The sequence below is a fragment of the Bos grunniens genome, chromosome X (genome assembly GCF_055505025.1).
Source record: "Bos grunniens cultivar Pamir isolate PY7600 chromosome X, Bosgru_T2T1.0, whole genome shotgun sequence".
Lineage (NCBI taxonomy): Eukaryota > Metazoa > Chordata > Mammalia > Artiodactyla > Bovidae > Bos > Bos grunniens.
Window position 1 is genome coordinate 66012223 of NC_141194.1, and position 554871 is coordinate 66567093.

Below are 554871 nucleotides of genomic sequence, written 5' to 3' on the forward strand. Positions count from 1 at the left end.
CCCAAGGGCCAACAAGTTCCAGAGCAAGACATACCACACAAATTCTCCAGCAACACAGGAACATAGCCCTGAGCTTCAATATACAGGCTGCCCAAAGTCAAACCAAACCCACTGACATCTCAAAATTCATTACTGGACACTTCATTGCACGCCAGAGAGAAGAAATCAATCTCCATCCACCAGAACACCGACATAATCTTCCCTAACCAGGAAACCTTGACAAGCCACCCATCCAACCCCACCCACAGCAAGGAACCTCCACAATAAAGAGGAACCACAAACTGCCAGAATACAGAAAGGCCACCTCAAACACAGCAATATAAACAAAATAAAAAGGCAGAGAAAAACCCAGCAGGTAAAGAAACAAGATAAATGCCCACCAAACCAACAAAAAAGGAAGAGATAGGGAATCTACCTGATAAAGAATTCCGAATAATGATAGTGAAAATGATCCAAAATCTTCAAAACAAAATGGAGTTACAGATAAATAGCCTGGAGACAAGAATCGAGAAGATACAAGAAAGGTTTAACAAGGACCTAGAAGAAATAAAAAAGAGTCAATATATAATGAATAATGCAATAAATGAGATCAAAAACACTCTGGAGGGATCCAACAGTAGAATAACAGAGGCAGAAGATAGGATAAGTGAGGCAGAAGATAGAATGTTAGAAATAAATGAAACAGAGAGGAAAAAAGAAAAAAGAATTTAAAAAAATGAGGACAACCTCAGAGATCTCTGGGACAATGTTAAACACCCCAACATTCGAATCATAAGAGTCCCAGAAGAAGACAGAAAGACCATGAGAAAATATTTGAGGAGATAATAGCTGAAAACTTCCCTAAAATGGGGAAGGAAATAATCACCCAAGTCCAAGAAACCCAGAGAGTCCCAAACAGGATAAACCCAAGGTGAAACACCCCAATACACATATTAATCAAATTAACAAAGATCAAACACAAAGAACAAATATTAAAAGCAGCAAGGGAAAAACAACAAATAATGCACAAGGGGATTCCCATAAGGATAATAGCTGATCTTTCAATGGAAACTCTTCAAGCCAGGAGGGAATGGCAGGACATACTTAAAGTGATGAAAGAAAATAACCAACAGCCCAGATTACTGTACCCAGCAGGATCTCATTCAAATATGAAGGAAAAATCAAAAGCTTTACAGACAAGAAAAAGCTGAGAGAATTCAGCACCACCAAACCAGCTCTCCAACAAATACTAAAAGATCTTCTCTAGACAGGAAACACAGAAAGGGTGTATAAACCCAAACCCAAAACAATAAAGTAAATGGCAATGGGATCATACTTATCAATAATTACCTTAAATGTAAATGGGTTGAATGCCCCAACCAAAAGACAAAGACTGGCTGAATGGATACAAAAACAAGACCCCTGTATAAGTTGTCTACAAGAGACCCACCTCGAAACAAGGGACACATACAGACTGAAAGTGAAGGGTGGGAAAAAGATAATCCACGTAAATAGAGACCAAAAGAAAGCAGGAGTATCAATACTCATTTCAGATAAAATAGACTTTAAAACAAAGGCTGTGAAAAGAGACAAGAAGGATATTACATAATGATCAAAGGATCAATCCAAGAAGAAGAAATAACAATTATAAATGTATATGCACCCAACATAGGAGCACTGCAATATGTGAGACAAAGGCTAACAAGTATGAAAGGGGAAGGAGAAGGCAACAGCACCCCACTCCAGTACTCTTGCCTAGAAAATCCCATGGACGGAGGAGCCCGGTTGTAGTCCATGGGATGCAAGTCAGACTCGACTGAGCTGCTTTACTTTCACTTTTCACTTTCATGCATTGGAGAAGGAAATGGCTACCCACTCCAGTGTTCTTGCTTGGAGAATCCCAGGGACAGGGGAACCTGGTGGGCTGCCGTCTATGGGGTCGAACAGAGTCGGACACGACTGAAGCGACTTAGCAGCAACAGCAGCATGAAAGGGGAAATTAACAATAACACAATAATAGTGGGAGACTTTAATACCCCACTCACACCTATGGATAGATCAACTAAACAGAAAATTAACAAGGAAACACCAACTTTAAGTGATACAATAGACCAGTTAGACCTAATTGATATTTATAGGAAATTTCACCCCAAAACAATGAATTTCAACTTTTACTCAAGTGCACATGGAACCTCCTCCAGGATAGATCACATCCTGGGCCGTAAATCTAGCCTTGGCAAATTCAAAAAATTTGAAATCATTTCAAGCGTCTTTTCTGACCACAATACAGTAAGATTAGATGTCAATTACAGGAGAAAAACTATTAAAAATTCCAGCATATGGAGGCTGAACAACACGCTGCTGAATAACCAACAAATCACAGAAGAAATCAAAAAATAAATCAAAATATGCATAGAAACGAATGAAAGTGAAAACACAAAAACCAAAAACCTGTGGGACACTAAAAGCAGTGCTAAGGGGAAGATTCATAGCAAATACAGGCTTATCTCAAGAAACAAGGGGAAAAAAATCAAATAAATAACCTAACTCTACACCTAAAGCAACTAGAAAAGAAAGAAATGAAGAACCCCAGGATTAGTAGAAGGAAATAAATCTTAAAAATTAGGACATAAATAAATGTGAAAAAAATAAAATAAAATAAGACCATAGCAAAAATCAAAAAAGTCAAAAGCTGGTTCTTTGAGAAGATAAATAAAATTGACAAACCATTAGCCAGACTCATCGAGAAACAGAGGGAGAAAAATCAAATTAACAAAATTAGAAATGAAAATGGAGAGATCACAACAGACAACACAGAAATACAAAGGATCATAAGAGACTACCATCAGCAATTATATGCCAATAAAATGGACAACTTGGAAGAAATGGACAAATTCTTAGAAAAGTACAACTTTCCAAAACTGAACCAGGAAGAAATAGAAAATCTTAACAGACCCATCACAAGCACGGAAATTGAAACTGTAATCAAAAATCTTCCAGCAAACAAAAGCCCAGGACCAGACTGCTTCACAGCTGAATTCTCCCAAAAATTTAGAGAAGAGCTAACACCTATCCTACTTAAACTCTTCCAGAAAATGGCAGAGGAAGGTAAACTTCCAAACTCATTCTATGAGGCCATAATTACCCTAATACCAAAACCTGACAAAGATGCCACCAAAAAAGAAACCTACAGGCCAATATCACTGATGAACATAGATGCAAAAATCCTTAACAAAATTCTAGCAAACAGAATCCAACAACATATTGAAAAGATCATACATCATGACCAAGTGGGCTTTATCCCAGGGATGCAAGGCTTCCTCAATATCTGCAAATCAATCAATGTAATACACCACATTAACAAACTGAAAAGTAAAAACCATATGATTATCTGAATAGATGCAGAGAAAACCTTTGACAAATTCAACATCCATTTTTTATGATAAAAACCCTCCAGAAAGCAGGAATAGAAGAAACATACCTCAACATAATAAAAGCTATATATGACAAACCCACACATTATCCTCAATGATGAAAAACTGAAAGCATTTCCCCTAAAGTCAGGAACAAGACAAGGGTGCCCACTCTCACCACTACTATTCAACATAGTTTTGGAAGTTTTGTCCACAGCAGTCAGAGCAGAAAAAGAAATAAAAGAAATCCAGATTGGAAAAGAAGTAAAACTCTCACTGTTTGCAGATGACATTATCTTCTACATAGAAAACCCTAAAGACTCCACCAGAAAAATACTAGAGCTAATCAATATATATAGTAAAGTTGCAGTATATAAAATCAACACACAGAAATCCTTTGCATTCCTATACACTAACAATGAGAAAACAGAAAAAGATTAAGAAAACAATTCCATTCACCATTGCAACAAAAAGAATAAAATACTTAGGAATATATCTACTTAAAGAAACAAAAGACCTATATATAAAAAACTATAAAACACTGGTGAAAGAAATCAAAGATGACACAATAGATGGAGAAATATACCATGTTTATGGATCGGAAGAATCAATATAGTGAAAATGAGTATACTACTGAAAGCAATCTATAGATTCAATGCAATCCCTATCAAGCTACCAATGGTATTTTTTCACAGAACTAGAACAAATAACTTCACAATTTGTATGGAAATACAAAAGACCCCGAATAGCCAAAGCAATCTTGAGAAAGAAGAATGGAACTGGAGGAATCAACCTGCCTTACTTCAGGCTCTACTACAAAGCCACAGTCATCAAGACAGTATGGTACTGGCACAAAGACAGAAATATAGATCAGTAGAACAAAATACTAAGCCCAGAGATAAATTCACTCACCTATGGACCTTATCTTTGACAAAGGAGGCAAGAATATACAATGGAGAAAAGACAATCTCTTTAACAAGTGGTGCTGGGAAAACTGGTCAACCACTTGTAAAAGAATGAAACTAGAACACTTTCTAACACCATACACAAAAATAAACTCAAAATGGATTAAAGATCTAAATGTAAGACCAGAAACCATAGAACACCTAGAGGAAAACAGGCAAAACACCATCCGACATAAATTACAGCAGGATCCTCTATGACCCACCGCCCAGAATATTGGAAATAAAAGCAAAAATAAACAAATGGGACCTAATTAAAATTAAAAGCTTCTGCACAACAAAAGAAACTATAAGCAAGGTGAAAAGACAGCCTTCAGAATGGGAGAAAATAATAGCAAAGAAAGCAACTGACAAAGAATTAATCTCAAAAATATACAAGCACCTCCTGCAGCTCAATTCCAGAAAAATAAACAACCCAATCAAGAAAAGGGCCAAAGAACTAAACAGACATTTCTCCAAAGAAGACATACAGATGGCTAACAAACACATGAAAATATGGTCAACATCACTCACTATCAGAGAAATGCAAATCAAAACCACAATGAGGTACCATTTCACGCCAGTCAGAATGGCTGCTATCCAAAAATCTACAAGCAATAAATGCTGGAGAGAGTGTGAAGAAAAGGGAACCCTCTTACACTGTTGGTGGAAATGCAAACTAGTACAGCCACTATGGAGAACAGTGTGGACATTGCTTCAAAAACTGGAAATAGAACTAACATATGACCCAGCAATCCCACTTCTGGGCATACACACTGAGGAAACCAGAACTGAAAGAGACACATGTACCCCAATGTTCATCGCAGCACTGTTTGTAATAGCCAGGACATGGAAGCAACCTAGATGTCCATCAGCAGACGAATGGATAAGAAAGCTGTGGTACCTATACACAGTGGAATATTACTCAACCATTAAAAAGAATACATTTGAATCAGTTCTAATGAGGTGGATGAAACTGGAGCCTATTATACAGAGTGAAGTAAGCCAGAAAGAAAAACACCAATACAATATACTAATGCATATATATGGAATTTAGCAAGATGGTAATGATAACTCTGTATGCAAGACAGCAAAGGAGACACAGTTGTATAGAACAGACTTTTGGACTCTGTGGGAGAGGGCGAGGGTGGGATGATTTGGGAGAATGGCATTGAAACATGGATGTTATCATATGTGAAACGAATCACCAGTCTAGGTTCGATGCATGATTGAGAGTGCTCGGGGCTGGTGCACAGGGATGACCCAGAGGGATGGGATGTGGAGGCAGCTGGGAGTGGGGTTCAGGATGGGGAATACATGTACAGCTGTGGCAGATTCATGTCAATGTATGGCAAAACCAATACAATATTGTAATTAGCCTCCAATTAAAATAGATAAATTTATATATATATAAAAAAAGGAGAGTCCATGGGAGACAAGGGAAAATTAAGGCCCTGGTTCAGAGTGGAGAAGACTAGGAAGACAGAGAAACTGAATGCAACATGGGATCTTGAGTCATATCCTGGGCCACAAAAGGAACATTAGGGGGGAAATGATGATACTCAAATACAGTCTGTGGTTTAATTGGGAAAAAAAATTACCTATAAGTGTTTACCACAGATCATAGTTTTATAAAGGAAATGAAATGATTTTATAGTTGGAAAAACTGAGACCACAAAATTATCAATAGCATAACTAAATGTGAATAGCTAAATAGTACAGAAGCAAAATTAGTGTACTAACATTTGTAAACTTGAAATATTATTAATATATTTATAAAATTGTATTAAATAAATAAATATTCCATTGTGTGTTATCCAATAGGAAGAGCAAAGTCCCTCCACATCTCCTTTCCATTAGCTCTACTGAGGTTGTAATAAATATATTGTTGTTACTTTAGTGAAGTATAATAAGATGTTCAGTTCTAAACACTTACCCATTTTCTTTTTTCATGTTGAACAAATGAAGACAGGCCATTTTAATGTCAATAGTAATGGCACAAAATCTTTTGAATTGCACAGTATCAGACAGTTACAAGTTTATAGTGAACCATATTTGTCAAAGTTAGTTGTAAGACTATAGCTGAGATTTATATTATGAAAAATTCTCTTGTGAATGAGTGTTGTCATGTTTCATTGCTTTGAAAATAAAGGTATTTATATCAGCTAAGAAAAAAAAAAAGAAACAAGAAAAATATTCAAATAAACGACCTAACATTATACCTAAAACAGCTAGAAAAATAAGAACAAGAAAAACACAAAGTTAGAAGAAGGAAAAAAATCATAAAGATCAGAGCAGAAATAAATTAAAACAAATAAAACAATAGCAAAAATCAATGAAACTAAAAGTTGGTTCTTTGAGAAGATTAAAAAAGTTGATAAACCTTTAGTCAGCCTTCAAGAAAAAAAGGGAGAGAATTCAGATCAATAAAATTATAAATGAAAAAGGGATAAATTGCAATTGACACTGCAAAAATACAAAGTTATCTCTTGTAGAGATTACCACAAGCAACCATATGCCATTAAAATTAACAACCTGGAAGAAATGGACTAATTTTTAGAAAGGTACAACCTTCCAAGACTGAAGCAGAAAGAAATAGAAAACATGAACAGACCAATCACAAGCACTCTGATTGAAACTGTGATTTTAAAACTTCCAACCAAAGAAACTGCAGGACCTGATGGTTTCAGAGGTGTATTCTGTTAAATATTTTGCTGTTGTTATTATTGTTCACTCACTGTCCTGTCCGACTCTTTGTGACCCCATGGACTGCAGCACGCCAGGCTTCCCTGTCCTTCACTATCTCCCAGAGTTTGCTCAAACTCATGTTCAAAAAAATTGCAGAGGGAGGAAAACTGCCACACATCATTCTATGAGGCCACCATCATCCTGATACCAAAACCAGACAAAGATATTACAAAAAAAGAAAATTATATGTTAATATCACTGATTAACATAGGCACAAAAATCCTCAAAAAAATATTAGCAAACAGAATTCAACAACACATTAAAAGGATCATACACCATGATCAAGTGGGATTTATCCCAGTGATGCAAGGATTCTTCAATATAAGCAAATTAATCAATGAGATATACCATATTAACAAATTAAATAATAAAAACCTCTTATCATCTCAATAGATGCAGAAAAAGCTTTTGACGAAATTCAGTACCTATTTATGATTAAAAAAAAAAAAAAAGCTCGGGGTACTCTTTCTACCCTCTTCTGATGTCTATGTCAGAAGCTTTCTCTATCTCCTTTATACTTTAATAAAACTTTATTACACAAAAACTCTGAGCGATCAAGCCTCATCTCTGGCCCCGGATTGAATTCTTCTCCTCCAGAGGCCAAGAATTCCAGCATCTTTGCGTGGTTCAGCAACAACCTTTCATCTTGGGGGCTCGTCTGGGAATCTTCAGGACAAGATGGGAGCTAATAATTCCAGCCTCACTCCTTTGAACTGTATCCTGAAAAACTGGGATAGATTTGATCCCCAGGGCTTAAAGAAGACACACCTGAGCATGTGATACTGCATGGCCACGGTACCCACTGGAGGACAGAGAACTGTGGCCAGTTGGAGGGTCTCTTAAGTAGAATACTGTTTTACAATTAGACCGGTTCTGTAGAAAACAAGGGAAACGGGTAGAAGTAGCATATGTGTTGCCCTTTTTCTCTCTGCGAAATATGCCAGACTTATGTCCTGAGGGTATAGGTTTGGGTGTGACTCCTTCAGCTCCCTCCTGTCCTCCTACTTTGCTAGATGAGATGGAGGACAGGAGACAAAGAGATAAAGAAAAGAAGGTTTCTCCAAACTATCCCTGGGATCATATGCACAGAGCAGCCAGAGAGGCTGAGGAACAGCCACACAAGCTGTTGCCTCTTCATGAAGCACCCACCAGGAGAAGTAATCAGTCTATGAGAGTTAATAAGCGTTTTTCTTATCAAGAAGTACAAAGAATCAAGGAGGAACTGGGAGACTATTTAGAGGACCCAGAAAAATATATTAGAGCTTTTAAAGGTGTTACTCTGTTTTACGACCTTACTTGAAAGGATGTGATGTATATCTTGGGACAAATGCTGACTCCCGATTCAAAAACTCGAGTTTTGGGAAAAGCGGTTGCTTATGGAGATGAATGGTTTGGTAATGAGTCAGTAGGGAGGAGGGAGAACGAGATAAACCACCCTCCCCACTGGAAATCAGGTGGTCCCAACTACAGAAACAGACTGGGACTAAAACAGAGCTAAAGGAAGATGGAATCAGAGTCATTTTGTCAGATGTATTCTTGAAGGACTCAGGCAAGTGCGTGCTAAGCCTTTAAACTATGGCAAATTGGCAAACATAGAACAGGAGGAGAAGGAAGCTCCTGGTAAATTCCTAGACTGAGAGAAGCCCTTTGCAGATTCACGGAGATTGATCCCGAAAGTGAAGAGGGAAAAGTGATATTAAAAGATAGATTTCTCACTCAGTCGGCTCCAGATATCCACCGTAAGCTATTAAAACAGGCCTATGGACCAAATCAGTCTTTAGATAATCTGTTACAACTGGCTCAGACAGTCTATTATGGTAGGGAATATGAGGAAAAGAAAGGCAGAACCTTCACAATGGCTATGAAAACTGTTCTTAAACAGCCTGAGAAAAATGCCCAGAGGGACCCAGGTGAAAAGGGATGGGCTTGCTATTACTGTGGAAAGGAGGGGCACCTCAAGCAGAATTGCCTTCAGGCATCTAAGCCGCTCTGGGCTCCAAGTCCGGTCTGCAAAGGACCACACTGGAAGAGAGACTGCCCCCAGAGGCATAGGTTTCAGGGGTCAGACTCTCAAGACAATCAGGACTGAAGGTTCCCAGGGGTCCCCACACAAGCTACCATCCTAATCACACCTGAGGAACCCCGGGTATTAATAACTGTGGGAGGCAGTCCGTCGATTTCCTTTTAGATACAGGGGCAATTTACTCCGTGCTTACTGAAGCCCCTGGCCCTCTTTCTTCCCCATCTCTTCCGTAATGAGACTGTCTGGACGAGCCAAAAAATGGGCCTGATAACCTATGTGAGCCTACTTCTGCTGACTCCAAAAATCCTGAGTCTGCCGTTTGATCCTCAAAACAATGCCTTTCTGTCCTGGGCTCACTCGTACACAACATTTCATAATTGGTCTAACTTCTGGGTCTAAGGAGCACTCCCCTCTTCATCAGCGGAAGGCTTCCTGTGGTGGACATCTCCACGTCAAGGAAAAGACTTTCTCCAAGTCTGCGAATACCTTCGACAACAATCATATGTGATGCCTCTTCTTAACTGATGACATCTAACAATCCTAAGATTGACTGATGTAACTATGGACATAACGTAACTTTTAAACTATCTTAATTACAATAATTCTTTTTGTTCTATTTTTACTGTTTGCTCCCTGCATCTGTAACTGTGTAACTGGACCTGTTTCTAGTCGCATGAAAGTTTTTAAGTTACAAATGGTTGTCCAAGCTCCTACAAGTGCCACAGCCTCCTCCAACTATTACTTGGGGCCCCTGGATCACAGACCCTCAATATGAGGGTTAGGAGAATATGTTGCCTCAACAATTTAGGGACCATACCCCTAAACAGCAGGAAGTAGTTATGGAACAAAAACAACGCCCCTTTCCCTTGGCAACATAATTCTCCTAAAAGAAAAGGGGGGATGAGATAGTCATTTCCTAGGCAGGTTGATAAGAAGTCTAGGGGTCCCCAAGGAGAGAGGGGTCTGGAATTCTCAAGGAGGAAGAAAGGACAAACTTTGTTTTTCCTCTACATTGCTTAGGATTATGTATCCTGCCTGAGGACAGTCTCTGGATTAAACCTGGCTAATCATGTTATCCTTATTGCCAAATTCAGACTTAAATTGAAGAAAGTGGGGAAAACCACTAGACCATTCAGGTATGACCCAAATCAAATCCCTTATGACTATACAGTGGAAGTGAGAAATAGATTTAAGGGACTAGATCTGATAAATAGAGTGCCTGATGAACTATGGACAGACTTCATGACATTGTACAGGAGACAGGGATCAAGACCATCCCCATGGAAAAGAAATGCAAAGAAGCAAAATGGCTGTCTGGGGAGGCCTTACAAATAGCTGTGAAAAGAAGAGAAGCAAAAAGCAAAGGAGAAAAGGAAAGATATAAGCATCTGAACGCAGAGTTCCAAAGAATAGCAAGAAGAGATAAGAAAGCCTTCCTCAGCGAACAATGCAAAGAAATATAGGAAAACAATAGAATGGGAAAGACTAGAGATCTCTTCAAGAAAATTAGAGATACCAAGGGAACATTTCATGCAAAGATGGGCTCGATAAAGGACAGAAATGGTATGGACCTTACAGAAGCATAAGATATTAAAAAGAGGTGGCAAGAATACACAGAAGAACTGTACAAAAAAGATCTTCATGACCAAGATAATCACGATGGTGTGATCACTCACCTAGAGCCAGACATCTTGGAATGTGAAGTCAAGTGGGCCTTAGAAAGCATCACTACGAACAAAGCTAGTAGAGGTGATGGAATTCCAGTTGAGCTATTTCAAATCCTGAAAGATGACGCTGTGAAAGTGCTGCACTCAATATGTCAGCAAATTTGGAAAACTCAGCAGTGGCCACAGGACTGGAACAGGTCAGTTTTCATTCCAAGCCCAAAGAAAGGCAGTGCCAAAGAATGCTCAAACTACTGCATAATAGCACTCATCTCACACTCTAGTAAAGTAATACTCAAAATTCTCCAAGCCAGGCTTCAATAGTACATGAACAGTGAACTTTCAGATGTTCAAGCTGGTTTTAGAAAAGGCAGAGGAACCAGAGATCAAATTGCCAACATCTGCCAGATCATCAAAAAAGCAAGAGAGTTCCACAAAAACATCTATTTCTGCTTTATTGACTATGCCAAAGCCTTTGACTGTGTGGATCACAATAAACTGTGGGAAATTCCGAAAGAGATGGGAATACCAGACCACCTGACCTGCTTCTTGAGAAACCTATATGCAGGTCAGGAAGCAACAGTTAGAACTGGACATGGAACAACAGACTGGTTCCAAATAGGAAAAGGAGTACGTCAAGGCTGTATATTGTCACCCTGCTTATTTAATTTATATGCAGAGTTCATCATGAGAAACACTGGGCTGGAGGAAGCACAAGCTGGAATCAAGATTGCCAGGAGAAATATCAGTAACCTCAGATGTGCAGGTGACACCACCCTTATGGCAGAAAGTGAAGAGGAACTAAAAAGCCTCTTGATGAAAGTGAAAGAGGAGAGTGAAAAAAGTTGGCTTAAAGTTCAACATTCAGAAAACGAAGATCATGGCATCTGGTCCCACCACTTCATGGCAAATAGATGGGGAAACAGTGGAAACAGTGTCAGACTTTATTTTGGGGGGCTCCAAAATCACTGTAGATGGTGATTGCAGCCATGAAATTAAAAGACACTTACTCCTTGGAAGAAAAGTTATGACCAACCTAGATAGCATAATGAAAAGCAGAGACATTACTTTGCTAACAAAAGTCCATCTAGTCAAGGCTATAGTTCTTCCAGTGGTCATGTATGGATGTGAGAGTTGGACTGTGAAGAAAGCTGGACTGTGAAGAAAGCTGAGCACCGAAGAATTGATGCTTTTGAACTGTGGTGTTGGAGAAGACTCTTGAGAGTCCCTTGGACTGCAAGGAGATCCAACCAGTCCATTCTGAAGGAGATCAGCCCTGGGATTTCTTTGGAAGGAATGATGCTAAAGCTGAAACTCCAGTACTTTGGCCACCTCATGCGAAGAGTTGACTCATTGGAAAAGATTCTGATGCTGGGAGGGATTGGGGGCAGGAGGATAAGGGGACGACAGAGGATGAGATGGCTGGATGGCATCACTGACTCGATGGATGTGAGTCTGAGTGAACTCCGGGAGTTGGTGACGGACAGGGAAGCCTGGCGTGCTTCAATTCATGGGGTCAGAAAGAGTCGGACACGACTGAGTGACTGAACTGAACTGAACTGAATCATGTTACCTTAAAATGTAAATTATGGTCAGGAGAGAGCCTGACCCCAGCTGGACTCGCCTGGACTCTTAAATGAACCCTGATCCTAGGGCTGTGGGCCTGGCCCTGTGTACAGAATAAACCCTGTTTTCTTTGAAAAAAAAAAAATGTAAATTATGGGAGTAGGTCTGGTCTTTACAAGGATTATATAACAATAATGTATCCTGAAGGCAGTCTGTGGACTAAACCTTCTAGCTAATTCTGTTATCTTAAAATTTAAATTATGGGAGTAGGTCTAGTGAGATCTTTACAACCTCCAGACATTCTTTGGATTCATTGGAGAGTATATAACTCCATTGCTAACACTAGCAAGGGGCTACTCTTTCTACCCCCTTCTGATGTCTATGTCAGAAGCTTTCTCTATCTCCTTTATACTGCAATAAAGCTTTATTACACAAGAAAAAAACTCTCAGGGAAGTTGGCATGGAGGGAATCTACCTCAACATAAATGCCATATATGATAAACCCACAGCAAGCATCATTCTCAATGGTGATAAACTGAAAGCATTTTCTCTAAGATCGGGAACCTTACAAGGATGTCCATTCTCACTACTATTATTCAACATAGTTTTGGAAGTCCTAGTCATAGCAATCAGAGCAGAAAATGAAATAAGAGGAATTCAAATTGGAAAATAAGAAGTAAAATAAAATAAGAAGTAAAAATGTCACTGTTTGCAAATGACATGATATTATACACAGAAAATCCTAAAGATGCCACTAGAAACCACTAGAACTAATCAATGAATTTAGTAAAGTTGTAGGATACAAAATTAATACACACAAATCTCTTGCATTCCTGTATACCACCAGTGAAAGATCAGAAAATAAAATCAAGGGAACGATCCCATTTACCATTGCAACAATGGTTCCTTTAAAAAAAAAAGAAAACTAAAAATAGACCTTTCATATGACCCAGAAATCCCACTACTTGGCATATACTATGAGAAAACCATATTTTAAAGATACATGCACCCCAATATTCGTTGCAGCACTATTTAGAATAGGCAGAACATGGAAGCCACCTAAATGTCCATCAACAGAGGAATGGATAAAGATGTGGTAGATATATAAAATGGAATATTACTCAGTAAAAAACAAGAATGAAATTGAGTCATTTGTAGAGAGGTGGATGGACCTAGAGTCTATCATACAGAGTAAAGTCAGAAAGAGGAGAACAAATATGGTATATTTACATTTATATTTACATAAATATATAAATATATACATTTATATATTTACATGTATATGGAATCTAGAAAACGGTACAGATGAAGCTATTTATAGAGCAAGAATCGAGAAACAGACATAGGGAATGGACACGTGGACATCGGGGGAGCATGGGATGAATTGGGAGATTGAGGTTGACATATTTGCACTGCCATGTGTAAAACAGATAGCTATTGGGAACTTGCTTTATAGTGTAGGGAGCTCAGCTCAGTGCTCTGTCGTAACCTAGATGGATGTTGTTTTGCTGATTCTGTTCATGACACCAAACGTCTCACTGTTCACATTATCCACACTGTTCCCTGAACCCAGGGTAGGCAAGGCACAGCCAAGAGGCTGGAAAGAGACTCGAGGAGCCGTAGGAACTGCACACACGTTTATTCTCTCCTGGCTGATGCAGCAGCCACAGCAGCAACCATAGCAAAATCTAACACAACACAACCTCTCTCCTGGCTGACGCAGCAGCCACAGCAGTAGACACACTATTCTCTCCTCTCATGGCTGACCCAATAGACACAACTGTGATGCAGAAGTAATGCCACCACACTTCAGGTGGAACTCACACATGCGTACTGCACATAACCCATGACCAACAAGTACCTCGTGATGCATATGTGCAGTGCTACAAATGCTCTCAGCTGTTACATAGTCATTATTTACAAAACATAGGGTGAGAGAGCCTGAACACGCCATCTTGGTTAATTTGGTCTTTCCCCACAGATGTGATGGGTGGGTGGAAAGGATGTCCAAGAGGGAGGGGATATGTATATATACACACACACCCCCACACACACACATACATATGTATCAGTTCCGTTCAGTCGCTCAGTTGTGTCCGACTCCTTGCAATCCCATGGACTGCAGCACGCCAGGCTTCCCTGTCCATCACCAACTCCTGAAGCTTGCTCAAACTCAGGTCCATCGAGTCAGTGATACCATCCAATCATCTCATCCTCTGTCATCCCCTTCTCCTCTTACCTTCTATCTTTCCCAGCGTCAGGGTCTTTTCCAATGAGTCAGTTCTTCACAACAGGTGGCCAAAGTATGGGAGTTTCAGCTTCAGCATCAGTCCTTCCAATGAATACTCAAGACGGATTTCTTTAGGATTGACTGGTTGAATCTCCTAGCAGTCCAAAGGACTCTCAAGAGTCTTCTCCAACACCACAGTTCAAAAGCATTGATTCTTTGGCACTCAGCTGTCTTTATGGTCCAACTCTCACAGTCATACATGACTACAGGAAAAACCATAGCTTTGACTAGATGGACCTTTGACAGCAAAGTAATGTCTCTGGTTTCTAATATGCTGTCTAGGTTGGTCATAGTTTTTCTTTCAAAGAGCAAGCGATTTTTAATTTCATGGTTGCAGTCACCATCTGCATATATATATGTACATATATTTGGTGTACATATATATATACATATATATATATGCATATAGCTGAATCATAAAACGGAGAAGGCAATGGCACCCCACTCCAGTACTCTTGCCTGGAAAATCCCATGGATGGAGGAGCCTGGTAGGCTGTAGTCCATGGGGTCGCTAAGAGTCGGACACGACTGAGTGACTTCCCTTTCACTTTTCATTTCATGCATTGGAGAAGGAAATGGCAACCCACTCCAGTGTTCTTGCCTGGAGAATCCCAGGGACGGGGGAGCCTGGTGGGCTTCTGTCAATGGGGTCGCACAGAGTCACACACGACTGAAGCGACTTAGCAGTAGCAGCATAGCTGAATCACTTATTTGTACAGCAGAAAGTAACACAATATTGTAAAGCAACTATACACCAATTTTTAAAATCTCAATTGACCAGAAATATATGGGGTTTTTTTCTGAGTTTTCAATTCTATTCCATTTATCTATGTCTACTCTTATGCCTGTATTACAGTGATTTGATTACTGAACTTTTCAGTAAGTTTAAAATCAAGAATTATGAGTACTCTAACTACATTCTATTTCAAAATTGTGTTGGCCATCTGGGGTCCCTGACAGTTCCATATGAATTTTAAGATCAACCTGCCCATTTTTGTAAAAATGGCAGTAGATATTTTTATACAAATTGCACTGAGTCTCTAGATCACTTTGGGAAGTAGCACCATCTACAATATTAACTCTTATCATCCATAATCATTGGATATCCTTGCATTTATTTAGATATTATTTAATTTCTTTCAATGTTAGGTAGTATCCAATGTACAAGTCTTGCATCTCCTTGGTTAAATTTATTTCTAAATATTTTACTCTTTCAGTGCTATTATTAATGGACTCGTTTCCCCAATTCATTTTCGTATTACTTATTTCTAGTGTATAGAAATGCAACTGATTTTTGTATGTAGATCTTGTATCCTGCAACACTGTTGAATGTATTCATAATCTGAAATAGTGTTATGGATTTTTATGTTTCCTCTGTATAAGAATACGTCATCTGTTGAACCCCAGTGTTCATTGCATCGCTATTTACAATAGCCAGGACATGGAAGCAACCTAAATGTCCATCAACAGAGGAATGGATAAGGAAGATGTGGTACATATATTGCAGAATATTATTCAGCCATAAAAAAGAACAAAATATTGTCATTTGCAGCAACATGGATGGACTTAAAGATTGTCATACTGAGTGAAGTAAGACAGACAGACAAATATCATATGATATCACTTATATGTGGAATCTAAGAAAATAGTACAAGTGAACTTATTTACAAAACAAATAGTCATAGATGTAGAAAACAAATTTATGGTTATCAGGAGGCAAGGGGGAGAGGGATAAATTGAGAGACTGGGGTTGACATATACATACTACTATATATAAATAGGTAACTAATCAGGATGTACTGTATAACACAGAGAACCCTTCTCAATACCCTGTAATGACCTACATGGAAGAAGAATCTGAAAGAGAGTGGATATATGCATATGCATAACTGATTCACCTTGCTGTATATTAGAAACTAACACAACTCTTTGCAACCCCATGGACTATACAATCCATGGAATTCTTCAGGCCAGAATACTGGAATGGGTAGCCGTTCCCTTCTCCAGGAGATCTTCCCAATCCAGGAATCGAACGGGGGTCTCCTGCATTGCAGGTGGATTCTTTACCAACTGAGCTATCAGGGAAGCCCAACACAACCCTAAATCAACTATGAAAGTGAAAAGAAAGGAATTCTCCAGGCCAGAAATCAACAATACTCCAATAAAAATTTTAAAAATAAAAAATTCATCTGTGAATAAAGATAGTTCTACATTCTCATTTTCAAATTTGGATGCTTTTTTCCCCCTTTTTTGGTTAATTTTTCTGGCTTTATCTTATAGAACAATATTGAATAGAAATGGTGAAAATTAACATTCTCATCTAATTCCTGACCTAGAGGAATTAGGCTATTAGTCCTTCACCACTGAGTGTGTTAGCTGTGTGTTTTTCATAGATGTACTTTATCAGGTTGTGCAAGTTCTCAACTGTTATGGGCTAAATTATGTAGTCCCTAAATTCATAACTCAAATCCCTAAACCCCAGTACATCAAAATGTGACTATATTCGGTGACAAGGCCTTTTAGAGAGGTAGCTAAGTTAAACTGAGGCCATTAGGGTGGGTCCTAATCCAATTTGACTAGTGTCCTTATAAGAGGAAATTTGTACACACAAAGACACACCAGGGATGTGCATGCACGTGACCATCCACTGTGACCAAAGACACGGTGAGAAGTTCAACCATCTACAAGCTAAGAAAAGACAGATAAAAACAAAAACAAAAACAAAATACCTGCCAACATTTTAAATTTGGACTTCTGGCCTCCAGAACTGTAAGAATATTTTAAACCAGTCTGTGACATCTTGTTGTGACAGCCCTGGCAAACTAACATACCTTCTATTCATTTTTTAAGTGACTGTTATAATGAAAGTGTATTAAATAGAGTGAAATGCTGTTTCTGCATCAATAGAGATGACCATATTAGGGTTTTTTCTTCATTCTGTTAATGTGGTATATTACACATTGATTTTTGTATATTGAGTTGTTGCAGGAAGGGGGACCTCTTCCAGGGCCCAAAACTGGGCTCTTGTCTAACACTCGGAAATGAATTGTCTGAGGAGACACATGTGCTGACAAAGCAAGAGATTTTATTGGGAAAGGGCACCCGGGTGGAGAGCAGTAGGGTAAGGGAACCCAGGAGAACAGCTCTGCCACATGGCTTGATGTCTCAGGTTTATGATGATGGGATTCGTTTTTGGGTTGTCTTTAGCCACTCATTCTGACTCAGAGTCCTTCCTGGTGGTGCACACCTTGTTCTGCCAAGACGGATGCCAGAGAGAAGGATTCTGGGAGGTGGCCGGACATGTAGTGTCTCCTTTTGACCTTTCCTGAACTCTTCCAGTTGGTGGTAGCTTATTAGTTCTGTGTTCCTTACCAGGACCTCCTGTCGTAAAACAACTCATGCAGATGGTTACTATGGTTCCTGGCCAGGGTGGGCAGTTTCAGTCAATGTGCTTCCCCGAACAGAGTCACCCTTGCACTCCTAAGATAAATCCTACTTGGTCATGGTAAATAATTCTTTTAACACACTGTTATATTCCATTTACTGGAATTTCATTCCAGATTTTTGCTTCCATATTCATAAAGGGTACTGGTCTATAGTTTTCTTTTCTTGTGATGCCATTTTTTAGCTTTTGTATCAGATAAATACTGGTTTCATGAATAAGTTAGAGAAAGTTTCAATCACATCTGTTATTTGAAATTAAGAATTGAGGTTAATTCTTTATAAGCCAATATTGACTTAAGTGTTTTTAGCTTCTTACATTTAGTGTTTTATAGTTTTTCTCATAAGATTTTTCATGCATTTTATTAGATTTATACCTAAGTATTTTACATTATTGTTGCTAATGAAAATGACATTGTATACTTATTTTAAATTTTCAGTTGTTCATAGCTGGTCTATCAGAAAGGAACTGGCATTTACATATTTTACTTGTATCTGAAACATTCTTGTGATTGCTTATCAGTTTGGGGAGATATTTTGATGATTCTTTGACATTTTTCTACATAAAGAGTCATATAATATTGGGGGAATTGTTTTATTTCTTTCTTCCCAACTGTATACTTTTCTTTCTTTTTCTTGTCTTACTAGCTAGGGATTCCAGTATGATACTGGATAGGAGTGGTGATGATAGAAATCCTCATAGCTCTCAGATTGATTATTTATTTTACTCTGCTTATATTGAATTTAATTTGCCCTTATTTTTCTGGTTTACTGAAGTGGAAGATTAGATTATTGATTTTAGTTACTTCTTCTTTTCTAATGAAGAAATAGCTAAAATTTTCTTTTCTAATTCAGTGCTATAATTTTCCCTCTAAACATTGCTTTTTCTGCATCCCACAAATTTTAATGAGTTGTATTTTCATTTTTATGTAGTTTAAAATATATATTATTATGGTAAAAACATTTAACATGAGATTTAACCTGTTAAATGGTTATGTATGCATTATTATTAACAAGTGCAATCTAGAGATAACAAGTCTCTAGAAATTATTTATCTTGCATAAATGGAGTTTTATGCCCTTTGAACAGCAATTCCTTGGTTTTACTTTGCCCCTGCATCTATCATTTTACTCTCTCTGAGTCTGAATATGTTATAGACCTCCTTTAAGTGGAATGATGCAGTATTTGTACTTTTGTGACTGGTGCATTTCACTTAGAATGTCCCCCAGGATCATCCATGTTGTTGAATATAGCAGGATTTTCTTCCATTTTAAGAAAGAATAACATACTGTGTATGTATATACTCCCTTTGTCCATTCATCTGTCAATAAACATTTCGGTTGCTTCCATATCTTGGGTATTACAAATAATGCTGCAAAAGCATGAGTATATCTTTCTAGATCCTGATTTAAATTCTTTTGGATATATACTTAGAAGTGAGATTGCTGAGTCACATGGTAATTCAATGGCAACCCACTCCAGTACTCTTGCCTGGAAAATCCCATGGACGGAGGAGCCTGGTAGGCTGCAGTCCATGGGGTCGCTAGAGTTGGACACGACTGAGCGACTTCACTTTCACTTTTCACTTTCAAGCATTGGAGAAGGAAATGGCAACCCACTCCATTGTTCTTGCCTGGTGGGCTGCTGTCTATGGGGTTGCACAGAGTCGGACACGACTGAAGCGACTTAGCAGCAGTAGCAGCAGCAGCATGGTGATTCTACTGTTAATTTTTTGAGAAAACCCCACACTATTTTCTACAGAAGTTGCACCATTCTGCATTCCCAACACAATTTCTCCACAACATGACAAACACTTACCTTTTCCCTTTAAAAAAAAAATAATAGCCATCCTAAGGAATATAAAGTGGTATCTCACTGTGATTTTGATTTTTCTTTAAAAAAATTCATAGTCATTCTAAACAGATGTGAGATGATATTTCATTGTGGTTTTGAACTTCCCTGAAAATTAGCAATGCCAAGCACTTTTTCATATACCTGTTGGCCATTTGTATGTCTTCTCCAGACAAGATTCAAGTCTTTGCCCATGTTTTAATCAGATGCTTTGTATTTATGCTATTGAGTTGTAGGAGTCCTTTATATATTTTGGCTATTAATCCATCATCAGATAAATGGTTTACAACTATTTATTCCTATTCTGTTGATGTTTTCCTTATACTTTTTTACTATTGTGAATAATGTTGTTATAACATGGTTTTACAAACATCTTTTTAAGTCCCTGGTTTCAATTCTGAGTATATACCCAGAAGTGGAATTGCTGGATCATATCATAAAATAATTTTTGGGGGGAACTGATATATTATTTTCCACAGCAGCTGCATAATTTTACATTCCCTTCATTAATGCACAAAAGTTTCTATTCCTCCACATCCTTGTCAACAATTCTCATTTGCTTTTTGTTTAAAAGTCATCATAATGGATGTGCTGCACACAATATGCCAGTAAATTTGGAAAACTCAGCAGTGGCCATGGGACTGGAAAAACCAGTTTTCATTCCAATCCCAAAGAATGTTCAAATTACCACACAATTGCATGCATTCCACAAGCTAGAAGTAATGATCACATTTCTCCAAGCTAGCCTTCAACAGGACGTGAACCAAGAACTTGCAGATGTTCAAGCTGGATTTAGAGGAACCAGAGATCAAATTGCCAACATTCATTGAATCATAGAAAAAGGAAGAGAATTCCAGAAAAGCATCTACTTCTGCTTCACTGACTACACTAAAAGTGTTTGTGTGGATCACAACAAACTGTGGGAAATTGGTAAAAAGATAGGAATACCAGACCACCTTACCTGCCTCCTGAGAAACCTGTATGCAGGTCAAGAAGCAACAGTTAGAACCAGACATGGAACAATGGACTGTTTCAAAATTTGGAAAGGAGTATGTCAAGGCTGTATATTGTCACCTTGCTTATTTAACTTACATGCAGAGTACATTATGCAAACTGCCAGGCTGGATGAAGCACAAACTGGAATCAAGATTGCCAGGAGAAATATCAATAACCTCAGATATGCAGATGACACCACTCTGTGGCAGAAAGAAAAGAACTAAACAGCATCTTGTTGAAAGTGAAAGAGGAGAGAGAAAAAGCTGGCTTAAAACTCAACATTCAAAAAACGAAGATCATAGCATCCAGTCCCATCACTTCATGGCATATAGATGGAGAAACAATGAAAACAGTGATAGACTTTATTTCCTTGGGCTCCAAAATCACTGCAGATGGTGACTGCAGCCATGAAATTAAAAGACGCTTGCTCCTTGGAAGAAAAGCTATGACCAATCTAGACAGCATATTAAAAAACAGAGACATTACTTTGCCAACAAAGGTCCATCTAATCAAAGCTCTGGTTTTTCAACTAGTCATGTGTGGATGTGAAAGTTGGACCATAAAGAAAGCTGAGCACTGAAGAAATGATGCTATTGAACTGTGGTGTTGGAGAAGACTCTTGAGAGTCCCTTGGCCTGCTAGGAGATCAAACCGGTCCATCCTAAAGGAAATCAGTCCTGAATATTCATTGGAAGGACTGATGCTGAAGATGAAGCTCCAATACTCTGGCCACCTGATGTGAAAAGCTGACTCTTAAGAAAAGACCCAGATGCTGGGAAAGATTGAAGGCATGAGGAGAAGGGCACAGCAGAGGATGAGATGGTTGGATGGCATCATCAACTTAATGGACATGAGTTTGAGCAATCTCTGGGAGATGGTGAAGAACAGGGAAGCCTGGCATGCTGCAGTCCATGTGGTCCAAAGTGTCGGACACAACTGAACAACTGGAAAACAATGGATATGAAGCAGTATTTCACTGTGATCTTGATTTGCATTCCCTCATAATTAGTGATGAGCATCTTTTCAGTGGCTTAATGGATATTTGTGTATCTTCCTAGGAGAATTGTTTAATCTCTTTCCTAATTTTTTAATTGGGTTGTTTTTGTATTTGTTGTTGAGTTGTAGGAGTTCTTTATATAGTCTCACTATTAACCACTTCTAAGCTATGTGATCAGCATACATTTTCTCCCCCTTCACTAATCATCTCTTTAATCTATTGTGAGCATCCTTTGATGCACAAACATGTTTTAAAAAAATTTTAATGTAGTATAATTTGTCCATTTTTCTTTTCTTGCCTATGCTTTTGGTGTCATGTTCAAGAAATCATTTTCAAATCCAATATCATACAGATTTTCCCTGTATTTTCTTCTGAAAATGTTATAATTTTACTTCTTACATTTATGTCTTTGATCAAACTTAATTTTCATATATTGTCTAGGGATCCAACTTTATTATTTTCCATGTGGATATCCAGTTTTCCTGAGCTTCACAGGTAGCACAGTGGGCAAAGAATCTGCCTGCAATGCAGGAGATTCAGGGGATGCCAGTTTGATCCCTGGGTCAGGAAGATCCCTTGGAGGAGGGCATGGCAACCCATTCTGGTATTCTTACCTGGATAACCCTATGGACAGAGGAGCCTGGTGGGCTTCAATCCATGGAGTCGCAGAGTCGGACAAGACTGAAATGACTGAGCACGCATGCATGCATCCAGTTTTCCCAACATTATTTGCTGGAAAAAAATGTCCTTCCTCCATTTTGGGGGAAATGGTCTTTGCACAATTTTGGAAAATCATTTGGTCATATATGCAGTGCTTTAGGAAAAGGAAATGGCAACCCACTCCAGTATTCTTGCCTGGAGAATCCCAGGGACAGAGGAGCCTGGTGGTCTGTCATCTGTGGGGTCGCACAGAGTTGGACACGACTGACGCGACTTAGCAGCAGCAGCAGCAGAAGCGTTTTATTTCTGACCTCCCAATTCTATTTTATTGGTTTGTATATCTGTCTTTATGTCATCAGCACACTCTTTTGATTAGTGTAGTAAGTTTTGAAATTGGGAAGTGTATCAGTCATTTCACTTCAGTCGCTCAGTCGTATCTGACTCTTCGCAACCTTATGGACTGCAGTACACCCGGATTCCCTGTCCATCATCAACTCCCGGAGCTTGCTCAAACTCATATCCATCGAGTCAGTGATGCCATACAACCATCTCATCCTCTGTCATTCCCTTCTCCTCCTGCCTTCAATCTTTCCCAGCATCAGGGTCTTTTCCAATGAGCTAGTTCTTCACATCAGGTGGCTAAAGTATTGGAGTTTCAGCTTCAACATCAATCCTTCCAATGAATATTCAGGACTGATTTCCTTTAGGATTGACTGGTTTGGTCTCCTTGCAGTCCAAGGGACTTTCAAGAGTCTTCTGGGAAGTGTATACATAGTTGCTTTTAAATGTCTTCCTTTTCCTAAGAGGCTCACCCCTGTTTCTACTGTGCCTTAGCTGTTCTACTATATTGCTAAATCAATAATCTCTTGCAGATCCAGATTCAAGATGGTGGAAAAATCAGATGGAAAGATGACCTTCCCACCCTGTCCACACACAGAGAATATTTTCTGAATACCAGCAGAGGAACCCAGACTTCCAGAAAGGCAAACACATCTCCTCAGAATGAGATAGGGTAAAAGATGAAGACAAAGAGGGAGACAAAGAATTTTGGGACAGGGACCTATGCACTGGAGAGGGAGTCGTGAAAGAGGAAAAGTTTCTGCACACTGGAAAACCCCCTAACAGGTGGAGTCGGGGGGAGCTTCAGAACCTCAGAGGGCAGTGAAACAGTGAATATTCAGAAGGCAAAACAAAGAGAATTCACCAGAGATTGTGCTGAATGGCACTTCCCAGCCCAAAAGTGGCTAACACTCTCACAACTGCCACAAAGAGTAGGGGCTGGGTGCGGAGGCTCAGGCTTCGGGATTCAGACCTCAAGGAGAGGATCAGCATTGATGGCCATGAAGATAAGCTGATGGGGCTAATGAAACACAGCCGAGGCAGACCATGAAAAGCCTGGGACTGCTAGAGAAGCAAAAGATCATTCCTGCAGGAAGGCTCTAACATCATACTCTAACTCCATGCACTCACAGAACAAAGGACCTCGCACTAGCAAATGCTGAAGCAGAGAGAATAAGCTGGAGTCTGTTGCTCCAGAGGCAGAGAAGCATGCACAAGCTTTGGAGGCAGAAGGTGGAGGGCCTCTAGAGTCTCAGGCCTAGAGATCACTGCTACCACCAAGCTGTGAGTGGCTGCGGGTCGCTACCACATCTTTCTGAGAGTCTGAGTATCTTGATTCTGAAAAGGGTACCAAAACCCAGGACCAACTACCCTATGGAAGTGCACCTCCCACCTCAGACTGTGGCAACTTCCTGCAGATTCCAGCTGTGGCAGGCACTCCCCATTCACCCCAGCTGTTACTTCTATACCCCTCCCTCAACCCAGCAAAATTGAGCAAGTGAGCCCTAATAAGCAGCTACATTCACCTCTTCATGTCCAGGCAGAGAACAGACACTGGAGAGAGACATAAATAGTTGTTGTTCAGTTGCTAAGTTGTATCCAACTCTTTCTGACACCATGGACTGAAGCATTCCAGGCTTCCACGTCCTTCAGCATATCATAGAGTTTTATTGAGTTGATGATGTCATCAGACAGTCTCATCCTCTGTTACTCCCTTCTCCTCTCACCCTCAATCTTTCATAGCATCAGAATCTTTCCCAATGAGCTGGCCCTCCCTATAGAGTGGCCAAAGTACTGGAGCTTCAGCTTCAACATCAGTCCTTCCAATGGATATTCAGGGATGATTTCCTTTATGATTGACTGGTTTGATCTCCTTGTTGTCCAAGGGATGGACTCTCAAGAGTCTTCTCCAGCTCAATTAAAAAACATCAATTCTTTAGTGCTCAGCCTTCTTTATGGTCCAACTCCCACATCCATACATGACTACTGGAAAAACCATAGGTTTGACTATATGGACTTTTGTTGGCAAAGTGATGTCTCTGATTTTTAATTCTCTGTCTAGGTTTGTCATTGCTTTTTTTCCAAGGAGCAAACATCTTTTAATTTTGTGGCTGCAGTCACTGTCCATAGTGATTGTGGAGCCAAAGAAAATAAAATCTGCCACAGTTTCCACTTTTTCCTTATCTATTTACCATGAAGTGATGGGACTGGATGCCATGATCTTCATTTTTTGAATGTTGAGCTTTAAGCCAGTTTTTTCACTCTCTTCTTTAGATCAAGAGACTCTTTGGTTTCTCTTCACTTTCTGCCATAGGGTTGTATCATCTGCATATCTAAAGTTGTTGATGTTTCTCCTGACAATCTTGATTCCAGCTTCTGAGTCTTCCAGCCTGGCATTTCATATGATGTACTCTGCATATCAGTTAAATAAGCAGGGTGACAGTATACAGCCTTGACGTACTCCTTTCTCAATTTTAAACCAGTCTGTTGTTCCATGTCCAATTCTAAGTGTTGCTTCTTTACCTGCATACAGGTTTCTCAGGAGACAGGTAGGGTGGTCTGGTATTCCCATCTCTTTACGAATTTCCCAGTTTGTTGTGATCCACACAGTCAAACGCTTTAGTGTAGTCAATGAAGGAGTAGATCTTTTTCTTGAATTCCCTTGCTTTTTCTATGATCCAACAGATGTTGGCAATTTGATCTCTGGTTCCTCTGCTTTTTCTAAATCCAGCTTGTACATCTGGAAGTTCTCAGTTCACATACTGCTGAAGCCTAACTTGAAGGACTTTGAGAATTACCTTGCTAGCATGTGAAATGAGCAAAATTTTATGGTAGTTTGAACTTTCTTTAGCATTGCCTTTCTTTGGGATTGAAATGAAAACTGACTTTTTCCAGTCCTGTGCCCTCTACTGAGTTTTCCAAATTTACTGACATATTGAGTGCACCACTTTAACAGCATCATGATCTGTTTAACAGCATCATCTTTTAGGATTTGAAATACCTCAGCTGGAATTCCATCACATCCACTAGCTTTGTTTGCAGTAATTCTTTCTAAGACCCACTTGATTCCACACTCCAGGATGTCTGGCTCGAGGTGAGTGTCCACACAGTCATGGTTATCTGGGTCATTAAGACCTTTTTTGTATAGTTTGTCTGTAGATTCTTGCCATCTCTTCTTAATCTCTTCTGCTTCTGTTAGGTCCTTGCTGTTTACCATCCCTTATTGTGCTCATCTTTGCATGAAACTTTCCGTTGGTATCTCCAATTTTCTTGGAGAGGTCTCTAGTCTTTCCCATTCTATCGCTTTCCTCTATTTCTTTACATTGTTCACTTAAGAAGGTTTTCTTATCTCTCCTTGATATTCTCTGGAACTCTGCATTCAGCTCAGTATATCTTTCCCTTTCTCCTTTGTCTTTTGCTTCTCTTCTTTTCCAAGTATTTGTTGGCCCAAAACCAAAGGAAAACACCAGGGGCTGGGATAGAAAATGGAAAAGGGGGAAACTGTCATGGAAGTTGCAAACACAGTGGTCTAAATTCCCACAGTTGGCCTGAGACTTAACTTCAGAGGCAACTGTAGACTTTGAGAGCAAGTAGAAACTGGAATGGGGCTTCCCTAGTAGCTCAGCTGGTAAAGAATCTGCCTGCAATGCAGGAGACCCCAGTTTGATTCCTGGGTCGGGAAGATCCCCTGGAGAAGGGATAGGTACCCACTCAGTATTCTTGCCTGGAGAATCCCCATGGACGGAGGACCCTGGCATGCTACAGTCCGTGGGATCACAAAGAGTCAGACATGACTGAATGACAAAGCATGCATGAACAAGCTGGAACAAGGAAAGATCTGAGTCTGAGCTGACCTTCACACTGCCCACAACAGGTCCAGAGACCTTCCTACATATGTTGGAGGACTTTCTGAGTAGGAGAATTGAATAGAGCAGGAAAGCAGAAGGATCACTTGAACATTCCTCACACTACCAATCTCTAGATATCTCCCCGCCTTTATTGTCCCTTTTTTCACTACATAGTCTTAATGTAGTTCTTTATTCCTCTTTAATTTTTATTTTTTATAACCTACTTTTTCCTTTTTAAAAAAGTCTTATTTTTAAATAAACTCTGTGTTTTTAATTTTGTTGTTGATGTTTTGTTTTTGATTTTGCATTTTTAAGAATCTTAATTTTTAGTATCCATTTTCACTGAGGGATTTGATTGTTGGCTTGATTGCTCTCCTCTCTTTTGACTCTTATTTTTATCCTTTTATTAATTTTTCTTTTTCCTCTTTTCTTTTCTCTGTATAAGTGTGTCCATCTCATTGGGTGTTCTTGGCTGTTGAGGGTTGCTTCAAAACTACTCTAAGGTTTTTCCTCAGTGATCAATGCAAAGAAATAGAGGAAAGCAATATAATGGGAAAGACTAGAGATCTCTTCAAGAAAATTAGAGATACCAAGGAAACATTTCATGCAAAGATGGGCACAGTAAAGGACAGAAATGGTATGGACCTGACAGAAGCAGAAGATATTAGGAAGAGGTGGCAAGAATACACAGAAGAACTATACAAAACAGATCTTCAAGACCCAGATAATCATGATGCTGTGATCATGTACACTCACCTAGAGCCAGACATCCTGAAATGTGAAGTCAAGTGGGCCTTAGGAAGTATCACTACAAACAAAGCTAGTGGAGGTGATGGAATTCCAGTTGAGCTATTTCAAATCCTGAAAGATGATGCTGTGAAAGTGCTGCACTCAATATGCCAGCAAATTTGGAAAACTCAGCAGTGGCCACAGGAAAAGGTCATTTTTCATTCCAATCCCAAAGAAAGGCAATGCCAAAGAATGCTCAAACTACCACACAATTGCACTCATCTCACATGCTAGTAAAGTAATACTCAAAATTCTCCAAGCCAGGCTTCAACAGTACATGAACCATGAACTTCCAAATGTTCAAGCTGGATTTAGAAAAGGCAGAGGAACCAGAGATCAAATTGCCAACATCCGCTGGATCATCAAAAAAGCAAGACAGTTCCACAAAAATATCTACTTCTGCTTTATTGACTATGTCAAAGCCTTTGACTGTGTGGATCACAACAAACTGTGGAAAATTCTGAAAGAGATGGGAATACCAGACCACCTGACCTGTCTCTTAAGAAATCTGTATGCAGGTCAGGAAGCAATAGTTAGAACTGGACATGGAAGAACAGACTGTTTCCAAATAGGGAAAGGAGTATGTCAAGGCTATATATTGTCATCCTGCTTACTTAACTTATATGCAGAATACATCATGAGAAACTTTGGGCTGGATGAAGCACAAGCTGGAATCAAGATTGCCAGGAGAAATACCAATACCCTCATATATATGCAGATGACACCACCCTTATGGCAGAAAGCAAAGAAGAACTAAAGAGCCTCTTGTTGAAAGAGGAGAGTGAAAAAGTTGGCTTAAAACTCAACGTTCCGAAAACTAATATGGCATCTGGTCCCATTACTTCATGGCAAAAAGATGGGGAAACAGTTGAAACAATGACAGACTTCATTTCTTTGGGCTCCAAAATCACTGCAGATGGTGACTGCAGCCATGAAATTAAAATATGCTTGCTCCTTGGAAGAAAAGCTATGCCCAACCTAGACAGCATAGTAAAAAATAGACATTATTTTGCCAACAAATGTGCCTCTAGTCAAGGCTATGATTTTTCCAGTAGTCAGGTATGGATGTGAGAGTTGGACTATAAAGAAAGCTGAGCAAGGAAGAATTGATGCTTTTGAACTGTGGTGCTGGAGAAGACTCTCAAGAGTCCCTTAGACTGCAAGGAGATCAAACCAGTCCATTCTAAAGGAAATCAGTCCTGGGTGTTCATTGGAAGGGCTGATCCTGAAGCTGCAACTTCAATACTTTGGCCACCTGATGTGAAGAACCGACTCATTTGAAAAGACCCTGATGCTGGGAAAGATTGAAGGCAGGAGAGGGGGACAACAGAGGGTGAGATGGTTGGATGGCATCACCAACTCAATGGACATGAGTTTTAGTAAACCCCAGGAGCTGGTGATGAACAGGGAGGCCTGGCGTGCTGTAGTCCATGGGGTCACAAAGAGTTGGACACGGCTGACCAACTGAAGTGAACTGAACTTCCAATGAATATTCAGAATTGATTTCCTTTAAAATTGACTGGTTTGATCTCCTTACAGGCCAAAGGACTCTCAAGAGTCTTCTCCAACACCACAGTTCAAAAGCATCAATTCTTCGGCACTCAGCTTTCTTTATAGTCCAACTCTCACATCCATACACGACTACTGGAAAAACCATAGCTTTGACTAGATGGACCATTGTTGGTAAAGTAATTGCCCTGCTTTTTAATATGCTGTCTAGGTTGGTCATAGCTTTTCTTCCAAGGAGCAAGTGTCTTTTAATTTCATGTTTGTAGTCACCATCTGCAGTGATTTTGGAGCCCCCAAAAATAAAGTCTGTCACTGTTTCCATTGTTTCCCCATCTATTTGTCATGAAGTGATGGAACTAAATGCCATGATCTTCGTTTTTTGAAGGTTGAGTTTTAAGCCAACTTTTTCACTCTCCTCTTTCACTTTCATCAAGAGGCTCTTTAGTTCTTCTTCACTTTCTGCATTAAGGGTGGTGTCATCTGCATATCTGAAGTTATTGATATTCCTCCTAGCAATCTTGATTCCAGCTTGTGCCTCATCCAGCCTGGCATTTCACATGATGTACTCTGCATATAAGTTAAATAAGCAGGGTGACAGTATACAGCCTTAACATACTCCTTTCCCAATTTTGAAGCAGTCCATTGCTCCATGTCCAGTTCTAACTGTTGCTTCTTGACTTGACACAGGTTTCTCAGGAGACAGGTAAGGTGGTCTGATACTCCCATATTTTTAAGAATTTTCCAGTTTGTTGTGGTTCACACAGTCAAAGGCTTTAGTGTAGTCAATGAAGCAGAAGTACATGCTCTTCTGGAATTGTCTTGTTTTTTCTACGATCTAACAGATGTTGGCAATTTGATCTCTGGTTCCTCTGCCTTGTGTTTTAATTTAATATTATTATGTACAATTCAGTCTTTTTAGTTCTTTTTTGCAGTCATTGTTTAAACAAGGAAAAACAAAATGATACTGTTCAGCAAGTTTTGAACAAATGAATATACTGATGCAACATGAACCCTTATAAAGATAGAGAGCATAACTGTCACCCTTGCAAGTTTGCTAATGACCCTTAAAATTTCCACAACTACCCTGATAGAGTAATCACTGGTCTGATTTTTTTTCTGACTATGGATTAATTTTTGTGTGCATATATGTCCATGTTCCCCAAGCTTAAACTTTTAAATGGATACAATTGGGTGTATGTAACTATATGTCAGTAAAATTCACAGAATTTTTGTTGAACCAAAGAAGATTTACACAAGAGTGAATAATACATGATTCCATTGAATTTTGAAAAATGTGACATCATTCAACAGTATTGACTTTTCCAATTCCTAATGATTGTATTCCTCTCCATTTATTTTGCTTCCTTTAATCAATACTTTTCTGGTTTTCAAGATACAGATCGCCCACATATTTTCTTAGACTTATATCAAAATAGCTATATTTTAAGCTACTCTTCCATTTCAGTTTGTTTATTACATAAACTTGATTTTTTTATGTGAATCTTGTATCCTATTATCTTGACACATTTTCTTATTAGAGCTAATAGATCTGTGTAATCTCTATGGGAATTTCCACATTAAGATCCATGTCATATGAACATAGAAATCATTTTCATTTTTTCCCTTTACTATGTATTCTTTTTGTTCTTCTCACCTCACTGCCCTTGTTAGGATGGCTAGTAAAATGTTCATGAAGACTGTTCTGAAATGATATCATTGCTGTCAATTTTCTGGAATTGCGATAAAATGAGTAAAAATACTTTTAAAATTTGCCTACACTCTATCCATTTGTGGAGATCTTGTTTTCTCTCTATATTAAAAAGATTCAGGGCTCTGTTTGGCATCTTAGCCCTTTTTCATGAAAAAAAAATTCATTTAATGTTTCTTGTGTGTAGTTTTTGTAGTAGTGGATTTTCTCAAACTATTTTTTAGATTTCTTTATCACTTTTGAAAGATAGTTTCATTGTGTGGAAAAATTTGGTCTGACACTTTTTTTTCTTTTGGTGCTTTAAAAATTCTTCTCCACTGTTTTCTGACCTGAAAGATGTCTGATATGTCTGCTATAATTCTCTTGTTCTTCTGTATACAATTGCACTGTCTTCCTGAATGCCTTCAAATATTCTTAACCTTTGACTTTCAACAATTTGAATATAATATGTCCAGATTTTTTTTTAATCCTGCTTCGGGTATTAGGGGGGTTATTTTGTTTGGTTTTTGTTTTTATTTTTTGGTTTAGTGGGTTAGTGTATTTCATTCTTTAGAGAAAAGAATTTGACCATATGTTAAATGGTTTTACTTTGTTCCACAATTCTTAAGTGCATGTTTCTGGGGGTTTTATTGTTACTGTTGCATTTTCTTTTTCTGTTTCAGCTTTTGTAATTTTCTGCTTACCTATGTTAAAGTTCACTGATTTTTTTTTTCTTTTTGCCTTTGTCTAGTATATTTATGAGCTCATTAAAAAGCATTCTTCAGGGCTTCCCTGGTGGCTCAGTGGTAAAGAACACATCTGCCAATGCAGGAGACACAGGTTAGATCCGTGTTCCAGGAGGATCCCACATGCTGCAGAGCAACTAAGCTCCTGAACCATAACTATTGAGCCTGTGGTCTACAGCCCAGGAGTCACAACTATTGAGCCTACATTCCAAAATTACTGAAGCGCATGTGCCCTAGAGCCTGTGCTCTGCAATAAGAGAAGTCACCACAAATGAGACGCCTGTGCACTGCAACTAGAGAGTAGCCCACACTCACCACAACTAGAGAAAAGCCCACGCAGCTACGAAGACCCAACACAGTCAAAGATAAATAAATAAAATTATATTTTAAAAAGGCATTTTTCATCTCTGTTTCCATCTTTGTTTCTAGCATTATTAGAAACTTTCTGATGATTTTCAACTGTCTCCTAAAATTCTCCTTTTGTTCATGCTGACTTCCTTTTCCATCAGACCCTTTAACATATTAATTTTAGTACTTTTTAGATTCTGGGCAGTATCTGACTCAGATTCTGTTGAGAGACTTCTCTCTTGAGTCCTTTCTCTTGCTTTTCCCCCCTACATGTTGCAATTTAAATTGACTGCTGTATATAGTATATAGAACAATAGAGATAGAAGTAAAGGTTATCTAGAAACTGGCATGACTCTTCTGTTAGGACTTTAGTACATGTTGACTCAATTTAATTGGGAGTTGAATTGGTTTTGTTATTGTTTTAATCACCTTCAGTTCACCATCAGTTGCGAATTTTGCTAGCATCACATTGTTCCTAGGGTGGTGGTTTACCAGATTTTTCTCAGTGCTCCTACTCCTTTAAAGCTTGAATGCTTTAAGAGAAGGCTTTAAGGCCTTCCCTAAGTGTTCCTTTCCATATGTGAGATTTCTTGCCCTTCTACAATTGTAGATTGCAGTTTCTTGCTGTTCAGTGTTTCTTATCTGGTTGAGGGTGGGGAGTGAGAAAGTTTCCATTTTTCTCATTCAACCATAGCTTTACCATTAACAGATACTATTTCCTTTTTTTTTTAAAGGTAGTACCTTCATAGAGACGGAGAAGCTCTATACAGTCAACAAAAACAAGACCAGGATCTGACTGTGGCTCAGTTCATGAACTCCTTATTGCCAAATTCAGACTTAAATTGAAGAAAGTAGGGAAAACCAATAGACCAGTCACGTATAACCTAATCCCTTATCATTATACAGTGGAAGTGAGAAATAGATTTAAGGGACTAGATCGGATAGATAGAGTGCCTGATGAACTGTGGACGGAGGTTCGTGACATTGTACAGGAGACAGGGATCAAGACCATCCCCATGGAAAAGAAATGCAAAAAAGCAAAATGGCTGTCTGGGGAGGCCTTACAAATAGCTGTGAAAAGAAGAGTAGTCAAAAGCAAAGGAGAAAAGGAAAGATATAAATATCTGAATGCAGAGTTCCAAAGAATAGCAAGAAGAGATAAGAAAGCCTTCCTCAACGATCAATGCAAAGAAATAGAGGAAAACAACAGAATGGGAAAGACCAGAGATCTCTTCAAGAAAATAGAGATATCAAGGGGACATTTCATGCAAAGATGGGCTCGATAAAGGACAGAAATGGTATGGACCTAACAAGCAGAAGATATTAAGAAGAGATGGCAAGAATACACAGAAGAACTGTACAAAAAAGATCTTCACGACCAAGATAATCACGATGGTGTGATCACTCACCTAGAGCCAGACATCTTGGAATGTGAAGTCAAGTGGGCCTTAGAAAGCATCACTACAAACAAAGCTAGTGGAGGTGATGGAATTCCAGTTGAGCTATTTCAAATCCTGAAAGATGATGCTGTGAAAGTGTTGCATTCAATATGCCAGCAAATTTGGAAAACTCAGCAGTGGCCACAGGACTGGAAAAGGTCAGTTTTCATTCCAAGCCCAGAGAAAGGCAATGCCAAAGAATGCTCAAACTACTGCACAATAGCACTCATCTCACACTCTAGTAAAGTAATGCTCAAAATTCTCCAAGCCAGGCTTCAGCAATATGTGAACTGTGAACTTCCAGATGTTCAAGCTGGTTTTAGAAAAGGCAGAGGAACCAGAGATCAAATTGCCAACATCCACTGGATCATGGAAAAAGCAAGAGAGTTCCAGAAAAACATCTATTTCTGCTTTATTGACTATGCTAAAGCCTTTGACTGTGTGGACCACAAGAAACTGTAGAAAATTCTGAAAGAGATGGGAATACCAGACCACCTGACCTGCCTCTTGAGAAACCTATATGCAGGTCAGGAAGCAACAGTTAGAACTGGACATGGAACAACAGACTGCTTCCAAATAGGAAAAGGAGTACATCAAGGCTATATACTGTCACCCTGCTTATTCAACTTATATGCAGAATACATCATGAGAAACACTGGGCTGGAGGAAGCACAAGCTGGAATCAAGATTGCCAGGAGAAATATCAATAACCTCAGACATGCAGATGACACCACCCTTATGGCAGAAAGTGAAGAGGAACTAAAAAGCCTCTTGATGAAAGTGAAAGAGGAGAGTGAAAATGTTGGCTTAAAGCTCAACATTCAGAAAACGAAGATCATGGCATCTGGTCCCATCACTTCATGGCAAATAGATGGGGAAACAGTGTCAGACTTTATTTTGGGGGGCTCCAAAATCACGGCAGATGGTGATTGCACCCATGAAATTAAAAGACACTTACTCCTTGGAAGAAAAGTTATGACCAACCTAGATAGCATATTGAAAAGCAGAGACATTACTTTGCCAACAAAGGTTCGTCTAGTCAAGGCTATGGTTTTTCCTGTGGTCATGTATGGATGTGAGAGTTGGACTGTGAAGAAAGCTGGGCACCAAAGAATTGATGCTTTTGAACTGTGGTGTTGGAGAAGACTCTTGAGAGTCCCTTGGACTGCAAGGAGATCCAACCAGTCCATTCTGAAGGAGATCAGCCCTGGGATTTCTTTGGAAGGACTGATGCTAAAGCTGAAACTCCAGTACTTTGGCCACCTCATGCGAAGAGTTGACTCATTGGAAAAGACTCTGATGCTGGGAGGGATTGGGGGCAGGAGGATAAGGGGACGACAGAGGATGAGATGGCTGGATGGCATCACTGACTCGGTGGACGTGAGTCTGAGTGAACTCTGGGAGTTGGTGATGGACAGGGAGGCCTGGCATGCTGCGATTCATGGGGTCGCAAAGAGCCGGACACAGCTGAACGAATGAACTGAAGTGAACCTTCATGGTAATCTCCAGTGGTAGGGAAAATCTCTAGTGCTTTGGTCCTAGGAGCATTTCTTGGCCCTCTTCAGGAGTAGAAGATTTTTCTTTCTGCAGTTGTTTTGGGTCACCTAAGAGCAATAGTTTACTCTCCTTTCTTAGAGTCACAAAGACTTTTCTTTCTTATTGGGAATGGTTTTGGTGGGGCTTCATACCTTTCATAAACATGTCTGCTACTCTCTTCCAGTCTTTTCCCAAGGGTGGTTATTTTCACTCCCTTTTCCATTCCCTAATTATTCTCATTAGCTCTCAAAGAAGTCTACAGGAAAGAACCTACAAGGTTATGAATTTACCGTCTGTGGCTCCCAGGGGGTCTATAGTTTCATACTTACCCACATTTGACCTTTAGAAATTCGTTGAAACTTTTAGTCAAATTCCTATAACCTGCTTATAGGGATGTCTCATTTTCTTTCCATTGGCAGAGGTCAGCCAGAGCTCATGTTCTCTCCTGAATGCACACATCTTTCCTAAAAATTCAGGCTAATTGTTTGCCCTGTGATCTCAGCTGTCTAATGAATTCAAGTTATGATTTTATAGTTTATCTGGCTTTTTTATTATTGTGGGAGTAATTTCTTTTCCAGCCTGCTATGTCTTTATGTGGAATCTAGAAATTCCCGATGTCTGTGTTTTATTTGCTTAGGTTTTCTATAGTTGTTACAATGGGCCTGATGGCTTTTTACTATCTTCTACATTATGATTGAAAATCAAATGTCATAATAATCTTCCTAAAATGTAGATACTCCTTTGCTTCCTGACTTTCAGTGGTTTCACATAGTACAGCAAGTCTTAATTAATACATTTCAAACTAATTTACTCATCTCCTCTGTCTCTTTCATATAAGGTCTTGCATGATCTTGTTCTTTCTTACCTTTCCAACTGTATCTCATGCCATTATCCTTCTTACTTTCTATAGTCTAGCCCAGGGGTTGGCAAGCATTCTTTGTAAAAAGCCAAATAGCAATTATTTTAAACTTATGTCATATGGTTTCAGTTACAAGTATTCAACTATGCTACTCTAACATCAAGAAACTATAGACAACACTAATTACTTTGGCTGTATCCAAAAATAATTTTATATACGGACACCGATATTTGAACTTCATATGTATCGAAATATTCATTTTTTTTCTTCTAACTACCTAAAGATGTACAAACCACTCTTAGGATTCAGGCCACTGTGTGTGTGTGTGTGTGTGTGTGTGTGTGTATAACAGATCAGATTTGACCCATGACCTGTAGTTTGCTGGCTGGATTGACTTCCTTATCCTGAGGTTTGTCTTTAAGTATGACCTTTTCATATATTCCTTCTCTTAACCACCCTTTCTAAAGTAAATATGCCCCTCTCACTTATCACTGCATCCTATTTCTTATTAATGTTCTTATCACAATGTATAAGTATGTTTAGATTTCCTTGGCTCTTGTCTGGTCCCCTCTAATAGATTTTAAGTTACCTTTGGTCAGGGACAATGTCTATTAAAGTTTTATTCACCAGTGCCTAACACTAACATTTAGTAAGGATTAAATAAACATTTCTTAAAGGTACTACTCAGCCTCCTTTTCCCTTTTGGCTTTGTTTATTTGAAGGTGAGGATCCATCTGACTGTTTTAATTATGGACTTACTGAAGACATTTGGAAGGCTTAATTATGGCTTGATGAACTTAAAACCATTTGCTTCCCCTTTGCATATCATGGACAACAACTTGGTGGTAGATCTATATAACCTGTAAAAGTTACCATAGCTGAGTTCTGACATTACTAATTTTTTGGGAAACAAAGTGGAAAACTTAGTAGTAGGCTTCAACAGCACAACTAAAATCTTGCATATCTTAAAGACAGTAGGGTGAGGAACAAAAAAGAAACTTTTTTGAGGTCATAACTGAAAGTTTATTACTAGTAGCAATTATATGAAATGCTGTATAAAGGATTGTGGTGCTGCATCCAGGTGTTTTGAGTTATGGAGAAAAGAATAGACTACTGTAAGAATGGAAATCAACAATTCAATGTTTAAATAAATATTATTTCCTGTCATTGAGACATGACCGTCTCAATTTAAAAAGTTCAGAGCAGAAGGGCAACTTCCTTTTTTCTCAAGTCATTGTACTTCCATCTCATAAGGAATGATTTGTCATCTAAAAGGTTGAAGGTGGATAGCCATTGTCTAGTTTGTAGGTGGTGAAAAGGTAGAGGGGAACATACCCTAAACCAGGCCCATAAATGGCACCTATCATTCTCATTCACTTTTCATTGGTTATAATCATCTGGCAACACACAACTACAAAGGAAGGGGGGAAATGTAGTCTAGCTTAGCAGCCACATGTTAAACAAGGGGAGAATATATTTTGATGGGCAACCATCAGTCTCCTGGGACTAGGCATAGAAGGAATATTAGGATTCTTTTAATACCATCTGCTATGGATTAGGAGAGATGTTATTAGTTGTACTTGCGTTAGGTGTAGAATGTCATGTTTACTCTTCTAGAGGGTCCTAAAGTTTAAGTATAATTCAACAGGTATTTGTTGAGCATCTCATATGGGCAAGGCACTGTTGTTTCTGTGCAGATAAAAAAATAAAAACTGTCCCTGCTTTATCATATATTAAAGAATCAGAAACTCAACTCCAGATAATGGAACATCAGACATCAGCTACCAATAAAGGGAGGTACAGGCTTGAGAAGGCAATGGTACCCCACTCCAGTAATCTTGCTTGGAAAATCCTATGGGCAGAGGAGCCTGGTAGGCTGCAGTCCGTGGGGTCACCAAGAGTCGGACACGACTGAGCGACTTCACTTTCACTTTCACGCATTGGAGAAGGAAATGGCAACCCATTCCAGTGTTCTTGCCTGCAGAATCCCAGGGACGGGGGAGCCTGGTGGGCTGCCATCTATGGGGTCGCACAGAGTCAGACATGACTGAAGCGACTTAGCAGTAGCAGTACCTTGAAAATCACATCCCAGACTAATTTAATAAAAGTGAGAATGTGATGTTTCAGAGACATTAGGAAATAGAGAGCACTTGACAGAATAGATACAAACACTAAGATGACAAAGGACTGGAATATAGGCAAGGATCATAGAAGCAACTAAAGGGCATTGGTATCAGATCAATCAGCCCATCAGGTAATGTGCAGACTGTCCTCCCCACCAGATTAACATTTGTAACTCTAGGATATGAGAGCCCCTGCCTGATAAGATTCCTTCTGTGCCATGCTACCTTAAATCCTGCGGCCTCTTCTGTGACTTCCATTACAGGTTTATTTCCCCTACACTGGCCATTACTCTAGCAAGTCTTATTCCAAAGATGGACATGTTTAAAAAAAAAAAAAAAAACTGGGAAAAAAAAAAAAACCTTTGATGGGGGAAAAATTGTGGTAATTGACATTTGTAAGAGGGAGCTGAGCACTGTCTCTAGCCAAATTAAGAATGGCATAAGATACCAACAAAGAAGTAGAAACTCTTGCCTATAAACACTGCATGGGGTCATGTGCTTATGAAGTCACCAATCTAACATTTGGGTATTTAATTTTAAGAACATCAAAGATCTCTTCAGCTACTCAAAGATTGGACCTGTTACTTTCATTACAGTGATTACCTTCCTGGATATATCCTACTTTCCACAGCCTTAAATTTTCTATGCCCTATTCCTATCCCACCTTTGTTCTTCAATAATTTTTTTGCTTCACACTTCTTTAAAATTGGGTATGTGCTGCTCAGCATTTCTAACCAAAGCAACTGAAGCTGGGGGGGAAAAATGAGACCTCAAATCACTTACCCAAGCTGGGTGGTTAAGATAACCTTTTTTAAAAACTGAGGTAACTAGTGTGGTTAGGAAAGGACAGTGAGGTAGAACTTGTTTTAGCATCAAAAACAAAGCTTTAAAAACAGTACATTTTTATTTGACATTAAACAACAAACTCCCCAATTTGTCTCAGTTGTGACATATAGACAGCTTTAGGTTGCTTTTTTGGTGGTTATCCGAACTGAACAAGACTTTTCAATCTTCACAACAACCAAGGCTCAGATATTATGTGTTTCACATCAGTTCACAAGTCCATGTGTGTCTTCCATTCATCAGAGCATTTTGGCATAGATCCTTTTAAGGTAAAAGGGTAGATGTAAAGCTGTTTCTTTTTCTTAAGAAAAAAAAAATTGTTCACAACTTCATTTATGCCACAAAAATCAGATGACAGAATGTTCTATTATTCTTGTTTATCAGTAGTGGTGGCCTTGGGATGCCAGAAACTGTGAAATGAAGACTGTTACTTTCTCCTTTCCAATAATGTATCTCTCATCCCTACCTGGAGAAAGGGGAGTTACTGAGTCCAGCTAATAGTACATATTAAACACCAAACATTATTAATATCAGATACACCTTACACTTAAATAAAAATATACAAAGTAAAAACTACAAACATTACCCCAAATCCCATTCAAATTCGCTCCCTCCAGCAACTATCTCCTGCCATTCTTCTATTTCCTTCTATTTTTACAGATGGTATTGTTGTCTTGCCATGTAAACTTTAAAGTGTAGATGCTTTGAAAGTGTGTATGAATTATAGTGAACGATAAAGTCCTCTTTCTACGTAGTGGACCGACTTTAGCTTTAAGACTACCTTATGATGGAGAGGTCACATAGATTTAATAAATTCCATAATTATATAACCCCAGGCTTAACTGATGGACAAAGGACTTTGTCCTCATCTTAACAGTGACCAGTTTTTAAAATTGAATTACACTAAGAACAGCAATCCCCAAGTTAGATCTGGAGGTAGCAATACTTTTAAGACCAACTCTTTTTAGAATCAGGCTTGACCTTTTCTTTCACTCTTCCTCCTATCCCACCCTCTGTGAGTGATTTAAAAAGAGAAAAGGCCAAAGCCCATTTGGGCCTATATGTAGATTTTTTTCCCTCCAACATTTGCCAAATACTTTCAATTTCTATTATTCTTAAGACTTAAGCATAGTAAAATTGTTAGGCTATTTTCAAGTCTTATCTTAAGCAGGTTTTGATGGTGAAAAGGAAAAGATTTCTAAGTTGTAAGTTGAGAAGCTGTTGTTGCAAAACACAAATCATGTCTCCATCTCCAAACTTGCTAAGTAATATCAGAGGATTGTTTTTAAAAAAGACTTAGGCAGTGTATATTTGTCATAGACAAAACTGTAAGTGTGTTTCAAAACCAATTGTGATTTGAGTATGAGTGGTTCTTCAAGGTTGGTACCAATGAGACTGAAGTTTGGGAATCAGTTGCTTCTCATCCCTCTTTCGGCTCACTATGGTCACAACCATTTTTCATGAGGGATGGGTTAGGAAAACTGAAGTGTTTTATTATAAGGAAGGATCCTGCAATTTAAGGAGCAGTTCAGTAAAAACCCCTGCTTATTGTAGTGGCCAGAGTGGTTTAAGATGGAGTAGGAATTAAACCACACAATATTATTGAGGAAGTAAGCCGTTTAGCCCTGATCAGAAAATAGGCCAAAAGGCAAATTTTAAGTTCTCTGGGAAGGCATTCATTTTCTCATGTCTCTTTCTGGGGGTTAGCTAGAGAACCTAGCTAGAACCCAGCTAAGGAGCTTATATACAATAGGCACTCAAACATACTTGTAGAATGAATGAATAAATTTAAAAAATTAACAATAACCTCTTCTCTTATATACCAGTTTCCAAGTCAAGTAAGTGTCTTTCAGTCAAGATCTTTTTTGTTTTCTGTCTAGGAATTAGCACAATGCCTTGAAATAGACACTCATTCAATGAAGTTTCACTCCATTTCTTGTTTTTTTTTTTTTTTAACTGCATCTCCAAGACAATTTCTTTTTTACCAGATCTATTTCATTTAGCATCACCTTCTTCAATGCTTGTATGAATAACTGAAAAGCTTTTTTATTCCTTCTCTACAAAACATGCCAAAGAGAAAGTGATCTGTTTAATCATTCCATCTCAGTATCTTAATATCACAGCTACTTTAGTTTTTCCAACTAATGAAAGAATTGCAATCTCCTATTAAATTTGTTCTTGTGTGTCCTCCATGTACTAGTGAAATTAAAGTATATTTTGGTCTAGGTCTTGTAAATCTCTTCATTCTCCTCAGCACTTAAGAACAGTACTTCATTCAAGTGAATAATTTACAAAATATGGAAAATCTAGGAAGAATCTTTTTTATTGTCTTCCTGATTCCATGCCATAATAATCTTGATTGTCATCTTACCCATTTAACTATAATAAAAACAGAATATTAATGAATTAAAGGACAAACTCTGAGGCCTTTTATTAATCTTCTGGCTTCAATCTAGGTCAATGAGCACATGACATTGATACTTTCTAGAGCCAAGAAATATATCTTCATTTTACATTGAAAGAACCATATTGTTTTTCTATTTTTTAAATTTCCAAGGCAAGTCAATAGGTTTTCTGGACCAGACTTCACCAAGAAAATAGGAACAAGAATTCAAGGAACAGGAATAGGATCTAGGGAACGGGAACTCAAATATTTACTTAAAACTCAAAGATGTTTTTGGATCTTCAGTTATAATCTTTGATCTATCTAAAGCCCTTTAGACTAGGTCCATTTCATATCTCTTATGCTCAGGACCTAGAATGATATATTTTACATAAAAGATGCTGTTCATCAAATTAATCTAAAAGCCAACCTGAACCATTTTTTACTCTTTCAATTTCTCTATGCCAGGCCAGAGTGGATTGAATTCACCTCCATCTTCAGCATTCAGCATTTAAAAGACCAATGGAGAATGACAACATCTTGCTCTTTAAACAAAGAAACAAAAAAATTCCATTCCTTTAGTCAAGCCAGGGAGCAAGTGGCCTTCTGGTCTGGATTTTATCTTTCCACCTAGCTCAGCATTCAGCATACTGCCTTGCACAATTCCATTCTGCCCATGTTTTTATCATCAAATAAGCTGAGCAATGGTTAAGTAATTTTTATTCTGGATTCCCACTCATGTTATTTACAGCATCTGATAAGGAGAGTCATTTTTATATCCTAGAGCATACACAGTTTTGAGCTTTATAGATAGAAAGTAATCAGTAACCATTCATTAAGCCAACAGTTAATTCTTTAGATCTGTATAGAACAGTAAGCTTTGTAAAATTTATACAGATCTCTGTTACAGGTTCAACAATAATGGCAATGAATTTTTGCATCCCTAGTTGCTATCTCTTGGAATAAGAGAGAGTAAGTAATCAATGTTCATTCAGCAGATATGGCTTATATATGTATGCCAGTTTAAGACCTACAAATTGATTTTATATATTACCTTCTGCTGCCCAGAACACAGTAAAGATGGATTATCTTCTTATCTCTTATGCTTATCAAGGAGACTGGCACATAATTATCATCCAGGCTTGCATTCATCAGACATTTAGTCCTTTATGTATCATATTTGAAGTGTTCAGTAATTAACAATCCTTGCTCAAATTTTTTCTGACTTTTTTCATGGTATAATAGCTATGATACAATTTTGCAAGCCTAGTATTAGGCATACCAACTGAGGAAATCAATAGTTACACTTATATGGTACTCTTAGAGTTCACAAAATACTAACGTATGTATTGCCTATTCTCAACTGTAGGCACAATAAAATGATAAATTTGTGTGTCTCTTTAGTGCCTATAACAGTGAGTTCACATAGTAGGCAACTAATATTAATGACCCATTCATTTACCAAGTATTTAAACTCTCAGTTTGTATACTGAGAATTTTATATTGCCTTTCTCATAGTGGGTCAAACACACAATGAGAACCTGTGGCTCAGATGGTAAAGAATCTGCCTGCAGTGCAGGAGACCTGAGTTCAGTTTCTGGGTCAAGAATATCCCCTGGAGAAGGGAATGACAACCCACTTCAGTTTTCTTGTGTGGAGAAATCCACAGAGAGAGGAGTCTGGTGGGTTACAGTCCATGGGGTCGCAAGAGTCAGACATGATTGAACGACTAACACACACAAACAAATGTCTGTCTCAACCTAAGTTTTGTTCACAGAGAAAACACCTAATGTTTTATATTTATGTAGCATTTTATAGTTAGAAAGCTCAATTTCATTCATTACATTTTCCTATTACCTTGGGAAATATACTGGTAATAATTTAGTTCAACATCACCAGTAAAGTCTTTATTGATTAAAATAAGTAATATCTAATTCTTTATATATAAGTAGTATAGGACATAAACATCCCTCTTATCACTTGGGAGCATTGTCTTGGATTTCACAGTACCTGAAACAATAGCTGGCATATATAAGGAAATTAATACTTATTCATTCATTCATAAACATATAGCCCATTGGTATTTATACAGTGCTTTAGTACAAAGCACTTTAAAATGTACGGCCTATCTAAAATTTTAATTATTCTATAATAAGAATATTCTTTTCCTTTGACATCTGTAGTGCCCAGGATGTTATCTGGCACATTATAAGTAATCACAATAGCTTAAATCCCTTGTGTTTGCAGTATGCTTTATAGTTTAAGGGTTTGGAAGCCTGGCATGCTGCAGTTCATGGGGTCACAAAGCGTCAGACACGACTTAGCGACTGAATAATGTTTTCTTTTCTGTGACTTGGAATACTACATCTGTACTCAGAATCACCAGAGCCACAGAAACACAATGGCCACAAATACATGAATTACTCATTTATCATAGACTTAATTCCTAATATCTGTACAGTATTACATACTTTTGAGAAAGCCCTTTATTCACGCTTTTGTTCTTTGTATATACAGTGCCTAGAAATGTATATACCATGTAATCAATGTTCATTCATCAACTCTGAAAATTGTGACAAGCTTTTAAAGTGCATAATAGTTTATAAGTCACATTCATATATTTTTCTTCATATCACTTGGATATGACCATAAGTAATCATTGCATCCTTAATGCATACAGGGACAGGCACAAAGAAAGAAATTAATATTATTCAGCACACAGTCCCTGGCAATTACACCAGGGGTGATAAACTGTGGCCCACAGACCATATTCACTTTAAAAATAAAAAAAAGCAGAGAGAGACCATATGGCTTGCAAAGTATAAAATAATTGCCATCTGATCCTTTACAAAAAGGGTGTGATAACCCTTGATTTACATAATGCTTCACAACTGACAATGCATTTTCAAATGTTAGCTGTGCATGAGTGCCAATACATTATTAATGAGAAAGTCTTGCTTTTTTTCTGTGTTTTACAGTGCTTTCATATATATTATCACTAAAATTATCTTCCCTTATGGTAAGAGGAAAAAAATCAATGAAAGGATTAAACCTGCTAAATATTCCCAGATTTTCTCACCTTTAAGCCTAGAGGTAGGTATTAAACCGAGGGATAAAACTTATGCAGCTTACCACATTATTAGGCCACTACTATGAGCAGGGAGTTCATGCTCCTTCCTTGGGGTCTCACTATGTGTTAGGCCCAATCCTCCTTCATAACCAACAGTAAGAATCCCAAACCTCAGGTATCCTGCTCACCCAAGCTCAAATAAGTAAGATGTTGCTGGCTGGCACTTCTCAGCAAACTGGCACATCTGTGTATTTCTTGTCTAATTCTTCTCATTGGCCTGTGGAGCATCTCTTCACATTTTCTCTAGATAGCTTGGCACTTTCTTTCCCCTCAATAACTGAACCTGATACTTCCCTTCTCTCATCAGCCTAGAGCTTCTGAGGAAAGAGGGGACTGAAATATAATGTCAGCTATGTGTCCCTCTCAAGTGGAGAGGAGGTGAAGAGGAATGGAAGTTTAAAACTTCAAAAACTTAATAAATGGTTCAAAACTGTAATAAAAACAAGCCAAAGCATAATATTACTGATCTAAAGATACGTTTTTTTTTTTTTAAAGGTAACATCAAAAAGGACATCTCAAAAGAAGTAGATATAAATGGAGACATGAGAAGGAAGGGAGAACTGAAAATGTCCAAGAGTAGGGAAAAGAGCAATAGAAACAGCTGGGGTTTAAGAGTCTCATCTTGGAATTTCCTTTGGTCCTGGGGCTTCTTTCTTTCCTGGTATCTCTGTCACGAACCTCCAGTTTCCCATCTAATTTAGTCTTGAAATATCTGTCTCTCTTGGGCCTTCTGTCTTATATAGATAGGTTTGAGTCCTGGGTCTGTGTGTGTGCTAGGGCACTTCCATCTTTCGGGTCACAGGTCTTCAAGACAAGGTTTTTTAATCCCATCATAGGTCTTTGGCCTTCTGTCTCACGGAGACTTGAGTCTTCTATCCAACTCCAGTCTAGACCCTTGGCCTTCTGTTGGTTTTGGATCATCTCACAGGGCGGCCTGGCATAACGAACAGCTCTGCAATGCTCATTTTGATAGCTGACACTCTGCACCTACTGGAAGGGGTTAGGAGGCGCCTTTACAAACACACAAAAGAGCACACACACAAACACGCATGAAAAAATATGCCAGGAGAGAGAATTGCATGAAATCAAAGAGGGGGAGACACAGACTCAAGAAATACTCAAAAGTGAATAGAAAGGCAAAAGGAGAGAAGAACCAAGAGAACAGAGATGAATGCTGAAATTGAAAATCACAAAGAACAAAGAGACACTGGGGCACACAAAGCATGAGGAAAAAAAGAGAAAATAGCCCAAGAAAGGCACAAAGAATATGTAGAAAAGAGAAATATGCAAGATAAAGAGTAGAAACAGCAGAAGGGTAGCCAGTATCAGAAAAGGTGAAATGTCAAGCCAACAAGGGGAACGGGTGACAGAGTTCACAAAGAGAAAAAGAAGAGAGGCAGGCATAGCAAGAAATGAGCAAAAGGCACACATAACTCAAGAGGCTCACAGAGAACGGTGAAAGAAGAGCTAGATCTAGCAGAGCAAGGAGAATCAGTAACAAAATGAAGAAAACTAGAGAGAGACATTTAAGACAAGACACAAACCACTCCTGGGTACAAAAAAGTAAATGAGACAAAGATATACAGAGAAGAAACTAGCAAGAGAATCATGGAAATGGGTAAGACATACTTTAGACAAGAAAGACCAAAGACATTCAAAGAAGAAACAGACAAACAAACAAATACACACTTATGAGTTTAAAAGATAAGCAAAGGCAGACATGGAAGAGGGTAAGAAATAGAAGAGACAAACTACAGTGATGAGCATGACAGGCACAAGAAGCATCACAAAGAGAAGAAAACAAAAAAGTGCATTAATAATTGCAATAATCTGTTATTAGTGTCAATATTATTTATATTACTACTAACAATAATAATTATAATAACAACAATTACCACCAACACAGATACTCTTCTACTTACAAACTTTTACTTTGGGAATTTTTTACATAGAATCAAACCACACCAACTCTGTGCTACTAGATGGTATCAGTGGTCACTTGTATTGTGTCAGTTGAACTTATGAAACTTCTTAGGTTACCTTTTACCTATCATGTACTAGGCAGTGTACTAAGCACTTTACATACATGATTTCATTTTAGCTTCACAAATAGACAAGTCTAATCAGACTCTAAATTGCCAAAAGGTTGTTCACGTGATGAGTGGCAGTTTACATTAATCTCACATCTCATCTCACCTCCTATCTCATATTATCTCATGTGCCTCAACATTCTGCTACAACTTTCCCAAGAGTTCCCGGAGAGCCAAATAAGTTGCCACACATAAGTGAACATTATACATAGTAAAGGGCCTTTAGAGAGCGCCTAGTTAGTTCTCCCATTTTATATCTTCACTTTTCCCCATTCCTTTATAAAATCGTCATACTTTTGATGATTATAATGGCTGCTTCAGGGACTAGGTTTTATTTAATATTATATCCGAACTGCAGATTCGCTCACAAGAGTGAGAGGCCAGCCTTTCAGCAAAAAACAAAAACGTTTTTGGCTTAAGTTTCTATGTGTTTAGGCCTCTAAGTGTGGCAAATGATCTATGTAGAAAAGATAAACAGACAAGGTGAAACTAAATTACCCTATGACACAACTGGTACACAGACTATATTATCTTTTGAGTTGCTTTAGTGAAACCAACTGTTAATATAGGTTACTGATCATCCTCCCATCTCACATTCAGCACCTCTTCCACCATGGATCACTATACATCATCCCATACAAACCTCCATCAAACAGACATTAGCTCTAAATTAATGCTCATAGGATTACACCAACAACAACTTACTTCATTCTGCTATTCTAAAATGCTAGCATTGCAGGCATGTTGATCTTCCTTGGTGTGTTCACATTTCTTGCTCTTTGCACTACTTCAGGGAAAGATAATGATTTGGCAAATATGAAGGGAACAACCAGGAGCTACAAAAGAAAACAAGAAAGAAACCATGTAAATGCCATGAAGAAGTATTAACTGAGTACTGTGCTAGAGTTACGGGAAGACCCAAATTAATGAGCTATAGAAACTGTCTCTACAGAACTTAGAAAAGTATAAAGTTGACACTTTTAGGTCCTTAGAGATAAAACTAATATAACTGCCTCATTCAACAGAATAGGAAACTATGGCATAAACAGGAAAATGTCTTGCCTAATAACACTTGGGGAAAACCACTAGACCATTCAGGTATGACCTAAATCAAATCCCTTATGATTATACAGTGGAAGTTAGAAATAGATTTAAGGGACTAGTTCTGATAGAAAGAGTGCCTGATGAACTATGGATGGAGATTCATGACACTGTACAGGAGACAGGGATCAAGACCATCCCCAAGAAAAAGAAATGCAAAAAAGCAAAATGGCTGAGGAGGCCTTACAAATAGCTGTGAAAAAAAGCAAAGTGAAAAGCAAAGGAGAAAAGGAAAGATATACCCATTTGAATGCAGAGTTCCAAAGAATAGCAAGGAGAGATAAGAAAGCCTTCCTCAGCGATCAATGCAAAGAAATAGAGGAAAACAATAGAATAGGAAAGACTAGAGATCTCTTCAAGAAAATTAGAGATACCAAGGGAACATTTCATGCAAAGATGGGCTCAACAAAGGACAGAAATGGTATGGAGCTAACAGAAGCAGAAGATATTGAGAAGAGGTGGCAAGAATACACAGAAGAACTGTACAAAAAAGAGCTTCATGACCCAGATAATCACGATGGTGTGATCACTCACCTAGAGCCAGACATCCTGGAATGTGAAGTCAAGTGGGCCTTAGGAAGTATCACTACAAACAAAGCTAGTGGAGGTGATGGAATTCCAGCTGAGCTATTTCAAATCCTAAAAGATGATGCTGCTGAAGTGCTGCACTCAATATGCCAGCAAATTTGGAAAACTCAGCAGTGGCCACAGGACTGGAAAAGGTCAGTTTTCATTCCAAGCCCAAAGAAAGGCAATGCCAAAGAATACTCAAACTACCGCACAATAGCACTCATCTCACACGCTAGTAAAGTAATGCTCAAAATTCTCCAAGCCAGGCTTCGGCAATATGTGAACTGTGAACTTCCAGATGTTCAAGCTGGTTTTAGAAAAGGCAGAGGAACCAGAGATCAAATTGCCAACATCCGCTGGATCATCGAAAAAGCAAGAGAGTTCCAGAAAAACATCTATTTCTGTTTTATTGACTATGCCAAAGCCTTCGACTGTGTAGATCACAATAAACTGTGGAAAATTCTGAAAGAGATGGGAATACCAGACCACCTGATCTGCCTCTTAAGAAACCTGTATGCAGGTCAGGAAGCAACAGTTAGAACTGGACATGAAACAGCAGACTGGTTCCAAATAGGAAAAGGAGTACGTCAAGGCTGTATATTGTCACCCTGTTTATTTAACTTATATGCAGAGAGACACTGGGTTAGATGAAGCACAAGCTGGAATCAAGATTGCCAGGAGAAATATCAATAACCTCAGATATGCAGATGCTCACCACCCTTATGGCAGAAAGTGAAGAAGAACTAAAGAGCCTCTTGATGAAAGTGAAAGAGGAAAGTGAAAAAGTTGGCTTAAAGCTCAACATTCAGAAAACTAAGATCATGGTTCCATCACTTCATGGCAGATAGATGGGGAAACAATGGAAACAGTGGCTGACTTTATTTTTCTGGGCTCCAAAATCACTGCAGCTGGTGACTGCAGCCATGAAGTTAAAAGACACTTACTCCTTGGAAGGAAAGTTATATTTCCTACTTAGACAGCATATTAAAAAGTAGAGACATTACTTTGTCAACAAAGGTGCCTCTAGTCAAGGCTATGGTTTTTCCAGTAGTCAGGTATGGATGTGAGAGTTAGACTACAAAGAAAGCTGAGCACCAAAGAATTGATCCTTTTGAACTGTGGTGTTGGATAAGACTCTTGAGAGTCCCTTGGACTGCAAGGAGATCCAACCAGTCCATCCTAAAGGAAATCAGTCCTGGGTGTTCATTGGAAAGACTGATGTTGAAGCTGAAACTCCAATACTTAGGCCACCTGATGCAAAGAGCTGACTCATTTGAAAAGACCCTGATGTTGGGAAAGATTGAAGGCAGGAGGAGAAGGGGATGACAGAGGATGAGATGCTTAAATGGCATCACCGACTCAATGGACATGAGTTTCGGTAAACTCTGGGAGTTGGTGATGGACAGGGAGGCCTGGCGTGCTGCAGTTTATGGGGTCGCAAAGAGTCAGACATGACTGAGCGACTGAAGTGAACTGAATAACACTTGGTGAGGCACTGGAAACATCATCCATCACAGCCTTATTCCTTTAATTGGATAGTAATCTTTACAAAGCCTATACAATCAGGACTTTCTGCACTGAACAGTTACCTCTACCTCTCAACCTGTATCCCCCTAATCATCCTCTCTCATCACTGACCTAAAGTACACAGTGTGCTAGTTCTTTAGATGCAGTCTGATGATAGACAACTTTGTGCCTCCCATTCATAGTTGTGAAGCTTCTGTCAATTAGCAGGCAGAGCATAAAAAGATAAATCTCTATTTTATCTTCTCAAACAGCTTGTTTTTTGTTTTGTCCCACAGCTTTCCCAAGGCATCTTGAAGTATGTAAATGATTGGCAAAATTCTCCAACAAGGCCTCAAGGGAGACTTTGGGAATCAGAGGGTCCAGAATGATGATTGGCCCATGATCAGTGTCACAGATGTGTCAGTCATCATCCATGTTCTCCTAAAACTTAGCTGTAAGCCTCTACCACATACTTCAGTCCCATCCTAAACACCCTAACTAATGCAGCCTGCTATTTTCTTCACATCATCGTTTTAACCCATGTCACACTCAGTTACTTCCCAGGGTAATTAGGAGGCAGTTTTTTTTTTTTTTACCAAAGCAGATATAGATGATAATGACTAAAACAATCTAAATGGAAAGCTAAGTGCAATGTATACTGAAAAACAAGAAATTAAAGACTAATTATTATGCTTTTAGGGACAGTTTACCCACCTCTGGATGTGTGGTGGTTGTCTTGAGGCTTCACCTTCTTAACTGGGCCCAGGAAAGAATCTTGGTATAACCTCCTGGCCTAGAGTTGTTGCTCAGTGGTAGTGAATCTTTCCCCTGGAGGATCCTCATGCCCCATCTCCACCTAGGAATCGTCAAAGGGAATGGGTCACTAACACTGTAAAGCAACAGGCCTATTCTTTTGAGGTAGATCTGGAAAAGAGATAAAAGAAAAATAAATTATTGAAATTCAGTACACTGGGAAAGTCTGTCCCAATGAGTAACTAGGGGTTAAATTAAACCATGTCTACCCTTTTCTTCAGATTAAGGACTGGAGATTTAGAACTGTGTAGAGCTTTATATTCTATTAATAGCTACCAGCTTGCTACTGCTGCTAAGTCGCTTCAGTAGTGTCCAACTCTGTGAGACCCCATAGACGGCAGCCCACCAGGCTCCCCCGTCCCTGGGATTCTCCAGGCAAGAACACTGGAGTGGGTGCCATTTCTTTCTCTAATGCATGAAAGTGAAAAGTGAAAGTGAAGTCGCTCAGTCGTATCCAACTCCTAGCGACCCCATGGACTGCAGCCCACCAGGCTCCTCCATCCATGGGATTTTCCAGGCAAGAATACTGGAGTGGGGTGCCATCACATTCTCCAAGCTACCAGCCTAGCAACATGCAAATTCCTCTATTCATTCAAGCTGCATTCCCTGTACTTCCCCTCATTTTCTAGAGCAACTTAGAGCTGAATAATTACCCAAATTCCCATATTTTGTTTTAGTCACCAGTCTCTACTGATGAATAATCCTCTAGAGCAGTGGTCCCTAACTTTTTTGGCACCAGGACCAGTTTCATGGAAGACAATTTTCCCATGGACCAGGGTTGGGGAAATGATTTTGGGATGATTCAAGTGCATTACATTTGTTGTGCACTTTATTTCCATTATTATTACATCAGCTCTACCTCAGATCACCAGGCATTAGATCCTGGAGGTTGGGGACCCTGCTTGAGAGCGTGGGTTTTTAATGTCCTTGTGTCCTCAAAAAATACAGGTCAAGAAATTAAGGGATTGAAAATAACAAAAGGAAGAGCTAGCTTTCTCTATCAGGAGAGCCATCAAGCCACTTGAGAAGAATTCCAATGTGGTCTGACCATATGAATTCTGTAAGACGTTGCCTCAGGCTTCTTTTATAAAGTACTATTGTAAGAATTGAGTGATCCATCTCAACAAAAGTACGTCTCTCTCACCTAGTTTTGTAGCACTCCCTTCTTTTATTAATAATTTGTATATTAAGCAGTAAGATGTTGGAGCATTGCCAAGGTAAACAGAATTGTTTTCTCCTCAATCTACATGGTACAGTTCTTGAATAGCTTATATAAATGAGGTACCACCAAAGTACCAGGATATTCAAAAAATCAAGAATGGCTACAGGCACATAAAACCTCAGTTATTATAACAACTAAGCAAATCTATGCAAAAGGAAAAACAAGGATCCAATAATGTAGCTTACACAGGCCCTTGGATCTCTATTATTCTACTCTTATACTCAAAAAGAAAAAATGTATAGAAATTGATGAAAATTGGCTCATGTTCTGTTTTTAAAAGAGAGCTATAGGAAGTTAAAGCCTTTAAAGCCAAAGACAGAATTCACCCAATAAGCTCCTTACATTACCTTTTTCTCCAGGGAAACTGCAAGCCATCCTATTAGATTGGTTGGAGCTTATCCAGATTCTCAAAAGGAAAGACCTGCTGAATATGAAGCTTCTTAAAGTTGCTTGCAGTCCTCAGGTCTGATATGCTTGGAATGTCCTTGAGAAGAAAGAAAGGGCAAGGCTCAATATAATATTCATGGTGAGATTTGACAGAAAACAACAGAATTCTTTACAGCAATTATCCTTCAATTAAAAAAACAATTTTTTTTAAATGCTGAGAAAACCTCAACAATAAAAAAAAAAAAAGAAAAAACCACTAAGAAGCATTAACCTGAAACATTAGATATAGGTATCTCCTGTCTCTCATCTCTAGCTTGTTGTCTCCCTAAGGTCCTGTAATGGTCAGCACTGGCAGTATCACAGAAGAACCAAGCAAGTATAGAAAAAAGAGCTAAATTAAAGTATGAGTCAAACCAACAGCCACTTTAAGGGCTGTCTAAGTTTGTGGCCTAAAGGTGCTAAAAATACTTCAAGATGCAAAGCAGCAGAGGAATTGCTACTGCTGCCTGGAAGTACAATTGCCTTGATCATTTTTAATAATTGGTTACCTGCCCTTACTCTAGGATAGGAGGTCACTGAAGAAGGTCTAAGTCAGGTTTGCAATCTTGAAAGTATTTTTTATGTTATGGTATAGTGTGGAAAGAACCAGGTATGGCTTCCAGATCCCTGATCAAGAATTACCACATTATAAGGATCTTTATGTCAACATCAAACAAATCCTAGACACTTACTCCTTGGAAGGAAAGTTACGACCAACCTAGACAGCATATTAAAAAGCAGAGACATTACTTTGCTGACAAAGGTCCGTCTAGTCAAGGCTATGGTTTTTCCAGTAGTCAGGTATGGATGTGAGAGTTGGACTATAAAGAAAGCTGAGCACTGAAGAATTGATGCTTTTGAACTGTGGTGTTGGAGAAGACTCTTGAGAGTCCCTTGGACTGCAAGGAGATTCAACCAGTCCATCCTAAAGGAGATCAGTCCGGGGAGTTCATTGGAAGGACTGATGTTGAAGCTGAAACTCCAATACTTTGGCCATCTGATGTGAAGAGCTGACTCATTGGAAAAGACCCTGATGCTGGGAAAGATTGAGGGCATGAGAAGAAGGGGTTGACAGAGGATGAGATGGTTGGATGGCATCACCAACTCAATGGACATGAGTTTGGGTAGGCTCCGGGAGTTGGTGATGGACAGGGAGGCCTGGCGTGCTGCGGTTCATGGGGTCGCAAAAAGTCGGACACGACTGAGCGACTGAACTGAACTGAACTGATCACTTTGCTTAGTAACAGTGTTTTCCCCCACTCTTCTTCCTCTATGAACCACAGAATTTCCCCCAAATTTTATGATACTCATCAAATTGCCCAACACCATAATAATTTGTTCACTTCTGTATCCACCATGAGATAGCAGATTCCTGGACAGGAATTCTGTCTCTGATTTTACTATTTATTCCAGTGTCTGGTCTACTGAAGGATTACCTTGAGTTTGAAGATGCCGACATTCCCAGAGCATCCCTTTCTACAAGTGCTAGAGATTTTATTTCAAGCAATGAACTGAAATACAACTCCAAGATTCACCTTTGGATGCTGTCCAGTGCAGGCTTCACTCCACCTAAACTTGATCCATCCTTCCTCTTGAGTGGGGGGGAACCAGCTCAGAATTCATCCCTTTAAGACAAATTCCAATAAATAGTTATAGCTGTATATTAACATCGAATGATAACTCGATTAACTACAATAAATGATCTCATAAGCACAGACCAGTGTTTCTCAAATTGGGGTGATAAGAACCCTGGGGGTTTGTGGATATATTTTCACGATCTCCAAGTTCTATATAAATTATTTAAAATGTTATATAAAATATTATATTTTTGACAAAGCTATTTTGAAATTGGAAACCATGTTTACATTTCAAATAACTTAAGTCAGTGTTACTCAAAACATTTACTCTTTAGGATCTCAAAAAACTTGTTTCTTTAAAAGGTGCTGCATCCTGACAAATTACTTCAGTTTGAGAAACAAGAAGGCTCAGGACTATTCATATATTACCTCCAGTCAGTCAGACAAATATCTTTAGGCACTGGCTGGGGGAAACAAGCTGTGAGGAAATACGGATATTAATTAAAATGGGCAGTGAGAGAAGCCCAGCTCATTAATATAATTCTTCTTGCTCTTGCTGGGATACATGAACACGAACAAAAAAAAGTTTTTAAATTTGATGTTAATATTTTTTCAGTTGGATCTTTGTTCTTTTTATACCAGAGAGGCTAATCTTTTTAGCTCACAAAAGTATTTGTTGAAAAAAGTGAAAGGGAAGAGGGGAAGGTCATGGTCTTATAAAACATATTTCTCTATTGCCCTCTTGCCAAACAGGATCCACAAATATCTCAGACTAAAAAGACACTGCTACTCTCATCTGTTCTTGGGCAGGAGAGAATAAAAACCGTACAAAGTTCTAACATATCAGATTTATACTCCCAATCCCTAGAGCCTGAAAAACTCAAGCTTAAAACAATCAACAATTTGCCAGCCTGGATATAGCCAAACACAATGGCCAGGGGTTATTTCTAATCACTTTCCGTGCATTCAAAAAAGGTAAAAACCAAATGACATTAAAATAAACATTATACTACCCAGGTGGCTGTAATAGTAATCATGTCCTGGACCAAAGACGAAAGTTAGCCCACCTCCTTAAGTTCACCCTATCAACTTCACACCCTTGTGTGATCATTTTTTAAAACTCTATAACATAATTCACACAAGACAGTACTTGATTATTATGTTCTACAGTTATTTCAAGTGTGATTATATTAGTTTTTTTAACAATATAACCATATTGAGGATGAGATTATATAGGACTACAGCATTTCTATCCCTCACTTCAATATAGCCTAGCATACGGCCAGATACACAATATTAATTTTGTAATTTTATTAACTCATATGGTGATATATAAATTACAGATGAGGTAGAAACATGGAAGGACCCTCCAATTTTTGTGTGGGTAGCATCTAAGAGAAAGAAAATGGAACAGGGAAAAGATTACTTAATAGCTACAAAGTAGTACTTACAGTATTCTAAAGAGCCAGAGACTCTTCTTACAGCTGTCCAAGGAGCTAGTAGTGCAAACTGCACCCTGAGCTGGGCCGATCTTTTGACATCCTTCTCAGACAACAGTATCCTTTTTCAGTGATTACAAAGAACTGCTGTGGTGATAATTAGTTACTTGCTTCAGCAGTTCCATATTAAATACTTCTCTGCCAAACACCTTGTACACTAGAGACTGAGATATTATTCATTTGTATTCATTTTCACTGTTGAAATTTATATCCAAAAGACTGATTAGACCTTGGCTTATTTTTCTTTTCATATAAAATGGGGAAACTGGTTCCATCGTTTCTAAGTCCTCACTTGAGTGTGGTGCTTTAGGTAACTTTAAAATAGCAGAATTAAACAGGGTACGTAAAATGTAATAGATTAATCAAACAAAGTGATCTATGGTTTTCAAAAGCACCTCAGCATGTTCTCTCATTTTATCCTTTTACAGCAATCTTCTTGAAATAAGTACGGACTAGTTGGAGCTCCAGATGAAGAAATTTAACGATTAGGAAGTTTAGATAGTTTTTCCTAGAAGTGAATACTGGTAAAGCTCAAACAAGGAGTGGTTTGAAAATGGTGGTAGAGCCCAAAGATACTGGTCTTAAGAGTTCCACTCTAGAACCCCTTTGGTAATATACTAAAATATCAAAGTCACAGTGGTCTATCCACAGACTCACCACCCTTAGTAAAATGAGAGACACTGGTCATCAGGTACATGATATAAATGGGTTTACCAATTTCAAAATTTCAATGACCAGGTTATCAATTCCACCCTGCAATCCAGATGTCTTTCTTAAAAAATAAAAAAAAATAAAAAATAAATAAACTTTTTGGTTGTATCCTGGTAATTGGCACTATACAATGGCAATATACAAGAGGAAAGGAGAGACATAGCCAGGCAATCTGCTTTGAAAGGAAGAATGCACAGATAGTGCTAACCTTCCTTCTTGGGAAGTCAATTTTCAAATGATTATTTATAATGAAAACCCCAAATAAAGGGTAGCAATCCAGTTCCTTTGGGTCTGACTTGCCTTGAGCATTTTGCCTAGTAAAGCACTAACAGAGGGGATCAGGGACGGTTCTGTTCCCAGAATATGACAATAATCAGAACTGGGATCATTAACAAATGCAGGAAAAGGAGTAAGGTCCAGTCACCTAGTTCTGGCCTGCTTTTGGTAGTCCATACTGCACAAATATAACATCAAAATGGTAGGGAGATCTTGGGCTGATGGGCTTAAAAATGGGACAATCAGTACTGTGTTAACAACACAGAAGGGGCTGTGGGTGGTCAGCACTATTCAGAAGTAATGCAAAGAAGGAAGTGGAAGAGTCCGTGATGGGTGGGACCAAGGAAAGTGCAACAGGGAATTATAGAAATTCAAAGTGGGCAGAACAATGACATCTGGGACTGTTAACATTGTAAATTCAAGAGAAAAGAGTTGCTCAGTCAACATTTCCCGGCAACAATGCAAAAGGGGCAGGGCAGGGGTGGGAGGGGTGAGGGAGCATAATCCTATCTGGATAGATGGACACCTGGAATTGTGAACATTAAAAATCCATAAGAAGGGTCCAAGGGCAGGCAAGGGGTTTGTAGAGGGAAGATAAGGGCAAGGCCATGATTACTTGGAATTTGATACACTGGAGCCAACGCAAAAGGAGTGGGAATGTGGGTCGCCCTTTGATGGACAAGTTCACAGCACAGTGCAGTGTTTATAGTTTAATATACCATGAGAATTTGGAGCTGGGAGTGCTTGCCTAACAAGACCAGGGAGGAAAAACCCATTGCCAACTGCCATTGTGCTCATCAGCAGTCCCAGTGAAAGTTTTGTGTCATCAGCAGCCCATGCAGTAATGCAAAGGGGGTATGAGGGAATGATGTCCTACTCTAATAGAAGGGTGTATAGGTAACTGCAAATATTCACACCCAGAGTCAAAAAAAGAAGCCTTAAGTCAGCAGTCATGATCCATAGTGAGGGTACAGGGATCCTACCTAAAGATCATACGTTTGATATATTATTGGTGCATATTAATTGTCCAAGAGCTGAGGTCATGATAGCTGGCTGAGGGAGTATTACCAAAGTACACTGATAAAGACAAGAATTTCTATTACGTATATTAACAGTAAGGGATCTTGGTGGGGAAACAGTATCCCCTGCACTATTACAAAGGAGATACAATAGTCCTAGAAGTAATAGGGTTATGGGAAAGTGCAACTCTGCACATTAATTGTCCAAATGGAAAGGTCCTAGCAATGGGCAAACTTACGGACGGCATAGGAAGTGAGGGGGAGGGTCCTTGTCTAGTGCACAAGAATGCACATCCACAAGCTAAGGAAAGGGAGGGCAACAGGATAAGACGAACTAAGTTGCAATTATGTAAATTAATGTTGAAGGGACATGGTGTGGTCAATTAAAATCATATACCTTGTATAAATATAAGAATCTTAAAGGGAGTATGAAGCCCCTATAATGTAATTGTCATTACACATATTTGAGAAAGGGGCCTTAAGTGGGCAGTACCCCATGCAGTAAAGCAAAGAGGATGAAAAGAGTCAGGGAGACAAGTTAACTCAGAAGACCATAGACAATTGTAATTCACATAGTCACAGTCCCATAACAAGGGCTTTAAGGTGGTAAGTTAACCTGTGCTTCAATAAGTGAAAGGGCCCTGATTTAAAAAGCACAGCTGTGGACAACTGAGAATGTGTACAAGACAACTAAGATGGTGCACATTAACGGCAATAGTGTGTAAGATCTTGAATAGTAGGCAGCTCCTGCTAAAATGTAAATAGAATGGGGAGGGTCCTTACCTGAGGTACAGGTACGGGAGCAAATGTAAGTACATACATGAACAGTCCAAGACAGTGAATCTTAGCTAGTCAGAAGCCCCTGCCGTAATGTAAATGGGGCAAGGATAGGGGATCCTAGTCTAACATAAGGGAGCATGGACTATTGAAATTATGCACATTTAAACTGTACAGAAGCAGCAGCCAGTTGATTAGGACCCCTGATGCAAAGAAGGTGGAATGGGATGGGTTCCTAGTGTAATTCTGCACATTAACTGCCCAAAATAAAAACTAGTCAGTAGTCCCTGTTTTAATACTAAAAATTCAATATATTAGTTTGTCATGAGGGCACATGCACATTGAGTCCCAAGAGAAAGAGTTTGGGTCACTAACATCCCCTGATATAATGCAAAAAGGGAGGGATATTAATTTAAAGAGAAGGGCCTTAAACACTGGAATTTTGCATGTAAATACTCCCAGAGAAAAAGTAATGGAGGTAATTAATATATATTTTTATAAAACAGAATACAAGGGACTGAAGTGAAAGAATATATTCCTGGTGAATTGTCACGGTTCACTTTATTCTAGTACAAAGGTCTTGAGTAAAGGACATCCATCACTGAATACAAGGGAAATGAGTGGAGTCTTTATACACTGCAGAGGAAGAGGAACAAATGCAACTGCACATTAAAAAGCACAAAAAGAGGGGCCTTAGTGTTCAGGACCCTAAGGTGTAATGTGAGAGGATAAGATGCACCACAATAGTCAGTACCTTCTGTGGTAAGCAAAGGAAGTAGAGAGGGAATGCAAACTAGGCTAACAGAAGGGACCATAGCTACAGTTAAGCACCCTTCCATGTAACGCAAAGGAAGTGGAAGTAGGAGGGAACAGGATCCTAGATATCAGAAGGGAACACAGCAGCAATTATCACTTTGACAGTCCCAAATGCCTTCACAGATAATGTAAAGGAAGTCCTGGGATCCTAAACTAACAAAGGGACCACATCTGCATTTAGACACATTCATAGGTTCCAAGTACCTTCTGTGGTAATATAAACAAAATTGTGGAGAGCATGGACTCCAGACTAAGAGAAGGGACCACAGTTGCAATTAAGCAGTTCTACAGTCCCAGTATACTCCCAGGTAATGTTAAGAGTTAGAGCGCATGGGATCCTAGGTTAACAAAATGGACCACAGTCGCATTTAAGCACCTTTCTGTCCCAAATACCAACAAGTAACACAAGTGAGTAGAGAGGGGTGAGATCCTAGGACTGTAGCTGCATTTAAGCACATTAACAGTCCCTTGTACCCTCTTTTATAATGCAAATTAAGTAGAAGAGCATGGGAATCTAGACCAATGAACGAAATTGGATAAGCAAGTACAGTCCCATTAACAGTCCCAAGTACCCCCTGCAGTGATAAAAAGGCAGTTAGGTGGGAAAGGACTTTGAATTTAACATAAGGGACTTCACCTGCATTTAAACACATTGAGATTCCCTGGTGGCTCAGATGGTCAAGAGTCTGCCTGTAATGCAGGAGACCGGGTTTGATCCCTGAGTCAGGAAGATCCCCTGGAGAAGGAAATGGCAACCAAGTCCAGTACTCTTGCCTGGAAAACCCCATGGATGGAGGAGCCTGGCCAACTACAGTCCATGGGTCGCAAAGAGTCGGACACAACGGAGCGACTTCACTTTCAAACACAATGAAAGTCCCTTATCGCCTCTAGGATGATGCAAATGGAGTCAGGTGGGAATGGGATCCCAGGTTAATGTAAGGGCCTGTAGCTGCATTTAAGCAAGTTAACAGTCCCTTGTACCCTCTTTTATAATGCAAATTGAGTAGGAGGGCATGGGAATCTAGATCAACAGATGAGACTGTATAGGCAAGTAAAGGCATTAACAGTCCTTAAGTACCCTCTGCAGTCATGAAAAGGAAGTTAGGTGGGAATAGGATCCTAGGTTAACATAAGGGACTACAGCTGCATTTAAGCACATTAAAAGTCCCTTGTACAGTCATGGTAATGTAAATCTAGTAGGAGAGAATGAGATCCTAGACTAAGAGAGACTGTAAATGCAATAAAGCTCACTATCAGTCTCAATTACCATCTGCAGTCCTGAAAAAGGGAGTTATGCAGGAATGAATTTCGATGTTAAGGCACTACACCTGCATTTAAACACATTAACAGTCCCTTGTAGCCTCTCTGACAAGTGAGTTAGGTGGGGATGGGATCCTAGGTAACATAAAGGACTGCAAGCAGCACTTAAGCACATTAGCAGTCCCTTGTATCCCCTTCGGTAATGTAGAGGGAATTAAAGGGGGAGAGGGAATCTTAGACTAAAGCACGGGACTGTAACTGCCTTTATGTACAATAACAGTCCCTTGTACACTTTGGGGTAATGCAAATGGAGTAGGAAGGATGGGGATCTAGACTAAAAGAAGGGACAGTAGTGCAATTAAGCCCATAAAAAGTCCCATGTATACTCTGAAGTAATACAAAGGAAGTTAGGTAGAAATAGGATCCTGATTATCATAAGGGACTATAGTTCCATTTAAGTACATTAACCATCCCTTCTATCCTCTCTGATAATGCAAATCAAGAAGGAAGAGAATGGATCCTAGATGAGATAAAGGAATGTAGCTGCAGTGAATCACATTAACAGTTCCAAGTATCCTCTGCAATCATGCAAAGGGACTTAGTTGGGGGTGGGATCCTAGGTTAACATAAGGGACTGTAATTGCATTTAAAAGCATTAGCAGGCACTTGTACAGTCACTGGTAATGCAAAGGGAGTTAGGTGGGAATAGGATCCTGGGTTTTAAAAAGGAGGGGGAGGGAAAAGAACTGTACGGGCACATTAACAGTCCATAGTATCCTCCGTGGTAATGTAAATCTTTAGGAGATGGGAATCTAAACAAAGGAAAGGAACAATGGTAGTTCATTAACAAGTTCTATGTAGGCTCTGCAGTACTTAAAAGGAAGATATTAATAGTTGGTAATGGGATCCTAGGTTACCATAAGGGATGTAGTGGTATTTAAGGCCATGAACAGCCCCAAGCATCCTCTGCAAGCCTGCAAAGAGCCTTAGCTGAGGATAAGATCCTAGGTTAATATAAGGGACTGTAGCAGCATTTTAGCACATTAACAGTCCATTATACCCTCTTTGGTAATGCAAATCAAGGATGGCCTGGGAATCTAGACTAACAGAAGGAAGGGCAGTGCAAATAAGCCCATTAACAAGTCCATGTAGGCTCTACATTAATGAAAACAGAGTTAGATGGGAATAGGATCTTAGATTAACATAAGAAACTGCTGTTGCATTTAATCATGTTTAACAGTCCCTTGTCGGAGAAGGCAATGGCACCCCACTCCAGTACTCTTGCCTAGAGAATCTCATGGATGGAGGAGCCTGGTGGGCTGCAGTCCATGGGGTCGCTAGGAGTCGGACATGACTGAGCGGCTTAGCAGCAGCAGCAGCAGCAATAGTCCCTTGTACAATTTGTGAAGAAAGCTGAGTGCCTTAGAATTGATGCTCTTGAACTGTGGTGTTGGAGAAGACTCTTGAGAGTCCCTTGGACTGCAAGGAGATCCAACCAGTCCATCCTAAAGGAGATCAGTCCTGGGTGTTCGTTGGAAGGACTGATGCTGAAGCTGAAACTCCAATACTTTGGCCACCTCATGTGAAGAGCTGACTCATTGGAAAAGACCCTGATGCTGGGAGGGATTAGGGGCGGGAGGAGAAGGGGATGACAGAGGATGAGATGGCTGGATGGCATCACCAACTCGATGGACATGAGTTTGTGTGAACTCCAGGAGTTGGTGATGGACAGGGAGGCCTGGCATGCTGTGATTCATGGGGTCGCAAAGAATCAGACACGACTGAGCGACTCAACTGAACTAAAATGAACTGTACAATTTGTGGTACTGCAAATCGTGTGAGAGGGCATAAGAATGTACAGTAACAGAAGGGAATGCAGCTGCAATATACCTCATTAACAGTCCCAAATACCCTCTGTAGGCAGGAAAGGGAGTTAGGTAGAAATGAGATCTTAGGTTACGTGAGGGACAGTAGGTCCTTTTAAGCATATTAACAGTCCATTGTACTCACTGTGGTAAGGCAAATCAAGTATGAGGGCATGGGAATCGGGACTAACAGAAGGGACTATAGCTCTAATGGAGCCCATGAACTATCCCAAGTACCCTCTACAATCATATCAGGGGGTGAGGTGGGAACAGGATTTTAGATAAATGTAAGATTCTGTAGCTCCATTTAAGCACATTAACAGTTTCTTGTAGCATCTTCAGTAATGCAAATTAAGTAAAAGTAACAAATTTCAAAATAACAGAGGGGACTGTGGCCCATTAACAGTTTCTTGTACAGTCAGTAGTAATACAAATCATGTAGGAGTGGATGGGAATCTAGACTAACAGAAGGAACTGTAACTGTAATAAAGCCCATTAACAGTCCCAAGAACTTTCTGCAGTCATTAAAAGGGAGTTGGGTGGGAATAGGGTCCGAGGTAAACATAAGGGACTATAGTTGCTTTTAAGCACAGTACCAGTCCCTTCTACTTTCTGTGGTAGTGCAAGGGAGTCACTTACTGTTGGGGAATGGGGTCATAGGTAAACATAACAGACTGGATGGATTTAAGCACAGTAACAGTCTCTTGTGCACTCTGGGGTAATGCAAATTGAGTAGGAGAGATGGGATTCTAGACTTAACAAAAAGGACAGCAGTGCATTTAAGCCCATTAACAAGTCCCTGTAGGCTCTGCAATAATGAAAATGGAGTTAGGTGGGAATGGGATCCTAGATTAATATAGAGGACTGTAGCTGGATTTAAGCACATTAACAGTCCCAGTTACTTTATGTGGTAATACAAATCCAGTAAGAACGAAAACGATTCTAGATTAACAAAAGGGACTGTGGCTGCAGTAAAGCTCATTAACAGTTCCAAGTACCCTCTGCAGTCATTAAAAGGGAGTTAGGTGGGCATAGGGTCCTAGGTAACATAAGGGACTGTGGCTGCAGTAAAGCACATTAACAGTCCCTTATACCTTCTTTTATAATGCAAATTAGTCAGAGAGCATGGGAAAGTAGACCAATAGATGAGACTGTATAGACAGGTAAGTGCATTACCAGTCCCAAATATCCTCTGCACAGTCATGAAAAGGTAGTTAGCTGGGGACAGAATCCTAGATTAACATAAGACTGTGGCTGCTTTTAAGCACATTAACAGTCTATGAACACTCTGTGTTAATGCAAATCATGTAGGAGTGGATGGAAATCTAGACTAACAGAAGGAACTGTTAGGGACTTTTAAGCACAGTATCAGTCCCAAGTAATCTACGGTCATGAAAAGGGAGTTAGGTGGGGGATGGGATCCTAGGTCATTGCTTTTAGGCACTTTAACAGTCCCCTTATATCTCCCTTGGTAGTGCAAATTGAGTAGGAGGGCATGGGAATCTCAACTAACAGAAGGGACAGTAGCTCTAATTGAGACCATTAACTATTCCAAGCAACCTCCGAAGTCATGCAACAAGATTTAAATGGGAATGGGATCATAGGTAAACCTAAGAGACTGTAGATACATTTAAGCATGTTAACAGTCTTTACACTCCAGGATAATACAAATCAAGTAGGAGGGATAGGCTTCTAGACTAAGAAGCGACAGCAGTGCAATTAAGCATTTTGACAAGTCCAATATAGGCTCTGGAGAAGGCAATGGCACCCCACTCCAGTACTCTTGCCTGGAAAATCCCATGGGCGGAGGAGCCTTGTAGGCTGCAGTCCATGGGGTCGAGAAGAGTCAGACACGACTGAGCGACTTCATTTCACTTTTCACTTTCATGCATTGGAGAAGGAAATGGCAACCCACTCCAGTGTTCTTGCCTGGAAAATCCCAGGGACGGGGGAGCCTGGTGGGCTGCCGTCTATGGGGTTGCACAGAGTCAGACACAACTGAAGTGACAGCAGCAGCAGCAGCATATAGGCTCTGCATTAATGAAAAAGAAGTCAGGTGGGAATGGAATCCTAGGTTAACATAAGGGACTGTAGCTGCATTTAAGCACCATATCAGTCCCTTGTATCCTCTTTCACAATGCAAATTGAGTAGCAGGGCATGGGAATCTAGATCAACAGATGAGACTATATAGGCAGGTAAATGCATTAACAGCCCCAAGTAACCTCTGCAGTCATGAAAAGGGAGTTAGATAGGAATGGGATCCTAGATTAATAGAAAAGACTACAGCTGGATTTAAGCACATTAACAGTTGTAGTTACTTAATGTGGTAAAACAAATCCAGTAAGAATGAAAATGATTCTAGATTAACAAAAGGGACTGTGGCTGCAATAAAGCACATTAACAGTTCCAAGTACCCTCTGCAGTAAAAAAGGGAGTTAGGTGGGAATAGGGTCCTGGGTAAACAAAAAATTGTAGCTGCTTTTAAACCCAGTACCAGTCCTTTTACCTTCTGTGGTAGTGCAAGGGAGTCAGGTGGGAATGGGGGTATAGGTAAACATAGACTGTGGATGCATTTAAGCACAGTAACAACCTCTTCAAACACTCTGTGATAATGTCAATCCACTAGGAGGGATGGGCTCCTAGAATAATAGAAGGAATGGCAGTGCAATTAAGTACACTGACAAGTCCCGTATAGGCTCTGCAGTAATGAAAAGAGAGTCAGGTGGGAATGAGATCTAGGTTAACTTAAGGGACTATAGCTACATTTAAGCACATAAACAGTCCCTTGTATGCTTTTAAAATGCAGATTTACTAGGAGGGCATGGAAATCTAAACTAACAGGAGACTGTATAGGCAAGAAGTGCATTAACAGTCCCAAACACCTTCTGCAGTGGTAAAAAGGGAATTAAGTAGGAATGGGATCCAAGGTTAATATAAGGGACTGGATCTGCACTTAAGTACACTGAAAGTCCCTGGGAGCCTCTGGGATACTGCAAAGGGAATTAGATGGGAATGGGATCCCACCTTACTAAAAGGGACTGTAGCTGCATTTAAGCACTATAACAGTCCTTTATACCCTCTTTTATGATGTAAATTGAGTAGCACAGCATGGGAATCTAGACCAACAGATGAGACTGTATAAGCAGATAAGTGCAATAACAGTCCCAAGTACCCTCTGAAGTCATGAAAACTAGTTAGATGGAGACAGAATCTTAGGTTAACATAAAGGACTGTAGCTCCATTTAAGCCATTAGCAATCCCAGTTCCTCTATGTAGTAATACAAATCCAGCAAGAAGGAAACTGTTTCTAGATTAACAGAAGGAACTGTGCTGCCATTAAGCCCATTACTAGTCTCAAGTAACTTCTGCAGCCATTAAAAGGGAGTTGTGTGGGATAGGGTCCTAGGTAAACATAAGGGACTGTAGTTGCTTTTAAGCACAGTACCAGTACCTTTTACTTTCTGTGGTAGTGCAAGGGAGTCACTGACTGTTGGGAATGGGGTCATAGGCAAATAACAGACTGTGGATGCATTTATGCACAGTAACAGGCTCTTGTACAGTCTGGGGTAATGCAAACTGAGTAGGAGAGATGGGATTCTAGACTAACAGAATGGACAGCAGTGTAAGTAAACCTATTAATAAGTCCCTGTAGGCTCTGCAGTAATAAAAAGGGAGTCAGGTGGGAATGGGATCCTAGGTTAACATAAGGGACTGTAGAGGCATTTAAGCACATTAGCAATCCCAGTTACTCTATGTGGCACTACAAATCCAGTAAGAAAGAAATTGACTCTAGGTTAATAGAAGGGACAGTAGCTCCAGTTAAGCCCATCAATAGTCCCAAGTACATTCTGCACTCATTAAAAGGGAGCTGGGTGGGATAGGCTCCTAGGCAAACATAAGGGACTGCAGTTGTTTTTAAGCACAGTACCAGTCTCTTCCACTTTCTGTGGTAGTGCAAAGGAGTCACTATTGGGAATGGGGTCATAGGTAAACATAACGGACAGGATGGATTTAAGCACAGTAACAATCTCTTGTACACTCTGGGGAAATTGAGTAGGAGAGATGGGATTCTAGACTTAACAAAAGGACAAGAGTGCATTTAAGCCCATTAACAAGTCCTTGTAGGCTCTTCAGTAATACAAAGGGAGTTAGGTGGGGATGGGATCCTAGATTAATAGAAAGGACTGTAGCTGGATTTAAGCACATTAACAGTCCCAGTTACCTTATGTGGTAATACAAATCCAGTAAGAACGAAAATGATTCTAGATTAACAAAAGGGACTGTGGCTGCAGTAAAGCACATTAACAGTCCCTTATACCCTCTTTCATAATGCAAATTAGTAGAAGATCATGGGAAAGTAGGCCAACAGATGAGACTGTATAGGCAGGTAAGTGCATTACCAGTCCCAAATACCCTCTGCAGTCGTGAAACAGTTAGCTGGGGATAGAATCCTGTGTTAATATAAGAGATTGTAGCTGCTTTTAAGCACATTAACAGTCTATGTATCCAGTGTTAAAGCAAACCATTTAGGAGTGGATGGAAACCTAGACTAACAGAAGGAACTAGCTACTTTTACGGAGAAGGCAATGGCACCCCCACTCCAGTACTCTTCTGGAAAATCCCATGGATGGAGGAGCCTGGTAGGCTGCAGTCCATGGGGTCGCTAAGAGTCAGACATGACTGAGCAACTTTACTTTCACTTTTCACTTTCATGCATTGGAGAAGGAAATGGCAACCCACTCCAGTGTCCTTGCCTGGAGAATCCCAGGGATGGGGGAGCCTGGTGGGCTGCCATCTATAGGGTCGCACAGAGTTGGATACGACTGAAGTGACTTAGCAGCAGCAGCAGCTACTTTTAAGCACAGGAACAGTCCCAAGTAATCTGCAGTCATGAAAAGGGAGGTAGGTGGGGGATGGGATCCTAGGACACTGCATTTAGGCACATTAACAGTCCCTTGTATCCCCCTTAGTAATGCAAATGGAGTAGGAGGGCATGGAAATCTCAACAGAAGAGACTGTAGCTCTAATTGAGTCCATTAACTATTTCAAGTAACCTCTGCAGTCATGCAATGAACACAGGTAAATGTAAAAGACTGTAAATGCATTTAAGCACGTTAACAGTCTTGGTTACTCTATGTGGTACTACAAATCTAGTAAGAAAGAAACTGACGCTAGGTTAACAGGAGGGACTGAAGCTCCAGTTAAGCCCAAGTACCCTCTCATTAAAACAGAGTTAGGTGGGAATAGAGTCGGTCCCAGGTAAACATAACAGACTGTGGATGCATTTAAGCACAGCAAGTCTCTTGTACACTCTGGGGTAATGTAAATTGACTAAGAGAAATGGGGTTCTAGACTCAATAGAAAGGACAGCAGTGCATTTAAGCCCATTAACAAGTCCTTGTAGGCTCTTCAGTAATACAAAGGGAGTTAGGTGGGGATGGGATCCTAGATTAATAGAAAGGACTGTAGCTAGATTTAAACACATTAACAGTCCCAGTTACTTTATGTGGTAATACAAATCCAGTAAGAACGAAAATGATTCTAGATTAACAAAAGGGACTGTGGCTGCAGTAAAGCACATTAACAGTCCCTTATACCCTCTTTTATAATGCAAATTAGTAGGACATCATGGGAAAGTAGGCCAACAGATGGGACTGTATAGGCAGGTAAGTGCATTACCAGTCCCAAATACCCTCTGCAGTCGTGAAACAGTTAGCTGGGGATAGAATCCTGTATTAACATAAGAGATTGTAGCTGCTTTTAAGCACATTAACAGTCTATGTATCCAGTGTTAATGCAAACCATGTAGGAGTGGATGGAAACCTAGACTAATAGAAGGAACTAGCTACTTTTACGGAGAAGGCAATGGCACCCCCACTCCAGTACTCTTCTGGAAAATCCCATGGATGGAGGAGCCTGGTAGGCTGCAGTCCCTGGGGTCGCTAAGAGTCAGACATGACTGAGCGACTTTACTTTCACTTTTCACTTTCATGCATTGGAGAAGGAAATGGCAACCCACTCCAGTGTTCTTGCCTGGAGAATCCCAGGGATGGGGGAGCCTGGTGGGCTGCCATCTATAGGGTCGCACAGAGTTGGATACGACTGAAGTGACTTAGCAGCAGCAGCAGCTACTTTTAAGCACAGGAACAGTCCCAAGTAATCTGCAGTCATGAAAAGGGAGGTAGGTGGGGGATGGGATCCTAGGACACTGCATTTAGGCACATTAACAGTCCCTTGTATCCCCCTTAGTAATGCAAATGGAGTAGGAGGGCATGGGAATCTCAACAGAAGAGACTGTAGCTCTAATTGAGTCCATTAACTATTTCAAGTAACCTCTGCAGTCATGCAATGAACACAGGTAAATGTAAAAGACTGTAAATGCATTTAAGTACGTTAACAGTCTTGGTTACTCTATGTGGTACTACAAATCTAGTAAGAAAGAAACTGACGCTAGGTTAACAGGAGGGACTGAAGCTCCAGTTAAGCCCAAGTACCCTCTCATTAAAACAGAGTTAGGTGGGAATAGAGTCGGTCCCAGGTAAACATAACAGACTGTGGATGCATTTAAGCACAGCAAGTCTCTTGTACACTCTGGGGTAATGTAAATTGACTAGGAGAAATGGGGTTCTAGACTCAATAGAAAGGACAGCAGTGCATTTAAGCCCATTAACAAGTCCTTGTAGGCTCTTCAGTAATACAAAGGGAGTTAGGTGGGGATGGGATCCTAGATTAATAGAAAGGAGTGTAGCTAGATTTAAGCACATTAACAGTCCCAGTTACTTTATGTGGTAATACAAATCCAGTAAGAAAGAAAATGATTCTAAATTAACAAAAGGTACTGTGGCTGCAGTAAAGCACATTAACAGCCCATGGCACCCCAGTCCATTACTCTTGCCTGGAAGATACCATGGATGGCAGAGCCTGCTAGGCTGCAGTCCATGAGGTCGCTGAGGGTCGGACACAACTGAGTGACTTCACTTTCACTTTTCACTTTCATGCATTGGAGAAGGAAATGGCAACCCACTCCAGTGTTCTTGCTTGGAGAATCCCAGGGATGGGGGAGCCTGGTGGGCTGCCATCTATGGGGTCGCAGAGTCGGACAGGACTGAAGCGACTTAGCAGCAGCAGCATACCCTCTTTCATCATGCAAATCAGTAGGAGATCATGGGAAAGTAGGCCAACAGATGAGACTGTATAGGCAGGTAAGTGCATTACCAGTCCCAAATACCCTCTGCAGTCGTGAAACAGTTAGCTGGGGACAGAATCCTGTGTTAATATAAGAGATTGTAGCTGCTTTTAAGCACATTAACAGTCTATGTATCCAGTGTTAATGCAAACCATGTAGGAGTGGATGGAAATCTAGACTAATAGAAGGAATTAGCTACTTTTAAGCACAGGAGCAGTCCCAAGTAATCTGCAATCATGAAAAGGGAGGTAGGTGGGGGATGGGATCCTAGGACACTGCATTTAGGCACATTAACAGTCCCTTGCATCCCCCTTGGTAATGCAAATAGAGTAGGAGGGCATGGGAATCTCAACAGAAGAGACTGTAGCTCTAATTGAGTCCATTAACTATTTCAAGTAACCTCTGCAGTCATGCAATGAACACAGGTAAATGTAAAAGACTGTAAATGCATTTAAGCACGTTAACAGTCTTGGTTACTCTATGTGGTACTACAAATCCAGTAAGAAAGAAACTGACGCTAGGTTAACAGGAGGGACTGAAGCTCCAGTTAAGCCCAAGTACCCTCTCATTAAAACAGAGTTAGGTGGGAATAGAGTCGGTCCCAGGTAAACATAACAGACTGTGGATGCATTTAAGCACAGCAAGTCTCTTGTACACTCTGGGGTAATGCAAATTGACTAGGAGAAATGGGGTTCTAGACTCAATAGAAAGGACAGCAGTGCATTTAAGCCCATTAACAAGTCCTTGTAGGCTCTTCAGTAATACAAAGGGAGTTAGGTGGGGATGGGATCCTAGATTAATAGAAAGGACTGTAGCTAGATTTAAACACATTAACAGTCCCAGTTACTTTATGTGGTAATACAAATCCAGTAAGAACGAAAATGATTCTAGATTAACAAAAGGGACTGTGGCTGCAGTAAAGCACATTAACAGTCCCTTATACCCTCTTTTATAATGCAAATTAGTAGGACATCATGGGAAAGTAGGCCAACAGATGAGACTGTATAGGCAGGTAAGTGCATTACCAGTCCCAAATACCCTCTGCAGTCGTGAAACAGTTAGCTGGGGATAGAATCCTGTATTAACATAAGAGATTGTAGCTGCTTTTAAGCACATTAACAGTCTATGTATCCAGTGTTAATGCAAACCATGTAGGAGTGGATGGAAATCTAGACTAATAGAAGGAACTAGCTACTTTTAAGCACAGGAATAGTCCCAAGTAATCTGCAGTCATGAAAAGGGAGGTAGGTGGGGGATGGGATCCTAGGACATTGCATTTAGGCACATTAACAGTCCCTTGCATCCCCCTTGGTAATGCAAATAGAGTAGGAGGGCATGGGAATCTCAACAGAAGAGACTGTAGCTCTAATTGAGTCCATTAACTATTCCAAGTAACCTCTGCAGTCATGCAATGAACACAGGTAAATATAAAAGACTGTAAATGCATTTAAGCACGTTAACAGTCTTGGTTACTCTATGTGGTACTACAAATCCAGTAAGAAAGAAAATGATTCTAAATTAACAAAAGGTACTGTGGCTGCAGTAAAGCACATTAACAGTCCCTTATACCCTCTTTTGGAGAAGGCAATGGCAACCCACTCCAGTACTCTTGCCTGGAAAATCCCATGGACGGAGGAGCCTGGTAGGCTGCAGTCCATGGGGTCGCTACGAGTCGGACACGACTGAGCGACTTCGCTTTGACTTTCATGCATTGGAGAAGGAAATGGCAACCCACTCCAGTGTTTTTGCCTGGAGAATCCCAGGGATGGGGGAGCCTGGTGGGCTGCTGTCTCTGGGATTGCACAGAGTGGGACACGACTGAAGCGACTTAGCAGCATGCCCTGTTTTATAATGCAAATTAGATCATGGGGAAGTAGGCCAACAGATGAGACTGTATAGGCAGGTAAGTGCATTACCAGTCCCAAATACCCTCTGCAGTCGTGAAACAGTTAGCTGGGGACAGAATCCTGTGTTAATATAAGAGATTGTAGCTGCTTTTAAGCACATTAGCAGTCCACTGTGTTAATGCAATCATGTAGGAATGGATAGAAATCTAGACTAACAGAAGGAACTGTAGTTACTTTTAAGCACAGTAACAGTCCCAAGTAATCGGCAGTCAGGAAAAGGGAGTTGGGTGGGGGGTGGGATCCTAGGTTAAAAAAGGGGGGAGGAGGACTATACTGGCATCTAAGCACATTAACAGTCCTTTGTGTCCTCTTTGGTAATGTAAAGTGAATTAGGAGGGGATGGGGTCCAAGGCTAGTGGTAAAGAACCCACTTGGCAATGCAGATCTAAGAGACGCAGGTTTGATCCCTGGATGGGAAAGATCCCCTGGAGGAGAGCATGGCAACCCACTTCAGTATTCTTGCCTGGAGAATCCTATGGACAGAGGAGACTGGCAGGCTACAGTCCGTGGGGTCACCAGAGTTGGACACAACTGCATGCATGGACTACCCACCAAAGATAAGGGACAGTAGTACAGTTAAATCCATTAACAAGTCCTATGTAGGCTCTGCAGTAATGAAAGGGAGATAGTTGGTGATGGAATCCTAGGTTAACATAAAGGACTGCAGCAGCCTTTAAGCACATTAACAGTCCCTGAACCCTCTGTGGTAATGCAAATTCAGTAAGAAGGGAACTGATTCCGGTTTAACTGAAGTAATGGTAGCTGTAATAAAGCCCATTACAAGTCCATTGTCCCCCTTTTGGTAATGCAAATAAAGCAGGAGGACATGGAAGTCTTTACTGAGGGGACTGTAACTCTAACAGAGCCTTTTGACAGTCCCAAGTATCCACTGCAGTCTTACAAAGAGATTTAGTTGGGAATGGGATCATAGGTAAACATAGAGACTGCAGATGCATTTAAAAGCGTGTCAACAGTCTCTGGTACACTCTAGAGTAATGCAAACTGAGTAGAGTGATGGAATTCTAGACTAACAAAAGGGACAGTAGTGCAATTAAGCCCACGAATAAGTCTCACATATGCTGTGCATTAATAAAAAGGGAGTTAGGTACTAATGGGATCCTAGGTTAACTTAAAGGACTGTAACTCCACTTAAGCACATTAACAGTCCCTTGTACCCTTTGTGGTAATGCAAATCAAGCAGGAAGGGAACAGATTCTAGACTAACAAAAGGAATTGTAGCTGCAATACAGTTCATTAACAGTCCCAAGTACCCTATGCGGTCATACAGAGTTAGGTGGGGATGGGTTTCTAGGTTAACATTAGGGACTGTAGCTGTATAAGCCCATTATCATTCCTTCGTACTGCCTGTGGTAATGCAAATCATTCAGTAGGGGAATGGATATTAAACCAGCCATAGGGTCTCTACGTACAATCAAGCCCATTAACTGCCCCAAGTATCCTCTGCTGTAATGCAAAGGCAGTTAGTTGGGGATGGGCTTCTAGTTAAAATGAAAGAGTCCCTAGGGATTCCAGTTTTGCAAGTGAACAATTTTAGGAAATGGCCTTAGGTAATTAGCACCCTTTCAGAAGTAAAGATGATGCAGAGTTCCTGATACAAAAGGCTGAGGTGTAATCAATTAGGTTTGTGCACATAAACTGTTCTAGTTCAGACTTCTTAAGTAGTAAGGGTGCCCTGATGGAAGACAAAGTGAGCCAGTGTGACTAGTTTACAGGACATGGACAAAAGCAATTATGGACGTTATAAATTCAAGAGGAGGGCCCTTGAGAGTTCAACCCACGTAGCCTGCAAATAGGATACCAATGGCCCATTAAAACGGACAGGACTCTGGACAACTGCAACTATGCAAACTAACTGTCCAAGAGCTGAGTTCTTGAATAATCTGCACGACCCAGCAATATTCCACCAAGTGTGGGGTTTCATTTTTTATTGCATGGGACCATGGATATATGCAATTATGCACATCAATTTTTTAATAAGAGAAGGGACTTTGGGTAATCAGAACTCCTCAGAAGAAATGGGATTGAGATAAGAGATATCCTAGACTAATCGGTAGGATCATGGGAAATGAGAATTTTACATATTAATCCAAGGTGGCAGGTAGTCCGCACTACCTAGGGGCATTGAAAAGAGTATGGGCGGATCTTACCTGTTAAGCTGGACCGTGATCAACAACAACTGAATCTATTAATATTCCAGAGTAAGTGACTTTTAAGATGAGCACTTCTGCTACAGTGCAAAGAAAGGACTTGTGTAATAAACAATTGGGATTCTACACATTAATAATTCAAGGAACATGGTCTCAGGTAGTCAGCAATGCCTAAGAGCAATGTAAATAGGATGGAGGATCATTGGTTAATGGGGAAAACAAAAATTACAATTTGGTACTTTAATTGTCCAAGAACAGGACTCCCCAGAAGCAGGGCAAAATTTGTAGGATGCCTTTGTTTAATGGACAAAGCTATGACAACTGGGACTGAGCACATTAACCAAAAAAATTGGGTTTTCTGTGCCCTTTGCTGAATGCAAGAGGGTTTTGGACTGGAATCTAATCCAATAGGCAGGGTTATGGACAATTACAACTTCACTCAATACAAAGAGTTTAGGTGGTCAGCTCAGTAAATACGCACTGTCCAGAAAACTAGGATTGTGAGTACTGCAGCAATGAGAGAGGAATGGTTTCTCCCTTATTGACAGGGGATTGAGAAGATTATGAGTAACTAGACTTATGGGCAATAATTGTCTGATATGAAGCTCTCAGTTAATTAACGTTTCTTAACATTAATGCAAAGGGTGAATGGATTCTTTTTTCTAACATGGACCAAGGGACAAATGGGATTCTGTACATTAACTGAAAATGGTGACTTGGATAGCCAGCACTCAAGATCAGGAATGCTAGAGGTAGACAGCGTATCCCAGTCTAATGGATGAGCAATGGACAACTTATTTTTTTCACTGAATTAACAAAAATTGCACTGGCTTTAAGCAGAAACAGGACTGAGTCTGGGCTGGGGCTGGGCTGGGGCTGGGGCTGGGGCTGGGGCTGGGGCTGGGGCAGGGGCAGGGGCTGGGGCTGGGGCAGGGGCTGGGCTGGGGCTGGGGCTGGGCTGGGGCTGGGGCTGGGGCTGGGGCTGGGGCAGGGGCTGAGGCCAGAAAGGGGATTGCTGGGAACAGGGTTGCAGAGGAGCTAGGGGCTGTAGAGGCAGGGGACCACAGAAAATTGAAATTATGAACAATAATTCTCCAATATAATACATTCTAATAGAAGAAGCAAATTCACAGCAACTGGTTTCCTGCAGGTTGTTGGATCATTAGTCAATGAGTGCAGCATTAAGAGTAGGGACAAAGCAAGGCCTGAACCTGAGAGGACCTTCAAATATTCCTTTTCACATTCGGTCATAAAGTTAAATTTTTAATTAACTACTTCTATGCTACAAGACTCTTCAAATATCCAAAGGGAAGTAGTCTATGAAGTCAATTTCAAAGTAAAAAAAAAAAAAAATTCTTAGTGGTTTATTATTTGACTTTAATATCTAAATACAAAAAAAGCTTGAGGGGTTCATTAAAAAAAAAAAAAAAACTGAAAACTTTAAGGAATTTTAAAGGAACCCAAATATGAAAACTCATTAAATGTAATTAAAATGAATTCTACAAATAAGTCCCTAAACACATTTCCATACTAGTCACTTAAGGCTGAAATCGAACACTAGCAAACCACATAATCAAACTATGTATGACTGACATCCAATAAATAAATAGAAATCAAAATCCGACCCCAGTATTAGCCACGGGGTAGGTGTTCCTCTTGAGGAAGGCAGGGATTCCTCTTCTGCCAACAGTTGGCCAACGATCATCTGCGATCCATTCTGGTCCTTGCCACGACTCACCGCCAAGTTCACACTTAGCAGGCATGGCGCACTGCCCCTGGCCACAACGCAGAAGAGCAGGGGGCGGGGAAGGGGGAAGTGGGGGAAGGGCTTCGGCCACGGCACCAATGCAGAGGAATGGCGTGAGGTTCTGCCTGCACAACCTAATATCCAGCACTGCAAGTGGCAATGAGGGAGGGGAGGGAGCCAGTGAGAGGGGAGGGAGGAGGTGGAAAGGCCAAATGTCCTTGGAAAGACTTTGGTACCACCCACTGAGATTAGTACAAATGTGGCCAATCCTGACTGGCTGAATAGAGACGGTAGCGAGGTGCTATGCTAACTCATCTAATTCCATCCTCCACTAACTGGCTGTGACCGATTCTACCACCCTTTCTGATTGGGTGGGACACGCGGCAATCTAACACTGCCAATCCCTCCTTTCACTTTGTCCGCGGCAAAGCACGCCATCTTTAACAATGCGGCAGGCCCTCCTGATGCAAAGCCCGCCAAGAATGTAACGGTCAAACACCCCTGCCACGATATCCACGTGACAAACTGCCATGATATCCACATGACAAGGTCAGCCATATTGTCCCTGCAGCAAAACCTATCAGGAAATGCACACGGCAGAGACAAAAGCCCGCCATGTTTTAGACTGCGGCAAGTACTTAAGCGGCCATCTTTTACTATGTAACAGAATATTTCTACCGCCATGCTGCACACTAGAACAAAGACACCCATGATGTGGCTTCCCGCCATTGGAACACTGCGGCAAAATGGATCCGCCATTTTGAACACTCTAACAAAGCAGAGAGCCATGCTAAGCAATGCTGCAAGGTCAAAATCGCCATTTTGAACACTGCGCCTAATTCTTCTCCCGCTCATTTTCCATTAGACCCTTGTAATATGACATAGGATGATCCTATGTTTTCCCACCTCATGATACCACAATTCATGCCAAGCTCCTAACATGATCCAAGTCAGCTTATTCAAAACATTTAACTCATGCAATGCATACCATTTCCTTTGCCTGTCGCATTGTTCATCTTACCTTCCTAGTGATACTTAGCACAGTTACCCCTCAGCCAAGCTGGGCGGCAAATCTGAAGTGGCCGCCATCTTTCCTCCCCAGCCTAACCAACCCTCTAGCCTAACTGCAAAGTCATCTCCCAGCCAAAGCCGTAGGTCCACTCACACAACACAAACGATTAGCAGCAAAATTTTGTAGACATTCCAGATAGTACAACGAACCACAAAACCCAACACTTTTCCAACCATATAAAGCCCCGATGGGTGGTGTAAAACAAAAATCTAAGCAGGTATCCGTGGCCCCGATGGGCAAGGAAAAAAAATTAAAGCAGGTATCCGAGGCCCCGATGGGCAAGAAAAAAAAAATTAAAGCAGGTATCCGAGGCCCCGATGGGCAAGGAAAAAAAAAAAACCAACACATTTAAAAAAGAGGCAGGTATCCATTGCCCCGATGGGCCAGGTTAGGGAGAGAGGGGGTACACAGCAGGTATCCGAGGCCCCGATGGGCTAAGGGGGAAAAAAAAAATTAAAAGCAGGTATCCGTGGCCCCGATGGGCAAATTAAAAAAAAATAAAATGAAAGGCAGGTATCCATGACCCCGTTGGGTAAAAAAATAATAACAATAATAATATATCTATCTACCTATCTATATACACACTAAAACCAGGTATCCACAGCCGCGATGGGCAAATAATATAGAAAAGGAGGAGAAAAAGAAAAAGAAACCACAAAAAACCCAGAGGAGGCAACCAAAAATCATTCCAAAGAAAACGTCCTTTAAAATGGAAAATTGCCTAAAAATATCCCCAAGTATCTGTAAAATACTGAGAAGGTGTCAAGAAAATACTAGAAGAAAGTTCAGGTTTTTAAAAATATTTTATGAATTTTTGGTGTAATTTTTTCCAAGAAATATGCCATAAGGCATGGTTGGGGTCTGGAAAATGTTCCAGAAAGAACCACACAGGCAAAGAAATCCAGTATTAATAAGCTTCCATCTCGGGAAAAGAAGAAATATGGCGGTCGCAGCAAAGTGCAGCGCTTTAAGAAGTGAGAGGGAGGGGACTGAGGGCGGAGGGAATAGAAGAGGAGTGGCCTAGAAGATTGAAAGCCAGACATATTTGTAGTTTAGCCGGTTCAAAAATTTACCCAGTAACAAGAAAAAGAGAGTTCAAGAAAATAGCAACATACTAAAAAGAACATTATACTGGAAGTAGGCTTCATTTCTAGTCCAGGAGCCATGACTTCAAAGGGTTTTCAATGGGTTCGTGTCTGTAAAATAGGGACGTTAAGTAAATCAAATTAGATAACTGATGCTAAAATTCTCCCAAACAGTGTAACAAATGAAAAGGTTTTAGTTTAATTTGGTTTTGAAATAGGAGGAAGGAGGGGGGTAGAGCTTTGATATGTTAATAAACTATCCAAATACCTCATTTAGTCAGAATGAATAACTTGTCCACCAGACATAGGAACCAAAGAAGCTAGGAAGGGGCAATACATTAAGGTTAGAACCCTCTTCAGGGGACTTTCCCTTCCGTTATCTAATGTGATAGTGAAGGTTTAGTCGGAAAAGAGACCCATAAAGGTTACATGATGTGCTCAAAGTCACATACTGTAATTCTGAGTCAGTGTATTTTCTACTCCAGCACTGCATTTCTGTGGCCCCTGAAAATAGAAGAATGTAAGTGTTTCTAAGTGAGCAAGAGAGAGGAAAGAAAAATCATTTCACAGAATGCTGATTTAGCCCCTAACCAATCTATATTACTTGTAACTTTTAAACTGTGAACCCTTAATCTTCAGTATTTTTTCTACTTACTCCGTGAATCTGACGACCCCAACATTGAAGCAGTCATAGGAATACAGTAGTGAAGTTCACCCGCTGCCAGTAACTGGTAGGAAAATGTTCATATAAAAGCCAAAGCCGCCCCCAGAAACATAGCTATTTTGGTGAGAAGCAATTAATCTCACAAACTGTCCTATATAGTTTATCAGAGAAATAACAGAGAACCTGAGGGAAACAACTAACTATTCCACACAACTCCTAGAAAATCAAAGGATACATTGCCCTCGCAGTGGCTGAACTGGAAAGTGTAACTTAACCCAAATACTAACAGGTAACTATGCCCTCCCCAGTACTCTTGCCTGGAAAATCCCATGGGTGGAGGAGCCTGGTAGGCTGCAGTCCATGGGGTCGCTAAGAGTCGGACAGGACTGAGCGACTTCACTTTCACTTTTCACTTTCATGCATTGGAGAAGGAAATGGCAACCCACTCCAGTATTTTTTCCTGGAGAATCCCAGGGACGGGGGAGCCTGGTGGGCTGCCGTCTATGGGGTCGCAAAGAGTCGGACACGACTGAAGTGACTTAGCAGCAGCAGCAACTATGCCCTCCAGTCTCCAGGTAAGTTATAAAGTATGGAAAATTTTCTTCCTTAAAGGAAACACTCCATCTTCGAAGTGCTCTTGGTTCACACAAAATGGTACTCTGACTTGTCATTCCAAATAAGGAATATTACATTGTAAAAGTGGCATAATTTTCCACTGAACCCTTCCTGAACACTTAGAAGCAAATGCCTTCAAACAAATCTGCTATGCTTACCAGATTTGGGGGCAGGAAATGGGATTCATATATATGATATATGTACTTCTGTAAGTCTTTAAGATTTCACCTTAATTTAATCTTTCACAAGTTTCTAATGAGACAAATAGAGAAAAAGAGGCTTTCATTGCATAGAGTGGTAAATTGAGGTTGAAGAATGTTGTTTTCTTTGCTAGTGGCGGTTTAGTCGCTAAGTCGTGTCCAACTCTTTGAGACCCCATGGACTATAGCCTGCCATGCTTCTCTGTCCATGGGATTTTCCAGGCAAGAATACTGAAGTGGGTTGCCATTTCCTTCTCCAGGGGATTTTTCCCCACCCAGGGATTGAACCTGGGTCTCCTGCTTTGCAAGCGGATTCTTCACCAACTGAGCTACCAGGAAAACCATACCTGTAAAAGGCAATAAATAGCAACAACCACTTTGATAACGTTCAGTCAGCAGAAAGAAATGATTTGATTATATAAGTAGTTATTATATAACACCTGTGATTTCAATCTAGACTAATCAGCAGGAGGTAAATAGCAAGTCAACTGTAACCAGAAGCAACACTATGAAGAGCAGTCCTAAGCTCCTTCTGTATAGGACACTAACTAATAGTATCATCCTGAATCTGACCTCACTATAGAATTTAACCTGTTTCAACTTACTGTGTCTTTTACACAGGCTACCAATAATTAGGGTAACTAGGCCTGTCCAATTGCATTTTCTACAATTGTGGAAATGTTCTATACTTTTTAGACCTTGGATTAGGGAAAATTTTCTAAAACAAACCTCAAAAAGCATCAAATACAAAAAAATTGATAAATTTGAATTTTTGAAATCAAAACTTTTTGTTTCACCAAAACACCTTAAAAGGTGAAAAGACAAGTTATAAATTGGTTGTCCTGGAGTTCTGCAGCTAGGCCCTGGTTCCAAGAGGGTCTCCAGCTGCTGCAGCTGCTGCTAAGTCGCTTCAGTCATGTCCGACTCTGTGCGACCCCATAGACGGCAGCCCACCAGGCTCCCCATCCCTGGAATTCTCCAAGCAAGAACACTGGAGTGGGTTGCCATTTCCTTCTCCAATGTGTGAAAGTGAAAAGTGAAAGTGAAGTCGCTCAGTCGTGTCCGACCCTCAGCGACCCCATGGACTACAGCCTACCAGGCTCCTCCACCCATGGGATTTTCCAGGCAAGAGTACTGGGGTGGGGTGCCATTGCCTTCTCCGAGGGTCTCCAGACTGATAGATTATTCCCATTGGCTGTCACAGTAATCTTTCATGCGATCGGGTGAGATTAGGCCCCCAATTGGTGTTGACATGCTAATTTGGAGTATTCTCATTCACATCAGCGGAGAAGGCAATGGCAACCCACTCCAGTACTTTTGCCTGGACTATCCCATGGATGGAGGAGCCTAGTAGCCTGTAGTCCATGGGGTCGCTAAGAGTCGGACATGACTGAGCAACTTCACTTTCACTTTTCACTTTCACGCATTGGAGAAGGAAATGGCAACCCACTCCAGTGTTCTTGCCTGGAGAATCCCAGGGACGGGGAGCCTGGTGGGCTGCCGTCTATGGGGTTGCACAGAGTCGGACACGACTGAAGCGACTTAGCAGCAGCAGCAGCAGCATTCACATCAGACACAGGACATTTTACGGCTCTAGATTACCAAGGTCCGATGCCAAGACTTGGGCTAAAAGAAATGCAGAAGACACAAACAGTTTCTAAAGAGCCTTTGTTCTGGAAGTAGTAAGTGTTGCTACCTTTTTCTAATAAGGGAAGACGTGAAATTAGACAAGTATGGTTCATTTGACAATAAAAAACATGAAGAAATGGTTTGGAGACCTAAAAATGAAGAGATGGTACTCAGCCCTTATGGAGAATTTCCATATGAACTGTTGAATAAACAAGTATGTAAGTACCTCTTCTCTACCCATCATTCTAAAGCTTCATTGCTAAATCACTACATCTCTCTTGGGCCAATGAGTTTTATAGAAATAACTACTTATATAGAAAGGTAAGCCCCCGAAATGCTTAGGGCCCATCATACCCTGCAGCAACCCAGCACTCTCTTGCTGTTTATCAAGTTCAGGGTTTATTTATCCCTTCCTGTTGCCTCCCTCCCCCACTTTCAGCCCACTTCACTTTCTTCCTTTCACAGCCTGGCTTTGCCTTCAGTTCTGCTTGACTTCATTTGATAAAACTGTTGGGATCACAGGTGTGGAAACTGAGATACTAGAAGGAAAAGTGACTTGCTGAAAGTCAGAGTTAGACAGAAATGGGATATTCTCAGAATATTTTCTGGGGCTGTACCCTAGCTGTGCCCACTCCCTCTACTTTGGTTCTCCCAAATGTAGGACACACAGCAGGAATTAAATGGGGCAGGGGAGGATTCAAGTGCTCTTTTAAAAAGACTTCTATTATTTTACTTCTACTGCTGCTGCTGCTAAGTCGCTTCAGTCGTATCCGACTCTGTGCAACCCCATAGACAGCAGCCCACCAGGCTCCCCGTCCCTGGGATTCTCCAGGCAAGAACACTGGAGTGGGTTGCCATTTCCTTCTCCAATGCGTGAAAGTGAAAAGTGAAAGTGAAGCTGCTCAGTCGTGTCCGACTCTTAGCGACCCCATGGACTGCAGCCTACCAGGCCCCTCCGTCCATGGGATAGTCCAGGCAAAAGTACTGGAGTGGGTTGCCATTGCCTTCTCCCATTTTACTTCTAGGCTTTTTATTTTGTTAACCTATACCTCCTCTCCCCTGCTCTCATAGTTCGAAGGTGAGGGGGAGGGGCAGGCAGGAACTACCTGATTGAGCCACCAGATGGCAGCATGGAATAATCAAAGAAACACTGAGTCGCTTGGCGGAAAAGAGCCAACGTCTTACACCAAGCTCCGCTAAGGTCTGAGTCAAAAAGGAAAACCTCTTGTACAGGTTCAGTTAAGAGTGAAAGAAAAGTACTCAACTACCTCTAATCTGAACAGCCCACCTTAATGGGAGTTTGTCCATGGCTTCGACTCGTGCCATTTAAAAAGGACTTTGGTAAAGCATTCAGAGTCGAATTAGCAGGTAGATGGGGAAGTGAGTAGTTAAAGGAACCAGGACATATTATGGAAAAGGGAATACTTGAGGAAGAACTCTTTACAACTCAGAAGAACTGTCTGCAGTGGGAGAGAAATAATTAATCTTCTGTGCAGTTCCGTGCTGTGCTGTGCTTAGTCGCTCAGTCGTGTTCGACTCTTTGTGACCCCATGGACTGTGGCCTGCCAGGCTTCTCTGACCATGGGATTTTCCAGGCAAGAATACTGGAGTGGGTTGCCATACCCTCCTCCAGGGGATCTTCCCAACCCAGGGATGGAATCCAGGTCTCCCACATTGCAGGTGGAGTCTTTACCATCTGAGTCACCAGGGAGAGCCCCAAAATACTGGAGTGGGTAGCCTCTCCCTTCTCCAGGGGAACTTTCCGACCCAGGAGTCGAAACCGGGTCTCTTGCATTGCAGGAGGATTCTTTACCGGCTGAGCTACCAGGGAACCCCCATGTGTGTAGCTTTAGGATGTCTGAATATTTTGAGTTGTCCAAAAATGGAACAGTCTACTTCAAGAATTGGTGAGATGCCAATCCCTGAAGGTATATAAGCCAACGGTGGATTCTGTGGGAGTGCTATGGAGAGATTGATCAGATAAAAAGTTGGGCAACATGCCCTGAGGGTCTTTTAACTAGCTCAAGATTCTACTAACCTCATCAGAGTATGTGGGACATTCCTATAGTCCTGTCCCACCACACACACACACACACCACTTATGGTGTCCTTCAAGGGTAGATCAGGATGTTGGGAGAGGTTTTTATGTTTATCAAAAAAGAACAAGAGGGTTTACGGAAGTCTGCAATTTATGTTGAAATGCATCAAAGCATAAGAAAAGTTAATAGACTCATAGATTCATAGATAAATGGTTATGTGATTTAAAACAAGTATAGCAACATGTCTATGGTACAATTTTTGTGGTAGGTCTTCACTGTACTATTCTTTTATATTTTCTGTATGATTGAAAGTTTTCATAATCAAAATTAAATGTTGGGGGGAGGGATGACATCACTAAGAATGAAGGAGAGGAAACTCCAAGGATTTATCCATCCACTAAAGCAACCACCATTAGGTTGAGGAAAACTGTTAGAATCAACTTTTTCAGAACTCTGGAATCTAAGGGGGAAAAAAAGAAACAACTAAGAGCAACCAGAGGAGTGTTTAATGAAGAAAGATTGCTTTAAAAAAAAAAAAGATAAGAGAGTATTATGTCATATTTTTGTACCCACTTACCACTCCCCATTTCTCAGCTGGACATCTGCTGTGGGGGTGGCAGCATGCACAACTATTGTGGCCTACTTGTGTTGGGGGAAGAAAATGGACCTTGTTTTATAATTTAAAAAAAACCTTATAGACATTGCTACAGTCTAACAGAAAAAGACTTCACCTTCTTTATTTTTGTAAGGTTATAATAAGTGATTACTATTATAATAATGTGACTACTATAATTACATAGTAATAAGTGATTATTAGGATCAATTGAAGGCCAAAAATTTAGATAACCCAGATGAAATGGGAAAATTCCAAGAAACACACAAGCTACCAAATCTGGTTCAAGAGGAAATAGAAAACCTGAACAAACCTATTCCAAGTAAGGCAGTTAAATCAGTTATGTCAAACCTTCCAACAAAGAAAAGTCCAGGACCAAATGGCTTCACTAGTGAAATCTACCAAAAGTTTCAAGAATTAACACCAGTTAAAAGAGTTATTATTTTAACTGGTAAAATCATATCTCATCCCATGACACCAAAGCTAGACGGACGACAGACGTCTTAAAAAAGAAGGCTATGGACCAAGATCCCTTATGTACAAAAATGCAAAAATTTTCCACAAAATACTAACAAACTGATTCCAGCAACATATTAAAAAAAATTATAACCATGAGTAGTCAGAATTTATCACAGGAATGCAACAGTGCTTCAACATATGAATATCAATCAATGTAATACTATACCACATTGATGAAATGTAGGAAACAACATGGTTATCTTAATTGATGCAGAAAAAGCATTTGATAAAATCCAATGCTTTATCATCATAAAAGTCAGCAAAATAAGAATAGAAAGGAACTTCCTCAACATTATAAAGGGCATTTATTTTTTTAAAAAACTCAGCAAACATGAGACTCATTGGTGAAGATCTGAAAGTTTTCCCCCAAAGATCAAGAACAAGACAAGGGTGCTTACTTCCCCCATTGCTATTCAACACTGTCCTGTAAGTTCTAACTAAGCAATTAAGGAAGAAAAAGACATAAAGGATATCCAAACTGGAAAAATAGAAGTAAGCTTACTTCATTCATAGGTGACACGATCTTTTACACATGTATATAAAATCATAAACATCCAGAAAAATACTGCTAGTGCTAGTAAATCAATTCAGCAGTAGTGAAAGATATAAAATCAGTTGTATTTCTATACAGTGGCAATGAACAATTTCAGAAGAAAATTTAAAATATTATTCATGATACCCAAAATGGAGAAATCTCTATACTGTTTTCCACAGTGGCTGCACCAATTTACATTCCCACCAACAGTATACTAGGACTCCCTATTCTCCACACCCTCTCCAGCAAATGTTATTTGTTGTCTTTCTGATAATAGCCATTATGACAGATGTGAGGTGCTATCTCATTGTAGTTTTGATTTGTATTTCTGTGGTGATTAGCCATGCTGAACGATTTTCCTGTGCCTGTTGACCATCTATATGTTTTCTTTGGAAAAATGTTTATTTCAGGTCTTCTGCCCATTTTTTATATGGTTTTTCATTTTGAATATGAGCTATTTACTTATTTTAGATATGAGCCCCTTACTGGACATATCATTTGCAAATATTTTTCTCCCATTTAGTAGTTGTTTTTTTGTTTTTTTGTTTTTTTTTGCTGATGGCTTCCTTTGCTGTGCAAAAGCTTTTAAGTTTAGTTTGTTCTAATTTGTTTATTTTTGTTTTTGTTTCCTTTGCCTAAGGAGATATATTCAAAAAATATATTAAGACTTCCTGTTTCCTTCTAGGAGTTTTATGGTTTCCAGCCTTATATTCAAGTCTCTAATCCATTTTGAGTTTATTTTCATATATGTTTTGAGGGAAATGTTCTAATTTCATTCTTTTACACGTAGCTGTTAAGTCTCTGGGATCATCTTGGGGAAAAGAAGAGAAACCCAAACAAAATATTAGGAGCAAGGTCATTTATTAGACTTTAAAAATAAATGAATAAGGGGCTTCTCTGGTGGGCCAGTGGCTAAGACTCCATGCTCCCAGTGTAGGGGGCCCAGATTCTATCCCTGGTCAGGGGACTAGATCCCACGTGCAGCAACTAAAAATCCTGCATGCTACAATGAAGACTGAAGATCCCATGTGCCACAACTAAGACCCAGCACAGCCAAATAAGTAGTTTTTAAATAAAAAATAAATGAATAAGATGAAGAGGAGGAAAAAATACCTAAAGACCAGCCATAAGTGGTGTATCCCCTAAAGTACTAAGCAGTAGTGACAATTTCAGGGGACCCAGTTCTACCTTGTCTGAGCTAAAGGCAGACAGAATCTGATGAAGAGGCATCCAGGAGTATGAAGGGATGGATCTTCTCAGAGAGTTTCTACTTCCATAGAAATAATCAATGAGAGCAGAAAACCACAAACTTAGAAACCAAGAAGTTAAATAATACAGGAAGAGAAAGAAAAAAATGCTCTAATTCTCAGCTCACTATTTATGACTTTTCAAGTACGGGTAGTAGATGCCCTGCTCTTAGAGATCAGTGCCTGTTTGTATGCTGGGAGATTTAGGAAGACTTAGAGGAGACTTCGGTGAAAAATGAACCACCTTCTGTTTTTCTGCATTGCTCCCACTGCTGCTGTTCACACTATTGTTACTGTCCCCCGCCATCCCCACTGACTTGAGTACTGTAGTTGACCCTGTCACCAAGCTGAGTTTTCTGGGTTCACTTCCTGACACAACTTCTGGAAGGTATCAAACATACTCCCTGGCAGAGAGCTTGCTATCTGAGTCACTGGGAACCTGTACAATGTCTTCTGATGACAGAAGATGGTTCCACAGCACAGGGGTCCCCAATCTCTGGGATCTAATGCCTAATGATCTGAGATGGAACTGATGTAATAATGATAGAAATAAAGTGCACAATAAATTTAATGCACTTGAATCATACTGAAACCATCCCCCCAACCTTGGTCCTTGGAAAAACTGTCTTCCCTGAAACTGATTCCTGGTGCCAAAAAGTTTGGGGACCGCTGCTGTAAGGTACGGAGAAGGCAATGGCACCCCACTCCAGTACTCTTGCCTGGAGAATCCCATGGATGGAGAAGTCTGGTGGGCTGCAGTTCATGGGGTCGCTAAGAGTCAGACACGACTGAGCGACTTCCCTTTCACTTTTCATTTTTATGCGCTGGAGAAGGAAATGGCAACCCACTCCAGTGTTCTTGCCTGGAGAATCCCAGGGACGGTGAAGCCTGGTGGGCTTCCATCTATGGGGTCACACAGAGTCGGACACGACTGAAGCAACTTAGCAGCAGCAGCTGTAAGGTAAACGGTATTTTTATTATCTGAGTTTTCCTAGAAAACAAAGACTTGGGCAAGGATTAAGAGTTAATGCTTTCTATGGGAAAGGCCTTCTCAGGACCGTAAGAATGAGGGAAGAGGAAAAAGCGAAAGAGGCAAGAAAGGCTCATTGGCTACCAGCAGCATGGGGATGCTGAGGCTCACGTCGATCAAGGAACAGGAGGTGCATGAGATGGTAGCTTTTATAGTCTGTGACAAAGTAGACACAAACCAAATCATCAGCTCATGGGAAGGAACAATTGATTTGCTCAGGGAAGATGACAACATTACTATTCTTTGCATAAATGGAAAAAGGTGAGGCTGAGAAGTAGAATGAAATATGGATGGATTCCAGAGAGTTTGGTTGTAGGGGCAAACACGGGAACAGCATGATTATGGCCTGGAGCTCTTATAGGCAAAGCTGTCCAAATACCTGAGATGGAAAAATACAGATGAAGAGAGGGTCATCCTGGGTGGAAATAGTGGGGAAATAAAAATCAATTGATAGGACAAAGCTGAGTTTATCCTTACCACTTTAAAGAAAAATGTCGGAAAGATCCATATTCATATTTTTGCTTGCCCTCCACCTCCAGATTCCTTGAGTGAGGAAGATTAGAGGTTGCTACTCTGAATAAACACCAAACAACTTCTCTGCAAAGTCCTTAAGGCTACATTTACTAATGGGGTATTTTCCACCATCAACACTCTGATCAGCTGTGCATGGTTTTGGAAGTTCTGGGGGCCAATCTCAGGTGAAAATCTCTGTTAAAAAACTGCAAAGATCCACCTAACTTATTTTCTCTTGTTTTGCTTCTTGGGAAAACATGTGAATAGAGATTCATTTTTTAGTGTGAGCACAGAATTCTGGGATGCCAGCTATCTATCACATATATGTGCACAAATGAACAAACATACTTCTGAACTGCAGTAGCTCAAATGTGCAGAACTTGGGACTAAAACCTTAGGGCTTCTCCTTCAACACTTATCTCTCCTTGCTCCCCACCTTCCCTCCCACTCCTTGACACTCACCTCAGCACTTGCTTCTATCATTCTACCTTAATATTTGGACCCTACTCACTTCCCACACTTGTATCCACATTCACCTACTACTTATATTCATTTACTCTTCTTTTCTTTCTTATCTTTTCTCTCCCATCCCTTACTTTCCCCTCACAGCACAATCCCAAATCTCTAGTCTTCTTTAGGAGCTGAACTAAGTAGCAATTTTCCTCTTCATCAGAAAGACCAATCCAAGAAGAAAGATAAACACATTCCAGACTAAGTCTCCTTTTCTTTTATCTTCTCTCCTCTGCATTCCTTCTCCAAGTCTCATTTACAAGTGGCATTGTTTGTTAAAATCAAGGTTGAGGCATTAAAAACTACTGCTACTGCTAAGTCACTTGAGTCGTGTCCGACTCTGTGCGACCCCATAGACGGCAGCCCACCAGGCTCCCCTGTCCCTGGGATTCTCCAGGCAAGAACACTGGAGTGGTTTGGCATTTCCTTCTCCAATGCATGACAGTGAAAAGTGAAAGTGAAGTCACTCAGTCATGTCCGACTCTTAGCAACCCCATGGACTGCAGCCTACCAGGCTCCTCTGCCCATGAGATTCTCCAGGCAAGAGTACTGAAGTGGAGGTGCCATTGTCTTCTCCGATTAAAGACTAAGGAACAGGGAATTCTCTGGCAGTCCAGTGGTTAGGACTCTGCTCTTTCACGGCCTAGGGCTCAGGTTCAACCTCCAGTTGGGGACCTAAGATCCCACAAGCCCCAAGCCATGGCCATAAAAAGAAGTAAAGAAAACGTGAAGAAGTAGCTGGAGACATCAAAGATAAGTACAGGGTTTCCCTGGTGGTCCAGTGGTTAAGAATCCCTCTGCCAATGCAGAGGTCATGGCTTTGATCCCTGGTCTGGGCAAATCCCACATGCAGCAGAGCAACCAAACCCATGCACCACAACTACTGAGCCCGTGCTCTAGAGCCCATGAGCTGCAACTACTGAAGCCTAATCACCTAAATCCTGTGCTCCTCAATAAGAAAAGTCACCAGAATGAGAAGTCCACGCCTGTCAATGAAGAGTATCCCCTGCCCTCTGCAACTAGAGAAAGCCTGTGGGCAGCAATGAAGATGCAGTGCAGCCATGAATAAATAAATAAATATATTTTTTAAAAGGATAAGTAGAACAAACACTCAGGCATGCATCTCAGCCCCCTCTCCCTTTTTCTTTTGGTTAATGAGTAATGAACCAAAATTTTGAATGAGTAAATTAGGAGGTAAACCTGAAGGGAAGTGTGATGTGGATCGGGATTCAGAAGAAACTGGAATCTTATTGTGTGTCTGTAGACAATATACTGAAACTCTCTGGAAGTTTAGTTTGTCTTTTATAAAATTAGGTGTACCGTTTTTATTTTATTTTTACTTTACAATATTGTATTGGTTTTGCCATATATCAACATGCATCCACCACGGGTGTACACGTGTTCCCCATCCTGAACCTCCCTCCCACCTCCCTCCCCATACCATCTCTCTGGGTCAGTGCAGCTCAATTCCAGGTGTACCATTTTTTAAAAGTAGATTTCAGATTTGTAATGACTAAAGGCTTTCATAGCAGTCTCAGAACTAATTATGAAATGAACAGGCTATTATTATCTTTCTAGATATTCCTGAAATATCTTTGAATATTTAGCATTGTTTTGAACAAGATGCTGTGTATTCGTTTTATACATTTGATGGGAAATTAAATTTATTAATCAAATATATTCACATTCATTTTTTCCACTAAATCTCACCTACAATGACTCAACTCTAGAAGAATTATCTAAAGCAATTCTCAAAATGATCAGGATATTATAAGACTCTGAAATATGATGTCTTGAAAGTCTTAGTGTTAAATATAATACCATTCTAATCACAAATGCCTAAGAAATAAATGCTTTATTATATGACATTCTTACCAATGGCCATGGTTAAGAGTTTAATTGGATGCTGTAAACAGAATTTGTTTACAAAGGGAGTGAGTTGATCAATGTGAAGATAAACACTAAAATCCTCGAATGAAAAGAACCCATCTGATTTTTTTGGCTTTGCATGGATTCTTTGTGGTTTTGGAGGTCACTCCAAGTTTTCTGATTTCATTTTATCTTTCCAAGTAATGGAGAAGCTGACTTCTTGGTGTGGAAATATCCACACAAATCTGAAGACCTTGTTCAGAAATGTGAGAGGTGTGTCATTTTCACACTTTGTGAGATAGGCATAAGGAATAACAATGCCAAGGAGGTTTCAAACAGGAAATACCTCCTGTTTTCTTTCTGGAATCTCTGGCCTTCCTGCTTGCTACTCAGCTTTAATATTGAGGTATCTGGGCCTATATATGTGGCTTTCAACTCACTATCACACTTCTTGTAATTTCAAAAACAATTGTTCTTCCAGAGGCCAGTCTATTAAATACATAGGGACTCAAACCATGGGGAGAGTTATATAGGTCAGTATCCTCCTACCAGGTTGCCACTGGGAGGCCCTTCTTCCTCATCATATTGGGCAGTTGGACGTTGACAGGGTAATGAGTTTTGCTGGAGCCAGTATGACATACATACAGATAAACCAATGAGGAGATTGGTAGAAAGAGTTCTTACATGTAAAAACATGTACCCTGAACCTGGAGCTAGATCTGCTCCCCAGTTTATAGAAACACAGTGGGACTATAAGGCACCTAACTAACAGAACAGAAATTAAGACTCACTGGGTTGTAGTAGAAAACATGGATCAAGGAGTTAGGAGTAATTTTCAGTTCTACAATTTGTTGTGTGAGTGTGGGCAAGTCACTTCCATATTATTGAACCCAGTTTCCTAAATGAAAATCGAGACTGGTGGACACATAATCTCTAAGGGTCTTCAGAACTGAAATAGCTGTTTGAGTGGGAAAACGGTCTACAATCCATTCATTAATGGGAAATGGATCAGGTTTTAGATGTCAGGTGAGAAAGTTGGGATAGGGGTAGACAGAACGCCTGAGAGGGATACATCTTTCAGAAAAGGAGCGGTGCAAGGATTCAGCTTCACCTGCTTTCTAATTTTTCTGAAGGCTTACTTCTCCCTCTTGCCCACTGCCACCAATACCCTTGCCTTTGGTCTAGTCTTAGGGGTGGATACATGGCTATCACTTGGGCATGTAATGCCTAGGCTGATACTTTGTAAAATGACATCTAGATAATTGGGCTCCCCCTTGATCTGTCACAGAAAATTCAGTGAATAGTAGTGCTTTAATAAGCCAGAGCCAAGTTCCAAGGGAGGAAAGTTTCATAAAGGAGAGGGCTGGCTGAGCTTGGTTACAGTGAACGTACCACGCACTTACTGCCCTTGGGGCTTCTAGCACAGCATTTCTCTTGTCTCTAGGAAATGCTAGTACATCTTCTACCAGCTTGCCATGGTATCAACCTAGAAAATCTTAGAAAAATAATTCTTGAAGTCTTTTAATCACTTCCTGGGAAAATGATTGGCATAACTCCTAGAGTGCCAGGAAAGTAATGCTATATGCAGCTTAGTTTAAATTCTTAACTAATGGGAACATACTGTATAGCACAGAGAGCTCTACTTAAGCACTGTGGTGTCCTAAATAGGAGAGAAATCCAAAAAGAAGGGGATATATGTAGATGTGTGGCTGATTCATTTTGCTGTGCAGTAGAAGCTAATACAACATTGTAAAAAGCAACTATACTGCAATAAAAATCAATTAAGATATTATTCAATAAAAATGCCAACCAAAAAAAATAAATTTTTCTCTCATAATCACATACATTATACTTTAAATACACACATACACACATTACATACATATTCACACACAGAAGATAGAGACAAACACAGAGAGGGAAAATGTGTACGTAATATCTATTTTTTTCTGTTTCCTAGACAGCACTTTCTGATTGAAAAAGTGTACTTTTACCTTATGCCATCCTTACTTTCTCAGATTTTCTCCTTTAATTTCACATCTTTGGATAGATTTTCTGAAAGAGGAAGGCCCATGGAAATCTAGGGGGAGATTGCCCCTCCCTTAGAAGGTTCAGGCTTGAATGCTTCATCTCTTGATGCTTTGGCCTCATCTGAAGGACAAAGACAAAGGTTAGAGAAAAAGAAGAGGACTAAATTGGTGGAATTTTGATATGGGGTGTGGGGAGAAGGTGTAAAGGAACTAATGGGAGTTTTTATTTCTCCACAAGGCATCTGTTTCCTTTTTTCAAGGAGAGTAGTGATGAGAAGAGCCTCAGGAACCACTTACCAGTATTGGCCTCATATTCTTCAGTGAAATGATGAGTGTGGAAGCCGACCACCAGAGCTGTACAACAAGGTAAAGACAACATCTTCTGCTACCCTACCCTCCTCTTGACTTCTTGCTTTAAGAGCCTTTGGAGGTGGGACAGTTTCCTGGGTTGAAGTATTGACTTATTTGATCCTGAGTAAACTTTTGTTCCTTTCTAAGACAGGCAAGAACTGGAGAAGGGTAACTTTCCCACCGGAGAAGGCAATGGCACCCCACTCCAAGTACTCTTGCCTGGAAAATCCCATGGATGGAGGAGCCTGGTAGGCTGCAGTCCATGGGGTTGCTAAGAATCGGACATGACTGAGCGACTTCACTTTCACTTTTCACTTTCATGCATTGGAGAAGGAAATGCCAACCCACTCCAGTGTTCTTGCCTGGAGAATCCCAGGGATGGGGGAGCCTGATGGGCTGCCGTCTATGGGGTCGCACAGAGTCGGACATGACTGAAGCGACTTAGCAGCAACAGGAGCAGCAACTTTCCCACCCCACTTAGCTCAAAAACTTCTTAGCCAAGCGCTAGGAGAGAGCAGAAAGAGAGGGAAACAAGTGACAGTAGCAGTAGGGAAAGCCACACATTTCCCCTCCATGGGTAGAGGGTGTCTGCGTAGTGGGGTAGTGAAGAGCATCACTGAGTTTAGCCCTTTTGCCTATGCAGCTGAGCCACCTGTTGAATGAGTTTGGAGGGGAGGGGCTGCAAGTCCATCTCCCCAAGTTACTGTTCCCTGGACCAGGGGGCAATTACCTAATTCCTCTTTTTCAGCCCCAAACTCCCTCCTCTCTGTTTTCCCTATGTCAATAGCCTACCCATAAGCTCTGGGACCACACGACCCCCTTCAAACTGAGTGGCAGCATCCTTCTTGGTGAAATTCCTTTGTCTTTCTCCTCTCAGTCTCCCTCATCAGCCAGACCTCTCAGTTGTTCACTGTATTGTGAGGAGAAGTGACCACAGAATTTCATTGCCCTCTGTCCTCCTACCCCAAACACACATACTCACAGTGATCCCTACATGGCTTCCCCTCAACACCACTATCTTGATGTTCCTGTTGAGTGGGCTATCCAGGATGGGATACTCTGGGATAGGCACCAGGTGAAAGTTGATGGAAAACTAGGACATGGCTGAGGTAGATATGGGCCACATATCTCTTCATTGCAAAGCAAAGAGGGCCAAAGGCTAAAGATCTCTCAGATATTTTTGTTGCTGGCATTTGTCACTTTCCTTAGATGTCACTTCTTGGCCTTCACCTCTTGCATCCAATCCCTCTTCCTTGCTTGCATCAGCGGCAGGGGATCAAAGAGGTATTAACTGGTTTCCTCCTGCAAAGGTAGCCCTCTTCTCTGACTAAAAGCAAAGTTGTCAGGAAGAGACTTTTTATCCAAAGAAAGCTGACTCCTCTGAGTCTGAGTCAATCCAAAGTTAATGTGGCTGTTCCAGGACCAGGGACAGGTGGAATTCTGGCATGAGTAACAGAAAAAGAGATACCAATACAACATCTCCCTCAGCCCAAGTTTAAATACAGGACATCTCAGTTGAAGGGCATTTTAGGGGTCAGAATCCAAGTCTTTTACATCTATAGTTAATGAAACCGAGGCTCAAAGACCTCCTGTCACCTTGTGCAGTATATTCAGGATGGGTACTTGGGAATAGGCAAGTGGGAAAAGAGAGTCAGAACTGAGACTAAAACTCAGATTTCCAGGTTCCCTATCCAGAGTGGTCCTCACTGCCACTGCCAGGTCCACTTTCTTTAAATGAAAACTGTGCAGAGAGCTGGAAAGAGATTAGGCGTGGTGGGTACCAGTTGGCCAAGAAAAAGACAAAAGAGCAACTAAGTGCTTTTTTAGGGTAACCTTTTGAGTTAGTAGACAGGTCTTTTGAGATTTTGTGTTCAAGTTCATTTTCTCGATTTTTAAGTAGAAATGTCATCATATGGAACATGCATTGTCTAGTTGCCCATAGTCTCTATAACTCCTTATTGTCTTCTATTCGATAATTTAACTCATTTATGTTACTTCTCTGTTCCCTGGGAGATATTCAATTGGCCATCTAGGGTTATTTGAGGGCAAGGACTAGGCCAAATTTAGTATCTTTTTATCTCCAAATGGGAAATGGTAGGGAGATGACTTTGGGAATTTGCATCAATGTTCCTCAAGTTATCATTTTGTGACTGACATTCACAACTTTTAAAGACTACATTTAACCTTTAATAAAAATTGATTTCATCTGAAAATAAATGTGTATGTATAGAGGGAGACTGCCAGGAAAGAAAATGGAGGAAACAGGGAATGATTTGCTTATTAATAACTGTCCTCTTTCATGAACCTGGATAATATTATGCTAGGTGAAAGAAGCCAGACACAGAAGGATAAATACTACATGACACCATTTATATGAGGACAGTAAAATAGTCAAACTCACAGAAGCAGAGGGTAGAATGGTGGCTCTCAGGGGTTAGCAGGAAGGGGAAATGGGGAAGTATTAGTCAAAGGGTACAAAGTTCTAGTTGTGCAAGATGGGTAAGTCCTAGAGATCTACTGTGCAGCATAGTGCTCATAGTTAACAATACTGTACTGTATTTGCTAAGAGAGTAGATGTTAGATGTTCTTATCACACAAAAAATAAGAAGGTAGGAGGAAAGTTTTAGAGTTGATGTATATGTTCATGACACAGATCATGGTGATGGCTGCATGTATATATTTACCTCCAAATTCACCAAGTGGTGGTGGTAGTTCAGTCGCTAAGTCGTGTCTGACTCTTGCGACCCCATGGACTATAGACTGCCAGGCTCCTCTGTCCATGGGACTCTCCAGGCAAGAACACTGGAGTGGGTTGCCATTTCTTTCTCCAAATTCATCAAGTCCTGTTCATTAAATATGTACAGACTTTGTGTATTGATCATACCTCAGTAAAGTTATTTTAAAAACTGGTAAATAAGGGGTGAGCGAGGAAACATTCCTCTTTGCCTTAGGAATTCTTGTCTAGGTTTCTTGTTGTGTTGATGCTGGCATCAAAGGGCACACCTATAATCTGAACCAACCTGTTTAATACAATAACAATATGATGTTTTAACTATATGTTACTTTAGCTTGGCATTTTATATTATTTTACATATGTAGATCCTCTCACTCATCTGAACTACTGCATAGTGCTGTGAGTTAGGTGGAACAAGGAGGAGGAAATACATTCAGAGAGATTATTTGTCCAAGGTCACAAATGAATAAATCATCAATAATGACCCAGTCCTATTCCTGAGTTATAGTCTGATTCTTGCTTCTACACTAAGTTGATATTTTTCTGGAATTGTTTCATTTGTGAGTATGTCTTCTATTTGCAATGAGTCTGTGAATTTTTGGAAGGCAAAGATCATGTATTATTCATCTCTGTATCCCTTGAAGTAGCAGCTTCAGAGTCTTGTATGAGATACTTATTAATTGTTGGTGGTTGACTGATTAGTCAAAACACCCACTCTGTCCTGTTCTCAATACTAGATATCATTTATCTGTAACTTCTAAGAGTCCATGTTTAGCTTTCCATTTCAAGAAACCTTTCTTTGCTGAGTGTGAATATATTTGTATATATATAATATATAATACACACACACACAAAATGCAGGGCATTGTGCTAAGCCCTGCTCTGCAAATTAAAACTGTATGTAAGATAACGCTTTTGTACTTTGACAGTTTAAGTTTTTGTTGGAAGTACCTGGAGGCAGGAAAAAGAGTAAGGGGGAAGCCCTGGGACCCTATCCTGTCTCTTTCATTTAAAACATCAGGTTGGACCCATTTCTGAGAGTTACTGTACAAGTTTTAAATTTCTATTATTTTCTTTCTAGAAATAAGCTTTTTTAGATCTAGGCATTGTCTTTTCTGAGGGATGGAAGTGGTGAGTCAAGAAATGACATGACCTCAAGTCTGTATAGCCTCCTCAGGACAGCCTGGCCAGATTTACTATAGAGACAAGCTTATTCTTCTGAGAGAAAAAATTGATCCTTTTGTGGTTTTTATACCTAATATAGCTACCTAGAGTGAGTATTTCATGAGCAATGGTTACACTTCTCTAAGAGGCCTCAATATCCCTTAGAAAGTCATTTCCCACCACTCTTATTCCCTCTCCTGACTCTGATCAGTAGATTAACCAAGTTTTAACTGAGCACTGAGTCAGGCTATGTTATGAGAAACATAGAAATTTAAAAATTTAGACTCTTAAAAAAAATTTTAGACTCTTAATCCCCTTAGAATCTAATGGAGGAGAAAAGACTAAAGAGAATATATATATATATATATATATATATATATATATATATATATATATAATTTTTTTTTTTAAGTTTCTCCCAAAACAGTTGTATTCCAAGGGTAAAATGAGTGGTACCAATAGCCAGTGCTGCAGTTCAGAGAAGGGAAAGACTGCTGTGGTCACAAAAAATTTCAAGACTCAAGTCTCAAAGGATGTGTAAAATTTGAAGTGGTGAAAAGTAAGGAGTGGGAGGCAAGGACAGCTCAGGTAAAAGTAAGATACACAGCATGGGTGTGATAGGATACTGTGTAAACTGGTTTTGGTGAAGTAGATAGAGAGTAGAAAAAGATGAGCCTGGAGTAGACATAAGCACACAGAGGTGGTTTTGTCATGCGAGTGTATGTTCCTCGGTTCTTTGTCTCGTCACAACAAAGATTTGGAGTGACGGACATTAGCTCTTGGGTCTTGGACAAACCGTGTTATAGTTCTTAGGCAAATCAGTGTTACAGCTTTGTTTTATTTAGAAGATAGCAGGAGAGTGAGAGAGAGAGAGAGAGAGAGAGAAAAGCGCACGCACACGGGAGAGAGTCTGAGAGAAAGCGCTTTGGCTCCTCCTTTTATAGGTTTTTTCCTCCACCTGGGCCTGCCCTATGCAAATTGGGCTTAGCCAGGAGTGCTGTTTGTTCTGTTTATTCTGCCTGAAGTCTTCACTCTGGTCCTCGGACCTTCCTTGTCTTTTAGCCACCGCCATTTTGGACTCCTTTTCCCTATTCTACCTACCTAACATTCCCCCCTCAAGAGATGGGAGGCCCAATTCTTTGGGAATAGGGACATCGAGGTCTTTCTGGCTACTTCCTGCTGAACTGGGACAGCGAGGGGTATTGGGCCTCCCCCTCTTGCTAGTCTCAATCCTCAGAGTCCTTAAAGCGGTGTCCAAGGGTGTGTGATATTTTCCGTGGTCAGCTGTAGTTTTATATCTTTGTTGAACTGGCACTGCATGTTGTAGCTGGTTGACCTGGGCAGAGACAAAACAGGTTAGACAATTGACAGTACATGGAATAATCATAGGCATCATCAATATAGCATAACAAGGACTAGTAGGGACATTGGTCAATTTCAAATTCACATAGCCAGGATGGCTCAAGTCCCTCCTTGTTCAGGGATCAGAAGATCTATCTCCTGTCTATTTTGGAGTACAGTCTCTGTCAAGCTGTGTTGGCTCCTTAGAGTTATCCTGAGAAATCTTATCCCCAGAAACCAGATTTTTGGGGTGTTCATTAGAATGGCACTCATTGGTAGTTCTGAATAGGTATCTGAGATCTCCCAGGGGCTCACAGGTGTATTGAGTGTCCTCTTCTGTTTTCTTCCATGGCTTGACTCATGAGTAGTGAATCAAGGAGTCATGTCCTGGTACCTTGCCTGCTGTGGGGGTAGAAAGTATTACAGGGTAGGGGCCCTTCCACGTGGGCTGGAGTTGAGCCTTTGGGGACCCATCTTTCCAGACTTTAATTAGGACTTGAGTTCCTGGAGCATATAGTGGTGACTCTTTAGAATCTTTTGGGTCCTGGTTCATACCCCACAAGCGTATATCCTGTTGGAATTGCCCAATGGCCATGGTATAAGATTGGAGGGTCTGAACCTCTGGATCTAGGAAGAGGTCATTGACATAAGCAAAAGGTCTCCCATATAGCATCTCATAAGGACTAAGACCAACCTGTTCCTTAGGGGCAATGCGAGTGCAGAGGAGAGCTATTGGTAAAGCCTCCTTCCATCCCAGGGAGGTCTCCTGGGTTATCTTTTTTATCACTGATTTTAAGAATTGATTGGCTCTTTCTACTTTTCCTGAAGATTGAGGCCTCCAGGCACAATGGAGATAATAAGTAATGCCCAATGCTTTCGAGACTCCTTGGGTGACCTTAGAAGTAAATGATGTCCCATTGTCACTTTGTAATGACCTGGGCAGACCAAATCTTGGCATGATTTCATGGAGCAGTTTTTTTTACCACCTCCTCAGCCTTCTCAGTCCGGGTGGGAAAGCCTTCAATCCATCCTGTGAATGTATCTATCATGACTAATAGGTATTTATACCCTTGAGAAACTGGCATCTGGGTGAAGTCCATCTGCCAGTCCTCTCCTGGGTAGGCCCCACGTCGTTGGGCGGCCTGGGCCAGCTGGGGTCTTCGAGCTCCTTGAGGGTTGTTTAATTGACAAGTGGGACAAGAGGAGACCACCTGTCTTATAGTTGTTTGGAGGCCTGTTCCTCTGAAGGACCTTTCTAGTAATCTTTGGAGGGCCTTTTCTCCTAAATGAGTAGTGGCATGTAAGGAGTTAACCAATTTCCAGTTTGACCTCTAGGCTAAAGAGCTTGGACTTTATTCAGGAAGCAATGATAGCTGTTTGGTATTTATAACCTTGATTGCATGGTTGCTTCTACATGTTCTGGCTCCTCTATGGGACTCTTCTACCAGGGCTTCCCTGGTGGCTCAGATGGTAAAGAATCTGCCTCCAATGCAGGAGACCTGGGTTCAATCTCTGGGTCAAGAAGATCCCCTGGAGGAGGGAATGACAACCCACTCCTGTACTCTTGCCTGGAAAATCCTATGGACAGAGAATCCTGGTGGGCTACAGTCCATGGGGGTCACAGAGTCCGAGATTGAGCGACTAACACACAACAATGGACTCTAAGCTACTTTAAGGTGAGTATGGTATCCTATATTTTTATAACTCCAGAGTGCTTAACAGGTGAATAAAAGGATCAGAAATATGGAGGAATTGGTAGTTGGTTTATGAGTTAAAATCCTCATTTTGCTTGTGGTCATATATTAAATTAGGTATATGAAACAGAAATAGGTCCTACTATCCTCTTGAAAGTACAGGATAAGTGAAAAACAATTGAAAATTTGAGTTGAACTTTGAGTGAGAGTGAGAGCAAGTGAAACAAGACAGAGAGAGAGATCATTTGCCTTCATATGAAATCAAGGCCTCTTCAGGAATGACAAGAATCCTTAAGGAATTCAAGCTTTACTTTCAAGGCCCTAATTAAATGTGATAAGACAGGTCTTATGACTTGTCATTCTTGGGCATTTGTGAACTGTTATGTGAAACTATGTAGGACAAAGAGCTTTCCTGCGACATCTGAAATTATATTTTGTACAGTTTCTAACTTATAAATGCTTGATTCACAAATGACACTTTCACGCAATCATCTACTATCATCTCCGTTCTCTCATTCTTTTATCTCTCTACCTCTCCTCCAGGGCCCCTGATGCAACTGGCAGTTGAACCATAAAGAAGAAAATGAAGTGAATTTACAGAAAATATCTGTGTGTGGGGGGGGGGGGCGGGGAGGGGGGAACTGTGATAAATAGGAACAGCTTACGGGACAGGAAGAGGGTAGGAATAAGTTCCCAAATAGGTCTTACCTGACTTCATGATGGCCCTCTGCCCCAAAATACCGTTCACCAAATGGCCTGAGTTTTTCTCATAAATTTGTTATGCTGCCTGAAAATACACTATATGGAAATGTGTTTAGATTAATAAGTATTTTCTTTCTATGTATCTCTAGAAGGGTGGGAGTTTGGGTTCTGGTGGAGAGGGTAGGTCACTATGTGAGGCCTAACAGATTTCAGTGGTATGATAGAATTCTAAGTTAGCCTCCCAGGATTCTTAGGTTCCTGGTGTACACACACCGTCTGCCAGTTATTCAGTCAAATACTAATCTAGGTACTGCTGTAAATGAATTTTTCAGATGAAATTAAAGTCCTATATCACTTGACCATAAAATAGAGAGATTATTTATAGTTGGGCCTGATTTAATCAATGAGTTCTTTAAAAGTAGACTGTTTCTCCAACTAGTGGCAAACACATCAGAGAATTGAACTGCTAGTGGGATTGGATGCACCGAGAAGTGTTTTGTTGTTGGCTTGAAAATAGAAGAGGATAAGTGGGAAGGCATGCAAGCAGCCTCTTAGAGCTGAGAGTGGACCCTGGTTGACAGCTTGCAAGAAATCAGGAACCTCAGTCCTATACATGCAAGGCACTGAATTTTGTCAACAACCTGAGTGAGCTTGGAAGAAGATCCTGAAGCCCAGATGAGAACTGCAGCCCTGATCAATAGCTTCATTTTAACCATGTGAACCCTGAGCTGAAGATCCAGCTAAACCATACCAGACTTCTGACCCAGAGGAACTGTGAGCTAACAAATAGCTGTTATTTAAAGCTACTATGTGTAGCAAAAGTACATATTTTGTTTTGTAGTAAAAGTACACATGTGATCTCCTAGGATGAGCCTGAAGGTTTTGGTACTCAAGACGCTCTTCAGATTTTAGCATTAAATCCTAAAAAGTACAAAGACCGTTCTTATGAAGACAAAAAGCAGTTTCTTAGGGATTATTTCCACAAGAGACCATATCCCAGTAAAAAGGAAATAGAATTATTATCCTCACTCTTATGGGTGTGGAAAATAGACGTGGCTTCATTTTTTGGAAAAAGAAGGTATATTTGCATGAAAGCAATAAAAAATCACAAGCCTTCTGTACTTTTAGACTTTGGCATGTCTGAACTTAAAAATGTTAAAACACAGATTGAACTTTGAGTATGAACCACAAAACTTGTAAAAAAAAAAAAAAGTTAGGAAATCTAAAGTATTAGATAATTAGTAGTTTTTTCAATTGAGATTTTTTAAAATGTTATTTTCTTCACAGTATGTTGAACTAATCAATTTCAGTAGTCTTTATGCTGCTCTTTAGATTTATTTTAGGTGCTCAGAAAGACTTCAGTATAAAGAAGTGAATAGTTCTTTCAAATTTGTTTCCTGCAGTTTGATTTTGTAACAATTATTTTTTATTTTTTCCTCTGTCATGTAAATTAAATCTTTTGACATTTCATGCACCCCTTGTTTTCCCAGTAGTGTCAATATTGTATGATAAAAACTGAAATCTATATATATTTATTTTTCATTTAAGGAAATTTCAGCTTGTTTTGGAACACTTGATTAACTGCAAATTAAAACTGCTCTCCCTCAGCTTCCCAAGTAGCAGCAGACAATACAGTAAATGTTTAGAGAAGTGAGTAGCAGCCCCCGTGACATTTCTGGCTCCTTAAGGATGCACTGCATTAACTTATGCTGATTTCTTCTTGTAAGGTATTTGCTTATTAGATTATAATTTTGATTCATGTTTTTTCAGTTGTTTACATCCTAACAGTTGTTTTTGATTGTAACTCAGAAAACCAAATGTTTTCATTTGTTAAAAATATACCGAACCTGAAGTCTGGTATTTAAATCAAGAGTTATTTTACAAATAAAGTAATTCTGTAGGTACAAAAAAAAAAAAAGAGTAATTCTGTAGGTACAAAAAAAAAAAAGTCTGGGGGGAGGAGCTCTATAAAGCAAGGGGCTACAAAAAGCAACCCTACTTATTTGAATTTTGTGCTGATGGACTGGCTTTATGCTCAAGAAAGAAAAAATAACTCTCTTCCTTTCTTCCGTCTATACTCCATGCCATGAACAGCAGAGCTTTCTTCTTCTGATGCCTGAGGCTCATGTCAGTTATATTATTTTTATGGTTCAGTTTTCCAAAAGTCAGATTTCTACAGTCTGGTGTAAGAACTTAACTATTATGTATGATGTTGTTTCTACAGGAAAATGCACTCTAAATTCCCAAGAACTTAAAAGCAAGCCTTTGAAACAAACCTCATTCATTCTGGAAAGAGACTGTACTCATTTTAATAGAACATAAAGCCTTAAGTTAAAAGGAGATCTCGATATCTATCTGTAGAGTTCCAGGCACCTGAGAGCTGGTATTTGGGAGGGTGAAGGGCGGGACGAGTTTCTTAGGAAAGTCATATATAGACTAGCATTTCATGGATCTAGATCCTGGTTGTTGTTGTCATTCAGTCCTTAAGTCATGTCCAACTCTTGACGAACCCATGTACTGGGTTCAGCCCACCAAGCTGCTCTGTCCACGGTGTTTTTCCAGGCAAGAATACTGGAATGGGTTGCCATTTCCTTCTCAAGGGGATCTTCCCAACCCAGGGATCCAACCAGCATCTCCTGCATTGGCAGCTGGATTCTTTACCACTGAGCCACCTGGGAAGCCCCAGATCCTAGTTGCCTATTTTTGAATCCTAGTCTCTGTCACTTGTTAATTGTTTGACTTTGGGGGCAATTGCTGAACCTCTGCTTTCCATCTATAAAATGGGATAATTGTACCAATTTCATAGGATTGCTGCACAAATAAATAAGCAGATATACATAAATCTCTTTAATATTTGGCATACTATGTAAGCATTAGTTATTGCTGTTATAAATCCTTAGAAACCTTTTACAATTATTTATTTATTTATGGCTGCACTGGATCTTTGTTGCTCTGTGCTGGCTTTCTCCAGTTGCAGTTGTGTGGGCTTCTCATTGTGGTGGCTTCTCTTGTTGCAGAGTATGGGCTCTAGGATGCACGGGCTTCAGTAGTTACAGCAGGTAGGCTCAGTAGTTATGACCCTCAGGTTCTAGAGCTCAGGCTCAGCAGATGTGGTGCATGGGCTTAGTTACTTCCTGGCCTGTGGGATCTTCCTGGACCAGGGATCAAACCCCTGTCCCCTGCATTGGCAGGTGGATTCTTAACCACTGGACCACGAGGGAAGTTCTCAAACTTTTTTATAGTCCCTTTTGCTTCTCAATTTTCTTAGCCCTACCAGCTAGTCTAAATCAGATAATCTCTAAAACCTCAGTTATTTTAGCATTCAGGCATTTACAGTTTTGGAATATTAGGGCCATCCATAAACCATTTCAGCCAAAGTTTCTCTAATCTAAGGCCTAATCCTATCTGCCTCACTAGAAGCCCAATATCTTTTTGTGTGATCACCGAGGAAGAGCAATTCTTGTACGTTTAAGTAGAAGAGTATAAAGGTGAGGAGAGTGAACCTGGAGATGTTTTAAAATCTGAGTCTCCAGGGTATGCTTAGAATCTAATTTCAAAGTGCGATGGTGGTCTGATTGGGAAGCCCAAGATCTGAATGAGGTTATTATGATAAAATTTAGGATTTTGCTTTTCAATCTTTGGTTGAAGCTTTTGGATATTATTCAAATTGCAAAGCCTATTTGAGTCATAGTGCAGCACTTTGGCATATCAAAAACAAACAGCTATCCTTGGCACAGAAGGGTCTACTTTTAAGAATAGCAAAAGATAACTTAAAAGGCTTTTTAAGAAGCCAAAAGAGGCATTGAGGCAGCATATAACTCTTTCTAAACATTTTTATGATGTAAATGCAAATACACCAGAAACATATATTTTGGATTTCCTTGAAATTGCTGCTGCTAAGCACTTCAGTCATGTCTGACTCTGTGAGACCCCATAGACAGCAGCCCACCAGGCTCCCCCGTCCCTGGGATTCTCCAGGCAAGAACACTGGAGTGGGTTGCCATTTCCTTCTCCAATGCATGAAAGTGAAAAACGAAAGTGAAGTTTCTCAGTCGTATCCGACTCTTCACGACCCCATGGACTGCAGCCTACCAGGCTCCTCCATCCATGGGGTTTTCCAGGCAAGTTACATAGAGTGTAACAGGCAGAGAGCTTCAGTTCATATTTGAATAGACCGAGGTTTTTGTTTAGAGACGATCAATAATGTCATTTATTAGTTTACTTGACAAAAAGCAAGAATCTGGCACAGAGCTCATTATGGGGAACTCTAGTATATCCAGTATAATGTGTATATATCCTTTGGCTAAAGACCTATTCACTCTTGCCTCCCTTATCCTTTTCTAGTGTTGGCTGAGGCTTTGGGAATATCTAGGAGAGCAAATTTTGAGGATATGAAGGAAGATAGAAAATTAAACTCATTCAGCCACATTTCTTATAGCTCCAGCACTGTGACCTGATGAGAATAAACAGGGATCTGTGTGCAAGAATTGCAGGATGCAGTGAAAAGACAATGAGACCTGGATTCTGGTCTTGACTATCATTCAGCTTAACTTCTTTTTTTTTATCATATGTAAAATGAGAATATATTTTTACAGCTTTATTTTAAATTTAAAGTGCATAATAAAATAGTTTTTTAGCATATTTATAGAGTTGTACAACATCACCATAATATATATTAAGAACATGTTCATCACTCCAGAAAGAAACCTTGTATCCATTAGGAGTCAGTCCCCACTCTCCTCAACCTCAACTCCTCTCCTCTAAGTTTTAGGCAACCACAAGTGTATTTTCTGTCTTTATGGATTTGCCTATTCTAGACATCTTATGTAAGTTAAATTATACTTTTGGGATTGGTTTCTTTAATTTTTTTAAAATATAAATTTATTTATTTTAATTGGAGGTTAATTAATGTTTTCAAGGTTCATCCATTCAATGGATATACTGCATTCTGTTTACCCATTCATGAGTTGATGGACATTTGGGTTTTTTTTGACTGTTATGAATAATGCAGTTATGAACAAGATTTTTGTCTGGACATATATTTTGTCTTGGGCACATACTTTCGACTCTTTGCGACCCCATGGACTGTAGCCTGCCAGCCTCCTCTGTCCATGAAATTCTCCAGGCAAGAATACTGAAGTGGACTGCCATTCCCTTTTGGGTCTCCCGCATTGCAGGCAGATTCTTTACTATCTGAGCCACCAGGGAAGCCCAAAGATATCATATTTTGTCTTGAGCATATACTTAGAGTAGAACTGTTGGGTCATGTAGTAACTCTAGGTTTACCTTTTTGAGGAAGGGCCAAACTATCCTTCGTTGTACATTCCCACCAACAATATATAAGAGTTCTATTTTCCTACATTCTTACCAATGCTTGTCTTTTTCTATTACAGTCATCCTAGTGGACATGAAGTTGCAAATGCGATATTAAAAAAATAAAATTAGTCCAATAGATCCATGGTGAGCAAAATATTGAAATTTTAAGTAAAGCCAGAAACTGACAATGCTGTGCTGAGCCATATATGAGTCTGAAGCAAAAGAATATATGTGTGTTCACATATACATTTCCTATATATTTTTTAATGCTAATAAAAAAACCAACTTGGAAAGTATGCTTTATAAATGTAAACCTTTACCAACAATAAATGAAAAATAGTAAATAATTTGTAAATGCTCAAGTCACCAGATGAGAGCATCAATTATTGTGGAGAAAATGCATATCAAATAGAAATTGAGGAAATTATATAGATGCCCTAATTTCACATTTGAAGTGGAGCTATGAAAAAATAAAGTATCCTCACAATATTCTTTTTTTTTTTTTTGGCTGCAGTGGGTCTTCATTGTTTTGCATGGGTTTTCTTTAGTTGCAGTGAGCAGTGGCTACTCTTGGTTGTGGTGCATGGGTTTCTCACTGTGATGGCTTCTTTTTTTGCAGAGCACAGGCTCTAGGTGTGTGGGCTTCAGTAGTTGCAACACACAGGCTCAGTAGTTGGGGCTCATGGGATTTAGAGTGGGGCTCAGTAGTTGTGGCACACGGGCTTTGTTACTCCTCAGTATGTGGAATATTCCTGGACCAGGGATTGAACCAGTGTCCCTTGCATTGGCAGGTGGACTCCTGTCCACCGTGCCATGCCTGCCTACCTGCTAAGTCACTTCAGTTGTGTCCGACTCTGTGCAACCCCATGGACTGTAGTCTGCCAGTCTCCTCTGTCCATGGGATTCTCCAGGCAAGAATATTGGAGTGGGTTGCTGTTTCCTTCTCCAGTGCCATGAGGGAAGTCCAATCTTCGTTTTTAAGCAGAGAAAAGTTATCTTCTATGAATACTTCTGACTTAAAAAAAAGCAACCAATGATTTGGCTCATAAACATTCTGAGAACTTAAGTCCTGTAGAAATTTCATCTGAAATAGATAGGTAGCATGAAAAAAGAGAAAAGTTATCAACAACTGATTTAAGAAGAAATAGAAAATCTGAATAGACCTTTAAAAGTGAAGAGAGAGAAATAGTAATCAAAGAAAAGCCTATAAAGATAAGTCCCAGCCCAGGTGGCTTCACTGGTCATTCTACTAAACGTATGAAGAATTAACAGTCCTTCACAAACTCTTCCAAAAAAACAGGAGAGGAAGAAACAATTTTCAACTCATTCTCTGAGACCAGAATTACCCTAACACCAAAACCAGATAAAAACATGTGAAATGGAAACTACAGACCAATATCTCTTAAGAATATAGACACAAAAATCTTCAATAAAATACTACCAAATTGGACCTGGAAATATAAAAACGATTATATGTCACAACCAAGTAGGATATATTGCAGGAATGCTAAGTTGGTTCAACACAAGAAAATCAATCACCCTACTGATAGAAAAAGCACTAAAACCACAGGATCATCTCAATAAATGTAGAAAAACCTTTAACAAAATTCAAAGTCTTTCATGAAAAAAGCAAACAAACACCTAACTAGGAATAGAAGGGAACTTACCCAAAAAGGGTGTCTTTGGTAGGCTGAATAATGGTCCTTGTCCTAGTTCCCAGAACCTATAAACATGTTATCTCACATGGTAAAAGATACTTTGCAGATGTGATTAAAATCTTGAGATGGGGAGATTATGCTGGATTATTCAGATGTGCCCAGTGTAATCACAAGGTTCCTTCTAAAAGGGAGGCAGGGGATCAGAGTCAAAGAGAAAAGATGAGAGACAGGAAGCAGAGGTGAGAGATTAGAGATGATGCTACACTGCTAGATTTGAAGATGGAAAAAGAGCCCGTGAGCCAAGGGATGTATGCAGTCTCTAAAGGAAGAAAATGCAAGGAAGCGGATTGTCCCCTGCAGCCTCCAGAGGGAACACGGGCCTGCTAGCACCTTGATTTTAACTAAGTGAAACTGATTTCAGATTTCTGGCCTCAAAACGTGTTAAGAGAATAAATTTGTATTATTTTCAGTCACTAATTGCAGTAATTTGTTATAGTGGCAATAGGAAGCTAATATGCTGCTGCTAAGTCGCTTCAGTCGTGTCCAACTCTGTGCGACCCCATAGACGGCAGCCCACCAGGCTCTCCATCCCTGGGATTCTCCAGGCAAGAACACTGGAGTGGGTTGCCATTTCCATATAGCACCTATGAAATCCCTTTCTTCCATAGATCAGGAACAAGCTAAGGATATTTGCTCTCACCACTTCTATTCAGCTTTGAAGTAGAGGTTCAGGGCAATTCAGCAAGAAAAAGAAATAAAAGGCATCCAAATTAAGAAAGAAATAAAACTATATCTATTTTTTATTTTTAATAATTTTATTTATTTATTTGGCTATGCTGGGCCTTAGTTGTGGCACGTGGGGTCTTCAGTCTTTGCTGCAGGATGTTTAGTCGCAGCATTCAAACTCTTGGTTGAGGTATGTGGAATCTAGTTCACTGACCAGGGATCAAACCTGGGCCCTCTCCACTGGGAGCATAGAGTCTAAGTCAGTGGTCCACCATGGACGTCCACTACATCTATTTTTAAATTGTGTAATCTTGTATATAGAAAGTCCTAAAAAATCGACACCAGACTACTACAACTAGAACTAATAAACAATTTTAACAAGGTTGTACAATACAAAACCAATATATAACAATCAGTTGTAGCTGTATACACTTGCAATGGAAAATCTGAAAATGAATTAGGAAAATTCCATTTAAAATAGCATAACAAAACTTAGGAATAAATTCAACAAAAGATTATAAAACTTGTTCATAGAAAGGTTCAAAATGTCACTGAAAAAAAATTAAGAAAACCTGTGTATATGGGAAAACATTCATTTCCCGTTCATGGGATGGAAGACTTAATGTCGTTATTTCCCCTAATTTTCTACATATCCAACACAATCCCTATCAAAACCCCACCTTGATTACTTCAAAAATTATCAGGCTAGTCCTAAAATTCATAAGGAACTGCAAGAGATCAGAATAGCTAAAAGAATTCGAGGAAAAAGAAATAAAATTGTAGCACTCATTATTTTTGATTCTAAAACTTATTTCAAAGCTACAGAAATTAAGACTCATGATACTGACATAAAGTAGACATATACATCAATGCAAAAGAATTGCAAGTTAAGAAATAAGCCTTCACATTTCAGTTCAGCTCAGTTCCGTACCTCAGTCATGTCTCTTTGTGACCCCATGGACTGCAGCACTCCAGGCCTCGCTGTCCATCACCAACTCCTGGAGTTTACTCAAACTCATGTCCATTGAGTCAGTGATGCCATCCAACCATCTCATCCTCTGTTGTCCCCTTCTCCTATTGTCTTCAATCTTTCCCAGCATCAGGGTCTTTTCCAATGAGTCAGTTCTTCACATCAGGTGGCCAAAGTATTGGAGTTTCAGCTTCAGCATCAGTCTTTACAATGAGCAGTCAGACTGATCTCCTTTAGGATGGATTGGTTGGATCTCCTTGCAGTCCAAGGGACTCTCAAGAGTCTTCTCCAACACCACAGTTCAAAAGCATCAATTCTTTGGCACTCAGTTTTCTTTATAGTCCAACTCTTACATCCATACACGACTACTGGAAAATCCATAGCTTTGACTAGATGGACCTTTGTTGGCAAAGTAATATCTCTGCTTTTTAATATGCTGTTTAGGTTGGTCACAACTTTTCTTCCAATGAGGAAGCATCTTTTAATTTCATGGATGCAGTCACCATCTGCAGTGATTTCGGAGCCCCCCAAAATAAAGTCTCTCACTGTTTCCACTGCCCCCCCCCCCATCTATTTGCCATGAAGTGATGGGACCAGATGCCATGATCTTAGTTTTTTTAATGTTGAGTTTTAAGCCAACTTTTTTACTTTCCTCTTTCACTTTCATCAAGAGGCTCTTTAGTTCTTTGCTTTCTGCCATAAGGGTGGTGTCATCTGCATATCTGAGGTTATTGATGTTTCTTTTGGCAATCTTGATTCCAGCTTGTGCTTCCTCCAGCCTGGCATTTCTCATGATGTACTCTAATATAAGTTAAACAAACAGGGTGACAATATACAGTCTTGATGTACTTCTTTCCCCATTTGGAACCAGTCTGTTGTTCCATGTCCAGTTCTAACTGTTGCTTCTTGATCTGCATACAGATTTCTCAGGAGGCAGTTCAGGTGGTCTGGTATTCACATATCTTTAAGAATTTTCCACAGTTTGTTGTGATCCACACAGTCAAAAGCTTTGGCATAGTCAAGAAAGCAGAAGTAGATGTTTTTCTGGAACTCTCTTGCTTTTTCAATGATCCAGCAGATGTTGGCAATTTAATCTTTGGTTCCTCCGCCTTTTCTAAATCCATCTTGGACATCTGGAAGTTCACGGTTCATATACAGTTGAAGCCTTGCTTGGAGAATTTTGAGCATTACCTTGCTAGCATTTGAGATGAGTGCAATTGTGTGGTAGTTTGAGCATTCTTTGGCATTGTCTTTCTTTGGGATTGGAATGAAAGCTGACCTTTTCCAGTCCTGTGGCCACTGCTGAGTTTTCCAAATTTGCTGGCATATTGAGTGCAGCACTTTCACAGCATCATCTTTTAGGATTTGAAATAGCTCCACTGGAATTCCATCACCTCCACTAGCTTTGTTCGTAGTGATGCTTCCTAAGGCCCATTTGACTTGCATTCCAGGATGTTTGGCTCTAGGTGAGTGATCACACCATTGTGATTATCTGGGTCATGAAGTTGTATTTTGTATAGGTCTCCTGTGTATTCTTGCCACTTCTTCTTAATATCTTCTATTTCTATGGATGCAATGTATAGCACACGGAATATAACCCATATTTTGTAATAACTTTATATGGGGTATAATCCATAAAAACATTTAATTACTCTGCTGCACACCTGAAACTAATATAATTATTGTAAGTAGTCTATATTTCAATTTAAAAAATTAAAAAAAACTTATAAAAGGACTTTAGGATAAGTTAACTTTACACATAATGTAAATAGTGGATTTTTAGATGTCTCAAGACTGTATGACAACCCACTCGAGTATTCTTGCTTGGAGAATCCTGTGGATAGAGAAGTCTGGCAGTTCATAGGGTAGCACAGAGTCGGACACCGCTAAAGTGACTTAGCATGCATGCACAAGGCTGTATGTTGTCATGCTTCTTATATAACATATATGCAGAGTATATCATGCAAAATGCCAGGCTGGATGAAGCTCAAGCTGCAATCAAGATTGCTGGGAGAAATATCAATAACCTCAGATATGCAGATGACACCACTCCTGTGGCAGAAAACAAAGAACTAAAGAGCCTCTTGATGAAAGTGAAAGAGGAGAGTGAAAAAACTGGCTTAAAACTCAACATTCAGAAAACTAAGTTCAAGGCATCTGGGCCCGTCACTTCATGGCAAGTAGGTGGGGAAACAACGCAAACAGTGAGAGACTTTATTTTGGGGGGCTCTGAAATCACTGCAGATGGTGACTGCACCCATGAAATTAAAAGACGCTTGCTCCTTGGAAGAAAAACTATGACAAACTTAGCATATTAAAAAGCAAAGACAGTACTTTGCTGACAAAAGTCCATCTAGTCAAAGCTATGATTTTTCCATGTATGGTCATGTATGGATGTGAGAGTTGGACCATAAAGAAGTCTGAGTGCCAAAGTATTGATGCTTTTGAATTGTGATGTTGGAGAAGACTCTTGAGAGTCCTTTGGACAACAAAGAGATCAAACCAGTCAATTCTAAAGGGAATCAACCCTGAATATTCATTGGAAGGACTGCTGATGAAGCTGATGCTCCAATATTTTGGCCACCTGATGCAAAGAGCCTATTCACCAAGAGAGACCCTGATGCTGGGAAAGATTGAGGGCAGGAGGACAAGGGGGCAACAGAGGATGAGATGGTGGGGAGGGGGGGCACTGAGTCAATACACTCCATGGATATGAGTTTAAGCAAGCTCCAGGAAATAGTGAAGGACAGGGAAGCCTGGCATGCTGCAGTCCTTGGGGTCATAAAGAGTCAGACATAACGGAGCAGCTGAACAAAAACATGATATATTTTCCTTCTAATATATTGCCCTCATTGGTTTGCAGTACATTCATAGATTTTTGTTGTTGTTCTTTCCATTTACTACATCATTATTTCAGCCTTGAAAAATGTATGACTTTATACATTATTCTAAGTGTTGAGATGTATGTATTAAATATTTTTCATCTCTTTAATTCCCCTAATAAAAATGTTACCAAACTTCAGGTTTTATATTTCCCCAGTAGCCTATAAATTCCCTGAGGCTAACACATCCCAGCCTCACTTTTATTCCCACCTTGTATCTAGTCCAATGCCTGATACAAAGATACTGCTTATAATTCCTTAGAACTCCTCTTATTTTCCCCTCTCCAACCGGAATCTAATCTCTTTGAGCACCAATACTTGCGTGAATTTATATTTGTTCTATTAATACTCTTTCCTGTCATCTTGTGTAGCCCTATTTTTTACATGTAAGTTCTTATTAATGAATGAATAAACTTATATCTGCTTTCCCACTTGCCACATCAAATTCATGTTTCAAAATGAATGTATTCAAATCAAATGCAGAGTCTAACTTTGCATGCACCAATTATTTTGATTGTCACTTATAGAGCCATTACTCACTTATTTGTCTTAGACTATGAAAGCAACTGTGGAAAATTCTGAAAGAGATGGGAATACCAGGCCACCTGATCTGCCTCTCAAGAAATTTGTATGCAGGTCAGAAGCAACAATTAGAACTGGACATGGAACAACAGACTGGTTCCAAATAGGAAAAGGAGTTCGTCAAGGCTGTATATTGTCACCCTGTTTATTTAATTTATATGCAGAGTACATCATGAGAAACTCTGGACTGGAAGAAACACAAGCTGGAATCAAGATTGCCGGGAGAAATATCAATAACCTCAGATATGCAGATGACACCACCCTTATGGCAGAAAGTGAAGAGGAACTCAAAAGCCTCTTGATGAAGGTGAAAGTGGAAAGTGAAAAAGTTGGCTTAAAGCTCAACATTCAGAAAACGAAGATCATGGCATCTGGTCCCACCACTTCATGGCAAATAGATGGGGAAACAGTGGAAACAGTGTCAGACTTTATTTTTCTGGGCTTCAAAATCACTGCAGATAGTGATTGCAGCCATGAAATTAAAAGACGCTTACTCCTTGGAAGGAAAGTTATGACCAACCTAGATAGCATATTCAAAAGCAGAGACATTACTTTGCCAACAAAAGTCTGTCTAGTCAAGGCTATGGTTTTTCCTGTGGTCATGTATGGATGTGAGAGTTGGACTGTGAAGAAGGCTGAGCGCCAAAGAATTGATGCTTTTGAACTGTGGTGTTGGAGAAGACTCTTGAGAGTCCCTTGGACTGCAAGGAGATCCAACCAGTCCATTCCGAAGGGGATCAGCCCTGGGATTTCTTTGGAAGGAATGATGCTAAAGCTGAAACTCCAGTACTTTGGCCACCTCATGCGAAGAGTTGACTCACTGGAAAAGACTCTGATGCTGGGAGGGATTGGGGGCAGGAAGAGAAGGGGATAACAGAGGATGAGATGGCTGGATGGCATCACGGACTCGATGGACGTGAGTCTGAGTGAAGTCTTGGAGTTGGTGATGGACAGGGAGGCCTGGCATGCTGTAATTCATGGGGTCGCAAAGAGTCGGACACGACTGAGCGACTGATCTGATCTGATCTGATGAATGCGAAGATAACAGAAACTTGTCCCAGAGATCTGTGCAATTTTCTTTGTAAATTCTCCAACTGAGAGCTCTTTGTAAGTAAGTGCCTGCTAAACATGGCTGGATAATGGTGAAACTCCAACACCTCTTTTGCCTATTTGAATTTTATATCTTTGCAGGAGACAGTTTATTACTTTTGGAACAATTACTTATGAAAGAGGAAAATTGGACTGTCATAGAGAATGGAACAAGTATTGACTGGACCAGTAGAATCCAGAAAGCTAAGAGGATCAGCCTTGAAGAGTAAACCAAACCCTGTCTCTGATATTTTTCTGGAGGCATTTTTTTCTCCGGTTGAAATGAAGGCAGGCCAACTAGGGATAATGTGAGTGAGTGGGGGCAGGGGTATGAAGCTTTCACCTTGGCTTCCACCTTGGAATTAATAGGGCTTTTCTGCCCCTAGATCTCTGGGTCCAGCACCTTTCAGTTTGAAACACCACTAAATAAAACCAGTGCATCCAGCGATCTTTTCCCCATCTAAAATTGATTAGCAGCTTCACAAGCCTATTGTTCTATAATGAGTCCTGCTGATTACTTATATGTATTTCTTTAAAATCTAAATGGTCATTTGTTCCAGACAGAAAACATCCCTAGAGCATCAGAGCAAACCTGTCATAGGCTTCACTACCTTTCTACTTACAATTAAATCACTACAGAGAGATGTTGTGTACCTAGCTTAAAATAAATACATTTTGTTGTACAACCAAGAGATATGCCACTTGATGGAAAAAAGTTAATTGAAGCCACAGGTTCTCTGCAATACCCAGAATGTTGCCTGCCTGACTCCATCCTCTCTTAAAGTGACTTGTTTCTCAAGAGTTCAGCAGTTCCTCTTGCAATTGATTTCTGCTGTCTACCGACCAGTTTCCAAATCGTGCTCAAATATGTCTAAACTGAAGGAAAGGATGTACTTTAAGCTTAAATTAAGAACCTTTCACCTCACTACACACATTACTGACAACACAAATTGGCTCTATGCTGTATTTTACATAAGAATGGCCACACATCAAGGCCCAGGTGCTTATACAATTCTCTACCATTACCTCCTATTTGAGGGTGACAATATCAATATAAAGAAAGAGAAAGTAATGATGCATATGAATAGAATGAGGTGTTCTATGCTGAGTTCTTGTAGAAAGTTAGAGATAACTTTAGAATGTAGAAACTATTCCTTTGGAAAGGAATTAAGACCTCTAAATTGTCTCTTCCTTAACTGTGCGGCACAAACCTTCCCCACTAACCTTTCACACCATTCATATGTAATGCATTACAAACAAGTTTCAGCCTGGGTTTTAAAAAATGTTTTGGTGGCTTACATCCAGCTAGTACATTTTCCCTCATGGAGAGGAACCAAAAAAGTTAAACGTCTTGATAAATATAGACGCTTCTTAGAGGAATCAAGACTTGAGCTAAAGTCTAAAAGGAGTTTGGGGTTGGAGAATAGCATCCCAACCCCTTTACAAAGATGTTTTCTGTTACGGAATTATTCATAAACAAGGAAGCATCCTGTTTTAAATTCAATTTTGTCATTGATCTACTGTATGAGTTTAGACCTAAAGTCTTCGCACTCGGTCTTCAGTTTTCTCGTATTTTCAATTTGTTGGTTGAAATAGACCGTGATCTGTAAGGGCACAGAACTCAGTGGAGTGAAAAGAATTGGGTTTTGTACACTGTAACACTCACTAGCTGTTGCAGCTTTTGGAAAATTGGTTCACCTCTGAGACTTTGGCTTTTCAGGTGACTCAGATGGTAAGGAACCGCCTGCAATGTGGGAGACCTGGGTTCAGTCCCTAGGTCAGGAAGATCCCCTGGAGAAGGAAATGGCAACCCACTCCAGTATTGTTGCCTGGAGAATTCCATGGACAGAGGAGCCTGGTGGGCTACAGTCCATGGGGTCACAAAAGTTGGACAGGACTGAATGACTAACACTTTCACTTTCTGAGCCTTATTTTCCTCATCTATAAAATACGAAAAAATCAGATCTCAGTGTACCTTATCATTTTGTGATACTTTGGTAAAATAACAGAAAGATAAATTTGTGTATTAAAAAATGTCACACATGCGTGAGGTGAAAGTTGACTAGAACGAGAGATATGTAGAAATGTGGAAAGGGGTCGGGACAAAGGTAAAATAAATTTGGGATAGAAAAAGAAAAAAGAAGTGAAGGAAAAGAAAACGAGGAATAAGGAGGTAATTTCAGCGGCGATAAACGCTGTAACAGGAAGCGCAACCTCTCAGGAACACTGGGGGAGGGGCCGCAGGGCGGCTGGGTCACGTTGCCGGGGGAGCCATTTTGGGAGTGCACGGCGGTTCTGCGCGGGGCCTATTTGGCTGTGACGCCTAGCCCAGGTTTCTACCGCCCTATGCCTTAGGGCTCATCTAAAACCTAAGATGGCGGCATTTGCATAGGGTGTAAGCGCTGCAGGCATACTTTATGTGAAAAGACGGCCAAAGGACGAGTCTCCTAAGGAACGTCCAGAAACGCGGATATTTGTGTTGTGGTGAGTGCTGAAACTCGCATCGAGTTGAAAAGTGACCATTAGTAAGGTTACACATTTCGGCATCGCATGGCCTGACTGAGTGGGGGAGGAGCCGGCGTACATTTCATTTTTCTGTCTCTTCAAAACATTGGAGAGTAATTTCTCTCTCCTTAATCACTTTACTATCACGGATGAGGATAGGTGGTTGCAGAAACTAGCTCCTAGTGGGTATTCTGGGTCGTTTTCCTTTTTTTTTTTTTAATTTGTTTAAATGGGTTTTTATTGACACGATGCCGCCGCAAAATTCTCTCTCCCTAAGGCGCTTTCAGGAACTGCTTAACTGTTGGGCCTGCAGGTCCTTAATTCCTAAGGGCTGCCTTTCCATTTGCAAACTTAGTTTTGATAGACCAATCAGTTTGTAATATATTCATGGTGGGCTAGATTAAAATAATTTTTTTCTATGCCCTTTATATATATTTCAAATGAGGACTTTTGGTCTTATAATACTTAACATTTGTCCGGGAAACATCTTAGAGATCGAAGGGGTGTGTGTGTGTGTGTGTGTGTGTGTGTGTGTGTGTATAGATAATATTTCAGGGAGTTGCTACATTAGATTGTGAATTGTTAGCTTGTTTACTCATTGCGTAAGAAAAGACCTAAATTCCCCGTGTTCAGATCTCTTGGTGAAAATGAATTTATGTTAAGCATAATATCATTACATGTTTACTGTTTGGGAAGACAGTAAAACTGAATTTAATCTATTAAATGCTTATGTGGTTAAAAGAAATTTCCCTCAAGAAATGCCCACATCTCACTCATACATTGCTGGAAAGACTATGAATTGCTGCAACCTTTTGAAAAAAATGATCTGACAATATGTAAGGAAATAAAAAAAAATACAAATATTGCTTGACTAAATACTGGAACTTAATATTCTGACTTTTAAGAATCCATTCTACAGAAATAAATGTACCAGTGTGTAAGGATATATGAACAAGGATGCCTTTGTAGCTTTGTTTTTGTGACAACTGGAAACAACCTGTATATTCGTTAGTAGGAGTGTTTGAATGCATCTTGGGAATTTATATTATGAAATATTTTGCAACTGTGGAAACAGATTTACCACTATTGATCTAGAGAATGCTATAATGGATTGTTATGTGAAGAAAAATAAGGTGTAGAATACTGTCTAGTATAATTTAATGTTTTTGGTGGTGGTGGTGAGTGATGAGGGCTTTCCTGGTAGCTCAGCTGGTAAAGAATTGCATGCGATGTAGGAGACTTGGATTCGATTCCTGGGTCGGGAAGATGCCCTGGAGAAGGGATAGGCTACCCACTCCTATACTCTTGCCTGGAGAATTCCATGGAGGGAGGAGTCTGGCGGGCTATTCATTCCATAAGGTTGCACAAAGGCAGACACGACTGAAGTGATTAAGCAGCAACAGCAGTGAGTGATGAAGGAATGTTGGATAAACTTTCTTTTCTTTGTCTTTTTGGGGGGCCTTCTATAATATGTTATGAAATACTTAAGACATATAGAAACATATAGAGAAAAACACAGTGAACCTCTTTTCTCACCAGCCAAACATAAAAGACTAAACATCACCATTATAGTTGCAGTGCTCCGTGTACCCATCCCTGATTGCATCCCTTCTTTCTTCCTCAGAAATAACCATTATTTTAAATTGATTCTTGTGACTTCCCTGGTAGTCCAGTGACTAAGACTCAGTGCATCCAATGTAGGGGACCTGGTTCAATCCCTGGTAGGGGAACTAGATCCTGCCTGTGGCAACTAAGACCAGGTAAAGCCAAATAAATATTTAAGAAAAAAAGTAAAGTGATTCTTTTTCCCATGCATTTCTTAAACTTTTGTGATGTAATGAACTTTTTCTAGCATGGGTTATTTTTTATACATTTTGAAGGGAAATTTTTAAAAGTTGAATTTTAAGTGTTGGGCTGCAGTAACAGGGACCAATTGGAATTTCTTCTAAATTTGAGGGCAGAATCTAATTTTTTAAAAAGAAATTAAGCCAGGAAACAAATGTCGGCAAGAAGTAGAGAAATTGGAGCTCTCATACATTGCTGCTGGGATGTAAAATGGTGCAGCCACTGTGGAAAATAGTTTGACAGTTTCTCTATAAGTTAAACATAGAATTACCACACTTCCTTGCTGACACTTGTTATCTCCTGTTTTTTTTTTTTTTAATTTAAAAATTACAACCATTCTAGTGTGTTTGGAGTGTAATATCATTGTGGTTTAGATTCTAATTTCCCTAATCACCAATGATTTTGGCCACCTTGATGCACTTATTGGCCATTTGTGTATTTTTAATTTGAGTGTCTTTTTGTTGTTGAGCTATAAATTCTTTGCGTATTCTGGATAGTAGTCTGATTATATATATATATATATATATATATATATATATATATATATATTATGTAGAATTTTGCAAATTTACCCCCATTCTGTATATGTTTCTTATGCATTCTTGGTAATGTCCTTTGGTATACAGATTTTTAAAGTCTGCTTTATTTTTTCTTTTGTTGCTTGTACTTTTGGTGTCAAATCTAAGAATTCTTTGCAAATTCTTTGCCAAATAAATCTAAGAAGATTTATCTTTATGTATTTTTCTAAGTGTTCTATGGTTTTAGCTCTTATATTTATGTCATATATCCATTTTGAGATATTTTTATATATGATATGAGATCCAATTTTATTCTTTTACATGTGCATAGCCAGTTGTCCCAGCACCATGCATTGGAGAGACTGTCCCCCATTGAATGGTCCTGGTACCCTTGTTGAAATCATTTGGCTTAGGTGTATGGGTTTATTCTGGTCTTTCAAATTTGTTTCATTTGTCTCTGTGCCTATCCGTATTCCAGTGCCATACTTTTGATTACTGTTGATTGTGTTAATTTTTAAAATTGAGAAGTGTCAATCCTCCAACTTTGTTCTTTCTCAAGATTGTTTTGGCTATTCAGGGCTTCTTGTAATTCCATATGAATTTTAGGATTAGCTTGTCCATTTCTTTTTAAATCATATAGAAAAAAATAAGAGGGGTTACAAACCAAAAATACATTAATACTAGCTTATATATTTACATGTGTAGTTACCTTTGCTGCTGCTGCATGCATTCTCAGTCACTCGGTTGTATCCACTTCTTTGTGACCCTATGGACTGTAGCCCGCCAGGTTCCTCTGTCCATGGGATTTCCCAGGCAAGGATACTGGAGTGGGTTGCTATTTCCTCCTCCAGGGGATCTACCTGACCCAGGAGATCAAACCTGAGTCTCTTGGGTCTCCTGCATTGGCAGGCAGATTCTTTACCACTGAACCACCTGGGAATCCCTTGTAGTTACCTTTGCCTGTGTTCTTTATTTCTTCATATAGTTTCAAGTTCGTCTATTATCCTTCCATTTTATTCTGAAGAACTCCCTTTGGCAGTTCTTGTAGGGCATGTCTGTCAGCAGTGAACTTCCTCAGCTTTTGTTTATCTGGGAATGTCTTAATGTCTCCTTCAGTTCTCTTTTGATAGATTTATTGAAATATAATTCACATACCATACAATCCACCCATTTAAAGTGTACAGTTCAATAGTTTTTAGTATATGTGCAACGTCACTAAATCTTACATTTTCATGCTTTAGCCATAAGCCAGGTGGCATCACAGACTCAATGGACATGGGTTTTGGTGGACTCCGGAAGTTGATGATGGACAGGGAGGCCTGGCATGCTGCGGTTCATGGGGTCGCAAAGAGTCAGACACGACTGAGTAACTGAACTGAACTGAACACCTCCTTGAACCTCACCTGCCCAGCCCTAGGTAACCACTAATCTACTTTTATCTCTACAAATTTTCCAATTTAGAATATTTCATATGAATAGAATTATAATATATGGCCTTTTGTGATTGCCTTCTTTCATTTAGCATACTGCTTCAAAGCTCATGTATGTTGTAGCATGTATCAGTACTTTATATCCCATTTATGATTTCCATTCGTAGAATGGATATACTACATTTCCTTTGTTCATTCATCTGGACATTTGGGTGGTTTCTACCTTTAGGCTATCAAGAATTATTCTGCTAAAACATTCATGTACAAGTTTCTGTATAGAAATATGTTTTCATTTCTATAGGTGTATACTTAAGAGTTATTGCTGGATCATATAGCAACTCTGTGTTTAATAGTTTGAGACACTGTTAGACTTTTTTCCAAAGTGGCTGCACCATTTTACACTCAGCAGTATGAGGGCTCTAACTTGTTTACATTCTTACCAGCAATTGTCATTATGGACTTTATCCAATTCTGGCCATCCTGCTGCTGCTGCTAAGTCGCTTCAGTCGTGTCCAACTCTGTGCGACCCCATAGACGGCAGCCCACCAGGCTCCCCGTCCCTGGGATTCTCCAGGCAAGAACACTGGAGTGGGTTGCCATTTCCTTCTCCAATGCATGAAAGTGAAAAGTGAAAGTGAAGTCGCTCAGCCGTGTCCGACTCTTAGCGACCCCATGGACTGCAGCCCACCATCCTAGAGGGTGTGAAATGGTATCTCATTGTAGTTTCCTTTCCTACAAGGTTAGGTCCCTGATGTTGTTCTTTAGGGAGGTGCAATTTGAATATACCCACCATCACCCTGGGATGACTGAGTTTTGTTAGAGCTGTCTTTCTCTGACCACACCCAGCAGCCAGAAGCCAAGCTCCATTTACTGATCCTTTGTTTTACATAATGCCCAAGGGCATAAACTACTCTGAAAACTAATTCAATCAAATTGTGGGTCCTTTGAAGAAATAGTTAGCAGAGGTTAGTGTTTGATATTTGTGCTGGCTCCAAGAGGGTTCTTTCCGGTTGCCTTATTGCCCATTAATCACCTGCAAACTCGTTGACCTACAGTTTGGCGTATATTTTGAATCTTCTCCCAATTGTTTTTCTTTACAGTTCTGTCAGGCAGTTCCGTCGCTCAGTTGTGTCCAACTCTTTGCGACCCCATGGACTGTAGCACGCCAGGCCTCCCTGTCTATCACCAACTCCTGGAGTTTACTCAAACTCATGTCCGTTGAGTTGGTGATGCCATCCAACCATCTCATCCTCTGTCATCCCCTTCTCCTCCTGCCCTCAATCTTTTCCAGCATCAGGGTCTTTTCCAATGAGTCAGCTCTTTGCATGAGGTGACCAAAGTACTGGAGTTTCAGCTTCAACATCAGTCCTTCCAAAGAAATCCCAGGGCTGATCTCCTTCAGAATGGACTGGTTGGATCTCCTTGCAGTCCAAGGGACTCTCAAGAGTCTTCTCCAACACCACAGTTCAAAACCATCAATTCTTCGGCACTCAGCTTTCTTTATAGTCCAACTCTCACATCCATACATGACTACTGGAAAAACCATAGCTTTGACTAGACGGACCTTTGTTGGCGAAGTAATGTCTCTGTTTTTTAATATGCTGTCTAGGTTGGTCATAACTTTTCTTCCAAGGAGCAAACATCTTTTAATTTCATGGCTGCAGTCACCATCTGTAGTGATTTTGGAGCCCCAAAAAATAAAGTCTGTCACTGTTTCCCCTGTTTCCCCATCTATTTGCCATGAAGTGATGGGACCAGATGCCATGATCTTAGTTTTCTGAATATTGAGTTTTAAGCCACTTTTTCACTTTCATCAAGAGGCTCTTTAATTCTTCTTCACTTTCTGCCATAAGGGTGGTGTCATCTGCATATCTGAGGTTATTGATATTTCTCCCGGCAATCTTGATTCCAGCTTGTGCTTCCTCCAGTCCAGCATTTCTCATGATGTACTCTGCATATAAGTTAAATAAGCAGAGTGACAGTATACAGCCTTGACATAATCCTTTCCGTATTTGGAACCAGTCTGTTGTTCCGTGTCCAGTTCTCACCGTTGCCTCCTGACCTGCTTACAGATTTTCTTTACAACCTCGCTGTTTTTTCAGTGCTCCTCTAGGCTTGACTTTCTCCATGGTCTTGCAAATGAAGTCAGTTCAGTTGATTTGAGAAGAGAATAGGAGCTATCTGTTTTAAAATCTACTTTTTCTCTCAAGCAAAAGCAAAAGCTCTGGAAGTGGGGGTAGGGACAATGGCAAGTTTCTGAGTGACAGTTCTGTTGTGCTAGGTGAGTGCTTAGTGGAGGGGAGAGTGCAACCAGAGGTCCTCTCAGTTTACTGTTTACTCCTCACAACCCAGGGCAAGGATGTTCAGGGCCCCAGTATTTTCCACATGCCACGTCCAGTTAAAGTCTTCATTCCACCACTGGGGGTTAGATGGCAGAAAGGAACCTCTACCTCTAAACCACAGTTGTTCAGGACTCAGCCCTAGCAACAGGCTAGGTAGCTGGATGGGAAACTCCAATGCCCTATTCTTCCAGAGAAGAAAGGCCTCTAAATGAGACTTGGGGGTGGTGGTGGTGGAGAGGGAGTTTTTTGCCTTGAATTCAGGAGTCTTGAGTAGAGTCTTCCTCTCCTTGAGCTGGGATGGGAGAGGGAGGGAGGGAGAAAGTGGTCTTGGTTCAGATACCATAGGCTCACTTTTCTTAGTGAATTTTAAAAGATGTTCTTGAATAGATATTTCTTCATTTGTTGTTTGTTCTTAAAACCACTTCCAGAGGGTTTAAACAGTTGCTTTTTTTTTTTTAATAGTTTTTATCAGTTTCAGTGGGGAACAGGACACTCGAGCTCCTCATGCTGTCTTGCCATAAGTTAATCTCTTTCCTTTCTTTTTGAAGGATTGTTTTATCAGAAATAGATTCATTGATTCAGAGCTCTTTTCAGTTCAGTTCAGTTCAGTCGCTCAGTCGTGTCCGACTCTTTGCGACCCCATGAATCACAGCACGCCAGGCTTCCCTGTCCATCACCAACTCCCGGAGTTCACTGAGACTCACGTCCATCGAGTCAGTGATGCCATCCAGCCATCTAATCCTCTGTCGTCCCCTTCTCCTCCTGCCCCCAATCCCTCCCAGCATCAGAGTCTTTTCCAGTGAGTCAACTCTTCTCATGAGGTGGCCAAAGTACTGGAATTTCAGCTTTAGCATCATTCCTTCCAAAGAAATCCCCCAGCAATTAAAATATGTCATTCCATTGCCTCTGGCTTCCATGGTTTCTGTTGGTGAGTTATCTTTATTAATTTTAAGATTCTCTCTTTTTCTTGGGTTTCAACATTTTAATTATAATATAGCTCAGTGTGGATCCCTTTGAGTTTATTCTATTCCGGATTCATTAGATTTCTTAAGATATGTAGATTGGACATTGTTTCTTCAAACACTCCTTTTTCATAATTACCCTTTATTTGAATTTGAAAGCTGAATGAAGAACAGAGAATATTGTTTCCTTAGTTTTGGTCTGCATTTTGGATAAGAAAATAGCATACAGAAATATAATTTGGGGACCTGTGAAGAATATTGAAGGATTAGAACAGCTTTAATTAGACTAAATCAGATTAAATCTAATACCTTTTCACAGGTTGATAAGATGAAGATACAAAGCAGACAATGATAACCGATACTTGGAGATCACTTAGAAAATTGAGAGGAGTCAGACTGGGCCTATCTTACAATACAGAAGTCTCGTGGCTTGTGCTTCTGAATTGCATGTCTTAAAACTTAGAATGAACACCTGAGTTGTATAGAGATGAGAGAGGTTACAACTTCAGATCCCAAGTTATATATGAAGCCTGTTTAGTCCTGCAGGATTCTGAATATTTCTTCAAGGTTCTCTGTCATTTTAATAAAAATGGATCTATCACTTCTGTTTATTTTATATTTGCTACACTCGATATACTTTACTCACCAAGTCATTGGAACTCTTAAAAATTCTAAATAATTGGTAAACCATTTCACAGATGAGAAACTTGAGGTTTATTTGGGGACTGATCCAGCTATAGTCATGGTTAAATATTGGCAGCTCAGGGATTTTGTTTGCTTTATGATATATCTGTAGATGTACCTAAAATGGATGGGGAAAACAGTTTTGTTTTGTGTTCTCAAATTTTATAATAACCTGTCTGGAAGTGAGAATTATGACCTGATTTGAACATTTCCAGGTTATTTTACACTATATCTCATGTGATATTTCTTTTCAGTAAATAGTTGTTGTTTAGAATGTATATATCTATATCCCTGATTATGTCTAAAGGGCACATGGAAAGTCAGCAGAAAAATGCATATGCCTGAAACACCAAATGCTATGCATATAGTCCCCTTCTACAATGCTATCAAGTCAACTACCCTCCCTTAGAACTTTTACAGATGCCGTCTTAGAAGCAAAGTATCCATGATGTTTTAGAAAGCAAGGAAATAACTGTGGATTTCAATGAAGAATTGCAGGCCTTGCTGGACACATCCCAGGGAAAATTTTTCAGAGATGTGATGCTGGAGAACGTGTCTGGTCTGTTAGTGAGTATGTCGACATTGACTTTTTTTTTTCCTTCAAATATTCTTGATATCCCTTTCTCTCCCTCTTTTTCTTTTGGATCTCTCATTTTGTTGGTATGCTTGATGCTATATACGGGTCTCTTAGTTTCTTTTCCCATTTCTCCCACCCTCCATCCCTGCCTCTGGCAACCACCAGTCTGTTCCCTGTATCTACGATTTAAAAAAAAAAAAAAAAAGATTTCACATACAAGAGATCATATAGCGTTTGTCTTTGTCTAAATTCTTTCACTTAACATAATGCCCTTGAGGTCCATCCATATTGTCAAAAATGGCAAGATTTTATAATTTTTTATGGCTAACATTCCATTGTATTTATATATTACATATACACATTGTTGTTGTTGTTTAGTTGACTCATTTGCAACTCCATGGACTATAGCCTCCCAGGCTCCTCTGTCCATGGGATTTCCCAGGCAAGAATACTTGAGTGGGTTGCCATTTCCTTCACCAGTGGATTGTCCCAATTCAGGGATCAAACCCTTGTCTCCTGCATTGGCAGGCATGGGCTTCCCCAGTGGATCAGTGATAATGAATCTATCTGCCAATGCAGAAGATGTGGGAGATGCGAGTTTGATCCCTGGGTTGGGAAGATGTTGGGAAGATCTCTTTGGGGGGGAAATGGCAAGCCATTTCAGTATTCTTGCAGGGAAAATCCCATGGACAGAGGAGATTGGCGGGCTGTAATCCATAAGGTCACAAAGTGTTGGACACGACTGAGCAAGCAAGCACACACACACACACACACACACACACACACACACACATGCACACACCCATCCCACAATTTCTTTATCCATTAATCTATTGGTGGACATTTAAGTTGTTTCCATGCCTTGACTATGTAGATGATGCAGCAGTGATCATGAGAGAGCAAATGTCTTTTCAAGTTAGTGTTTTTATTTTCTTCAAATTGTTGTTCAGTTGGCAAGTTGTGTCTGACTCCTCGTGACTCCATGGACTGTAGCATGCCAGGCTTCCCTGTTCTCACCATCTCCTGGAGTTTGCCCAAGTTCATGTCCATTGCATCAGTGATGCCATCCAACCATCTCATCCTCTGTCTTCGTCTTCTCCTTCTGCCTTCAATCTTTCCCAGCATCAGGGTCCTTTTCAATGAGTTGGATCTTCGCATCAGATGGCTGGAGTACTGGAGCTTCAGCTTCAGCATCCATCCTTCCAATGAATATTCAGGGTTGATTTCCTTTAAGATTGACTGGTTTGATCTCCCTGCTGTCCAAGGGACTCTCAAGAGTCTTCTCCAGCACCACAGTTCAAAAGCATCAATTCTTCAGTGCTCTGCCTTCTTTATGGTCCAGCTCTCACAACTGTATGTGACTACTGGAAAGGCCTTGACTATACGGACCTTTGTTGGCGAACTGATGTCTCTACTTTTTAACATACTGTCTAGCTTTGTCACAGCTTTCCTGCCAAGAAGCAATGATCATCTTATTTCATGGCTGTAGTCACAATCCACAGTGATTTTACAGCCCAAGAAGAGGAAATCTGTCCCTGCTTCCACCTTTTCACCTTCTATTTGTCATGAAGTAATGGGGCTGGATGCCATGACCTTAGTTTTTTTAATATTTAGTTTTAAGCCAGCTTTTTCACTCTCCTCCTTCACCCTCATCAAGAGACTCTTTAGTTCCTCTTCACTTTCTGCCATTAGAGTGATACCATCCACATATCTGAGGTTGTTGATATTTCTCCCAGCAATCTTTTTTTTTTTTCTCTCCTGGCAGTCTTGATTTCCAACTTGTGACTCCTCCAGCCCACGTGATGTGCTCTGCATATAAGTTAAATAAACAGGGTGACAATAAACAGCCTTATACTCCTTTCTCAATCCTGAACCAGTCAGTTGTTCCATACAAGGTTCCAACTGTTGCTACTTGATTGGCATACAGGTTTTTCAGGAGACAGGTAAAATGGTCTGGTATTCCCATTTCTTTAAGAGTTTCCCATAGTTTATTATGATCCACACAGTCAAAGCTTTTAGCAGAGTCAATGAAACATAAATAAATGTTTTCTGGAATTCCCTTGCTTTCTCTATGATCCAGTGAATGTTGGCAATTTGACCTCTGGTTTCTCTGCCTTTTCTAAATCAAGCTTGTACATCTGGAAGTTCTTGGTTCACGTATCCTATCATGCAAGATTTTGAGTATAACCTTACTAGCATGGGAGATGAGTGCAATTGTCCGATAGTTTGAATATTCATTTGTACTGCCCTTCTTGGGAATTGGGATGAGGATTTCTTTGGATAAATACCCAGAAGTGAACTTAGTGGATCATAAGGTAGTTCTGTTTTTAATTTCTGAGTAACATCCATACTGTTTTCCATAGTGGCTGTACCAGTTTACATTCCTACCAACAGTACATAAGAGTTCCCTTTTCTCCACATCCTCACTGCTTATTTTTTGTCTTTCTAATAATAGTCATTCTAACACATTCTATCTCATTGTGGTTTGATTGGCATTTCCCTGGTGATTAATGATATTGAGCATCTTTTCATGTACATGTTGGCTGTTTGTATGTCTTCTTTGGAAAAATGTTATTTGGCTCTTCTGCCCATTTTTTTAATTGGATTATATAACTATCTTATGGCAGTAGTTTTTAACTACCAATATGTTGGGAAAGAATGGTAAGATAACAAAAAGTTTCACTTTGAAAAGTGAATGCTGTAGCTGCTGCTGCTGCTAAGTTGCTTCAGTCGTGTCCGACTCTGTGCGACCCCATAGACGACAGCCCACCAGGCTTCCCCATCCCTGGGATTCTCTAGGCAAGAACACTGGAGTGGGTTGCCATTTCCTTCTCCATGAAAAGTGAATAAAGTAGATTTAAAAAATAATGTCAGGCTGGCATAGATCTGGAAAATACCTATATGAGGATAATATCAGTTGAAGCTGACTCTGAAATGACATAGATGACAGAAGTAATGGCTTTCTGTTACTGTTGTTCAGTCACTCAGTCTTGTCCGACTCTTTGTGACATGATGGACTGCAGCACACCTGCCCTACCTGTCCTTCACTATCTCCCAGAGCTTTCTCAAACTCATGTCCATTGAGTCAGTGATGCCATCCAACCATCTCATCCTCTGTCATCCCCTTCTCCTCCTGCCCTCAATCTTTTCCAGCATCAGGGTCTTTTCTAATGAATTGCCTCTGCACATCAGGTGGCCAAAGTAATGGAGCTTCAGCATCTGTCCTTCCGATGAATATTCAGGGTTGATTTCCTTTAGGATTGACTTGCTTGATCTCCTTGCAATCCAAGGGACTCTCAAGAATTTTCTCCAACACCATAGTTCAAAAGCATCAATTCTTTGGCACTCAACTTTCTTTATGGTCCAACTCTTACATCCATACATGACTATTGGAAAAACCATAGCTTTGACTAGACAGACCTTTGTTGGCAAAGTAATGTATCTGCTTTTTAATATGCTTTCTAGGTTTGTCATAGCTTTTCTTCCAAGGATCAAGCGTCTTTTAATTTCATGGCTGCGGTCACCATCTGCAGTGATTTTGGAGCCCAAGAAAATATTCTCTCACTGTTTGCATTGTTTTCCCATCTATTTTCCATGAAGTGATGGAACTTGATGCCATGATCTTCTTTTTTTGAATGTTGAGTTGAATGTTGAATGTTGAGCCAGCTTTTTCACTCTCCTCTTTCACCTTCGTCAAGAGGCTCTTTAGTTCCTCTTCACTTTCTGCCATAAGTGTGGTGTCATCTGCATATCTGAGGTTATTGATATTTCTCCTGGCAATCTTGATTCCAGTTTGTGCTTCATCCAGCCTGGCATTTCTCATGATGTACTCTGCATATAAGTTAAATAAGCAAGGTGATAATATACAGCCTTGACCTACTCCTTTTACAGATTGGAACCAGTCTGTTGTTCCACGTCTGGTTCTAACTGTTGCTTCTTGACCTGCATACAGATTTCTCAGGAGGCAGTTCAACTGGTCTGGTATTCCCATCTCTTTATGAATTTTCCACAGTTTGTTGTGATCCACACAATCAAAGGCTTTGGCCTAGTCGACAAAGCAGAAGGAGATGTTTTTCTGCAACTCTCTTGCTTTTTCCATGAACCAATGGATGTTGGCAATTTGATCTCTGGTTCCTCTGCCTTTTCTGAATCCAGCTTGAACATCTGGAAGTTCTCAGTTCATGTACTGTTGAAGCGTAGTTTGGAGAATTTTGAACATAAAACAATTGTTATGAATGTAGAAGAATGATTAAAAATGTTAAGTTGAATTATTAAAAATATAAGAAAGATTTAACTTCTGAGGATGAAAAATGTAATTGTCTTTAAACTTTAACTTCTTTAAGGAGTTTCCTGTCATCTTTCTGTTATTAATTTCTAGTTGAATTATATTATGGTTTGAGAAAATACTTTGTATATTTTCAGTTTTGTTGTTGCTACTGAAGGAGGTGCACAGTGAGGCCAAAGAAACCAAAATGTCCAGTTTGGAGCAAAGAAAAGTTTATTTCAGGGCCAAGCCGGGAGATATGGGTGGCTCCTGCTCAAAAAACACCTAACTCTCCAAGGGTTTCAGCAAAGCATTTTTAAAGGCGGGGTGAGGGAGGGGCGTTCCAGGGTTTGCGATCAGCTCCTGCACAATTCTTTGGTTTATGTCTACATTACCAGTCCTTAGGCTCCATATCTACATAATCAAGTAGTTAATTTCTTCCATTTGGTGGTGGTATTTAGCATCTGAAAAACTCAGGAAATATGCATGCTGCTCCTGCTGCTGCTGCTAAGTCGCTTCAGTAGTGTCCGACTCTGCGATCCCATAGATGGAAGCCAACCAGGCTCCCCCATCCCTGGCATTCTCTAGGCAAGAGTACTGGAGTGGGCTGCCATTTGCTTCTCCAATGCATGAAAGTGAAAAGTGAAAGTGAAGTCGCTCAGTCGTGTCCGACTCTTAGCGACCCCATGGACTGCAGCCTACCAGGCTCCTCTGTCCATGGGATTTTCCAGGCAAGAGTACTGGAGTAGGGTATCGTTGCCTTCTCTGGAAATATGCATGAGGTACTGTTTTTTGGGTACTTCAAAGAGGAGCTAAAGCAGGAGTATATGGGGTAGGGTCTGTCCTAGGAAGGCCACATGAGATCCTGCTTGGAGTTGGTTATTTAGTGTCCCACTCTTTTGTGACCATATGGACTGTAGCCTCCAGTCTCCTTTGTCCATAGGATTCTCCAGGCAAGAATACTGGAGTGGGTGGCCATGCCCTCCTCCAGGGGATCTTTCCAAGCCAGGGATCAAACCCACATCTCCTGCATTGGTAGGCTGGTTCTTTACCTGCTAGTTATATTGCCATATACTTCATTGATTGCATGAAGTATAGTTTATTTAGCTAATCTCTTACGTATAGGTATTCAGATTCTTTCTAGTGTTCCAACTGCTAACAAGGCTACAATGAATACATTTGTGTATATAAAGTTTTATATTGTTGAAGATGTATCTATAGGGTAGATACTCGTATAAGAGTTATTAATTGATTTTGCTGTTTTAAGTATTTCCAAATATCCTTCCAAAATGATTGTACAGTTTGCATTTGTACCAGCCATGTGCGAGAGAGCCTATGTCCTCACAGCTTCACCAACTGAACGCGTTTTCCTTATACATAATATATACATGAATGTGCATGTATGTTTGTATTTGTTTTAAGCAAATGTAGGATCTTATCAAACATGCTGTTTATATTTTTTGCGTTTAAAAATAAACCATGGTTATAAGTACATATATATTCATACATTAGATATGTATACATGCTTCTATTTGCAGTGGCTTCTTACTTTTCCTTTATATGTGTTTACCATATTCAACCAAGGATCTCTTAAACTTTTTTCAGTCTTTTCACTATCATATACAATGGTGTGGTTATTTTGGAATAGTTGTAAATTCACATATAGTTGTAAGAAATAATAAAGAGAGAGCCCATGTATTGTTTACCCAGTTTTTACCAATTGTAACTTTTTGCAAAACTTGAGGAAACAAAACAAGGATTGACATTGGTACAGCCCATTGTTCTTATTCAGATTTCCCAATTTTCAAATGTTAAAAATACTGCCAATCTGGTGAGGAATGACATCCCAGTGTTTTTTAAATTTGCATTAAAAAATTTTTGGGATTTGAACTTTTTCTCATTTAAGTGTCATTTTTATAGGTTTTTTGTTTTGCAAGTAGTTGTTTCTTTTCTTCTCATTTATTTATTGGGCTTTTGGTTATTTTTGGCTGCAATTTCAAGTAATTATTTATATGTTTAAAGGGATAAATTACAAATATTTTCTCCAAGTTTGTCTTTTTTTCAATTTAGATATCATTTACAAATAATTAAAAATTGACAGTGCCATAGTTTTATTGCAGTATGTTTTATTTATTCATTCACTTACCAAAGGACTTTTTGATGTCTTCAGTTTGTGCCTCAATGAATATTTGGATACTAGTTTTGGTATAGAGATATATTTTGATTTTTACCTTTGGGAAATACCTAGAAGTAAGATTACTGGGTCATGTAGTAAGAGTATATTTATCCTTATAAGAGACTGACAGTTTTCTAAAAAAAAAAAACTTTACCATTTTAGGTTTCTACCTGAAATATATGAGAGTTTCCATCCTCACTGGCACTTCATGTTTTTTTCTTAAAGCCATTCTAATAGGTGTGTAGTAGTATCTTGTCATTTTAATTCGCATTTCCCTAGTGACTAAGATGTTAAGTATCTTTTCATGTGTTACTTGAAATCTATTTCTTTGGTGAAATGTCCTAATTTTTTGTCCATTTTTTATTGGATTGTCTGTCTTAATAGTGAGGTAGAAAGTTTCTTTATATTTTCCAGATAGAAGTCCTTTGTCAGATATATGTATTGTGAATATTTTCTTTCATTTCTGGTGTGCCTTTTGGTTTTCTTAAAGGATGTCATTCAAAAATCAGTTTTTTTATGAAATTCATTTTGTAATTGTTTTAATGGTTTATTTTTTGTGTGTTTTACCTAAAAAATGCTTATATAATGTCAAGGTGGGGAAAATATTCAATGTTTTCTTCTAGAAGTTTTATAGTTTTACTTATGTTTAGGTCTTTGATCTATTTCAACTTAATTTTTGCATTTGGCATTAGATTAAGGTCAATGTTTATTATTTTTGCATATGGATATTCAGCTATTCTAGAATTATTGCTTGGAAAGATTTCCCTTTTCTTATTAAATTGATTTGATACCTTTGTCAGAAACAGTTTGTTGCGTATTTGTTGCTCTGGTTCTGTTCATTTTATTCCATTGATCTTTGTTTTTTCCCTCTTACTAATACCAAAAGATACCAAGAAATGGCTCTGTGTGTAAAGAATCTGCTTGCAACGCAGGAGACACAAGAGACCACAGCTTTGATCCCTGGATCAGGACGATCCCCTGGAGAAGGGAATGGCTACCCACTCCAGTATTTGTGCCTGGAGAATCCCATGGACAGGAGCTTGGCGGGGTACAGTCCAAAGGATTGCAAAGAGTTGGACATAGCTGATCAATTAAGCAAGCAAGCAAGCAAGCAATGTGATGCTCTTGATTACTGTAGCTTTTTTTTAATTAACTCCTGACGTCAAGTACTTTATGTCCTTCCAACTTTTTTCCCTTTTAAGAAAATTGCTTAGGGACTTCCCTGGTGGTAATACAGTGGATAAAAATCTACCTGCCAGTCAGGGGACATGGGTTTGAGCCCTGGTCTGGTAAGATCCCACATGCTGTTTAGCAGCTAAGCCCATGCGCCTAGAGCCTGTGCTCCACAAGAGAAGTCACCACAATGAGAAGCCTGTGCACCTCAACTAGAGAGTAGCCCCTGCTCTCTGCAACTGGTGAAAACCCATGTACAGCAAAGAAGACCCAGTGCAACTGAAGAAGGAATTCATAAGGCCTGGACCCCGTCTTAGGCCTGTTCATGCTGATCATGCTTGGCTACCTCTCCAATGGACTCTGGACTCTGTGCTTAGTGCCTGTGGAAACTACAATAGAAAGATAAGACCCCCTCTGGACAGGGGAATCTTGAAGATCACATCCAGGTTACTCATCGCCTAAGAGAAAACATACTCTAATCACCCCTGCCTCCGGACAGGTCATAAATTCTTTCTGTATCTATAGGAGTGTAACCACAGGCTTATTGATTATTAACTCTTTGAACACCTAACACTTGATAACACTGGAATAATGGGGTTATTGTGATTGTATTTAGCCTTCCTTTGTTTTATGTAAGTCTCAAGGAAATTGGGGTGGTGGGTTTGGACACGTACACATGGGGTATAAAAGATTTTCACAAACATTGGTCGGGGTCCTTGGCTAAGAGGAGACTCTGCCTTGGGACTGCTGGTGTAATAAACTGCACTCCACTATCTGCATTGCCCTTCTGAATGAGTTTGTTTCCTGGAACGCGTGACTATAACACAACCAAAAAAAAAGTAACAGAACATTTAAAAATGTTATTAAAAAATTACTTTAACTATTCTAGACTTCTCATTTCCATATAAATTTTAGTAGCTGTCAATTTCATCTAAAAATAGTTTTGTGTTTTTCTTCCATAAAATTCTCATAGATGTTTTTGTTTCTGAGTATTTTTAAAGTTGGACAGTGACTTCCTTTGTGTTTATACTTAAATAGCAATGAGCATAATAAGTTTAGTTCATGCTTTCTTTTTCTCAAAACTTTATACTTGCTCTGTTTTTCTCAGGCCTTTCAATATTGCTGTGGATGATTCTGGAGAAAACCTGTCCCCCTTCTCCCTACTAGATACTTAATTGTCTTTTTTCTTAAACTAAAAACATTTATGATTAATAGATTTTACTTTATAAACAGTTTTAGATTTATAGAAAAATCAAGCAGGTAGTCGGAGAAGGCAATGCACCCCACTCCAGTACTCTTGCCTGGAAAATCCCATGGACGGAGGAGCCTGGTGGGCTGCAGTCCATGGGGTCGCTAAGAGTTGGACACGACTGAGCGACTTCATTTTCACTTTTCACTTCCATGCATTGGAGAAGGAAATAGCAACCCACTCCAGTGTTCTTGCTTGGAGAATTCCAGGGATGGGGGGGCCTGGTGGGCTGTCGTCTATGGGGTCGCACAGAGTCAGACCGACTGAAGCAGCTTAGCAGCAGCAGCAGCAGCAGCAGCAAGCAGATAGTATAGAGTGTTCCTATAGAAACTATGGATAGTGTTATGATACTACCCCTCACCCCGATCACACAGATTGCGTGTTTGCTCAGCTTGTATTAGTGTGGTTTATTTGTTCCAACTAATGAATCATTATTCATATATTTTACAAACTATAGTCCAGTTTATTTTTTTTAATTTATTTATTTTAATTAGAGGCTAATTATTTTACAATGTTGTTTTGGTTTTGCCATACATCAACATGAATCCGCCATGGCAGAAATCAACATAGTTTACTTTAAAGTTGACTCTTTGTGTTGTACAGCTCTATGGGTTTGGATAAATGCGTTATGTCATGTATCCAGCATTACAGTATCATAGAGAATAGTTTCCCCTGTGCTCCTTCTATTCATCCCTCCTTCTCCTGTGCACCCCTCCCTTCCAACCCCTCACAAGCACTGATCCTTTTACTGTCTCTCTAGATTTGCCTTCCTTTTCCATGTCATGTAGTCAGAATTATACAGTATATGGCCTTTTCAGACTGTCTTCTTTCACTTAACAGTATGCATTTAAGGTTCATGCCTTTTTATAGCTTGATAGCTCACTTTTTTTTTTTTTAACATTGAAGAATATTGCATTGTCTGGACATACCATCGTTTACTTACCATGGTTTACTTACCATCATCTGAAGACCATCTTAGTTGCTTTCAAATTTTGGTGATTTATATATTAATTATTATTAACTAAAGTCCATAGCTTTTTGAATAGAGCTACTATAAACAGTCATATACAGATTGTTGTGTAGACAAAACTTTTCAGCTCCTTTGGGTAAATACCAAGGAACATGATTGCTGGATTGTGTGTTAAGAGTATGTTTAATTTTGTTATAAATTGCCAAACTATCTTTCAAAGTGAGTGTTGTGTTTTGCATTCTCACTAGTAATGAATGAGAGTTTTTGTTGCCGTTTTGGCTATCATGTGTCTTTTTTTTTTTAATCATTCATTCTAATGTAGTGGTATTTCATTGTTTTAACTTGTAATTCTCTTGTGTCCTACCCTCATAGCTTAGTTGGTAAAGAATCTGCCTGCAATGCAGGAGACCCCGGTTCAATTCCTGAGTCAGGAAGATCCCCTGGAGAAGGGACAAGCTACTCACTCCAGTATTCTTGGGCTTCCCTGTGGCTCAGCTGGTAAAGAATCCACCTGCATTGTGGGAGACCTGGGTTTGATCCCTGGGTTGGGAAGGTACCCTGGAGAAGGGAAAGGCTACTCTAGTATTCTGGCCTGGAGAATTCCATGGACTATATAGTCCATGGGGTCCCAAAGAGGCGGACACGACTGAGTGACTTTCACTTTCTCTTGTGAACCTATGATGTTGAGCATCTTTTCGTATCCTTATTTGTCATCTGTGTATCTTATTTGGTGAGGTAATTATTCAAATGTTTTGTATATTTTCTTGACTGAGTTTCTTACTTTCTCATTGAGTTTTTAGAGGTCTTTGTTTATTTGAGTACAAGTCCCTTAACTCATATATGTTTTGCAATATTTTCTCCAAATCTGCCTTGTCTTTCCATCCTCTTTGTACTCTTTTATAAAGTGCATGTGTGCATGCTCAGTCACATCAGTCGTCTCCAACTCTTTGCGACTCCATGGACTGTATGTAGCCCACCAAGCTCCTGTGTCCGTGGGATTTTCCTGCAAGAATACTAGAATGGGTTGTCATTTCCTTCTCCAGGGTATCTTCCTGACTTAGGGATCAAACCTGTGCCTTCTGTGTCTCCTGCATTGCAGGTGGATGCTTTACTGCTGAGCCACTTTCACAAAGTAGTGCTGTTTAATTTAAGTCCAACTTAGCAATTTTTGCTTTAATGGATCATGCTTTATTGTTGTATCTAAAATGTATTTAAAGGAAATATTTGAGATAATTATAAGTGGGGGAGGATGAAGGAACATAAAGGAAAGTTGGTTTCTACACTTGAACTAGTAAAGTGTTGACAGTATTGACTGTGATAAGTAATGTATGTATAATATGGCGTAACCACTCAAAAGTTATATAAAGAAACATACTAAAAAACACAAGAGATAAATCAGAGTTCTAAAAAAAAATGTTCAAGTTACCCATAGAGAGGTAGGTAAAAGAAGATGGAGAAATAGAAAGCTAAGAGAACAGAAGAAAAACAAGAAAGGTGACTTAAACCTTCATATATTATTAATTCCGTTCGATTTAAATGGCTTAAATGTACCATTTAAAAGACAAGAGGTTGTCAGAATGAAATAGCAACCATAACTGAAATTATATATGTTAATTACAAACTCACTTCAAATATGATTAGGTAGATTAAAGGTAGAAGGGAGGAGAAGAAGCGGACGACAGAGGATGAGGTGGTTGGATGGTATCACCAACTCAATGGGCATGAGTTTGAGCAAGCTCTGGGAGATGGTAAAGGACAGGGAAGCCTGGTGTGCTGTAGTTCATGGGTTTGCAAAGACTCTGACACGACTGAACAACAACAACAACAAAGGTAGAAGAATAGGCAGAGATATACCATGTACACCTTAATCAAGAGGAAGCAGTTGTGGCTGTGTTAATATCAGGTAAATATGCTTCAGACAAAACAATTTACTAAAGAGAAGGACCTTTTTCATGATAAAGTTCACTTAGAAGATATGGCAATCTCAGTCTGTATTCCAAACAATAGAACTGTAAAATATGTGAAGCAAAACTGATAAAGCTGGAATGAGATATAGATAGATCCATAAGTACAGTTGGAGATTTCAGCAATATTCTCACAGAAACTGGGAGAACATTGGAAAATCAGTAGTCATGCAGAAGAACTCAATAGCATTGTAAATCAACAGGTTCTAATTGGGGTTCATAGAACACTCTACCCAACAATGGAAGAATCTGCACTATTATATATAATTATTATATATAATTAATAGAGTTTATTTTTAGAGCAGTGTTAAGTTTACAGTCAAATTGAGGAGAAAGTACAGAAAATGCCTAGGTGTCCCCTTAGCACCCCACACCCCATAAAACTAATTTCTTCTATCGCTGTCTTGTATTACCACAGTACATTTATCTCAATTGAGCCAATATTGATATATTATTAACTGAAGCTTACATTGGGGCTTCCCTGGTTGCTCAGTGGTAAAGCTGTTGCTGCTATTGCTGCTAAGCCACTTCAGTCATGTCCTACTCTGTGTGACCCCATAGACAGCAGCCCACCAGGCTCCTCTGTCCCTGGGATTCCCCAGGCAAGAATGCTGGAGTGGGTTGCCATTTCCTTCTCCAATGCATGCATGCATGCATGCTAAGGCGCTTCAGTCACATCCGACTGTGAGACCCCATGAACAGCAGCCCACCAGGCTAAAAGCATCCACCTGCAATGCAGGAGCCACAGGTTCGATCCCTGGAGTCAAGAAGATCCCCTGGAGGAGGGCATGGCAACCCACTCCAGTATTCTTACCTGGGAAATTCCATGGACAGAGGAACCTGGCAGACTAGAGTCCATGGTGTCACAAAAGAGATGGACAGGACTTAGTGACTAAAAACAACAAAAGCAAAAGCTTACATTAGGGTTCACTCTTTGTATTATACGCTTTATTTGTTTTTGACAAATATATATAGATACATGCATCCATCATTACAGTTTCATACTGTAGTTACACTGCCCTAAAAATCCCTTGTGCTCTGCCTTCTCATCCTACCCCACCCCCCAAATTCCTGACGAACACTGACAGTTTTACTACCTCCATTGCTGTGCTTTTTCTAGAATGTCACACAGTTGGAATTGTATTGATACATTGTGTGTAGCCTTTTCACTTTACTTCTTTCACTTAGCAGTGTGCATTTTAAGGTTCCTTCATGTTTTTTCTTGGCTTGATGGCTCATTTCTTTTTGTTCCTGAATAATACATGCTGTTTTATAGTATATAATATTTTCCATAGTAATGGAAAGATTTACTAAGATAGGCCAAACCTTAACCATAAAACAAACCTTAACAAATTTAAAATAATTGTAATCATAATCATAAACAGTATATGCTGATTTCAGTGGACTCAAACTAAAAGTTAATAATAGAGAAATAACAGAAAGCTCTCTAACCACTTAGACATTAAACAATACTTTTTAACATAATCTGTGGGCCAAAGATGAAGTCTCAACGGGGTAATTTTTATGTATGTGTGTGCATACATGTTTATGTGCATATATAGGTATCTGAAAGAAATGTAAGCTCAGCTATCAAAAATATGTGACACAGTATTAAAACATTGTATGGAGGGGGATTTATACCACTAAATACCTTCATTAGAAAAGAGGAAAGGTCTCAATTTTGTAATCTATTTCCTATCTCAAGAAACTAGTAAAAAACCTAATTTAACCAAAACCAGCAAAAGGAAGGAAAAAATAAGGTAAGAAATGGATGAATCTGAGCATAGGAAAACAATAGAGAAACTAAGCAGAATAAAAGTTTAATGTAGTTTATAAACTTCTTGCAAGAATAACAAAGATAGAGAAGACAAGCCATGGTATTAGGAATGATCCTGCAGCCATTGAAAGAATAATAAGGGTATAATACAAACAACTTTATACTCATACATTCATCAGCTTAGACATAGAAGGCCAATTATTCAAAATCAACAAACTATGAAATCTAAATCAAGATGAAATGAAAAACTTGAATAGTCCCACAGCAATTAAAGGAATTGAAGGTGTAATTTGAAAGATTCTAAAACAGATATCTCAAGACCCAGATGACTTCACTGTTACATGCTGTACATTATTTAAGGAATAATTAAAACCAAGTTTACAAAATCTCATTAAAATATAGAACTCATTTTGATACTAGTGTTACTGTGATATGAAATTAGGGTACAAAAACATTCAAAATTTGTATAAAACCCCCACAAAACTACAGACTAGTATCTTTCATTATCTTAAATCCAAAATACTTTACACAAAACATTAGCAGATTGAATCTGATAGGATAGGAAAAAAATATATACATGATAACCAAGTGGAATTTTCCCAAGTATATGCAAGGGTAATTTAGCATTTGAAAATCAATCAATATAACACACTTTATAAATAGGCTAAAGAAGAACAATCATATGATTATATTGATGACAGAAAGTCATAGGGCAAAATCAAATTCCCATTCATGATAATTCTTGGAAAATGAGGACTGTAGGCTGACTCCCTTGACTTTATAAATAGCAGCTATAGAAATCCCATAGTTACTATCATACAAAATGATGAAAGACTGAACACTTACCTTTAAAGTCATGAAAATGGAAAAAGATGTCTATTCTCCCCTCTTTTATTCAACAGAGTACCATAAATTCAAGCTACTGCAGTAAAGCAAGAAAATATATCCTAGTAAGAAAGAAATTTGTTCCTATTTGCAGATAACATATGTCTGTGTAGAAAATCTCAAGGAATCTACAGAAAACCAAGAAATTCCTAGATGTAATTTGAGCAATTTCACACACTACAAGATCAATACAGAAAATTAATCTCATTTCTGTATGCTATCAGTGAATATGTGGAAAGTGAAATTTAGAAGTAGAACATAATTTGCAGCTACTCTAAGGAAATAAAATACTTAGATATTTGTTGTTGTTTAGTTGCTAACTTCTGTCCAGCTTTTTGTGACCCCATGAACTGCAGCATGCCAGGCTTCCCTGTCCTTCACTATCTCCCAGAGTTTGCTCAAACTCATGTCCATTGAGTTGATGATCCACCCAGCCATCTCATCCTCTGTTGTTCCCTTCTCCTCCTGCCCTCAATCTTTCCCAGCATCAAGGTCTTTCCCAATAATTGGCTCTTTGCATCAGGTGATCAAAGTATTGGAGCTTCAGCATCAGTCCTTCCAATGAATTGATTTCTTTTAGGAATGCCTAGTTTTATCTCTTTGCAGTCCAGAGACTCTCAAGAGTCCTCTCAAGCACTGCAGTTAGAAAGCATCAATTCTTCGGTGCTCAGCCTTCTTGATGGTCCATCTCACAGGGTGACAATATACAGCCTTGATATACTTGATGTACTCCTTTCTCAATTTTGAACCAGTCCATTGTTCCATGTCTGGTTCTAATTGTTGCTTCTTGAGTTGCATACAGATTTCTCAGGTGGCAGGTAAGGTGCTCTTTAAGAATTTTCTACAGTTTGTTGTGATCCACACAGTCAAAGGCTTTAGCATAGTCAGTGAAGCAGAAATAGATGTTTTTTTTTTGGAATTCTCTTATATTATGCAGATTTTGGCAATTTGATCTCTGGTTCCTCTGCCATTTCTAAATCCAGCTTGTACCACTGGAACTTCTTGGTTTATACACTGTTGAAGCCTAGCTTGAAGGATTTTGAGCATTACCTTACTAGCATGTGAAATGAGTGCAATTGTATGGTAGTTTGACCATTCTTTGGTATTGCCCTTTTTGGGACTGGAATGAAAACTGAGCTTTTCCAGTCCTGTGGCCTTTGCTGAGTTTTCCAAATTTGCTGGCATATTGAGTGCAGCTCTTTAACAGAATCATCTTTTAGGATTTTAAATAGCTCAGTTGGAATCCCATCACCTCCACTAGCTTTGTTCATCTTAACTAAACACATACAGGATCTGTATTCTGGAAATCACTAAATGGTGATGCAATAAACTAAGGAAAACCTAAAAAAAACAAATATACCTACCATGTTCATGTTCATGTTTAGTAAAGAAGTCAGCTGTCTCCAGAGTAATATAGGTTTAATGGGATCCCTGTTTAAAACCTAGTATGTTTTTCTATTATAGGTATAGTCAAGTTTATTCTAAAATGTATAATGAAAGGCTTAGGCCCTAGAATAGCTAGTACAATTTTGAACAAGAATAAATTGATGGAATCATTCTGTTATTAATTGTTTTTGTTCAGTCACCCAGTCATATCCGACTATTTGTGATGCTGTGGAGTGCAGCACATAGGCCTCCTGTCCCTCACCATCTCTTTGAGTTTGCCCAAGTTCATGTCCATCAAACTATTATTAATACCTAGCAATAATCAAGAGAGTTTTATATTGGTAGAGGGATAGACACAGAGATCAATGCAGAAGAGAACTGAGACAAACACAATTAATTATGCCCAACTAATTTTTGACTGAAGTGGAAAAATAGTTCACTATGAAAAGAGAGCCTTTTTAGCAATAGTGCTTGAGCAACTGGATGTGAGTATGTTAGTTGCTCAGTCGTGTCCAACTCTTTGTGACCCCATGGATTGGGGCCTGCCAGGCTCCTCCGTCCATGGGATTTTCCAGGCAAGAATACTGGAGTGGATTGCCATTCCCCTCTCCAGGGAACTTTCCTGACCCAGGGATCGAACCTCGGTCTCCCGCATTGCAGGCAGACTCTTTACCGTCTGAGCCACTAGGGAAGACTGGATATCCATGGGCAAAAAAATAAACTTTGACCCAAGTTTCACATGTCATATAAAAATGAACTAAAAAAAATTACAGACTTAGGGTAAAACACAAAACTTAAAACTATAAACCTTCTAGAAGAAAACATAGGAAAAAGTCTAGAATATTTTACTAGGCAAGGAGTTCATACACTTGATATCAAAAACATGACCTGTAAAGGGAAAAATTGATGAAGTAAACTTAATAAAATTAAGAACTCTTATTCTGCCAAAGACACTCTTAAGAGGATGTAAAAAAGCTAAAAAGTGGCAGAAGTTATTTGTAAACTGCATATCTCATAAGTTGCTAGTATTTAGAATACATAAACTGGAAGTCAAATAGTAAAAAGCCAAGCAACCAATCCAATTAGAACGTGGACAAAAGACATGAAGGGGCATTTCACAAAAGAAGATATGTAGATAAATCAGAAAAAAGAAAAGATGTTCACTCATTAGCCATGTTTGAAATAAAACCACAAAAAATATAACTACCTATTGGAATGATTAAAATGAAAAATAGTTCTAACACCAAGTACTGATTAGGATACAGAGAATCTGGATTACTCGTACATTGCTGATGGGAATGTAAAATGGCATAGCCATTCTGGAAAAGTTTTACGGTTTCTTATTAAAGCAAGCATGAAGGTACCATATGATTCAGCATTTATACTCGAGTGTAAAGAAAAAGTTAAATCCCAGAGAAATGAAGATCTACGTTCACATAAAAGCGTGTACATGAATATTCATAGCATCTTTATTCTCAATAGTAGCAATATAGAAATTCCCAGATGTCTTTAACTGGTTGTATAGCCAAATATATTGTGGTACATTCATTACACATGCTTGTGACTTTGTTAAATTAACATTTATTAAGTGGAGCCCCTTACAGTGTTGTTGGATGATGAGCCAAGGTTCAACAAGAGACCACAAGGAAAATGAAATAGAGAAGTTTATCACTCAAATCCTGGAGGGAAGTACATAGCATGTCTTGAGGGGCCACATGGGGAGAGGTCAAGGTCAAGGCAGGGTGCAGGCAGAGAGAGCGGAGCAGGACCTAAGGTCCTGCCTTTATTAGGGTCTATAGATAGAGTGCTTTTGCGGTTTCTGGGTTAAGGCTGGACTGATCAATATAAACCAAAAAGAGCAAGAGTCTAATATAAGGGGTATACAAGGGAAAAACCCTGGGAAGCAGGGGGGACTGTTAATTATAGTGACCATTGGAGCAGTTGTATCAGGACTTAAATTTGCTTGTGACTCCACAGACTTATTTAGGGCGTGTGCTTGCATGAGAGGCTAGTGTCAGTTCAAGGCACTTTCAGGCCTCTTGACCAAACAAAATGGATGCCAGGGCATTAAACCTCTGAAATAGCTTAGCCAAACTCTCAACACACATAATTCCACTCAGGAATAAGAAAGAATGAAGTTGGTAACACACAGGTCTCTGGATGAATCCCCAGAGAATTATGCTGAGTGGGGGGAAAAAAACAATCCAATTTCAAATTTATGCTACCATTTGTATAATATTCTGAAATGACAGAATTATAGAAATGGGGAGTAGAGTAGTGATTTTTAAGTTTTAGGGGTGAGGTTGGATAAAGGAGAGTGGTGGATGTGGTTATAAAAGATCACATGAAGTATCTTTGTGTTAATGGAAATGTTCAGCATCTTGACTATTGATATCCTGGTGGATACTGATGGATTGGAAGAATGTGGATAAATAATAAAAGGTTTATCTTTTACTGTTTCTTTATGTGAATCTACAGTTATCTTAAAAGTTTATTTAAAACACTGGTCTTCAATTGTTGATTTGTCAAACCTCTTTTTGTGTGGATTCCGAGTTATCTAGATAAACCTTCATTTTAAACACAAATATGGTATCTTAATGTCTGGAATTCATCTGTTTAGCTAGTAAATTTGTCTTGCACACAACAGAGATGTAGAATAAAAAGGATTTTGGACAGCTGAAAGAAAATCAGCTATGTCCAATGTACTGAATACATTTCAATGTATCCCTCACTTGGAGCCTTTAATACATAATTCTAATAAATCTGATTTCTAAGTTCATGGCAGATTTAGAAGAGGGTTGATAGCATGATACAGCAATCATCATCACAAATGGCAGCTCATAAGTCTGACTGCAAGTTAGACAAACATGAAACAGAGTTGTCTGAGGTAGTTTAATGTAGCAGGCATCCAGAAAAGGTTGTTATAGTTACATTTTCTGTTTTGTTAGGTAGAAATATATGTTATATATTTAGGATTCCCTTCCAAAGTTAAAAAAAAAAAAAAGGAAGTTTGGTAATGGTCTAAAACCTTCAGCTAATTGAGAACACAATTCACAAGATACAGCTTAAGTTTCTGGGAGAGGTGGCAGACCGTTATTGATTTGGGAATGAGTGGATTGTCTGTTTTGATCCCTTGCTTCCTATAAGATACTAGGTTAAATTATAGTGAAGTTGTCATTGTTCGGAAAAGGCAGTGGCACCCCACTCCAGTACTCTTGCCTGGAAAATCCCATGGATGAAGGAGCCTGGTAGGCTGCAGTCCAAGGTGTTGCTAAGAGTTGGGCACGACTGACCGACTTCACTTTCACTTTTCTCTTTCATGCATTGGAGAAGGAAATGCCAACCCACTCCAGTGTTCTTGCCTGGAGAATCCCAGGGACAGGGGAGCCTGGTGGGCTGCCCTCTATGGGGTCGCACAGAGTTGGACATGACTGAAGCGACTTAGCAACAGCAGCAGCAGCAGCAGCAGACATCAGTAATACTGTTGGGAATGGGCAATAAGTCATAATAGAGTGAGAGTAAATCTAGGGGAAGTATCACCCGAGGTGGTGGCCAACAGTATAAAACATTTTTCAGCTTTTTGAAGGATCTGCAAAGTGGGAAAAAAAAGTTATAGTAGTACTAAGTTGTTAAATTTATTTTTGCTGTGTTGACATCTGCAGTGATGGTGTCAGAGCAGCAGAAAATAAATGTTTCTGCCTGAGTATGAGGCAAACTACCAGTAGACATGGTGTTCTTTACCATGTACCTGTAGTTTTTTAAAAAAGCCAGTTTCTCTTTAAAAAATACCTTTGAACAGTAAATGTTATAAATTTTATTGAGTGTATGTCTTAATATTGTGTGATGAAAAGGGAAGTACACTTGAAGCACATCTGCAGACTGAATTGTGATGATCACCTTAAAGAAAATCACCTGAAGCATTGCGAACTGGTTATTAAGTTTTTTCACTTTCAGCATTTTACTTACAAGAATTACTGATAGATGAACCATGAGTTTTCTTTCATATTTGGGTATTCAGATCAGATCAGATCAGTCACTCAGTCGTGTCCAACTCTTTGCGACCCCATGAATCGCAGCACGCCAGGCCTCCCTGTCCATCACCAACTCCCGGAGTTCACTCAGACTCACGTCCATCGAGTCCGTGATGCCATCCAGCCATCTCATCCTCTGTCGTCCCCTTCTCTTCCTGCCCCCAATCCCTCCCAGCATCAGAGTCTTTTCCAAGGAGTCAATTCTTCGCATGAGGTGGCCAAAGTACTGGAGTTTCAGCTTGAGCATCATTCCTTCCAAAGAAATCCCAGGGCTGATCTCCTTCAGAATGGACTGGTTGGATCTCCTTGCAGTCCAAGGCACTCTCAAGAGTCTTCTCCAACACCACAGTTCAAAAGCATCAATTTTTCAGCGTTCAGCCTTCTTCACAGTCCAACTCTCACATCCATACATGACCACTGGAAAAACCATAGCCTTGACTAGATGGACCTTTGTTGGCAAAGTAATGTCTCTGCTTTTGAATATGCTATCTAGGTTGGTCGTAACTTCTCTTCCAAGGAGTAAGCGTCTTTTAATTTCATGGCTGCAGTCACCATCTGCAGTGATTTTGGAGTCCCAAAAAATAAAGTCTGACACTGTTTCCCCATCTATTTCCCATGAAGTGATGGGACCAGATGCCATGATCTTCGTTTTCTGAATGTTGAGCTTTAAGCCAACTTTTTCACTCTCCTCTTTCACTTTCATCAAGAGGCTTTTGTGTTCCTCTTCACTTTCTGCCATAAGGGTGGTGTCATCTGCATATCTAAGGTTATTGATATTTCTCCCAGCAATCTTAATTCCAGCTTGTGCTTCTTCCAGCCCAGCGTTTCTCATGATGTACTCTGCATATAAATTAAATACTACTTGTTACCCATCTTAAATTTGAGCTTTCAAACAAAATTTAGAATTTTTGTAAACTTGTATCCACCTGTTTGAACTTTATACCTTCCCAATATTAGAAGACTTTTTGATGACATGAGATTTTAATGAATGTGATTTTTAAAATATTATTTAATGAAATATGCCAACATTTTGAAGATCTGTGTTACTCTTTGAACCAGTATTTTCCAGATGACCTCTGTGGTGGTTGTTCAGTCGCCCAGTCGTGTCTGACTCTTTACAACCCAGTGGACTGCAGCATGCCAGGCCTCCCTGTCCCTCATCATCTCCTGAAGTTTGCCCAAGTTCATGTCCATTGCATCAGTGATGCCATCCAGCCATCTCATCTTCCGATGCCTTCTTCTCCTTCTGCCCTCAATCTTTCCCAGCATCAGTGACTTTCCCAGTGAGTTAGCTGTTCATATCAGATGACCAAAATACTGAAGCTTCAGCTTCAGCATTAGTCCTTACAATGAATATTCAGGGTTAATTTAATTGACTGGTTTGATCTCCTTGCTGTCCAAAGGACTCTCAGGAGTCTTCTCCAGCACCACTGTTTGAAGGCATCAGTTCTTCAGCACTCTGCCTTCTTTATGGTCCAGCTCTCATAACCATACGTGACCACTGGGAAGAGTGTAGCCTTGACTATATGGACCTTGTCAGCAGAGTAATGTCTGCTTTTCAACACACTGTTTAGGTTTGTCATAGCTTTCCTGCCAAGAAGCAAATGTCTTCTGATTTCATGACTGCAGTTCCATCTGCAGTTATTTTAGAGCCTGCGAAGAGGAAATCTGTCACTACTTTCACCTTTCACCCTTTTTTTTGCCCTGAAGTAATGGGGCTTCATGCCATGATCTTAGTTTTTAAAATATTCTTAATTTATTTTTAAACTTTTAATATTTATTTATTTTTTTTGATCGAGCTATGGAAGATAGGTGTATACTAAGTCGCTTCAGTCATGTCTGACTCTTTGTGACCCCATGGACTGTAGCTTGCCAGGCTCCTCTGTCCGTAGGATTCTCCAGGCAAGAATACTGGAGTGGGTTGCCATGCCCTTCTTCATAATATTTAGTTTTAAGCTGGCTCTTTCACTCTCTGCCTTTACCCTCATCAAGAGGCTCTTTAGTTCCTTTTTGCTTTCTGCCATTAGAGTGATATTATCTGCATATCTGATGTTGTTGATGTTTCTCCCACCTATCTTGATTCTAGCTTGTAGCTCATCCAGCCTGGCATTTCTCATGATGTGCTCAGTGTATAGGTTAAACAAACAGGGTGACAGCAGACAGTCCTGTCGTATTCCTTTCTCAATCTTGAACCAACCAGTTGTTCCATACAGGGTTCTAACTGTTGTTTTTTGACCCATATACAGGTTTCTCAGGAGACAGGTACTATGGTCTGGTATTCCCATCTCTTTAACAGCTTTCCACAGTTTATTATGATCCACACAGTCAAAGGCTTAGGCATAGTTGATGAAACAGAGGTAGATGTTTTTCTGGAGTTCCTTAGCGTTCTCTATGATACAGCAAATGTTGGCAATTTGATTTCTGGTTCATCTTCCTTTTCTAAACCCAGTTTGGACATCTGGAAGTTCTTGATTCATATAATGCTGAAGCCTAGCATGCAAGATTTTAAGCATCACCTTACTAGCATGGGAGATGCAATTGTCCAATTGTTAACACATTCTTTAGTTCTACTCTTCTTGAGAATTGGGATGAGGATTGACTTTTTCCAGTCCTGTGGCCACTGTTGCATCTTCCAGATTTGTTGACATATTAATGCAACACCTTGATGGCATCATCATCTAAGGTTTTGAATAGTTCTATTGGAATTTCATTGCATCCAGTAGCTTTTTTAACAGGAGTGCTTCCTAAGGTCCAGAATGTCTGGCTCTGGGTTACTGACCACACCATCATAATAATCTGGTTCATTAAGATCTTCTCTGTACAGTTATGTGTATTCTTTCTATCTCTTCTTGATCTCCTCAGCATCAATTAGGTCTTTATGTTTCTGTCCTTTATTGTGCCCATCTTTGGGCAAAATGTTCTCTTGATACCTCTAGTTTTCCTGAAGAGATATCTAGTCTTTCTCCTTCTGTTGTTTTCTTGTAATTTTATACACTGTTCATTGAAGAAGGCCTTCTTGTCTCTCTCCATGCTGTTCTTTGGAAAACTGTGTTTAGTTGAATATACATTTTCCTTTCTCCCTTGCTTTTCGCTTCTCTTCTTTCTTTAGCTATTTGAAGGCCTCCTCAGATAACCACTTACTTTGTCTTCTTGCTTTTCTTTTTCTTTGGGATAATTTTGTTCACTGCCTCCTGTACAATATTATGGACCTCTGTCCATAGTTCTTCAGGTGTACTGTTTACAAGTTCTAATCCCTTGCATCTATTTGTTACCTCTACTGCATATTCATAGGGCTTTTAAGTCATACCTGGCTGGCCTAGTGGTTTTCCCCACTTTATTTAGTTTAATCCTGAATTTTGCTATGAGAAGCTGATGATCTGAACCACAGTCAGCTCCAGGTCTTGTGTTTGCTGACTGTATAACAGCTTCTCCATCTTTGGCTACAAAGAATGTAATCAGTTTGATTTCAGTATTGGCCATTTGGTGATGTCCGTGTGTAAAGTTGTCTCCTGTGTTGTTGAAAAGGATATTTGCTATGACCAGTGCGTTCTCTTGGCAGAATTCAATCAGTCTTTGCCCTGCTTCATTTTGTTCTCCAAGGCCAGGCTTGCCGGTTACTCCAGGTATCTCTTGACTTCCTGCTTTTGCATTCCAATCCCCAATGATGAATAGAACATCTTTTTTTGATGATTGTTCTAGGAGGTCTTCTAGGTCTTCATAGAACTGAACAACTTCTTCAGCATTGGTGGTAGGGGCATAGACTTAAATTACTGTGATGTTGAATGACTTGCCTTGGAAATGAACTGAGATCATTCTGTCATTTTTGAGGTTGCATTCTGGACTCTTGTTGATTATGAGGGCTACTCCATTTCTTCTAAGGGATTCTTGCCCACAGTAGTAGATATTATGGTCATCTGAATTAAATTCACCCATTCCAATCCATTTTAGTTCACTGATTCTTAAGTTGTCAATGTTTATTCTTACCATCTCCTGCTTGACCACGTCCAATTTACCTTGATTCATGGACCTAACATTCCAGATTCCTATGCAATATTCTTTATAGCATTGGATTTTACTTTCATCACTAGACATATCCACAGCTGATTATCATTTCTGCTTTGACCCAGCCGCTTCATTCTTTCTGGGGCTATTAGTAGTTCTTCTCCACTCTTCCCCATTAGCGTATTGGACACCTTCAGACCTGGGGGACTCATCTTTCGGTGTCATATCTTTTTGTCCTTTTATATAATTCATGGGGTTCTCATGGCAAGTATACTGGGGTTGTTTACCATTCCCTCCTCCAGTGCATCACCTTCTATTAGAACTCTCCACTATGACCCATCCATCTTGGGTGGCCCTACATGTCATGGTTCATAGCTTCATCGAGTTACGAAAACCCCCTTTGCCACGACAAGGCAGTGGAAGGGGCCTCTGTAGAATGTTCCAAAATCATGCATGGGTCAAATATCCATTGAAAAGGTAAGACAGATTGATGTATTTTAATATTTGTTGTTGTTCAGTCGCTAAGTTGTGTCCATGCAGTTTGCGTCCCCATGGACTGCAGCACGCCAGGCTTCCCTGTCCTTCACTATCTCCTGAGTTTGCTCAAACTCATGTGCATTGAGTCAGTGATGCTACCTAACCATCATACAACTGAATATGAACAGTTTATTGATATGGTTTCAGATTCTTACATTTCAACTAATCTTTGAGAAACTACATGTTGAATTTTGGTATAGTATCGATGAAAACTATCCATGATTATCTGAAAGGATTTTAATGTATTTGTTTTCAACCATGTATTTATTAAGAGTTTTTTCATATATTTCAACCCAAGTGAAACATTTCATAGTAGTTTGAATGCAGAAATAGGCGTGAGGTTCCAGCTGTCTTTTAACTAGACATTAGTATATGTGTGCTGTGTGCGAAAGTATATGTGTGCTGTGCTTAGTCACAGAGTCGTGTCTGACTCTTTGTGACCCCATGGACTATAGCCCACCAGGTTCCTCTGTCCATGGGGATTCCCCAGGGAAGAATACTGGAGTGGGTTGCCATGCCCACCTCCAGGGGATCTTCCCAGCTCAGGGATCAAATCCAGGTCTGCTGCATTGCATGCTGCTTCTTTACCATCTGAGCCATCAGGGAAGCCCAAGAATACTGGAGTGAGTAGCCTATCCTTTCTTTAGGGGATCTTCTTGACCAGGGATCGAACCAGCGTCTCCTGCATTGCAGGCAGATTCTTTACCAGCTGAACTAAAAAACAACATCATTCATACATAAGGTTGTTTGGTTTTGAAAATACAGCCATTTCTCAGAAAAATTTGTTATTTATGTTATTTATGTTAACATGTAACATAAATGTTAAAAATACATGTAATGTTTTAAAATGAAACATTAAATATTTTAGTTAATTTAATTAGCCAAATTATTGAATCAGCAAATTAACTATTTTCTTTTTTTTAACTATTTTCTAATTAATTAATTTATTTTTGACTGCCCTAGGTCTTTGTTGCTGTGCATGGGCTTTCTCAACCTGCAGCGAGCATGGGCTATTCTGTAGTTGCCATTTGTGGATTTCTTATTTTGGTGGCTCCTCCTGTTGGGAAGCCAGGCTTTAGAGCACAAGGGCTTCAGTAGTTGTGGCTTGGGAACTCTAGAGTGTGGGCTCAGTAGTCGTGGTGCATGGGCTTAGTCGTCCTATGGCATGTAGAATCTTCCCAGACCAGGAATTGAAACTATACCTGTACTGGCGGATGAATTCCTAAGCATTAGACTGCAAGGGAAGTCCTAACAAATAAACTATTAATAAGTATTTCAAATATTTTTAGAGCCTTTTCGTTTACTTTCTAATGTAAATAAATCAACTAAAGCTTTTTGAGTGCTCAATAGGTTTAAGAGTGTAAACTCTTCTAATGGCTTGAAAACCACTGGTTTGAAGTTCATGTTTGAAGGGTAGCAGACGGAGCAAATGTGTGCCTGATCTGGCCTGGCTTTCTGATGGATGGAATCCAAAATGGTAAGTACAACATTTCAGGAGGAAACTTCTAGGTAGTTATGTTATTCAGGCAGACAGATACTAGCATCGTGGTCCTCTGGTGGTTGGTGCAGACTGGAGTAGTCAGTCACTTCAGTCACTCAGTCGTGTCTGACTCTTTGCGACCCAATGGACTGCAGCACTCCAGGCTTCCCTGTCCATCATCAATTCCTCGAGCCTACTCAAACTCATGTCCATCGAGTTGGTAATGCCATCCAACCATCTCATCCTCTGTTGTCCCCTTCTCCTCCTGCCTTCAATCTTTCCCAACATCAGGGTCTTTTCCAGTGAGTCAGTTCTTCACATCAGGTAGCCAGAGTATTGGAGTTTCAGCTTTAATGTCAGTCCTTGCAATGAAAATTCAGGACTGATTTCCTTTAGGATGGACTGGTTGGATCTCCTTGCAGTCCAAGGGACCCTCAAGAGTGTTCTCCAACACTGCAGTTCAAAAACATCAGTTCTTTGGCACTCAGCTTTTATAGTCCAGCTCTCACATCCATACATGACTACTGGAAAAATCATTGCTTTGACTAGATGGACATTTGTTGGCAAAGTAATGTCTCTTCTTTTTAATATGCTGTCTAGGTTGGGCATAGCTTTTCTTCCAAGGAGCAAGCATCTTTTAATTTCATGGCTGCAGTCACCATCTGCAGTGATTCTGGAGACCCCCCCCCCCAAAAAAAATAAAGCCTTTCACTGTTTCCATTGTTCCCCCATCTATTTGCGATGAAGTGATGAGACCAGATGCCATGATCTTAGTTTTCTTAATGTTGAGCTTTAAGCGAACTTTTTCACTCTCCTCTTTCACTTTCATCAAGAGACTCTTTAGTTCTTCTTTGCTTTCTGCCATAAGTGTGGTGTCATCTGCATATCTGAGGGTATTGATATTTCTCCCAGCAATCTTGATTCCAGCTTGTGCTTCATCCAGCCTGGCATTTCTCATGATGTATTCTGCATATAAGTTAAATAATCAGGGTGACAGTGTACAGCCTTGACATACTCCTTTCCCAATTTGGAACCAGTCTATTGTTCCACGTCCAGTTCTAACTGTTGTTTCTTGACCTGCATATAGATTTCTCAGGAGGCAGATAAGGTGGTCTGGTATTCCCATCTCTTTAAGAATTTTCTAGTTTGTTGTGATCCACGCAGTCAAAGGCTTTGGCGTAGTCAGTTAAGCAGAAATAAATGTTCTTCTGGAACTCTCTTGCTTTTTTGATGATCCAACGGATGTTGGCAATTTGATCTCTGGTTCCTCTGCCTTTTCTAAATCCAGCTTGAACATCTGGAAGTTCACGGTTCACATTCTGTTGAAGCCTGACTTGGAGAATTTTGAGTATTACTTTGCTAGTGTGTGAGATGAATGCAATTGTGTGGTAGATTGAACATTCTTTGATATTGTCTTTCTTTGGGGTTAGAATGAAAACTGACCTTTTCCAGTCCTGTGGCCACTGCTAAGTTTTCCAAATTTGCTGGTATATTGAGTGCAGCACTTTCACAGCACATCTTTTAGGGTGAAATAGCTCAACGGGAATTCCGTCACCTCCACTAGCTGTGCTCGAAGTGATGCTTCCTAAGGCCCACTTGACTTCGAATTCCAGGATGTCTGGTTCTAGTGAGTGATCATAGCATCATGGTTATCTGGGTCATGAAGACCTTTTTTATATAGTTCTGTGTACTCTTGCCACCTCTCCTTAATATCTTCTGCTTCTGTTAGGTCCATACCATTTCTGTTCTTTATTGGTCAAGACTTGAACTAAAGAGCTAATGATACAGGACAAGACTCCTATCCTAATAGGAGTGAGGACTATTCATAAAGACTGACAGTGTAGGTTAGAGGAAAGCTCTAGTTTGGTGGCAGTATAGGTAGTTAGGGCCCACCTTTGTGATACTACATATCAAGTTTTTATAGTGAAATATTTTCAGTCTTACCCATTGGTTGGGGTGAAACTCAAGATTTACTTTTGTAGACAGTGCTCAGTCTCAGAGGTTCCAGCTGATGAAGTTGCAGTTTTATTCTCTATGGCTGCCTGCTGTTTATGGTAGTGTTTGGTTTTGGGGATGATGCTTTTTATTCATGTTTAGAAGTATCCCCATCCCCATCTGGGGATACTTTAAAGAATTCTTGGTGGTGGTGGTTTAGTGGCTAAGTCGTGTCCGACTCTTGCAACCCCATGAACTCTAGCCCGCCTGGCACCTCTGTCTGTGGGATTCTCCAGGGGAAAATACTGGAGTGGGTAGGCATTCCTTTCTCAAGGGGATCTTCATGACCCTGGAATTGAACCTGAGTATCTCCTGTGTCTTCCTGCATTGCCGGCAGATTGTTTTACCATTGAGCTACTGGGGAAACTACCTTTATGTAAAATGCAGTTTATAGGTTAACTAGATAGTAGTTTAATGTACCAGTGAACTAGTGGCACGTATTCACCAAGTGGATATATTAAATTTAGAAATAAAAGTTCTATATGCATATAGTAGAGTTATATAGATTTTTAAGTTTGTTTAAAAAAAAAAACCCACGTCTTATTTCCCTTACCCCTTAATTTTCCATTCTCAAAGGTAACTAAATCACTTTGAACTTTGATCTTTTGATTACTTAGATAAATATATCTAAATAATATGCTAGTATAGCTTTAAAGTTTTAGCCCTTATCTATTAATTGCCCATTCTAGATGATGACTTAACTCTCCTTCATGTACATATCCTTCTTACCCCCATCTTGAATTCAGGTATGTTATATACATGCTCACTGCTGTTCCTTTCTGTTATCTTTATATATTTATATCATGATTTTGATTTTCTTACTATGCAGTGTCTGGTAAATTTTTTATTTAGATTTTTTGAAGTATAATTTATCTAATATAAAATTCACTTTCTTTAGTTTACAGTTGTATGAGTTTTCACATTCCATAGTATAGACATCACTACAATCAAAATATGGAATTGTATCATAACCTAAAAAGTTTCTTTCATGCTCTTTTGAAGTCAACTTATTCCCTTATCCTTTAATAATTCAAGTACTCTTTGTTGAATATATGTATGGATTTATTTCTAGATACCCTATTCTGTTCCCCTGATCCAGTATTTGGCTGATACTGCATAGTAAATGTTGAAGTAAACATTGAAAATAGGTAGTGTCAGTGCTCCAGCTTTAATCTTTTTTTTTTTTTCCCCTCAAAATTATTTTGGCTATCCTGGTTTCTTGGTTTTTCTATAACTGCCATAAAAACCCTCTGTGCTCTGCCAGTTCATACTTCTCTCCCTTTTAGACCCTGGTAACCATCGATCTTTTTACTATCTCAGTGGTTTTGTCTTTTCCAGAGTGTCAGATACTGGAATCATACAATATGTAGCCTCTTCATATTGGCTTCTTTCACTTAGTAATATGCATTTAAGGTTCTACTTACTTTTTCATGGTTTGATAGCTCATTTCTTTTTAGCACTGAATAAGATTTCATTTTCTCAATATACCAGTTTAGTTATTCATTCAATTACAGAAAGGCATCTCAGTTGCTTCCAAGTTTTGGCAATTAATGAATTAAAGCTGCTTCAAACATCAGTATGCAGGTTTTTGTGGGAACATAAATTTTCAACTCCTGGGGTAAATATCAAGAAACTTCATTGCTGATCATATTGGAAGAATATCTTTAGTTTTGTAAAAATCTACCTGAATGTTTTGTAAGGTGGCTCTACCATTTTGCATTCCTACTCTCAGTGAATGAAAAAATTCCTGTTGCTGTGCAACCTTGCTAGCATTTGGTGTTATCAGTATTCTGGATTTTGATCATTCTTATAGGTGAATCACTGTTACTTTAATTTGCATTTCTCTAATGACAAATGATGTGGAGCATCTTTTTATATGTTGTTTGCCTTCTGTATATCTTAAATGAGGTATTTCTGTTCAAGCATTTTGCCCAGTTTTTAATTGGGTTATTTGTTTCCTTATTGTTTTCAACATATTTATACATTTTGGATGACAATATTTTATCAGGTATATCTTTTATAAATATTTCCTCCAGTCTATGCCTTCTCGTCTCTCTTTTCTTGACAGTGTATTTTGCAGAGCAGAAGTTTTTAATTTTAATGACCTCCAACTATGTTGTTGTTCATTCACTCAGTTGTGTCCAACTCTTTGCCACCCCATGGACTGCAGCACAATAGGTTTCCCTGTCCTTTACTGTTGCCCGGAGTTTGCTAAAATTTATATCCATTGAGTCAGTGATGCCATCCGACCATCTCATCCTCTGTTCCCCCCTTCTCCTCCTCCCTTCAGTCTTTCCCAGCATCAAGGTCTTTTCCAATGAGTTGGCTATTCACATCATGTGGCCAAAGTATTGGAGCTTCAGCATCCTTCCAGTGAATATTCAGGTTTGTTTTCCTTTAGGGTTGACTGGTTTGATCTCCTTGCTGTCCAAGGGATTCTCAAGAGTCTTCTCCAGCATCATAGGTTGAAAGCATCAATTCTTTGGTGCTCAACCTTCTTTATGGTCCAACTCTCACATCTACACATGACTACTGGAAAAACCATAGCTTTGACTATACGGACCTTTGTTGGCAAAGTAATGTCTCTGATTTTTAATATGCCGTCTAAGTTTATCACAGCTTTTTTCCAGGGAGCAAGCATCTTTTACTTTCATGGCTGCAGTCACCATCCACAGTGATTTTGAAGACCAAGAAAAAAAGTCTGCCACTGTTTCCATTGTTTCCCCCTTGTATATGCCATGAAGTGATGGGATAGGAGTCCATGATCTTAGTATTTTGAATGTTGAGTTTTAAGCCAGCTTTTTCACTCTCCTCTTTCATCTTCTTCAAGAGGCTCTTTAGTTCCTCTTCACTTTCTGCCATTAGGGTGGTGTCATTTGCATATCTGAGGTTATTGATATTTCTCCCAGCAATCTTAATTCCAGCTTGTGCTTCATCCAGTCTGGCATTTCACATGATGTATTCTGCATGTAAGTTAAATAAGCAGGGTGACAATGTACAGCCTTGATGTACTCCTTTCCCACTTTGGAACCAGTCCGTTGTTCCATGTCCAGTTCTAACTGTTGCTTCTTGACCTGCATACAGATTTCCCAGGAGGTGGATAAGGTTGTCTGGTATTCCCATCTCTTTAAGAACTTTCCATGGTTTGTTGTGATCCACACAGTCAAAGACTTTAGTATAGTCAATGAAGCAGAAGTATATGTTTTTCTGGAATTCTCTTGCTTTTTCTATGATCCAGTAGATGTTAGTAATTTGATCTTTGGTATCTCTGCCTTTTCTAAATCCAGCTTGAACATCTGTGAGTTCTCAGTTCATGTGTTGTTGAAGCCTAGCTTGATGGATTTTGAGCATTACCTTGCTAGTATGTGAAATGAGCACAATCATGCTGTAGTTTGAACATTCTTTAAAAATGTTGTGCAGTAGTTTGAAAGTCATTAAGACCTTTTTTGTACAGTTCTTCTCAGGACTTCCCTGGTGGCTCAGATGGTAAAGCATCTGTCTACAATGCAGGAGACCTGGGTTTGATCCCTGGGTCTGGAAGATCCCCTGGAGAAGGAAATGGCAATCCACTCCAGTACTATTGCCTGGAAAATCCCATGGACAGAGGAGCTTGGTCAGTCCATGGGGTTGCAAAGAGTCAGACATGACTGAGCGACTACTTTCACTTTCTGTGTATTCTTGCCACTTCTTCTTAATAACTTCTGCTTCTTTTGGGTCCATACTGTTGCATGAAATGTTCTCTTGGTATCTGTAATTTTCTTGAAGAGATCTCTAGTCTTTCCCCTTCTATTGTTTTCCTGTATTTATTTGCATTGTTCCCTTAAGAAGGCTTTCTTATCTCTCCTTGTTGTAAGGGATTAGCTCTGATAGAGTGCCTGAAGAACTATGGATGGAGGTTCATACAGGAGATACCTGAAACCATTCCTGAGTCCAACTTATCTACTATTTTTTCATGAATCTTGCCTGTGATATTGTATCTAGAAAGTCATCACCATATCCAGGATCATCTAGACTCTCTCCTGTTTCCTTAGAAGAATTTCATAGCCTTACCTGTATTTTATATTTATGTCTATGATCTATTTGAGTGAATTTTTGTAAAGAGTGGTGGCTTTCCTGGTGGCTCAGATAGTAAAGCGTCTGCCTACAATGCAGGAGATCCGGGTTCAATCCCTGGGTTGGAAAGATCTCCTGAAGAAGGAAATGGCAACCCACTCCAGTATTCTTGCCTGGAAAATCTCATGGATGGAGGAGCCTGGTAGGCTGCAGTCCATGGGGTTGCAAAGAGTTGGACAAGATTGAACGACTTCACTTTCACTTTTCACTTGTTAAGAGTGTAAAGTCTGTGTCTAGATTCATTTTATTGCATGTGGATTTCTAATTGTTCCATCTCATTTATTGATAAGACTTTTTTTCTCTTCTGTTGTCTTTACTTCTTTGTCAGAGATCAGTTGACTGCATTCATGTGGGTCTAATTTTGGGCTTACACTCTTGTATTCTATTCTACTGACCTGATTGTCTTTTCTTTCATCAGTAGCACAGCGTCTCTATTACTATAGCTTTACAGTAAGTCTTTAGTTAGAGTGTCTGTCCCATTACCTTGTTCTTCAATATTGTGCTGCCTATTTTGGATCTTTTGCCTCTCTATATAAAATTTAAAATCAGTATTTGATATCCACAAAATAATTTGCTGACATTTTGATTTGGATTGGATTGAGTCTGTTTGTTGCTGGTAAATTTGAGGTTCTTTCTTCCTCTAGTAAGAATTCAGAGAAGCAGCAGAGATTTTGAGAAAGTATAGTAGAAGTTGATTTAACCATGAATAAGCTCTCAGAGTGGGCTGGCAGGTGAGGAGCTGCCGCCCTTGGCCTTTTTGGCAAGTGGGTTATGAGGGGCAAAGAAATGAAGGGGTGGAATTTTCATTCCAGCTCCATTTTCCCGAGGACAGGAGGGATTTTTGTCCTCATTTAGCTTATTTCCAAAGTATTATGGTGTTGGTGCATGATGTGTGTACTTATCTGTAAGGCTAATGGTTTCGTTATCAAAATAGGATTACAATGAGAAAAAGGTTGCATTTGGACTCAGGAGATTCCTGCCTTTCCCCACTTTTTTGGCTTCTGCTGGGACCCTAATCATCCAATTTCCGGTCATTCTGAAGGTTCCTGTTTTTCTTTGTCTGTCTGTGGACCCCTGCGGTTTACAAGATGCCTGATTTCCTGCCACCTGGCCCCTACCCCCATTTCTCTGCTCATACCTGGCTACCTGCTTGCTGTAACATTCACTGAGTTTGGAAGAACTGACATGTTGACGATATTTACTCTTCCTCTCCATACACATGAAATGTAACTCTGCTTATTTAATTATTTGATTTCTATTATCAGAATTTTGTAGTTTTCCTCATATAGATCTTATACATATTTAGATTTATATCCTTATTTTGAGGGGTGCAAATGTAAACACTATTGTGTTTTTAACTTCAAATTCCACTTTTTTATTGCTGGTATATAAGAATGCAATTGACTTTTGTATCCTGCAACCTTGGTGTAATTACTTACTAGTTCCAAGTTTTTAAAATTTATTTATTTTTTGGGGTTAATTCTTTAGGATTTTCTACATGGCTGGGCATGTCATCTCCAAACAAAGTTATATTTCTTCCTTCCCAATCTGTATTCCTTTTACTTCCTTTTTTTAAATCTTTTTTTTTGTTGTTTTACATTAACTGAACTACCAGTGCTGTGCTGAAAAGGAATGGTGAGAGGGGCCTTCTTTGACTTCTTGTTGATGTGGAAATTCTTCTAGTTTCACACCATTAACTGTATTAGTTGTATGTTTTTTTTTTTTTTTGTAGATGCTCTTTATCAAGTTGAGGAAGTTCCCCTATATTCCTAGTTTGCTCAGAGTTTTTATCATAAATGAATATTGGGTTTTGTTGGATGCTTTTTCTGTATCTATTGATATGATCATGTGATTTTTCTTTAGTTGTTGATGCAGTGGCTTACATTCATTGATTTTTCTAACATTGAATTAGTCTTGCACACTTGGAATAAACCCCACTTTGTCATGGTGCATGTGAAAAAAGTGAGTGTTAGTCACTCAGTAATGGCCGATTCTTTGCGACCTCATGGACTGTAGTCTGCCAGGCTCCTCTGTCCATCAAATTCTATAGGCAAGAACACTGGAGTGAGTAGCCATTCCCTTCTCCAGGGGATTGTCCCAACCAGGGAATCGAATTTGGGTGTCCTGCATTATAAGCGGATTCTTTACCATCTGAGCCACCAGGGAAGCCCCTTATGGTGTATAATTCTTGTCTTATTTTGTTGGATTCAGAATGCTAATTTGTTGAGGATTTGTGTATCTACATTAATGAGAGATATTGATGTATGGTTTTCTTGTAATGTCTTTGTTTTTGGTATTAGGATAATGTTGGCCTCCATAGAATGAGGAAATACTCCCTCTGCTTCTATCTTCTGGAAGAAATTCTAGAGAATTGGTATAGTATCTTAAATGTTTGAGTAAGTTCACCAGTGAACTCATCTGAACTTGGTGCTTTCTGTTTTGGAAGGCTATTAATTATTGATTCTGTTTCTTTAATAGATATAGGCCTAATGGAATCGTCTATTTTTTCTTGTATCAGTTTTGGCAGATTGTTTCTTTTAAGAAATTGGTCTGTTTCATCTAGATTATCAAGTTTGTAGTTATAATTACTCGTACTGTTGCAGGAAGGGGGACCCCTTCCAGGGCCCGAAACTGGGCTCTTGTCTAACACTCGGAAATGAATTGTCGGAGGAGACACATGTGCTGACAAAGCAAGAGAGTTTATTGGGAAAGGGCGCCTGGGTGGAGAGCAGGAGGGTAAGGGAACCCAGGAGAACTGCTTTGTCACATGGCTTGCAGTCTCGGGTTTTATGGTGGTGGGATTAGTTTCTGGGTTGTCTTTAGCCAATTATTCTGACTCAGAGTCCTTCCTGGTGGTGCATGCCTTGTTCAGCTAAGATGGATGCCAGAGAGGAGGATTCTGGGAGGTGGTTGGACATGTGGTGTCTCCTTTTGACCTTTCCCAAACTCTTCCAGTTGGTGGAGGCTTATTAGTTCCGTATTCCTTACCAGAACCTCCTGTCATAAAACAAGTCATGCAAATGGTTACTATGGTGCCTGGCCAGGGCGGGCGGTTTCAATCAGTGTGCTTCCCCTAACAATACTTTTCTCTTATCCTCTTAATGTCCATGGAATCTATAGTGATGCCCACCCCCCCATTCATTTCTGATACTAGTAATTAGTGTCTTCTCTTTTTTAAATTCATAGTTATCTTTGCTGGAGGCTTATTGATTTTTTTGCTATTTTGAAAATATCAGCTTTAGGTTTTACTGATTTTGTCTATTTGCTATTTTTAATTTGATTTCTGCTGTGTTTTTTTTTTTAAGGTTTAATTTGTTCTTCTTTTCTAGTTTCCTAGAGTGGAAGCTTAAATTTTTCATTTTAGACTTTTATTTGTTTCTAATATAGGCATTCAATATATAAATTTCCCTTTAAGCACTGCTTACATTGTATCCTGCAACTTTTAACAAATTGTATTTTTATTTTCATTTAGCTCAAAATTTATTTTAAATTCTCTTGAGATTTCTTCCTTGATCCATGTGCTACTTAGAAGTGTGTTATTTAAAATGCATGTATTTGGGAATTTCTCAGTTTTCTTTTAGTTATCAATCTAGTTTAATTTTACTATAGTCTGAGAGCATATGTACAGACCTCAGAAGGGCTATTCTTACCTATCTCTTTTCCTGGTTCTCTCTGGTAAACTTATAACTGATGTTCTTTCAGAGTGTTGCTCTCATGCAGATACCAGTCTCCTTTTAATTGCTTGCTGCTGCTGCTAAGTCGCTTCAGTCCTGTCCGACCCTGTGCGACCCCATAGACGGCAGCCCACCAGGCTCCCCCTTCCCTGGGATTCTCCAGGCAAGAACACTGGAGTGGGTTGCCATTTCCTTCTCCAGTGCATGAAAGTGAAAAGTCAAAGTGAAGTCGCTCAGTCATCTCCGACTCTTAGGGACCCCATGGACTGTAGCCTACCAGGCTCCTCTGTCCATGGGATTTTCCAGGCAAGAGTACTGGAGTGGGTTGCCATTGCCTTCTCCACTTAATTGCTTACCACCTTAATTTCTGTTCTTTTTAAGAGTACTTTTTGGATTCAGCTTTCCTCCAGTGTGTTCCAAATTCACTTGGTTCCCTTGGTGATACGTCTGTGCTCTTTTATTATAGCCTATTCCTACCCCTTGGCAAAACCTCTGCACTGTTGGTCTGGAGCTGAGGATGGAAGAAGTGGCTTGCTTTTCTGAGTGACACACTTACTTAGTGAGCAGGGGTGCTTACCTAGGGTAGTAGCCTCTGGTTTTCCTAAATGATTGTCACCCTTTAGGTAAATTTTCCCTTTGTGCTATGTCTTTGAGGTCTCTTTCCATTTTATTGTCCTACTGTTATCTGCAAAAATACCATTTAAAAAAATCTACAAAAAGATTGCTGAGATTTTGAATGGGATGACATTAAATCTAGATGAGATTGGGTAGATTTGATACCTTACTAAATCTTCTGATTCATAGACATGGTATTTCTCCCTATTTATCTAAATCTTCTTTGATTACTTCATTAATATTTTGTTGTTTTTAGCTACAGATGCTGTACACATTTTTATTAAGAACTTCAGTTTTTGGATGGTATTATAAATTGTGTTATTTTTATTTTTCTTTTTCTTTATTTTAAACTTCTAATATTTGTAGCTATATATAGGAATATAATTGACTTTTATTGACCTTATATTCTTCAACCTTGCTAAATTCACTTTTTAATTCTAAGGCATGGTTTTTTTTTTTTTTTTTTGGTAGATTACTTGAGATTTTCTGGATGGACACATTTTTTTCTGCAGATAAAGAAATAAAGGCCTTTAAAATTTCTTCTTTTTCAACATGTGTGTCTTATAATTGTTTTTCTTGCTTTATTGATCTGATAGACCTTCCAATACAATGTTGAGTAGGGTAGAGAGGAAGGGGATACTTTCCTTCTTTCCTGTATCTGTAGTTGTAGGTCTTACATAGATGCCCTTTATTTGTTTAAGCACTTCCCATTCTGTTTATAGTTTTGTGAGTGTTTCACCATGAAAGTATGAATTTTTCAAGTTTCTTTTTCTAAATTTATAGAGATGGCTGCATGGTCTTTCTTATTTATTTATTTATTTAAAAATATTTGTTTCTTTACGCTAGGTCTTACTTGCGGCATGCAGGATCTTTAGTTGCAGTGTATGTGGTCTTTAGTTGCAGCATGTGGGATCTAGTTCCCTGACCAGGGATGGAACCTGGGCCCTCTGCATTGAAAGCATGGAGTCCTAGCCATTGGAGCACTACAGAAGTCCCCATGTTCTTTATTTAAATTGTTGATATGGAATTTCATTGATTTTTGAATGTTGAACCAACTTTACATTCCTTAGATGAAACCCACTTGATTGTGATATTTTTTAATACTACTAGATTTGATCTGCTAACATTTTGTGACAGTTTATATATCTGTTATGTTCATTAGAGATATTGATTTGTAATTTTCTGATAATGTTTCTCTCCGGATTTGTGAGTAGGGTTGTAGTATTGGTTTCATATTTGGATCCTGTTCACTCCTTTTCTTTTTAATGGAATTGATTGTGTGGAATTGGTGTTATTTCTTCCTTGATAGGTAGAATTCACCAATGAAACCATCTAGGCTTGGATTTTTCACCTTTAGTAGGTTATTAACTTCCCAGTCCAATTTATTTACAAGATATAGGGGTATTCAGATTTTCCTGAGCAAGTTTTGGTAGTCTACATCTTTCAAATAATTATTCCATTTCATGTAATTTATGAAATTCATAAGAATAAATTGTTTGTAGTATTACTTTATTTTCCTTATAAAGTCTTTGGCATTATTTGTAATACTGATAATTTATAGTTTCTTTCTCTTCTGTGGTTTCTTTCTTGTTGTTTATTTTGATCAGCCAACCCTGGGCACAGTTGAAAATCTATGTATAGCTTATAGACAAGTTGTCTATATCTGCGAATCTGCGAATTCAACCAATTGTGGATCATGTAGTATTGTATTTACTATTGAAAAACAACTTTGTTGCTTTCTAAAGATTTATTTGTTGTTTATTTTTGGCTGCATTGGGTCTTTGTTGCTTTGTGTGGACTTTGTCTAGTTGCGATGAGCAGAGTCTACTCTAGTTGTGATGTGTGGGCTTCTCATTGCTATGGCTTTTTTTGTTGTGGAGCTCGGGCTCTAGGATGCATAGACTTTAGTAAAATTGTGGCACATGAGCTCAGTAGTTGTGGTGAGGCATGGGATTAGTTGCCTCAGCATGTGGAATCTTCCTGGACCAGGGATCTAACCTGTGTCCCCTGAATTGACTGGTTTCCCAATAGCTCAGTTGGTAAAGAATCTGCCTGCAGTGCAAGGAGACCCCAGTTCAATCCTGGGTGGGGAAGATCACTGGAAAAGGGATAGGCTACCTACTCCAGTATTCTTGGGTTTCCCTTGTGGCTCAGCTGGTAAAGAATCTGCCCGCAATGCAGGAGACCTGGATTTGATCCCTGGATTGGGAAGATGCCCTGGAGAAGGGAAAGGCTACCCACTCCAGTGTTCTGGCCTGGAGAATTCCATGGGGTCGCAAAGAGTTAGACATAACTCTTTGAGCGACTTTCACTTTCACTTCTTAACTACTGGACCACTAGGGAAGTCTGAAAAAAACTTTGTGTAAGTAGAGCCATGCAGTTGAAACCTGTGTTAGTCAAGGTTTTTAATGAACCAGCTTTTGGTTTTATTGATTTTTTTTTTTGATGTTTTTGTTTTTATATCTGTTTTAGATTTTACTATTTTCTTCCTTTTGCTTGCCTTTATTTGCTCTTCTTTCTCTAGTTTCTGTAATACAAACTTTGGTTATTGATTTTAGGTCTTTATTATTTGCCGGTATAGGTATTTAGTGCTGTGAAGTGAAATGAAGTGAAGTGAAAGTTGTTCAGTCGTGTCCAACTCTTTGTGACCCCATGGACTATACAGTTCATGGAATTCTCCAGGCCAGAATACTGGAGTGGGTAGCCTTTCCCTTCTCCAGGGGATCTTCCCAACCCAGGAATTGAACCGGGGTCTCCTGCATTGCAGATGGATTCTTTACCAACTGAACTATCACGGAAGCCCCTTTCTATTAGCACTGCTTTAGCTGCATCCCACAGATTTTTATGTATTATATTTTCATTGTCTTTTAGTTCAGTGTCTTCAGTTTTAATTTTCCTAGAGATTTTCTCTTTGATCTCTGTTATTTAGACATTTGTTGTTTAATTTCCATTTATTTGGGAATTTTCCAGATGTGTCTCTGTTGTTGATTTCTAGATTAATTTTATGTTCTAGAATGCCCTTTATATTACTATTTTTTTAATTCGGTGAGATTTGTTTTATAGATCAGAATATGATCTGGCTTCATCAGTATAAACATATGTATTTTAGAAGAATATGTATTTGTTGTGTTGTTTGGTGTGTTCTATAATTATATCAAGTTGGTTGATAGTTTTGTTCAGGCCTTCCATATTTTTTCTGGTTTTCTGACTGTATTAACTTTTGAGAGAACAGTGTTGGCTGCATTAGGTCTTAGTTGAGGCACAGGGGTTCTTCGAGAGAGAGCAATGTTGAAATGTCAAAATATTTTGATTTTCTTTTTTTTTCCTTTCACATCTATCATGTCTTCCGTATTTTTAAAATCTTGTTAGGTACATATGCATATGGAGTTATTGTATCTTTTGAGAGATGTCATTCCTTTATCTTTCCATATCTGCCAGTAAGTTGGTGGTTGGGTTTTTGTGTGTATGCTCAATTGCTCAGTCATGTCCGACTCTTTGCAACCCTATGAACTATAGCCTGTGAGGCTTCTCTGTCCATGGGGATTCTCCAAGCAAGAATACTGGAGTGGGTTGCCATGCCCTCCTCCAGGGGATCTTCCTAATCCAGGGATCGAACCCAGGTCTCCCAGACTGCAGGCAGATTCTTTACCATGTGAGCCACCTTTTAAGTCAAATAATTAGAGTAAATAGATACGTGACTTGGCTATCCATATGACAATGTCCATCTTTCTTTTGGTGCTATACCATTCCAATTTTAAAAATTGACTTTTTTTTTTTTGAGATAAAACTTACATACCATTTAATTTGATCATTTAAAGTATACAATTAAGTATTTTTTATTAAATATAATGAGTTCTGCAAGCATTACCCTAATTCCTTTTTATAACATTTTCACCATCCCAGTAGCATTCCTCATATTAGTTTACATTTAATTTCGGTTCCTACCTCTAACTACTGGCAAACACTAATCTACTTTTGCTTCTGTAGATTTGCCTTTTGTGGACCTTTTATACAACTGGAATAATATAATATGTAGTCTTTGTATTTGATTTCTTTTACGTAGATTATTTATTTAAAAATTCATCTGTATTTTTATATGTATCAACATTTCACTTGTTTGTAAATACGATTCAGTTGTATGAGTATACCAGTTTTTGCTTCTGCATTAAACACTTGTGAGTTTAGATTGTTTCTATTTTATTGGCTATTATAGATTATGCTTCTGTGAGCATTCATATGGAAATCTTTGTGTGGATATTTTCACTTCTCTTATGTATGAATTTTAGGATCATATTGGATGATTTATCTTTAACTTTTTAAGGAATTTCCAAATTCTTTTTCAAATTAACTTTTAATATTACATTCCCACCAGCAGTGTAGTATGGTTAATGATTTTTACATTTTTCTCTAAATATGTTACTGCATTCTGTTGTAGTAAAATTGCATCTCATTGTACTTTCAATTTGCATTTTCTTAATGACTAATGAATTATGGAATATTTCCTTTTTTTTTTGGCTCCGCCCTGCTGCTTGCCAGATCTTAGTTCCCTGACCAGGGATTGAATTCGTGCCCTTGGCAGTGAAAGTGAGGAGTCCTAACCACTGGACTACCAGGGAATTCCCTCCATGTTTTTATTAGCCTTTTATATATCTTTTTTTGCTGGAATGTCTGTTTAAATATTTTGTCAAATTTTTAAGTACATTGTTTCCCTTCTCATTATTGAGTTATTATAACTTTTGGTATAATTTGGATATTAGACTCTTAGCAGATAAGTGATTTGCAAGTAAAGTTGACCCTTGAACAGTGCAAGGGTTAGGGGCACCAATCCTCCAGGCAGTTGAAAATCCATATATTAACTTTTGATTTCTCAAGAGCTTAACCAAAAGCCTTACCTAGAGTCGGACACGACTGAGCGACTTCACTTTCACTTTTCACTTTCATGCATTGGAGAAGGAAATGGCAACCCACTCCAGTGTTCTTGCCTGGAGAATCCCAGGGATGGGGGAGCCTGCTGGGCTGCCGTCTGTGGGGTCACACAGAGTTAGACACGACTGAAGTGACTTAGCATAGCGTAGCGTAACAAATATTTTATATGATATATGTGTTATATACTTATTCTTACAATAAAGTAAGCTAAAAGAAAGAAAATGTTATTAAGAAAATCATAAGGAAAATACATTTATGGTACTCTACTGTATTTATCGAGACCATAAGCATATGTCATCTGTTTACAAGATTTCTATCAGTATCTCCATCAGTATTGTACTGATGTGCCAAGTCGCTTCAGTCATATCCAACTTTGCAACCCTATGGACTGTAGCCTGCCAGGCTTTTCTGTCCATGGGAATTCTCCAGGTAAGAATCCTGGAGTGGGTTGCTATGCCCTCTTCCATATTACTGACAATAGATACCAAAAATGAAAACATAATGTAAACACAAAAGTTAATATATATTTATAGGTATAATGATTCATGCATTGACAGTGAAGAAGCAGCAGTATGATTGCTTTATGGTAGCCTAGTGTAATCAATATGATAACCTATATTATACTGAATGAAGTGTTATTAAAACTTCATGGTATAAAGTATTACAGTCATATTCATTTTACAGTCAAATTCATAATACAGTATTGGAAACATTGTTGCATTTAAATACACCTCTGATGACAAAAAGAGATGCACATTTTCTCTAATTATTAACATAAGAGAGACAGGTATACTGATTAGTGATGTAGTTCTTTAAAGCAAAGTTATGAAACAGTAATCAAACTAACCCCCAAATGTAGAACTAATAAGCAAGAATAAGAAGGATGCAGGATACATTTTGAATATACAAAAGTCAATAATTGGCTTACATACCAGGAATGAACAATTGGAATTTTTAATAAAAAAAATTCCTATTTCCAGAGACATCCTTGGTAGTCCAGTGGCTAAGACTCCGCACTCCCAATGCAGGGGGCCTTGGGTTGATCCCTGGTTGGGGAACTAGATTCCACATGCCACAACTAAGAGTTTGCATGCTGCAACAAGGATCGAAGATCCTGGATGCCACAACTAAGACCCAGTGCAGTCAAATAAATTAAAAAAAATACCATTTCCAGTTGCACCAAACAAAAATGTAGTACTTAGGTATAAATCTAACAAAATATGTACAGGATCTGTTGATGAAAAACCAGAAAATACTAAGGAAAGAGATCAAATAAGATCTAATTAAATGGAGAGATACTTTCTGTTCATGGTTTGGAAAGCTCAATATTGTCAAAATGTCAAATTTTTCTACCTTGAGCTATAGAGTCAATGTAATTTGCATCAAAATTCCACCAAAATATTTTGTTGATAAGCTGACTAAGCCTTTTATGGAAAGGCTAATTATCTATAACAGGTAACAGTGCAGAAGAAGCATAAAGTTGGTTTCGATACCACTTGCTTTAAAAACTTACTGTATATATAAAGCTGTAGTTACGACAGCAGCATGCAGCTAATAAGAGGATAGGCACATGCATCAATAGAATAGAATAGACAACTCAGAAATAATCCATACAATATAGCAAAGTAATCTTTGAGAAAGGCAGAAAAGCTGTAAAATGGTAAAAGGATAGTCTTATCAACAAGTACTGGAATAATTGTATATCCACAGGTTAAAAAGTGAACCTACTTTGAGACCCTCACCCTTTTACAGAAATGAATTGAAAATGGAACATACACCTAAGTAGAAAATGGAAAATTGTAAGACTTCTGAAAGAAAATACAGGAGAACATGTGATTTGGGGTTTGGTGCAGAGTTCCAACCCGTCCATTCTAAAGGAGATCAGCCCCGGGATTTCTTTGGAAGGAATGATGCTCAAGCTGAAACTCCAGTGCTTTGGCCACCTCATGCGAAGAGTTGACTCCTTGGAAAAGACTCTGATGCTGGGAGGGATTGGGGGCAGGAGGAGAAGGGGACGACAGAGGATGAGATGGCTGGATGGCATCACTGACTCGATGGACGTGAGTCTGAGTGAACTCCGGGAGTTGGTGATGAACAGGGAGGCCTGGCGTGCTGTGATTCATGGGGTCGCAAAGAGTTGGACACGACTGAGCGACTGATCTGATCTGATCTGATGAGTTTACCAGTCCATTCTAAAGGAAATCAGCCCTGGGTGTTCTTTGGAAGAAATAATGCTAAAGCTGAAACTCCAGTACTTTGGCCACCTCATGGCAAAGAGTTGACTCATTGGAAAAGACTCTGATGCTGGGAGGGATTGGGGGCATGAGGAGAAGGGGATGACAGAGGATGAGATGGCTGGATGGCATCACTGACTCGATAGACGTGAGTCTGAGTGAACTCCGGGAGTTGGTGATGGACAGCGAGGCCTGGCATGCTGTGATTCATGGGGTCGCAGAGTCGGACATGACTTTGCAGCTAAACAACAACAACTTAAAACTCAACAATAAGAAAACAAGAAGACAAAATTGGGCAGAAGATCTGAACATTCACTTCACCAAAAAAAATACAGAGATGGCAAATGGGCCAATGAAAAGGTGCTGATTTGCAATTAGTGGAATTCAATTAAAAAAAGATATCCCTATTCCCATATTAGAATGATTAAAAAATTTTAAAACCTATACATGCCAATTGGTGACGATAGGAAACCTTATTTTTAGTGTACTTTTAAATTTTGCTCAATACTTTATAATATGCAGATTAACTTGAAACCATCTACTTCAGGTTAATACTAATTCATGTTCAATACTGTGTGAAATCTTCCAATAATATTATTATTATTTTTTGCATCCTCTCTTCTTTGTGCTATTGCTGTGCAAATGAGGTCTTTACATGTTATAACCCAAAGTACTGTTTTATAGTTGTTTTATCCTTGTATCTTTTATGCAGTTCTCTCTCTCTGTTTTATATTTTTATTTTTGGCCACACTGTGCAGCATTCAGGATCTCAGTTCCCTGACCAGGGATCGAGCCTTTGCCCTCTGCATTGGGAACATGGAGTCTTAGCCACTGGACTGCCAGAAAAGTGTCTATCCAGTTCTCTTTTAAATCATTTTAGAATTAAAGAGTAAAGCATTATATTCTATCATTTATTTTTACCTATATAGTTAAACTTTTCTGGCCCTGTTTATTTCTTTGTATAGATTTGAGTTAAAGTCATTTTTTTAAAAAACAGAATTTGCTCTTTTAGTGCCATTTTATGTTCATAGTAAAGTTGAAAGGATGGTACAGAGATTTCCCATATATTCCCTTTCCTCACATATGTAATGCCATTCTCATTATCAACATTCCCCACCACAGTGGTACTTCCGCTACAAGTAATGAACCTACATTAACCCATCATCCTCCAAGCCCAGTTTATATTAGGGTTCAGTCTTGCTGTTGTACATTCTGTGGGTTTGCACCAATTGATAATGACAGTATACTCAAGATTAAATTACTAATCAGAATCTCTGCCCTAAAAAATCCTGTGTGCTTTGCTTGTTTATCCCTCCCTCCATCCCCTAACATCTGACAATCCACTGATCTTTTTACTGTCTCTGTAGTTTTGTCCTGAACTTTTTTTTTTTTTTCTCTTAGTTTTGTATTTTACTTTGGATAGTTTCTGTCAACCTATGTTCTAGTTTCCTGATTATTCATTTGTGTTGAATATAATTATGAGCCCATTAAAGGCATTCTTCATTTCTCTTAATGCATTTTTAATTTCTACCATTTTAATTTGATTGCTTCTTATAGTTTCTGCCTCTCTTCTGATATTACTGATGTGATCTTGTCTGTTGTCTACGTTTCAAACATGTTATACTAGTTATCTAAAATTTTCTGTTAGTTCCCACACCTTGTATCTGAATCTGGTTTTAAAGATTATACTTTTTCAGACATTTATTTTTATCACTCTTTTGATTTACATTATAATTTGTTGAAAGTCAGATATGTTATATAAGATAGTGGATATTGAAGTAAACATATTTTATTCTTTGAGAAAAACATACCTTTCCTTTGTCTAGGCTTTTAATGTGGAATTTTGTAGCACACTAGTGAAAAATTAAAATTGGGAGCTTGATGTTTAAAATTTGCAGAATTTAATGAATTTAGAAGAAATTCAAGTTAACTCTCTGGTGATGTTTTATAAGTTTGTAGCATTTATACTACAAAGTATTAGAGCTTCAAATTGCACAAAGACTTCAGGAGGATATCTTGTATCTTTATAGACCTGGCTGCCTCTTTTTAAAATAGTCCTTTGCCTGGGTGGGCTGTTTATCTGCTTGAGCACCGGAGTTTCTTTTTTCTAGATTTGGTAAAGGAATTATGAACAACAGCATTAATTCTCCTGTAATAAATTGAAAGGAATTGGACCCTAATAGTACTATTGCCTGGAAAATCCCATGGACGGAGGAGCCTGGTAGGCTGCAGTCCATGGCGTCGCTACGAGTCGGACACGACTGAGCAGCTTCACTTTCACTTTTCACTTTAATGCATTGGAGAAGGAAATGGCAACCCACTCCAGTGTTCTTGCCTGGAGAATCCCAGGGACGGGGGAGCCTGGTGGGCTGCCATCTATGGGGTCGCACAGAGTCGGACACAACTGAAGTGACTTAGCAGCAGTAGCAGCAGTGAGAATTGGGCTTTTTTTTTTTTTTTTTTTAAAGTATTGGGCTTTTTTTTTTTTTTTTTTTTTTAGTATTGGGCTTTTTTTGAAGCTTGTTACTATGTTATCTCAGTGCACTAGAGACTTTGGACCATATAATGATAACTTGTTTCTCTGTCCCTGCTTGGCTTTGGATTTCCCCCATTGCAATTCTTCCCAGAGAGGGTCTTTCCTCTTCATTTTTCCCCTGTATATTATTTTAATTTTAAACTGGCTCTTTTATTCTGGGTCTTGTATGGCCTGTACAAGTTTTCTTGCACCTTCATATTTAATGCTGCTCGCAGCTTGTATTCATGTTCCTCCCCTAGGGCTAAAGGTTTTTTTTTTTTTTTTCTTCCTTACCCAGATGTAGTTGGTTTCCACCACTGGGTTTCCCCACATTGTGCATTAGGCTTTTGTTCCTTAGGGGAGATGGGCCGGGTATTAATTTTGGTCTGCCCTCTATTACTCTATCCAGTGCGTCAGGCCACAGGTTTTGTTGAGCTTACTTTGAGATTAAGAATTTTTTTTTTTTGTAAGAGAGATAGAAGAGATACCTCCTGCAGGATTTCACCCATAGTTGCTGCTCCCCCTTCCCCATACAGCACAAATGGAATCTGTCTCTGTGATCTTCCCTGGGGCCACCTGTTGATAAAGACTGCAGGCCAGTACAGCCTGACACCTGTTTTTGAAACCTTGAGGGGCTTCTCGTTCTCATGGAGCCCTGCATTGGTCCATTAACGATTGATTATAATTTTTAGTGTAATATTCCTACCTGCTTTTATATGACTTTCTGTGGCATTATTCCAGTAATCAGTTGCTCAGATTCTATCATTCCCTGTAGGCACCTTCTCTTCTCTAAATTTCTTCATAACTCTTTGCCACAGTGGCTTAACTTTAAGGTCAAGAAAATCATTAATTTGCAGTTGTCAAGCTTTTTTTCTTCTCTTAAGGAACATAGTGATGCTGTTTCTAATGTATCTGAGCTTTGTCATCTTTGTTACTTTTGTTTGTTGATATTGTTTCATTTGCATTATTTCAACTTTTTTTTAGTATTCCATGGACAGGACTGAGCAACTTAACTTCAAAACTTAATGTTCTTTTTAAAACTTTTGGTTGCATCTCTTCAATTTATTTTGTTGTTATTGCTGTAGAGATTATAATATACAGACCTAGTAATCACCTAACAGTATAGATGTAATGTTTTACCACTTCAGGTAAAACACACACTTAGATCTCTTTAAACTCCCTCATTTTTTAAAAAGTAGTTGCCATGTGTCTTCAGTTCAGTTCAGTTCAGTTCAGTCGCTCAGTCGTGACCGACTCTTTGCGACCCCATGGACTGCAGCATGCCAGGCCTCCCTGTCCATCACCAACTCCCAGAGTTTACTCAAACTCATTTCCATTCAGTCAGTGATGCCGTCCAGCCATCTCATCCTCTGTTGTCCCCTTCTCCTCCTGCCCCCAATCCCTCCCAGCATCAGGGTCTTTTCAAATGAGTCAGGTCTTCGCATCAGGTAGTAAAAGTATTGGAGTTTCAGCTTCAGCATTGGTCCTTCCAATGAATATTCAGGACTGATTTACTTTTATGTGTTTTGAAAGCCCACCAGACTGTATTATGATTCCTTTCATATTTTAGAGTCTTATATATTGTAAAGAACTTATTTAGGAGAAGAAAAATGGTCATTTAGTCACTTACCAGTTCTGTTGTTCTTCCTTCATTCTTAAAGGTCCTAGCTCCCTCTGGTCATTATTTATCTTCAAGACTAAAGAACTCTATCATTTCATCTCAATGCTGCTTGAAATGAATTTTCTTCATTTTCCTGCATCTTAAGAATGTGTTCATTTCACCTTCATTCCTGGAGGACGTTTTTATTGAATACAGAGATATTAGATAAGGAGACCATTATCTATTCTTTCAGCACTTCAAATAAAGATACTTTTCTACCATCTATCTCCTCCATTGTTTCACATGAGAAATTTTTAGTTGTTTAGAATCAGTGTTTCCCCATAGGAAAAGTGTTGATTTTTGTAGCTGCTTGCAAGTTTTTTCTTTATTTTTCTTTTTTTAGCAGTTTAATATTTTTGAATGATTTTTCTTTCAGCTTATCTTGTTTGGGCTTGCTGAGGTGATTGAATATATATATATATATTTATTTATTTATTTATTTATATTTATCTTTCAATCAAATTTGGGAAATTTTTGGCTCCTACAAATATTTTTTCCTGCAGTATACTGTTTTTCTCATTCTGGTATCTGAAGACTTGTATACCAGACTTTTTTATATTGCCCAACGGGCCTGAGTCTGTTTTGTTTCAGCCTTTTTTTGTTGTTCTGTTATTCAGATTGGGTAATTTCTGTCTTCGAATTCAGTGACTGTTTTTCCCTGTTTCCATTCTGCTATTGAGATGTTAAGTGAATTTTTTGTTGTTGTAGGTGATTTTTTTTTAGTTAAACATTTTTCAATTTAGTTCTTTCTAAGTGTTATTGAGATATAATATCATACCAAAAAATTATTCACTGTATGTGCACAGTTCACTTATTTTCATTAAATTTGTGTACAGTGTGCAGCCGTTACCACAATCCACTTTTAGGACATTTCACTATTGCCAAAAATTCTTCAGGCCTGTCTATATTCAGTCCCATTCTGTCCTCAGCCCCAGGCTACCACTGATCTATCTAAAATGAGCCTTTTCTGGATATTTCATATTAATGAAATTATATAATGTTTATATAGTTTGACCCCCCCCCTTCACTTATTAAAGTCTTTTTTCTTTTCTTTGTTTTTTTGGCCATGCTACAAGGCTTGCTGCTGATGCGTCGCTTCAGTCGTGTCTGACTTTGCGACCCCGTAGACGGCAGCCAACCAGGCTTCCCGTCCCTGGGATTCTCCAGGCAAGAACACTGGAGTGGGTTGCCATTTCCTTATCCAGTGCATGAAAGTGAAAAGTGAAAATGAAGTCACTCAGTCGTGTCCGACTCTAGCGACCCCATGAACTGCAGCCCACTAGGCTCCTCCGTCCACGGGATTTTCCAGGCAAAAGTACTGGAGTGGGGTGCCATTGTCTTCTCCGGCTACAAGGCTTACAGGACCTTAATTCCTCCAGGGATTAAACCTGGGACCAAGGCCATGAAAGCACTGAGTCCTAACCACTGGACTTCCTGGGAATTCTCAAAATCTTTTTGAGGTTGATCCTTGTGGTAGCATATCACAATATTTTATTCCTTTTTTAGAGCTGAATATTATTCAGTTTATAAATATACTACATTTTTTTTTTTCCATTTGGCACTTGACAAAGTTTATTTGTTTCCCTTTTTTGTTTTTCTTTTATCTGTTAATAAATGTTGCTTCGAACATTGATGTACATCTTCTTGTATATTTTCATTTCTCTTGTGTAATTTTTTTTTGGAGTAGATTATCTGGGTCATATTTATTTAGCTTTTAAAGAAACTGCAAACTGTTTTCCAAACTGCCTATACTGTTTTACATTCCCACCTACAATATATGAAAGTTCACATTTCTCCACATCCTCATCATCACTTGTTACTGCCTGTGTTTTTTATTATACCCATTTTAGTTTGTGTGAAGTGGTATTTTGTTGTGGTTTTATTTTGCATTTCGTTAAGCTTAATGAGGTTGAGCATCATTTCATTTGCTTATTGCTAACTCATATGTATTTGAAGGAATAACATTTAAACCTTTTCTCCATTTCTAATTTTTTTTCTAATTGTATCTATAGAATTTGAACACAAAGTTAGCAAAAATAAGATTTTCAAGTATTTTCTCCCACTATGTAGCTTGTCTTTTCATTTTCTATAGTGTTTATCCATAGCACTAAGATTTTTAATTTTGATCAAGACCAATATATCAGTTATTTTCTGTATCTAATCTTTTATCAATGTTGCACTGTCTTGTTTACTGTAAATTTAAGGTAAAGTTTTAAAATCTGGTAATGAGGGACTTCCCTGATGGTCCAATGGTGGTTAAGACTTCATGCTTCCAATGCAGGGGTAAGAGTTCCATCCCTGGTCGGGGAACTAAGACCTACGTGCCTTGGGGTGTAGCCAAAAAAAAAAAAAAAAAAAATCTGTGATGAAAGACCTAATAGTTTTGTTGTTTTTCAAAATTGTTTCAGGTATTCTGTATTATTTGCATTTAGGATCATTTGCTATTTTCTACCAAAAAAAAAAAAAAAGAAAGAAAGAAAGAAAACCTGTTGGGATTTTGACATAGATTGTATTGACTTTGTAGATCAGTTTGATGAGAGTGTTCTAATCCAAACACAGATTTTCATAACTTTCTTTCCATTTATATATATCTTTCAGTTTTTCCAAGCAGTGTTTTGTAGTTTTTAAGTATAAATCTTTTTATTTGTTTTTTGATGCTATTCAGAATGGAGCTCTCAATTTCATTTTTGGATGACTTACTGTAGTATAGAAATACAATTGATTTGGGGGTTTAAATACTGTAATCTATTGCTTCCTAATCTTTTTTGTTAGTTTTTTTTGTTTTATTATGGATTCCTTAGGACTTTCTACTTATAAGATTATTTCACTTGAAGATAAGTACAATTTTACTTTTTTTCTAATCTAATTTTCTTTAGTTTTTTCCCTTTATTTACTGCCAAGAACTTCCAATACAGTATTGAATAGAAGTGATAGGAATGGGGATTTTTGTCTTATTCCCTTTAGGAGAAAGCATTTAGTCTTTCACCTTAAGGATATTAGTAGCTATAGGTTTTTGTTTTGTAGATACCCTTTATTAGGTTAAATCAGTTTCTTTTCATTCTTAGATTTTTGAGTTGTAAAGCACTGAATGAGCTTGGAATTTAGTCAAGTGCTATTTTTATGTTCATTGAGATGATTATGTGGTTTTTCTTTTGGAATTCAATGTATTTAACTACATTTATTTTTTGAATTATGAAACATGTCTGAGTTTCTGGGATAAACCTTACTTTGTCAAGATGTTGTTAGATTAGATTTGCTCAAATTTTGTTAATTGTTGCATTTACTTTCATGAGGGAGATTCCTTTGTATTTTTCTTATGTCTTTGTGAGATTTTAGTATCAATATGATTGTGGCCTAATTTATTAAAACGAGTTGGGATGAAATACCTCTTTAATTTTCTGAAATAATGTTTGTAGAATTCATATTATTTCATCCTTACATATTTGGTAGAATTCACCAGTGAATTCATCTTAGGCTGATGTTTTCTTTTGGGGAAGATTTTTAATGTTTAATGTATACCTTTAGGTTATATACTTGTATTTGAGTGAGCTTTGATAGTGTGCATCTTTTAAAGAATATAACCATTCATCTCAGTCGTTGAGTTTATTGACAAGAACTTGTTCTTAAAATTCACTTACCATTTTTTTATATGTATATAATAGGGTAATGTCACCTTTCTCATTTGTGGTAATGCTGTCCTGCTTTCTCTCATTTTCTCTGCTTTCTAATCAGCCTAGCCAGAGGTTTATTAAATTTCATAGATCTTCCCAAAGATCTACATTTTGGTTTCATTGATTTTCTTTATTATTTTACGTTATCAATTTCATTGATTTTTTGTTTTTATGCTGATTTTTGCCTCCTACTTACCTTTAGTTTAATTTGCCCTTTTGATAGTTTCTTAAGGTCAGGTCACTGAGTTAAGACTTCATATAGAGGTTTTATGCTATTTTCTCCTACGTACATCTTTGGTTGCACCCCATAAATTTTGATTTACTTTAATTTTTATTATGTTTAAAGTATTTCTAATTTCTGCATTGATTTCTTCTTTGATCCCTGAGTGTGCTGTTTAGCTTGCATATATTTGGGAGATATTCCAGAGATCTTTCTGTATTATTACCTATTTTAACTCTCATATAGTCAAAGAATATACTTTATGTTATTTGCATTCTTTCAAGTTTACTTAAGATTGTTTTATAGTCCTGATTATGATCTATCTTAAAAATGCTCAGTATGTACTTAAAAAAGGATGTGTGTTCTGCTGTTGGCTGAAGTGTTGCAGAAATATGAGCCAGGTCAAGTTAGTTGATTGAGTTGTTCAGTCTATATGTTTACTGATTTTCTATCCACTTTTTGTATCAATTATAGAGAGAAATATATTGAAATCTCTACATATAATTGCAATCAGTCCATTTCTTCTTGAAGTTCTGTTAATTTTTGCTTAATTTGTTTTGAGGCTTTTGTCATTGTTAAGTCTTTCTTAACCCTTTTATCATTATGAGATGACCTTCATCTATGGTAGGTAATGTTCTTTAGTCAGAAGTCTGCTTCGTCTGCCCCAAAGTCCTTGGTTTCTAGCAAATTGAGCCATGAAGAAAAAACGAACTTGGAGAAAATTGAGGAGAGGATCCAATCCAGATGATTGTTGATATTAAACTTGTTAAGGTTAGGCTATGAGTGCATGAAGTAGAAGAGTTGATGAAGATATAAAGACTTTGAATTTTTTAATATATCTGAAAATTCAGCTTTTTTCACTTGTGAAAATTACAGACCCCAGCTAAAGCAGAACTTGAATCCTTTTAAAAGATAAATTTAAGTTCCAAAATAACTTTTATGGTAAAATGCACCTTAAACAGAATTTGAAAGAAAACTAATTTGTGTTGCACACAAAAGGTAAAGGGTTTCTATTTCTACTATTTCAAAGAGTTTGCAAGAAAAATAGTCGATTAATGGGTAAAAGATATGAGTAAATAATTCCATGGACGTGCCTGTCCAAATCAATAATAAGTATGAAAAATATACTGAAGGAAATGCAGATTACATTTTAAGTGCAATACTTTCTTACCTGCTAGATTGGAATAAAACTAAATAGACAACTAGTATTGGCAGTGGTAAGAGAAGGGTACTTTTATATGTTGGCTGTGGAACTGTGAATTGTCACTGTCTGACCTGTAAGACCTTCCACTCAGGAAGCCTTGCCCCAAGCTCTTCTACTTTCTGGAGACTACACTTCTTACCTAGACTTCACATCAGTGGCTTTGAGTTCTGTCTTTGTTTCTGGTATCTGAGGAATTTATTTTTTTCTCTTTGATCTTTTATCAGTATGTTCTGTTTTATCCAGCATTTCTACTTTGAGTAGAAATCTGCCTACAATGCAGGAGACATGGATCCTTGGGTTGGGAAGATCCTCTGGAGAAGGAAAAGGCTACCCACTCTAGTATTCTGCCCTGGAGAATTCCATGGACTGGGGTCGCAAAGAATCGGACACGACTGAGTGACTTTCACTTTCACTTTCTACTTTGAGTTGTGTGAAGGGCAGTTTCCCATAGAACTCTAAGTTCACCATAGTGACTGGAATTCATCTTTAAAAATGTCACCAAATTTGTTACCATATCACTCAAAAGAGAAAAGCTGTCTTTCAAGTATTAAGGAGATAGAAATAATCAAATATAAAATTATTCATGAAATTAGCATCCATGAACCTTTCTTGAAAAAGGTATATAACAGTGAAATATAGTCAATCAAGAAGTAAATAAAAATATAAAAATTCGTATTTAAGGTAAGTCAAGGAATGTTTAAAACTAAAACTTTTTCTCTGTTGTCTGGCTTCCTCTCTCCCATCTACTGTGCATTGTGTATCTGCATAACACATCAACCAAAGCTCTCCATTAGCAGAAATACCTGTTCAATCATGAGGAGCAACATTCTCCTAGCACCAACCAGACAACTCTTTAAAAGATAACATTCCTTCTTAATCTTGTATGGAGTCACAATGTCCACCACTTAGAGATCTGAATTGTGTAAACTATGTATGTCATTTAATGTACACCTTTCTGTCCCAAAAGTTTTGACCTCTCATGTGTGGAACAGTTTTCTGAGCTTTCTGAGAGGCTGTTACTGGGTTATACTCCTCAATTTGACTTGAATAAAATTTTCCTTTTCCTTCATAGATTGACTGTTGATTTTTTTGGTCAACAATAGGAATAGAATTAACTGTTATAAAAGGGCTGGTGGTAAACATTGAATCCATGGTAAGTAGAGGAAAAACTGAGGGAGTTAAGATTACGCTACAAAATGTGTTATAAAAAAAAATAGAAATGAATGAGCCATAGAAATTTGTCCTTTTGTGAGGAGTTGTGGAAGTAATTATCCTCATTCTTCACTTTATGGCATCAGTACTTTGTAGACTTAAAAAAATGCAGAATGTAAGAGTTGTGAGTTAAGTTTTATTTGGAGTAGAATGAGGACTGCGGCCCAGGAGATATCACCTCAAGGAACTCTGAGAGACTGCTCCGGGAGAGGGAAGAGGTCAGGGGACAGACAGTATATACGTGATTTTGGTGAAGGGCGAGTACATGCTATCTAGTACATGTTTTTCTAGATTTCTGCTAGTCTCGTGAAGCTTTCATTAGTCACAAGGAACAGTTGTGTCACCATGAAGGATTTTAGTGCTTTTCTAGATATTAGAAAATACAAGAATTGGGCTCATAAAAAAAAAAAAAAAAAGAATTGGGCTCATAAAATTGGCTCCTGAAAATACCTATCTGAAGACCTGTCCTACCAGTCTCCACACCCTTACCCCACCCCGCTACCAGCACAGTTCACTTCAGTCGCTCAGTCCTGTCCTCATTTCTGCTCTCCACACTGAACTCCTTTCAGGGGGTGTTGAAAGTCAGCAGCTGCAGCAGCACGTGATTTAATCCTTGTAGATAGCAAGTGCCAATTTGTAGTTGAAAACTTTAATATGTGATAAAAATATGTTTTATACACTAATGCTTTTTCATCCAAAAAGACTTTAAGATGTCATTTTGAAAGTTACATTTCTTGCAAAACAGCATCTGAAATTCAGCAAGTCCTTCAGTGTCATTTTATTTCTCTTCTTTTTTAAAACAAGTAAAGTAAGATTGAAAAAAACATAAAAGCTCATATAATCTCACTTTAAAACTTTGAAGTATAGTTTACATATATTAAAATGTATTGTGGAGAAGAAATTTTTCTCTAACCTTATAGATTTTTCTGGCCTAATATTTAAATTGAAATGATTGATTTATAGGAGAGTAACAGGAGAAAATCAAACAAAAGTTCAAGAATATGTGTACTTGCGACAGAGCCAGGAATACTGAGTAACTGGTCAAAATATGGCTGAAGCCTTCACTTTGAATACCATCTTTAGCTAAAGACAAAAGAGGTTGTTGGGGGTAGTGGTTTGGGACCTCACAGGGAAGGAAGGCAATTCACATGGAAATGGAAAAGCAAATATTTGGTATGTAAATGCAGACAACCTGACTGGGAGTAGACTCTTGATCTCTAGGTGTTGCTGAATTTCCTCCCATCACAGCTAGTCCATATTATTTGCAGATATTTCTGGTGATAGTTCTATTCCAGGAACAGGCCCTTAATCTATATTCTTTAGGTAGTTTCAGGATAGGTATGAAGAAAGTCTTCCAGAGTCTTCTGTTGTTTATAAATAATCAGCCAAAATTAATCCTCATGCCAAAGAGAAACATTTTGGGGTGGCAAATTTTGTACCCCTAAAGATTCATAAGTGTTTCATTTCCATTGCTTATGAAAGTTTCCTTGTGCTCCTTTACAATCAATTCACCTCTCCCTACCTAGCAGCAGTTAATGAAATTATTTGTAACTTTTTAATTTACCAATATTTTTCATTATCATTTTATTTTTTTCTATATTTTCTTTGTTTTATTGAGATATAATGGACATATAGCACTGTATAAGTTTAAGGCATACAGCATAATGATTAGACTTACATGCATCATGAAATGATTACCATAGTGAATTTGGTGACTATCCATACCTCATATAGATGCAAAATTAAAGAAATAAAATTTTTTCTTATGATGAGGACTCAGGATTGGTTTACTCTTAAGAGTTTCCATGTATAACATATATCAATGTTAATTTATTTTGTTGTACCATACATCCCTAGAACTTATTTATTTTATATAAGTACTTATTTATCGTACCTTTTGACTGCCTTCATCCAGTCCCCCCAGCACCATCCTGCCAATCTCTGGTAGCCACACATCTGGTGTCTTTTTGTATGAGTTAGTTTATTTTGAAGTATAATTCACCCACAATACTGTTAGTTCCTGTTGTACAACAAACATACTGATTTCATATTTCTGTATATTTCAAAATGATCATCGTGATAAGTTTACTTAGCATCTGTCACCATTCAAAGCTATTATATAATTATTGGCTATATTTCCCACACTGTACATTTCATAGCTATGACTCATTTGTCTTGCAGGTGGAAGTTTGCCCCTTTTAAACTTACCCTCATCTATCTCTCTCTTCGGCCCACTTATTCCCCTCTGGCAACCATCTGTTCTCTGTATTTATATTTCTGTATTGTTATATTTGTTCATTTGTTTTGTTTTTTAAATTTCACTTAGCATAATAATAATTGATGCTTTTGAACTGTGATGTTGGAGAAGACTCTTGAGAGTCCCTTGGACAGTAAGGAGATCCAATCAGTCCATCCTAAAGGAAATCAGCCCTGAATATTCATTGGAAGGACTGATGCTGAAGCTGAAACTCCAGTACTTTGGCCACTTGATGGGAAGATCTGACTCATTTGAAAAGACCCTTATGTTGCAAAAGATTGAAGGCAGGAGGAGGAGGGGATGACAGGATGAGATGGTTGGATGGCATCACCAATTCAAGGGACATGAGTTTGAGTAAGCTTCTGGAGTTGGTGATGGACAGGGAAGCCTGGCGTGCTGCAGTCCATGGGGTTGAAAAGAGTTGGACACGACTGAGTGACTGAACTGAACTATAGCATAATACCCTCTAGGTCAGATTTCATTTTTTTTTGGCTAAGTAATATTCTGTTTTGTGTGTGTGTGTGTGTGTTTGTACACATACCACATCTTTTTTATCCATTCATCCATTGAAGGGTCTGGCGTGTCCCAAACCTGATGTTGGTCAGCTGATGAGTGGGCTGGATCCTGGGGTAGCTGACTAAAGCACCCACAGTGTCTCAGTGCAGCTATTGGCCTGCTGGTAGGCGAGGTTGTGTCTCAGTCTTCCTGGGGCTAGTGCCAGTCTGTTTGTGTGCAGAGCCAGGTCCCACGGTTTTTGACTGCAGGGCCCTGGGAAATCCTGAAGCTGATGTCAACTTCTCTGGTGCATGAGGCTGGGGCCCAGCAGGTCCCAGAGTTGGTGCGGCCTCTGGTGCATGTGGTGGGTCTTGACAGTGGTAGGCTGTGGGGCTGTGGTGGTCCTAAGACTGGTGTCTTCTCACTGGTGGGCACAACCAGGGTGTAGGGGATCCTAGGGTTAGTGCCCACCCACTGGTGGGTGCAGCCTTGATGTCCTGGGGCTAATGCCCGTCTGCTGATAGCCAGAGCTGGGTCCTGGTGTCTCTGGCTGCAGGAACCTTGGGTCTCAGAGTTGGTGTCTGCCCACTCACTGGTAGGTGAGCTGGGTCTCTATGGCTGACTGTAAGCCCTCAGAGTCCCTGGACTAGTGCTGGTGCACTGGTGGGTGGCCTGTGTCTGAGGGTGGCTAGGTGCTGAAGGGGTCCTAAGGCCTGCTGGTGGGTGGGTCTGTGTTGCCATCTGGTTAGCTGCTTGACCTTAATCATCCCAGTATTGATGGTGACAGGCTGGTGGGTGGGCCCAGTTCCATCCCTAATAAGCTAGAGGGAAGATTCTAAAATGGTACTCTCCAGCACCAGTATCCTCCTGACAGAATGAGCTCCCCAAAATAGTTACTGCCAGCATGTGTGACCCCAGAATGAGCTATAGTTGCCTCCTGTCTCTCCCAGAGCCTCTGCAGGATCAGCAGGAGCGTCTGATCCAGGCTCCTTTCACATTATTGCTTCTTCCCAGGATCTCAGAGTATGTGAGATTTTGGGTGTGCCCCTTAAGAGCTGAATCTCTTCTACCCTCTGGTTCTCCTGGAAAGTAAGCCATCTAAATTTTTTAAATTAATTTATTTTTTATTGAAGGATAATTGCTTTACAGAATTTTGCTGTTCTCTGTCAAACCTCAACATGAATCAGTCATAGGTATACACGCTTTTGAAGCTCCCACCCATCTCCCTCCCCTTCGCACCCCTCTAGGTTGACACAGAGTCCCTGTTTGAGTTTCCTGAAATTTTTAAATGAAATATTCAAACAGAATATATTGAGAATGACAGAGTGAGTGCTTGTTATCACCACCCTGCTTTAACAAATCTTAAACCTTATCATATACTGTTTCAGATTTTTAAAAACTTTAAACGGTGCAGTCAAAGCCCCTCTTCATCACATGCCACAATTAAGTCCTATTCTGAAGTTGTATGTCCTTACCGTGGGCTTTTTAAAATACTTTCACTGCTTAGTTATATAGTAATAGTTTTTCCATGCTACTAAGCTTTATTAAAATCCTATCATATTTTATGTATCCATACTTGGTTTTTTCACTCACCATTATTTTTGAGGTACAGGATATTCAGTAACTATGGAGCGGTGTAGCCATAGTAGCTATTTACAATGTCTTTTCTGGGATTCATCTATATTGATAAGTATATTAGTCTAGCCAATTCATTTCAATTACTGTATCATAGTGCACTTGGTGAAAATACAGTGGGTCTGTTATCCCACTGATAGATGTTTAGGTTGTTTCCAGTTATTTACTATGAAATACCAGGCTATAGTAAAATCTTTAGAGGACTTCTTATGCCCAGATGAGAATTTCTGTAGTGTTTTTGTTAAAGTGAAATTATGTAGTATGTAAAGTGAAATATGTGTTACTCTTCAGAGTGATTGTCCCAATTTACATTCTCACCAAAGAATATGAAAATATTGGTTTCTCAGTAACATTTTCTTTCCTTTCCATATCCCTTTTCCCCTCTGCTTTTTCTTTGCAAACTTTGTTATTATTTTTAGAATTTGCCAATATGATTGATATGAAATTATATCTTGTGCTTTAATTTGCCTTTCACTAATTATTAGTGATGTTGAAGATCTTTTCATATGCTTATTAATAATTCTGTTTACCTTTTCTGAATGTTTCTGTTTTTATCATTTACTGCTGTCTGTTGGGTTGTTTTGTCTTTTAATTTTGTTAATTGATTTGTGACCATATTATTTTTAATATTCTGGATTCCAGTCTATAGTAGTTTTTAAAAAATGTTCTGGATATCATTCCTTTAAAAATTTTTTTTCACTTGAAAATAATTTTAAACTTACAAAAACATACCAAAAATAATAAAGGAACACATGTATTCTCTTATCAGGATTTGTCTGTTGTTTACATTTTCCACTACTAGTTTTATCTTTTGTGCTCCTCTCTTTCCACTCTGTATAAATTTTTTTTTTCTAGAATATTTGGTCCTTTACCCCTAAATACTTCAGTGGATACTTTCTAAGCAAAGTTCTTGTTTTTTTTTTAATAACCACAGTACATTTGTCAACCTCATATTTTTCAACTATTCTTCACATTTCATAACAATGTTCTTTATAGCCTTTTTACCCTGTCTAGTCCTGAATCTAGCCTGCTGCTGCTCAGTCATTGCTAAGTGTCTGACTCTTTGTTACCCCATGGACTGTAGTCTGCCAGGCTCCTCTGTTCATGGGATTCTCCAGGAAAGAATACTGGAGTGGGTTGCCTTTTCCTTCTCCAAAATCCAGCCTACGGGTAAATATTACATTTATTTGTCATTATCTTTTTAGTCTTCTTTAATCTGCAGCATTTCTACCATCTGCAGCATTTCTACAGCCTTGCAAAACTGTAGTACAGTATGGCAACCAGAATATTCACATTGTTAGTGCTTCCATCAAAATGTAGTGAGACATCTTGAGATCATGAAAATATCTTGCATAAAAATATCCCCCTGTACTTTGCCTTTTCCCTTGCCCATTCTTTACTGTGATTGTTTTGTAACTCTAGTTCTGCCTTCACATTTACCGGTGAGGCCTCAGGATAATACTATAAGAACAAGACCTACCCTCTCCTCGATTTATTATTATGAAGGATTGAAATTCTTAGCCTTTTTACAATGGTTTATAATTCATTATATTTCTTAATTATTTTGTGTTCAAAATCTTCTAGATATGGCCAGTGGGAGCCCTTGAAAACTGTTTATTATGTGCTTGTAATATGTCCCCAACATTTATTTGAACATTTCCTTACTTTTGTCGTCATAAGATTCATCTTATACCTATCCTGCCTCATCCTGCAGTTGTCTGTTTTTTCTAGGAGCCTTGGTTCCTTTTAATGGAGGGATAGTATTTACAAACCAAGACTTCAGTGCTTGGTTGCTCATTGCTCCTGAGGTCTTTTCTTCTTAGCCCTTTCAGTGTATAGAGTTAGAAAGTACATGCATATATACACACACAGATACATAAATATATATACACACAAACATTTTCGTGTGTTCATACTGTACCTTTAGTTCTAATCCATCCTTATAGTGTTCTTTCTTGCTTTACCTCACTCCATGTTTGTCTTTTCTGTCTGTGCACAGTGAGAAAACTGGCTCCCACAACATCCAAAATATTTACTCAATTGTGCAATCTTACAGTGTATCTGAAATATTTTCAAAACTGCTTCATACAAAAGTCAATAAACAAACCAGTTAAAAATAGTTAAGGGTTAATTTTCACATCTCCGGCTGCTCACCCCCTGACACCCCACTGCATTCCCCAAGACTGAGGGTATATTGTCAGATACTATGTTTATAAGATGCTTGAATCCATCCTTTCTTCCTCCCTCCCTCCCTTCCATTCTTCCCCTTTCCTTGTCCATTGCCACGATCCTTCCTTTTTCTCTTCCTTTTTCCCATCTCATTTGCCTCCTTTCCTTCTTTCCCTGTGGTTATGGTCTAAACTGAAAATGTAACTGTGTTCATTTGTTTAGTTTTCCTTCCATTATGTTCTTATTGATATAATTTTATTTTTTGAATATTTAGGATAGTAATGTGCTTTAATAAGTAAAAAATATACAAAGGGTTACACTCAGAGAAATGTAAATCACTCTCTCCTGTATCCATTCTACCTCATTTGTCTCTTCATCCCTTATGGGTAACCGTGTTCATTGTTTTCTGCTCTATTCTGCCGACACAGATATATGTTTTCTTATTTTCCCTTCTCACACAATAGGTAGCATGATATATTTGTTCTTTAACATATTGCACTTTGAATTTTCCTTTTAATAGTACTTCTTGGAAACTACATATCAGTTCATAATATCCCTGTATTATTTTTTGAATGTATGAAACATGTGTAGTGATATTCCTTATTTAATTCCTGATATTAGAAATTTGTTTTTTTATCTAGTTTATCAGTTCTGAGTTTTTTAATGTTCTCTAATGTTTTTCAATTTTTATTTCAGTCATTTCTGTTCTTTTCTTTATAATTTCCTTTTGCTTGCTTTGAATTTGACTTGTATTCCTTTCCTACTTTCATAAGGTGGAAGCTTAAGCAAAATTTTTATTAGAGGACAGCATAATATTTTAGCTTTATGGACTATATACTGCTAAGTCGCTTCAGTCGTGTCCGACTCTGTGCGATCCCATAGACGGCAGCCCACCAGGCTCCCCCGTCCCTGGGATTCTCCAGGCAAGAACACTGGAGTGGGTTGCCATTTCCTTCTCCAATGCGTGAAAGTGAAAAGTGAAAGTGAAGTTGCTCAGTCGTGTCCAACTCTTAGCGACCCCATGGACTGCGGCCCACCAGGCTCCTCCGTCCATGGGATTTTCCAGGCATGGAAACACTGGAGTGGGGTGCCATTGCCTTCTCCGTTATGGACTATATGGCCTTTCACAATTGCTTAGTGCTGGCATTGTGGCAAAAGTCAGCTGTAGATAATTCTTAAATGAGTGAATGTGGCTGTGTTCTGATAAAACATTATTTACGAAGACAACACAGGCCTGAGGGTTGTAGATCAGCACCCTTCCCCCACCCTAGCCCTAGGCTTAGAGCATTGATCCCAGACCTTCCTTCTTTTCTAACAGATATTTAAAGTCATAAATTTCTCTATTTAGCTGATCTCATAGATTTAAAGGGCTTCCCAGATGGTGCTAGGGGTAAAGAACCTGTCTGCCAATGCAGGACATGTAACAGATTCGGGTTTGATCCCTGGGTAGGGAAGATGCCCTGGAGAAGGGGTGGCAACCCATTCTACTATTCTTGCCTGGAGAATCCCACGGACATCGGAGCCTGGTAGGCTACAGTCAACAGGGTAGCACAGAATCGGACATGACTAAAGAGACTTAACACACACACACGGATTTAAAATATCTTTTCATTATTGTTCAATGCCAAATGTCATCTAGTTTTTCTTATAATTTTTTCCACTGACTCAGTGTTCATTTAAAGGAATGGTTAACTTCCATATATTTGGGGGTTTCCTGTTTACTTTATATTTTGTATGATCTTAATGTTTTTATTTATATGTGGACTGTATTATGGTCCAGAATATTGTCCATCTTGGTAAACCTACCTAGTACATTTGGAAATAATGTGCATTATGTCATTTTTGGTGTATTATCTAAGAATATAAATTGAATCTAGGTGATTGATAACATTGTCCATATCTGTTATGCATGTATAAATTCCTAAATTTTTTTGTGGGTCTCTCAGTTGCTTCAGTTCAGTTCAGTTTGTCAGTCATGTCTGACTCTTTGTGACCCCATGGACTGCAGCACACCAGGCCTCCCTGTCCATCACGAACTCCTGGAGTTTACTCAAACTCATGTCCCTTGAGTCAGTGATGCCATTCAACCATCTCATCCTCAGTCATCCCCCTCCTCTTCCCGCCTTCAATCTTTCCCAACATAAGGGTCTTTTCAAATGAGTCAGATCTTCCCATCAGGTGGTCAAAGTATTGGAGTTTCAGCTTCAGCATCAGTCCTTCCAATGAATATTCAGGACTGATTTCCTTTAGGATGGACTGGTGGAACTCCTTGCTGTCCAAAGGACTCTCGAGAGTCTTCTCCAACACCACAGTTCAAAAGCATCAATTCTTTAGTGCTCAGCTTTCTCTATGGTTCAATTCTCACATCCATACATGACTACTGGAAAAACCATAGCTTTGACTAGACAGACCTTTGTTGGCAAAGTAACGTCTCTGCTTTTTAATAAGCTGTCTAGGTTGGTCATAACTTTGCTTCCAAGGAGTAAGCATCTTTTAATTTCATGGCTGCAGTCACTGTCTGCAGTGATTTTGGAGCCCCCCAAAATAAAGTCAGCCACTGTTTCCACTGTTTCCCCATCTATTTGCGATGAAGTGATGGGACCAGATGCCATAATCTTAATTTTCTGAATGTTGAGCTTTAAGCCAGCTTTTTCACTTTCCTCTTTCACTTTCCTCAAGAGGCTCTTTAGTTCTTCGCTTTCTACCATAAAGGTGGTATCATCTGCATATCTGAGGTTATTGATATTTCTCCCGGCAATCTTGATTCCAGATTGTGCTTCATCCAGTCCAGCATTTCTCATGATATACTCTGCATATAAGTTAAATAAGCGGGGTGACAATATACAGCCTTGACATACTCCTTTCCCTATTTAGAACCAGTCTGTTGTTCCATGTCCCATTCTAACTGTTGCTTCTTGACATGCGTACAGATTTCTCAAGGGGCAGGTCAGGTGGTCTGGTATTCCCATCTCTTGAAGAATTTTCCACAGTTTATTGTGATCCACACAGTCAAAAGCTTTGGCATAGTCAATAAAACAGAAATAGATGTTTTTCTGGAACTCTCTTGCTTTTTCGATGATCCAACAGATGTTGGCAGTTTGATCTCTAGTTCCTCTGCCTTTTCTAAATCCAGCTTGAACATCTGGAAGTTCACAGTTAATGTACTGTTGAAGCCTGGCTTGGAGAATTTTGAGCATTACTTTGCTAGCATTTGAAATGAGTGCAATTGTGTGGTAGTTTGAGCATTCTTTGGCTTTGCCTTTCTTTGGAATTGGAATGAAAACTGACCTTTTCCAGTCCCTTGGCCACTGCTGAGGTTTCCAAGTTTGCTGGCATATTGAGTGGAGCACTTTCACAGCATCATTTTTTAGGATTTGAAATAGCTCTACTGGAATTCCATTACAGAGGGGTTTAAAATTAGCAGCCATGAGTGTGGAATTGTCTTTTATCAGTCTTTATTTCCTGTACTTTGATACTCTGTTACTGAGTACACATACATTTATGATGTTCTGTCTTGTTGAATCAGTCCTTTTTTAGACTTTAGTCCTTTTTTGTTGTTGTTGTTAATTTATTTGGCTGTGCTGGGTCTTAGTTGTGGCATTTGGGGTTTTTGTTGCCTCCTCTGGGATCTTTTAGTTGTGGCATATAGGAACAAGTTTCTGGACCAGGGATCACACCCAGGCACCCTGCATTGGAAGTGCAGAGTCTTACCCACTGAATTGCCAGGGAAGTCCCAGTCTGAATCCTTGATTTCTAGTAATAAGTTTTGTTTTAAAATCTGTTTTATCTACTATTAATACAACTAGTCTACTTATCCTTATCATTTCCTTGGGATACCATTTTTCCATCCATTTCATTCTGTTTGTGTTTTATATTTAAAGTTAATCTCTGTACTTCATATTTAGTTTATCTTAATTTTTAAATCTGTTCTTAACAGTTTCTGCCTTTTAAAGTGGAGCATTTATTCCGTTAACATTTAATGTAATTATTGATGTGCCTCAGCTGTGGTCTAGCATTTTATTTTTGGCTTTTTATTTGTTTACTCTATTATTAATTTTCTTGTTCCTCCTTTCTTGCTTTTCTGGGAACAGTTGAATATTTTTAAAATTCTATTTTAGTTTTTCTATTTAATATTTAGCTTATATTTTGTGCATTATTTTTATAGTAGCATTTCTATGGATTACAGTGTTCATTCTTATGAAGAACCAAAAAAAAAAAAAGTGTTACACATTCTTTACAGAAAAGAAAGTTTGTACTCTAAGGTAAACCAAAATTGTAAACTAGTATTTGAGAATTTTAAAGTGGGCATTTTAAACTATTCTCAAAGAAGTGAAACAACATATTTTCAATGCATGAAAATCTCAGCAGAAAATTGGGAACTGTCAACAAGAAACTCATGAAGAGGAAATAATTGGAAATTTTAAAAAGGAATAATATAATTTCTGAAATATAAAGTTCATTGAAGGGATTTAACTTTTGTTTATATATATATAGACATGACAGAAGAAAAGGTGAACTTGAAGCCAGATCAATAGAAATTATCCTATGTGAAGAAAAGAGTTAAAAAAGTGAGAAAAACTGAACAGAGCCACAGAAACCTGTGTAATTGGGATATCAGAAGAGATAGAGAGATGGGGAAAAACTATTTGTTAGTGACTGAAAAATTCTCAAACTTGAGTAAATGTAAAAATTTACAGATAGAATATGTTAAATATCAAGTATGATAAAAGTAAATAAGTCCACCTGAGGCACATCATAATTAAAGTGTCTGAAGCCAAACATAAAGTGTAAATCTTAGCAAGAGAAAAGTTACGTATAATCAGGCACAATGATCCTATTTCTTTCTGACTTCTTATTAGAAACCATTTCAATGAGACTGCATGCAACAGCAACTTTAAGTTGTTAGGGAGGGAAAAAAGAAACAAACCTGTCAACCCTTGATGAATATCCAGTGAAAATATTCAAAAATGAAGATGGGATAAAGGTATTTTCAACAAAGGAAAGCTATAAGAGTATTTGTTACAAATGGATCTATATTATAACATGATAAAGGAGGTTCTTAAGATGGAAGTAAATGAAATTTCATGGAAACTTGGATCTTCAGAAAAAAATGAAGAGGATTAGAACTGGTAAATATCTGGGTAAATACAAAATCGTTTTTTTCCCCCCGTTTTCTCTCTTAATAGCTTTATAAGATGAATACCTTATTAAAAATTAGAACTATAACATTGTCTTATGTTAGATATAAGTTATATTAAAAGTTATATTAAAATAAGTTATATTAGAACTATAACATTTACACATGTACTATATATAAAAAAGTAACATGAAGAACAGAGAGCTATGAGCTTATAACACTGCAAGATGTAAAGTGATACATTATTAACTGCATATGGACTGTGATACAGTAAGCTTTTACATATAGTTGGATCTATTTCTGGACTTTCTTGTTCTTTTCCATTGAAATTAATGTGAATTTATTTTTCCAGTTGAACTTCAGGAACAATTCATATACCTCTGTAAAATTCATTGGGATTTTTGGGGAGGATTTAATTACCTTTTTATTTATATTTATGTTTTTAAAATTTATAAACTTATAAATTTATATTTATGTTTTTAAAAGTTATAAACTTATAAATAATGTCTTGAAGATCATGGGACCGCTTAATCCAAAAACAAAGGATGTCTTTTTATTTATCTAAGGCTCTTTTTGAATTTTTAATGTGTATTTTATGGTTATCTTAGTATATATTTTAAAGTTTTGTTCTGCTTATTCTTAATATTTTATCCTTTTTGTTGCTGTTGTATTTGGGATTTCGTCATTATGCCCTCTAACACAGGGATCAGAAAGCTTTTCTTGTAAAGACCAAATCAAAAGTATTTTAAGCTTTTTACAATCTGATCTCTGACACTACTTACCTCTGTTTCTGTAGCACAAGTCACCTTTTACAGTGAATGAATGAGTGTGATTATTTTCCATTAAGACTTTATTTATAAAACAGGTACAAGGACTTCTGTTTTAGAAAGGGTGACATAGAAACATTTCCCCCTGTTTCTTCACTCTTAAGTACACTATAATCCCTGGAAGTAGGAGGCAACCCAAGGAGACCTCTGAAAAGTGTAAAGAGGAGCTTTGTTAATATATTGTAAGGTATGTAGGGGAGAAGAGTAGCATTTATAATCCTATGATTATAAATGATTATAAAGTCTCAGTCTTTTAGTCTTTTAGTTGACCTATATCTCTTGTCTGTGACCTTCCCAAATGATTCTTGCTTTTTCCCCACTTCAGATTGGACAGGAAGGCTAGAAAGGGCTGGATTTGGGTGCTTCCCTTCCTCCTGTCAGAGGCTGGAGGACCCTGATGCTGGGAAAGATTTGAAAAACCCTGATGCTGCAAAAGATTGAAGGCAGGAGAAGAAAGGGATGCAGAAGATGAGATGGTTGGATGACATCACTGACTCGATGGACATGAGTTTAAGTAAGCTCTGGGACTTGATGATGGACAGGGAAGCCTGGCATGCTGTAGTCCATGGGGTCACAAAGAGTCAGACACGACTGAGCGACTGAACTGAACTGAACTTCCTCCTGTCAAAGGCTCAAGGATTCTGGAGTTAGGTATTTTCTTTTCTCTGTATCAAAGGCTGTAGGTAACAAAAGTTGGGTATTTCCCTTTCGTGAGGTTTGTTTGATTGTGATAAAATAGTTTCCCTTGAGAGCATGCCTATTTAAAGGAGACTAGAGGTGCTCGGCGAGGCCAGGAGGCCTGCACTTTGGCCAGCCATGTTCCTCTCCACGGCGCTACGGGCCGCGTAGCCGGCCTCGCCGCCCACTGGGGAAAACATATAAGAAATCTGCATAAGACAGCTGTTTAGAATGGAGCTGGAGGAGCCTTATTTGTGCACAGAGATACTCCTGAGAATAACTCAGAAACTCCATTTGATTTCACACCAGAAAACTGTAAGAGGATTGAGGCCATTGTGAAAAACTACCCAGAAGGGCATAAGGCAGCAGCTGTGCTTCCAGTTCTGGATTTAGCCCAGAGACAGAATGGATAGCTGCCCATCTCTGCTATGAACAATGTTGCAGAAATTTTACAAGTACCTCCAATGAGAGTGTATGAAGTAGCAACTTTTTATACAATGTATAATCGAAAGCCTGTTGGAAAGTATCACATTCAAGTCTGCACTACCACACCTTGCATGCTCCGAAACTCTGACAGCATACTGGAAGCCATTCAGAAAAAACTTGGAATAAAGGTTGGAGAGACTACACCTGACAAACTTTTCACTCTTATAGAAGTCGAATGTTTAGGGGCCTGTGTAAATGCACCAATGGTTCAAATAAATGACAACTACTATGAGGATCTGACACCTAAAGATATTGAAGAAATTATTGATGAACTGAAGGCTGGCAAAATCCCAAAACCTGGGCCGAGGAGTGGACGCTTCTCCTGTGAGCCAGCTGGAGGTCTTACCTCTTTGACTGAACCACTAAAAGGACCTGGGTTTGGTGTGCAAGCAGGCCTTTAATTTATATTAGCTGTGAATATGTCAGTGGAGAAATAAAACATGAATTTCCTACCTAAAAAAAATAAGGAGAATAGAATGATTTGGTTCAGAACTGAAAGAGTAATTCAGTATTTGGAAGGCAATCATATAACTGGAAAAGAAAGCATATCTCAGTAGGTGCAAAAAGAAAAAGCATTTGACATCATTTAAAACCTATTCATAATAAAAATGCTTAGCAGATTTAGAAGAGAAGGCAACCTCATTAATGTCATAAGTGGAATCTCAGAAACACTGGTAGTATCAATCATTAAAGACAGAATGGTTTCCCCTTCTATGAACAGAAAGTGGGCGAGTATCTTAGATTTCACCACTACTGTTCAAATTTGCCCTGGAAGTTTTAGCTAATACCATGAGGCAAGAAAAACCAATAAAGGGCATGCATTTCAGTATACTAGCCATGAATACTTGAAAAACAAAATTTAGTTAATACCATTTACAGTACTACATAAGGGATGCACGTTTGATCCCTGGGTTGGGAATATCCCCTGGAAGAGGACACAGCAACCCACTCCAGTATTCTTGCCTAGAGAATCCCCATAGATGGAGAAGCCTGGTCAGCTACAGTCCATGGGGTCGCAGAGTCAGACATGACTGAAGTGACTTAGCATACACACATGCACACCAAAAGGATTACCCATAAGTGAAAAAATAAGTTTGACTTGACAAAAATTTTTCTCTCAAAGGAAAGTGCTAGGAAAATGATAAAAAGCAGTCATAAAGTGAAAGAGTATATTTCTAACATATTTATGAAATGCTCTTAAAATATGACATTAAAAGAAGTAACCCTGTTTTTTTTTTCTTTATACACATAAATTCAGTAGATGCATATAAAGCATTTGGAAATATCCAGTTCCTATTCATATTGAAAACATTTCACAAACCAGGAAGAGAAGTTAGGTAATACACATTATTAACCAGATAATATATATCTAGGAGTAATCTACAGCTAATGTACTCAGTGACTGTGTATTTTTCCCCTGAGTTCAGGAATAAGATATGAATTTCTACTCTTATTCCTTCTGTTTGACATTATAATAGAAATTTTATCCAGGTCAGCTAGGCAAGAAAAATAAATTGCATCTAGTTTGGTACTGAAGCACAAAAACTATATTCACAGAGGAAATGATTTTGTGTATGGAAAATCCTAGGTAACCCACATTATGTAATTAGACCTAATACATGAATTCAGAAAGATTGCATAATATAAGAAACTATAGAAAAATGAGTTATTTTTCTGTATAGTAGCAATGAATAATCTGAATAAATAAATACAAAACCAATTTAATCTGCAATAGTATCCAAAAGAATAAAATGCTTAGGCATGAACTGAACAAAATAAGTGTAAGACTTACATTGAGATCTAGGAAAACCATATTGCAAAAAATTTAAGAAGAATTGAGCAGTTCAAAACATACCTCATGTTCATGCATTGGAAGAGTTAGTAATGTTAAGATGGTATCATCAATTGAATTATGTTTCCCTAAAAGATATGTTAATGTTCTAATCTCTGCTTCTTATGAATTTACCTTATTTGAAAATAGGGGCTTTGCAGATGTCATTAAGTTAATCTGATGTCATACTGGGGAGATTGGGATTTTAATCCAGTATGTCTGGTATTCTTAGAAGAGGAAAGGGCACACAGAGACAGAGATATACAGGAAAAATGTTGTGTAACTACAAAGGCGGAGATTGACGTGATGTGTCTACAAGAACAGAGGCACAAAGGATTGATGGGCACAATAGAAGCTTAGAAAGACATGGCATATGTTCTCTCCTAGATCCTTCACTGGAAACATGACTCTATGAGTGCTTTTATTTCAGACTTCTATCTTCTAGAACTGTGAGATAATTAATTTTACTTATGTTAACATAAAAGTTTAATTTCAGACTTCCAGTCTCCAGAACCGTGGAAGAACTAATTTTTCTTTTGCTAAGCTTTCCAGTTGTTGACTGTTAGCCAGCTTTCAGAAACAAATACAATTGACATTCGTCCTCAAATTGACCTAGAGAGTTAGTGACACCTCTCTCAGTGTCGCAACTGGCATTTTTGTAGAAATTGGCAAGCTGAGTATAAAATTCATATGGAAATATGGATACATAATAGACAAAGCAGTCTAGGGAAAAAAGTACATTAGAGAACTCAGATTTCCTGATTTTAGATCTCAGTACAGGACTTCCCTGGTGGTCCAGTGGTTAAGAATTTATCTTCCAGTGCAGGGCACATGGGTTTGATCCCTGGTTGGGGAACTAAGATTCTGTGTGCCATGGGGCAACTAAGTCCACATGCCACAACTACTGAGCCCACACACTCTGGAGCCTTTGCCACAAGAAAAGAACCTGCATGCTGCATCAGAGATCCTGTGTGCCACAACTAAGACCCGATGCAGCCAAAAATAAATAAAATTTAAGAAAAGAAAACAGCAAACTGTTAAGAAAGCTTAGTACAGAGATCCAATAATTAAGACCTCATGGTAAAATTGTAAGGGTAAACATACAGGTTATATAAGTATATGGAAGGACAGAAATGGAAAAGCCACAAATGTACCCACTTATATATGATTAATTGATTTCCTGACAAGAGTGTCAAGACACTACAGTGGGGAACATCAATTTTTTCAACAAATAATGTTGGGACAAGTGAATATCCCCATGGAAATGAATAAATTTGGTCCAGCAACTTCACACTTTGCAAAGGTGAGTAAAATATGAATCAAAGACGTAAATTTTAAGGCTAACGTCACAACTTTTAAGAGAAAACATAGTTGTACATCTACAGGACCTTAGACTTGATATTAAGTCTAAACCACAAGCAGCAAAATCAAAATAGGGTAGCTTTTGTTCTTGAAGAGATAGTATCAGGAAAGTGAAATAAAGTATAATAAAAAGAATGAAATACTGATACATTGTTCAACATGGATGAATTTGAAAATACTATTCAAGTGGAAACCAGATTCAGATGCCTCTTTCTGCATGATTTATTTATGCGATATGTTTAAAATGCAAAAAGTTATAAATACAGACTAGTTTTTAGAGGCTAGAAGGATCTTAAAAATTGAACTTTGTTGTACATGAATTACAATAAATGTGCAAAAGATGGAAATATTCTTCATTAAAGATAAAGTGATATGTAAGCAAATGGAAAAATACTTAACATCACTTGTCAGTAAGGAAATGCCAATTAGAAATCACTGGATATCAATAAATCTTTACTAGAGTGGCTGAGTAAAAAAACCCAGTATTTCCAAGTGCTGCTAAAGATATAGAATAAATGGAAGTTTTAGGCATTGTTTGTCAAATGGAACAGGTACCTTGTAAAAGCAATTTGTCAGTTTTTTTAATAAAATTAATTCTATAGCTATGATATAACCAGGCAATTGCTCTCATATATATTTATCTTAAGTTGAAATAACATTTCTTCTCATATAGAACTGTTTATTAATGTATACCCTTAAAATTAGTAGCTTTATTTTGTCAGCCCAAACTTGAAAGAAGTCAAATGGCCCACAACAGGTTAGTGATCTATAAAATATTCTACATCCATTTAATGTAGCATTACTCTCCAAAAAAAGCATAATGAATTAACTGATACCAAAGCCCATGACTATGGGGATCACAAGAAACTGGAAAATTCTGAAAGAGATGGGAATACCAGACCACCTGACCTGCCTCTTGAGAAATATGTTTGCAGGTCAAGAAGCAACAGTTAGAACTAGACATGGAACAACAGACTGGTTCCAAATAGGGAAAGGAGTATGTCCAAGGCTGTATATTGTCACCCTGCTTATTTAACTTATATGCAGAGTACATCATGAGAAACGCTGGGCTGGATGAGTCACAAACTAAAATCAAGATTGCAGGGAGCCTGACGAGCTACAGTCCATGGGGTCGCAAAGAGTTGGACACGACTGAGCAACTGAACTGAAATGATAACAATATAGATGAATCTCAAATGGATTTTGTTATGTAAAAGTGTCCATAGTGAAAGTACAGATACAGAGATGATGTTTTGGCACATACAAGTATGACAGGAGCAAATAAAGTGATGTTTCCTGAGGTTAAGTGTGAAATGAAGCAGAAAAAAGAAGTGATTTTTTTGGTTATCAAAATGTTTCCTGATGCTTGGTACTATTTAAATAAATCAATGTAATTCTTATTTGATAAAATCTTACTAGAGAGACCAACAACTTATTCCATTAATGTGCCAGATGGTAAATGTCTTAAACCTTGTGCCTTAAACCATATGGTATCTGTCACACTACTGAACTCTATAGTTGTGGAAAGCATGCAAATTAATGAATGCATACGTGTTCCAATCAAAATTTATTTATAAAACAGGCTGTAAGTTGATGTCAGTGGGGATGGGCAAGTAGAGAACATAAAAAATATGTCTCATTACTGAAATAGCAAGCTACTAAATACTGTCAGAACCAATTATTTTGAACTACTGTATGATCCAGCAACTCTACTCCTGGGTGTGTGTATATATATATATATCCAAAGAAAATGAAAACTATTAGAGAATATATGTGCAACTTAGTGTTCATAGCAGCATTGTTTACAATAGCTATGATAAGAAAGTAAACTTGGTGTCTGTCAACAGATGAATGGATAAAGAGGATGTGGTATATACACAATAGAAAACTACTCAGCTATAGAAGAGAATGAAATGTTGACATTTGCAGTAACCCAAATGGGCATAGAGAATATTGTATTTCATAAAGTAAGTCAGAGAAAGACAAATGCTATATGATACCACTCATATGTGCAATCTAAAAATAATACAAATGAATCTGTATAACAAACAGAACAGGTCCACAGACATAGAAAACAAACTTATGGTTACTAAAGGGCAAGGGGAGGTTGGTGATGGATAAATTAGAAATGTGGAAGCAGCACATGCAGTTCAGTCTCAAAAAAACAACCCAATCAAAAAATCAATGGCAGACCTAAATAGACATTTCTCCATAGAAGACATACAGATGGCCAACAAACACATGAAAACATGCCCAATGTCACTAAGTAGAGAAATGCAAGTAAGAACTACAATGAGGTGTCACCTTACACTTGTCAGAATGGTCGTCATCAAAAAATCTTTAAATAATAAATGCTGGAGAAGGTATAGAGAAAACAGAACCTTTTTCCACTTTCGGTGGAAAAGTAAATTGATACAGTCGCTATCCAGAGCAGTATGGAGATTCCTTAAAAAGCTAAAAATAGAGCTACCATATGACCCAGGAATTGCACTACTGGGCATAAATCCAGAGAAAACCATAATTCAAAATGATACATGCACCCTAGTGTTTATTGCAGCACTATTCACAATAGTAAGGACATGGAAGCAACCTACATGTCCATCAACAGAGGGGTGGATAAAGAAAATATAGTACATATATACAATAGAATATTACTCGGCCATAAAAATGAATGGACTTGTGCTATTTTCAGGATGTGCATGGACCTACAGACTGTAGTACAGAGTAAAGTCAGAAAGAGAAAAATATTGTATAATATTGCTAATATATTCAATCTAGAAAAATGAAGCAGTTGAACTTATTTTCAAGGCAGGAATAGAGACACAGAAATAGAGAACAAATGTATGGATACCAAGGGAGGAAGTGGGGGTGGGAAAAATTGGGAGATTGGGATTGACATATATACAATACTGTGTATAAAATGGGCTTCCCAGGTGGCACTAGTGGTAAAGAACCCTCCTGCCAATGCAGGAGATGTAAGAGATGTGGGTTTGATCCCTGGGTTGGGAAGATCCCCTGTAGAAGGGCATGGCAACCCTCTCCAGTATTGTTGCCTAGAGAATCCCATGGACATAGGATCCTGGCAGGCTGTAGTCGATAGGGTAGCACAGTTGGACACGACTGAAGCAACTGAAAACACATGTATAAAATAGGTTTTCCTGGTGACTCAGTGGTAAAAAAAAATCCACCTGCCAATGCAGAAGATGCAGGTTCGATCCCTGGGTCGGGAAGATACCCTGGAGATGGAAAGGACAACTCATTCCAGTATTCTTGCCTGAGAAATCCCATGGATAAAGAAGCCTGGCGGGCTACATTCGATGGGATCACAAAAGAGTTGGTAATGACTTAAAGACTAAACAACAGTTTTTAAAATAGATAACTAATGCAAACCGGCTGTATAGAACAGGGAAGTCTGTGCTCTGTGGTGACCTAAATAAGAAAGAAATCCAAAAAAGGGAATATATGTATATGTATAGCTGATTCACTTTGCTGTATATCAGAAACTAACACAACATTGTAAATCAACTATTTCATTAAGAATTAAGAAATTAGAAAAAATAGTATGTGATTAACAGATACAAACTACTACACATAAAATAGATAAGCAACATTGATTTACTGTATAGCACAAGAAACTTCAATATCTTCTAATAACATATCATGGAAAATAATTTTTATGTATGTGTGTATATTTGCGTGCTAAGTCACTTAAGTCGTGTCTGACTCTTTGCGATGCTATGGACCATAGCCTGCCAGGCTCCTCAGTCCATGGGATTTTCCAGGCAAGAATACTGGAGTAGGTTGCCATGCCCTCCGCCAAGGGATCTTCCTGACCCAGGGATTGAACTCATGTCTCTTACATCTTATGCACTGGCAAGTGAGTTTTTTTCCACTAGCACTGCCTGGAAAGTATCAGTTTATTTCAGACACATAGTCGTGTCCAACTCTTTGTGACCCCATAGACTGCAGCACGTCAGGCTTCCCTGTCCATCACCAACTCCCAGAGCTTACTCGAACTCATGTCCATTGAGTCAGTGATGCCATCCAACCATCTCATTCTTTGTCGTCCCCTTCTCCTCCTGCCTTCAATCTTTCCCAACATCAGGGTCTTTTCAAATGAGTCAGTTCTCCGCATCAGGTGGCCAAAGTATTAGAGTTTCAGCTTCAGTATTCCAATGAATACTCAGGACTGATTTCCTTTAGGATGGACTGGTTGGATCTTCTTGCTGTCCAAGGGACTCTCTAGAGTCTTCTTCAACACCACATTTCAAAAGCATCAGTTCTTAGGCGCTCAGCTTTCTCTATAGTCCAACTCTCACATCCATACATGACTACTGGAAAAACCATAGCTTTGACTAGATGGACCTTTGTTGGCAAAGTAATGTCTCTGCTTTTTAATAAGCTGTCTAGGTTGATCATAACTTTCTTCCAAGGAGCAAGCTCTTTTAATTTTATGGCTGTCGTCACTGCAGTGTTTTTGGAGCCCCAAAAAATAAAGTCTGTCACTATTTCCATTGTTTCCCCATCTATTTGCCGTGAAGTGATGGGACCAGATGCCATGATCTTAGTTTTCTGAACGTTGAGTTTTAAGCCAACTTTTTTACTCTCGTCTTTCACTTTCATCAAGCAGCTCTTTAGTTCTTTTTTGAGTCAGTGATGCCATCCAGCCATCTTGTCCTCTGTTGTCCCCTTTTCCTCCTGCTCTCAATCTTTCCCAGTTCAGGATCTTTTCCAATAAGTTGGCTCTTCGCATCAGATGACCACAATATTGAAGCTTAAGGTTCAGCATCTGTCCTTCCAGTGAATATTCAGGGTTGATTTCCTTTAGGATTGACTTGTTTGATCTCCTTGCAGTCCAAGGGAATCTCAGGAGTCTTCTCCAGCACCATAGTTCGAGGGCATCAGTTCTTTGCCATGCAGCTTTTTTATGGTCCAGCTCTAATATCTGTATATGACTACTGGAAAAACCATAGCCTTGACTGGATGGACTTTTGTTGGCAAAGTAATGTAGATGGCTAGTAAACACAAAAGTTCTTCAACATCACTCATTATTAGAGAAATGCAAATTAAAACCACAATGAGGTATCATTTCACTTTGGTCAGAATGGCATTCATCAGAAAAAATTGAAAATAGTAAGTGCTGGAGAGGATGTGCAGGAAATGGAATATTCTGACAGTGTTGATGAGAATGCAAACTGATACAATCGCTATGAAGTACAGTATGGAGATTGCTTACAAAATTATGAAGAAAAGTACCATGTGACCCAGCAATCCCATTCATGGGCATGTACCCTGATGAAACCAGAATTGAAAAATACACACATACCCTAATGTTCATTGCAGCACTGTTCATAATAGCTAGGACTTGGAAGCAACTTAGATGTCCCTTGATAGATGAATGGACAAGGAAGTTGTGGTACATTTACACTGTGGAATATTACTCAGTTATAGAAAGAAATTCATTTGAGTCAGTTCTAATGAGGTGGATGAACCTAGAGCCTATGATACAGAGTGAAAGAAAAGCAAAGTAAGAAAGAGAAAGACAAATACTATATATTAACACATATATATGGAATCTAAAAAGATGGTACTGATGGTCTTTCATGTAGGTCAGCAAAGGAGACAGACATAAAGAACAGACTTTTGACTCAGTGGAAGAAACACAGAGCAGGATGATTTGAGAGAATACTTTTGTAACTTATACATTACCATATATAAAATAGGTAACCAGTGTGAATTTAATGTATGGCACAGGGCACCCAAAGCCAGTGTTCTGTGACAGCCTGGAGGGATAGGGTAGAGAGGGCACTGGGAACGGGGTTCAGGATGGAGGGGACATATGTATACCTATGGTTGATTCATACTGATGTATGGCAAAAACCATTACAATATTGTAAAGTAATTATCCTCCAATGTAAATAATTTTTCTAAAAAGAAAAAAGAAGGAACTTATTAAAAAAATCCTACACAGGCAATGTTTTTATAATTGTATTTTTCTAAGTGTTATTGAAATACAGTTCATTTACAATGTGTTAGCTTCAGGTATACATCAAAGTTACTTATATATTTTTTTCAAGTTTGTTTTCCATGATAAGTTATTACAAGATATTGACTGTAGTTCCCTGTCCTATATAGTAGTTCCTTGTTGCTTATCTACTCATACATTATATATAGTAGTGTGTATATTCAGTTCAGTTCAGTCGCTCAGTCATGTCTGACTCTGCGACCTCATGAATTGCAGCACGCCAGGCCTCCCTGTCCATCACCAACTCCCGGAGTCCATCCAAACCCATGTCCATTGAGTCGATAATGCCATCCAACCATCTCATCCTCTCATCCCCTTCTCCTCCTGCCCTCAATCTTTCCTAGCATCAGGGTCTTTTCCAATGAGTCAGCTCTTTGCATCAGGTGGCCAAAGTATTGGAGTTTCAGCTTCAACATCAGTTCTTCCAATGAACACCCAGGACTGATCTCCTTTAGGATGGACTGGTTGTATCTCCTTGCAGCCCAAGGGACTTAGAGTCTTCTCCAACACCACAGTTCAAAAGCATCAATTCTTTGGTGCACAGCTTTCTTTATAGTCCAACTCTCACACCCATACATGACTACTGGAAAAACCAGAGCCTTGACTAGACGGACCTTTGTTGACAAAGTAATGTCTCTGCTTTTTAATATGCTGTCTAGGTTGGTCATAACTTTCCTTCCATGGAGTAAGCGTCTTTTAATTTCATGGTTGCAGTCACCATCTACAGTGATTTTGGAGCCCAGAAAAATAAAGTCAGCCACTGTTTCCACTGTTTCCCCATCTATTTGCCATGAAGTGATGGAACTGCATGCCATGATCTTAGTTTTCTGAATGTTGAGCTTTTAAGCCAACTTTTTCACTCTCCTCTTTCACTTTCATCAAGAGGCTTTTAAGTTCTTCACTTTCTGCCATAAGGGTGGTGTCATCTGCATATCTGAGGTTATTGATATTTCTCCCGGCAATCTTGATTCCAGCTTGTGCTTCCTCCAGTCCAGCATTTCTCATGATATACTCTGCATATAAGTTAAATAAGCAGGGTGACAATATACAGCTTTGATGAACTCCTTTTCCTATTTGGAACCAGTCTGTTGTTCCATGTCCAGTTCTAACTGTTTGTTCCTGACCTGCATACACGTTTCTCAAGAGGCAGGTCAGGTGGTCTGGTATTCCCATGTCTTTCAGAATTTTACACAGTTGATTATGATCCACACAGTCAAAGGCTTTGGCATAGTCAATAAAGCAGAAATAGATGTTTTTTCTGGAGCTCTCTTGCTTTTTCCATGATCCAGCGGATGTTGGCAATTTGATCTCTGGTTCCTTTGCCTTTTCTGAAACCAGCTTAACACAGTTCACGAATTGCTGAAGCCTGGCTTGGAGAATTTTGAACATTACTAGCGTGTGAGATGAGTGCAATTGTGCGGTAGTTTGAGCATTCTTTGGCATTACTTTTCTTTGGGATTGGAATGAAAACAGATCTTTTCCAGTCCTGTGGCCAGTGCTGAGTTTTCCAAATTTGCTGGCATATTGAGTGCAGCACTTTCACAGCATCATCTTCCAGGATTTGAAGTAGCTCAACTGGAATTCCATCACCTCCACTAGCTTTGTTATGATGCTTCCTAAGGCCCACTTGACTTCAGATTCCACAATGTCTGGCTCTCGGTGAGTGATCACACCATTGTGATTATCTGGGTCTTGAAGATTTTTTTTGTACAGTTCTTCTGTGTATTCTTGTCACCTTTTCTTAATATCATCTGCTTCTGTTAGGTGCCTACCATTTCTGCATCCCTAATGACTATACAGTGGAAGTGAGAAATAGATTTAAGGGACTAGATCTGACTGAGTACCTGATGAACTATGGACAGAGGTTTGTGACATTGTACAGGAGACAGGAATCAAGACCATCCCCATGAAAAAGAAATGCAAAAAAGCAAAATGGCTGTCTGCGGAGGCCTTACAAATAGCTCTGAAAAGAAGGGAAGTGAAAAACAAAGGAAACAAGGAAACTCTGAATGCAGAGTTTCAAAGAATAGCAAGGAGAGATAAGAAAGCCTTCCTCAGTGATCAATGCAAAGAAATAGAGGAAAACAATAGAATGGGAAAGACTAGAGATATCTTCAAGATAATTAGAGATATCAAGGGAACATTTTATGCAAAGATGGGCTCAATAAAGTGTGTGTATTAGTGTATATTTTAATCCCAAATTCCTAATTGATCCTTCTTTCTCCCTTTCCCCTTTGGTATCCTTAATAAGTTTTCTTTTCTGTGTGAATCTATTACTGTTTTGGAATAAGTTATTTTGTATAATTTTTTACATTCCACATATAAGCATTATATTTGTCTTTGCCTGGGTTTACTTAGTATGATCATCTCTAGGTCCATGCATGTTGTTGCAAATTTCATTATTTCATTTGTTTTTCTTTCTGTGTAGTATTCTATTCTATATATGTACCACATTGTCTGTACATCTGTCCATGGAAACAAGCTGCGGTCATGTCTCGCTATTAAAAATACTGCTGCCAGGAACATTGGGTGAATATGTATCTTTTCAAATTAGAGTTATCTCTGGATATATGCCTAGGAGTGGGATCACTGAATAATATGGTGACTCTAATTTTTTAGTATTTTAAGAAAACACCATGCTGTTCTCCATAGTGGCTGACCTAGTTTACATTTGCATCAGCAGTGTGCTAGGGTTCTCTTTTCTCCACATCCTTACCAATGTTTGTTATTTATAGATGTTTGATGATAGCCATTCTGAAAGGTGTGAGGTGATATCTCATTGTGGTTGTGATGTGTTGTAGTTTCAGCACATTGTGAAGCATTTTGTTGCACTTCCCTGATGATTTGCAATGTTGAGTATCCTTTCATGTCTGTTGCTCGTCTGCATTTCTTCCTTGGAAAATGGTTGTTCAGTTCTTCCGCCCATTTTAAAATCAGGTTTTTCTGTGTTGAATTGTATGAACTGTTTATACTTGCTAAGTATTAACTTCTTATGCATCATATAATTTGCAAATATTTTCTCCCAGTCTCTAGGTTGTCTTTTCATTTTATTAATAGTTTCCTTTGCTGTGCAAAAGCATTTTAATTTAATTAGATTCCGTTTGTTTATTTTTCCTTTTATTTCCTTCGATTTTGGATAGAAGATCCAGTAAACTATTCCTACTATTGATTTATTTCAGACCATTCTGCCTGTGTTTTCCATTAGGAGTTTTGTGGTTTCCACTCTTATATTTAGGTCTTTGATCCATTTTGAGTTCATTTTTGTTATGTGCTGTTCAAGAATGTTCTAAGTTCATTCCTTCTTTATTTGGCTGCATTCAGTCTTAGTTGTGGCATGTGGGCTTTCTAGTTGTGGCTTGCGGGCTTCAGAGTACAGGAGCTCAGTAGTTGGAGTATGCAAGCTTAGTTACCCCTTGGCATGTGGGATCTTAGTTTTCCAACCATGGATTGAACCTGCATTGAAAGGCATATTCTTGACCATTGAACCACCATGAAAGTCCCTTATTTCATTCTTTTATTTGTAGCTCTCCAGTTTTTCCAGCATCACTTATTGAAGAGACTGTCTTCATTTTATGTTCTTGCCCCTTTTTGTTGTAGATTAATTGACCATAAGTGCATGGGTTTATTTCTGTTTTGTTTTTTCTACTTGAAAAGTAGTTGATTTGCAATGTTGTGTTAGTTTTAGGTGTATAGCACAGTGATATGATTATACATAAGTATATGCATACATATGTATAACTGAATATATATATATATTTTTAAGATTCCTTTTCCTTGTTGGATTTTACAATATATTGAATAGAGTTCCCTATGCTAAACAGTACGTGTTAGTCACTCAGTCGTGTCATCTAGCAGAAAACCTAAATGATCTTTGATTTGACAGCGTATTTTTGGTACAACACCAAAGGCCCAATTCATGAAATATATACTTGAAAAGCTGAATTTCATTAAACTTAAAAAGTTGTTGCTATATTCAAAATGGATAACCAACATGAACCTACTGTATATAGCATATGGAACTCTGCTCAATGTTATGTGGCAGCCTGGATGGGAGGGGAGTTTGAGAGAGAATGTATGCTAGTCGTTCAATCATGTCTAACACTTTGACCTTGTGGATTGTGGCCCACCAGGCTCCTCTGTCCATGGGATTTTCCAGGCAAGAATACTGGAGTGGGGTGCCATTCCCTTCTTCAGGGGATCTTCCCAACCTGGGAATCGAACCTGGGTCTCCTGCATTGCAGGCACACTCTTTACCATCTGAGACGCTAGGGAAGACTGAGGGAGAATGGATACATGTGTACCTATGGCTGAACCCTTTAGCTGTTCGCCTGAAACTATCACAGTATTGTTAATTGGGTATTTCCCAATAGAAAATAAAAAGTTAAAAAAAAAATAAAAAAGTTGTGCTTTGCAAAAGATAATGTTAAGAGAATAGGAAGATCAGCCAGAGACTGGTAGAAAATATTTGCAAAAGAAACATCTGGTAAAAGACTATCATCCAGGTTGCACAAAAACTCTAATAAAAGCTCAATAGTAAGAATGCAATCTGATTAAATAGTAAACAGAAGAACTAACATTCATCTCACCAAAGAAAGTGTACAGGTGGGAAATATATTATCAGGAAAATGCAAATAAACATAAAAAGCCATTGTACATGTATTAGAATGATGAAAATCAGAACACTTAAAAACTACATTCTGGTGAGGGCCTGGAGTAACAGGAATTGTACAATGCTGGTGGGAATGCACAGTAGTAAAGCCACTTTTGAAGGTGGTTCAGTCATTTCTTACAAAAGTAAGCATACCGTTACCACACAATTCTCCATTTGTGGTTACTGGTATTTACCCATACTGCTACTGCTGCTAAGTCACTTCAGTCGTGTCTGACTCTGTGCGACCCCATAGACGGCAGCCCACCAGGCTCCCCCGTCCCTGGGATTCTCCAGGCAAGAACAGTGGAGTGGGTTGCCATTTTCTTCTCCAGTGCATGAAAGTGAAACGTGAAAGTGAAGTCGCTCAGTCGTGTCCAACCCTTAGTGACCCCATGGACTGCAGCCCTCCAGGCTCCTCCGTCCATGGGATTTTGCAGGCAAGAGTACTGGAGTGGGGTGCCATTGCCTTCTCCAGTATTTACCCATAGGAGTTGTAAAATTATGTCCCCACAAACACTTTCTCATGTCTACTTTTAGCAGCTTAATTCATTAATGACCAAATTTGGAAGTATTTAAGACGTCCGTCAATAGGAGAAACAATGCAAGTAGAATAAACAATTTATTGAAAGAATTATGCAGTGAGCATTATCTCTCTACCTGATTTTTAAAGTTTATTTTATTGAAGTATAGTTGTTTACAGTGATTGAGGTTTACAGCAAGTGATTCAATTATGTGTGTATATGTGTGTATTTATGGTTTTTTAAAAATTGTTTTCCTTTATTGGTTATTACAAGATATTGAATATAGTTCCCTGTGCTATACAGTAGTAGACTGTTGATAATTTTATATATAGTAGTTTGTTTTTGTTAATCCCAGATTTACAATTAATCCTTTCCTCCTTTCCCTTTTGGTAACCATAACTTAGTTTTCTCTTTTTTTTAATTGGAGGAAAACTGCTTTACAATTTTGTGTTTATTTCCATAATGTAGTTTTCTGAGTCTATTACTGTTTTGCAAATAAGGTAATTTGTATCATCTTTAAAAAAGATTCCACATGTAAGTGATATCATATGATATTTATCTTTCTTTGTCTGACCTCACTTAGTAAATGTTGTTGCAAATGGCATTATTTCATTTTTTGTGGTTCACTAATATTCCATATATGTATGTGTGTGTATATATATATGTGTATATATATGTGTGTGTATATACATATACACATATATATATATATATATGCCACATCTTCTTTATCCATTCATGTATTGGTGGACATTTAGTTTGGTTCCATGTCTTATCTATTTTAAATAGTGCCGTTATGAACATTGGTGTGCATGTATCTTTTTGAATTATAGTTTATGTTTTTTTTGACTGTGTGCCCAGGTGTGGATTGCTGGATCATAAGAAACCTCCATATAGTTTTCCATGGGGGCAATACCAATTTCATTCCCAGCAACAGTTCTCTACCTGATTTTACATCATTAAACTGTTATCATTTATCAAGTCTGCATGGTTTTGCTGGAGGAAAAAAGACGTATATCAATGAAAGAAAAAAAAAGAACCCAGAAATTGATTTTCAGAAATATACTCAGCCTGTTTTTGACTAATGTCTAAAATCAATTTACTGGATGAAAGATAGTTTTTTAAAAAATTTTATTTATTTTTTAATTGAAGGATAATTGCATGAATCAGTCTTTTTTATATTAGTTTCTGGATCAATTAAACAGGCATAAATTTTAAAAGCGAACTTTGACCTAAACCTCACATTTGCCCAGATTAACTCAAAATGGATCATGGATTTAAATGTAAAATGCCCAAATGTATAAAACATTTAGGCTTAACTATAGGACAAAATTTGTTTGACTTAGCACTTGGCAAATTGTTCTTATGATGACAGACAAAAAAATATTCATTTAACAAAATGAATTGATAAATGGATGACTCTAAAATTGTATAGTTTTGCTCTGCCTAAGTCCATATGAAGAAAATGGAAAGATAATTTGTATTCTCAGAGCAAATATCCACGAACCACTAATGTGTCACTGGGCATGTTCCTATTTATATATTCAATACTCAACCATGGAAATGCAAACCATATAATTAGAAATTGGGCAAAATGCACATAGGAACATTTTACTGATGTATCACCAAGGACATGGAAAGGTATTGAAAATTGCTAACAGTTAGAGAAATGCAAATTAATAGCAGGATGGGATACCATCATTTACTTGATAGAAGAGATAAAATACATAACATTGACCATATGAAATCCTGAGGTAGACGTGAAAAAACTGAAACTCTCATACATTCTTAATGGGTGAATCAAATAAAATTTATATCCATTTTTCAAAGCATTTTTTAAGCTTGGCTAGTTTTCTTTTTTTCTAGTGTTTTATTTTTAAAAAATTTTATATTGAAGTATAGTTGATTTACAATGCTGTACAGCAAAATGATTCAGTTATATATACATGCCTTTTTAAAAATATTTTTTTCCATTATGGTTGAATATAGTTCTCCTTGCTATACAGTAGGACCTTTTTGTTTTTTTATTCTGTATATAATAGTCTTCATCTGTTAACCCTAACCTTCCACTCTATGCCTCCCCTAAACCCTCACCCTTGGCAACCATTCTATTTTCTGTGTCCATGAATTTGTTTTTGTTTCATAGATAGATTAATCTGTGTCCTATTTTAGATTCCACATATAGATATCATATGGTGTTTGTCTTTGTTGGACTTATTCACTTAGTCTGTAGTTGCATCCATGTTGCTGTGAATGGCAGTATTTCATTGTTTTTCATGGCTGAGTTTTATTCCATTGTGTATGTGTACCATACCATCTTTATCCTTTTATCTGTCAGTGTACCTTTAGGTTGTTTACGTGTCTTTGCTATTGTGACTAGTGCTGCCATGAACATTTATGCATGTATCTTTTTAATTATAATTTTCTCTGGATATATGCCCAAGAGTGGTACTGCTGGGTCATATGGTATTTCTACTTTTACTTTTTTGAAGAATCTCCATACTATATTGCACAGTGAGTGCACCTTACATTCCCACCAACAGTATAGGAGGTTTCCATTTTCTCCATACACTCTGCAGCAGTTGTAATTTGTAGACTTTTTTTTTTTTTCCCTTTTAGGTGTTTTTTGTTTTGTTTTGGCTGCTCTACACAGCCTGTGGAGTTTTGTTCTCCAACCAGAGATCGAACCCCATGATCCCTGCAATCAAAATGTGAAATCTTAACCACTGGACTACCAGGTAAGTTCCTATGTCCTTGTTATTTGTTTTTTTGTTGTTGTTGTTGTTAATCTTTTTGTTTTATATTGGGATTTAGCTGATAAACAGTGTTGTGATAGTTTCAGGTGAACAGCCAAAGGGACTCAGCCATAGATATGTATGTATCCACCCTTCCCCAAACTCCTCTTCCATCAAGGCTGTCACATAACAGGGGGAATGGATAGTTTGGGAATTTGGAATGGATATGTACACACTGCTGTACTTAAAATGGGTAACCAACAAAGACCTAGTGTATAGCACAGGCAAGTAGACTTTTTAATGGTGGCCATTCTTACCAGTGTGAGGTGGTACCTCATTGTAGTTTTGATTTGCATTTCTCTAATACATAGTGATGATAAGCACTTTTTCATGTGCCTATTTGCCATCTCTATGTCTTCTTTGGAGGCTTATTTATTTAGGTCTTCTCCCTGTTTTTGGATTGGGTTGTCTGTTTTCGTTGTTGTTGAGTTGTGTTTGCTGTTTCTATATTTCGAAAATGAAGCCCTAGTCATTTGCGTCTCTTGCAAGTATTTTCCCCATTCTGTAGATTGTCTTTTTTGTTTTATGTTTTGTTTGAGTGTGCAAAAGCTTGTAAGTTTGATTAGGAACCATTTTCATTTTCTCTGTGACTGCAACCATGCAGCTTGTGTGATCTTAGTTTCCTGACCTGGGATTGACCTCATACCCTGAGCAGTGAAAGTACAGAGGCCTAACCATTGGACCACTAGGGAATTCCTCCATTTATTTTTCTTCCCTGTGGTTTTTCTTCTTCTTCTTCTTCTTCTTCTTTTTTTTTTTAATGGATTCCTTTGCTGTGCAATAGCTTGTAAGTTTGATTCAGTTCAGTTCAGTCACTCAGTCGTGTCCAACTCTTTGTGACTCCATGGACTGCAGCACGCCAGGCCTCCCTGTCTATCACCAACTCCTGGAGCTCACTCAAATTCATGTCCATTGAGTCAGTGATGCCATCCAGCCATCTCATCCTCTGTCGTCCCCTTCTCCTCCCGCCTTCAATCTTTCCCAGCATCAGGGGCTTTTCCATTGAGTCAGTTCTTCGCATCAGGTGCCCAAAGTATTGGAGTTTCAGCTTCATCATCAGTCCTTCCAATAAATATTCAGGACTGATTTCCTTTAGGATGGACTGGTTGGATCTCCTTGCAGTTCAAGGGACTCTCAAGAGTCTTCTCCAACACCACAGTTCAAAACCATCAATTCTTCGGCACTCAGCTTTCTTTATAGTCCAACTCTCACATCCATACATGACTACTGGAAAAACCATAGCTTTGACTAGACGGACCTTTGTTGGCAAAGTAATGTCTCTGTTTTTTAATATGCTGTCTAGGTTGGTCATAACTTTTCTTCCAAGGAGAAAGCGTCTTTTAATTTCATGGCTGCAGTCACCATCTACAGTGATTTTGGAACCCCAAAAAATAAAGTCAGCCACTGTTTCCACTGTTTCCCCATCTATTTGCCAAGAAGTGAAGGGACTGGATGTATGATCTTAGTTTTCTGAATCGAGTTTTAAGCCAACTTTTTCACTCTCCTCTTTCACTTTCATCAAGAGGCTCTTTATTTTCTTCAGTTTCTGCCATAAGGGTGGTATCATCTGCATATCTGAGGTTATTGATATTTCTCCTGGCAATCTTGATTCCAGCTTGTGCTTCATTGAGCCCAGCATTTTTCATGATGTACTCTGCATATAAGTTAAATAATCAGGGTGACAATACACAGCCTTGACATACTCCTTTCCTGATTTGGAACCAGTCTTTTGTTCCATGTCTGGTTCTTACTGTTGCTTCTTGACCTGCATACATATTTCTCAGGAGGCAGGTTAGGTGGTCTGGTATTCCCATCTCTTGAAGAATTTTCCACTGTTTCTTGTGATCCACACAGTCAAAGGCTTTGGCATAGTCAATAAAGCAGAAATAGATGTTTTTGTGGAACACTCTTGCTTTTTTATGATCCAACGAATGTTGGCAATTTGATATCTGGTTCCTCTGCTTTTTCTAAGTCCAACTTGAACATCTGGAAGTTCACGGTTCACATAATGTTGAAGCCTGGCTTGGAGAATTTTGAGCATTACTTTGCTAGCATGTGAGATGAATGCAATTGTGTGGTAGTTTGAGCATTCTTTGGCATTGTCTTTCTTTGGGATTGGAATGAAAACTGAGCTTTTCCAGTCCTGTGGCCACTGGAGTTTTCCAAATTTGCTGACATATTGAGTGTAGCACTTTCACAGCATCATCTTTCAGGATTTGAAATAGTTCAACTGGAATTCCATCACCTCCACTAGCTATGTTGATAGTGATGCTTCCTAAGGCCCACTTAACATCACATTCCACGATGTCTGGTTCTAGGTGAGTGATCGCACCATCGTGATTATCTGGGTCATGAAGATCTTTTTGTATAGTTCTTCTGGGCATTCTTGCCACCTCTTCTTAATATCTTCTGCTTCTGTTAGGTCCATGCCATTTCTGTTCTTTATTGTGCCCATCTTTGCATGAAATGTTCCCTTGGTATCTCTAATTTTCTTGAAGAAATCTCTAGTCTTTCCTAGTAAGTTTGATTAAGTTCCCTTTTTTTTTTCCTAGTAAGTTTGATTAGGTTCCTTTTTTTGTTTGTTTGTTTTTCTTGGGAGATTCTCCTAAGCAAACATTGGTATGATTTATGTCTGACAATGTTTTGCCTATGGTGTCTTTGAGGACTTTTATAATGTCCTGCCTTATGTTTAAGTCTTTAAGCCCTTTTGACTTTATTTTTGGGTGTGGAGAGGGTGTGTTCCGACTTCATTGATTTACATGAGGCTGTTCAACTTTCCCAGCACCACTTAATGAAGAGAGTTTTTCCCATTTTATATTCTTGCCTCCTTTGTCAAAGATTAATTGGCAATAGGTATGTGGATTTATTTCAAGGCTCTCTATTCTGTTCCCTTGGTCTGTATGTCTGTTCGTATGTATGGCGAATCCATATGTCAGGCAAATTTCGTATGTCAGGCAATTCTTTACCACTAACACCACTTAATTTCTTACTGATTTTCTGTGTGGATCATCTGTCTGTTAGTGTAAGTTGGGTATTAAAGTCCCCTACTATTATTGTGTTACAGTTAATTTCCCCTTTTGTGAGTTTTAGTATTATGTTTTGAGATGCTCTTCTTTGCATCAGTATTCAGAATTTTTATGTCTTCTTTTTGAATTGATCTGTTCATCATTATGTGGTGTCATTTTTGGTCCCTTGTAATATTCTTCATTGTGCAGTCTGTTTTCTCTTATTTTAGAATTGCTCCTTTGGCTTTTTTCTGATTTCCATTAGCATTGAATGTTTTTTCTATCCCCTCACTTTGTGTCTCTTGAAGACAGCATATATACAGGTCTTGTTTTTGTATCCATTCAGCCAGTCTGTGACTTTTGGATGGAGCATTTAATCTATTTACATTTTAAGTAAAAAACTTTAAACATTTATTAATAAATAATATTTATTAATAAATATTAAATTTTTGTTAATTGTTAATTAACAAAATTGTTAATTTTTCTCAATTGTTTTGGATTTGGTTGTTTCTGTAGGTCTTTTTTTCTCTTGTGTTTTCTGCCTAGAGAGGTACCTTTAGCATTTGTTGTAAAGCTGTTTTGTTGGTGCTGAGTTCTCTTAAATTTTGCTTATCTGTAAGGCTTTTCATTTCTTCATTGATTTTGAATTAGATCCTTGCTGGATAGAGTAAACTTGATTGTAGGTTTTCCTTTTCAGTACTTTAAATATATCCTGTCACTCCCTTCTGGCCTGCAGAGTTTCTCCTGAAAGATTTGCTCTCAATATTATGAGGATTCCCTTGTATGTTACTTATGTTACTTGTTGCTTTTCCCTTGCAGTTTTGAATATGTTTTCTTTGTGTTCAATTTTTGTTGGTGTGATTAATATGTATTTCAGTGTGTTTCTACTTGGGTTTATTCTGTAAGGGTCTCTCAGCGCTTCTTAGACTTGATTGACTATTTCTTTTCCCATCTTAGGGAAGTTTTTGACTATAATCTTTTCAAATGTTTTCTCAGACCCTTTCTCTCTTGATTCTTCTTCTGAGACCCCAATAGTTAGAATGTTGTTGCATTAAATATTGTTCCAGAGGTATCTGAGACTATCCTCAATTCTTTTCATTCTGTTTTCTTTATTCTGCTCTTAAGCAGTTTTTTCCACCATTCTGTCTTCCAGCTTACTTATCCATTCTTCTGCCTCAGTTATTCTGGTATTGATTTCTTCTAGAATGTTTTTAATTCTAGTAATTGAGTTGTTCATTACTGTTTGCTTATTTCTCATTTCTTCTGGGTCCTTGTTAAATGATTCTTTCATTTTCTCCATTCTGTTTTTGTGATTTTGAATCATCTTTACTATCATTACTCTGAATTCTTTTTCAGGTAGTTTGTTTATTTCGTCTTTCTTTATTTGGTCTTGTGGGGTTTTACCTTATTCCTTTATCTGCATGATATTTCTGTGTATTTTCATTTTGTCTGAGTTACTGTGTTTGAATTCTCCTTTCTTCAGACTGTAGGTTCATATTTTTTCTTACTTTTGATCTCTGCTTCTGGTGGGTTAGGTTCATCGAGTTGCTTTTGTAGGCTTTGTGTTGGGAGGTACTTGTTCCTAAGTTCTGGTGGGTGGAGGTGAGTTTTTTCCCCCCTCTGATGGGCAGGACTTTGTGAGGTGGTGAATATTGGTTTTATATTGCTGTCTTGTTTGTTGTTTGTGTGAGGTGTCCAGCCCTGGGTGCTGCAGGCAGTTTTGTGGTTCCAGGTCTTTTATTCAGATGGGAGCCTTTGTGGAAATTCTCATGATGAATAATCTCTGAGGTCAGGATTACTCTGGCACTAGCATCCTGAACTGCGCGCTCCAACTCCAGACGGTCAGGCCTGACTTCTGGTCAGGGTACCAAGACTGCATGAGCCATTTGTTATATCAATAAAGGGGATTAAAACAAATGAACAATAAACCCAGTACAAGAAACAGAAAATGAATCCTAGACAAATGGTAAAAGCAAAATCAGACAAACAAAAATAAAAAGAAAGGAACATAATGCACACAGATATATACATAGAAACAAAGAAAAAAGACCAAAGAAGACAAAAGTACAAGAGAGTGACCCAGAGAACAAAAGAAACTAAACATGATATCAACCAATTAAAACAAAACTGAAACACAAAACAGAACATGAAACGAAAGCCAAGTGCCAAGTGAGGAATAAAGCAAGTAAAACAAAACACATAAACAAAAATGGTGAAAAAATGAAAAAGCAAAGTTAAGTAGAAGTATATAAAAAAGATCCATATATATTAAAGAAAAGCTACAACAAATAGAGAACACCCCCAAATACATAGAACAGCAGAAGGCCAAAGTAGACAGAAAAATATATTAAGGAAATTAAAGTGTGATTAGAAAAAAAATTCCCAAGAGCCTAAGTAGAAATAATCATAATAAAAACAATCACAACAACAAAGAATAATGAAGGGAGTAAAAATGAAAGAAAAAGAAATCTAGAATCAATAACAATGAATCCAAACAAAAAATAATAATAAATGTTTTCCTAGGGTCTCAACTGTTAGTGTCCTTGTCCCCTTTGTGAGCCACAGCCCATCTCTGCCTCCTTAGGAAGACCTTCAGTGGTGAGGAGGGCTGGTCTCTGGACCTGCTGTGGTTCCTGTGGTTACAGCTCGGACTCTAATCTGACCCTACTCCCATGTGTGCTTGCCTCCAATGTCCATAGGTGACAGAGCTAGAATGTTTTCTTTTGTGGAAACACTCATTGTCTTTTTATATATTCTTCAGACACAGAGTCTACACAGTTGATTGTGTGGATTTAGTCTGCAGCTTGTGCAGCTGATGGAAAAGTTTTCGATTTTCTACCTTAGACTCTCTGCTTCTGGAGCTCAATTATAGTTTTATTCCCACCTCTACACATGGTCTGTTCATAGGAGTTTCCTCTGGATGCTGCTGTGGAAAACTTGAGTTGACCCAGTGAGTTCTGGGTGTAAAGGTTGCAGAGCTGCTTGGATTGTAGGGACCCCAGTGGCATCGGAAGCACAGGGAAGTTGGTGGTCACAGGTGCAGGAGGTATGGCTCTGTTAGGATTCTTTTCTAGCCTCTGGCAGCTGGTGCTTAAAGAGCTTCCCTGGCTGGTCCTTGTCTATTGCTCAGTGCATCGGGCACTCAAAGGCCACCTTTTTTAGCATCTTTCTCTTGGGCTTCCCTTGTGGCTCAGCTGGTAAAGAATCTTCCTGCAATGCAGGGAACCTGGGTTCGATCCCTGGGTTGGGAAGATCCCCTGGAGAAGGGAAAGACTACCAACTCCAGTATTCTGGCCTAGAAAAATTCCATGGACTATACAGTCCATGGGGTCAAAAAGTCAGCTGCGATTGACTTTCACTTTCACTATTGGTCAGCTGCTGGTTGTGGCGTGTAGAGGGAGAGAGGCTACAGTGGTAGCTCCACCCATTGTGTGACTCAGAATGGCTGCCCAGCTTTCCTTCAAAGGCATTCCTGCTTTTCTGTGAATTTGACCTTTCTATGAATTTGTCCATTTCTTCTAGGTTGTCTGTTTTATTGGCATATAGTTTCTTGTCGTATTCTCTTATGATCCTTTGTATTTCTGTGGTGTCAGTTGTAGCTTCTCCTTTTCCTTTTTTATTTTATTGATTTGAGTCGTCTCCTTTTTTCTTGATGAGTCTGGCTAAAGATTTATCAATTTTATCTTCTCAAAAAACTAGCTTTCGTTTTTCATTGATTTTGCTATTGTTTTCTTCATTTCCATTTCATTTATTTCTGCTATAAATTGTCTGCTTTTGCTAAATTTCAATTTTGTTTGTTCTTTTTTGTTGTTGTTGCTTTAGGTATAAGGTTAAGCTATTTATTTGAGATTTTTCTTGTTTGCCGAGGTACAATTATATTGCTATAAACTTCCCTCTTAGAACTTTTGCTGCATCCCATAGGTTTTGTGTCATTATGTTTTTGTTGTCATTCATCTCTGGTATTTTTGATTTCCTCTTTTATTTCTTCAGTGAGCCATTGGTCATTTAGAAACATACTGTTTACCCTCCATGTGGTTGTGTTTTTTACGTCCCCCTCCCCATAATTGATTTCTAATTTCATAGCATTGTGGTTCGAAAAGCTACTTAATATGATTTCCTTTTCTTAAGTTACTGATGCTTGATTTGTGGCCCAGGTTGTAATCCCTGGAGAATGTCCCATGTTTACTTGAGAAGAAAGTGTATTCTGCTTTTGGATGGAATGTCCTATAAGTCACAGGATTTATATCACAGTTAAATCTATAAGGTCTGATGTGTCATTTAAGGCTCGTGTTTCGTATAGAAACACAAAAAAAGCTTAGTTTTCAGTGTAGATGATGTGTACATTGGTGTTAGTGAGGGTAAGCAAACCTTTTTAAAATCAATTAATTTGATAAGCTACCTTCTATAATCTCAAAGAAAAAAAGAGATGATAAAATTATCAATATCATGAATAAAATAAGTGACATTATTACAACTTGTAAAGACATTTAAAGATATTAAGACACCAACTAGTATAACCTCCCTCAGAATATATAATTTGAACAAACCCATATTTATGAATCAATTAAAATTTGTTTTTAAATAATCTTTCAACTTGTAAATTTTGGTGGAGGAAATCAATCACCCAGCATTACTAGTTAGTAGAGAAATACAAATCAAAACTATAGTGAGAGGTATATGACCTCACACTAGTCAGAATAGCTGTCATAAAATCTATAAACAATAGATGCTGGGGAGCTTGTGGAGAAAAGCTCCCTACTGTTGGTGGGAATGTAAATTTGTATAGCTACTATGTAGAATAGTATGGAAGTTTCTTAAGAAGCTAAAAATAGAGCTACCATATGACCCAGCAATCCCACTCCTTGGCATATATCTGGAGAAAACCATAATTCTAAAGGATACATGTACCCTAGTGTTTATTACAACACTATTTACAATAGCCACGAAATGAAAGCAACCTAAATGTCCATCAGCAGGGGAGTAGATAAAGAAGAAGTGGTACATATATACAATGGAACATTACTCAGCTGTAAAAAAAGGAATGAAGTATTGGCATTTGCATAGACCTAGAGATTGTCAGTTAGAGTGAAGTAAATCAGAAAGAGAAAGACAAATATTGTATAATATCACTTATATGTGAAATCTAGAAAAATGGTACAGATGAACTTATTTTCGTAGCAGAAGTAAGAGTCACAGATGTAGAAAACTGACATGTTTTACAGGGTGGGAAATGGTGAGGGGGTGGTCTGGGATGAATTGGGAAATTGGGATTGACATATATACACTACTAAATGTAAAATAGATAACTAATGTGAACCTAGAGTATTGCACAGAAAACTCTACTCGGAGTTCTGTGGTGACGTAAATGGGAAGGAAATCTAAAAAACAGTCAATTAATTGAGAAACATACTTTATGGATTTGAAGACTCGCCAATAGTAAGGATGCCAATTTTTATCTGTAGAATTAACAGTATTCCAAACTTGATCCAAGCAGTTTAGTACACTGTCTACCTACTAAATAATTTCAGATATTTTTGTATGATTGACTGTTGAAATAAATGACCAAAAAATACATTACAAATAACCTTTTTGCAGAACTTATTCTTCAACTTGAGGCTCCTCTGAACATCAGTTTTCCATTAGTCAAATTAATTTAATAACTGTGAGATCTTAATTTTTTAAAATGATTCAGTGCAAGGTATCGTATAGATATAAAACATATTTAATTGAACTCACTATGATGACATAATGACATAATCCTATATTTTCAAACATTTTATAAATGATATTCTGTTATACATTTTCTTATTTGGTTCCCCCAAACTTTCATTTTTCTCCATATTCCTTTTATTGGCATATTTTTTAAAATGTAGAAAGAACGAGATATAGTATTATGAAGTTGACTACTGTGAGGATTAGTTTTATATGTTGTTGAAAAATTTAAACTACTGTGTAATTTTGCTTCCTCAGTATCCATTTTGTATGGTTCAGTTGCTTACAAGGGCTTGAACTGACACCAGCCTCTCCCAGGAATACATGTCATATGTAACAATTGTCTATGTATGTACTTAACCGCTCAGTTGTGTCTGACTCGTTGCAACCCCATGAACTGTGGCGTGCCAGGCTCCTCTGTACATGGGATTTCCCAGGCAAGAATATTGGAGTGGGTTGCCATTTTCTACTCCAGGGGATCTTTCCGACCCAGGGATTGAGCCCATCTCTTATGGGCTTATATCTTATATCTCTTACAATGGCAGATGTCTTTACCACTTGGCCACCTGGGAAGCCCATATAACAAAAGAGGCACAAGTTTATATGTGTGTGTGCATGTATGTATGTGTGTGTATATATATATATATATATATACACACACACACACATGTATATAAAATTGATGGTAGTTGGGTATCTTCTTAAACCAGGCTTCTCTGTCCATGGGGATTCTCCAGGCAAGAATACTGGAGTGGGTTGCCATGCCCTTCTCCAGGGGATCTTTCCAACCCAGGCATCAAACCTAGGTCTCCCGCATTGCAGGTGGATTCTTTACCGTCTGAACCACCAGGGAAGCCCTGGGAGATATCATGTGTAAGTAACAGCCCCTCTTATTCAATTTTTAAAAAAAAATAAGTTGTAGCAGACAAACCATAAGGTAACCCCTAATGATTTCTTGTCTACTAGTGTTCATGTCTTTGTTTACTCCACTCCCCTTGTATGCACACAGTACCTTGACTTCTAACCAATAGCAAATTGTAAACAATGGCAAAGGTAATGGAATGTCATTGGCTCGATTAGGTTATATTATATGATCCAAAATCACTTCGATGATTATATCATGTTATATAAAGCTGTCTTATCAGACTGCAGGAAGAATCTCATTACTGTTTTTGAAAATGTAAGCAAGTATGTTGGGGAGACACATGGGAAACAGGTACTGTCTGCACCAGTCTCCTGCTGGCAGCCAGCAAAATGTTCTGGAACTTTGGTTATATAGCCACAAGAACGTGAATTCTGTCAACAACCTGAATGAACTTGGAAGTATATTCTTTCCTAACTATTCCTTTATATGAGAATACAGCCTAGCCAACACGTTGATTACAGTCTAGTTGATTACTCTTAAGTGGAGGCAGCTAAGGTGTTCCAGATCTTCGGCACACAGATAACATGATCAAAGACGTGTGTGTTATTTAAAGCTTTTACGTTCATGGTAATTTTTGTCAGGAATAGAAAACAAATACAAGATTTAAAGTGAAACTTGGTTGGTTGTCTGTAAATAACCTATCTTTCAAGTATTTTTCCAAGGTCAGAGTTTAATCCTTAATTTATTTAACCTATAGAGAACCCAAGGAAGAATCCCTGTGACCTAAAATGGAAAAAGGTTATTTTGTATTGAATGACATTTTTTATTAAACAACTTACCAAGATTGTCTACATACGAAGTGGTAGGGTATGCTGTTATATAAATAAGCCGAAGTTAGTCCCAGTACATTGGCCCTACATTTTTTCCTTCACAGCAGGCCAGAATATCTAGCATGAAAGCCCACCAGTGTTTAACTCAGTTATTAACACATGTTACGAATAATACATTTTACACAGTTGCTTTAAGTGTGCCCTTATTAGCATATTTTTTAGCCTTTTAGGGCTTGCCTGATTTGTATCCTTTGAAAAACTGCACTTACAAATCTGTTGGCCACAAATAAGGTAAACCCTGGTAGTATGAATGAAGCCCGAGCCACTAATGCCCTTCAGAGCTCTCTGAACCAGATGCCCCATCTTGCTGTTGAGTGATACCTTCTCGACAGTAAGTCCCTTCTCCTGTTCCCCTTTTTTTCTAGGAGTTCTTTTGCCCTCTTATCCTTCTGATTGATGGGCCTCTGGAAGGTCTCATGCTCTGAATAACTTCCACATACCCCATCGTTCATACAAGTCTATTAAAGTAGCATGCAAATAAAGCTCACTGTATGTTACTGCCACCTTGTGGTCACATATTTTTCCTCAAGCTCAGAAACCCCCTCCAGCTCAGAGTTTCATGCTAGAAATTGACACTCAGCTTATAAATGTCTCCTTTTCTGTAGAGGTCATTTCAGAGTTTTAACAGAGAAGCTGGCTATATCTTGAATCCTTCTGAATACTCTTTGACCAGTTCTACAAATATCTTTTTTTGGTTACCATTGGAAAGGATTATCATCTAGTGTATTTTTCAGAATTGCTTTTAAAATTTTAATACTTTTGTTTTCAATACAAGTATGTTTATTAGATATCTACCGTTGTATAAAAAATTGCCCCAGTGGTCCAGCGATTAGGACTCCACACTTTCATTGCCAGGGGTCTGGGTTCAGTCAGGGGTCAGGGTACTAAGATCCTGCAAAGCGTCTGGAGCGACCAAAAAGAAAAAGAAAACATTGCCCCAAAATATGATGGCTTAAAACAACAAACATTAATTTCCTTGCAGTTTGTAGGTGTGAGAACTTTGCATGTAGTTTAGATAATAGTTCTGCCACAGCAGTTCTGAGAATATTGGAGCCAGGAAGTCTGATGAGATTGGAATCATCTGAAGGTTTGACTGGGTTGTAGGATTCACTTTTAATTGCTGAGTCACATTGCTTTTGGTAGGAATACTTCATTCCTTCTATGTGGGCATCAGTGCAGCAGTTAGATTTTTTCAGAGTGAATAATCCAAGAGAGAGATCAAGGAAGAAACGTGCAATATCTTGTGATATAATCCTCCTGAGTCGTGTACCATCACTTCTGTTTTGCAGCCACCTCCTGTTGCAGACTTCTCAGGTGGCTTTAAAAAAAAAAAACAAAAACAAAAAACCCCAACCATCTGCCAGTGCAGGAGACAGCATAGACTTGGGTTCAATCCCTAGGTTGGGAAGATCTACTGGAAAAGGATGTGGCAAGCCACTCTAATATTCTTGTCTGGAGAACCCATGGACAGAGGAGTCTGATGGCCTATAGTCCATAGGGTTGCAAAGAGGCAGACACAACTCAGCAACTGAGCACGCAATGCACCTGTTGCTATGGCAGTGAGAAAAGTGTTGGGAGGATCTGTTTGAAACACTGTGTGATGTTAATCATGTTTGTGTGAGCAGTTTGTCTCAAGCAAATTATGTATCATAGTAAAAAGTGATTTTTCCTTATTTTTGTGTATTTTTCATATTAGTGCAATACTGTAAACCTTGTATTACTGTAACATCATGGTACTGATTTGAAAAGCCACTAATGATGCTGGAAGTGCTCCCAAGAAGCAGGGAAAAGTTGTGATATTACAAGAATGACATTACATATACCTGCCATTTCAAGATAAATCCAGTATAAAAATCCATTGGAAAAAAAAAAGGAAATTTGGAAAGTCATTGCTGTGGCTAACAACAAACCTAGAAACCTTGCACTTTTTGTGAAATGACGGTTTTTTTTTTTTTTCTTTTAATCTCATATTGAAAATGCAGTTTCTGTGTAGGTACAGGGTATAAGTAAGTCACCACCTATAGACTCTATATTCAGAATAAAGCAATGTCAGTATATGGCAAAGTGAAGGAAAGGTTGAAGGCCCACAAAGTATGGTTTGATCATTTTAGAAAAAGGTTAACCTTTAAAAATGTCAAGATAACAAGAGAAGCAATTTCTACCATTGAGAAGACTGCAGACAAGTCCCCAGATACCATTAAGAAAATCACTGAGGAGAAAGGATAACTTCTTGAGCAGGTTTTTAAAATATAGACAGAAGTGCCCTATCCTGAGGGGAAAATACCACAAGGGACTTTTATTAGTAATGAATAGAAGCAAACATCAGGATTGAAGGAAGAAAAGGATAGGATAACTCTTCTGTTTTGTGCAAATGGATTTTAGTTTATGAACAGGACTGCCTTCACCTGTAGAGCTGCTAACTCCTCAGCCTTGACAGGAGAGGATAAATACCATCTGCCATTCTTTTGGTTGTACAGGAAGAAGGCCTGGATGAAAACCCTTTTTTGTGGATTGGTTCCATTAATACTTTGTCCCTGAAGTCAAGAAATACTTTGCCAGTAAGGGACTGCCTTCTAGGGTTCTTCTGATATTGGACAATGCCCCTGGTGGTCCAGAACCCCAAGAGTTCAATATTGAAGGCATCAAAGTGATTTATGCCCCAAACACAATGTCTCTAATTCAGCCTGTCAGAGAGTCATAAGAACCTGTAAAGCTCATTGCACACACAGTACTATATGGAAAAGTTTGCCAGTGCTATGGAAGAGATCCACAATAGAGTGTCGTGAAAGTCTAGAAGAATTACACCATTGGAGATGTCATCATTGTTATAGAAAAAGCCATTAAGCCCCAACCAGTAAGTTTCTGATGGAGAAAACTGTGTGCAGATATTGTACATGACTTCACAGGATTTATTACAGAGCCAGTCAAATAAATCATGAAATGGATTGTGGATATGACAAAAATAAATAAGTAATGGGAAGGGGTGAGTGTTTAAAGAGGTGGATCCTGAAGAAACTCAAGACACCACACCAGAGAATTACAGAGAACAACTTGATGGAGATGAGTTTTTCTGAACCAGTACCAGACGACAGGAAGAAGACTTAGTAGCAGTGCCAGAAAACAAATTGACATTGGACAATCTAGCAGAGTGTCCCATTATGCGATTGCTTTTGACTTCTTTTATAACATGCACTCATCTCACACGCTAGTAAAGTAATGCTTAAAATTCTCCAAACCAGGCTTCAGCAATACGTGAATGGTGAAATTCCAGATGTTCAAGTTGGACTTAGAAAAAGCAGAGGAACCAGAGACCAAATTGCCAACATCTGCTGGATTCTCGAAAAAGCAAGAGAGTTCCAGAAAAAGATCTATTTCTGCTTTATTGACTATGCCAAAGCCTTTGACTGTATGGATCACAAGAAACAGTGGAAAATTCTTCAAGAGATGGGAATACCAGACCACCTGACCTGCCTCCTGAGAAATCTGTATGCAGGTCAGGAAGCAACTAGAACTGGACATGGAACAACAGACTGGTTCCAAATAGGAAAAGGAGTACATCATGGCTGTATATTGTCACCCTGCTTATTTAACTTATATGCAGAGTACATGATGAGAAACGCTGGGCTGGAGGAAGCACAAGCTGGAATCAAGATTGCTGGAAGAAATATCAATAACCTCAGATATGCAGATGACACCACCCTTATGGCAGAAAGTGAAGAAGAACTAAAGAGCCTCTTGATGAAAGTGAAAGAGGAGAGTGAAAAAGTTGGCTTAAAGCTCAGCATTCAGAAAACTAAGATCATGGCATACGGTTCCATCACTTCATGGCAAATAGATGGGGAGACAGTGGAAACAGTGGATGACTGTATTTTTCTGGGCTCCAGAATCACTGCAGATGGTGATTGCAACCATGAAATTAAAAGACGCTTATTCCTTGGAAGGAAAGTTATGACCAACCTAGACAGCATATTAAAAAGCAGAGACATTACTTTGCCAACAAGGGTCCGTCTAGTCAAGGCTATAGTTTTTCCAGTGGTCATGTATGGATGTGAGAGTTGGACTGTGAAGAAAGCTGAGTGCCGAAGAATTGATGCTTTTGAACTGTGGTGTTGGAGAAGACTCTTGAGAGTCCCTTGGATTGCAAGGATATCCAACCAGTCCATCCTAAAGAAGATCAATCCTGGGTGTTCATTGGAAGGACTGATGTTGAAGCTGAAACTCCAATACTTTGGCCACCTGATGCAAAGAGCTGACTCATTGGAAAAGACCCTGATGCTGGGAGAGATTGAGGGCGGGAGGAGAAGGGGACGACAGAGGATGAGATGGTTGGATGGTATCACTGACTCGTTGGACATGGGTTTGGGTGGACTCTGGGAGTTGGTGATGGACAGGGAGGCCTGGTGTGCTGCGGTTCATGGTCTCGCAAAGATTCAGACACGACTGAGCGACTGAACTGACTGAACTGATAACATGGCCCCTTCCACGATACAGGTGCTGAAACTAAAACAGTGGAAGAAAGATTTGTACCATATAGAAACAGTTTTATAGAAATGAAAAGGTAAAAAATTAGACAGAAATTATGATGTATTTCTGTAAAGTTACCTGTAAAGTGCCTACCTCTCCTGCCTCCCCTTCTGCCTCCTCCATGTTCTGCCTTTGCCATTCCTGATACGGCAGGAACAGCTCCTCCTTTTCCTCCTCAGTCTACTCTATATATAAATGATGAGGATGAAGAGTTTATGATGATCTATCTCCACAGTGATAGTAAATAATCATAATTCTCTATAGAAACTTAACTGTTGTGTGTCTATTAGAGTTTTCAAATGAATATCTAATAAACTTACAGCAAAAACTATATGAAACCTTTTTTGTCATCATCCCATAAGTATTCATTATATAGAACATCCTATACAAGATTTGTATTGACCTGGATAACCTATCCTTACATAGGCATAATGTGAATGACACTTAATACAAAATTAATAATTGGTTAGTTTCCTTAGTTTTATAACTTTACTTCCAAAGAAATACATTGTATTACAGTATACTTTGGAGAAGGCAATGGCACCCCACTCCAGTACTCTTGCCTAGAAAATCCCATGGATGGAGGAGCCTGGAAGGGTGCAGTCCATGGGGTCCCTGAGGGTCGGACATGACTGAGCGACTTCTCTTTCACTTTTCACTTTCATGCATTGGAGAAGGAAATGGCAACGCACTCCAGTGTTCTTGCCTGGAGAATCCCAGGGACGGGGGAACCTGGTGGGCTGCCGTCTATGGGGTTGCACAGAGTCGGACACGACTGAAGTGACTTAGCAGCAACAGTATACTTATATCTCTCTTATAATTGAAGAAACTGTATCAGCTTATCATCACAGATAGTATCTTTTTAAGAGTGTAATAATTTTCTAATACTGTATTATTAGTATGACTGTAATATTGTATGCTATAAAATTTTTATAACATTTCATTCATTAGTATATAGTCTTATATCGATAACACTAGGCTAACATAAAGCACTCATATTGTTGCTTCTGTTATCAATGTATCATTATACTTGTAAATATGAATTTTATTTTTTTACATTATTTAATTTTTGATGTCTAATGTTAACAATATGTATTACATCTGTAGTGTTTTGTATCATATAAGACAATATTGATGTGGGTACTGACAATTCATCTTGTAAACAGATATTGTTAACTTAAGATATCAATTAATACAGTACTGTAAATGCATTTTCCTTATGATTTTCATAATGAGATTTTTTTTCTCTAGCTTATTTTATGGTAATAATATAGTATATTATATATATGGCATACAAATATATGTTAATTGACTGTTTATGTTATCACTACCATTTCTGGTCAACAGTTGGCTAGTAGTAAAGCTTTTAGGGAGTCAAAACTTATATGCAGGTATTTGACTGCATGAAGGTTTGGTGCCCTAGCCTGCACATTGTTCAAGAGTCAGCTGTATTTGTAATAATGAGACATCTATAAAAAATAAATTTGTAAAATCAAAGGAATATTGAAATAATTATATAGGTATGCATATAACTACTCTGTCTCTTCCCTCCCCCTAATACACACTCATGCCCTTATACAGTTTTGCTGCTGCTGCTGCTGCTAAGTCGCTTCAGTCGTGTCCGACTCTGTGCAACCCCAGAGACAGCAGCCCACCAGGCTCCCTGTCCCTGGGATTCTCCAGGCAAGAACACTGGAGTGGGTTGCCATTTCCTTCTCCAATGCATGCAAGTGAAAAGAGAAAGTGAAGTCGCTCAGTCATCTCCGACTCTTAGCGACCCCATGGACTGCAGCCCACCAGGCTCCTCCGTCCATGGGATTTTCCAGGCAAGGGTACTGGAGTGGGGTGCCATTGCCTTCTCCAGTTTTGCTAGTATATTTTTAGTAGCTTTTTCAAAATTATTATTTTAAAGTCAACAAACTGTGGGATAATAGATTTAATTTGTGGGGAAAAATAGCACGCTTGGTTTAAATTTTAAAAACATGAAATTATTTACTTAAGTGGTATGCTGGTTGTAGCTTAGTTAGGTAATTGAGTAACTTGGTCATTCTAATGTTTTTCCATTCCAGTTCCAGTTAAAAAGTTTGGACATTAATAGAAGGCTAGTTATAAGTCTAGTTATAAGTAGCAGCTTAGCACATATATTAGTAACGTGGCTAGTAAACTCATGGAAAGATTGTGGAATCTGAAGAAACACAGTCATTTAGCTATACAGAGTAGTGTTTTATCTTTTCCTTTCTCTAAGAATCTTAGCTTTGAGCCATTCCTGAAGAAAAGTTTAATCACATTCCAGCAAGTCTCTACATCTTTGACATCCACCTCCACTGCTAAGCTCTGCGGACCTGGTCTTATATTTGGTTCAGTTTCTGTAGCATCTTTATTAAGGCTATAAAAAGGAGATTGAATATTTACAAATCCATCCAAATATTATTATTATTATTGAGAAAATAAAAGTAGACTAAAATTCAAGGACAGAATCCTATAGTCGAGAACCATGCATATTAATGTCTACAAAATAAAAGAACCACAGGTAGATTCAAATGACTGTTGAGAGGAACTGGGGAAAATATAAAAATAATACAGTGTGGTTTAGTAAGAAAGAGAAAACATTATTAAGAAAGCTTAAGTTAACTAAGTGAAGTAAATTAGGAAGAGGAAAACAAATATCGTACGATATTGTTTATATATGAAATCTTAAATACGACACAAATGAACACATTTACAAAACAGAAATAAACTCACAGATAGAGAACAGACTTGTGGTTGTCAAGGGGGAGGGAAGGGGATAAAAGAGGGAAGATTCAGGAGTTTAGGATTAGTAAATGCAAACTATTATATATAGGATGTGTAAACAAGTTTCTACTGTATGGCACAGTGAACTATATTCAATATCCTGTGATAAAATGTAATAGAAAAAATATAATAATATATGTATAACTGAGTTTCTTTGCTATACAGCAGAAATTAACACATTGTAAATTAACTATACTTATTAAACTTATAAAACTTATGAAAAAAGAATGCTCGTATTAAAAGGCTACCATTTAAAATAAATTTGAGAATTATTTTTCTTACATTAAAAAAAAAAAAAAACAGTCCCTATATGATCTTCTATATGCAACTTCTCCAGTAGGCAGCAATAATAAATCCTGGGGATGGGTGACAATCTAATTTCTATGGTTGCTATATTATAATATTCAAAACATCCAGTTTTCAAGAAGAACTATAAGACATTTTAATAAAGGAAAATATGGCACATTAACCAGAGAAAAATTGATACAAACAACCTGCTTGAGGAAGTACAAATGACATATTTCAGGACAAAGACTTTAAGTTGGTTGTTTTAAATGTGTTCAAGAGGTAAAGGACACTATTATCTAACAAACTAAATATGAGAAAATGTCTTAACCAAATTGAGGATATCAATTAAAAGACAAATTATAGAGTAATAACTAAATAGAAAATTTAAACTGGATAAGTATAATCACTCAGATTGCTTTTATTTATTTTCTTGTCTGATTGCTGTGGCTAGGACTCCTAATATTATGCTGAATAAAACTGGTGAAAGTGGACATCCTTGTCTGGTTCCTGATGTTAGCTATGGATATGATTTCAGCTATGAGTTTGTCATATATGGCTTTTATTATGTTGAGGAATGTTCCCTCTAGGCCTACGTTCTGGAGAGTGTTTTTTGTTTTTTACCCTAAATGGATGTTAAATGTTGTCAAAAGCTTTTTCTCCATGTATTGAGATATTTATGATTTTTATTCAATTTGTTAATGTGGTGTATCACATTGATTGCAGATATTGAAAATTCCTTGCATCCATGGGATAAATTCCACTTGTTCATGGTATGTGATCCTTACATTGTTGGATTTGGTTTGCTAATATTTTGTTGAGCATTTTTACATCTATGTTATATTTGCCTGTAATTTTCTTTTCTTTTCTTTTTGTAATATCTTTGTCTAGTTTTGGTACCAGGGAGATGCTGGCCTCATAGAATGAGTGTGGAAGTATTCCTTTCTCTGCAATTTTTTTCAAGTAGTTTGAAAAGGATGGATGTTAGCTCTTCTCTAACTGGTACAATTCATCTGACAAACTCTCTGGTCCTGGACTTTGTTGGGAGTTTTAAAATTACTGGTTCAATTTCCTTATTGGTAATTGGTGTGTTCCTATTTTGTATTTCTTCCTCGTTCAGTCTTGGAAGAATGTACATTTCCAAGAATATGTTCATTTCTTCTTGGTTGTCCATTTTAGTAGAATATAGTTGTTTGTAGTAGTGTCTTATGATCTTTTGTATTTCTGTATGTCAGTTATAACTTCTTTTTCATCTCTTATTTTTAGTGATTTGAGTCGTCTCCCTTTTTTTCTTGATGAATCAAGCTAGTGGTTTACCACTCTTGTTTATCATTTAAAAGAACTAGATTTTAGTTTGATTTCTTTTGTTTTTAGTCTCTAGTTCATTTATTTTTGCTGTGATCTTTATGATTTCTTTACTTCCCCTAACTGGGTCTTGTTTCATTCTCTAGTTCCTTTAGGCATAAGGTTACTTTGTTTTTTGATGTTTTTCTTATTTCCAGAGGCAAGTTTATATTGCTATAAACCTCTTTCTTAGAACTACTTTTGTTATGTCACATAGGTTTTGAACTGTCATATTTTCATTTTCATTTGTCTCTAGGTAGTTTTTTTTATTTCCTCTTTGATTTCTTCAGTGATCCATTGGTTGTTTAGTAGCATATTGTTTAGCCTTCACATTCTGTGTTCTTTGTAGTTTTTTTCTCATAGTTGATATGTAGTCTCATAGTGTTCAGAAAAGATGCTTAGCATGATTTCAGTTTTCTTAAATTTACTGAGGCTTGTTTTGTGGCCTATTATGTGACCTATCCTAGAGAATCTTCCATGTGCACTTAATGTATATTCTACTGCTTTTGGATATAATGCTTTATATATATAAATGATATATAAATATATAAGGATATATATTTATAATGCAATATTAGTATAATATATATTTAATAAATATTGTTAACATAATATGTAAATATCAATAGGTTAATATATGTTATATTATCGCTCAGTTGTGTCTGAGCATTCCCTCTGTCACGCGAGTGTATGTTCCTTGGTTCTTTGTCTCGTCACAACAAAGATTTGGAGCGACGGACATTAAAGCCCTTGACACGTCACAGCTCTTGGGTCTTGGACAAACCGTGCTACAGCTCTTAGGCAAATCAGTGTTACAGCTCTATTTTATTTAGAAGATAGCAGGAGAATCCAAGACTTGAAGAGAAGAGAGTGGAGGAGTGCGTGAGGAGGGAGGAAGGGAGAGAGAGAGATAGAGCGCATGCACGCGGGAGAGAGAATCCGAGAGAAAGCACTTTGGCTCCTCCTTTTATATGTTTTTTCCTCCACCTGGGCCTGCCCTATGCAAATTGGGCTTAGCCAGGAGTGCTGTTTGTTCTGCCTGAAGTCTTCACTCTGGTCCTCGGACCTTCCTTGTCTTTTAGCCACTGCCATTTTGGACTCCTTTTCCCTATTCTACCTACCTAACATTTCCCCCTCAAGAGATGGGAGGCCCAATTCTTTGGGAATAGGGGCGTCGAGGTCTTTCTGGCTACTTCCTGCTCAACTGGGACAGCGAGGGGTATTGGGCCTCCCCCTCTTGCTAGTCTCAATCCTCAGAGTCCTTAAAGCGGTGTCCAAGGGAGTGTGATATTTTCCGTGGTCAGCTGTAGTTTTATATCTTTGTTGAACTGGCACTGCATGTTGTAGCTGGTTGACCTGGGCAGAGACAAAACAGGTTAGACAATTGACAGTACATGGAATAAGCATAAGCATCATCAATATAGCATAACAAGGACTAGTAGGGACATTAGTCAATTTTAAATTCACATCGCCAGGATGGCTCAAGTCCCTCCTTGTTCAGGGATCAGAAGATCTATCTCCTGTCTATTTTGGAGTACAGTCTCTGTCAAGCTGTGTTGGCTCCTTAGAGTTATCCTGAGAAATCTTATCCCCAGAAACCAGATTTTGGGGGTGTTCATTAGAATGACACTCATTGGTAGTTCTGAATAGGTATCTGAGATCTCCCAGGGGCTCACAGGTGTATTGAGTGTCCTCTTCTGTTTTCTTCCATGGCTTGACTCATGAGTAGTGAATCAAGGAGTCATGTCCTGGTACCTTGCCTGCTGTGGGGGTAGAAAGTATTACAGGGTAGGGGCCCTTCCACGTGGGCTGGAGTTGAGCCTTTGGGGATCCATCTTTCCAGACTTTAATTAGGACTTGAGTTCCTGGAGCATATAGTGGTGACTCTTTAGAATCTTTTGGGTCCTGGTTCATACCCCACAAGCGTATATCCTGTTGGAATTGCCCAGTGGCCATGGTATAAGACTGGAGGGTCTGAACCTCTGGATCTAGGAAGAGGTCATTGACATAAACAAAAAGTCTCCCATATAGCATCTCATAAGGACTAAGACCAACCTGTTCCTTAGGGGCAATGCGGGTGCAGAGGAGAGCTATTGGTAAAGCCTCCTTCCATCCCAGGGAGGTCTCTTGGGTTATCTTTTTTATCACTGATTTTAAGAATTGATTGGCTCTTTCTACTTTTCCTGAAGATTGAGGCCTCCAGGCACAATGGAGATAATAAGTAATGCCCAGTGCTTTCGAGACTCCTTGGGTGACCTTAGAAGTAAATGATGTCCCATTGTCACTTTGTAATGACCTGGGCAGACCAAATCTTGGAATGATTTCATGGAGCAGTTTTTTTACCACCTCCTCAGCCTTCTCAGTCTGGGTGGGAAAGCCTTCAATCCATCCTGTGAATGTATCTATCATGACTAATAGGTATTTATACCCTTGAGAAACTGGCATCTGGGTGAAGCCCATCTGCCAGTCCTTTCCTGGGTAGGCCCCATGTCGTTGGATGGGCTGGGCCTGTTTAATTGGCAAGTGGGACAAGAGGAGACAACCTGTCTTATAGTTGTTTGGAAGCCTGTTCCTCTGAAGGACCTTTCTAGTAATCTTTGGAGGGCCTTTTCTCCTAAATGAGTAGTGGCATGTAAGGAGTTAACCAACTTCCGTTGGAGGTTTCCAGGCAGAAAAAGGAGTCCCTCCTTTTGGAACCACCCCATAAGATCTCCTTGAAAGCCCTCGCTCTTAGCTTTAAGAGTCTCACCTTCAGTATATGAAGGAGTTTCTGGCAAATTAGCCTGTGGAACTAAGGTGGCAATCCCTATTAGGTCATGGTTCTGTAATGCTGCTCTCCTAGCTGCCTGATCAGCTGCTTGGTTCCCTCGTGCCACTTCCGTGTTCCCTTTTTGGTGTCCTTAACAGTGGGAGACTGAAACCTCAGTAGGCAGATGGACCGCCTCCAAGAGTCGAAGAATCTGATCACCATATTTGATTGGGGACCCTCGGGTGGTCAAGTGGCCCCTTTCTTTCCCAACAACCTCATGTGCATGTAACACCAGAAAGGCATACTTGGAGTCAGTGTAAATGGCTATTCTTTTTCCTTTTCCCAGCTCTAAAGCTCGAGTCAGGGCTATGAGCTCAGCTAATTGGGCTGAAGTACCTGGTGGCAGAGGCTTAGCCTCTATGGTCTCAAAATTGGAGACTACTGCATACCCGGCTCTTCTTTTTCCATCCAAGACAAAGCTGCTTCCATCAGTGTGCCAGATTTCCTCAGGATTGGTCAGAGGATCTTCTGACAATCCCTCTCGGGGTTTTGTCCAGTGGTCCAAGGTTTCTAGACAAGAGTGAAACGGGAGAGAGCCCTCGGGGGTAGGTAGGAGGGTGGCTGGGTTAAGAACCTTACAAGGGGATATAGTGAGGCCTGGATTTTCCATCAGCATTACTTGATATCTGAGGATTCTTTGATCAGACATCCATAAATGGCCTCTCCCATTTAGGAGTTGTTTTACTTAGTGGCTGGTAAAAATAGTTAGTTTGCCCCCAAAGGAGAGTTTTAAAGCATCTTCTATCATGATTGCAATAGCTGCAAGATTTCGAAGGCAGGGGGGCCAACCTTGGGAAGTTGGATCGAGCCTCTTGGATAAGTAAGCTACAGGCTGGGGCTCAGATCCCAACCTTTGAGTTAACACTCCCAAGGCTATTCCCTCTCTTTCATGGACATAAAGTTGGATTGCTTTTTCTGGGTCTGGCAACCTCAAGGCAGGTGCCTGAGTTAAGGCCTGTTTTAGTGTAGCCTCTGCCTCCTTTTGAGGAGTTCCCCACATCAGTGGGATTGAATCATCTCGTCCCTTTACGCTTTCATATAAAGGCTGGGCAATTAGACCATAGTTGGGTATCCAGATTCTACAATAACCAGTTAGCCCCAGGAAAGCTCGCAATTGTTTTCGAGTCGTGGGGGAGGGCAACTGGAGGATTCCTTGTACCCGATCAGAGGACAGCCTCCTGGACCCGTGTGTAATCTGAACTCCCAGGTAAGTAACCTTTGTCTCGACCATCTGTGCCTTAGCACGGGAGACTTTATATCCCCTTTCTGCCAAGAAGTTTAGAACCTGAATTGCATGTTGTTGGGCACTTTTCTCATCTGGAGAGCAGATTAGTAGGTCATCTAAGTATTGTAGTATTTTCCCATTAGGTCCCAGGTCCAGATCTAGGAGGTCCCGGCTAAGGGCCTGTCCAAACAGGTGGGGGCTATCTCTGAACCCCTGAGGTAATACTGTCCAAGTCATCTGTTGGTGTTTTCCTCCTGGGGCCTCCCACTCAAAGGCAAAAAGGTATTGGGATTCTTTAGCCAGTGGTATGCAAAAAAATGCATCTTTGAGATCCAAGACTGTAAACCATTTGGCACTGGGTGGGATTTCTCCCAAGATTACATAGGGATTGGGTACTGTGGGATGGAGGGGGACTACAGCTTCATTTATAATCCGGAGATCTTGAACCATTTGCCAGGTTCCGTCTTTTTTCTTTACTGAGAGGATTGGGGTGTTACATGGTGAACTGGTGGGGACCAATAGCCCACAAGCAAGGAATTTATTTACTAAAGGCTGTAGTCCCTCCCAAGCCTCTCTTTTGAGAGGATATTGTTTCCAGTTAGGAAACCGAGTGGGATCTCGGAGGACAATGATGACCGGTTCAGCTTGGTGGGCTCGTCCAGGAATCCCCTGGTCCCACACCTGGGGGTTAATTTTGTCTTCCCATAGTTTTTGGTCCCTCTCTATTGAAGGTGTAATGGGTTCTTCAGTAGTAACCAGGAGCTGTAGAGCTCTAGGGGCTGAAAAACTTCCCATCACAAGGGTGGTCCCCAGTTTAGTGAGTATATCTCTTCCCAATAAGGGGGTAGGACACTCAGGGACCACCAGAAACTGGTGGGAAAATATTTGTCCATCCCAGCAACAAAAGAAGTGCTCGGGTGAATCTTTTAGTAGTTGCTTTTCCTTTAGCACCCAAAATGGTACAGGTTTGGGAGGAGTAGGCTCCGGAGTAGGAGATCAAGACAGAGTAGGTAGCCCCTGTGTCAACCAAGAAATTCTCGGACCTACCTGCCACACCCAGTTGCACCCTTGGCTCCAGCCCCATGATGGTTATCTGTGACAGGCGGGCTGGCTGTAGTGGGCTGCTTCAGTCCTCTTGAACCATCATAAGGGTAGGCTTGGTGCTTGACCTTGAGGCTCTTGGGTCCAGAGGGCAGAGTGCTGCCCAATGTCCCAGTTGATGGCATTTGTGGCAAGCCTTTCTAGGAGACTTGTCACAGTTTGGACACTCTTCGGCCCAATGCCCCACCTGTCTACAGATCAGGTATCTGTCTCATGCCTTGTCCCTCAAGGACTCGGGGTTTGCCATAGGGCTTCTCTGGAGGGCAGCCAGCATCTGGGCATGCCTTGTCTCTTTCTGTCTCTCCTTTTCCTGGGCCTTGGCCTCCTTCTCCTGTTCCCTGTTATAAAAGGTATTGGTGGCTGTCTGGACCATCTCATCTAAAGAGGCAGCAGGGTCCTGCTGTTGTAGCTGCTATAACTTAATTCTGATATCTGATGCACATTGGGACAGGAATTTGTCCTTTAAAATCACCCTAAGTCTAGGTTGGTAAACTTTTGGAGTGCCTCTTTTAGCCTCTCCAGAAAGGCAATGGGGTTCTCATTGGGCTCCTGAGTTATTGCTGAGGCCCGGGCATAGCTAATTACTTTTTGTTGGGCTGCTTTCAGTTCTGCCTTCACACAGATTAGAAAATGATCTCTTTCCCAGATGTGCTCAGGGTCATTATAATTCCAATTAGGATCGGAGGAGGGGACTGCAGTTTCCCCTACTGGGTATCTATCACTGGACATGTGGAGCCCTGTTGCATACCTCCAGGCTTCCTTTAAGACCCTGGTATGTTCAGGATCAGATAAAGTTTGACTAAATATGACCATGATGTCTTTCCACGTCAAGTCAAAGGCCAAGGTAATATGTTGGAATGTATCTATATATTTGCCTGGGTCATCTGTATAGCTTCCCAGGTCTTGTTTGATCTGCCTTAGTTCTAAGAGGGAGAAGGGCTTATGGACCCGGGTTGGTCCGAATTCTCCTCCAGTTTCAACTAAGGGACATACTCGAGCTGGCTTTTGTGGAGGAGGTGCTCCCAGATATGGGGGCACGTTTGGGTACGAGGAAGGAGCACCAGGCAACTTGGGAGCTGTGGGAGGTGAGCCTTCACGAGGGGGTTCCTTTTCTTGGTTGCCTGTGCCTAACACCATTTGCCTAGTGGGCTCACTTTTAGGGCATACTACAATCCCATACTTAAGACAGAGTTCCTTCATATCTCTTAGTCAGAAGAAAATTTGGACATAGGGGATCTCTGTCCATTTCCCTTGTCTTTTGCAGAATAATTCTAATTGCAGGATGGTATTGTAATTTAAAGTTCTATCCTCAGGCCAGTGTTCCTCGTCCCCCAGTGGATACTGTGGCCATGCAGTGGCACAAAAGAATTTCAAACGACTTCTCCTTAGAGCTAGAGGGTCGAACAGCTTCCAGTTATCAAGGATACATTTCAAGGGCATCTGCTGGGAAGTGGATTTGTTATTTCCCATCTGGAAGACAGTCATGACAGGGAGAAAAGAAAAAGACCTCTTTCGATTTCCTTAAGGGTGAGTCTTTCTGAAGTTTATCCTACCCAGAACTGTTGCAACCTGAGAGCCAGGCGTCCCCAGGTCAGGGTGCAGATCCCCAGGCAGACTGAGGCATGACAGCCTCCTAGAGATCGAATCCCTGGGCATGTCGAGGCGTGACGGCCTCCCGAGGATTGGGTCCCTGGGCAGGTCGAGGCGTGACGACCTCCTGGGACCCCTGGGACTAGAGGATCCCCAAACAGGTTGAGGCGTGACAACCTTTCGAAGACCCATCCCTAGGCAGGTCAAGGCGTGATGACCTCCTGGGACCCCCTGGACTGGAGTTTGGGTGTCCCCAAGATCTCCAGTGTGACCAGTATTGGGTAGGATTAGGGGGTTGGGTATTATAGAGTATTTCCCTCCCAAGGCCAACTATTTTCTGGTTGTCTCTCCAGAAGATTGTAGAAACCTTGTGGGTCTGGATGGGGCTCAGGAAAAGAGCATGAAACAGGAGGGAAGGGGGCAGAGCACAACTTTTGAAAGAATTACATAACACAAGGGTATAATGTAAACCAATTAAAATCAGTTGGGTCCAAGATGACAAGTCAAATTCAAGTAAACCTTAAGAGCAAGACAGCTCCAAGGCACAAGATCAGAAGAGGGAGGAGTAGGTGGTTCCCCAATGGCTGGGATGATCCTCTCACTCATTAGCATATGAATTCCATCCCCTCACAAAACCTAGCCAGGCCTAATTCCATGGCTACAGCCCTTGCCCTCGGCAATGGTTCACACCCTGAAGGGTGGCTTCTCTCTGGATCCTAACAAATCTACCTCTTATCCTTTGTCTCTCAATGAATTTTTGCAATGAGGCACCAGAGCCTGAGTTTCATTAGTTTTGGCTGGGCTTGAGTCTTGGGAGAGAGCTGAAGGACAGGAGGAAAAAGCAGTGGGGAAAACGTGCCAAGGAATCCCCTTCATAGCCCACTGGAAAATTTGCTAAATATCTGACTGGTGCTCACAGTTTCATTGGTCTGATCTTTGGCACAGAGAAGAGAAAGGACAGAAGAACCCTCACTGGCTTGTGTAACAGCTACTGGGGCTCAGCAGATAGCGCCTTTGGGACATGCTGAGGAGTAGCCTCTCCAGAGTCCTTCAGTTGTGCCCCCTGCCGCCCACCTGTCGCGGGACGTTTGAGGAAACAAGAAATGAGAGATTGTAAAGGTCCCTCCAGCCATAGGAGCAAGGACCTCTTACCTTAACCGGAGGTCTTCTGGAATCTGAGACTGGGCTGTGTGAGGTTCCTGCTGAGTTCGTTTTTCACTGTCCTGGTTTCCAGCATGATGGGCCTTCCCCTGCACTGGGTTTCTTCGTCTTCTGCTTCTAGCACGGGAGCTTCACTGAGTTGGGCTCCTGCTGTGCTTGGCCTCTTCCACGCAGAGGTTGTTTCAGCCAGGTTATATCCGAGTCATGGCACCATAGATGTCACGCTAGTGTATGTTCCTTGGTTCTTTGTCTCGTCACAACAAAGATTTGGAGCGACAGACATTAAAGCCCTCGGCGCGTCACAGCTCTTGGGTCTTGGACAAACCGTGCTACAGCTCTTAGGCAAATCAGTGTTACAGCTCTATTTTATTTAGAAGATAGCAGGAGAATCCAAGACTTGAAGAAAAGAGAGTGGAGGAGTGCGTGAGGAGGGAGGGAGAGAGAGTGAGAGAGAGAGAGAGATAGAGCGCATGCACGTGGGAGAGAGAGTCCGAGAGAAAGCGCTTTGGCTCCTCCTTTTATATGTTTTTTCTTCCACCTGGGCCTGCCCTATGCAAATTGGGCTTAGCCAGGAGTGCTGTTTGTTCTGTTTGTTCTGCCTGAAGTCTTCACTCTGGTCCTCGGACCTTCCTTGTCTTTTAGCCACCACCATTTTGGACTCCTTTTCCCTATTCTACCTACCTAACACCTCTAAATTCAGGAACAAGACAAGGGTGTCCACTTTCACCACTATTATTCAGCATAGTTCTGGAAGTCCTAGCTACAGCAATCAGAGGAGGAAAATAAAAGGAGTTCAGATCAGAAAAGAAGAAGTAATGCTCTCACTGTTTGCGGATGACATGATACTGTAAATAGAAAACCCTAAAAATAGTGTCCGAAAATTACTAGAGCTAACCAGTGAATTTAGCAAAGTTGCAGGATACAAAATCAATACACAGAGATCACTGGTATTTCTATATAGTAACAATGAAAAATCAGAAAGAAAAATTAAGGAACCAATCATATTCACCATTGCAACAAAAAGAATTAAATATCTAGGAATAAACTTGCCTAAGGAGACAGAAAAACTGCACACAGAAAACTATAAGACACTAATGAAAGAAAGATGACATAAACAAATGGAGAGATATTTCATGTTCCTGGGTAGGAAGAATCAATATTGTGAAAATGAATATACTACCAAATGCAATCTACAGAGTCAGTGCAATCTCTATCAAATTACCAATGCCATTTTTCAAAGAACTGGAACAAAAAATTTCACAATTCATGTGGAAACACAAAAGACCCCGAATAGACAAAGCAGTCTTGAGAAAGAAGAATGGAGCTGGAGGAATCAACCTTCCTGACTTCAGATTATACTTCAAAGCTGCAGTCATCAAGACAGTATGGTACTGGCACAAAAACAGAAATATAGACCAATTGGCTAGAAAGCCCAGAAATAAACCCATGCACCTATGGGCACCTTATTTTTGATAAAGGAGGCCAGAATATACAATGGGGAAAAGACATCCTTTTCAATAAATGGTGCTGGGAAACCTGGACAGCAATATGTAAAAGAATTAAATTAGAACACTTCCTAATGCCATACACAAAGATAAACTCAAAATGGATTAAAGACCTAAATATAAGACCAGAAACTATAAAACTCTTAGAGGAAAACGTAGGCAGAACACTCAGTGACATAAATCAAAGGAAGATCCTCTATGACCCACCTCCTAGAGTAACAGAAATAAAAACAAAAGTGAACAAGTGGGACCTGATTAAACATAAAGCTTTTGCACAGTAAAGGATATTATAAGAAGGTGAAAAGAGAACCCTTTGGAAATAATAGCAAATGAAACAACTGACAAGGATTAATGTCCAAAATATACCAGCAGCTCATATAATTCAATGCCAGAAAAACAAACAACCCAATCAAAATGTGGGAAAAAGACCTAAACAGACATTTCTCCAAAGAAGACATACAGATGGCTAACAAACACATGAAAAGATGCTCAACATCACTCATTATTAGAGAAATGCAGGTCAAAAGTACAATGACATATCACTTCACACTGGTCAGAATGGCCAGGATCAAAAAATCTACAAACAGTGAATTCTGGGGAGGGTGTGCAGAAAAAGGAATGCTCTTACAGTGTTGGGAATTTAAATTGATACAGCCTCTATGATAGAGCGTATGGAGATGCCTTATAAAACTAGGAATAAAATTATCATATGACCCAGCAATCCCATTCCTAGGCATATTCCCTGAGGAAACCAAAATTGAAAAAGACACATATATTCCATTGTTCATTGCAGCCCTATTTACAATAGCTAGAACACGGAAGCAAGCTAGATGTGCATTGACAGATGAATGGATAAAGAAGTGGTGGTACATATACACAATGGAATATTACTCAGCCATAAAAAGGAACTCATTTGAGTCAGTTCTGATGAGGTGGCTGAACCTAGAACCTATTATACAGAGGGAAGAAGGTCAGAAAGAGAAAGATAAATATTGTATTATAATGCATATATACTGAATCTAGAAAAATGGTACTGAAGAATTTATTTACAGGACAGCAGTGGAGAAACAAACATAGAGAATAGCCTTATGGACATGGAGAGAGGGGAGGAGAGGGTGAGTTGTATGGAAAGAGTAACATGGAAACTTACATTACCATATGTAAAATAGCCAACAGGAATTTGCTGCATGGTTCAAGAAACTCAAACAGGGGCTCTGTATCAACCTAGAGGATTGGGATCGGGACGGAGATGGGAGGGAGGTTCAAAGGGGAGGGGATACATGTGTACCTATGGCTGATTCATGTTGAGGTTTGACAGAAAACAACAAAATTCTGTAAAGCGGTTATCTTTTAATAAAAGAATAAAAAGATAAAAATGTAGTCTGTGGCATTAATAGCATACAGATTGGGAAAGGAATGGAGATATACAGAAGCAAAATGTATTTACTATTTTAATTATGTCAGTGTTACCCTGAACTAGATTGTCATAAATTAAGATGTTAATTGTAATCCTAAGGCAACCAGTCAAATAATGACTAAAAGATATAGTGATAGAAATGAAAATAATACACTAGAATATATTCAGTGCTAAAAAAGGAAATAAGTTATGGAAAAACTAAAAAGACATAAGATATATGGAACATTAAGTATCCAAATGCCACAAATAAGTCTTTCCTTATCCATATTTACTTTGGATGTAAATGGATTAGACTCTCCAATTAAAAGGCAGAGAATGGCAGAATGGATTTTAAAAAATGGTCCAACTAAATACTGTCTGCAGATAGTTTAGTTTTAAAGACACAAATAGCTTGAAAGTAAAAAGATAGTATATGGAAACAGTACTCAGAAGAGAGCTGAAGTTCCTATACTAATATAATACAAAATAGACTTTGAGATAAAATTGCCAGTAGAGAGAAAGGACATATAATGGTAAAATCATCAATCCATGGTAAAAAAATAAAATAAATAAAAAATAGCAGTTTAAGCTTATATGTACCTCACAACAGAGCTCTAAAACATATAAAGTAAAAACTGAAAGAATGGAAGGGAGAAATAGGTAATTCAACCACAATAGTTGGATATGTCAATACCTTACTTTCAATAATGGAAAGAAAAAGTAGATAGAAGGTCAGCAAGGAAATGGAATACTTGAACACCCCTAATTATGAAGCAGACCTAATCGTTACCTGTAGAACACTTCATGCAATCACATCAGAATATCCATTATTCTCAAATGAACCTGGAATATTGTCCAAGATAGATTATATCTTAGGTCATTAACATGTCTTAATAAATTTTTAGAAGGATTTTAGCCACACAAAATAAATGTTGTAATTGAAATGTGAAATTTATAGCAGAAGGAAATTTTGAAAAAAAAAAAAAAATGTGGAAATTAATCAACACAATACTAAGTGATCAGTCGGTTAAAAAGGAAACTGTAAGGGAATATAAAATGGTGCTTTTGCTGTGGAAAATAAGTTTGGCAATTCCTCAAAAACATAAAGTTACCTTATGATACAGAAATTCCACTCCTAGGTATATACCCAAGAGAAATGAAAACATATTTCCACACAATACTTAAACGTGACTGGTAAGAGCATTATTCATAATAGCAAAAAATGAAAACAATGCAAATATACATTCACTTTTGGATGAACAAATAAAGTGGATGTGGACAAATAAATGAAGCATAACCATACAATGGCATTTTATACAGCAATAAAATGAAATGAAGAACTGATACATGCTGCAACATGAATAAATCTTGAAAGCATGCTGAGTGAAAAAAACATATAACGTTATGTATCATATTTTATTTATACCAAATAATTGGAATAGACAACTCCGTAGAGACAGTAATCTGTAGAGTTGTAATGGCTAGGATGTGGGAGGAGAGACACATTAGAACTAACTGCTAATAGGCATGGCTTGGTTTTGGGGGTTAGGGTGTCAACAGAAATATTCTGGAATTAGGGGTGATGTTTGAACATCCTAGTGAATGTCCCCCAAACCACAGAAATGATTAATTTTATGTCATGTAAAGTACATGTAAATTTTAAAATGCTATAGGTTCCCCATATGGCCACAAATTATATACTGTCTTCCCACATGCAAAATACATTTACCCACTAAAAAGGCCCACAAAAATTTCATCTCAATAAAGGAAAGAAATGGTATGGACCTAACAGAAAGAGAAGATATTAAAAGGAGGTGGCAAGAATACACAGAAGAGCTCTACAAAAAAGATCTTAATGAGCCAGAAAACCACAATGGTGTGATCACTGGACTAAAGTCAGACACCCTGGAATGTGAAGTCAAGTGGGCCATAGGAAGCATTACTATGATCAAAGATAGTGAAGGTGATAGAATTCCAGCTGAGTATTTCATATTCTAAAAGATGGTGCTGTGAAAGTACTGCACTCAATATGCCAGCGAATTTGGAAAACTCAGCAGTGGCCACAGGACTGGAAAAGGCCCGTTTTCATTCCAATCCCAAAGAAAGGCAGTGCTAAAGAATGCTCAAACTACCGCACAATTGCACTCATCCCACATGCTAGCAAGGTAATGATCTAAATTCTTTAAGCTAGGCTACAACAGTACATGAACTGAGAACTTCCAGATGAACAAGCTAGATTTAGAAAAGCCAGAGGAACCAGAGATCAAATTGCCAACATCTGTTGGATTATAGAAAAAGTAAGGGAATTCCATTAAACCATCTGCTTCATTGACTACACTAAAGTCTTTGACTATGTGGGTCACAACAAAACTCTGGGAGATTCATAAAGAGATAGGAATACCAGACCACCTTATCTGCCTCCTGAGAAACTTGTATGCAGGTTAAAAAGCAACAGTTAGAACTGGACATGGGACAACAGGCTGGTTCCAAATTGGGAAAGGAGTACGTCAAGGCTCTGTATTGTCACCCTGCTTATTTAACTTCTATGCAGAGTACATTATGTGAAATACCAAGCTCAATGAAGCACAAGCTGGAATGAAGATTGCAAGGAGAAATATCAATGACCTCAGGTATGCAGTTGACACCATCCTTGTGGCAGAAAGGAAATAGGAAGTAAAGAGCCTCTTGATGAAAATGAAAGAGAAAAGTGAAAAAGCTGGATTAAAACTCAACCTTCAAAATACTAAAATAATGGCATCCTGTCCCATCACTTCATGGCAAATAGTTGGGGAAACAATGAAAACAGTGACAAATTTTGTTTTCTTGGGTTCCAAAATCACTGCAGATGGTGACTGTAGCCTTGACGTTAAAAGACAGCTTTCTCCTTGGAAGTAAAGCTATGACAAACCTATACAGCATATTAAAAAACAGAGACATCACTTTGCCAACAATGAGAACATCACTTTGTCCATATAGTCAAAGCTATGGTTTTTCCAGTAGTCATGTATGGATGTGAGAGCTGGACCATAAGGAAGGCCAAGCACCAAAGAATTAATTCTTTTGAACTGTGGTGTTGGAGAAGACTCTTGAGAGTCCCTTGGACTGAAAGGAGATCAAACCACCAGTCCTAAAGGAAATCAGTCCTGAGTATTAATTGGAAGGTCTGATGCTGAAGCTCTAATACTTGGCCAAATGATACAAAAAACTGACTCACCGGAAAAGACTGTGATGCTGGGAAAAACTGAGGGCAGGAGAAGGGGGCAACGAAAGATGAGATCATTGGATGGCATCACCGACTCCATGGATATGAGTTTCAACAAAATCCAGGAGATAGTGAAGAACAGGGAAGACTGGTGTGCTGCAGTCGATGGGGATGCAAAGAGTTGGACATGACTTTATGACTAAGGAACCTAGATGTCCATCAGCAGATGAATGGATATGGAAGTGTGGTACATATTCACAATGAATATTACTCATGTATAAAAAGGAATGCATTTCAGTCAGTTCTAATGGGCTGGATGAAACTGGAGCCTATTATAGAGAGTCGGTAAGTCAGAAAGAGAAAGACAAATACTGTATATTAATGCATATATATGGAATTTAAAAAGATGGTAACGACAATCCTATGTACACGGCAGGGAAGGAGACACAGATGTAAATAACAAACTTTTGGACTGAGTGGAAGAAGGTGAAGGTGGGTGATTTGAGAGAATATCATTGAAATGTGTATATTACTGTATGTAAAATAGATGACCAGTGCAAGTTCGATGCATGAAGGCACCTAAAGCCAGTGCTCTGGGACAACCCAGAGGGATAAAGTGGGAGGGGGGTTCAGTATGGGTGGACCTGTGGCTGACTCATGTTGATGTATGGCAAAATCATCACAGTATTGTAAAATAATTATCCTCCAAGTAAATTAATTAAAAAAGACAAAAGCAACAAGTTCCATAAAGTAACTATTGATAATTCCTAGCCTCTACTCAATATTTGACAACATCCACATCACCAGATGGTCAACACTGAAATCAGACTGATTATATTCTTTGCAGCCAAAGATGGAGAAGCTCTATACAGTCAGCAAAAACAAGACCGGGAGCTGACTGTGGCTCAGATCATGAACTCCTTATTGCCAAATTCAGACTTAAATTGAAGAAAGTGGAGAAAACCACTAGACCATTCAGGTATGACCTAAGTCAAATCCCTTATAATTATACAGTGGAAGTGAGAAATAGATTTAAGGGCCTAGATCTGATAGATAGAGTGCCTGATGAACTATGGATGGAGGTTCGTGACATTGTACAGGAGACAGGGATCAAGACCATCCCCAAGGAAAAGAAATGCAAAAAAGCAAAATGGTTGTCTGAGGAGGACTTACAAATAGCTGTGAAAAGAAGAGAAGCAAAAAGCAAAGGAGAAAAGGAAAAATATAAGCATCTGAGTGCAGAGTTCCATAGAATAGCAAGGAGAGATAAGAAAGCCTTCCTCAGTGATCAATGCAAAGAATTAGAGGAAAACAAGAGAATGGGAAAGACTAGAGATCTCTTCAAGAAAATTAGAGATACCAAGGGAACATTTCATGCAAAGATGGGCTCAATAAAGGACAGAAATGGTATGGACCTAACAGAAGCAGAAGATACTAAGAAGAGGGGGCAAGAATACACAGGAGAACTGTACAAAAAAGATCTTCATGACCCAGATAATCACGATGGTGTGATCACTCACCTAGAGCCAGACATCCTGGAATGTGAAGTCAAGTGGGCCTTAGAAAGCATCACTATGAACAAAGCTAGTGGAGGTGATGGAATTCCAGTTGAGCTATTTCAAATCCTGAAAGATTCCAGTTGAGCTATTTCAAATCCTGAAAGATGATGCTGTGAAAGTGCTACACTCAATATGTCAGCAAATTTGGAAAACTCAGCAGTGGCCACAGGACTGGAAAAGGTCAGTTTTCATTCCAAGCCCAAAGAAAGGCAATGCTAAAGAATGCTCAAACTACCGCACAATTGCACTCATCTCCACACTAGTAAAGTAATGTTCAAAATTCTCCAAGCCAGGCCTCAGCAATTCGTGAACCATGAACTTCCAGATGTTCAAGCTGGTTTTAGAAAAGGCAGAGGAACCAGAGATCAAATTGCCAACATCTGCTGGATCATGGAAAAAGCAAGAGAGTTCCAGAAAAACATCTATTTTTGCTTTATTGACTATGCCAAAGCCTTTGATTGTGTGGATCACAATAAACTGTGGAAAATTCTTAAAGAGATGGGAATACCAGACCACCTGACCTGCCTCTTGAGAAACCTATATGCAGGTCAGGAAGCAACAGTTAGAACTGGACATGGAACAACAGACTGGTTCCAAATAGGAAAAGGAGTACGTCAAGGCTGTCTATTGTCACCCTGCTTATTTAACTTATATGCAGAGTACATTGGTGGGAGCCAGCGTGAGGACCTCCACCCTTGGCAAAGGTCATGAGGAAGGAGGCTCGACATACGCAAAGGCGGGATCGAGCCTCAGGAATCCCCCTGGAAATTCTTGAGCATCTACCCCCAAAACCAGAGTCTGCCTACTTTACTACTTTGTGCTCTCACCTACACCTCTGACTTTACGGGGGGCTGTCCCCCACCACCTCTTTCGGAGAAGGAGTTAACTTAGAGCTCCAGTTAATAATTCCTGGGCGTGATAGGAGTGTTTCAACCTACAAACTCCTCTGAAGGTTCTCTAGCCTGCCTGACAGTCTTGTCAGGCCACATGTGATTGCTCACAGCCTCCCAACCGTGAGAGGCACGAGATGCTTTAAACCTTCTAAAAACAGGTTCTTTAGAGAAGTTAGAAAACTATTAGCATAAGTATAGTGGGCTGATTAGAAATTGTATTGGTGAAGGGTTTTTCATTTGTTGATCCAGTGTTTACTGCTAAATCTCCACATCCCCTGCCCTTATACACATTAATGAATATATAAAAGAAATAAGTATTAACCTTTGATATTAATCACTTTAGACCTTAGGCTAAGCAAATTCTTTCCTTAATTAAAACCCACTATACCCTCACCCTATAGGAATGTAACTTTATCTGGTACCTTTGGAAGGTGGCGTCTGTTTTAAGAATAATCAGCCCTGGAGAAATAAGTGTTCTGGTTGACTGACCGCTGTCACAAGGAGAGGGTCATAAATTGTCAGCAGGCCCCCTGGCCAGAAGATGATGTAACACCCCTAAGACCTCTGTATACATCTGTATGAAGCACCTGACTTTAATAAAAGTCCGGACTGCTGACCCCACGTGACTTTTGTATAACATCTCAGTGTATAAAAACAGACCCTGGAAAAATAAAAAATGGGATCAGTTCCTCGAAAGACTGGTCTCCCCATGTCGTTCTTTCTCTCACCTTCTGGCTGAACCCCCATCTGGAACGTGGAGGCTCGTCAAGCCTACTAATTATGCCTGGGCTTCTAAGATCTGACTGGGGAGGCCTTAGTGTCTCCTCTTCTTCAGGAGAATGGGAGGACGCCTGCGGCATACGTAGGTGACGTAAATTCCTTGCCTTGGAATTTTATTAGCTTTCCACGTAAACCAAGTTATTCAGCCTCTTTTCTCCACTGAATTTTCCTGCTGAGCTATCCTCATTCTATTACTCTTTATATCTCTAATTAATATTTAATTAAAGCTATCGTATCCTGATCGCCGAAGCCGTCTCCGCTTCGAACTCCCTGGATCAGCCGGGGCTGGACCTCGGCAGTAAATCATGAGAAATGCTGGGCTGGAAGAAGCACAAGCTAGAATCAAGATTGTTGGGAGAAATATCAATAACCTCAGATATGCAGATGACACCACCCTTATGGCAGAAAGTGAAGGGGAACTAAAAAGCCTCTTGATGAAAGTGAAAGAGGAGAGTGAAAAAGTTGGCTTAAAGCTCAACACTCAGAAAACTAAGATCATGGCATCTGGTCCCATCGCTTTATGTGAAATAGATGGGGAAACAGTGGAAGTAGTGTCAGACTTTATTTTTTTGGGCTCCAAAATCACTGCAGATGGTGATTGCAGCCATGCAATTAAAAGACACTTACTCCTTGGAAGGAAAGTTACGACCAACCTAGATATCATATTAAAAAGCAGAGAGATGAGTTTGCCAACAAAGGTCCGTCTATTCGAAGCTATGGTTTTTCCAGTGGTCATGTATGGATATGAGAGTTGGACTGTGAAGAAAGCTGAGTGCAGAAGAATTGATGCTTTTGAACTGTGGTGTTGCAGAAGACTCTTTAGAGTCCCTTGGACTGCAAGGAAGTCCAACCAGTCCATTCTAAAGGATATCAGTCCTGGGTGTTCATTGGAAGGACTGATGCTAAAGCTGAACCTATAATACTTTAGTCACCTCATGCGAAAAGTTGACTCATTGGAAAAGACCCTGATGCTGGAAGGGATTGGGAACAGGAGGAGAAGGGGACGACAGAGGATGAGATGGCTGGATGGCATCACTGACTCGATGGACATGAGTTTGAGTGAACTCCGGGAGTTGGTGATGGACAGGGAGGCCTAGTATGCTGCTATTCATGGGGTCGCAAAGACTCGGACACGACTTAGCGACTGAACTGAACTTACATAGGAGGCATTAAATGGAATTCCTATTCAGGAATTCTTTAATAAAGGACTTATAATTCCTTGGGCCAATTCTTATAATAGGCTGATTTTACCAGCAAGAAAGTCAAATAAAGACTGGAGGTTTGTTCAGGACCTGAGACCTATAAATAGCATTGTGATCCCTCGCCACCCTGTTTCCTGATCCTCACACTCTGCTCTCAGCCATTCCAGAAACTACCTGTTATTTCTCAGTAATAGAACTGTGTGGTGCATTTTTTAGTACTATAGTGAAAGAAAAAAGCCAATACTATTTTTCCATTGTGTGGGAAGATCTTCAGTATACCTGGATAGGTGTGCCATGAGGCTATACTGAAGGCTCCACTTATTTTTCTCAAATACTTAAGCCTGATTTGGCTGCTCACTTCCCTAATGGCTCTGTTTTAATTCGGTATGTAAAGAATTTACTTTTGTGTTCTAAAACTGAATAGGACTCTGAAAGGGATTCTATCTGTTAGAACAATCAGCCTCTGAGGGTCATACAGTGTCCAAAGACAGACTGCAATTCTGTTTACCAGTCGTGAAATATTTGGGTCATTTGATATCCAAGGAAGGATTGTTAATTGATTGTGAAAGAATTAAGGGAATTCTGGCTTTCTTGTTCCCTGAAAAAAAGAAATAGCTGAGAGGATTTCTAGGTTTGACTGGATATTATAGGAATTGAGTACCTACTTACCCCTTCATTTCCCAACTCCTCTGTCTGTGCTTGTGTGTGTGTGTGTGCGCTTAATCTGTCAGTCGTGTCTGAGTCTTTGTGACCCCATGGAGTGTAGCCCACGAGGCTCCTCTGTCCATAGGGATTCTCCAGGCAAGAATACTGGAGTGAGTTACCATGCCCTCCTCCAGGGGATCTTCCCAATCCAGGGATCGAACCCAGGTCTCCTGCATTACAGGTGGATTCTTTACCATCTGAGCCATCAGGGAAGCCTCTATGTGTTTCTTAAGTACAACTAATCAAGCCTAATTGGACAGTAGAAAAGAGAAAAGGCTGTAGATGTCTTAAAATCTTCATTGAATCAGGCTTGGACATTTTAGGCCATCCTAACTATAAATTACCATTTTTTCTTTTTGAGCATGAAGATAAAGGAAATGCCCTAGAGGTGTGTTAACTCAGAAACATGGTGACCAGCATCAACCCATAGGATAGTACAGCCACCACCTAGATTCAGGGAAAAGAACTCCCATGGTGTATGAAAGTTTTTTCAACAACAGCTGTCTTGTTCAAAATTACCTAAGAGCCCATGTTCAGGTCTCATTTGCCTGTCTATGTTCCACATTCAGTGGAATCTCCTTTAAACTCCCATTACACTCAGCTCTGTTCTGTGAGTACACTCACGTCTTTCAAGGTATAATTGTTTTCTTTGCCTAATATTACTTTGGCTCAAGGAGTTAATCTTAACCCCACAACTTTGCTTCCAGAACCACAGAAAGAAAACAGCCACAACTGCATTTTACTAATGGATTATCTTCTTACTCCTAGGAATGATTTACAAGAAATCCTATCAATAATGCTGACTTAATTTGGTTTACAGATGGATCTTACTTAAAGGATGAACAGGAACATTGCCAAGCTGGATATACAATAATGTCCACTTTTGACATAATTAAAGTTTTTACTTACCAGAACCAAAGTTGGCACAACAAGCTCAATTAATTGCTCTAATCAGGGCTTTCAACTAGCCAAAGATTAAATAGCAAATATTTACACTAATAGTCCTCTAAGCTTTTGGACTGGGTCAAGATTTTGGAATGCTGTGAAAGGAAAGAGGATTTCTTACTTCCTCAAGGCAATTCATAAAAATATGGGAAATTAGTCTAAGAACTATTAGACTCCATAATTATCCAAACAATTGGCCATTATCTAAATACCTGGACATTCCAAATCTGATTCAGTAGAGGCCAAAGGGAATCAATTTCCTGGCTCAGCACCTAAACAGGCTACTTTAAGTTTTATTTATCTCCAGCCCTGAGAATGTCCACTACTTAAACTTTACCCCAATTTAACTGTTAATAAACTCCCCCTACAAGTTCAACAATTAGTCCCAGAAGACGAAAAAACAAAAATGGAAGAAGGAAACAAGATTTTTAAAAATTTATTTATTTTTAATTGAGAGATAATTGTTTTACAATATTGGTTTGATTTCTGCCATACATCAACATGAATTAGCCATATATGTACATATATCCCTTCCCCCTCAAACCTCCCTCCCACCTCCCACCTCCCACCCTTTCCCACGCCTCTACATTTTTACAGAGCTGTCTTTGAATTCCCTGAGTTATACAGCTAATTTCCATTGGCTATCTATTTTACATATGGTAGTGTATATGCTTCATGCTATTTTCTCCAGTCATCTCACCCTCTCCTTCCTTCCCCGCTGCCCTTGTCAAAAGCATCTATTCTTTGACACTCAGCCTTCTTTATAGTCCAACTCTCACATCTGTATATGAGTACTGGAAAAACCACTGGAATAGCTGAGTTGATTTTACTAATATCTGAGGATGACTGCCATTCCTCAGGCACTTGTAACAGTAAATGGTTAACTTTCTTTCCATCTGTCTGTACTCTTGTTTTCACTGCCATCAATTTCTTGGTAATTATGTTCTTGTCTGCATCTAAATTTTATAAATCTAAAATCATTCCACCCTTTGGTGAAAAGATAATATGGGCATTGTATACCTCTGAAAGGTCTCATCCTATCAAGTGAATTGGAGCACATTTTACCAAAAGGAACACATGTCTTTCAATGATAGTTCCTAACTGAAAAGTAACTGTTCTGGTTTAAAAACTTGTACAGGTAAATTAGAAACCCCTATCATTTGAATGCAGTGTTTACTTTGAGGGAGAGGGCAATGAATAAGGGTAGGATTAAGAATAAATAATGTAGCCCCCATGTATCCAAGGGCTTTAGAAGTTTTCTATATGATTGTTATTTTAATTTCCCCTAAGGTAGTTAGGAGAGCAAATGCCGTCTCATAATCCTCAGAGCACCCGTATTCTTTGTTAATCCTGCCTTGTTCTAAATCTTGTTTAAATTTGTGACAGTCTCTTTTAAAATGTCCAGGTTTTCCACAATAAGGGAGTTACAACACTCAGGTCTGGCGGCTTGCAACTTGAAAGTCAATACCCAAGAGGCAGTTGTTGGTAGAAAGAAAAGTTGCTTTTAATTAGAATGCTGACAATCTGGAGAGAATGCAGACTAGTCTTCCAAAAACAAACTCCCAAGATTCTGCATGGTCATGAAAGGTTTTAAAGGGAAAAGGGCAAGTAATTCAGTTAATAATAGACACCGTGGGTCTGACTTGTCTGTGTCCCCCAGTGCATGCAGGCTTGTTGACTTCTCTTGATCTTTCTCTTTTTTTAATTAAAAATATTATTTATTTATTTTAATTGGAGGATAATTGCTATATTGTGATGGTTTTTGCCATTTAGATGCTTTCTTGTTCACACAGTTCCCTTGATATTTGAGAGGTTAAGGGAAGCTAGGGAAACAATCTGAGCATGTGTTAATTACTTTTTTGTCATTTCTACTTCTTTGATCTATGGAAAGAACCAAGAGGTTAGGGGAAGTATTGTGTGATCAAAAGATATGAACGGTATGATAGGGCCAGAGATGAGTAGAGCATGGTGGTGCCTGCTTTAAGATTAGTTACAATATAACTTTGTTAAAGTGACAGAACAAAGGGGCTTCTTGCAGAGAGCTCTTTCAAGCAAAGAGCTCTTTCTTGCCAAAAGCTGCATACAAATCCCCACTTGTCAGAGCATCATTCCATTTTTGTGGGATTATGGGTGAAGGTCCATTTCTTCATGCTAACATAGAATGCTGTATTCTTAGAGTGGAAGATGTCAATGTGGTTCTGTAGCATCTCTTCACTGACAGTTTTAGTTTGCCCATTTACTTATATGGGCAGAACAAAGTACAGTTATTTTGATACCCACAAAGATATTTATCATGAGCAGAAGTGTTTTTTGTTTTATTTTTCCTTTCCTATTTTTAATTGAAGTCTAATTTACAATGTTGTGTTGGTTTCAAATGTAAAGTGATTCAGTTATACATGCATACATACATATATTCTTTTTCAGATTATTTTCTATTATAGATTATTACAAGATATTGAGTATAGTTCCCTGTGCTGTATACTAGATCCTTGCCTACCTATTTTATATATTATAGTGTGTATATGTTAATTGCAAACTCCTAAGTTATCGTCCCTACTTCTGACCTTTCCCCTTTGGTAACCATAAGTTTGTATTCTATGTGAGTCTGTTTCTGTTTTGTAAATAAGGTCATTTATACCACTTTTTAAAAAAGATTCCACATGTAAATGACATCATGATATTTGTCTTTCTCTGTCTGACTTACTTTGCTCAATATGATAATCTCTAGGTTCAAAAATGGCATTATTTCAGTCTGTTTTCATTACTGTGTAATATGCCATTGTATATATGTGTGTGTGTGTGTGTGTGTGTGTGTGTGTGTCTCCCTATTTCTCTATTTATCTGTTAATGGACATTTAGATTGCTTCCATATCTTGGCTACTGTGACCTGTGCCCCCTGCAGTGGAAGTGCAGAGTCTTAACCACAGGACCACCAAGGCAGTCTTTGTGAGTAGTGTTGTATGAACATTGGGTTTCATGTATCTTTTTGAATTAGAACTTTCTTTGGATATATGGCCAGGGGTGGGATTGCAGGATCATGCGGTAACTCTATTTTTAGTTTTTAAAGGAACCTCCATACTGTTCTCCATAATGATTACACCGATTTACATTTCCATCAACAGTGTAGGAGAGTTCCTTTTTCTCTTCATCCTATCTAGCATTTATTATTTGTAGATTTTTAAACGATGGCCATTCTAAGTGTTGTGAGGTGATACCTATGAGCAATAGTATTAATCATATTCTCTTAAGGATAATTCTTGAAATTGTGGTAGACATAGATTCAGGGCATCATCAAGATAGAGCATCTTCTGTCATGGCTTAAGTCTGGCTATCATGCAGTTAGCTTTTTCCTTCTGGTGGCAGTAATAGTATCTGTAAAACAACTCAAGAATGTGCATCAGATACTGAATCTGCGGCTTTATTGCCTTATCATTAACTACTTGAGCTTGTTTTTTTGTGACTCACAGAGGCCTGGGAGATTTCAGCTTTTCTACAAACAAAGGGCAGGAAACATGAAAGGGGCTTTTGTACTTGGAGGGGAGACCTGCAGGGTTCTGCTTGGTTCCGAAGGCAGGTGTGGTTGTTTTCAAGACTGACTGAGATTTGGGCTAGGTAGTCTCAATGGACTGTTGAGCTGTCGTAACTGCATATTTATTACCTTAGCAGCTTTTTCCTTTTCTCTGTTGTGTAAAGTTTTGGAGAGTTTGTTGGCAAGAGTGACAAGTGTATTAGTATACATAGTAGCTCAATCAAGTCCATATCTTTTTACCAGTCATATCAATTCATCTATTCCTTCAAATAAAATAGTGGATCATTCTGATGGTTTAGAAAACTCTTTGGGTGGGTGCCAGAATGCTGTTTGACTATATATTCAAATCTTTTGGAATAATCAAGAAAAGTCTCTTCTGGCTTTTGTTTACAGTGATGGATTTTTGCCCAATCTATTTCCTTTGGAAAGATTTTACTTATAGATTAATATAGGTTGTGGGCAATTTCTCTGTATTTCTGGTGAAGGTTTATGAAAATTGTCTATAAGTGTCTTCTAACCCATCTCTTGGAGCCATTATTTTGCATTATTTTCAGAGACTAATAATTGTATAAACTGTTACAAGTCTGAACATCCAGGCTCATAAGTTACTACTGTAAGCTCATATTATTTAGCAAATTTCAAAGGATCCTATAAAGGATATGGAAAATCCTTAGTTAAGTTCTTAATTTCTATCTTAGTCCAAGGAATATAGATGAGAACAAGCTCCACTTTACTTGTAGCTTTCTCCTTAAAGGGGGCAGCTATTTTTTAGGGCTGTCTTTATCCTTTCCCTTACACTCAATAAGTTCTTCCTTTTAAATTGAAAGTGGAAGAGCAGGAAGGTCAGGACAAGGAAGTTCAAAAAGAAGAGAATTCGAAGAACCAGATAGAAGAGGAAAGAGAGTGGGAGAATAAGCAATGATATCTGAGTTCCTTTCTTATTAGGCCACTGTTTCTAATAATTTTTGGTTATTTTTTGTATCTCTTGCAGTGAGACCATTTTATCGTTGTCTCACTTTGAGGCTTTCAAAGTGATTAAATACCGATTAAAATACACTTTCTATTCTGGCTATTTGATCTTATAGCTGGACTTTTCTAATTGAGCTTGCAAACAAACCAACTTAGGTAATCTAAAGTGCCCCACCTTGGCCAACTCAGGGGCAAATTATATTTGATCAGACCTTACCATTTGGTTAAATACTTGAAGGTGTCAATTCCATTGATGTTATACATGAACCCAGCTGGGTTTCCCATAGGTGCCTGTTTGTTTGGGAGTTGTTTGGCCTTCGAGGCACAGCTTCCCACTATTAGTTTGGTGGCCTAATTCAGATATGAGATATGAGCTGAATAAACTTTCTGAGGATGATGTGTTTAATTGGATGTGTGCTACTTCTGAGTCTAGCTCCTCGAGGAGTTACCCTTCAATCAGTTCAGCTCTTTTATGTGTCTTGGTTTTTCCCTTTGACAATCTAAAACTGCCATGGATGCTTGGAGCACTAGGTGATTAGCCTTTGTCATACTCCCTGGAAGGGCAGTATTTACTTAATGAGTGTAGTGAGACTCCTTGTGGGACCGCTAAACATCACAAGGATTAATCCTCAGATACTTGTTTTGGTTCTTAATCACCTCAGGATGTCTTGTGGCTGAAAGGATCAAATGTCCCTTGTTCTTTGAGAATAATTCAGTCTCTCATTTCACTAGCAAATGGTTTGTTCAGGCCATATATCAACTTGCTTTTCTAAAGTTAAGCCAAATTTAACTAAAACCAGCAACCTATGTTTCCCTGGACCACCTGCCCAGATCCCCGTTGGTCCGTACCTAAGAAAATGCACCAATGCCTCTTAAGACTCCAAGTCTTAATTTTAAACAGCTCAAATAAAAATTTTAGGATCACTCAAACAGTGAGATCAAAATATTAGGAGAAGCCAGTGAGTCTCAAAGGGCCCATTTTGGTACAAAGAGCCAGTTAGGGGTGTCTTCCAGGTGTTCTCTGGTGGGTGTTTCTGATATCCTGACAGGAATGCCATGCAAATGTCAATGAAAAAGTAGTCAATAGTCCATCTATGAAAGAAGTGAAAAATTTTATTCATGCCAGCCTGAAAAGTATAACCTAGGAGATAGTCTTTCAGAGAGCTCTGAAAACTGTTCTATCTGTTAAGAAGTCAAAGCACAGTTACATAGTTTTTTGAGATAGAAGGTTATATACCACATGGTATATTGACAGTTTACACAGTAAAGATCTGCATGAACAAAGTAGTGGGTCATCATGACCCCTTATATATTATCTTCTAAACAGTTATCTTGCTAGTATTAGGAGAGTATTGCTGTATATTCGCTGCTGCGAATCTGAGGTTTAAAATGGTCATGCCGGGTTCCTCTGAACAAAACCTGGGGTGAGGGATTTGCTCTCTATCCCATCCAATTTTTCTCACCACCTCCCCATACACACTCTAGCATGTGGAGGCACAGAGATTTAGAAACCTCTTTGTTCCATAGAAGCTTCCTGAGACTCAGTCACTTCCAGCCCAAGGACTTCCTCCTCTCCCTCAAGCAAAAGTAAATCAAGAGACCCTAGGTTCATTATTCTGATGCAAATTCAGCATAGCTGGGAAAAGAAGGGATTTAACCAAGGAAACTTCAAAAACTTCAGCAGTATTGTCCAGGAGTAAAATGTAACCCTACTAGTGAGGCGGGAATCCTAGTTCTTGTCGAAGAATGGAATCCACAAACATGTAAACACTCATAGTAGCAAGCAAATAGGATTTATTAAACAGGAGGAAAGTACAAAGCTCTCAGCATAGACACTGAGAGGGGGTAAAGAGTCCCCCCAAGGTGGGACTAACAGTTTTTATATCCTTTCGAACCAATCAATTTAAAGGTCAAGATACTTAACATCTTTATGGCTTCTCTTGATCCCTGGATTAAGTCATCACCCTTTTTCATGCCCCCTGGCCATTTTACCATGGACCAGATATATGGGCTTAAGATTAATGATCACCAGTTGTTTTTCCCTCACGCAAATGGAACAGAATTTAATTACTGCCTTTCCATGGATATTCTGCAAGTTGTACAAAATATCCCTACAGTTTGTTTTATACCTGATAAAAACTTTGTGAATTTAGTACATGCACCATAGAGTTTCAGAGCTTTTACTTTTTTTTAGACATTTTATTTTGTACTGGGATATTCCCATGTAGCTCAGTGGTAAAGAATCCACTTGCCAATGCAGGAGACACAGGAGATGCAAGTTTGATCCCTGGGTCAAAAAGATCCCCTGGAGTAGGAAATGTCAACCCACTCCAGTATCCTTGCCTTGAAAATTCCATGGACAGAGGAGCCTGGTGAGCTGCAGTTCAAGTGGTCGCAGAGTCAGACACAGTTGAGCAACTGAGCATGTGTGCACTTATAGGCAATTAAGAATGATGTAACAATTTCCAGTGAACACTAAAGGGACTCAGCCATGCATATATATGTATCCATTCTCTTCTAAACTTCTCTTTGATCCAGGCTGCCACACAACACTGAGCAGAGTTCCATGTGGTACATAGTGTGTCCTTGTTGGTTATCCATTTTGAATATAGCAGTGTGTACATTGTTGTTGTTCAGTCACCCAGTCATGTCCGACTCTTTGTGACCCCATGGACTGCAGCATACCAGCCTTCCCTGTCCTTCACAATCTCCCAAAGTTACTCAAACTCATGTTCACTGAATCAGCAATGGCATCCAACCATGTCCTCTGTTGTCCCCTTCTTCTCCTGCCTCCAGTCTTTCTGAGCATCAGGGTCTTTTCCAATGAGTTAATTCTTCACATCAGGTGGCCAAAATATTGGAGCTTCAGCTTTAGCATCAGTTCTTCCAGTGAATATTTAGGGTTGATTTCCTTTAGGATTGACTGGTTTGATCTCCTTGCTGTCCAAGGGATTCTCAAGAATCTTTTCCAACACCACAGTTCAAAAGCATCAGTTCCTCGGGGCTCAGACTTCTTTATCCAACTCTCACATCTGTACATGACTGCTGGAAAACCCACAGCTTTGACTATATGGACCTTTGTCGGCAAAGTGATGTCTCTGTTTTTTAATATGCTGTCTAGGTTTGTCATAGCTTTTCTTCCAGTGAGCAAGCATCTTTTAATTTCATGGCTGCAGTCACCCTCTGCAGTGATTTGGAGTCCAAGAAAATAAAGTCTGTCACAATTTCCATTTTCCCCCATCTATTTGCCATCAAGTGATGGGACCAGATGTCATGATTTTAGTTTTCTGAATGTTGAGTTTTAAGCCAACTTTTCACTCTCCTCTTTGATTTTCATCAAGAGGCTCTTTAGTTCCTTTTTGTTTTCTGCCATTAGGGTGGTGTCATCTGCCTATCTGAGGTTGTTGATATTTCTCTCAGCAATCTTGATTCCAGCTTGTGCTTCATTCAGCCCAGCATGTCCCATGAAGTACTCTGCATATAAATTAAATAAGCAGGATGACAATATACAGCCTTGACATACTGCTTTCCAAATTTTGAACCAGTCCCTTGTTCTATGTCCAGTTCTCACTGTTGCTTCTTGACCTGCATACAGGTTTCTCAGGAGGCAGGTCAGGTGGTCTGGTATTCCCATCTCTTGAAGAATTGTCCACAGTTTATTTTGATCCACACAGTCAAAGGCTTTAGCAGTGTCTACCTGTCCATCTCAAATTCCCTGACTGTTCCTTCCTCCCCTGCCACCCATAGCAGTTTAGAGCTTTAAAATGAAACTGCTAGAGGGAGGGGATGGGGCCATGACACCTTATTTGAAAACACATGTTATAATGTCTGCATTCAAACACTACAAAACCTTGCCAGCAGACACATATAGGAAGAAAATGATGGCTATATGGACTTTAGAATCTCATTAAGTAGACCGATCTTCCAAAGTGCTCACTGCCACTTTCTGTGGGTTGATCTTCTATAGCCTACAAAGTGGTAAGGGAAAACAGCCCTCCTTGGGGAAGAGAAAGTTGCAGGCAGACTCTTGTGCTCCCTTAAAATGACCTCTGTGTTCTCAAAGTCATTAAATTCATGTTTGTTAGCTATAATAACTTGGGGATGAGGTGTGACCAGTGTGGCACAACTTTTCAACCTCTCCAGAGCCTCCATCCTTCTCAGCCTCGAGGTTCAATTCTTATTGCCCTCATTAAGGTTATAAAGTGGCCAGAATAAAAAACAATTAAAAAAAAAAAGAAATAAAACCTAGAAATGTAAAGTGTACTTCATTTCTATGGCAAAAAGTGTGAAATGAAAGTAAGAGAGGAAGGGGGAGAGTGTTAGGAGAGGAAGTTGCCTGATAAGGCTGGGACTTGTAGGGTCTGTAGAAAGTTCTATAGATGTCTGTGTATAGTTATTGGTAGGGCTAGTGGGAAGGGAACGGTATTCAAACCTAGAATGTGTTTTCTTCCCTGCTTTCTCATTTCCTTTCTGCCCTTTGAGCTTCCTTCCCTCTACTCCCACTCCTGTCCCTACTTCCTTCTTGAGCCTAGGGCCAGTTCGGGATCTCCATTAAGGATCCCTGATACATTCATGGAGTGGGGGAAGAAAAGCTGAAAGATTCACTCAGGAGGTTTTCCCACTGTTTTTTATTTGTTCTGAAAAAGAGCACCCTCTGGAAGGGGATGGAAGGAAGTCCTGGGAATCTGATCTTGCTCCTTCTTAGGGACTACAAGAAGGAGAAAAGCTTTCAAAGTATATGGGTAGGAACTGGATGTAGAGTGAGAAATGAAATATTTCTTGCCATAACAGTAAACAAGGATGTCACAGTCTCCAGCAAATGCAGCCACGACAGATGGTGAGCCTGGTGAGTCCTGAGGGAACTCAGGAAGGAAAAAATACCTGCCATCTAGCAGCAATCAGACTGCAGCCACTTGCTACAGTGAGCCCTGAGGAAACTCAGGATGTGTAAACACAGGATTCAGGCTCCAGATAGGTGATGTGCATATCAAAGGAATGGTTTCCATGAGCCCAGACAAGCATCTTTCCATATATAGAACAGCACTAAATTTCTTGGTGATTTAGTTGCTAAGTTGTGTCCAACTCTTGTGACCCCATGGACTGTAGCCTGCCAGGCTCCTCTGTCCATGAGATTCTCCAGGCAAGAATATTGGAGTGGGTTGCCATTTCCTTCTCCAGGGGATCTTCCTGACCCAATAATCGAACCTGAGTCTCCTGCTTTGCAGGCAGATTCTTTACTGACTGAGCTACAAGCTATGAGGGAAGCCCTTTGGTGTATCTGGTTTTCTTTAATAATGTTTTGATGTTCAGACTACCTGCCCTTTGTTGCAAAATTTCCATATAACCTGACTCCACCCCTTGCCTCTTCAGAGCAGTTTCTCAGAGCTGTCTGAAAATTGGTCTCTCAGACTGCAGTCCTCATTTTGCCCTAAATAGAATTCTTATGTTGTGCAAAATTTTATTTTCAACCATTATGGCAACCAACGAAGTGACCCAGAGTGGATTTCCCTTTCACCTGAACTCCACAAGGAACCAAAGCCTTGGTACCAGCCCTCTTCCACCTCCTTGGGGATTCCAGACAAACTGAGTAAGTCTTCCCTGGTTCTCAGATCCCTTGTATTGTTTGGTGATCCTGAGTTTTATTGGGCAGTGTATAGCAGGTACTTGTTCCCTCCAAGTTGAAAGATACTGGAAGCCAAGTTGAGAGATACCAGGGAATGCTTGCCCAGGTACTGGGCAAGATACTGGGAGTGAGGGCTGGTTGAAAGACAGCAGTGTTTGGCTCCATTGTAGGAGACTAAGTGGTCTTGGCTGAGTGGTTAGATAAACTGATCTGATGCTTTCCCTTAATTCAGCTGCCTTAATAGAAATTGTGGGGATAAAAGTGAAGACAATTACGATGGTGTGATCACTCACCTAGAGCCAGACCTCCTGGAATGTGAAGTCAAGTGGGCCTTAGGAAGCATCACTACAAACAAAGCTATTGGAGGTGATGGAATTCCAGGTGAGCTATTTCAAATCCTAAAAGATGATGCTGTGAAAGTGCTGCACTCAATATGCCAGCAAATTTGGAAAACTCAGCAGTGGCCACAGGACTGGAAAAGGTCAGTTTTCATTCCAATCCCAAAGAAAGGCAATGCCAAAGAATGCTCAAACTACCGCACAATTGCACTCACCTCACATGCTAGTAAAGTAATGTTCAAAATTCTTCAAGCAAGGCTTCAACAGTATGTGAACCATGAACTTCGAGATGTTCAAGCTGGTTTTAGAAAAGGCAGAGGAACCAGAGATCAAATTAGCAACATTTGTTGGATCATGGAAAAAGCAAGAGAGTTCCAGAAAAACATCTGTTTCTGCTTTATTGACTGTGCCAAAGCCTTTGACTGTGTGGATCACAAGAAACTGTGGAAAATTCTGAAAGAGATGGGAATACCAGACCACCTGACCTGCCTCCTGAGAAATCTGTATGCAGGTCAAGAAGCAACAATAAGAACCGGACATGGAACAATAGACTGGTTCCAAATGGGAAAAGAGTACGTCAAGGCTGTATAATGTCATCCTGCTTATTTAACTAATATGGAGAGTATGTCATGAGAAATGCTAGGCTGGATGAAGCACAAGTTGAAATCAAGATTTCTGGGAGAAATATCAATAAGCTCAGATACGCAGATGACACTACCCTTATGGCAAAAAAATGAAGAAGAACTAAAGAGCCCCTTGATGAAATTGAAAGAGGAGAGTGAAAAAGTTGGCTTAAAACTCAACATTCAGAGAACTAAGATCATCTGGTCCCATCACTTCATGGCAAATAGATGGGGAAACAGTGGAAACAGTGACAGACTTTATTTTTGGGGGCTCCAGAACCACTGCAGATGGTGACTGCAGCCATGACATTAAAAGACACTTGATCCTTGGAAGAAAAGTTATGACCAACCTAGACAGCATATTAAAATGCAGAGGCATTACTTTGCCAGCAAAGGTCCTAGTCAAGGCTATGGTTTTTCCAGTAGTCATGTGTGGATATGAGAGTTGGACTATAAAGAAGGCTGAGTGCTGAAGAATTGATATTTTTGAACTGTGGTGTTGGAGAAGACTCTTGAGAGTCCCTTGGACTGCAAGGAGATCCAACCAGTCTATCCTAAAGGAAAGCAGCCCCAAATATTCATTGGAAGGACTGATGCTGAAGCTGAAACTCCAATATTTTGGCCTCCTGATGTGAAGAACTGACTCATTTGGAAAGACCCTGATGGTAGGAAAGATTGCAGGTGGGAGGAGAAGGGGATGACAGAGGATGAGATGGTTGGATGGCATCACTGACTCAATGGACATGAGTTAGTAGGTTCCGGGAGTTGGTGATGGACAGGGAAGCTGGGCGTGCTGGAGTCCATGGGGTAGCAAAGAATCGGACATGATTGAGTGACTGAACTGAACTGAACTGAAAAGTGAACATGTTACATGAAAGCTTTGCTTTGAAGCAAAGGGGCAAGACTCCTCCTGGCTGGTTATAGCTTTCTCAGATAATTGAGAAATTTACAGGAGTGGTGGAGGAGAGTCCTCATAATGTGCAGTGGTCCCCTATGGAAACCCACTCATTAAATAAAACACTTGCTTGCCAGGAATCTAAAATAAGAATTGGCTATTTAGCGATCCAAGAAACTGGATCTGCTAAAGGGAGAAAACTAAGACACATAAGAAAGCTGAAACAATGCTGGGATGATGCCTTGGAGGAGTTAAGCTCACAGGAGCACATTGGCCCACCACACAACTTCATTTGTATAGTTTATCCCTGACGAATTCAAGTAAAATAGGAAATAAAATCTCTCAAGTGGAGAAACAAGGAGCATTAGAAAATCAACCTCTGACTAACACTTCAGCCAGATTCATGTACAATATGTACGGAGCTCATACTTGCAAGTACCTAGTTATTTGGGGAAAATATACTAAAGGAGATCTCAACTTAAAATGGCCAAGTCGGGATTCTTTTGATATTTCAAAATTGATATTTTTGCACACACAATTAGAAAAAGCTAGCCATAAGATCAAATAGACTAAATGGAATGCTTATTTTGATTGGTATTTAGAAGCATCGAAAAGCGGAAATGGTAGGGTTCTTTGCAGGAAACCAACAAGAAATTGCTTTAAACTATATGAGGACTAAAAAAGGTCACTAGCACTGATTGTCCTCTGCTTCTCCTATGTATCCTCTTCTATCTGAATTACCTGGCTCTGATGCTATCTTTTTCTCTTCCAACTCCTTTGCCTCCTGCTGCTCCCTTCCCCAGCAAGGGAAGATTAAAAAAAAAAAAAGCAGAAGTGATTATATCTCCCTTTAAGGTGAAACCTATTACAGGGAGAGGTCAACTGTCCTTGGTGCTTAAATACACACCCTGGACCCCAGCAGAACTTAGAGTCTTGGCTAAAGAATTTTCTCCATCTGAGTCAAAATCCATTGGGATTTGCTAAGAATTTTGAATTAACTATCCAGACCTACAAACGCAGGTTTTTAGATCAGTATCAATCAGTATTTACTCATTTGGAAATTAAAGGATATTTTGCCCTAAAAATGAGGGAGCTCATTTATTACATACACAGTTAAGGTTAAAAAGCTGGCTTGGTAAAAATATCATTTCAGAATTCTGACTTTAAACAAAGGCCTTCTAAAGGGGAACTTGCATTTCTCAGTGTCTTTGAGATGTAAATTACTTTCCTAGGACTTTCTTTGTACGTGTGCATTTGTATGTACATGTTTTGAAAACTTGACCTCTGTCACCCTATTTATGAAAGTAAACTCTCCAGAGTTTGCTTAGGTTACATCCTCCTCCACTGTCTTATGAAGAAACCTCTTGCGTCTTAGTGGTTTGAATCACTATGGTATATATATATATATATATATATATATATATATATATATATATATATATTATATATAATGGTTTTATTAATGGCCAAATATTGGCAACACTAACAAATCAGTGAATCTAGAGCACTCTCATTATAAACAGCTGTTTTATTGGTACCTATAAAAACAAAAATCAAATTACAAGTTGAAAAAATATATCTAATGATTAACCTAATAAATTCTTTAGTTTAAAACAAGAAAAACTGGCTTGGAAAGCTTCCTTTGAGGTCTTTGCTTCCCCTCAGTGGGTCTTACAGATGCTAATAAGAGTATTAGAATAGTTAATGTTAACAGGAAAAACTTGTAAGGAAAGTCTAGATACTATTTCCAACAAGGTAGAATTTTTTTCTTTTTTAAATTTATTTTAATTGGAGGTTCATTATAATATTGTGGTGGTTTTTGACATACATTCACATGAATCAGCCATGGGTGTACTTGTGTCCCCCATCCTGACCCTCCCTCCCACATCCCTTCCCATCCCATCCCTCAGGGTCATTCCAGTGCACCACCCTGAGCACCCTGTCTCATGCATCAAACCTGGACTGGTGATCTCTTTCACATATGATAATATACATGTTTCAATGCTATTTTCTCAAATCATCCCACCCTCGCCTTCTCCCACAGAGTTCAAAAGTCTGTTCTTTATATCTGTGTCTCTTTTGCTGTCTTACATATAGAGTCATCGTTAACATCTTTCTAAATTCCATATATATGCGTTAATATACTGTATTGGTGTTTTTCTTCCTGACTTACCTTGCTCTGTATAATAGGCTCCAGTTTCATCTACCTCATTAGAATTGATTCAAATGCATTCTTTTTAATAGCTGAGTAATATTCTATTGTGTATATGTACCACAGCTTTCTTATACATTCATCTGCCGATGGACATCTAGGTTGTTTCCATGTCCTGGCTATTGTAAAGAGTGCTGCTATGAACATTGGGGTACACGTGTCCAAGGTAGAAGTTCTGGATGCTTGGGGCTGGTGCACTGGGACGGCCCAGAGGGATGGTATGGGGAGGGAGGAGGGAGGAGGGTTCGGGATGGGGAACACATGTATACCTGTGGCGGATTCATTTTGATATTTGGCAAAACTAATACAATTATGTAAAGTTTAAAAATAAAATAAAATTAGAAAAAAAATTATCTCAAGTGAATAATGAAATCTTTAGATGGTTATTTAAAATGGGACAAACAAAATGGACATTTATGTCATTAAAACAGAAGGTTTTAATATTACTACACTGCTGCTGCTGCTAAGTCACTTCAGTCATGTCTAACTCTTTGCGACCCCATAGACAGCAGCCCACCAGACTTCCCCGCCCCTGGGATTCTCCAGGCAAGAACACTGGAGTGGGTTGCCATTACTACACTACTTAAATGGGCCAAAAGTGACTCCCTACTTGTCCCTAGCATTGAAAGCTAGACAAGAGCATTCTATTTATCCCAGTTTTAAAATATTTAAGAGGCTAAAAAAATTTACACTGAGATGCCTGACCAGCAATTATTTGAGGCAACACTTAGGCCAAAGAGCCTGAATTCCTTGGCTCAACACCCCTGCGGGGATCCTGGGGCCTTTTATATAAAAGTGGATAAAATGGGCAGGAAATGAAATAAAGAAGAAAAAAGAAGTCCTAAAACTCCTCCTGTAAGAGCAAAGCTTGTTGATATTATCCTCAGTCAGTTCAGTTCAGTTCAGTCGCTCAGTCGTGTCCGACTCTGCAACCCCATGAATCGCAGCACGCCAGGCCTCCCTGTCCATCACCAACTCCCGGAGTTCACTCAAACTCACGTCTATCAAGTCGGGGATGCCATCCAGCCATCTCATCCTCTATCGTCCCCTTTTCCTCCTGCCCCCAATCCCTCCCAGCATCAGAGTCTTTTCCAATGAGTCAACTCTTCGCATGAGGTGGCCAAAGTACTGGAGTTTCAGCTTTAGCATCATTCCTTCCAAAGAAATCCCAGGGCTGATCTCCTTCAGAATGGACTGGTTGGATCTCCTTGCAGTCCAAGGGACTCTCAAGAGTCTTCTCCAACACCACAGTTCAAAAGCACCAATTCTTCGGCACTCAGCTTTCTTCACAGTCCAACTCTCACATCTATACATGACCACTGGAAAAAGCATAGCTAATGAAGAGTAAAGTCAATGATATAAAAGTTGACAATTGAGATGAAAGTGTATAACATTGGTATATTTGAATGTACCTTAAATAAGATGATTATATCTCTTTTGTTTAATTATATTGTGGAATAGGCATGTTTCACTGGGGAATTTGTCCCCTGTGTGGTATTATAAACAAAGCATATAAATCTGCACCTTAGTAAATATTAAAGAAAAACAATAGGGTTACTTGAGCCATACTAATAAATAAAAACTGTAAACTAACATTCAAGGGCTAATACAAATAAAAATAGTGATTTTGTTGTGGGTTTAATTTATAAACTCAGAAAGAAGGTCTTTGCTGAATGCCTTATATAAACCTTTGAGGGCATGTGTCAACTAAATGCACAGCATAAAAGTTGTGAGTTAAATTTTATTTGGAGCAAAATGAGGACTGCAGCCTGGGATACAGCACCTCTGATAGCTCTAAGAAACTGTTCCAAAGAGCCAGGGAGGAAAGATCAGTATATATGTGATTTTGGTAAAGGGAGAATACATGCAATTAAGCACATACTTTTCCAGAAGGTTTCTACCAGTCTCATGAAGCTTTCGCTAGTCATGAGGAATAGTCATCTCCATGAAGGATTTTAGTGCTTTTCTATATATGTGGAGATACAAGAATTGGGTTCATAAAATCAGTTCCTGAAAATATCTAACTGAAACTCTGTCCTGCCAGTTTTTCCTTGAACACAAAGTACCTCATTTCTACTCTACACAATTAACTCCTTTCAAGGGGCATTGAAGATCAGCAGCTATAGCAGCATATGATTTAATCCTTTTAGAGGCAGATGGCAAGTACCCATGGCAAGTGCCAATTTGTAGTGGACAGGGCCCCTTCTTGGTCCTAAATTTGACCATACTTTGGGAGACATTTCATGACCATTTCAATCTTATGGTCCTAGGAAATCTCATTCCTATGTTTGGCGAAGGTTTCACTGATAGTCTCCTCATTATGCTATTACTGGACTAGGTCTTATCAACAGTAATCAAAGGGTTCTGGGCCAACCTGTTTTACTCAGTTTGTTATGGTCCAGGGAAAATTCCTTCTTATTGTATCCATATCTAGAGTTATACTATTACAATCACTGATCTAATATAAAACTATTTTTGTAGGAGGCTCTGTCACACATTTGGTAATATAAGAAACAACAATCTTATAAAACTGGCAAAGTATAAATAACATAGCTAGCAGTATTATTAAAGTCATAAGTAAGAATTAAGCCAAGAACTTCCATTAGGTGTTATTTAGTTGCTCATTCGTGTCTGTTTGCAACCCCTTGGTCTACTGTACGCCATGCTTCCCTGTCCTTCACTATCTCCCAGAGTTTGCTCAAACTCTTGTCCATTGAATCGGTGATGTCATCCAACCATCTCATCCTCTATCTTCCCCTTCTCTTCCTGCCTTCAATCTTTCCCAGCATCAGGGTCTTTTCCAGTGAGTTGGCTCTTCACATCAGGTGGCCAAGTGTAGCCCAGTATATACTCAGATCATCTAACTTTGTCTGTTCTGTACCAATCTTTATCTTTCAGGGAACTTATACATTGGCATTGTTTATAAGGATCCCAGCCCAATTTTCCAATGTTACTAGGCTGGTTATCCTTAGTATAATTTGATTGTTCCCAGATAAAGGAGGGCCTTAAAACTTAAATGACCACAGCTTGGTGTTAACCACATAAATCCATCACATAATTGTGGGAAGTTTTATTCTTTGGCTAAATTTTTGCTTGTTGCTCTGACTGAGCTTGAGTAACTTAGAGGAAAAATCATATTTATGGCCAGGGTCAAAGCAGGTATGTATTACATACAGGTAGTTGGCCAGAACCCAGCAATTAGATTGATTTTTTAAAATTAGCATATGATTGTGTCCATGATAGAAAACATATGCAAAAGTCCAAGAAGTCAAGAAAACAGTATAAACTAAACGATCATATGAATCAGGTCCAGCATCTTGGGTAAACAATTTTCTGATGTTGTCTTCTTCTTGGCCTGTTTTAAATGTCGTTTCCTTTGAGCATTGTTTTAAGGTGAGTTTGAGGTCACCAGTCTGGTGCAGGGGCATATAGAAGTGGCAATTAATCCAAGGGTCAATTTCCCTTGTTTCACTGTGCATGAGCTAGTTAAGAGTACATGATAAAAAGTCCTTCTGTCCAGGTTGGAGGTAATCCTTTATTTTTTTTTTTTTTGGTAATCCTTTAAATTGTGTCTTTTCCAGTATACATAATCCCTGCTTGCAGGTCTTGGGGCATCTTATCTTCATCCAGAGATTACTGAGATAAGCCTCAGAAACAAAACTTAGAGTGTCCTTTAAATAATTTAATTAACTTAAAGCATAACATCAAAGAACTCTCTGTGAAATGAGTCAGTAAATACAGACCTCCATTAGTGTAACTGGTATTTAATGTTCATTGAAACATTATCTTTTTCTCTCTAAAATTTCTCTCATTTCTACCAAATATATCCAAATTAAAACTAAATTATGGCAAATAAAAAAATCTGGTTTCAGTAAACTTGGCCTGATAATAATTTATATAACTATAATTGATCAAATAGGCTTTTTGCTTTGCTGAAACTTATAAAAATCATATTTATTTATTTTTTAAATTATTTGGCTGTAATGGGTCTTAGTTGCAGCCCGTAGTATCTTTGATATTCATTTGGACATGCAGAATCTTTAGGTGTGGCATGTGAACCCTTGCAGCATGTGGGATCTAGTTCTTTGACCAGGGATTGAACTTGGGTCCCCTGCATTGGGAGCGCAGTCTTAACCTCTGGACCACCAGGGAAGTCCCTATTTGTTTATTTTTAATTGGAGGATAATTGGTTTACAATATTGTGTTGATTTCTTCCATATAGCAAAATGAATCAGCCATAGGTATACATGTGTCCCCTCCCCCTTGAACCTCCCTCCCTCTTATACGTCTTATACCATCCCAACCCTCTGGGTTGTCACACAGCACCCATCTGAGCTCCCAGTGATATATAGCAGCATCCCACTAGCTATCTAAATGATGCTAAAGCTGAAACTCCAGTACTTTGGCCACCTCATGCGAAGAGTTGACTCATTGGAAAAGACTCTGATGCTGGGAGGGATTGGGAGCAAGAGGAGAAGGGGACGACAGAGGATGAGATGGCTGGATGGCATCACTGACTCGATGGATGTGAGTCTCAGTGAACTCTGGGAGTTGGTGGTGGACAGGGAGGCCTGACGTGCTGCGATTCATGGGGTCGCAAAGAGTCGGACACGACTGAGCGATTGATCTGATCTGATCTGATCTGATATATGTTTCACTCCTACTCTTTCAATTCATCCCACCCTTTCCTTCCGCTGCTATGTCCACTAGTCTACATCTGCATCACGTTTGCTACCCTGCAGATAGGTTCATTAGTATCTTGTTTCTAGATTGCATATGTATGCATTAATATACCAAATTAGTTTTTCTCTTTTTTAAAATTTTAATTGAAGACTAATTACTTTACAATATTGTAGTGGTTTTTGCCATACATTCACATGAATCAGCCATGAGCTCCAGTTTCATTCACTTTATTAGACCTCATTCAAATGAGTTCTTTTTAAAAAATTAATTTATTTTAATTGGAGGCTAATTACTTTACAATATTGTAAAGTTGTTTGCCATACATTCACATGAATCAGCCATGAGTGTACATGTTTCCCCCATCCTGAACCCCCTTCCCACCTCCCTCCCCAACCCATCCCTCAGGGTTGTCCCAGTGCACTGGCCCTGAGCACCCTGTCTCATGCATCGAACCTGGACTGGTGATCTCTTTCACATATGATAATATACATGTTTCAATGCTATTCTCTCAAATCATCCCACCCTCGCCTTCTCCCACAGAGTCCAAAAGTCTGTTCTTTACACCTGTGTCTCTTTTGCTGTCTCACATATAGGGTCATCATTACCATCTTTCTAAATTCCATATATGTGTGTTATTATACTGTATTGGTGTTTTTCTTTCTGACTTCACTCTGTGTAATAGGTTCCAGTTTTATCTACCTCATTAGAACTGATTCAAATGCATTCTTTTTAATAGCAGAGTAATATTCCATTGTGTATATGTACCACAGCTTTCTTATCCATTCATCTGCTGATGGACATCTAGGTTGCTTCTATGTGCTAGCTATTGTAAAGAGTGCTGCGATGAACATTGGGGTACACATGTCTCTTTCAATTTTGGTTTCCTTGGTGTGTATGCCCAGCAGTGGGATTGCTGGGTCGTATGTATGCCCTAATTTTTATGATGTCTTTTCTTCTACTAACCCTGGGGTTCTTAATTTCTTCTTTTTCTAGTTGCTTTAGGTGTAAAGTTATTTGATTTTTCTCTTGTTTCTTGAGGTAAGCTTGTATTGCTATGAACCTTCCCCTTAGCACTGCTTTTACTGAATCCAATAGGTTTTGGGTTGTCATGTTTTCATTTTCATTTGTTTCTATGCATATTTTTATTTCTGTTTTGATTTCTTCTCTGATTTATTGGTTATTCAGAAGCGTGTTGTTTAGCCTCCATATGTTTGTATTTTTAATAGTTTTTTCCCCATAGTTGACATCTAATCTTACCACATTGTGATCAGAAAAGATGCCTGAAATGCTTTCAATCTTTTTGAATTTACCAAGGCTAGATCTGTGGCCCAGGATCCTGGAGAATGTTTTGTGTGCACTTGAGCAAAAAGGTGAAATTCATTGTTTTGGGGTGAAGTTTCCTATAGATATCAATTAGGTCTAACTGGTCCATTATATCATTCAATGTTTGTGTTTCCTTGCTAATTTTCTGTTTGGTTGATCTATCCATAGGTGTCAGTGGGGTATTAAAGTCTCCCACTATTATTGTGGTAGTGTTAATTTCCCCTTTCATACTTGTTAGCATTTGCCTTACATGTTGCAGTGCTCCTATGTTGGGTGCATATATATTTATAATTGTTATATCTTCTTCTTGGATGGATCCTTTGACCATTATGTAGTGTCCTTGTCTCTTTTCTTGGCCTTTATTTCAAAGTCTATTTTATCTGATATGAATATTGCTACTCCTGCTTTCTTTTGGTCTCCATTTGCATGAAATATCTTTTTCCAGCCCTTCACTTTCAGTCTGTATGTGTCCCTTGGTTTGAGGTGGGTCTCTTGTAGACAACATATATAGGGGTCTTGTTTTTGTATCTATTCAGCCAGTCTTTGTCTTTTGGTTGGAGCATTCAAACCATTTACATTTAAGGTAATTATTGATAAGTATCTTTTGGTTTCAGCATTCAAACCATTTACATTTAAGGTAATTATTGATAAGTATGATCCTGTTGCCATTTACTTTGTTGTTTTGGGTTTGAGCTTATAAACCTTTTCTGTGTTTTCTGTCTAGAGAAGATCCTTTAGCATTTGTTGAAGAGCTGGTTTGGTGGTGTTGAATTCTCTCAGCTTTTGCTTGTCTGTAAACCTTTTGATTTCTCATTCATATTTGAATGAGATCCTTGCTGGGTATAGTAATCTGGGTTATAGGTTTTTCTCTTTCATCACTTCAAGTAGGTCCTGCCATTCCCTTCTGGCCTGAAGAGTTCCTATTGAAAGATCAGCTGTTATCCTTATGGGGATCCCCTTGTGTGTTATTTGTTGCTTTTCCCTTGCTGCTTTTACTAGTTGCTCTTTGTGTTTGATCTTTGTTAATTTGATTAATATGTGTCTTGGGGTGTTTTGCCTTGGGTTTATCCTGTTTGGGACCCTCTGGGTTTCTTGGACTTGGGTGGCTATTTCCTTCCCCATATTAGGGAAGTTTTCAACTATTATCTCCTCAAATATTTTCTCATGCCCTTTCTTTTTGTCTTCTTTTTCTGGGACTCCTATGATTCGAATGTTGGGGCGTTTGACATTGTCCCATAGGTCTCTGAGGTTGTCCTCATTTCTTTTAATTCTTTTTTCTTTTTTCCTCTCTGCTTCATTCATTTCCACCATTCTATCTTCCACCTCACTTATCCTATCTTCTGCCTCAGTTATCCTACTGTTGGTTCCCTCCATAGTGCTTTTAATCTCATTTATTTCATTATTCATTATTGATTGACTATTTTTTATTTCCTCTAGGTCCTTGTTAAACATTTCTTGCATCTTCTCAATCCTTGTCTCTATAGTCTATTTATCTGTAACTCCATTTTGTTTTCAAGATTTTGGATCATCTTTACTATCATTATTCTGAATTCTTTTTCAGATAGACTCCCTATCTTCTCTTGTTTGGTTTGGTGTGCATTTATCATGTTCCTTTATCTGCTGAATATTTCTCTGCCTTTTCATTTTGTTTAGATTGCTATGCTTTGGGTGGCCTTTCTGTAGGCTGGAAGTTTGTGGTTCTTCTTTATTGTGGACCTTGATCCCTGTGGGTGGGGTTGAATTATTGGCTTGTCAAGGTTTCCTGGTTGGTGGATCTTGTGTCTATGTTCTGGTGGGTGGAGCTGGATCTCTTTGGAGTGCAGTGAAGTGTCAAGCTATGAGTTTTGGCGTGTCTGTGGGTTTGGTGTGACTTTGGGCCGCCTGTATTTTAATGCTTAGGGCTGTGTTCCTGCATTGCTGGAGAATTAGCATCATATGTCTTGCTCTGGAACTTGTTGGCTCTTGGGTGGAGCTTGGTTTCAGTGTAGGTATGAAGGCTTTTGGATGAGCTCTTGTCTATTAATGTTCCCTGGTACCAGGAGTTCTCTAGTGTTCTCATGTTTTGGAGTTAAGCCTCCTGCCTCTGGATTTCAGTCTTATTCTTACAGAAGGCTCAAGCCTTCTCCATTCATACAGCACAGATGATAAAACATCTAGGTTAATGGTGAAAAGATTCTCCACAGTGAGGGACACCCATAGAGGTTCACAGAGTTATATGGAGAAGAGAAGAGGGAGGAGGGAGATAGAGGTGACCAGGAGGAGAAGAGGAGCAGTCAAAAGGGGAGAGACCAATCTAGCCAGTAATCAGTTCCCTAAGTGTTCTCCAAAGCCTGGAACACCCAGAGAGATTCACAGAGTTAAGTAGAGAAGAGAAAGGGGATGGAGGAGGTAGAGGTGAGCTGGAGGAAAAAAGGGAGAGTCAAAAGGGGAGAGCAATCAAGCCAGTCATCACACCCCTAAGTGAAAATGGATTTTGAAGATTAAATTCTTAAAGGTACAAAATTGATAACAAATACCAAAAAGCAAAGATTAGAAATATGGAGTAGAGGTTAGACTCTCCAAAATACAATATTAAAAATATACAACCAAATCAATCAAAAATTATATAAAAAAATAGGGACTTCCCTGGTGGTCCAGTGGCTAAGACTCCAAGATCCCAATGCAGCGGGCCTATGTTCAATCCTTGGTAAGGGAATTAAATCCCACATGCTGCAACTAAAGACCTGGTGCAGTCAAATAAATGAATATTTTAAAAGAAAAGTTTTATATATATATGAAATTTGCTTTAAAATAGGGTATTTGTTTTGTAGGGTAGTATTAGGTTATAAAACTGAAAATTAAAGGAGCAGTAAAGAACTTAAAAAAATTAAAAGATGATAATATTAAAAATATATCTAGAGTTTCTCTGAAGCTGTTGTGGGCAGTGGGGTCAGTTCAGTTTCAGATAATTCCTTGTTCCAGCTTGTACTTTTTCTCAAGGTCTGTAGGCCCCTTCCAGTGCTTAGTCAATATTGTCTACAGGGTTTTGATCTGTTGTACTTGTCACCTCCAGAGTGGTTCCCTCTTCTCTGTATATTTCAGCTTCCTCTGTTTGCAAGTCTCTTCAGTGTCTAATTTCCACCCAGACACAAGGGGGCAAAGGTGGTCACTTATTTAGGCTCACTTGTTCAGTTGTGTTGTGGGGTGGGAGGAACACTGCAAACAACTATCACTGGTGTGTGTAGGGAGTGCTCACAGTGTATAGACCACACTGGGTTTGCCCCAGCTCATGGTGGCATGTGCTTTCTAGGTCTATACTGCTTAGGCTCCAGGTTGCTGTGCAGGGATACTGTCCAAAGCAGGCCCTACTGTTCGTGCACTTCCAACGTCTAAGCTATTCAGATTCAGGTTCTCAGGTACTCTGCAAGGGCACAGATTCGGTTGAGCCTGTGTTTTTTTCCCTTCTTAGGTTTGAGCAGCTGAGGCAACCAGGTGCTTGGTGAGCACACTGTCCCAGGTGGGCTGTGCATCTTAATCACCTTCCCAGTCCTGGCCTCTTGGTTTCCCAGGTGTGCCTTGGGAGGACCATCTCAGTTGCGCTGTGTGTCTCCTCTCGGGAGCTAATCTCAGGCTGCGACCCTCGTGGCAGATGTCAACCATTCAGGATCCCAGAAAGACATGGTTAGCAACTGGGAGCCTCCTCACAGTTTGGTGGAGGATGCCAGTCTCTGGGGCTGAGATTGCCCCTTGCCTTGCCGCTCTGGCTGTCACATGCCTGCCTCCCTGCCTCCAGCAGGGGGGAGGGGCCTGTACGCAAATGGCTAGCTCTTCTTTGGCATCCATTCAATCCTTTGTTCTGGGTGGGCCAGTCTTCATGATAGGTTAGAGCCTTTTGTGAGAAAGTCCTCTTTTTTTTTTTTCCTCTCTGGCTATCCCACAGTTTGGGTTGCTATCTCACATTAACTCCCTCAGATTGTCCTCAGGGCATTCAGGCCTGGTCCTTACCCTAAGCATGCAGCCCACGCCTCCCTGTCCAGCCCCCACTCACTGCTGGTGGACGCAAGCGTCTGGGCTACTTCTCTGCTGGGGTTGTGGTTAGGCGTGTATTCTGTGTTTTGTTGTTTTTTCCTCCAGTTTTGTTGCCCCCTGAATTCAAAAACTACCCACAGAGGCTCTGGTGAGAGGGTTTCCTGCTGTTTGGAAATTTTCTTCATGACTACCTCCCCAGGACCAGTCTCCTTCCCTAACTCTTTTGTCTCTCTTTTTGTCTTTTATATTTTGTCCTACCTCCTTTTGAAGAGAAGGGGCTGCCTTTCTGGGTGCCTGGTGTCCTCTGCCAGTGTTCAGAAGTTGTTTTGTGGAAGTTGCTCAGCATTCAAACAATCTTTTGATGATTTTGTGGGGGAGACAGTGGTCTCCCCGTCCTATTCCTCTGCCATCTTGGGACTGCACCCCTCTGTTTTTCTGACTTCACTCTGTATAATATGATCTAGGTTCATCCACCTCATTACAACTGAGTCAAATGTGTTCCTTTTTATGGCTGAGAAATATTCCATTGTGTTTAGGTACCACAATTTCTTTATCAATTCATCTGTCGATGGACATCTAGGTTGCTTCCATGTCCTAGCTATTGTAAATACTCTTGCAATGAATATTGGGGTACATGTGTCTTTTTCAACACTGGTTTTCTCAGTGGATATATCCATTACTGGAATTGCTGGGTCATAGGATAGTTTTCAGCTTCTTTGGTGGCTCAGATGGTAAAGAATTTGCCTTCAATGCAGGAGAACCGGATTCAATCCCAAAGTCAGAAAGATCTCCTGGAGAAGGGAATGGCCACCAATTCCTGTATTCTTGCTTGGAGAATTCCGTATTCTTCCCTGGCAGTCTACAGTCCATGGGGTCATAAAGAGTCAGACATGACTGAGCAATATTTTCACTTCATGGTAGTGTTATTCATTCTTTTTAAAAGAATCTCTATACTGCTCTTAATAGTGACTGTATCAATTTGCATTCCCACCAACAGTGCAAGAGGGTTTCCTTTTCTCCACACCCTCTTGGGATTTATTGTTTATGGATTTTGGGGGGATGGCCATTGTGACCAGTGTAAGGTGATACCTGATTTTAGTTTTTATTTGCATTTCTGGAATAATGAACAATGTTGAGCATCATTTCATGTGTTTATTAGCCATCTATATGTCTTTGGAGATATGTCTGTTTAGGTCTTCTTTAAGTTTAATTATGTCCCATTTGTTTATTTTTGTTTTTATTTCCATAACTCTGTGAGGTAGGTCATAGAGGATCTTACTGTGATTTATGTCAAAGAGTGTTCTGCCTATGTTTTCCTCTTAAGAGTTTTATAGTTTCTGGTCTTATATGTAGGTCTTTAATCCAGTTTGAATTTATTTTTGTATATGGTGTTAGTAAGTGTTCTAATTTCATTTTTTTACATGGCTCTGTCCAGTTTTCCCAGCATTATTTATTGAAGAGACTATCTTTTCTCCACTGTGTATTTTTGCCTCCTTTGTCAAAGATATGGTGCCCATAGGTGTGTGGGTTATCTCTGGGCTTTATCTCTTGTTCCATTGGTTTATATTTCTGTTTTTGTGCCAGTACCATACTGTCTTGATGACTGTAGCCTTGTAGTATAGTCTGAAGTCAGGAAGGTTGGTTCCTCCAGATCCATTCTTCTTAAAATTGCTTTGGCACATCGAGTCTTTTGTATTTACATACAAATTGTGCAATTTTTTGTTTTAGTTCTGTGAAAAATATCTTTGATAATTTGATAGAGATTGCATTGGATCTGTAGATTGCTTTGAATAGTATAGTCATTTTCACAATATAGATTCTTCCACTCCACGAACATGGTATATCTCTCGAACTGTTTTTGCTGTCTTTGATTTCTTTCATTAGTTTCGTATAGTTTTCTGCATACAAGTCTTTTGTCTCTTTAGGTAAGTTTATTCCTAGGTATTTTATTGTTTTTGTTGCAATGGTGAATGGGATTGTTTCCTTAATTTATCCTTCTGATTTTTCATTTTTAGTGTATAGGGATGCAAGGGATTTCTGCATATTAATTTTATATCCTGTAACTTTGCTATATTCATTGATTAGCTCTAGTAATTTTCTGATGGCATCTTAGGTAGAATATCATGTCATTTGCAAACAGTGAGAGTTTTACATCTTCTTTTCCAATCTGGATTCCTTATTATTTCTTTTTCTTCTCTGATTGCTGTAGCTAGGACTTCCAAAACTATGTTGAATAATAGTGGTAAGTGTGGGCACCATTGCCTTGTTCCTGATCTTGAAGAAATGCTTTCAGTTTTTCACTGTTGAGAGTAATGTTTGCTGTAAGTTTATCATCTATGGTCTTCATTATTTTGAGGTATGTTCTTTCTATACCTACTTTCTGGAGAGATTTTTTTTTTTTTATGTCATAAATGAGAGTAAAAATTTTGTCAAAAGCTTTCTCTGCATCTATTGAGATGGTCATATGATTTTATCTCTCAGTTTGCTAATATTGTGTATCACATTGATTGATTTGCATATATTGAAGAATCCTTATATCCCTGGGATAAAGCTCAGTTGATCATGATGTATGATTCTTTAAATATATTGTTGGATTCTGTTTGCTAGAATTTTGAGGTTATTTGCATCTATGTTCATTAGTGCTATTTGCTGTAATTTTCTTTGTTTGTGGCATCTTTTTAAGCAGAATTGAAACATTTATCTTTTCTGTCTATCTGCTCCATCCAGAGATTGTAAAATGTTAGGTTTTCAGCAGCTTTATCAGATAAATCAGGAAGGCTACCTCACTAACAAGTACAGAAATCATAAGGTATTTGGGGGACCTTGTAAAGAGAGGAATTCACCTAGATCTCTTAGGCGAAATTACTGCAGATGGTGACTGCAGGCATGAAATTAAAAGATGCTTGCTCCTTGGAAGAGAAGCTATGCCCAACCTAGACAGCGTATTAAAGAGAAGAGACATTACTTTGCCAACAAAGGTCCATCTAGTCAAAGCTATGGTTTTTCCAGTGATCATGTATGGATGTGAGATTTGGACTATAAAGAAAGCTGAGTGCCAAATAATTGATGCTTTTGAACTGTGGTGTTGGAGAAGACCCTTGAGAGTCCCTTGGACTGCAAGGAGATCCAACCAGTCCTTCCTAAAGGAAATCAGTCCTGAATATTCATTGGAAGGACTGATGCTAAAGCTGAAGCTCCAATACTTTGGCCTCCTGACGCGAAGAACTGACTCATTAGTAAAGACACTGATGCTGGGAATGATTGAAGGCAGGAGGAAAAGGGGATGACAGAGGATGAGATGGTTGGATGGCATCACCAACTCAATGGACATGAGTTTGAACAGGCTCCAGGAGTTGGTGATGGACAGGGAAGCCTAGCATGCTGCAGTCCATGGGGTCGCAAACAGTTGGACACGACTGAGCAACTGAACTGAACTGATAATTAGTTTGAGGGGACGGTTTTCCTTATACCTGGAAAATACAGACTCAAACCAGTAACTTTTCAGACAGAAACCATAAAAATAGTAACCATTTTCACCAGTTCACTGAGTTCTTTTGTTAACTCTTTTTGTTAGCAGTTTATGAATGTCATTAAGATTCTTTAATTTCTTGCCCAGTTTAGTATAATGGTCTGAAAGTTAGAAACTTGTATTTTAACAAAGATTCTTTCTGTATATCTTCTTGAAGAGAAAGCATTTTGCAAAGGCATTAGAGTGAAACTGCAAGTGTCTATAATGACAAAAGACTTACGAAGGCACGTTTAAATCTGATTACAATACAACTGACAAAGAAGCTTGGTTACTGCTATGACAAAGAACACTTTAAGATAACAACTAGAATTATGACTATCATTTTACCAGAACATATCACATTTTTGGGAATTCCATATGATTTCTCAATTATTTATATTATTAATATTTACCATACAATATAACTTAAGAATATTTATTACTCATTTGATAATACTTCCCATGTAATTTAACATACCAAATTAATCTAATTAGCTTAATATTTCTCTTTGGGATATTTCAGGGGCCCTTTGAAACATCCTGAAATTAGACAGAAGTCAAAGGACTTCATTAAATTTTGATTTAGTAAATTTTATCAATAACACTCATTCAGATAGGATCATAGGTCACTGTGAAACAATATTTATTCACTTAGTTGAAGTTGCAATAAAAGATTTCGAAGTCTAATACAGAGCAGATCATTTAAAAGTAAGGAACTTAAAATCTGTTATCAAAGGTAGTTTATCATCTTAGGAAAACTTGTACTATACACAAAACTCTTTTTTCAGGGTCTGCTTTCCACAAAGCTTTCTCTCTTTCTGTAGCCATCACTTAATTTGCCCATCCAGTAACAAACACCTATAAGTCAAACCTACTACCTTTTTCCTTAATAAAATGCAATTCCATTCCTCAGACCTTCTTTACTAAAAAAATGCATCCCACTTTTCTTATGCAACCATGAACTGTCCTTTATATCAGCACTGTAGATTGGTGAACACAAATACTTGTGATAATTTCTAAAAATACTTGCTTTCTTATAGAGAACATTTCAGGATGGTACCTAACATATTCATTAATAGTGCAAAATATCTTTAACTTATCTGTGAGAGGAAGCCAGTGCTCAGTAATTAATGTTTCAGTATCTTATTTTATTTGGGAGTGACCTACCTATTCAATAACTTCCATCATTTAATTTTGCACAACCCTAGATTTTCAAGTTACCAAAATCTGAAGAGATTTAAACATAATTATTCTTAACAGATTTTATCTAAAAGTCCTTATCTCATTTACATTTCTTTTCTTAAAAGTTTCTTCACATTGAGTTACTTTCCTTGCTTACAAATTTCCAACAGATATAATAAGATCTTATTCGGCTTATATTAAACCTAGCCACAATAAAAGTATTATACTTAATGTTGATACTATAAGTGCTTACTTTTCTTTAGACCAATTAAATCAGAGCTTATTACAAATAAACCTTAGCAATACTATCCAAAGACGTATACTGAGACATACATATGTCCAGCCAGACACGACAAGATATCCAGCTTCATCCTCTAGGCTTAGTCATGAATCAGATATCACAGTATAAAACTCACTAGTTTATAAATAGCAGTTGGAATTTTAAAAAAAATTTAAGGCTTCATACTCCTTTTTCCCGCTTCAGTTTCAGAAATTAAAGATAATCTACATAAGATGTGATTCTGAGATGTGTCTATCATGAGATACGTCTACATAAGATGTGATCCTCAAGGCACAGGAAACAAAAATCAGGTTCTTTATATAGGACTTATCCCTTCAGAACTTATTTTCTTTCAAGCAAACTTTCTCTGTGGGTTGGAATGAAACTGGTTGGAAGTCAGTTAACCTTCTACTGGTATTGTGTACTTAATTGGCACAATTGAAGGTTCTTCATTTTCATAGATACACCCTTTTATTTCTTTTAATGATTCTGAAAACTTGATCAGCCAGCGTAAAAAATGTTTGTGTGTAACTTGGACCAACCTACATTGTCTAATTATTAGAGTAGTCAAATCCAGATCTAAGCCTTCTAAAAAGGCAGAATTAAGTAAAGGATCATTTTGATGGTTAAAGAATGACTCAGGTGTCAAGCCAGAATATTGCTTAGAAGTTTATTTTTTTTCAAACCCTTCCTAACAATCCAGAATTGATTCATTCGATCTTTGCTTGCACTGTTGAATCTCTGTCCACTCTACAGTTTTAGGAAAAAGCTCTGGGATAAATTTGAATTATTTTTGAGCTAATTCCTTACATTCATTTTGAGCCTGTGTTTCCAAATCCATTAAGGGATGTTTCCATCCTGCTTCCTCTATTCATTCCCTTGCTTTGCTTTCAGAAACTAACAGCTGTAATGATTAATACAGATCTGAAAATTTGGGCTTGTAGGACTGGATGGTTAACCCGAATTCCTTAGCAAATCCCAATGGATCCTGACTTGGATCAGGAAATTCCTTAGCTAAAGCTTTAAGTTCTCCTTAAGGGAGCTATAATTACTTCTGATTTTTTTTTTTTTTTAATCCTTCTTTGCTTGAGCAAGGGAAGCAGCAGGACATGGAGGCATTGGATAATTTGGAAGAGATAGCATCTGGCCAGTTAATTCAGATAGAAGAGGATACTCCGGGGGAGCAGAGGGAGAGACAGTAACAGAGTACCAGCAGCCTTTTTTGTTCTGATACAGTTTCAAGAGAAGTTTCTACATACCAAAGTAAGTATTTCATTCAGTCTGCTTGATATTATGGCCAGCTTGTTTAACCATGTATATCAATTTTGGAATATCAAAAGAACCCCAATTTGGCCATTTTAAGTTGAGAGCTCCCCAGTTAACTATGTACTTGCAAGTATGAGCTCTGTACGTATTATACATGAATCTGGCTGGAGTGTTAGTCAGAGGTTGGCTTTCTGAAGCTCCTCATTTCTGTTTTTGAGAGACTCTATTTCCCATTGTTTGTTGAATTTGTCAGGGATAAAATTCACTGCTGAAATTGTGTGATGGGCCTATGTGTTTCTCGTGAGCTTAATTCTTACAAGCATCACCCCAGACTCATTTCAGCTCTTCTTATATGTCTCGGTTTCTTTCTTTAGCAGTTTAAGGCCACCATGAGTGCTCAGATTGCTGAATGGCCAATTCTTATTAATGACCCCTGGTGAGCAAGTGTTTTAATTAATGAGTGAGTTTCCCTATGGAACCACTGCACAGTATGAGGACATGGCCTCTACTACTCCTGTAAATTTCTCACTCACCTGAGAAAGCCATAACTGGCCAGGAGGACTGTTGTCCCTTTTCTGTGGAGCAAAGGTCTCATGTATTAATAATAGTTTCCCTTTTATCCCTACAATTTCTATTAAGGCAGCCAAATTGAGAAAGTGTCAGATCGGCCTTTTACCTAACCACTCAGCCAAGACTGCTTAGTCTCCTACAACTGAGCAGACCCTGCTATCTTTCAAACAGTGCAATGGGCTGCTGCTGGTATCAAAGCTCCACTTGCTCACAGAGTTCAGGCAAAGGAGGGAAGTCCACTCTGGGTCACATCACTCATTGCATTACAACTGTTGATTTAAAAAAAAAGCACATTGTGAGAGCTGTGAGTTGTTTCATGTTGGGCAAAATGAAGACTGTGACCTGGGAAACAGCATCTCAGATAGCTCTGAGAAGGGCTTCCCAGGTGTCAGTAATGGTAAAGAATCTGCCTGCTAATGCAGGACACATAAGAGACACAGTTCCGATCCCTGGTCAGGAAGATCCCCTGGAGGAGGGCATGGGAACCCACTCCAGTATTCTTGCCTGGAGAATCCCATGGACAGAGGAGCCTGGAGGGCTATAGTCCATAGAGTCGCAAAGAGTTGGACATGACTAATTGACTTAGCATGGTTTTGTTGGGGGGGAATACATGAAATCAAGCACATATTTTCCCAGAAGATTTCTACCAGTCTTGTGAAGCTTATTCCAGTCACAAATAACAGTCATCATCATGAGGGATTTTAGTGCCTTTCTAAATATGAGGAGATAGAAGAATTGGGCTCCTTAAATTGGCTCCTAAAAATAACTATCTGAAGACTTGTCCTGCCAGTTTTACCCTGGGTACAAAGTGCTTCATTTCTGCTTTCCATTCTGAATTCCTTTCAGGGGGTGTTGAAGGTTGGTGGCTTCAGTAGCACACGATTCCGTCCTTGTAGAGGTAGATGGCAAATGCCCATGGCCAGTGTCAATTTGTAGTTGACACATGATAAATTGGCTCTGCAGGTGGCACTAGTGGTAAAGAACATGCCTGCCACTGCAGAAGACACAAAAGACTCAGATTTGATCCCTGGATTGGGCAGATCTCCTGGAGGAGGGCATGACAACCCACTCTAGTATTCTTGCTTGGAGAATCCTACAGACAGAGGAGCCTGACAGGCTACAGTCCATAGGGACACAAAGAGTTGGACACAACTGAAGGGACTTAGCATGCACATAGGCATGATACATTAAACTCTAAAATTCTAGGACATAGAGCTCATAAGATAAATTTCAATTTCATTATAAAATCTTATTATTGATTAATCTTTTAGTATCTTTTAGGTGACAGACCTATTCTTAGGGGAACTAAAAGCAACTGTCCTTCTCTTGCAAATCTCTACAAATACCAGAATGTAAATATCCAGTCTCATCACTTCATGGCAAATAGATGGGGAAACAATGGAAACAGTGACAGATTTTATTTTCTTAGGCTCCAAAATCACTGCAGATAGAGACTGCAGCCATGAAATTAAAAGACACTTGCTCCTTGAAAGAAAAGCTGTGACCAAACTAGACAAAATGGTAACGATAACCCTGTATACGAGACAGCAAAAGAGACACTGATGTATAGAACAGTCTTATGGACTCTGTGGGAGAGGGAGAGGGTGGGAAGATTTGGGAGAATGGCATTGAAACATGTGAAATGTCATGTATGAAACGAGAAAAAAAAAAGAAAAAGACTAAACTTCTAGTATGAAAAAAAATAAATAAATAAAAGGCAGAGGCATTACTTTGCCAACAAAAGTCTGTCTGGTTAAAGCTATTGTTTTTCTAGTAGTCATGTATGAATGTGAGAGTTGGACCATAAAGAAAGCTGAGCACTGAAGAACTGATGCTTTTGAACTGTGGTGTTGGAGAAGACTCTTGAAAGTCCCTTGGACTGCAAGGAGATCAAGCAAGTGAATCCTAAAGGAAATCAGTCCTGAATATTCATTGGAAGGACTGATGCTGAAGCTGAAACTCCAATACTTTGGCCACCTGATGCAAAGAACTGACTCATTTGGGAAACACTGAGGGCAGGAGAAGGGGTTGAGAGAGGATGTGATGGTCGGATGGCATCACTGACACGATGGACATGAGTTTGAGTAGGCCCCGGGAGTTGCTGATGGACAAGGAAGCCTAGCGTGCTACAGTCCATGGGGTCGCAAAGAGTCAGACACAACTGAGCGACTGAACTGAACTGAACTGAACTGAAATACAGTCCACAAGGATGAGACTGAGCCTAATTAGCTCAATCAGGCAAGACCAGAAATCAAGGGAAAAAATGACAAAGTTGTAGTTTTAAAATTCAAAATGCTGAGAATAACTCCCTTAGCCAAGCTTTACAAATAGTAAAGCCTTAGTCATCTGAGGAAACAGCTTTAATCTATTCTAACTGTGCTTTTTAAACTAATAAGTTTACATAGTAATACCTGATTCATAACTTAGTTTTTTTTATGTTTTTTTTTTTTTTTAAACTTTGTATTATTGAGGGACTATAGCTGAATAACAGTGTTGTGCAGTTTCAGGTGAACAGCAAAGGGATTCACCCACACATGTATATGTATCCATTCTCCCCCAATCCCCCCTCCCATCTGGGCTGCCACCTAATACTGAGCAGAGTTGCATGTGCTATACAGTAGTTTCTTGTTGATTATCCATGGAAAATATAACATTGTGTACATGTCTATTGCAAACTCCTTAACTGTCCCTTCTGCCTGGCAACCATAAGTTCATTCTCTAAAGTCTATGAGTCTGTTCTGGTTTTGTAAGTTCATTTGTATAATTTTGTTATAGATTCCACATATAAGGGATGTCATATAATACTTCTCCTTCTCTGTCTGACATACATCATTCAGTATGACAATGTTTAGGCCCATCTATGTTGCTGTAAATGCCATTATTTCAGTTTTTTAATGTTTGAGTAATATTCCACTGTATATATGTACCACATCTTTATCCATTCCTCTGTCAATGGGCATTTAGGTTACTTCTATGTTTTGGCTATTGTAAACACTGCTGTAATGAACATTGGGGTGCATGTATCCTTTGGGTACAACAAGGCTGTATATTGTCCCCCTACTTATTTAACTGCTATGCAGAATACATCATGCAAAATGCCAGGTTAGATGAATTCACAAGCTGGAATAAGGATTTCCAGGAGAAATCCCAGTAACCTCAGATATGCAGATGATATCACTGTCAGTGCAGCATGTGAAAGGAACTTAAGAGCCTCTTGATGAGGGTGAAAGAGGAGAGTGAAAAATCTGACTTAAAACTCAACATTAAAATTTAAGATCATGGCGTCTGGTTCCATCTGATGGGCAGGGCCATGCTCAGTACATCTTTAATCCAATTTTCTGTTGATGGGCTGGGCTATGTTCCCTCCCTGTTGTTTGACCTGAGACTAGACTATGGTGGAGGTAATGAAGATAATGGTGACCTCCTTCAAAAGGTCCCATGCACACACTCCCACACTCAGTGTCCCTGACCCTGCAGCAGTCTACTGCCGACCCACGCCTCCACCAGAGACTCCTGGACACTAACAGTCAGGTCTGGGTCAGTCTCTTGTTGGGTCACAGCTCCTTTCTCTTGGGTTCTAGTTCATACAAAGTTTTGTTTGTGCCCTCCAAGAGTCTGTTTCCCCAGTCCTGTGTAAGTTCTGTAATCAAATCCCACTGGCTTCAAAAGTCAAATTCTCTGGGGGTTCTCAGTCCCTTTGCCAGATCCCCAGATGGGGAAAACTGTTTTGGGTCCTAGAGCTTTCTTAACAGTGCGAGAATTTCTTTGGTATAATTGTTCTGTAGTTTGTGGGTCATCTGCTCGGTGACTCTATGGTGGGGTTAATGGCAACCTCCTCCAAGAAGGCTTATGCCACAGGCTTTGTGACACAGGTAGCTGCACTAAGAACCCCTGCCCCTGCAGGAGGCCACTGATGACCCGAACCTCTGCAGGAGACGCAAACACAGGTCTGGCTCAGTCTCTGTGGGGTCTGTGAACAAGACCCAGATTGCCCCAAAGTCAGTCTCTCCCATCCAGAAGATTCCATAAACCTCTTATCCTTATTCGTCAGAGGGCGGACAAAATGAAAACCATAATCACAGAAAACTAATCAAACTTATCACATGGACCACAGCCTTGTCTAACTCAATGAAACTATGAGCCATGCCATGTAGGGCCAGCCAAGATGGATAGGTCATGGTGGAGAGTTATGACAAAACGTGGTCCACTGGAGAATGGAGTGGCAAACTACTTCAGAATTCTTGCCTTGAGAACCCCATGAACCATATAAAAAGGCAAAAAACACTGAAATATGAACTCCCCAGGTAAATCAAGGTAAATTAGAAGTGGTCAAGAGGAGATGTGGAGAAGGAAATGGCAACCTACTCCAGTATTCTTGCCTGGAGAATCCCAGGGACAGAGGAGCCTGGCAGGCTTCTGTCTGTGGGGTCGCAGAGTCAGACATGACTGAAGCGACTTAGCAGCAGCAGCAGCAATGTGATACACCACTTTAACAAATTGAAAGATAAAAACCATATCATTATCTCAACAGATGCAGAGAAAGCCTTTGACAAAATTCAACATCCATTTATGATAACAAACAAACAAACAAAAAAAACCCTCCAGAAAGCACAATAGAAGGAACATATCTCAAGATAATAAAAGCCATATATGATAAACCCACAGCAAACATTATCCTCAATGGGGAAAAATTGAAAGCATTTCTTCTAAAGTCAGGAACAAGACAAGGGTGCCCACTCTCACCACTACTATTCAACATAGTTTTGGAAGTTTTTGCCACAGCAGTCAGAGAAGAACAAGAAATAAAAGGAATCCAGATTGGAAAAGAATAAGTAAAACTCTCACCGTTTGCAGATGACATGATCCTCTACATAGAAAACCCTAAAGACACCAGCAGAAAATTACTAGGGCTAATCAAGGAATATAGTAAAGTTGCAGGATATAAAATTTCTGCATATAAAATTTCTGTGTATTAACACAGAAATCCCTTGCATTCCTATACATTAACAGAAAACAGATTAAGGAAACAATTCCATTCACCATTGCGATGAAAAAAATAAAATACTTAGGAATAAACCTACCTAAAGATACAAAAGACCTATATATAAACTATAAACCCTGATGAAAGAAATCAAAGAGGACACAAATAGATGGAGATATATACCATGTTCATGAATCGGAAGAATTAATATAGTGAAAATGAGTATACTACGCAAAGAAATCTATCAGATCAGATCAGATCAGTCGCTCAGTCGTGTCCAACTCTTTGCGACCCCATGAATCACAGCACGCCAGGCCTCCCTGTCCATCACCAACTCCCGGAGTTCACTCAGACTCACGTCCATTGAGTCAGTGATGCCATCCAGCCATCTCATCCTCTGTCGTCCCCTTCTCCTCCTGCCCCTAATCCCTCCCAGCATCAGAGTCTTTTCCAATGAGTCAACTCTTCGCATGAGGTGGCCAAAGTACTGGAGTTTCAGCTTTAGCATCATTCCTTCCAAAGAACTCCCAGGGCTGATCTCCTTCAGAATGGACTGGTTGGATCTCCTTGCAGTCCAAGGGACTCTCAAGAGTCTTCTCCAACACCACAGTTCAAAAGCATCAATTCTTCGGCACTTAGCCTTCTTCACAGTCCAACTCTCACATCCATACATGACCACAGGAAAAACCATAGCCTTGACTAGACGGACCTTTGGCAAAGTAATGTCTCTGCTTTTGAATATGCTATCTAGGTTGGTAGATTCAATCAATCCCTATCAGGCTACCAATGGTATTTTTTACAGAACTAGAACAAATAATTTCACAATTTGTATGGAAATATAAAAATCCTCACATAGCCAAAGTAATCTTGAGAAAGAAGATTGAAACTGGAGAAATGAACCTTCCTGACTTCAGACTGTAGTACAAAGCTACAGTCATCAAGGCAGTATGGTACTGGCACAAAGACAGAATTTTGATCAATGGAACAAATTAGAAAGCCCAGAGATAAATCAACACACCTATGGATACCTTATCTTTTTGACAAAGGAGGCAAGAATATACAATGGAGAAAAGACAATTTCTTTAAAAAGTGGTGCTAGGAAAACTGGTCAACCACCTGTAAAAGAATGAAACTAGGACACTTTCTAACATCATACACAAAAATAAACTCAAAATGGATTAAAGATCTAAATGTAAGACCAGAAGCTATGAAACAAGGAAAACATAGGCACAACACTTTCTGACAGAAATCACAGCAAGATCCTGAATGACCCACCTCCAAGAATAATGGAAAGAAAAGCAAAAATAAACAAATGGGACCTAATTAACCTTAAAAGCTTTTGCACATGAAGGAAACTATAAGCAAGGTGAAAAGACAGCCTTCAGAATGGGAGAAAATAATAGCAAATGAAGCAACTGACAAAGAATTAATCTCAAAAATAGACAAGCAGCTCCTGCAGCTCAATACCAGAAAAATTAATGACCCAATCAAAAAAATGGGCCAGACAACTAAACATACATTTCTCCAAAGAAGACATACAGATGGCAAACACATGAAAAGATGCTCAACATCACTCATTATCAGAAAAATGCAAATCAAAACCATAATGAGTTACCATCTCAAGCCGGTCAGAATGGCTGCCATCAAAAAGTCTACAAACAATAAATGCTGGAGAGGGTGTGGAGAAAAGGGAACCCTCTTACACTGTTGGTGGGAAGGCATACTAGTACAGCCACTATGGAGAATAGTGTGGAGGTTCCTTAGAAAACTGGAAATAGAACTGCCATATGACCCAGCAATCCCACTGCTGGGCATCCACACTGAGGAAACCAGAATTGAAAAAGATACGTGTATCCCAGTGTTCATCACAGCACTGTTTACAGTAGCTAGGACATGGAAGCAACCTAGATGTCCATCAGCAGATGAATGGATAAGGAAGCTGTACATATACACAATGGAATGTTACTCATCTATTAGAAAGAACGCATTTGAATCAGTTCCAATGAGGTGGATGAAACTGGAGCCTATTATACAAAGTGAAGTAAGTCAGAAAGAAAAACACCAATACAATATATTAATGCATATATATGAAATTTAGATGGAGAAGGAAATGGCAACCCACTCCAGTATTCTTGCCTGGAGAGTCCTGTGGATGGAGGGGCCTGGTGGGCTGCCGTCTATGGGGTCGCACAGAGTTGGACACGACTGAGGTGACTTAGCAGCAGCAGCAGCATGGAATTTAGAAAGATGGTAATGATGACCCTATCTGTGAGACAGCAAAAGAGATACAGATATAAAGAAAAGACTTTTGGACTGTGTGGGAAAAGACGAGGGTGGGATGATTTGAGAGAATAGCATTGATACATGTATATTACCATATGTGAAATGCATCACCAGTCCTAGTTCGATGCATGAAACAGGGCAGTCAAAACTGGTGCACTCCAACAACCCAGAGGGATGGGATTGAGACGGAGGTGGGAGAGGGTTTTGGGATGGGGGACTCATGTACACCTGTGGCTGATTCATGTCAATGCATGGCAAAAAACACCAAAATATTATAAAGTAACTAGCCTCCAATTAAATCGGTTCAGTTCAGTTCAGTCATTCAGTCGTGTCCGACTCTTTGCCACCCCATGAACCGCAGCATGCCAGGCCTCCCTGTCCATCACCAGCTGCCGGAGTTTACCCAAACTCATGTCCATTGAGTCGGTGATGCCATACAACCATCTCATCCTCTGTCGTCCCCTCCTCCTGCCTTCAGTCTTTCCCAGCATCAGGGTGTTTTCCAATGAATCAGTTCTTCGCATCAGGACTGGTAAGTGTAGATAAAGGTTTACCAGTAAGTATATACTCTTATATGGGAGAAGGCAATGGCACCCCACTCCAGTACTCTTGCCTGGAAAATCCCATGGACGGAGGAGCCTGGTGGGCTGCAGTCCATGGGGTCACTAAGAGTCGGACACGACTGAGCAGCTTCACTTTCACTTTTCCCTTTTATGCATTGGAGAAGGAAATGGCAACCCACTCCAGTGTTCTTGCCTGGAGAATCCCAGGGATGGGGGAGCCTGGTGGGCTGCCGTCTATGGGGTCGCACAGAGTCGGAGATGACTGAAGCGACTTAGCAGCAGCAGCATACCCTTATATGGTCAGGGTAGTGTATTAATCACTTATAAAGATAGGATTAAAATTAAAAGTAGTAAAAATAGCTATAACTACAGTGGTTAAAGTTGTAGCTAATTATAACTACAAATAAAAAAAGATGTAAAATATGATAACATAAAATGTGGGGAAGAGAGTAAAAATGTTGTTTAGAAAGGAATCAAACTAATGTGTTATATATAAAACAGTGAAAAAAATGGCAATAAGCAATACTTTAATTTAATAAATTAATTGCATAATAATTGCATATAATTTAAATGCAAGTAGACTAAATTCTGCCATCAAAGGACCTAGAGGGACTGGATAGATTAAGAAAAAGACTCATCTATATGCTTCCTAGAAGAAATGCACTTTAGATAAAAGTGGGAGGGTAACAGGTAGGAAGATCAGAGGTCCCCAAGGGGCAGGAGGAAATAAACTGCAAGTGGTAGATTTCTTTTCTTCCCCCTTATCTGTTGACAAAACATGTTCTGCTTAAGACTAAACTCTTTTTTTCTTTTCTCAAACCTTGGACTGATAATGGCTCAACCACTCAACCTTTATTCTTGTCAATTGTTTTATGGCCAGAGATGACACACCTTGTGCCATCCTATCTCAAAGATGCATATTGTGGGATAGGGGCATGGTGAAACTCCCTCAGCCTTGAGTCATTTCTTTTATCTGATTAGAAGCTGGCTAACAGACAGAAAATGCCTTGCTAAAAACTAGCAGGCAGGCATTCTTTCTGCCCCCTTCTGATGTCTATATCAGAAGCTTTCTCTGTCTCTCTTAATCTTTAATAAAATTCTGTTACACAGAAAGCTCCAAGTGGTCAAGCCTGGTCTCTGGCTCGGGATCAAAATCCTCTTCTCCAGAGATCATGAATCCTGGCATAGCATAAGGCTTGCAGCAGCAACTTTTCAAAAGGACAGAAAAAGACTGAAAGCAGAGTTGGAAAAAGGTGTCCCATGTAAATGGAAATCAAAAGAAAGCTAGGGTAGTTTTACTTATATCAGTCAAAGTAGACTTTGATTGTAATAAGAGACTAAGAAGGATAGTACATAATTATAAAGGGATTAAGCTACCAAGAGATTATAACATTGTAAATATTTATGCACTCAATATGTAAGCACCTAAATATATAAAGCAAATATTAACAGACCTAAAGAGAGAAATAGATTGCAATAAAATCACAGTAGGAGACGTTAATGGACCACTTACATCAACATGTAGATCATCCACCAGATGGAAAATCAATCAGGAAATACTGCCTTAAGTGATATTTCAAACTTGATGGAGTTAGATATTTACAGAACATTCCACCTAAAAGCAACAGATTGCACGTTCTTCTCAAGTTCACACGCAACATTTCCCAAGATAGATCATATATTAGGTCACAAACTTGAAATTATGTCAAAAATATTTTCTGACCACAATTATATAATCTAGAAATTAATTATATGAAAACTGGAAAATTCAGAAATGTATGGAGATTAAACCACATGCTATTGAAGTAGGTCAAAGAAAAAGTCAAAAGAGAAATTAAAAATACCTAAGATAAATGAAAATGGAAGTGGAACATACCAAAACTGATGGAATGCTGCAAAAGTAGATGTAAGAGGGGAGTTCATAGCAATAAATGCCTACTTTAAGAAACAAGACTCAACAACCTTGCACCCTAGGAAACTAGAAAACGAAGGTCCAATGAAGCCCAAAGTTAGTATGGGAAGGAAATAAGAAAGATTAGAGAAGAAATAAATGAAATAGACACACAATAGAAAAGATCAATGAAGGAGCTGGTTACATGAAAAATAACAAAATTGAGAAAACTTTAGGTATACTGACCAATAAGAGAGAGCAATCAATGAAATGAAAGAAAAGATGTTACAACTGATACAACAGATACATGCACCCCAAATTCATAGCAGAATTATTTACACTTGTCAAGATACAGAAGCAAGCTAAGTTTCCATCAAGAGGTGAATGGATAAAGAAGTTGTGGTATGTATATAGTTATCAATCTCTCTCTCTCTCTCTCTCTCTATATATATATATATATATATATATATATACCATCCATCTATCTATATCTATATATACATATATATATATATATATGGATATATTAGTTCAGTTCCATTCAGTTGCTCAGTTCAGTTCAGTCACTCAGTTGTGTCTAACTCTTTGTGACCCCATGGACTGCAGCATGCCAGCCTTCCCTGTCCATCACTAACTCCTGTATTTTGCTTAAACTCATGTGCATCTAGCCGGTGATGCCATCCAACCATCTCATCCTCTCTTGTCCCCTTCTCCTCCTGCCTTCAATTATTCCCAGCATCAGGGTCTTTTCCAGTGAGTCAGTTCTTTGCATCACGTGGCCAAAGTATTTAGTCCTTCAGCTTCAGCATCAGTCCTTCCAATGAATATTCAGGACTGGTTTGTTTTGGATTGACTGGTTTGATCTCCTTGCAGTCCAATGGACTCTCAAGAGTCTTCTCCAGCACCACAGTTCAAAGGCATTGATTCTTGGGTGCTCTGCCTTCTTTACAGTCTAGCTCTCACAACGGTTTTTGACCACTTGGAAGACCATAACTTTGACTATATGGACCTTTGTCAGCAAAGTAATGTCTCTACTTTTTAATATGCTATCTAGGTTGGTCATAGCTTTTCTTCTAAGGATCAAGCGCCTTTTAATTTCATGGCTACAGTCACCATCTGCAGTGATTTTGGAGCCCAAGAAAATAAAGTCTGTCACTGTTTCCTTTATTTCTCCATCTATTTGCCATGAAGTGATGGGACCAGATGCCATGATCTTAGGTTTTTGAATGTTGAGTATTATTAAGCCAGTCTTTTCACTCTCCTCTTTCACTTTTATCCTGAGCCTCTTAAGTTCCTCTTCACTTTCTGCCATAAGGGTGATGTCATCTGCATATCTGAGATTACTGATATTTTTCCTGAGAATCTTAATTCCAGCTTGTGTTTCATGCAGCCCGGCATCTTGCATGAAATATAAGTTAACTAAGCAGGGTGACAATATACAGCCTTGACATACTCCTTTCCCAGTTTGGAACTAGTCCATTGTTCCATGTCTAGTTCTAACTGTTGCTTTTTGACTTGCTTACAGATTTCTCAGGAGGCAGGTAAGGTGGCCTGGTATTCCCATCTCTTAAGAATTTTTCACAGTTTGCTGTGATCCACACAATCAAAGGCTTTGGCATAGTCAATAAAGCAGAAGTAGATGCTTTTCTGGAATTCTCTTGCTTTTTCTATGATCCAGTGGATGCTGGCAATTTGATCTCTGGTTCCTCTGCCTTTTCTTAATCCAGCTTGTGCATCTGGAAGTTTTCGGTTCACATACTGTTGAAACCTAGCTTGGAGAATTTTGATAATTACTTTGCTAGTGTGTGAAATGAGTGCAATTGTGTTGAAACATTCTTTGGTATTGCCTTTCTTTGGGATTGGAATGAAAACTGACCTTTTCCAGTCCTGTGGCCACTGCTGAGTTTTCCAAATTTGCTGGCATATTAAGTGCAGCACTTTCACATCATCATCTTTTATGATTTGAAATGGCTCAGCTGGAATTTCATTACCTCCACTAACTTTGTACTTAGTGATGCTTCCTAAGGCCCACTTGACTTCACATTCCAGGATGTCTGGCTCTAGGTGAGTGATCACACCATCGTGATTATCTGGGTCATTAAGATCTTTTTTGTATAGTTCTTCTGTGTTTTCTTGCCGCCTCTTCTTAATATCTTCTGCTTCTGTTAGGTCCATAACATTTCTGTCCTTTATTGTGACCATCTTTGCATGAAATATTCCCTTGGTATCTCTAATTTTCTTGAAGAGACCTCTTGTTTTTCCCATTCTATTGTTTTCCTCTATTTCTTTGCATTGATCTCTGAGTTAGGCTTTCTTATCTCTCCTTGCTATTCTTTGGAACTCTGCATTCAGATGGGTATATCTTTCTTTTCTCCTTTGTCTTTCACTGCTCTTCTTTTCTCAGCCATTTTTTAGGCCTCCACAGACAACCATTTTGCCTTTTTGCATTTCTTTTTCTTGAAGATTGTTTTGATTACTGCCTCCTGTTCATTGTCACGAACCTCCATCCATAGTTGTTCAGGCACTCTGTCTATATATATATAAAGTGGAAAAGTGAAAGTGTTAGTCACTCAGTCATGTATGACTCTTTGTGACCCCCATGGACTGTAGCCTGCCAGGCTGCTCTGTCCGTGGATTTTGTCAGGCAATAATACTGGAATGGGTAGCCATTCCTTTCTCCCGTGTATCTTCCTGACCCAGAGATTGAGTCCAGGCCTCCTGTATTGCAGGCAGGCTCTTTACCATCTAAACCACCAGGGAAACCTTACACACACACACACAAACACAGAGGAATACAGCTCAGCCATAAAAAATTTTGCCATTTACAACAACGTGGATGGGCTTGGATGGTATTACACTAAGTGAAACAAATCAGAGGAAGACAAATACTGTACGATATCACTTATATATGAAATCAAAAAGAATACAACAAACTAGTGAAAATAACAAAAAAGAAGCAGACTCACAGATACAGAGAATGAAGTAGTAGTACCAGTGGGGAGATGGAAAGGGGAGGGGCAAAATTTGGATAGGGAATTGAGGTTAGAAACTACTATGAATATAAAATATAAGCTACAAGGATATATTGTACAACAGGCAATATATTACATGCAATAATTTAGCCAATATTTTATAATAAGTATAAATGTAGTGTAACCTTTAAAAACTGTGAATCACTGTATTCTACACTTGAAATTTATATAATATTGTACATGAACTATGTTTGACAGAATTTACCTGGGAAGCCATTTGGACCTGGATTTTTGTTTTAGGGGATTTTTTCCATTACCGATTCAATTTCTTTACTAGTAACCAGTTTATTCATTTTCTATTTATTTCTGATTCAGTATTGAAAGACTATATGTTTCTAGGAATTTATCCATTTCTCCTAGGCTGTCTAATTTGTTGATATATAATTATTCATAGCATTCTCTTATCCTTTGTATTTCTGTGGTATTGTAATTTCTCCTCTTTCATTTCTGATTTATTTGGACACTTTTTCCTGGTGAGTCTGGCTAATGTTGTATCAATTTATTTATTTATTATTATTTTTTTTTGCTTTACAATATTGTATTGGTTTTGCCATACATCAACATGCATCCGCCACGGGTGTACATGTGTTCCCCATCCTGAACCCCCCTCCCACCTCCCTCCTCATACCATTCCTCTGGGTCATCCCAGTGCACAAGCCCCAAGTTTCCTGTATCCTGCATCGAACCTGGACTGGCGATTCGTTTCTTACATGATATTATACATGTTTTATGTTGTATCAATTTCATCTTTTCAAAGAACTAACTTTTAGTTTCATTTATGTGTTCTATTGTGGGTTTTTTCTCCATTTCATTTATTTCTGCTCTGATCTTTATGATTTGCTTTATTCCACTAACCTTGGGGTTGGTTTATTTTTTCTAGTTTCTTTAAATATACATTTAGAGTTTTTGCTTCAGATTTTTCTTATTATTTGAGGTGTACCTATATCACTATGAACTGCCCTCTTAGAATTACTTTTGCCTCATCCCATGGGTTTTGGAAAGTTATATTTCCGTATTCATTTGTCCCAAGGTAATTTTTTATTTCCTCTTTGATTTCTTCATTGATTGAGTGATTGCTGAGTAGTATGTTGCTTAATCTCCACATGTTTGTATACTTCCTAGTTTCCTTCTTGCAACTGAGTTCTAGTTTCATGCTATTGTGATTGGAAAAGATGCTTGACTTGATTTCAAACTTTTTATATTTATTGAGACTTGTTTTGTAGTCTAACCATGCAGTCTATCCTGGAGAGTATTCCTTGTGCACTTGAAAAGTGTGTTCTGCTGTTTTTGGATCGAGTTTTCTATATATATCTATTAAGTCTATATAGTCTAATGTGTTTTTTAAGGCCGTGTTTCCGTATTTATTTTCTTCCTGTGTGACCTATCCATTAATCTAAGTGGGGTATTAACATCCCCTACTATTATTGTATAGCTATCTATTGCTCCCTTTATTTCTGTTAATATTTGTTTTATCTATTTAGGTGCTCCTATATTAGGTGCATAAATGTTTATAAATTTTGTGTCCTCTTGTTGGATTAACCCTTTTTTTCATTCTGTAATGTTCTTCCTTGTATTTTATTACAGTCTTTGTTTTAAAGTCTATTTTGTGTGATACAGAGTATTGCTACCCCAGCTTTCTTTTGTTTTCCATTTACATGGAACTTTTTTCCATCCCTTCACTTTCAATCTATGCATGTCTTTAGATATAAGATGTGCCTCTTATAGGCTGCATGTAGATGGGTCTCAGTTTCTGTCTTCTGTTTTTTAACTTACCTAGTCAGCCACCCTATATGTTTTGATTAGGGCAGTTAGTCCATAGACATTTACAGTGATAATTGACTTCCCTGTTGGTCCAGTGGTTAAGACTCTGCCCCTCCAATCCAGGGGACAGGGTTTCGATCCATGACTGGGAAAGTTCCACGTGTTACATGATGTGGCCCAATAAATAAATAAAGTAGATAAAATGATAATAGATATGCACTATTGCCATTTTGTTAATTTTCATTGTGTTTTTTGTTGTTTTATCTTTTTTGTCAGTTTCTTTCCTTCTACTTTGATGGATTCCTCAGTGTTATATTTGGATTCTTTTCTCATTATTTTTTGTTATTCATTGTAGGTTTTTAGTTTGTGGTTATCATGAGGTTCATATATAATGACCTTTACATATATCTGTGTATTTAAGCTGATAGTCACTTAAGTTAAAAGTATTCTAAAAGCACTACACTTTCCCTCCCCCCAACACATACACACTTTTGGTGTCATATTTTTACCAGTCTTTATTTTGTGTATCTCTTAACTACTTATTGTTAAGTAAATCATCAGAAATTTAAATATTTGTTTATACATTTGCCTTTACCAGTGAGATTTTTCTTTCATATTCTTTTTTCTAGTTGTGGCCTTTTTCTGCCAAACATGACCCTTTAACATTTTTTGTAAGGCCAGTTTGGTGGTAATGAACACCTTTATTTTTTGCTTGTCTGGGAAACTATCTGTCTGTCCTTCAGTTATGAATGATAAACTTGCTAGATCGTGAGTTTTTTCCTTTCATCATTCTATATCCTGTTACCCCGTTATGGCCTGTAAAGTTTCAGCTAAGAAATCAGCAGATAATCTTATGGCATTTTTCTTGTATGTGATTAGTTGTTTTTCTCTTGCTTCTCTTAAGATTTTCCCATTAACTTTTGCCATTTTATTTATTTATTTTTTTTCTTTAATAATTTTAGAAAATGAATCCACCACGGGTATACATGTGTTCCCCATCCTGAACCCCCCTCCCACCTCCCTCCCCACACCATCCCTCTGGGTCGTCCCAGTGCACCAGCCCCAAGCATCCAGTATCGTGCATTGAACCTGGACTGGCATCTCGTTTCATACATGATATTTTACATGTTTCAATGCCATTCTCCCAAATCTTCCCACCCTCTCCCTCTCCCACAGAGTCCATAAGACTGTTCTATACGTCAGTGTCTCTTTTGCTGTCTCGTATACAGGGTTATCGTTACCATCTTTCTAAATTCCATATATATGCATTAGTATACTGTATTGGTGTTTTTCCTTCTGGCTTACTTCACTCTGTATAATAGCAGCTCAACTCCAGAAAAATAAATGACCCAATCAAAAAATGGGCCAAAGATCTAAATAGACATTTCTCCAAAGAAGACATACAGATGGCTAACAAACACATGAAAAGATGCTCAACATCACTCATTATCAGAGAAATGCAAATCAAAACCACTATGAGGTACCATTTCACACCAGTCAGAATGGCTGCAATCCAAAAGTCTACAAATAATAAATGCTGGAGAGGGTGTGGAGAAAAGGGAACCCTCTTACACTGTTGGTGGGAATGCAAACTAGTACAGCCACTATGGAGAACAGTGTGGAGATTCCTTAAAAAACTGGAAATAGAACTGCCTTATGATCCAGCAATCCCACTGCTGGGCATACACACTGAGGAAACCAGAAGGGAAAGAGACATGTGTACCCCAATGTTCATCGCAGCACTGTTTATAATAGCCAGGACATGGAAGCAACCTAGATGTCCATCAGCAGATGAATGGATAAGAAAGCTGTGGTACATATACACAATGGAGTATTACTCAGCCATTAAAAAGAATACATTTGAATCAGTTCTAATGAGGTGGATGAAACTGGAACTTTTGCCATTTTAATTATAACATATCTTGGTGTGAATCTCTTTGGATTCATCTTTTTTGTGACTGTCTGTTCTTCCTGTACCTGGATGTGTTTCTTTCCCCAGGTTAGGGAAGTTTTCAGCCATTATTTCATCAAATAGTTTTTTTTTTCCCCCCTTTCTCTCTTCTCCTTCCAGGACCCCTATAATGTTCGTGCTGATATGTCCAACGTTATCCAAGAGGTCCTTTAAACTCATCTCATTTAAAAATTTTTTTCTTTTTGCTGTTTTGTGTGAATTCCATTATTCTATCTTGCCGATCACTACTCCATTATTCTGCATCATCTAATCTGCTGTTTATTCTGTTCAGTATATTTTTATATCAGTTATTGTATTTACATTTCTGATTGGTTCTTTTCTATATTTTCTAAATATTTATTACATTTTTTCATTGATTTCCTCCATTCTTTTCCCAAGTTTGGTGAGCATCTTTATAATCATTTCCTTGAACTCTATATCAGGTAAATTACTTACTACCATTTCTTTGGGATTTTCTTCTGGGGTTTTATTCTGTTCTTTCACTTGGAACATATTCTTCTGTCTCTTCATTTTGAGTTTTGTTTCTGCTTCTGTGAATTATGTGAAACATCTAAGTCTCCTGGTTTTGAAGAAGTGGCCCTGTTATTAAGTGTCCCATGTATAGACTGCTTGTGTCTAGTGACTTTAACAGGTCAGCTGCAGCTAGAGCAGCCCTGGCTGGGGAAGTCCCTAGGGAACACTGAGCCAGAGGTCACCTTGGTTGGATAGCTGGGGCTAGAGCTAGAGCCACTGTGGACTGGGAGTAGTTCAGGGGGATTCAACAATGGCACAGACCAGTGCCTCTGACCCCAGAGAGGGCTCCAGCAGTTCCTTGCCCATTTGGCAGAAGCTCTAAAATAGTAAACGGGTTTTTTCCTGTATAATCTAGGTTCCCTATAAACGTTTTTTTGTTGTTGTTTTTAATTTTTGGTTCTTTGTTTTCGTGTTTTGTGTGTGTGTTTGTGTCCTAACATGGGTGTATGCTCAGGCCACTCAGCTATATCCCTCCCTACTCTATCTCATCCTGAAAGGGGGTAGGGTTCTCATGGATACCATATCTATGTCTTTCCTACTTCTTTCTGTGTGGTCCTTTATGTGAAATAGTTGTTTAATCAGCCTTCAGGGCTTCTTCAGGAGGAATTGTTCTATATGTAGGCATAGATTTGGTGTTTCATGAGAGGAGGTGAGCTCAGAGTCTTCCTATGCTGCCATCTTGCTCTTCTCCCATTTCCTTTAATATTTTGAACAAAATTTCTTTAAACTAATGGTTACTTTGAAGTCTCTGATGTCAAATATGACATCTAGTCCTGCTCACATGCAATTTTTGTTATCTGCTTTATTTCCTGTTTATGAGGCACATGGTCTTTTTTTTTTTTTTTTTTTTTTGATGTCTCATAATTTTTTATTTTTGAAAAACTAGCCATATTAAGGAATATGTCAGTTACTGGATTCTAACCTCTAACCCTCTCCAAGACTTTTTTATTGTTCTTTTCTATTGTTGTTGTTGTTGTTTTTGATGGGCTATTTTAAAGAAGTCTATTACTTAAATTGTGAAGCTTTTGATGTTGCTCCTCAGAGGGTAAAGTTTCAAGTATATATATAGTCACTTTGGGATCACAAATTTTAGCAGTGCTCTCTTTGATTATCTCTTTCTCTGAACTCTCTTTTAAACTGATTTATATATCATTATACATCACCTATTAGGTGCCACTAATTACTAGATGACTGTCATAATGTTTTAAACAATGCTCTGAGGAATAAATTTCTCATTAATCTAATCCAGTTAAATTCATGAAATGATAGTTGTTGAAGGCTGTCTTTGGGAGTTGTTCTACTTCAAGGAGGCCTCTCTCTTCTTAGCTATATCTTTCTGTGGTTCTCTCTGGTGAACTAGCTGTCTATGGTTTATCTTCTTGCTCTTAATTGAGAGGAACTAATGATTTGCAGACTGTCCTTGGACTTGTGTACACTCTGTTTCACATAGTCATTTGCTCATGGAGATTTCATGCTCACTTTCTTGTGGATTGCCTCTAACCCTAGGAAAACTCTGAAAAACTACTATGGGTACTGGGTGGAGTGGTAGTCTATTGAAGTACAGACTTATTATTTCCCTCTGTGAAGCCTCTGACCTATATAAGAAAGCTGGGACAAGGGGGAGAAGTCAGAATTCCAGTATTCAAGGTCTGACAGACACACCTGCAGTAGAATATCTATCCTGTCAATAGGGACTGAGTTAAGGAAAGGAGCCCTTAAACTCTTGGCTACACTCGCTAGGGATTCAGTCTTTTCAATTTGGAATTTTAGGGTACAGAAAAACGCTGGCAACCTGTCATTTGAGGTTTGATATGGCAAGCCTTGATTGGAAGCTAGACACAGACCTTACATGCTTCAAAAATTGTTACTTAAGATGGATCATAGACCTAAACATAACACGCAAAACTATAAAAATTCTAGAATATAACATAGAAGAAGATCTAAATGACCTTGGGTTTGACAATGACTTGTTTAAATTCAGCATCAAAAGAATGATTCATTAAAGAAAGAAGTGATAAATTGGACTTCATTAAAATGAAAATTTTCTGCTCTGCAAGACATTGTCAAGAGACTGAGAAGGTTCAGACTAGGAGAGAATATTTGCAAAAGATATACCTTATAAAGAACTGTTCTCCAAAATATAGAAGAAACTCTTAAAGTTCAATAATAAGAAAATAAACTGATTTTCAAATAGCCAAAAATATGAACAGACATTTCACTATAGAAGAGTTACATATGGAGAATAAGTTTATGAAAAGATGCTCAACATCTTATGTCATTAAAGAATTGTAGACTAAAACAACAGTATCACTACATACCTGTTAGAATGGCTAAAATTCTAAATACTGACTATATCAGATGTGGCCAAGGATGTGGAGCAAGAGGAACTCTTATTCATTGCTGATGGGAATGCAAAATGGAAGAGTTTGGCAGTTTCTTACAAAATTAAACATAGACTTATTGTGCCATCCAGCAATCACATTTCTAGATATTTATCCAAATGAATGAAAACTTAGAACTACACCAAAACCTACACATTAATGTTTATATTGGCATTATTAATAATGGCCAAAAATTGGAAGGAACCAAGATGTTCTTTAATAGATGAACGGATAAACTGTCGTTCATTCACAAAGTGAAACATTATTCAGGGATAAAAAAGAAATGTTATCAAGCCATGAAGAAACATGGAGAACTTTTAAATTCATATTGCTAAGTGAACAAAACCAGTCTGTTAGTTTATTTTATGAATTAGGATATAGTTTATCTTGGGCAACATTCCATGTACAGTTGCAAGGAATATGAATTTGACTGCTATTGTGTATAGTGTTCTACAAGTGTCAGTTAAGACAAGTTGATTCTAGTGCTGTTTATGTCTTATTAACTTTCTAGCTAACTGTTCTGTTAAACTTTTTTCAGTTCAGTTCTGTCACTCAGTTGTGTCCGACTCTTTGCGACCCCATGGACTGTAGCACGCCAGGCCTCCTTGTCCATCATCAACTCCCAGAGTTTACCCAAACTCATGTCCATTGAGTCGGTGATGCCATCCAGCCATCTCATCCTCTGTTGTCCCCTTCTCCTCCTGCCCTCAATCTTTCCCAGCATCAGAGTCTTTTCCAATGAGTCAGCTCTTCGCATCGGGTGACCAAAGTATTGGAGTTTCAGCTTCAACATCAGTCCTTCCAATGAACACCCAGGACTGATCTCCTTTAGGATGGACTGGTTGGATCTCCTTACAGTCCAAGGGACTCTCAAGAGTCTTCTCCAACACCACAGTTCAAAGGCATCAATTCTTCGGTGCTCAGCTTTCTTCACAGTCCAACTCTCACATCCATACATGACTACTGGAAAAACCATAGCCTTGACTAGACGGACCCTTGTTGGCAAAGTAATGTCTCTGCTTTTTAATATGCTGTCTAGGTTGGTCATAACTTTCCTTCCAAGGAGTAAGCGTCTTTTACCATCTGCAGTGATTTGGGAGCCCCCCAAAATAAAGTCGGCCACCATTTCCACTGTTTCCCCATCTATTTGCCATGAAGTGATGGGACCAGATGCCATGATCTTCGTTTTCTGAATGTTGAGCTTTAAGCTAACTTTTTCACTCTCCACTTTCACTTTCATCAAGAGGCTTTTTAGTTCCTCTTCACTTTCTGCCATAAGGGTGGTGTTATTTGCATATCTGAGGTTATTGATATTTCTCCTGGCAATCTTGATTCCAGCTTGTGCTTCTTCCAGCCCAGCGTTTCTCATGATGTACTCTGCATATAAGTTAAATAAGCAGGGTGACAATAGACAGCCTTGACGTACTCCTTTTCCTATTTGGAACCAGTCTGTTGTTCCATGTCCAGTTCTATGTTCCATGTCCAGTTGCTTCCTGACCTGCATATAGGTTTCTCAAGAGGCAGGTCAGGTGGTCTGGTATTCCCATCTCTTTAAGAATTTTCCAGTTTATTGTGATCCACACAGTCAAAGGCTTTGGCATAATAAAGCAGAAATAGATATTTTTCTGGAACTTGCTTTTTCGATGATCCAGTGGATGGTCTAACTTTTTTCATCTAGGTATAACTGACAACATTAATTTCAGCTGTACAGCATAATGATTCAGTATTTGTATACACTGTGAAATGATCACCACAATAAGTCTAGATTCCCTCTGTCACTGAGTTATAAAATATGAAATATAGTATTATTGACTATTATCACCATACTGTAAATAATATCCAAAAGCCTTATTTGTGACTGGAAATTTGTATTTCTTGACCCCCCTCACCCATTTTGCTCACCCCTCAAACCCCTCCCCTCCAACAATAACCAGTCCATTCTCTGTGTCTTTGAGCATTTTTTTTTTTTAATTCCACATAAATGAACTCATATTTGTCTTTGTCTCTCTGACTTATCTCACTTAGCATAATACCCATAAGGTCCACCCATGTCACATATGACAAGATTTCATTCTTTTGTGTGTGTATATGTCTATTTAAATTCTCTGCCTGTTTTTTGAATTGGGAGATTTTTACCATTCAATCGTAGGTGTTATTTATATATCTTAGATATTAACCCCTTGTTAGATATGACTTGTAAATATCTTCTTCCTAAATTTAGTAGGTTGCCTTTTCATTTTGTCAATGGCTTCCTTTGCTGTGCAGCTTTTTAGTTTAATGCAGTCCCATTTGTTTGTTTCTGCTTCCCTTGCCTGGGAAGATATATCCAAAAAATACTGCTATGATTTTTGTCAAAGTGTCCTGCCTATGTTTTCCCCTAGGAGTCCTATGGTTTCTGGTCTTACAATTAGATCTTTAAACCATTTTTAGTTTATTTTTGTATATGGTGTTAGAGAATGTTCCATTTCCAACCTTTTATATGTAGCAGTCCAGTTTTCCCAGTACCACTTGCTGAAAAGATTGTCTTTTCCCCTTTGTATGTTCTTGCCTCTTTGTCATAGACTAATTGACTGTAAGTGTGTGGATTTATTTCCGGCCTTTCTATTCTGTTCCATTGATCTGTATGTCTGCTTTTGTGCCAGTACCATACTGTTTTGATTACTATAGCTTTGTAGTATAGTTTGAGATCAGGACGTGTGATGCTTCTCTAGTAATCTGTAAGAGTAAAGTATTGAAATCTCCAGATATAATTGTGGGCTTGTCTGTCTCCTTGCAGTTCTCTCAGTTCTTGCTTCAGTTATTGTTATGTCTTCTTGGTAAATTGCCGTCTTTATCATTATGTAATGTCTATCTTTATCTTGAGTATTTCTTCTGAAGTCTAATTTTTTATATTAATGTAGACTCTCCAACTTTCTTTTGATTAGTGTTTGCATAATACAATATTATCTATGTATTTTTATTTGAAATTAATTTCTGGTAGAAAGCATTTACTTGGGTTTCATGGAAGATTTTAATAACTAAATATATTATGGGACTATACAAGATTTCCTATATTGTTCTTGAATTGGTTTTGTTAAGTTACATTTTTCTAGGAATTCTTTAGTTTCCTTTAAATTTTCAATCCTATTCACATAAATTGTTGAAACTGTTCCTTACTCTTCTTAATCTCCCTTTTCATCTTTGTTTTCCCTTTCATATTATTTCCCTGTACCTTTTCATCTTGATGAATCTCCCACATTTTTGTCTATTTTATTAGCTTTCTAAAAGAAATGTGAAATTTTATTGACCTTCTTTGTCTTTATTTTCTATTTTATGAATTTATGCTTTTGCCTTTAATACCTTCTTACTTCTGCTCCCTCCTCCCTCGTTGTTCCTACTATGTTTGTAGGTTGGATACCTAGCTGATTAATTTTCACCCTGCCATCTAATATACGTATTTAAGGCTGTAAACTTCCCTCAAACCACGCTTTCATCGTGCTTTTTATATGTAGTATTTTCATTATGTTTAAACATTAAGTATTTTAATTTGTCCCTTATGATTTCTTTGATCCATATATTTTTAATTGCAAAATATAGGTAGATGTTTTATTTACCCTCTAGGTAGATGTTTTATTTACCCTATTAACATATAACTTAATTGCAATATAGCCTGACAACATGGATGCTATGATACCAATTCTATAAATTAGTAAATAATTTTTTAATGGAGAATCAATTATTTTTTGAACTTTATTTTTTCTTTTTGATTTTTTTTATTTGGGTGTGCTGGGTCTTTGTTGCTGTGCAGGCTTTTCTCTAGTTGTGGAGAGTGGGGGCTACTCTGGTGGATGGGCTTCTCATTGGGGCATCTTGTCTTGTTGTGGAGCACAGGCTCTAGAGCATTCAAGCTTTGTTAGTTGTGGCTCCCAGACTCTAGAGCATAGGCTCAGTAGTTGTGGTGCATGGGCTTAGTTGTCCTGTGGCATATGGGATGTTCCTGAACCAGGGATAAAATCTGTGTCTCCTGCATTGGCAGGTGGATTCTTTACCACTGAGCCACTAGGCAAGTACCTTGAATTTTAATTAATTCTTAATTTACAGCTATTCTTGATTTACAGAAAATTGCAAAGGTGGTACAGAAATTTTCCATATACTCAACCTAGTTCCGTGTTTTACAAAATCTTTCATTGTTATAATACATATTTTAGAATTAGCAATGTAAAAATGATACATTATTAACTAAAGCTATTTCATGCAAATTTACTCAGTTTTTACCTAATATTCCCCCCTTTTTTTCTCTGTTTCAGATCCCATGTAGAATACTACAAAGTTTCTCAACAAAACATTAGCAAACTGAACCCAACAGCACATAAAAAAAATCATACACCACAACCAAGTAGAATTCATCCCAAGTTCAAAAGGATAGTTCAATATATGCAAATCAATCAAGGTATTTTTAATTTCCTCTTTATTACTGACCCATTCACGGACCACAGCCTTGTCCAACTCAATGAAATTAAGCCATGCCTTGTGAGGCCATCCAAGAACAACGGGTCATGGTGGAGAGTTCTGACAGAATGTGGTCCACTGGAGAAGGGAATGGCAAGCCTCTTCAGTATTCTTGCCTTGAGAACCCCATGAACAGTATGAAACGGCAAAAGGATAGGACACTTAAAGATGAACTCCCCAGGTCGGTAGGTGCCCAATATGCTACTTGAGATCAGTGGAGAAATAACTCCAGAAAGAATGAAGGGATGGAGCCAAAGCAAAAACAACACCCAGTTGTGGATGGGACTGGTGATAGAAGCAAGGTTCAATGCTGTAAAGAGCAATATTGCAGAGGAACCTGGAATATTAGGTCCATGAATCAAGGCAAATTGGAAGTGATCAAACAGGAGATGGCAAGAGTGAACATCGACATTCTAGGAATCAGCAAACTAAAATGGACTGGAATTGGTGAATTTAATTCAGATGACCATTTTATCTACTACTGTGCACAGGAATCCCTTAGAAGAAATGGAGTAGCCATCATGGTCAACAAGAGTCCGAAATGCAGTACTTGGATGCAGTCTCAAAAACGACAGAATGAGGCGGTTGGATGGCATCACTGATTCAATGGACATGAGTTTGAGCAAATTCCAGGAGTTGGTGATGGACAGGGAGGCCTGGTGAGCCGCAGTTCATGGGGTCACAAGGAGTTGGACACGACTGAGCAACTGAACTGAACTGATTGACCCATTGGGTTTTTGGTAGCATGTTGTTTAGTCTCCATGTAATCATTTTTTTTTTTTTTCATTTCACTTTCTGTGGTTAATTTCTAGTTCTATTCCACTGTGGTCAGAAATGATGCTTGAAATAATTTCTGTACTCTTAAATTGTTGAAGCTTGGTTTGTGCGATAGTAAGTGGTCAATCCTAGTGAATGTTCCATGTGCACTTGAAAACAATGTGTATTTTTCTTTCTTTTTTTTTGATGTAATGTCCTGAAAATATCAAGTCCATTTTATCATTTAATATTTCTGTTGCCTTATTCTGTTTGGAAGATCTTTCCATTGATGTGAGTGGGGTGTTAAAGCCTCCTACTATTATATTCCTGTCAGTTTCTTCCTTTAGGTCTGATACGTATTTGGGTGCTCCTATATTAGGTGTATATATGTTGATGAGTAGAGAATCCTATATTATCTTTTTATCATTATATATTCCTCCTTTATCTTTCTTCACGCCTTTGTTTTAAAGTCTATTTTCTCTGAGATATGATATTGTGACACCCGCGTTATCATTTCTATTTGCATAAAATATTTTCCATAGTCTCAATCTGTGCGTGTCCTTTGCCCTACAGTGGGTCTCTTGTAGGCAGCGTGTCATAGGCTCACATTTTCCCCCAATTTGCTACTCTGTTTCTTTTGGAGCACTTAGTCTCTTGACATTTGATGTAATTATTGATAGTTATGTATTTATTGCCATTTTAAACCTTGTTTTGTCATTGATTCTATGTTTCTTCTTTGTTCCTTTCTTTTTCTATTTTTCCTTTTGTGGCATGATGATTTTCTCTCATATAATGCTTATGTTCTTTTTTTTTAATCTATTGTATGCTTTTGATTTGCGGTTACTCTGTCAAATATGTAAACCCCTTTCTATATCTACTTACCTTAGACTAGTAGTCTCAATAGGCTCAAACACATTCTGGGGGAAAAAAATCTACATTTTCCTACTGTCTACCCCCAAATTTCATGATTTTGATGTCCTCTTTTACATCTTTTTTTTTTTCTTGCTGTTCATTGTGGTTATCACTGTTACACATTTTCTTTTTTCCAAATCTGTGTATTGACTTATTTTCCAGTTATGATTTTCCCTTTCCTATGGATTTTTACTTCTTTTCTAGAGAACTTCCAGTATTGCCTTTAGTACTGCTATATTCTTATTTTTTGCTTCTCTGATAAATTCTTCCTCTCTCCTATTCTAAGTGGGTAGAGTATCCTAATTGTTGATTTTCCCCTTTCAGGACTTTGAATATATATCTTTCCACTTCCTTCTGGCCTGCAACATTTCTGTAGTGAGATCAACTGTTATCCTTATGGGGGTTCCTTTATAATTAACTGTTTTTCTCTTGCTTCCTTAAGAATCCCATCTTTAACTTTTTCCATTTCAGTTAAAATGTCTTGGTGTAGATATGCTTGGGTTTATATTGTTTGGGATAAACAAGCATCCATCTTCTGTGTTCCCTGTACCTGGATTTCTGTTTCCTTCTTTAGGTTTTGTAAGTTTTCAGGCATAATTTCTTCAAATATATTTTCGACCCCCCCTTTCTCTTTCTTTTCCTGGAATCCTTATTATGCATAGTTTGGCACACTTTATATTATCCCATGGGTCTCTTATATTGCTTTCATTTTTTTCCCCCAGTTTGGCCTTCTGTCTGCTATTCTGATTGGATGATTTCCATTATTCTATATTCCAAGTCACTTATTCATTCTTCTCCATTGTTCATTCTGATTTTCATTGGCCTTAGTTGAGCTTTTCTCTGCAAAATGAGTTTTCTATTTTTTCTTTGTTCTTCTTTATAGTTTCTGGTTCCTTTTTACAGTACTCTGCATTTCTGTAGAGAGCCTTTCTTAATTCCTTCAATATTTTCATTATTTCCCTTTTGAACTCTGTGTCTGTTATACTGAAGAGGCCTGTTTTATTGTTAATTTTTTTCAGGGAAATGCTCATTCTTTTAACTGGGAGTGGTCCCTCTGCTCCATTTCACCTATATTTACCTAAGTTTAGGAGATACATCAATTGTGGTCTTGGAGAATTGTCTTTTGCCCCTTTCCTCAGCCTTTGCTGTTTTCCCCTTGATAGGGGGTGGGCAGATGTAGTGGTGGGTGCCTGATCTTGGGGTTCTCAGCTCAGGCAGACAGCTCAGGTGCATGCCTGGGACATATGGTAGCACATGAGTGTACAACCACTCCTGGAGTTTGGATGGGTGTCAGCAGGGGCCCAGGACCATTCCTGGTTTCTGGGCAGGTGGTAGTGATTTGTAACAGTCCCTGGAGCCTGTGTAGGTAGTGTCCTGCCCTCTGTGAGCATTCACACAGGGAAAAAGTCTATAATCCAGTGCAATCCCTCCCCTCATACACCCCACAAACAATGGCAACTGGACTCTAAGGTGGCCCAGGCTTCCTCCGCTTACACTCCCAGCCACAGTTGCACTGGATTCTGCCGGGAGCCAGCACGGGAGTCCCCACCCATAACAAGATTATGTGGGAGATTTCTGGTGGGCAAGGCAAGCCAGAACTCGAGGGGTGCCCCTCTGGGCCTGCCTGAGCGTCTACCCCAAATCCAGAGTCTGCCTGCTTTACTGCTTTGTGCTCTCACCTACACCTCTTTTATGGGGGGCTGTTCCCCACCACCATCTGTCTCTCTGAAAGAGTTAACTTACAGCTCCAGTTAATAAAGTTCCTGGGTGTGACAAGAGTGTTTTAGTTCACAAACCCCTCAGATGGCAAACTTGCCTGACAAGTTTACCTGGACTCCTACAGCTATGCATACGATTGTTTACAGTCTCCCAACTTCGAGAAGCACGGGAAGCTTAAGATATTCAAATAGCTTAGAGCCTCTCAGAGAGTTAGAAGCTGTCAGAATAAAACTAGATTTCATTGATGAGCCAATGCTTGCTGCCAAGTTTCCACATCCCCTGTATTGTATCCTTGAATGTGTATTAATATAGTTGGTATGCAGAAAAAATTAGTAGTGGCCTTGGTGTTAGCGACTTTAGACCCTTAAGGTAATAAATTCTTTCCTTTGTTGTAAACCCACTGCACCTCTGCCCTATAGGAATGTAACTTTATCTAACACCTTCGGAGGATGGCGCCAAACTTTAAAATAATTACTCTTAGAGAAAATAAGTCTTATGGTTGACAAACCTTTGTCAGAGTCATAAAATGTTAATAGGCCTTCTGGCCAGAAGATGATGTAAATCTTTTTGTATTTGTATACCATAAATTTACAGAAAAGAAAGCCTGGTCTCAATAAGGATCAAAGACTGCTGACTTTGCATGATTTCACACCCCCTATTATCCTCTATGTGCAACTTACAGTATAAAAGCCCGTTGAAAATAAAGCTATGGGCCTTGCTCACCGAAGCTTGGTCTCCCTGTGTCGTTGTTTCCTTTTCCTCCTTTTCTCTTCTGTTCTTCCTTCATGCCAAAATAATTTGGAGCCCGGGGGTCCTCTGTGACCACTTATTTGCCTGGGCTTCTAAGACCCACTCGAGAAGGTGCCTAAGGTGGGGCACCTTCCGCTATTCGAGAGGGCACCTGCGGCCTCCGTGGTCAGAGCAAGTTTGGTGTCACGAACTTTATTGATTTCCCACGTAAACCAGTTATTATTGAGCCTCTAATAAATCTCTCAGCCTTTGCTATCCCTTAATCGCCAACGCCGTCATCCTGAGGGAATCCCTGGATCCAACCAGGGCTGGACCCCGGTAGGATTCCCACTCTTCCCCCAGCCTGTCTACCCATAGCCTATCCCAGTCCTCTCACAGGGTTTTATCTCTGAAGCCCGAGTTTCAGTATCCAGCCTCCACCAGCACTGGAAGATGTGCGTGTCAGGCTGAGGAGTGCAGGACATCAGCACTGACCATCTGTGCAGTTCTCCCTCTGCTCTGGCTGCAGAGAAATGGCTATTGCATTTTCCTCTGAGGCTGTGAAACTCCCTTTCTTCTTTCACAGTTCCCTCCTAGGGATGCAGGTCCCATCTTGATTCCTTTCTTGCTTTTCTTTTTCCCACCCAGTTACACTGTGACTTTCTTGCCTTTTTAGCAGTCAGAGGTCTTCTGGCAGTGTTCAATAGATATGCTGTGAAAATTATTCCACATGTAGATGTATTTTTGTTTTATTTATGAGAGAGGGTGAGCTTCACATCCTGTTCTCTGCCATCTTGTTCTTTCTCCCAAGAATCAATTCTTGCAAGCATTCCAAATGTACTTCAAATGAATTGTTTTCTGTAACTCAAGTCAGAAGTGTATATATTTCCATTCACATTTTGTAAGGCTTGTAATTTGTGTTGTTTAAATCTTCTGTATGCTGTTGATTGTATATGTGATTTCTCAACAACTGAAAAGAGCTCTCAGTTGCTTGGTGGATTTTTCTTATGAAATATTATGTGACGCAATATAGTGTTTTTAAGTAATTCTAATGACATGGAAAAATGCTTATTTATTTTCAAATGAGCAAGTTGGAGATTAACAAGTACAATGTCAATTTTAAACTGTTACACTTTTTTAAAGTTGTAAAAGGAAACATGCAAATGATAAGATTTTCTGAGTTGTAAAATCATATTCTTTACTTTTCAATTTATACCTTTCACTTTATTTTTTTAACTATGACCACCTGTTACTTTTATCATCAAAAATAAGACTTGTTTTTTTTTTTTTAAAAGAACAAGCCCAGCCCAATGCAGTCAATCTCATGACATTTTCCGCTGCTATCTTCACTCAGAAGGCCATACTGTTGTCCCCCTGTATACTTGTTGTTCTCTTGCTCCTTCAGGTACTGGACTCATTGCAGATGGATATCCACCAAAGTGAGAGACAAGAGAGTGACACCATCTCTCTAGGAGCATGAAACCACTTAATTAAACTGTCTTTGGCAGCCACAATCTGCTCCTGGTATCAATCTCAATGACCTACACAGGGGACAGATGCCTTTAAAAGCTAAAATGCCCATCTTATATAACTGGAAGTTTTCCCTCTTCTAAATCTTTCTTCTGATGAAACAATCTTTTAAAACCCTTCTCCAAAGCAGCTCTTCTTTTTTGTTTTAGATAGTACATCATGCTTTGTGGAATGACAAAGGTCCAAGTATTGACTTTTCATTGTACTGTTTCCTTATGCCAATATCTGGTGTTTGGGGTTGCCTGAAGTCATTCTGCCCACGGTTTCTGGCCCATTCATTAATCCTATTAAAAAGAAAAAATAAAATAAAAATGGAGCTATATGGTACTATTTGTGTCATTTCCTCTGTCCTCAACCCCTTTAACACCCTGTCATTGAACCAGAGTTCTTCTAAGTTGCAAACTTTTTTGGGGGTTCTTTCTTTATAAAGGTCAACAGAAACCTCCACAAAGGCAGACCTACCTGAGAAGAGAGGCTGGTAGTGACTCTCACGAGTAGCAACAGAAATAGTGCAGCACAACAACTTATCTTCAATCTACCTTTAAAAAGTACAAGTTCATGAAGTGAGTCTCAGTGCTTCCTCCAATTAAGTAAAGGATTTTATGACTTCCTTCAGTTCTTTCTTCTCCCTCCCTCCCTTCATTCTTCAAGGAAATGAGTTCATTCCTATCTTCACTCACAAACAGCAGAGATCATGGTTTGCTTCCTTCAATCATGTAGACTTTTAGGTCTAATACCCACTAAAATGTCAAGCATTTGTTACTCTATAATGGGATATCATAGTTTCCCTCTCCTTCCTCTCTGCACTGCACTCCTTCTCTCCACATATCCAGAGAGAAACATGAGGTCACTCCCAAGATTCATTGAAGTTTCATTCAGTCATTCACAATAAGGCTCTTCCCAGCTGGGGCCTGTTACAGACATATGGCCTGGGGGAAGGGAAAGAAAAAACACTTGCTAAAACCCATCAGCGTGGAGCAGGAAATGAAAAGTGGCTAGAGAGAGCAAGGAGTGTACTGCGATTCTGAAGAAAGGAGAGGCATGATATAAGATAAGGCATCAGAAGATGTGATTATGGGTGTCCTGAGCAATCACTGAGAATATCTGAAAGGTATAAGACTTTCCACTTTTCCCATACCCTATCTCTCCCATTTCCAAGAGACAAAAAGTAACCAGGACTCCTGACAGTTTACTATTAACCCCTAAGATTTGTGTCCTTACATACCACATGTATGCAAATCTTAAAATCTCTGATGAGCAAGTTAGAAAGGGATACAAGCTCTCCTACTGATTTCATAATCAGTTGAGACATCAAGAGTAAATCCCAGGGCTGAGGTCCAGTTGCTGGCTGTGGTTAGTGTCTGTGGTTAGTGTCTGTGGTGGCTGCCAGGAGATAAGATAGGAGTTGGTATTAGGCTGATTAATATGAGTATTCCCCAACTAAAGCAGTAATTATGACAAATTCAACCCCAACCTTAGCATTCATACCTCCTTGGTTTTTAACAGATGGAAAGAAGTGATAGTGAAGGAGAAAAACTCCCAGTGCCAGAGGAAGTAGAAAGTTATGGCTTTTATTTGCTTTAATCAGTATATCTCAGTCATGGGACTGAAGGAAAAAGGATTATAAACACAGGGGCTGGGGTTACTTTCAAGTCAACTAACTGCCTTCCTTCCATAAAGCTGGGGTTTTATGTTGCTGAAACTTAAAACTCATCTCTGGGGGCCTATATTCTATATTTCAGCATTGGAGATCTGGCAGTTTTTGACTACATGAGGTCCTTTTTATGGGAAGTGATAGTTCATATATACACATAGAGTACAACTTCTGAAAACAGAAAGGAACTGAGAGGGCTAAGTATGCAATTGAAAAGAGCAACCTGTGGTCTGGAGAGTCTTCAAGAATGTGATCTCTCTGTTGAGTCATGCTTTGCAAAGCTGAGATGAAGAGAGGCTGTAGTCATCCTTTGATTTTTTTCCTTTTCTTCTCCTTCATGAAGTCTTCTACCAGCTTCTCCTGAGGAATAAATATACAGCAGCCCCCACAGGAGGGGATAGGCTGTCTGAAGGCCTGGTCACTCTAACACACTGGCTCTAAACCTTCATTGGAATATTGACTCGTTTGAAGACTATAACAAAAGAAAAAGGACTGCATGCGGTGTCAGAGGGCTCACAGAGACTCACCCTAAACTTTACCTTCCAAGTTCTAAGGGCTATTTCTTTGCATCAATTTCCAGCCCTCCTTCCCAACAACACAGGGAACATCTACAACAGGGCCACTAAACTGGATGTATCCTGACCCTAAATGGCTTTTACAAAGTGGTTTTGTTATTCATCCACTGATGTGGGCTTTCTTTTGTCTACTCTTTATCTTAAAAGCTCAATTAGATAATAGGACTGTGTCTTGTTCTGAATTAATATGTGTTTTTAAGGAACTGTGCCTGTCTTTTAAAGGACAGTTCTAGTTCACTCCTCAACTCAGAGGCTCAGAGGCCAAAGCATATTATGGAACACAGCCAACAAAAGCATGTACCATGTAATCAAGCTACATCAAGGTCAAGGAGAAATTTTGATCCTAAATCTTTTTCTGACACTTGCAGATGACCAGCCTTCTGCTCTTTCAAAGAGTTAGGAGATGGCAACAGGATTGCACCAGTGCTAAGGGCCAGCAGTCTAACCCTAACCCTCACCTGGGATTGCTGTTTATTTTCACACAGGATATGTGACAGACCAAAAGGGAGAAACATATGGCACACAGCAAAATGTCAGGCATAGAATAAGCACTTGATAGAGAAGGGAATCATTTTAGATGTGCATTCTGCCAGCCAAAACCTCAGTGCAATGGACAAACAACAGTTTTTGCATCTTCTAGTAATTTCCACCCACTGCATCCTTTCTTCTCTTGCACCTGTACAGTTGTCATGTGCCACCCCCAGATCATTCTTCAGTCACTGAAACCTATTTTATCTAGCCCTCAGTGTTCATTCCTAATCCAGCTTTTGCTATAATCCTGGGTCATTTCAATACCCAAGTAAACAACCATCTGACATCCTAGCATCATGGGTATCTTGATCACTCCAGTTTTTAAATTTTACCATTCCAAAGTTCAGTCTCTGATATAGATCCTATCATACCATTTTCCAAAGACTCAGCACCCATCCTGATCATACTAAGGCCACTTTTTCTATGTAGACTCTGACCTTCCTTCCATATACAATCTGGATACTCAAATCCATTGGTGTTTAACTCTTCTCTTGCTAGCTGTCCATCCTTCAATCATGCTCATTCAGTCATGTCTGACTCTTTGTGACCCTCTGGACTGTAGCCCACCATGCTCCTCTGTCTATGGAATTCTCCAGGCAAGAATACTGGAATGGGTTGCCATGCCCTCCTCCAGGGGATCTTCTCGACCCAGGGATCGAACCTGCTCATCTCCTGTGGCTCCTGCACTGGCAGGCGGATTCTTTACCACTGAGCCACCTGAGAAGCCCCTATCCCTCAATCAAGCAAAATCAATTCTAGGCGACCAAATGCTACTTGTGACAATGGCCCAAGATTACCTTTTCTTTTCCTGAGTCTCTAATCAAGTTTCAAACTAGTTGCTCACTTTGATATGGCCTGGATATTTCTTAAGACTCTTGTTTCTGTAATCCTGTCCCTGGTCAGCTTCCTCTCACCCACCTCTACAATTAAAAATCTCCAACACCCTTATCAGTACTGTTTCTAATTCCTATTCTTATCACTATGCCCCAGTAAAGAGGTAACTCCTTTGATCTAAGGCTAGCCCTCTGCCTATGTTCTAAGAGCCATATGTTATCATCTCTCTCCTATATGTACAATATCTCCCTTCTCCCTTGCCTTATAGTGTGTGAGTATGCTCAATTTTCTCCTATATTAAAAGGGAGCTTATATGATTCACTGTAGGGCCTTGATGGAATGGTTTAACTTGTATTCTAGTTGTCACATCTTCTAATAGAAGGCTTCTCATGAAGCAATGATTAATCACAGTAAATAATAAAAAGGAAATATGAGCCTGTTGAGTGGTGAACATAAACCAAAGGCCTACCTGTTAATGTAGGTAAGGGGTTAGCTGAGGTAAAGTTGAAAGGGGAAAACTGTGAATACCAGCAACAGGAGCAAACCCCAGACTGTGAGGATGAGTTTCTGATCAATGATCACTCTGGTCCTACCCAAGGAACAACTCGTAGCAAGTGTAGTGTAGTAACAGCAGTGGTGGCAGCAGCAGCAATGCAACATCTGCAAGTAGCCAAGACTAAAATACAGGCATGGAAACAGAGTATTTCATGGAAAACACAATATTAAATATGACATATATATGGCACGTATGCTGCTAATCCCCTTCCCCCACCCCCAGCAAACATCACTAATTAGTTATAATCCTCTTTCATACTGAGTTGACACCTGGCTTCAGAACTGTTTTTATAGAACATAATAAAGACAGGTACTATCAATTGACTGGAGATGGTACTTGAGATGAAGTATATTTGCTGTCTTTGCACTACACAGAAAAGTCCTTGGCAAAAGAATTAGAAGACAGGAGTGAGCTTCAGAAGAAAGCATATTGAAGACAGCTTGGACGTTGTAGGCAACTGGCGGGGACAAGATGAGCCCATGGAGATCACAGAGCAGGCGCCCAATTAATGTCTGTTGATGATTCATTTTTTCATTCAACAAACATTTAATGAGGCCTACAATGTGCACCGGATTAGGCACTGCGAATACAAAGATGAATAAGGCACTGTCCTTGCCTGTAAGGAATTTAGAGTCTGGTAGACGAGAGCCATAGACACGGACAATGATAATACAACCTGATAAGTGCTAGGACACTTAGCAGGTTGTATTATATCCATCCGAGTAGGATTTCTTCAGGTTGCTGTTGGATCCATGAAGTCCTCCCAGCCACCAGGGCCTGCTGTTGTTTCTGTCATGCGGTGAATGTCCCAAGAACTAACAATGATAGCTGTAATTTATAGCGTGCTTATAACACACACTTTACAATATCCTCATGAACACCCTGCAAATTAATTATTATATATTAGATTAAGAAACTGAGGTTCAATTAGGTTAAGTAACATGCCTTAGATCACATAGCTAGTAATAGGTTTCAAATCCAGTTTTGACCAATTCCAAAGTATTTTTCTACATTTTTTAGGATAACTTTATTCAGTTTAGGTATTATACAAAATTTCAACAGTTTTATATTTGGAAATAAGAGCAAATGCAATAGATTAGTGATCAGGGCATGGACAAAAGTCATCTGGTTTCCCAACCTATTTGGCAGAGGGGAAAAAAAAAAAGCAGAAAAGTGACTTCCCTCTAGCATGCCACTGAAAACCTTGAGATCAGGTAGCTTTACTTTCTTTTGCAAACCCCAACATCCTTATTGACAATATAAAATGTTAAGTACCTTTAGTTAACTATGTTTTTTAAATCCTTGTCAAGGTTAACATCATTATCAACAGCTACAGTTCATATAGCATTCAGCATACCCCACATCTGTTCCAAGCAATTTACACAAATAATCCCATTAAATCCTTATATTCCCACCCCCACTCATCATTGCAAAAAGATATCACTAATTCTATTTTACATAAGAAGAAATAAAGTACCACAGAGAGGTGAAAAACCATGCTCAAAACTACATTGGTAAGTATGAGACTAGATCTGAGTGCAAGGCCCAAACTGTCACTGTACTGTTTTGCTGTCCTGCTCAGGGCTTCCTCTTCCAACCCTTCTCCCCTCCACTGCTCTTCAGCATGGCTAGTTACATAAGGTTCACTGAAAATACAAAAGGTCTACTTAAACATACTCTCCAATCAATTATTCTAGTCACAGAAGGCCATTCTCTGAATCCTCTGAGCCTTAAGGAGAGAATTTGCCAAACATTGTATTTATATTGCTTTGAGAAACAAGAAAATAAATTCAGGATATATTTATATTTTTAATTATTGTAAATATTTTTTACCAGGAGATATAAACATTCAAAAATCCTTAAGCAAAATAAAGCATTAAGACAATAACAACCAAGGCCATTTCTTCCTTGAGAGGGTATAAAAGCCTCCAGTTTTGGTAAAAAATATTTTGGAAGATACGTGACAGTGTGGGTAGCCCTGCTACTGATGAGAAGGATCAAGAACTTAGTAACACTATGAGAAGTCTGCGGCTCTTCAGTTGTCTTTCTTAGAGTCGACATTTCACATGTGGCTGCCCCACCCCCTAAAAGAACTTGCAAAATCTATGCAGCCAAGCCCTGGTCTTGAAGAAACCAATGGCAACACCTAAATAATAAAACATGCAAGGATCTTTCATGAAGGTCAAGGTGGGGATGGAGGATACCCATTTGCCAGTCTGAAAGCCTAAATTTTCCCATGTTCTAATTATATCTATAATTTGTTTAACATTGTATTTAAGAGGTTATCTTCATTGTCACTCCTTCCAGCTTTAGATCACTTATCATCTTAACTACTATAGTATCCTTCTAACTGATCTCCCTGTCTAGATCTGAAAATCTTCCATAACTTACTACCATCTCAGTGACCATCAAAAGCATCCCCTTCTTAAAACACTCAAAATGAAATCCAAATTTAATTTGCTTTGATTCAAAATAAGACTTCCCTGGTGGCTCAGACAGTAAAGTGTCTGCCTATAATGCGGGAGACCTGGGTTCAAACCCTGGGTCGGGAAGATCCTCTAGAGAAGGAAATGGCAACCCACTCCAATACTCTCTCACCTGGAACATCCTATGGACGGAGGAGCCTGGCGAGCTACAATCCATGGGGTCACACACGACAAGAGTCGGACACAACTGAGCAACTTCACTTTCACTGGATTCATTTCACACTATATAAAGGTCTATTCAAGGCCCACATTTACAACCTAATTTCATGAATTAACTGTAATTCCCAATTTATCATTCTATTTCTAATCTCCATACTTTTTCTGCTTAGTCAATCTTTACTTTTTTTGAGATTCAACTTAATCATCAGTTCTCTAACCTTTGCATGTCCAGATTCAGTCAAATGATTTCTCTTCTGAATCCCACAGTATCTTGTACATACCTCCATTGTAGAGCATACCATACTGTTGTAATTCTTTGTGTACATGTCAAACTCTCACTAGGCTGAGAACTCCTTGAGGGCAGGAATCATGTTTAATTCATCTCCATATCCCCATCACCCAGCACAGTGTATGGCAGCAAAAAGACGGCAGAGAGAAGCTGAAGATGCAGAAGAGAGAACAATAAAGCAATATTCTTGAACTGAGGCATAATACAAATGTAATGAGTGAGTTGAAACTGTAGAAAGATATACTTTAGCTCAATGTTGCAAAGAGCTCTTAAAAGAAGAGTCAAACTAACTCAGGGAGTTCCCCACTACTAAGTGCCCCTACTTGGAGGCTAAAAGACTGTTTCTTGGGTATATTATAAAAGAACTTGAATTAGGGTCAAATTAAAATAACCTGTTTTAGATATGAGATTTTTTTTTTTTTAAAGGTCCTTCCATCCTTGAAGTTCTAAATCTACAACCTATGCTATAATCAAAAGAGCCATCACTCTGAGCCCATGAGAGAATGGTGGCTCCCAGAGACCAGAGACTCTCTGGACAACTGCTGAGGTCTTATTTCATTCCTATTCATTAGTAGACTGTGCAATATAACTCATTTTCCAGTGGCCTGCTTCCCAGGCGACCCTTGACCCTGAAGGAAGAAATACTTTAAAAGCTTTAAAGGCCACCAAGTAGAACCACATAACCCAAGATATCTTCTATGACCTGCTACCTAAAGCCTTACATTTCTTCCTTAAACGTGACCTTAAAGTGCATGTAATCGAACCTTTCATATGGGGAGATTCTCAAATTCCACTAGGTTATTACTTCCAAAAGTATTTTCATCTTTGGACCTTCTTGAATCTATTACTCCATTAACTAGAATTGCCTTTATGCAACAAAACCAACTATCCTTGACTGCATAAGACATCTGAAAACAAACTGTCCATTTTGGAGTTGTTTCCCAGAATCTAAATGACTCTAATTCCTTTAATGCTTTTCATAGGACCTAAACTTAATACCTCTCTGTATCCTAGATGGTCTCCTTTAGCTACCTCTTAGGGAGTTGCTCTTAAAACTGAAGCAAAACCATCAAGTGGAAAAGGATTCTTATCTCTATGAGGCTCTAAGCTTTTTGTAGTGAAAACACAGTTACCTCTACACTGGAGGGTTTGAAGATTTGTAATGGTTATATATACTATAAACAATAAACAGAGTTCCCAGAAGCTTGCAGGATGGAAGAAGCATTTTGAAATCAATAGGAATGTAAGCAATTTCTGTGTACTGAACCTTGTATCCCATGACTGCTAAATTCACTGATTGTTTTGGGTTTACTATGTATAGTATCATGTCATCTGCAAATACTGAGAGTTTTACTTCTTTTCCTATCTGGATTCCTTTTATTTTTCTTCTCTAATTGCCATAGCTAGGACTTCCAAAACTACAGTCAATAATAGTGGTGAAAGTGGACACGCTTGTCCTGTTCCTGATTTTAGATTGAATGCTTTCAGTTTTTCACCATTGAGAATAATATTTGCTGTGGGCTTATCATATATACCTTTACTTTACCACATTGAGGCAGTTTCCTTCTATGCCCATTTATTGAAATGCTTTGACCACAAATGGGTGCTGAATTTTTTCAAAGGCTTTTTCTGCATCTATTGAGATGATCATATGGTTTTTATCTTTCAATTTGTTAATATGGTGTATTACATTGATCAATTTGCATATATTGAAGAATCCTTGCATCCCTCGAATAAACGCAACTTGATCATGGTGTATGAGCTTTTTAATGTGTTGTCAAATTCTGTTTGCTAGAATTTCATTGAGGATTCTTGCACCTATATTCAATGATGATACTGGCCTGTAATTTTCTTTTTTTTTCGTTGTCTTTGCCTGTTTTTGTATCAGGGTGATTGTGGCCATGCGGAATGAGTTTGGCAGTGTTCTTTCCTCTGCAGTTTTTTGAAAGAGTTTCAGAAACATAGGCATTAGCTCTTATCTAAATGTTTGATAGAATTCCCCTGTGAAACCATCTGGCCCTGGGCTTTTGTATTTTGGGCGATTTTTTATCACAGTTTCAATTTCAGTGTTTGTAATTGGCTTGTTCATAATTTCTATTTCTTCCTGGTTCAGTCTTAGGAAGTTGAACTTTTCTAAAAATCTGTCCATTTCCTCTATGTTGTCCATTTTATTAGCATGTAGTTGCTCATAATATTCTCTTATGATCCTTTGTATTTTAGTGTTGTCTGTTGTAACCTCTCTTTTTTCATTTCTGATTTTGTTGATTTGATTTTTCTCTCTTTTTTCTTGATGAGTCTGGCTGGTGGTTTGTCAATTTAGTTGATCTTCTCAAAGAACTGGCTTTAAGTGTTATTAATCTTTGCTATATTGTGAAAATGACTAAACTACCAAATGCCATCTACAGACTCAATGCAATCCCTATTAAATTACAAATGGCATTTTTCACAGAACTAGAACAAAAAATTTCACAGTTCATATGGAAATACAAAAGATCCTGAATAGTCAAAGCAGTCTTGAGAAAGAAGAATGGAGCTCAAGTAATCTACCTTCCTGGATTCAGACTATACTACAAAGCTACAGTCATCAAGACAGTATGGTACTGGCACAAAAACAGAAATATAGACCAGTGGAACAGGATAGAGAGCCCAGAGATAAACCCATGCATCTATGCTGCTAAGTTGCTTCAGTTGTGTCTGACTCTGTGTGACCCCATAGGCAGCAGCCCACCAGGCTCCTCTATCCCTGACAAAGGAGGCAAGAATATACAATGAGGCAAAGACAACCTCTACAGTAAGTGGTGCTGGGGAAACTGGACAGCAATGTGTAAAAGAATGAAATTAGAACACTTTCTAATGCCATACACAAAGATAAACTCAAAATGGATTAAAGGCCTAAATATAAGACCAGAAACTATAAAACTTTTAGGGGAAAACATAGGCAGAACACCCGATGACATAAATCAAAGCAAGATCCTCTATGACCCATTACCTAGAGTAATGGAAATAAAAACAAAAATAAACAAGTGGGACCTAATTAAACTTAAAAGCTTTTGCACAGCAAAGGAAAGTAGAAACAAGGTGAAAAGACAACCCTCAGAATGGGAGAGAATGATAGCAAAGGAAACAACTGACAAAGAATTAATTCCCAAAATATACAAGCAGTTCATACAACTCAATACCAGAAAAACAAACAACCCAATCAAAAAGTGGGAAAAAAGACCTAAACAGACATTTTTCCAAAGACGACATACAGATGGCTAACAAACACATGAAAAGATGCTCAACATTGCTCATTATTACAGAAATGGAAATAAAAACTACAATGAGGTACCACTTCTTACCAGTCAGAATGGCCATCATCAAAAAGTCTACAAACAATAAATGCTGGAGAGGGTATGGAGAAAAGGGAACCCTCTTGCATTGCTGGTGGGAATGCAAACTGATACAGCCACAATGGAAGACGGTATGGAGATTCCTTAAAAAGCTAGCAATAAAACCACCATATGACCCAGCAATCCCACTGCTAGGAATATACCCTGAGGAAACCAAAGTTGAAAAAGACACATGTCCCCAATGTTCATTGCAGCACTACTTAAAATACCTAGAACATGGAATCAACCTAGATGTTCATTGACAGATGAATGTACAAAGAAGTTGAGGTACATATATACAACGGATTAGTCATAAAAAGGAATGCCTTTGAGTCAGTTCTAATAAGGTGGATGAACCTAGAGCCTATTATCCAGAGTGAAGTAAGTGAGAAAGAGAAATATAAATATTGTACCCTAATGCATATACATGGAATCTAGAAAGATGGTACTGAGGAATTTATTTGCAGGGCAGCAATGGAGAAACAGATAAAAAGAACAGACTTATATACATGGGGGAGGAAAGGAGGGAGAGGGTGAGATATATGGAGAGAGTAACATGGAAACTTACAATATGACATGTAAAACAGAAAGCCAATGGGAATTTACTGTATGACTCAGGGAACTCAAACAGGGGCTCTGTAACAATCTAGAAGGGTAGGATGGGGAGGGAGATGGGAGAGAGGTTCGGGAGGGAGGGGACATGGGTGCACCTGCCTGATTCCTGCTGATATTTGAAAGAAAACAACAAAATTCTGTAAAGCAATTATCCTTCAATTAAAAAATAAAATTTTTTAAAAAAGAATTTATTATGAATGAAAATGTAAACAACATATAAAAAGATATATAACTCAATTCTAGTGAACATAGGATTTGAATATACATTTCTCCAAAGAAATACAAATGGCCAATCAGCATACAAAAAGTTGCTCAACAGAGATATACTAGGCAAAACCACATGAGATACAAGATACAGATATTCCTTGAACAACATGGGTCTGAACTACATGAGTTCATTTATAGATGGATTTTTTTCAGTACTAAATACTGTAGTACTAGATAATCCATGCACATGAGGAACCTCAGGAAGAATAGCATATATGGAGGGCTCACTATAAGTTACATGTAGATTTTGCACTGTGAGGAGGAACAGTGCTCCCAACCCCTGTGCTGTTCGAGAGTGAACTATACTTAACATCCACCAGGATGGCCATTTATAAAAGAAAAGTGAGAATGGAGATAAACTGACATCCTCATAAATTTCTTGGTGAAAATGTAAAATGATGCAGTTACTTTAGTAGCCTGTCAATTACTCAAAAGAGCATATGGAGAGTTGCCATATTACAAAGCAATTGTAACACAAAGTAAATAACTGAGGAAAATGTCCACACAAAACCCAAAATATCGTTCAACTGATGAATGGATAAAACAAGGTTAATCCATAAAGTGGAATATTATTCAGCTAAAAACTGGAATGAAGTACTAACATATACTATGTGTGTGTATGTGTGTTCTATCACTCAGTTGTGTCTTACTCTCTGAGATCCCTTGGACTATGGCCTGCCAGGCTCCTCTGTCCATGGAATTTTCCAGGCAAAAATACTGATGTAGGTTGCCATTTCCTCCTTCAGGGGATCTTCCCAACCTAGGGATCGAACCAGTGTCTCCTGCATTGGCAGGGGAATTCTTTACCACTGACCCACCTGGGAAGCCCAATCTTAATGAGAGGCACTTGGAAAAACGTCACCTATGATGGAGAAGTTGGGTGATATGGACACAAGCATATGTCCTCCTTGAAGAGTAAATGGACAAAAATCCACTCAACTCAATTGAGACAGTGGTGTGCTGTTGATATCCCCTCTGCATTTTATATTCTGCTTCATTACAGCAATTTTCTTATTAGGCAGCAGTTGTTTTGCATGTCTGTCCCCCACCCCCATCCCCTAAGTGTGTGCTGCAGGCGGGCAGGGTCTGTGTCATCCTGTGCCCTGGAATCTGACACTACATGAGTTCAGTTCAGTCGCTCACTTGTGTCAGACTCTTTGTGACCCCGTGGACTGTAGCACACCAGGTCTCCCTATCCATCACCAACTCCCAGAGTTACACAAACTCATGTCCATTGAGTCAGTGCTGCCATCCAACCATCTCATCCTCTGTCGTCCCCTTTTCCTCGCCTTCAATCTTTCCCAGCATCAGGGTCTTTTCAAATTAGTCAGTTCTTCACATCAGGTGGCCAAAGTATTAGTTTCAGCTTCAGCATCAATCCTTCCAATGAATATTCAGGACTGATTTCCTTTAGGATGGACTCGTTCTATCTCCTTGCTGTCTAAGGGACTCTCAAGACTCTTCTCCAAAACCACAGTTCAAAAGCATCAATGCTTTGGCGCTCAGCTTTCTTTATAGACCAGCTCTCACTTCCTTACATGACTATTGGAAAAACCAAAGGCTTGGCTAGACGGACCTTTGTTGGCAAAGTAATGTCTGCTTTTTTAATATGGTGTCTAGGTTGGTCATAACTTTTCTCCCAAGGAGAAAGTATCTTTTAATTTCATGGCTGCAGTCACCATCTGCAGTGACAGAGGCCCCCAAAATAAAGTCTGTCACTGTTTCCATTACTTCCCCATCTATTTGCCATGAAGTGATGGGACCAGATGCCAGGATCTTAGTTTTCTGAATGTTGAGTTTTAAGCCAACTTTCTCACTCTCCTCTTTCACTTTCATCAAGAGAATCTTTAGTTCTTCTTTGCTTTTCTGCCATAAGGGTGGTATCATCTGCATATATGAAGTAATTGATATTTTTTCTGGCTATCTTGATTCCAACTTGTGCTTCATCCAGTCCAGTATTTCTCATGATGAACCAGCATATAAGTTAAATAAGCAGAGTGACATTATACAGACTTGACAAACTTCTTTCCCAATTCGGAACCAGTCTGTTGTTCTGTGTCCAATTCTAACTGTTGCTTCTTGATCTGCATACATATTTCTCAGGAGGTGGGTTAGGTGGTCTGGTATTCCCATCTCTTGAAGATCTTGTTGTGATCCACACAGTCAAAGGCTTTGACGTAGTGAATAAAGCAGAAAGAGATGCTTTTCTGGAACTCTCTTGTTTTTTCGATGATCCAACAGATGTTGGCAGTTTGATCTGTGATTCCTCTGCCTTTTCTAAAACCAGCTTGAACATCTGGAAGTTAACAGTTTACATACTATTGTAGCCTGGCTTGGAGAATTTTGAGCATTACTTTGCTAGAGTGTGAGACTAATGCAATTGTGCAATAGTTTGAGCAATCTTTGGCATTATGTTTCTTTGGGACTGGAATGAAAACTGACCTTTTCCAGTTCTGTGGCCACTGCCAAATTTTCCAAATTCGCTGGCATACTGAGTGCAGCACGTTCACAGCATCATCTTTTAGAATTTGAAATAGCTCAACTAGAATTCCATCACCTCCACTAGCTTTGTTTGTAGCGATGCTTCCTAAGGCCCACTTGACTTCATATTCCAGGATGTGTGGCTCTAGGTGAGTGATCACATCATCATGATTGTCTGGGTGATGAAGATCTTTTTTCTATAGATCTTCAGTGTATTTTTGCCACCTCTTCTTAATATCTTCTGCTTCGGTTAGGTCCATACCATTTCTGTCCTTTATTGTGCCCATCTCTGCATGAAATGTTCCCCTGGTATCTCTAATTTTCTTGAAAAGCTCTCTGTCTTTCCCATTCTATTGTTTTCCTCTATTTCTTTGCATTGATCACTGAGGAAGGCTTTCTTATCTCTCCTTGTTATCCTTTGGAACTCTGCATTCAAATAGGTATATTTTCCTTTTCTCTTTTACCTTTTGCTTCTCTTCTTTTCATAGCTATTTGTAAGGCCTCCTCAGACAATGATTTTGCCTTTTTTGCATTTCTTTTTTGGGGGATGGTCTTGATCACTGCCTCACGTACAGTGTCATGAATCTCCGTCCATAGTTCTTCAGGGACTCTGTCTATCAGATCTAATCCCTTGAATCTATTTGTCATTTCCACTGTATAATTCTAAAGGATTTGATTTAGGTTATACCTGAAGGGTCTAGTGGTTTTCCCTACTTTCTTCAATTTCAGTCTGAATTTGGCAATAAGGAGTTGATGATCTAAGCCATAGTCAGCTCCCGGTCTTGTTTTTGCTGACTGGATAGAGCTTCTCCATCTTTGGCTAAAAAGAATATAATCAATCTGATTTCAATACTGACCATCTGGTAATGTCTGCAGAGTCTGAAGACTCTGGAGCATATTCTCTTGTGTTGTTGGAATAGGGTGTTTGCTATGACCAGTGTGTTCTCTTGGCAAAACTCTATTAGACTTTGCCCTGCTTCATTCTGTACTCCAAGGCCAAATTTGCCTGTTAGTCCAGGTATCTCTTGACTTCCTACTTTTGCATTCTAGTCCCCTAAAATGAAAAGGACATCTTTTTTGGGTGTTAGTTCTGGAAGGTCTTGGAGGCCTTCATAGAACCATTCAACTTCTTCAGCATTACCTGTCAGGACACAGACTTGGATTACTGTGATACTGAATGATTTGCCTTGGAAATGAACAGAGATCATTCTGTCATTTTTGAGATTGCATCCAAGAACTGCATTTCGGACTCTTGTTGACTATGATGGCTACTCCATTTCTTCTAAGGGATTCTTGCCCACAGTAGTAGATATAATAATCATATGAGTTAAATTCACCCATTCCAGTCCATTTTAGTTTGCTGATTCCTAAAATGGCGACGTTCACTGTTGCCATCTCCTGTTTGACAACTTCCAATTTGCCTTGTTTCATGGCATGGACCACAGTCAACTCCATGAAACTATGAGCCATGCTGTGTAGGGCCACCTAGACGGATGGGTCATGGTGGAGAGTTCTGACAAAACGTGGTCCACTGGAGAAGGCAATGTCAAGCCACTTCAGTATCCTTGCCTTGAGAAACCCATGAACAGTATGATAAGGCAAAAAGATAGGACACTGAAATATGAACTCCCCAGGTTGGTAGGTGCCCAATATGCTGACACCACATAGCAGCATCTAAATCACCAAAACATGCTAAGTAAAAGAAGCCAAACACAAATGTTACATATTGTATGATTCCACTCATATGAATGACAAGAAGAGACAAATTCATAGAAACAAAAAGTTAGATCAGTGGTTTCCAGGGTTAGCAAACAGGGAAAATGAGGAATGACTGCTAACGGGTCTGGGGCTTCTTTCTGGGGGGAATGAAAATGTCTTACAGTAAGACAATAATGATGGTTGCAGAACTCTATGAATATACAAAAAACTACTGAAACTTTAAAAGGGTAACTTTTATAGTATATTAATTATGTCACAATATAGTTGTCTTGTTTCGTTTTTAAAGAAGTTAACTGCCCTACTCAGAGTTGCACTGATTAGCAGGGTTGCTAACATCAGTGTTCTTACTATAAAACATTTAATCTTGTTATTACAAAACTGAAATGACCCTTGTTAGCTATAAATCCAGACTGACACCAAATAATGGTTACCAGTATTTTGGCCATGCTGCTGCTGCTGCTAAGTCGCTTCAGTCGTGTCCGACTCTGTGCGACCCCACAGACAGCAGCCCACCAGGCTCCCCCGTCCTTGGGATTCTCCAGGCAAGAACACTGGAGTGGGTTGCCATTTCCTTCTCCAATCCATGAAAGTGAAAAGTGAAAGTGAAGTCGCTCAGTCGTGTCTGACTTCTAGCAACCACATGGACTTGCAGCCCACCAGGTTCCTCCGTCCATGGGATTTTCCAGGCAAGAGTACTGGAGTGGGGTGCCATTGCCTTCACCTATTTTGGCCATAAGTTAAGGTAAATTAAGTGTGCCAGCATCAAACTTCCCAATATGTGTTACACGTAGCACAAAGCATGTTGGCAAAGATTTGAGATAAAATACCACATGGAGATTAGTCTTACCGTTGAAATATTTTCATCCACTAGCACACGTAAGCCTTTCAATGACACCATGAAGTCAGATGATCCCATAATACAGCTGGGCCAAATGATGGATCTAGCAGAGAAGTAGCAGAGGCAACACTGTAAAAAACCATCACCAAAGAACTTCAAAACCAGAAAAGTACCACATTTGACCACAGGTGGTGAAAAATCTTAGCAGGACCACATCTATAATACAGAGGGGTTGCTGAGCCAACAACTAGCCACTTATTTTTAGTAACAGGAAAACATGACAATTCTGTACCAATGCAAGGCAGTAAAAAAAATTTTTTTTTCCTTAATGGTAGAAAAAGTCTGTGCTGTGCTTAGTCCCTCAGTCATGTCCAACTCTCTTTTCGACCCCAAGGATTGTAACCTTCCATGCTCCTCTGTCCATGGGGATTCTCCAGACAAGAATACTAGAGTGGGTAGCATTCCATTCTCCAGGGAATCATTCCAACCCGGAGATCAAACCCAGGTCTCCCACACTGCAGGAGGATTCTTTATCATCTGAGCCACCATGGAAGCCCAAGAATACTGGAGTGGGTAGCCTATCCCTTCTCCAGGGGAACTTCCTGACCCAGGAGTTAAACTGGGGTCTCTTGAATCACAGGCAGATTCTTTACCAGCTAAGCTACCCGGGAAGCCCCCAGAAAAAGTCTAAGACCTACCAAATATATTTGAATCACCTTGGTGACTATGGTTTAGATTAATGCTGTTCAACAAATAACAACAGCAAGACAGAAATAATGACCATTCACCAATATAAAACTCAGGGATACATTTTTTTTATCATGATTAAACTAATATTGGCAGTATAACAAATCATAGGACTGTAGTTTCATAATATAGCAAGTAACAGGACCTCCAGAACCAATCAGTCCATGGTTGACAGATCCTAATACCAAATTATTTTGCTAGTTAACAAAGTTCCACACAGTAAACTGGAGGAGCAAATGAAGGCTAAATGGTTAATACTATTAGAATATGCCCAGTCTAAATAGCAACACTGAACTAAAAGTAAACCATGAAAAGTTCTGCATGTAAAGCAGTATAATATACTGAGCAACTCAGGTGACAACACTAAAGCATACCACCTAAACAAGTTTTGCCATTAAAAAAAAAAAAATTCTGGGGGCCGGTCCTAAGACGGCAGAGAAATAGGACAGGAAGACCACTTTCTCCTCCACAAATTCATCAAAAGGTCATTTGAATGCTGAGCAACTTCCACAAAACAACTTCTGAACGCTGGCGGAGGACACCAGGCACCCAGAAAGGCAGCCCATTCTCTTTGAAAGTAGGCAGGACAAAATATAAAGGACAAAAAGAGAGACAAAAGAGTTAGGGATGGAGAGCCATCCCAGGGAGGGAGTCATGAAAGAGGAGAAGTTTCCATATACCACTCTCTCACCAGCAGGTCTGTGGGGAGTTATGGAATCTCAGAGGGCAACATAACTGGGAGGCGGGGGAAAAAAGTCCACAGAATACATGCCTTAACTACAACTCCCAGTGGAGATAGCCCAGACGCTCGCATCTGCCACAGCGAGCGGGGGGAGGTGGGGGGGGGCGGCACAGGTTGTATGCTTAGGGTAAGGACCAGGCCTGGATGTCCTGAGGACAATCTGAAGGAGCCAACATGAGATAGCAACCCAAACTGTGGGATAACCAGAGAGAGAGAGAGAGAGAAAAAGAAAAAGAGAGAAAAAGAGAGAGAGAGAGGAAAAAAAAAGAGAGAGAAATTTCCCGCAATTAGCTCTAACCTAAGTCATAGCCTGGCCAGCTCACAGAACAAAGGATTGAGTGAATACCAGAGGAAAGCTAGCTGGCTGTGGACTGGCCCACTGCCCTGCAGGAGGGAGAAAGGCAGGTGGACGACAGCCAGAGCTGGAAGGCGAGAGGCAATCTTGGCCCCAGAGACGGCATCCTCCGAACTGTGAGCAGGCTCCCGTTTGCTAACCAAGTCTTCCTAGGATCTTGGACGGTTGACATATGCCAGGAGAGTCACAGCCTGAGATCAGCTGGGACCAGAAAGGTGATAAGAAGCACTGCACACCTGGGATAGTGCACTCGCCAAGCACCTGGTGGCCTGAGCTCCTCAGACCTGGGAAGGGCACAAAATGCAGGCCCAAGAGAGTCTGTGCCTTTGTGGAGTACTCAAGAACCTGAAACTGAGCAGCTTAGACCTGGGAAGTGCACGCAATCCAGGGCCCGATTGCATAGTTCCCCTTCAGAGAAACCTGGAGCCTGGGCAGTGTAGACTGGGAAAGCACAGGCGCCATGCTGCTGCTGCTGCTACTGCTGCTACGTCACTTCAGTCGTGTCCGACTCTATGCGACCCCATAGACGGCAGCCCACCAGGCTCCACCGTCCCTGGGATTCTCCAGGCAAGAACACTGGAGTGGGCTGCCATTTCCTTCTCCAATGCATGAAAGTGAAAAGTGAAAGTGAAGTCGCTTAGTCGTATCCGACTCTTTGCGACCCCATGGACTGCAGCCTACCACGCTTCTCTGTCCATGGGATTTTACAGGCAAGAGTACTGGAGTGGGGTGCCATTGCCTTCTCCAATGGCGCCATGAGCTGGGGCAAACCCAGTGTGGTCCATATACTGTGAGCACTCCCCACACATGCCAGTGATATTTGTTTGCAGTGTTCCTCCCTCCCCACAGCACGACTGAACAAGAGAGCCTAAGTAAGTGACCACCTTCGCCCCCTTGCGTCAGGGCAGAAATTAGACACTGAAGAGACTTGGAAATTTTTTAAGTTTTTTATTTTTAAGTTTTTTATTACTCCTTTAATTTTCATTTTTATAACCTAATATTATCTTGCAAAAAAACACCCTATTTTTAAACCAAATTTCACATATACATTTTATAATTTTTGTTATTGATTTGGTTTTATATTTTTAATATTGTATTTTTGAGAGTCTAACCTGTACTCTAGATTCTTAATCTTTGCTTTTTGGTATTTGTTATCATTTTGTATCTTTAAGAATCTAATCTTCAGTACCCATTTTTATTTAGGGGTGTGATTACTAGCTTGACTGCTCTCTCCCCTTTTGACTCTCACTATTCTCCCCCAGGTTACCTCCATCTCCTCCCTTTGCCTTCTCTTCTCTACTTAACTCTGTGAATCTCTCTGGGTATTCTGGGCTGTGGAGAACACTTAGGGAACTGATTTCTGGCTAGACTGGTCTTTCCCCTTTTGATTTCCCCTCTTCTCCTCCTGGTCACCTCTATCTCCCTCCTCCGTCTTCTCTTCTTCAGGTAACCGTGTGAACCTCTCTGGGTGTCCCTCACTGTGGAGAATCTTTTGAATGTTAACCTAGATGTTTTGTCATCAGTGCTGTATAGATGGAGAAGTCTTGAGGCTACTGTAAGAATAAGACCGAAAGCCAGAGGCAGGAGGCTTAAATGCAAAACTTGAGAACACCAGAAAACGCCCAAATCCAGGGAACGTTAATTGACAAGAGTGGGTTCTTCACCAGCTGAACCACCAGGGAAGCCCAGAAGCCTCCATACCTACCCTGAAACCAAGCTCCACCCAAGACCCAACAGGTTCCAGAGCAAGACATACCATGCTAATTCTCCAGGAACAAAGGAACATAGCCCTGAGTATTAAAACACAGGCTGCCTAAAGTCAAACCAAACCCATAGACACCTCAAAACTCACTACTGGACACTTCGTTACATTCCAGAGAGAAGAGATCCAGCTCCACCCACCAGAATACCGGTGCAAGCTTCCCTAACCAGGAAACCTTGACAAGCCATTCGTCCAACCCCAGCCACAGGCAGGAACCTCCACAATAAAGAGGAACCACAAAGTTTCAGCATACAGAAAGGCCACCCCAAACACAGCAATCTAAACAAGATGAAAAGGCAGAGAAATATTCAGCAGGTAAATGAACATGATAAAAACCCACCAAACCAAACAAAAGAGGAGGAGACAGGGAGTCTACCTGAAAAAGAATTCAGAATAATGATAGTAAAGATGATCCAAAATCTTGAAAACAAAATGGAGTTACAGATAAATAGACTAGAGACAAGGATTGAAAAGATGCAAGAAATGTTTAACAAGGACCTAGACGAAATAAAAAAGGGTCAGTCAATAATGCATAATGCAATAACTCAGATCAAAAGCACTCTGGAGAGAACCTACATTAGAATAACTGAGGCAGAAGATAGGATAAATGAGGTGGAAGATAGAATGGTGGAAATGAATGAAGCAGAGAGGAAAAAAGAAAAAAGAATTAAAAGAAATGAGGACAACCTCAGAGATATCTGGGACAATGTCAAACGCCCCCAACATTCGAATCATAGGAGTTCCAGAAGAAGAAGACAAAAAGAAAGACCATGAGAAAATACTTAAGGAGATAACAGTTGAAAACTTACCTAAAATGAGGAAGGAAATAGCCACCCAAGTCCAAGAAACCCAGAGGGTCCAAAACAGGATAAACCCACGGTGAAACACCCCAACACACATATTAATCAAATTAACAAAGATCAAACACAAAGAGCAACTATTAAGAACAGCAAGGGAAAAGAAACAAAGAACACACAAAGGGATTCCCATAAGGGTAACAGCTGATCTTTCAATGGAAACTCTTCAGGCCAGAAGGAAATGGAAGGACCTACTTGAAGTGATGAAAGAGAAAAAGCTAAACCCAGATTACTGTACCCAACAAGGATCTCATTCAAATATGAGGGAGAAATCAAAAGATTTAGACAAGCAAAAGCTGAGAGAATTCAACACCACTAAACCAGCTCTTCAACAAATGCTAAAGGATCTTCTTTAGACAGGAAACACAGAAAACGTGTATAAACTCGAACCCAACACAAAAAATGGCAACGGGATCATAGTTATCAATAATTACCCTAAATGTAAATGGGTTGAATGCTCCCCAGAAGACAAAGACTGGCTGAATGGATACAAAAACAAGACCCCTATATATGCTGTCTACAAGAGACCCACTTCAAACCAAGGGACACATACAGACTGAAAGTGAAGGCCTGGAAAAAGATATTTCATGCAAATGGAGACCAAAAGGAAGCAGGAGTAGCAATACTCATATCAGATAAAATAGACTTCGAAATAAAGGCTGTGAAAAGAGACAAAGAAGGGCACTACAAAATGATCAAAGAATCAATCCAAGAAGAAGATATAACAATTATAAAGATATATGCACCCAACATAAGAACACCTCAACATGTAAGGCAAATGCAAACAAGTATGAAAGGGGAAATTAACAGTAACACAATAATAGTGGGAGACTTTAATACCTCACTCACACCTGTGGATAGATCAACTAAACAGAAAATTAGCAAGGAAACACAAACTTTAAATGATACAATGGACCAGTTAGACCTAATTGATATGTATAGGACTATCCAAACCAACGAATTTCACCTTTTTTCTCAAGTGCACACGGAACATTCTCCAGTACAGATCACATCCTGGGCCATAAGTCTAGCCTTGGTAAATTCAAAATAATTGAAAGCATTTCAAGCATCTTTTGTCATCACAATGCAGTAAGATTAGATGTCAACTACAGGAAAAAAACTATTAACAATACAAACATGCTTCTGAATAACCAACAAATCACAGAAGAAATCAAAAAAGAAATCAAAATATGCATAGAAATGAATGAAAGTGAAAACACGACAACCCAAAACCTATGGGATTCAGTAAAAGCAGTGCTAAGGGGAAGGTTGATAGCAATACAAGCCTACCTCAAGAAACAAGAGAAAAATCAAATAAATAATCTAACTTTACATCTCAAGCAAGAAAAAAGAAGAAATGAAGAAGAAAAAGAAGAAATGAAGAACCCCAGGGTTAGTAGAAGGAAAGAAATCATAAAAACTGGGCATAAAAAAATGAAAAAGAAACAAAGGAGACTATAGCAAAAATCAACAAAACTAAATGCTGGTTCTTTGAGAAGATAAATAAAAGAGACAAACCATTAGCCAGACTCATCAAGAAAAAAAGGGAGAAGAATCAAATCAACAAAAAGAGAAATGCAAATGGAGAAATCACAACAGACAACATAGAAATACAAAGGATCATAAGAGACAACTATCAGCAATTATACGCCAAGAAAATGGACAACTTGGAAGAAATGGATGAATTCTTACAAAAGTATAACCTTCTAAAACTGAACCAGGAAGAAATAGAAAATCTTAACAGACCCATGACAAGCACAGAAATCAAATTGTAATAAAAAATCTTCCAAAAAACAAAAGCCCAGGACCAGATAGCTTCACAGCTGAATTATACTAAAAATTTAGAGAAGAGCTAACACCTATCCACCTGACCTGCCTCTTGAGAAATTTGTATGCAGGTCAGGAAGCAACAGTTAGAACTGGACATGGAACAAAAGACTGATTACAAATAGGAAAAGGAGTACGTCAAGGCTGTATATTGTCACCCTGCTTATTTAACTTATATGCAGAGTACATCATGAGAAATGCTGGACTGGAAGAAGCACAAGCTGGAATCAAGACTGCTGGGAAAAATATCAATAACCTCAGATATGCAGATGACACCACCCTTATGGCAGAAAGTGAAGAGGAACTCAAAAGCCTCTTGATGAAGGTGAAAGAGGAGAGTGAAAAAGTTGGCTTAAAACTCAACATTCAGAAAACAAAGATCATGGCATCTGGTCCCATCACTTCATGGGAAATAGATGGGGAAACAGTGGAAACAGTGTCAGACTTTATTTTTGGGGGCTCCAAAATCACTGCAGATGGTGACTGCAGCGATGCAATTAAAAGACGCTTACTCCTTGGAAGAAAAGTTATGACCAACCTAGATAGCATATTCAAAAGCAGAGACATTACTTTGCCAACAAAGGTCTGTATAGTCAAGGCTAAGGTTTTTACAGTGGTCATGGATGTGAGAGTTGGACTATGAAGAAAGCTGAGTGCCAAAAAATTGATGCTTTTCAACTGTGGTGTTGGAGAAGACTCTTGAGAGTCCCTTGGACTGCAAGGAGATCGAACCAGTCCATTCTGAAGGAGATCAGCCCTGGGAGCTCTTTGGAAGGACTGATGCTAAAGCTGAAACTCCAGTACTTTGGCCACCTCATGCGAAGAGTGGACTCATTGGAAAAGACTCTGATGCTGGGAGGGATTGGGGGCAGGAGGAGAAGGGGACGACAGAGGATGAGATGGTTGGATGGCATCACTGACTCGATGGACCTGAGTCTGAGTGAACTGTGGGACTTGGGTGATGGACAGGGAGGCCTGGCGTGCTGCGATTCATGGGGTTGCAAAGAGCTGGACACGACTGAGCGACTGAACTGAACACCTATCCTACTCAAACTCTTCCAGAAAATTGCAGAAGACGGTAAACTGCCAAACTCATTCTATATGGCCACTATCACCCTAATACCAAAACCTGACAAAGATGCCACCAAAAAAGGAAACTAAAGGCCAATATCACTGATGATCATACATACAAAAATCCTTAACAAAATTTTAGCAAACAGAATCCAACAATATATTAAAAAGATTATACATCATGACCAAGTGGGCTTTATCCCAGGCATGCAAGGATTCTTCCATATTTGCAAATCAATCAATGTGATACATCACATCAACAAATTGAAAGATAAAAACCATATGATTATCTCAATAGATGCAGAGAAAGCCTTTGACCAAATTCAACATCCATTTATGATAAAAACCCTCCAGAAAGCACAACAGAAGGAACATACCTCAAGATAACAAAAGCCATATATGATAAACCCACAGCAAACATTATCCTCAATGGGGAAAAATTGAAAGCATTTCCCCTAAAGTCAGGAACAAGACAAGGATTCCCACTCTCCCTACTGCTATTCAACATAGTTTTGGAAATTTTGGCCACAGCAATCAGAGCAGAAAAAGAAATAAAAGAATCCACATTGGAAAAGAAGTAAATCTATCACTGTCTGCATATGACATGATCCTCTACATAGAAAACCCTAAAGCCTCTACCAGAAAATTACTAGAGCTAAATCAATGAATACAGTAAAGTTGCAGAATATAAAATCAACACACAGAAATCCCTTGAATTCCTATACTAACAATGACAAAATAGAAAGAGAAATTAAGGAAACAATTCCATTCACCATTGCAACAAAAAGAATAAAATACTTAGGACTATATCAACCTAAAGAAACAAAAGGCCTATATATATAAAACTATAAAACACTGATAAAAGAAATCAAAGATGACACAAATAGATGAAAAAATATACCATGTTCATGGATCGGAAGAATCCATATAGTGAAAATGAGTATACTACCCAAAGCAATCTATAGATTCAATGCAATCCCTATCAAGCTACCAATGGTATCTTTCACAGAACTAGAACAAATAATTTCACAGTTTGTATGGAAATACAAAATAACCTCGAATTGCCAAAGTAATCTTGAGAAAGAAGAATGGAACTGGAGGAATCAACCTGCCTGGCTTCAGTCTATACTACAAGGCTACAGTCATTAAGACAGTATGGTACTGGCACAAAAAGAGAAATATAGATCAATGGAACAAAACGGAAAGCCCAGAGATAAATCCATGCACCTATGGACACCTTATCTTTGACAAAAGAAGCAAGAATATACAATGGAGAAAAGACAACCTCTTTAACAAGTGGTGCTGGGAAAATTGGTCAACCAGTGGTAAAAGAATGAAACTAGAACACTTTCTAACACCATACACAAAAACAAACTCAAAATGGATTAAAGATCCAAATGTAAGAGCAGAAACTATAAAACTCCTAGAGGAAAACATAGGCAAAAGACTCCCTGACATAAATCGCAGCAGGATCCTCTATGACCTACCTCCCAGAGTAATGGAAATAAAAGCAAAAATAAACATACGGGACCTAATTAAAATTAAAAGTTTTTGCACAATGAAGGAAACTATAAACAAGGTGAAAAGACAGCCTTCAGAATGGGGGAAAATAATAGCAAATGAAGCAACGGACAAGGATATTTATCTCAAAATATACAAGCAGCTCCTGTAACTAATTCCAGAGAAATAAATGACCCAATCAAAAAATGGGCCAAAGACCTAAACAGACATTTCTCCAAAGACAACATACAGATGGCTAAGAAACACATGAAAAGATGCTCAACATCACTCATTATCAGAGAAATGCAAATTAAAACCACAATGAGGTACCGTCTTACGCCAGTCAGAATGGCTGCTATCCAAAAGTCTACAAGCAATAAATGCTGGAGAGGGTGCGGAAAAAAAGGAACCCTCTTACACTGTTGGTGGGAATGCAAACTAGTACAGCCACTATGGAGAACAATGTGGAGATTTCTTAAAAAACTGGAAATAGAACTCCCATATGACCCAGCAATCCCAATGCTTGGGATATACACCGACGAAACCAGAATTGAAAGAGATACGTGTACCCCAATGTTCATCGCAGCACTGTTTACAAGAGCTAGCACATGGAAGCAACCAAGAAGTCCATCGGCAGATGACTGGATAAAAAGGCTGTGGTACTTATATACAATGGAATATTACTCAGGTATTAAAAAGAATGCATTTGAATCAGTTCTAATGAGGTGGATGAAACTGGAGCCTATTATATAGAGTGAAGTATGTCAGAAAGAAAAACACCAATACAGTATATTAACGCATATATATGGAGTTTAGAAAGATGGTAACGATGACCCTATATGTGAGACAGCAAGAGACACAGATGTAAAGAACAGTCTTTTGGACTCTATGGGAGAAGGCAAGGGTGGGATGATTTGAGAGAACAGCATTGAAGCATGCATATTACCATATGTGAAATAGATCACCAGTCTAGGCTCAATGAATGAGACAGGGCGCTCAGGGCTGGTGCACTGGGATGACTCTAAGGGATGGGATGGGGAGGCAGGTAGGAGGGGGGTTTGGGATGGGGGACACATGTAAACCCATGGCTGATTCATGTGGGTGTATAGCAAAAACCACTACAATATTGTAAAGTAATTAGCCTTCAATTAAAATAAATAAATAAATAATTTTTTAAATTAAAAAAAATTCTGAAAACAAATGATACACAGCTGAAAGTAGTTTAGCAAACAATAGTCATTGCTAGATAATACCAGCTAAATTAAAACATTCATCACTACATTATATATATGGATGCTAGATAATTTTTTAAAGTAATAATTTGGAAAACAGGGCATAACTAAATGTTAAATATAACATTAACACATATTATCCTTTTTGGAACCCATATCAGATTGTCTCAGGGCATATGCTTACTAGGGCAATGTTATGTTTAACAAAAGTAAGCTGAAGTTACTGCAATAATAGTACAAAGTCTACAGATAATAAATGCTGGAGAGGGTGTGGAGAAAAGGGAACCCTCTTACACTGTTGGTGGGAATGCAAATTAGTACAGCCACTATGGAGAACAGTGTGGAGATTCCTTAAAAAACTGGAAATAGAACTGCCTTATGATCCAGCAATCCCACTGCTGGGCATACACACTGAGGAAACCAGAAGGGAAAGAGACACATGTACCCCAATGTTCATCGCAGCACTGTTTATAATAGCCAGGACATGGAAGCAACCTAGATGTCCATCAGCAGATAAATGGATAAGAAAGCTATGGTACATATACACAATGGAGTATTACTCAGCCATTAAAAAGAATACATTTGAATCAGTTCTAATGAGGTGGATGAAACTGGAGCCTATTATACAGAGTGAAGTAAGCCAGAAGGAAAAACACCAATATAGTATACTAACACATATATATGGAATTTAGAAAGATGGTAACAATAACCTTGTGTACGAGACAGCAAAAGAGACACTGATGTATAGAACAGTCTTATGGACTCTGTGGGAGAGGGAGAGGGTGGGAAGATTTGGGAGAATGGCATTGAAACATGTAAAATATCATGTAAGAAACGAGTTGCCAGTCCAGGTTCGATGCACGATACTGGATGCTTGGGGCTAGTGCACTGGGACGACCCAGAGGGATGGTATGGGGAGGGAGGAGGGAGGAGGCTTCAGGATGGGGAACACATGTATACCTGTGGCGGATTCATTTTGATATTTGGCAAAACTAATACAATTATGTAAAGTTTAAAAATAAAATAAAATTTAAAAAAAATTAAAAATGGTAAATAAAATACTGAAAAAAAAAAGTATATTATAACAACACTTGGAAATTTTGGAATAGCACATTAAGTCTTTAACAATATACGCCTTCAGGAATTTTTTTCATATATGGAGTAATGTACTCCAGTGACGTCAACTGGTTTTAGGAGAAACACAGTCCTTAGTACCTGATGTAAAGACATCATCCATGTATTTTTATTTTGTTATTACATTTTTAAAATTGCTAGTGACAAACCAGAGTAACAAAGCTAAAAGTAAGGATACTGAATTAAACCAATTGTATATCAGCACTATACTATACTGCACACAAACACTGATGTCATACTTTATAAGCCAGAACCTATAACTGAACAAAATTAAGAAATGAAACAAGAACCCTTGAAATTCCTCAAATGAATATTTGGCTAACTGCATAGTCATTAGGTTACTGTACTCTCAATCAAAACCATACTTGTGATGTAAGCAAAAGGGTGATATGTTGTGTATTAATACAGTACTAGAGTCTTGCGGGGAGAGGGGACCTTTGTGTCCATAAGGCGACAACAAACTTTGAAATATTTCCCGACACAAAAACCCCCATAAATTCAGGAACAAGACACCTAAAATTATAGGAAAACAGCCACTGTAATAAACATAAAACATACACTAATCTACTTTAAAAATGTCACATACCTCAGTGAATGTAGAGATAAAGTTAATGACTTTAGAATGAAATAAACAGCTTTAATCAACACAAAAATATTTTTGACTCTTTAGTACTATTAGATTGTGAAGTTAATGGAAGTTACCATTAACAACTTTCATTTCTGGAAGACAGTAAGAGACCAAGCTTCTGATGAGAGTGATAAACCTAACATATCTGAAAGGCATCATATTATGGGTAAATTGAGTAACTGAGTTTCCATTTCGTCTGCTCTTTGTCCATTAAACTATGTAAAATCTGAATTAACTTTTCTTGGAGTTATATGAGTGAAAACCTCACTCCTATCATGTTATGGAGGATCTACAGTAATTGGCAAGACCACTACTTTACATATCTGATGATCAAAGTGATCCTCAAATAAGAAAATCACACTGTAGATAATATGCATGCCATATATAACCTACCACAGTTGAGAATCACAGTGCCCTCAAGAACCTTACAATATTATGGTTTTCTTACCATCAGTGGAGCATTACATTGAGAGTAATAATCCCTGAAGGGAAGTATGCAACCAATACCACCAATACAAGCTGTGGAAAATTAAGTACTGGTAAATTTCTACAATCACCGCTTCTTGTTCAAAGAAATACACAACATTTAGAGGTATACGGTAAATTGTTGAGTAAGACACTAAAGGGACCAGTAAACAGCCTTATTAATATCTTCAACAACCAGAAAACACAAACTTAACAAACTATTGGACCTTAAAACCCTATTACTCCTTAAAATTACTTAAATGTCTAACAATAAAAGACACTCAACAACAATCCTAAAACATATCAGTGACTCAGAATAGAGGAACCATACTGTAATGTTACTGAAAAACTGGGGAGCATTTCTGGTCTGTAGTGATTTCACAAAGGGTGCTGACATGTAGACGAATGAGGTATGACATAAAAGCTATTATAGTGGTTATCTTGTGTCCACAAGATGGCGCCAAATTCCTACCAATCTCAACATTTGGTTACATAACAGAGATACTAAACTGCACTGCTGATGACACTTACCGCCTACATTTATATGAACATCAAACCATCTAAATTCCCAAAGGGCAATGATGCATGTACCAACTGAATACAAGTTTGGATTAGTGACAACTTGTCTACAGTTGAGTTACAAATCTGGAAATGCCCATTACAACCTATGAAAATGTCACACTATTACCTCAGATTTAACAGGCAGTGGAATTAATAACGAAACAAGGGTCATAAAATATTGGAGCCCAGAGAATGATGCATATATTTACAACTAAAGTTACCTATGTAATTTGACTTGTCAAAGGTCCCTTCAGAACCAAACTTAGAATGCAAGCTCATCACCTGACAAATAGCAGTGTGGGTAAATTTAGTACAAAATATCATTTAACTCTGAGACAGTGCCAAACCTAATATTTAGAAATATGCCAGGATAAAAGTAGCTATCAATATGTTGGAGAGGGCAGTGTTGTAAAATAATTTGCAAATGATAATGGTAAAAAATCAAATATGTTTACGAAATGTTCAGTATAAAGGACCAACAGCATACATAATATAACTGTTTCTCCACCAAGTGCCTTTATTACTGACGTGCTGATCTCCAACGCTACAAGCAATGCATTACTAGGAGTAATTTTCTTAAAATTCATCTAATAGCTTATAAAGGATAATACTATAAGGACAAACAAAATATACAAATCCATGGTAATGGGTCTTTTTGTCCAAAACACAGCACCAAATCTATCAAGACTTACGAAAGATATGATGGGTAGTTGCCAGATATTCAGACAAAAATGACTCCCTAAAAAAGCACACAGGCACCTAAGGATACCTAGCAAATTTTCCTGTTAAAAAAAACTTACTGTACTGGCATAGAATCAAGGGATCCTAATAAAGTACAACTGCAAGAGCCCCTGAGATGTTGACTTGTAATATCACCTCTACAGGGGCAAAGCAGAGTAGGCAACTGGGAAACTCCATACACTCATACTGTTAGGTATATTACAGTAGTAGCACTACTTAATGTAAAGGATAGCTATCTCTGCCATAAAGTGATAAGACCAAACTGCTCATAGAAAACTGACATCCTAGTAATATCAAATGGCTACATTATTACACTACAAATTCCAATTAGGGGTTCAATATTTCAAAGATGGGTGCCAAATCTGTGACTTTATTGAACAACTTGACTGTACTGCCTATTTGCACAAGATGGAAGTAGCCCAACCAGGTAAATTACCATTGCACCAAAAAACACTGACTGGCTTAGTATACACATACTCATGAATATATAGTTCCTAGAAATAAAGGACCTTAAAATACAATGAGTTTTTCAATAAGCATTAGAATTTTACCAAAAATTTTACTAGGGCTAAACTTTGGAACATGGTGCTCTGCACCAGAGATTTGCAAAGGATGAGATTGTGCCATTACATTTGATTTTCTTGCTCATTTGTCCATAGAGAAATGAAAATTGGAAATTTGTTACAATCATATGCATGGGAAGATTTGCTGAGTTTAGCTGCTAGTTGGGTGTTACAGTACATCTAAAGAATCAATTAAACTAGAAAAATGGAGTAGCATCATGTCTAAGACATTTATCCTACCTCAGGACAGCCAATTCCCCAGCAGTGGCTGTCTATAACACAGCAGTCTACAGGAGTATACTTAGGAAATGGACAACTAGAAAAGGGGTTATGTGCTTCCAAAGAACCAAATATTTCAAAGACATTTTTTTTAAAAACTAAGAAAGCCCATCCATACTACCAATGTAGGGAATTGTCCATATAACCTTAACTTAATGAAAATTCAAGTAACATGTATCTAGCTAGTAGAATGCTTAAAAGGAACAGCAATGGCTACTACTAGTATTAACAGAGATTATCTGGGAAAATACAACCCAGTCCATCAAGGGATAGTTGAGAACCACAAAATTCAGAATCCTAGTTAGCTAAGACAAAAAGTGCTAGCACTATACAACAGCTTCTTGTCCACTCATAGGAAAACTGCCCTTAGATCCAATGGGTGGCGAATCTATTGCAAACATGATTCACAAAGAGTAGGAGCACTATGGGTGACAAAATTATGTTAGTTTATTCTGGATAACAAGTTCACTGAAGACAGGCACTATTACTAACTAGGCATTAAAGAATTTCACCATCTAAAAGATTGTTACGTATGAGCAAAGCTATCATTAGGCAATTCTGGTTTCTTCTAAGTACTGGGGTGCATGATGGAAAGCATTTCACAATATGCTGAGAGGTTCTAGAAAAGGGCCTTTGTATGGATGGGGTCTAGGACAAACTATAATGAGACCTATGTTTCTACTTCACACACTCTAGCACAATATAGAGGGAGCAGCAAAGGCGAACTAACCTTCACTTCCAATTATGTCACAGCATGGTACTCCTTCAAATCACTGAAAAAGCCAGGCATGGAAGTATATTCATGGATCCCACCAATACTCCATGGATACAATAAAAAGTATTTCTCTGTCCCTCCCCCTGCACCTTGTGGAAACCTGACCCTGTTCATAGTTCCCACATGTACAAAACCATATGCTTCTCACTTAAAAACTCCATTTGTGTGTATGTGTGCTAGAATCTGAAACTGATGATTCAGAAGCTGGTTTTATTCCCATCTATGCCAGTATGTCATTTTAGAAGCTTAAAATAAACCAAATCTTTCCTTTCTTGACTGCTTTTAATATGTGGTTGACGGTTAGATGTGAACCAGGAAGTGCAAAGGAACCTTAAAAACTAAGCACAGAAAGCAACTCATCCAAAGGATGGGTAACTCAATACAGGGTAATAAAGGCAAAGTGCAGTGGACATTCTGGCAGTGATAAAAGATTACCTATATCAATGTCTGTGGGCATCACAAAACTCCATGGGCTATGTATAACACAAACTAAAGGCATCTGGCTCATTCCTCCTCCCAATGAAAGCAAGAATAATCTTTGTTGCCTTCATTGCAAACCTGTTCGAGATGATTCTTGAGGTCAATGCCCGCAACCATCCTTCTAGTTAAACCATCTCCCTACATCCTGCTCTAGTCCTAACATAAGGTATGGGATTTCTTAAATCTTTTATTTTGGAGTCTCATCCAAGACTTCCTAACTGTAGAGTCCATGCTGAACTACTGCACTTAGTTAAACATCTGTCTGGACAGCCTTCTGGCCATGGTAAGCAGAAGCCAGTGAAAAGTACAGTGAACTCAAAGACATCCCATCCCTAGGGACAGCTGGAATTTCACCAATACTATGATAGGAGACCCCTCAGGGGACCCAGAATCTTGTCTTGGGGAACAAATGTTGAATGTTGCTTCCTACTGTCCAGTAGGGGAATTCTCACCTTTAAAGAGTTCTGGCTTCCTTTATTAAATGAACATTAGTTCCAGTAGCCTCTGAAACTTCTCAATAGGTTAACTTCTCTTAACCTTATCCTCAAGTGTAAAACATGGAAACTAAAAAGTGCTTAAAGTCAAGTTACTGAAGCAGATGGCCTACAATCTAATGTCTGTAGTTATGTATGTTGCTTAACTATCCTGTACCTATGAGACAGGAAGATTCTTTGAGGCTCGTTGAAATCCACAAAAAAATCTTTAAGATCTTAACAGACTTGATTACCCATTGTAATCCCTCTCCCATTAACCCCCAAATTGAATAGTGGTAAGCACTAAGGAAACACTATTAGGACACAGGCTGGCACATCAATCCCACAGGAATGAGAAGCCAGGAAAAGAGTGGAGAGGATTCTCAGATGTAATAATAAAGGCATTTCAAGTTTGGAACTTTCTGTATAGAGATGATCATCCCTGAGGTCCATTTTCAACATAGTGAAGAGCTTGGGAGTGAAACGGAGAAGAGGCAAAAGAATAATTTTTTTTTCAAAGTCACTGCTAATAACTATAGTGATTATAGTTCACTATAGTTCACTCACTCAATGAGTGAGTGAGTGAAAGTCGCTCAGACGTGTCCGACTCTTTGTGACCCCCATGGACTATACAGTCCATGGAATTCTCCAGGCCAGAATACTGAAGTGGGTAGCCTTTCCCTTCTCCAGGGGACCTTTCCAACCTAGAAATCAAACCAGGGTCTCCTGCTTTGCAGGCAGATTCTTTACCAGCTGAGCTATGAGCTATGAGGGAAGACTATTCAATCAGTATTAGTTTCAGTTCAGTCGCTCAGTCATGTCCAACTCTTTGCGACCCCATGAATCACAGCAGGCCAGGCCTCCCTGTCCATCACCAACTCCCGGAGTTCACTCAGACTCACGTGCATCGAGTCAGTGATGCCATCCAGCCATCTCATCCTCTGTCGTCCCCTTCTCCTCCTGCCCCCAATCCCTCCCAGCATCAGAGTCTTTTCCAATGAGTCAACTCTTCACATGAGGTGGCCAAAGTACCAATAGGGCTGTATAATAGAGCTGGGGTCATCCCCCACTAAGGTGACAAAAACCTGTATCCCGTGATTTCTACAAGATATGCATCCTTCCCTCCATGCTGCCCCAAATACTTCCTCTGCTGCTCATCAGCTTGATATCACATTCCCATTCCACAGGAAACCACCCCTTCCCTACTGCTTTGGTGGCCTAAAATGGCAGCCACAAGCAGTCCCTCTTCTAGCACTTGAACTCACTCAGAGTGTACACAATCACTGGCTGAGCCCTGCCAAGAAGATGGGATGATATGAAGATAGCTACTGAGATCATGTGATGATGTCAGACTGATGACTGATTTCTTCAAAGCACTATGCTGTCTTCTTTGAAACTGATTCCAGATAGATCTTCCATCCCTCCACTTCTTCCCTCAAACCCTTATTCCTAGCTATCTCCCTTACCTTAACATGAAAAGTGAAAGTGAAGTAGCTCAGTCGTGTTCGGCTCTTTGCGACCCCGTGGACTGTGGTCCACCAGGCTCCTCCATCCATGGGATTCTCCAGGCAAGAGTACTGGAGTGGGTTGCTACGTCCTTCTCCAGGGGATCTTCCCAACCCAGGGATTGAACCCAGGTCTCCCACATTGCAGGCAGAACGCTTTACCATATGAGCCACCAACTCTCAAATACAATACCTAATAGCATCAAACTATACGACAGGAAATACTGACTACCCCACAGCTATTCCTTATCTTTCTCTTAATTGTTTCTTAATAGACGAAAAGCCAAGACTCCAAAATCCCTGAAACGTCAAAAGCAAAAGTACTAAGAGAGCTCATACAGTTTGCCTGAGTTTTCAATCTAGCTTAGGGCAAGCCAAACAAGCCACCCACAGCCAACCCCTAGATCTCAGTGTTCACACATAGAAACTGATAGGGCCTAATCAGGCAATTAGTCTATTCAACTTTATAGAATATGGATTTGTATTTCTTCTCTTAACCATACATCCCTTATCTTGAGGCTCGGGAGTGGCACCATCCACCCCAAAATAGCTCTGGTGTTAACAACAGCCCCAAAGAACTTAATCAATGTCAATCATCTTCTGAGATGTATAAGTTCTTCTGATACAGTACCAGGCTGTCAACCATGGCAAAGTCTAATAATGCCAACTGAGTCCTAGTCCTACCACCCTGCTCCTTGGACCTAAAGGCATCTCTCAGATTCTGCCTGCAACTACCTTACAGTTTGATGTGAGGGGATATTACGCATCCAATAGCAGAACAAATGTAAGTGATTACATTTCCCAGTATTTGGCATTCCTTGGAGGCCAGAGTGAAATAAGTAACTTCCTAGACAGACTAAACTAATTCATAGGCACTGTGAAATGAGAGCTCACTAGTGGTATGGTACAAGACTAAAGATTAATGGGAGAAACCTACAAAGGGCACCCTAAATTGCCCTGTTCACCCTCTTAGTAGGTCAGTTGTCATCAAAATTCCTGCTGTCATGAACACTTATTTACTTAACAGCCAAGCTGCTACTAAACTAGTTCAGTTACCTGGGGTTAAAGCCTCATAGGCAAAAGCAGGAAGGTAAGGCACAGAGAATAAGCCACAGTCTAAAAACAGAAGCCTTCAACAAGTAAGCCATTTTAAAGGTAACCACACAACCACCATTTTAAAGGTAAAAGGAGAAGTCTTGCTGCTAAGTCACTTCAGTCGTATCCGACTCTGTGCAACCCCATAGACAGCAGCCCACCAGGCTCCCCTGTCCCTGGGATTCTCCAGGCAAGACCACTGGAGTGGGTTGCCATTTCCTTCTCCAATGCATGAAAGTGAAAAGTGAAAGTGAAGTCACTCAGTCGTGTCCAACTCTTTGCAACCCCACGGATTGCTGCCCACCAGGCTCCTCCACCCATGGGATTTTCCAGGCAAGAGTACTGGAGTGGGGTGCCATTGCCTTCTCCAGGAGAAGTCTTAAGATTATACAAATGAGGCACCAAGAGGCACATAATTCACTCTTCAATGACTCCATAAAACCCCTCAGTTGTCTGGCTCCAGACAGGAACTCCCAAAAAGCCAGCACACCAGAAACTATAGCTGAATCACGGATGCTCCCAAGCTCCCAGGAGATAATGAGGCCCAGAGATGGTGATCCCTACCCCACACTTATATTCCAAAATAAGGATAAATGACCCCCACCATACTCCCATCTGCTTTGCTGAGAATTTTATGAGGATTTATTTATTGTATTAAACCTGCCACCTTTCCCAGGCAGGTGGTTAAACTCTGAATATGAAGGGCTGGAGAAAGTGGAGGTGAGAAGGAAGATTAAAAAAAAAAAAAGTATTAGACTCAGATAAATGAAAGGGGCAAGAAGGAATAACTGTATGTACCAGGGAAAGGAGAGTGAAACATAAATCTACAAGGGGCCTTGAATAAGGGCTAAGAGTGTGGACACTGCAGTATGATCACCTGGGTGTAAATCCCTGTTTTGCAAATGACTTGCTGTCTGACCTTTGAAAAGTCATCAAAGACCTTTGACAAGACTGTAAGCTACAGTTTTCCCACCTGTAAAATGTGGGTAAGACTACTCATAGCACCTAAATTAAATGCTTTAAGTCAGTATTAAATGCTTTAATAATAACATAATAATGAACAGTGTCTAAAACACAGGAACTACCTAATTAACGTTAGTTGCTTCTAAATCTAGGCTTCAGCAATCTTGGTCTATCAGTCACTCTGTTTTCTTTGCTGTTTCAGTCCTGACACAGTGATGCTATTCTCACTAGGGCCATGTGACCAGGAAAGAAACTGTGCCAGGTCTAAGGGCTTGTGCACATTACAACGGAAGTGACTCACATGTACATGAATTAAGTATATTTAAATGTCAACATGAAAAAACTTGAGATCTAGAAATTCAGAAACTTCAAGACCATGTCAAAGCTGAGGGCCAATAAATAGAAAGCTTCTCAATCCCAAATGAGTCCCTGGAAAAGGAGTAAAGCCGTTCAAAAAGGCTGCAGCCAAAACTGGAGATACAGGTCTGATACCCAAAGCCTACCTTCGTACCCTGTTGAAGCAGGTCTCTGTTAGGGCAGTGAGTGCTAACAGCCCCAACCACTGCCAGAGAAGTGTCTTTGAAGAACAGACAGTGATCAATTCTCCCTCTGTGCACAGCCATTTTCTTTCCTATTAAAAAAAAAAAAAAGAACTCATTTAGAAAAAACTGTCCTGTTGTAGAAGGCTAACTGCCCTTTAGCTGAATCGAAGGTTTAACTGCTGAGAAACCACAGGTATTTCTTGAACAAATATCTAAGTGCATACGGGTCATCTGTTGCCAAGCAAATATTGGGAAATTTTCATAGCATTGAAGGTTAGCCAGGCTTCTCTTCCTTTGTTAACTGTGAGTTAACTGAATCCCAAACAATTCAAAGCTTTGCTTGGAATGTAAAATGCTATGAAGTGAGCCTTCAAAGTATAACTTAAAAAGCATTCTGGTCTTGTTAACATTATTTTCTTTCTAATTCACTTTGATTATCTATACGATGTACGTGCTATTAACACCAATGATAACTTATTTATCAGAGGATGTGGGAAAGATAGTATCTCCAAGGCCTATGAGAGGTAATAATCAACAGGAATACAGACACAGATAATTCAATTTGGGCACAGTAAAGCTCTGGTTTTAATGGATTTCCTTTAACCAACTGGACTGTGCATTGTAGTTTATAAATTACTCTGTAGTTTAAAGGAATAAAACTTTCCCTCTCTGATAGAAAGACAGCACAGCTCTCTTCCCAGCAACATGAAAGACAATGGGGTTGAATGACTGCTCACCTAACTCTACAATCCTCAGTGGAGGAGATGGAAAGTCAAACGGAGGCTCAGAACCTGAAGACAGAAGAATCTGAATTTCCAAAGTTGAACCTGGGCTGAAACATCTGAGGCAAAACAGTTGACTTGATGGCAGGTTGACTCCCAGGAATCTCTATCTCGGTAGCCAGATAAAGGAAGCAAAAGGCAGCTCTCTACTTGGGAAGTCAACTGAATACTCTGGAACAAGTCTCATTCTAAAGTACTTTGGGGAGAAGGAATAAACTGGAAGACCAGGATTGACACACACATATACATATATATTATATGTAAAATAGATAACTAATAAGGACCTATTGTGTAGCACAGGGAACTCGACTCATAGTCTGTAATGGTCTATATGGGAAAAGAATCTAAGAGAGTGGATTTATGTGTATGTATAACTGATTCCCTTTGCTATACACTGGAAACTAACACAACATTGTACATCAACTACGCCAATAAATTTTTTAAAAAAATTAAAGTGCTTCTTCTATAAAGTCCAGTTAAGTTGCAAAAACATGTGTATAATAAGGTTGTTAGGACAGAGACACCACAAGTGAAAATACCAGAGAGGTAAAGGTTAATTAAGAAAGTCCAAAGATGATGCTGTAGTATCTTGGGGCAACTAAAAGCTTAGGCTCTTCCATCAGAAGACACAGGTTCAAAAAGGGAGTCTACAGTTTACTGGCTGGCCATTCTTGGCTTAGTTTTGAACTTCTCTTAGTTTGATAACCTGTCTTTGAAATGTAATAAAAATGAAACTAGCTCCAGAATTGATGAGGTTACTACATCAAAAGCAATTAGAACAATTTTAGGCTTGGTTATCTCTAAAATGAACCAACCTGGGAGGAAATGGCCTTTATTAAAGGTCTTTTCTATATGGTTCACTGTCTGCCATGTTAGAAAAACAGATGGGAAGATAAATGTCATATCCAGGTGTTCTATTAGAAGGGCACCCCAGTTAACCTTCTGAGTGCATCTACTTTGCTAGTCCAGCATTTAAACCTAAACAAGTGGGCAAATCTTAAAAGAGTTCCTGATCTTTCTAGGAGCACCATTATCCCTGGACATTGAAAACGACCTCAATTTACCGCCAACTAAAATTAGAGATACCAAGGAAACATTTCATGCAAAGATGGGCTCAAAAAAGGACAGAAATGGTATGGACCTAACAGAAGCAGAGGATATTAAGAAGAGGTAGCAAGAATACACATAAGAACAGTACAAAAAAAATCTTCATGACCCAGATAATCATGATGGTGTGATCACTCACCTAGAGCCAGACATCTTGGAATGTGAAGTCAAATGGGCCTTAGAAAGCATCACTACGAACAAAGCTAGTGGGGGTGATGGAATTCCAGTTGAGCTATTTCAAATCCTACAAGATGATACTGTGAAAGTGCTGCACTCAATACGCCAGCAAATTTGGAAAACTCAGCAGTGGCCACAGGATTGGAAAAGGTCAGTTTTCATTACAATCCCAAAGAAAGGCAATGCCAAAGAATGCTCAAACCACCACACGAGCGCACTCATCTCACACACTAGTAAAGTAATGCTCAAAATTCTCCAAGCCAGGCTTCAGCAATACGTGAACCGTGAACTTCCAGATGTTCAAGCTGGTTGTAGAAAAGGCAGAGGAACCAGAGATCAAATTGCCAACATCCGCTGGATCATAGAAAAAGCAAGAGAGTTCCACAAAAATATCTATTTCTGTTTTATTGACTATGCCAAAGCCTTTGACTGTGTGGATCACAAGAAACTGTTGAAAATTCTGAAAGAGATGGAAATACCAGACCACCTGACCTGCCTCCTGAGAAACCTATATGCAGGTCAGGAAGCAACAGTTAGAACTGGACATGGAACAACAGACTGGTTCCAAATAGGAAAAGTAGTAGGTCAAGACTGTATATTGTCATCCTGCTTATTTAACTTACATGCAGAGTACATCATGAGAAACGCTGGGTGGAAGAAGCACAAGCTGGAATCAAGATTGCCAGTAGAAGTATCAATAACCTCAGATATGCAGATAACACCACCCTTATGGCAGAAAGTGAAGAGGAACTAAAGAGCCTCTTGATGAAAGTGAAAGAGGAGAGTGAAAAAGTTGGCTTAAAGTTCAACATTCAGAAAACAAGATCATGGCATCTAGTCCCATTACTTCATGGCAAATAGATGGGGAAACAGTGGAAACAGTGTCAGAATTTATTTTGGGGGGCTCCAAAATCACTGTAGATGGTGACTGCAGCGATGCAATTAAAAGACGCTTACTCCTTGGAAGGAAAGTTAAGACCAACCTAGACAGTATATTGAAAACCAGAGACATTACTTTGCCAACAAAGGTCCATCTAGTCAAGGCTATGGTTTTTCCAGTGGTCATGTATGGATGTGAGAGTTGGACTGTGAAGAAAGCTAAGCGCCAAAGAATTGATGCTTTTGAACTGTGGTGTTGGAGAAGACTCTTGAGAGTCCCTTGGACTGCAAGGAGATCCAACCAGTCCTTCCTAAATCAGACCGGTCATGGGTATTCATTGGAAGGACTGATGCTAAAGCTGAAACTCCAGTACTTTGGCCACCTCATGCAAAGAGTTGACTCATTGGAAAAGACTCTGATGCTGGGAGGGATTGGAGGCAGGAGAAGAAGGGGACGATAGAGGATGAGATGGCTGGAGGGCATCACCGACTCGATGGACCTGAGTCTGAGTGAACTCCGGGAGTTGGTGATGGACAGGGAGGCCTGGCGTCCTGCGATTCATGGGGTTGCAAAGAGTCGGACACGACTGAGCAACTGAACTGAAACTGAAACCATCACTGATGATGAGAGGGAGTCTACAGCGTCAAGACTCTAGGGATGAACTGCTTGAGTCACTCTGTGACAACTGGGGAGCAATGTTACCGAGTTTAACTGACCTCAATTATTGAAGCTGAAAAAAAAAAAGAGATATTAGCTTTACTTCCTCACCATTAAAACTAAGTCAAAGCACACACAGAAAGTGTATAACACCATGTGCTCTGCTAATGTGAACTACTGCTATCCAAAGACTGTTACAAAAGAAATAGACTGCTGTGTGGAATAGAACAAATAGGTAAGATATGATAAAGCAGTATTTGAGAAGGATTAGTCATATTTGGCAGAAAGTGCTAGGAAAACATTAAAAGGTTAAAATAATCTTTCAACCATTAAAAGTGTTATCAACCAGTGAAAGTCAAAGGGACAGAGGCATCTCATAACATAGGACTGAAAGAAGAAGGCCAAAGACAGTAGATGACAGCAGGGCACAGAATGATTACCTTTGTCAGAGGTGAGACTAAATTGTGAAAGGATGTAGGGTTATATGGACAACATCTGTTTCTTGAATAAGGGTCTAATTACTTTACACTTGACCTCTTGTTTTCAGCTTATCAAGAGGTACAAAACAAACAGAAAATAATCAGGTTTCTAACCAGTTTATAATAAAAGAAATTATCAGGGAGATATGTACACAAGATATTTCCATAAGTATGTTAACTGCATTGATAATGTTCAGATTTTAGTTTTTAAAAAACTTAAAATAATTCTAATGTCTAAAAAAGAGGTAGATGTTATACAAAAAAATCATGGCTCAATTGAGATTAGTATGCATTCACATTTAAAGACAGGGAAATAGTTTGTTAATTTAAGAGCTATTTAAAACTGTTATCAGCATATATACACATACTAAAAAGAAATGAACCAAAAATCAGAGTGGTTTTGGATATTCTTTTAATTGTGCTAAGATATTTTATTTCAAATTTTTACAATGAATACTTATGCCTTTCATAATGTTTAATACATTGTATAATGGGGGGAAATTATTCTTTGAGTAATAGATATAGACTTGAACTTATTCCTCCCTGCTGCTGCTACTGCTGCTAAATCGCTTCAGTCGTGTCCGACTCTGTGCGACCCCGTAGACGGCAGCCCACCAAGCTCCCCCACCCCTGGGATTCTCCAGGCAAGAACACTGGAGTGGGGTGCCATTGCCTGCTCTGTAAAGGTCCCCAAAAAATACAAAAATAAGAGGGAAAAGAAGAATGTAAAAGGCAAATATTCAGGAAATGGACAATTCTACACAACACATACTGATCTCTATTAAAAATTAATGCTAAAAGAAAAATATATTTAAAATCACATAAAACTATTTATCCAATTAGTGGTATTGTGTAATTTTAATTAAAAAAATAGACACTGATGCCAAAGGTATCCTAACTAAAATAAGAATACATTTTTGTTAATTTTTGGAGAGCCTGTGCTAATATCAGTACTGATGCCTCATAATTCCAGCAGACCCAAAGTTTTATCTTAGTACTGCAGGGCCAATTTCAAGATTTTTATTGCAAGAGTTAAATAATTCTCTATTAAAGTTTACTATGAGTAATTTGATGAGCTTAATAAAATGTGGAGACCAAACACATTACATGTATGTTGTAGAGTAGGACTATCCATTAGATAGTAAACAAAATGTGGTTTATAAACAAAGTGTGTATGTAAACAAATATGTACTAATATATGATATATAAACACAAAATGTGTCATAAAAACAAACTGAATGCATAAACTGTGACATATGTATTACATACACACACAACGAAATATCATTTTGCCATTAAAAAAAAAGCAATAGAGTTCTGGCACATGCAACACTGATAAACCTTGAAGATGTGGTAAGTAAAATAAGCCACACACAAAAGGACAAATATTATATTGCTCCACTTATATGAGGTACCCAGAATAGGCAAATTCGCACAGACTGAAAATAGATTAGAAGTTACCAGGCACTAGGGAGAGAGGGAGTATGACAAATGTACCATAGTAACTAATATAGGGGAACCTGAGTAGGGGATATATGAGAACTCTTTGCAACTTTTATGCAAATTGAAAACTGTTCTAAAAACAAAAAGTTTATTTTAAAAATGATCAGAATAATGATATCCACCTTCCTTTAAATTTTACTCTATAAATAGGTTACCACACACTTTGATTTTTCCATGTGCTAAAAATCAGACTTATTACAGTCTGAGGAAGGAAAATGAATCAAGTTTATAATATCCTTATTGAGACCCCTGAGGTGCAAGGAAAACTTGGGGATAACTTTTGTGGTATAGTGCTAAAATACAGGTTAAAGAATCCACAGTTTTGTATATTTTGAAGAAAATTACTTAAGCAACTATAAAATGGTTAAATAAGAACACTGTAGTATATACACTAAAACGTTTCTGGATAGGCAATGAAGATGACCTTTAATAAAAATTGTTCATATTTTTACCAACTTTCGCAAAGATACTAACATAGGAAAACCATATAGAAACACTCACAGAAGGAAACATGGATCATGTTTTCATTGTATCATTATTTGTGAAAGGAACAAAATGCTTTAAACTGTTAAATTATACTAGGCATGAATTTTAATTTCAAACTAAGAGCCAAGTATTCTGATGTATAGTCCAGAGTCACATGTTATATGCCAATACTGATAATTTTTAGAACCTGGAATTGAATGACTTGTGTATGACAAGGGGTCCTGTTTAAGGTATGCAAAAACACATGGCAAGACAGAGGACTATGAATATGATAGTTGTGAAACATATCATGAATATTACTTTGATAAAACTATCTCAACCAAGAACACAAGCAATTTGCAGCAACAGGCATGCAAGAAAGCACAGATCATGAAACATAGTACTGTTTCTGCTCTAGCTCTTCTGTTATGCATACTCTGATTAAAATCACCCTGCATATTAATTTTAACATGTAAATTTTCCTGTTAAAAAGTCCATGTATGTATATATATATATATATCATATGACATCTTTATGGTACAGCTGACAGGAAAAAAAATATATAATAGCAGCTGGGAAAAACAAAAACTGGGTAGAACTGACACAAAATAGAATGATGAAAAAACTCAGATGGAGACAACTCTAGATAAATAGTCATTGACACAAATATTATTATATTGTTGTTGTTCAGTCACTAACTTGTGTCCGACTCTTGGCGACCACATGGACTGCAGCACGTCAGGCTTCCCTGTCCTTCACTATCTCCTGGAGTTTGCTCAAATTCATGTCCATTCAGTCGGTGATGCCATCCAACCAACTCATCCTCTGTCGCCCACTTGTCCTCCTGCCCTCAATCTTTCCCAGCATCAGTGTCTTTTCCAGTGAGTCGCCTCTTCCTATCAGGTGGCCAAAGTATTATATAGAACCAAGAAATTTAGAGTATATGGAATGGTGTCACATTATCTGTCAGTGACAATTAAACTGGAATATTTTCAAAGGGCAATCTAGCAACCTAATGAATCAGATTTATTAGATGTGCATACTTGGACTTCCCTGGTGGTCCAGTGGTTAACAATCTGCTTGTCAATGCAGAGGACACAGGTTCAGTCCTTGGTCCAGGAAGATCCCACATGCCACAGGGCAAATAAGCTCGCATGCCACAACTACAAAAAGCCCACTTGCAGCAACAAAGACCCAGCACAGCCAAAAAAATAATAAATGTGCATACTGTCTTTACTCATAAATTATCATACAGAATTACTACTGCAAGTACCCCTCAACAAGTGTATAAGATACATAAAAATAGAAATGAATGTGTAACACACTGTTTGCATGTAGGGCTGACATACATCGTATTGTATCCATATTGGTATTACATGCATACCAATGTTATTCAACATTTAATGAGCACCTACTAAGTAACATGCAGTTTTAAAAGACGGAATCACACCATTCTGAAAGGACAAAGATGCTTGGTCTATAAAGACACAAACCACTTTATGTATCAACAAGGAGCTTACCTAGCAGCAGCAGCAACAACCAAATGGCCACTAGGCTGCCAATTAATCAGGGGTTATAAGGAAATATGCAAGATGGCAGGCCACCTTATGTTATTCCAATCTAATCTGAGTCTCAGGTGTTAATTCTTAACAGATGCCTACATATTCTACTATATACCTTTGAGTTCCATGACTCTGGTAGAAATTCATTGGTTTTAAAGATGTTGAAAGTAGGTAAGTCTATACCCTAAATTACAATGTAATTTCAGACCCAAGTTGCAAAGCTTGTATGATATGCCAACTGTTCAATCCTGGGTACTGACAGACATATCATATAATCTCTTAACTATAAAATAATAGAGCCAAAAGTATCTAATTACCAATTATAGATCAGTCACTAAAATTTCTACAAGATATACTGATCCCTTGGGCTTGGATCACTAGATTTAGTCTAACATCAGAGGGAACATTCTGGTTCAAAGGAACCCCTCAAGCAGAACTTAAGCCAGACGCTTAACATTACTTCAACAGATTTTTAAGCTTCTACAAAGTGAAATAAACTGGAAATGATGCCAGGCTGCCATGGTATCATGATTCCAAGAGAAAGGAATGGATGATGATCAACAACATGAAGTAAAAAAGGACAAAATTCATCTAGAGATATTTTGAAAAAGGCTGTATTTATGACCGACAGGATTCCTGACCCAGACTTACAATAATTTTAGCAAGAACATCTAATGGACAAAAGTAGGTTCCTTGGAACTTCTAATAATTGGAATTTAAGCCTCTAGGTCGCAATGTATATGGTAGGAAGTCCACTGTGACAATACCAAAAGTCCTTTAGAAAACACAAGCTACCAGTGTTAGCTTGGTTCAGTTCAGTTCAGTTCAGTCACTCAGTCATGTCCGACTTTTTGCGACCCCATGAATCGCAGCACGCCAGGCCTCCTTGTCCATCACCAACTCCCAGAGTTCACTCAAACTCACGTCCATCGAGTCAGTGATGCGATCCAGCTATCTCATCCTCTGTCGTCCCTTTTTCTTCCTGCCCCCAATCCCTCTCAGCATCACAGTCTTTTCCAATGAGTCAACTCTTTGCATGAGGCAGCCAAAGTACTGGTTACTTGGCCCCAAATATGGATTCTGCCTTAGGATACAAATTTGGTGATAAAATTCCCCTGAAGTTCAATGTTGCAAAGTCCTCCTCTCTCTTCTTATCTTGGCTTCATATCTTCTATACTGTTAGGTAACCTTCCTTTCTATGTACCATGTACTTTATTAAACATCCCCTAGCTTCTCATCTCTTGGAGAAAACCTAGAACCTACTGCATGTATAAATTATGAACTATATCCATGGTACAAGAGGCATTTAATGCATACAAGTTGAATAAAAAGCCAATCAAAAAGAATAAATGAGTGATGCTATGCTATGCTATGCTAAGTCGCTTCAGTCGTGTCCGACTCTGTGCGACCCCATAGACAGCAGCCCACCAGGCTCCCCCGTCCCTGGGATTCTTCAGGCAAGAATACTGGACTGGGTTGCCACTTCCTTCTCCAATGCATGAAAGAGAAAAGTGAAAGTGAAGTCGCTCAGTCGTGTGTGACTCTTAGCGACCCCATGGACTGCAACCTACCAGGCTCCTCCATCCATGGGATTTTCCACGCAAGAGTACTGGAGTGGGGTGCCATTGCCTTCTCCAAAATGAGTGAAGATAGCTTTAAAAAGAAAACCTCTTATTAGAACATTAGTTTAAAGACCACTGTGCAAAAGAAGCATCACTGCGAACAAAGCTAGTGGAGGTGATGGAATTCCAGTTGAGCTATTTCAAATCCTACAAGATGATGCTGTGAAAGTGCTGCACTCAATATGCCAGCAAATATGGAAAACTCAGCAGTGGCCACAGGACTGTAAAAGGTCAGTTTTCATTCCAATCCCAAAGAAAGGCAATGCCAAAGAATGCTCAAACTGCCACACAATTGCACTCATCTCACACGCTAGCAAAGTAATGCTCAAAATTCTCCAAGCCAGGCTTCAACAGTACATGAGCCGAGAACTTCCAGATATTCAAGCTGGATTTAGAAAAGGCAGAGGAACCAGAGATCAAATTGCCAACATCCACTGGATCATAGAAAAAGCAACAGAATTCCAGAAAAACATCTACTTATGCTTTATTGACTATACCAAAGCCTTTGACCATGTGGATCACAGCAAATTATGGAAAATTCTTAAAGAGATGGGAATACCAGACCACCTTACCTGCCTCCTGAGAAATCTGTATGCAGGTCAGAAAGCAACAGTTAGAACTGTAATGGAACAACAGATTAGTTCCAAATTGAGAAAGGAGTACCTCAAGGTACTGTCACCTTGTTTATTTAACTTATATGCACAGTACATCATGCAAAATCCTGGGCTGGATGAAGCACAAACTGGAATCAAGATTGCTGGAAGAAATACCAATAACCACAGATACACAGATGACACCACCCTTATGGCAGAAAGTGAAGAGGAACTAAAGAGCCTCTTCATGAAGGTTAAAGAGGATAGTGAAAAAGCTGGCTTAAAACTCAACATTCAAAAAACTAAGATCCAATTCTATCACTTCATGGGCAAATAGACGGGGAAACAATGGAAACACTGACAGACTTTATCTTCTTGGGCTCCAAAATCACTGTGAATGGTGACTGCAGCCATGAAATTAAAAGACGCTTGCTCCTTGGAAGAAAAGCAAAGACAAACCTAGACAGCATATTAAAAAGCAGAGACACGTGCAGATGAATGGATAAGAAAGCTATGGTACACATACACAATGGAGTATTACTCAGCCATTAAAAAGAATACATTTGAATCAGTTCTAATGAGGTGGATGAAACTGGAGCCTATTATACAGAGTGAAGTAAGCCAGAAGGAAAAACACCAATACAGTATACTAACGCATATATATGGAATTTAGAAAGATGGTAACAATAACCCTGTGTACGAGACAGCAAAAGAGACACTGATGTATAGAACAGTCTTATGGACTCTGTGGGAGAGGGAGAGGGTGGGAAGATTTGGGAGAATGGCATTGAAACATGTAAAATATCATGTATGAAATGAGATGCCAGTCCAGGTTCGATGCACGATACTGGATGCTTGGGGCTAGAGCACTGGGACGACCCAGAGGGATGGTATGGGGAGGGAGGAGGGAGGAGGGTTCAGGATGGGGAACACATGTATACCTGTGGTGGATTCATTGTGATATTTGGCAAAACTAATACAATTATGTAAAGTTTAAAAATAAAATAAAATTAAAAAAAAAATAAAAAGCAGAGACATCAATTCGCCAACAAAGGTTCATATAGTCAAAGCTATGGTTTTTCCAGTAGTCATGTATGGATGTGAGAGTTGGACCATAAAGAAGGCTAAGCACTGAAGAACTGTTGGAGAACACTCTTGAGAGTCCCTGGGACAGCAAGGAAATCAAACTGGTCAATCCTGAAGGAAATCAACACTGAATATTCATTGGAAGGCCTGATGCTGAAGCAGAAATTCCAATACTTTGGCCACCTGATGCAAAGAGCCAACCCTGATGCTGGGAAAGATTGAAGGCCAGAGGAGAAGGGGACCCAGAAGACAAGATGGTTGGATGGCATCACCAACTCAACGGACCTGAGTTTGAGCAAGCTCCAGGAGATGGTCAAGGACAGGGAAGCCTGGCATGCTGCAGTCCATGGGGTTGCAAAGAGTCGGACATGACTGAATGACTGAATAACAACAAGAACTGAAAGTCCAGTGGTTAGGACTCTGTGCTTTCACTGCCAAGGACCTGAGTTTGATCCCTGGGTGGGGCATTAAAATGGACTTCCCTGGTGGCTCAGATGGTAAAGCGTGTGCCTGCAATGCAGGAGACCCGGGTTCAATCCCTTGGCCGGGAAGATCTCTTGGAGAAGAAAATAGCAACCCACTTCAGTATTCTTGTTTGGGAAAGCCCATGGATGGAGGAGCCTGGTAGGCTACAGTCCATGGGGTCACAAAGAGTCAGATACGACTGAGTGACTTCACTTTCACTTTTACTTGGGGCATTAATATCCTACAAGCCATGCTGAGTGGCCAAAGGAAAAAAAAATGCAGAATATGCCCTATTTAAAAAATAAATAAAGGATTTCTCCAGATTCCTCCATTTCCTGGTGGCCTCCTAGTTACCATGCCAGAGGGTCAGCCATTCACCAGTTCCTTTGGCTGGTTTCCAGTAAAATTCTTACCTCCCTTACTGCCTTACAGCCTACGATCCTCTGCAGCCTTGAAAATTATGATCCCCTCATTGGATCTATCATTTGTGCTGCTTGTAACAAAAACTTTACAAAAATAGAGATAAAATATAAAAATGTATAATAAATCTGGTCTTTAAACCCTGTTCGAAGCACAGATCTCCCAAAAAGCCTGAGTGATGGTATGTTCTTTTGTTATTCATAAGAAGTCCCTTTTGAGCACACCTGAATTTATGCTAACAAAGTGACTCAAAATGGGCTCTTAGTTTCCAGAGAGAGGGAAGTGCCATGCCAGGAAAACCAAGCGTACTAGTAGATTGTTGGAACTTTCAGCCCTATCCTCTAAGACCTGCAGAGAGAGGAAAGGGGTTGGAGGCTGAACTAAGTGGCCAATAAGACCGAAATAAAACTCTAGAAACCCAGAGCTCAAGGAGCTCCCTGGTTGGTGAACACTTTGATGTGCCAAGAAGGTGACATATCCTGAGCCCAAGGGGCGATGGCATGGAAACTCCAAGACTCTGTCCTATGTATCTTTTTCACTTGGTTGCTCCTGAGTTGTATCCTTTATAATAAGACTGTAAATATAAGTATAGTACTTTCAGGGAGTTTTGGAAATTATTCTCCCAAATTAACAAACCCAAGATGGTCACAGGAATCCCTAAATTTAGCTCACTAGTCAGAAGGTTAGGTTGCCCTAAGAATTAATAAAGGGAATGAGGTCTTCACAAACACTTTTTGGATCAGGGGTTAATTTGAGGTAGTTAGCATCAGAATTTAATTAAAGCCAGGTGGTGTCAGAGAGTCAGCAAGCTAGTGTCAGAACAGTATCAATCTCTCACTGTCAACCTACCAACTAACTAAATTACTGAGTTTTTCCCAACATAGTATGTCTTCATTAAGAAAAAAAAAAAAATCAAAGAAACCAAACACCCCAGAAGAAATAATGATTACTTATGTACACCTGTCTCAAAAGATAACTAATATACACAATATTGTAAAGCAAGTATCCTCCAACTGAAAAATAAATTTTTAAAAACTTTTTAAAAAAAAAGATAATGTGAACATTCTGTGTCTAGACAAACGTCAACATTTTAAATTTTGATGCAGAAAAATGCATCAAAGGGGTTATAGCAAGTTCTTCAATTTCTGATAAGGGAAAAAAATAGTATTGCTTGAATTATGCCCATCTAGCACAATCAGTTTTTAAATCTTCTGAAATGGAGAGGCCTGTTACTTTAAACTGTTGTAACTCTCAGTTTTCTAATTAAATTCATGAGAAACCATGGAACAAAACCTTACTATTCCCTTGGGTTTCTTTCATAAAGAATGGTTCCTTGAAGACCAGTTTCCAAATTAGTATGTGGGGAAGGAATGACACCCAATTTTTAAAATTAACATACTTCTCTCAGTTAACTATTTGCAACAGTATGATGAGGGAAAAGGGAAGGAAAAAAATAGTCAATATATCAAAGATTTTGTTGTCCTAAGATGGTAGAGGAATAGGATGGGGAGACCACTTTCTCCCCCACAAATTCATCGAAAGATCATCTGAACGCTGAGCAAATACCACAAAACAACTTCTGAACGCTGGCAGAGGACACCAGACCCCCAGAAAGGCAGCCTATTGTCTTCAAAAGGAGGTAAGACAAAATATAAAAGATAAAAAGAGAGACAAAAGAGTTAGGGATGGATAACCATCTTGGGGAGTGAGTCTTAAAAGAGGAGAAGTTTCCAAACAGCAGGAAACCTCACCGGCAGGTCTGTGGGGAGTCTTGGAATCTCAGAGGGCAACATAACCGGGAGGAAAAAATAAATAAATAAAACCCACACATTATGTACCTAATGGCAACTCCCAGCGGAGAAGTGCCCCAGATGTTTGCGTCTGCCACCAGCAAGTGGGGACTGAACAGGGAGGCACTGGCTGCACTGCTTAGGGTAAGGTCGGGGCTGAATGCCCTGAGGGCAAACTGAGGGAGCTAACCTGAGATAGCAACCCAAAACATGGCATAGCCAGAGAGGAAAAAAAAAAGAGGAAAGAGAAAGACAGAACATTCCCATGAAAAGCTCTAACCTAAGGCACTGCCAGACCAATCACAGAACAAAGGACTGAGCAAATACCAGAGGAGAGTTAGCCCACTGTGGACTGGCCCATCCCCCGCCGGTGGTGGTGGTGGTGGTGGTGGTGGCAGCCAGAGATGGAAAGGGGCAAACTTGTCCCCAGAGACAGCATTCCCTACCAAACTACAAGCAGGCTTCCAGTTGCTAACCAAGTCTTCCAGGGATCCTGGACGGTTGACATCAGCCAGGAGGCTCGCAGCCAGAGATCAACCCTCCAGAGGAGACACATGGCACACCTGAGACAACGCACCCAGGAAACCAAGGAGCTGGGACCGGGAAGGTGATAAGACACACTGTACCTGGGGAGAGTGTGCTCGCCAAGCACCTGGTCTGTACATGGGGAGAGTGCGCTTGCCAAGCACCTGGTCGCCTGAGCTGCTCAGACCTGGGAAGGGCACAAAACGCAGGTCGAACACAGTCTGTGCATTTGTGGAGTACCCGGGAACCTGAACCTGAGCGGCTTAGACCTGGGAAGTGCTCTGGCCCACCTCAGACAGTTCCGCAGCAGAGCAACTTGGAGCCTGAGCAGTGTAGACCAAGAAAGCACACATGCCATGAGTGAGTGCAAACCCAGTGTGGCCAAGACACTGCAAGCACTCCCCAAACACACCAGTGATATTTGTTTGCAATGTTCATCCCTCCCAGCAGCACAATTGAACAAGTGAGCTCAAATAAATGACCACCTTCGCCCCCTTGTGTCAGGGCGGAAGTTAGATACTGAAGAGACTTGCAAACAGAGGAAGCCAAAATAAAGAAGAGGGAACTGCTTTGGAACTGACAGGTGCAACAGATTAAAACTCTATCGTTAGCACTGGCTACACTGGAAGGGACCTATAGACCTTGAGAAGAAGTATAGGTGGAACAAAGAATTACCTGAAACTGAACTGACCACACACTGCCCTCAACAGTGCCAGAGAAATCCCTAGATATATTTTACTATTATCATTTTTCAATTTTTTGAAAGTTATTTATTACTCCTTTAGTTTTCATTTTTAAAACCTACTATTTAAAAAAAAGCAGATCCTATTTTTAAAGCAAATTTCATTTTTTTATATACCTTTTGTGATTTAAAAAAAAATATTGTATTTTTGAGAGTCTAAACTCTACTCTAGATTTTTAATCTAGTTTTTTGGTATTTCTTATCAATTCTGTACCCTTAAGAATCCAATTTTCTGTACCCATTTTTACTTAAGAGTGTGATTATTGGCTTGATTGTTCTCTCCCCTTTTGACTCTCCTTTTGCTCCCCCAGATGACCTCTATCTCCTTCCTCCCCCTTCTCTTCTCTACTTAACTCTGTGAATCTCTTTGGGTGTTGTGGGCTGTGGAGAAAACTTAGGGAACTGATCACAGGCTAAACTGATCTCTCTCCTTTTGACTCCCCCCTCCTCTCCTCCTGGTCACCTCTATCGCCTTCTTCTGTCTACTGTTCTCTATGGAACTCCGTGAAACTCTCTGAGTGTTCCAGACTGTGGAGAGCAAATCGGGAGTTGATTACTGGCTAGACTGCTCTCTCCCCTTTTGATTCCCCCTCTTCTCTTCCTGGTCACCTCTATCTCCCTCCTCCATCTTCTCTTCTTCATGTAACTCTGTGAACCTCTCTGGGTGGCCCTCACTGTGGAGAATCTTTTCACCATTAACCTAGATGTTTTATCATCAGTGCTTGATGGATGGAGAAGTCTTGAGGCTACTATAAGCATAAGACTGAAAGCCAGAGGCAGGAGGCCTAAATGCAAAACTTGAGAACACCAGAAAACTCCTGACTCCAGGGAGCATTAATCGACAAAAGCTCATCCAAAAGCCTCCATACCTATACTAAAAGCAAGCTCCACCCAAGAGCCAACAAGTTTAAGAGAAAGACATACCACGCTAATTCTGCAACAAAACAGCAACATAACCCTGGGAACAAAAATACAGGCTGTGAAAAGTCACACCAAACCCATAGACACCTCAAAACTCACTATTGGACCTTTCATTGCACTCCAGAGAGAAGAGATCTAGCTCCACCCACCAGAACACTGGTGCAAGCTTCCCTAACCAGGAAACCTTGACAAGCCACACGTCCAACCCCGTCCACAAGGAAGAATAAAGAGGAACCAAAAATTCTTCCACAATAAAAAGGAACCAAAAATTTCCAGCATACAGAAAGGCCACAGCAATCTAAACAAGATGAAAAGGCAGAGAAATATTCAGCAGGTAAAGGAACATGATAAAAACCCACCAAACCAAACAAAAAAGGAGGAAATAGGGAGTCTACCTGAAAAAGAATTCAGAATAATGACAAAGATGATCCAAAATTTTGAAAACAAAATGGAGTTACAGATAAATAGTCAGGGGACAAGAATTGAGAAGATGCAAGAAAAGTTTAACAAGGACCTAGAAGAAATAAAAAAGAGTCAATCAATAATGAATAATGCAATAACTGAGATCAAAAGCACTCTAGAAGGAACCAACAGTAGAATAACTGAGGCAGAAGAAATATATATAAGTGAGGTGGAAGATAGAATGGTGGAAATAAATGAAGCAGAGAGGAAAAAAGAATTAAAAGAAACGAGAACAACCTCAGAGACCTCTGGGACAACATTAAACGCCCCAACATTAGAATCATAGGAGTCCCAGAAGAAGGCAAAAAGAAAGGGCATGAGAAAATACTTGAATGGTAGGACATACTTAAAGTGATGAAAGAGAAAAACCTACAACCCAGATTACTGTACCCAGCAAGGATCTTATTTAAATATGAAGGAGAAATTAAAACCTTTATGGACAAGCAAAAGCTCAGAGAATTCAGCACCACCAAACCAGCTCTTCAACGGATGCTAAAGGATCTTCTCTAGACAGGAAACACAGAAAGGGTGTATAAACTCGAACCCAAAACAACAAAGTAAATGGCAATGGGATCATACTTATCAATAATTACTTTAAATGTAAATGGGTTGAACGCCCCAACGAAAAAAGACAAAAGCTGGGTGAATGGATACAAAAACAAGACCCCTATATATACTGTCTACAAGAGACCCACCTCAAACCTAGGGATACACACAGACTGAAAGGGAAGACCTGGAAAAAGATATTTCACACAGATGGAGAACAAAAGGAAGCAGGAGTAGCAATACTCATATCAGATAAAATAGGCTTTGAAATAAAGGCCATGAAAAAAAGACAAAGAAGGACACTACATAATCATCAAAGGATCAATCCAAGAAGAAGATTTAACAATTATAAATATATATGCACCAAACATAGGAGCACTGCAATATGTAAGGCAAATGCTAACAAATATGAAAGGGGAAATTAACAGTAACACAATAGTGGGAGACTTTCATACTCCACACACACCTATGGATAGATCAACTAAACAGAAAATTAGCAAGGAAACACAAACTTTAAATGATACAATGGACCAGTTAGACCTAATTGATATCTATAGGACATTTCACCCTAAAACAAAGAATTTCATCTTTTTCTCAAGTACACACAGAACCTTCTCCAGGATAGATCATATCCTGGGCCAAAAATTTAGCCTTGGTAAATTCAAAAATATTGAAATCATCTCAAGCAGCTTTTCTGATCACAATGCGGTCAGATTAGATGTCCACTACAGAAAAAAAATTATTAAAAATACAAACATATGGAGGCTAAACAACACGCTTCTAAATAACCAACAAATCACAGAAATAATAAAAAATGAAATCAAAATATGCATAGAAACGAATGAAAATGAAAACACAACATCCCAAAACCTATGGGATTCAGCAAAAGTGGTGCTAATGGGAAGGTTCATAGCAATGCAAGCCTACCTCAAGAAACCGGAGAGAAATCAAATAAATAACCTAACTCTACACCTAAAGCAACTAGAAAAGGATGAAATGAAGAACCCCAGGGTTAGTAGAAGGAAAGAAATCACAAAAATTAGGGCAGAAATAAATGCAAAAGAAACAAAGAGACCATAGCAAAAATCAACAAAGCTAAAAGCTCATTCTTCGAGAAAAGAAACAAAATAGACAAACCATTGGCCAGACTCATCAATAAACAAAGGGAGAAGAATCAAATCAAGAAAATTATAAATGAAAATAGAGAAATCACAACAGACATCACAGAAATACAAAGGATCAAAAGAGACTACTATCAGCCACTATACGCCATTAAAATGGACAACTTGAAAGAAATGGACAAATTCTTAGAAAAGTACAACTTTCCAAAACTGAACCAGGAAGAAATAGAAAATCTTAACAGACCCATCACAAGCACGGAAATTGAAACCATAATCAGAAATCTTCCCAAAACCAATACAATATTGTAAAGTTAAATAAAATAAAATTAAAAAAAAAAATCTTCCAACAAACAAAAGCCCAGGACCGGATGGCTTCACAGCTGCATTCTACCAAAAATTTAGAGGTGAGCTAACACCTATCCCACTCAAACGCTTCCAGAAAATTGCAGAGAAAGGTAAACTTCTAAACTCATTCTATGAGGCCACCATCACCCTATACCAAAACCTGACAAAGATGCCACAAAAAAAGAAAACTACAGGCCAATATCACTGATGAACATAGATGTAAAAATCCTTAACAAAATTCTAGCAAACAGAATCCAACAACATATTAAAAAGATCATACACCATGACCAAGTGGGCTTTATCCCAGGGATGCAAGGATTCTTCAATATATACAATGCAAAAATATACAATGGAGAAAAGACAATCTCTTTAACAAGTGGAGCTGGGAAAACTGGTCAACCACTGGTAAAAGAATGAAACTAGAACACTTTCTAACACCATACACAAAAATAAACTCAAAATGGATTAAAGATCTAAATGTAAGAGCAGAAACTAAAACTCCTAGAGGAAAACATAGGCAAAAGACTCTGACATAAATCATAGCAGGATCCTCTATGACCCACCTCCAAGAGTAATGGAAATAAAAGAAAAAGTAAACAAATGGGACCTAATTAAACTTAAAAGCTTTTGCACAATGAAGGAAACTATAAGTAAGGTGAAAAGACAGCCTTCAGAATGGGAGAAAATAATAGCAAATGAAGCAAGTGACAAAGAATTAATCTCAAAAATATACAAGCAGCTCCTGAAGCTGAATTCCAGAAAATAAACAACCCAATCAAGAAATGGGCCAAAGAACTAAACAGACATTTCTCCAAAGAAAACATACAGATGGCTAACAAACACATGAAAAGATGCTCAACATCACTCATTATCAGAGAAATGCAAATTAAAACCACAATGAGGTACCATCACATGCCAGTCAGAATGGCTGCTATTAATAAGTCTACAAACAATAAATGCTGGAGAGGGTACAGAGAAAAAGGAACCCTCTTACACTGTTGGTGGGAATGCAAACTAGTACAGCCACTATGGAGAACAGTGTGGAGATTCCTTAAGAAACTGGAAATAGAACTGCCATACGACCCAGCAATCCCACTGCTTGGCATACACACCGAGGAAACCAGAATTGAAAGAGACACGTGTATCCCAATGTTCATAACAGCACTGTTTACAATAGCCAGGACATGCAAGCAACTTAGATGTCCATCAGCAGACGAATGGATAAGAAAGCAGTGGTACATACACGCAATGGAATATTACTCAGCTATTAAAAAGAATAAATTTGAATCAGTTCTAATGAGGTGGATGAAACTAGAGCCTATTATACAGATTGATGTAAGTCAGAAAGTAAAACACCAATATGGTATATTAATGCATATATATGGAATTTAGAAAGATGGTAATGACGACCCTATAATGTGAGACAGCAAAAGAGACACAGATGTAGAAAACAGACTGTTGGACTCTGTGGGAGAAGGTGAGAGTGGGATGATTATCATATGTGAAATAGATCGCCAGTCCAGGTTCGATGCATGAGGCAGGGTGCTCAGAGCTGGTGCGCTGGGATGACCCTGAGGGATAGGATGGGGAGGGAGGTGGGAGGGAGGGTCGGGATGGGGAACACACATATACCCATGTCTGATTCATGTGAATGTGTGGCAAAAACCACAATACTGTAAAGTAATTAGCCTCCAATTAAAATAAAAAAAATAAATAAAATACAAGTAAGCTTAAGTCACCCTTTGACATAACCTAAAACACTCATCAAAAAATTTTACATGTCCCAAAGAGAACAGAAATCATATATTTAAACTCACTCTTATCGGGCCCTCTTTCTTCCGTTAAGCTGAGTCTGAATGTGATCAATTATTGAATGCTCTAATTTTGATCTATTATTATAGATTCAGCCCAAGTACACAGAAAAGAGTTAACATAGCAGGCCTACAACTACTAAAGGGAAAGCAGTCTTCAGGAAACTACTCAGAATGGCCTACTTGCATGGCTGGCCCTTGGGTGGCACCAGGAAACTTTACTGGTAAACAGTTCCCTACACGGATAGCAAACTTTCCCTAACTGATAAGGGTGGCTCACTATGCCTAAATTGCTTATAAAAATAATGTGGATCACAGTGAATATTTACTTTCCTTCTGGAAGTCTGGAATTTTGGTACATGCTAATCAGAAAGGGCCTACATGACCAGCACACAATAAAAGCCTTGGTTGCTGAGTTGCATAACAGGCTTCCCTGGCAGAAACACTGCACACATGTTACTGTGCTTCTATTGCTGGGGATGCTCTGTGTGACTGCTCAGGGGAGGGAGAAAGCAGAGGGAAGCCTGCATAGGACTTCTCCATAAAATTCCTTATGCTAATTTTAGAAAGGCTACATATCCTTACTATCTTAGCCATAACCTTATGCTGAATCCTGTGATCTAGTGACTCCCAACACATCATCCATTTTTTGATATTAAGTAGCCAAATCATACAGGCCACCTGTGTTTTCCTTGATGTTTCAAAATGCATTTTACAACCAAGATTAAATATATTTACATTTTAACAAGTAGATTTTTTGGTTATAATTAAATCACTGGATTAGAACTATCAATAAATGAGGCTACATCTATCATATAACTTACAACTTAGTAACTATTTCTGACTTAGAACAAAATGTCAAGCTGGTGTTTAAGCAAAATAATGCACTTTCCCAGCTAGGCAGGTTTGTCTTGTTTTGTTTTTGAGAGGGCTCGTTTCTACCCTAAAAGAAAAAAAAAAAGTATATTTGTTTCCTAAACTTGTTCCCAGTGAGACACTCTTCTTCTTAGTGATAGTTCTTTTTAGATATTAAATTGTTATTTGCAGTTAAAATATCTTATATCCAACTTTCAGTTAATGACATTACTATCAAGTTCCAGGCTACTAAAAGCAGGTATGCATACTTTTCAATTACAAATATTTCATGTAATCCTCTCTAGTTGTGAGAGAGTTAACTGAGACTGGTTGATAGGGAGTCAAGGCCCCTTTAAGGAGGAGGTGAACATTCTTTCTTTTTCACAATCTTTTTCCTTAGTCATGTAGGAGATGCTTCTTTTAAGCCCCTGAACAGGTATTGCAACAGGTACTGCAACAATATATCTCGCTTGAGACCTGGTCTTTCTTTAGGTCTGGAACTAATGATTACACAGCACAATAATACAGCTTACTCATGGCTATGCCTTTCTTAGACTCTATGTTAGTGATTGTAATTGTAAAAAATCTTGCCTGGGAACCTGTTTCTTAAGACTTGTACCCTTGATTATACATCAACAGTGTATCTTTCCTGGAACCATCCTCCCTGGCTAATCTTGTGCCCTGGCTAATCTTGTATGGAAGTTATCTCAGGATGTATGCCTTGGGAAAGGGTGTGGTGGAACTCTTACAATCTTGAGGTATTCTTTGTATATATTCTCAGCAGCTAGTTGAGAAGTATATAATGCCCTGCTTAAACTAGTGAGGGTGGGTACTCTCCTACCCACTTCTGGTGCCTTTCGCTGGAGGCTTTCTCTATCACTGTTACTTTAATAAAAACTGCTGCACCAAGCTCTGAGTGACTGAGACCCCCATCTTTGGTCCCAGAGTGAATTCCTCTCCTTTGGAGACCACGAACTTCAGCACTGTTCACCGTAAGCTATCAGCTGAATGACTTCAACAAGGGTAAAAATCCTTTGGTGGCCCACTGTAGCCAACCTCCAGCAATTGTGCCTCAGGAACAAGACAAAGCATATACATGCTGCTGTATCTGAATTGACTAAAGTAATTCTCTAGGTACAATTAGAAAATGAGGGAGTTTCTCCTAACAAGCTTTAACCACTGATTTTTACCATATTCTCCAATACTTCTCCAAATGCATACTTACGTTCATGCCTGCTGCCAGGGACATGTCGACACTCAGTCTTTTGTCATGCTCTTTTCCATGGAAAGAAACCAAGCTTAAGGGCCCTGAAAGAATCCATTGCAACTTCTGTGACTAAAAATTATGCTTGTTAAGGAAACAATGAGTCAACTGTACAAAGATAAATTACAAGGATAATCATCATAGCTAACATATAATGAGAGGTAAATAATCTTCAACATGCCAATTTAATTTACTACAAGAAACATACCCATCTATCTAACCAGAATATTTATTTCCACACAAGGAGCATATTCTTTGTTAGTAGCCAAATTACAATCATGAAATTGTTTAATCAAGACAGAATCTGAACAGGAGGCATAATTAGAGAAAATATGTGCTCAATAACATCAAAGACATTCATGTCTATACTCCAAAAATTTAACAGTGATTTTAGTTGAATGATGGGATTACAGCTTATCTTAACTGCATTCTTTATATCCTTGTATTATCTGAATTGGTTATAAAATAATAGTACCTCTCTATATTATAACCAGGAAAATAAAGTACTTCCATTTTGAAATAAGCTAGGAAAAATAACCAGCTATTAAAATTAATAGAAAATTGTGGCTACATATGGCATAAAATTCCTAAGGAATAACATAACAAATATTGGAGGGAATCTATGTGATGAAAATTATGATTATTAGGACATAAAAAAAAACTTGACTAGATGTCTCTAGAAGAACTGTTACAAGCATGTTAATTCTTACCAAATGAATTTATAAATCAGATGCTATTTACAATAACTATTAAGTGAGTTTATTTTTTTTTAAATGAAGCAGAATTTTACAAAGTAATTCTTAAATTCAAGTTAATGATGAATTGGAGATCAGCAGCTAAGTAGACACTGCAAAAGAATAAAACAAGATTTGCTATGAACAAGGAAGGAACAGAACAGGGGTCAGCAAACTATAGCCAATGGGTCAAACCTGGCTGCAGACAAATTTTGCATTTGCTGTCTCTGATTGATTCCCTGAGTGAATAGCTACAACAGACTGTGTGGCCCACAAGCCTCATATATTTGCTATTTGGAATTTTACAGAAAATTTTACTCTTGCAATAGGTACTTTAACTTTGCTGTCATGTCCATAGACTCTTCTCTAAGAGCTTCTAAGGGAGTGCATGAAGGCCAAGAGAAGGCTAATTTACAAGGTAAATACAATGCATGAATACCCACAAGTACAGAAGCTGGAAGGTAGAAAAATAAAGGTTGAGAAGTCAGTGAATAGCAAAAGAAGTATGAACAATAATAAGGGACTTTAAAAATACTGATGCCCAAGGCAACTAAATCACAGTATTCTACCCTGGTTTATTTTTAAAGTTCCTCAGTTGATTCTAATGTACAGCTCTGATAGAGAAGCACTGACCTAGGAGGAATAGCAAATGCAGAGTAGCTGAGTGATGTCAATGATGTAGCACAAGAGTAATGAACCAAACCTTAATGAATGAACTTTAACCTGCTGTTAAGGTTCAAATCCAGAGATGTTTGAATCCAGTTCCCATAATCAATGTTGTTCCTATATTTAAATTTCCATTAAAGCCCCATATTCCACATTGTTCAACGTATTTATATACAATAAACCCCTGTTAATGAGATAGGCTAAGTGATTTTTCATTTCTTGAGACAAAAAGAGCCAATATAGTTCAGAAATTTGTATCAGAAATACAGTCGCATGAAACAGACCCCCAGCAGAAATATAAAACATTTGAAATTGTTAGAATATGACAGTAAAGTGAAAAATCATACACAATTCCCTCAAGACACCAGGATTCAATGTCTTTTAGAAGTCCAGGTTATGCTATACCAAAGCCACTAATCAGACAATTGCCTGTGTGACTCATATATATACCCACTTAGGGTGAAGCACTGAGGCAATTGGTAGTGGCTGTATAATAGCAACTACAAAAAATAAGAAAAGTAGGGTTTGACAGTTATTTCTCTTCTGACAATGATGTGCAAATTCCGATATAACCATAAGGTGCTGACCCTGGAAAGCATGACTGTATCTCTGTTATAGCTAGACATGGTGCTCAGTTACCATTCTAATAGGCATAGAATAACATGGATTAGATCATAGTTTACTAAGTTTGAGAACCATTGGACTAAATGTATCCAGTGTTCAGGCTCTTACAAATATACTCTCACATCCTTCTAAACACCACCACCCTATCTATTGTCACAGCTGTAGCATAGCCCTAATGACCAGCTGTTGTTTCACATTATCTAGCGTTACATCCTCTCCACTGAGCACAGTTGATGGGACCAATCCATACATTGCCAGCAGCTTATGACATGCCTAAACATGAAAAGGCACTGCACAAATAAAAACAAACTAGGCCAATTACATTCTCACTCTTTGGAATTTAAGTAGAAACAATGAAAACTAGGTCATTACCAGTGAAAGCTGAAGCTGAAAGCCTCATCAAAGTAGGGTAGTGGCAAAGTCATTCAGGAGGAAGAAAAAAAATAGTAGAGAGAATAGAATGTAGAATAGGAGATCAAATAGCTGATTTAATTCAAGTCAACAGCACAATGGAAAAGGTCTACAAACTCAATGTGCTTAAGTGCCTAGAGCCACCACAGATATAATTTGATGCCACATTATTGTAAGATTCCTATGAAATCTCTATCTTCCTTACTGTGGATATCTTACTGTGTATCTATATGTTAAATGTCTGTATCTTGAGCTAAACCTGTGTCTTTCTTAAAAACTATTTTCAATGTAAAGTTTTTAATGATGTTATAAAATGAAAAATGGATTTAAGTTCTTATTTTTGCAAAAGACTACATATTCTTTAATCTATCTTCTTCATGTATGCAAACATTTTTCTTCCCACAGTATAATGTGTCTGCCATGTTTATGTACAATTTAGAATGGTACCTGGAACTTGGTAAGAACTCTGTTAGTTGTTACCTTTATCAGAATGAAAACTAAATAGTCAAAAGTCCATAGAGTTAAATAATTGAAAAATTGACCACCTTCTGCACCCTGTAATACACACTCACCTAAAATACAATTGCTTGAAATACATAAAATAGTATATCATGTGAGTATATGATTAAAAGAAAGCTTTTGGGGCACTGGAAATCTGTCAGTGTATGTGTTTATGAATAAAGGGGAGGTGGCACTCGTAGGTGCTAGGTCTTATTTCTTGAAACCAGAAATCCTATGTAATTTAGAAAATAATGTAGAGTTGGGATACATAACCAGAACTTTGGCAGGAAGTAAAATATTTAGACCTGGTTATTACTTGGTGGTGGGGCAGAGAATAGACAGACCCACTACAACTGAGGCTAGAATGTTAAGGGCCTACAGGAACTCAGTTATTGTCACAGGACCACACATCCAATGAAGTTAGGTTTTGGTACAATCACAACAGAGAAAACTAAAGAGGTCAAAAAGATCACAGATAGGTGGATAATTCTAAAATTGGCAGGGAAATTTCTAAAGTGGCCTCATGATATCACTTCAGACTGTAGCATTTGGCTAGACTTACTCTCCAACATTTCTGCTTAAGTAAGAGCTGGAAAAGTATAAACAGAAGTATCTTTAGAAACGAGAAAATGAGATGAGGGTCACATGTGCTTAGTGGTCCAAGATATAGAAATGCAATACAATCACACCTGAATCAAGTGGTGGCTACGCTCAGTCTCATCCAAGGCAACCTGTTCCACTCATAGAGCTCTGGAGATGAGGCAGTCTCAGAGAGCAATGAATTTTAGTATATGACCTATCCTGTCATCCAGAGCAGAATGTACCAGGTGTGAGACACACTACCCAAGTGCTGTGTCATTACATGACTCAAAACCTGACTACCTAACCAGGGGTGAGTTAAGTCACTTAAATCCTTGCATTGAGGAATAAACTTTGTGAAATGCAAAAAGAGTGAAGCAGAAGGAGCTGAATATTAAATGACAGTGCTGGGAAACATGAGGTACAGCCAAGGATACTGGTGCAATAAGCAAAGTTTAGTAATGAATAACTGAAAATTTATGAGGAAGCAGAATACAAATAAATCTAGGAAGTAAACTAAAGCTCGATAATGAAGAAGGCAAAAAAGCAGAGAAAAGGAGGAATTATTTCATTTTCTTTAGTTTTTAATTTTCTTATTCAAATACAGGATTTTCTTTATTTGGACTCCTATGAAACTTTTGTCTACCTTAGAACTTGGCCACGCATAGTCATGGGTGGTCCAAATTGCCTCACTGACCCAAGAGAGGTCTGTTTCTTGAAAATGAAAGAGGCTACAATACCAGAAATTGCTAACAGGATTCCAGCCATAACTGAAGCTCCCCAAAAATGTGAGTCTGCTGGAACTGGTTAGTGTCACAGTAGGAGATAAGGAAGTGAGAATTCCGCCCCCCCCCCCCATATATTAGAATAGAATGATAATAGCCACTCTGGAGTTCATCTCCAGAACTATAAGTGGAAACTCTACATGATAAAGCTGCTAATTAGGCATTTAAAACCATCAAAGATGAGGCTGTGAGGGATCTGGGAACTGCTAACTGTTGCAATAGAGTAACTTCCAAGTTTCTCTTTAATGGCCAGGTGGTAAATATTTTAGGTTTTGCAAGCCATATGGTCTATGTTACAACTACTTTGCCACTGTAGCATAAAAGCAGAGACAATACATAAATGAATATGTGGCCATTTTCCAATAAAACTAAAATCTGAATTGTGTATAATTTTCATACATTATAACGTGTTATTCTCCTTTTGAACTTTTTCAACTGTTAAAAAATGTAAACACCATTTGTCACTCATAGGCTGTAAAAGAAAAAAAAAAACAAAACAAGTAGTGGGCCCATAGGCCATAGTTTTGCTGACTCTTAATATATGGAAATGGAAGGTTGTAACAAAGATGGTCATGCAGGTATTTTTTAACCTGAAAGATTATATTTAACATACTCAAGGATACTCTAATGACAGCAAACTTTCTGTTTAATGGACTACTCCTGTTCTTTTTTTAAACTATCTTAACCATTTTTAAGTGTATAGTTCAATAGCATTAAGTATATTCATACTGTTGAGCAACAAATCTCTGTATCTTTTTCATCTTGCAAAATTCAAACTCTATACCTGTGAAACAACTCCTCATTTCCCCCATCCCCTCAGCTCCTGGCAACCATCAGATATTTAAGAAACACTGTGCCAAAGGAGATCTGTCTATAGAAGGGATTTAGCTCAGAGGATGCCAGCTTGCTCACACTATTCCATGCAGTGCCTTATAAAGTTGTCTAATCTACACTAAGAAACACAATTACATTGGATCATAGATACACATACATACAAACATATAGCTGGAACAAAAATTTCACAAAATACTTACCCTTTGCCAGATGGAGGATAATATTTTTTTCATTTTTAAATTCTATCTTCATCTATTCTTTCCTAATCTATTCTAATCTATACAATTCCGTTTAAAACTATGGCCTAGTTTTAATAGTACCCAAGGAAAACTGTTAACCACAAGCCAAACTAACACACTCATGTTTTACACCATATGGGAAAAAGGTAACACCTCAAACAAATCAAAATTATAAAGAAGCAGAAGCTGTGGGGTTATAAAAACATTTATTTATAAACACACTGTGTTGGCCTGCAGCATTTAAACAAATTTAAACTAATGGCTCAAACTCAGGCTCCTTGTGGAAATTATGTCAATATTGGGCTGCATTTTTACTGGGCAAAAATCAACAGGAGCCAAGGAGCCAACCCATGACTGGATTGCCTTCTAATTTTAGAGCAATTAAATGACTTTCATCCTTTGGCATGAAAGGTTCATGTTCCAGTGGACCATAAACCCAAACATTCCCCCTTAGAAGCATCAAATGCTCTTTACCATTGAATTTGAACTCTTGTCTTCTTTTAAGAGAATTCTCTGTTCCATTGTCTATCAAAAGCAGATCAATAGAACAAAAACCAAAACAAAACAAAAAGCAAAGTTTCAAGAAATTAAATATCAAAACCATCTTATACATTTATTCCCAGGTGGAATAAATGTCCCAGGTGACCTTGCATGCATTTGCAATTGCAACCCCTGAAACAAAGGATGGAAACTAGAAGAAATGAAGCAAAGTAAAAGAAACAGAGACTAAGTGCATTAATTATACTAACTGCAACTGCAGAACACAAAAGTAAAGACCCAAAAACTCCTGCTGCTGGTACATAAATATCTAACTAAAATGGGATAAGTCAGGCCTGGTACACTTACAAGGGCTTCCATTATAGCTCAGCTGGTAAAGAATCTGCCTGCAATACGGGAGACCTGGGTTCCATCTCTGTGTCAGAAAGACCCCCTGGAGAAGGAGATGGCAACCCACTCCAGTATTCTTGCCTAGAGAATCCCATGGACAGAGGAGCTTGGTGGGCTACAGTCCATGGGGTGGCAAAGAGTTGGACATGGCTAAGTGAGTTAACACACACATTTGTATTCTTAGGAATTAGAACTGGGCTATCAAAAGTACTAATAGTTAGCTATGTGAACTGAAGCTGAAAGGATAGATAGCAAGCCAACACAATGAAGACAGGTGAGGCTTCAAGGGCCAAAAGCAAGCAAAACTTATGGCAAAGTAAAGCCCTCACAACTTTAGAAATCAACTATAAGCTAACAAAAATAAATACAGTATACAATTCTTTGTGGGGGTGGGGGGGCGGGGAGATGAAGCTCTAAGTAAGCAGAATCTATGAATAAGCTAAAAATATGAGGTAGAGAAAAAAGTAAAACAAAGTGAATTGGCATGTGATAGGCATGACATTTCCACATAGAAATCAATAGGGGGAATGTCCTAGACCTGCCAAATAACAACTGCCTCTACAGTCTCAGGAAACTTAACCCACAGACAGATTCACAATTTAATGACAACTGGGCAGCACAGAGAACAAGAGCACAAACAGATAGTTTGCAGAGAGAAAGATGATATAGAATGGAGGTCACATCTACAGAGACTGCACAAGCTCAAGTTATGAATGAGAAAAAGAAAAAAAAAAAAAAACCCTAAGTATTCAGTAGCTTAGTAAGCAGAGACATTACTTTGCCAACAAAGGTCCATCTAGTCAAAACTATGATTTTTCCAGTAGTCATTTATGGATGTGAGAGTTGGTCTAGAAAGAAAGCTGAGTGCTGAAGAATTGATACTTTTGAACTATGGTGTTAGAGAAGACTCTTGAGAGTCCCTTGGACTGCAAAGAGATCCAACCAGTCCATCCTAAAGGAAATCAGTCCTGAATATTCATTGGAAGGACCTATGTTGAAGCTGAAACTCCAATACTTTGGCCACCTGATGTGAAGAGCTGACTCATTGGAAAAGACCCTGAGGCGGGAAAGATTGAGGGCAGGAGGAGAAGGGGACGACAGAGCATGAAATGGTTGGATGGCATCACTGACTCGATGGGCATGAGTTTAAGCAAGCTCTGGGAGTTGGTGATAGACAGGTAAGCCTGGCATGCTGCAGTCCATGGGGTTGCAAAGAGCTGGACATGACTGAGCAACTGAACTGAACTGATTCAGTAGCTAGGAGGCAGAGGAAACCAGAGTACAGAGTACTGAGGAAATCAGATGGAAGTAGAAATAAGATGACATGCAGAAAATCAGAGAAATAAACTGAATCACATTAATAATACCACAATGGAGTCGAGTTCTGTAAACTTCTTAAACTGATCCAAATGAGCCCATTTCTTACAAAAAATTTTGGATTGCAAAGAATAAACCCTGAAAAGGAATATAATGTGGAGTTGGTTATTTTGAAGCAATAAGGTAGTTGTTTGTGGTTGTTGCTGTTCAGTAGCTAAGTCATGTAGATTCTTTGCAACTCCATGGACTGTAGCCCGCCAGGCTCCTCTGTCCATGGGGTTCTCCAGGCAAGAATACTGGAGCAGGTTGCCATTTCCTTCTCCAGGGGATCTTCCTGGACCAGGGATTGAACCATGTCTCCTTCATTGGCAGGCAGATTCTTTACCACTGAGCCACCAATGTAGACAGCCAAGCAAATCCTTTCGCTATCACCTGTGTGCTCAGACACTTAAAATTGTGAAATATGGACAGAAACAGGTGATCAGTAGTGGAGACTACAGGTGAAACACTGCTTTAAGAGGTTATGATGGGAGATGAGTCATGAACATGAGGAAATCAACTATGACTAAGCAGAAACTTTGAGACCAAAAGTTATTAAAGCAGAACAACACAGAGCTGATACTGGCAAACAGCCTACAGGCCAAATCCAACACCATCCCTCCTTTTTATATAAATATGGTTTTACTGGAACACAGCCACATTTGTCCGTTTATGTACTGTTTCTGGCTGCTTTCACTACAGTGGCAAAAACCACATGGTCTACAAAGCCTAAAATATTTACTATCAGGCCCTTTATAGAAAAAGTTTGCCAACTTCTGCCACAGAGGACAGAATAGGCCAGTGGTAGCAAAACTGAGAAGTCATAAAAGAGAAACAGGGGCAGAAAGAATATTTGTCATGTTAAAAAGCAGAACACTAAAGATTCTGAAAATTTTTCTGCTGAGATCCCCACTAGTACTCTTACTATTACCCCCTGAACCCTGAATTTGCTGGACATTTAGACAAACTAAATAACACAAACCAAAGAGAAGATCCTCAGGGGGAAAAGATTTGTATTTAAAAGTAAATAAAGCATGAACTATATGAAACTACAAAGATAAACTATATTTATCTTTACTATGAAATGCAAGGGGAAAATAAACCATAAACAAAAAAGATACTTGAGATACATAAACAACTTCTATGTCAAATCGAGGAAAATATATCCATGACATATATGGAAGATTAAAAATCAGTGCAAAAAATAAACTCAAAAATAAGTCCCAAGAAAGATATTAACTGTTCCATCTCATTAGGAATCAAATAAATTAAAATATCAAGGGAGACCACTTCTCACTTTGCAACTGGCAGATTTTTAAGAGCCATAATATAGTATATTAGTAAGGATGTGGGAAAAAATAGGTATTTTCATACATCAAAGGAATTATACTTTTAATCCAGCCATAGGAAACAAACATGGATATGTGCAAAAACTTATTTATAGGATGTTCACATTAAGCATTATTCACACAAACTTAGAAGGGCAGCAATTGAACAAACACCCAAATACCAGATACAAATTATTTTTTTACATTATAATGCCAATTAAAATATGTTTGTGCTGTGCTGTGCTTGGTCGCTCAGTTGTGTCCGACTCTTTGCCACCCCCCTGGACTGCAACCCGCCAGGCTCCTCTGTCCATGGGGGTTCTCCAGGCAAGAGTACTGGAGTGGATTGCCATGCCCTCCTCCAGAGGATCTTCCCAACCCAGGGATCAAACCAGGTCTCCCACATTGCAGGTGGATTCTTTACTGACTGAGACACCAGGGAAGTTCAGTTTATTATTAATTTTTTTTATTAAACAGATGTTTAAGATGGCATGGGACATGCTTGAGATCTGCTAAATTTAAAAGCTTAGGCAACAAGGTTTCATTAATGACCCTAACATCAACAACTGACAGACTGTCACTCCAACCAAAACCTCACTTTGAACATAGAAACAAAGTAGTAAAAAATCAAATAGAAAGTAAAATTTAAAAATAGCAAAGGTAGCAGACCTAATTCAATATTATTGAAAACTAGGAAATTTTATTCTGGAAATACAAAGTAGTTTCATTACAAGGAAAGGTATTAAATATAACAAATACAACAAAAAGGGCAAAAAAAAGATTTACTTCCATGTTAAACGCTTATTTGACTGAGATCCCTGTTATTAGGTCCAGATCACATTTTGAGACATCAGTGGGAGGATTAATTCCTCCTAATCCTGAAAGCCATTTAGGGTTTGATATAGCAAATTACCAAAGCCGTAGCCCCCCACACTGACTGCTAGGAGAGTGATTATAGCAAGTAACCTGTGAATCAGATTCACTTTTGGGCCTACGTAGGGTAGAAGACATTCTGAAGAAGGCAAACACTGGAAATGATAATGTAAGAAGAAGAAGAAATAACAAACATACAGACAGTCATTTCTAAGTCATGCAAAGAAAGACATGTGGCAAGGAAAAGGATCCTTTAAGGGATGATAATATTAACAACATGGTCCATGAAGATTCTATTATTCTACCAAGAACTCAAGCCAATATCTAGATGACTATTAAGTCATGCACATAATGCACAGATCATGAGACACTTTCCAGTGCTAACTCAAGTAGAGCTGTGTTACTGTTATTACAAGTATTTTAAATAAAAATCACCTTGAATGTTTGCTTTATCACCTCAAGTCTTCCTGTCTTAAAGACTTTATGTATATATATTATAGAGCAAGGATGGCATGCTATGGTCCATGGGCTGAATCTGGGCTGCTACCTGTTTTTGTTAAGGAAGTTATATTGGAGCACAGTCCTGCCCACTTGTTTCCATATTGTCTATGACTGTTTTCATGCTAGAGAGTGTGACACCCAGCTCTACCACTGACTGTCTGTTTTACACAGGTGGCAACACCTCTCCAATCCTCAGTTTCATTATCTATAAAGTAGGGGAAAAAATCCTACTTCCCAGAGTTAACTTAAAATTAGATAACAAATATGTGTAAAGCACTTGCCTAGAACATAAAAGGCGCCTATAACTGATAAGCACTACTATTAATATTATATGATTTCAGAAATTTCCAAAAGCTGTGTGTAGGTGCTAGATGACTAGCCTAAAGAGAAAAGAAAAAGAAAAAACAACAGACCTGCTATCACAAAAGCAAGAGAGGATGGATAACATGGCTAGAGAAGTACTAGGAAAAGAAATGGCATTCAGACAGGAAAAGTCAAATTTATACAATGCATTTGGGCCCATATAGAGAAAGCGACAGGACTTTTTAAATTGCATGCTAACATTCATATCCTTATATGTAAACGATGTCGTTTCAAAATACGTTGTGGTAAATGACACTGAACTCAGGGACTCTCTTTGTATCAATGAATATTTCTGACTTTTCTGTAGGGAAAAGACCGCTTTTCTATCATTCAGGTTACCTGTGCAGGCTAACCTACCTAATTATGCCAACAGAATTATCCAAACACACCAGAGAAAAACCAAGAACATTATGTTATGAAGGCACCATCTCAAGACCATCCCTATGAGAAAAGGTGACTTTTATTGCTTCCATGAAAAATGGCAGATACCAAGAAATGATCTGACCCTTGGGTATTAACTTTGGATAGAGGAGCTTAAGATAGGGGTGGCTTCTGCAGAGATCTCCCAAGAATGGCCATTTTATAGATGCTGCCTCGTTTAATTATGAACCATTTCAGTACTCCTTGAAGCCTATTAGGGGGTCAATGCCTGAGAAGCCAAAAATGAATGCTAGTCCAGTTTAAATGGATTATACTAAAAGATGCTGCTACCTCTGAAATTACTAATTCAAAGTGTTATATTCTTGTCTGCTGCTTAAATAATAAGCTTCTGCTAATGAGCTGGCTTTTGACAAGATGTATGCAGCTCCATAGGCTGATAAAGAAAAACTCTCAATAAGTCTGGTTTGAAAGAATAGACTCTCACCAAAGGGACTGTAATCAGTGCACGCTGAGATTATTTATGACATGCAGCTTATGCCACCTAGTTTACTTAGGAACCATTTCAATTCTTCTGATCCTCTGCAGGGGTGATCTCAGACTGGGTAAGCATATAACCTACCCCAACTGTTTTGAGAAGGATATATTGTAGAATAAACTACAGGCTTTAAAATTACTGGCCCTTAGAAATGACATTCCTACAAGCCTCCCTAATAGGAGTCAAGACAATGTCAATCTTTCCTCCTTCACTTACCTTAATCACTTTGTTACCTTAACCACTGAGAAGACCCACTCTTCTGCTGCACAGGCACTCACATGGCAAATCTGGTAGACTCTCTAAAACACTTTTCAAAGATATTCTCCACAGTTCAGCCTAGTGAGGGGTTACAAAAAGGAAAAATATGCTTTCATCATCTTTGACCCTCCTATACTCAGTTTGGTCAGCCTCTATTGCACTGAGAGAGAGGGTGGAAGGTACTAAACAGGAGAATGGGAAGCGGGGAGAAAAGCACAGTATTTTTAGGTCCAACTCAACAATTTTTAATGCCACTTTTACACCAAAATGGAAAAACTTCTGATTTAACATTTATGATACACTATTTATTGGTTATTTATTCTTTTGTCTACTCTCACAGGAATGAAAGTCCCATGATGGCAGGACTTTGTTAATATCTAGAACAGTCTCCAGCACTCAGTGAGCACCTAATAAATATATGTTGAAGGAAGAGGGGAAGTGCCACATCAGAACCATCTCTTTTCTACCAACTGGGGAACCCCACCAAACCACCAGCAACTTACCAAGACTTCCCAACCATCTCACAAGGACATCCAGGGCAACGATGCTTTATTCTGGTTTGCTGGTAAACCCACTGGGCACGATGCCTCAGGATAAGTGACAAGTAGGTCTTGTTACTTGTTGCTCTTGACCAGTGACAAGGTTTCTAGCTGCCCAAGAATCTGCATTTTTAACAAGTATCCCAGGTGACTATATGAATAATAAAAAAATTACATCATGGACATTTCCTTTATTAGAGGAGCACAATCTCAGAGGCTATTTAAAAAACCTTTCACAGTGTGGAATAAAAATGTTTGTCTCACATGGCCTCCATGGACTTAGATGGAATCTAGAGAAAGCACTAGGTGGAAGACACAGTACTGGGCTAGGATTCAAATCTATTTTCTACACCAACCAGCTATGATCTTGTAAGAGATCATCTACAAAAATGCAAGAATGGGAGAAGGAGAGTTAGGCTCAGTAGTCTCTAGTATAGTCTGAATACTTTAAGACCTTTTTTCATGCCATAATGGGAAGATATGAAGTAACTGTCTAGGCCTAGTAAGACTACTTTTCCTGGCCCTTCCCACTAACTGGGCAAGCCCACCAGAGCCACTGACCACTTACTAAGACTTCACAATGGTTTGATAACCATGTGCAGGATGCTGACTTGAGCCTCTTCCAATTCTCTAGTAACCTCACTGGCCAGGCAGGGCTCAATATACCTCTTCACCTGTGGCATGGTTTCTGATCAAGTTTGGTGTCACCTGCAGGATAGAGAGAAGGAAGAAGAAACAAAGGTAAGAACAGTCAAAGTATGACATCTAGCTTTAATTTTACTTTTACCACCTTAAGACAAGTCATCTAGGTCCACACCATGGACCTCAGAATTCACTCTTGTCAAGCACTATTATTAGCATCACAATTATCTTCTTTATCTGGCAAAGACTCTTACAACACACACATTTAATAAGGATCCTTGCCTCTATTTTTTTTTTTATGGGTTAAATATTTATTTTTTTTTTTTTAAATGAGACATCTTGGGTACAGAGGCACCAAGTAAATATACCAAAGCATTAGAACTCAGATCTGAACTAATGCTGATCCTCCTAGCTGCCTACCCTCTTTAGAGCTCAATCAATATCCTATCTTTGAATGGAGGTAAACTTGGTATCTTAGGGGCCCTTATGGCAATTATGACTTTTTATTCCATGCTGCTGCTGCTGCTAAGTCGCTTCAGTCATGTCCGACTCTGTGCAACCCCATAGACAGCAGCCCACCAGGCTCCTCTGTCCCTGGGATTCTCCAGGCAAGAACACTGGAGTGGGTTGCCATTTTATTCCATATTCCTGACTAAAAGTGAACTAAACCTCCATCTAATCATCATATGGCACTTGGTTCACACTGATAAGGAAAGGTAACAAAACCGTGGGCTCTGGACCAAGGCCTGTCATTTACAATCTCAACTCCCACCAGGACTGACCTTACCCATATCAATTGTGTGCATTACCAAAAGGATCACGAGGAGCTAGGTAGGCCCATGGCTAGTCCTCTACCTCCAAGACCCAACCACGAGGAGGAATGCGGCTCTGAGACCTGAGACCCACACAGGATAAGCCAAAGTCCCCAAAGGGTTCTTTGTAAGGAAGCAGCCTACTGCCTTTAAGTTTCCCAGTCCCTAGCTGCTTTGCATGAAAAGCAAACCCAGAAATCTAGCAATTCAGTGATGACCCAAAGCCCAGGATATTAATTACCATTAGATGCTGGCAACACCAACTACTATAACTAGACTTCCTCTTACTGCAGGGAAGTGCAGGCAACCTTCAAATCCCAGAAGACCCAAGGAGCAGTTTCTCAGGGTTTATTTTTAACTGTTTCACCTACAGTTAAACAGAATACAGTGTCCTATAATTTACTAGTGATAATGAAGCCCAAGAGAAAGCTCTCCCACCGTAAGTTAGGAAGATTCCTACTGGATAGTATAAGTGTTGGGGGATGACGATGAGGCAGCTTTGATGGGTTTGAGCCTTCTCTTTATTGGATAAAGTAAAGCAGCCATTGCTGCACACCCATAAGCAGCTGTTCCCATCAGCGATTTTTTAGCTTATTAAGTCCAAAGGGGCAGGGGTGGGAAAGGAATGTGTATAGGTCCTAATTGGGAAATACACAGTAAGTGTAAAGCCTGACTCATGAAATGCCTGCACTAAGGAACCAAGAATAATTAGTAGTTAGTGCCTTTCTCTAAAGATAGAGGTCTTATTTCCACCATACCCTATTTCCACCTGGCCCAGCTCTTTTCCAAACTAAACTGCTCCAGTTCCCAGCTTCCTCACCAACCCATTTATTCCACTTCTGTTCAGGTCAGCAAATTTCTAAATAGAAATCATTTCAATGTTTGTCTTAACTTTGCTGGTCATAAACACACCGTGAGAAAAAAAATTCCAGAAATACATTAAGAATAGAAAGCAAAAGTCATAGAATCCCAGAAAGTTTAACACTTGGGATATATTCTTCTTTATAACTTTTATGTACACATACAAACATGAATTTTTTCTTTTTATTGGAGGATAATTGCTTTAGAATATTATGTTTGTTTCTGCCATACATCAACATGAATCAGCCACAGGTATACATATGTTCCTTTCCTCCTGAATCCCCCTCCCATCTCCTTCCCCATCCCATCCCTCTAGATTGTCACAGAGCACTGGGTTGAGCTCCCTGTGTCACACAGCATAATCCCACTTGCCATCTATTTTACATACGGTAATGTTTGTATTTCAGTGCTACTCTCTCCATTTGTCCCACCCACTCCTTCACCCAGTGTTCACAAGTCTGTTCACGTGTGTCTCTACTGCAGCCCTGTGAATAGGTTCATCAGTACCATCTTTCTACATTCCATATGCATGCATTTTATTTAACAAGCTGGATGAAACCATGGCCTTTCTTTCAATTAATATACTGGGTACATCTTTCCAAGTCAAAAATTCATCTACAAGACTATTTTTAATGCCTGTGTTGTATTATTACATGAATACACCAAAAAATTTATTCAAATTCCTATTAAAGAATGGTAAATTTTTTCCATTTTTTATTGCTATGAACATTCCCATACCTAAATCTTTTAAAATATCCTTAGAATATTTTTGAAGAACATTTAAAATTTATTTAGAATATTTAGAGTATAGCCCTAGAAATGAAACTGCTAGGTCAAAGGATATGCAACATTTATTGTGGCCACTAATATATACTGCCAAATTGCTCCTACAAAGGATTACATGGAAATTGGATCTATCCCACCAACGCTGCTGCTGCTGCTGCTGCTGCTAAGTCGCTTGTTGTGTCCGACTCTGTGCGACCACATAGACGGCAGCCCACCAGGCTCCCCCGTCCCTGGAATTCTCCAGGCAAGAACACTGGAGTGGGTTGCCATTTCCTTCTCCAATGCATGAAAGTGAAAAGTGAAAGTGAAGTCGCTCAGTCGTGTCCGACTATTAGCGACCCCATGGACTAGAGCCTACCAGGCTCCTCCACCCATGGGATTTTCCAGGCAAGAGTACTGGAGTGGGGTGCCATCGCCTTCTCCATCCCACCAACGCTAGTGTAACATTTTAAAACCTTTGCCCATGTGATACATGTTAAGGGTAGTACTGCATTTTTTTTTATGAATACAGATATTTTTTACTTAAGAGAATTACAAAGATAAGCAAGATATAGCCTCTGCCTTTGAACTTAAATGAAAGGAAACAGACACAAACAGGTAACATTTACTATTATCATATTCATGATAAAAAAGGTTTCAGTTCATGGAGCCTCCTTTGAGTCTGCAGCTATTGCCAATAGAGAAGGTCCAAGAGAATATTATTAAACAGCAGCCCCAATTTTAAAAATCCATTTACTAAAATTCCAAGGAGTTGGGCTAATGCTATCACATCAGTGGCACTTGCTATCACTTTGTTGTTTCTCCTTCCTCAGTTCTTAAAGGAAAGAACCAAGTGGAAGCTGCCCAGGGAACAACCTGCTCCCTCTCCCCGCCAGCCAGTGAAGTGAATTAAGTGTAGGGCAGCATGTTACTGGAAGCATTTACTGATGCTGGATCTGAACTTCCATTTTTCCTTCTCCTATTTCCAGTAAACAATGATGAGCTGCAGTCATTTTCTTTAGGAAACAAAATATCTCTCTTCTTGAGAGCCTTATTCCCAGGCAAATATGTTTATACATAATAACCATGCCAACTTGGAAAATAACAGATAAGAATCAAAAGAAATTACTTTTCAGCACCATGATGGGTCAGATACAGATGAAATCAAAATAGATGCCAACACAAGTACTTTTAAAAACCCACCCAACAAAGATGGAGGGATAGGCAATAAAGCAAATACAGCAAAATGTTAATTGCCCTATCTAGGTGGTGAGTATACAAGTTTTCACTGTCAATTCTTCCAATCTTTCTGTATGAAAATTTTCATAAAATGCTGCAAAAAGTTCAGCAAGCAGCTTGAAAATAATGCTGTAAGGTCTTTCCCTCCATTTTACTGCTAGAATGAGACACTCATTCTCTTAATTTTGCTTTTTTAGATCTAGATTTCTTGCATCAGACTTGGAGCTCTCCAACTTTTTAATGAAGTGAAATGAATGACAATATACTCAGGCAGGTTACCAACACAACATGTGGTAGGTTAGGGAAGGTTGAGAAAGGAGGACCCTAAGCTCCTGGAAGTGCAGGCTCACCACCTGTTATGTCTGAATAAGTGACTATTTCAGAAATCCCATTTCTCAGTTAAAAATTAACATTCAGACCCTCTAAACATTTGCCTCAGCCTACTTTTCTGCTTTATCTCATATGAATTCCTTATTTTCCATATTCTCACTGCAAAGAGCTGTGTAGGAAGGAGGGGGGCAAGGGATAAGGAACCAAAGCATGATATGCCCATATGCTTGAAGTTAAGATATAACAAAAGGAATTTTAATTTCCAGGGTTGAAGCTCAAAACTCGATGTTGAAGGACATGGTACAACTGACAGACTGCAGGACTCTGGGGAAAGCCTTATAATCAATCTCCTAGTTTGAAGTGTGTCCTGATTGGCCCATCTGTAAAACAGGAAGAAGACTCATCATAATGATCAATGAGGTAAATAAATGAGTTTCTGAGATGTTAAAAGTATCTCTAGTGAATGGGGAAGGGAATGAAGCCACGACTGTTGAGTAATGATCCAAGATAGGATAGGCAATCTTTTTCCAGAGCTAAGCTTTGAGGGTCACCATGTCTCTGATGTGGCGCCTCACTCTGCTGTTGTAGGTCAAAGAGGCCACAGACAAAACAGCAACAAATAAGCATAGCTGTGTTCCAACAGAACTTTATTTGCACAACTATGCAGACCATGAACTGTATTTGTCCACCTCTGATCTAGAATGTGAAGCCTACATAGGAATACCATTTGGAGGACCTGAGGAGGAGTGAAAAGAGGATGAGTCTACATATAGGAACCATTTAGCAAACACCAGACAGTAAGGATGAGGCTCCTGATCTGATAGCTTTCACCCAGGTTCCACCAAGGAAGAGACTGTCAGCAGCAGCAATAGTAGCAACATCTGTAAATACCAAGGACTGAAATCCAAACACAAAAACAGCATTATCTCATGAGAAATTCTTGAGAAGATATATCCATAACTAGGAAGAAACAGCAAGTTTCTGACTACACACATTTTGAAGAAACAGTTGACAGTTCAGAGCCTGTGGAGATCACGTTAGCAGGCACACAATAAATGTTTGTTGATGAGCCATTCATTTATTCATCCAATAAACATTTACTGAGGCCTACGAATGTGCCAGGCTGGGCTCTGGAGATGAAGACACTGTCCCTGCCCTCAAGGAGCTCACAGTCTAACTGATTACAAAGGAAGGGAGACAGGCATATACACAGACAATTACAATACAACCTGATAAGTGCTGTAACACTTATCAGGTTGTATTATAATGGCCGATGTAAAATTCATTTCCAGGGGGCGCTGCTCCAGGCTGCTGCGGGCTGTAACATCAAGAGAGGGGAGGAACAAACTGAAGAAATCAAAGGTTAAGTGCTTTTGGGCTATTTCAAATATGCAGGTTCTCCCTAACTCCTGATCATAAATGAATTTGGGAACTAAGTACTGGCATGACATAAAATGGGACTCCCACTCTTAAGGTAGGTACAGACCTCCAGTAAAGGACCTTCTCAATCACCTCTACAAAACAAGCTTTGTTGCTGCTACTTTGTTTCATTTTGCTTATTATACTCCAACCTTCCCACCATACACATAAGCCTATTCTTCAACTAGCTGAAAAAATGCTGAAAAATGGGAATTTACAACTAGATTAATTCCATAAAACTAGGTAACAAAAAGCAGTAATGGCTCACTTGACACCTCTATATCCAATAATCCCTCTTAACTGAAAAAATAAAAATTAGAATGTGACTAAATATAAAGGAGATAGTATATAGCTCATGGAGTGGGAATAATAATTTAGAACGTTCTACTTAGTAAATATAATTAAACAGATTCTGAACCATAAATAACAGACACAGTTTCAGGAAACCAAAATAAAATACCTTACCACTCTCCAAGATCTTTGAGAATATATAATCTAAATCACTTCCGTATTAGAAATAAGAAAAATAAAAAACAGGTAACACACTCTTCCCAACACCTTCTCAAAATTCAGTGAGAGGTAGTAAGAGACTCCTTGAGGAGAGATTACTAGTGTTAACTAGTCATTTGGTTCACATGATTTTATACAAAGATAGGATGGAATTTTTGTGTGTCACACAGTTCTTAATAAAGCCTAGGTTTTTAATGGCTCTTTTGTCTCTGCACCAGCAAACTGAACTGATGACATCAATAAATTGTTTCCATTTACACTGAGATCCCTGTCTTGGGACCCAGTGTCTCTGAGGCCACTATTTTCTACACTTAACATACCATTTTCCCCTAAAGTCATTACATTGCTCTTTTCTTCCCTGTTTCATTCTGCCGATTGTCAGCCCACATGCACAATGTCTTCTCAGGTGTTGCAGTTTGTTCCTTTTACCACATTACATCTCCAAAGAGTTCCATGTCATCTACAAATGTGAACATTACACCTTGTACATATCTTCCCCCAGATCACTCATAATAACAGCAATCCCCCAGTGGATGCGGGAAGGGTGGCTAGGCTACCATTTTGTGTCTTATCTACGTTGGTTGCCATGTCTTATTAGAGGCAAAACGTTGCCATGTCTTCTCCCCACACCCATAACCAGGGAGCATCACTGCTGTGCAGCAATCAATGCTTTCTTTTCAGATAAAAAGAAATAGCTATCTATTTAAAAAACAGATAAATGTTTCTCAAAATGGCTACCAAGAATTTCACATGTATTCCATGCAGTAGTTGTCTTATTTTTTCATACTCAATAGCAACAAACATATACCAGGTGTGTATGTCAACAAATGACAAGGGGTAATAGATTCTTTATATAGAGCACATAATATAGAGCTCTTACAAATATACAGCATTCAGACCCAAGTTGAATAGTTCACAAAAGGAAATAATAGCTAATAATTAGCATTTGAGAATCCAGCTTCATCAATAATACAGAGAAATGTACCATAAATCAAAGATACCATTCTTATACATGTAAAATTACAAAAAAAAATTTATGTAGCTGCTGCTAAGTCATTTCAGTCATGTCCGACTCTTTGAGACCCTATGGACTGTAGCCTGCCAGGCTGCTCTATCCATAGGATTCTCCAGGCAAGAATCATGGGAGTGGGTTGCCATTTCTTAATGTAACTAAATGGGTACAAAAATTGACATAATGTTTTGGAATGCTATTATGGCAGGTCTTTAAAATGTTCAAAGTTTTTGATGAGTAATTGTAATTCTTAACTCTATAATATAAAGAATAACTCAAAAGAGAAACAATAAAAACTAAATGAAAAGACATTAATCATTAACTTAAAATACTGAAAATCTTAAGTACTTCCACACAATAAAATATCATGAAACCATTCAATGACAATTACAAAAATATTTAACATGGAAAAATGCACATTATAAACTCAAAACATGACATAAAATAATATAAATATATGATCCCTGTAGAAAAATCCAGAAAGAATGAAAAGAAGCAAATACATTTATTAACACTGGTTATCTCTGTGAGGTGAAATTATGGATCTTTTTCCCTCATATTTTCCCCTCAGACGAAGCTACAATGAATATTGACCACATTTCTAGACTGACGGAACTATTCAAACTTAATGGAAGAAAAACCACAAAACAGTTGACTGATTTGACCACATGATTTCAAATTTCTACTAACCAAAAATTTAAATACAAAAATTAAGAGGCAAACAATAACCTGGAGTACATATTTATAAATTACAGAAATTTGAGTAATAGCCTTTATTTATAGAACACATTCAAATAGATAATAAAAATAAAACTAAAACTCCAACTGATAAATCATTTAAGACATGAACTACCATCATATGAAAGAAAAATCAAGCTACTAAGAAACATATGGAGGAAAAAAGAATCCAAACTTAAAACCAAAGAAATGCAAAATTAAAGTAATACTGGTTTTTAATCCATTGAAATAACGTTTTTGACTACTCAATGCTTGTGTAAATTGGTACAATCTTTTCAGAAAGAAACTTGGCAATACATATTAAGTGTTAAAAATGTTCATATCCTTTGACATAGTAATTTCACTTCAAATGTATCTATCCCAACCAAATAATAAATGAAATCCATGTATTTTCTGTCTTTTATTATAAGAAAGAAAATTACAATTTTCTTTCCTTTACAATTAACATTGCTATCAAACACCAAAATATTAACAATGGGTAAGGAAAAAATCTCTACTGCAGCAAATGACTGGTTGTCTCAAAGCATGAGACCAGACCTCAAATCTGGCAAAACAAGAAGGGTGTGTCCAGCCTGCCGCAGTCGGCCATTTTAAACCCTCTGCAGAACAAAAAGCATAGAAGACAAGGGTAGGTAAGGATGACCACCCCACTAGGCTCCAGATCAATACTTTACTTTTTGTCTTCCACATATGTAACCTTATACAATGCACTGAGTAAAAATTAGCAAATAGGTCTCCTTTCTTAAATAGCATAGGTTAAGTTATGAATAAAATTTGAAATCATAAGTGGAGGGTCCTTTAAATCTGCCGCATCATTTTGGTGGATAAATATAATGTTTAAGAACACAGAATTCTGAAGCCATACTACCTGAATAAAAATCCAATCTCAGTCACTCAAAAGGATATAAAGCCTTGGATTTACTTTATCTGTATCCCTCAGAGTTCTCATTTGTAAAAGATGAATAATGGTACTGCTATTTCATAAGACTGTGGAGAGTACTAAATTAGTTAAGGCATGTGTAAAAGCATATAGACCCAATATCTGACACATAGTTTAAGCTCCAAATACGTTTAAGTTTAATTATTATTATAGTTAGGCAAACAGGCCCGAGAAGGATAAAGACCAGTATTAGATCACAGCTAGGATTAGTGAAAAGGCCTGTTTCAATTTTGAATCCTGTGCCTTTTCTTCTACATATTTAACTGCTAAATTACTAGTTTTAGCGATGATTAACAATAGATCTTTACTGACAGCCCTCTAAGAGCCATGACAGTGCTGCTGCCTAAAAATAAAACAAAATAAAACAAAATCGTCCCCCTAGATGAAACTGTGCTCAAAGTTCTACAGAAAAAAAAAAAAATAATAATAATTTAGAAGACAAGGTGTGAAACCCAGGTCACCTACATACTACCGTCACCATTCGCCTAGATCCCAGGTTTAAAGCAAAGTGGAACAAGGACTTGGAAACAGCCAAATCCTCACCCCTACAACCTCAAGGGGAGAAAATCAAGGGCTTCTGACCAACTGTAGATTCTCACAGTATTGCAACCACTGAGTTCTGCTACTCTGATGGAATGAGAGAAGGTGTCCGGAGCCAAGGACACCGGCCCACTATCTCCGTGTCCAACAGAGAGCCCTCCAGAGGCGTACTGCCCGAACGTGGCCTTGTCACGAAGTGCTCGCGTTTTACGCATTTCTTACACACAGCCAGCTGCTGCAACCTTTTGTAAAATCATCATCGCCTCCGCATTTTTGAACCCGCATTATTCATAGGCCAGAGAGGGGCTAAGATTCTGAGTCAGTATCTAGTGGATCTAGCCACAGCCTAGGACAGCTCCGACTCAGGCTGATCCCCTCACCCAACCAGAAAGGTCGATCTGCTCCTCGGCAGGCCCTCCTAGACCAAGATGGCCAAGCAAAAAGACAACTTACCTCCCCCCTCGCCATTTTGCAATCTTAATTACGCGTACGCTGCGCGCCTCCTCGCGTCATTTCGCTTGAAATACGCATGCGCCCCTCTCCCCCTCGCGTTAAATCCAACCTTCACAATGTCGTCTCAAATGCGCATGCGCAGCTTCACTCCCGCGGGTACCAACTACCAACAACTTTCCTTTCTTAAATACGCATTCGATACCCACTCCGCGCCCCCAAGCCTTGCGCATGCGTATCTCCGGCTGTCCCTAGTGGAGCGTCCCCGCCCCCCACCCCCACCCCGCACATCAGACCACAAATACAGTGGACTCTCCGCGGATACGATGGACTAACTGTACTAAGCCATTCTATATAGGAGACTTGAGCAACCGCGGAATTTAGTCTTTGCGGGGGTTCTGGAACTAATCCCCCACGGTTACCAAAACACGACTATATATCTGCGTGCTACCGCGTCGTGCATCCTCACACTCTCAAGTATATTTGCGCACTGCGTCTGTCCCCCGACCTCCGTTTTTTATATATAAGTGCCTGATGATATCTAGATGTGCTTCTCCCTACAATTGTGCCCCCAGTGCTCAATAAAGAAGAGTCATTACCAGCCTTCCTTGATAGGGGTAGGTGTGATAAACTAGGTAAGTGGAATGCGGGAAAGACGTCAAAGCTTGCAGGTGTTCAGAGCAGATGCCAGATCTAGATAGAATCCGCCCTGACTCCCAGGGAGGGGCTTAGAGTACCCTCGGTTTTCCGTAATAAGACCTACCACCCTGAACAAAGGCAAAGAAAGCTCTCATAATCGCCTAGTACTACAGCCCCGACCTTTAAATACATCTTCTACTGCATATGAGGAAATCCAAGAAATTTTAATACAGGGAACATTATGGAAAATGCAGACGCTCAGGTGCACAACCTTGATTAAAGGAAAGAAGCCTGTATTACTTTTACAATGGGAACTAAATGGTCAACATCCTTTTGTAGGTCTGAGGCCCGTACTGTCCCCCATTTTTTCCTCTCGTGAACGGGGAGAACACACAAATTAAGGATCCCCCTGGCCCGAGTTCCCTCCTCCACCCTCCATGTTCTTCCCCTATGTCGTTCCTTTACCTCCTGGCTGAATCGAAGGTCATAGCATAAATTCTTAGCGCCGGCCGTCCCAAAATATGGTGAAAGGGAACGACGGCACAGAGTTCGCGGCGCAAGAGCAGGCCAAGGTGGCAGTGGACAGCAGGCTGAGGACCAGCCCTGCCTCCAGCCGCAACGCTGATATCCAGAGAGGACCGCCTCCAGGATAGCGGCAATGTGCTTCAGGCGCATGCGCCGAGCACGCCCTCTTCTCCCGACCCCCGCCCCCACTCAAGCCTAGCTCTCTCCAAGGCAAACTTTTCGGCGGTCTTCACCCTTTCACCCTTACGCAGGTCCGTAGCTCATCCTGCTTCTTCAACATTTTCTCTCCTTAGTCACACAGGCCTCCGCCACCTTTCCCTCAGCCCCTTTCCTCATGTATCCTTCTCCTGTTCTTAGCCCACCATTTCAATGCCATTCTCCCCCTTGGCTGCCTTTGTTCGGTTATCCTTAGTGGCCTATTCTTGTATTCTTGGCCTTGCCTGATCTGCAGCCCTATTGGTCCTCTTACTCATCCCCTTGCGTGTCTGATATTGCAAACTGTAAAAAAAAAAAAAAAAAAAGGCAAAAAATACTGTTTAAAAGGTATTATACCCTCACAATCTTCTCCAAAGCAGCTCTCAAACTGCTCCAAAAGAGCTCTCAACTAGCTAGTGTTGGGCAAACAATGCCTGGTTGATGAAGAACCAACGAAGGAGACTCAGGCAGGGAACCAAAAGACCTTATGCACAGAGCATAAAGGGAAAGGGTGTTCAATTAGTTTGGGGGTAAGAAGGAATATGCAACACCTTTTTCTTTCTCTTCATAACCCTGGTATTGTCTGGCCATTAAAAATACTGTTCAGTGTCCTTCAATGTTAAAGGCTTGTCTTCTGTGAGAAGTTCACGTAGTAATTTTGAGAGAAGTGTATTGAATAGACTCTGAAATAGACTCCTCCTTGAATTTGAGAAGCAGAGAATACAAAATAATGTTTTGTTTCCCATTATGATGTTTTACTTTGGTGGCTGGTTCTTCTTGCTTTCTAAGAAAGCCAGTTTGGAAATACCAAAATTTAAGCCTCCCCCCCGCCCCAATTCCATAAATTCTGAGACCTGTAAAATGTGTACATCATCCTTTCTAATTGTTAAGAATGTTGAGACCAAAGCTTTCCCTTTAAGATAAGGAACAAGATAAGATGTGCACTTTCACAACTTACGTTTGGCAATTTAATGGTGGTTCTAGCAAATGTAAGAAATCAAGGCAAACTCAAGAGATGTAGAAAAAGCATTTGACAAAATTCAATATGGCTGAGCCACTAGTTGCATTTACATGGTTATCATTATGTAAATGTTGGATATTGACCAAATCAATATTAGGAGAAAGGTGAAAGTGGGGGAAGGCAAGTGGAGTGCTAGAGCATTAAGTGTACCAAAAGATGATGTAGGTAAAAGAGGGCTAAATGTTTATTCTCTGAAATGGAAAATCATAGATAATGTCTAAAATGGAAATATCAAGAAGCCATAATATAAGCATTATTTATAGTTATGAACCAAACTATGAGTTAAAATCATTTAATGAATTGAAAGATTAATGGGTCACCACCAGCATTTTTTACAACATGACAGAAAACATCAAAGTACACTGCAAGAGGACTTCCCTGGCAGTACAGTGGTTAAGACTTCATGCTTCCAGTGTAAAGGACTCATGTTAGATCTCTGATCAGGGAACTAAAATCCCACATGCTGCACAGTGCAGCCAGAAAGAAAAAAAAAATGCATTGCAGGGAATTGGTAGTCCAGTGGTCAGAACTGCATGCTCTCACTGTGGAGGGCCCAAGTTCAATCCTTGGTTAGGAAACTAAGGTTTCACAAGCTGTGTGGCACAGCAACATATATATATGTTGTTGTTGTTCAGTCATTAAGTCATGTCTGACTTTTGTGACCCCATGGGCTATAGCCCGCCAGGCTCCTTTGTCCATGGAATTTCCCAGGCAAGAATACTGGAGTGGGGTGCCGTTTCCTTCTCCAGGGGATCTTCCCTACCCAGGAACTAAACCTGCATATCCTCAATTAGCTGGCAGATTCTTTACCACTGAGCCACCAGGGAAGCCCTACATGGGCTTGTATAGTCATAATCCTACATATGGCTATTATGGCCAACATAATTTTAAAGTGCATTGTAGACATTAAGAGTAATTATTTTTTTTTTAAACTTACTTGAGTTATAGCACACACTCACATACATACCCTCTATTGTGATGTAAAATAAATTTCTCCCTTCATTCTTTCCTGTCTCAATTAAACCTGTTTGAAAATCTATACTTTAAACTATGGGCATGCATTACTTTAATAAAAATATAAACCTATAAAGGAATTTAAACATGATAATATGGTTTATTTAATGAACATATATCAAATTTTAAAACAGAATTTTTGCCATTTTAAACAATTTATGAAGCACCATTTAATTATTTAAGAATAAAGTTCATTACATTACTCTATATTTGGCATGTGCACATGCTCTTTATCTATAACTTTTATTAATTTTTGAAAACATTTTTCTTTGTGGTTGCATTTATGAAACCAGTTGTACATTCCGATCAAGTCATATTGAAATTAAAGGGCAATTGCTACATTCACTATTCTTATGTCTATACATTTGTACTGGCTTCCTGAAAAAAATTCACATACAAAACGTATAGCTAACTAGTAACTTAAAGAAAAATATTTATTGTGGATTTTTAAAATTACACAACTTAAACCTTATTTCAAAAATTGTAAAATTTAGAGAAGGAAAATAAAGAGGAAAAAGTCTTATTGAATCATATAGCTCCAAAATAGCTAGAGGTTATATTTCAGTGTCTAGCTTTCTATACTTGTTTCTGTATCTATATGAATGGACATGTCCATAAATCCTTATGAGTTTTATATATTATATAAACAACTTAGGAAACAGAGAGGAATACTGTCCAGTATTTAAATTAAGGTTTTGTAATTTATTTTCCAAGGAATATCATGTTCTTCATACTGAGTGATTCAATCATATATGTTTTGTACCTTAAATGGTTATGATGATCTTGAAAACTAAGATTCTTGCAATAGGCTAAATTGTGAGTAAATCTTCCTGTGGCATTTTACAGATTTTTTTTCCATTTTATGTATATCATATCTTTATAGACATTTGTATTTCATTTTTAACCCCCGCAAATGAATTACTCTAATTTGTCATAATTTGTTTCTGGATTAGATACATCTCACACATGTTTTTCCTATGTCTATAGCACATGTATAAAAACTGGTCATCTACTAGACCACAAAGCAGACCTAAGACTTGATTATATGAAATCCTACAGGGTACATTTTCTGAACAAGAAGGGATTCAAACTCAAACTTCAAGACCCAAGAAACGTTTATTTAATTGAAAACTAAACAAAAACGGAAAACACCACCCAGCTGTGCTTTGGGCTTCAACTACAGGAGGAAAGTCAGGTGGGAGGGGCTGCTGGAAAGCCTGTGACATAAGAATGGGACTGTGCGCAAGCCTTGTGTGACGTCGCTGAGGCCCCTAGAGAAAAACTGCCAGTTCTGTCTAAGCCGCTGTAAGGAGAGGTTGTGCCGGGGCCTCCGGGGCAGCAGTGGACCCACTCACTTGCAGATCCCACCACAGCCATGAGCAGTAAGGAGTGCTTCAAGTGTGGACGCGTTGGCCACTGGGCCCCGGGATGCTCTAAAGGAGGAGGAGCTCGGGGGCGTGGAGCTAGAGGCCGTGGCCGTGGAGCTCAGTGCAGTTCAACCACCCTACCCGTCATCTGTTACCGCTGCGGTAAATTTGGTCATTATGCTAAGGACTGTGACCTTCTCGATGACATCTGCTACAACTGTGGGAAAAGTGGCCACATTGCCAAAGACTGTGCCGAGCCTAAGCGAGAGGGAGAGCGTTGCTGTTACACCTGTGGCAGACCAGGCCATCTGGCTCGTGATTGTGACCGTCAGGAAGAGCGGAAGTGCTACTCTTGCGGCAAAAGTGGCCACATTCAAAAATACTGCACCCAAGTCAAGTGCTACCGTTGTGGCGAGATTGGCCACGTGGCCATCAATTGTAGAAAGATGAATGAGGTCAACTGCTACCGCTGTGGCAAATCCGGACATCTAACCCGGGAATGCCCAATTGAGGCTAACGCTTAATTTTTCCCTTTGTTCCCCACCTCTTTTTGCTCACTGATAATTGTATTATTGTCTCTGAAACCTCTTCTTTGACCAAAGATTGATAGATTGAGGCTACTTCCGGGTCAGTGAATTTTAACTACCATGTTAAAAGAGGAAAGGGCTGGTTAAAAAATAAAAATCTCAAAAAAGTTACTCACTTGTAGATGTCTTATAATTAATGTTTCTGCGTCACTGATGACTCGGATCATTGAACATCCTGAGCGTTAGGCAACTTCTAGATTCTTTGAATGCATTTTGATTTAACATTTAAGAGCCACTGTGTGCCAGCCACTGTTTGAGGAATTGGATACATATCAGTGAATAAATCAGACCAAGTTTGCAAACACAGGCCTAGAATCTATTAACAAGTAAAATAGTGTGTCAGATGAAGATAAATTGCCATAGAGGAAAAAAAAACAAACACCAGGTAAAAGGATAGAGAATGTGTGTGGGGGGACATATATTTCTGTCTTAGATACACAAGGCACCCTGAGGAGGTGACATTTCCTCAGAGACTTGTTGCACAAATACAGCTGATCCTAGAAATGTCTATGATCTTGCCAAGTAGCTTTAACTTTAGTTATGTATTGATTGCTTTGATTTATTTGAACTCATTAGCTTTTAAATGACATTGAAATACATCTCTATCTGGTCTTACATAAGTGTATAGTTTAATGACAATAACCCAGAAAAATATGTATAATGTGTATAAGTAGCTTTGAAAGAGAACAGTGAGGAAACAACCAAACAAAGAAAACCATAGCAGCAAATTGTGAACATAAAGATACTGGTGATTATTTAGACATACATATTTTTTTATATTTAAATTTATTTTAATTAGAAGCTAATTACTTTAGACATACATATTTTTAAAAATTTAAGAAAACAGGTGTAAACATTAAGATTCAACATAGATTGGGGCTTTGGTAATTTCAAAAACACACATTTTTGCAGGTACGAATATTATGTTTAGGAATTTCTAAAAAATACATTTTCACAGATATGAATATGTTCAATTTCATATGCTACGGTCCATTTTTTAAAAATCAGATCTGAAAAACTGAAGTTCTACAAAATAGAAAAGGCAATTTTAGATTTTAAATAAAACCTGGGATGAGGAGTGGTAACTGTTGGTGTCAAAAGAAAATTGAAGTTGTGATGAAAAATGACTTACAAAATAACGATGATGACAATACTACATATCAAACAGAATGTGATAGAATTTATATCAGAAAAGGTAGTGTAGGGGGTACAGTTCATGATCCATAAACTCAAATGGTCAAAGAAATGTATCTGGTTTTATAACTGAAGACACATTCTGTTTTGAACGTCCATAAGACTTGATGTGTAACCTTTCATCCCCATCTGAAAGACTCTTTCAATTCAGCTGAGTCTGACCTTTTGTGACCCTCTTTCGTTCCTAGAAATTGATTCTGTCGCTCTCTGTGCTGTCTAAACAAGATAAACTCAATCACACTACTAGCCTCTCAATGGAGCAATTGGGGCAATCTCAGTCCAGTCTGTCAAAACACAGCTGAAAACTCCTATATCACACTGAGCCAAACAAATTCTTGAGTCTCATCGTGGTGCTGAGCTCTATTTAGCGGAGGAACACAGGAATCTGCTTTTGAATTCTGTACCCCCTTTCCCCCACAACCATCTGGTACTTCATTTCCCATGCCTTCAGAATCTTGGCCCAGAGTTGGAGGAGGAAAAGAGGCAATGTCCCTTTATTAAGGACACACACATCAATGAAGGCCTCTTTAAATTCCCTTTAGGCATCTTTTCTAATTTCAGAGGAAGGAAGCCTTATTTTGACTCACCAGTACCCTGTGCCAGAAGTTACAAAATGGTAGCCCTCTTACTGAATCAGGTCCACAATATGTTTGACCTGCACGTTATCAACATTAGATGCCAACATCTAAAAATTGGAACATTTCCCATGGAAATCCTTTTACTTCTTTTTGGAACAAAGCCAAAGATCAGGAAGCAATAGGCACCCATTTCTGTGTGGAAACTTTTAGCTGGAGGTAAGCAGCGCTCTCTTCCTCTAGCCAAGTCACAAGTTCCCTCTTTAACTTCAGAGAAAATGAGGAAGGAATTTAAGCACTTTACTTCAAAAAAAAAAAAAAAATCAGCTAAACACGAAGACAGTAATGCAGGGAAATGAGGGACAAAGCTATAAAGCATACAGAAAACAAATATCAAAATGACAAAAGTCCTTTTTTTTTTTATCAGTAATTACTTAAATTGTCGATCAATAGACTCTCCAATGAAAAGACTGGTATTGTAAGAATGGATAAAAACACATGATCCAACTACATGTGGTCTAGAAGAGACTCATTCTATATCCATAGACACAAATACATTGAAAGTGAAAAGATGGGGGGGAAATCCACGCAAATTGTAACCAAGAGAACAGAGATGGCTAGACTAATATCAGCCAAAATAGACTTTAAACCAAAAGTCTACAAACAAAGACATTATGTATTAATAAAACGCTTGTCACCAGGGCTTCCCTGGTGGCTCAGAAGGTAAAGAATCTGCCTGCAATGCAGGAGACCTGGGTTTGAACCCTGGGTCAGGAAGATTCCCTTGGAGAACAGAATGGCAACTCACTGCAATATTCTTGCCTGGAGAATCCCATTGACAGAGGAGCCTGGTGGACTACAGTCCATGGGGTCGCAAAGAGTCCGACACGACTGAGTGACTCACACAACATTAATAAAAGGTTCAATATAGTTATATCTGGGAGAAGGCAATGGCACCCCACTCCAGTACTCTTGCCTGGAAAATCCCATGGACAAAGGAGCCTGGTAGGCTGCAGTCCATGGGGTCGCTAATAGTCGGGCACGACTGAGTGACTTCACTTTCACTTTTCATTTTCATGCATTGGAGAAGGAAATGGCAACCCACTCCAGTGTTCTTGCCTGGAGAATCCCAGGGATGGGGGAGCCTGGTGGGCTGCTGTCTATGGGGTCACCCAGTGTCAGACACGACTGAAGCAACTTAGCAGCAGCAGCATAGTTATATCTTATTGGCCAGAGTATGGAGGGATGAGGACCCCATACATTACCACTGGGGGCAGAAAATTCATATAACATTTTTGGGAGTCAATTTGGCATTATAGGTCAAAAACCTTTAAAAAGTCTTTATCCTTTGAAACAAATATTACACTTCTAGAAATTTAAGAGAATGATCATAGATATATACTCAAAACGTATATTAAAATTAGTGTTCACCTCAACATTATTTATTGAACTGATACACAAGAAACATTTATCTTTAAAGGGCATAGAATCTAAAATGGGACTCATTGACACATGTATAAGATAAAACACATTGCTGCTACTAAAAATCATGTTATAGCAGAATGTTTATTGACACAGAGAAATGATCAGGCTATCAAATAAATAGTACATACACTGTAACATAGATATTTTTCCTGTTATAAAAGCTCTGATTGATTGTACTTTCTAAAACAAGAGTAAATGCCAAAAATAAATAAATTAAAAAATTTAAACTCCCTAGGTATTTTAAAATGTATAAATCACTTACTAAATAAGTGTAGGTTCAAAAAGGTAATCACAATGAAAATGGCCAGCAATTTAGAAGATGGAAACAAAGTTTATGGACTCCAGCCAAAAACAGTATATCAAAGAAAAATATTTTATTACATTATAATTCAGATTTTCTTTAAAAAACTTAGACAAAACTGCAGAACTTAGAGAAATGAAAAAAGATTAAAACCAAAAAAAATTTAAAAACATATAATTTAGAACTGATAAAGAATCAGCTTCTTTGAACAAAATAAATATATTTAAAATAGAAAAACCTGAAGAAGATACATGTACTTTTTTAAATGGAAGGAATGCATAAATATAGAAATTAGGAATGTGAAAATGTATCTGGAAAAAAGGCCGGAGCCAGAGAGATTGTTGTTCAGTTTCTCAGTGATATCTGACTGTTTGCAAGCCCATGGACTGCAGCACACCAAGGTTCCCTGTCCTTCACTATCTCCTAGAGTTTGCTCAAACTCGTGTCCAACTACTGAACGGTCTAGTGGTTTTTCCTACAGTCTTCAATTTCAGTCTGAATTAGGCAATAAGGAGTTCATGATCTGAGCCACAGTCAGCTCCTGGTCCCTTTTTCACTGATTGTAGAGCTTCTCCATCTTTGGCTGCAAAGAATATAATCAATCTGATTTCACTATTGACCATCTGTGATGTCCCTGTGTAGAGTCTTCTCTTACGTTGTTGGAAGAGGGTGCTTGCTATGACCAGTGCATTCTCTTGGCAAAATTCTGTTAGCCTTTTCCCTGCTTCATTTTGTATTCCAAGGCCAAATTTGCCTGTTACTCCAGGTGTCTCTTGACTTCCTACTTTTGCATTCCAGTCCCCTATAATGAAAAGGACATCTTTTTTGGATGTTAGTTCTAGAAGGTCTTGGAGGTCTTCATAGAACCATTCAACTTCAGCTTCTTCAGCATTACTGGTTGGGGCATAGACTTGCATTACCGTGATACTGAATGGTTTGCCTTGGAAATGAACAGAGATCATTCTGCCGTTTTTGAGATTGCATCCAAGTACTGCATTTCAGACTCTTTTGTTGACTATGACAGCTACCTCATTTCTTCTAAGGGATTCTTGCCCACAATAGTAGATATAATGGTCATCTGAGTTAAATTCACTCATTCCAGTCCATTTTAGTTTGCTGATTCCTAAAATGTCAACGTTCACTCTTGCCATCTCCTGTTTGACCACTTCCAATTTGCCCTGATTCATGGACCTAACATTCCAGGTTCCTATGCAATATTGTTCTTTACAGCATTGGACCTTGCTTCCATCACCAGTCACATCCACAACTGGGTGTTGTTTTTGCTTTGTCTCTGTCTCTTCATTCTTTCTGGAGTTACTTTTCCACTGATTTCCAGTAGCATATTGGGCACCTACTGACCTGGGGAGTTCCTCTTTCAGTGTCCTATCTTTTTGCCTTTTCATACTGTTCATGGGACTGTGAGGAGATACCCCACATCCAAGGGCAAAGGAGAAGCCCCAGAAAGACTGTAGGAGGGGCAAAGTTGCATTTAGAATCAAACCCCATTCCCACCAGAGACGCTCAGAGGGCTGAAACAAACTTTGTGTGCACCAGGACCCAGGGACCCCACAGAGACTGAGATAGAACTGTCTTTGAGCATCTGCTGAGGAGGTACAGGTTGGCGGTGATCTGCCACAGGGACAGGGGCTCTGGGTGTGGGTATGGCATAAGTCCTTTTGGAGGAGGTGGTGATTAACCCCACCATAGAGCTGCCAGAACTTACATAGGACTGGAAAATAGACTCTTGGAGGGCATAACAGAACCTTGTTCACCAGGACCCAGGAGAAAGGAACAGTGACCCCACAGGAGCCTTGCCTGTGGGTGTCCAGGAGTCTCCAGTGAAGGCGTCGGTTGGTGGTGGCCTGCTGCAGGGTTGGGGGCACTGGGTGTAGCAGTACATGCATGGGATCTTTTGAGGGAGGTCACCATTACCTTGAGATTGCATCCAAGTACTGCATTTCAGACTCTTTTGTTGACCATGATGGCTACTCCATTTCTTCTAAGGGATTCCTGCCTGCAGTAGTAGATATAATGGTCATCGGAGTTAAATTCACCCATTCCAGTCCATTTTAGTTTGCTGATTCCTAGAATGTTGACGTTCACTCTTGCCATCTCCTGTTTGACCACTTACAATTTGCCTTGATTCATGGACCTGGCATTCCAGGTTCTTATGCAATATTGCTCTTTACAGCATCAGACCTTGCTTCTATCACCAGTCACATCCACGACTGAGTATTGTTTTTACTTTGGCTCCATCCCTTCATTCTTTCTGGAGTTATTTCTCCACTGATCTCCAGTAGCATATTGGGCACCTAACTGACCTGGGGAGTTCCCCTTTCAGTATCCTATCATTTTGCCTTTTCATACTGTTCATGGGGTTCTCAAGGCAAGAATACTGAAGTGGTTTGCCATTCCCTTCTCCAGTGGCCCACATTCTGTCAGACCTCTCCACCATTACCCACCTGTCTTGGGTGGCCCCACGGGCATGGCTTAGTTTCATTGAGTTAGACAAGGCTGTGGTCCTAGTGTGATTAGATTGACTAGTTTTCTGTGAGTATGGTTTCAGTGTGTCTGCCCTCTGATGCCCTCTTACAACACCTACCCTCTTACTTGGGTTTCTCTTACCTTGGACGTGGGGTATCTCTTCACGGCTACTCCAGCAAAGCGCAGCCGCTGCTCCTTACCTTGGATGAGGAGTATCTCCTCACTGCCACCCCTCCTGACCTTGAACGTGAAATAGCTCCTCTAGGCCCTCCTGCGCCCGCACAGCCACCGCTCCTTGGAGGTTGATCCTCCCGGCTGCCACCCCTGGCCCCGGACAGGGGGTAGCTCCTCTTGGCCGTTCCTGCACCGTTGCAGCCTGGCACTCACGGCTGCTGCCCCTGACTTCGGACGTGGGGTAACTCGTCTTGGCCACAGCTGCTTGAGCATGGGATCCTCCCGGCTTCTGCCCCTAACCTCGGATGTGGGGTAGCTCCTCTTGGCCACACTATGTGCACCGTCCCAGCCACCGCACTGTGTGTGCCGTTGTAATGATCTCTGTTCATTTCCAAGGCAAACCATTCAATGTCACAGTAATCCAAGTCTATGCCCCAACCAGTAATGCTGAATAAGCTGAAGTTGAACGGTTCTATGAAGACCTTCCTTTTAGAACTAACACGCAAAAAAGATGTCCTTTTCATTATGTGGGACTGGAATGCAAAAGTAGGAAGTCAAGAAACACCTGGAGTAACAGGCAAATTTGGCCTTGGAATACGGAATGAAGCAGGGCAAAGACCAGTAGAGTTTTGCCAAGAAAATGAACTAGTCATAGCAAACACCCTCTTCCAACAACGCAAGAGAAGACTCTACACATGGACATCACCAGATGGTCAACACCAAAATCAGGTTGATTATATTCTTTGCAGCCAAAGATGGAAAAGCTCTATACAGTCAACAAAAGCAAGACCAGGAGCTGACTGTGGCTCAGATCATGAACTCCTTATTGCCAAATTCAGGCTGAAATTGAAGAAAGTAGGGAAAACCACTAGACCACTCAGGTATGACCTAAATCAAATCCCTTATGATTATACAGTGGAAGTGAGAAATAGATTTAAGGGACTAGATCTGATAGATAGAGTGCCTGATGATCTATGGACAGAGGTTCATGACATTGTACAGGAGACAGGGATCAAGACCATCCCCATGAAAAAAAAAATGCAAAAAAGCAAAATGGCTGTCTGAGGAGGCCTTACAAATAGCTGTGAAAAGAAGAGAAGCGAAAAGCAAAGGAGAAAAGGAAAGATATATGCACCTGAATGCAGAGTTCCAAAGAATAGCAAGAAGAGATAAGAAAGCCTTCCTCAGCAATCAGTGCAAAGAAATAGAGGAAAACAATAGAATGGGAAAGACTAGAGATCTCTTTAAGAAAATTAGAGATACCAAGGGAACATTTCATGCAAAGATGGGCTTCTGCTTTATTGACTATGCCAAAGCCTTTGACTGTGTGGATCACAAGAAACTGTGGAAAATTCTGAAAGAGATGGGAATACCAGACCACCTGATCTGCCTCTTGAGAAATTTGTATGCAGGTCAGGAAGCAACAGTTAGAACGTGGACATGGAACAACAGACTGGTTCCAAATAGGAAAAGGAGTATGTCAAGGCTGTAAATTGTCACCCTGTTTATTTAATTTATATGCAGAGTACATCATGAGAAACGCTGGGCTGGAAGAGGCACAAGCTGGAATCACGATTGCTGGGAGAAATATCAATAACTTCAAATATGCAGATGACACCACCCTTATGGCAGAAAGGGAAGAAGAATTAAAGAGCCTCTTGATGAAAGTGAAAGAGGAGAGTGAAAATGTTGGCTTAAAGTTCAACATTCAGAAAACGAAGATCATGGCATCTGGTCCTATCACTTCATGGCAAACAGATGGGGAAACAGTGGTTGAGTTTATTTTTGGGGGGCTTCGAAATCACTGCAGCTGGTGACTGCAGCCATGAAATTAAAAGATGCTTACTCCTTGGAAGGAAAGTTATGACCAACCTAGATAGCATATTCAAAAGCAGAGACATTACTTTGTCAACAAAGATCCGTCTAGGTAAGGCTATGGTTTTTCCTGTAGTCATGTATGGATGTGAGAGTTGGACTATAAAGAAAGCTGAGCACTGAAGAATTGATGGTTTTGAACTGTGGTGTTAAAGAAGACTCTCGAGAGTCCCTTGGACTGCAAGAAGGTCCAACCAGTCCATCCTAATGGAGATCAGTCCTGGGTGTTCATTGGAAGGCCTGATGCTGAAGGTGAAACTCCAATACTTTGGCCACGTGATGCGAAGAGCTGATTCATTTGAAAGACCCTGATGCTATAAAGATTGAGGGCAAAAGGTGAAGGGGATGACAGAGGATTAGATGGTTGAATGGCGTCACCAACTCAATGGACATAAGTTTGAGAAAACTCTGAGAGTTGGTGATGGGCAGGGAGGCTTGGCGTGCTGCAGTTCATGGGTTCGCAAAGAGTCAGACACGACTGAGCGATTGAACTGACTGAACTGATAATCCTGAAGACACGTTGGTACATAGCATATATAATTCATAGCAGAGTTATTCACATCAGCCAAGAGACAGAAGCAACTATAGTGTCCATTGACAGATGAATGGATAACCAAAATTGTTATAAACATGCTATGAATGGTTATGCAGCCATAAAAAGGAAGGAAATTCTGATACATACTGTAACATTAATGAACCTTAAAGACATTATGCTCAGTAAATAATCCAGACACATAAGAGCAAATATTGTACGACTCCACAATATGAAAAGCCAATCTACAGAATGGGAGAGAATATTTGTAAACTGTATGTCTGATAAAGGGTTAATAAAAAATATATAGGGAACTTACAGAATTAATTCAGTAGCAAAAAGAATAATCTGATTAAAAATGGGCAAAGGACTTGAATAGACTTTTTTCCAAAGAAGACATTCAAATGGCTAACAAGTATATGAAAAAGTGTTCAACATCACTAATCATCAGTCAGTTCAGTTCAGTTCAGTCGCTCAGTCGTGTCCAATTCTTTGCAACCCCATGGACTGCACCATGCCAGGCTTCCCTGTCCATCACCAACTCCTTTCTCAAACTCATGTCCAACGAGTCAGTGATGCCATCCAACCATCTCATCCTCTGTCATCCCCTTCTCCCACCTTCAATCTTTCCCAGCATCAGGGTCTTTTCAAATGAGACAGCTCTTTGCATCAGATGGCCAAAGTATTGGAGTTTCAGCTTCAGCATCAGTCCTTCCAATGCATATTCAGGACTGATTTCCTTTAGGACTGACTGGTTTGATCTTGCAGTCCAAGGGACTCTCAAGAGTCTTCTCCAACACCACATTCAAAAGCATCAGTTCTTCGCCAATCAGCTTTCTTTATGGTTCAATTCTCACATCCCCATATGACTACTGGAAAAACCATAGCTTTGACTAGACAGACCTTTGTCGGCAAAGTAATGTCTCCACTTTTTAATATGCTAAGTTGGTCATAGCTTTTCTTCCAAGGATCAAGCATCTTTTTATTTCATGGCTGCAGTCAGCATCTGCAGTGATTTTTGGAGCCCCCCAAAATAAAGTCTGTCACTGTTTCCCCATCTATTTGCCATGACGTAATGGGACCAGAGTGCTGAAGAATTAATGCTTTTGAACCGTGGTGTTGGAGAAGACTCTTGAGAGTCCCTTGGACTGCAAGGAGATCCAACCAGTCCATCCTAAAGGAGATCAGTCCTGGGTGTTCATTGGAAGGACTGATGTTGAAGCTGAAACTCCAATACTTGGGCCACCTGATGTGAAGAGCTGACTCATTTGAAAGGACCCTGATGCTGGGAAAGATTGAGGACAGGAGGAGAAGGGGACGACAGAGGATGAAATGGTTGGATGGTATCACCGTCTTAGTGGACATGGGTTTGGATGGACTCCGGGAGTTGGTGATGGACAGGGAGGCCTAGCGTGTTGCGGTTCATGGGGTCGCAAAGAGTAGGACATGACTGAGCAAGTGAACTCAATTCAATGGGACCAGATGCCATGATCTTAGTTTTTTGAATGTTGAGTTTTAAGCCAGCTTTTTCACTTTCCTGTTTCAGTTTCATCAAGAGGCTCTTCAGTTCCTCTTTGGTTTCTGCCGTAAGGATGGTGTCATCTGCATATTTGAGATTATCAGGGAGATGTAAATCAATACTACAATAATATATCACCTCACATCTGTTAGAAAGTCTAATATAGAAAAGACAAAAGATAACAAGTGTTGCTGAGAGAATGGAACCCTTGTACAATGGTGGAAATGTAAATTGGTACAGCCTTTATAGATACACTGTGGAGTTTCTTAAAAAATTAAAAGTAGAACTACTATATGATCAAGCAACCCCAATTCTGGATATACATCCAAGAAAAATAAAAGCAGGATCTTAAAGAGCTACCTGCACCCCCCGTCCAATGCAGCATTATTCACAATAGCCAATTTAAGGAAACAACCTAAATGTTATGGTATCTATATACCATAAAAATGGTATATTACTGGTATAATGAAATATTATTCAGTTATGAAGGGAATCCTGCTGTTTACATCAACAAGGATGAACCTGGAAGGCATTATGCTAAGTGAAAAAAGCTAGATAGGGAAAGACAAATACTGAATGGTATCACCTATATGTAAAATCTAAAAAAAGAAAAGAAAAGCTAATAGAAATAGAGAATAGAATAGCTGTTACCAAGGACTTGGGGGTGGGGGATATGGAAAGATGTTGGACAGAGGGTACAAACATTCAGGTATAAGATGGCTAACTTCTGAGGATCTAATGTACAGAATGGTAACTATAGCTTAACACTACTGTATTGTATACTTTAAATTTGTTGAGAGAGTAGATCTTAAGCATTCTTACACACACAAAAAGGTAACTGTGAGATGATTAGCTTGATTATGGTGACTGTTTTACAATGTATATAAATCATCAATTAGTACATTTTGAATATATATAATTTTATTTGTCTATTATACCTCAATAAATGGAGAAATAAATGGCAACCCACTCCAGTATTCTTGCCTGGGAAATCCCATGGACAGAGGAGCCCGCCAGCTGCAGTTTATGGGGTTGCAAAAGTGTCAGACATGACTTAACAACTAAACAACAACCTCAATAAAGCTGGGGAAAATGGTTAAGATGGGTAAATATTATGTTATATGTATACTACCACAATTAAAAATAATAGTAAAAGTAATATCTCTAATTGTATCTCTGCTGCTGCTGCTAAGTCGCTTCAGTCGTGTTGGACTCTATGCGACCCCATAGACAGAAGCCCACCAGGTTCCCCCACCCCTGGGATTCTCCAGGCAAGAACACTGGAGTGGGTTGCCATTTCCTTCTCCAATGCATGAGAGTGAAAAGTGAAAGGGAAGTCGCTCAGTCGTGTCCGACTCGTAGCGACCCCATGGATGCAGCCTACCAGGCTCCTCCATCCATGGGATTTTCCAGGCAAGAGTACTCTAGTAGTGAGTAAATATTGATTTGTTATTATTACTTAAGCTATACATGCTAAAAATATGCTATATGTATGAAATACTTAATGATATTTTTTTGGAAAGCTAGTAGTTTATAAAGATGTTAATTTCCCCTAATTTAGAAATTTAACAGAATCCCAACAGATAGACCTACATGGTTTTTTATTTGATTGTTAATTTTTAAGTAGACAATCGGATTTCTTAGGGAAATATATATATGTAAAAAGATGCAGAAAATATCTGAAAAAGAAAAGCAACTAGGAGGAAATTTTTACTCAGTGCTTTTAACGTTAAAGGGTGTTGGACTTTGACAAATAGCTTTTCTGCATCAATTGGGATAATCATGTGCTTTTCCCTGCTAGCTTTTTTGTGTGTGTTGAACCACTCTTGCATTTCTGGAATATTTCCTACTTGGTCATAGATATAATCATTTCAATACCATACTGGATTATTTTATTGAGGATTTTTGGAACTATACTCATATGGGATATTGATCTGTTATTTTTGTTTCTTGTAATACTTTTATCTGGCTTTAGAATCAGAATAATGCTAGCCTCATAGGATGATTTCCAAAATGTTCCTTCCTCTTCTCTTTTTGGAAGGATTTGAAAAGGATTGGTGTTACTCTGCTTTAAATGTTTGGTAGAATTCACTAGTGAAGTCATCTGGTCCTGGACTTTTCTTTGGAGGCTTTTATTACAAATTCTATCTCTTTATTATTATAGGACTGTTCAGATATTCTATAGTTTGTGTGTTTCTAGGAATTTTTCTATTTCATCTAAGTTATCTATTTTGTTGGCATATAATTGTTCATAGTATTTCCTTATAAATCTTTCAGTTTCTGTAATGTTAGTACTAATGCCCTCATTTTCATTTCCAATTTTTTAGTAATTTGAGTATGCTTTCATTTTTCATAGTCAGCCTAGCTAATATTTTGTCACTTTTATTGAGTTTTTGAAAAAAAAAAACTTTAATGTCTATTGATTTTCTCCATTCTCTTTCATTTATCACTAACCTTTATTATACCTAGCTTCTGCTATCTTTGGATTTAGTTTTCTCTTCTTTTTCTAGTTCCTTAAAATCAAGCAATGAATTTGAGAACTTTCTTCATTTTTAACATAGGCATTCATAGCTATAAAATTTCCCCTGAGCACTACTTTAACTAAATCTCATAAATTTTTCTATTTTTGCATTCATGAAATTATTTTCTAATTTCTTCTTTGAATCCTTCATTATTTGAGTGTGAATTTCCACAGAGTTGTGAATTTCGAATTTTATTTGTTATTGATTTCTAATTTCATGCTATTGTGGATAGAGGAGATATTTTGAATGATTTCAATCTTTTTTAATGTATAAGACTTGTTTTGTGGTCTAACATGTCTATCCTGGAGAATGTTTCATCTATACTTGGGAAGAACGTATTCTGGTGTTGTCAGGAAGAATGTTATGTACACACTTTTAGGTCTAGTTTGTTTATAGTGTCGTTAAAAAACTCTATATCTTAATAATTTATCAACTGTCCTATTAATTATTGAATGAATTATTGTATTCTTCAACTACTTTTGTAGAAGAGTCTATTTCTTCTTTTAAGTCTGTAAGTTTTTGCTATGTGTTTTTTGGACTTTGTTATTTGGTGTATATATATATATATATATATATATGTTTATCATTGTTAAATCTTCTCAATAAATTGACCATTTTATCAATATATAATGGCTTTTTAGACTCTCATAAATTTTTATTCTTAAAGCCTACTTTGTTTTATATTCCCAAACTGAAACTCTGTACCAATTCAAGAATAACTCCCCATTTCCCCTTACCTCAGGTCCTGGTAACAATTATTGTACTTTCCAAATTTATGAATTTAATTCTTCTAGGTACATAAATGAAATCATATATTATTTGTCCTTTTAAGTCTGGATTGAAAGTGGAGAGTGAAAAAGTTGGCTTAAAGCTCAACATTCAGAAAACGAAGATCATGGCATCCAGTCCCATCACTTCATGGGAAATAGATGGGGAAACAGTGGAAACAGTGTCAGACTTTATTTTTCTGGGCTCCAAAATCACTGCAGATGGTGACTGCAGCCATGAAATTAAAAGATGCTTATTCCTTGGAAGGAAAGTTATGACCAACCTAGATAGCATGTTCAAAAGCAAAGACATTACTTTGCCAACAAAGGTCCGTCTAGTCAAGGCTATGGTTTTTCCTGTGGTCATGTATGGATGTCAGAGTTGGACTGTGAAGAAGGCTGAGTGCTGAAGAATTGATGCTTTTGAACTGTGGTGTTGGAGAAGACTCTTGAGAGTCCCTTGGACTGCAAGGAGATCCAACCAGTCCATTCTGAAGGAGATCAGCCCTGGGATTTCTTTGGAGGGAATGATGCTAAAGCTGAAACTCCAGTACTTTGGCCACCTCATGCGAAGAGTTGACTCATTGGAAAAAACTCTGATGCTGGGAGGGATTGGGGGCAGGAGGAGAAGGGGACAACAGAGGATGAGATGGTTGGGTGGCATCACTGACTCGATGGACGTGAGTCTGAGTGATCTCCGGGAGTTGGTGATGGACAGGGAGGCCTGGCGTGCTGCGATTCATGGGGTCTCAAAGAGTCGGACACGACTGAGCGACTGATCTGATATTTCACTTAGCATAATATAGTCAAGGTTTATCCATGATGAAGCATGCATCAGAATTTCATTCACTTTTAAGGCTGACTAATATTTCATCATATGTATATACCACATCATATGTATATACCACATATGTACATACCACAGAAATGGTATGGACCTAACAGAAGCAGAAGATATTAAGAAGAGGTGGCAAGAATACACAGAAGAACTATACAAAAAAGATCTTGATGACCCAGATAACCACGATGGTGTGATCACTCACCGAGAGCCAGACATCCTGGAATGTGAAGTCTAGTGGGGCTTAGGAACTAGGAACAAAGCTAGTTGCGGTGATGGAATTCCAGTTGAGCTATTTCAAATCCTAAAGGATGATGCTGTGAAAGTGCTGTACTCAATAAGCCAGCAAATTTGGAAAACTCAGCAGTGGCCATAGGACTGGAAAAGGTCAGTTTTCACTCCTATCCCCAAAAAAGGCAATGTCAAAGAATGTTCAAACTACTGCATAATTGTACTAATTTCACATGCCACCAAGCTAATCCTCAAAATTATCCAAGCTAGACTTCAACAGTACTTGAACCGTGAACTTCCAGATGTTCAAGCTGGTTTTAGAAAAGGCAGAGTAACCAAATATCGAATTACCAACATCCGTTGGATCATAGAAGAAGCAAGAGGATTCCAGAAAAACATCTACTTATACTTCATTGATTACACTAAAGCCTTTGACTGTGTGGATCACGACAAACTGGAAAATTCATAAAGAGATGGGAATACCTTACCTGCCTCCTGAAAAATCTTCATGCAGGTCAAGAAGCAACAGTTAGAACTGTACATGGAACAACAGACTGGTTCCAAGTTGGGAGAAGAGTATATTAAGGCTGAATATTGTCACCCTGCTTATTTAATTTATATGCAGAGTACATCATGCAAAATGCTGAACAGGGTGTAACTTAAGCTGGAATCAAGATTGCTGGGAGGAATATTGATAACCTCAGATATGCAGATGACAGAAAGTAAAGAAGGACTAAGAGCCTCTTGATGAAAGTGAAAAAGGAGAGTGAAAAAGTAGGCTTAAAACTCAACATTCAGAAAACTAAGATCATGGCATCTGGTCCCATCACTTCATGGCAAATAGATGGGGAAGCAATGGAAACAGTGACAGACTTTATTTTGGGGGCCTCTGTCACTGCAGATGGTGACTGCAGCCATGAAATTAAAAGATGCTTGCTCCTCGAAAGAAAAGCTATGACCAACCTAGACAACATAATAAAAGCAGAGACATTACACTGCCAACAGAAGTCTGTCTAGTCAAAGCTATGGTTTTTCCAGTAGTTACGTATGGATGTGAGAGTTGGACCATAAAGAAAGCTGACTGGTGAAGAATTGATGCTTTTAAACTGTGGGGTTACAGAAGACTCTTGAGAGTCCCTTGGAGTGAAAGGAGATCAAACCAGTCCATCCTAAAGGAAATCAGTCCTGAATATTCATTGGAAGGCCTGATGCTGAAGCTGAAACTCCAATAATTTGGATACCTGATGTGAAGAACTGACTCATCGGAAAAGACCCTGATGCTGGGAAAGATTGAAGGCAGGAGGAGAAGGGGACGACAGAGGATGAGACAGTTGGATGGCATCACTGACTCAATGGACATGAGTTTGATCAAGCTCTGGGAAGTGGTGATGGACAGGGAATCCTGGCATGCTGCACTCCGTGGGGTCACAAAGAGTCGTACACGACTGAGTGACTGAACAGAAGTGACTGATGGATGTGAGAGTTGGACTATAAAGAAAGCTGAGTGGCGAATAATTGATGCTTTTGAAATGGTGTTGGAGAAGATTCTTGAGAGTCCCTTGGAGTTAAAGGAGATCAAACTAGTCAATCCTAAAGGAAATCAACCCTGAATATTCATTGGAAGGACTTATGCTGAAGCTGAAACTCCAATACTTTGGCCACCTGATGTGAAGAACTGACTCACTGGAAAAGACCCTGATACTGGGAAAGATTGAAGGCAGGAGGAGACGGGGACGACAGAGAATGAGATAGTTGGATGGCATCACTGACTCGATGGACATGAGTTTGGGCAAGCTCCAGGAGGTGGTGATGGACAGGGAAGCCTGGGGTGCTGCAGTCCATGGGGTCGCAAAGAGTCAGACATGGCTGAGCTACTGAACTGAACCAAACTGATACACCACGTTTTGTTTATCCATTGATTTGTCAGTGGAAATTTGGGGTGTTCCTACTTTTTGGCCATTGTGAATAATACTGCTATGAACATTGGTGTGCTAATGTCTGAATCTTTGCTTTCAGTCCTTTTGGATATATACCTAGAAGTGAATTTGTTGAATCATATGGTCATTCTATATTTGATTTTCCTAGGAATTGCCATACTGTTTTCCTGCACCACTTTACATCTGCACTACACACAAGGATTCCAATTTCTCTACATCCTCACTAACACTGGTTATTTTCTGTTTTGATTTATTATTTTAAAACAGTATTCATCCTAATTGTTATAAAGTGGTATCTAATTGTGCTTTTGATTTGTACTAATCTAATAATTAGTGATGTTGAGTGTATTTCCGTATGTTTATTGGCCATTAGTGTATCGTCTTTAGAGAAATGTCTAATCAGGTAATTTGCCCTGTGCATTTGTCTTTTAAATTATGTCAGAAAAAGTCAAGATTCAAACCTAAAATACAATACTGACTCATTTCTATTTATATCATACCTTTACCAGTGTTCTTTATCTCTTTGTAGTCTTAGGTTACTATCTGTTTTTTCAGACTGGGTGAAGGTGTGCTAGTGACAATTCTCTTAGCTTTTGCCAAAGAATGTCTGTTTTCTTTCTTGTTGTTGTTTCTCTCTTGGGCCTGCTTTTATGGGGACAACCTAACAGAGGGCACGGGGTATAGAATACTAGGAACAATCCATACATATATATTATACACAGAGAAGCGTTTCTGTAAAGTTGGGCCCCGCCCCCTCCATCTGCTGAGGCTGAGGAGTTAGGTACTGAGTCAGTCAGCTCTTTCAGTGGGTACACGCACATCTGAGGGAAGGAAGAAGGTGCTGAGAAATGCTGATCAATGGCATGATCTATTTACAGGGGATGAGGAAAAGCCAAAATGGAACAAGGGTTATTTTTTCTTTAAAAAAAGAACAAAAACCCAGGCTGAGGCAGGGAAATGGGGAAAAGGTAAAATGAGAGATGGATTCTGAAAGGGAAGGGGACCTGAGAGGGGTCTCACTTCCTTTGGTCGAAGCCCCTTTAAGTTTGGGGTTAAAGTGGGGAAATGGAGTTGATATCACTTAGAAATCAGGCTGCCAGCAGCACAGCTCTGGTCTCCAAAAGATGAAAAATAGTAAAAATTTGTCCTCCAGTCAAAACATTGGAATACTGTGTGTGTGAGTGGGATGAGGCTGAATCTCTGGGATGTCAGTACAAGGCTTCCAAGGTGTGGCCCTGGTAGGGCAGGAAATCTGTCTCTAGGCTGGTAGAGGGCAGGGTGAAGTATTGATGACAGGGGAGGGAGGACAATTGGAGGGGATTAATTATTGTCCAGTGAAGGGATGATTCCTGTTAAGTAGAATTGGAATTATTCAGTTTGCAAGTTTCCTTCCAGTTCCAAGATCTGAAAAATAAGGGAAAGAAGGAGTCAGGCTTAAGCATGGGCATGGGCCCTGCCCCTCCTACCCCCCTGGAGGGGACATGACCTTGAGCTCCCAGACAGCAGCATGACTTCTCCTTCTCCCTCCAGAATCCACAGGATGGGTGCTAGAGAGGGGCTGACTTGCTGCTGCCTCCTGCCCCTAGGGCACCCCTGGGCCTACTTTGTCCAGGAGCTTGTCCATCTCCTCCTTCCTTAGCAGCTCTGACTCCTGCAGAACCCAGTGCTATGCTGTCTTCTTTTTCAGGAAATTGGTCTCCTGCTGGTAGTCCTTGATGAGGCACTCAGCCTTGCTGTACTTGTGCTCTTGGGCCTGGTACTGGGCCTGGGCCTCCCGCAGGTGCTCACTCACAGCCTTGCATGGGCCCTGGGCCTCGCCCCCATAGCCCTCCAACTTTTCCATGTGATCCTTTTTCTCCTTCACACTCTGTTCCAGCTGGGCCTTCTTCACCCACCAGTGCCCCTTCTCCTGCTCCAGGCTCTGCAGTTTTCCTTTCAGCTGCTGGATCTGTATCTCAGTCACAGCATGCTAAATCTGGAGCTCCTTGAACTTATGCACAGCTTCTCAGACTCCATGTCCACAGGGGACAAGGCATCCTGGTTCTCTGCCAGCTGAACACCTTAATGGTCATGTTGCCACCTGGGAACATGGGGCTCAGCTCCTCAACCTCATCAGTGGCACACTCTCCCATCTCTTTGTTATCCTTCCCCTCCCCATGCTGAGCATATCTCTGCTCCATCATTTTCTGCTGCCGTTGCACCTGTTTCCAGGGTCTGCTAAGTTAGCTGGGCCACCTCACCTAGCTACTCCTGGCCAATCATAAACTGCACACAGACCTTGGTGTTCCAGAGCATGGTGGCTACGAAGCTCTGGGTCACTCCCAACAGATTCATTCCATCCATCTGCATCAAGAGATCGTTCACCTGGATCCTGCTGTCCTGATGGACCACACTGCCATCAGTCACGGTCTTGATGTACATGCCCACCTTCTCCAGGCCCATGTCTGTCCATGCCCCATGCCAACAATGCTGATGCCCAGGCCCTCGGCGTCCTCCCATTCCACAGGATACAGCTCCAACCTCTCCACCTGCTTCTCCAGATGTACTCACCATGGGATCCACGTCCTTGTTGCAATGATGGTCATCCTCGTTGGAGTAGGTGTTGAACACTTGAATGGGCTCCATGCTGAAATGGGTCTTCTGGCTCAGGGCTGGGTCTTTTCCCTCTGAGAGTCCTGGGATCTCCATGCACCTTGATTTGGCTCATAGAGGGGCTTCACTTCTTCCTCATCTTCTTCATTGTCCTCCTCTAGGTTATTGCCCCCGGGAGTCCTCCCCAGTCCCACTGTAGGCACTCACATCCACCAAGTCCTCCTTCTAGGACTCGTACCTCTTTGGGGATCATGTCCTGGCTCAGCCATCACCTACCCCTCTCTCAGAAACCACCAGGGTTGCCACCTCCTCCTCAGGGGTTGCCTGGGCCTTCTGCCCCTCTGGCAGGGGCTGGCAGTAGTTTCCAAGGCACAGCCATTCTCCAGGGCTGCATGGGCTGTAACCTCCTCCTGGATCATTTCTGCAGGTGCCACTTGACCGGCCTCCAACTCCCTGCTGTCCTCCACCTCCACAGGCTTAATGAAGCCCCTCCTGGGGCTTGAGAGGCACCAGGCAGGGGCCACTCGGTGCTGCAGGGGCTGCTGTCCTCCAGGGACACACTCCTGGGCTGGGACATTCCCCAGTAGGATGGGCAGTAGCAGAGGAGGCTGAAACACCAGGGACCACCTGCTGACCAGCTTCAAGTTGACCTGGGGAGCCCCCTTGGCCCCTGCCCTGGGCAGCCTGGACCCACAATGGAGGCCAGTCCTTTAGTCAGGCTCAAGGTCTCTATTTGGCTTATTTTTATAATTTTGATATTCTCTATTTGGTGATACATCATTCTCCTGGGTTTCTCTAGTTCTTTGTTTATGGTTTCCTCTAGCTCTTTGAGCACATATAAAACAATTAACTTTAAAATCTGTGTCTAGTAAGTCCAGTGCATGTGCTTTCTCAGTGCTATTAATTTCCTTTTTTTTTTTTTTGTCCCTATGAATGTGACTTTTCTCCCTATGAATGCAGGCTTCCCTGGTGGCTCAGATGGTAAAGAAACTGCCTGCAATGCAGGAAGCCCAGGTTCGATCTCTGGGTCTGGAAGATCCCCTGGAGAAGGAAATGGCTACCCACTCCAGTATTCTTGCCTGGAGAATTCCATGGACAGAAGAGCCTGGCAGGCTACAGTCCATGGGATTGCAAAGGGTCAGACACAACTGAGCATCTAAGACTTTCACTTCCATAAATGTGACCTACTTCATTGTTTCTTTCCATAATTTGTCATTTTTGTTGTTGAATACTAGACATTTTGAATATAATAATGTGGTGACTCTAGAAATGAAAGTATTTCCCTCCTCAGGATTTATTTCCTGCTTCCTGTATATGCTTTGTTGAATGTGGCCTCTGAAGTCTCTGTTCTGTTAGCCTGTGGTCAGCTAGTGATTTAACAGAGATGTCCTTAAACTCTCAGAGTTGAAAGAAGTATAGTAAAAGGAGAAAAGGAAAAATCTACCCTGGTCTTTATAGATTAGTTCTGTGTCAGGACACTCCTTTAATTCTTCAGTTCAGTCGCTCAGTTGTGTCTGACTCTTTGCGACCCCATGAATTGCAGCATGCCAGGCCTCCCTGTCCATCACCAACTCCAGGAGTTCACTCAAACTCATGTCCATCGAGTTGGTGATGCCATCCAGCCATCTCATCCTCTGTCGTCCCCTTCTCCTCCTGCCCCTAATCCCTCCCAGCATCAGAGTCTTTTCCAATGAGTCAACTCTTCGCATGAGGTGGCCAAAGTATTGGAGTTTCAGCGTTAGCATCATTCCTTCCAAAGACATCCCAGGGCTGCTCTCCTTCAGAATGGACTGGTTGGATCTCCTTGCAGTCCAAGGGACTCTCAAGAGTCTTCTCCAATTCAAAGTTCAAAAGCATCAATTCTTCAGCACTCAGCTTTCTTCACAGTCCAACTCTCATATCCATACATGACCACTGGAAAAACTATAGCCTTTAATTCTTTGCCAGTCCATTTACAACTCTGGTTTAGTCTTTACTTCCCCCTTGCTATGAGCCTAAAGATCAGTGGGAAGTAAACATTCAGGGCTTTCTCAGGTGTTTTCTGAGATATGACCAGCCCTGGGCATGGGTTGTTGTTGTTCAGTTGCTAAGTTGTGTCCGACTCTTTGTGACCCCATGGACTGCAGCACGCTAGGCTTCCCTGTCCTTCACTATCTCCGTGAGTTTGCTCAAACTCATGTCCATTGAGTTGGTGATGCCATTCAACCATCTGATCCTCTGTTGCCCCCTTCTCCTCCTGCCCTCAATCTTTCCCAGCATCGGGCTCTTTTCCAGTGTGTGGACTGTCTGCATCAGAAGGCCAAAGTATTGTAGCTTCAGCTTCAGCATCAGTCCTTCTAATGAATATTCAGGGTTGATTTCCCTTAGGATTGACTGGTTTGATCTCCTTGCAGTCCAAGGGACTCTCAAGTCTTCTCCAACACCACAGTTCAAAAGTGTCGGTTCTTCTTCACTCAGCCTTCTTTATGATCCAACCCTCACATCTGTACATGGCTACTGGAAAAAACAATAGCTTTTACTAGTCAGACCTCTGTTGGCAGTGATGTCTCTGCTTTTTAATATGCTGTCTAGGTCTGTTATAGGTTTTCTTCCAAGGAGCAAGAGTCTTTTAATTTTGTGGCTGCAGTCACTGTCCACAGTGATTTTGGAGCCCAAGCAGGTAAAGTCTGTCATTGTTTCTATTTCTCCCCCATTCTATTTGCCATGAAGTGAAGGGATGAAGGGATGTTATGATCTTAGTTTTTGAATGTTGAGTTTTAAGCCAGCTTTTTCATTCTCCTCTTTCACTTTCATTAAGAGTCTCTTTAGTTCCTCTTTGCTTTCTGCCATAAGGGTGGTGTCATCTGCGTATTTGAGGTTACCAATATTTCTCCCAGCAATCTTGATTCCAGCTTGAGCTTCATCCATCCAGCCTGGCATTTGCATGATGTACTCTGCATATAAGTTGAATAAGCAGAGTGACAATATACAGCCTTGACGTACTCCTTTCCCACGTTTGAACCAGTCTGTTGTTCCAGGTCCGGTTCTAACTGATGATTCTTGACCTGCATACAGATTTCTCGGGGGGCAGGTAAGGTGGTCTGATATTCCCATCTCTTGAAAAAACTTCTACAGATTGTTGTGATTCACACAGTCAAAGACTTAGCCTTATCAATGAAGCAGATGTTTTTCTGGAATTTGCTTGCTTTTTCTATGATCCGATGGATGCTGGCAATTTGATCTCTAGTTCCTGTGCCTTTTCTCAATCCAGCTTGTGCATCTGGAAGTTCTCGGTTCACATACCATTGAAGCCTGCTGCTGCTACTGCTAAGTTGCTTCAGTCATGTCCGACTCTGTGTGACCCCATAGACGGTAGCCCACCAGGCTTCTCTGTCCCTGAGATTCTTCAGGCAAGAACCCTGGAGTGGGCTGCCATTTCCTTCTCCAATGCGTGAAAGTGAAAAGTGAAAGGGAAGTCGCTCAGTCATGTCCAACTCTTCATGACTCCATGGACTGCAGCCTACCAGGCTCCTCCTTCCATTGGATTTTCCAGGCAAGAGTACTGGAGTGGGGTGCCATTGCCTTCTCCTACTGTTGAAGCCTAGCTTGAAGGATTTTCAAAATTACCTTACTAGCATGTGAAGTGAGCACAATTGCGCAGTAGTTTGAACATTCTTTGGCATTGCCTTTCTTTGGGATTAGAATGAAAACTGACCTTTTCCAGTCCTGTGGCCACTGCTGAGTTTTCCAAATTTGCTGGCATATTAAGGGCAGCACTTTCACAGCATCATCTTTTAGGATTTGAAATAGCTCAACTGGAATTCCATCACTTCCAATAGCTTTGTTTGTAGTGATACTTCCTAAGACCCACTTGACTTCACACTCCAGGATGTCTGGCTTTAGGTGAGGTGATCATACCATCATGGTTATCCAGGTATTAAGACCTTTTTTTTTTTTTTTTCCTTTTTACAGTTCTTCTGTGTATTCAGAAATGGTAATGACAACAGAAGCAGAAAGGCGTGGGCATGGCTTTTCACCTCCTCTTATTAAGTGGATGCTTTTGAAGGCCTTAGTTCCCAAAGTTGTTCCCTCCCCCAGCTTTTCCTCCCAGACTTTTAGCATGCATATTTTCTGATGGAATTGTACTCTTTTGCCACAGATAACAACAATTTGTTCACTTACCTTTCAATATTTTCCAGGAATGACCTCTATTTAGCTACTTTTCCAAACTGAGATTGTTCTGAGTTAAGAAAAATAAAGGCAATGCCTGCTCTGTTCCTTCCAGAACCAGATACCCACAAGAGGAACACAGGCTGTCATCAAGACAGTCACTGCACCTGGGAGGAGTTTGGAGCAAGGCTAAGTTAAAACTAAAAAGTTCTTCTACCATGTTAAAATGGACTTTTTCCCAATTCGTCATTCACTTGGTTGCTGCAATCCTTTGACTACTTTCCAGAGTTCTGACGAAGTTGATTCAGACAACTTTGCTTAGTTTTTTTTTTTTGGTGTTTCCAAGAAGTGATAGGTGCTTGAAGCCTCCTACTTTTCCATTTTCACTAACATCTGAAAATCTTTTTTCTTTAATTATTTAATTTATTTTAATTGGAGGATAATTACTTTGCAATATTGTGGTGATTTTTGCCATACATCAACATGAATCAGCCACTGGTACACATGTGTCCCCCCATCCTGAGCCTGCCTCCCCCCTCCCTTCCCACCCCATCCCTCTGCATTGTCCCAGAGCACTGGCTTTGGGTGCCCTGCTTCATGCATAAAACTTGCACTGGTCATCTGTTTTACATATGGTAATATACGTGTTTCAATGCTATTCTCTCAAATCATATCACCTTTGCCTTCTCCCACATAGTCCAAAAGTCTGTTCTTTACATCTGTGTCTCTTTTGCTGCCTTGCATATAGGATTGTCATTACTGTCTTTCTAAATTCCATATATATGCATTAATATATTGTATTGGTGTTTCGTTTTCTTATTTCACTCTGTATAGGCTCCAGTTTCATCCACCTCATTAGAACAGACTCAAATGTGTTCTTTTTTATAGCTGAATAATATTCCATCGTGTATATGTACCACTACTTCCTTATCCATTTGTCTGCTGATGGACATCTAGGTTGCTTCCATGTCCTAGCTCTTGTAAACAGTGCTGCAATGAACACTGGGGTTACATGTGTCTCTTTCAATTCTGGTTTCCTCGGTAATACCTGAAATTCTTAATAATATTTGAACTATGAGTCTCCCACTTTCCTTTTGTACTGGGCCCTGCAGGTTAGGTTTGCCCCTAAAACTTCAAACCATTCAAACAATTTTTCTTCCTGTTATACTTGTCACTATAGAGCATTCTTATAAGTAAGTCCATGCAGGCATCTTTCCCTGGTACTAGATTAGTACTCAACTGAGAGTCATCACAACTATGACAATGAATGCCCTCAGTAATAGTGTGGATAATATCAACAATATTTATTCTTATGTCCAAGACAAATTTTGGGAATTTTTAAGGTATCTTCTGAAACTAAAGAGTAACCCTCAACTGAATTTGCTTACTCCAACTAGGATCTTGAATATCCCCTCAAGGAATGAGGATTTTTAATTTAATGGTATTATATGACTTTATAGATCAGCTTTCATAGGCCTCTGTCTTCAGCAACTTCCCAGGGAATTCTTTTATGTAATTGATAATCCTAGACATTTCAAATAAAAGAAAGTCTTACCCTCCTGATTGTTCATCTAACTCCATACCACACATTCTTCCCTCCTTCTCCCCAAAATATTCAAAGGTTCAAATTTTTTTTTGAGTCTCCCCAGCCTTTTCATTATCTTAGTCACAACCAGTGACTATCACCACCATCACCAGCAACAAATTATAGCATGAAATAGATTAATTTCTACTGCACTTTGTATCAATTAAGATACTTTCAGCTGAAAATAGGAGAAGACCAACTCAGATGCCCTATGTGATGAGGAAATTTAGTATCTCATATACCAAAGTCTTCAGAGATAGGATGGTTTCAGCACTGGTCAACTGAGTGATTTATGACATTATGAAAGACCCAAATCCTTTCTGTATTTCCGCTATGTTATTCTCACTCTATTGATTTGTCTTCTAAAACTGACTTTCATCATGACCCCGTAATAACTGTTACCAACATTCACATAGCATGTAGACGGCAATATCCCAAAATAGAAAAAGGTTTTTCTCCTCAATCTTGGTAAGCCCAGAGAAATTGTACCCAGAAAGCACTTTCCTAAACCAATCACTGACCAAGGAAATGAAGTTACCATGATTAGTTTAGACTAGGCAAAAATTATTCCAGTTTCTTTTTTTTAAAATTATTATTATTATTTTTTTACTTTACAGTATTGTATTGGATTTGCCATACATCAACATGCATCCACCATGGGTGTACACGTGTTCCCCATCCTGAACCCCCCTCCCACCTCCCTCTCCATACCATCCCTCTGGGTCATCCCAGTGCACCAGCCCCAAGCTTCCTGTATCCTGCATTGAACCTGGACTGGCGATTCATTTCTTATATGATATTATACATGTTTTAATGCCATTCTCCCAAATCATCCCCTCTCCCTCTCCCACAGAGTCCAAAAGACTGTTCTATACATCTGTGTCTCTTTTGCTGTCTTGCATACAGGGTTATCATTACCATCTTTCTAAATTCCATATATATGCGTTAGTATACTGTATTGGTGTTTTTCTTTATGGCTTACTTCACTCTGTATAATAGGCTCCAGTTTCATCCACCTCATTAGAACTGATTCAAATGTATTCTTTTTAACGGCTGAGTAATACTCCATTATGTATATGTACCACAGCTTTCTTATCCATTCATCTGCTGATGGACATCTAGGCTGCTTCCATGTCCTGGCTATTATAAACAGTGCTGCGATGAACATCGGGTACACGTTTCTCTTTCAATTCTGGTTTCCTTGGTGTGTATGCCAAGCAGTGGGATTGCTGGGTCATATGGCAGTTCTATTTCCAGTTTCTTAAAGAATCTCCACACTGTTCTCCATAGGGGCTGTACTAGTTTGCATTCCCACCAACAGTGTAAGAGGGTTCCCTTTTCTTCACACCCTCTCCAGCATTTATTGTTTGTAGACTTTTTAATAGCAGCCATTCTGACTGGCGTGAAATGGTCCCTTACTGTGGTTTTGATTTGCATTTCTCTGATAATGAGTGATATTGAGCATCTTTTCCTGTGTTTATTAGCCATCTGTATGTCTTCTTTGGAGAAATGTCTGTTTAGTTCTTTGGCCCATTTTTTATTGAGTCATTTATTTTTCTGGAATTCAGCTGCAGGAGCTGCTTGTATACTTTTGAGATTAATTCTTTGTCAGTTGCTTCATTTGCTATTATTTTCTCCCATTCTGAAGGCTGTCTTTTCACCTTATTTATAGTTTCCTTCGTTGTGCAAAAGCTTTTAAGTTTAATTAGGTCCCATTTGTTTATTTTTGCTTTTATTTCCATTACTCTGGGAGGTGGGTCATAGAGGATCCTGCTGTGATTTATGTCAGAGAGTGTTTTGCCTATGTTTTCCTCTAGGAGTTTTATAATTTCTGGTCTTACATTTAGATCTTTAATCCATTTTGAGTTTGTTTTTGTGTATGGTGTTAGAAAGTGTTCTACTTTTATTCTTTTACAAGTGGTTGACCAATTTTCCCAGCAACACTTGTTAAAGAGATTGTCTTTTCTCCACTGTATATTATTGCCTCCTTTGTCAAAGATAAGGTGTCCACAGGTATGTGGATTTATCTCCAGGCTTTCTATTTTTACAGTGAACAAAATCCTCTGGTGAGCATTTCCTTTTGTAGAGGATGAGCAAGAAATAAACTTTTGTTATACTAAGATACTTTAATTTGGGGTTTAACTATTTGTTACAATAGAATAATTAAACCTGTCCTGAGTAGTAACAGGTATAGTAACAGGGTGTATATTGTCACCCTGCCTATTTAACTTATATGCAGAGTACATCATGAGAAACCCTGGGCTGGATGAAGCACAAGCTGGAATCATGTTTGCCAGGGGAAATATCAATAACCTCAGATATGCAGATGACACTACCCCTTATGGCAGAAAGTGAAGAAGAACTAAAGAGCCTCTTGATAAAAGTGAAAGAGGAGAGTGGAAAAGTTGGCTTAAAGCTCAGCATTCATAAAACTAAGATCATGGCATCCAGTCCCATCACTTCATGCCAAATAGATAGGGAAACAGTGGAAACAGTATCAGACTTTATTTTTTTGAGTACCAAAATCACTGTGGATGGTGATTGCAGCCATGAAATTAAAAGACGCTTACTCCTTGTAAGGAAAGTTATGACCAACCTAGACAGCATATTAAAAAGCAGAGACATTACTTTGTCAACAAAGGTCCATCTAGTCAAGGCTATGGTTTTTCCAGTGGTCATGTATGGATGTGAGAGTGGGGCTGTGAAGAAAGCTGAGCACCGAAGAATTGATGCTTTTGAACTGTGGTGTTGGAGAAGACTCTTGAGAGTCCCTTGGACTGCAAGGAGATCCAACCAGTCCATCCTAAAGGAGATCAGTCCTGGGTGTTTATTGGAAGGACTGATGCTGAAGCTGAAACTCCAATACTTTGGCCACCTCATGTGAAGAGTTGACTCATTAGAAAATACCCTGATGCTGGGAGGGATTGGGGGCAGGAGGAGAAGGGGAAGACAGCGGATGAGATGGCTGGATGGCATCACCGACTCGACGGACACGAGTTTGAGTGAACTCCGGGAGTTGGTGATGGACAGGGAAGCCTGGCGTGCTGCGATTCATGAGGTTGCAAAGAGTCGGACACAACTGAGGAACTGAACTGAACTGAACTGATTCTTGAATGTTCCTGAAAAGGTAAGGACCATATCATACTATTTGTACTTTTCTAAATTCTATTCATGGATGGAGTAAACTTTACTTCTAGCTCATAGCTTACCTTTAAAAAAAAAAAAACGAAACTATTTTTTTGAATTATGAAAGTGTGATAACACATTTACAGGAGACTTGGAAAATACAGAACACAGTTACATATAGTTCCACTGTGTGTGTGTGGGGGGGTGTGTGTTAGTCACTCAGTCGTGTCTGACTCTTTGCAACCACATGGACTGTAGTCCATCAGGCTCCACTGTCCATGGAATTCTACAGGGAAGCATACTGGCGTGCATTGCCATTCCCTTTTCCAGGGAATCTTCCCAACTTAGGGATTGAACCTGGGTCTTCCACATTGCAGGCAGATTCTTTACCATCTGAGCCACCAGGGAAGACATAGGTCCACTATATATTACAATTATTTTTTTAAGTTGATAAATTAAGATTTTTAGTTGGAGTTTCAATATCAAACTCTCAAAAAATAATAGAATGAATATACAGAGAAGTAGAGGGATATAGTAGACCCCCAAAGGTCTGTGAACTAATTCAATATAAGTAAGACATAGAATTTTCACACAACAGTAGGATACAAATTCTATTCAAGTTCCCATAGACTATAAACCAGGAGACACTGGAACATATCCAGGGACATAAACTAAGGTGCAAAAGTTTCAGGGTCTAAAGGTGTTGAAATTATAGAGTCTGTTCTCTTATCACTGTGGAATTATGTTAGAAATCAATATCAAAATATATTTGAAAATTACCCACATATTTTCAAGTACAATGTGACATTTACCAAGAAAGATCTTTGACTTAGCTGTCAAAAGCCTCAGTAAAGTTAGACTGAAAAAAACACAGAGGGTGATTACAGAGAAGAAAGCACTTAAATGAGAAGTTAATATCAAAATGAGAAATTAATGTTAAGGATAATTTAAACAAAATCTTATGTATTTGGAAATTAAATGCCCACTTTTAGATTATGGGTGTATCTAAGAAGCTATAACAAGGAAAATTTAAAAATACTTGTAATAGAATGAAAATGAAAAGAGAATTAACCAGAATATATTGCATGTAGCTGAAGCTGCTCAATGCAATTAAATATACTGTGAAGTCTTAAATAAGGTATAAAAACAAATAATGAACACTAGCATAAAATTTTGTAAAATTTGAACAAAATCTGTAGTTAGTAATACTGTGCTACTGTGCTTGTGCTGTGCTTAGTTCCTCAGTCATGTCTGATTTTTTGTGACCCCAGGGACTGCAGCCCGCCAGGCTCCTCTGTCCATGGGGATTCTTAAAGCAAGAATACTGGAGTGGGTTGCTATGCCCTCCTCCGGGGGGGGGGGGGGTCTTCCCAACCCAGGGATTGAACCCAGGTCTCCTATATTGCAGGTGGATTCTTTACGGACTGAGCCACCAGGGAAGCCCAAGAATTTATCACTTGTTAATTTCTTTTTTTTTTTTTTTTTTAAACAACATAGTATTTCTTTACATTCCCAAAACTGGATTAGAAGTTTCCTTTCTCTCTGTATTCTCCTCTGGGACCCCTATAATATGAATGCTGGTGCATTTAATATTGCCCCAAAGGTCTCAGGCTGTTTTGGTGCATACAAGATTTTGTTTGTGCCCTCCAAGAGTGGTCTCTTCCCCATCCTATGGAAGTCCTGTAATCAAACCCCACTGGCCTACAAAGTCAGATTCCCTGGGGATTCCCAGTTCCTTTGCCAGTTGCCCAGGCTGAGAAGCCTGATGGTGAGGCTCAGAACCTTCACAACAGTGCGAGAACTTCTTTGGTATTACTGTTCTCCAGTCCACGGGTGGCCCACCGAGCAGGTATGGGATTTGATTTTATCGTGTTTGGGCCCCTCCTATCATCTCATTGTGGCTTCCTCTTTGTCTTTGGACGTGGGGTATCTTTTTTTGGTGGGTTCCAGTGTCCTCCTGTCAATGGTTATTCAACAGTTAGTTACAATTTTGGTGCTCTTGCAGGAGATGAGTGCATGTCCTTCTACTCTGCCATATTGAACTATAGAAAAAGCTCATAGCTTACTTTTTAAAATTACTTTACTTATTGTTGATTTTGAGTCATGTGTATGTGTGATGATAGTATTCTGATTATGTTTTAAAAGGGGAATCTTTTTAAAAAATGAATAAAAGGGGAATCTTTGCTTTTTGTACATATGGATCAGTTCAGTTCAGTTCAGTTGCTCAGTCATGTCCGACTCTTCGCGACCCCATGAATCACAGCACACCAGGCCTCCCTGTCCATCACCGACTCCTGGAGTTCACTCAGACTCACGTCCCTGAATGCTGGAGTGGGTTACCATGCCCTCCTCCAGGGGATCTTCCCAACCCAGGGATTGAACCCATGTCTGCTGCATCTCATGCATTGTGGACAGATTCTTTACCACTGAGCCACCAGGGAAGCCCATGAACCTTCTGACTGGGCATATTAGAAACTGCCTCATGCTGAGCAGGGTATGCGCTAGTCAGTTCATGGAGTATACAGAATACAACTAAATATATAGAGGTGCACATGTCAACAATGAGCCAAAATACTAATGAGTTGAAAGTGTTCCCAGTGAATGTAGCACATCCTGTTCAGCCTGTGGAAACCGAGTTGTCCAATAGAGAAATGTGCACACCTGGTCTCCCCTAAATAACCCCTTCTACACCTTAACCCTAAGTTATCTGCACTTATGCCACAAATTCCCAATTCTAGTATGTTTTGGAAGGGAACAGATGCCATTCATAGAATGATTGAAAAATGTTAGATAGTATCTGAGGATTTTAGTTAAAGATAGTAAAATAAATACCCTAGAAAACTCACAAAAATTACATTAATGGGCTATTATGAAGGCATAAATCTACTAAAACCTAGAGGAAGAAGGAAACAGTGAAGCTGACTTCACATATATGAGAAAGCTGAACCACAAGCATGGAGAAAACTGAAATCCCATTCACCCTGAGAAACCCCTGAAAAGGTCAGGAATTTGGTAACACTGAGTACTTCTAAAAGTGGGAATAAATATAGTGATAACAATGAAGGGTTGGTTGTCTAAATTTTATCCGAAATCAGTTAGATTCCTGGACCCCATGCCACAGAGCACAGCCAGTCAACTACCTTTCTTTTCCCTGGCCTAAAGATCAGTGATTCATTCCCTGGAGAGACTAATACAATTTCTGGACCAGGGAACCCTGACACAGTTGAAGTGAAGAGTATTATATTTAAAACAGTATAATTAATTTATATGAAAGTTTACATACTCAATAATAACAGCCACCTCATCCTACTCGCTGAGATTACTTCCATTTAGCTTACTACAGGGGAAATTTTGGAAGACTTGCGAGGAATCTGAATACCTCAACAGAAAAGACTAAAAGATGCAGAGTTACCCAAAGAAACATGCAGACTTACCCAAAGAAATGGAGCAATTAGAACACTCTACAGTGTAAACTAGTCTTCAAGTCCCATCTACATGCACAGAGTTTTCAGCTTTCTAGTACTCAAATCTTAAATACAAATAGACAACCCAGAATCATCATTCACTTAAGAAAATAAAAATATGAATGATATGAAAGACAGAGACCAAAATAAAAAAGCAGAGGAAGTAATTTGGAGGAAACAGAGTCCATTCATGGAAATGGAAACTTAAACCCAAGCATTCCATTTCTCTAACATTTCCTTAGCATATTTATTTCATAGTTCAGTCTTCCTCCTCTGGAATCCACTTGATCATGTTAGCAAAATCCTGAGCTGCCTCCAGATCTGGTATGTGCTAGTGTTAGGGGAAGCACACTGACTGAAACTGCCCACGCTTGCCAGGCACCATAGTAACCATTTGCATGAGTTGTTTTACGACAGGAGGTCCTGGTGAGGAACACGGAACTAATAAGCCACCACCAACTGGAAGAGTTCAGGAAAGGTCAAAAGGAGACACCACATGTCCGACCACCTCCCAGAATCTTTCTCTCTGGCATCCATCTTGGCTGAACAAGGCATGCACCACCAAGAAGGACTCTGAGTCAGAATGATTAGCTAAAGACAACCCGGAAACTAACCCTGTTACCATAAAACCTGAGACTTCGAGCTATGTGGCAGAACTGTTCTCCTGGGTTCCCTTACCCTACTGCTCTCCACCCAGGTGCCCTTTCCCAATAAAATCTCTTGCATTGTCAGCACATGTGTCTCCTTGGACAAGTTATTTCAGAGTGTTAGACAAGACCCCAGTTTTGGGCCCTAGAAGGGGTCCCCCTTCCTGCAACAAATGGTGACTCTGGCGGGGACTCTTCTTTGCTGCGACTGACATCCTGACCGCTCCGGGTACTCAGGGACCAGCTTCCCCACTGATGGATCAGACCCAGCAGCTGTGACTGGGACCCTTTTGTCCCTGGTCTCCTCCTGTCACAGACAACTGGCCAGAGTGCCCCAACTAGTAAGGAACAAGAGACTTTATTGACCTCTCTTCTTTTCCCTCTCTCTCTCCTCTCCTTAACCTTTCCTATCCTTTCCCTTTTTTCTAGTCCCCCGGTCCTGGACGCAGGAATCTGGTCGAAGGGCCTCAGCCTGAGCTGACGATTGGAGACTGATCACCTCTTGGCAGAGAACTTGAATTCTGGTTCTGTGCTGGTCTGGTTTCTGGTAGGGTCGAGTTCCAGTCCTCTCATCTCTTGAGGCCCAGGGTAAAATCCTGTAATGTCTGGGTATCTGCAGGTGGCAGGAGACGTGTGTAAGGCCACACTTTTTGCCCTCCTCTCCCGCCTCCTCCCCCTTCTTCTTTCAACCTGGCTTCCTTTCCTCCCTTTGAAATCTTTGAAGACTTGAGATATTTTCATTTACTCTGTTAGTTCTTGGATCTGAAGTTCTGTGTCTCTATGGGAGGTTTTCTGAGAGACTGCATTCTTGTATTTAAGGGAGTGTCTGATGAGAACTGCCAGGTCTATGTGTGTGTTTTAACTCTGTGTTCTGTGTTGTGACTTTTGACGGCCATTTTGCTTTGTCTGGCAACCATTTGGTTTATACCTGCCACCATTTTGTTAGAACTTGATTTTCTTTCCCTGTGCCTTGAGACCAGGGCTCTGGCTCTGTTCTCAGAAACACTTATCTAGACCATCTCTAACTACCGAGACTGAGGAAAAATGGGAAAAAGCCTTTAAATTTTTTATTTATTCCAACTGTTTTTTATAAACTAGTAAATTTTATATTGTAATATCTAATTTATGACTAAGCTTAGAAAATGAAGCTAGATCTTGCCTTGTGTCTGTCTAAGTATGTCTTGGTATGTCTTTGTCTCTGGGTAATATTTTTGAGGTTAATTTGTAAATGAGTTCTATTTAATTGGCTTAAAGAAAAGTAAGCACTTACAAATCAAATAATTCTAAATTAAACAATAAATTCCAGGTTCATGTGAACTGGGAGATATTCAGTATTAAATACCTGATATTAGTGTTTGTTTGTTGACTTATCTAATATAGACATGTCTTAGAGTAATTAACATTAAGTAGAATATTTTCATTGTACCTCGGTTTAATATATAAGTTAAATATTATCATATCTGTTACAAGTTTGTCAACAAGGAAATTACCTTGAATGAAGAAACTTCTAAAAAAAATGTAAATGAGATATGAGCTTTTAGATAAACTCTATTAAGAGTAATTATGCTTTAGGACTCACTCCAGTACTCTTGCCTGGAAAATTCCACGGACGGAGGAGCCTGGTACGCTGCAGTCCATGGGTTCGCAAAGAGTCAGACACGACTGAACGACTTCACTTTCATGCATTGGAGAAGTAAATGGCAACCTACTCCAGTGTTCTTGCCTGGAGAATCCCAGGGATGGGGAGCCTGGTGGGCTGCTGTCTATGGGGTCACACAGAATCAGATACGACTGAAGTGACTTAGCAGCAGCAGCAGCAGCAGCATGCTTTAGGAATATCTTTCTAAAATAGTCTCTCAAGATTGGGATAACTTGAAATTCTAAGGGTTGTGCTAAATGAAGTGCTGAAAGTCTATTGAATAGTTAGGTCATTTCCAGATAAGATTTTGAAACATTTACTGCTAAACACTAATTTCCTTTTACAGAGAAACTAAAGAGATTTGGGACTATAAATGAATAATATTTGGTGCCATCCTAAAATATTCTAAGAAAGCAAAAGTTTTAGAAATTATCACTGATATCTATGCTCACCAATCTATAAAATGCTGATATAAAAGATAGTTCTTGATTGCTAAAGGAAAGTAGGAAGTGTGTTTTCAGTAAAAAAAAAAAAGGTATGAAAAAATACTAAAAAGAGTTATGCGTAATCAGGATTTTCTAAAATTGGATTACAATTAGTTAGATAAACGGATTTTGTTAGGAATGACACAGCCATAGGAAAATTGGTTAGAGCCAACTAGGTTCAAGATGGTGGAGTTGACTTTCACTAGACCTTGAGCTGTATTTACACCCATTGTGACATATCAACAAGCTAAATGATATACCCATCAACATTGACTAAATCTGACCAAATGTTCTAAACCCTTTTAATTAATTTTTTTTGACAAAACCTCCTAAATAGAATTCTTTTGAAGTTCCTTTGACCTCTAGCTAACTTCGGGGTGCTTCAGAGTGCTCCTGAAACATCCCAAAGAGAGATATTAAACTAATTGTGTTTATTTGGTTGGTTAAATTACATGAAAAATATTATGAAATAATAAATCCTCTCATGTTATAATGTATGGTAAAAGTACTAATATAGATATCCTAGAAATTATGTGGAGTTCTTAGCATTCTGATGTGTCCTGGTATTCTAATGGAAAACCTGATGACTTCACAAAAGTTAACAAAAGGACTGAATGAACCAGCTAATATCCCTATAACTTTTATGGTTTCTATCTGAAAACTTATGGGTTTGAATCTTGTGTTTTCTGGGAGTAGGGAAAATCTTCCTCTCAAACTAATTATGACAGTAATTTGGTAAAATTATATGTTATAAACAAAACAAATATATTTTCTCTCTATCTGACTCCTCCAGAAATTGGAAACTCTTAGGTTTCCAGTAAGTTTATTAAATGAGTTAGGAAGATTATCTCACTAACAGGTACAAAAATCTCCAGGAATTTTTGAGACCTTAAAAAGGGGAGAATTCACCTAGATTTGTTAGGTGAAACCTGTGATAAGCCTTTGGTGTGAGTTTCCCAGCCCTGCTTTATTTTAAAAATTCAGTCTGAGACTCTATAAATGTGTCAGCGAATCAAAAAGTTTATGATCAGTTATGATTATATAAATCATCAAGCCAAAATTAGTGATAGCAGGCCTATTTTGCAAACAAGCTAGTCTTGATTTGGTTGTATTTGATAAAAATGAGGATAATTTTAAGGAGAAAAAGATGTTTCAATCAATGTTAAATCCCAGTTTGTTAATGGAGGTCTGCATCTAGTAAGACTCATTTCTTGGATAGTTCTTTGCTATTATGCGATATTAGTGTAAAATTTAATTGAATTCTTAAAGAACACCCTGTTTGTTTCTGAAGCTTATCTCAGTAATCTGTCTTTGAATGAAGATCAGATGCCTCATGACCTGCAACTAGGACTGGAAAAAGACATAATTTAAGGTTCCGTTTCCAACCTGGATGGAAGGACCTTTTTATCAGGAGAAACTACACTACACCAGGATGAGAAGACGACGACATCAGAGGCAGACAGCTTGCCCAAGATCCTGAGCCTGATTCGTATGACCATTTATAATGTTTTCTTGACTTCTTAGACCTTTGCATATAAATCACATGCTTTTCTATCATAGGCCTGATTGTATGCTAATTTTAGAAATCAATCCAATTGTTGAATTTATGACCAATTACCTGTGTCTAGTTCTGGGTTACCTTGGTAAATTTCTCTACTACAAGGTTCTAACTGGTTGGCCCTGAGAAAATTTACTTAAAAAAAAAATTATAGTCATATTCAGGTCCCTAGTGATATTACTAGATGGGATTCCCTCACCGGGCCAATTAATAATGCCTGCTCTGACTCTGGCCATAAATTTGAGTTTTCTTCTATTACTCAAGCTCAATCAGAGCAACAAGCAAAGTTTCAGCAAAGGAAAAAAATCTCCCACAATTATGGGATGGATTTATATAGATAACACCAGGCTATGGTAATTTAGGTTTAAAGTCTCCTCTATGTTGGAAACAATTAAATCATACTAAGGATAATCAGTCTAATAACACTAGAAAACTGGGCTATGTGCCTTATAGACAGTGCCAATATATAATTTCCCTGGAAGATAAAGATTTGTACAGAGTAGACTAAGTCAGATGACCTGGGATATACTGGGCTACATCCAACGGAAGCTCTTAAGTCTTACTTGTGACTTTACTAATACTGCTGGCTGTGTTATTCGTATTTCACCTGTCCTATAAAATTGCTGTTTCTTACATTGCCAAATGTGTGACTGAGGCCTCTGATAAAATAATATGTATTCCCATATGAGATGGATGATGGTAACAGTGTAACTCTATATATGGGAAGAAGCAATAAGAGGGAATGTTTTCCTGGACCAAGAGGCTAGTAAGACAGGTGATCCAGAGAATTTTGGTTACTGTTTTATGGCCTAGTCCAGTAACAGCACATTGAGTGGCCTGTCAACAAAATCTTTGCCAAACCTGAGAATGGACATTCTCAGCACCATGGGATAAAATGGTCATGAAATGCCTCCCTCAATATCATGGTTAAGTTTATGAGCAAAAAGGGGCTCTACCAACTGAAAACTGACACTTGCCATCTACGTCTACAAAGATTAAATCATGGCCACTGCAACTGCTGACCTTCAACTCTCCTGAAAGGAGTTCAGGATGAAAATCAGGAATGAGGCACTCTGTACTCTGGGAAAAACTGGCAGAACAGGCCTTCAGATAGTTAGATCTTTTCAGGAAAAGATTTTATGAGTCCCAATTCTTGCATCTTCTCATACCTAGAAAAGCACTGACATCATTAATGGTGACATCTGCTTTGGCTATTAAGGAAAATTTTACAGTTAATTTACAGAAAATTTACAGAAAATTTTACAGTCAAAATAGAGTAGCTATGGTTCAGACATCCTGAGAAATAATTAGGTGATACTATGGGTGTAATTTCAGACTAGACCTTGTATTGCTAAACACTTGAGTTTTCTGAGTCGTGTTAGGCCTGGATGCCACCATTCTCAAAACAATGTCTGTTAGAAGCTACTAACTTCAACCTTACTTTTTATAAAACTAGGCAACTGGCTACCTGGCTACAAGTCTCCCCGAAGTGCCAGGTCCAGACTGGGTTTCAGGCCTATTCTTCTAAAAAGAAATGAGATTTATTTTGTCTATTAAAATTCCAGTTATCACTCCTCCAGCTACTTCTAATTGGGTCTGTTACACCAAAATGGCAGACCAAGGGATTGAGATTTTAATTATACAAGGCTCAGATCTAGGACTTGGAACTCAGGAATACTTCCAATTCAGTGTCTATTCTCTAAGCTGAGGCAGTCCTATGCCATATTTTGACAGGAAGTTATCACAGTCATGCCCAGTTCCCTAAATTAAAACTGAGCAAGACTCTGTGGGGCTCTGGAGTACAAATCTGCTCTGTGTTCTCCATTTCTTGTCTGTAAGATATAGGCTTCATTCAGCCTTCTTGACCTTCCCTGAGTTCCAAAAGGTGGATTCAAATAATTGCTAATCGGGGAAGGGAGGGGATACAGAAACAGAGGAGAAACAATCAAATGGTGGTACAGCCTTCAGACAGGCTCCTGGTTCCTACTCAAAAACAAACAAACAAAAAAACAATGTCTTTGAGTTCTTCTATAGAACTGGGGCCCCCACCCAGGTGGAGAATGGTAACTTCAGACTGAACACAAGATTCATGGAGCACAGCTCTGTTGCCTCACCACCAACCAATCAAAAAAAGTCACAAACCCTGCAGCCCTCACCCCAAATGTTGCCTTCTGTTTCTGGGGAACAGTGATGACCATCCTGTTAGGTTTCCTGCTTGGCCCCTGTCTATTTCATCTCTGAGAGGAGCCAACAGTTTCAAACTAAATTGCTGTTATTACAAGGGTTAATGCTGGTTTCAGGCAAAAAAAAAAAAAAAAAAAAATACCTTGACTTAGATCAGGTAGAGAAAGACTTCTGCTCTGCTAGGCAGGCCTATGACCATGCACAGCAGGAAGAAGTCACAGAAGAAGGAGACCTCCGTCCCAATTCCCAAGAGGTATCTTGAGTATGAAGTCTCTGGGGGGAGTTGTTAGGGGAAGCACACTAACTGAAACCACCCACCCTGGCCAGGCACCATAGTAACCATTTGCATGAGTTGTTTTATGACAGGAGGTCCTGGTAAGGAACATGGAACTAATAAGCTACCACCAACCAGAAGAGTTCAGGAAAGGTCAAAAGGAGACACCACATGTCCGACCACCTCCCAGAATCCTTCTCTCTGGCATCCATCTTGCTGAACAAGGCATACACCAACAGGGAGGACTCTGAGTCAGAATGATTGGCTAAAGACAACCCGGAAACTAACCCCATTACCATAAAACCTGGGACTGGAAGCCATGTGGCAGAGCTGTTCTCCTGGGTTCCCTAACCCTACTGCTCTCCACCCGGGTGTCCTTTTCCAGTAAAATCTCTTGCTTTGTCAGCACATGAGTCTCTTTGGACAATTGACTTCCTAGTGTTAGACAAGAGCCCTGTTTTGGGCCCTGGGAGGGGTCCTCCTTCCTGCAACACTAGGGTCTTCCTGCTGCTGCTAAGTCGCTTCAGTCATGTCTGACTCTGTGTGATCCCATAGACGGCAGCCCACCAGGCTCCCCCGTCCCTGGGATTCTCCAGGCAAGAACACTGGAGTGGGTTGCCATTTCCTTCTCCAATGCATGAAAGTGAAAAGTGAAAGTGAAAGTGAAGTCCCTCAGTCGTGTCCGACTCTTAGCGACCCCATGGACTACAGCCCACCAGGCTCCTCTGTCCATTGGATTTTCCAGGCAAGAGTACTGGAGTGGGGTGCCATTGCCTTCTCTGAGGGTCTTCCTACCTCTACTAAAATGCTTATGTGTATGCCTTACCTCTCTCAGTTCAGTTCAGTCACTCAGTTGTATCTGACTCTTTGTGAGCCCATGAATGGCAGCACGCCAGACCTCCCTGCCCATCACCAACTCCTGGAGCCCACCCAAACCCATGTCCATTGAGTCAGTGATGCCATCCAACCATCTCATCCTCTGTCATCCTCCTCTCCTCCTGCCCTCAGTCTTTCCCAGTATCAGGGTCTTTTCAAATGACTCAGCTCTTCACATCAGGTGGCCAAAGTATTGGAGTTTCAGCTTCAAAATCAGTCCTTCCAATGAACACCCAGGACTGATCTCCTTTAGAATGGACTGGTTGGATCTCCTTGCAGTCTAAGGGACTCTCAAGGGTCTTCTCCAACACCACAGTTCAAAAGCATCAATTCTTTGGCTCTCAGCTTTCTTTATAGTCCCACTCTCACATCCATACATGACCACTGGAAAAACCATAGCCTTGACTAGACGGACCTTTGTTGACAAAGTAATGTCTCTGCTTTTTAATATGCTGTCTAGGTTGGTCATAACTTTCCTTTTAAGGAGTAAGCATCTTTTAATTTCATGGCTGCGAAGGAAATGGCAATCCACTCCAGTACTATTGCCTGGAAAATCCCATGGACAGAGGAGCCTGGTAGGCTACAGTCTATGGGGTCGCAAAGAATCGGACACGACTGAGTGACTTCACTTTCACTTTCAGTCACCATCTGCAATGATTTTGAAGCCCAGAAAAATAAAGTCAGCTACTCTTTCCACTGTTTCCCCATCTATTTGCCATGAAGTGATGGGACTGGATGCCATGATCTTAGTTTTCTGAATGTTGAGCTTTAAGCCAACTTTTTCACTCTTGTCTTTCACTTTCATTAAGAGGCTCTTTAGTTCTTCTTCACTTTCTGCCATAAGGGTGGTGTCATCTGCATATCTGAGATTATTGATATTTCTTCCGGCAATCTTGCTTCCAGCTTGTGCTTCATCCAGCCCAGCGTTTCTCATGATGTACTCTGCATATAAGTCAAATACGCAGGGTGACAATATACAGCCTTGATGTACTCCTTTTCCTATTTGGAACCAGTCTGTCATTCCATGTCCAGTTCTAACTGTTGCTTCCTGACCTGCATATACGTTTCTCAAGAGGCAGGTCAGATGGTCTGGTATTCCCATCTCTTTCAGAATTTTCCACAGTTTCTTGTGATCCACACAGTCAAAGGCTTTGGCATAGTCAATAAAGCAGAAATAGATGTGTTTCTGGAACACTCTTGCTTTTTCGATGATCAGTGTATGTTGGCAATTTGATCTCTGGTTCTTCTGCCTTTTGTAAAACCAGCTTGAACATCTGGAAGTTCACGGTTCATGTATTGCTGAAGCCTGGCTTGGAGAATTTTAAGCATTACTTTACTAGCGTGTGAGATGAGTGCAATTGTATGGTAGTTTGAGCATTGTTTGGCATTGTCTTTCTTTGGGATTGGAATGAAAACTGACCTTTTTGAGTCCTGTGGCCACTGCTGGGTTTTCCAAATTTGCTGGCATATTGAGTGCAGCACTTTCACAGCATCATCTTTCAGGATTTGGAATAGCTCAACTGGAATTCCATCACCTCCACTGGCTTTGTTCGTAGTGATGCTTTGTAAGGCCCACTTGACTTTACATTCCAGGATGTCTGGCTCTAGGTGAGTGATCACGCTCTCTAGAAGCAATTTAACTTTCTTTTAAACATTTGCATCGTAACTAAATATTTAAGAAGCAAAGACCGTGACATCTATCATTTATCCTCAAATGGTTTATTAATAATAATAACTAAAACAGCAATAATAATAGGATAAGTTATACGGGAATTCCCTGTTTTATTATTGCAATTTTTCTACAGAAAACTTAAAAGTTTCATATTTATATTACATTAACATTTACAAGAAAACTTAGAAGTTTTACATTTTTTAAAGACAAAAGGTAAAGATACATTGTGTTAGACAACACATGTGTACACACAGCCTTATGTGGGCCACCTTTCCTTGGGATCTTATTTAGATATTGCTCAGCAACAGTTCCAACTTGCTATTTGAAGCCCTCCCTCTTGAAGGTCACTTCACCCAGTGACTCTAAGGGAAAGAATTCAACTCTCTCTCATATCTCTTTCCACTTGGGAGAATATTTCAAGCACCATTACTACTTATGCTGAGTTTATCTAAATTTTTTTGCATGATTTTTCTAACAATATGGATGCCAGGGCTCAGACCTAAGGCATATTTAGATTTGGATAGAGTTGAAGTTCACCCCACTCCAGTACTCTTGCCTGGAAAATCCCATGGACGGAGGAGCCTTGTGGGCTGCAGTCCATGGGGTCGCTAAGAGTCGGACATGACTGAGCGACTTCACTTTCGCTTTTCACTTTCATGCATTGGAAAAGGAAATGGCAACCCACTCTAGTGTTCTTGCCTGGAGAATCCCAGGGACGGGGGAGCCTGGTGGGCTGCCGTCTATGGGGTCGCACAGAGTCGGGTCGGACACGACTGAAGCGACTTAGCAGCAGCAGCAGCAGCAGAGTTGAAGTTAACTTCATTGTTCTATTATCATGGAAAAGCCTCCAGAAGGTAACCAATATGAATACTGGACCCATGTGGTCCAATTGCTGCAAGGAGTTATACTCAAAGACGTATGTTCAGAACAGCTTAAATAATTTTAAAATATTTCCATTTTTATCTTATGTCCCTTTTGGAATATAGAATGGAATCCAGTTTATACCAACAATACTTGTTTATATCCTATTTTATCTTTCAGTTTTCTTACACCTCCCACCCTAATATCTCTGGAGCTGCTCATTTGCAAAAATGCCTTCAAATACTCTTTTCCCTCTCTTTCTGCTGAATATCTTTCCTTTCTTTATTATGTAGATTAGTTTAGCTTCTTCTCTTTACATACTTCCTCTTCTTGGCCCACCTTTGAGACATTGTCTTCCTCAGTTCACTATCTATTTCTGTATCACAAAAGCTCCAGAACTCACCAGGTACTGAATTGGTCTCCTGGTGGGGGCTGCTAAACTGGAAAGACTACATCTCTTTACTTCCTTGAAGGAGAGAAGAGAAGAGATTGAGAACCTTGATGCTTTATTAATTAACTTTTTGCCCTTTCACCTAGGCAATAGGAGAAAAATGCATCCAGGGACCAACCCCTAGGACAATCCATATAATTCCTCCTGGCATCTCTTTCCCCCTTGGGGCTGCTTTTAATAGATCAAACTTGCAGTAAAAATTTTTCCATATCACTCTTTAAAAGATTATTAGGTTTGAAAAGCAGAAAAATATAAAGAAGAAATAAAAGACCTAAAATTCACTGGCCAGATAAACGTCTGACAGTATTTTTTTAATTAGTGTATAATTGCTTTACAACGTGTTAGTTTCTGTTGTAGAACAAAGTGAATCAGCTACATGTATACATACAACCCACTCCCCATCCCCACCTTTTAGGCCATCACAGAGCACTGAGCTGAGCTCCCTGTGCTATTCAGTAGCTTCCCATTAGCTATCTATTTTACATATGGTAGTGCATATATGTCAATGTTACTCTCTCAATTCAACACAGTGTTGAAAAGCAGAGGCATATTCTGCTGACAAAAGTCTGTATAGTCAAGGCTGTGGTCTTCCCATTGGTCATGTACGGTTGTGAGAGCTGGACTGTAAAGAAGGCAGAGCACCAAAGAATTGATGCCTTTAAACTGTGGTGCTGAAGAAGACTCCTTAGAGTCCCTTGGACAGCAAGGAGATCAAACCAGTCAATCTTAAGGGAAATCAACCCTGAATATTCGTTGGAAGTGTTAGGGGAACACACTGATTGAAACTGCCCACCCTGGCCAGGCACCATAGTAACCATTTGCATGAGTTGTTCTACGACAGGAGGTCCTGGTAAGGAACATGGAACTAATAAGCCTTCACCAACCGGAAGAGTTCAGGAAAGGTCAAAATGAGACACCACATGTCCGACCACCTCCCAGAATCCTTCTCTCTTGCATTCATCTTGGCTGAACAAGGCGTGCACCACCAGGAAGGATTCTTGAGTCAGAATGATTGGCAAAAGACAACTCAGAAACTAACCCCATCACCATAAAACCTGAGACTTTGAGCCATGTAGCAGAACTGTTCTCCTGGGTTCCCTTACCCTGCTGCTCTCCGCCTACATGCTCTTTCCCAAAAAAATCTCTTGCATTGTCAGCACATGTGTCTCCTTGGACAATTCATTTCCGAGTGTTAGACAAGAGCCCAGTTTCGGGCCCTGGGAGGGGTCCTCCTTCCTGCAACAGAAGGACTAATGCTGAAGCTGAAACTGCAGTATCCTGGTTGTCTGATGTTAACAGCCAGCTCATTGGAAAAGTCCCCAATACTAGGAAAGATTGAGGGCAGAAGAAGAGGGCATCAGAGGATGAGATGGCTAGATGGCATCAGCGATGCTATGGACATGAATTTGGGCAAACTTTGGGAGATGGTGAGGGACAGGGAGGCCTGGTGTGCTGCAATCCATGGGGTCTCAAAGAGTCAGACATGATTAGGTGACTGAACATCAACAATAGGATCTATGCCCAGTAGTGGGATTGCTGGGTCATATGGTAATTTTATTTTTAGTTTTTCTAAGGAACCTCCATACTCTTCTCCATAGTGGTTGTATCAACTTACATTCCTACCAACAGTGTAAGAGGGTTCCCTTTTCTCCACACCCTCTCCAGAGTTTTACTGCTTGTAGTTTTCTTGATGATGGCCATTCTGACTGGTGAGAGGTGATACCTCACTGTAGTTTTGATTAAATTTATCTAATAATGAGTGATATTGAACATCTTTTCATGTGTTTGTTGACCATCTGTATGTGTTCTTTGGAGAAATATTTATTCAGGTCTTCTGCCCATTTTTTTATTGGGTTGTTTGTGTTTTTTGATACTGAGCTGCATTAGCTGCTTATATATTGTGAAGATTAATCTTTTGTCAGTTGCTTCATTTGCAAACATTTTCCCCATTCTGAGGGTTGTCTTTTCATCTTGTTTATGGTTTCCTTTGGTGTGGAAAAGCTTTTAAGTCTAATTAGGTCCCATTTGTTTATTCTTGTTTTTACTTTCATTACTCTGGGAAGTGGGTCAGAAAAAAAAAGAAAAGGATCTTGCTGCAGTTTATGTCAAAGAGTGTTCTGCCTATGTTTTCCTCTAAGAGTTTTATAGTGTCTGGTTTTACACTTAGGTCTTTAATTCATTTTGAGCTTAATTTTGTGCATGGTATTGTTAGGGGAAGCACACTAACTGAAGCCACCCAGGCCAGGCACCATAATAACCATTTGCATGAGTTGTTTTATGACAGGAGGTCCTGGTAAGAAACACGGAACTAATAAGCCACCACCAACCAGAAGTTCAGGAAAGGTCAAAAGGAGACACCACATGTCCGACCACCTCCCAGAATCCTTCTCTCTGGCATTCATCTTGGCTGATCAAGGCGTGCACCACGAGGAAGGACTCTTAGTCAGAATGATTGGCTAAAGACAACTCAGAAACTAACCCTATCACCATAAAACCTGAGACTTTGAGCCATGTGGCAGAACTGTTCTCCTGGGTTCCCTTACCCTACTGCTCTCCACCTAGGTACCCTTTCCCAATAAAATCTCTTGCTTTGTCAGCACACGTGTCTCCTTGGACAATTCATTTCCGAGTGTTAGACAAGAGCCCAGTTTTGGGCCCTGGAAGGGGTCCCCATTTCTGCAACAGTATTAGGAAGTGTTCTACTTTCATTATTTTACATGTAGCGTTCCAGTTTTCCCAGCACCACTTAGTGAAGATACTTTTTCCTATTGTCCTTTTTTGGTCTTTTCACCCCATTGTCTGTTTTTTCCCCATTCTTGCCTCCTTTGTCAAAGATTAGGTGTCCATAGGTGCTTTCTATCCTGTTCCATTGATCTATATTTGTTTTTCCAATGATAGCATTTTTAATAATACAACGAATACATACATATGGCCAGAAAATTCACACATAATATAAGGATATAAAGAAAGAAATGTTTCCCTTCATCATCATGCTCCCCAGTTTCCTCCTCAATGGTAAAGGAACTAATAATAGTTTCTTGTTTATTCTTCCAGAAACATGTTTGTGCATATGTTAGCATGTGTGTACTCCATAATATCATCTCAAAAACTCTGGACAATAATGCAGCCTGAAAATAATTTTCCTAAATCAAGATGATAGGATAAAACTAGTAACAATGTTTAACTCTATTTGAGATTTGTGCTCTGGAATCACAGACACAATTTAGAAATCCCCTCACCATTTTGTGTTCTGAGAAATGGCTAACCACAAAGGGCCAACCTTTCCTCATATATTCTCCTCCATTTTTCTTCACAAGTTAAATAAAATTTGCTATTCACATTTCCTCCATAGCTCCCTTGTTTATCTGCCTCCATAAATTTAGGCCCTCTTCCATTTCTTTGAAACATTCTTCCACAGAAATGAACATTCTCCGTATTGCAATAGCATAAATAAAAGCATCTCCTTAATTGTCTAGTGCATTTTGCCTTTTCATGTTGTTAAAGAAAAATTGTTCTGACACTTTACTAAGGAATAGTAATGATGATTTTTTCAAGGGACTACTGCAGTGGGGTTTGCACCAGGAGGGAGAGATCGGGCTTAAGTCTGAATAAAGCAAGGACAAGTAGAGATTTATAGCCAAGGAGCAAGGTAGGGCTCAGTGGGTAGAAAATTACTGAGAGGAAACATCAGAAGTGAGGGGGGATTCTGACTTGATAGGATTCTTGCTGAAGGCAGGCCAGGGTGGCCAGATGCCAAGGGTGAGGGATGAAGAATTTAATCTGATATCGAGGGTGATCAGATATTGAATGTGGAAATCTTTGCTAATCCATTTTAGCAGGATTTTTGCTAAAAATGAGTAATGCAAAGATGGACACAAAAGTCTATCTTTGAAAAGTTCAAGGCCTAGTTGTGAAGAGTGCTCAGAAGAGCCTGACTAAAGTTTGGTCAGAGAGTCTTGGTCACTATCAACAGAGAAATTCTGCTTTCTTTCTATAAGCAAAAAATATACACTAATCCCAACATTAGTCAAAACCTATGCATAACTTTTGTTCTTTTCTCTTTCCCATTTCCAAATTTAAATTGTGAGAAGTGAGGTGTCAAAGAATCCTTTTTGTTCTTGACCAGGATGTCCAAATTCCTAAAGATGAATTCTTAAAGCCTTTAACATTATCATTTATCCATAGTAGTTCCCCAGAAATGGTTACTGATCAGCAAGTCCAATATCTGTCAGCAAACAGTAATAAAAATCACCATTATTTTTTATAGGTATTTTGTTGAAATTTACCCTCTTCCCTTTTTTTTAAAGTGTTATGCCTAAACCTCCAGAGCCAGTCTTCAATGTTGCCTGTTCCATCACTTTTTCTCACCTTATTGGCAATGTCAATGAAAGGTTATGTAGGGCAAGACCACATGGCTTGGAGCCTAATCCAAGTTCCAATACTGCCTTTGATGGCAATACAAATGAAGAGGGTTAAATTATCAGGCAATGTTAGTTGCCAAGTTTAATGGCAGGGGAATGTCAATAAGACTCTCATGATAATAACATTCTGAGTGGTCTTATTACTGTGATCTTGCCTGCAAACTGCCCATTCTTGGCACAATTACCACAGTGATTCACTTAATGACTAAATGTAATTTTGTTTGTATCCTGATCATGTAATGCCTCCCACCTCACTGAATAAAAGCCAAAGTTTTTCATCACAGCTGACAAGGCTGTATATAACCTGACTCTGTCACTCCAATTCTTTGCTATCATTCTCCCAACATTTGAACAACCTCATCCTCATTACAAGCACACCAGTCTTCTTGCTATTTTTCAAATATATCTCAGAGACTTATTATTCCTCCTACCTGAATATTTTCCCCTAGATAATCACACAGCATATTCCTGCACATACTTTAAGTGATTTCTCAAAGATCATTTCTTCAAAGAGGCCTCTTTTTAGGGCCTTAAAAAAAGATAAATGCATATATATATGTACATATATATACATATATAGATGGAAGATTAGCATTATATTGTCTTGTTCAAAAACATCTAAGCTTATCATTAAATTCATTAGGAGCTACCTGTGTTCCCTGGATCTCAGATCTCATCTATACCATGCCAATTTTCATATGAAATTTTAATTTCAATAATAAGAATGGGATAACATATATAAATTATGACATCCAGTTATTCTATTTACAAAGGTTAGGTATTACTAAGCAAAGACTTTCATTGTGCAGATGATCACTGTGGGACACTGAGCAAATGACTCTAGAATTTGTCTATCAATGAAATAGAATAAATAAAGTACAGGTTCAGAATTATATTGATGTTCTGATGTTTCTATTGATATACTGATGTTTATAATTGTTGTTTTCAGATTAATCAGGATTGTGCATTTTACTTCAGAATATTTAAAATTTAAAGCACTGGTTTAAATTACCAATAACTAAGTAAAATAGAGACTTTCAGCTTTCTGATCACTATACAAACAGCAAGTGCCCTGTGTTCCCTGGGTCTCAGTTTGCAGCTCTGAGAAATAAAGGGCTAGATGCCACCACACCTATGCTTCCTCTCTTATTCCAAAGTCTGACAGGGGTGGGGCACAGCATGGGGGCCAGAGGGGAGGTGTGGCCCCCCAAAGGACTGAAGACCCACAGGGATCATTGTTTTCCACGGGCACAGGCCCCACACCAGGGTCAGTGGCAAAGACAGACCATATGGACAGAGTCTGTGGGAGTGGGCCAGGGACCTGAGGGCCCTTCCTCTTGTTTCCAGAACACATACAGCTTCTCAGTACCTCAGTACTTATGAAACAGCCTGGAAACCAGAAGACTTGGAAGTCAAACAGGTAAAATAAGGTGTTTTCTTATTTTTTTTTCCTGAAAGTTTCACTTAAACATCTCCGTGTGTCCCTGGGCTCAGTAAGTAAAGAATCCACAGGACATTTTCCCATATTTTCCCCTCTTCTTTCCTGTGTCACTTCCCCCCCACCAACCCCCCCACCCCCTCCCCCCACACACACACTCCCACATACATAGGAGAAGAGCAGCAGGGATGGAGAAAAGGGGCAGCCTTGTTTCCTACCCATCATGTCAATTGTCAAGGTCGATGGAAGCTAAACCACAAACACAGGTTTGAAGAAGGAAATATCTCGGCCCTCTGAAAGGGGTAAGGGGTAGGGAACTGGGAAGGAAACTTTTTTCAGAACAGTTGAACTATTGCCATTCTTGGAGGCCTTGCAACCCACACTTGGTGTCACAAAAGCCAGCAAGGGGAAGGGCACCCTGCTAATATGCAACTTCTACTCAGAAGAGTCACTGAAGGCTCAACAGTGAGCTTGGGGGTCCCAGGCCACTACTTTGAGAACCCCTGGTCTGATGAAGGGGAGCCTCACCTCTTCTCCAAGCCCCAGAAGTTGCGCGGTTATCACTGACATGACAAAATGTTCCAGAGGGTCATCTGCAGCCTTGACCATGTCTGCCTGGCCTGAAGAGAGGAGACCAAGCCTCCCCAAGGCTACCTTCCCAATCAACCAGAATTGACTGTTCCAGAAATGGGCACAGGCAGCCGGGAAAGGACTGCAGCACAGGATGGTCCCTGAGCCCCTGAGGTGGACTGGAGCACCTGCCCACCTGGCTAGGCTGCAAGCTCTGAGAGGGCAGGACCACATCCCACTTGTTCACTGTTCAGTTCCCAGTCACTCGGGTCACTATTTGTTGAATAAAAGAAGTAGCTAGGATACTCAGTGGCTCCTGGTGGGTAGTCAAGTTAGAGTCCCAGCTCAGGCACTTGGGAGAGTGAGGTGCTTATGACCTCTTTATGACTTATGTGGTGTGCACGCATGCATGTGTGCATGTGAGTGTGTCCTGTATTTGCCCAAGAGAACCCAGGAGCTTCCTGAGGGTGGGTGTCATAAACTGGTTTTAGTTCATGCCACAACTCTGCTCCTTAGGGGGCTGGCTCTCCACTTCACCATCAGCCACCCTGCCCAAGAAAGATCCCTCCTGAGGAGGTCCCCAGCTCTTTCCGACCCCATGCTCCTCCCTGTCCCTGCTCTGTGTGGCCTTGGACAAGTCCCTGTTTCCTTATCTGGAAAGTGAGGATGTTGGGCTACATTAAGGGCAAGGAGCCACTTGGTGCCACAATTGCTCATCTCCATGATGTCTGAACACTGCTGCTTCCTGAATACCTCAGGGATTGGGAGCAGGGCCTTGAGGGTTCTAGAGCTCACTCTCCTACCATTGAGACCGAGTTGTGAAGGAAATGGCTGTCACTGCCCAGGTACTTCTGGGTCAATCAAGAAGCTTAGCTCGATCCAGACCTCGGCCAGACAAATGAGGTTCAGAGACAGTAGGACACAGGCAGGAAGACCCTCTTGACTGTAAACATAATTAAAACCAGCAATCATTTACTGAGGAATGTTGTGGGTCTCCCTTTCCTGGAGATCACAGAAACATGGAAGCTAATGGGCCCCTGGAGATGGACGGGTACAGCCCCCTCATTGTATAGATGAGGAAGCTCAGACCTCCAGGGAGGAAGTAGCCCGCCCAGGGTCATGGAGCAGCGTAGAGAAAGAGCAGAGACCCAGACCTGTGACCAGGGCTCTCTGGCAAGAGCCAGTTTCATGACTCCAGACTGAGAGGCTTCCTGCAACTGCAGGGCAGCCCAGGCGAATCTCTGGAGTGTATTCTCTGCACACATGAAGACTTCCTGAGGTCTCGAGGGTAAATGACCTATGGGAGGGAGGAGTGAGGCCAGAGGCGTCTGTCTTCTTGATGCCCAAGTCCAGGCTGCTCCCTAGACAATCCCTTTCCTTCTCTGCAGGCAAGAGAGACTCCCTATCACTGTGGAGTATATCTGATGGCTGCTCCAGCCTGGGATCCGGGATGTCCCCTCAAAGCCTCGCCTGTACATCCAGCCCACTCACCCTCCAGAAGGCCCTTCAACTCAGGCAGGCAGTCAGTCAGTCAGCTGCCCTGTGGGGAGCACCTTCCAAATGACTGTGGGTGAGGCTCAGCTGGGGCAGGTCACATATATCCAGAACCAACATCCCTGTACTTGGTGTGCTTCTGGGTGAGGGAGAAACTGAGGTCCCTGCACCCAAGGGCAGACACCTGGGAACAGAGAGCAATGGGCCAGGGTGGTCAGAGGAGGTGGGAATGTGTCAGTCTTTGACACATTCTGGGTAGGACCTGGACTAAGAGGTGGGCGCAGTGTGGAGGCCTTCCCTACGTCTGGAGGCAGGACGGGTGGAGTGGCAGGGCGTGGTTGTTAGGAGTTTAGGCTCCTGATGTGAGTTACCAGCCTGGCCTGGTGCCTCAGTAGCTGGGTGACCTTGAGCTCTTCATTTCATCACTTTGAATCTCAAGATTTGGGAATTAATAATGCCTCACATAATTCAAGGCAGAGCTCAAAGGAGGCCTCCTGGGAAGAGCCCGGAGTTACTGGTTTGCAGGGTAATTTTGCTTCCTTGTGATTTCAGCATACTGTTCGGACACACTTCGGGCTCAGAGTTGGTATAAAGATTATTTTAGCTGAAGACATTTGAGATTCAATAGACAACAGGGTAAAAAGCATTTTTTGTAGCTTTCTTTATCTGACTAAAAGCAGCAAATTCTAGGAAATGAAGCTGCCAAAAATTCCTTCTCGTGATCCACTTCTGGAAGGTAGAGTACGTTCAGTTGAGTTCAGTCGTTCAGTCGTGTCCGACTCTTTGCGACCCCATGAATTGCAGCACGCCAGGCCTCCCTGTCCATCACCAACTCCCAGAGTTCACTCAAACTCATGTCCATCGAGTCGGTGATGCCATCCAGCCATCTCATTCTCTGTCGTCCCCTTCTCCTCCTGCCCCCAATCCCTCCCAGCATCAGAGTCTTTTTCAATGAGTCAGCTCTTCGCATGAGATGGCCAACGTACTGGAGTTTCAGCTTTAGCATCATTCCTTCCAAAGAAATCCCAGGGCTGATCTCCTTCAGAATGGACTGGTGGGATCTCCTGGCAGTCCAAGGGACTCTCAATAGTCTTCTCCAACACCACAGTTCAAAAGCATCATTTCTTCGGCTCAGCTTTCTTCACAATCCAATTCTCACATCCATACATGACCACTGGAAAAATCATTGCCTTGACTAGACGAACCTTTGTTGGCAAAGTAATGTCTCTGCTTTTGAATATGATATCTAGGTTGGTCCTAACTTTCCTTCCAAGGAGTAAGTGTCTTTTAATTTCATGGCTGCAATCACCATCTGCAGTGATTTTGGAGCCCCCAAAAATAAAGTCTGACACTGTTTCCACTGTTTCCCCATCATTTCTCATGAAGTGATGGGACCAGGTGCCATGATCTTGTTTTCTGAATGTTGAGCTTTAAGCCAACTTTTTCACTCTCCTCTTTCACTTTCATCAAGAGGCTTTTTAGTTCCTCTTCACTTTCTGCCATAAGGGTCATGCCATCTGCATATCTGAGATTATTGATATTTCTCCCAGCAATCTTGATTCCAGCTTCTGCTTCTTCCAGCCCAGCATTTCTCATGATGTACTCTGCATATAAGTTAAAGAAGCAGGGTGACAATATACAGCCTTGATGTACTCCTTTTCCTATTTGGAACCAGTCTGTTGTTCCATGTCCAGTTCTAACTGTTGCTTCCTGACCTGCATGTAGGTTTCTCAAGAGGCAGGTCAGGTGGTCTGGTGTTCCCATCTCTTTCAGAATTTTCCACAGTTTATTGTGATTCACACAGTCAAAGGCTTTGGCATAGTCAATAGAGCAGAAAGATATGTTTTTCTGGAACTGTCTTGCTTTTTCCATGATCCACCAGATATTGGCAATTTGATCTCTGGTTCCTCTGCCTTTTCTAAAACCAGCTTGAACATCTGGAAGTTCATGGTTCACGTATTGCTGAAGCCTGGCTTGGTGAGTTTTGGGCATTACTTTACTAGCGTGTGAGATGACTGCAATTGTGCGGCAGTTTGAACATTCTTTGGCATTGCCTTTCTTTGGGATTGGAATGAAAACTGACCCTTTCCAGTCCTGTGGAACACTGCTGAGTTTTCCAAATTTGCTGGCATATTGAGTGCAGCACTTCAGCAGCATCATCTTTTAGAATTTGAAATAGCTCAGCTGGAATTCCATCACCTCCACTAGCTTTGTTTGTAGTGATGCCTTCTAAGGCCCACTTGATTTCCCATTCCAGGATGTCTGGCTCTAGGTGAGTGATCACACCATCGTGATTATCTGGACCGTGAAGATCTTTTTTGTACAGTTCTGTGTATTCTTGCCACCTCTTCTTAATATCTTCTGCTTCTGTTAGGTCCATACCATTTCTGTCCTTTATCGAGCCCATCTTTGCATGAAATGTTCCCTTGGTGTCTCTAATTTTCTTGAAGACATCTCTAGTCTTTCCCATTCTGTTGTTTTCCTCTATTCCTTTGCATTGATCCCTGAAGAAGGCTTTCTTATCTCTTCTTGCTATTCTTTGGAACTCTGCATTCAGATGCTTATATCTTTCCTTTTCTCCTTTGTTTGTTGCTTCTCTTCTTTTCACAGCTATTTGTAAGGCCTTCCCAGACAGCCATTTTGCTTTTTTGCATTTCTTTTCCATGGGGATGGTCTTGATCCCTGTCTCCTATACAATGTCATGAACCTCCATCCATAGTTCATCAGGCACTCTGTCTAGCAGATCTAGACCCTTAAATCTATTTCTCACTTCCACTGTATAATCATAAGGGATTTGATTTAGATCATACCTGAATGGTCTAGTGGTTTTTTCCCTACTTTCTTCAATTTCAGTCTGAATTTTGCAATAAGGAGTTGATGATCTGAGCCACAGTTAGCTCCTGGTCTTGTTTTTGGTGACTATATAGAGCTTCTCCATCTTTGGCTGCAAAGAATATAATCAATCTGATTTCAGTGTTGACCATCTGGTGATGTCCATATGTAGAGTCTTCTCTTGTGTTGTTGGAAGAGGGTGTTTGCTATGACCAGTGCGTTCTCTTGGCAAAACTCTATTAGCCTTTGCCCTACTTTATTTCGTATTCCAAGGCCAAATTTGCCTGTTACTCCAGGTGTTTCTTGACTTCCTACTTTTGCATTCCAGTCCCAGATAGTGAAAAGGACATCTTTTTTGCGTGTTTGTTCTAAAAGGTCTTGTAGGTCTTCATAGAACGGTTCAACGTCAGCTTCTTCAGCATTACTGGTCGGGGCACAGACTTGGATTACTGTGATGTTGAATGGTTTGTCTTGGAAATGAACAGAGATCATTCTGTCATTTTTGAGATTGCATCCAAGTACTGCATTTTGGACTCTTTTGTTGACCATGATGGCCACTCCATTTCTTCTGAGGGATTCCTGCCTGCAGTAGTAGATATAATGATCATCTGAGTTAAATTCACCCATTCCAGTCCATTTTAGTTTGCTGATTCCTAGAATGTCGATGTTCACTCTTGCCATCTCCTGTTTGGCCACTTCCAATTTGCCTTGATTCATGGACCTGACATTCCACGTTCCTATGCAATATTGCTCTTTACAGCATCGGACCTTGCTTCTATCACCAGTCACATCCACGACTGGGTATTGTTTTTGCTTTGGCTCCATCCCTTCATTCTTTCTGGAGTTATTTCTCCACTGATCTCCAGTAGCATATTGGGGACCTACTGACCCGGGGAGTTCTTCTTTCAGTATCCTATCATTTTGCCTTTCATACTGTTAATGGGGTTCTCAAGGCAAGTATACTGAAGTGGTTTGCCATTCCTTTCTCCAGTGGACCACATTCAGTCAGACCTCTCCACCATGACCCACCTGTCTTAGGTGGCCCCACATGGCATGGCTTAGTTTCCTTGAGTTAGACAAGGCTGTGGTCCATGTGATTAGATTGGCTAGTTTTCTGTGATTATGGTTTCAGTGTGTCTGACCTCTGATGCCCTCTCGCAACACCTACTGTATTATGTGGGTTTCTCTTACCTTGGACGTGGGGTATCTCTTCGTGGCTGCTCCAGCAAAGCGAAGCCGCTGCTCCTTACCTTGGACGAGGGGTATCTCCTCACCGCCACCCCTCCTTACTTTGAACGTGGAGTAGCTCCTCTCGGCCCTCCTGCATCCGTGCAGCCACCACTCCTTGGATGTGGGGTTGCTTCTCTCGGCCGCCGCCCCTTACCTCGGCCGTGGGGTAGCTCCTCCTGGCCGCCGCCTCTGACCTCAGATGGTCTACCCCAAATCTTTTCTCTGAGTAAGTTTGTGGCCCTGAAAAAGAAAGATCATTCACACCTATATAGACAAACATTACAGCCTTTCCTATCAAGTGTTTGTTTTCCTGAATATCCATGTATGTTTCCAAAAATCATTTATATTCCTGGCAAGGACCTTTCTCCCCCGTTTCATCTAGTAAGTTGGCATGTAAGCCCCAAATTCCAACCACACCTTTGAGTTATCATCACTGAGTTCTGTGTATATGGAAGTTGCACATGTAAATAAACTCTGGGTTTTTTTTTTTTTTTCTCCTCCTGTCAGTCTGTCTTTTACCAGTTTTCACTCACAGGGCCTAGGTGCTAAACCTAAGAGAGTAGAAGAAAAGGTTTTCCTCCCCCAAAATATTCACAAAGGGGAACCTCTAGATTTCTGTGTCCTTTTTTTAGATCTTGACTCAAGTAAACTGTGAAAAAAAACAACAGTCAACACCTCATGATATTGATGAGGTGCTTGAACTTTGAACACTGCCTGGATATTTGATGACATTATGGAATTATTAATTACTTTAGGTGTTGTAATGACATTGTAGGTCTGTTAAAAGAGAGTTCTCATGTTTCAAAGCTACATACTGAAATGCAGATTCAATGATATGATATCTGGCCAGGGGTTGCTAATTATTGATGCTGGGCGATGTCCACAGGAGGTTCATTATGCTATTCTACTTGTATATAGGCTTGAAATTTTCCACCACAAAAAGCTTTTCATATGAAATAGAGAAGGGTGGATCAAGGAGATGTTTACCCACATGTGGCTTAGTTGCCTGCCTTTGGAAGCATTTTCATTATAGGGAACAACAATCACAAATTTAAGAAAAGCCTGGTATCTGTTTTGTGAGCAACAGTGACATATGACTAGAGACTGATTTCACCCCCTCACTTCAGCCCCCTCACTAGGCAGCATCTGTGCTGCTCCCCTCAGCCTGTGGCAGCCCAGTTTGGTTGCCAGGCAATAGAAGCCAGAAGCCCTTTTCTTGGGAGGGAGAAAAGGGAAAGGGAGGGAGAGAAGCAAGGAGTGGGGGAAGGTAGAAAGAAGTTGCCCAGAGGAAAGCTTGTCCCTGCCTAGCAGCCTGGCCCAGGGGGAGAGATGGGGGCAGGGTCTCTTGTTGGATGCTGGTTTCCCACAGCTCTCACTTTCCATGGTTTATTCTTGGGGGCAGCCTTATCATCAGAGCTTGAGGCTCCACAGAAGCAGGATAGGGGTGGGGTGGGTACACATGTGCACCTCCTGCAAAGATTAGGGAGATCTGTGATTAAGTAAGATACCAGTTAGCACCCACTCAGAGTCAGAAATTTCAGACAGGCCTCCTCTGGGGGGATGTTCCTCAACTCTTACTGAGTTAAAAACAATCTTGGGAAAGCAGCTTGTCAAATGGAAATTCTGCACTGGTGATCACCCTCTGTTGGGGCCATCCCAGAAGGCAGGAGGGCAGGAGGCTTCCTCTTTGGGGTGGAGAAATCTGTCTTCTCTGTCCTTTGGGGAGAGAAGGCAGAAGCCTCTGGTGCTGCACAGTGGCCTGGCAGTCTCATGGACGCTGACTGTGTTGGGGACCCCTGTGTTCTGATGTTGATTCAGACCCACCTCTCACTGGAAAGCTGTGTGGGCCTGAGCCCATCTCTGAGTCTCAGTTTCCTGATTTTTAGAAGCCTTGAGTGTGGAACCCTGCCTCCCTTCAGGCTTAGATGGGCTGGGATTACAATGCACTCCCCACCCCCAATTCCTGGGCAGGAATTGCTCTTACCTGGGGTGGGGTGAAAGGCGCCTGGCCCTCTCTACTTCCACCTACCAGGCCAGACTGGAAGAACCAACATAGCCAGCACCCTCTGAGAGACAGAGGGAGGGCCTTTCCTAGAGCCACCTTGCTGTGATCATGAGCTACTTCCTGCTGGCCTGGAAGGTGGAATTCAGAGAAGCTCTAGGCAGGTGGGATGGGGGGTGAGGTCAAGCAGCTGCCCGGGAGATCAGCCTTTCAAGACCCAGCATCTGAGAAGGCTGGCTATACTCAATGAGAAAGACATCAGGGAGGCAGCAGTCAGGAGCTGAGCAAGCTCAGGACCCAGACAGCCCCTTTTCTCTGCAGCATCTTTGTGGCTCCTGGTTGCTAGGAGAAGGCTCTTCCGTTGCTAAGCAACTGAAGCCTGGTGGATTAACACCGATTTTCTGAGCTCACTGGAAGGGGAGGGAGAGAAGGTGCAATGCAGTTGCCCTGGGGAAGCTCATCCTTGCCTCCAACCTTTGTTGGTGGATGTGAGTGGAGGTGAAGGGACCGATGAGATGCAGCTGGGAGCTGATCTCTAGGGAGAAGGTCGAGGGTGGGGCAGCTGGGGGCAGGCTATGCATCAGGTATTCATTATAAAGACCAAAAAACCAGAGTGAAACTGGCAATTAAATGCCAATTAGAGCACTAATGAATGCTAATACTGTTCCTTTTTGAAACCCCAGAAAAGGCCTGCAGTCCCTGGGGTCTTTCTGAGCCACCTGACCAGGCTAGATGGGATTGAGCAAGGTTTATCTTCCAAAGATGGGAGGATTGGAGCATTTTAGGGTTCATGGGCCCCCAACAGTCCTGGGGTCCTACCTCCTGGTGAATGACAGAGGCCCCTCAACACACTGCCCTCTGCTTAGGTAATAACCCCCAGATGACAGGGAGCTACTTCTTCCTGTAATTTTCATTTCTGTAGCTTTCCCATACAAAGTGCTTTGCCTGACATGGCCCAAGTCTGTCTTCCTGTGGATCTTTCCTGCAGGTGCCAAGGGTGTTATCCCAATCTGCTTTGCTGCAGGGACCTGTAGCCTGTCTCTTCCGTAAGGCTACCTCTACTCTTACTCTTGCCACTACTCAGGGGACAGAATGGCTGGGGCCTCACCATGACTTGGTGCTTTCTGATCCCTACCCTCAGCCTGGTCTTTAGCCTCCTTAAGGAAGAAGCTACTAGATGGACAAATTTACAAGGGGGTCCTGGATCCAATTCCTGTCCCAGGGTCCAGGCTTCTCCCACTGTTATACTTACTGTAAAGACCTTCTTTCCCAGGACTTCATCAGTCAGGATGCAGGCATTTCCTCCCTCTGGTAGGGTTTCTGTTTTGGGAAGAGCTGGCTCTGGTCAGAGGAAGAGAGCACTGTGTTTTCTCCCTGCTCGGTATCTGTGCTCTGATCCAGAATGTCTTCTGGCCTCAGCTCCTGCTTCCTGAGCATGGCTGCTCTCTAGGCTTGAGCCTGCCTGAGTTTTGCTAGTTCAACCTGATTAGCAGACAACTTCCCCATGTAGGTGCCTCCCAGTGATCAAGGGCACATTCAGCTAGTGCTGAACACTTTGCATCACATAATATATGTTTTATTTATAAGTTTTGTTTTTCCGTTTCTCCACATGATGACATAAGTTCCCTGAGGGTTGAGATTTCTCTGTGTTTCATTTATTGTCCTATCTCAGTGTGTAGAATAGACCTGACATCTAGTAGTATTCAACAAATGTATGCTAAATAATCAATATATGTTTTCACATATCAACAAGCTGTTTATGTATTCATATGTCATGATATCCAAGCTAAATTGATGAATAAAAAGAAGCAAAGTACAGAACTGTATGTATCATTTGGTACTTTTTGTGTGGAAGGACAGAAGTATATAAAAAAGAAATTTATTTTTGTAAATTCTCAGGATGTCATTGAGAAGATAAAGAAATCGGTAACCATGGAAGGACAATTGGCTCACTGAAAGGAAAGGTATAGAATACTTATTTCTCATGATGTACCTTTTTGTGCCTTTTGAATTTTATACCATTAACATGTATTACTTAAATGCTTTTATTAAAAATTAAAAATTTAGATACAATTTTTAAACCTCAAAAATAAAAGCCAGCTTACCAAATCATCTCTGGCAACCTCAGTTACTACCGTATATCTGTCAACTTGACTTAGTCATATGGACCTATGTCATGTGATCACCTAACTCTCTTTCTTTCAGGCATTCTATATTTAATTATCACTGATAAATTGCCCATGTCCAATTGTCATATTGAAAACAGGTAATTTCATATTATATGCCAAATATTTCCAGCTTTAATCATCAGGATCTCATTCTTTCATTCTCTCCTATCAAGACTACCAGTATTTTCCCTTTCTGCAACACGAGGCTATGTATACCTTTGACAAGTTCTCTCATTCACTGCCCATGGGAGTATAAATTAGCATGGTTTTCCTCAAAGATGCTGTATGAATATGTACTAAAGCTTAAAAGTATTCATCCTCGTGAGCATCCACTTCTGGGTAGCCTAAATAAAATGTTAGAAATGTGTATCATGTTTTATGCATAAGGATATTTGTCATGACATTGTTTATAATGGAAAAATATTTGCAGTCATAAGAAGTTCCAACAAGAAGAAAATAGTGTTAAAATAAATTATGGCATGGCCCTGTGATGGAGTATCATGCAACCATTTTAAAAATCATGTTTTTGGGGGGAGAAAAATTGAATTTAACCTTATGGAAGAATATTGATGGGTGTGATGAATTATATGTACAAGATATACTGTCAGGGACAACCATGGGAATTAGTCGTCCCCTTTTACCGCCTTCAATCTTTCCCAGCATTAGGGTCTTTTCAAATGAGTCAGCTCTTTGCATCAGGTGGCCAAAGTATTGGAGTTTCAGCTTCAACATCAGTCCTTCCAATGAACATTCAAGACTGATTTCCTTTAGGATGGACTGGTTGGATCTATTTGCAGTTCAAGGGACTCTCAAGAGTCTTCTCCAATACCACAGTTCAAAAGTATCAATTCTTTGGTGTTCAGCTTTCTTTATATTCCAAGTCTCACATCCATACATGACTACTGGAAAAACCATAGCCTTGACTAGATGGACCTTTGATAGCAAAGTAATGCCTCTGCTTTTTAACATGCTGTCTAGGTTGGTCATAACTTTTCTTCCAAGGAGTAAGCGTCTTTTAATTTCATGGCTGCAATCACCATCTGCAGTGATTTTGGAGCCCCCCCAAAATAAAGTCTGCCACTGTTTCCACTGTTTCTCCATCTATTTGCCATGAAGTGATGGGACTGGATGCCATGATCTTAGTTTTCTGAATGTTGAGCTTTAAGCCAACTTTTTCACTCTTATCTTTCACTTTCATCAAGAGGCTCTTTTGTTCTTCTTCACTTTCTGCCATTAGGGTGGTGTCATCTGCATATCTGAGGTTATTGCTTTCTTTATTTATATTTATATAAGATATATATTTATATTTATGTAAGATACATTTATATCTTGCTTTCTTTAGTCTCCTGCTAATAATTTAGCAATAAGGCTAAGATTCCTTGAGTGAGATATTCTTCTGGATGAATTTGTCAGAGGATTTGTGGCCATTTTTGATTACATAAGACTCTACTAACATTCTCCCTTTAATTATTTTGGTTCTGTGAGTTTGGGTTCCTGGGGGAAATGCCAAACCCCCCGGCAAAATTTGAGTTACTGCTGAGCAAACTAGAAAATACATGTTCTAAGAGTCTATTTGCTTCAAAGGTAGAAAAATATGGGAAGCTCAAAATGTTGCTGGCAAGTCTTTCTCTTAAAGGATTGATTTCACTCTGTAATGTCTGGGATGGGGATACTTATTGAAACTCTATATTTCAATGGTCTGAGGAAGACTCTTTTGATGTAGACAAATTGGTGTACTTAAAGGGATTTTGGGGCTTCCCTGGTGGCTCAGATGATAAAGAATTATCCTGCAATGCAGGAGACCTGGGTTTGGTCCCTGGATTGGGAAGATCCCCTGAAGAAGGGAATGGCAACCCACCCCAGTATTCTTACCTGGAGAATCCTGTGGAAAGTGAAGCCTAGTGGATTACAATCCATGGGGTCACAAAGAGTCGGACATGTCTGTGCGACTAATGCTTTCACTTTCATAGGAATTTTTAGAAAAATCCGACCCAACCAAATGGATTATTGATATCTCTGAGATGAATATTTCTCAAGAAGTAAAGACAAGAATGAGTTGGGTAGCCATAAACAATTAATATAGTGGAGGAAGAGATTAATAAATGGAAAATTCTTTCTCCTAGTTCACAGTTCTTCCCTACTGGTGCCCTCTCCTTTTACCTTTCCTTACTTCAGTCCAAGACTTGAGAGAAGGTAGGTAATGGCCTCTTGGATGGGTGGTTTCTAGTGGCTCTGAGACCCTGAGATGACTCCTTTTTGGAAGGGGAAGAATTGCCAGCCCTATTCAATATCCTGATATAGGCTGCCTAAGTATCAATTTCACCTCTGAGATTCTCAGAAAACCAAACATATAAACATAGTTAGGGAAGCAAAAATGATTAAAGAAAAAAACAAGGAGTCATTAAGAATTTGAATAAGAGACTGTGCTTTAGAATGAAGATGTTGGATTGGTAAATGGTTGCCCTAGTAACTTGCAATAAAAAATTTTAAAAAGCAGTTAGGTTGACTCAGGTGGCCTTGGCCTTAAGTTGCTTGGAGCAAGATTTTGGTTCCTGGCCAGAGACTGAAGTTAGGTCCCAGCAGTAAGAATGCTGAACTAACCATTAGACCACCATGGACCAGTAGCCAGTGACAAGGCCCTGGCCTATTAGCTGTATAGAAATGAATTTCCATATGGAGATGAAAAGTAGTAAAATAAGCAAAGTGTTTGTTAGGAGGGAAAGGATATGTGTGGATAGACACACAGGTGGGTTCAGAGGGACAGTCATGCCCCCATAGTAGTTTGAATAACTTATATGGGGCATTTCCTCCAGGTTTCCTTTGGTCAATCATCTTGCTTTGCCTGGTTCTGAGTCAATATTTGGTTTATCTCAGGGTCCTCCCACATGTGCATGTACATCTCTTAGCCAAGAAGGATTCTAGTAAAGAGGCCTATATGTAGATTGACATCATTCCCTTTATGACCTTCAAGGAGCCATTCTGCAAATGTGTAGTCAGGGAGGTCTCCTTGACCTGGACAATGAGAAATATGTGGTCTTTTATCTGGGCAGGGCTTAGCTTCTCTTCCTCTTCATCTTGGAGTATCTGTCCACAGGGACAAATTTTAATGGTTCAGCTTGGGGCCCATCTACCTCCTGCCTCAAGGCTACTAAAATGACAAAATGAGAATGGACTCTAGAATGCCTTCCAAACCTCTCTATTTTTTAAAATAAATTTTAAAAATTAATTTTAATTGAATGCTAATTACTCTCAATTTTCTAACCTCAACATGAAGAAAATAAATCCTACTCTTTTGGAGCTCCAAAGACTCAAATGCTTCTTATAAGTTATCCAGGACTACTAGGAAGTCTAGAAATGATGAGTCCATATGTCCTTTTACCAGATGATATTACTATCTTAAGAGCTCTTTTCCAGTGGTCCAGGAAGATCTGTAATTTTTTTCTGAGGTGCTCCATGGAGTGTTTTCAATCCACAGCCCTATGCATGGGATGTACACAGGCTGCTGCATAAACTATTGATATTGGCTGACTTGCTCAACTAAAGTAATGAGCATAATGGGCTTCTGTTAAGTTTCCTAGGAATACCATAACAAAGTACCACAAATTGGGTGGCCTAAAGCAATAGAAATTTATTCTTTCACAGTTCTGGAGGCTAGAAATCTGGAATAAAGGTGTTGGCAGGGTCATACTTTCTCTGAGACTAAAGAGAATCCTTCTTTGTCTCTTCCTGGCTTCTGCTGGTGACTGTCAATCCTTGGTACTCGTGGATTGCAGCTGCATCATTTTAATTTCTGCTCCTGTCCTCAAATGGCGTTCTCCCTGTGTGTCTCTGTCATCACACACTGTTTTCATCTTCTTAAAAGGACACCAGTTATATTGAATTAGATCTTGCCTTTTGCTTGTTGACATTTGCAAAGACCCCAGTTCCAAATAAGGTTACATTCACAGGTTACTTGGGGTTAGGATTTCAACATATCTTTTTGGAGGGCATAATATAACTCATAACAAGGACCAAATAATAACTCCTGTTATCAAGGACTACCATGCTTCAGGAAATGTTGTTTGCGTCCTTGAACAACTTGGGCTACTTAATCTTCATGCCTTCAAAACTTAGTATAAGGGATTAATGTTGGCAATCCTTGAAGCTTTTCTGCAGAAGGTGAACTGGAAGGAACTATAGTGCTGCACTCAATAAACTGGATAAATCTTCACTGATTTTCACCGGTAATTTATTCAGTTCAGTTCAGTTGCTCAGTCGTGTCCGACTCTTTGCGACCCCATGAATCGCAGCACTCCAGGCCTCTCTGTCCATCACCAACTCCCGGAGTTCACTGAGACTCACATCCATCGAGTCAGTGATGCCATCCAACCATCTCATCCTCAGTCATCCCCTTCTCCTCCTGCCCCCAATCCCTCCCAGCATCAGAGTCTTTTCCAATGAGTCAACTCTTCACATGAGGTGGCCAAAGTACTGGAGTTTCAGCTTTAGCATCATTCCTTCCAAAGAAATCCCAGGGCTGATCTCCTTCAGAATGGACTGGTTGGATCTCCTTGCAGTCCAAGGGACTCTCAAGAGTCTTCTCCAACACCACAGTTCAAAAGCATCAATTCTTTGGTGCTCAGCCTTCTTCACAGTCCAACTCTCACATCCATACATGACCATAGGAAAAATGATAGCCTTGACTAGACGGAACTTTGTTGGCAAAGTAATGTCTCTGCTTTTGAATATGCTATCTAAGTTGGTCATAACTTTCCTTCCAAGGAGTAATTTATTAGGCATTATCTAAATTTACAAGGATGGATTCAGGGGAAGGTTAGAAAAAGCCCTTGGTCCTCTCTACTTCTGTGGCAGGCTTTTTGCCTAGCAATCAAGCACAAGTCAGAGAAAAAGTAGATGGATGGCAAGGACAGTTTCTAAGATATTGGCAGCATTCAGTTTTGGGAAAATATAGAGAAATATGAAGATGAAAAAAAATTAAGACCTCAGTGTTAGCTTTTCAGTTTTAATTATTCATAAAGGGAAGAGACTATTATCTCAAGTCATTCATTCATGAGAGGGAGTCCCCTAATGTAAGGTCAGTAAGGTTACAAGAAGACAAGGCATCAGAAAAATGAATGCCTGAAGAGACTGAAGAATATGTAAGGAGTAGAAACCAGCTCTGAAGCTTTACAATTGCCTCAAAGATATTAACCCCAGGAAATCACACAGGAAATAACTGGCAAGTAGTGCAAACTAATGAGCAAGATTGCCATACTGGGGGAGACTTTGGAGCTGAGAATGGGAAAAACTTATGTCTGTTTCTTTTCCCTACCTTAATCTTTCCCTAACTGTTCTTATGGATACTGGAGGCACATATTCTGTATTTTCTAATGATCTTTCTCATTTTTCCTTTACCCATACAAATATGCAAGTTGTGAGTGTCTCCACACAAATTTTGCCTCTTTTTCTCCTCTGTTTCCTGTGCAAATAAGTCATCTGTTAGAGGAACAGGCCTTTCTCTTGTTTCCTGTTGTGCCTGTTAATCAGATGGGAGGGAACATGGTCTGTAAACTAAGGGCTACCATATTCTTTACTCTGGATGGAGAGTTTGGTAAATATGTCCTTCTGAAACAAAGGATAGGAGAGAGAGAGACAGTTTCGCCTAATGCTGGAAAAGCACTCAGAATTATAGGAAATAGATTCATCTTTAGGAATTAGGATTTAAAAATCCTAGGAACAAATGATACAATAATAATAAAAGGGATTAATATTAATGTTAAATCTTACAACAAATGAAAACCATGGCCATGGTTACAATAGCCTTTCTCTCTAGCTCAAATAGAAGAAATAGAAACTGCAATTAGATAACTAGAAAGATAGGACATAATTAAAAAATGGGGACATTTGCCATGTACCTATAAAGAAAAAGAAAAATTTGACATGAAAATTTCAATTTTAAATTTGTACAAGAAGTTAGTCATTTCTTTGTTATCTCTTATATACATCCATGCTACTATCTTAACATTTGTACTGCATCAGCTAAACATTTTTCTGTAATAGACTTATATTCAGCTTTCTCTTCTCATCTTTAGTTGAAGAATTATGGTTCTTTGTGTTTACCTATTGAAGCTTTTAATATTTGTGGCAACGAATGTCTCAGATTTGCTTATTATATTCTCTAGACATTTATAAATGAACTTGAATATTCACCATGGTGGCCCATGCTAGTTTAATATGAGAATGATTTATTGATAATTGTTAAGACTTTCTGGAGAAGGAAATGGCAACCCATTCCAGTATTCTTGTCTGAAGAATTCCATGGACAGAGGAGACTAGTGGGCCCTAGTCCATGGGATAGGAAAAATATGGACATGACTGAGAGACTAACACACACACACACACAAGACTTCACATACATATAAAGAATATAGATTGGCTTTCTTAATATTTTTAGCTGCTGAAGAACATAAAACCTTCCTAGATAAATTGTAGTACTGAGAGAGTCAATTCCTAGGCAGATTGATAAGAAGTCCAGGGGTCCCCAAGGAGACAGGGATCTGGAATTCTCAAGGAGGAAGAAAGGACAAACTTTTTTGTCTCTCTACATTCCTTAGGATTATATAACAATAATGTATCCTGCTTGAGGACAGTCTCTGGAAAAAGCCTTCTGGCTAATCCTGTTATCTTAAGGTATAAATAATGGGAGTAGGTCTAGTGAGGTCTTTACAACCTCCAGACATTCTTTTGATTCACTATCACCCTGCTTATTTAATTTATATGCAGAATACATCATGAGAAAGGCTGGGCTGGAAGAAGCACAAGCTGGAATCAAGATTGCTGGGAGAAATATCAGTAACCTCAGATATGCAGATAACACCACCCTTATGGCAGAAAATGAAGAGGAACTATAAAGCCTCTTGATGAAAGTGAAAGAGGAGAGTGAAAAAGTTGGCTTAAAGCTCAATATTCAGAATACTGAGATCATAGCATCTGGCCCCCCACTTCATGGGAAATAGATGGGGAAACAGTAGAAACAGTATCAGACTTTATTTTTTGGGGCTCCAAAATCACTGCAGATGGTGATTGCAGCCATGAAATTAAAAGACGCTTACCCCATGGAAGAGTTATGACCAACCTAGATAGCATATTCAAAAGCAGAGACATTACTTTGCCAACAAAGGTCCATCTAGTCAAGGTTATGGTTTTTCCAGTGGTCATGTATGGATGTGAGAATTGGACTGTGAAGAAAGCTGAGCACCAAAGAATTGATGCTTTTGAACTGTGGTGTTGGAGAAGACTCTTGAGAGTCCCCTGAACTGCAAGGAGATCCAAGCAGTCCATTCTGAAGGAGATCAGCCCTGGGATTTCTTTGGAAGACTGATGCTAAAGCTGAAACTCCTGTTCTTTGGCCACCTCATGCGAAGAGTTGACTCATTGGAAAAGACTCTGATGCTGGGAGGGATTAGGGGCAGGAGGAGAAGGGGAAGACAGAGGATTAGATGGCTGGATGGCATCACTGACTGGATGCAAATGAGTTTGGGTGAACTCCAGGAGTTGGTGATGGACAGGGAGACCTGGAGTGCTGCGATTCATGGGGTCGCAAAGAGTTGGATACGACTGAGTGACTGAACTGAATAAATAATTAGAGAGTATATAACTGCATGGCTAACACTAGCAAGGGGGTACTCTTTCTGCCCCCTTCTGATGCCTATGTCAGAAGCTTTGTCTATCTTCTTTAAACTTTAATAAAACTTTGTTACACAAAGCTCTGAGCGATCAAGCCTCGTCTCTGGCCCCAGATTGAATTCTTCTCCTCCAGAGGCCAAGAATCCTGGCGTCTTTTTGTGGTTCAGCAACAACCTTTCAGTACCGTCCAATTGAAGTCAGATATTTGGGACATTTGATATTAGTCAACAGACAAAAGGTAGTTCCAGCCCAAAGTCAGCCTATTTATAAGTGAAATAACCTACCATGAAAAAAAACCCACTAATGTTGGGTGTTGGTTGGGTATTACAATGTATCTCTACCTTTTCTGAAAATATTAACCAGATATCGAGATATCACATGATGCATCACCAGAATCTTTACTGTAGTCCAAACAAGCTAGAGAAGGCTTTTAAACCCTTAGAGTAACCTAGTGGTATTTAGAGTTTCTAACTGACAAAATATTCCTCCTTTTTTGTAATGAAAACAAGGGAGCTACTAGTGGTGCACTTTCTTAAAAGTTAAGCTCCGATCATAGGCTAATTGCTTACTTTTATATGTTGTTGGATTCTTTTGTTCTGGAAATGCCAGGATGTTTGTAAACCTTAGCAGCCATTGGTATTCTAATTGAAAAGGCTCAGGCTTTGACTCTGGAATATTTAATTTACTTATATGCACCTCATGCTGTTACTGCCATTTTATAAATTCATAAGATATAACACGGTCAGGAGGGATGTGGGAGGGGGGTTCAGGACGGGGCGGGGCACATGTATAACAGTGGCTAATTTATGTTGATGGATGGCTTCCAATTAAAATAAATTAAATAATTGAAAAAAAAACTAAAAAAGAGATACAACATTGTTACTGTGCCACTGGACTAGGTATGAGCAAGTCTTACTGTCTAATCCTAATGTTATTCTAGGAAGGTGTAACCTTTTGAAACTAGCTACTCTGTTGAAAATCCTGACCAAATAGATGAACATGATTCCCTCACAGTTAGAAAAGATACTCAAACTACTTGATTTAGCTAATATTCCTTTTCCTAATCTTTATTGATTATTGTTCACTGATGAAGTTTGCGTGAGAGACTCACAGAGAAATAGAAAAGCATCATATACAGTAATCAATCCTCAAGAGGTTTTAGAGGCTTATCCTCTAAAGTCAGCACAAGAAGTAGAACTCTTAGCTGTTATACAAACTTGTAAAGCAGCCATCAATCTTAAAGTGAATATCTATACTGAAAGTAAATATGCATTTGGTGTCTGTCATGCTATGGAACAAATGTGGAGGAATAGAGGGAACTTTCTCACAGCTGTGGTGACTGAAGTATCACACTAGAAACATAGTTGCTGATTTATTAGGGTTACCCCAGCTTCTCCAACAGATTTCTGAAATTTATTGTAGAACTCATGTTGGACAACAAGATGACATATCTAAAGGAAATTAATTTACACACCAAGACTCAGAAAGTGTTACTTAGGTTTTAACTGGGCAGATTGAAGCCTCATTACTTCTATCCAGGAACTCTTATTCACAATTTCAGAAATACACAACTCTGTAAGATTTAGAACATTGGAAACCAAGGGGAGCTATGAAGAATATCATATGAATATGGGACTCATGTTATAGCAGTGTTTTTGTATCTCATTTGTTATATGCTTGGATGGATTTTCCATGCCATGAACAAAAGGAATATACTGAAAACCTTGGAATCCTACCACATTTGGAAGAAGGATCATATAATTCAAGAAATAATACAAAGGTGTGCCACTTGTCAGGAAAATTATTTACAGAAAACACCTAAGGTAAGGCAAAGAAATCTACTGAATACATAGTTACCTGGGATCTGGTGGCAAATGGACTTTATATAGAATGTCCTAATCCATTTGCGCTGCTATAACAGAATACTCTGCAGACTGGGTGGCTTATGAACAACAGAAAGTTATTTCTCATCGGTCAGAAGGCTAGGAACTCCAAGATCAAGGTGCTGGGAGATTCTATGTCAGGTGATGGTCCACTTCTTGCTTCATAAACAGCTTTCTTCTTGCTGAGTCCTCATCTGGCATGAGGTGAGAGAGCTCTATGGAGTCTCTTTAATAAGGGCACTAATTTCATTCATGTTGTTTTCACCTTCATGACATAACTACCTCCCAAAGACCCTACTTCCAAATACAATCACATTGGTAATTAAGTTTCAACATAGAAATTTTGTGAGAAAACATTCAGTCAATAGCATAAGAGAGATTTATCAGTAATGTTTGGTATGATGCCTGTATTGCCAGAAGTGTTCCTAGCAGCTAAAGCAGATGTTTAGTGTTTCAAGAACTTATTGAATTATATCATTCTAACCATTGGACTGTGTGGAACACAATAAACTGTGGATAATTCTGAAAGAGATGAGAATACCAGACCACCTGACCTGCCTCTTGAGAAAACTATATGCCAGTCAGGAAGCAACAGTTAGAACTGGACATGGAACAACAGACTGGTTCCAAATAGGAAAAGGAGTACATCAAGGCTGTATATTGTCACCCTGCTTATTTAACTTACATGCAGAGTACATCATGAGAAACGCTGGAGTGGAAGAAGCACAAGCTGGAATCAAGATTGCCGGGAGAAATAGCAATAACCTCAGATATGCAGATGACACCACCCTTATGGCAGAAAGTGAAGAGGAACTAAAAAGCCTCTTGATGAAAGTGAAAGTGGAGAGTGAAAAACTTGGCTTAAAGCTCAACATTCAGAAAACAAAGATCATGGCATCTGGTCCCATCACTTCATGGGAAATAGATGGGGAAACAGTGGAAACAGTGTCAGACTTTATTTTTCTGGGCTCCAAAATCACTGCAGATGGTGACTGCAGCCATGAAATTAAAAGGAAGAAAAGTTATGACCAACCTAGACAGCATATTGAAAAGCAGAGACATTACTTTGCCAACAAAGGTCTGTCTAGTCAAGGCTATGGTTTTTCCTGTGGTCATGTATGGATGTGAGAGTTGGACTGCGAAGAAAGCTGAGTGCCGAAGAATTGATGCTTTTGAACTGTGGTGTTGGAGAAGACTCTTGAGAGTCCCTTGGACTGCAAGGAGATCCAAGCAGTCCATTCTGAAGGAGATCAGCCCTGGGATATCTTTGGAAGGAATGATGCTAAAGCTGAAATTCCAGTACTTTGGCCACCTCATGCGAAAAGTTGACTCATTGGAAAAGACTCTGATGCTGGGAGGGATTGGGGGCAGGAGGAGAAGGGGACAACGGAGGATGAGATGGCTGGATGGCATCACTGACTTAATGGATGTGAGTCTGAGTGAACTCTGGGAGTTGGTGATGGACAGGGAGACCTGGTGTGCTGTGATTCATGGGGTCACAAAGAGTCAGACACGACTGAGTGACTGAACTGAACTGAACCATTGGAATTCCTGAATATCTGGAATCTGAAAGAGAAAGTCATTTCATTTCTATAATAATTTAGGAGCTCTGTAAAATCTTAGCCAGTAATTTACTATACTCTTTAGTGGCTCAGCTGGTAAAGAATCTGCCTGCAATGCAAGAGACCTAGGTTCGATCCCTGGGTTGGGAAGATCCCTTGGAGAAGGGAAAGGCTACCCACTACAGTATTCTGGCCTGGAGAATTCTGTGGACTGTATAGTCCATGGGGTTGCAAAGAGTCAGACACGACTGAGTGACTTTCACTTTCCCTTTATCATACTCAGTCTTCTGGACAAGAGGAACAAATGAACTACACTCTAAAGAATTCTTTGACTAAATAATTTCAAGAAGTCAGCTTACAATGGCCCAGATCTTCTCCTTGGGTTTTATTAAAAATAAGGTCAACTTCCTCTGGCAGGTATGGTATTTCTTTCTTCCTTTGACTTATTTTTTGGGGAAGATTTATAAACTTAGAGTTCCTTATCTGATATAATGGAAAAAAAACTAATGATCAAATCCAAAGCTTAAAAGGTTTGCTGTTTCTCTGGAATCATTACACTAGTGCATGTGACCGAATGCTGGAAGAATCCTCCTGAAGAGGTGTGCCATTGATATCAACCAGGAAATAAAGTTTATAACAGAAACAGGATTGTCACAACTGTTACATAAATAAACTAAAGATGGCCCCTATGTTTACTTCTTCACAGCAGTCTTGGACCATAAGCTCAAAAGCCCGCCATACCAAACACAAATTTTAAACATCCAATTTTTATTTCATTTTGTTTAGAGTGTTGTGGTTTTCTTTTTTTTTTAATTTAGTTTTTATTTTATATTGGAGTATAGTTGTTTTACAATGTTGTGTTTGGTTCAGGTGTGCAGTAAAGTGATTCACTTATATGTATGCATATATCCATTCTTTTAGAAATTCTTTTCCCATATAGATTATTATAGAATTTTGAGTAGAATTCCCTACACTATACAGTAGATCCTTAGTTGATTATCTATTTTATATACAGTAGTGTATAATGTTAAATCCAAACTCTTAATTTACTCTTCCCACTCACTTTTCCCTTTGGTAACTATAAGTTTGTTTTCTAAGTCTGTGGGTCTGTTTCTATTTTGTAAATGAGTATATAAATGAGTTCATTTATATAATTTTTGAAGGTTCCACATGTAAGTGATATCATATGATATTTGTCTTCCTCTGACTTATTTCTCTCAGGTCCATCCATGCTGCTGCAAATAGCATTTATTTCATTTGTTTTTATGGCTGAGTAATATTCCACTGTTTATATGAACTGTATCATATTTATCCATTCTTCTGTTGATGGACATTTAGATTGCTTCCAATGTCTTGGCAATTGTAAATAATGCTGCAGTGGGCATTGGGGTGCATGTATCTTTTTGAAGTATGGATTTCTCTGGATATCTGCCCAGGAATAAAATTGCTGGATCATATGATAGTTCTATTTTCAGTTTTAAAGGAACTTCCATACTGTTCTCCACAATGGCTGCACCAATTTACATTCCTGTCAACAATGTAGGAGGGTTCCCTTTTCTCCACATCCTCTCCAGCATTTATTGTTTGTAGACTGTTTCAGTTCAGTTCAGTCACTCAGTCGTGTCTGACTCTTTGTGATCCCATGGACTGCAGCATGCCAGGCTTCCCTGTCCGTCACCAATTCATGCAGCTTGCTCAAACTCATGTCCATTGAGTTGGTGATGCCATCCAACCATCTCATCCTTTTTCCCCCTTCTCCTCCTGCCTTCAGGTATTCCCAGGATCAGGGTCTTTTCCAATGAGTCAGTTCTTTGCACCAGGTGGCCGAAGTATTTTATTTTATTATTTTTTTTCTTTTTTTAATTTATTTTATTTTAATTTATTTTTCTTTTTTTTTAAATTTTATTTTATTTTTAAACTTTACAATGTTGTATTAGTTTTGCCAAATATCGAAATGAATCCACCACAGGTATACCCGCGTTCCCCATCCTGAACCCTCCTCCCTCCTCCCTCCCCTACCCTCCCTCTGGGTCGTCCCAGTGCACCAGCCCCAAGCATCCAGTACCATGCATCGAACCTGGACTGGCGACTCGTTTCATTCATGATATTATACATGTTTCAATGTTATTCTTCCAAATCTCCCCACCCTCTCCCTCTCCCACAGAGTCCATAAGACTGATCTATACATCGGTGTCTCTTTTGCTGTCTTGTACACAGGGTTATTGTTACCATCTTTCTAAATTCCATATACATGTGTTAGTATACTGTATTGGTGTTTTTCTTTCTGGCTTACTTCACTCTGTATAATAGGTTCCAGTTTCATCCATCTCATTAGAACTGATTCAAATGCTCAACATCACTCATTATCAGAGAAATGCAAATCAAAACCACTATGAGGTACCATTTCACGCCAGTCAGAATGGCTGCGATCCAAAAGTCTACAAGCAATAAATGCTGGAGAGGGTGTGGAGAAAAGGGAACTCTCTTACACTGTTGGTGGGGATGCAAACTAGTACAGCCACTATGGAGAAAAGTGTGGAGATTCCTTAAACAACTGGAAATAGAACTGCCTTATGATCCAGCAATCCCACTGCTGGGCATACACACTGAAGAAACCAGAAGGGAAAGAGACACGTGTGCCCCAATGTTCATTGCAGCACTGTTTATAATAGCCAGGACATGGAAGCAACCTAGATGCCCATCAGCAGATGAATGGATAAGAAAGCTGTGGTACATATACACAATGGAGTATTACTCAGCTATTTTAATTTAATTTAATTTTTTAACTTTACAATATTGTATTGGTTTTGCCATATATCAACATGAATCCACCACAGGACTCTGTGGGAGAGGGAGAGGGTGGGATGATTTGGGAGAATGGCATTGAAACATAACCGAAGTATTTTAGCTTCAGCTTCAGCATCAGTCCTTCGAATGAGTATTCAGGACTAATTTCCTTTAGGATAGACTGGTTGGATCTCCCTGCAGTCCAAGGGACTCTCAAGAGTCTTCTCCAATACCACAGTTCAAAAGCTTCAATTCTTTGGTGCTCAGCTTTCTTTATAGTCCAATTCTCACATCCATACATGACTATTGGAAAAACCATAGCTTTTACTAGATGGGCCTTTGTCAGCAAAGTAACATCTCTCCTTTTTAATATGCTGCCTAGGTTGGTCATAACTTTTCTTCCAAGGTGCAAGCATCTTTTAATTTCATGGCTGCAGTCACCATCTGCAGTGACTTTGGAGCCCAAGAAAATAAAGTCTGTCACTGTTTCCATTATTTCCTCATCTATTTGCCATGGAGTGATGGGACCCGATGCCATGATCTTCATTTTTTGAATGTTGAGTTTGAAACCAGCTTAAGCAGTAGACTGTTTGATGATGGCTATTCTGACTCATTGTAGTTTTGATTTGCATTTCTATAATAATTAGAAAGGTTGAACATCTATTTATGTGCTTTTTGACAACCTGTATGTCTTTTTGGAATATTTTTAGATATATCTCATTTATTTTATTTAAATAAATATAAAATCTGACATTACATTGTAATGCTAAGAATGTTGAACAATAACTTAAAATTTATTTTTAAAATTTTTGTACAATGTTTAAAGATTACACTCCATTTAGTTATCGTACTATATTGGCTGTATTTCCTATATTGTACAGTACACCCTTGTAACCTATCTTATACTCATTAATTTTTACTTCCCACTCCCCCACAGTATATTCTGTATGTCTTCTTTGGAAATATGTCTGTTTACATCTTCTGCCCAGTTCTTGATTGAATTGTTTGTTTTTTGATATTGAGCCACATGAGCTGTTTTTATATTTTGGAGATTAATCCCTTGTCTCTCCCTTCACTTGCAAATATTTTCTCCCATTCTCTGGGTTGACTTTTGGCTTTGTTTATGGTTGCCTTTGCTGTGCCAAAACTTTTAAGTTTAATTGGGTCCCATTTGTTTACTTTTGTTTTTATTTTTATTACTCTAGGATGCGGATCCAAAAAGATACTGCTGTGATTTATGTCAAAAAGTGTTCTGCCTATGTTTTCTTCTAAGGGTTTTATGGTAGCTGGTCTCACATTTAGGTCTTTAATCCATTTTGAGTTAATTTTTGTGTATGGTGTTATAGAATGTTCTAATTTCATTCTTGTATATGCTGCTGTCCAGTTTCTCTAGCACAATTCATTGAAGAGACTGTCTTTTCTCCGTTGTATATTTTTGCCTCTTTTGTCATAGATTGATTGATAAATGTGAGGGCTTTCTATCATGTTTTGCTGATCTGTATTTTTGTTTTTATGTCAGTACCAGACTATTTTGAAGATTGTCACTTTGTACTATAGCCTGAAATCAGGGAGTCTAATTGCTCCAGCCCAGATTTTCTTTGGCTTTTCAGGGTCTTTTGTGTTTACATGTAAATTAAATTTTTTAGTTCTGTGAAAAATGCCATTGATAATTTAATGGAGATTGCATTACATCTGCAGATGGCCTTTTATGGTATAGTCATTTTATCAATATTGATTCTTTCAACCCAAGAACATGGAATATCTCTCCATCTTTTTGTGCCACCTTTGATATCTTTCATCAGTATCTTATAGTTTTGAAATACAGGTCTCTTCCCTCCTGAGGTAGGTTTATTCCTAGGTATTTTATTCTTTTTGATGTGATGGTAAATGAGATTGTTTCCTTAATTTCTCTTTCTGATCTTTTGTTGTTAGTATATAGAAATGCAAAAGATTTCTGTGAATTAATTTTGTATCCTGTAACTTTACTAGATTCATTGATGAGCTCTAGTAGTTTTCCAGTAACATCTTTAGAATTTTCTATGTATAGTATCATGCCATCTGCAAAGAGTGATAATTTTACTTATTCTTTTCCAATTTGGATTCCCTTTATTTCTTTTTCTTCTCTGATTGCCATGGCTAAGACTTCCAAAGCTATGTTGAATAAAAGTGGTGAGAGTGGACATCTTTGTCTTGTTTCTGATCTTAGAAAAAATGCCTTCATCTTTTCACTATTGAGTATGATGCTAGCTGTAGCTTTGTTGTATATGGCCTTTTATTATTTTGAGGTATGTTTCCTCTATGCCTGCTTTCTGGAGGTTTTTTTTTTTTTTTTTTTAATCATGAATCGGTGCTGAATTTTATCGAAAATTTTTTTCTCCATCTATTGAGATGGCCATATAGTCTTTATTCTTCAATTTATTAATGTGGTGTATTACACTGATTGATTTGTATTAAGTCGCTTCAGTTATGTCTGACACTTTGCAACCCTATGGACTGTAGCTTGCCAGGCTCCTCTGTCCATGGGGTTCTCCAGGCAAGGATACTGGAGTGGGTAGCCATTCCCTTCTCCAGGGAATCTTCCCAACCCAGGGATCGAACCCTCATCTCTTGAGTCTACTGCATTGGCACGTGGGCTCTTTACCACTGGCACAACAAGGGAAGCCCAGGATTGATTTGTGGATACTGAAAAATTCTTGCATCACTGGGGTAAATCCCACTTATTCATGGTGCATGATCCATTTAATGTATTATTGGATTTTGCTTGCTGGTGTTTTGTTGAGGATTTTTGTGTCTATGTTTGTTCTTCTCAGGGGTATCTTTGTCTGGTTTTGATATCAGGGTTATGATGGTCTCATGGAATGTATTTGGGAGTGTTCCTTCCTCTGCAATTTTTGGGAACAGTTACAGAAGGATAGATGTTAACTCTTATTAAAGGTATGATAGAAATTACACGTGAAGTCTTTTGTTTGTTTGGTATTTTTACATCACACTTTCAATTTCAGTACTTGTGATTGATCTTTTCATAGTTTCATTTCTTCTTGTTCATTCTTGGAAGATTCTACCTTTCTAAGAATTTGTCCATTTCTGCTAGGTTGTCCATTTTATTGGCATATAGTTGCTTGTAGTAATCTCTTATGATGACTTGTATTTCTGTGGTTTCAATGGTAACTTCTTCTTTTTCATTTCTTATTTTATTTATATTTTTTAATTAAATGTATTTATTTTAATTGGAGGCTAATTACTTTACAATATTGTATTGGTTTTGCCACACATCAACATGAATCCGCCACGGGTGTACACGTATTCTCAGTGCATGGCTTGCACGGTCTTATTTCCCCCACCAGGGACTGAACCCACACCCCTGGCAGTGAGAGTCCTAACCACTTGACTGCCAGGGAATTCTCTGTTTCTAATTTAGTAGATTTGAACCCTCTCCTTTTTCTTGATGAGTGTGGCTAAAGGTTTATCAATTTTCTTTTCAAAGAACAAGCTTTTTAGTTTTATTGATCTTTTATATTAGTTTCTTCATCTCTATTTCATTTATTTCTTCTCTGCTCTTTATAATTCCTTTCCTTCTATGAACGTTGGGTTTTGTTTGTTCTTCTTTCTTTAGTTTCCTTAGGTGTGAAGTTAGTTTGTTTGAGATTTTTCTTGTTTCCTAAGGTATGGTTTTATCTATAAATTTCCCTCTTTGAACTGCTATTGCTTCATCCTGTACATTTTGGATTGTAATTTTTTTGTTTTCATTTGTCTCTAGGTATTGTGATTTCCTCTTTGATTTCTTTAGTGATTCACTGGTTGTTTAGTAACATATTGTTTAGCCTCCACATGTTTATGTGTGTGTGTGTCTGTGTGTGTTTTACAATTTTTTTCTTTTAGTTGATTTCTAATCTCATAGTGTTGTGGTCAGAAAAGATGCTTGATATGATTTCCATTTTCTTAAATTTACCGAGATTTGATTTGTGGACCAGCATGTGATCTATCCTGAAGAATGTGCACTTGAGTAGAATATATATTCTGCTGTTTTCAGATGAAATGTTCTACAAATATCAATTAAGTCATCTGATTTAACGTGTCATTTAAGGTCTGTGTTTCCTTATTGGTTTTCTGTCTGGATGATCTGTCCATTGGTGAAAGCAGGATGTTAAATGAAGTGAAAATCATATAGTCATGTCCAACTCTTTGTGACCCCATAGACTATACAGTCCATGGAATTCTCCAGGCCAGATTACTGCAGTAGGTAGCCTTTCCCTTCTTGACGGGATCTTCCCAAACTAGGGATTGAACCTAGGTCACCCGCATTGCAGGCAGATTCTTTACTAGCTGAGCCACAAGGGAAGACCAGGATGTTAAAGTCCCTCATTGTTACTGTGTTACTGTTGATTTCTTATGGCTGCTCACTTCAGTTCAGTTCAGTTGTTCAGTCGTGTCTGACTCTTTGCGACCCCATGGACTGCAGCATACCAGGCCTCCCTGTCCATCACCAACTCCCCGGGTTTACCTAAACTCATGTCCACTGAGTCACTGATGCCATCAAACCATCTCATCCTCTGTCATCCTCTTCTCCTCCCACCTTAAGTCTTTCCCAGCATCAGGGTCTTTTCAAATGAGTCAGCTCTTCGCATCAGGTGGCCAAAGTATTGGAGTTTCAGCTTTAGCATCATTCCTTCCAAAGAAATCCCAGGGCTGATCTCCTTCGGAATGGACTGGTTGGATCTCCTTGCAGTCCAAGGGACTCTCAAGAGTCTTCTCCAACACCACAGTTCAAAAGCATCAATTCTTTGGCGCTCAGCCTTCTTCACAGTCCAACTCTCACATCCATACATGACCACAGGAAAAACCATAGCCTTGACTAGACGAACCTTTGTTGGCAAAGTGATGTCTCTGCTTTTGAATATGCTATCTAGGTTGGTCATAACTTTCCTTCCAAGGAGTAAGCGTCTTTTAATTTCATGGCTGCAGTCACCATCTGTAGTGATTTTGGAGCCCAGAAAAATAAAGTCTGAGACTGTTTCTACTGTTTCCCCATCTGTTTCCCCTGAAGTGATGTGACTGGATGCCATGATCTTTGTTTTCTGAATGTTGAGTTTTAAGCCAACTTTTTCACTCTCCACTTTCACTTTCATCAAGAGGCTTTTGAGTTCCTCTTCGCTTTCTGCCATAAGGGTGGTGTCATCTGCATATCTGAGGTTATTGATATTTCTCCTGGCAATCTTGATTCCAGCTTGTGCTTCTTCCACTCCAGCGTTTCTCATGATGTACTCTGCATATAAGTTAAATAAACAGGGTGACAATATACAGCCTTGACGAACTCCTTTTCCTATTTGGAACCAGTCTGTTGTTCCATGTCCAGTTCTAACTGTTGCTTCCTGACCTGCATACAAATTTCTCAAGAGGCAGATCAGGTGGCCTGGTATTCCCATCTCTTTCAGAATTTTCCACAGTTTCTTGTGATCCACACAGTCAAAGGCTTTGGCATAATCAATAAAGCAGAAATAGATGTTTTTCTGGAACTCTCTTGCTTTTTCCATGATCCAGCGGATGTTGGCTATTTGATCTCTGGTTCCTCTGCCTTTTCTAAAACCAGCTTGAACATCAGGAAGTTCACGGTTCACATATTGCTGAAGCCTGGATTGGAGAATTTTAAGCATTACTTTACTAGTATGTGAGATGAATGCAATTGTGTGGTAGTTTGAGCATTCTTTGCTTTCTTTGGGATTGGAATGAAAACGGACCTTTTCCAGTCCTGTGACCACTGCTGAGTTTTCCAAATTTGCTGGCATATTGAGTGCAGCACTTTCACAGCATCATCTTTCAGGATTTGAAATAGCTCAACTGGAATTCCATCACCTCCACTAGCTTTGTTCTTAGTGATGCTTTTTAAGGCCCACTTGACTTCACATTCCAGGATGTCTGGCTCTAGGTCAGTGATCACACCATCGTGATTATCTGGGTCGTGAAGATCTTTTTTGTACAGTTCTTCTGTGTATTCTTGCCATCTCTTCTTAATATCTTCTGCTTCTGTTAGGTCCATACCATTTCTGTCCTTTATCGAGCCCATCTTTGCATGAAATGTTCCTTTGGTATCTCTGATTTTCTTGAAGAGATCCCTAGTCTTTCCCATTCTGTTGTTTTCCTCTATTTCTTTGCATTGATCGCTGAAGAAGGCTTTCTTATCTCTTCTTGTTCTTCTTTGGAACTCTGCATTCAGGTGCATATATCTTTCCTTTTCTCCTTTGCTTTTTGCTTCTGTTCTTTTCACAGCTATTTGTAAGGCCTCCCCAGACAGCCATTTTGCTTTTTTGCATTTCTTTTCCATGGGGATGGTCTTGATCCCTGTCTCCTGTACAATGTCACGAACCTCATTCCATAGTTCATCAGGCACTCTATCTATCAGATCTAGGCCCTTAAATCTATTTCCCACTTCCACTGTATAATCATAAGGGATTTGATTTAGGTCATACCTGAATGGTCTAGTGGTTTTCCCTACTTTCTTCAATTTAAGTCTGAATTTGGCAATAAGGAGTTCATGGTCTGAGCCACAGTCAGATCCTGGTATTGTTTTTGCTGACTGTATAGAGCTTCTCCATCTTTGGCTGCAAAGAATATAATCAATCTGATTTCGGTGTCGACCATCTGGTGATGTCCATGTATAGCGTCTTCTCTTATGTTGTTGGAAGAGGGTGTTTGTTATGACCAGTGCATTTTCTTGGCAAAACTCTATTAGTCTTTGCCCTGCTTCACTCCATATTCCAAGGCCAAATTTGCCTGTTACTCCAGGTGTTTCTTGACTTCCTACTTTTGCATTCCAGTCCCCTATCATGAAAAGGACATCTTTTTTGCGTGTTAGTTCTAAAAGGTCTTGTAGGTCTTCATAGAACCGTTCAACTTCAGCTTCTTCAGTGTTACTGGTTGGGGCATAGACTTGGATTACTGTGATATTGAATGGTTTGCCTTGGAAACGAACAGAGATCATTCTGTCATTTTTGAGATTGCATCCAAACACTGCATTTCGGACTCTTTTGTTGACCATGATGGCTACTCCATTTCTTCTGAGGGATTCCTGCCCGCAGTAGTAGATATAATGGTCATCTGAGTTAAATTCACCCATTCCAGTCCATTTCAGTTAGCTGATTCCTAGAATGTCGACATTCACTTTTGCCATCTCTTGTTTGACCACTTCCAATTTGCCTTGATTCATGGACCTAACATTCCAGGTTCCTATGCAATATTGCTCTTTACAGCATTGGATTTTGCTTCTATCACCAGTCACATCCACAGCTGGGTATTGTTTTTGCTTTGGCTCCATCCCTTCATTCTTTCTGGAGTTATTTCTCCACTGATCTCCAGTAGCATATTGGGCACCTACTGACCTGGGGAGTTCCCCTTTCAGTATCCTATCATTTTGCCTTTTCACACTGTGCATGGGGTTCTCAAGGCAAGAATACTGAAGTGGTTTGCCATTCCCTTCTCCAGTGGACCACATTGCATCAGATCTCTCCACCATGACCCACCCGTCTTGCGTTGCCCCACGGGTATGGCTTAGTATCATTGAGTTTGACAAGGCTGTGGTCCTAGTGTGATTAGATTGACTAGTTTTCTGTGAGTATGGTTTCAGTGTGTTTGCCCTCTGATGCCCTCTTGCAACACCTACGTCTTACTTGGGTTTCTCTTACCTTGGGCGTGAGGTATCTCTTCAGGGCTGCTCCAGCAAAGCGCAGCCATTGCACCTTACCTTGGAGGAGGGGTATGTCCTCTCCACCGCCCTTCCTGACCTTCAACGTGGGATAGCTTCTCCAGGCCCTCCTGTGCCCGCACAGCCATGGCTCCTTGGATGTGGGGTTGGTCCTCCCGGCCACCGCCCCTGGCCTTGGGCATGGCGTAGCTCCTCCCTCCTGCCACCCCTGACCCTCTCAGCAGTTCCTGCACCGTCGCAGTCTGGTACTCTCGGCCGCTGCCCTGACCTCGGATGTGAGGTAACTCCTCTTGGCCGCCGCCCTTCGGGCATGGGGTCCTCCTGGCTTCTGCCCCTGACCTCGGACGTGGGGTGGTTCCTCTCGGCCGCGCTTAGCGTGCCCGTCACAGCTGCCTGCGCTTTAGCGCGCCCATTGCAGCCCAATGCATAATCCCCTGATAAATGGCCATAGGTTCCTTTGAGGAAAGCTGGGAGAAAGATTTACAGTGTAAGTGTACGCGTTTGGCAGTATAGAAGGGTCTTTCCTTAAAGGAACATGCCTCCTCTTCATTCAAAGAATTCTGATTCTATCATCTGACTCAAGTCTGGAAATTGATTGAAAGACAATTAATCTCTCTTTTTGTGATTCAAATTAGATGTTCACTCAAACTAGAACTCTTGCACTTATACAGATCAATTAAGAATTTAGTAGATTGCCCATCTATTTCTTTTCTAGGGACACAATGATTGACTAGGCAATGCCAATGGTCTCTGTAAGTTAGACTATTCTGTTTACTGCTTTGACTCCAGTCAGTCATGGCAACCAAGCCCATCTTGTCTTTGGTAATTAAATTCCTTTTGGCACCTGCAACCCTAGGATCTAATTATCCTCATTATATTTAAAGATTCTAGTTCAGTGACAGCAGTTTCCACTGTAACTTCTGACCTACAGAGTAGAGTGACCACAGAGTACTTCAGTGATGCTAGAATTTCCCTCACAAATTTATTTCTCACAGTCATGGTGAAACGTGTGACCTCTAGGGTGGATGAGTGAACCTTAAATGATAAATTCACTATAACATTCTGGTCTCCCTAAGCTTCTGGATCCCTTCCTTTACCAAGGAAGTTCTGGTGTTTCAACTTTATTTAAATAGGTAATTTTTGGCCCATTTTCAGCCAAACAATTGAATTATTAGAGCCATTTCTAACACCTTGAGGTAAAACATTGAATTCATAATTTCATTTTACTGGGTATATATCAATACACTTGGCCTGACTCAATTTTATATTCCTTCCATCATTATCCCACCCTCTTAATATCTATCCCCACACATATACTCTAGTTTTATATCTATATAAATTAGAAAAATCATGCACCTGATTTGGTGTGTAGCACACCTTTTAGTGGGTCACTCTTCAAGGTCTTCTGGGACTTGAGTCTAGGTATATATCTAAAAGCAAAGAGGGGTTGTGAGGTAGGTGCTGAGGAGAGTTAGCAGTGCTTTGCAAGGATACTACCTTAAGGGAGGTCCTTACAGATTTTTTGGGCAAACCAGAGTTAACCATCACAGGAAGAGGTGGAAAGGCTGGTGAGAAGACTCAGTAGAATTTAGGGATCTGACATGCCCAGCTTCACTGGAATCTTCCCATAGGCCCCCACTCCTATTTTCAGGATCTTATTCCTTCCTTATCAGTGCCTTCGTTTGAACAGAACTTCATCTTACTCCTCAGCCCTCATCCTGCACATTTTTTGCCCTTGTCTTTTTCTTGGGTCCTGATCTGAAAATGCACTACCCCATTCATGATTAAAAGAAATTAAAAGACACTTGCTCTTTGGAAGAAAAGCTATGACAAACCTAGACAGCATATTAAAAAGCAGATTCACTTTGCCAATAAAGGTCCATATAGTCAAAGCTGTTGTTTTTCCAGTAGTCATGTATGGATGTGAGAGTTGGACCTTAAAGAAGGCTGAACAAAAAGTCGATGCTTTCAAACTGTGGTACTGGAGAAGTCTTGAGAGTCCCTTGGACAGCAAGGAGATCAACCAGTCAATCTTAAAGGAAATGAACCCTAAATATGCACTGGAAAGACTAATGCTGAAGCTGAAACTCCAATATTTTGGCCACCTGATGTGAAGAGCTGACTCACTAGAAAAGACCCTGATGCTGGCAAAGATTGAGGGCAAGAGGAGAAGGGGGCGACAGAGGATGAAATGGTTGGATGGCATCACCTACTCAATGGACATAAGTTTGAGCAAACTCAGGGAGATAGTGAAGAACAGGAAGCCTGGTGTGCTGCAGTTCATGGGATCGCAGAGTTGAACACGACTTAGCAACTAAACAATAAATTCATGATTTTTCCATACAATTTTGCTCTACTGACAGAATGAAATCTTGAGTTGCAAAGTGGGATACAAGGATACAACATCCATCTCCAATCCTCATCTCCAAGTACCAACTGGGTAATTTCACTATCACTTGTCAAGTGCTCAGAAGATTGATGTACATGACCAAGGCTTTTCCTGTCCTCTCTACAATATGTTTCCTTTTTAGTACCTTCCAAAACACACTCTCAGTTAGCTGGGAGACAAAAGTCATTTTCCAAACCAGTAGACTATAGTTAGTGCGGTGAAATTGCATTTTATGCTGAGGTCAAATTCTAAAGGGGATCAGATTTTTAAGGGAAAATCACATATAGTCAAAATAATTTTTGAAAGTTACATGCAAAAGACCCACACAATGTCTATCAATAGGACCAGAATTGCAACAGATCACTGTTTCTTCAGTTGAATACCAGATTAAGTAGGTGGGTTGAGTTTAAAGTTCTGTTGCCTGAAAGCTATGTATGTTTAAACACTAAAAACCACACTAATGGTGGTGACATACTTACACTATGAGAAGCACACAGGACCTGACATCACCTAAGTGAAGGACAGATTCAAGTTTCCCAGTCCTTACTAAGACGTAGACTTACTGAGTGGAATGGTAGGTGGATTCATTCCAATTTTCTTTTTTCCCACATGTGTATATAATGTGACTCTACTATCCAGAGGAAATCACACACCCCCATAAGGGTACTTTTGGATACAAAGTCAGAAAATGCCTCTCAAACTCAAATTATTAAGAATTAATAGGAATTGGAGATTAACAACATTTAGCCAACCTGGAGAGAAAGTATAGGCTTATAAAATTGTTACTTGAGTGTTTCCCACATTTCAATAAAGTATATTACATGTTTTCTAAACATAAAGACATCAAAAGCCTTCCAAGTTCAATCAGGCTGATTCTGAAGTAGAAGTGATTGGAATGGAATTCATTGAGGGGAGTTGTCTTGGGTTCAACCATAAGAAAGATGAGGTCATTGTTGTGTTGTCATAACAAAAGGGAAGTTTACACAGAATCTTGAAAAACATCCAAGAATTTGTCAGTGTTGATCAGCTCTGTGCAAGGAAGAGAGTTGTATGTGGCAGATCTAAATCTTGGTTCTTATAAAGGTATATTCCACTAAGGAGTGCAAATATTTCCCAGGTTCCTTTGTGTTCTGCAGGAACTATCTGTAAAGATTAGCCAATTCCTTTTGCTCAGAGTCTAACTATACCCAGCCTTTTCTGATTTCCATAATAACAACTAATTTTTTTGAGTGCTTATTATGTGACAGGCACATTTTGTTTTGACTCAACACACTAAGCAGGCTACTAGTCATTTTATTTCACTACTTTAACTTCGTTTTGTATTTAAATCTCTGTCTTCTTTACTATTAGAGGACTAAAAGCTGAGAGAAGTTGCCAAGGAAGCAGAGGCCTTTAGGGCTTGTTCTCAGATGCATGCACTTTGGTGCTAAAAGGAAACTGCTTGGCTGCTGTGATGAATCCCTTTTGAAGTATCTGCGTACTGCATATAATTCCTTAAATTGTCCTCCATTTTCCACTCTCTTCCTTATGGGGATGATACTGTGGCAGTGAATACAGTTTATAACTGTTGTTCCAATCCTAGGCTTAAGTCAGTTGGCCCAAGGATGAGCATGTGAGTTTTTAGAAGCTCTTTCCAGGAGTCTGAAATTACAGTGGTGAGAGAGAGGGAAGTTTGTTTATTTTCTGTGGCTGAGCCTTAGAAAGTAAACAATAATACCATGACCCTGAAGGGAAGCTATATTTCCCCATGCTTTCTGAGAAGCAGAGGAGCTGTTCATCAGAGAGTGAAACAAAAAGAAACATTATAAAGGGAAGGATAAATGATATTTTCTGATTTTCTGAAGACTTTGTAGCTGCTTGTTCCAGTCCATTCCTGAGATCCAGTAATGGTTTTGATTTTGGGTTTTGTGAGACACCCCTAAGTGCTTAAAATAAATTCCCCTATTTTTTCCTGAAGTAGCTTTCATTGGTTTCTGTTACTTGTAGCTGAAGAATCTTAGTATAGACACCTTCAGTTCAGTTCAGTCGCTCAGTCGTGTCCAACTCTTTGCAATCCCATGAATTGCAGCACGCCAGGCCTCCCTGTCCATCACCAACTCCCAGAGTTCACTCAGACTCACGTCCATCGAGTCAGTGATGCCATCCAGCCATCTCATCCTCTGTCGTCCCCTTCTCCTCCTGCCCCCAATCCCTCCCAGCATCAGAGTCTTTTCCAATGAGTCAACTCTTTGCATGAGGTGGCCAAAGTACTGGAGTTTCAGCTTTAGCATCATTCCTTCCAAAGAAATCCCAGGACTGATCTCCTTAAGAATGGACTGGTTGGATCTCCTTGTAGTCCAAGGGACTCTCAAGAGTTTTCTCCAACACCACAGTTCAAAAGCATCAGTTCTTCGGTGCTCAGCCTTCTTCACAGTCCAACTCTCACATCCATACATGACCACAGGAAAAACCATAGCCTTGACTAGATGGACCTTTGTTGGCAAAGTAATGTCTCTGCTTTTCAATATGCTTAGTCAGGTTGAACATTATACTTAAGTCCCTGAACTAATTTCCTTTAATTTGTCTTTTAACACCTTGTCCAAACAATGTTCAAGAATGCCTTCTACCCTCTGTTTTAGTCCATTCTCCAGGCCCTTTCTTTCCACTGGCTAACATGCTGCAGTTCAGTTATTCTTGCTAGTACTCTAGTAGGTGAGGTAGAGCCAAGCCACAGATCAATGCCAGCAAAGTAGTTGTGTTCGTTTCTGGTCTATAGCAGTGGATGATTTATATATATGAATTTATAATAGGCTGGGAGGTTGTTGTGGAGGAAGTGGAAGGATGGAGAGTTCCAGTGTGAACATAGACACCAAATCTGTAGAGGAATAAAACACATTTATCAGACAATCTATAGGATCTCAGCCAGGGATCTCAGAAAGGATAGAGCAGAGAACTCTAGGTCAATTCTCCAAAAATTAAGTTGTCATATAAGTAAACTGCTATATAATGTGTATGTTTGCTTCTGAGACAGGGAGGGCAGAAATGTAACAAACAGCTAAAGAATAAGCAACCAGAAAAGATAAAAAGTCCAAGGCAGGGAAAGGGAGGGGCAAATTTGAAGGTATAAGGTGATATGATGGAAGAAAAATGAGGTAGAAAACCCTAGAGACAAATCAGAACATTCTAAAAGCATCAATTTAAGAACCTGTTGATATATCTAGAGGTCAGCCAAATCAGACAGGGTAGCCCATATTGTGCTGATATAGCTAGAAGAGTCAAGAGGTTTAAAGGCAGTGACTTGGGCTTTCCTGATTATTTCTGGAAGATCACACTTCCACCCCCATACTTATATCAACATGATTTGGATGAGACCCTTTCTAATTGTCACTGCAGCTCTTCAACCTATGTCAAATGATCATGCATTCTATCAGAGAGCCCCATTTCATTCCATCTGATTTTATTACAGTTGTGCTTGCAACTAATATCTATCATTATTTGGTGCAAATTTTGTGTAAATGAAATCCAACTTTATATTTGGTAATTTTATCCAAAGTATAATGTCCCATTATAATCCATGAAAAATTGAAGAACAGAGAGTTTACTTAGGCTCAAATGGTTACAAGAAACTCACTCAAGTTAACTCATACAAAGTTAAGTTTATTCTAAGGCAATAAGTAAAGTAATAGTGTAGAAGTAGTGTAGAAATACAAGAACAAACACTGTGATGGGAATGAATATCATCAATATTAGATTGGGGGATAGTTTTGGCTTTAAGGTAGCACAAAAGAGTTTCAGTAAGTGTTTAGAGTCTTTATTCTAGTGACTAAGTGATTGCTTCTTTCCATCCCACTGCCACTTGACTGCCTCTAATTATTTATTATTACTCATAATTCTCCCTAACATAGCCTATCATGGCTTCTCCAACCCCAAATATACCTTGTGATCTTTTAGCTATAACAATTCAGTTTTTTTTTATTATTGCTGCTTTCTGTTTCATATTTTATATTTAGGAAATAAAGTATCTGACTAGCCCAGCTAATTTTCTCAAGTCAGTTTATATAGACCAGCTTATGCCCTTGTAAAAGGTCTTTTTCCCTCCCTTGCCAAAAAATTTAGTTGCAGCATGAGGAAGAAGAACGAGGGGTAGAAAATGTGGCTACATGGCCAATACCAGTGGTGGGCAAGGCAGTTTCACTCAGAGTATGGTGTGGGTAATTCTAGTACCTTAATAAACACATCCATGTAGGAAAATTATAAAGATCCAGAAGAGCATAAGAGAGTGAAATGTGCCATAATGTGGGAGGAAGGAAAATGGCTGAGATACTGGTTGATTTTTCAATCTAAGGTTGAGAAAGGTCTTTAGACCCAAACAGTAGAACAGTTGTGATGGGACTCCCTTATAGGGACATTACTTATATTCTACTTTGGACAAAGCAGTTTATATTTATTAACTCATTTCTGGTTTCATATTATCTCTGAAGAATAGTTATTATTAACCCAATGGTACAGATGAAGAAACTGAAGCCCAAAGAGTAACTACCTAAACTTACGAAAAAATAAATAACAGAGAAAGGGTATAAGCCTAGGAAGCCCAGGATCTATTCTACATATTCTTTTATTTATTCAGTGGCCCATTGGTTGTTTAGTAGCATACTGTTTAGCCTCCATGTGTTTGTGGTTTTTTGCAGTTTTTTCTTGTCATTGATTTCTAGTCTTATATTGTTGCAGTTGGAAAAGATGCTTGATATGAATTCAATATTCTTAAATTTATTGAGACTTATTTGATGGCCTAATATGTGATCTATCCTAGAGAATGCTCCATGTGCACTTGAAAAGAATGCATATTCTGCAGCTTTTGGTTGGAATGTTCTATACATATTTATTAATCCCCTCTGATCTAGACCAGTGTTTCCTCATTGAATTTCTGTCTGGATGATATGTCCATTGATATAAGTAGGGTGTTAAAGTTCCCTACTATTTTCAAGCTACTTTTCAATTTCTACTTTTATGTTTGTTAATATTTGCTTTTTGTATTAGGTACTCCTATGTTGGGTGCATATATAGATTTAGAATTGTTATATCTTATTGTTAGATCAGTTCCTTTATCATTATGCGTGTGTGTGTGCTAAGTCACTTCATTCATGTCTGACTCTTTGTGACCCTCTGGACTGTAGCCCACCAGGCTCCTCTGTGCATGGGATTCTCCAAGCAAGAAAACTGGAGTAGGTTGCCATGCCCTCCTCCAGGGGATCTTCCCTACCCTGAGATCAAACCCAGATTTCATGTCTCCTGCATTGGCAAGTGGATTCTTTACCACTAACACCACCTGGGAAGTCCTATCATTATGTAATGCTCTTTTTACAGTCTTTGTCTCTCTTTACAGTCTTTGTTTTAAAGCCAGGTGGTGTTAGTGGTAAAGAACACACCTGCCAAATGTAAGAGATGTGGGTTCAGTCCCTGGGTTGGGAAGATCCCCTGGAGAAGACAACCACTCCAGTATTCTTGCCTGGAGAATCCCATGAACAGAGAAGCCTGGGGCGGCGGCTACAGTCCATGGGGTTGCAAAGAGTCAGATGTGACTGAGTGATTAACACTTTGTCCGATACAAGTACTGCTATCCCAGCTTTCTTTTCATTTCCATTTTCATAGAATATCTTTTCCCATCCCCTCACTTTCAGTCTCTGAATGTCTTTAGATTTGAGGTGAATTTCTTTTGGCCCAATATATGTAGGCAAATCTTTTTTTTTATCCATCCAGCTACTCCTTGACTTCTGATTAGAGCATTTTGTCCATTTACATTTAAAGTAACTATTGTTAGGTATGTACTTATTGCCATTTTGTTAATTGTTTTAAGGTTGTTTTTGTAGTTCTTTTTTGTTCCTTTCCTCTTCTTTTGCCCTCTTCCTTTGTAATCTGATGACTATCTTTAGTGTTATGTTTGGTTTCCTTTCTCTTTGTGTGTGTGTGTGTGTATCTACTATGGGTAGTTTAGTTTGTGCTTACCATGATGTTTACATATAACAGACTATACATATGTATGTGATTATTATTTTTGACTGTTTTTTTGCTGTGATAAAAGTAAAATAATATGCAGTATATTACTTTAAACATATTTAACTGTACAGTTCAGTGGCACTAAGTACATCCACATTGTTGTACAACTCTCACCATCATCCATCTCCCAAATTTCTCACCTTCTTAAACTGAAACTTTGTCCCCATTAAAAGCTAACTCCCCATTCCCTTCCTCCAGCCCCTTGCCCCTGGCATCTACCAATGTACTTTTTGACTATGAATTTGACTATTTTACATACCTCATATAAGTGGAATCATACAGTATTTATCTGTACCTACTGTATATTGGAATGAATTTTTAAGGTTAACTTAATATATGTCCTACAAACAGATTATACCTCCCCCCTCCCCACTACACAGTGGGTTCTCATTAGTTATATTGTGTAAGCGTACTGCTGGTACAGTGGTATCATGTAAGATTCCCGTAGTAGTGTGTACACGTCAATTCCAATCTCCCAATTTGTCCTCCCCTTTCCCTCTTTGGTGTCCATATGTTTGTTCTCTACATCTGTGTCTGTATTTCTTCTTTGCAAATAGGTTCTTCTGTACTATTTTTTCTAGATTCCACTTATATGTGCTAATATATGATATTTGTTTTTCTGGCTTTATTCTGTATGACAGTCTCTAGGTCCATCTGTATCTCTGCAAAATGACACAATTTCATTCTTTTTATATCTGTGTAATATTCCACTATATATGCACCACATCTTCTTTATCCATTCATCTGTCAATGGACATTTAGGTTGCCTCCTTGTACAATAGCCATTGCTGGCTATTTTAAATAGTGCTGCAATGAATATTGGGGTGCATGTAATTTGAATTATAGTTTTCTCTGGGTATATGCCCAGAAGTAGCCTTGTTGGGTCATATAGTAGTTCTACTTGTAGTTTCTTAAGGAACCTTCATACTGTTCTCCATAGTAGCTGTATCAGTTTACATTCCCACCAACAGTCTAAGAGGTTCCCTTTTCTCCACACTCTCTCCAGCCTTTATTGTTTGTAGATTTTTTGATGATGGACATCCTGACTGGTGTGAGGTGACACCTCATTGTAGTTTTGATTCACATTTCTATAATATTTAGTGATATTGAGCATCTTTTCATGTTCCTGTTGGCCATCTTTATGTATTCTATGGAGAAATGTCTATTTGGGTTTTCTGCCCATTTTTGATTGGCTTGTTTGTTTTTTTGGTATTGAGCTGCATGAACTGTTTGAGTATTTTGGAGATTAATTCCTTGTCAGAAGCTTTATTTGCAAATATTTTCTCCCATTCTGAGTGTTGTCTTTTCATCTTGTTTATGGTTTCCTTTGCTGTGCAAAAGCTTTTAAGTTTAATTAGGTCCCATTTGCTATTTTTGCTTTTAGTTTCATTACTCTAGGAGGTGGGTCATAAAAGATCATGCTGAAATTTACGTCAAAGAGTGTTCTGCCTATGTTTTTCTCTATGAATTTTATAGTGGCTGACCTTACAGTTAGGTCTCTTAAACACTTTGGGTTTATTTTTTTGTATGATGTTAGGGAGTTGTATGTGATTATTTTAAGTTGATCTCTTAGATTTAAATACATCTTAATAACCCTGCATTTTTACTCCCTTTCCCACATTCAAGATTTTTGACATCATCTTCTATATCTTTTCGTTTTGTGTATCCCTTAATTACTTATTGTGGCCACAGATGATTGTACTACTTTTGTCTTTTAACCTTCCTACTAGCTTTATAAATGATTGATCTACTTTACTATATATTTGCCTTTACCAATGAGACTTTTTCTTCCATTATTTTTACATTTCTAATTGTTATCTTTTCCTTCCCATTTAAAAAACCCCCTTTAACATTTTTTATAGAACCAGATTAATGATGCTAAACTCTTAGCTTTTGAAGGTCTATAAAACTATAGTCTCCTTCAAATCTGAATGATAGCTTCCCAGGTAAAGTTTTCTTGGCTGTAGGCTTTTTTTTTCTTTTAATGCTTAAGTATATCCTGTCACTCCCTTCTGATTTGCAAAGTTTCTGCTGCAAAATCAGCTGATAGTCTTATGGGAGTTCCTTTGTATGTAAGTAGTTGCTTTTCCTTTGATGTTTTTAATGCATGCATGCTCAGTCACTTCAGTCATGTCCAACTCTCTGCAACCCCATGGACCATAGCCTGCCAAGCTCCTCTGTCCATGAGATTTTCCCAGCAAGAATACTGAAGTGGGTTGCCATGTCCTTCTCTGGGAACTCTTTTCAGCTCAGTGATTGAATCCATGTCTCCTGTCTCTCCTGCATTGGCCAGTGGATTCTTTACCGCTGAGCCACCAGGGAAGCCTCTTACTGTTTTTAATAACCTCTCTTTAATTTTTGCCATTTTAATTATAATGTTTCTTAGTGTGAACCTTTTGGGGTTGATTTTGCTTGGAATTCTCTGTGCTTCCTAGATCTGGATGTCTGTATTGTATAATTAATGGAAATAGAAATATGTGAAAAGTGTGTTTGTCATCTCTCCCACCTCTGTTTTTTTGGTAAAGCAAGAACTTAAAGTACCCCTAATATATGTGTATATATCTATATATGATATTAAAAATATGGAATGTTATGAAAATTTTAAAAATATGTTAACAATGGTAGGGTGGGGGATCATGTTGATATGCTCTCTTCTCTTCAGAAGAGAGAAAGTAGGAAAAAATGGGAAGAAAAAACATTAAAAAAGGCATATATATGACTACATTTATGAATTTACAGTAAAAATATATAGACTCATTGTGGGAAATGTGAACAATATATCAATGTATAAGAATTAAACTTAAAAAATTTCCCTAAATCTCAACTCCCAGCAATAACCTCTAATAACATTTGATGTGTGTTTTTCCAGATAGACACCTTTTTCTACATCCTGTTTTTGCATTAAGGAAAAAAAATTTGTTGAACTATATTATACATACAGAGAAATACGCAAGTCATAAATGTATAGCTCGATGATGTTTTACAATGTTAAGTCATCCCTAGACTCAGTATCCAGATCATACATAACATTGCTTGTACTCCAAGAGTCCCCTGAGGCTCCTTCCAGTCATACTTCACTCTTCAAGGGTAACCACTATTCTGACTTAATATATTGATCGATCTTTTCCTTTACATGACCAGCTTTTGTATGACACTGAGTGGTTACTACTCCTTCATCAAAAATGGGAACTATCAAAACTTTTATCTTTGTCCATTGGAAAAAGATGTTTCATTGTTGCTTTAATTTACATTTATTAACTTACAAGTGAAGTTGAATGTTTCATATATATGTTAATTGACCATTTACATTTTTTTCTATGAATGGCCTGTCAAGTATTTTCTCCTATTTTTCACTGGGTTATTTGTCTTTTTCATATTGATTTTGAGGAACTTGCTATATATTAATAGTATACATTCCCTATTGCTGTATACATTACTTTATGGGTAGTTATTTCTAATTTCTTATTTATTTAAATAATGCAGCAATAAATATTCTTGAACAAACTCATAAGTGAATATTCTTGAATGTTTATATATGTTCATCTATTTTCAAAAAGAAGAATTGATAGGGAAAATGTATGTATTTTTGAACTGCTTTATTAAATCTTGAGTCAATAAAGAACAGTCATAAAATATATACAACATACAAGGCATATATCCTCATTGAGGTTCAGCTAACACACAAATAACTGTACATATTTAAAGTATATAATATAAGTATTGACATATGATATACCCAAAAAACTATCACCACAATCAAGATAATAAACATATTCATCACCCCAAAGTTTTTTCATGCTGCTTTGTAATCATTATTTATTTATTGCTGAGTAGTATTCTAAGATCATGGCATCTGGTCCCACCACTTCATGGGAAATAGATGGGGAAACAGTGGAAACAGTGTCAGACTTTATTTTTCTGGGCTCCAAAATCACTGCAGATGGTGACTGCAGCCATGAAATTAAAAGACGCTTACTCCTTGGAAGGAAAGTTATGACCAACCTAGATAGCATATTGTAAAGCAGAGACATTATTTTGCCAACAAAGGTCCGTCTAGTCAAGGCTATGGTTTTTCCTGTGGTCATGTATGGATGTGACAGTTGGACTGTGAAGAAAGCTGAACACCGAAGAATTGATGCTTTTGAGCTGTGGTGTTGGAGAAGACTCTTGAGAGTCCCTTGGACTGCAAGGAGATCCAAGCAGTCCATTCTGAAGGAGATCAGCCCTGGGATATCTTTGGAAGGAATGATGCTAAAGCTGAAACTCCAGTACTTTGGCCACCTCATGTGCAGAGTTGACTCATTGGAAAAGACTCTGATGCTGGGAGGGATTGGGGGCAGGAGAAGAAGGGGACGACAGAGGATGAGATGGCTGGGTGGCATCACCTACTCAATGGACATGAGTTTGAGTGAATTCCAGGAGTTGGTGATGGACAGGGAGGCCTGGTGTGCTGCTATTCATGGGGTCGCAAAGAGTCGGACACGACTGAGTGACTGAACTGAACTGATTCTGCAGTTTTGTTATCCATTCACTTGTTGGTGGACAAGTGTGTAGTTTCAAGTTTGAGCTATTAGAAATGTTTGAACACTTACCTAGAAATGTTTGTATGGGTATATGCTTTGCTTTCTTGGGAAAATATCTAGGAGTGGAATGATTTGATTGCATAGTAGATGTATGTTGCACCTAACAGTAACTACAAAACTGCTTCAAAATTGGTTTCCAAGACCATCCCATTTGGAGATTCACTAGAAGGATTCACAGGACACTGTATATAGTTCTACTCATGACAGATTTATTATAGTGATGTAGTAAAGATGGATAGTATGATCATTATGGGGAAAAAATAGACTTTACTAGAGGAATCTCTATGCAGCTTCTTTATACTCTCTCCCTCCCATTAGTGGTCACACAAAGAGCACTATTCCTTTAATGACAAACTGCACCAGCATATGCACTGCATTTCTGCCAAGGGAGGCCCATTGAATACTCAGTGCTCAAGGGTTTCATTTGGAGCTGGTCACATAGGCACCTTTTGTCTAGCATATACCAAAATCCCAGACTCCCAGAAGAAAAAACAAGTATGCAACATAAATCTTATCTTAATCATTTGTACAGTCTATGAATAGTGAACCATCTTTATCAGTTTGGGGAAGGTCAAGTAAGGAACCTCAGCATTTCATTACCAGCAAATAATGAGCTGCCCACCCGATGGTGTTACTGGAGACCATGTTGAAAACTTGGGCTTCCGTTTCCCCTGGCAATAATGAAGTTTCTCTCCCACTCCCCTCTGGAGCAGTATCAGAAGAGGCCTAGGAAAGAGTCAGGATTTCACCATAATTGAGTAGTAACAAGAACATCTGCACTATGTTGTCAATGGAGAAGACATGAGGAGCCAGAACATTCATCACCACCTATCAGTAATGAGCATATCCCCCACCCTCTGTCAATGGAATCCAAGTAAGGCAGTGGGAATTCTATTTACATCCACCTAGAAGTAATAAGGCAGTACCTCTCTTCCTCTGCAAGAGTGATATCAGAGAAAGCCAGCTACAATAGAGGATTTTAAATAATGTCCAGAGTCTCATAACATAATATGAAAATATCCAGGTTTAATTTTAAAATCACTTATCAAACCAAGAAATAGGAAGATATCAAAGTTAATGGAAAAAAAGAGTCAATAGTCTAGCCAATGCCTAGATGCAAGAAATGTTAGAATTATCTGACAAAAATTTTAAAGCAGTCTTGATAAAAATGCTTCAATAAGAAAAGACAAACACACCTGAGACACATAAAAAAGAAAGTTCCAACAAAAATGTAAGACATATAGAAGAACAAAATGGAAATTTTACAAGTAAAAAACTGCTCAGTAATTGAAATAAAAAACTCAGTGGATGAACTCCACAACAGAATAGAGGAGCCAGACAAAAGAATCAGTGAACTAGAAGATAGCACAACAGAAATGACCCAATCTGAACAACAGAGAGAAAAATACTGAAAAAAATGAAAAGAGACTCAGGGACATGGGAAACAATGAAACAAAGATTTAACATCTGTGTCATCAGAGACCCAAAAGGAGAGGAGAAAGAGGGTGAGGCTGAATACATACTCAAAAAATTGTGGCTGAAAACCTCAAGTTTAAAGACTTAAGAATCAGAACAAACTCCAAACAGATAAAATTCAAAGTTATCCATACAAAGACACATGCTAAATAGTCTTCTGAAAATGAAAGACCAAAAAAAAAAAAAAAAAAAAGCCTTTAAAAGCACCCAAATAAAAACAGCACCTTATCTATGGTGGAAAAATAATTGGAGTGACAATGGATTTGTCATCTAAAACCATGGTAATGAGAAGGAATTAACACACTATTTTTCAGATGCTTAAGAACGGTTAACCCAGAATCCAATACTCATTGAAAATATCCTTTTGTAAGAAAGGAGAAATCAAGACATTCTCAGATAAAGGAAAATTAACATAATTTGTCAATGACAGGTCTATCTTGAAGGAAATCTAATGGAAATTCTCTAAATAGAAAGGAAAAAATAAGAAGGAAACTTGGCACATAGGAAGGTAGAAAGAACCTAGTAAGCAAAAATATGAGTAAATACAATAGGCTTTTTTTTTCTCCTCCTGAGTTTTCTAAGTTATATTTGATTTTCAAAACAAACAAACAAACAAACAAACATAGCACTGCCTGATGTTCTAAATGTATGTAGAGAAAATTTTTAAGCAAATATATTATAAACAGGGGTGAGTAAAGGGACATTAAAGAAGGTATAATTTGTATATTTCACTGGAACTGGAAAAGTGATGACACCAGTAGACTGTGATAAGCTATGCTTCAGTTCAGTTCAGTTCAGTTCAGTTCAGTCCAGTCACTCAGTCATGTCTGACTCTTTGCGACCCCATGAATCACTGCAGGCCAGGCCTCCCTGTCCATCACCAACTCCCGGAGTTCACTCAGACTCATGTCCATTGAGTCAGTGATGCCATCCAGCCATCTCATCCTCCATTGTCCCCTTCTCCTCCTGCCCCCAACCCCTCCCAGCATCAGAGTCTTTTCCAGTGAGTCAACTCTTCGCATGAGGTGGCCAAAGTACTGGAGTTTCAGCTTTAGCATCATTCCCTCCAAAGAAATCCCAGGGCTGATCTCCTTCAGAATGGACTGGTTGGATCTCCTTGCAGTCCAAGGGACTCTCAAGAGTCTTCTCCAACACCACACTTCAAAAGCATTAATTCTTTGGTGCTCAGCCTTCTTCACAGTCCAACTGTCACATCCATACATGACCACAGGAAAAACCATAGCCTTGACTAGACGGACCTTTGTTGGCAAAGTAATGTCTCTGCTTTTGAATACACTATCTAGGTTGGTCATAACTTTCCTTCCAAGGAGTAAGCGTTTTTTTAATTTCATGGCTGCAGTCACCATCTGCAGTGATTTTGGAGCCCCAAAAAATAAAGTCTGACACTGTTTCCACTGTTTCCCCATCTATTTCCCATGAAGTGATGGGACCGGATGCCATGATCTTCGTTTTCTGAATGTTGAGCTTTAAGCCAACTTTTTCACTCTCTACTTTCACTTTCATCAAGAGGCTTTATGCTTAGGAAATATAATATCTAGAGCAACCACAAATAAAAATATACAGAGAAGTGCACTTTAAAAGACTATAAATATAAATGTAATTCTAAAAACTTTTCAAGGCACCCACATGAAGGCAAGAAAAAGAAAACAGAAAGGAAAATGAAAGAGATAAAAAAAGTAAAATGGTATACTTCTGTGCTAACATAACAATAATTATAAGAAATACAAATGGTCTAAATACACTAATTAAATGATAGAGATTAAAAAGTATTACTACCCAACTGTATGCTACTGAAAGAAGTTAACTTCAACTATAAACATATAGTCAGGTTGAAAAGAAAATAATGGAAAAAATATAATGCAGATATTAATCAAGGGAAGGCAGGAGTGGCTACACCATCAGATAAAGTAGATTTTGGAGCAAAAAACTTACGAAAGACAAATAAGGACATTATACAGTGATAAAAATGTCAATCTACCAAAAAGACATAATAATCCTAAATGTTATGCATCCCCCCAAAAGAACTGTAAAACATGTGAAGTAAAAACTATCATAATAGATGAAAGTAGAAATATAACAATGCACAATTATGCTCAGGGACTTCAAACCTCCTATCTAAACAATTGTGATAACATAACTAAACAGAAAATCAGTAAGAATATACAAGAATTAATACTACTATCTACCCACATAATTTCACTGACATTTATAGAACAATCTACCCCAAAATAGCAGAATACACGCTCATTTCAAGTGCTCATGGAAACATATACCAAGGTAGACCATATCCTGGGCCTTAAAACAAACCTCAATAAATTTAAAGAACTTAAATCATACAGACTGCGTTTTCAGAGCACAGTAGAATCAAACTGGAAATTAGTAAGAGGAAAAGAAGAATAACATCTCCAAACACTTGGCAATTAAACAGCACAATTTTAATCCATGGATCAAAGATGGAAGTAAAAAGTATATAGAAGTGAATGCAAAAGAAAACACAACACATCAAAGTTTGTAGAACACAGCTAAAGGAATGTCGATAGGGAAATTTATGGCAGTAGATGCATACATTCGTAAAGAGGAAACATCTTGAATCACTAAGCTCTCACATCAAGAACCTAGGAAAATAAGACCAAAATAAGCCCAAAAGCAAGCAAAGGAAGGAAATAATAGAATAAAAATCAGTGAAATTGAAAATAGCAAAACAATGGAGAAAAATAAGTGAAACAAAGAGCTGTTTTTTTTTTAACAGTTTAATAAAATTGACAAACTAAAAAGACTGAAAAAGAGAAAAGGAGAAAAGATACAAAATAGCTAAATCAGGAATAAATGGAGTATCACTACATATACTCCAAACATCAAGAGTGTAATAAAGGATTACTATGAAAACTCTAGAGACACAAATTTCATGATTTAGACAAAATTGATCAGTTTCTCAAATAACCCAAAATATCACAACTCATAAAATGATATAGATCACTTGAACAGCCCTATACTTACTAAGGTAACTGAATTCACAATTTAAAAACTCCTGAAAAAAGAAACCTTCACTTTCAGTAACAAATGAATGACTTTAATTACACTGACAATGTTGTACAACCAGCATCACTATCTGTTTCCAAGATGGTTTCATATCTCTAAACTTTGCATCCTTTTTGTACAAACTCCTTACTCTCCCTCCTTGAACTCCATGTAATGATAGAATGGCAAGTTTTATGTTTTATATCATCACAATTTTAAAAACTATTTTATTATTCTATGTGAGAGATGCAAAAGATTTACATTGAAATTTTGACTTAATAAAAAACAAAAAACTTCAAAAAAAAAAGAAACCTCCAGCTCAGATGCTCTTATGGGAGAATTCTACCAAAGACTTAAAGAAGAATTAACACCAATTTTACACATTCTTCCAGAAAAAGAGAAGAAAGAATATGTCCAAATTCATTTTATAAAACTAATATTACCCTGATACCAAAACATGACAAAGAGTGCAGAAAGAGAAAAGGACAGAACAATTTCCCTCATGAATATCCTTAACAATATATTAGCAGATAGAATTCAGTGATACATAAAAAGAATTATACAGTATGACTGAGTGGAGTTTATTCCATGGATGTAAGGCAGGTTCAACATTTGAAAATCAATAAGTGCAACCCACCATATTGAAAGACAAAAGAAAAATCATAAGATCTTATCAATGGATTACAAAGTTAACCTCCTATACATGATAACAGCTCCCAGGAAAATAGGGATAGAGGGCAACTTCCTCAACTTGATAAGGATTATTTATAAAAAACATGAAGCTAACACTTTATTTAATGGAGAAATACTGAATGTGTGCCCCTTAAATTGGGGAATAAGGCAAGAACATCTGCTCCCCCACTGTTACTGAGCATAAATTCAGAAAGTTCTTTCCAGTGTAATAAAACTAGCATATGAGTTCATCTAGCAACCATTTCTTTGGGATTTTGCATACAACATGAGATGAAACAGCAGATTTTACTCTAGCCTGATCACCAAGAATTATTCTTACAGAATACCCCAGTACCTCCTCAATAGACAATATGAGTTTATATCTAATGTTTTTATTTTTACCAGCCGTACTTAATCTGTCTCTTAATATTGCTGACTATTCTGTTGCCTAACATAATAGTGGTTATTTTAGCTCTGTTCCTACAAGCATCACCCAATTAAATCTTTATCATCATTACCTTATCATTACCACTTTATTACAGTGGTCTCTTGGCTGGCTTTCCAGTTTCTCATCACTTCTGCCAGATTTGGCTTCTTAGAAACAGTTTTCAGCACTCCAACCCCATTTTATTACATTTCAATGGTTATTTACCAACAGATTATGGTGAATTCAGAGTTTCAAAGAATAGCAAGAAGAGATAAGAAAGACTTCTTCAGCGATCAATGCAAAGAAATAGAGGAAAACAACAGAATGGGAAAGACTAGGGATCTCTTCAAGAAAATCAGAGATACCAAAGGAACATTTCATGCAAAGATGGGCTCGATAAAGGACAGAAATGGTATGGACCTAACAGAAGCAGAAGATATTAAGAAGAGATGGCAAGAATACACAGAAGAACTGTACAAAAAAGATCTTCACGACCCAGATAATCACGATGGTGTGATCACTGACCTAGAGCCAGACATCCTGGAATGTGAAGTCAAGTGGGCCTTAAAAAGCATCACTACGAACAAAGCTAGTGGAGGTGATGGAATTCCAGTTGAGCTATTTCAAATCCTGAAAGATGATGCTGTGAAAGTGCTGCACTCAATATGCCAGCAAATTTGGAAAACTCAGCAGTGGTCACAGGACTGGAAAAGGTCCGTTTTCATTCCAATCCCAAAGAAAGGCAATGCCAAAGAATGCTCAAACTACCGCACAATTGCACTCATCTCACACACTAGTAAAGTAATGCTCAAAATTCTCCAAGCCAGGCTTCAGCAATACATGAACTGTGAACTTCCAGATGTTCAAGCTGGTTTTAGAAAAGGCAGAGGAACCAGAGATCAAATAGCCAACATCCGCTGGATCATGGAAAAAGCAAGAGAGTTCCAGAAAAACATCTATTTCTGCTTTATGGACTATGCCAAAGCCTTTGACTGTGTGGATCACAAGAAACTGTGGAAAATTCTGAAAGAGATGGGAATACCAGACCACCTGATCTGCCTCTTGAGAAATTTGTATGCAGGTCAGGAAGCAACAGACTGGTTCCAAGTTGGGAGAAGAGTATATTAAGGCTGAATATTGTCACCCTGCTTATTTAATTTATATGCAGAGTACATCATGAGAAACGCTGGACTGAAAGAAACACAAGCTAGAATCAAGATTGCCGGGAGAAATATCAATAACCTCAGATATGCAGATGACACCACCCTTATGGCAGAAAGTGAAGAGGAACTCAAAAGCCTCTTGATGAAAGTGAAAGTGGAGAGTGAAAAAGTTGGCTTAAAACTCAACATTCAGAAAACGAAGATCATGGCATCCGGTCCCACCACTTCATGGGAAATAGATGGGGAAATAGTGGAAACAGTGTCAGACTTTATTTTTCTGGGCTCCAAAATCACTACAGATGGTGACTGCAGCCATGAAATTAAAAGGCACTTACTCCTTGGAAGGAAAGTTATGACCAACCTAGATAGCATACTGAAAAGCAGAGACATTACTTTGCCAACAAAGGTCCATCTAGTCAAGGCTATGGTTTTTCCTGTGGTCATGTATGTGAGAGTTGGACTGTGAAGAAGGCTGAGCACCGAAGAATTGATGCTTTTGAACTGTGGTGTTGGAGAAGACTCTTGAGAGTCCCTTGGACTGCAAGGAGATCCAACCAGTCCATTCTGAAGGAGATCAGCCCTGGGATTTCTTTGGAAGGAATGATACTAAAGCTGAAACTCCAGTACTTTGGCCACCTCATGCAAAGAGTTGACTCATTGGAAAAGACTCTGATGCTGGGAGGGATTGGGGGCAGGAGGAGAAGGGGACGACAGAGGATGAGATGGCTGGATGGCATCACTGACTCAATGGATGTGAGTCTGAGTGATCCTCGGGAGTTGGTGATGGACAGGGAGGCCTGGCATGCTGCGATTCATGGGGTCACAAAGAGTCGGACACGACTGAGTGACTGATCTGATCTGATGGTGAATCTTCTCAAAATAGCATTTTATTATTTTATTTGGCCATGCAATGTAGCTTGCAGGGTCCTAGTTCCTTGACCAGAGATGGAACCCGGGCATTCAGCAGTGAAAGCTTGGAATCCTAACCACTGAACCACCAGGTAATTCCCTCAAAATAACATTTTAATAAAATCCCCAGTCAACAAGTCTTAGTTACATCATAAGGCTCAGTTCTTAGAATTTCCCATTACAGTTGCCTCTATTTCAATCAATTTCTATTCTTCTTTACTTTTCACTTTAGATTTTTGTTTTTAAATATAGTATAAACAGAAAACTACATACATAAATGTACAGCTGGATGCCATGATCTTTGTTAGGCTGTATACTGTCACCTGCTTATTTAACTTATATGCAGAGTACATCATGAGAAATGCCAGGCTGCATGAAGCACAAGCTTGAATCAAGATTGCTGGGAGAAATATCAATAACCTCAGATATGCATGTGACACCACTCTTACGGTAGAAAGCAAAGAGGAACTAAAGAGCCTCTTGATTAAAGTGAAAAGGTAGAGTGAAAAAGCTGGCTTAAAACTCAACATTCAGAAAACAAAGATCATGACAGCTGGTCCCATCACTTCATGTCAAGTAGATGGCGAAACAATGAAAAGAGTGACAGACTTTATTTTCTTGGGCTCCAAAATCACCACAGATGGTGACTGCAGTCATGAAATTAAAAGAGACTTGCTCCTTGGAAGAAAAGCAATGACAAACCTAGACATCATATTAAAAAGCAGAGGCGTTACTTTGCTGACAGAGGTCTGTATAGTCAAAGCTATGGCTTTTTCCAGTAGTCATGTATGGATATTAGAGTTGGACCATAAAGAAAGCTGAACACCAAAGAATTGATGCTCTTGAACCTACAAGAGCAGATTCTTTGCTATTATACAGAGTGAAGTAAGTAAAAAAGAGAAAAACAAATGTTGTATGTCAACACGTATATATGGACTCTAGAACGATGACACTGATGAACCTGTTCACAGCAGCAATGGAAATGCAGACATAGAGAAAAGACTTATGGACAAGGGTGGGGAGAAGAGGGAGAGGGTGAGATAAATGGAGAGAGTAGCATGGAACCATATACACTAACAATTAGAAATTGCTGTATGACTCAGGGAACTCAAACTGGAGCTCTTTGATAACCTAGAGGGGTGGGAATGGGTGGGAGGTGCGAGGGAGATTCCACAGGGAGGTGACATATGTACACCTATGTTTATTTCATATTGGTGTATGACAGAAATCCAATATTGTAAAGCAATAGTCAATCAATTAAAATAAATAAATATTTTAAAAGACTGATATTCTGTTCATGAATTGGAAGACAATATAGTAAAAATTTCAATTCTCTCTAACTGATATACAGGTTTAGTGCAATTCTTATCAAGATTCCAGAGAGATTTTCTTTACTTATTTTTATTTTATTTATTTTCTTCCCAGCAAGATTTTCAGCAGGCATAGACAATTCTAAAATTTGTGTGCTAAACCAAAAGATCTAGAATAGAAAAAGCAATCTTGAGAAAGAATAACAAAGTGGCAGGGATCAGTCTACTCAATTTCAAGATTTATTATTTAGCTACAATAATTAAGAGTGTGTGGTATTGGTGAAGAGATAGAAACATAGATGAATGGAACAGAACAGAAAACTTAAAAATAGACCTGCACTAAAATACCCTTTGACAGTCTCAAAAGCAATTCAATGGAGGAAAGGTAGGCTTTCTAACAAATTGTGCCGGAGCAAATACACATCCATAGGCAAAAATTGAACCTCAGCCTAAGTCTCACTTATGTGAAATGTAAAACTATAAAACATTTAGAAAAAAATTTAGAGAAAAATGTTCAGATCTAGGCAAAGTGTTCTATGACAACTTCAAAAGCACAATCCAAAAAAGAAATATTGATAAAGTAGATTAAACATCATCAAAATTAAAAACATTTGCTTTGTGTAAAATCTCACTAAGTGTATGAAAATATGAACTACAGAATTGTAGAAAATATTTGCAAACCATATTCCCAACAAACTATGCAACACTAGAATAGAATCTAGATTACATAAAAAATTCTCAAAACTCAAAAGTAAAAAAACAAAGACCAAATAATTCAATTAGAAAATGAGCAAGAGATCTAAAGAGACATTTCATTGAAGAGGCTATACAGATGGCAAATAGGCACACGAAAACAAGCTTAAAGTCATTAGCCATCTAACAAACACATGAAAAGATGCTCAACATCACTCATTATCAGAGAAATCCAAATCAAAACCACAATGAGGTACCATCTCATGCCAGTCAGAATGGCTGCTATACAAAAGTTTACAAATAATAAATGCTGGTGAGGGTGTGGAGAAAAGGGAACCCTCTTACACTGTTGGTGGGAATGCAAACTAGTACAGCCACTATGGAAAACAGTGTGGAGATTCCTTAAAAAACTGGAAATAGAACTGCCTTATGATCCAGCAATCCCACTGCTGGGCATACACACCCAGGAATCCAGAATTGAAAGAGACACGTATATCCCAATGTTCATTGCAGCACTGTTTACAATAGCCAGGACATGGAAGCAACCTAGATGTCCATCAGCAGACAAATGGATAAGAAAGCTGTGGTACATATACACAATGGAATATTACTCAGCCATTAAAAAGAATACATTTGAATCAGTTCTAATGAGGTGGATGAAACTGGAGCCTATTATACAGAGTGAAGTAAGCCAGAAAGGAAAACACCAATACAGTATACTAATGCATATATATGGAATTTAGAAAGATGGTAATGATGACCCTATAAATGAGATAGCAAAAGAGACACAGATGTAAAGAACAGACTTTTGGACTCTGTGGAGAAGGTGAAGGTGGGGTGATTTGAGAGAATAGCATCAAAACATGTATATTATCATATGTAAAATAGATTGCCAGTCCAGGTTCGATGCATAAGACAGGGTGCTCAGGGTTGGTGCACTGGGATGACCCTGAGGGATGGGATGGGGAAGAAAGTGGGAGGGGGTTCAGGATGGGGAACACATGTACACCCACGGCTGATTCATGTCAATGTATGGCAAAAACCACTATAATATTGTAAAGTAATTAGCCTCCAATTAAAATAAATTAATAAAAAAAGTCATTAGCCATCACAACTGATCATAGCACTGTACTTTCTTTGTTAATTAATTTATAACATTGAAACTAAAGATGAAGTAACTGTAATATATACTAAATATTACATCTTAAGAAGCTTCACAGTGACTTTCATGTTAAAGGTGTACAATATGTTTTCTATATAAATGAATTGATGAAGTCAAACAACATGACCAATCTCAGTGAAATCTGTGACTCAACAGTTATACAACAGTTATGCAGTTATGTAACTATTACAGTTACGACATTGTGTCCTAATACCTCAACTTCCTTAACAGGTAACTCTGGATGGATGTCATGAATGTTGATTCTGCTGCTGAATTTATGCTTGACCTTGAGCAAGGTCCTGTGTGTCTCTAGGTATATATTTCTTCAATTGTATGATGTAGGAGTTGGTCTAGATAAAATCTAAGCTTCCACCATTCCATCTGATGTCCGTGAATAACACATTTGTGCCTACACACTCCCATAAATAGCTTGCTAATTACCAAAGATGCCCGATCCATCTCTGGATAAGTCTAAATACCAGTAAAGTCTTTCTTATACTGAACTAAAAAAATCACTAGCCATCAGAGAAATGCATATTAAAACTGTAATGAGACAGTACCATACACCTGTGGACATGGCTTGGGGTGGGGGAGGAGGGAGACAGTAGGATGTATGGAGAGAGTGACATGGAAACATACATTGCCATATGTAAAATAGATAATCAATGGGAATTTGCTGTATGTTTCAGGGAACTCAAAACTGGGCTCAGTAACAACCTAGAGGGGTGGGATGGGGAGGGAGATGGGACAGATGTTCAAGTGGGAGGTTGTTGTTCAATCGTTCAGTCATGTCTAACTCTTTGTGACCCATGGACTGTAGCATGCCAGGTTTCTCTGTCCTTCACCATCTCCCATTGCTCAAACTCATGTCCATTGATTCCGCGATGCCATCCAACCATCTTGTCCTCTGTTGTCCCCTTCTCCTCCTGCCCTCAATATTTCCCAGGGTCTTTTCCTAATGAATTGACTCTTTGCATCAGGTGGCCAAAGTATTAGAGCTTCAGCTTCAGCGTCACTCCTTCTAATGAATATTCAGCATTGATTTCTTTTAGGGTTGATTGGTTTGATTTCCTTGTAGTCCAAGTTGGAGGAGGACATGGGTAAACCTATGGCTGATTCATGTTGATGTTTGGTAGAAACTAACACAATACTGTAAAGCAATTATCCTTCAATTAAAAATAAACAAAAATTTTAAAAAGTGATAGTGGTAAGGATACAGAGACACTATCATTCATACGTTGCTGGTGGGGATGTAAGATGGGATGATGAATTGTTTGGCAGTTTCTAAAAACAAAACAAAGGATTAAACATTTAACTACCATATGACTCAGCAATTACACTTCTGGAAGTTTAAAATAAAGACTTAATGTTCACACAAAAACCTGTACCTGAATATTTATAGCAGTTCCATAAGTTTTAACACATGTATAGGTTCATGTAAAGAACACCATAATTGTTTCCACTGCTCTTCAAATCTCCTTCATGCTGTCCTTTTAAAGCCACATTCTATTGTACCTCCCACTATAATCCTTGGAAACCATTGATTGATTCTCTGCCATGATAGTTTTTTCCCAAGAATATAATGTAAATTAAATGAAGCATTTAACCCTGAAGAGTAGATTTAAATTGTAATGTAGTGTAGTTTATCAGTTTGATCTTTTATGGGTAGTGACAGACTTCATTTTCTTGGGCTCCAAAATCACGGCAGGTGGTGACTGCAGCCATGAAATTAAAAGACGCTTGCTCTTTGGGAAAAAGCTATAACAAACAGCGTATTAAAAAGCAGAGATGTTACTTTGCCAACAAAGGTCCATATAGTCAGAGCTATGGTTTTTCCAGTAGTCATGTATGGATGTGAGAGTTGGACCATAAAGAAAGCTGAATGCCAAAAATTTGATGCTTTTGAACTGTGGTGTTGGAGAAGACTCTTGAGAGTCCCTTGGACTGCAAAGAGATCAAACCAGACAATTCTAAAGGAAATCAATCCTGAATATTCATTAGAAGGCCTGATGCTGAAGCTCCAATATTTTAGCCACCTGATGCAGAGCCAACTCCTTAGAAAAGACCCTGATGCTGGGAAAGATTGTAGGGAGGAGCAGAAGGCAACAACAGAGGATGAGATGGTTGGATGACATCACCAACTCAGTGGACATGAGTTTGAGCAAGCTCTGGGAAATGGTGAAGGACAGGGAAGCCTGGCATGCTGTGGTACACGGGGTCACAAAGAATCAGACATGACTGAGCGACTGAACAACATCAACAACTTTCAGTGTGGTATATAAGAAATCTTTGCCAAATACCAGGTCACACAGATTTTTTGCCCTATGTTTTCTTCTAGAAATTTTATAGGTTTAGATTTAGCATTTAGATCTATGGTCCATTTTGTGTTGATTTTTATTTATGTGGTGCAAGTTATGATTGAATTTTTTTTTACTTACAGATATTCAATTGCTCTAGCAGAATTTGATGAAAGGACTCTCTCTCCTTTCTTCACTTAATTGCCTTTACAACCTTGTCACATGTTGATTGTCCATATATGTGTGGGTCTTTTTCTGGACTTCCTATTCTGTTCCACTGATCTATTTGTCTCCTTTATACCACTATCACACTGTCTTGATTAATGTCATTTTATAATAAATCTTGAAATCAATTGGTGTTTTCTACTGCAAATTTGTTCTTTTTCAAATTTGTTTTGGTCATTCTAGGTCCTTTTTATTTTTAATCTAAATTTTGGAATCATCCTGTCAATTTACACACACACACACAAATCTTGTTGAAATTCTGATTGCTATTTCATTGAATCTGTACATCATTTTGAAAGGAGTTGACATCTGCTGTTATTGAATCTTCCAAATCATGGATGCAGTATATCTATCAATTTATTTAGGTCTTCCTCAATTTCTTTCAGCAATGTTTTAGTTTTCAGTGTACAAGTCTTTCATGTCTTTTGTCAGATTTACCTCTGTTATTCAAAATTTTTGATGCTACTGTAAATGGCATTGGTTTTTAAAAATTGTTTGTTGTTATTATATAGAAAAACAATTGACTATTGAATCTTTTAAGCTTGCTAAATTTGTTTATTAGTTCTAATAGCTTTTTTTCTAGACTTCATCAGATTTTCTATATAGATAATCATATGAATAAATGCAGTTTTACTTCTTCTCCAATCTTCGAGCCTTTTCCCCCCTTTTCCTTCCCTGATTTTACTGGTAAAGTATCCAGTACAATATTGAATAGTAGTAGTGAAAGCAGACATTCTTGCTTTATTCCTAATCTTAGGGGAAACACATTCAGTCTCTCACCATTAATCATGTTTGCTGTAAATATTTTGTAGATGCCTTTTATCAGATTGAGGAAATTCCCTTCAGTCCTTTGTTGAGAAATTTTATCTGGAATGGATGTTGGCCTTCTTAGATGATTCATCTGTGTCTATTTAGATGGCCATATAGTTTTTTATTTTTAGTCTGCTAATATGGTGACTTTCTATGATTGGTTTCCAAATGTTAAACCAATCTTCCATTCCTGTGATATGCTCCACTTGTAATGTGTTATCCTTCTAATTTGTTATTGCATTTGATTTGCTAAATTTCTTTTTAAGATTTTGTCATCAAGTTCCTGAGGGTTATTGGTTTATCGTTTTCTTTAGTGTTGTTGTTTGCTTTTGTTTTATTGTAAATCTGTTGGTGTACTAATAAAATGAGTTGGGGAATATTTCCTCACTTTAATTTTTGTTTGTTTGTTTAAAGATTTCAGTTTCCAAAGAAGTTTCAAGCTTATGGGAAAATTGAGCATAAAGTAGAGTTTTCATATACCCATTTCCTTCACTCCCCTGTACATTTTCCCTTATTATTAACATCTTCATTAATTTGGTACATATGTTAAAATTAAATTGGCCAATATTGACACATTATTATTAATTAAAGTCCACAGTTTATATTGAAGTTGAATATTGCTTCTTTTAAAGGTTGATTTTGTGACAATTTGATTGGGCCATGGGATATCCCAAGTTAACATTTCTGGGTGTGCCTGTGACGATGTTTTGATTAAGATTGGCATTTGAATTGATTGGTGGACTCAGTAGATTGCCCTCTCCAAGGTGGGTGGATATAATTCAATCAGCTAAGGGCCTGAATAGAACTAAAAGTGGAAGAAGGGACATTTGTCTTCTGCCCTTTGACTGGGATTTGCATCATTGAGTCACCTGATTTTCAGGCCTCCAGATCAATTATGCCATTAACTTTCCTGGATCTCCACTTGTAGACTGTACTCGGCCGGACTTTTCAGCCTCCATAATTGCATGAGCCAATTCCCCATAGTAGATCTTGTTTTATATATACATATATCTCCTATTGTCTGTATTTCTCTGGAAGGCCCTAATATGTTAAGAATGGTTAATGTACTCTTTCAGGCGTTTGAAAGGTTAAAAATATTCAGCACTAAATTTTTGACTTGCTTAGTCTCTTCAGTCGTGTCTGACTGTGCGACTCTATGGACTGTATCCCACCAGGCTCCTCTGTCCATGGGATTCTCCAGGCAAGAGTACTGGAGTAGGTTGCCATTCCCTTCTCCAGGGGATCTTCCCCACCAGGGATCAAACTGGTGTCTAACCTGCATTGGCAGGGTTCTTTACCACTAGCATCACCTAACTCTTTAATGGCAGTTTAAGTTGTCAGAGACAATTTAATTAAATAAAATTCACAATAAGTGCTCCAAAAAAAAATTTCTTGACAGTTGTGTAGGACTGTTGTTATTTTCTTAAATTATTGGCAGAGTTCTCCAATGAAACCATCTAGGCCTGAAATTTTCTTTGTGAGAAGATTATTAACTACAAGTTCAATTTTTAAAAATTGGATGTAAAGTTATTCAGTTTATCTATTCTTTCCTGATTGTGTTGGGCAGAATTCTAAACTGGTCCCTAGGATCTTCTCCCTGTTATACATTCTCTGTATAAATCCCCTGCCCTTAAATGTGGCTTAGACTTGTGAATATGATGTGACAACCACCACCTTAATTAGGTTATATTATATGGCAAAGGTGATGGGACAGTCGCTCTTTTGACAATATACTGTCTTAGCACACTGGGGAAATATTCTGCTGGTTTTGAAGAAATAAGGTGCCATGCTGTGAGAAGGCAATGTGGCTGGAATGTGAGGTCAATCTCTAGTTGCAGAGAGTGACCTACTTCCAATATCCAGCAAGAAAATGGGAATCTCTGTTTAAAACTGCAAAGAAATAAATTTTGCCAACAACTAGTGAGCTTGGACCACAAGCTCCAGATGAGAGCAGAGGAAAACAATGAACTTTGATTGTATCTTTTGAAGAATTGTCTATTTCATCTTAATTGTTGAACTTGTTGTCATAAAGTTGCTAATAATATTCCCTTTTTATCCTTTTAATAGTTATAAAATATCATCACCTTCATCTCTGATATTAGTGATTTGTGTCTTTTCTCATTTTTTTCTGATCAAATTTTATCAATTATATTCATGCTCTCAAAAAACCCCCAGCTTTTGCTTTCATTGGTTTTCTCAATTGTTTATCTGTTTCTTACTTCACTAATTTTTACTCAACCGTTGTTATTTCCTTTATTTCATTTTCTTTGGGTTTAATTTGCTCTTTCTTTCTAGTTTATTAAGATGAAAACTGAGGTTATTGAATAAAAGCTTTTCTTATTTTCTAATATAGGCTTTTAGTGTTTTAAAATTTCCCCTAAGAAATACTACTTTAGTGGCATCCCACAAATTTTGATATTTTTGTATTTTCATTTTCATTCAGTATAAAAAATATTCTAATTTCCCTTTTTACTTCTTTGATCTTCTGTTACTTAGAAGTGTGTTATTGAGTTACCAGATATTTGGGGATTTTCCAAGAATCTTTTGTTACTGATTTCTAGTTTAATTTTGTTGAGGTCAGAGGGTATACTTTGTATGACTTGAATCTTTTTGAATTTATTGAGACCTGTTTTACTCATTCTGATATATGTGTAGTGATATTTCACTGTAGTCTTAATTTGCATTTCCCTGGTGGCTAGTAATGTTGAATATGTTTTGTGTGCTTACTTGCTATCTATATATCTTCTTTGATGAAATGTCTCTTGCCCATTTTCTAGTACTGTTGTTTGCTTTATTACTGTTGTTTTCAGTGGTTCTTTATGTAATCTAGACACAGTTTTTTTGTTGCATTTCTGATTTGCAAATATTTTCTCCCAATCTGTAGCTTGTCTTTTTATCATTTCATTAAGATCTTGCACACAGCAAAAGTTTTATATTTGGATGAAGTACAATTTTAAAAAATCATGTTTTTTGCATGCAAGCCTGTGAATTTTTTCCAGCTTTATTGAGATATAATTGATATATAACATTGTATAAGTTTAAGGTGTACAATGTGATGATTTGATACACATATATTGTGAAATGACTACCAAAGTACAGTTAGTTAACACCTCCATCACCTCTCATAATTACCATTTATTTTTTGTGGTGAGAACTTTGAAGATCTCTCAAGTTGCTAAAAATATTCATAATATGAAAATGTCTAATTTTTAACAAAAGAAATCATTCATCATACAGTGTCTTCAATAAATGGTACTAAAAAGTGAACGTGCAAAAAATGAAGTTGGACTCTTACCTAATAACAAAAATTAACTCAAGATCTTGCTTTTTTTTTTTTTATACCCAGAAATGGGATTGCTGATCATGTCATAATTCTATTTTTTTTTCTGTAGCAACTACATACACCATTTTATATTTTCACCAACAATGCACAAGTGCTATAATTTCTTCCCTTACAAAACTCATTTTTTTTCTTTCTTTTGTTTTTTGTTTTTTGGATACTAATAATCCTAATGAGTGTGAGGTGGTATCTCATTGTGGTTTTGATTTGCACTTCCCTAATAATTAGTGATATCAAGCACCTTTTTGGGTACATATTGGCCATTTGTATATTTTCTTCAGAAAAAATAAGTTTCCCTGGTGGCTCAGATGGTAAAGAATCTGCCCGCAATGCAGGAGACTGGGGGTTGATCCCTGGATCAGGAAGATCCCCTGGAGGAGGAAATGGCAACCCACCCCAGTATTCTTGCCTGGAGAATTCCATGGACAGAGGAGTCTGGTGGCTACGGTCTATGGGGTCTCACAGAGTTGGACACAACTGAGAAACTTTCACTCACTTTTGGAAAAATGTTTATTTAGTTCTTCTGCTGATTTTTAAATAAGTTTGTTTATGTTTTTGCTATTGAGTTAAATGAGTTATTTGCATATATTTTGGATAGTAATCCTTTTTAAGATATATGTTTTGCATTTATTTTCTCCCTTTTCATAGGCTGACTTTTCATTTTGTTGATTGTTTCCTTTGCTGTGCAGAGGTTTTTTTAGTTTGATGTAGTTCCACTTATTTATTTTTACTTTTGTTTCTTGCGTTTTTGTATTATATCCAAGAAATTTCTTCCAAGACCAATGTCAATGAGCTTTCCTCCTGGTATTTCTTCTAGGAAAGTTTCAGTTTCAGAACTTGTATCTACGTCTTTGTCCATTTTGAGTTAATTTCTATGACTAGTGGAGAAGGCAATGGCACCCCACTCCAGTACTCTTGCCTGGAAAGTCCCATGGACGGAGGAGCCTGGTAGGCTGCAGTCCATGGGGTCGCTAAGAGTCAGACACGACTGAGTGACTTCACTTTCACTTTTCACTTTCATGCATTGGAGAAGGAAATGGCAACCCACTCCAGTGTTCTTGCCTGGAGAATCCCAGGGACAGGGGAGCCTGGTGGGCTGCTGTCTATGGGGTCGCACAGAGTCGGACATGACTGAAGTGACTTAGCAGCAGCAGCAGCAGTGTAACATAGGGATACAATTTAATTCTTCTGTATCCATTTATGGAAGAGGCAATCTCTTCCCACATTGCATATTCTTGGCTTCCTTGTCAAATATTAGTTGACTGATATATGAGGGTTTGTTTCTGGGCTCTCGATTATGTTCCACTGGTCTATATGTTTATGTTTATGCCTACCATACTATTTTGATTACTATAGCTTTGTAGTATAGTTTGAAATCAGGAAGTGTGATGCCTGCAGTTTTATTCTTTGTCAAGATTACATTGGCTATTTGAAGTTTTTTGTGGTTCCATGCAAATTTTAAGATTGTGTTTTCTACTACTGTGAAAAATGCCATTGGAATTTTGATAGACATTGCACTGAATGTATAGATGACCTTGAGGAGTAAAGACATTTTAACAATATTAATTCTGATCCATGAACACTGGATATCTTTTTGTTTGTGTCTTCTTCAATTTCTTTCATTAAAGGAATGTACAGATTTCAAATGTACAGATCTTTCACCTCCCTGATAAATTTATTCCTAAGTAATTTATTGGTTTGGATTCTATTGTGAATGAAATTGTTCTCTTTATTTTTCAGATGTTTTGTTAGTATATGAAACCACAACTGATTTTTGTATATTGATTTTTTGTCCTACAACTCTACCAAATTCATTGATTAGTTCTAACAGTTAGGGTTTTCTTTTATTTAGAAAGTTTAGTATTTCCTATATGTAAGATCATATCATCTATTAACAAAGCTAATTTTACTTCTATTTTTCCTGTTTGGGTGCCTTTTCTTTTATTTGACTGTTAGCTCTAGCTAGGACTTCTAGTACTACTGAATAACAGTGGTGAGAGTGGGCATCTTTATCTTGTTCCTCATCTTAGAAGGAAAGCTTTCAACCCATTACCATTGAATATAAATTTGGCTGTGGGTTTGTCACATATAGCCTTTACTATTTAGAAGTCAATTCCTTCTATACTCAATTTGTTGAAGATTTTCATGATAAGGGGATGCTGAATTTTGTCATGTTTCTGCATCTACTGAGATGATCACATGATTTTTATCTATTAATGTGGTGTATCACATTCATTTATTTGTGTATGTTGACTCATCTTGCAACCCAGGGATAAGTTCCACTTGATCGTGGTGTATGATATTATGACTGTGCTGTTGAATTCAGATTGCTAGTATTTGGTTCATAACTTCTGCATCCATACTCGTCAGGGATATTGGTGTGTAATTTTTTTTTTTTTTATGGTATCCTTATCTGACTTTGATATTGTATGGGAAAACCTTGGTCTTTCACCTTCTATATAGGGAAAAACACAGCTGTTCCCTACTTTTTTGTGAGTCTTTTTTTTCTTTCTTGTGATTTTACTTTACTACTCACACAGAAAACTTCACTTCTGGTCACCAAATGTGTGAGGTTTTCCACTATACCACAAAGCAATTCTTGGACATGATCTACTGGAAATAGCATCAGATCATAGGTTAAAGTTTACAGCCCCTACCTTTACTTTAGGATGTCAGTTGCAAGGCCAGGTTATCACCTATGTTTCTGATCAACCTGCTATATATAGGCAGTTCTCCTCCTTAGGTTCAACTTTCTGTTTTTTTTGAAAGCCATGAAGAGTAAATTTTATTTTTTATTTTTGTTTTTTAAATTAATTTTTACTGGAGTATAGTTGATTTACAATATTGTGTTAGTTTCTGCTATACAGCAAAGTGAATCAGTTATTCATATACATATATTCACTCTTTTTTAGATTCTTTTCCCTTAAACACCATTACAAAGTACTGAGTACAGTTCTCTGTGCTATACAATAGGTCATTATTAGTAATCTATTTTATACATAGTAGTGTGTATATGTCAGTCTCGAACTTCCAATTTATCCCTCCCACCATTACCACCTGATAACCATAAGTTTATTTTCTACATCTGTAATTCTATTTCTGTTTTGTAGATAAGTTCATTTGTACCCCTTTTCTAAAGATTCCGCATATAAATGATATCACATGATATTTATCTTTCTCTGACTTACTTCACTCAGTATGACAATCTTTAGGTTCATCCATCTCACTGAAAATGGCATCATTTCATTCTTTTGTATAGCTGAGCAATATTCCATTGTATATATGTACCACAATCTACTCTATTCAGTAAGCCTGGTGATCTACAGTCCATGGAGTCACAAAGAGTTGGACTTGACTTAGCAACTAAACAACAATGTTGATAGACATTTAGATTGCTTCCATGTCCTGGCTATTGTAAATAGTGCTGCAGTGAACATTAGGGTGCATGTATCTTTTCTTTTCCTCTTTTTTTTTTTTTGTTTCTCAAGTCTCTTTAACTCAGAGCAATAAATGTGCTAAAGTGGAGTGTTTTGGGGTGAGCTGTCCTGAATGCCATCAGGAGCACAGATTACCTGGTGTGTCCCCATCCTCCTGCAGGGAGCAGAAATCAGGGAACTGATGCACAGGCCCAGAGCGGGCCTGCAAGCCTGCACTCCCTCAGGCTTCAGGCCTTTTCCCCGGGCTCACCTGCTCTGTTTCTCCTGCATGTATCTTTTCAAATTATGGTTTTCTCCAGGTATATTCCTAGGAGTAGGATTGCAAGATAGTACAGTAGCTCTATTTTTTAGTTTCTAAAGGATCTTCCATACTGTTTTCTACAATAGCTGCACCAACTTATATTCCCACCAACAGTGCAGGAGAGTTCCCTTTTCTCCACACCCTCTTCAGCATTTATTATTTGTAGACTTTTAGACTGTTGCCATTCTGACTTGTGTAAGGTGATACCTTATTGTGGTTTTGATTTGCATTTCTCTAGTGATTAGCAATATTGAGCATCTTTTCATGTTCCTGTTAGGCATCTGCATGTCTTCTTTTGAAAAATGTCTATATTTAGGTACACCAGCCCCAAGCTTCCTGTATCCTGCATGGAACTTGGACTGGTGATTCGTTTCTTATATGATATTATGCATGTTTTAATGCCATTCTCCCAAATCATCCCCCCTCCCTCTCCCACAGAGTCCAAAAGACTGTTCTATACATCTGTGTCTCTTTTGCTGTCTCCCATATAGGGTTGTCGTTACCATCTTTCTAAATTCCATATATATGCATTAGTATACTGTATTGGTAGCTTGGTAGGAATTGTATTGAATCTATAGATTGCTTAGTATACTCATTTTCACTATATTGATTCTTCCGATCCATGAACATTGTATATTTCTCCATGTATTTGTGTCCTCTTTGATTTTTTTCACCAGTGTTTTATAGTTTTCTATATATAGGTGTTTTGTTTCTTTTTTTTTTAATTTAATTTAATTTTATTTTTTAAAATTTTATTTTATTTTTAAACTTTACAATATTGTATTCGTTTTGCCAAATATCGAAATGAATCTGCCACAGGTATACCCGCGTTCCCCATTCTGAACCCTCCTCCCTCCTCCCTCCTGATACCCTCCCTCTGGGTCATCCCAGCGCACCAGCCCCAAGCATCCAGTATCGCACATCGAATCTGGACTGGCGACTCGTTTCATACATGATATTATACACGTTTCAATGCCATTCTCCCAAATCTCCCCACCCTCTCCCTCTTCCACAGAGTCCATAAGACTGATCTATACATTAGTGTCTCTTTTGCTGTCTCGTACACAGGGTTATTGTTACCATCTTTTTTACTTCTTCTTTTCCAATCTGGATTCCTTTTATTTCTTTTTCTTCTCTGATTGCTGTGACCAAAACTTCCAAAACTATGATGAATAGTAGTGGTGAGAGTGGGCACCCTTGTCTTGTTCTTGACTTTAGGGGAAATGCTTTCAATTTTTCACCATTGAGGATAATGTTTGCCGAGGGTTTGTCATATATAGCTTATACTATGTTTAGGTATGTTCCTTCATGTTGAATTTTGTCAAAGGCTTTCTCTGCATCTATTGAGATAATCATATGGTTTTCATCTTTCAATTTGTTACTGTGGTGTATTACATTGATTAATTTGCAGATATTGAAGAATCCTTGCATCCCTGGGATAAAGCCCACTTGGTCATGATGTATGATCTTTTAAATATGTTGTTGGATTCTGTTTGCTAGAATTTTGTTAAGGATTTTTGCATCTATGTTCATCAGTGATATTGGCCTGTAATTTTCTTTTTTTGTGGCATCTTTGTCTGGTTTTGGTATTAGGGTGATGGTGGCCTCATAGAATGAGTTTGGAAGTTTACCTTCCTCTGCAATTTTCTGGAAGAGTTTGAGTAGGATAGGCGTTAGCTCTTCTTTAAATTTTTGGTAGAATTCAGCTGTGAAGCCGTCTGGTCCTGGGCTTTTGTTTGCTGGAAGATTTCTGATTACTGTTTCAATTTCCCTGCTTGTGATGGGTCTGTTAGATTTTCTATTTCTTCCTGGTTCAGTTTTGGAAAGTTGTACTTTTCTAAGAATTTGTCTATTTCTTCCAAGTTGTCCATTTTATTGGCATGTAGTTGCTGATAGTAGTCTTTTACGATCCTTTGTATTTCTGTGTTATCTGTTGTGATTTATCCATTTTCATTTCTAATTTTGTTGATTTGATTCTTCTCCCTTTGTTTCTTGATGAGTCTGGCTAATAGTTTGTCAATTTTATTTATCTTCTCAAAGAACTAGCTTTTAGCTTTGTTGACTTTTGCTATGGTCCCTTTTGTTTCTTTTGCATTTATTTCTGCCCTAATTTTTAAGATTTCTTTCCTTCTACTAACCCTGGGGTTCTTAATTTTTTCCTTTTATAGTTGCTTTAAGTGTAGAGTTAGGTTATTTATTTGACTTTTTTCTTGTTTCTTGAGTTAAGCCTGTATTGCTATGAACTTTCCCCTTAGCACTGCTTTTACAGTGTCCTATAGATTTTGGGTTGTTGTGTTTTCATTTTCATTCATTTCTATGCATATTTTGATTTATTTTTTGATTTTTTCTGTGATTTATTGGTTATTCAGCAATATGTTGTTCAGCCTCCATGTGCTGGAATTTTTAGTAGTTTTTCTCCTGTAATTGACATCTAGTCTTACTGAATTGTGGTCAGAAAAGATGCGTGGAATGATTTCAATTTTTTTGAATTTACCAAGGCTAGATTTATGGCCCAGGATGTGATCTATCCTGGAAAAGGTTCTATGTGCACTTGAGAAAAAGGTCAAATTCATTGTTTTGGGGTGAAATGTCCTATAGATATCAATTAGGTCTAACTGGTCCATTGTATCATTTAAAGTTTGTGTTTCCTTGTTAATTTTCTGTTTAGTTGATCTATTCATTGGTGTGAGTGGGGTATTAAAGTCTCCCACTATTATTGTTTTATTGTTAATTTCCACTTTCATACTTGTTAGCATTTGGCCTACATATTATGGTGTTCCTATGTTGGGTGCATATATATTTATAACTGTTATATCTTCTTCTTGGATTGATCCTTTGATCATTATGTAGTGTCTTTCTTTGTCTCTTTTCATAACCTTTATTTTAAAGTCTATTTTATCTAATATGAGTATTGCTGCTCCTGCTTTCTTTTGGTCTCTTGCATGGAATATCTTTTTCCAGCCCTTCACTTTCAGTCTGTATGTGTCCTTTGTTTTTAGGTGGGTCTCTTGTAGACAACATATATAGGGGTCTTATTTTTTTATCCATTCAGCCAGTCTTTGTCTTTTGGTTGGGGTATTCAACCCATTTACATTTAAGGTAATTATTGATAAGTATGATCCCATTGCCATTTACTTTGTTGTTTCAGGTTTGAGTTTATACACCCTTTCTGCGTTTCCTGTCTAGAGAAGATCCTTTAGCATTTGTTGAAGAGCTGCTTTGGTGGTGCTGAATTCTCTCAGCTTTTGCTTGTCTGTAAAGCTTTTGATGTCTCCTTCATATTTGAATGAGATCCTTCCTGGATACAGCAATCTGGGTTGTTGGTTTTTCTTTTTCATTACTTTATGTCCTGCCATTCCCTTCTGGCCTGAAGAGTTTCTATTGAAAGATCAGCTGTTATCCTTTTGGGAATCCCCTTGTGTCTTATTTGTTGTTTTTCCCTTGCTGCTTTTAATATTTATTCTTTGTGTTTGATCTTTGTTAATTTGATTAATATGTACCTTGGGGTGTTTTGCCTTGGGTTTATCCTGTTTGAGACTCTGTGGGTTTCTTGGACTTGGGTGGCTATTTCCTTCCCCATTTTAGGGAAGTTTTCAACTATTATCTCCTCAAGTATTTTCTCATGGCCTTTCTTTTTGTCTTCTTCTTTTGGGACTCCTATGATTCAAATGTTGGGGCATTTAACATTGTCCCAGGGGTCTCTGAGGTTGTCCTCTATTCTTTTCTTTTTCCTTTTTTCCTCTCTGCTTCATTTCTTTCTACCATTCTATCTTCTACCTCACTCATCCTATCTTCTGCCTCCATGTTGCTACTATTGGTTACTTCCAGAATTTTTTTTTTTTAATCTCATTTGTTGCACTATTCATTATATATTGGCTCTTTTTTATTTCTCCTAGGTCCTTGTTAAACCTTTCTTGCATCTTCTCAATTCTTGTCTCCAGGCTATTTATCTGTAACTCCATTTTGTTTTCAAGATTTCAGATCATTTTTACTATCATTATTCTGAATTATTTTTCAGGTAGATTCCCTATCTCTTCTTCTTTTGTTTGGTCTGGTGGGCATTTAATATGTTCCTTTACCTGCTGAGTATTTCTCTGCCTTTTCATCTTGTTTAGATTGCTGTGTTTGAGGTGGCCTTTCTGTATTCTGGCAGTTTGTGGTTCCTCTTTATTGTGGAGGTTCCTCTCTGTGGGTGGGGTTGGACGGGTGGCTTGTCAAGGTTTTCTGGTTAGGGAAGCTTGTGTAGGTGTTCTGGTGGGTGGAGCTGGATTTCTTTTCTCTGGAGTGCAATGAAGTTTCCAGTATTTGCGTGGTATGTCTTGCTCTGGATCTTGTTGTCTCTTGGGTGGTGCTTGGTTTCGGTGTAGGTATGGAGGCTTTTGGATGAGCTCTTATCAGTTAATGTTCCTTGAAGTCAGGAGTTCTCTGGTGTTCTCAGGTTTTGGACTTAAGCCTCCTGCCTCTGGTTTTCAGTCTTATTCTTACAGTAGCCTCAAGACTTCTCTATCTATACAGCACTGATGATAAAACATCTAGGTTAATGATGAAAAGTTTCTCCATAGTGAGGGACACCTGGAAAGGTTCACAGAGTTACATGGAGAAGAGAAGAGGGAGGAGGGAGAGTGAGGTGACCAGGAGAAGAGGGGAAATCAAAAGGGGAGAGAGAAAACTAGCCAGTAATCAATTCCTTATGTGTTCTCCACAGTCTGGATCCCTCAGAGATATTCACGGAGTTACACAGAGAGGATAAGAAGGAGGAAGGAGACAGAGGTGACCAGGAGGAGAAAAGAGGGAATCAAAAGGAGAGAGACAGATCCAGCCAGTAATCAGTTCCCTAAGTGTTCTCCACAGCCCGGAACACACAAAGAGATTCACAGAGTTGGGTAGAGAAGAGAAGGGGGAGGAAGAAGATAGAGGTGACCTGGTGGAGAAAAAGGAGAGTCAAAAGGGGGAGAAAGCAATCAAGCCAGTAATCACACTCCTAAGTAAATCTCAGTACTGAAGATTGAGTTCTTAAAGGAACAAAATTTGATAACAAATACCAAAAAGCAAAGATTAAAAATCTAGAGTAGAGGTTAGACTCTCAAAAATACAATATTAACAAAGCAAAATCACAATATATATATATATATATATATATATATATATATATATATATATGGTTTGCTTTAAAAATAGGGTCTTTTTTTTTTGTAAGGTAATAGTAGGTTATAAAAATGAAAATTAAAGGAGCAATTGAGGACTTAAAATTTTTTTTAATATATTTTTTAAAATGTAAAAAACTGATAATAGTAAAAATATATCTAGGAACTTCTCTGGAGCTGTTGTGGACAGTGTGGGGTCAGTTCAGTTTCAGATAGTTCCTTGATTCGGCTTATACTTCTCAAGATCTATAGGCCCCTTCCAATGTAGTCAGTGCTAACTACAGGGCTTTAATCTGTTGCACCTGTCACTCCCAAAGCAGTTCCCTCTGTTTATTTTAGCTTCTTCTGTTTGCTTGTCTCTTCAGTGTCTGATTTCTGCCCTGACACAAGGGGGCAAAGGTGGTCACTTATTTAGGCTCTCTTGTTCAGTCCTGCTGTGGGGAGAGAGGAACACTGCAAACAAATGTCACTGGCGTGTGTGGGGAGTGCTCACTGTGTCTTGGCCACACTGGGTTTGCCCCCACTCATGGCGTGTGTGCTTTCATCGTCTACACTTCTCAGGCTCTAGGTTGCTCTGCAGGGGAACTGTCTGAGGCGGGCCCTGGGTTGTGTATACTTTCCAGGTCTAAGCCGCTCAGGTTCAGGTTCTCAGGTACTCCACAAAGGCGCAGAGTTGGTTTGGCCTGCGTTTTGTGCCCTTCCCAGGTCCGATCAGCTCAGGAGACCAGGTGCTTGGCCAGCACAGTTTCCCCCAAGTTGGAGGTGCATGTTATCGCCTCCCTTGTCCCAGCTGCTCAGTTTTCCGGGTGCGTAGCAGGCACGCCTTCCTAGGTGTGCTGTGTGTTTCTTCTGGGGAGCTGATCTCTGGCTGCAACCCTCCTGGCAGAGGTCAACCATCCAGAATCCCAAGAAGTCTTGGTTAGCAATAGAGCCTGCTTGCAGTTTGGTAGAGGATGCCTCTTGGGCTGAGATTGCCCCTTTCTGGCTCTGGCTGCCCCCTGCCTGCTTGTTTCTGGTGGGGGATGGGCCAGTCCACAGCCGGCTAGCTCTCCTCTGTTATTCGCTCAGTCCTTTGTTCTGTGGGCAGGCCTGGCAGTGCCTTAGGTTAGGGCATTTCGTGGCATAGTTCTCTCTCTCTCTTTTTTTTCCTCTCTCTCTCTGGCTATTCCACAGTTTGGGTTGCTATCTCAAGTTAGTTCCCTCAGATTGCCCTCAGGGCATTTGGGCCGGTTCTTACCCTAAGCAATGCAGCCTGTGCCTCTCTGTTCAGCCCCACTCTCTGGTGGTGGCTGTGAGCACTGGGAGTTGCCATTAGGCACATAATCTGTGGGTTTTATTTATTTATTTATTTATTTTTCCTCCTGGTTATCAGAGGGCAGCAGATTCCAAAATTCCCCACAAACCCGCCAGTAAGAGTGTTTCCTGGTGTTTGGAAACTTCTTTTAAGACTCCTTTCCTGGGATGGATCTCCATCCCTACTTCTTTGTCTCTCTTTTTATCTTTTATATTTTGTCCTACCTCCTTTCAAAGACAACGGTCTGCCTTTCTGGGTGTCTGATGTCCTCTGCCAGCATTCAGAAGTTGTTTTGTGGAATTTTCTCAGCGTTCAAATGTTCTTTTGATGAATTTTGGGGGAAAAAGTGGTCTCCCCGTCTTATTCCTCTGCCATCTTAGGACCGGCCCCCCAACATTGCAGTCTTGCATTCTTTAATTTATCATAGATTAATTGACCATAGCTGCATGGGTTTATTTCTGGGCTTTTTATCCTATTCCATTGATCTATATGTCTAGTTTTGTGCTAGTACCATATTCTTTTGATGACTGTATCTTTGTAGTATATTCTGAAGTCAGAGATTCCTCCAGTTCCGTTTTTGTCTTTTTTTTTTAAGATTTCTTTGGGTATTCAGGGTCTTTTGTGTCTCCATACAAATTTTAAGACATTTTTGTTCTAGTTATATGAAAAATGTCATTGTTAATTTGATAGAGACTGCATTGAATTTGTTGGAGAAGGCAATAACAACCCACTCCAGTACTCTTGCCTGGCAAATCCCATGGATGGAAGAGCCTGGTAGGCTGCAGTCAATGGTGTCACTAGGACTTGGACATGACTGAGCGATTTCACTTTCATGCATTGGCGAAGGAAATGGCAACTCACTCCAGTGTTCTTGCCTGGAGAATCCCAGGGATGGCAGAGCCTGGTGGGCTACCATCTATGGGGTCGCACAGAGTCAGACATGACTGAAACGACTTAGCAGCAGCAGCATTGAATTTGTAGATTGCCTAGGGTAATATAGTCATTTTGACCATATTGGTTCTTCCAATCCATGAACATGGTATATATCTTTTCATTTGTTGTGTCTTCTTTTGTTTTTGTTTTTTTTTATCAGCATCTTATAATTTTTGGAATACAGGTCTTTTGTCTCCTTCAGTTCAGTTTAGTCACTCAGTCGTGTCCGACTCTTTGTGACCCCATGAACTGCAGCACGCCAGGCCTCCCTGTCCATCACCAACTCCTGGAGTCCACCCAAACTCATGTGCATTGAGTCAGTGATGCCGTCCAGCCATCTCATCTTCTGTCGTCCCCTTCTTCTCCTGCCCCCAATCTCCCCAGCATCAGGGTCTTTTCAAATGAGTCAACTCTGCGCATGAGATGGCTAAAGTATTGGAGTTTCAGCCTCAGCATCACTCCTTCCAATGAACACCCAGGACTGTCCTTTAGGGTGGACTGGTTGGATCTCCTTGCAGTCCAAGGGACTCTCAAGAGTCTTCTCCAACACCACAGTTCAAAAACATCAATTCTTTGGTACTCAGCTTTCATCACAGTCCAACTCTCACATCCATACATGACCACTGGAAAAACCATAGCCTTGACTAGATGGACCTTTGTTGGCAAAGTAATATCTCTGCTTTTTAATATGCTATCTAGGTTGGTCATAACTTTCCTTCCAAGGAGTAAGCGTCTTTTAATTTCATGGCTGCAGTCACCATCTGCAGTGATTTTGGAACCCCCAAAAATAAAGTCTGACACTGTTTCCCCATCTATTTCCTATGAAGTGATGAGACCAGATGCCATGATCTTCGTTTTATGAATGTTGAGCTTTAGGCCAACTTTTTCACTCTCCACTTTCACTTTCATCAAGAGGCTTTTTAGTTCCTCTTCACTTTCTGCCATAAGGATGGTGTCATCTGCATATCTGAGGCTATTGATATTTCTCCCGGCAATCTTGATTCCAGCTTGTGCTTCTTCCAGCCCAGCGTTTCTCATGATGTACTCTGCATATAAGTTAAATAAGCAGGGTGACAATATACAGCCTTGATGTACTCCTTTTCCTATTTGGAACCAGTCTGTTGTTCCATGTCTAGTTCTAACTGTTGCTTCCTGACCAGCATATAGGTTTCTCAATAGGCAGATCAGGTGGTCTGGTATTCCCATCTCTTGAATTTTCTACAGTTTCTTGTGATCCACACAGTCAAAGGCTTTGGCATAGTCAATAAAGCAGAAATAGATATTTTTCTGGAACTCTCTTGCTTTTTCCATGATCCAGCGGATGTTGGCAATTTGATCTCTGGTTCTTCTGCCTTTTGTAAAACCAGCTTGAACATCTGGAAGTTCACGGTTCACATATTGCTGAAGCCTGGCTTGGAGAATTTTGAGCATTACTTTACTAGCGTGTGAGATGAGTGCAATTGTGCAATAGTTTGAGCATTCTTTGGCATTGCCTTTCTTTGGGATTGGAATGAAAACTGACCTTTTCCAGTCCTGTGGCCACTGCCGAGTTTTCCAAATTTGCTGGCATATTGAGTTCAGCACTTTCACAGCATCGTCTTTCAGGATTTGAAATAGCTCAACTGGAATTCCACCACCTCCACTAACTTTGTTCGTAGTGATGCTTTTTAAGGCCCACTTGATTTCACATTCCAGGATGTCTGGCTCTAGGTGAGTGATCACACCATCGTGATTATCTGGGTCGTGAAGATCTTTTTTGTACAGTTCTTCTGTGTATTCTTGCCACCTCTTCTTAATATCTTCTGCTGTTAAGTCCATACCATTTCTGTCCTTTATTGAGCCCATCTTTGCATGAAATATTCCCTTGGTATCTCTAATTTTCCTGAAGAGATCTCTAGTCTTTCCCATTCTGTTGTTTTCCTCTGTTTCTTTGCATTGATTGCTGAGGAAGGCTTTCTTATCTCTCCTTGCTATTCTTTGGAACTCTGCATTCAGATGCTTATATCTTTCCTTTTCTCCTTTGCTTTTTGCTTCTCTTCTTTTCACAACTATTTGTAAGGCCTCCTCAGACAGCCCTTTTTTTTTTTTTTTTTTTGTATTTCTTTTTCTTGGGGATGGTCTTAATCCCTGTCTCCTGTACAATGTTATGAACCTCCGTTCATTGTTCATCAGGTACTCTGTCTATCAGGTATAGTCCCTTAAATCTATTTCTCACTTCCACTGTATAATCATAAGGGATTTGATTTAGGTCATACCTGAATGGTCTAGTGGTTTTTCCTACTTTCTTCAATTTAAATCTGAATTTGGCAATAAGGAGTTCATGATCTGAGCCACAGTCAGCTCCCAGTCTTGTTTTTGCTGACTGTATAGAGCTTCTCCAACTTTGGCTGCAAAGAATATAATCAATCTGATTTCGATATCGACCATCTGGTGATGTCCATGTGTAGAGTCTTCTCTTGTGTTGTTGCAAGAGGTATTTGCTATGACCAGTGTGTTCTCTTGGCAAAACTCTATTAGCCTTTGCCCTGCTTCATTCTGTATTCCAAGGTCAAATTTGTCTGTTACTCCAGGTGTTTCTTGACTTCCTACTTTTGCATTCCAGTCCCCTATAATGAAAAGGACATCTTTTTTGAGTGTTAGTTCTAAAAGTTCTTGGAGGTCTTCATAGAACCGTTCAACTTCAGCTTCTTCAGTGTTACTGGTTGGGGCATAGGCTTGAATCACTGTGATATTGAATGGTTTGCCTTGGAAACGAACAGAAATCATCCTATTGTTTTTGAGATCATTTATCGTTTTTGTCTCCTTAGGTAAGTTTAATTCCTAGGTATTTAATTCTTTTTGATGTGATGGTAAATGAAATTATTTCTTTGTTTCTCTTTCTGATCTTTTGTTCTTAGTGTATAGAAATGCAACAGATTTCTGTGTATTAATTTTGTAACCTGAAACTTTACCAAATTCATTGATGAGCTCTGGTAGTTTTCTGGTAACATATTCAGCATTTTCTATGTATAATATCATGTCATCTCCAGTGACAGTACTACTTCTTGTTTTCCAATTTGGATTGCCTTTATTTCTTTTTCTTCTCTTATTGCCATAGGTAGGACTTCCAAAACTATGTTGAATAAAAGTGGTGAGAGTAGACATCCTTGTCTTGTTTCTTATCTTAGAAGGAATACTTTCAGCTTTTCACTATTGAGTATGATTTAGCTGTAGTTTTGTTGTATGTGGTCTTTATTATGGTGAGGTATGCTCCCTCTGGGTATTTCTTGGTGGATCAGTGGTAAAGAATCCACTTACCAATGTAGGAGATGTCGGTTTGATCCCTGGATTGGAAAGTACCCTGGAGAAGGAAATGACAATCCACTCCAGTATTTTACCTGGAAAATCATATGGACAGAGGAGCCTGGTGGGCTACAGTCCATGGGGTTGCAAAAGAGTTGGACATGACTAAGTGGCTAAACAACAACAACATGTTTTCTCTATTCCCACTATTTGAAGAGTTTTTATCATAAATGAGTACTGAATTTTGTTAAAAGCTTTTTCCTCCGTCTATTGAGATGATAGTATAATTTTTATTCTTCAGTCTGTTAATGTGGTGTATCACATTGATTAATTTGTGGATATTGAAAAATCCTTGGCATCCATGAGATGAATATCACTTCATCATGGTATATGGTCTTTTTAATATATTGTTGAGTTCAGATTGCTAGCATTTTGTTGAAGATTTTGCATCTTTGTTCATCAGTGATATTGGCCTGTACTTCTAATTTTTTGTGGTGTCTTTGTCTGGTATTGGTATCAGGGTGATGGTGGCCTCATAGAATGAGTTTGGACGTTCTCCTTCCTCTGTAATGTTTTAGAAATAGTTTCAGAAGGATAGGTGTTAACACTTCTCTAAATGTTTGATAGAATTGGTCCGTGAAGCCATCAGGACCTGGACTTTTGTTTATTGGGAGTTTTTTAGTCACAGTTTCAGTTTCAGTGCTTGTGATTGGTCTGTCCATATTTCCTATTCTTAGTTCAGTTGGGGGAGACTGTACTTTTCTAAGAATTTGTCTATTTCTTCCATGTTGTCTATTTTATTGGCATACAGTTGCTTATAGTAGTCTCTTATGAGCCTTTGTATTTCCTTTTTCACTTTCAGTTTTTTAATTTTAGTCCTTTTTATTTTTTCTTGATGAGTCAGGCTAAAGGTTTGTCAATTTTGATTACCTTTTCAAAGAACTAGCTTTTTCATCTCAAATTCAACTAATTTTTTCTGCTCCAATCTTTATGATTTCTTTCCTTCTACTAACTTTAGGTTTTGTTTGCTTTTCTTTCTCTAGTTGTTTTAGGTATAAGGTTAGGCTGTTTATTTGAGATTTTTCTTGTTTCTTGAAGTAAGATTTTATTGCTATAAACTTAGCTCTTAAAACTGCTTTTGCTGAATCCCATAGGTTTTGGATCATTGTGCTTTCGTTTTCACTTGCCTCTAGGTATTTTTTTTTCCTCTTTTATTTCCTCAGTGACTATTGGTTGTTAAGTAGCATATTATTTACCTGCCACGTGTTTGTGTTTTTTATAGTTTTTTTTTCTTGTACTTTATTTCTAATCTGATAGCATTGTAATTGGAAAAGATGCTTGGTATGATTTCAATTTTTTCATATTTACCAATGCTTCTCTTTTGACCCAGCATGTGGCCAGTCCTGGAGAAGGTTTCGTGTGCACTTGAGCAGAATGTATATTCTGCTGTTTTTAGATGGAATGCTCTATATATCAATTAAGTCCATTGGTCTAATGTGTCATTTAAGGCCTGTGTTTCTTTATTTATTTTCTGTATGGATGATCTGTCCAATGATGAAAGTGAAGTGTTAATGTTTCCCACTATTATTGTGTTATTGTCTATTTCTCCCTTCACAGTTGTTGTATTTGCCTTACATATTGAGATACTCCTATATTCGTTGCATATATATTTATAATTATTATGTCTTCTTGGATTGATCCCTTGATAATTATGTAGTGTCCTTCTTTGTCTCTTTGTTTTAAAGTCTATTTTGTCGGATATGGGTATTGCTACTCCACCTTTCTTTTTATTTCCATGGAATACCTTTTCTCATCCCTTCACTTCAGTCTGTATGTGTCCCTAGGTCTACCGTGGATCTTTTGTAGACAGCATATATATGGGTCCTGTTTTTGTATCAACCCAGCCAGTTTATGTCTTTTGGTTGGTACATTTAATCCATTTCCATTTAAGGTAATTATTGATATGTATGATCCTACTACCATTTTCTTGATTGTTTTAAGTTTATCTTTTGTAGATCTTTTCATTCTCTTATGTTTCCTGCCTAAAGGAGTTCCTTCTGCATTTGCTGTAAAGCTGGTTTGGTGGTGCTGAATTCTCTTAACTTTTTATTGTCTATAAAGCTTTTTATTTCTCCATCAAGTCTGAATGAGAGCTTTGCCGGGTAGAGTATTCTTGGTTGTAGGTTCTTCCCTTTCATCAATTTAATAAATATATAGTGCCACCCCTTTCTGGCTTGCAGAGTTTCTGTTGAGAAATCAACTGATAACCTTATGGGAGTTCCCTTGTATGTTATTTTTCCCTTGTTGCTTTTAGTATTTTATCTTTAATTTTTGACAATTTGATTACTATGTGTCTCAGTGTTTTCCTCCTTGGGTTTATCCTGCCTGGCACTTTTTGCACTTCCTAGATTTGGTTGACTATTTCCTCTCCCATGTTAAGGAAATTTTCCATTATTATAATTTCAAATATTTACTCAGGTCCTTTCTCTCTCTCTTCTCCTTCTGGGATCCCTATAATGCACATGTTATTGCATTTAATGTTGTCCCAGAGGTCTCTTAGGCTGTCTTCATTTCTTTCCATTCTTTTTTCTATATTCCATTCTGTGGCAGTGATTTCTACCATTCTGTCTTCCAGGTCACTTATCTATTCTTCTGTCTTAATTATTCTGTTATTGATTCTTTCTAGTGTATTTTTCTTCTCTGCTTGTTTGTTCTTTTAGATCTTCTAGGTCTTTGGTAAACATTTTTTTTTTACATCTTCTGCATTCCTTTTCTGAGGTCATGGATCATCTTCACTATCATTATTCTAAATAACTTTTTGGAAATTTGCTTATCTCCACTTCATTTAGCTGTTTTTCTGCAGTTTTATCTTATTTCTTCATCTAAGACATGATACTCTGACTTTTCATTTTGATTAACATTTTATGATTGCAGCTTTTGTTTTGGAGGCTGCAATATTGTAGTTCTTCTTGCATCTTCTGACTGGATAAGGCTATCTAAGAGGATCGTGCAAGCTTCCTGATGGGACGAACTGGCCATGGTATAAATTGGGCTTTACTCCAGTAGAGGGGGGCAGCTTGGTACAACTTTAGTCCACTTGTCTGCTGATGGGTAGAGTTGCACTCCCTCCCTGTTAGTTGTTTGACCTAAATCATCACAGCTCTTGAGTCTACAGGCTCTGTTTTTGGGTTAATGGTGACCTCCAGTGGGCCTCACATTAATGTGCACTTCCCATAACTACTGCTGCCAGTGCCTTGGTCCCTGTGTTGAGCTACTGCCGCCCCATGCCTCCACAGGAGACCCTCCAACACCAGCAAATATGTCTGGTTCAGTCTCCTGTAGGGTTACTGCTCCTTTCCCCTGCGTCTTAGTGTGCAGAAGATTTTGTTTGCCCTCCAAGAGTGGAGTCTTTGTTTCCCCTGATCCTGTGGAAGTCTTGCAATCAAATCCCACTGCCCTTCAAAACCAGATTCCCTGGGGATTCCTAGTCCCTCTGCTGCGTCTCCAGGCTGGAAAATTTGACATGGGGCTCAGAACCTTAATAACAATGGGAGAACTTCTTTGGTATTATTGAAGGATAATTTCACTAGGTATAGATTTCTATACTGGTGCTTTTTTTTTTCCTTTCTCTCTGTCAATACTTCAACTATTTCACCACACTCTCTTCTTGCTTGACTAGTTTCTGAGGGGAAGTCTGATGTAATTCTTATCCTTGTCTCTCTATAGGTAAAGTGTTTTTTTCCCTTTGGTTTCTTTCAAGATTTTTTCCTTATTTTTGGTTTTCTGCAGTTTGAATGTGATATGCTTAGGAGTGGATTTTTTGGTTTTTATCTTGCTTGCTGTTCCCTGAGATTTCTGAATTTTTGGTTTAGTTTTTACATTTACAAAATTTTCAGTTATCATTGTTTCAGATATATATTTTTTTCTGTTCCTTTCTCTCTTCTCCTGGTATTTCCATTGTGCATATGTTACACCTTTCATAATTGTTGTCACACAGTTTTTGGGTATCTGTTCTTTTCCTTTTTTCATTTTTTTTTCAGTTTTAGAAATTTGATATATCTTCAAACTCACTATTTCCTCAGCCATGTCTAGTCTACTACTGAGCTTATCAAATACATTGCTTTTTAAAAAACAGTATTGAAATATAATTGATACAGAAAGCTGTACCTGTATTATGTATTCAACTTGATGAATTTGGACATATGCACACACCCATGAAGCCTTCACCATAATCAAGTTATAGACATACTCATCATCTCCAAACATTTCTTGTGCCTTTTTGTTTTGTTTTGTTTGTGGTAAGAACATTTAACATGAGATTTATCCCCTTATATTTTTAAATACACAGTACAGTATTGTTAACTGTAGACACTAAGTTGTAAAGCAGATCTCTAGAAATTATTCATCTTGTGTAACTGAAACTTGCTATCCATTTAGCAACAACTCTTTATTTACATCTCTCTCAGCCCCTAGACACCATTATTCTATTTTCTGTTTCTAAGAGTTTGGCTATTTTACATACCTCATATAAGTGGAATCATGTGATATGTGTATTTCTGACTGGCTTATTTCATTTAGCATAATGTCCTCCAGGTTCATCTATGTTATTGCAAATGGCAGGATTTCCTTCTTTTTAAAAGTTTGATAATAGTCTATTGTGTTTGTATGCATGTGCATGCATGTGTGTGCATAATATTTCTTTATCCATTCATTTGTTTATGGACATTTGGATTATTTTCTCAAATGCTTTCTTCTTTTCCATTACAGTGTTTTATTTTTTACATTTCAAACACTTCTTTTGATTCTTTTTAAGATTTCCCATCTCTTTGCTTAGAATTACCCATCTGTTCTTTCATGCTATCTACTTTATTCATTAGTGCCTTTAGCATACTTTATTTATTTATTTATATTAAAAAAAATATTTATTTATTTGGCTGTGCTGGGTCTCTTTTGCAGCATGTGGGACCCCCAGTTGTGGCGTGTGGGATCCAGCTCCCTGACTGGAACTGAACCTGGGGCCCTCACACTGGAAGTGCAGAATCCCAGTCACTGGACCACCAAGGACGTCCCAGCATATTTTATTTTAAATTACTCATGTGGTACTTCCAACATCCCTGCCATATAAGTCTGGATCTAATGTTTGGTTTGTCTGGCTTCTTTTCAAAGTGTGTTTTTTACCTTTTAGAATGCCTTGCAATTTGTTGTCAAAAACCATATGTGATGTAGTGGGTAAAAGGGACTGATGCAAGCTGGCTTTTACTGATGTGGTATTAAGGTGTGGGAGAGAAACATTCTACAGACCTATGATTAGGTCTCAGTCTTTTAGTGAGCTTATGCTCCTGGGTAATGGCTTTCACAAGTGATTCTCAGTTGTTTCTTCCCCTTATGTGGGTCAGGAAGGTCAGAGTGTGCTGAAGTTGGATATTTCCTTTTCCCCAGGTTGGGTAGTCTCTGATAAAAGCCCAGTAGGTTACACCCTGATAAAATAGTTTGGAAGGTATAGCCTCACTGTGAAGAACAGAATGCTCTGAGCATATTTCCAAATGGCTCCTTTTCCCATTTTTCTATTAGAAGCACAAGGATATTTTTCTCTGATCTTCCTTATGGGAACTTGGTAGGGCTTCTGAAGGGAAAAATCACAAAAGTGTTAGGGCATCTCTATGACTAGACTCTCTGGAATTTTTAACTCTCAAACTTGCCCACACTGAGCTACCAGCTATTCGTCACTTATAGTTTAGGTTTTCCTACCCCAGAACTGGTCTACATGGATGTTTCCACTTTGGGTTTCTGTTCTGGTAAATGTAATTCTCCGTATCTGCCTGTCTCTCTAATTTGGGGCACTTCAGTTTGTCCTGTATCCTCAATTCTCTCTGATGATCTATGAAGAGTTGTTGCTTTTCAGTTTGTTTGTTTGTTTTTGGCCATGCTGCTTGGCATTTGGGATCTTAGTTCCCTAATCAGGGATCAAAAGCACGCCCCCTGCATTGGAAGCTCATAATCTTAACTACTGGACCACCAGAGAAGTTCCCAAGAGTTATTGATTTTTAACTTGTTCAGTTTTTTTAGTTGTTTTTAGACTGATGATTTGCAAGCTCCATACATGTACTGGAAAGTAGGTGTCTTTTCTTCATTTTAGAAGGCTATTTTTTGCTGAATATATACTCCTTGCTTGATTTTGCCACCTGCACTTTATTTATTAGAAAATGTTTTACCTGTATTTTTAATTTTTTTTCAAACTTTTAAATTTTGTATTGGGGTATACTAATTAACAAGGTTGCGATAGTTTCTCCTCGTTGGTTATTCATTTTAAATATAGCAGTGTGTACATGTCCATCCCAAATTCCCTAACTATTCCTTCCCCCCATCTTTCTTCCCAGCAACCATAGTTCATTCTCTCTAAGTATGTGAATCTATTTCTGTTTTGTAAGTTCATTTCTATCATTTCCTTTTAGAGTCCACATATAAGAGATGTCATACAATATTTCTCCTTCTCTGTCTGACTTATTTCACTCAGTATGCCAATCTCTAGGTTCACTCATGTTGCTGCAAATGGCATTATTTCGTTCATTTTTATGGCTGAGTAATACTCAATTGTTGGAGAAGGAAATGGCAACCCACTCCAGTATTCTTGCCTGGAGAATTCCATGGACATAGAAACCTGGTGGGCTACAGTCCATGGGGTCACAAAGAGTCGGACATGACTTTGCGACTAACACAATACTCAATTGTACTTATGTGTCATATCTTCTTTATTTTTCCCTCTATTGATGAGCATTTAGGTTGCTTCCATGTCTTGGCTATTGTAAACAGTGCTGCAATAAACATTGCCCCCAGCACTTTAAATATGTCGTCTCACTGCCTTCTGGCCTCCATGGTTTCTAGTAAGAAATTGGCTTTTAATCTTAGTGGGGATCCCTTAGACATGTTCAGTCACTTCCCTCTTGTTGGCTTTTTTGGGGTCTTTGGTCACTTTGAATATATTATATCTGAGTAGGGATCTCTTTCATTTCACACTACTTGGAGTTGGTTGAGCTTCTTAGATGTATAAATCCATGTCTTCCCTCAAATTTTGAAAGTTTATGGTCATATTTTTTTCCAAATGTACTTTCTGTTCTCTCTCTTCTCTCCTTCTGAGAATCCCATTATGTGCAATCTGGTACTTTTGATGTTATCCCACAGGTCTCTTGGGCTTTATTCATTTTTCTTCATTTTTTTTTCTCTTTCTACTCCCCAAAATAGATAATCTTGGTTGACTATTGTCAACTTTACTGATTCTTTTTGCTCTTGAACCCCTCCCAATAATTGTATTTCTCAGCTCTGGAATTTCTATTTGGCTCCTTTTTATAATTTCTCCATCTTCGTTGATATTCCTTATTTGCTCAGACATCACTGTCCTGATTTCCTTTTGTTCTTTGTTCATGGTCTCATTTCTTTAAGCATATTAAAACCATACATTTAAAGTCTTCGTATAGTAAGTCCAATGCCTGAACTTCTTTATGGAAAACTTATGCTCATGTCTTTTTTCCTGTGAATGGACCATATTTTCTTGTTTCTTTGATGCCTCTGATTTTTTACTGAAAACTGGACATTTTGAATAATATAATGTGACATTCTGGAAACCAGATTCTCTCTCCTCTTCAGGGTTTGTTTCTGGTGACTATTGTGGGTTGTTGTTTACTTGTATAGTGACTTTTCTAAACTATCTTATTAAGTCTATATTAGTTGTTGTATGCTTACTGAAGTCTGTGTTCTGTTAGCTTAATGATCAGTTGTTGTTTTTACAGTTACCCTAAAAACCTGGAGCTGAGAAATGCAAAAAAGAAGAAAAATAAGAAAGGAAAAAAATACTCTCACAATCTCTGCTTATTGGTTTGGTATTGGGGCCCTCCTTCAGTGCTTTGCTGGGTCATTTACAACTCTGCCTCAGCTTCTACTTCCTACTTGGGTCAAGCCTGAAGACCAGTCAGAAATTAAAGCTTAGGGTCTTCTCAGGCCTTTTCAAGCATGTGTCTTGCCCTTGTTATACACATGGGTTTTTTTTTAATTCCCTGGTATATATAAAAGTTTTTTTTTAATTTATTTTTTTATTGAAGGATAATTGGTATACAGAATTTTGTTGTTTTCCATCAAACCTCAACATGAATCAGCCATAGGTATACATATATCCCCTCCCTTTTGAACCTCCTTCCAATCTCCCTCCCCATCCCACCCATCTAGGGTGATACAAAGCCCCTGTTTGAGTTCCCTGAGCCACACAGCAAATTCCAGTTGGCTATCTATTTTACATATGGTAATGTAAGTTTCCATGTTACTCTTTCCATACATCTCGCCCTCTCTTCCCCTCTCCCCATGTCCATAAGTTTATTCTCTATGTCTGTTTCTCCATTGCTGACCTGTAAATAAATTCTTCAGTACCATTTTTCTAGATTCCGTATATATGTGTTAGAATATGACACTTATCTTTCTCTTTCTGACTCACTTTACTCTGTGTAATAGGTTCTAGGTTCATCCACCTTATCAGAACTGACTCAAATGCGTTCCTTTTTATGACTGAGCAATATTCCATTGTGTATATGTACCACAACTTCTTTATCCATGCATCTGTCGATGGACATCTAGGTTTCTTCCATGTTCTAGCTATTGTAAATAGTGCTGCAATGAAAAATGGGATACATGTGTCTTTGTCAACCCTGGTTTCCTCAGGGTATATGCGTAGGAGTGGGATTGCTAGGTCATATGGTGGTTTTATTCCTAGTTTTTTAAGGAATCTCCATACCGTCTTCCATAGTGGCTGTATTGATTTACATTCCCACCAACAATGCAAGAGTGTTCCCTTTTCTCCACACCCTCTCTAGCATTTATTGTTTGTAGACTTTTTAATGATGGCCATTCTGACTGGTGTGAGGTGATATCTCATTGTGGTTTTGATTTTCATTTCTCTAATAATGAGTGATGTTGAGCATCTTTTCATGTGTTTGTTAGCCATCTGTATTTCTTCTTTGGAGAAATGTCTGTTTAGGTCTTTTCCCCACTCTTTGATTGGGTTATTTGTTTTTCTAGCATTGAGTTATATGAGCTGCTTGTACATTTTGGAAATTAATCCTTTGTCAGTTGTTTCATATGCTATTATTTTCTCCCATTCTGAGGGTTGTCCTTTCACCTTGCTTAGAGTTTCCTTTGCTGTGCTAAAACTTTTAAGTTTAATCAGGTCCCACTTGCTTACTTTTCTTTTTATTTTTGTTACTCTAGGAGGTGGATCATAGAGGATCTTGCTTTGATTTATGTCATTGAGTGTTCTGTCTATGTTTTCCTCTAAGAGTTGTATAGTTTCTGGTCTTACATTTAGGTCTTTAATCCATTTTGAGTTTATCTTTGTGTATGGTGTTAGGAAGAGTTCTAATTTCATTCTTTTACATGTAGCTGTCCAGTTTTCCCAGCACCATTTATTAAAGAGGCTGTCTTTGCCCCATTGTATATTCTGGCCTCCTTTGTCAAAAATAGGGTGCCCATAGGTGCGTGGGTTTATTTCTGGGCTTTCTATCTTGTTCCTTTGGTCTATATTTCTGGTTTTGTCCCAGTACCATACTGTCCTGATAATTTTGGCTTTGTAGTATAATCTGAAGTCAAGAAGGTTGATTCCTCCAGCTCCATTCTTCTTTCTCAAGACAGCTTTGGCTATTTGGGGTCTTTTGTGTTTCCATATGAATTGTGAAATTTTTTGTTCTAGTTCTGTGAAAAATGTCATTGGTAATTTGATAGGGATTGCATTGAATCTGTAGATTTCATTTGATAGTATAGTCATTTTCACAATATTGATTCTTCCTACCCAGAACATGGAATATCTCTCCATCTGTTTATGTCATCTTTGATTTCTTTCATCAATGTCTTATAATTTTCTGTGTACAGTACTTTTGTCTCCTTATGTAAGTAAGTAAGTAAATGTTAGTCGCTCAGTCATGCCCAACTCTTTGCAACCCCATGGACTTCAGCCCACCAGGCTCCTCTGTCCTTGAGATTTTCCAGGCAAGGATACTGGACTGGGTCGCCATTTCCTTCTCCAGGGGATCTTCCCAACCCAGGGGTCTAACCCAGGTCTCCTGCACTGCAGGCAGATTCTTTACTGACTGAGCTACAAAAGGTAAGTTTATTCCTAGATATTTAACTCTTTTTGTTGCAGTGGTGAATGGGATCGAATCCTTAATTTCTCTTTCTGATTTTTCATTGTTAGTATATAGAAACGCAAGTGATTTCTGTGTATTGATTTTGTATCATGCAACTTTGCTAAATCCACTGATTAACTCTAGTAATTTTCTGATAGTATCTTTAGGGTTTTCTATGTACAGTATTGTATCATCTGCAAACAGTGAGAGCTTTACTTCTTTTCTGATCTGGATTCCTTTTATTTCTTTTTCTTCCCTGATTTCTGTAGCTAGAACTTCCAGAACTATGTTGAATAATAGTGGTAAAAGTGGACACCCCTGTCTTGTTCCTGATCTTAGGGGGATCAGTTTTTCACTAATGAAAACAATGTTTGCTGTAGGCTTATCAAATGGCAACCCACTCCAATATTCTTGCCTGGAAAATCCCATGGATGGAGGAGCCTGGAGGGCTACAGTCCAAGGGGTCGCAAAGAGTCGGACACGACTGAGAGACTTCACTTTCACTTTTCACTATCATTTATGGCCTTCACTATGTTGAGGTAGGTTCCTTCTATGCCCATTTTTTGAAGAGTTTTAATCATAAATGGGTGCTGAATTTTGTCAAAGGCTTTTTCTGCATCTATTGAGATTATAATATGATTTTATCCTTCAATTTACTAATATGGTGTATCATATTGATTGATTTGCATATATTGAAGAATCCTTGCATTCCTGGAATAAACCCAACTTGATCATGGTGTATGAGTTTTTTGATGTGTTGCTGAATTCTGTTAGCTAAAATTTTGTTGAGGAATTTTGCATCTATGTTCATCAGTGATATTGGCCTGTAGTTTTCTTTTTGTGTGTTGTCTTTGTCTGGTTTGGGTATCAGGATCATAGTGATCTTGTAGAATAAGTTTGGAAGTGTTCCTTTCTCTGCAATTTTTTGAAAGAGTCTTAGAAGGATAGGCATTAGCTCTTCTCTAAATGTTTGATAGAATTCTTCTGTGAAGCCATCTGGTCCTGGCCTTTTGTTTTTTGAGAGATTTTTTATTACAGCTTCAATTTCAGTGCTTGTAATTGGGTTGTTCATAATTTCTATTTCTTTCTGGTTCAGTCTTGGAAGATTGAACTTTTCTAAGAACCTGTCCATTTCTTCCAGGTTATCTGTTTTATTTCCATATAGGTGTTCATAATAGTCTCTTATAATCCTTTGTATTTCTGCATTGTCTGTTGTAACTTATCCTTTTTCATTTCTAATTTTGTTGATTTGATTCTTCTCTCTTTTTTTCTCGATGAGTCTGGCTAAAGGTTTGTCAATTTTGTTTATCTTCTCAAAGAACCAGCTTTTAGTTTTATTAATCTTTACTATTGTTTCTTTCATTTATTTTTCATTTATTTCTGCTCAGATCTTTATGATTTCTTTCCTTCTACTAATTTTGGGGTTTTTTAGTTATTCTTTTCCCAGTTGTTTTAGGTGTAAAGTTATGTTGCTTATTCTGTGTTTTTCTTGTTTCTTGAGGTAGGATTGTATTGCTATAAACTTCCCTCTTAGGACTGTTGTTGCTGCATCCCATAGGTTTTGAGTTGTGTTTTCATTGTCATTTGTTTCTAGAAATTTTTTGATTTCCCTTTTGATTTCTTCAGCAACCTGTTGGTTATACAGAAACGTGCTGTTTAATCTCCACGTGTTTGTGTTTCTTACAGTTTTTTTTTTCTTGTACTTGATATCTAGTCTCATAGCATTGTGGTCAGAGAAGATGCTTGATACAATTTCAATTTTCTTAATTTACTGAGGTTTGATTTGTGACTCAAGATGTGGTATATCCTGGAGAATGTTCCAGGTGCACTTGAGAAGAAGGTGTATTCTTCTGCATTTGGGTGGTATGTCCTGAAGATATCAATGAGATCCATCTCATCTAATGTGTCATTTAAGACTTGTGTTTCCTTATTAATTTTCTGTTTTGATGATCTGTCCATTAGTGTGAGTGGGGTGTTAAAGTTTCCTACTATTGTTTTGTTACTGTCAATTTCTCCTTTTATGTCTGTTAGTGTTTGTCTAATGTATTGAGGTGCTCCTATGCTGGGTGCATAGATATTTACAATTGTTTTGTCTTTCTCTTGGGTAGATCCTTTGATCATTATGTAGTGTCCTTCCTTATCTCTTGTTATCGTCTTTATTTTAAGGTCTATTTTATCTGATATGAGGATTGCTACTCCAGCTTTCTTTTACTTCCAATTTGCATGGAATATATTTTTCCATCCTCTCACTTTCAGTCTATATATGTCTTTAGGTCTGAAGTGGGTTTCTTGTAGACAGCATATATATGGGTCTTGTTTTTTTATCCCTTCAACCAGTCTGTGTCTTCTGGTTGGAGCATTTAATCCATTCACATTTAAAATAATTATTGATATATAAGTTCCTATTGCCATTTTCTTAATTGTTTGGGGTTGATTTTGTAGATCTTTCTTCTTCTCCTGTATTTCTTGATTATGTAAGTTCCTTTAACATTTGTTGTAAAGCTGGTTTGATTTCAGCTTTAATTTACTGGAGGTTTGATTTGTGACCCAAGATGTGGTCTATCCTGGAGAATGTTCCATGTGCACTTGAGAAGGTGTATTCTTTTGCATTTGGATGGTATGTCCTGAAGATATCAATGAGATCCATCTCATCTAATGCTCTTCTCTGAATTCTCTTAACTTTAGCTTGTCTTAAAAGCTTTTTATTTCTCCATCAATTTTGAATGAGATCCTAGTAACCTTGGTTGTAGATTTTTCCCTTTCAGGACTTTAAATAAATCCTTCCATTCCCTTCTGGCCTGCAGAGTTTTTGCTGAAAGATCAGCTGTTAAGCATATTTGGTTTCCCTTGTATGTTACTTGTTGCTTCTCCCTTGCTGCCTTTAATATTCTTTCTTTGTGTTTAGTCTTTGTTAGTTTGATTAGTATGTGTCTTGGCATGTTTCTCCTTGAGTTTATCCTGTATGGGACTCTTTGTGCCTCTTGGACTTGATTGACTATTTCCTTTTCCATGCTGAGGAAATTTTCAACTATAATGTCTTCAAAAATTTTCTCATATAAGCTTTATTTTTCTCTTCTTCTTCTGGGACCCCTATAATTCTAATGTTGGTGCTTTTGATATTGTCCCAGAGGTCTCTGAGATTATCTCAGTTCTTTTCATTCTTTTTACTTTATTCTGCTCTTCAGAAGTTATTTCCACCATTTTATCTTCCAGATCACTGATTCGTTCTTCTGCTTCAGATATTCTGCTATTGGTTCCTTCTAGAGTATTTTTAATTACAGTAATTGTGTTGTTTGTCTCTGTATGTTTATTCTTTAATTCTTCCAGGTCTTTGTTAATTGATTCTTGCATTTTCTCCATTTTTCTTTCAAGGTTTTTTTTAAAATCATCTTTACTATCATTATTCTGAATTATATTTCAGGTAGTTTGCCTATTTACTCTTCATTTATTTGGACTTCTATGTTTCTAGTTTGTTCCTTCATTTGTGTAGCATTTCTCTGCCTTTTCATTACTATTGTTATTTTTTGACTTACTGTGTTTGAGGTCTCTTTTTCCCAGGCTTCAAGGTTGAATTCTTTCTTCCTTTTGTTTTCTGCCTTCCTAAGGTTGGTCCAGTGGTTTTTGTAAGCTTCTTATAGGGTGAGATTTGTGCTGAGTTTTTGTTTGTTTGTTTTTCTTCTGATGGGCAAGGCTGAGTGAGCTGGTAATCCTGTCTGTTGGTGACTGGGTTAGTATTTTTGTGTTGTTTGTTGTTTAGGTGAGATGTCCTACACAGGGTGCTACTGGTGGTGGGCGATGTCAAGTCTTGTGTTCCAGTGGTTTCCTTTGTGTGAATTCTCACTATTTTATACCCCCTAGAGTTAGCTCTCTGGTGGTCTAGGGTCTTGGAGTCAGTGCTCCCACTCCAAAGGCTCAGGGCTTGATCTCGAGTTTTGCATGGGTCTATATATTCTTTTCTGCTGGTCAGGTACTCCTGTTTGCTCTCAACTGGTGTTCTGCATGCAATTCTGTCTGTCTGAAGGTGTGTTCTTGATGTATCAGTGGAGAGAGATGTACTCCATGATCACCTACTCCTCCTCCATCTTGTTCTCCCCCATAAAACCTTTTGATAGTCCTTATTCTCACACATATCTCCTGTGCAGTCTCTTCCTTCCCAGGCTTCTAGATCTATTGTTTGTCTATGTTGTCCTTTGTCCCAGGCTGCTGTGCCCAATACCTTTGTATTTAAAGACTTTTGGTAATATCCTCCCTGGAAGCTACCTGACTCTAGTGGAGACTTTGAGTCAAGCAAAATAAAAAGAAACCTTTTTACCAGTTCCTGAGGGAGCCTCTAGACAGGTTGAGATCTATAACACAATTCTTTAAAAGTAAGGTCCATATTGTTCCCTTTGGGACTATCAACTTGCATCAGTTGCTCCAGGTACTGTCCTCACAGCTGCTGCTGATCCAGGGTGTGGTGGATGGTAAGTGAATGATTTAAAACACCGTAGCACTTTCTTGCTGCTGCTGCTGCTAAGTCGCTTCAGTCGTGTCCGACTCTGTGTGACCCCATAGACAGCAGCCCACCAGGCTCCCCCGTCCCTGGGATTCTCCAGGCAAGAACACTGGAGTGGGTTGCCATTCCCTTCTCCAGTGCATGAAAGTGAAAAGTGAAAGTGAAGTTGCTCAGTCGTGTCCGACTCTGTGTGACCCCATAGACAACAGCCTACCAGGCTCCTCCGCCCATGGGATTTTCCAGTCAAGAGTACTGGAGTGGGTTGCCATTGCCTTCTCCTAGCACTTTCTTACTACAAAGCAATATCTTTCTTTAGCAAATTTTTGTTTTAAGTTCCATTGGAAGTTTTTTTTTTTTTTTTTACTAGATTGCAGAGCTTTTCTAAAGCTAATTCTGATAGTTTTTCTAGCTTAGTTGTTGCTTTTGGGGAGGGTTGTGTACCTGGAGTGCCCTATTACATAATTTTCAGTGATTGATATATCCTAATTCTTGAAATACTATCCCCTGCTAGTTATGAGTGCTACTTGCAATCCAAGGACTGAAGTGGCTCTAGAATTTCCAAATAGTCAATTTTTAGGGGTGACAGAGGGTATTGGTTAGAGAAGCAGACTAGGGAACTTTTATTTCAGACATGTTTGTGAAGCACATTGCATAAATTTGAGAAAACACCATTTTTTAATATCATGGATGCATGAGAACTGATGGAAATTATGTGGCAAGGTATTAAATCCTTCACAGGCCTCTCAGTGCTGTGGAAATAGCAAGTGGTTCCTTGACTGGGGAGCTGCTTCTAAGACTACATGTGAGGATAGGAAGATGAGCCTGGTCAAATAACAATAGTCCCTTCTTGAGATGGACTTGGGAGTCAAGCAAACTGTCTGAATATTGGGTTAAGTCCAGGGTTTAGTGAGTCTTACTATCATTCAGTTTGGGGGCTGAAGGCAGTATATAGCTGACTCAGGTGTAACAGCCAGAGCTATAAAGATTTCTCAGATTTTTTTCATACTCCACTCTCAGCCCTGCACTGCTGTCCTCCATGGTCTCTGAGGTTTATTGAAAACCACTGTGCTCTGGAACTATCTACTCTGAACGGATGCCAATCTGGGTCAAAAGGATCTCACTATCCATGCACATTGATGCCTATCCTATGGCCACTAGGGGGCAGCTGGGTTTTGGAGACTGTTACACCACCACCCTGCCCCCTCAAAACTAGTTTTGAATGGCGGCTTCCAAATTTCTTCTGAGAACTTTGCCCTGGAGTCTGAAGTGCACTGCAGGAAAGTGGGCAGCTTTTCAAATCACACGATTCAGACATAGTCATTAAGTTACTTCTTGGACTAACAGAATATCCAAGTCTGGCTGTTGTGTTAGAATGTTAGAATGTCTGCAGTGGGGGACCCTTGGAGGATCACCTAGGCCAGGTTCGGGGGCTTGGAGATTTGTTTTTGTTTTTTCATTCTTTAAATAAGATGCAACTCTTTTGATTAAAGGATAGTGGTGATGGTTGACAGGGGGAGGACCTGGGCTCAACCTTGGCCTGAAGAGATGCCTCAGAACTGTAGGGCAGTGTGGTCCAACCTTAAGTCCTACTCAGAGCGCCTATATAATTATGCATTATCTACCAGCCAGTGTGATAATATTTATTTAATATGTTTCTTTAAATTGACTCATTTTTTCCTTAAATAAATCCAGCATCATACTATGTAATATAGATTTAATGTCCTAAGCATATTTTTCTAATTCATATTAAAATACATCCACAACTATTGAAATTTAAGATTTATTTTTGATAGCACTTAAAATTGTCTCTGAATGGTCTAGTGGTTTTCCCTACTTTCTTCAATTTCAGTCTGAATTTGGCAATAAGGAGTTCATGGTCTGAGCCACAGTCAGCTCCTGGTCTTGTTTTTGCTGACTGTATAGAGCTCCTCCATCTTTGGCTGCAAAGTATATAATCAATCTGATTTCGGTGTTGACCATCTGGTGATGTCCATGTATAGAGTCTTCTCTTGTGTTGTTGGAAGAGGGTGTTTGTTATAACCAGTGCATTTTCTTGGCAAAACTCTATTAGTCTTTGCCCTGCTTCATTCCATGTTCCAAGGCCAAATTTGCCTGTTACTCCAGGTGTTTCTTGACTTCCTACCTTTGCATTCCAGTCCCCTATAATGAAAAGGACATCTTTTTTGCGTGTTAGTTCTAAAACGTCTTGTAGGTCTTCATAGAACCGTTCAACTTCAGCTTCTTCAGCGTGACTGGTTGGGGCATAGACTTGGATTACTGTGATACTGAGTGGTTTGCCTTGGAAACGAACAGAGATCATTCTGTTGTTTTTGAGATGGCATCCAAGTACTGCATTTCGGACTCTTTTGTTGACCATGATGGCTACTCCATTTCTTCTGAGGGATTCCTGCCCGCAGTAGTAGATATAATGGTCATCTGAGTTAAATTCACCCATTCCAGTCCATTTCAGTTAGCTGATTCCTAGAATGTCGACATTCACTCTTGCCATCTCTTGTTTGACCACTTCCAATTTGCCTTGATTCATGGACCTGACATTCCAGGTTCCTATGCAATATTACCCTTTACAGCATCAGACCTTGCTTCTATCACCAGTCACATCCACAGCTGGGTATTGTTTTTGCTTTGGCTCCATCCCTTCATTCTTTCTGGAGTTATTTCTCCACTGATCTCCAGTAGCATATTGGGCACCTACTGACCTGGGGAGTTCCTCTTTCAGTATCCTATCATTTTGCCTTTTCATACTGTTCATGGGGTTCTCAAGGCAAGAATACTGAAGTGGTTTGCCATTCCCTTCTCCAGTGGACCACATTCTGTCAGATAGAGTGCCTGATGAACTATGGAATGAGGTTCATGACATTGTACAGGAGACAGGGATCAAGACCATCCCCATGGAAAAGAAATGCAAAAAAGCAAAATGGCTGTCTGGGGAGGCCTTACAAATAGCTGTGAAAAGAAGAGAAGTGAAAAGCAAAGGAGAAAATGAAAGATATAAACATCTGAATGCAGAGTTCCAAAGAATAGCAAGAAGAGATAAGAAAGTCTTCTTCAGCAATCAATGCAAAGAAATAGAGGAAAACAACAGAATGGGAAAGACTAGAGATCTCTTCAAGAAAATCAGAGATACCAAAGGAACATTTCATGCAAAGATGGGCTCAATAAAGGACAGAAATGGTATGGGCCTAACAGAAGCAGAAGATATTAAGAAGAGGTGTCAAGAATGCACAGAAGAACTGTACAAAAAAGATCTTCACGACCCAGATAATCATGATGGTGTGATCACTGACCTAGAGCCAGACATCCTGGAATGTGAAGTCAAGTGGGCCTTACAAAGCATCACTACAAACAAAGCTAGTGGAGGTGATAGAATTCCAGTTGAGCTATTCCAAATCCTGAAAGATGATGCTGTGAAAGTGCTACACTCAATATGCCAGCAAATTTGGAAAACTCAGCAGTGGCCACAGGACTGGAAAATGTCAGTTTTCATTCCAATCCCAAAGAAAGGCAATGCCAAAAAAAGCTCAAACTACCACACAATTGCACTCATCTCACACGTTAGTAATGTTCAAAATTCTCCAAGCCAGGCTTCAGCAATACGTGAAACGTGAACTTCCTGTTGTTCAAGCTGGTTTTACAAAAGGCAGAGGAACCAGAGATCAAATTGCCAACATCCTCTGGATCATCAAAAAAGCAAGAGAGTTCCAGAAAAACATCTATTTCTGCTTTATTGACTATGCCAAAGCCTTTGACTGTGTGGATCACAAGAAACTGTGGAAAATTCTGAAAGAGATGGGAATACCAGACCACCTAATCTGCCTCTTGAGAAATTTGTATGCAGGTCAGGAAGCAACAGTTAGAACTGGACATGGAACAACAGACTGGTTCCAAATAAGAAAAGGAGTACGTCATGGCTGTATATTGTTAACCTGCTTATTTAACTTATATGCAGAGTACATCATGAGAAACGCTGGACTGAAAGAAACACAAGCTGGAATCAAGATTGCTGGGAGAAATATCAATAACCTCAGATATGCAGATGACACCACCCTTATGGCAGAAAGTGAAGAGGAACTCAAAAGCCTCTTGATCAAAGTGAAAGTGGAGAGTGAAAAATTTGGCTTAAAGCTCAACATTCAGAAAACGAAGATCATGGCATCTGGTTCCATCACTTCATGGGAAATAGATGGGGAAACAGTGGAAACAGTGTCAGACTTTATTTTTCTGGGCTCCAAAATCACTGCAGATGGTGATTGCAGCCATGAAATTAAAAGACCCTTACTCCTTGGAAGGAAAATTATGACCAACCTAGATAGCATATTCAAAGGCAGAGACATTACTTTTCCAACAAATGTTCGTCTAGTCAAGGCTATGGTTTTTCCTGTGGTCATGTATGGATATTAGAGTTGGACTGTGAAGAAGGCTGAGCATCGAATAATTGATGCTTTTGAACTGTGGTGTTGGAGAACACTCTTGAGAGTCCCTTGGACTGCAAGGAAATCCAACCAGTCCATTCTGAATGAGATCAGCCCTGGGATTTCTTTGGAAGGAATGATGCTAAAGCTGAAACTCCAGTACTTTGGCCACCTCATGCGAAGAGTTGACTCACTGGAAAAGATCCTGATGCTGGGAGGGATTGGGGGCAGGAGGAGAAGGGGACGACAGAGGATGACATGGCTGGATGGCATCACTGAGTCGATGGACGTGAGTCTGAGTGAACTCCAGGAGTTGGTGATGGACAGGGAGGCCTGGCATGCTGCGATTCATGGGGTCGCAAAGAGTCGGATACGACTGAGCGACTGATCTGATCTGATCTGATCTGAAAATTGTCTCTTGTCCTTGTATTGCACTTCAGGAAATGACCTTATGGCACCAAAGAACACAGTTGAGAAAGTACTTGTCCTAGTTCATTCTATTGTCAGGGAAAGACACTAAAAGACCCAGAAAGGATAGGGAGTTATCTGAGGTCACACAGTGACAGAGCTGGGACTTAAACCCAAGTCTACTGACTCCCAGTCCTTTGTTCCTTTCACTATATCATATTCCAAGGTTATTAGGAAGCCCCTTCACTATCCAGAACCCCCCATGGGAAAGAAGGAAGGAAAGGAAGAAGAAGAAATACTGTTTGCTTATTGAAACGGGACTGCTACAGAACCTGTGACTCTGGAGTCCAAAGGCAGGTGTGGGGTACAATGATTTCCCATGTCTCTGTAGGTCAACTACCTGTGAGGTCTCATCTTCTAAATCCTAGGCTCATTTGCTCATACACACAACATGAAATTGTAGAGCACCTATTACATGCCTGAGAAGATAAAAAGGAGCTTAAATTCCAGTGGGTGAAACATCTCAGCAAACAGCTGATTAGAGTGTTGGGATGGGGAACGTATGTTGCTGCAAGAGCAGAGAAAGGCTTGATGAAAGTGGGGAGGGGGAGGAGAGTGGGCACAAGCCCTGCCCTACACAACTTCAGGAGCCCTAGTCCAAAGGCTTGGTTTTCTCTTCTCTCAACCGTGGAGACTGATAGGTGTTAAATACCCTTCGAAGTCTAGAGTTGCAAGGCCATATCCATAGAGTCTTTTGCTTTTTTTAACCACTGACATTTGTCACCAATGTTCCTTCCTTTACCCTACTCCTTCATATTGGTTGCAAATACAGGACTCACTCTCCAAACAGGAATGAAAAAGTCTTGGCTTTTTCACTTCCTAGTTGTGTAACTTGGAACAAAATAATTTCACCTCTCTGAGTCTCAGTTTCTTCTTTGCAAGACAGGCATGATAACCCCTGACCCACTTACCTCAGAAAACTGCTGTACAGATCAAAGGGAATACTGGACATGAAGTTGCTTTGTGAAGAGCCAATCACAATATGCATGTGAAATGTTAAGTGAGTCACATCTCTTTGGGCACTGGTATTTTGAAAGAGCATAACTTGAATGTGACCAGAAAACTCAACTCCAAAAGTATTTAGTGCTGGGCTGTGGCTTTTCCCAAACTCCTCCCCTACCCAGACTTGTTCATGGGGCACTTCAAAAAGAAAGTGTTGGAAATGGGTCTGTACCTGATTAGTAATGTCCGATTCAGATAACCGACCCAGGGATTGAACCCAGGTCTCCTGCACTGTAGGCAGATACTTTGCTGTCTGAGCCACCAGGAAAGTCTTGATTCTGATAACTGTATTTGGCTTTCCGTAGTTGGACGAGAAGTTGGGGATCCACTCCCAGCCCCATCACACATGTTCTGGTGCTTCCCCAGAAACCTGGACTGGGCATAGGGATTTTGTTGCTGATTGGCTGGCATGGGCTTATGGGCCAATTTTACCATCATCTCTGCTTCCCCACATACCCTCCAAAAGCTTCAAAAACCTAAAAGGAAGAAGGCCTGAAATGTTGTTTCTTTCATAAGTATCCCCTGGATTTGTACCTCACAGCTAGGAAAGTGTTCACCTTGAAGGAGCTCTACTGATATAGGTACTGGACTTAGCCACCCTGGTAAAACTGGCACCACTGAGGCAATGAGTAGAAAGAGTACAGACCAGCCATAGCATCAGACTCATCTTCAACTGTCTCTCCCCACTTCTCTCTTCAGGATACTTCTTCCCCTTTGTTGTTTTCTCTGTAGTTCTTTCTCACTCCATTCACACCCCCAGGGAACTCAACTATCCCAGCCTTCACCAATCTGATAAATTCATTTGTGGTGGGAAAATTTCTGGATGGAGATAAGAAAACAAGAGTTCAAGTCTTGGCTTTTTCACTTCCTAGTTGTGTAACTTGGAACAAAATAATTTCACCTCTCTGAGTCTCAGTTTCTTCTTTGCAAGACAGGCATGATAACCCCTGACCCACTTACCTCAGAAAACTGCTGTACAGATCAAAGGGGATACTGGACATGAAGTTGCTTTGTGAAGAGCCAATCACAATATGCATGCGAAATGTTAAGTGAGTCACATCTCTTTGGGCACTGGTATTTTGAAAGAGCATAACTTGAAGGAACCAGCCATTAATACAGCATTTTAAACATCAGGACAGGATGGGATAGACGGTGGAGGCTCAAGCCACTTTGTGACTTGATCAATCATGTGACAGTCAATAATTAAGCACTCACCATGCGTTAGACATCCTTCTAGATACTGGAGATAATAGTCCCTGCTCCCATGAAACTGACATCCTAGGAGCATGGCAGGTACCTAAGAAAAATTGCCCCTGTCCTTCTGGCCTAGGAAACTGAATCCAAAGTCTAGTTCTGAGCCTAACGGCTATGGAAAAGCTTTCAATGACTTGATTTAATCCTTTCCACACAAAATGTATTTTAGCATTAATTTGACATTATCAACCATTTGCTGAGGTCCCGTGTAGATCCAAAGTAATGTGTCATATATTCAATAACATGCATTTAATTCAACAAATGTTTATTGAGAAGCTACTATGTGCTTGTCACTCTATAAGTGTGGGAATAGTAAATGGAGAAGGGTGTGCAGAATTAAACAAGGTAGAATTTCTGTCCTTGAAGAGCTTCTAGCCAAGTAAAAGAGGTAATTACAAGAAGATAGGCCCATGACACAAATCTGGTATTGCCTTAACAGTTTAACCCAGTAACGCATGAAAATAGATGCCAAATAAAAGTGAAATATAATTGGGTGCGAGTGCTATGATAATTTTGAGGAGACATTTATGAGGCATATAAAATGGGAAAAGCATTATGAAAAAGGTGATATTTGAGCTGAATCTTAAAGGTAGAATATATTTTTAGTAAGTATAAAAGGCAGTAAATCACCCACCAGAATGGTCACAAGTAAAAAGATGATAATTCCAAGAGGATAAATAAATGTTTCATAAATATATTAAAAGTACTCAACCTTTTAATCAGTGAAATAAAATAAAAGCCATAATATCATTTACACCAGAATAAATAAAATGAAAAAGATGTCAAGGATGTAGAGTGACTACTAGTGAGAGTACATATTGAAATAATCACTTCAGAAAACTGTTCATCAGCATCAACTAAAATGTAAAGATATGCATGCCTTATGAGCTAGTAGTTCCACTTCCTAAGTATACATCTAACAGAAATGCAGACATATGTGTGATACCAGTCATTATAGTCAAAGACTGGAAACAACCCAAACATCCATGTCCATGTAGTTGTTGTTGTTCAGTTGCCAGTCGTGTCTGACTCTTTGTGACCCCATGGACTCTAGCACACCAGGCCTCCCTGTCCCTCACCATCTCGCAGAGTTTGCTCAAGTTCATGTTCATTGCATTGGTGAAGCCATCCAGCCATCTCATCCTCTGACACCCTTTTCTCCTTCTGCCTTCAATCTTTCCCAGTGTCAGGGACTTTTCCAATGAATCAATTGTTTGCATCAGATGACCAAAATACTGGAGCTTCAGCTTCAGCATCAGTCCTTCCAGTGAATATTCAGGGTTGATCTCCCTTAAGATTGACTGGTTTGATGTCCTTGCTGTCCAAGGAACTTTCAGGAGTCTTTTCCAGCATCACAGTTTGAAGGCATCAATTCTTCAGCCCTCTGCCTTCTTTGTGGTCCAGCTCTCACAACTGTACATGACCACTGGGAAGACCATAGCGGACCTTTGTCAACAGAGTAATGTCTCTGCTTTTCAACACACTGTCTAGGTTTGTCATTGCTTTCCTGCCAAAAAGCAGTTGTCTTCTGATTTCATGGCTGCAGTCATCATCTGTAGTGATTTTGGAGCCCAAGAAGAGGAAATCTGTCACTACTTCCACCTTTTCCCCTTCTATTTGCCATGAAGTAATGGGGCTGGATGCCATGATCTTAGTTTTTTTTTTAATATTTAATCTTAAGTCGGCTCTTTCACTCTCCTCCTTCACCCTCATCAAGAGGTCTTTAGTTCCTCTTCACTTTTTGCCATTAGAGGGGTATCATCTGCATATCTGAAGTTGTTGATGTTTATCTTCATGCCTATCCTGCCTATCTTGATGCCAGCTTGTAACTCATCCAGCCTGGCATTTCTCATGATGTGCTCAGCACATAGCTTAAACAAACGGGGTGACAGCAGACAGCCCTGTCATACTCCTTTCTCAATCCTGAACCAATCAGTTGTTCCATACAGGGTTCTAACTGTTGCTTCTTGACCCACATACAGGTTTCTCAGGAGACAGGTAAGATGGTCTGGTTGGTATTCCCATCTTTCTAAAAGCTTTCCACAGTTTGTCATAATCCACACAGTAAAAGGCTTTAGCATAGTTGATGAAACAGAGATAGATATTTTTCTGAAATTCCCTTGCTTTCTCTATAATCCAGAAAATGTTGGCAATTTGATCTCTAGTTCCCCTTCCTTTTCTAAACCCAGCTTGGACATCTGGAAGTTCTTGGTTTGCATAATACTGAAGCAAATAATACATGAATATCATGAAGCATAATACATGAATCTAGCATGCAAGATTTTAAGCATGACCTTACTAGCATGGGAGATGTGTGCAATTGTCTGATAGTTAGCATATTCTTTGGTCCTACCCTTCTTGGGGATTTGGATGAGGATTGACTTTTCCCAGTCCATGTAGTATATTCATTCAATAAAATAATATGCAGCAGTGAAAGTGAATGAACTATGGTTATACTCAAAATTGATGACTCTCAGAAACATAGAATTGAAGGAATGAAGCTAGACACAAAAGAGACACAAGTATGATTCTGTTTATATAAAGTATAAAAATTAGGTAAAATTAATCTGTGCTAACAGAGATCAGGATAGTGGTTACCACCAAAGCAGAAGGAGAGGTTGTAACTCTAAGTAGGCACAAAGGGGGCATCTAGGTTGCTAGTAATGATACAGTTACTGGGATATGGGGGCTGGTTAAATGGGAGTGTCCCATTTGTGAAATCCAATGATATGTATACATTCACTTTTCTACACAGATGAGCTAATAGTAAAAAGAGAAGAAACCAAAACAGTCCAATGAAGGAAATGAAAGTTTTTCCAAATAGTATAAGAATAATAGGATATCCATATCACACACAAATATTCATTTGAAATGGATCATAAGTCAATGGCACCCCACTCCAGTGCTCTTGCCTGGAAAATCCCATGGGCAGAGGAGCCTGGTGGGCTGAAGTCCATGGGGTCACGAAGAGTTGGACATGACTGAGCAGCTTCACTTTCACTTTTCACTTTCATGCGTTGGAGAAGGAAATGTCAACCCACTCCAGTACTCTTGCCTGGAAAATCCCATGGGCGGAGGAGCCTGGTAGGCTGCAGTCCATGGGGTCACAAAGAGTCAGGCATGACTGAGTGTCTGTACACATTATCTGAAATCATAAAGCTTTCAGAGGAAAACATAGGAGAATATATATGACTTGCAGATATGCATTTATTTCTTAAACAAGTCACAGAAAGAATACCCAAACAAGAAAAAAGAGACTAAATTAGATTTTGTTGAAGTTAAAAACATCTACTCATGAAAAGGCATTGTCAAGAAAATTGGTAACCAAACTGTAGACTGGGAGAAAAATTTGCAAAACATACATCTGACAAAGGATTCAGGCCATGTAAAGTTCTCCTAAAACTCAATAATAAAAGATGGACAATCTAATTTAAAAGTACACAGGGAATTCTCTCACAGTCCAGTGGTTAGGACTTGGTGCTTTCATTGTGGTGGCCAAGGTTCAATCCCTGGTTGGGGAACTAAGATTCCATGAGCCACGTGGCATAGCCAAGAAATAAAAGAATTTTTTTTAAAAAATACATAAATTTGGCATTAAGAATGTAAAAATATTTGAACATACACTTCACAAAAGATAAAGCCAATAAGGACATGAAAAAAAAATACTCAACATCATTAGTCATCAAGGAATTTCAAGTTAAAACCACTACTCATCTACTAGATGAGTAGTGGTTTTCACTTAAAATGAAAAAAATTAAGTGAAAATTAGTTTAATTAATTAATTAATTTAATTTCACTTAAAATGAAAAAACCAAACACTGGTGAGAATATGGAGTAACTGGAACTCACACTGCTGGTGGCAGTAGTATAAAATGGAACAACGTATTCTGACACAGCGCTGACAGCATCTTATATAGTTGAACACCTATCTTACTCTATGACATGACATTTCCACTTCTAGGCATCTACCCAAAAGAAATGAAAATATGGCCATGAAAAAATAATTCATAGCAGCCTTCTCCATAAAAGCTGTAAGCTAGAAACAACCCAGAAGCCCATCAATTGGTGAATACAATACAAATACAGTGGAATACTACCCAGCACAATGCAGCTAAATCTCAAATCATTATGCTGTGAAAGATACTATGTTCACAAACCTACAAGCTGAATTATTCCTTTTACATGAGTCTCTAAAAAGGCACAACTAATCCATGGTGGTTCTCTTGAGGGTGAGAGGGGGTGGGTTTGACTGGGAAGGCCCATGAAGGAAGTTTGCAGGGTGATGGTAATGTTCTTGATAGGGGTTTGGGTTAGTACTTTTCAAAAGTCAGCAAATGTTTTCCTAAGGTTTATGTATTATACTACATGTAAGTTTTACCCCAAAAGGAAAAAACTGCAAGAAAATTGAACTCTAATAATATACATACAGAAATATTGAGGGGAAAATGTATACTAATGTCTTCAATTTACTTTGAAATGCATTAAAAATAATATGGATTGACAGACCAACAGAGAATTGGGTAGATAGATATGTGATAAAGCGAATAGAGTAAACTGTTAATGTAGAATCCAGTGATGAGTATACAGGTGTTCATGGTAAATGTATTTCAATTTTGGGGGGTCGAGTTGAGAAAAAGGAGACAAAGGCATTTGGCGGAAAGGAAAGAGCTCTGGGAATTGGTTCAGAAACAAATTAGAGAATTGACCAGACCCCAGATACGGAGGGGCCCAGTGGGGCAGCTCAGGAGTCTGGACTTTAATTTTTAGGCAGTGAGGAATCATTTCAGATTTTTAAGGAGTTAAATGACATTATAAGAGGTAGTGTGGCATGGAGAAATGTTCTGTGATTAAGAGCTAAGAAAGAATGTTTCTGGTCTCACTTACAGCATGACCTTGGGCAAGTGGATTAATACCTCCAAGTCTCAGAAAGATTCAACAAAATATACCCTTCCTCCTTTGTCTTCTCCTCCATCCAAAAAAAAAGGCCCTTGGGAAACTGAGTTTAATTGAGCACAGAAGGAACTCTGTAAATATGTACTGAAGGAGAAAAATAAACTTCTTCTTCTTTGTCCTTCCCCTCCACCCAAATCCCTTGCCCCTGCCCCTTGCACCCTTGCCCCTGCTCCATTTGAATGATTTTTTCCTGCCATTTAACTGGCTTTCTTTACCTGCAAGATCAGCAAGTTAGACTTGAAACTTGGCCTCTGGGCCAGAGCATACCAGTCACTTTCCTCTAATTCAGCTGCTGATACTTGATTCTAGCCTTAATGCTCACTACTGTTTCATCTTCTGTCTCTTACTCTCCAGAAATTTCCTGTGTAAGGGCCTTGGGGTTTCTAAAGGCCTTAGGTCTGTGGCTATCTTAGAGTCTGAAAAGCTACCCCAAATAAATGGACCAGGAAATGTCTGAGAATGCAGACACACTTTGTCTGCTCCAAGCCTTCCCACTGCTAACCTGAACCCCACCCTATCCCCACCCAGGTCTCCCCCATTTGGCCCTCCTATACTCTCCTCAGCAGTTAGTGTCTCTACCACTGACCTGGTGTTAAGGGAGTTATATTTCTGAATGTGTTTGACTTACCTTTTTGGCTAGACTGAATTCTTAGAAGGACAAATGGGCATGGGGCAGACAAAAGATCCTGTAAAGCCAGAGCACTTCTTAAATTGAACAAAACAAAACAAAAACCTGCCAAATGTAATACCCCAAAGACTTTACTAAAAGAAGCCTCTTGATGTGATGAGGAACTCTCATATCTCAACATGTCTCTGACACTACACTTTCTTCTTGAAGTTTCTCACTGTTTATTCTCCTTTAATAGTCTGATCCAAAGCCTGGCACAGAACTTCATGCCCCATAGAACAGATGAGACTAAACTGAAATGTTCAGCAAGACACTAGAAAAGGGAAGGAAATAACAAAAGGGAAATAAAATCCAACAGTACCACAAAGCTAGATAATTCTGGCTTCAAATATATGGCTTGATCTTAAGGCTAGCAATTCCTGATTGTATAATAGTTGCTCAATAAATATTTGTGAATGAATACCTATCCACAATGGAAGAGAGACACCATTCTTATCCCTAAGGAACTTAGGTTCTAATGAGGAGATGTGCTAAATGGATAATTTTAATACAATTTCATAAGTGCTGTGATAAAGAAGTGTTAGTGATTAAAAATCACAGACTCTGGAGCTAGACTGCCACAGTGTGAATCATAGATCCTTGGGTAAATGATTTAACTTTTCCCTGTGTTAACTGTAAAATGATGCCCCTGCCTTGTATATATGTATGTCATATTGCTGTTCACAAGGATTTGAAGTAATTAGAAGGAAAAGCTTAGATAATTTAGATATCACCTTAAGTAAGTCCTACTGCTTGTTTAGGCTTCAATGTTCCCATCTGTATAATGAGGAGACTGGATTTTGTGGAAATACCTTCCAGCTCTGACAGCTAGGCTCTAGATTCTGGAGTTGAACCAATGCCAAAGAACATACTATGCTGTATTCTTCTTTTTCCAATGAAAGCATTCTGCAAACCATCTTGTTGTTAACATTTATTGAGTGTTTACTACATGCTAACATTTATTTCCAGGTGCTGTGCCAGCTGCTTTCCATATTTTATTTCTCATCCTCACAATAAACCTTAACAATAAGCCTCTTCTCTATTGTTTATAGTAAGTCTCCTACATACAAATGAGTTCTGTTCCAAGAGCATGTTCATAAGCCCAATCTGTTCATAGGTCTAACAAAGTGAGCCTAGGTTTCCAACTAACACAATCAGCTATCTAGCACTGTATTGTAATAGGTTTATAATACTTTTCAAACAAATAGTATATAAAAACAAACATAAAAAATACAGAAAACATTTTTAACCTTACAGTGCAGTACTTTGAAAAGTACAGTAGTACAGTACAATGGCTGGCATACAGTGGCTGGCATCAAGTGAACAGGCAAGAAGAGTTACTGACTGGAAGAGGGAGAAGAGGTGGGAGATGGTAGAGCTGAAGGACTGTCAGCAATAGGAGATGGAAGGAAAGCTGCAATTTCACTCACACCTAACATTGTTGGAATACACATTCACATCTTTGAAAGTTCGCAATTTGAAGGTTTGTATGTAGGGTACTTACTGTATGGGCTTTGTTACACTAAATAGTTTAATTAATTAATTGCACCCTGTTTGTATCAGGCATTTGTGTTAAATCCTAAGGATATAAAGATAAATAATGCTGATCCTATGCTCAAGGAGGTCACAGACTAGGAGAGGAAACCAATATAAAGGGCAAGGCTCATCCTTACACTGCATTGTAACCATATACCTAAGACACTTCTGTTTCAGTCCCACAAGGGAGCCACTCCTCAGGATGGGAATCTTTTAGCCAAGATTTAGCATAATGTTTAGAAGATGGTAGGCTCTCAGTTAGGCTTCCCAGGTGATGCAGTGGTAGAGAACCTGCCTGCCAATGCAGGAGATGCAAGAGAGACAGGTTTGATACCTAGGAAAATCCCTGAAGGAAATGGCACCCCACTCCAATATTCTTACCTGAAAAATTCCATGGACAGAGGACCTTGGCAGGCTACAATCCATGGAGTCACAAAAGTTGGACACAACTGAGCAACTGAGCACGCATGTGTGCACACACACACAGAGATTCTCAATAAATACTCTTGAATAAATGAAAAAAATAATTAACAAAAGGCTTTTTAAAAACCCATTCCATTTCTACCTTGGATATGATCAATAAACCAATCCATTTCACCCTTTCTCTCACTTCAAGCTTTGCTGCTCTGTACTAGCTCTCAGAGGGTTAAATCCCATCTCATTGTTCTCTATAAAGCTCCTGCTGCTTCTGTCATCTTTCTCCTCTATGCCTGCTCTAATAATAGACCAACGATTGAGCAGAATTGCTTCCTTGGCATTCAGGAAGCAGGCTTCATGCATATGGTCAATTGATTTGTTTTTAATGTACCTATTATTATGAATAGCCTGCTGGCTCAAACTGAAATCAGGCTACATCCAATATCTTTTTCCTTCCATGCCTCCACTGTGGCTCCTAGGAGGTGTCAACATTCAATTTCCTTTCCCAGTAATAAGGATTTCCATCAGTACTCTTTCCTGATTCTAGACAACAAAACCTAAGTCTTCTTTGCCTTTGGACTTCTTTTGCCATCACCATTTCTTTTGCCACTACAAGAATCCTGGCTCCTTTTCACAATCAATCTTACTTGGCTGTCAGATACAGGGTGGTGCCGTGTCATCAGAACTCTTCAGTTACCCTTATAGAGATAAATAAAGAAAAGTGAATAAAGGAAGGAAAAATTATGTACTCCTCTTGAGAAGGGCTTCCCAGGTGGCTCAGTGGGTAAAGAATCTGCCTGCAATGCAGAAGACGCAGAAGATGCAGGTTTGATTCCTGGGATGGGAAGATCCCCCAGAGCAGGGCATGGCAACCCACTCCAGTATTCTTGCCTGGGGAATCCCATGGACAGAGGAGCCTGATGGACTACAGTCCAGAGGGTTGCAGAAAGTTGAATATGACTCAAGCGACTGAGCATGCACACAGGCTTCTTGAGAAAGTTCTCAATATGTCATTCATTCTCAAGTAGTTAGGATGATTTAGGCACAGGACAGAGGGATGATAGAATGACCTATTGAGTTTTATTCAGCCTGAGACTTCTATTGAAAAAAAAAAAAGAGGCCCAATGCAAGCAAGCACCTTTGGCCTGAAATTGAGAACGTCAGGGATAAAGGGCTTTCAGAGGTCATCTGGTCCAGCGAATCCCAAGCAATAATCTGTAGACCCATGGCAGTCTGTGACATTTTCATCAGTCTGCTGACACTACAAAACTTGTTGTCAACTGATGTTTCTTGAGAAAGATTTTCCTCAGTAAAAGACTATGCCCTTACTACATTTTCTATATGTCAGTATTAAGACATCATTACAATAATATGATAGTGATGATACATGCCCTTACAAGACAATATTAAAAGTTGACATCTTTATGTTGATCCCCAAAGTTTTGGGAGAAATTTTAGAGAAATTGTACTAGTCTTTGAGATCTAAAATTGTGGTTATTAATGCTTTGGTCTAGTGGTTTCAAAACCTGGCAGTGCAGTAATATTACTGGAAAGTGAAAGTGAAGTCACTCAGTCGTGTCTGACTCTTTGCAACCCCATGGACTGTAGCCTACCAGGATCCTCTGTCCATGGGATTTTCCAGGCAATAGTACTGCCATTTCCTTCTCCAGGGGATCTTCCCAACCCAGGGATTGAACCCGGGTCTCCCGCATTATAGACAGACGCTTAACTGTCTGAGCCACCAGGGAAGTCCTGGCTCCCATCCCCAGAAGCTTTGATTCAGCCAGTGTGGAGAGGGACCCAGGAGTCAGTACTTGTACATAAGTCTCTAGGTGATTCTAATGTGTAACCAGGTTAGGGAACTACTGCTTTGCTTCACCACTTGTATGATTAATCAAGGACATAAGTAATTGGAATGGTTCCATTGTGGGATTATTCTGTTAGAGACAGAAATAGAGTACGTTCTTTCCCTTGGGGTGTAAATCAGAGACCTCCGTTGGGGTTTTCTAAGATCCACAGACAGATAAGTAAAATAATTTACAGAGTTTACAGGGGCCACACTCACTTCTCAAGAGCATAAGCCAAATTGAATGAAAAGGGGATGACAGAGGATGAGATGGTTGGATGGTATCACCGATTCAATGGACACGAGTTTGAGCAAGCTCCAGGAGATGGTGAAGGACAGGGAAGCCTGGTGTGCTGCAGTTCATGGGGTCACAGAGTCAGACACGACTGAACAACAGCAACAACAACACACAGTAGGTGCTCTCTAATGATTTGTTCATATTGATGATGTCTGTCAACCAAGTCTGATTTAGAAATTTGTAGAGAAAACTTCATTCATCTTGAGACCTTAACTCTATTTCTGTCACCTCACTCTCAACCTTGTCTCATCCTTTACATCCTTCTCTTTCCTTTTCCTCAAGAGGACAAGGACCATTGTATGTTCCTGGGCTTGACTTAGTGACTGGCACATAGTACTTGCTTAATAACTATTTGTGAAATGAATGACCGAATGGTATGACAAAGGCAAGAGGCATATCTCCCCAGTTTAAGACTAACCCTCTTATATACTTTGTTGAACCCACTCTGGAGATTCATGAAAGGCATAGAATCTCAACTGGAGAATAGTGAGGAAAATGGGTGGTGAGGGATGAGAGAAGAGCAGGTGTCCATATGTCATGGAATGATGGATAATCTAGTATGTTTGGGGCCTGCCATGAATGGGAGAAAGGGAAAGGGAGAAAATGTTAAAGAGTGGAGCTACTAGACAGGTTGAATGTGAATGTCTCAGAGACAAGTACCAGGTCTTTTTGTGTCCTTGGTATATACTATAGTCTGACACACAGAGGCTCTTAGTAAACACTTGCTGAATAATTGTGGCTGGTCCCAAAGCATAAAGGACTTTTATGCCTAGTTGAGGAATTTAAACTTAACTCAAAGAGAGAATCACTGAAAGTTTTTAAAACAGAGAAGTGTCATGATTAAAATTGTATTTTAAAGTTGTAATTGACAGGATTGTTTAGAAGAAGAGACAGAAAGCCACAGGCACCTTCAGATCTGATTTGGCTCTTAACTTCCAATCTTCACTAACACTGCTGCTACTGCTAAGTCGCTTCAGTCGTGTCTGACTCTGTGTGACTCCACAGATGGCAGCCCACCAGGCTCCCCCATCCCTAGGATTCTCCTTCTCCAATGCATCAAAGTGAAAAGTGAAAGTGAAGTCGCTCAGTTTTGTCCGACTCTTAGCAACCCCATGGACTGCAGCCCACCAGGCTCCTCCATCCATGGGATTTTCCAAGCAAGAGTACTGGAGTGGGGTGCCATTGCCTTCTCCATCACTAACACTACTATCATCCTTTCCTTCACTCAAAAAAGAAGGAAATGTCAGCGTCATCTTCGCTTCTTCTTTTTCTCTTACTATCCAAATCTATTCTGTCAACTTTACCATAACAATAGTTCACAGAGCCATCCCTTTGTCCTCATTCCTAGTCAGTGCCCTATTTGAGATCATAAACTTTTTATTACCTGGTTCATTGCTTGGTTTCCTTACCTCTTATCTTTCCAAGTCACAGTAAATTTTTACACTGTCACCATGGATTTTTCCCTAAAATGCAGATCTGATATTAGTTGCCTACTCAATAATCTTCACTGGCTCTCTTGTATATCCAAAATAAAATCTAATACTTCTCAGTATGCTATTTAACAACTTTGTGATGTGGGTATTAACTCCATTTTGCAGATAAACAAACTGAAGCTCGGAAAGGGAAAACAACTTGCTTAGGATTACACAAGTTTACAATGATAGAATCATGATTAGAATCCAGGTCTCCAGATTCCAGTGCTCTACTGTTATAAAATACCTTCTAAAGAGGGAATAAATGGTAGGCACTGCATGTGTTTTGAGAATGGTAAGATGGTGGCTACATCATCTTGTCTTTTGGATGGAGCACATAATGTGAAGCTCATACAAATGAGTTAAGATTCCTGTTCTAACCTCTTGATGGCTTTGTAGACTTAAAAACTAGACTTAAGAGGTTTCCTCACTTGCTTCCTCACTTGTGAGACAGGGACAAATCATTTCAATCTGATAGCATTGTTATGAAGATCATATGAGATCATTTTTGTAAAGGGCTAGCATAGTTCTAGGTTCACAAGAGCTTCTTAGTGTCATCACAACCCCCATTCCAGTGATCTAAAAAAAAAACAAAACAAAACCATTCAAATGAGAACAGAATTTAGACAGGAGTCTGACATGGGCTACAAGACTCCAAGGTCTATTCCTGGTTCTGTGTTTGGAAATAACCCTTTTCAGCATTTTAATCAAGTTCCCTGCAAATGGAAGCCAAGGCTAGTGTTCCACTAGGGCAATAGTTGGTCCTGTAAGACTGCTGACTAAAAAATCAAATCTTAAGCACCAGTACCCATAATGTCCATGATTCGTCACTCCTCATGACTGAAGCATTGAGGATTTTTATTAAAATGCAAACGTTTCCTGGGAGAGGCAGTATACATATTAACTTTTTGGCCTGATTAGCTTTCATTTACCTCTTTCTATGAGTAGAATTCTTCATGCCTCTTTACTTTGTCCCTTTTAGGTAGGGACACCCAACCTCCATCCCCAGCCTGTTAAAATCCTTCTCAAGATTCAAGGGCCATCTATGCCACTACCTCCTCCGGAAGCCTACTGTGATAACTCAACCACATCCTGCCTTTCCTTCCTCTGTCCCTCTCCCGGGGAGTACCTCCCCAGTGGCCTGTTGTGAAGCTCAGGGAGCTCGAGACTTTGCCTTGAATTTCAGCTTGTATTTGACTTGTCCCATGACCTTAGACTAATAAATATTTCCTTAATCCTCAATCTTCTGGCCTGGAAAAAGCAGGCGATAAAAACACTCACCTCCAGGCAGTAAGGAACGTGCTCTATTCCTCTAGCAATGACTGCTTTGCTGACTGGTGGAGGCCCCATGATTTGTGAATTTGGCTTTTTCCTCTCATGGCATGGCAAGCTACCTGGGACACCTCTATCCTCCCGCTCAGCTCACCCCGCCTTCAGCTGCTTATTGCCTATGTTCCTGGGCATCTGGTGCAACCCTGAGCTGCATTTTCACCTGCCATGCAGTCTTTTCACCCAACAAGAAGGTTAATGAGATGCTGGGTATAAAGGGCTTAGCGCTTGCCCGCCCGCTGGTGGGGAGCGAAGTAGCTTGGTAACCACACCACGAATTCTTGATTAGTGCATTAGACGCGCGGGCCCTTAGGGGAAGCAGAGTTTCCCGGGATCTCTGGGGCCGGCCCCGAGGGCCGAGGCTGGAAACAGCCGTGCACTCCGGCAGGGAGCCCAGCCGCCCGCGGGGCAGATCACCCCTCCCGCATACCGGGACCCTCTCATTCTCTAGGGAGCAACCTCTCCCTTTCCCTCGCAGGGCTAGGGCCTTAGTCTCGGACTTTTAGCGGGACTCTGGTGTCTCTATGCCAGAGGTGGGCGGAAGGGCGCGGTGGGTGCTGGGAAGACATCCCTCAGCTAGCGGCTCGGCCGAGTTCTCGAGAGCCCGAAAAGCCGCGGCGGAGACCCGAGGGACCAGCCCAGCTGGGATGTTGAGGGCAGAGCGGCCCTTGCCCAAACTGGCGGCTCGACCTGGCCCCAACTCCTACTTCTCCAATGCGGGACAGAGAGCCGAGAGAAGCCAGCGCTGAGCTCGGTCTCGTGCCCCGCCTGGGCCCGGCCCCCTCCGGTGCCACTGAACCTCCCTCCCTACCTGGCCCGGCCCCCGGCCCAGACCCGGCCCTCTACGGCTCCTCTGGGCTCCAGGTTGGCGCAAACAAAGCCCTGATTGACTGCCCGGAGGGGCGGGCCTCGCTGCCGGGCCGCCTCCTCCCATCCGTGCCCCGCCAGGGATTTGCCGGGAAGGGCGGGGGCGGAGGGGGAGAGACTGGGGTGGGGGGGCTGTTGCGCAGGACTGTGGGTGGGGGCTGAGCTCCTGAGCTCGAGAAAACTGTGCCCACCGTCTGTCTGAGCCTGGGCTGTGTCCTCCAAGTCCCCCTTAAGCCCAAGGAGGGGTACATAGGGACTACTGAGGGCGAGATGGGGTTCTTAGGGGCCATCTCTCGTCCTGGGGTCCCTGGGGAGACCCTAGTTCCAGGCTACTTGTGAGGAAGGAGAGAGAGTGGGAGTAAAGGATAGGCGGGGTCTTCCCTGGGGATTCTGGGTTGATCAATGCTCGTTTGGAGCCTG

At 39.3% G+C, this 554871-nt stretch overlaps 2 protein-coding genes, 3 long non-coding RNA genes and 2 pseudogenes across 71 annotated transcripts; 4 read left to right on the forward strand and 3 right to left on the reverse strand.

Moving 5' to 3' along the window:
- Positions 1 to 44607: 44607 nt before the first annotated feature.
- LOC147340634 (uncharacterized) lies at positions 44608 to 76713 on the reverse strand. Of its 7 annotated transcripts, none has more exons than XR_015159514.1 (6): positions 75707 to 76713; positions 53412 to 53501; positions 51798 to 51934; positions 50130 to 50339; positions 46944 to 47074; positions 44608 to 45899 (listed from the first exon to the last, which is right to left on the reverse strand). It is a non-coding gene; the product is annotated as an uncharacterized LOC147340634 (long non-coding RNA). The 7 variants fall into 7 exon arrangements; XR_015159517.1 differs by having other exon boundaries at positions 50130 to 50271; positions 75707 to 76702; XR_015159515.1 differs by having other exon boundaries at positions 50130 to 50271; positions 74564 to 76702.
- Positions 76714 to 97824: 21111 nt separating this feature from the next.
- On the forward strand, positions 97825 to 99465 carry LOC147340635 (uncharacterized). Its single transcript, XR_015159542.1, has 2 exons — positions 97825 to 98121; positions 98683 to 99465. It is a non-coding gene; the product is annotated as an uncharacterized LOC147340635 (long non-coding RNA).
- A 14850-nt stretch (positions 99466 to 114315) lies between these two features.
- Positions 114316 to 308067, forward strand: LOC147340636 (uncharacterized). Of its 11 annotated transcripts, XR_015159533.1 has the most exons (6): positions 114342 to 114548; positions 118174 to 118349; positions 207554 to 207672; positions 257208 to 257305; positions 277489 to 277656; positions 301893 to 308067. It is a non-coding gene; the product is annotated as an uncharacterized LOC147340636 (long non-coding RNA). The 11 variants fall into 11 exon arrangements; XR_015159532.1 differs by lacking the exon at positions 257208 to 257305 and having other exon boundaries at positions 114316 to 114548; XR_015159531.1 differs by lacking the exon at positions 257208 to 257305 and having other exon boundaries at positions 277485 to 277656.
- Positions 190182 to 191007, forward strand: LOC147340637 (NADH dehydrogenase [ubiquinone] flavoprotein 2, mitochondrial pseudogene; annotated as a pseudogene). The gene has a single exon (XR_015159518.1). The product of XR_015159518.1 is annotated as an NADH dehydrogenase [ubiquinone] flavoprotein 2, mitochondrial pseudogene (transcript).
- LOC147340638 (uncharacterized) lies at positions 307263 to 390574 on the reverse strand. Of its 50 annotated transcripts, XM_086388956.1 has the most exons (14): positions 390350 to 390520; positions 379556 to 379695; positions 378952 to 379138; positions 378407 to 378526; positions 366554 to 366636; positions 353596 to 353677; positions 344374 to 344501; positions 324125 to 324244; positions 314817 to 314974; positions 311804 to 311994; positions 309618 to 309754; positions 308966 to 309123; positions 308203 to 308275; positions 307263 to 308024 (listed from the first exon to the last, which is right to left on the reverse strand). In XM_086388956.1, the coding sequence occupies exons 5-9, from the start codon at positions 366575 to 366577 to the stop codon at positions 314909 to 314911; spliced, it is 420 nt and encodes a 139-aa protein (XP_086245082.1). In that variant the 5' UTR covers positions 366578 to 366636; positions 378407 to 378526; positions 378952 to 379138; positions 379556 to 379695; positions 390350 to 390520; the 3' UTR covers positions 307263 to 308024; positions 308203 to 308275; positions 308966 to 309123; positions 309618 to 309754; positions 311804 to 311994; positions 314817 to 314908. The 50 variants fall into 50 exon arrangements, 38 of the variants coding, with proteins under 38 accessions (XP_086245082.1, XP_086245074.1, XP_086245079.1 ...); XR_015159525.1 differs by lacking the exons at positions 308966 to 309123; positions 353596 to 353677; positions 390350 to 390520 and adding exons at positions 367303 to 367439; positions 389249 to 389478 and having other exon boundaries at positions 308203 to 308279; positions 324125 to 324218; positions 344382 to 344501; positions 378952 to 379110; XM_086388948.1 differs by lacking the exon at positions 314817 to 314974.
- A 3071-nt stretch (positions 390575 to 393645) lies between these two features.
- ZCCHC13 (zinc finger CCHC-type containing 13) lies at positions 393646 to 394704 on the forward strand. Its single transcript, XM_086388986.1, has one exon. The coding sequence runs from the start codon at positions 394015 to 394017 to the stop codon at positions 394528 to 394530; it is 516 nt and encodes a 171-aa protein (XP_086245112.1). The 5' UTR covers positions 393646 to 394014; the 3' UTR covers positions 394531 to 394704.
- Positions 394705 to 412248: 17544 nt separating this feature from the next.
- LOC147340640 (neurabin-2-like) lies at positions 412249 to 443058 on the reverse strand (annotated as a pseudogene).
- Between the last annotated feature and the right edge of the window lie 111813 nt (positions 443059 to 554871).

Bases quoted from the DNA above. Each gene is read 5' to 3' on its own strand.
- ZCCHC13 (XM_086388986.1), top strand. From the start codon at position 394,015: ATGAGCAGTAAGGAGTGCTTCAAGTGTGGACGCGTTGGCCACTGGGCC.
- LOC147340638 (XM_086388947.1), bottom strand. From the start codon at position 366,577: ATGTCCCTGGCAGCAGGCATGAAC. The intron at 324,245-344,373 runs GTAGGCTTTGGG...GGTTTTTTACAG, and splicing joins TGCTTCAACAGGGTACGAAG to TGTTGCCTCTGCTACTTCTC. The intron at 311,995-324,124 runs GTAAGACTAATC...GGCTACTTGCAG, and splicing joins TGGATGAAAATATTTCAACG to ATGTTGCATTGCTGCTGCTG.